General features: G+C 45.5%; 2 protein-coding genes, 1 non-coding gene and 2 pseudogenes across 5 annotated transcripts; 2 read left to right on the forward strand and 3 right to left on the reverse strand.

Moving 5' to 3' along the window:
- The first annotated feature begins 18,862 nt into the window (after nucleotides 1–18,862).
- On the forward strand, nucleotides 18,863–468,131 carry LRP2 (LDL receptor related protein 2). The gene is made up of 82 exons (XM_063932587.1): nucleotides 18,863–18,923; nucleotides 19,846–19,899; nucleotides 70,155–70,169; nucleotides 72,163–72,270; nucleotides 77,592–77,708; nucleotides 80,900–81,016; nucleotides 102,163–102,273; nucleotides 103,415–103,528; nucleotides 108,169–108,285; nucleotides 111,192–111,335; nucleotides 115,517–115,636; nucleotides 124,301–124,429; nucleotides 134,051–134,220; nucleotides 136,898–137,121; nucleotides 150,530–150,736; nucleotides 158,428–158,630; nucleotides 159,606–159,746; nucleotides 169,216–169,419; nucleotides 184,345–184,537; nucleotides 185,794–185,919; nucleotides 186,325–186,455; nucleotides 187,868–188,005; nucleotides 205,512–205,793; nucleotides 209,261–209,500; nucleotides 209,732–209,851; nucleotides 209,941–210,057; nucleotides 210,988–211,365; nucleotides 214,843–215,091; nucleotides 215,225–215,436; nucleotides 223,433–223,617; nucleotides 224,087–224,315; nucleotides 224,413–224,590; nucleotides 229,961–230,089; nucleotides 248,892–249,058; nucleotides 249,617–249,760; nucleotides 262,502–262,611; nucleotides 276,442–276,619; nucleotides 277,806–278,019; nucleotides 288,591–288,830; nucleotides 290,571–290,759; nucleotides 291,884–292,804; nucleotides 294,616–294,781; nucleotides 296,979–297,137; nucleotides 299,038–299,327; nucleotides 307,535–307,738; nucleotides 308,962–309,204; nucleotides 312,746–312,871; nucleotides 313,647–313,766; nucleotides 314,261–314,392; nucleotides 316,895–317,096; nucleotides 318,072–318,367; nucleotides 322,915–323,431; nucleotides 325,277–325,429; nucleotides 327,678–327,848; nucleotides 342,291–342,514; nucleotides 344,140–344,317; nucleotides 346,870–347,066; nucleotides 348,046–348,291; nucleotides 351,239–351,367; nucleotides 353,192–353,311; nucleotides 354,435–354,551; nucleotides 355,478–355,594; nucleotides 367,082–367,219; nucleotides 367,314–367,436; nucleotides 369,352–369,480; nucleotides 372,455–372,586; nucleotides 372,812–372,943; nucleotides 374,918–375,061; nucleotides 386,894–387,059; nucleotides 389,577–389,705; nucleotides 389,986–390,206; nucleotides 391,308–391,487; nucleotides 391,979–392,098; nucleotides 395,141–395,231; nucleotides 403,655–403,722; nucleotides 403,937–404,057; nucleotides 439,661–439,790; nucleotides 444,036–444,149; nucleotides 452,175–452,288; nucleotides 460,171–460,269; nucleotides 462,268–462,342; nucleotides 467,365–468,131. Exons 1-82 carry the CDS (start codon nucleotides 18,863–18,865, stop codon nucleotides 467,527–467,529), a joined length of 14,124 nt encoding a protein of 4,707 aa, XP_063788657.1. The 3' UTR covers nucleotides 467,530–468,131.
- On the reverse strand, nucleotides 31,012–31,130 carry LOC134947348 (5S ribosomal RNA; annotated as a pseudogene).
- LOC134946308 (5S ribosomal RNA) lies at nucleotides 42,080–42,199 on the reverse strand (annotated as a pseudogene).
- Nucleotides 254,638–254,751, forward strand: LOC134946866 (U5 spliceosomal RNA). Its single transcript, XR_010182444.1, has one exon. It is a non-coding gene; the product is annotated as a U5 spliceosomal RNA (small nuclear RNA).
- A 2,549-nt stretch (nucleotides 468,132–470,680) lies between the features above and the next one.
- On the reverse strand, nucleotides 470,681–567,230 carry LOC134944740 (retinol dehydrogenase 5-like). 3 transcript variants are annotated; one of them, XM_063933571.1, is made up of 8 exons: nucleotides 567,076–567,153; nucleotides 499,964–500,062; nucleotides 499,518–499,871; nucleotides 492,756–492,794; nucleotides 492,066–492,396; nucleotides 485,679–485,937; nucleotides 483,102–483,265; nucleotides 470,681–470,990 (listed from the first exon to the last, which is right to left on the reverse strand). In XM_063933571.1, the coding sequence occupies exons 3-8, from the start codon at nucleotides 499,530–499,532 to the stop codon at nucleotides 470,740–470,742; spliced, it is 1,059 nt and encodes a 352-aa protein (XP_063789641.1). In that variant the 5' UTR covers nucleotides 499,533–499,871; nucleotides 499,964–500,062; nucleotides 567,076–567,153; the 3' UTR covers nucleotides 470,681–470,739. The 3 variants fall into 3 exon arrangements, with proteins under 3 accessions (XP_063789641.1, XP_063789640.1, XP_063789642.1); XM_063933570.1 differs by lacking the exons at nucleotides 499,518–499,871; nucleotides 499,964–500,062 and having other exon boundaries at nucleotides 567,076–567,230; XM_063933572.1 differs by lacking the exons at nucleotides 470,681–470,990; nucleotides 499,518–499,871; nucleotides 499,964–500,062 and adding an exon at nucleotides 477,292–477,348 and having other exon boundaries at nucleotides 567,076–567,230.
- Nucleotides 567,231–576,716: the final 9,486 nt, after the last annotated feature.

Below are 576,716 nucleotides of genomic sequence, written 5' to 3' on the forward strand. Positions count from 1 at the left end.
AGGTCCTCCTTTGCCAGGGTATCAAATTTGTAAAATTTTACAAACGTGTTCTCCCCCGACCACGTAGCTGCTCGGCAGAGTTGTAATGCCGAGACCCCTCGGGCAGCCGCCCAAGATGAGCCCACCTTCCTTGTGGAGTGGGCTTTTACAGTTTTAGGCTGTGGCAGGCCTGCCACAGAATGTGCAAGTTGAATTGTGTTACAAATCCAACGAGCAATCGACTGCTTAGAAGCAGGTGCGCCCAACTTGTTGGGTGCATACAATATAAACAGCGAGTCAGATTTTCTGACTCCAGCCGTCCTTGCAATGTATATTTTTAAGGCTCTGACAACGTCCAACAACTTGGAGTCCTCCAAGTCGCTAGTGGCCGCAGGCACCACAATAGGTTGGTTCAGATGAAATGCTGATACCACTTTAGGGAGAAAATGCGGACGAGTCCGCAGTTCTGCCCTATCCGAATGGAAGATTAGATAAGGACTTTTATAAGATAAAGCCGCCAATTCAGATACTCTCCTGGCAGAGGCCAGGGCTAGTAACATAGTCACTTTCAATGTGAGATATTTCAAATCCACCTTTTTCAATGGTTCAAACCAATGGGATTTGAGGAAATCTAAAACTACATTTAGATCCCACGGTGCCACCGGAGGCACCACAGGAGGCTGTATATGCAGTACTCCCTTGACAAAAGTCTGGACCTCAGGGACAGAGGCCAATTCTTTTTGGAAGAATATTGACAGGGCCGAAATTTGAACCTTAATGGATCCCAATTTGAGACCCATAGATAATCCTGATTGCAGGAAATGTAGGAAACGACCCAGTTGGAATTCCTCCGTCGGAACCCTCCGATCCTCGCACCACGCTACATATTTTCGCCAAATGCGGTGATAATGTTTCACGGTGACTTCCTTCCGTGCCTTAATCAAGGTAGGAATGACTTCTTCTGGAATGCCTTTCCCTTTTAGGATCTGGCGTTCAACCGCCATGCCGTCAAACGCAGCCGCGGTAAGTCTTGAAAAAGACAGGGACCCTGCTGTAGCAGGTCCCTTCTCAGAGGTAGAGGCCACGGTTCGTCCGTGAGCATCTCTTGAAGTTCCGGATACCAAGTCCTTCTCGGCCAATCCGGAACCACTAGTATTGTTCTTACTCTTCTTTGCCGTATGATCTTCAATACCTTTGGTATGAGCGGCAGAGGAGGAAACACATACACTGACTGGTACACCCAAGGAGTTACCAGTGCGTCCACAGCTATTGCCTGTGGATCTCTTGACCTGGCGCAATATTTGTCCAGTTTCTTGTTGAGGCGAGACGCCATCATGTCTACAATTGGTCTTTCCCAACGGTCTATTAACATGTTGAAGACTTCTGGATGTAGACCCCCCTCTCCCGGATGAAGATCGTGTCTGCTGAGGAAGTCTGCTTCCCAGTTGTCCACGCCCGGGATGAACACTGCTGACAGTGCTATCACGTGATTCTCCGCCCAGCGAAGAATCTTGGCAGCTTCTGCCATTGCACTCCTGCTTCTTGTGCCGCCCTGCCTGTTTACATGGGCGACCGCCGTGATGTTGTCCGACTGAATCAACACCGGCTTTCCTTGCAGGAGAAGTTCAGCCTGGCTTAGAGCATTGTAGATTGCTCTTAGTTCCAGAATGTTTATGTGAAGAGACTTTTCCAGACTCGTCCATACTCCCTGGAAGTTTCTTCCTTGTGTGACTGCTCCCCAGCCTCTCAGGCTGGCGTCCGTGGTCACCAGGATCCAATCCTGAATGCCGAATCTGCGGCCTTCTAATAGGTGAGCCTTCTGCAACCACCACAGAAGTGACACCCTTGTCTTTGGTGACAGGGTTATTCGCAGGTGCATCTGCAGATGCGACCCTGACCATTTGTCCAACAGATCCCTTTGGAATATTCTTGCATGGAATCTGCCGAATGGAATTGCTTCGTAAGAAGCCACCATTTTTCCCAGGACTCTTGTGCATTGATGTACTGACACTTTTCCTGGTTTTAGGAGGTTCCTGACCAGATCGGATAACTCCTTGGCTTTTTCCTCTGGAAGGAAAACCTTTTTCTGAACCGTGTCCAGAATCATTCCTAGGAACAGCAGACGAGTTGTCGGGATTAAATGGGATTTTGGAATATTCAGAATCCACCCGTGTTGTCTTAGCACCTCTTGAGATAGTGCTAAAGCTGTCTCCAGCTGTTCTCTGGACCTTGCCCTTATTAGGAGATCGTCCAAGTATGGGATAACTAATACGCCTTTTCTTCGAAGAAGAATCATCATCTCGGCCATTACCTTGGTAAAGACCCGAGGCGCCGTGGACAATCCGAACGGCAGCGTCTGAAACTGATAGTGACAGTTTTGAACAATGAACCTGAGGTACCCCTGGTGTGCGGGGTAAATCGGAACGTGTAGATACGCATCCTTGATGTCCAAGGATACCATAAAGTCCCCTTCTTCCAGGTTCGCTATCACTGCTCTGAGTGACTCCATCTTGAACTTGAACTTTTTTATGTAGAGGTTCAAGTACTTCAGATTTAGAATAGGCCTTACCGAGCCATCCGGCTTCGGTACCACAAATAGAGTGGAATAATACCCCTTTCCTTGTTGTAATAGGGGTACTTTGACTATCACCTGCTGAGCGTACAGCTTGTGAATGGCTTCCAACACCCTCTCCCTTTCGGAAGAGACGGTTGGTAAGGCAGACTTCAGGAAACGATGAGGAGGATCCGTCTCTAATTCCAACCTGTACCCCTGAGATATTATCTGCAGGATCCAGGGGTCTACCTGCGAGTGAGCCCACTGCGCGCTGTAATTTTTGAGACGGCCCCCCACTGTCCCCGAGTCCGCTTGAGAGGCCCCAGCGTCATGCTGAGGTTTTTGCAGGAGCCGGGGAGGGCTTCTGTTCCTGGGAAGGAGCTGCCTGTTGGTGTCTCTTCCCTCTTCCTCTGCCTCGTGGCAGGTACGACAAGCCCTTTGCTCTCTTATTTTTGTAGGAGCGAAAAGGCTGCGGTTGAAAGGTCGGTGCCTTTCTCTGTTGGGGAGTGACTTGAGGTAAAAAAGTGGATTTCCCGGCAGTAGCCGTGGCCACCAAGTCTGATAGACCAACTCCAAATAACTCCTCCCCTTTATACGGCAAAACCTCCATGTGACGTTTTGAATCCGCATCGCCTGTCCACTGTCGTGTCCATAAGGCTCTTCTGGCTGAAATGGACATAGCACTCACCCGAGATGCCAGTGTGCAAATATCCCTCTGTGCATCACGCATATAGATAAATGCATCCTTTATTTGTTCTAACGACAGTAAAACATTGTCCCTATCTAGGGTATCAATATTTTCAATCAGGGATTCTGACCAAACTACTCCAGCACTGCACATCCAGGCAGTTGCTATAGCTGGTCGTAGTATAACACCTGCATGTGTGTATATATTCTTTTGAATAACTTCCATCTTTCTATCTGATGGATCCTTAAGTGCGGCCGTCTCAGGAGAGGGTAACGCCACTTGTTTGGATAAGCGTGTGAGCGCCTTGTCCACCTTAGGGGGTGTTTCCCAGCGCGCCCTAACCTCTGGCGGGAAAGGGTATAATGCCAATAACTTTTTTGAAATTATCAACTTTTTATCAGGAGCAACCCACGCTTCATCACACACGTCATTTAATTCTTCTGATTCAGGAAAAACTGTTTGTAGTTTTTTCACACCATACATAATACCCTGTTTTACGGTATCTGTAGTATCAGCTAAATGTAACGTCTCCTTCATTGCCAAAATCATATAACGTGTGGCCCTACTGGAAAATACGTTTGAATTTCTACCGTCGTCACTGGAATCAGTGCCCGTGTCTGGGTCTGTGTCGACCGACTGAGGCAAAGGGCGTTTTACAGCCCCTGACGGTGTTTGAGGCGCCTGGACAGGCATTAATTGATTGTCCGGCCGCCTCATGTCCTCAACTGACTGTTTAAGGGAAGATAAACCATCACGTAATTCCACAAATAAAGGCATCCATTCTGGTGTCGACCCCCTGGGGGGTGACATCTGCATATTTGGCAATTGCTCCGCCTCCACACCAATATCGTCCTCATACATGTCGACACCACGTACCGACACACACCGCAAACTCACAGGGAATGCTCTAATGAAGACAGGACCCACTAGCCCTTTTGGGGAGACAGAGGGAGAGTCTGCCAGCACACACCACAAAGCGCTATATATACAAGGGATATCCTTATATTAAGTGCTCCCTTATAGCTGCTTTAATATATATATATATAGCCATTAATGTGCCCCCCCTCTCTGTTTTACCCTGTTTCTGTAGTGCAGTGCAGGGGAGAGACCTGGGAGCCGTTCTGACCAGCGGAGCTGTGACAGAAAATGGCGCCGTGTGCTGAGGAGATAGGCCCCGCCCCTTTTTCGGCGGGTTCTTCTCCCGCTATTTTTCCAGTCAGGCAGGGGTTAAATATCTCCATATAGCCCCTATGGGCTATATGTGAGGTATTTTTAGCCTTGTATAAGGTTTATATTTGCCTCTCAGAGCGCCCCCCCCCAGCGCTCTGCACCCTCAGTGACTGCCCAGTGAAGTGTGCTGAGAGGAAAATGGCGCACAGCTGCAGTGCTGTGCGCTACCTTATGAAGACTGAGGAGTCTTCAGCCGCCGGTTTCCGGACCTCTTCACGCTTCAGCATCTGCAAGGGGGTCGGCGGCGCGGCTCCGGGACCGGACTCCACGGCTGGGCCTGTGTTCGATCCCTCTGGAGCTAATGGTGTCCAGTAGCCAAGCAGCAAATCCACTCTGCATGCAGGTGAGTTTACTACTTTCCCCCTAAGTCCCACGTTGCAGTGATCCTGTTGCCAGCAGGACTCACTGTAAAGAAAAAAACCTAAACTAAACTTTCTCTAAGCAGCTCTTTAGGAGAGCCACCTAGATTGCACCCTTCTCGTTCGGGCACAAAATCTAACTGGAGTCTGGAGGAGGGTCATAGGGGGAGGAGCCAGTGCACACCACCTGACCTAGTAAAGCTTTACTTTTTTGTGCCCTGTCTCCTGCGGAGCCGCTATACCCCATGGTCCTTTCAGGAACCCCAGCATCCACTTAGGACGATAGAGAAATGCTGCAAGGTAAGAATGCTTTCAAAAACAGAAGTGTTAATAGTTTATTTTTATCAATTAACAAAATGCAAATTAAATGAACAGAAGAGAAATCTAATAAAATCAATATTTGGTGTGACCACCCTTTGCCTTCAAAACAGCATCAATTCTTCTAGGTACACTTGTACACAGTTTTTGAAGGAACTTGGCAGGGGGGTTGTTCCAAACATTTTGGAGAACTAACCGCTAATCTTCTGTAGATGTAGGCTCGCTGAAATTCTTCTGCCTCTTCATGTATTCCCAGAAAGACTCAATGATGTTGAGATCAGGGCTTTGTGGGGGCTAAATCATCACTTCCCGGACTCCTTATTCTTCTTTATGTTGAGCATAGTTATTAATGACATTGGCTGTATGTTTGGGGTCGCTGTCCTGCTGCAGAATAAATTTGGAGCCAATCAGACGCCTCCCTGATGGTAATGCATGATGGATAAGTACCTGCCTGCATTTCTCAGCATTGAAGCACAAAGAAATGGGCAGTGTTAAGGGCCGTAGATGAAGTGGCCGACCAAGGAAACTAAGATCAGATCAGTTGATATTGATTTTATATGGATGTCTCTTCTGTTCATTTACTTTGCATTTTGTTAATTGATAAAAGTAAACTATTAATACTTCTATTTTTTAAAGCATTCTTACTTTGCAGCATTTTTTCCACACCTGCCTAAAACTTTTGCAAAGTACTTGTTCCTTATCAACTGTGAATCTATGGTGCAAAAGGCAACTCAGAGTCCCATAACCATCACTTCAGAGAATATATAAAAAGTATTTTGTGGGCTTTTTGTAAATACCCCCAAAAAACTGGCATTGTCACCATAATTATGCGATCTTCACTCCTTTCTAATCATTAGCATACCTCATCCTGCAACACAACATATAATTTCTGTACTTTGGCATCAGAATCAACTGTATTGCTTTGGCTAGCTGGCATTTAACAAATAACTCCCCATCTGTCCAGAATCTCGCAGTACATAAATGTTGCTCCCCTGCTGTGATCATGGAAGCCATGCTATGCACCAGTGACGTGCGGTGAGGATGGTGAGGCAGGACCTTTCCTGTCATACTCCAGTATATGCCAGAGTTTTGACTATATACAGTATATGAAAAATACAAATAATATTTTATAAATATCTTGTTTGTATTATTCTAATAATTTTTCTAGTCAAAACTCTGGAGTAAAAAGTCTATGACAGGTGGAGCAGTGCCCCCATCCCCCGTCCCCCCTACATTATACACACATCTCTGATAAAAACTCAGCAAATTTCCAGCAGTATTTACTGCTGCCCCTGTGTATAATGCCCACATGAACCCTTGGGCCCATATATTGTATGTAAATCTGACTCTAGTAATAGTCAGTGCCTCCCCAGCCATTTACCTCACTGCATGTCACTGCTATGTACTTACCCAAGAAAAAGGGTAATACTGTATTTTGGAAAAATAGTACACTGTAGTCTGTATTTTTCCAGATCATAGATGATTTCTATCTTTGTCCCCCTGTAAGTCCTTATTGTCCATACTAGCGGGAGTGTGTATGTCACTTTCTCTATGTAACCTATAACTGAATTGATCCAGCAGGTTATAGGTGAGGATCTACCTGCAGACATGGTACTCTCAAATAAAGGAAAACTGTCCTTTCACATGGAAACATGATTCATTTACAGGGCCATTATATCCGAAACAACAATGGTAAAATTGACTTTTTTTATAGTTAAAAAGAAGAGTACAGTACTCTCACAGTCAGGGTCGGACTGGTCGACAGGGGCACAGGGGAATCCCCGGGTGGGCCCTACTGCCTGCCCCACCTCACCTCCTTCCAGACTGTGCACTTGAATTATACAGTACATTATGCATATTTTCCATTATAATGCACGGGACTATGGTGTATTTTCCATCATGCATTGCTGTTATTATTCTCCTACATTATCATGCATGCACTGGCAATATTGACTGTATATAGATCAAGGGCCCCAGCCCATGCAGTCTCTAATGGTTAGGTAAACCAATGTGGTGGCTGGCCACACCCTCTATGCATGGGCCCCTACCACTGCATTCTCCCGGCCAGACAGTGGCTATGAGCAGTCAAGAAAACTGATGACATTATTATCCATATCAGTCAATGTAAATACAAAGAAATATGATCCTTTCTATTACTGTATTTATCAGTATATTTAAAATAAAAATAATAATAACTGGGCTGTATTAATGTTACATACATATAAACAGGAGGAATTCAAGTCCGAATACTCTTTCTATTTCTGAGGCTACCCACAACCCATGCTGCTTTATATGCAAGCATCCCGGGATGCTAAATGGTTTCACCAATTACATCACCAATGGCCAATATATGAGAGCAGGTGAACTACCAACAGTGTCACTGCATCCTCAGACAGATAAGAGTGCACAATGAACCGATTCCCTCATACAACATAAGATACATAATTATTATTATTATTATTATCCTTTATCTATATGGCGCCATAAGGGTTCTGCAGCACCCAATTACAGAGTATATAGACAAATAATCAAAACAATAAAACAATGTCTTACAGTTGAAGACAATATAGAACAAGTACAGGGTAATAAAACATAGCATGAGCAGATGACACTGGAATAAGTATCAGGGTGGCAGAAAACCGCGGGATTTGGTACAGTTGAAGATTATTAAAGTAAGACAAGGATAAGGACATGAGGGAAGAGAGTCCTACTTGTGAGAGCTTACAGTCTAAAGCAGTGATTTTCTACCTTTTTTTACTCGCGGCACACCGAACAATATTTTATAATTGCCAAGGCACACCATCAGTTCCCCATAGAAAAAAAAACAAAATACACACATTGGCCCTCACTGTAAAACAAAAATCCACACATACAATGGCCTACACAGAAAAAACAATCACATTGCTTCACACATAAATCCTATTGCTCCCCACATGAATTATTCACATTGTTCCCCCAATACATCCATAAATTCTTATTCTCCCCACATAAATCCTATTGAAATCCTATTGTTCTCGACAGGAGAAATAAAATAACAAATATTATTATCAGCTGTACTCCTCCCTGTTCCTCAGTGGTGGGGGCCGTTCATAGTGGAGTGCTGCGAATACTGAGTAGCGGGCGGTCGGGCAGGTGTGGATGTGGGTTGGCAAGGAAAGCTGTGTATGCAGGCGGGAACTGGAAGATGTGTATGCAGGCAGGTGGACTGGCTGGGTGGTGAGACGCGGCGGCCGTGACCTATGATATCACACCGTTTTCAAGGCATAGATCACGGCCGGAGCATGACTGATCCTCTAAGAAGAGTCCGGGCCAACAGTTCACTCTGTAGGTGCAGGAAGCTGCTCTGGCTCCGCGGCACACCTTGCAACTGGTCGCGGCACACTAGTGTGCCATGGCGCACTGGTTGAAAAAGCCTGGTCTAAAGGGAAGAGCTTACATTCTAACGGGGAGGGGCAGACAGACAGGGGTGACACAGATGTGGTAGACAAAGAGCGTGGAACAGAGCGTTAGGATGAGATTTGGCTGGGTTTGGTGAAGAAGTGAGTCTTGAGAGTCCATTTGAAGTTTTTTTTAGAGAGTTGGAGAGTCTGAGGGAGAGAGGTAGGGAATTCCAGAAAAAGGGAGCAGCACGTGAGAAATCTTGGAAGTAGGAGTGGGAGGAAGTAATCAGAAGACAGGAGAGTCGGCGTGCATTAGCAAAGGACAAGTGGGAGTGTAAAGGGAGATAATGTCAGAGATGTAAATGGGAGAGGAGGGAGTGAGGGCTTTGTAGGCCTGTGTACATGCAATTCTATTTGATGGAAGCATTAATGAAAATCTCTCTTAATCCAGTAACTGCCAGTTATACATTTCAGGATTGCAGGGACTGGCACATGTGCTACTACAGTATGTGAGGTAAAAGGTGTTTAAGGGGGAAAAACAAAACATTTATTGGAATAGCTAAATCCAAACTGTTGAGAAAGAATTGCCATTTATGTATGGGATGTGGTGAAATCCCGGCAGTCAGGATCCAGACAGTCAGAAGCAGTGTCGAACTGGGGCCCACCGGGGGAAATGCAATGGTAGGGGCCCATGCTTAGAGGCTTGGCTAACCATTAGTGCATGATCTGGGCCCCTTGATAAATATATAATGTAAATACTGCTAGTGCATGCATGATAATGTACCAGATTAATAACAGCAGTGTACTGTAGAAAATACACCATGGTCCTGTGCATCATGTAACATATGCATTATGTTACATATAATTCAAGTGCACAATCTAGAACCTGACACTTAGAGGAGTGGGTCCCACCAGGGGTTCCCCATGTACCCCTATAGGCCAGAAGATAGACAGCGGGATTGCGGCAGTCAGAATCCTGATGGGTCCTGGAGGTAAGTAAGGGTGGTAAATGTGGCCATACAGTATGCCGATGTATCGCATGCAGACTCACATGCGATACCTCGGCAACTCCCCGCCAGCGGCTATATCGCATGCGATAAATTCTATGCGGTCAATTTGCATATGATGTTTCACATGTGATCCCATTCACTGCTCCGGGATACGATGTATCCTTGGTGCAGCAGTCACAATCTCCGCATCAGGACCGCGGATCGGAATTGGAAGTAAATGACACACGATTTGACACGTTTCACATGATGTATTGACCCGATTAGTCGAAATCGTGTAGAAATCGTACTAGTGTATGGGGGTCTTTAGAGTTAGGCACTAGAGGGAGGGTAAAGTATGGTTTTAAAGCTTCCATTATTTGCATTGAAGAAGGTATATGTCCTGGAGCGTGGAGGATCATGGGAGTGTATGGGGAAGCAGGTGGTGAATAGTAGCCAAGTTGTTTTGTTCCCATATATGGAATGGAACCCTCTTCGTTCTTATTGTTGGATAATGGTATAGAGCAGGGCTGGCCAAACCGGTCCTCGAGATCTACCAACAGTTCATGTTTTCCAGGTCTCCTGGAGATCTGTAGAATTGTCAGGTAGGAATAAATGCAGCACATCTTAATTAGTAATGATTACACCTGTGCACTAGCTAGGTGGTCTGGAAAATGTGAAATGTTGCTAGATCTCGAGGACTGGTTTGGCCAGCTCTGGTATAGAGGATAGAAAAAAAATATGATTGGTTGAGTGTCCCCTATAAAGTGAACCTGTTAGCATAGATTCTGTGGGTTAAATTTACTAAAGCTTCTAAAAGTGAAAAGAGGGGATGTTGCCTATAGCAACCAGATTCTCTCTATAATTTCTTTATTGCATCCTAGGAAATGATAGAGAGAATCTCATTGGTTGCTATGGGCAACATCACCTCTTTTCACTTTTAGAAGCTTTAGTAAATGTACCCCTGCGATTCTACAGTATAATATATACAAACTACATTACCTGTCTCAAGCTAGACATTTATTCCAAAGAATACTAACGTTATTAGTTCTTTACATTTTACCTGTTACCTTTTTTCCTGTATATAACCTTAATATGACATATAATGTCATTCTGCAGTAAACCCAGAGCCGGCCTTAGGCATAGGCAAACTAGGCAAATGCCTAGGGCATTTGGTATGCCTAGGGGCACCAGCAGCTCCTGCTGATTAAAATGATATGCAGCATGCCTATATTCTGTGTGTGACTGTGGCTGTATCTGCATACGAAATGCTACGTTGCGTGTATTCCTGGAAATCACTGTAATATAGCATTTCGTATGCAGATACAGCTGCAGTCGCACAGGCATGCTGGATATCATTTTAAACAGCAGAAGCTGCTTGTGTATCCTAGCCATATAGTAATGCAAGTAAGATGCATTTTCATAAATAAAAGGCACCCAACGTTAGCAGAGCTGCCAGCTGACTCATGCCAAGCATCTCGTGCAGAACTAGCGGCGGTGCTAGGGGGCACCAGCCAAAATCTTGCCTAGGGCATCATATTGGTTAGGGCCGGCTCTGAGTAAACCAGAGGCGATTTGCAGTCATTCATTTAAAACATACATCATTCCAACTGCTCCTGGGGTCAGTAAAGCAAATCCTAATGATAAAAGTTAAAATATAATCTTCCAGACAGAACATGATGTTCTTCAAAGGCCGCGTTCATACCAGCTACAGAAATAAGCATTAAATTGGCACAGCAATTAAAATTCTGCTAATAGAGTTTGCACATGCCTCCATAATAAACTGCTAATTTTGTAGCTGGTTCATACATTGATTCATTATGCCAACACCACAGTTCATCCATTAGAGACTGATAAGCAAATGCAAAAAAAAAGTATTTCATTCCATTCATTAGTGGTTAGGAGGACTGAATACCCAACAGTTTCTCCGATCCGCATCTCCCTTTAGTTTCAGGCTTGTATTTTGGATTAAAACAACTTCACAGATTCAGCTCCACAGAACAACTCAGCTGGTGACGTCCAGTCAGAATGATCCTTGCTGTGAAACTACGACAAGAATTCCAGTAAGTTGGAAACAGTGAAACAAAGCACAGAACAATAGGGAAGCCCTTGAGTGCAAGGAATTCATCAAGCACAGTGCTGTGTAGAGTGACAGGAGACATAGGGGAGAGAGTGGAGCTGATGTCTTAGACTGGCTGGTCTGGGGGAGATGGGAAGAGTGTGTCTCCCCCACTTCTTTGTTCATCTTTAAGTGCCAAAAACTCATTGAATATTCTGATCTGCCCCTAGTGCTTCATGTGGCTTGACCCTGGTGCTGTGTTGTACCAATTCCTCACACAGCCCTGAACCAGTATTAATCATCTGCACAAATCTGCAGCCGGGCAGCACCACTACTGAGCACAACTTTTGCTGTGGTTCCTGCTGTTCAGTGTAACATGGTTAACAAATAGGAACCGTAATACTTTATTAACTTTGTCTAGACAACGGTCTTTAATATTTTATTATTGTGGCAGTCAAATATTTATCATGTAAAAAAAATCTAAATAAACCAAACTTTCATAAAATCAAAAAATAAAATAAAGCATTCAGCTTTTGTAGATATAAATCAGCTATTGATTTATATTTATATAGCTATTGTACAAGCTATATAAATATAAAAATGTGGATTGTTGGAAATTCAAAGCAATTTATCGCTGGGGGAACTCAGAGGCCGTAGGAGCATGCATCGGGGCCAATTTTGAAATTACTAAATATCTTACATTAAATAAAAATAATAATAATAATTATATATATATATATATATATATATATATTCCTAGGATATTAATATTTTATTGTGTACTGGATTCTTTTCAACTTTTATATGAAACATACTTTGAAGGTTTAGTTTGCTTGCTCACTTCCTCATAAATATTATGTTTAGCAAGTATTTCCATAATGTTCTGATTTCTTTTATAATCACCATAATACATAAATATAAAACATAAATATACTAGTTATTGTAAAAGTGATAAAAAAGGTTTCTTTTGCTACTTTTACCCATATATAATCTATACCTTCCTGTATTTTATGTGCAGATATTTTAGCTATATTTAGCATATTATTTATATCCTATACTGCACTTTTAAATATTGCTATCTTAGTAGTATATTGTTTTAATATGCAGGGACACTATAGAATGTTAATGTTTATTTCTGATCCTATACAAGGAATTTTTATGTGTAAGCGACCCCTCCTCTTTATAACCCATCTTAAATAGACAAGGCAGTTATGACAGAATAGCGGATTGTAATTGTATTCATTCATGCTGGTTCCCTGGCTGAAAGATCTAAAGAGCTTATGTGATGTCTGGAGGGTGGGAGTGTATTGCCTCAGCTGGAGAACACGCCTTTCTTCCACAACTAGCTGGAAAAGAAATAAAAGACATCCACTTGGCTACTTAAGAAGGAATTCACATTTGTGTCACTTGGGCCAGCTCACTGTCTGCAGGCTGGTCCACTCTCTCCATGAGACAGAGATGGGAGACTTCCACAGAATGCAGAGATCTGTGGCTCTTTTCCTTATAGTCATCACTTTCTGCATACAGACTGCCAATGGCCAGGGTAAGACTGTAAACAATTTAATGCTGCCTGACCTAGTACTCAGGACACTTCTACTTCACCTGAATAACAGTATCTAGTATGTCCTTGTTATCATTTTTAAGTGCTTAATAAGAGGTAACTGTTGAGACAAGCTGTACACATCCTTACAGTATAATATTGTTTTTCATTTTTTTAAGAGCTAGAAAAACAGTTATGTCATCTATTTAACTACTGCAAATAGTGAGTTATTTTTCTCTACAATATAATAGTATTGATTTCAATATTTGCCTGCTGCAACACTTTATCATAGTGCTGTACTGTGATTTTCACATTGCAACGATCCTAGAATAGAATTTGAATACTTCCATGGTACATAATATAATTATATGTCTTTACTAGATAAATGATGAGCATAAACGTATGGCATGTTTCGCCGCTTGCGCCCATTACTCTTCTAGTCAACACTGATCGCCTGTCACTGTGTGTGACTGCAAAATGGGATTTAACTAGAATTTAATGTTATTAGGACCGTGACTTCCCTGTAGGCAGAAGGAAGCTAGCTTTTGTGTCAGCTTTTGTGATTTCTGTGTAACTATGGGAAGACTTTATAGAAAAGCTGCTTTTAAGCCTTTGGGGGGTATTTATTAAAGCTCGGAGAAAGATAAAATTGTGAGAGATAAAATACTAGCCAATCAGCTTCTGCCTTATATTTTAAGAGGCTGTGTTTGAAAAATGACAGGAGCTGATTAGTTGTACTTTATTACTCACAAGTTTATCTCTCCAAGCTTTGATAAATACCCCCCTTTGTGTGCAAGAATTGTTATTCCCCCATTCATACAACTCACTACTCTGTGCATTATTACTGCCCAAAATTGTATTTCATGAGCTAGAGTTTGGCCGTTAATGTTTTGCAAATTCTTTTTTCTATAATAAGCAGCTAAACCCATCAGAGCCAACTTTTCAAAATGATTGAGGGCTTCCCCTACATGAATGAAAACTGGCATGCAGCACAAATGTTCGGGATGCTCAAGCACAAACAGCCAGGGCCGGCAACAGGGGGGGTCAAAGGGGACACCTGTACCGGGCCCCAAGGATCAGAGGGGCCCCAAGTATATGCCACTTAGTGTCCAGCAGGGAATCATCATGGAGTTATTGGGGAGAGACAGACCGTGGTGTGTGTGAGGGAGGAAGGAGAGATATACATATTTATATCTCTGTATACTGTAGATAAATAAAAATAGATATACTTATTTAATAACAGTTTATTATATAGCGCAGCAAATTCCGTCGCTCTGAGGGGGCCCCAGAGATATCACTGTACCGGGCCCCAAGATGTCTGTTGCCGGCCCTGCAAACAGCACCCACAGTACTGGTTCCTATGGCTAGACCACTTGAATCCTCATTGAAGTCTGATGTTTGGGCCAGGGAGATTCATTCTCCCCAGTTAGAAAACTGTGAGTCTAGCCTGGAACAGATGTTAAGACTGCTTGAAGCACAAAGCCTCTCTTAGCCACGGAAAGCGAGTTTAGAAAGAAGTTTTTCCCTGGGCTTTGTGGTTGCTTAGCAACCGGCACTAGCATGTGACCGTCGGACAATCTAGGAGTCGTAGAGCCAGTGCCCCTAATCTATCCGTGATGGAGTCTTCCCTCACTGTGCTGCTGGAAAATCTTTTCTAACAGTCAGCCCCTGTCCTGTGTACAACTTAATTGTCATACAATGAAAAGGAAGGCCCATTGTTACAGGCTGCTTAGCTGTGCAGTAAAAACTGATTTCCTGGCTCACATATTGCAGGTGCCACGGCAGGGTTGCATAGACATATTCACATTGTAAGCAGCTTTCTTTCCTCAACTCCTGGTATAAGCTCCTTATGGAGAATCAAGTAAGTAATTATACATCTAGTGCTGGTGGAAACACCCCAGTCACAAAGTTGCCAACCGTTTGAAATCATTTCCAGGGACACTGTGGAGCACTACAATTCCCATCCTATCACAGTTACTAGATTTTACAGTTGTTTCAATTTAAAAAGAAAAACTCCTCTGCATTAAATATTCATGTGTGTAATGAGAATAATACCATATGGTAATCTAATATGCAAAGGTGCAATTGGTTTTGTATATATTACAATTTTGATATTTCCCCAAAAATCCCAGAAACAAATATTTAAAGGGATTTCCCTTCAACTGTGCAATCAGAAACCTTGCTCTCCAGTGATTGATTTCTGCACATATCATACTGTATTTGCCAATATTTGAAAATTATTCCCAGGGACTTTTTGGTATTTTACAGGGGAATATTATTTTGCTTGGAATACTCTGCCAGGCATCACACATACATTCAGAATGATCATATAACATGAATTTTAAAGGATAGGCAACATTTAGATTGTGTCGGAAAAAGCCAGTATCTTAATAATAAAGTCACATTTACCCCGCTTTCTGTTGTAAATTGTATTGTTTTGTGTTTGCAGGGTAAGATGTGTTTTTGAGATAAGTACCAATTTATCAGCTTCTGACATATATTTTTATAGCACAGCCTGTAAAATGGCAGTAAGAAGCTTATTGGCTTGTACTTTATCTCTCTCCAAGGTTTGACACATCTCCCCCTGTGTGTGTTACAGTGTGCTGGGTCCATTGTATTTATCATATAAGCCAATGGCCAATGCATTGTCTTGGGCAACAGTATTCATGGAGCAATATAGTTTTATATTGAATTTATTTATTTTGATATTTTTAATTGAAATTTTTGTTCATTGCTTTGTATAGAGGGGGTGACTGTGTACGTTTATTAATTTAGCAAATATTCCTTCAGAATGCGTGAGGCAGCATTATCTCTAACTGGATCTCTGGTGCTCAAGTCTATGTCATGATCTACGTTTATAACTTGAAAACAAGCAAAAGGGGAATTTCCAAATGCAACACAACTGAGGTTCGGAGTAATATCCTCCTTGTTTGTGCTGCCGTTCTTGATTTACACAGATGAACCTAGAGTTGCACCAGTGTGTATAGGTTTGCCCACCACTATGCCAGCAGTTGTGCAGGAGCAGACGTCTGCAGAGCTGAGAGTGGCAGGGTGGGTGCACTGATGTCACTAGTTTTGCTGAGCAGTGTAAACACGAACTATTTATCTTGTGGAGCAAGATTAATTGAAATTAGATATAGGGATGGAGAGGGTACATATTTAGGGAATTCTTGCTTGTGCAAGGGTGTACTGCCATTTTCTCTCACTTTGTACACCGACTATGAGTTGAAAATGGGGTCTCATCCAGTGGTGAATTTTACCTATGCTCCCCCCACCCTTCCCGGTAAAATTCACCACCCAGCTCAGTGTCAGTGAAGCCAGATATAGTCCGTGACTGCACTGGCTTCACTGTGACTGCTAGGGACTTCTTACCCTCTGAGACTGCCAGACCGGCTTTTATTAGCAGAGAGGGGGCTTCCTGTAGGAAGCCACTCCCTGCCTTTCGTAATGCCCAATCCAGCTTCTATGGGCCACAGCCGATACAGTCCATAGAAGCTGGTATTTCACGCATGCGCAGTCAGACCACCGATTGTGCGCTTGCACCGGTCCCAGCACCTGCCAGATCCATTACGCAGGTGTCGGGACCTGGCTGACAGGGTTCACCTTTCCTCTCTTCCTCCCCAGACAGGTAGGAGCCGCTATTGGTCTTATCCTATAGTCGATGGTAAATAGAATTTCTAGGTGTATTTTGACCAATGTACGCTACAGTGAACTTCAAATGAAGAAAGTGCCACTTGTAAATAAGACACCCCATATGACCACTTACTTCTCTCTCGGAAGCCCGGTAGAGCTGTTATTGCCCTCCACCCCCGTGCACTCAGTGTGGCTCACAGGGGTACAGATGAAACCACCGGAGGGCCCCATGGCTTGAGGACTCACTCCCTTTGGGGATCAGGCTGCAGACTGTGCAATTTAATTATACATTATACCTAAAGTATGTTACATTATACTGCACATGACTACATGGTGTATTTTCTACAGTGCATTGCTGTTATTCATTTGGTACATTATCATGTATGAACTATATTTATTAATGAGCCAAGACCATGCATGCTCAGTTAGCCAACCCTCTGTGTTGTCTGGCCACACCCCTTCTGAAGGCTGGCCACACCCCTGAGCATGGGCCCCTACCGCTGCATCCCCCTGGTTGACCCTTTATGCCCCAGTCCGACACTGCCTGCATTTACTGTATGGACTGTTCAAGTACTGAAAATTAGGCAAGAATGTTTTGATGTGAGGTATACACTTTTGTACAGTACAACCTTTTAGGTTTGTCTGTCTGCAAACCTAGGCGCACTTCAAGTTTACACTACAGTGGTGTTCCTGGACTAGGTGCATCAGGTAGATCATCCAGTCACACTGGTGTTCATTCAATTTGTAAATAAGCATCTTGGGCCCATATTTATCAAGCCTTGGAGAGTAATAAATAGCACGGTGATAAAGTACCAACCAATCAGCTCCTAACTGTCATTTTTCAAACACAGCCTGTAACATGACAGTTAGGAGTTGATTGGCTGGTACTTTAGCACCATGCTATTTATCACTCTCCAAAGCTTGATAAATCTGGACCTTGGTTTCCAATATTCTTGTGTACCTAACTGACCATTTACCAGGGGTCATGGATAATTTAGACATCTACCATTTATTTCAGGAAAATGCTGGCAGCTTATCACCTTGTAAGCAAGTGCATGTCAGTGACCCATGGTGCACCACCATACAAGAACAGACTACTCACTGCATTAATGGGGAATGTATTAAATCTTGGTGAAAGTTAAAGTGGAAAGAGATAAAGTGCCAACTAACTTCTGACATTTTTCAAACATAAGGAGAGATTTATCAAAGCTTGGAGAGAGAGACATAGAGGAGAGAGAGATAAAGTATCAGTTCCTGTCATTTTTCAAACACAGCCTATGACATAGCACTTAGGAGCTGATTGACTGGTAGTTTATCTCTCTCCAAGGTTTGATACATTCCCCATAGCCTGTAAAATGTCAGTTAGAAGTTGAGTGATTGGTACACTATCTCTCTGTAAGGTTTGATACATCTTCCCCATGGCAAGAAAAGTAAGTAGAGTAAATTATGATAGTACATGATTGTCATCCTGCAGAATAATCAGCATTACAGTACTCTATGTCTATCTTTTCTCTCCTGAAGCTTTCGGTTACAAAACTTTATCAAACTTTGGAGAGAGATAGAGGGATCTGTTAATTAATGCATGGAGAAAGATAAAGCCCTAACCAGCAGCTTCTAGCTCTCGATTTGCAGGCTGTGTTTGAAAAACGACAGCTAAGAGCTGATTGGTTAGTGCTTTATCTCTCTCCATGGCCCTTGCTTCTGTCTAGCAGGGTGCTGCAGCCAGTATCCTGCAACAATTCCTTTGGATGCTATAGACAGGTACCCTGCCATGTTTACAGCTGCCTAAAGCATCTTCAAGACATTCCGGCCATTGCTGCAGTTCTTGGTGCCGGTGGCCCTGCTCCCTATGCACAAAGTCATGACATCATGCACAAGGGGGATAGGGCCTGCACAGCCTAATCGTGGGCCTGGGTAAACAGTACCCCCTTCTAGACAGCCCTGACTTAGAGCTCTTGTTACGGCGCTGCATATAGTTAACTAGCTTAAGAAAATACACATTGTTTACTGTTCACATTAAAGTTATACAAGTCAGAAAAAATGGCATACTGATTAGTATTACTGTCTCACATCTCTGAGTTCGCCCCAGGCTTACTATATGTGTGGTGCACTCTCTTATCCCCAGGAACCGGAGAAATGGGGGAGATGGAAGCCATAGCTTCCCTCCCCCAGTGTGGGGCAGTGCTGGTCAATGCAGGTATGGCTATCCCACATTAATGGCCAACACACACACTGTACAGTCAGCAGCTCTGAGTGGGAGTTGGCATGCAATGGGCCAATCACAGAAGGAGGACAGGCTATCTGAGGTGCATTGGTGATGTTGCTAAGCTCCATGCCACCTGAGCCAGAGGGAAAAAAAACATTGTTGCCTTCTCTGCTATTAAAGGTAGAGAACCATCCATGGCGAGATCATCGACCACTGGCCGCAAACCATTGATGGCTGATAGCCATCCCCAGTGCAATGTCTGTTGGCCTAGCACTGGAAAATATTGCTCATTTGGAGGGGCAAAAATAAACTCTACTTGTAAAATATATTATAGGAAAGAGGAACTAAGCCAGTGGTTCCAAACTGTGTGCCTAAGCACCTTGGGGTGCCGTGAGGCTCTTACAGGGGTCTCTTTGGTTAGTAATCCACGACCATGGTCAAAGTGATAGCCAAAGCCAGTGCTGGTAGCTGTCTATCATAAAACATATAGACAATCAGAAGTAGAACTGTACACCACCATATGGGTTGAGTACGGGATCCCGGTTGTCAGGATCCTGGCGGTCAGAATACTGACGCCGGGATCCCGACAGCTAGAATGCCAGCAGGGGGGCGAGCGCAATAAAGCCCCTTGCGGGCTCGGTGGTTCACTGTGCTCGCCATAGGTTCTATTCCCATTCCTTGGGTGTCGTGACCAGGGCTGCCAAGAGAAATCCTGGGCCCCGGTACAACAACTTTCTGGGGCGTGTCTAGAACACGAGAAGCACCCACTCACAGGAGCATGGCATGCCTCCCTGTCAGGGCAGTAGAGAGCCTGGCTGGGCTCAGGCACTTTTCAGGGGGCATGGCCTAATCACAGGAGGCATGGCCTGGCACCCTTAGAAAAAAATACAGATTTTTTAATTTTTATTTTAAGCACTTCATTGGCCACACTGCAGCCCAGAAGAGAAGCTGCAGCTGATGCTTTCAGGTAAGGGGGGGACCTGAGCCCCCACCGGGCCCCTCCATCAGACCTGGGCCCAGGTAATTTGTACCCTCCCCCCCCCCTCTCTCGGCGCCACTGGTCATGACCACCAGGTTCCCGGCCGCCGGTATCCTGACTACATCCCCACCATATAACTGAACATAAGAATGACAAGTAGTAACAGTTACTTAATCTAATATTTTTTTAACAAATTTTTCAATACATAACTTTTACCCTAGGCGTCCTGTTATCTGCTTCCCCTCACAAACATGAACTGAGTTTTCTGTCACTTTGACGACAGGTGTCAATAAAGTTTTGCCAGAAAAAAAAACAAAAAAACAACTCACTGCTTCAGCTTTATGGGAAAGAGTTGAGTGAATGAGTCACTGCACAATCTCTGCTCTGCTGCCTGACACGACCAAGGGAGTGACAGCGCTCTCCTCTGCGGGGCTATTATTAGGAACAACTGCGGTAGCTGCTTACTGCCTCACAGTGATAGATGGTGAAGCAGGGGAGGCTTAATCTCCACGATAAGTGGAGTTTTAGTACATGTACCCGTAAGTCACTATGAGCAACTTCTCCACTGGTCCACTTTTTACTGATTGATACTTTAACCCCACCAAGCCCTTAATTGCAAACCCACTGCAGCTGCATCAATTAATAGTACTGTATTTTCAAAACAGTATATTATATTCAAAAAATATTCAAAACAGTCTAAAAAAAATCACTGGGCTTGATTCAATGCAGCGCGAATTGAATAGCACCGGGAATTAGCTCCCGGTGCTATTAAATTCAGCATGCTGTTACAGTATGTCTGAGAAGGACGGTTCTCATGGACTAAACAGCGCGTTTTGACGTAAGAACCGTCATTTTCCGACTAAAGTGTCCGGCACGATGCTGTTTCCACCGTGCTAAGGGCAGAAAACAGCATTGCGCCAGCACTTTTGCCGGATTTCTGCTCGCACCCCTCAAGGGGTGCGAGAAGAAAGACTTTTGTCGGGCATCATACCGCACTGAGTTGAATACCAACGGGAGACGGATCCCAGCGCTATTCAATTCTCGCTGAATTGAATCGAGCCCATTGTAAGAAAATGTTACAAAATTATTACACAAAAAGACTGAGAAATCCTGGTCTAAACTTCTTGGATAGGCATGTCACTGCTAAAGATAATCAGACTAATTGAGTATTAGCAGTGTCTGTGACCTGACTGTAGCATCTTGTTACTGGCAGCACAGAGGTGGAGACATATGTTTACAGGCAGAGCTAGGAAATAAACACCTCTGGCCTGGTCTGTCAGTCTCTGACTCTACTTATAAATAGACAAGTTACCTGATGACCCACACCCTTATTTTTAGAGCTAACCCCTTATTTCATACACTATGCGTTCAGTTTCCATTCTCTACTGCTCCTATTACATGTATATTGTGTAGATATTATTGATATGCAATCTGCGTGGAGTTTGTATTTTCTCCTTGCAGCCACATGACCCATTCCAGGAGGGAAAATGGTCTGTTCCTGGACTTTCGCTTAATTTATGACTGCTATCACCTGTGTTGTAACACCTTTCTTATCAATAAGTTCAACACAGGTGACGGCAATCATAAGGTGCCTACACACTTAGCGATATAGTAAACTATATCGCTCATGTTCCCGCTCCTCAGCGATATAGTTTACTATATCTCCCAGTGTGTATGCAGCTGACGACGAGCGATGTGCGGCCCCGCAAGTCGTTAACGACCCTCGGTCTCGGCTGTGCATGCAGCTCAATTTGAACTCATCGTTCAAAGCTGTATGCTCCAGCTAGCCGTACATTGTGTATGCCCGCCGCCGGGCGGCCCGACCCGGGAGTTGAAACACTAGGCGATGTCGCTCGCTGAGCACATTGCCTAGTGTGTGCCTAGTGTGTACCCACCTTTACATTAAGAGGGAAGTCCAGGAACATGGCATTTTGTTCCTCCTGGAATGGGTCATGTTCACTGGCATATCTATAATGGTTGAAATGTGTGTGGTGCATACGGACCCCCCGGGGTCCACACCACACACCCTGCACCCATTGCTTCAATACTTACACTCTGGAATCCCGTGTCGCAGCAGAAGCGCTGCTTGGAGGGGAAGCAGTTAAAATACCGCCAGTTGGGATCCCGCCGCTCACAATACCAATGTCGGAATCCTGACAAGTGGTGAAATGCCGTAGCCGGAATACTAGCGACACAGACTGTTCTGTGGCGAGCGCAGTGAGCCTGCAAGGGTCTTTTTAGCGCTTGCCCCGCTGCTGCCATTCTGGCAACGGGATCCCGCTATTAGGATCATGACAGCCGGCATCCCGTCCGCCAGGGAATCGTATGTATTCCGCTTGGAGCATCTGAATTGATCCACAAAGCAGACATATCAATTTTTAATCTTTCAGTTTAACTCTTATAGATACATGATGTGTGGCTTCCCCTTACCCCATTGTGTGCATGAATCATTCTTTATTTCTGAAAAACAATGGCTCTTTACCATGTAAAGTGCTTCTTTAAACTCTGCTTCTGCTGTTTTCATGTATTTGAATCTCAAATTGCATTTCAGACTGACTCTGCATAAAGGTCCTAATCTGTGCTCAACAAGGATTGCCCCTAATCTGCTTTATTCCTCCCCCTGGCTAGTGCAGACTTTTATACCCCTCCAGAGGCCACCCATCCAGGCACACAAAGCCATGTACTTACACCGTATACCCCATAAATACTGCTGCAGGTGCACAAACGTGGACAATGATTATCATGAAAGAGCGTTTGGGATGTGGTTTTGCATCTCTCTGCAACTAGAATACACCATATTTACCAATGTCTCTCATTTTCTGGAAAAGTCTTAAGAGGATAGGTATCAAACTTTGGAGAGATATATAGTGGAGTATTTGCCCAAAGCAACCAATCAGCATATAACTTTTTATAGAGTGTGCTAGATAAATGTCAGAATCTGACTTCTTCCTTTGCACAATTTACCAAGTTTATCTCTCTCTCTTCCCAAGGATTGATACATCTCCCCTTCATGTTTGAAAGTTTCATCTCTGGAGCTTATGATACTGTACCAGTAACACCTGTCCTTTACACTGCATGCATTTAATTTCAATGCCCATAGTATTAAAGTATAGGATTTAATTATTATTCATTAAGTTGATAAGAATGTCTACTCTAGGCTTGTGCCAATTCGTCACACCGGTGGAGTATACTGGTCTATGACAGGAGAGGCACTGCATCAACTGCCTACCTTGTCCACACATCTCTGATCAAAACTCATCAAAATTCAATCAGTATATACTGCTGCACTGTTGTATAATGTTCGCATGAACCCTCGTGTTCATATACAGTGTGTGTGTGTGTGTGTGTGTGTGTGTGTGTGTGTGTGTGTGTGTGTAAATCTGGCTCTGATACTAGTCAGTGCCTCCACAGCCATTTACCTCACCGCAAGTCACCGAGTTAGACAACCCCAAAATATATATACATTTACAGCTGCAGATGTGTTATATATTAGTAACTGTGAAAATCTCTGCATAACAAGACGTAGGCACACTTTTCATCTGTCACAACAGAGATATAGTTTGTCTTGATAGTTTTAAATTAGTTTCTGAAAAAAAAAAAAGTATGTTAAATTTATACCCCTTATTGGCTTACTGTGCTTAAAATGTATAGGGGATATTTAAAAGGGCTGTTTATTTCGCATAGGCAAAAAAGTTGCCCTTTCGCTGTTTTTTTAGGGCGAATGGGGATTCGTCCTATTCAATAGCAGGGCCGTTTTTTTTGCCTAGGCGAAAAATTCAGTAGGAGCAAAAAACATGTGGATCGGCAAATCCTTGTGTTTTCGCACCTGCGCCGGTAAAAATGCAGGCCGTTTTCGCCGTTCTGAGACATTTTCTGCCAATGCCTTTTCACTAAAAAAAAAGAAGTGAAAAGGCATTGGCGAAAAATGCCTTAAAAGTGGTCGAAAACGTCCCGCAATTGAATACGCAAGGGTGGGGAATTTGAAAGCTCCGAAAATAGCCACAGCTAATTGAATACCCCCCTTAGATTGCAAGTTTCCCTGGCTACTCATTAGGCATGGTAACTTATTTGGTAAAGAGGCTTAACTAGTCTGCAAAGTTTTCAGAAAGGATACTGAAAGTGGTCTCAAGAGCTTCTAATCTAAACCATTACAGTTAGCCACTAAAAGTAATATCTTTATTTATTTTGTTCCTGGTTATATCTGTAAAAATAAACAGAGAACATAACGCTGGTTATAAACTGGATATATGTATATATTTTCATCTCACAATCCTTTCTTAGGTTGCCTGTAATAATTTACTGTAGTGGGTTAGTGAACCACATAAGGAATTTGCAGGTTCATCACCTAACGTTACAAAAAGGACAAAACCTTTAGAAAACTGAGTTAAAATTTGAAAGTAGTAAATGAGAGGATGGCAGGTCAGATTACTTACTGCTAGAGTCACTAAAACCAGGAGGCAAAGTCCAAATTAAAGAAGGTATCAGTAGCAAAGTAAAGTAAGATTGATGTGCAATTGATGAAAAAAGAACCTTCACTCTTTCAACAAGACAGCCTTAAATGTTCTCTCACATGTGGGACTGAATAGAAATCTGAGCAGAGAAATCCCCTCTTAATCCAGATTTACTTCTGTGTGTGATTTGCAGGAAATGAACAGAATGGTAATTTCTGGTATAGGAGAATTTAATTTCATTAGAGGCATTATTATTTATTGAATTGAGATAAAACTATCTATCTATCTATCTATCTATCTATCTATCTATCTATCTATCTATCTATCTATTCATAATGATAAATCTGGTATTCATGAAAGTCAAAATAAAGAAATTCTTTGATACCTTTTACTGACTAGGACTTTAGTATTTAAATTGCAGTCAATTACAGGGCAGGATACCAAGTAATTAACATTTGTTATGGGTGTTGAGTTATTTTTTATTTATTATCAATTTGATACTACAGTACTTACATATGTTTTTATTTCTTTTTAAATACTATAGGTTTTTTTTCACCTTCTAGATATATATCATACTTGCCTAGGCTCCTAGAATATCCTGAAGGCTCCTGAAGTTGGGGGATCTTTCTCGGGTTATCTTTCAAGAGTCGACTAACCTCCTGAGTCCACACAGTTGTCCAGGAAGCAGTGGGGGTCATTCCGAGTTGATCGCTAGCTGCCGATGTTCGCTGCGTAGCGATCATTTAAAAAAACCAGCAAAAGTATGCATGCGTATGGGGCTCAATGCGCACGCGTGGCGTACGGATACAAAGAGCGTCATTGTTTTGCACTGCTTCTATTCGCACAGCCGATTGCAAGGAGATTGACAGGAAGTGGGAGTTTATGGGTGTCAACTGACCGTTTTCTGGGAGTGTTTGAAAAAACTCAGGCGTGTCCAGGCGTTTGCAGGGCGGGTATCTGATGTAAATTTCCGGGACCTTCGTCGCAGCAATCATCGCACAGAATAAGTAACTACGGGGCTGGTCATGTTCTGCACAAAATGTGTGTTTGTATCACTCGGCTGCACAGGCGTTAGCACACTTGCAAAGTGAAAATACATTCCCCGTGGGCGGTGACTATGCGTTTGCACGGCTGCTAAAAGTAGCTAGCGAGCGATCAACTCGGAATGAGGGCCCGTATGCGATTAATCAATTCATCGCAATGTTGCAAGTAGCACCCTGATGTGTCCTTGTTTTTTTTTGTAGCCACTCTAGAGTCAGCATGGGGCTGATTCTCACTGTAGCAGAGGGTCCTATGTAATAGAAACCAACCTAGTCTGTTTCCTGCTAGGGCTGGTTAAAGGATTTGGGTCATTGGGTGTGTGTGGGTGGATTCGGGGCACTATTGTTTTTTGTTTATTACTGTAGTTATGTTTTATATAGATCACAGAAGGATTCAAGCACATTTGAATTTGAATCCCGAGACGATAATTGGTAATATATAATAAATTAAATAGCCTTTTTGGTGTGCACATGAAATTTCAGTCTTTCTCCCATGTGAGATGAAGAAGTCAGGCAACAGAATGGAGAAAAGAGAAACTTATCAATTTTGCGTGGGAGAATCAATTTCTTTCACAACGTTTACAATGAACTGTATAGTACAGTACCTTAAGCAGCCTACTTATGAAACCCTCTCACTTAAATACTGCAAAAACAAACAGTTTGCAGGATTATATCAATTTTAAGGATCATGGAATTTAAGAAAACTGTATCTGTGATTGATATCTTATGTGGTCAGTACTAATTAGATTGTAGCAGCTGTCCCGTAAGGTATGGGGGTATTTAACAAGCTTGTACTGTTCGCTAATGCCATCTATAGCTGGTGTTCCCGTTTTTTTATGTATGATGCATGAGATGGAGAGAGGTCTCCCTCGGAGGTTGCACAGCTCTTGCACTTGTGCAGCCCACTGGTTATGCATGCGCAGTGATAAAACCGGATCAGAACCAAGAAATAAACTGATAGTGTTGACTTTTTGCAGATGCCTATCTCAGCTGCTGTCCTGGTACCAGTTTGTTCATAAATAGCTATGATACTTCCTCAGTTATCGTAGCGAATAGTAGTGATAACAGATGATATATAACAGACACTGGCCACAGAGCTTCATAAATTGCACTCTTAAGTCATATAATGCAAATGTGATGATGTCTGTAAAATAATTACGAAACACAACACTTTGTGGAAGAGACAACAGCCTGCAAATGATTTATATGTGATTGTGAAATATAATTGTTCAAAATCTGTTATACTGAATGAATGATTTATAGATTAACACCTGTACAATCATTAGGTGATGTTTTTATGAGCATGCAAAACGGTAATAGACTCAGTACAAAATAGGACAGTCAGCTAGTCACTTATTAATGACTACTGCAGTAAAGGTCCATTTAGTAATCCATCTGCTAATTAATCATCTGTATGTGAACTGTGTGACCTAGGACCTAATTCAGTAAGGATCACAATTGTGATCCCCAGCGCAGTATCACGATGGTCGGGAAACTGCGCATGCATATAGCATTGCAGTATTGCATGTGCTACTGCCTGATTGACAGGCAGAGGCGTTCAGGGGTAGGGAAGTGTTGTCCCCATTTTCCGCAAGTGGCGAGGCCACGGACATAGTTGGCAACATTCTGACTGCCTCCACCGGGAGGAGGCAGCCAGATTGGCTCAGGAGGGGGCGTTGCACGGCACAGGATGTGCGTGATGGGGAGTAGCAGGGGGCATAGCGCGTCAAAGGGGGGGCATGATGAGGAGAAGGGGGCATGGCCATGAGATTGCGTCATCGTGGCCTCGCCCCAGCTACACTATGTAGAGATTACAGGCATAGTGGGGCAGGGGGCGGGGTCACAATGACGCAAATCACATAATCGGCACCCCCACTGCGAGGGATATATGAGTATTTCTCCTGGAAGTGGGGGGGCTTCGCTGCCGGCCGGGCCACTTTTCCAGGGGTATGGGTCATTAGGTCGACCACACTTAGGTCGACAGTCATTAGGTCGACCACTTTTGGTCAACATGCAGTAGGTTGACATGGTCACTGGGTCAACATGGTCATTAGGTTGACATGAACATGGTCGACATGAGGGTTTTTTGTATCGTTTTCTTCGGAAAGTGACCGGGAACCCGAATTAGTGCACCGTGTCCCCTCGCATGGCTCACTTCGCTCACCATGTTTCAGGCAAGGTGCCTCGCTCCGCTACCGCAGCACTCGGCACAGGTTACTATTCTCAATCAGAGTCCACGTGGATCATAAAGTATGAAAAAGTTCAAAAAATGAAAAAAAAGAAGAAGTGAAAACGCATGTCGACCTTTTTCCATGTCGACCTAGTGACCATGTTGACCTAATGCATGTCGACCAATAGTTGTCGACCTAAGTGTGGTCGACGTAATGACCGTATCCCCTTTTTCCGGGTGGCCGAGAGTGCCACCTGATTTTCGGGAGCCTCCTGGCCATGGCCAAGGACTGTGTCTCAAGATGCAGCTTCCTTGGCCTTGCGAGCCTTCCTGGCTGTAACGGCAAGCCTGAGTAAGCTTCATCGTGAACTGTGATCGCAAATGCAGGAAGGAGGTGTTATTCACCTTCTCCTGCATTTGCATTGCTAAGGATTTAATTTGCAAAGCTGCTACAGGCAAGCCTTACTGAATTAGACCCCCACACATATTTTTTTTTCCCAGTGATTAAATTCAGTTAGAAAATTACACTGAAATTCAATTTGGTATTTTATAAACGTAAACAAAGATAAAAATAATTGATATTTCATGTGACAGAGACATTATTGTAATACATGTTCTATAAAACAGGCTAAGCGGAATATTTACTAATTATTATTCCTTATCAATGCTAATCGTGGCAGTAAGAAATTAAGTACTGCACATGTAGGGATGGGGGTCCGACAGGAGCTTATCCCCGCGATGTAATGTGATCGCATCAGCTGCCACTTTACTTTCAATTGCCGGGGGCCACTGAATTACTGCCTGTGTGCGTAGTGTTGTAAATACAGGTGTGCGAGTGGTGCCTTATACACATGTGCAGCAGTATAAACTCCTGGAAATTTGGTTACTTTTAATCCATACTTGCCTACCCTCCCGGAATGGGCGGGAGGCTCCCGAAAATCGGGTGACCCTCCCGGCCCCCCGGAAGGGCAGACAAGTCTCCCGATTTCAGCGGTCACCCCCTGCCCGGCCGCCCACTTAGCGAGTAAAGTGGGTGGTCCAAGCAGGCGATGACGCGATTCTTGTTGAATCGCGTCATCATAGCCACGCCCCCTGCTGTATAATGCCGAGAATAGCGGCATTACACAGTGGGGGGCGTGGCTTACATGACGCGATCAATCAGCCACGCCCCCATTCCACCTCTGACCCGCCCCGTTCTGCCTCTGGCCCGCCCCCCTCTGGACGTCACCTCACTTCCTGCCAGCCCTGATGAGCCGACCGGCTGCTCTCTCCCGGAGAGAGCAGCCCAGAAGTCGGCAAGTATGTTTTAATCAGAGATGAGTGTAAAAGTTAGGCCTCGCCTCACCTGCCATAGACTTTTTACTCCCGAGTTTTTGCTATAAAAATTATTAGAATAATGCAAATAAAAATTTTCAAACATAATCTTTGTATATGTCATATACTTTATACAGCCAAAACTCTGGCAGAAACGTTAGTATGACAGGAAAGGCTCTGCCTCACCTGCCTCACCCCACCGCACGTCACAGCATAGCGGGACAAACACCCAGTCGGGGTTGGGGTCTGTTTGGCAGAAGCTGAAAAAACATCTTGTTATATACAAATAGCCATTGCTAAGAGGTTATGAAGAGATTGCGGGCTACAATAGTGAGCTATTTTGGCACTAATATGTCAGCTGAGATAAACCCGCCAGTTTCTTGGTTTCCAGGGTGTCACAGAATGCCATTCACTCTCCCTGAGCAAAGGGTTAACTACTGTGTGGTCGCTGTAGTCCGCAGAAGCATTTAATCTCATTCATTTGAATGGGGCTGTGTGGTTCTCCAGCACAGAGTAGAAGCTTAGCTGCATATTGAATAGAGGCCCCAGTGTGTATTCTGGCAGTCTGGTTGGTGTTGCAATTGCAAACTAACTTCATTTGGTGACGTAATCCATTTCTTGTTTTAGATTGCAATTTGTTTCACATTGGAAAGTAAGAAAGGAAAAGATTTTTAAGGACAGGCCGCTAGACTGCAATCTTCTTGTGAAAGGAGTGTAGACTGATGCTGCATCCCTTTACATCTGAACCCATTGTACTAAGCAGAGTACTCAAGGGAACATGCTGTAAGCGCTATCTCCCTTCTACAGTGAATAAATCATTTTGAAGTTACTGTGGGCTCCTCATCACGGCCTGTGCTGTTTATTGGTGTAATGTTGCATTACCGAGGCCCAAAGGATAGTCAGGAGGAGCATCAATGTCAGCTTTTTGGCTCCTGTGGCCCCTCATTCTGCTCACATACTGGCCCCCTTGCATGGTGAAAATCAGAGCAGGGTATATTTAGCACAATGGGATGTAGTTGCTTTACCAGCGGTCGGGATCCCCGGCGGTCAGGAGAACGGGGTCGGAATCTCAACCACTTACATTGCTGGCAGCCAGATGCCGGCAAACGGGCTATTCCCACTTGTGATGGCCAGGCTCCCATGGTCAGGATGCTGACCTCCGGGATCCTGACCGCCGGCATTATAGTCCCAACCCAGCACACCAGCTCCTTCTTGTCTCTGGGCCCCATATAGCTTGCTTGGTTTTTAAGCAGTGTCTGGCATTTAATATTATTGCTGTTTTACATCTTGTGCTTAAACACACCAAGAAGCGTAAGCTTGCAAAAGTCAACACTTGGCAAATGTACCCACTGGTCGGATGTAAATACAGTACCCTATTTGTATAGTGTGTGTAAAGGTGCATACACACGGTGCGATTTGCACTACCGATCGGCAGAAAACATAGTACATATCGCACTGTGTATACATAGCTGGGCTGATCTGCGGGACTGCAGGGCTCTGTCTCTTCTGTAAATCCGCCTGTATCATCAGCGCTGTGCATTTTCAGATACTTAAGTATTCTACATGTCATTTTAGACAGCATTAGTTATGAACAAGTGTACTGCTATCTGAATATTTAGGCAGTATGAAGTTAGATTTAAGGATGCCGCACAGGACTGAGTGGTTTATATTTTAGAGTATAATTGCAAGAGGTTTCCAAGATAATCGACCAGTCAGAAAAGAATTCTGGAATTTATCACCATCTACCAGTAAAATAATTTTTTGTAGATATAAACAGTGATTGTCGATGGTGCTCCCATAGGTCCAATGCATATGTAGTAAAGGAGAAAGAAAAAGAAAAAAAGAGACCTTTGTTGGGAGCACTCCCACTTGGAAACAATAATGATTTGAGTAATAAGCAATGATATGAAAAATAAAGTAATTAAAATGTAACCTTTAATTGTATTATATTAAAATATTGGTACACCAATTGTGTTAAATCACTCTTAAGTGGCTAATCAATGTGAGCCACCTGGTAAAGCTAAATTGTGAAAATATTGATGAAAGTACAAGGCATTTATTTGGCAGGCCCAGAATACTTGGATATATGGAGTAGGTACTATAACCAAATTAGTGCCGTCAAAAAAACCTACAACACCTGGTATTCCTTAGTGGTCCACCACCTAAGTACTGACCAGGCCCAACACCGTATTGCTTCCAAGATCAGACGAGATTGGGCATGCGCGGTGTGGTATGGTAGTAGATCAGCATTGATATGGCAATTTCTACCACTGATATATAGATGGTAGAGAGTTATTGGTAAGCACCTTGTTACCAAGTTAACCGAGTAATCTCTAAAGAGACAATATATGTTTAACCATCATTGCACCAGAATGTATCCCAAATCTGTAGGTATACGTAGGTTTAAATCATGTGGTCAATAATTTCTCGGCCCGCAGGAAATGCCTGTATGTTTCATTATGTGCTGTGCAGCACCTTTGAGGATGGGTTTATGCTACGGATAAGGCAGATATAGACCACTGTTATACTGATAACATGCCGCAATATTTGTGTATGATCCAAAGAGAAATCGTCTCTTTTGTTAATTGGATCACCCTATTGAAGGGAAAAAGAAGGTTATTGTGAAATTGTAAGCTCAAAGGTTTATAAATATAACTCCTATTATGCCATGATCGAAAATGCAGGACAAAGAATGATATAGAAATTGTTAGGAGAAAGAAAACAAACTTGGAAAGTATGCAAGATGTATAACAATCTCAATTATCCAATTAATGGCTAATTAGTACCATGGTGCCTAACAAAGTATAAGCGTTGTCTTTGAAACAGAAAAATTTGCCACAATAACTCATATAGCATGTATCCACAGTGTGTCTATAATGTATCTGTCTAACATGTCATAGACAGACAGAAATTGCCACAATAAACCCAAAGAGGGGACATATAAATGATCCCCCAAAAGAGCATATGCTAGGTGATTTTTGCAATGTGCTTAGCTATGGTATGCACAATAGCTTTATAATCCAGTAAAAACCTGCATATGAATAGGTGCTGATGCGCTATATTGTGATAATTGGCATAACATTTGCCAAAGAGACCAATGCACACTGATTCTTAAATGTGTATAGGAGATCGATAGGCAAGTAGGGACAAAAAAAGATACTTAAGTGTTTATCTGCTCGTAGCGCGCCGCTGATCGCCGGGCTCTGGCGTCTGTGCTGCTTATCTGACCTCCTCTCCTGCCGGTCTCTGGTCATGTGAGCGCACTCATCATGACATGAATATTTAGTACAGGTATTCTGTGATATACATCCAGTGTTTACTGTGCATTGTTACATAGAAACATAGAATTTGACGGCAGATAAGAACCACTTGGCCCATCTAGTCTGCCCCTTTTTTATTTTATCCTTTAGGCAATCTCAACCCTTTTTTAACCTTAATTCCTTGTAAGGATATGCATATGCCTGTCCCAAGCATGTTTAAATTGCCCTACAGTCTTAGCCTCTACCACCTCTGATGGGAGGCTATTCCACTTATCCACTACCCTTTCTGTGAAGTAATTTTTCCTTAAATTTCCCCTGAACCTCCCCCGCTCCAGTCTCAATGTATGCCCTCGAGTTCTAATACTTCTTTTCCTTTGAAGAATGTTTCCCTCCTGAACTTTGTTAAGACCCTTGATATATTTAAAAGTTTCTATCATGTCCCCCCTTTCCCTTCTCTCCTCCAAACTATACATGTTAAGATCTTTTAGCCTTTCCGGGTAAGTTTTGTGATGTAGGCCATGCACCACTTTAGTTGCCCTTCTTTGTACACTCTCTAATGTATTTATATCCTTCTGGAGATAGGGTCTACAGAACTGGACACAGTATTCCAGATGGGGCCGTACCAATGACCTATACAGTGGCATTATCACTTCTTTTTTCCTGCTACTGATTCCTCTCCCTATGCAACCAAGCATCTGACTTGCCTTTCTCATTGCTTTGTTGCATTGCTTTCCTGCCTTCAAGTCACTTGAAATAGTGACTCCTAAATCTCTTTCCTCCTCAGTAGTTTCCATTATAGTACCCTTGATACTATACTTAGCCTTTGGGTTTTTGAGACCCAAGTGCATGATTTTGCATTTTTTAGCATTAAACTGTAGTTGCCACGTTCTTGACCATTTCTCAAGCCTACCTAGGTCATTAATCATTTGTTTGACCCCTCCCGGTGTGTCTACCCTGTTGCATATCTTTGTATCATCTGCAAAAAGGCATATCTTCCCTTCAATACCATCTGCAATGTCACCAACAAAGATATTAAAGAGAACTGGACCAAGTACAGATCCCTGGGGTACTCCACTGGTAACATTTCCCTCCATAGATTGCACTCCATTAACTACGACTGTCTGTTTCCTATCCTGTTATATCTGTATACATACATACTTATATGGAATTACTAGTCCAGTGCAGTTTTATTGTATATGTAATAATTCCTGCATTGTACCTGTGACTGAGTGTGCCTATAGCTGCTGTGTGGATTCCATTCTTGTGTATCACACATTTTGCTATCACTATATTCTCTACCCTGGAAAACTAGGCTCGTCAGGGTCTCATATAATTTATAGTGCTACACAGGGTATACTGTTTGTATTTCTCACTGTATTTTTCAGTCACCCCACACCGCTTAAATCCTCTGTTTGTGCTCTGTATTTACTGTCACAAACACAGGGGATTACTTGCTGTTTTTTTGTGTTTGTCTGGCTATATTGTACTGTTATGCCCTAAGGCTACATAATGTCTGCTACACAGGACGGGACATCTGCGGACGCTCCTGCATCATACAGTGCTGTTGTCACGGATTCACCAGTGGGTGAAGTGTTAGCTGCTGGATCAGGCACTGGGTGTCATACATTTCCCAGTCCGCCTGCGGCAACTGTAGCCACTCAGGTACCACCTTGGGCAGCTTTTCAAATATGCTGACTACGCTTGTAACGTGTCTTACGCCCCCTGTGGGGCCTCCCGTGCCATTACAGCCACATATTGTCCCTGTAGTCAATCCTCCATGGGCGGATACTTTGTCTACCCAGTTACAGCAATTAAATCAGACTTTGGTTAGACAAAAGTACACCCCTAATCTAAACGGGCCATTTCTTCCTCACAGTCCACTAATATTTCGGATAATTCTTCCGATGAGGATGGGGAATATACTGATCCATCAGACACTGATACAGTTGCTTCTGATAAGGAATCTACAACCCAGGTTGATGTTCCTGACCTCGTGGAGGCTATCAAGCTGATTCTCCAGATTGATGATGACATTGAGCCTCCTGTTACGTCTAAGAAACCGGATAAGTTTAAGCATCAGAAGGTTACTAAAGTAGTTTTACCACATTCTGACCTATTAATTGACATACGTCAGTAATCCTGGTCATCTCCAGGAAAGAAGTTTTCCCTGTCTAAAAATATGCTAGTTCATTATCCTATCCCTGCGGAGTTGAGTAACAAGTGGGAAACTCCACCGCCGGTGGACTCTCATGTCGCCCATCTTGTGGTGTTATCTACTCTGCCTGTCACCACTGTCACCTCACTGAAAGAACCGACAGATAAGCATGTGGAGGGATGCCTGAAGACTATTTACACTCTTACCAGTGCTGTACATAGACCCACTATGGCGGCCTCTTGCGCGGCAAAAGGAATTGAAGCATGGGTTCAGGCTATTGAGGATGAGCTACCTCAGGATTTTTCTGACACTGCCAGACAATATCTGTCGTATATTACCATAGCCTCTCACTATATTTAGGAGGCGGTCTCTGATGCAGAGATCCTAGTGGCCAATGCATCTAGTACATCTATCCTGGCTCGCCGGATTCTGTGGTTGAGGTCCTGCAAAGTGGACCTGGACTCTAAAAAGACTTTGGAGGTGCTTCCTTTCAAGTGAGACATACTATTTGGGGAGGATCTGAACAAGATTGTGACTGACTTGGCGACTGCCAAGACTGCGTTCCTCCCAAGTACTAATCCTTCTACCCAGAAGGCTGAGAGTACAACTTTCCGTTCCTTTCGACCTCCAGGTAAAGCAAAAGGTCAGACGTACCCGAGAAAGGCTCGTACTTCCAAAACGACTAAGCCCAAATCTGAACAATCCTGGGCTGCCCGTCAGCCTGCTCGACACACACAGCCAAAGACTGTTTCTGTCTCCGGAGAAGGTCCTGAAACTTCAGCCGAAGATCAGATGCTTCCTCTCTTGCCAGAGAGTGTCGATACACTCGGTGATGCAAGTACTAGGCCTCATGGTGTCGGCTTTCGACATGTTAGAGTACGCTTAATTTCACTCCCGCCCTCTGCCGAGGTTAATCCTTTCCAAATGGGACAGCCTGCCTCATCGGATCAGGTCGCAAATGATCTCCTTGACTCCGGAGGTTCGTCTGTCACTGAGCTTGTTGCTACAGGACCAACAGTTGAACATGGGCCGTCCCTTATGGCTCTCCAACTGGGTCCTCCTGACAACGGACGACAGTTTGCGGGGTTGGGGCGTGGTGTTGGAGCAACACTTTCTCCAGGGTCGGTGGACCAGGGAGGAATCTTTACTCCCGAAAAACATTCTGGAATTGCGGGCAGTGTTCAATGCATTGACACTGGCCCTGCCTCTGGTACAGAACAGGCCTGTTCAAGTACAATCAGACAATGCCACCATGGTGGCGTACATAAATCATCAAGGCATCACTCGAAGCCGCATGGCAATGATGGAAGTGTCAGATATCTTCTGTTGGGCGGAACACCATCTGCCAGCCAAATCGGCAGTGTTCATCCCGGGAGTTCTCAACTGGGAAGCGGACTTCCTCAGTCGTCAGGATGTGCAAGCCGGAGAGTGGAGTCTTCATCTGGAAGTCTTTCAACTCCTAGTGGACAAGTGGGGCCTACCAGATGTAGACCTGATGTCATCTCGACACAATCACAAGGTTTCGGTCTTCGGAGCAAGGACAAGGGATCCTCAAGCAGTGTTCGTGGACGCACTGGCAATTCCATGGAACTTTCGGATGCCATACATGTTCCCTCCAGTGTCACTCCTGCCCCGGGTAATACAGAAGTTCAAGCAACATGGAGGAATACTACTTCTAGTCGCTCCAGCGTGGCCTAGACGGCATTGGTTCTCAGACCTGCAGGGTCTCTCGATAGAGTGTTCTCTACTACTTCCTCAACGCCCAGACCTCTTAGTTCAGGGCCCTTTTGTCTACCCGGACCTGGCCAGACTGGCTTTGATGGCGTGGCTCTTTAAGCATCACTCTTGAGAGCAAAATAGAAAGATGAGAGACATGAGACTGGACAATGCAGAAGAGCTGAAGGCCGCTATTGAAGCATCCTGGTCTTCCATAACACCTCAGCAGTGCCATAGGCTGATAGAATCCATGCCACGCCACATTGAGGCAATAATTCATGCAAAAGGGGCCTAAACCAAGTACTGAGTACATGTGCACAATTATACTTTTCAGAGGGCCGACATTTCTGTATTTAAAATACTTTTTATTAAAATTAGTTTTATGTAAAATTAAAATTTTCTGAGATTTTGGATTTGGGGTTTTCTTAACTGTAAAACACAATCATCAAAATTATAACAAATAAAGGCTTGAAATATCTCACTTTGCATGTAATGAGTATATCTATATAATTTATTAGTTTCACCTTTTAAATTAAATTACTGAAATAAATGAACTTTTGCACGCTATTCTAATTTTCTAAGTTTCACCTGTATATTTTTAATTTTGTGTCACAAATTAAAAATACAGTGGATAAAAATAAAATACTGAATCCCAAATCATTACATGATTAGAATCATGTTAGCCTGTAGGATTTCCTGAATTCACCTGTCTTTAGTTGGGTACACACTGGAGCAATGTGTACCCAGCCGATACGTCAGTCAGACGGGGCGACAATTCCGTACCTTGGTACACATTGAGCGTTGTTAATGCTGATCGGAACTATCACTGTTCCATCCTTCATTAGCATGCATAGTGTTGCTAGAGATATCGTTAGGTTTTATGTGCAGCTCATCATACCAGTGACGTGCGGTGAGCTCGCCGGCTGGGGAGGCACTGGCAGCTAAACCCACCCCCATTGAAGGGGAAAAAAAAAAAAGGTGCAGTCCCCCCACATACCACTAAAACCAGCACCAGGCAGAACCAGCCGGGGGGGGGGGGGGGGGGGGGGGCTAATGCCATAGCAGGGGAGACACTCAGTGTGGGGTCCCCCTGCCATGCCATTAAAGTGCCCCCCCAAGCCACTCAGCCCAGGGCTGGAATTCCTCGGAAAGTGGGCCCCCCAAAAAATAAAAATGGGGTCCCCCCTCCCGAGCAACAACCAGCACTGGGCTGATAGCCCAGGGCTATGTCCCGCACCCCTGGTGGTAGTGGGTGCAGGGTTCATTGTATGCTAATATTGTTCCTAACAGGTGTCCTACAGGTCCCAGCAAGCCTGCCCCAGCATGCTGGCACTTGGAGAACCACAAGTGCCAGCATTCCCGGACATAAAGGGCCCGCTGGCACCTGTAGTCCACCTGTAAAGAAAAAAAAAAAAAAACACAGCACGTCTTTTAAAAAAAAGTTTTATTATGCAGGGTTTCTCTTCACCTGGGGGCTGGCGGCCTTTACGCTCTTTTGCGTGGCCGCCACCTTCCCAGGGCTCCGACGTCTTCACCTGGGGGGTGCCACCTCCCCAGGGCTTCCGGCGTCTTCACCTGGGAAGGCGGTGGCCGTGCAAAAGAGCTTAAAGGCCGTCACCTTCCCAGGGCTTCCAGCGTCTTCACCTGGCGGGCGGCGGCTGCTAAGCTCTTTTGCATAGCCGCCGCCCATCCTGGACTTCCACGGCGGCTTCTCTCTTCAGGAGCTCTTCTCTGCTCCTCCGCCGCCGTCGGACTGACAGCCGCTGCCTCGCGCTGACTTATATAAGTCAGCGGGAGGGGGCGGGGCGATGACGCGGCGAGCTATGATTGGCTCGCGCCGGCCATCTTGCATTTCAAAAATGACGCTGAGGCGCCATTTTTGAAATGGGTACCGCTCTGCTGCCAAATTCTGCACAATAGCCCTGACTGCCGCGTCCCGCCGCCGCATCCCGCCACTCCGCCGCATCCCACATCTCCGCCGCCCGCACCTCCCCGACACCGACGCCCACACAGTGATTGACAGCTGATCCAGTGAGGGATCCACTGGCCAATCACTGTGGCCTCACTCACAGGGGCGTACTTTCATAGGTTGAAAGCACGTCCCTGTATGAAAGCAGCACCTCTAATGGTGCCGCTTTCCCATGCAATTTGCCGATTTCCCCTCTGTAATCCTGGACATTGAGCCCCACATCAGGTATACTGTTGCCAACATTACTCTCAACATGTACATTTTAGACCATCACGGCAGCTGTTTGTCCCTCAAGAAATACTTTTATAACTGTGCATGTTATTATAGACACATAAATGGAATACAGACAGTGGCATCCCATCTGACGGTATCCTGGCAGAAAGTCAGTTCCAATGATTTATTCTTTAGAGAATACCATACGGTATGTAGTAAATTTGGAGCTAATCAGACGGCTCCATGATGGTATTGCATGATGGATAAGTACCTGCCTGTATTTCTCAGCATTGAAGCACAAAGAAACAGGCAATAGTGAGGACCATAGACGCAGTGGTCGGCCAAGGAAACTTAGTGCATCAGATGAAAGACATATCATGCTTACTTCCCTTCGAAATCAGAAGGTGTCAAGCAGTGCCATTAGCTCAGTACTGGCAGAAACCAGTGCGACCCAAGTACTCCCATCTACTGTTCGGAGAAGTCTGGGTGGAAGTGGTCTTCATGGAAGAATTGTGGCCAAAAAGCCATACCTTCGATGTGGAAACAAGGCCAAGTGTTTACACTATGCATGAAAATATAGGAACTGGGGTGCAGAAAAATAGCAGCAGGTGCTCTGGACTGATGAAACAAAATTTGAAATATTTGTCTGTAACAGAAGGCAGTTTGTTTGCCGATGAGCTGGAGAGCAATACAATGATAAGTGTCTGCATGCAGCAGTAAAGCATGGTGGAGGTTCCTTGCAAGTTTGGGTCTGCATTTCAGCAAAAGGAGTTCGGGATTTGATCAGGATTAATGGTGTCCTCAATGCTGAGAAATACAGGTAGGTACTTAGCCATCATTCAGTACCATCAGGGAGGTGTCTGATTGGCTCCAAATTTATTCTGCAGCAGGACAATGACCCCAAACATGCAGCCAATGTCATTAACAGAGACGTAACTAGGGTCTTCGGTGCCCAGGGCAAGATGAAGAACGGCGCCCCCCAAAAAAACAAAAACAAAAAAACCCAACAAAAAAACATAAAGAACGATATGTGTGCGCGCCTAAGGTGATCGCGTGCCAAAAAGTGGGCGTGGTCACTGAAAATGGGCCGTGCAAACATGACACGCCACCCGTCCAGCTGTCTCTCGTCACTATGGGAACATTCCTTTCCATTTTATACACCTATATGATTGTTTCTCACAATGTGAAACCTCTGAAGAAATGAATCCTCTTTGGGAAGAAGGTTGTCTTCAGTTGGTATTCACTATTCATGTAAGTCAGATCGCCTGGAAGACACCTGTTTGTGTAGGAATATTAACAAAGTCATCATCATACAATAGCAGTTCAACCAGACACGTGCCCCCCTTGTCACTTCCTGCCCCCTATGTCTCTCAGCTACACCATCATCTCCTTCCTGCATCTCTCAGCACACCATTACCTCCCCACTGCGTCATTTCTCAGCACACCATCACCTCCCCGTGTTGTCTCTCAGCACACCATCACCTTCCTTTCTGTCATCACTCAGCACACCAACACCTCCCCGTGTCATCTCTTAGCACACCACCACCTCCCCGTGTCATCTCTCAGCACACCATCACCTCCCCGTGTCATCTATCAGCACACCATCACCTCACTGTGTCATCTCTCAGCACAGCATCACCTCCCTGTCTGTCGTTTCTTAGCACACCATCACCTCCCCCTGTGACGTCTCTCAGCACACCATCACCTTCCCCTGCTTTGTCTCTCAGCACACCATCACCTCCCCCTGTGAAGTCTCTCAGCACACCATCACCTCCCCCTGCTTCGTCTCTCATCACACCATCATCATCATCCCGTGACGTCTCTCAGCACACCATCAGCACGCATCGTCTCCTCCATCATTCTATGGGGGGTACCTAGTTACCCACTGTCAATGACCGCTGGGGTAATTTTATCGCCAGGGGCTATCCAATTAGCCCCAATGCCTCAGGCATCCAAAGCATAATCCGCGATAGGTGTCCTGCCGTAGCTGCGATAACACATGGGATTGGGGACTTATCCCTATTCCCATGTATTATCACACGATCACGGGTCCAATTTCGGCTGATAAAAATGGCCTGTAATTGGATACCGTGATAATGACCATTGGTCATTAATCGTGATAACTGGCCGTTTTTATCAGCCGAAACGGCATTGGGGCTAATTGGATACCCCCTATGTCTATCTGTGTCCTTTCTCCACCTTCATTCTTTGCTTCACTGTGTCCTCCCATCCCTTATTCTATGCCTCCGGATGTATCTCCCCTCCCCTTCTTTCTTTTGCCTCTCGGTGACCCTCCCCCCTTATTCTATGCCTCTCTCTGTGTCTAATGTTTCCCCCCTTCCCCCTCCTCACCTCCCAGCTTGAGCAGGGAGCCGGCGGTGACGGTGAGGTCTGGCGGCAGACAGAAGCTCAGGGAGGGTGACGCTGGCATCGCGGTCACGCTCCCGGCAGCAGCCCTAGCAAGGAGGGAGGCTAGGAGCTGCTACTGCAGTAATGCCGCCGAGCACCACCGGGACTTGCTCGGCGACTGCGGATTGGGGGTGCAGAAGCGGCTGCGGGCGGTCAGGTGGCTGCGGGTGTGTGGGTGGGTGCGATGCCCTGGACAGTGGCACCCCCCCCTCAGCTGTGCCCGCCACGGCGCCCAGGGCACACACCCTGCTCGTCCTACCCTAGTTACGTCTCTGGTCATTAAGAACTATCTTAAGTGTAACTAAGAATAAGGAGTCCTGAAAGTAATGTTATGACCCCCACAGAACCCTGATCTCAACATCATCGAGTCTTTCTGAGACTACATGTGTAGAGACTGAGGGATTTGAGCAAGCCTACATCCGCAGAAATATGTGGTTAGTTCTCCCAAGATGTTTAGAATAACCTTCATGCCAAGTTCATTCAAAAACTGTGTACAAGGGTACCTAGGAGAATGCTGTTTTGAAGACAAAGAGTGATCACACCAAATATTAATTTGATGTAGATTCTCTTCTGTTCATTCACTTTGCATTTTGTTAATTGATAAAAATAAACTATTAACACTTCTATTTTTGAAAGCATTCTTACTTTGCAGCTGTTTTTCACACCTGCCTAAAACTTTTGCTCAGTGCTATATATATATATATATATATATATATATATATATATATGTAAAGACACTCACTTCTCCAGCGATGCAGAAAAAGTAAACAATGTAGATGAAAGAAAAAATGGATTTATTCCTTAACCAAACGGCATGTTGAAGTACAGCAAATATAGCAAACACAGCCCGACAGCTATTTCAACCGACTGGTCTTCCTCAGGGGCTAACCGCACTGTTGTCAGAGTATGAATATAAACCTCAAATGGCGCCAAAATCAACACAGAAGCGTCAGGACGTGGGCGGAGACAGAGCAGGGCATGCCTAATGCATCTCCTCCTCCCGCTCCGTGACGCTGGTAACCAAGGTACACAAACCCTGTGCCGTGCTTAGCAACGGCTCCGGAGCGGGGCATAACAAGCGGCGGGTGTTCTCAGCAGCCTGGCTAGTCACCTGGCGCGCTGATATTGAGGGGAATGACAAGGATGCTGTATGCCAAAACAGCGGTGCAAAGAATAGTGCATGAATGAAATGAAGTGTGTTAAAGAAAAGGATATGATAAAGTTAAAGATAAGGTAAAGATCAGCATGACCAGGTATTCTGAAGGTATTCTGCTAGATAGTGGAATATACAAAGGAAATGAATAAAGATCTAATAGCAAGTGACACGGAAGGACCCACTAAAGAACGATGCCCACTTGTTGCAACAGCCAATATGCATAAGAGGTTGTGTGTGCAAGAATTCCAGACTGCCCTGTTGAAGGGAAGCCCCACAGGATGCACAATGCCCGGTCCATTGTGGTATTAAGTGAGTGATGTACAGCACCCAGTATTCCCAGACCGTCACCAGAGCTGGTACTGACTGGGCCCAACACTGCTTAGTTTCCAAGATCGGCCGGAATTGGATGTTTGCCAGTGTGGTGTGGCTGTAAATATCACTAAACCAAAAAAAAATTTCCGCTGGGGATCCTCATACAGGCTGTACTTCAACATGCCGTTCGGTTAAGGAATAAATCCTGTTTTTCTCTCATCTACACATGAGTGCGGACTCTTTTCCTGTATGTGTGTGTGTGTGTGTGTGTGTGTGTGTGTGTGTGTGTATATATATATATATATATATATATATATATATATATACACACACACATACACACACAGACACACACAAACCCTTCCTGGTCATTTAATTTAACTGTGTCCTTTAATTCTGAAATTATCTTTTTATTTTTTACTGATTTGGTGCATATTCTGATGCATCATTGCCCCCAACTCTAAATGGTTTCAGTCCCATTACTAGCAAATACAGTTTAATGACATTTGCGTCCCTCTTACGATTTATAGATGCCCCCCAGTGATTTAATATCAATAAAACAGAAATAAAAAGAAAATTATCCTATATTTATATTTAAAACGTAGAACATTAGATATAAGACTTTCATGATGACATTGTCTCTTTAATAGAATCTAGTCCACCAATGAATGTATAGCATACAACATCCAAAGGAAAATTAACCAGCATTGTTGTACTATACCATCTATAGATGTATGTTTTTATATAATACTTTGTTAAGAATCCTTTACAATAAATGATTGCCTGAAGTCTGGAACCCATAGACATCACCAAATGCTGAGTTTCCTGTGTGAGGCCTTTACTGCAGAAGTCTTCAGTTGTTGTTTGTTCTTGGGTCTTTCTTCCTTTAATATTTTCTCCAGCAAGTGAAATGCATGCTCAATCAGGTTGAGAGCAGGTGAATGGCGAATATTCCACTTTTTAACTCCTGGTTGCTTTCACAGTATTTTTGGGCTCATTGTCCATCTGAACTGAGAAACATTATCCAATCAACTTTGCAGAATTCAACTGAATTGTGCAGCTCCTTCTCCAAATCAAATTTGGAGAAGGAGCTGCACACTTCCAGGACTCCCTGCTGATAACACCCGTGGCAGTGGTGCCAGGCCTATCAGCCTTGGACCAACTTGCTCATTTCAAACTAGCCCACCGCACGGGAACCTAACGGTGAGAGATTCATATTTCCACGTACGCACCAGTCACTTTATTGCCTGCTTTTGCACAGAGACCCAAACCATCACTGCACTATAACCAGGTCTGTGGTGACCAGTCGTGGTACTCACCAGGAAACAACCTTTTGGGGTAGTATCCCCCCAGCAGGATTCTATATATCAGTTGATCCGGCTTACCACTGGATGCACGAGTCACTTTCTTATATTGTTCTTGTCACATGTACATGTGTTGTCTGTTTTTTAGCTCAATAAATATTGTTTCTTTTTATCCATTGAGTCATATGTATCAGCAAAACTGGCCATCTAGAAATATTTGGCATGCGATATATGGTATTGTTTTTGAGTTGCATTTGTAATCATCTTTAAAAGACCAAGCGCCAGGGGTACCCTCTACAAACCTCTAGTACTTCAATTACTTTTGGTCCCTTAAAAAAGAAAGGGCTACATATTAAACAGCTGTAATTCAAAAACCTTCCTTCAGTTTGGATGTGCATACCCCCAAATTAAAGTGGATAGTCTGCACTTTAAAGCCATATTCATTATATAACTGTGGGGGAGGTTTATCAAAGTGCAGAGAGTGATCAAGTGGACGGAGATAAAGTACCAAACAATCAGCTGAATATTTAGTACAAGTATTTTGTGCTATACATCCAGTATCTACTGTGCATTGTTATATCTATATTCATACATATCCACATGTAGTTTTACTAGTCCAGTGCAGTTTTATTGTTTATCTGTAATAACTTCTGCATTGTACCTGTGACTGAGTGTGCCTGTAGCTGCTGTGTAGATTTCATTCTCGTGTATCACACTACTTGCTATCACTATATTCTGTACCCGGAGGGGCTAGGTGTGTCAGGGTCTCATATATATATATATATATATATATATACATACACACATATATATATATATATATATAGTGCCACACAGTATATACGGTTTGGTATTTTTTACTGTGTATTTCAGTCACCTCATACTGCTTAAATCCTCTGTTTGTGCCTGTATTTGCTGTCACGTAACGGGGTTATTTGCAGGTATTGTGTTTGGCTATATTGTACTGTTACGCTCTAAGGCTACATTCCCTATAATGTCTGCCACACAGGGCGGGAAATCCATGGAAGCTTCTGCATCGTGCAGTGCTGGCACCACGGATTTACCTGAGGGGGAAGATTTAGCTGCCGGTTCAGGTACTGGGTGCCATATTCCTCCCAGTCAACCTGCAGCACCTGCGGCCAATCAGGACCCACCTTGAACAGCGTTCCCATATATGCTGAATACGTTTGTGACACGTCTTGCACCCCCTGTGGGACCTCCTGTGCCATTACAGCCACATATTGTCCCTGTAGTCAATCTGCCTTGGGCAGACACTCTGTCTACCCAGTTACAACAATTAAATCAATCTTTAGTTAGACAAAAGTCTACCCCACGCCCCTCTGGGGCCAAGGGGTCAGCTAAGCGGGCCATTTCTTCCTCACAGTCCACTAATATTTCGGATAATTCATCCGATGAGGATGGGGAATATACTGATCCGTCAGGCACTGATACAGTAGCTTCTGATGAGGAATCTATAACCCAGGTTGATGTTCCTGACCTAGTGGAGGCTATTAAGCTGATTCTCCAAATAGATGAAGAGATCGAGCCCACGACTGCATCTAAGAAACCGGATAAGTTCAAACGTCAGTAGGTCACTAAAGTAGTCTTACCACATTCTGACCATTTAATTGACATACGTCAGGAATCCTGGTCGTCTCCAGGAAAGAAATTTTCCTTGTCCAAAAAGATGCTAGCTCGCTATCCTATCCCTGTGGAGTTGAGTAACAAGTGGGAAACTCCACCACCGGTGGACTCTCATGTCGCATGGTGTCATCAACTCTGCCTGTCACCACTGTCACCTCACTGAAGGAACCAACGGATAAGCGTGTGGAGGGTTGCCTGAAGTCTATTTACTCTCTTACAAGTGCTGTACATAGACCCACTATGGCGGCCTCACGGCTGCGAAAGGAATTGAAGCATGGGTTCAGGCAATTGAGGATAAGCTGCCTCGGGATTTTTCTGACACTGCCAGACAATATCTGTCTTATATTACCACAGCCTCCCACTATATTCAGGAGGCGGACTCTGATGCGTCTATCCTGGCTCGCTGAATTTTATGGTTGAGGTCCTGGAAGGTGGACCTGGGCTCCAAAAAGACTTTGGAGATGCTCACTTTTAAGGGAGACATCCTTTTTGGGGAGGATCTGAACAAGATTGTGACTGACTTGGCGAATACCAAGATTGCATTTCTCCCTGGTACTAATCCTTTTGCTCCGAAGGCTAAGAGTACCACTTTTCATTCCTTTCGCCCTCCAGGGAAAGCAAAAGGTCAGGCGTACCCGAGACAGGCTCATACTTCCAAACCTCTAGGCCCAAACTTAAACAATCCTGGGCCACACGTCAGCCTGCTTCCAAACAAGACAAGCCTGCTGCATGATGGGGCGGGCCTCCCGCTGTGGGACCCCAGGGTTGGAGGCAGACTTCTGCAGTTCGCCCAGGCCTGGTTAAAGACCACTTCTGATGCCTGGGTGCGGGAAGTTGTCTCTCACAGGTACGCAATCTCTTTCAAGAGACATCCCCCTCGACAGTTCTGCTCAACGGTTATCCCTTCAGATCCGGTAAAAGTGCAAGCTCTACACTTGGTTGTACAATCCCTCCTGGACACAGGAGTGGTAGTGCCGGTACCTCTGTCTCACAGAGGCAGGGGATACTATTCGACCCTGTTTCTAGTTCTGAAACCGAATGGGTCCTTCCGGCCTATACTCAACCTCAAATCATTGAACAAATTTGTGAGAGTGTCCCAATTCCGTATGGAATCTCTGCGATCTATTGTACTGGCCATGGAACCCGAGGACTATATGGTATCCCTGGACATACAGGATGCTTACCTGCACATACCTATTGGCATATCACATCAACAATATTTGCGGTTTGCTATTGGCAACCTACATTATCAATTCCAGGTCCTGCCATTTGGACTGGCCACGGCCCCTCAGATCTTCACCAAGGTCATGGCCATGATGACCGCCCTTCTTCGTCGTCAGGTTATCAGGATCATGCCGTATCTGGACGACTTGCTGATCCTGGCGAACTCCCAAGCTGTTCTCCTCAGTCATCTAGAAATGAGGGTCCAATTCCTACAAGCTCACTGGTGGCTCATCAACTGGAAAAAGTCCTTGCTGGTCACTGCTCGGAGCATGGTGCACTTGGGGGCACTGCTGAACACACCACAGACAGAGATTGTTTCTGTCTCCAGAATAAGTCCTGAAACTTCAGGACAGGATCAGATACAAGAGTGTCGATACACTCAGCGATGCAAGTACTAGGCCTCATGGTGTCGGCTTTCGACATGGTGGAGTACGCTCAATTTCATTCCCGCCCTCTGCAGAGGTTAATCCTTTCCAAGTGGGACAGCCTGCCTCATCGGATCAGGTCTCAAATGATCTCCTTGACTCCGGAGGTTCGTCTATCACTGAGCTTGTTGCTACAGGACCAACAGTTGAGCAGGGGCCGTCCTTTCTGGATCTCCAACTGGGTCCTCCTGACAACGGACACCAGTCTGCGGAGTTGGGGTGGGGTGTTGGAGCAACACCCTCTCCAGGATCGGTGGACCAGGGAGGAATCTCTCCTCCCGATAAACATTCTGGAATTGCGGGCAGTGTTCAATGCATTGACACTGGCCCTGCCTCTGATACAGAACAGGCCTGTTCAAGTACAATCAGACAACACCACCACAGTGGCATAGATAAATCATCAAGGTGGCACTTGAAGCCGCATGTCAATGCTGGAAGTTTCAATAATCCTCCGTTGGGCGCAACGCCATCTCTGGCAGTGTTCATTCTTGGAGTCCTCAACTGGGAAGTGGATTTCCTCAGTCGGCAGGACGTTCACGCCGAAGAGTGGAGTCTTCATCCGGAAGTCTTTCAACTCCTAGTGGACAAGTGGGGCCTACCAGATGTAGACCTGATGTCATCTTGACACAATCACAAGGTTCCGGTCTTCAGATCAAGGACAAGGGATCCTCAAGCAGCATTCGTGGATGCACTGGCAATTCCATGGAATTTTCGGCTGCCATATGTGTTCCCTCCGGTGTCCCTCCTGCCCAGGGTACTACGGAAGTTCAAGCAAGAAAGAGGAATACTAATTCTAGTCACTCCAGTGTGGCCCAGATGGCATTGGTTCTTAGACCTGCAGGGTCTCTCGATAGAGCGTCCTCTTCTACTTCCTCAACGCCCAGACCTCCTCGCTCAGGGACCTTGTGCCTATCCGGACCTGGCCAGACTGGCTTTGATGGTGTGGCTCTTGAAGCTTCACTCCTGAGGGCCAAAGGATTCTCTGAGGCAGTTATTCAAACTATGTTGAAAGCCCACAAACCGGCTTCTGCACGGATTTATTACAGGGTCTGGAACACTTACTTCACATGGTGTGCTGCTAAGAATTATGATGCCTATTCGTTTAGAACTTCCAGGCTTTTGGCTTTTCTGCAACAAGGCTTAAATTTAGGCCTTCGTCTGGCCTCTATCAAGGTTCATATATCTGCCTTGTCGGTGTGGTTTCAGAGGAAAATTGCATCTATTCCTGATGTTCATACTTTCACTCAGGGTGTTTTATGGATTCAGCCTCCCTATGTTCCTCCTGTGGCTCCATGGGTTCTGTCTGTTGTTTTAATTGCCCTACAAGAGTCTCCATTTGAACATCTTGAGTCTGTGGACCATAAATGCCTTACACTTAAGGTCGTGTTTCTGCTGGCTATTGCCTCTGCTAGGAGGGCGTTGGACTTAGGCGCTTTGTCCTATCGTCCACCCTTTTTGATTTTTCACCGTGACCGGGCAGTTCTTCGAACTCGGCCTGGTTATCTGCCTAAAGTGGTAACCTTTTTCCATCTTAACCAAGAGATTGTGGTTCCGGCTTTTATCTCTTCTGGTTTTTCTTCCATAGAACGGTCTTTGGATGTGGCACGGGCTCTCTGTATCTACGTGGAGAGGACTGCCTCTATCCAGAGGACAGATACCCTTTATGTACTTTTTGGTTTTCACAAATGTGGTTGGCCTGCGAATAAGCAAACCTTGGTCAGATGGATTAGAATGGTGATTGCACAAGCCTATGCGCAGGCTGGACTCCCAGCTCCTGCTGCTATCAAAGCCCATTCTACTTGGTCTGTTGGACCTTCTTGGGCGGCCCGCCGTGGCGCGTCCCCGGAACAGTTATGCAAGGTCATCTACGTGGTCCTCCGTGAACACGTTCATTAGGTTCTATGCCTTTGATACTTCCTGTGGACGCCGGGTTCTTGTGCCCGCTACGGTGCATCCCCTCCCATGAGGAACTGCTTTAGGACATCCCCGATGTATTCCCTGTGGAATCCCAGTGTACCCCGCTGCAGAAAAGGAGATTTATGGTAGACTTACCATAGTTAAATCTCTTTCTGCGAGGTATACTGGATTCCACAGGGATCCCACCCTGAGGCACTTAGCTTCTTTGGGTTTGTATGGCATTAGTCACTGGTCCCTTCTCCTGTCGAGAGAATGTGATTCTCTGTGACTAACATCTGCTGTCTCTTTTACCTGCTACTGCACTGGACTGGTTAACGAAACTGAGCTCCAGTACCTGGAGGCGGGATTATAGAGGAGGCAGTGCAGTGTATCCTGGGAACAGTCAAAGCTTTAGCCTGTTGGTGCATCAGATCAAGATCCAGCTCTACACCCTGATGTATTCCCTGTGGAATCCAGTGTACGTCGCAGAAAGAGATTTAACTATGGTAAGTCTACCATAAATCTCCTTTTTGCATAAATACAAATCCTTATTGTTAGGAAAGTGACTCTCCATTTTCTGAGTGAAAGAGAATCAACTTAAGTTGTTTGACTACTTTCTTCACATTCTTGTGACTAGTGAGTTGTGTTTTTCTGCAGAGAAGTATAAAGGCAGGATGGTGGTTAATAGCAGTCAATTGCATTCTGTTATCATTGAGGTTATTTGTGAAAGACTTTCAGTAACTAGTAGCATATTAGGGGCTTCTGTCTCCAAAAACAAAAGCCTTTAGAACTGCTATTCTATTCTTTGTTACTCTAGATGCAAAACTTAGTTTGTCTTGAATGCTGTGCAGCTTAACAATTATTAAAGATGAGTAAGAAATTGTGTTGGGATCATGGGGGTAATTCTGAGTTGATCGCAGCAGGAATTTTGGCCCTCATTCCGAGTTGTTCGCTCGCAAGCTGCTTTTAGCAGCATTGCACACGCTAAGCCGCCGCCTACTTGGAGTGAATCTTAGCTTAGCAAAATTGCAAACGAAAGATTCTCAAAATTGCGAATAGAAATTTCTTAGCAGTTTCTGAGTAGCTCGACACTTACTCTGCCACTGCGATCAGTTCAGTCAGTTTCGTTCCTGGTTTGACGTCACAAACACACCCAGCGTTTGCCCAGACACTCCCCCATTTCTCCAGCCACTCCCACGTTTTTCCCAGAAACGGCAGCGTTTTTTCACACACACCCATTAAACGGTCAGTTTCCGCCCAGAAACACCCACTTCCTGTCAATCACAATCCGATCACCAGAACGAAGAAAAAACCTTGTAATGCCGTGAGTAAAATACAAAACTTCTTAGCAAATTTACTTGATGCAGCCGCAGTGCGAACATTGGTGGTCATTCCGAGTTGTTCGCTCGGTAAAGTTTTTCGCATCGCAACGATTTTCCGCTTAGTGCGCATGCGCAATGTCCGCACTGCGATTGCGCCAAGTAAATTTGCTATGCAGTTAGGTATTTTACTCACGTTTTTTTCTTCGTTCTGGTAATCGTAATGTGATTGACAGGAAGTGGGTGTTTCTGGGCGGAAACAGGCCGTTTTATGGGCGTGTGGGAAAAAACGCTACCGTTTCTGGGAAAAACGCGGGAGTGGCTGGAGAAACGGAGGAGTGTCTGGGCAAACGCTGGGTGTGTTTGTGACGTCAAACCAGGAACGAAAAGCACTGAACTGATCGCACTGGCAGAGTAAGTTTCGAGTTACTCAGAAACTGCACAGAGATGTCATCGCAATATTGCGAATTTTTCGTTCGCAATTTTAAGAAGCTAAGATTCACTCCCAGTAGGCGGCTGCTTAGCGTGTGCAATGCTGCTAAAAGCAGCTTGCGAGCGAACAACTCGGAATGAGGGCCATTGTTCATGCGCAGTTAGCGGAAAATCGCACCGATGCGAAGAAAAATAATGAGCGAACAACTCGGAATGAGGGCCTTTGTTAGCAGTTGGGCAAAACCATGGGGGTAATTCCAAGTTGATCGCAGCAGGATTTTTTTTTAGCAATTGGGCAAAACCATATGCACTGCAGGGGAGGCAGATATAACATGTGCAGAGAGAGTTAGATTTGGGTGGGTTATTTTGTTTCTGTGCAGGGTAAATACTGTCTGCTTTATTTTTACACTGCAATTTAGATTGCAGATTGAACACACCACACCCAAATCTAACTCTCTCTGCACATGTTATATCTGCCCCCCCTGCAGTGCACATGGTTTTGCCCAACTGCTAACAAAATTCCTACTGCGATCAACTTGGAATTACCCCCCATGTCCATTGGTCATGTCAGGTTGGTTAAATATATTGTATTTTCTCTAAATAGAGAGTAATATATTTGTATTGTTCTTCATCTCATATTATGTAGATGAAAAGTCTAATATCATCATCATCATCATCATTATCATCATCAATATTTATTTACTGTATAATGTATTGAAAATGACGTAGCAACAGGAAGTAAACAAACAGAATAAACAAATAAAATAAGAGACATGTAAGAACATCTACTGTATGTGTCAGGACAGCACTTATGTAAATTCTTAGAACAGGACTAATCATACAATCAGGGGCCCGGGTCAGCTGCTGAGGGAGAAAAATGTGTTTGTTTTTTTTGTTCCTGGTGGGAGCGTAGTCGTGGCTCCTGGATTTGGCCACACACCCCTCCAGCTCTCAATAGCCCTTCATACAGTAGGAGGGTGGCGGTGCGGTGTAGTGCCTGCTGCCGTGCAGGTGTAGTTTCGCTACTTACCAGGCGCCGCACTCTCTCTCCTTCAGGTACCGGAACCTTCAACGGACCTGGAAATCTTCAGTCGGATCCGGACACGGTGATCCCCTCTCGAAGTTGACGGAAGACCGAACAAAGGAGAAAATAAACTAACTTAAGGGGGGGTATCAACCCTTCTTCCACCGGAAAAGGGGATACCCCAGGGGTGGCGGCGACCTTCACCGGTTGGGTGTAAGGTCATCACTGGCACAAAGCCTCAGCCACCCAAATTTCGCACACTCGCACTCTCGCGCGTAGTGTGATGAAGGGGTTCTCACGTCCGTGAGCAAACCCCTATTCCGGCGCTCGGGGACAGACAAAGGGACAAACGTACACAGATGCTACTCACCGCCGTCAGTCTTGCACCGCGATCTTCCTCTCCACTTACAGGTCCCTGTAAGGAGGCAAACAAACAAACAGCCGTGCAGGGCCTAACTCTATGCTAGTGTACACCCCTATACCAACTATAACAACAGAGCCCTCAAACTAACTCTGTGGGTGTGGCGCAACAGAACTAGACACAAACTTAACAAACTCTTTGCCCCGCACGGTAACAACATACATCACAATACACGGTGCGAGTAACAACCAAGGTGCTGTCCCGTTAATGACCTGACTCAGAACACCAGGGAGTGGGCGCCGTACAGCTCACCCACCTCCCGTACACTGTCTTTCCAGGGGCTCAGGCCGAGCGGGCCTGCCTACCTAAACACCTCGGGGTGGACTAGACCTAGTGCCCAGTGCCACCTGTATTCACCTTCGGGGGAACCTCTTATTGACTGGGCCTAGTGCCCCCTATTTGCGCACAGGCCAGAGGCCTGACATCACTCACGGGCCTAGCGCCCGCCTAACTTGTCGCCCGATGGGTGACCTGAGCCTAATGCCCAGGGTCACCTTATAACCCTAAACCGCCAAAATGCACTAGGGCCTAATGCCCTCTAATGCCACACAGGCCTATTGCCTGAACTGCCCCTCAGGCCTAATGCCCGCCTACTGTGCTATTAAGGTGGCTTGGGCCTAACGCCCAAACCACCAAATCAAATGGTGACTAAAACTCCTATCTGTGCCACAGGCCTAGTGCCTGAACTGTGCCCTCGGGCCTAATGCCCGTCCCTGATGGTCTAGGGAGGAAAGGGGAGGGGGGGTGGAAGTAGCCTCACTGAGGCCTCACCTGCTCTGGGGATCTCCGGCGCCCTCTTCAGCCGCTGACCCGTCCTGGCCAGCGGCGCCGCCTCCGCTCTTCAGCGTCCAGCCGCCGCTGGACATCTTCCTTCTGCAGCTCGACGTCTTCTGGCCTCTTCAGCGGCCACCGGATCTCTTCCTCCAACGGCCGCCGTCTTCTCCTCCCGGCCCGCTCTTCGCCGCTCTTCCACGCGGCCTCCTTCTTCGGCTCCCGCCCGGCATCTTCTGCGCTCTTCCGCGCGCTCCGGGTCTTCAGCTCCCGTCCGGCGTCTAACATCAGATGCCGGGGGCGGGGCCTATGACACGGCGAGCGCCGATTGGCTCGCCGCGCCCCTCTCCGATTGCCCGCTGCTCCGGGAGCCGCAATTGGCTCCCGGAGGGCACCAATATTCAAATGCCTCCGGTCCGGTGCAGGGAAAAGTCTAATCCCTGCACCGGACACCTGCCGCTCCTGCACACTGACAGGCGCTGGGGACAGACAAGCTGCCCCAGCGCTGTCCACAGCCAGGAACTGCAGGGGATGCAGATCCCCTGCACCCTGCCGGTCTGATGTGCCCTGGGACACGGGGCACATCTCTACAATACAATTCACAACATTTGCAAATCATACAAATCATGTAATTATAGTACACTTAGAGATAGCATAAAGGATTGAACAGTAGATGAAAGGATGGACGGTGTGCAACTGGGTAGACACAGGGGACAGATATGAGACATAAGTTTCAGAGGGTCCTGCTCATGAGAGCTTAAAAAGTAGAGGCAGCCAGCAGAGGAAGACACAGTCATATATTTTTATATTGTATTTCAATGACCATATCATGCTAATATGCTGTTTATGCCTGTAGATAGTATAATATAATTGTGCATAGTAGTCATGTTTTGTATTTGTAGCTACCTATGCATGTAAAAAGTGTAATGTGTGTCAGTATAATCTCTAGTAGTTAGGTATTGTTTGATTGCTGCACTATACTATGTAATAGTAAAGTATAACATAAGTTGTATTATGATTATATCCAGTGGCAGGCCATGTTGTGGACAGGTAGTGTTCTATACTGGTGGAGAGTAGTAGAACTTTATTATGATCATACCTAGTGGTCAGATCATGTTGCGGATTAGTGTTCTGTGTTTGAATAGAGTGTGACAGAATTGTACTATGGTCATGTGTACTGGTCAGGTAATATTGGATAGGTGTCAAGTCCTATATCTGTATAGATTATAATAAACTTGTATTATGATCATGCCTAGTGGTCAGATCAGGTCGGGGTGTACTTTTCTCTGCATAAAATAGAATATTGAGTTAGCAGAGTGGTCTTATAGGTGAATATGTGTCTAACCTTCTAAACAGGACAAGTTGATCATTTTGCCATATCAACCTATCAGCTGTTAGCTATCTTCTATCTTCTACATTCTGTAAAAATTATAGTCTTATCTAGTGGTCAGTTTATATTATGTAGATATATGGCTCTAAAACCTGTCTTGTTGAGACTCATCTGGAGAACAACATGTTGCCTTATTTTATCGCCCAGTGGCACAACTACATGGTATGAAGGGGGCGAGGGTACTATAGGGCCCGGAGCTGAAGAGAGCCCAGATCTGCCAGATCACTTACTCCCTCAATGCCTCTGCTCTATTCTCAAAATAGCAGAGTGGCTTGAGTGGCAGTGATAGACCCCTACCAATACCTTTCTATGGGGCCCAGTGACGCACAATTCCACACCTGATTCCATCCTTTGGAACCTCCCAATGTTTTTCAAAGTATCACTTTTAAAAATAATTTATTATATGTAGCTACCGATGTGTTTTCATACATCATACCAGGTCCCCTGAGACTGCTAGCATTGGGCATCTTTTTTGACAAAAATTCGTCTTATTCTCAACATGATACAACTGGGTCGCATCAGGAGACTGTGCTGATTCATTTGATATGCAACACTTGTATATCTGTATGCGATTGAGTCTCTAAATCTGTATAATGTACAATGTAGAAGCCGCAGCTTTTTTCCAATACAAGTTCCGATGTGCTCTGTATACAGACTCAGTCGCACACAATATACAAGTGTCATATATATTAGTCAGCACAATCATATATATTAGTCAGCACAGTCATCACAGTCATATATATTAGTCAGCACAGTCTCCTGGTGAATCCTAGTCTCATCGTGTTGTCAAAAAGAGACACCTGGTGCAGAGTTGTACGGAACCTGGCGGCTCACTAATGTTGCATGGCGTATTGAGGCTAGATCTATGAGTACACATCTGTAACTATTATAAGATTATAAAATTGTTTTTATCGATCGCTGCATTACTTTTTTTAAGCACTTTGAGCCAATGCTTTGATATAATAATAGTTATATGGCAATATAAATGGCAGCAACACTTGTGTCTTGTTACCACAGATTACACCAACATACGTATTAATATTAATTATCCACACTTATGAGTGTAACACTGTATGTGCATCAGTCATTACTGACTGGGAACTTTTGACCTGATAATCTTGTGCTATAGAAGGTTTTGTAACTCATTTCTGGTCTACTGCCCAATCAGCATTCTCATTTCCAGGCTAGTACTGAAGCACTATTGTTTTGCTAGAACTGTGGTCAAGCAGACCATTCCAAGTGATTTAGAGTGAAAATTGATGTGTTATTTTAAGACACATTCCTTAGCAAAAAAAACTGTCCAAAGCAGGCATCCAGACATCCATGCTGGCCAACTGCAGTATCATATGCACCAAACCAATTAAAAACAAATACAAATGTTTTATTTTCCACTATGCTGTCAATGAGACACGGAACTATTTCATAACATATAGACATGTTTTATATTCTCAGCACTTGTTCTGGTTTGGTGTGCCAGCACAAAATATTGGAAAATACGTTTTAATGGACAAATGATAATCATAATATGACAGGGAGTATTGCTATATTAGCATACATACAGATTCAGTAGCCATTTACCATAGAAAGTACATCAACTATTATTGGAGTAATCAGTGTTTAATACATGGCTAAACAGGGGGTCTTACACACCATTTAGTCCTTTGACAGCTTGCCGGTCATTCACATATCAATGCTATAAGTGCCAGCCTCTAGCATGAAATCACCATGTACTGTTGCTGTCCTAGGTACTGCACAGAGTAGCTCATAGCTCCCTCCTACACTTGGTATGGAATAATACTGAGGACAAATGTTCCAATTGTGGAAAAGAAAGATTATGTCAAATCCATGATGTACTGTATATTAAAATGTTTCCACACTGAAACGTTTCTTGCAAAGCAACTTATTGTGACCACAGTGCCTTTTATATTGTACAATCAATATGAAACTGGTGAAAAAATGTGGATTTGCCAGTTGTTACACAGATATACAGTAGTGTATATATGTATACACACACACACACACACACACACACACACACACACACACATTAGGACACAAAGAACTATCTATTGGGCTAATTTATCAACTTATCATCCCCTTAAATCAGGCGGATGATCTAAGTATCCCTACTATTTAGCCTCTGACAGATAATGCTTGTAGGCTACAAGTAAAGAGCTGGCCGGATGCTTTAAGCCACACTGCGGCAGCGCAACTGGCAAAAGGATGCCATTCCAGTCACCATGCTAGCCAGATGCCTGTGCCGTGGGGCAGTGATGGTGCTTCCACTAAGGCCCTGCACCTTGACAGCGGCACCGCTTGCACACCCCTCCCTATGACCCTGACTGATAGCCATGCATGTGCGGTAAACTAGGTCTGAACCCAACAATAATGTGGTAGCAAAAGCTATTTTACTGTTTACTCTTCACCAGTACAGCTCTTATTGGACTCACTGTCTCGGCAAGAGAAGATTGATAAATAGCCTTGAAAGTCTATTCCAAACTTTTATAGGACCCAGACTGCCACTTTAGAAAAGAGCCCTAAAATCTTGTTTTACAGTGATAATGACAGACAGTAATGTAATATATAAAGTTTACTTTAAAGGTCACATACCAAGTTTTCTTAGGAATAAAAAAAATAATTCACAAAACATCATGACATATAAAATAAGCTATATTAAAATAAAAGAGTGATGGATCTATTGCCGCTGCCCTATAAAACTCAGTTAGAATCATGCATATATACATCAAAGACCCTCATTCCGAGTTGTTCACTCGCTAGCTGCTTTTAGCAGCATTGCAAACGCTAGGCCGCCGCCCTCTGGGAGTGTATCTTAGCTTAGCAGAATAGCAAACGAAAGATTAGCAGAACTGCTAATAAATAATTCCTTGCAGTTTCTGAGTAGCTCCAGACCTACTCACAGATTGCGATCACCTCAGTCCGTTAAGTTCCTGGTTTGACGTCACAAACATGCCCTGCGTTCGGCCAGCCACTCCCCCGTTTCTCCATCCACTCCTGCGTTTTTACCTGGCACGCCTGCGTTTTTTAGCACACTCCCGGAAAACGCTCAGTTACCTCCCAGAAACGCCCATTTCCTGTCAATCACTCACCGATCAGCAGTGCGACTGAAAAGCGCCACACGAACAACAGCAAAACTGCATTTAGCAACAAATCGCAGCATAGCGAAAATCGGCAACGAGCGAACAACTCGGAATAAATGAAACAAGGATAATGCTGCGCTTGTTGTAAGCAGCTCTTATGAATGCGGTATTAGGAAGAAAAATAAGAAAGAGCGCTAAAATATGTAAATCAAGGTGAATAAATGTTAAAACTTGTAGCACCCGTAAAAAATAATTTGGTTAATATCAATGTTTACACTCTTTCGAGTGATTATTTGGGTAGCAGGTGTTTCACGGTTCTTTTTAACGTGGTATGATGTCTCTTACCCTTATCTTTCCCTAATCCGGAGTCCTGACTGAGCGGTTACTAGGTAGTAGCCGCTTCCGTTGTTAAGGCCGATGGCAAGGCTCCGGCGTGATCTAGCTCCGCTGCGTCCAGCGGGCTGTGAGACGCACGCTGACAGTCCCTTTCTCACAGATTCAGAGTGAGGACTGTGCAGAGGACACAAGCTCCAGTATTGCAGCTAATAAAAAATAAAGGCTGTTCACACCAAGTCCGAACGATTCTGTACGTTAGCTACAAGAGATCTGGAAATATTCTACACTGGTTCATACTAATTATAGGATTTTAATACTGAGATATTCTTTCATCGCTGAGCATTCTTCTTTTGACACGTCATCACCCACATCCGGAGAAAGGGACTGTCAGCGTGCGTCTCACAGCCCGCTGGACGCAGCGGAGCTAGAGCACGCCGGAGCCTTGCCATCGGCCTTAACAACGGAAGCGGCTGCTACCTAGTAACCGCTCAGTCAGCACTCCGGATTAGGGAAAGATAAGGGTAAGAGACATCATACCACGTTAAAAAGAACCGTGAAACACCTGCTACCCAAATAATCACTCAAAAGAGTGTAAACATTGATATTAACCAAATTCTTTTTTACAGGTGCCACAAGTTTTAACATTTATTCACCTTGATTTACATATTTTAGCGCTCTTTCTTATTTTTCTTCCGAACAACTCGGAATGACCACCAAAATCTGTAAAACAAAAATGTAAATGTCCAAATAAGTACCATACTCCGATACATTAATGAAATAGTCCTCTAGTAAGTGTTCAGATCCTAATGTGATGACAACCATGGTTACTGCAATCTCAAATATGTCTGCTAAGATAAAAATGTGATCATACCAGGTTGTAGGAGGCAAAGCAGTAATGAGCCGACTGGGGGCCTGAATCAACAGCATTTGCAAATGTGTGAACGCACACAATGAGCAATTATCGGCACACTGCGCACGCACAACAAACACAAACAAGTCTATGTGCACGCACAAACTGTTGCCAGCGTGGTTAAACACAATGAAGTGTGATGGGTAAAACAATTGCTATGTCACTACTACAGAACAACAAATAAGGGGAGTGTTTTGGCCGTGACTATCGGCAACATATGCAATTTCTCTGTTAAAGGGCGTGACAGGGGCATGTAGTGGGTGTTGCATTTACAAAATTGTGAACCCAAGCTTTAAAAGTATCACTCATCAGCGACAGATTTCTGAGTAGATAAAGGGTCATGTAGATCATAAGTCTGCAAACTTGGTCCTCATTACCCCACACAGTCCATGTTTTGCAGGTAACCCAGCAGGTGCACAGGTGTATTAATTACTCACAGACACATTTTGAAAGGTCCGCAGGTGGAGTTAATTATTTCACTTGTGATTCTGTGAGGAGACCTGCAAAACATGCACTGTGTGGGGTAATGAGGACTGAGTTTGCAGATGTATGCCGTAGATCATTTTACTAATGAGGAAAGCAGGACCAGAAGGACCGATGTCGCCACTACTAACAAAGGGGGTAATTCCAAGTTGATCGCAGCAGGACATTTTTTTAGCAGTTGGGCAAAACCATGTGCACTGCAGGGGAGGCAGATATAACATGTGCAGAGAGAGTTAGATTTGGGTGGGTTATTTTGTTTTTGTGCAGGGTAAATACTGGCTGCTTTATTTTTACACTGCAATTTAGATTGCAGATTGAACACACCACACCCATATCTAACTCTCTCTGCACATGTTATATCTGCCTCCCCTGCAGTGCACATGGTTTTACCCAACTGCTAAAAAATGTCCTGCTGCGATCAACTTGGAATTACCCCCAAAGTCAAGTAGTTTAACACACTGCAATGCACGTTTGCTGCAGAAAGCATTCTTATGTGATGGTAAGTATGTGATTGCCTAGAGCACAGGTTCTCAAACTCTGTCCTCAGGACCCCACACAGTGCATGTTTTGCAGGTTTCCTCACAGAATCACAAGTGAAATAATTAGCTCCACCTGTAGACCTTTTAAAATGTGTCAATGAGTAATTAATACACCTGTGCACTTGCTGGGTTACCTGCAAAACATGCACTGTGTGGGGTCCTGAGGACCGAGTTTGAGAACCTGTGGCCTAGAGCAGTGGTTCTCAAACTCGGTCCTCAGGACCCCACACAGTGCATGTTTTGCAGGTAACCCACCAGGTGCACAGGTGTATTAATTAATCACTGACACATTTTAGAAGGGCCACAGGTGGAATTAATTATGTCACTTGTGATTCTGTGAGGAGACCTCCAAAACATGCACCGTGTGGGGTCCTGAGGACCGAGTTTGAGAACCTGTGGCCTAGAGCATACAGTATGTTCATTACACAGTGTATGTTTTTACACAACAATGTTTCTTTTTCTTTATATGGACATATATTTTCACATTTCACTTTCAGTGCTCCAACCCATATGTTAAAGTTTTATATATACTATTTTATGTAGTATGTCGTGTTATGTATGATCAGTGATACAAACTTATGTTGCTTGGACAGACATTTTTTCAAAATGGCCTGAAAAATCACCTACAGTATGCACACAATTTTTGCATAATGAATCTCAACCTTTTAGATCCACGCTTTCAAAGTTTAATTGGTAAATTCATTAGTACACAGCGATATCCGCAATTGGCTGCAAAAACCGTGAATTGCTACTACTGCAAGGTGTTGCACATTTCCGTTACGCATTCTGTTAAGCATTAATGCTTTGCGAGAGCTGGGTGGGTTCTATAGTGTTAAAAAAAGGCATTTGTTTCCCCCAGCACCCTGAATGATAACCGTAACCAGATATAAATTCCACATAATAATAGAATTCAGAGATCTTCGTTACACATATTTGCGCAAATGTGTGAATAAGCCCCAAAGCCGCATCAAGGCGTCTCTGTATATTTGGGGTCCCTAGCGCTATATCTAGGTGCAGGGTGTGGCACCCCAAAACACCAGCATAAGCCAGAAAGCCCAGCATAGCATACCAGTGAAAAAACTATAGTGTTAATAAATTAGTATTTAGGAATCCGAAGCTTTAGAGAAAGTGATACAAAAATGAAATGCAATTAAAATAGAGAAATAGTGTTAAAAAATTAATAAGTGAAAAGTGTTAGTAGAATGTAAAGGTATGCCACACTAAGGCCATCCAGCTAAGCCAGTCCAGAGGCATCACACCTCCATTACCCCAATCTGGGTCTAAGATTAACCAGCAAGGAGCCACATGATAATGGCTCCTTACTACAATATGTCTAAGCTAAGAGCTACCTACCTTGGAGCAACCCCATAATGCTCCATGTGGCATGTCAGGGCCTGCACCTCCTCCTAATGCAGGAACCTCTCTGCCTCTGCATTATGGGGTTGCTCCAAGGTAGGTAGTCAGAACTGAATAGTCTGAAGTGATCACAAGCGCTGAGTAGGTTTTGAGCTACTCTGAAACTACACAAAAATTTTTTGCAGGCACTCTGCGATAAAAACATTCGCACTTCTGCCACGCTAAAATGCACTCTAAGTGAGCGGCGGCATAGCGTTTGCACGGCTGCTAAAAACTGCTAGCGAACAATCAATTTGGAATGACCCCCACTGTGCGGTGAGTCTACAGGCAAGTATCACTTTCAGCCTCAGGCATGGAGCTGTACACCTATACAGCAATATTCAGTCGGCTCATTACTGCTTTGCCTCCCGGCAACCTGGTATGAGTAAAAAAAAATTATACCAAAGAGAAGCAAAGTGTGTTGTTTTATCTGTCAACAGATATTTATATATATATACATGCATCTAAAACAAAGTTGGCACTCCTGGAGCATTTTCTCAGTGAAACAAAAGCTGTGTTTTATTCAACGTTTAGGGATACTTCCTCCCGTATATATATATATATATATTTACAGGTTAAGTATCCCATATCCGGAATGCTTGGGACCAGGAGCATTCCGAATACGGGATTTTTCCGGATAACAGATTACCTGTTATGCGGACGTGTCCAGGGGGTCTGGAGCGTCCGTGGGGGGTCTGGCGTGTTGGCGAAGGGGTCCGGCACGTCCGCAGCGGGTACTGGGAGTCAGCGGCGGTAAGGGAATGGCTGCAAAGCCACTACCCCACCTGTCTGTGATTGGCCACTGACTCCGGTGACGGATACCCGACCTGTATGTATATATATAACCCCACTGGCGCAATCATTTCAGTTTAGTTACTTCAATTTAATTTTCAGACCAATTGGCATTTGGTCTTATTAATTTGCTGCAAGTGTGGGAAGTTTGATACTTTATATATTGCTAATTTTATATTATAGCGCTAGGGATATCTGTATGCCTCTTTTTGTGTTTTTGTGTGAGATACCAAGTTTTAATATCTACCTGCACTTTACGCTACCGAATATGTCTTGCTATGGCTAGACTGCCCATTTTATGCATGGGATTTAAGGAGTTGTCAACTATTTATAACAGCCTATTAACTAGGGTGGCCATTTTTTCAATCCCGGGTATCAACTCACCAAAAATCAACTCACCAATCCGCTGGGGCAGGTAGGTGGGAAGCTTCCAATCCTGGGACTGAATCCCATCCTGTTTTTGGCCTAATTCCCGAGATCCCACCGATCCAGATCCCTGGATTGGCCACCCTACTCTTAACCACTTAACTGACGAATATTGCTTCCAAAAACCAGTCAGAAATTGTAGTTTTTTTTCAAATGATTGAATTAGGTTAAGAATATTTAAATAAACATTGTCCAAAACACTTTTCTTAAAAAACCCCCAGAAAAAACAAAAGCAACATTTAAAATGTTATATATATATATATATATTTATATATAAATAGACACTATAATGCAATCAGCGGCACTCAGAGACTGACACAGCAAGAAATGAATAAAGTGCTGGTGCTTTGTAATCCATAGTAAAGGCTGGGTGATCCAGAAGGCACCTGAGCAACTCACTTTCATTCAGGAGAGTGCCGATCCGACACCAGTAGCTATATATATATATATATATATATATATATATATATATATAATTTTAAAAAAAACCCATTGGTACGAACATCGATGGTTGGAACATTGCGATCGTCGATGATCGGAACATCACGACCATCACGACTTCCCTTTCCAAGCATTAAGTCTTCTCAGCAGAAGCATCCACTGGAGCCCCTCGGGAAGGTGTGGGGCTGCTTTTTTTTTACATTTTCCCAGTGGCTGCTAGTGTCTGCAGCCGCTGGGTGGGGTGTGCTGCTGAGCTGACCAATAAGCAGTGATTGGCAGCATGGCAGGCACTGGGGGGGAAGGGAACCAGGAAGCTTTGCTTCCTGCTACTGCACAGTGAGCTTTCTCACTGGTCGTATAAGATGCGACCACGTCAGTGAAAGCCCAGCCTGTTGTGGTCACATGCTAGGCAAGTGTTTATTATCACATGTTACCCTGTGTGTTACCTGAAGGTGTGAATGGGACTTCTTTAAGATCATCACATTTGTACGCAGTTTCCAGCAGATTAAAATACCATCCAAGACTACACCATCCAAACTCTCACAGAGCAATATTCTGACGATTAAATCTCACTCAGGAAACTCTTTCTTGAACTCCAAATGAATTATTGAGGAGTTTGGAAAGTTGTATGCTTAATTGTATAATTGTATAATCTCACGTCTTTGTCAAATAGTTCTTCCTTTGCTGGGGACATTATATAGACCTTTCTAGCATGCAGCCATCTCCCTGATTACACACACACAGACTAGCCACCCCCCAAACCCCACACACACCCACTCAGACTACACACACATTCTCATACTTTCCCCTCCCCCCCACACACAGGACTACAAATATTCACTTACACTCACACTGTCCCACACACACACTTAACACACATGCACACTGTACCGCACCCCCACCCCTCCCGACAGTAAACTACTGCTGCCGCCGCCTGTCTGCTCACCTGCCGCCTCCGAGGCCGCTCGCCCGCACTTCCGAGGCCGCGCACACCTCTGAGGTCACGCACGCGCGTACGCGCACCTCCGCAATTACACACTGCTTGGGGGGGGAGTAGGGGGAGGCTCCGTCCTAGCTGCTGCTGCCTGTACAGTGTGACAGGCACAGCAGCCGGGGCTGGGGAGCCAGGGAGAGCCCGCCGGCGGAAACCATGTCGCATGGGGCGAGCGGGCCGTGCAGGTGGCGGTGGTGCCCCCCTTTGCTGGGGCTGCCACGGTGCCCAGGGCACGTGCCCTGCTCGCCCCATGCTAGTTACGCCTCTGGCTGTAACATAACAAAATGTAGAAAAAGTGAAGCACTGTGAATACTTTCCGGATGCACTGTATATTTATATACCTATGCACAGAATTACTTTTACCCGGATGTTATCGAGAATAGTATGAATATGAAGTACATGTTTGAGGCCTAGAATCCATAAAAAATAATATAATATCAAAGTCTATAAATATTCTTGTGAATGATGAAACTCGTAAATAAATAAATTTATAAATATTGGATGATCCATGATTCTAGCTTACAGGAAATTCTATTTGCAAAGCAGTGTTTGAAATTTCAGAGTCGTGAAAACAGGCATTAAGAAGTAACGTATTCCTATAACTCATAACATTTTTAGAAATGTTTACTTTACAAGTGAAAAAAAGTCACACAAAAAACACAATATCACTTAAAACATTAAAAAATTAAATAACATGAATTGATTGTGAGATGGCTGCCATAAATGATAATATTTCTAGTAATGGTAATAATAACAACAATAAGAATAATAATACATTTTACAGCACTCTGCCGTACAAACATATTACAGGATCTGATCTGTTTGTCTCACATTGCTCTTATTTATTTAAAGATAGAGAATCTGCAATATAAAATACTGCAGTTGCGTGCCAGTGATAGATATATACAGTAGCTATATACTGTATATACTATGCAATGCAAACAAATCATATCATGGTTCTTACATTTGCAAGGAAGTGTTAAGTTAACTTTAATTAAACACTTTATCATCTTATTATTATGTTTTTTTTAATCAACAGGCTTAAGATAGTTTGTAATCTTGTCCAGCACAGCTCACTGATATACTCAGGGATTCCAGCCTGCATTTGTACATTCCTTGAAAGCGTTTTCTGCTGGGGAGGCTGTTGTTCTGTAAAGGTGGTTTGATAAGAACCCTGCACCACCAACCCCAGCCCTGCACCACCAACCACCACCATACATTATTCCATAGAAGGTATTTGGGTGTACGCATATTCCTGTACCACCCTGTACCACCATTAACCCAAAGGAAATTTCTGACCACTTACAACATACATTATAAATTATAAGTGTCACTGCTAGACAATAAGATTTTTGAATTCCACAAAGAAGTAAGCTTTTAGCACCTAGCAGAGCGTAATATAACACTGATAAGCCTCATCTTCCTATTCATTGATGGCTTACTACTGCATGATTTAACTAAGTAAGGATAAAGATTTGTGCCTGAGTTGTAATATTGCATCAGGTTAATGTCTTAACTCATAGGTGAGCAATATGCAGCTCTCAAGCTGCTGTTGAACTGCACATCCCAGTATGCCCTGCCACAGTTTTAGCGGGATACGGTCGTTAGGTCAACAGTCATTAGGTTGACCACTGAAGGCCGATATGCATTACGTCGACATGGCCAAAAGGTCGACATGGTCATTAGGTCGACATGTACTAGGACGACAGGTCAAAAGGTCGGCATGAGTTTTTCAATTTTTTTTAACTTTTTGCATTTTTCCATACTTGTCGATCCACGTGGACTACAATTGGAATGGTAACCTGTGCTGAGCGAAGCGGTAGCGGAGCGAGACATCTTGCACGAAGCATGGCGAGCGAAGCATGGCGAGCGAAGCAAGCCATGCGAGGGGACACGGTGCACTAATTGGGGTTCCCCGTCACTTTACAAAGAAAACAACACCAAAAACAGTCCAAAAACTCATGTCGGCCTTTTCACCTGTCGACCTAGTCCATGTCGACCGAATTTCCATGTCGACCTAGCCCATGTCGAACTAATGCCCATGTCGACCTTCAGTGGTCGACCTAATGACTGTCGACCCACACCCGTTTTAGCATTCCCTGATAGAAAAACTGTGGCAGGCCAGGCTGGGATGTATAGTCCCACAGCACCTGCAGGGCCGTTTATTGCCCACCCCTAGCTTACTGTAAATGCTTTATATTTGTCATGAAACCTAAACGTAAAACCTTCTTTTCACTGTGTGATAATAATCTGATTCTGGTTTTCCTACTTTAATTGCAGTAATTTAGAATTATTCAACTATAGCTAAAAGTATTTGAACCTCAATTAACTCCGGTTAGGTCAATGTGAAAATAAATGGTAAAGACAAAAGATTATTTCATACTGTGAAGAGTACTGTGGGTCAGGTTGATTGCGGCCACAATCAGTGGCACAGAGGAAGGGGGTAGGGGTGGTGGTGGGGTGAATATGCCCCTTGGTTTGAGCTGTGGATACAATAATTACCATTTGATCCTATAACATTAACATCTTGCTTTCCAGTACCACTGAATGGGTTCATGTTTAAATACGTGTCTCATTAATTAAGGCTATCTGCTGTGTTTTAAGGGACAATATTCCCCTCTTGTGTTCCATGTTTTCTTTTATTGTCTTTTTATTGTATGTGTATTGAATAAATTATACGAATATTGGATTAATATTCTTGTTGCATTTTTTTATATATTCTAGTACTAGACCCTACACAGTGAGTCCCTTGAACTGCAGCACCCGCATCAAGTTGATTATTTATATATATATATATATATATGTGTATATGTATATATATATATATATATATATATATATTTACATACACTGCTCCAAAAAATAAAGGGAACACTAAAATAACACATCCTAGATCTGAATGAATTAAATATTCTTATTAAATACTTTTTTCTTTACATAGTTGAATGTGCTGACAACAAAATCACACAAAAATTATCAATGGAAATCAAATTTATTAACCCATGGAGGTCTGGATTTGGAGTCACACTCAAAATTAAAGTGGAAAAACACACCACAGGCTGATCCAACTTTGATGTGATGTCCTTAAAACAAGTCAAAATGAGGCTCAGTAGTGTGTATGGCCTCCACGTGCCTGTATGACCTCCCTACAACGCCTGGGCATGCTCCTGATGAGGTGGCGGATGATCTCCTTAGGGATCTCCTCCCAGACCTGGACTAAAGCATCCGCCAACTCCTGGACTGTCTGTGGTGCAATGGTGGATAGAGCGAGACATGATGTCCCAGATGTGCTCAATTGGATTCAGGTCTGGGGAACGGGCGGGCCAGTCCATAGCATCAATGCCTTCGTCTTGCAGGAACTGCTGACACACTCCAGCCACATGAGGTCTAGCATTGTCTTGCATTAGGAGGAACCCAGGGCCAACTGCACCAGCATATGGTCTCACAAGGGGTCTGAGGATCTTATTTTGGTACCTAATGTCAGTCAGGCTACCTCTGGCGAGCACATGGAGGGCTCTGCGGCCCCCAAAAGAAATGCCACCCCACACCATTACTGACCCACTGCCAAACCGGTCATGCTGGAGGATGTTGCAGGCAGCAGAACGTTCTCCTTGGCGTCTCCAGAATCTGTCACGTCTGTCACATGTGCTCAGTGAGAACCTGCTTTCATCTGTGAAGAGCACAGGGTGCCAGTGGTGAATTTGCCAATCTTGGTGTTCTCTGGCAAATGCCAAACGTCCTGCACGGTGTTGGGCTGTAAGCACAACCCCCACCTGTGGATGTCAGGCCCTCATACCACCCTCATGGAGTCTGTTTCTGATCGTTTGAGTAGACACATACACATTTGTGGCTTGCTGGAGGTCATTTTGCAGGGCTCTGGCAGTGCTCCTCCTGTTCCTCCTTGCACAAAGGCGGAGGTAGCGGTCCTGCTGCTGGGTTGTTGCCCTCCTACGGCCTCCTCCACGTCTCCTGATGTACTGCCCTGTCTCCTGGTAGCGACTCCATGCTCTGAACACTACGCTGACAGACACAGCAAACCTTCTTGCCACAGCTCACATTGATGTGCCATCCTGGATGAGCTGCACTACCTGAGCCACTTGTGTGGGTTGTAGACTCCGTCTCATGCTACCACTAGAGTGAAAGCACTGCCAGCTTTCAAAAGTGACCAAAACATCGGCTGCGTTGAACGATGCACAGCCACTCACATAGGATGCCATACACAGACAGAGTAACTGCACCTGCCGTAGTTGCATATTTTCCGAGTATGGCCTCCAGTGTGAGCAATGAAGCATCTTTGTATGTAACCACTATCAGCGTTATGACCATAAGATGCAGCATCTCCGTGAATCTGATAAGCCTCTTCCTGTCACCACCCAGGAACACCCCATGCATCTGTGTAACAGAGGTGGCAGTGCTGGGTAACATTAGCTACTGATCAGTTAGTAGTATATGGTATAGGTACTTCTGGAGGTAGATGACATCTTCAAACTTTTAACTTGGGTTGTCCATAGACCATTGATGGTATGATAGCAATAAATGGCAACTACTTCTGCCATAGATGGGAGCCACCGATGGTGAACATCAGTAGCGGAGACCCGATGGTTAATGCCAGGTGTAGACTGCGTGAGTAAAGACAGGAAAAATGTCACATTATTTTGATGAGGTTAAACCTTGGGCTCAATTCTACCCTGATTCATGATGACATATAGTAGATATGTGATTTTAATAATCCCTAGACTGTGCTAACAAGCCAGGATTCCCAGATTATCTGCTTTAAGTGAGATAGGTAAATAACTAAATGTGTGATTTAGACATTAGTGTACAATCATTCTGGCTTATTAGAGGTTCATCATAGTTATTTTCTATGTACAGCTATGGTATGTATAAATAGGACCAACCACTATACAGCTCCCAGGCACACCACAAGATGGAAACTGGTGCCATTGAGATAGTAACCATACTGACCCCTCGGCCTTTGCAACCCTTGTTACGACTCTAAGTTGAGGAGAGCAAAGCGTCCCTCAAAGACAAGGCTGTGCCTCCATCGTGCTGCGACCATGGGCCTAATTCAGAGTTGATCGCAGCAGCAAATTTGTTAGCAAACCCATGTGCACTGCAGGGGGAGGGGGGCAGATATATCATGTGCAGAGAGAGTTACATTTGGGTGCGGTGTGTTCAAACTGAAATCTACATTGCAGTGTAAAAATAAAGCAGCCAGTATTTACCCTGCACAGAAACAAAATAACCCACCCAAATCTAATGGGCCCTACACATTGAGCGATCTGCCGCCGAGCTGCCCGACGGCAGATACAGCCGACTGGCGACCCGGCGGCAGGAGGGCAGTGATGGGGGGAGTGAAGTTTCTTCACTCTCCCCATCACCTGGCTCCATAGAAGTGCAGGCAAATATGATGAGATCATCCACATTGGCCTGCATGCACAGCCAGCCGACAGGGCACCAGCGATGAACGAGCGCGGGGCCATGCATCGTTCATCGCTGGAGCCTCCACACTGAAAGATATGAACGGTATCTCGTTCATTAATGAATATCGCGCAGTGTGTAGGGCCCATTACTCTCTCTGCAAATGTTATATCTGCCACACCTGCAGTGCACATGGGCCCTCATTCCGAGTTGTTCGCTCGGTATTTTTCATCGCATCGCAATGAAAATCCGCTTAGTACGCATGCGCAATGTTCGCACTGCGACTGCGCCAAGTAACTTTGCTATGTAGAAAGTAATTTTACTCACGGCTTTTTCATCGCTCCGGCGAACGTAATGTGATTGACAGGAAATGGGTGTTACTGGGCGGAAACACGGCGTTTCAGGGGCGTGTGGCTGAAAACGCTACCGTTTCCGGAAAAAACGCAGGAGTGGCCGGAGAAACGGTGGGAGTGCCTGGGCGAACGCTAGGTGTGTTTGTGACGTCAACCAGGAACGACAAGCACTGAACTGATCGCACAGGCAGAGTAAGTCTGAAGCTACTCTGAAACTGCTAAGTAGTTAGTAATCGCAATATTGCGAATACATCGGTCGCAATTTTAAGAAGCTAAGATTCACTCCCAGTAGGCGGCGGCTTAGCGTGTGTAACTCTGCTAAATTCGCCTTGCGACCGATCAACTCGGAATGAGGGCCATGGTTTTGCCCAACTACTAACAAATTTTCTGCTGTGATCAACTCTGAATTACCCCCCATGTCCCTACTATGCCCCTTTTTGGAGGGGACAGTGCTATGTCCTGACTACAAAATGCAAAATGTTAGGAGCTATTGGCCTAATTCAGACTTGATTGTAGATGTGCGAGAAAATGCACATCTACGTTCAATTTCTTTGACATGCAGGGGGATGCTCAGCACAGGGCGAGTCCACATGCCGGATACATCCTTCCTCCGCAGACATGCGAGCACATCGCACGGCTGCGATGCTTTCGCATGTTTCGAGTAGCCCTCTGCCTGTGCAGCCTAGCTGTATAGACAGACGACTACTCGCCATGTTAAGGGTCGCATCGGCTGCATGTGACGTCACACAGCCGCTGCGGCCCGCTCCACAAACGGTGCGGACACGCCTTTGTTGTCCGGACTGCTCCCCTAAAATGGAGCATTGACACCCACAAAACACGGCGTTGATGCCCCGTTCCCGCTCCCTCCAGTTCTTAAACTGCATTCTGAAGAGAACGCAGTTTAGGACCTTGCACATGCGCATACCGGCGAACGCGCATGGACAGATGTGCAGAAATCACTTCATAGCGATTTTTGCACATCAGGGTCTGAATCAGCCCCTATGCCTTTAGAGATGGTAATAATTCTTTACGCATTTTAGTTCTACTGGTTACAGGTAAGTATTAAACAATTATAATTTTCTTCTATAGTCTTGGAAAACCTACAGAACTTGTACTAAAAGACTCATTTCATACACTTCATTTAAAAAACAACATAACAAAATGTTATTATTATTATTATTATTATTATTACATGTGCAAATGTAATACTATTTCTGTCAAAAATGACCCTTATTGACAAAGGCGCACAGCTTCCTCTTCTGAAGCCTTACCGATGTGCAGTACTCAAAATGAACCGTTTTGGAGAGAACCAGCCCTCATTTTCTTGGGGGAATACATCACTTAATGAAAGAAAAAGAAATACTAAAACTAAAGGGTTTGGCTGCACACAACCTTGAATGGTCTTGTTAGGTCAGAATATTGGACAAGAGATAAGCTTTGAACATTAATAATAATTATACACATATTCTCCTCTCATTAAGATAATGTCAAAGAAAGTATAAAATCTGTGCATGCTGGCACAGACTACATTATAAAGCTTAATAAAGTTTATTATATGTACGATAAAATATTGCTGATATGTAGATATAGTGCGACAACATGGTAGTAATTTGTACTGTGCACCGGATGGTGTCACTAAGCACTGTGAGCAGCACACTGTCCTGGAAGAGGCTGGGAGCTGCCCAGCAACTCCCAGAACACTTGCAAGCCCTCAGTGTGACAAAAAATGGGGGCTTGAGATTTAGTCATGGCCCTCCAATGGCATGCAGTAGAGGGCATGGCTTTGTGGGAATAATTTAACGCCCCCTTTTGAAAAAGGAGCAAGCGAGGAGTCTACAGTGGCGCATCCCGGGCAGCAGGGGGAGCCAGAACCTGTAGTGGTATATTTACAAAGGTTCAGGGTTTTTAAAATGGAGATGTTGCCCATAGCAACCAATCAGATTCATTTCACTAGCACTTTCTAGACTGTATTAGCTAGTATCTGATTGGTTGATATGGGCAACAGCTCCACTTCTAAAAAGAGTCCCGGGTAATGTAGGGGGTGTGGCATAATCATGGAGTCGTGGCACGGGCCGTAAAAAAATATATAAGAAAAAACGGTATGCTTGGTGAAGAAAGCTGCACAGGGGAATGCCTCTCAGTCAAGGATAGATCCAGGGAGAGGGGCTCCTCTACTCCGCATGCAGAGAGATAAGAATAGAGGGGCGGAGTACTCTGGCACCTCCAACAAACCCGGGGCGTGTAATTAGTACCCGTCTCCCTCTCACGCTCCTGTCCCCATACACCCCTCTTGCTATGCTACTGCGTATCATACAGGGGACGATGGTGATGGGCTAAACTGAGACTGAAGACTCGCAGGCATGGGCTGGCCTGTGCTGGAGCCTATTAAGAAACTTTAAAACAAAATAATAGAGGTGTCCCTCTGCCCGGCTCAGGTCAGACCAAAAGAGTACTTGCCCAGATGGCAGCGTCCCTGCCCAGCCCACTCTGCTATAAATATGGTAGGAAATAACACCTCTCCCCACCTGTAAATATATATTTTAATTTTGTCTTAAAAAGGCTTGTCCAGTTCCTTGCAGTGCTGGCAGCTAATGACCTCTGGGTCAAGCAGGCAGCCTTTGAGGAGATCATCTTATCAGAGCTCAGCACAGCTCCCCTGACTCCTGTACTGATTCTCACACGGTTAACTAACTCCCCCTGCTACTCTCTCGCTGCAGTGTACCCAACCAGCAATTGCCCCCCCCGCCTCTGCGCATGCAAGCTTGGTTGATGAAACAAGACAAGCAGAATTGTATGTGCGCTGATTGCAGCATTATAAATGGGATGCAGTCAATTTATAAATAGGTGCTGTTACAGTGTGTTTCAGCACTCCCCATGAAACCACTGACTACGCCAAGGCTATGCAGGGGATAACAAACAGAACTCTGGTGATTGTTGAAATTCAGGGAAGTTACTAATTACAATATGCATCTATTTAATATTGCTCTATGAAAAGTCAAACAACTGGCATTACTGATATTGTATTTTTTGATGTCTTATGTTGTCTAGGATGTACGTCAAACCAGTTTCGGTGTTCCAGTGGTCACTGTATTTCATTAAGTTGGCGGTGCGATGGGGCTGCAGATTGTACTGATAACTCAGATGAACTTGGCTGTCGTAAGTACTATTGGTGTCCCTCTTTTTTCCAGTTATGCTAAATGTGCACTCCTATTATATAGTAAGATAAATTATTTATAGGTCATAAATGAATATCGTTTCCCAAACAGAAGAATTTCAGCTTGAGCATGGCCTTGGCTGCTGTCTAAACGGGATCAGTACTAAATCCCGCTGGACGGGATCCCGGCGGTCGAAATACCGACGCTGGAATCCCGACCACACAATCCCGACAGGGGTGGTGAGTGGAACACAGCCCCTTGCGGGCTCGCTTCGCTCGCCACACTGCGGGCACGGTGCCTCGCTACGCTCTGCACACTATTATATTTTCCCTCTATGGGTGTCGTGGACACCCATGGAGGGAGAATATGTCGGGATTGTGCCGGTCGGGATTCCGGCGTCAGTATTTCGACCGTCGGGATTCCGTCCGGCGGGATCTTGACCGCCTCCCGTCTAAACAACAGGCAAAACAGCTACATTTAATAATACACACACTTGCTAGAATGTTGGGGTGACTCCCCGGAGAGTAGCTCACCCGCCTGCATACTGCTTCTCTTGTTTTGAGATTAGGGGGAGCTGAGATTACATGTCATCATGCCCCCCACACTTACCGCTTGGATTTCTCCCAGATCTGCACTATACACTTTATGAACTTCATTATTTTGTTCCCTAGTTCAGGTTTAAGGAGATGCATTCACTTAGTTTGCTAAACATTCCTGGGGGACAAATAAAGTAGAGAAGTTGCCAATAGCAATCAATAAGTTTCTAGCTATCAGTTATTTAGCACAGCCTATAAAATGACAGAAGCTGATTGATAAGTGATTGAAGGTTTGATACATCTCACCCTCTGCCATAACATACCTCCTAACTTCCCGATTTTCGCTTGACAGTATCCTTTTTGGGCACTGTCCTGCTGTCCACCCCGAAGGCCAAAGTGTCCCGCAGTATGGGGGGGGGGGGGGGAGTAGGGAGACCCCAAATAGACATTGCGCACATGCACGGGAGCCTGAGGGAGCCGAGTCTATTCATGGGAGCCTGAGGGACTGGAGGCATGCCAGCAGCTCACAGAGGGCTGGGCATACCCCCTCAGTGATGAAAACAGGAGGCAATGCCTACAATCGCAGTATTACTGCAAAGCCACGCCCCCTTTACCAAGGCCCTACCCCTTTTTGGGAGCACACGGCAAGTAGTCCCGACTATCTAAACCTGAGTGTTGGGAGGTATGGTCAGAATTTGCCTTCCATCGCCATAGTGCTGTTGGGTGTGGTATAGAAGATGTACAGTATCTAGGTAGACAGTCATTACGTCGACCCCATATGGTTGACATGCATTAGATCGATAGGTTCAAAATGTTATCAAGCACAAAAGGATGACAGGGTCAAAAGGTTGTTAGGCCAATTGTTGACACAAAAATGTTCGAAAACTAGTTTTTTATCATTTTTGTGGTGTCACCTCTCTCCGGGCAAGGTGCCTCGATTCGCTACCGCTGTGCTCATCACAGGTTGCTAATCCCAATCATAGTCCACGTGGAAAGTAAATCAAACAAAAGCTAGGAAAACATGTAAAACCCCTCAAAAATATGTACTGGCCCTTTGTATGTAGACCATTGTCACGTCGACCTTTTCAACGTATCTACCTTTTGAGCCTTAAGCACTGTCGATCTTTTTATCTCTCGACCTTTTATATTTGTCGACCTAATGCATGATGACCATATGGTGTTGACCTACTGACGTTTGACCTAGACACCAAGGGGTATATTTACTAAGAATCGTATTTGTGTCGATTTGGTGGGAGTTTCATCTCAAATTGTATCGGTCGTCTTTTTTTGCATCTTATTTAATAACTTGCATGTAATTTACTAAGCTGCCGAGTTGTCTTCTTTCGTATTTTCCGATGTCCCTGTGATTCGTATTGTCGGGCAGTGTTTTACGGGAGTGATTAGTAAAACACTGCCGGACATAACACAATGAATCCCGGCCCGATCTGTGAGATCCGTGCAGGGCATCATTGTGTACAGTATGTGTAGTGTGAAAGTGTAAAAAATCAAAGAAAAAAATTGTGTGGGGTCCCCCCACCAAAGCGTACCAGCCTCGGGCTCTTTGAGCCGGTCCTGGTTGTAAAAATACAGGGGGGAAAATTACTGGGGTCCCCCCATATTTAAATAACCAGCACCGGGCTCTGTGTCCGGTCCTGGTTAAAAAAATACGGGGGACAAAAGACGTAGGGGTCCCCCGTATTTTTTAAACCAGCACCGGGCTCCACTAGCCAGAAAGATGATGCCACAGCCGGGGGACACTTTTATACTGGTCCCTGCGGCCGTAGCATTACCCCTCCAACTAGTCACCCCTGGGCGGGGTTCCCTGGAGGAGTGGGGACCCCTTAAATCAAGGGTTCCCCCCTCCAGCCACCCAAGGACCAGGGGTGAAGCCCGAGCTGTCCCCCCCATCCGTGGGTGGTGGATGGGAGGCTGATAGTCTTTGTGTAAAAATAAAGAATATTGTTTTCTTTGTGGTAGAACTACAAGTCCCAGCAAGCCTTCCCCACAAGCTGGTACTTGGAGAACCACAAGTACCAGCATGCAGGGAAATAACGGGGCCTGCTGGTACCTGTAGTTCTACAACAACAAAAAATACCCCCCAAAAACAGTACACAGACACCGTGACAGTACAATTTTAATTACACACACTTACACACTCACATACTTACCTACATCCAACGCTGCGATTCGCGTCCACTTGTCCAGTAGAATCCACGTATTACCTGTAAAAATAAAATTATACTTACAAACAATCCACGTACTTGTTTAAAATAAAAAAACGAAAATCCGAACCTCGCAACTAAAGGGGTTTCATATTTACACATGGAACCCCTTTACCCCAATGGCGGGACCCCCCGTGACTGCTGTCAGTGAAGATCCTGACAGCCAATCAGGGAGCGCCACGTCATGGCGCTCTCCTGATTGGCTGTGCACTCCTGCACTGTCAAACATGAGGAGCGCACTGGTTACAATGTAGCTTAGTGCAGCTCCATTGTAACCAATGATGGGAACTTTGTGGTCTGCGGTTAATTGGGGTCACTCTTGTTTTCCCCTGTATTTTTACAACCAGGACCGGCTCAAAGAGCCCGAGGCTGGTTATGCTTAGGAGGGGGGACCCCACGCAAATTTTTCCGGTGATTTTTAACCCTTTCGCACCCCTTCCCACAGATACGCATGCACGGATCTCACTGATCCATGCATGCCTATCAGAATCTGGATTAAAAAAAGCAGGTCTATTTGAAAACTGCTTTTTTTTAACGATTTGTAACATTTCCCGGCAGTGTTTGGCTATTGACGGCAGGGATTGTGAATGCAAATTCTTAGTAAATTACAGAGTTGTATAAAATAACAGGCGTGTTTGACCGATGGTGTATTCATTCGTATTTGTGAACTCTGCCGTTAAAACATATACAAATGCTCTCATCACTGCCGAGATTTCTGTTTAGTAAATTCCCGAGATGACACTTTGAAAAAAAATAAAAATCGGGAGCTTAGTAAATATACCCCTAACAATTATCTGGATACCAGTGCTGTTATGCCTTATTCTACTATAGCCTTGAACTGTTAAAACGTTTTCCGGTGCAGTTGAAGTGGACAATCTCTGTTTCTAGTTTCCTAATTATATTAGAATAATACTTTCACTAATTCCATATTAGAAAGGAGGCAGGTTTATATCTAGAACTGTTTCAAATGATAGATTGTCTCTTTCAAAGTTTGCCACAGTATGACTGTGTCTAAAGGGGGGTACTCACGGAGCGATCGCTGCTTAAAATCTAAGCAATCTGACTAGATTGCTTAGATTTTAAGCACAATCGCTCCGTGTGTAGCCCCCTCAGCGAAAGCGATGCGCAGCCCCGCGCATCGCTATCGCTGCTGCTAGATTGGCCTGCATGCAGGCCAATCTAGCGGGTCGCTCACTTCACCCGCTGGGTGAAGTGAGCGGCCCCCCCCCGTCTCCCCCCGCACGCTCAGCACAGATCGCGCTGTGCTGAGCGCCGGGAGAGATGTGTGCTGAGCGGTTCGCTCAGCACACATCTCTCTGACATCGGCCAGTGAGTACTGGCCTTAATAAAGATTGCACTAACTTTACTTTTCTTCCCCTTCTTGTAAGATATAAATCCCTCTGATATCTGCTGAGCTTCCCCTATTTTCGACTGCAAAAGCAGCCTATAGAAACCTATGAGGGCTGTTTTCTTTCTGAATTGAGCTTGGACCTGGTAGCTAACACCATCTGAAGATGGCGAAAGCTATTGTAGCCTATAGGCTCCAGATCCCAAAACGTACCAAGAGTGGGATCCAACTGCTTTACCCCCCCCCCCCCCCCCCCGCATTTGTTGAAAGAAAAAAAATCTCCTAAAATAATGGGTTATGCTTATCTTAGTCCTAGGTTGGAAAAAGGATGTCCCAGCTATGTAACAGACCATCCCACTGCTTTGCCACACGCTGCAGCTGAATGTTTTGCTCTTTTGCCTGTTGTCAGCGCTTTGATTGATAAAATTTGCTTCAAATTAAGTATTACTATTCATATTGGGAGTCATCGTGAATTAAAGGAAAACCCATCTTTCTATCTCTGCAAGAAACTTACAGGTAAAAGATAGCTAGTCATGCAATATATACAATGGCAGATTTCTCGCATCAAAGATGTTGAATTTTGTATCCTTTATTTAGAACTATTTTACCATACTACTCCAATGTGCCATGGCCCTCACTTAAGAAAAACTTCTTGCCTGCAAACAATGAAGGCAACCATTTTAGAGCAATACTCATGACAATGCAACCAGCCATTTACTAGGAAATAGTAACATTACTGAGATTGCGGCCTATTAATTTACTAAGAATTATTGGCATGACTGAGTAATTAATGCAGCCTTTCAGTTCACTAGAGATCTTATGCTACTGGTTCTAAATGAATAAAAAATTCAGCCTACAAAATGTCCGCCCCCACTGTGTATAGCTGCAGGTACAGTTTAAACGAACGTTTCCATAGATCCCTTCAGCCATGATACAAAATAAGGAGCATATTTATCAATTTTCAAAAACTGTTGGGCTCGTTTTTGTGTCACCCAATTTTTTCAAAATGTCTACAACTAGCTAAGCAATACGTTAATTACTACCTCAATGGGCTAGTATCAACAGGAGAACTGACTATTAAATATCAGATTTGTCTGTAGTGATAACAATTCCTACTTATCGCCTGGATTTTGGAATTATAAATTAAATATGGCCGTATGTGTCATTAATAAGTTTCCTGTTGTACCCTAAACTAATGCTTTGTATACTATCCTAGCGCCACGGTCTTGTGCAGCAAATCAGTTTCGGTGTGCAGACGGAGATTGCATCACTCAGTCCTGGGTCTGTGATAACGAGGAAGACTGTGATGATGGCTCTGATGAACTTCACTGTCGTAAGTTACGCAAATGATCTACAAGCTGTTTTTTCTTCTTATAACTATAATTTTTAGGAATATACACTTGGAAGCGTGAGACCGGCCTCCAGGTGCAGTGCGTATGAGTAGCTCAGTCACTGTATATCTATTCTTGCATGTGTAGTATTGTATGTTGGCGGCCTAGCTTCCGGCCACCTGCATACCTGCGCTGGAATCCCAACCGCCGGCATACCGACAGCGTGGCGAGCGCAAATGAACCCCTTGTGGGCTCGCTGTGCTCGCCATGCTGTGCTCGCCACGCTGTGCTCGCCACGCTGTGGGTACGGTGGCGCGCTACGCGCGCCACGCTATTTATTCTTCCTCCAGGGGGGTCGTGTACCCCCAAGAGGGAGATAAAGTGTCGGTATGCCGGCTGTCAGGATTCCAGCGCCGGTATACTGTGCGCCGGGATCCCGACAGCCGGCAAACTGAAGACTATCCCATGCATGAATAGAAGAGGCCCCAGCTAGCCAGCAATGCAGTAAGTCTCTGCCTACTGTTGCCACCTAGTATCGCAGTGGACCTGAGTTGCCCTGCTGTTTATTTATTAAATAGCCCCCACCCCCAAAAGATTGTCTATTGCTTTGATGAGCATCAATATAAAATCTATTTTTGGGGGGCTATTTGACAAATTGGCCGCTTGCTGTTTATACTCAGTCAGGACAATTTAATCTACTACTGTACCCACTGTAAATCCCTCCATATTGGCAATTCAATTCCATGTGCTCCTCATATAAACAAGTACACTTGTGCAAAACATAGTACACTAGAGCGCTAGGGTTCTTCCCAGCACCCATGGTCTGTGGGTGTTGGTGTAATAACCACGGTATTTGTAAATATATATTTTTTCATTGATGCACTTCAAGCTCTGTCATGTCCAAGTTTAATGGCTGTCAGGGCATGATGTCACTGTGAGAACCACAATTTCCAGAATACCCTGGCATCCATGCCCCACTGGTAAATTGGTCATCTTTGATCCATGCAGCATCGACATCCTGCTTTGGCAAAAAAAAAAAAAGTCCCATGCAGGCTAGCCTAGCATCTTGGGCTGTTGGCATCATGGTGAGGGGGGACCCACTTGGTGTGTCCCCCTGTTATAGTGGCACCAGCCCAGGCTGGTAATCTGAGACTTGGGGGGACCCCATGTTCTTTGTTCGCTTAATTTCTTTTGTTACCAGCAAAGGCTGAAGCACGTATTGTTGGCTTCACTTTTGGTGAAGAACAGGACTGTACTGTATGTTTTTGCGGCGGCTTTACTACAGGATTAACCATTTAGAAATGATAGGAATCGATAACAGGCTCAGCTTCACTTTTTCCACATTTTGTTATGTTACAGACTTATTCTAAAATGGAATCAACTAATTTTTCCCCCTCAAAATTCTACACACAATACCTCATAATGACAACATGGACAAAGTTTTTTTGAGATTTTTGCAAATTTATTAAAAAGAAAAAAACGAAGAAATCACATATACGTAAGTATTCACAGCCTTTGCTCAATACTTCGTTGATGCATCTTTGGCAGGAATTACAGCCTCAAATCTTTTTGAAATGATGACACAAGCTTGGCACACCTATCTTTGGGCAGTTTCGACTATTACTCTTTGCAGCACCTCTCAAGCTCTATCAGGTTGGGTGGGAAGCGTCGATGCACAGCCATTTTCAGATATCCCCAGAGACGTTCAATCGGATTCAAGTCTGTGCTCTGGCTGGGCCACTCAAGGACATTCACAGAGTTGTCCTGAAGCCGATCCTTTGATATCTTGGCTGTGTGCTTAGGGTCGTTGTCCTGCTGAAAGATGAACCGTCACCCCAGTCTCAGGTCAAGAGCCCTCTGGAGCAGGTTTTCATCTAGGATGTCTCTGTACATTGCTGCATTCATCTTTCCCTCTATCCTGACTAGTCTCCCTGTTCCTGCCACTGAAAAACATCCCCACAGCATGATGCTGTCACCACCATGCTTCACTGTAGGGATGGTACATGGTTTCCTCCAAACATGACGCCTGGCATTCACGCCAAAGAGTTCAATCTTTGTCTCATTAGACCTGAGAATTTTGTTTCTCATGGTCTGAGTGTCCTTCAGGTGCAGTTTGGCAAACTCCAGGCGGGCTGTCATCTGCTTTGGTTGTCCTTCTGGAAGGTTCTCCTCTCTCCACAGAGGAATGCTGTAGCTCTGACAGAGTGACCATCACCTCCCTGACTAGGGATCTTCTCCCCCAGTCGCTTAGTTTAGATGGACGGCCAGCTCTAGGAAGAGTCCTGGTGGTTCCGAACTTCTTCCATTTATGGATGATGGAGGCCACTGTGCTCATTGGGACCTTCAAAGCAGCAGATATTTTTCTGTACCCTTCCTCAGATTTGTGCCTCGAGACAATCCTGTCTTGGAGATCTACAGACAATTCCTTTGACTTCATGCTTGGTTTGTGCTCAGACATGCACTGTCAAGTGTGGGACCTTATATAGACAGGTGGGTGCCTTTCCAAATCATGTTCAATCAACTGAATTTACCACAGGTGGACTGCAAGGAACATATCAAGGATGATCAGTGGAAACAGGATGCACCTGAGCGCAATTTTGAGCTTCATGGCAAAGGCTGTGAATACTTATGTACATGTGATTTCTTAGTTTTTTATTTTTAATAAATTTGCAAAAATCTCAAATAAAAACTTTTTTCACGTCATTATAGGGTATTGTATGTAGAGTGAAAAGAATTTATTCCATTTTGGAATACGGCTGTAACATAACAAAATGTGGAAAAAGTGAAGTGCTGTGAATACTTTCCGGGTGCACTGTAAGAAGTCAAGATGACCTTTTGTAAATACAGTGATTTTGTGCTGCTACCTGCCATCGATACGCAGTGGGTTGAAAGCGCCGGTGAAGACAACACTTTGCACTTAAATCTTATTCTGCAAGTATTTATGGGCCACCAAAGTTGGATCCAACACTCACTAGAAGTAACAGCTGGCTTCTGCTCGGATGAGTACCATCTACAGCCACCCAAACAGGAGTTGGCTAACATTTGTACCAGTGTTCTTAATGTGAAAATCCCCTTCCTATCTTGGAAATTCATTCTTCTTGATGGTTGTCAGATATTATTTAGTATAACTACAGCAAGGATGATGAACACTTTATAGGGAGATACAAGGAATTAATTGTGATTTTTATTTCAGCTGGAAGAACTTGCTCTGCTCAGCAGTTCACATGCACTACCGGTCAGTGTATCCCGGGGATGTACAAGTGTGATCGAATGAAAGACTGCGCAGATGGCAGTGATGAACGCAACTGCCGTGAGTCTTTATGATTGCAATATGAAACATTTTTTTAACTGCCATTATAGCAATTATCAATATTAAAGGGACCATAACTCTATTTTTATTCTTCCTTTGTATTTATCTAATGTAAATATTTGTGGATGCATATATTAAGATCTTCATGTTATAGTACTGTAACATGAATGTCGACATCCAAAATATGTGAATTGTCGCCATTCCCAGAATGGTTAACGTTACAGTTAGGAGGATTAGGGTTAGGCTGCGGTTGGAGGATAGGGTTAGGATGTGGGTTGAGGAAGGGGGATGGGGGGGGGATTAAGCACAAGGGGGGAGTTAGAGATTAGGATTAGTGGGAAAAACTCACCCACATTGCTGCTCTGGTCATTGTCTCTGACGGAAGTTCTGGTCACATGGCGGCTGGGACCCAGAAGGTGCCACTAGAGATGACGCTGGTGCCAGGACCAGGCAAGTGACCGCTGGGCCACCAGGGACATTATATCGACATTCTGTCATGTGATCCATGTGGACATGATGAATGTCAACATAGTCACTGTCAACATTCTTCCAACCATGTCGGCATTCTTACTCTGTCCTATTGAAAGTCGACACTAGAACTGTCTACCTAACATACCACAACTTGATAAGTCTTTTTGCTGAGCTCAGTATTCAATATTTAGCCATTGATGACTGTAGATGCGATAATCACGTCTATGAGGGTATAAAACATGATAGCTGGGTCAGTTACCATGTTAATAGGCAGGGACAAGTCATAACTGCACCCATTATTTCTCTAACGTCCTAGTGGATGCTGGGGACTCCGTAAGGACCATGGGGAATAGACGGGCTCCGCAGGAGACTGGGCACTCTAAAGAAAGATTTAGTACTACCTGGTGTGCACTGGCTCCTCCCTCTATGCCCCTCCTCCAGACCTCAGTTAGAATCTGTGCCCGGCCAGAGCTGGGTGCTTTTAGTGAGCTCTCCTGAGCTTGCTAATAAGAAAGTATTTTAGTTAGGTTTTTTTATTTTCAGAGAGCTTCTGCTGGCAACAGACTCTCTGCTACGTGGGACTGAGGGGAGAGAAGCACACCTACTAACTGCGGCTAGGTTGCGCTTCTTAGGCTACTGGACACCATTAGCTCCAGAGGGATCGAACACAGGACCTGACCTTGTCGTCCGTTCCCGGAGCCGCACTGCCGTCCCCCTCGCAGAGCCAGAAGTCAGAAGCCGGCAAAAGCAAGAAGACATCGAAATCGGTGGCAGAAGACTCCTGTCTTCACATGAGGTAGCGCACAGCACACCAGCTGAGCGCCATTGCATCCACACACTCCGGTCACTGTAGGGTGCAGGGCGCAGGGGGGGGCGCCCTGGGCAGCAATTAGGATACCTCTTGGCAAAAAGACACATATATACAGCTGGGCACTGTATATATGTACGAGCCCCCGCCATTTTATTACACAGACCCGGGACTGAAGCCCGCCGCTGAGGGGGCGGGGCCTTCTTCCTCAGCACTAACCAGCGCCATTTTCTCTTCACAGCTCCGCTGAGAGGAAGCTCCCCAGGCTCTCCCCTGCAGTATCAAGGTAGAAAAAGGGTAAAAAGAGAGGGGGGGCACATAAATTTAGGCGCAAAAATTATCATAAACAGCAGCTACTGGGTAAACACTAAGTTGCTGTGTAATCCCTGGGTTATATAGCGCTGGGGTGTGTGCTGGCATACTCTCTCTCTGTCTCCCAAAAAGGCCTTGTGGGGTCCTGTCCTCAATTAGAGCATTCCCTGTGTGTGTGCGGTGTGTCGGTACGTTTGTGTCGACATGTTTGACGAGGACGGTTACGTGGAGGCAGAACAAGTGCAAGTGACTGTGGTGTCGCCGCCGACGGCGCCGACACCTGATTGGATGGATATGTGGAAGGTGTTAAATGATAATGTAAGCTCCTTGCATAAAAGGTTGGATAATCAGTCATGGTCTCACCCGTGTCTGATTCTGCAGCTCAGATGCCGTCAGGGTCTCAAAAGCGCCCACTATCCCAGTTGGTTGACACAGATGTCGACACGGATTCTGACTCCAGTGTCGATGACGATGAGGCAAAGTTGCAACCTAAAATGACTAAAGCCATCCAATACATGATTATAGCAATGAAGGATGTATTGCACATACCGGAGGAAAACTCTGTCCCAGACAAAAGGGTATATATGTATGGGGAGAAAAAGCAAGAGGTGACTTTTCCCCCTTCACATGAGTTAAATGAATTATGTGAAAAAGCATGGGATTCCCCCGATAAGAAAGTGCTGATTTCCAAAAGGTTATTTATGGCGTACCCTTTCCCGCCAACGGACAGGATGCGCTGGGAATCCTCCCCTAGGGTAGATAAAGCTCTGACACGCTTATCTAAAAAGGTGGCCCTGCCGTCACAGGATACGGCCGCCCTAAAGGATCCTGCAGATAGGAAGCAGGAAAGTATCCTGAAGTCTGTTTATGCACACTCAGGTACTATACTGAGGCCGGCTATTGCGTCGGCCTGGATGTGTAGTGCTGTAGCAGCATGGACAGATAATCTGTCTGAGGAAATGGATATCTTAGACAAGGATACCATTTTACTGACCCTGGGGCATATAAAAGACGCTGTCCTATATATGAGGGATGCCCAGAGGGACATTTGCCTACTGGGCTCTAGAATAAATGCAATGTCAATTTCTGCTAGAAGGGTCCTGTGGACTCGGCAATGGACAGGTGATGCCGACTCCAAAAAGCACATGGAGGTGTTACCTTACAAGGGTGAGGAATTGTTTGGGGACGGTCTCTCGGACCTTGTTTCCACAGCTACGGCTGGGAAGTCAAACTTTTTGCCATATATTCCCTCACAGCCTAAGAAAGCCCCGTATTACCAAATGCAGTCCTTTCAATCACAGAGAAGCAAGAAGGTCAGAGGTGCGTCCTTTCTGGCCAGAGGCAGGGGTAGAGGAAAGAAGCTGCACAACACAGCTAGTTCCCAGGAACAGAAGTCCTCCCCGGCTTCCACTAAATCCACCGCATGACGCTGGGGCTCCACAGGAGCCAGGAGCGGTGGGGGCGCGTCTCCGAAATTTCAGCCACCAGTGGGTTCGCTCACAGGTGGATCCCTGGGCTATACAGATTGTGTCTCAGGGATACAAGCTGGAATTCGAAGTGATACCCCCTCACCGTTACCTCAAATCGGCCCTGCCAGCTTCCCCCATAGAAAGGGAAGTAGTGTTAGCGGCAATTCACAAGTTATATCTCCAGCAGGTGGTGGTAAAGGTTCCCCTCCTTCAACAAGGAAAAGGATACTATTCCACAATGTTTGTGGTACCGAAACCGGACGGTTCGGTAAGACCCATATTGAATTTAAAATCCCTGAACATTTATCTGAAAAGATTCAAGTTCAAAATGGAATGGCTCAGAGCGGTCATTGCAAGCCTGGAAGAGGGGGATTTTATGGTGTCTCTGGACATCAAGGATGCGTACTTGCATGTCCCCATTTATCCACCTCATCAGGAGTACCTCAGGTTTGTGGTACAGGACTGTCATTACCAATTCCGGACGTTGCCGTTTGGCCTGTCCACGGCACCGAGAATATTTACCAAGGTGATGGCGGAAATGATGGTGCTCCTTCGGAAGCAAGGGGTTACGATTATCCCATACTTGGACGATCTCCTCATAAAGGCGAGGTCCAGGGAGCGGTTGCTGATCAGCGTAGCACTCTCTCAGGAAGTGTTGCAACAGCACGGCTGGATTCTGAATATTCCAAAGTCGCAGCTGATTCCTACGACGCGTCTGCCCTTCCTGGGCATGATTCTGGACACAAACCAGAAAAGGATGTTTCTCCCGGAGGAGAAGGCTCAGGAGCTCTTGACTCTGGTCAGAGGCCTCCTAAAACCAAAACAGGTATCGGTGCATCACTGCACGCGTGTCCTGGGAAAGATGGTGGCGTCATACGAAGCCATTCCCTTCGGCAGGTTCCATGCGAGGATCTTTCAGTGGGATCTGTTGGACAAGTGGTCCGGATCGCATCTTCAGATGCATCGGCTGATCACCCTGTCCCCCAGGGCCAGGGTGTCTCTTCTGTGGTGGCTGCAAAGTACTCACCTCCTCGAGGGCCGCAGGTTCGGCATACAGGACTGGGTCCTGGTGACCACGGATGCAAGCAGTCACTCAAGGCAGAAACTTCCAGGGGCTGTGGTCAAGTCAGGAGACTTGTCTGCACATCAATATCCTGGAACTAAGGGCCGTATACAACGCCCTGAGTCAAGCGGAGCCTCTGCTTCGAAACCAACCAGTGCTGATTCAGTCAGACAACATCACGGCAGTGGCCCATGTAAACCGCCAGGGCGGCACAAGAAGCAGAGTGGCAATGGCAGAAGCCACCAGGATTCTTCGTTGGGCGGAGAATCACGTACTAGCACTGTCAGCAGTGTTCATTCCGAGAGTGGACAACTGGGAAGCAGACTTCCTCAGCAGGCACGACCTCCACCCGGGAGAGTGGGGACTTCATCAAAAAGTCTTCACGCAGATTGCAAATCGATGGGAACTGCCACAGGTGGACATGATGGCGTCCCGTCTCAACAACAAGGGCCCTGTCTGTTCCAAGACTTACCGCGGCTGCGTTTGACGGCATGGCGGTTGAACGCCGGATCCTAGCGGAAAAAGGCATTCCGGATGACGTTATTCCTACGCTGATAAAGGCTAGGAAGGATGTGACAGCAAAGCATTATCACCGTATATGGCGAAAATATGTTGCTTGGTGTGAGGCCAGGAAGGCCTCTACAGAGGAATTCCAGCTGGGTCGATTCCTGCACTTCCTACAGTCAGGAGTGACTATGGGCCTGAAATTAGGGTCCATAAAGGTCCAGATTTCGGCCCTATCCATTTTCTTCCAAAAAGAACTGGCTTCACTACCTGAGGTTCAGACGTTTGTTAAGGGAGTGCTGCATATTCAGTAGAGATGAGCGCCTGAAATTTTTCGGGTTTTGTGTTTTGGTTTTGGGTTCGGTTCCGCGGCCGTGTTTTGGGTTCGAACGCGTTTTGGCAAAACCTCACCGAATTATTTTTGTCGGATTCGGGTGTGTTTTGGATTCGGGTGTTTTTTTCCAAAAACACTAAAAAACAGCTTAAATCATAGAATTTGGGGGTCATTTTGATCCCAAAGTATTATTAACCTCAAAAACCATAATTTACACTCATTTTCAGTCTATTCTGAATACCTCACACCTCACAATATTATTTTTAGTCCTAAAATTTGCACCGAGGTCGCTGTGTGAGTAAGATAAGCGACCCTAGTGGCCGACACAAACACCGGGCCCATCTAGGAGTGGCACTGCAGTGTCACGCAGGATGTCCCTTCCAAAAAACCCTCCCCAAACAGCACATGACGCAAAGAAAAAAAGAGGCGCAATGAGGTAGCTGTGTGAGTAAGATTAGCGACCCTAGTGGCCGACACAAACACCGGGCCCATCTAGGAGTGGCACTGCAGTGTCACGCAGGATGGCCCTTCCAAAAAACCCTCCCCAAACAGCACATGACGCAAAGAAAAAAAGAGGCGCAATGAGGTAGCTGACTGTGTGAGTAAGATTAGCGACCCTAGTGGCCGACACAAACACCGGGCACATCTAGGAGTGGCACTGCAGTGTCACGCAGGATGTCCCTTCCAAAAAACCCTCCCCAAACAGCACATGACGCAAAGAAAAAAAGAGGCGCAATGAGGTAGCTGTGTGAGTAAGATTAGCGACCCTAGTGGCCGACACAAACACCGGGCCCATCTAGGAGTGGCACTGCAGTGTCACGCAGGATGTCCCTTCCAAAAAACCCTCCCCAATCAGCACATGATGCAAAGAAAAAGAAAAGAAAAAAGAGGTGCAAGATGGAATTATCCTTGGGCCCTCCCACCCACCCTTATGTTGTATAAACAAAACAGGACATGCACACTTTAACCAACCCATCATTTCAGTGACAGGGTCTGCCACACGACTGTGACTGATATGACGGGTTGGTTTGGACCCCCCCCAAAAAAGAAGCAATTAATCTCTCCTTGCACAAACTGGCTCTACAGAGGCAAGATGTCCACCTCATCTTCACCCTCCGATATATCACCGTGTACATCCCCCTCCTCACAGATTATCAATTCGTCCCCACTGGAATCCACCATCTCAGCTCCCTGTGTACTTTGTGGAGGCAATTGCTGCTGGTCAATGTCTCCGCGGAGGAATTGATTATAATTCATTTTAATGAACATCATCTTCTCCACATTTTCTGGATGTAACCTCGTACGCCGATTGCTGACAAGGTGAGCGGCGGCACTAAACACTCTTTCGGAGTACACACTTGTGGGAGGGCAACTTAGGTAGAATAAAGCCAGTTTGTGCAAGGGCCTCCAAATTGCCTCTTTTTCCTGCCAGTATAAGTACGGACTGTGTGACGTGCCTACTTGGATGCGGTCACTCATATAATCCTCCACCATTCTATCAATGTTGAGAGAATCATATGCAGTGACAGTAGACGACATGTCCGTAATCGTTGTCAGGTCCTTCAGTCCGGACCAGATGTCAGCATCAGCAGTCGCTCCAGACTGCCCTGCATCACCGCCAGCGGGTGGGCTCGGAATTCTGAGCCTTTTCCTCGCACCCCCAGTTGCGGGAGAATGTGAAGGAGGAGATGTTGACAGGTCGCGTTCCGCTTGACTTGACAATTTTGTCACCAGCAGGTCTTTCAACCCCAGCAGACCTGTGTCTGCCGGAAAGAGAGATCCAAGGTAGGCTTTAAATCTAGGATCGAGCACGGTGGCCAAAATGTAGTGCTCTGATTTCAACAGATTGACCACCCGTGAATCCTTGTTAAGCGAATTAAGGGCTGCATCCACAAGTCCCACATGCCTAGCGGAATCGCTCCGTGTTAGCTCCTCCTTCAATGCCTCCAGCTTCTTCTGCAAAAGCCTGATGAGGGGAATGACCTGACTCAGGCTGGCAGTGTCTGAACTGACTTCACGTGTGGCAAGTTCAAAGGGCATCAGAACCTTGCACAACGTTGAAATCATTCTCCACTGCACTTGAGACAGGTGCATTCCACCTACTATATCGTGCTCAATTGTATAGGCTTGAATGGCCTTTTGCTGCTCCTCCAACCTCTGAAGCATATAGAGGGTTGAATTCCACCTCGTTACCACTTCTTGCTTCAGATGATGGCAGGGCAGGTTCAGTAGTTTTTGGTGGTGCTCCAGTTTTCTGTACGTGGTGCCTGTACGCCGAAAGTGTCCCGCAATTCTTCTGGCCACCGACAGCATCTCTTGCACGCCCCTGTCGTTTTTTAAAAAATTCTGCACCACCAAATTCAAGGTATGTGCAAAACATGGGACGTGCTGGAATTGGCCCAGATTTAATGCACACACAATATTGCTGGCGTTGTCCGATGCCACAAATCCACAGGAGAGTCCAATTGGGGTAAGCCATTCCGCGATGATCTTCCTCAGTTGCCGTAAGAGGTTTTCAGCTGTGTGCGTATTCTGGAAAGCGGTGATACAAAGCGTAGCCTGCCTAGGAAAGAGTTGGCGTTTGCGAGATGCTGCTACTGGTGCCGCCGCTGCTGTTCTTGCGGCGGGAGTCCATACATCTACCCAGTGGGCTGTCACAGTCATATAGTCCTGACCCTGCCCTGCTCCACTTGTCCACATGTCCGTGGTTAAGTGGACATTGGGTACAGCTGCATTTTTTAGGACACTGGTGACTCTTTTTCTGAGGTCTGTGTACATTTTCGGTATCGCCTGCCTAGAGAAATGGAACCTAGATGGTATTTGGTACCGGGGACACAGTACCTCCAACAAGTCTCTAGTTGGCTCTGCAGTAATGATGGATACCGGAACCACGTTTCTCACCACCCAGGATGCCAAGGCCTCAGTTATCCGCTTTGCAGTAGGATGACTGCTGTGATATTTCATCTTCCTCGCAAAGGACTGTTGAACAGTCAATTGCTTACTGGAAGTAGTACAAGTGGGCTTACGACTTCCCCTCTGGGATGACCATCGACTCCCAGCGGCAACAACAGCAGCGCCAGCAGCAGTAGGCGTTACACGCAAGGATGCATCGGAGGAATCCCAGGCAGGAGAGGACTCGTCAGACTTGCCAGTGACATGGCCTGCAGGACTATTGGCATTCCTGGGGAAGGAGGAAATTGACACTGAGGGAGTTGGTGGGGTGGTTTGCGTGAGCTTGGTTACAAGAGGAAGGGATTTACTGGTCAGTGGACTGCTTCCGCTGTCACCCAAAGTTTTTGAACTTGTCACTGACTTATTATGAATGCGCTGCAGGTGACGTATAAGGGAGGATGTTCCGAGGTGGTTAACGTCCTTACCCCTACTTATTACAGCTTGACAAAGGGAACACACGGCTTGACACCTGTTGTCCGCATTTCTGGTGAAATACCTCCACACCGAAGAGCTGATTTTTTTGGTATTTTCACCTGGCATGTCAACGGCCATATTCCTCCCACGGACAACAGGTGTCTCCCCGGGTGCCTGACTTAAACAAACCACCTCACCATCAGAATCCTTCTGGTCAATTTCCTCCCCAGCGCCAGCAACACCCATATCCTCCTCATCCTGGTGTACTTCAACACTGACATCTTCAATCTGACTATCAGGAACTGGACTGCGGGTGCTCCTTCCAGCACTTGCAGGGGGCATGCAAATAGTGGAAGGCGCATGCTCTTCACGTCCAGTGTTGGGAAGGTCAGGCATCGCAAACGACACAATTGGACTCTCCTTGTGGATTTGGGATTTCAAAGAACGCACAGTTCTTTGCGGTGCTTTTGCCAGCTTGAGTCTTTTCAGTTTTCTAGCGAGAGGCTGAGTGCTTCCATCCTCATGTGAAGCTGAACCACTAGCCATGAACATAGGCCAGGGCCTCAGCCGTTCCTTGCCACTCCGTGTGGTAAATGGCATATTGGCAAGTTTACGCTTCTCCTCCGACAATTTTATTTTAGGTTTTGGAGTCCTTTTTTTTCTGATATTTGGTGTTTTGGATTTGACATGCTCTGTACTATGACATTGGGCATCGGCCTTGGCAGACGACGTTGCTGGCATTTCATCGTCTCGGCCATGACTAGTGGCAGCAGCTTCAGCACGAGGTGGAAGTGGATCTTGATCTTTCCCTAATTTTGGAACCTCAACTTTTTTGTTCTCCATATTTTATAGGCAGAACTAAAAGGCACCTCAGGTAAACAATGGAGATGGATGGATTGGATACTAGTATACAATTATGGACGGACTGCCACGGTTAGGTGGTATAAAAAAACCACGGTTAGGTGGTATATATTGTAATACAATTATGGATGGACGGACTGCCTGCCGAGTGCCGACACAGAGGTAGCCACAGCCGTGAACTACCGCACTGTACACTGGTTGATAAAGAGATAGTAGTATACTCGTAACAACTAGTATGACTGACTATGACGGTATAAAGAATGAAAAAAAAACCACGGTTAGGTGGTATATATTATAATACAATTATGGATGGACGGACTGCCTGCCGACTGCCGACACAGAGGTAGCCACAGCCGTGAACTACCGCACTGTACACTGGTTGATAAAGAGATAGTAGTATACTCGTAACAACTAGTATGACACTATGACGGTATAAAGAATGAAAAAAAAACCACGGTTAGGTGGTATATATTATAATAATACAATTATGGATGGACGGACTGCCTGCCGAGTTCCGACACAGAGGTAGCCACAGCCGTGAACTACCGCACTGTACACTGGTTGATAAAGAGATAGTAGTATACTCGTAACAACTAGTATGACTGACTATGACGGTATAAAGAATGAAAAAAAAACCACGGTTAGGTGGTATATATTGTAATACAATTATGGATGGACGGACTGCCTGCCGAGTTCCGACACAGAGGTAGCCACAGCCGTGAACTACCGCACTGTACACTGGTTGATAAAGAGATAGTAGTATACTCGTAACAACTAGTATGACACTATGACGGTATAAAGAATGAAAAAAAAAACACGGTTAGGTGGTATATATTATAATACAATTATGGATGGACGGACTGCCTGCCGACTGCCGACACAGAGGTAGCCACAGCCGTGAACTACCGCACTGTACACTGGTTGATAAAGAGATAGTAGTATACTCGTAACAACTAGTATGACACTATGACGGTATAAAGAATGAAAAAAAAACCACGGTTAGGTGGTATATATTATAATACAATTATGGATGGACGGACTGCCTGCCGAGTGCCGACACAGAGGTAGCCACAGCCGTGAACTACCGCACTGTACACTGGTTGATAAAGAGATAGTAGTATACTCGTAACAACTAGTATGACTGACTATGACGGTATAAAGAATGAAAAAAAAACCACGGTTAGGTGGTATATATTATAATACAATTATGGATGGACGGACTGCCTGCCGACTGCCGACACAGAGGTAGCCACAGCCGTGAACTACCGCACTGTACACTGGTTGATAAAGAGATAGTAGTATACTCGTAACAACTAGTATGACACTATGACGGTATAAAGAATGAAAAAAAAACCACGGTTAGGTGGTATATATTATAATACAATTATGGATGGACGGACTGCCTGCCGACTGCCGACACAGAGGTAGCCACAGCCGTGAACTACCGCACTGTACACTGGTTGATAAAGAGATAGTAGTATACTCGTAACAACTAGTATGACACTATGACGGTATAAAGAATGAAAAAAAAACCACGGTTAGGTGGTATATATTATAATAATACAATTATGGATGGACGGACTGCCTGCCGACACAGAGGTAGCCACAGCCGTGAACTACCGCACTGTACACTGGTTGATAAAGAGATAGTAGTATACTCGTAACAACTAGTATGACTATGACGACGGTATAAAGAAAGGAAAAAAAATACCACGGTTAGGTGGTATATAATTATACAATTATGGATGGACGGACTGCCTGCCGAGTGCCGACTGCCGACACAGAGGTAGCCACAGCCGTGAACTACCGCACTGTACTGTGTCTGCTGCTAATATAGACTGGTTGATAAAGAGATAGTATACAACAATATACTACTATACTGGTGGTCAGGCACTGGTCACCACTAGTCACACTGGCAGTGGCACTCCTGCAGCAAAAGTGTGCACTGTTTAATTTTAAATTAATATAATATTATGTACTCCTGGCTCCTGCTATAACAACCTGCAGTGCTCCCCAGTCTCCCCCACAATTATTATAAGCTTTTATACATTGATGTGCAGCACACTGGGCTGAGCTGAGTGCACACAGACTGAGTCACACTGTGTGACTGCTGTGTATCGTTTTTTTCAGGCAGAGAACGGATATAGCAGAGAACGGATATATTAAATAAAAGTTAACTTAACAACAACTGCACTGGTCACTGTGGTAAACTCTGTCTGCACAATCTCTCTCTCTCTCTCTCTCTTCTAATCTATTCTAATGGAGAGGACGCCAGCCACGTCCTCTCCCTATCAATCTCAATGCACGTGTGAAAATGGCGGCGACGCGCGGCTCCTTATATAGAATCCGAGTCTCGCGAGAATCCGACAGCGTCATGATGACGTTCGGGCGCGCTCGGGTTAACCGAGCAAGGCGGGAAGATCCGAGTCGCTCGGACCCGTGAAAAAAAAAGTGAAGTTCGTGCGGGTTCGGATTCAAAGAAACCGAACCCGCTCATCTCTAATATTCAGCCCCCGTTTGTGCCACCAGTGGCACCTTGGGATCTTAACGTGGTGTTGAGTTTCCTGAAATCCCACTGGTGTGAGCCACTTAAGACCGTGGAGCTAAAGTATCTCACGTGGAAAGTGGTCATGCTGTTGGCCTTAGCTTCGGCTAGGCGTGTGTCAGAATTGGCGGCTTTGTCATGTAAAAGCCCCTATCTGGTTTTCCATATGGATAGGGCAGAATTGCGGACTCGTCCACAATTTCTGCCAAAGGTGGTGTCATCCTTTCATTTTAACCAAGCTATTGTTGTGCCTGCGGCTACTGGTGACTTGGAGGATTCCAAGTTGCTTGACGTAGTCCGGGCTTTGAAGATTTATGTGACCAGAACGGCTGGAGTCAGGAAGACTGACTCGCTGTTTGTCCTGTATGCATCCAACAAGCTGGGTGCTCCTGCTTCAAAGCAAACTATTGCTCGCTGGATCTGTGGCACGATTCAGCAGGCTCATTCTGCGGCTGGGTTGCCGCATCCAAAATCAGTGAAACCCATTCCACGAGAAAGGTGGGCTCTTCTTGGGCGGCTGCCCGAGGGGTCTCGGCATTACAGCTTTGCCGAGCTGCTACTTGGTCGGGTTCAAACACATTTGCAAAGTTCTACAAGTTTGATACCCTGGCTGAGGAGGACCTTGAGTTTGCCCATTCGGTGCTCAGAGTCATCCGCACTCTCCCGCCCGTTTGGGAGCTTTGGTATAATCCCCATGGTCCTTACGGAGTCCCCAGCATCCACTAGGACGTTACAGAAAATAAGATTTTACTCACCGGTAAATCTATTTCTCGTTGTCCGTAGTGGATGCTGGGCGCCCGTCCCAAGTGCGGACTTTCTGCAATACGTGTATATAGTTATTGCTTACTAAAGGGTTATGTTATGTGGCATCAGTTGAGTGATGCTTGTTTGTTGTTCATACTGTTAACTGGGTAAGTTTATCACGAGTTATACGGTGTGATTGGTGTGGCTGGTATGAGTTTTACCCTGGATTCCAAAATCCTTTCCTTGTAATGTCAGCTCTTCCGGGCACAGTTTCCTTAACTGAGGTCTGGAGGAGGGGCATAGAGGGAGGAGCCATTGCACACCAAGTAGTACTAAATCTTTCTTTAGAGTGCCCAGTCTCCTGCGGAGCCCGTCTATTCCCCATGGTCCTTACGGAGTCCCCAGCATCCACTACGGACTACGAGAAATAGATTTACCGGTGAGTAAAATCTTATTTTTTAATACTTACCTTCCAGAGTCCCACGGAGCAGCAGCAGTGCTGCAGAAATCACTGGGAAAATGGCACAGCGCCATTTTCCCAGTGTTTTGTGCATGCCAGTAGGAAAATCACTGGGGAAATAGCTATGGTGCCATTTTCCCAGTGATCTGCGCATGCACTGTAGACTCCCCCTAGGGACCCTAGTGCCTGGAAATACAGTGCTGCCATCTATAGAGGAGGGGGTGCAGACAGAACCTGCACATAGGCCTCCTCCTCTCTAGAAACGCCCCTGGTGGGTAGGTTGTGTAATGATTTGTGCTACCTCATGGGATAAATAGAAAAAAACCCTGCTTCCTTCTGTTTTGTTATAGCTACAGTATTTTATGCCCAGTATTTGTTAGGTATCTGCATATTAAATGATTATGTTCAAGGTAAACTGATCTGATCTGTATTTGTACCTGGACACATGCATAGATCTGATTATTGTGTAAGTTAGTAGTATTAATATTGTACCATTTCTTGTGTACTCCAGAAGTAGTGTAAGATAATGACGAGGTGTGGATGATCTGTTTCTTTTGAACTGTGGCATTTGTTTTGGTTATCTGGTCTTTGTCACTTGACAAATTAGACATTGATCACTTTACATGTATGGGTACTTTAAGATTATTATCATCAGCAGCTATCTATTTGATAATATATATTAGCTAGTCTTCTTTTGCAACTTGATTCTAATAATTAAATTTCTTTACAGCACTTGAGACAACCAACTTGATGTGTTTTTTTGTTTGTTTTTTAAGCTTGATACACAAAACACTAAGGTGGCCCTGCAAGAACCCATCTTGCCTTCAGCCACTTCACATGTAAAGCATTTCCCATTATACAGATGTGTCCTCATACATCTTTCCTCAATACACCATGCAGTGAGAGACGCCTGGCGTCAGTGAGGTGAAAGGTCCTGTGCACCTCTGTTAGCGTTGGGTGTCTTTTTGTGCAGAAAATGTCTTAATCGCATAGCTATGTGAATAAGATGCACAAGCTGACTATGCTGATTAAAATGATATGCAGTATGCCTATATTCTCTGCGTCTGCAGCTGTATCTGCATTCAAAATAGTATGTTACAGTGTTTTCTAGGGTCGGACTGGGACTAAAAATAGGCCATCGCATTTAAAACAAACAGGCACACCTCAGCGTCAACATCTAGCTCCTGGCATAGACTCCTCCCCCTACTATCACTGACTCCTCTTACTTCTTAGTCTATGCTCCTACAAATATAGGGCCTTGGGAGAAATTCAGAGTTGATTGCAGCAGCAAATTTGTTAGCAGTTGGGCAAAACCATGTGCAATGCAGGGAGGGGCATGCAGAAATAACATATGCAGAGAGAGTTAAATTTGGGTGGGGTGTGTTCAAACTGAAATCTAAATTGCAGTGTAAACATAAAGCAGCCAGTATTTACCCTGCACATAAACAAAATAACCCACCCAAATCTAACTCTTTCTGCAATTGTTATATCTGCTAATTAGCAGAATTTGCTATCCTTTTCCTAGCATGCTGGGGGCCGCCCATCATTGGGCAAGGCCGCCCAGCATGCTGACTGCCGCCTCCTTCCCTTCAACACGCAGAAATTGCGATCATATTGCAAGTTCTGCTTGTTAGCAGAAACAGAGGACGGCGCCCGCAGGAGTCCTGCTGCCACGTTCTTGATTGTGGCGGCTGCGTGTGACCTCCGCCCCTGTTCACGCCGCACCACCCCTGCAACGCTCTGTCTCCTCCCTGGAAATGGAGCATTGCCTGCACCCCTCTCCCCACGACCGCCTTTGCCTGATTGACAGGCAGAGGAGATCGCATTATCTGCGCCCCTCCCCCCCACAGAAAGTGCGCCCGCGGGCCGATCGTAAAAGTTCCAGTTGGATCGCGATTTGCGATCCAACCTGAATTAGGCCCATAATTCATATTGGAACAACATACAAGTGTGCATAATTTCTGTATTAAAATGCACACAACAGAGCTCATCCTGCAGGGGATTCAAACTTGTGCCATAGTTAGACATTTGGGGGCAGATGTATTAAGCCTGGAGACGGCATAAGGAAGTGATAAACCAGTGATAAGTGCAAGGTGATAAATGCACCAACCAATCAGATCCTACCTGTTAATTTACATATTGGAGCTGATTGGCTGGTGCGTTTAGCACTTTGCACTTATCACTGGTTTATCACTTCCGTATGCCTTCTCTGTCCCTTGGTTTGGTATTTGGTTGGTTGCATTAGGTAAAACTGGCACTTTATTGTTGTAGGTCACACACAAAGGAAAGAAAAGAAAAGGCATTTTCCAAATTGACCAAGGCCTAGTTTATCAGTTAGCAGGACACATCTGTGCACATCAAAGCAGAGCCGTGGAAAGGACATGGTCATTAGTGCACCCAATTAGTGCACCCAATTCAAATGACGCCACACAGTAGTGCCCCATATTCACGTTACGCTACGCAGTAGTGCCCCTTATATTATGTCACACAGTAGTAGTGCCCCTTATTCATGTTATGCCACACAGTAGTGCCCATTATTTACATTATGCCACAGAGTAGTAGTGCCACTTATTCACCTTAAGCCACACAATAGTAGTGCCCCTTGTAACACGTTATGCTACACACAGTAATGCCCCTTACACATTATGTCACACAGTAATATCCATTGCAAATTATGCCACACACCGTAATGCCTATTACACATTATTCCACTTACTGTGCCCCTTACACATTATGCCACACACAGTAATGTCCCTTTAACATATTATGTTGGTAAATGTAAAAACCAATGATAAACCGTAAGTATAAGTAAAACCTTGTCTCTAAATAAATTGGCACTCAGGTATGCATGTCAAACCACAGCCGCTTCATGACGCAACAACACAGCTGGACATTTCTGAAACCCCACCTGATGAGCGCAGTGTCGGGAGGCGGTGCTGCTCTGGCGGGCCTGTGGATGGTCAGACCTGGCCACCCACCCTTCTGGATTTGCCAGAAGAGCCAGATGGCCAGTACAACCTTGCATACAGTAAACTCCTATGGGCTGATGCTGAGTTGGGGGCAATTGTCCCAAAAATTGCAGGTGTTAAATGCATTCACTCAAAATGTAATAATTACTGGCATACAGTATGCAAAGAGGTGACTATTGGAAGATGCGTGTGGGTCTCCACCTGTGCCATAATACCAGGTTTATGCCAGGCATAGGTCACGTACATTTGCAACCATGCTTTTAACAGTTTATTTTTAATACACAATACACCTTTACTGTTAGGTTTCAATAATACTTGAAATACCTCTAATACAGCAGATGAAAATCCACATCTAATGTACAGAAATCATAATAAATGCATGATCAGCAACAGTACCTGTCAGCATCAGCGGGGCATGCGCAATCAGCCAGCCAGAAGGAATTCACTGATGCTGGCAATCATCATCATTGTCATGGTGCCAGGTATATATGCATCTCTGTGCCAGTCTCCATGTGACTGCAGTTATGCGATCACATCCTTACTGTACAGTTGGCCTCTCCGCCCCCCCACCCCCCACCCCACCCCCATCCCGCCTCTCTAGCTGCAAGCGGTGATGTCAGCATCATGCAGATCTGGGCATCCTAGCAGTGATTTACATATTTTCCGCTATCCAGTGCAAGGCCTTACTCTGCATCAGATTGTTATTATGGTTTCTCCTAACCCTCTGAAAAATAGAAACTCTGTAAAGGTACTTACTGCATTATACTTTTTTAATGAAAAATAAACATTAGTAATAATAACACATATAATTTTTATTTTAATACGTGAATTGCTGTGGCATTACACTTAGCACAATATAACATTATTTGAAAAGTGATATCTAAGACGAGAAAGTACAATTGCAGATTAGCTAGTCTATGAGTGTACAAACTTAAAATGTATTCATAAATTGTCCCTAACCTGACAGCAATCATTAAAGATGTTCTGTGACTTTAACCCTGGAGAATCAGCATAGTAAATCCCAAACTCTGCCTATGAAGAACCTCTGAACAAGTAAACGTATCAGGTTCATCCTGAGTATTTGAATAGACTCTTATTACTCTTATTACTGGATTCAGCACTTCCACAATTCTCTCTCCAAATAACTTTGCAGAAAACAAGAGGGAATAAAAACTGTATCTCTTGGAATAACTTCAAAGGCTTTCAATTAAGTGGAGGAAACTGTCCCGAAGTAAGTTAAAGAGATTTTGAGCTGGAAGGTCCTATTGGTGCTGTTTAGTAAAGAGATCCCCCAGGAGTAGTACACACTATTCCTGGCCTCGTGATCCCGGCTTGGATAGTTTAGCAAGCAGATCTGAGTTGAACATGAGATAAGAACTCAAGTTTTCCTCTCACTATGGTACATTATTTAAAAGTCCAGTCAACTGAAAAATTCTCCTAATATTAAGTAACTCGGCTCCTGGACATGTCATAAACTTGGACAAGGGGTTTTTAAACTGCAGTCCACTTTACAGCTAATGGGATTAGCGTGAAGGAAAAACTACCCATGCAGACTGAGATAAATATCTGAGTAATAATGTAGCTATAACCCATTTCATTAGAGTAGATGAAGTGTCTTTTACATCAAACAGTATGCTGCTGTTTTATGTGAAATACCCATTAGAGCCTCCTACCGTGATAACATTCCTTGCATTTTCCTGTTTGCATTGACAAAGCTTAAGATACGTGCACTCTTTTTATAATGGGTTAAAAACAAACTGCCTGATAAGTTTTTGTTCCAACATCATCTTTTTAAATATTCTTATTTTGTTCTGCATTTTGGAAATCTAAGGAACAAGTGGACAAGCATTAGAGATCTATAGATTAATAGGATCATTAGTATAGGTATTGCATTGTGCTTTAGGTATACTAATACTGTCAGACATATGACACAGACCCTGACAAAATAACATATATTTTTCGGACCATAAGACGCACCTGACCATAAGACGCACCTAGTTTTTAGAGTAGGAAAACTGGAAAAAAAAATCTGAACCATTTCTGCTTTATCATCCTTGCGCTGCCTCCCTAGTTTTTACCAACCTCTAAGAGATATTTCTGTGTGATTTCTCAGACTCCTACAAGGATTCTGTACAGTGCAGCCTTCTGTCAGAGCCAGCATACAGAGACACACACACATCAGAGCCAGCATACACACACACACACACACACACACACATACTGACAGTACCAGTGGTTCCCCGCGTCCAGGCTCTCAGCTAATGCTGCCCGCGGTCATAGCCAGATTAAGGGGGGGATGCAGGGCATACTGTACCCCAGGCCCCCCTTTGTCAGGGGGCCCCCCGACCAGAGCACACTGACATCACTAGCTTTCACTCTTAAGCAGCAGCAGAGCCAGCAGCCAGAATGCAAGCAAAATAGTATGCAGTAAAGGCAGAGACACAGAAGTATCATGTTTCCTGAGCTACTAACAGAGATTTCCGACCAGAGGAGAGATAGGAGGGTGGAGAAAGCTGTAAGTGACACAGGGATCCCAGCTTCTCCTCTTCCCTGCTTGGGTGTCTGAGTCTTGTGTAAACTGTTATGCAACTAAACCATTTAGGTCTAGAGATAGACATACACAGAGAGTCCTCCTGAGTCCTGTCCTAGTGTGTAAGTAGTACAAAGGTTGCTGCTGTTCTTGCATGTGACAAGATAAATTATTTTATTTTTCTATGTGTATTTTAAGGTTAATTTTCTTTGTTACACTACAAGAAAATTTTATAAAATAGTTGTCTTTCAATTAGGTGGAGCTGTAAACAGTACACAGCTATTAATAAACTATTAGTTTAAAACAAATTTACACCATTGGTTTAAATGTAATATACACAATCCATACATCCCAATATGACCCATTCCAGGAGGGACAACATGCTCTCTACCTGGACTTCCTTCTTAATTTATGATTGCAATTACCTGTGTTGAAATACCTGTTTTATCAATTAAATAGTTCAACACAGGTGACGCCAATCATATATTAAGTGGATAGTCCAGGTAGAGAGCATTTTGTCCCTCCTGGAATGGGACATGTTGGGAGGTAAGCACAATCTAATATACAACCATTACCTTCGCACAATCTAATATACAACCATTACCTTCCACCGGGGGCCCCCTGTCTTAAGTGCCCCGGGCACCTCCAAGCCTTAATCTGGCCCTGCCCGCGGTGCACTCCTGAGGAGGGAGGAGGTGGGGGGGAGTCACATGATGACGGCTCTGCTGCTGAGATGGGCTCTGAGATGCGGGCGCTCTGCTGATGACGGCGCAGCAGCAGCATCCAGGACCCGCCGCTACCCGCCGGCCACCGGCGCTACCTGCAAACACGTCTTATTCACTCCGTAAGACGCACATACTTTTTCCCCCACATTTTTGGGGAGAAAAAGTGCGTCTTATGGTCCGAAAAAGAGACACACAAATTACGTTATTTGCTAAAGAATGATTTATAGAGCAGTTGTGATTATTGGTTTCTAAGATGTAAATTAATTCATACTAAAGAGAAAATTCACAGTAATGCACAATAACTTCCAGTTCTGTAAGTCATATGATAGTATTTATGGAATGATTTAACAGATGATTCAATTAAACATGTCAGTCCCCAAAAGACATGTTTTTAGTTTTTTTCCCTGAAGGTGCATACACAGTAGGCGATTTTGTAGACGATATCGCTCATTTTTACCCTCCTGAGCGATATAATTTACTATATCGCCCAGGGTGTATACTGCAAGCGATGCTCAATGCGCGCTCCCGTCTGTGATTGCAGCTCAATCTGACGATATCGTCAGAAGCTACATGTTCGGGCCAGCCGCAACATGACATCACTGTGCGATACAATGTTGACAGCCCGGCCCTGGAGGGGAAATACTATGCGATATCGCTCCTTGAGTGAATCGCTTAGTGTGTATGCACCTTAAGACTTTTAAAATGATGGATCATTTTACCCAATCTGGCACCTGTTAATTCAAGTGTCATAGTTTAATTTGGCAGGGTAGATTGTCAGGGTGCTTTTTTAAATACACAAAACATTAATACTGTTTGTTCATCTCAATATCATTCACCTAGTTTACTTTGGTGTTTAATATACCTGTACTTTACTATTGACCTGTTGTAAAATACAATTCTTCCCTTGTACGCTTTGCCATAACACAAGAGCGACTAATCTCAGAAATTACTGTGATCATATGCGGGCCCGTGCCAGCAGCGCCCCCCCCCCCCCGTCGTTTCTGACATCTTTTTTTAAAGGAGAACAGCAGCAGCACTACTGCTGTTTCCGTCAGTCAGATTTGATAAAAGAGCCGGCAGGCACTAGGACCCGCCGCTGCTGTAACAGCAAGTCCGTGTGGTAACCACTGCAGCTCCAGCCTCCCCCTGCTCACACTGCAACCTACCTCCCCCACTGCCAGCCAGCCAGAGTCCAGCCCAGCCGCGGGGTTCAAATGCCAGCATCGAGTAAGACTGTTACTTATGATGGCGCAGAAGGCTTCATTAGCCCTCACTGCACCGCACAGTTTCCCAGCACTTTCTCCTCCACTTCCTTTACCACCATGCTAGGTGCAGTCAAACTCAGCTCAGCTTTGAGAAGGCGGCCCGTGTGATTGTGACAGGGCTGTCCTGCAGAAGTCTTATGCTGCTTGTTGGAGATCCAGCTGACTGTTTCTGCTAATCAAAGATGGGTAGTGTGTGTCCTGCAGTCTGAGTCTCAATGCAGTGCCCAAAAAAAGGTATGCTGCACCTGCCACCACCAACTAAAAACTATAATAATTATATTGTGCTGGGGTGCCTTCCAGGCTCCCATAACTATTGGAACAGGTGACCAACATTTCAAGGCCCAATCAGCCTTTTCATCAGGCTGAAACATTGGCAATAAACCAGGATGCGCTCCTACAGCCAATCATTACCTGATGGCGTATTCTGTGAGGCTACGCCCCCTGTGATACCACTCCTCTGATCTGGGAGCACGTGTGCCTTAGGTGCATGTAAATATAACTATTACCGTTCCCCTATCATGGTGCCCCCCCTTTCATTTTCTTCTGGATCCGCCCCTGACTGTGATATAAATTGTGTCACAGTTTACAGCTCATGGACAGACAGATGCATGTTAGATTGGTGATGTGGAATAAATGATGTTACAGAAAGGAAAGGAGACTATACTGTAAGTGTTGGTGTGTTTATGGTTTTCAATGGAGCTGGTCATATCATGCTTTCAGAGTATCCTGTGTGCAGCCAGCTTTCCTGTGCCAATGGAGCCTGTTTCAACTCGAGTCAGCGATGTGATGGGACCGTCAACTGCAGGGATGCTTCAGATGAAGCCAATTGCAGTAAGTGTGATCATTTTACATGTTATGTATTATCAACTTTGCAAAAGATACCTTGAGGTCAACAATGAAGGTTTTATTCCTATCCCAGATGAATCACAGCAACACAATTATTTTTAGATCCATATCAGGCCTTGGATTTACACCACAGTGTAGAAGGGGATCGGTATGAAATACCTCCAATCAAAATCCCGGCGGTCGAAATCCCGACAGCAATTGACCGACGGTCAAAATCCAGACAAGGTCAAAATCCCGACATGGACAAAATACCGACATTTAAAATACATACAAGGTCAAAATACCGACATGTAAAATGCCGACAGGTCAAAATACAGACATGCATTTTTCATTGTTTTTTGTGTGCATGTCGACATGGACAACATATAAGTGTACCACGTCCCCTCGCATGGCTCGCTGCGCTCGGCACACTATTATATTCCCCGTCCAGGTCCACTGAGATGGTAAAGTATGACCGAGTCGGTTTCAATGAAAAAATCATGAACAACTCATGTCGGCATTTTGACCTGTCGACATTTTACATGTCGGTATTTTGACCTTGTCAGTATTTTAAATGTCGGTATTTTGTCCATGTCGGGATTTTGACCTTGTCGGGATTTTGACCGTCGGTCAATTGCTGTTGGGATTTCGACTGCATCCTGTGTAGAAGCAATCACTGCCTTTACATAGCATTTTGTTAATGGCTTAAATAACCCAAGTTTGCTGATGCACATAGAAAACAGTAAGGATAATGATACATGTTTGGTTGCTACAGAATATAGCATTTTTTGTTGTTGCCTGGTAGAGTAGTTTATTAAAGAAGCCTCAGAGAGTTGTGTAGCCCTTCCTGAAGTTACCTTACTGACTTTTATGACTTTTTTGTTCTGCTCTTAGTTCTGTTAATGTTTCAGAAACAGTTTGATGTTAAATGTCATCTCAGTAACCTGCTGCTACTGCAGTAAGAAAAGCCATCTATTGTTATATTAAGTGTCCCCATTCTATAGACACAGCGATGGTGGCCATTGTGCACTGTAAGCAATTATTTATTGCATTTATTTATACTCCAGTGATAGGCTGCAAAATCACAATCCAGCCACAATATCACTGTACGCACATCTTCCACTAATAGACTGACATTTCTTCACAGCACAGAAATGCCCGAGCACCCAGTTCCAGTGCGCAAATGATGACTGTATCCCCCGAGATTTCATCTGTGACCATGATGATGACTGCGGAGATAGAAGCGATGAAAAAAATTGCAGTACTGTCAATTTGTACTTAAAAATAGCAAAGTATTTCACCATACTGTATAGAATGAACATATGTGTTTATATGTATGTATAGAGCTGATGGCTCGCTCTGTTCATCAAACTTTGTTTCTGCCTTCTACTAGGGCTGCCATACCTAATAGTGATTTAACATAATAGTTTCTGACTGCAGAGTATCAAAGATCTAAATGAAGGGTTGATGTAGGGGCGGTTCTAGAGAGGAGAGGTCCATGCGCATGCTCAGGCTGGGCCCCCTCCTCTCTATCTGGCAGCGCTGTGTAGACTCTGGGCACTAGGATCCCTGTTCCAGAGTCTACTGCGCATGTGCAGATCTCCGGGTAAATGGCGCGGCGGACATTTTCCCAGTGATTTTCCAACTGTGCATGCGCGAATCACCAGGAAAATGGTCCTGCGCCATTTTCCCAGTGATTTCGGCAGCGCTGCTGCTGTGCCGCGGGACTCTGGAGGGTAAGTATTTAAATTAATGGGTGTGCAGTGTGGGTCCCCCTGGACCCCCGGGGGTCTATGTGCTCCGCACACACTGCACCCATTATAAATATGCCAGTGGGTTGATGTATTAAGCAGTGAAAAGCAGTGGTGGCTCCAGAGGTGAGGCTGCAGGTCAGTTTAAATTTCAAATAGGGAAACACCTACTGTCACCAACTGCCATTTTAAACTGACTCACTGGCAGGTGGTGTGGCTCCCCTATTTGAATTTTGAACTGAGCTGCAGCCCCACCTCTGGAGCCGCCTCTGGTGAAAAGAGTGGAGAAGTGGACCAGTGGAAAAGTTGCACATAGTAACCAATCAGCTTCTACCTATCATTTTATAAAATGTACTTGATAAATACTACTGTACCTCAAAGGTCACTGGTCCACCTCTCCATTCTTTTCACCTCATGATACAGCAACCCAAAACTTACATTTTGCACATCTAGAACATTCATACCCTCCAACTGTACCTTTTTAATAGGTACAGTACCTTCCTTTTATGGTCTGTACCGATTTTTGGCTCTCCAAACTTCCATTAAAAGTATAGGAAATGGCCACGCCTCCTTTACCAGTGGTCACGCCCCCTTTTCTAATTTGTACCGATTTTTATGTGTAAAATGTTGGAGGGTATGGAACATGGGTGGTCATTCCGAGTTGAACGCAGCCAGCAACGTTTTGCTGCTGCTGCGATCAACTAGCCCACGCCTATGGGGGAGTGTATTTTAGCTTAGCAGGGCTGCGATCGCTTGTGCAGCCCTGCTAAGCTAAAAAAAATTCAAGCAAAACTAGACTAGGCCTGGAAATACTTACCCTGTACGATGGATCCAGCGATCCGCCGCGCATGCGCATTCCGCACCCGTTCACACCGCTGCGTGCGAACGGGTCAGAATGACCCCCATTGTCTCCCAGTGCTGCTGTTACAGTCACTGCCATGTCCTTATAGCTTGTGGCTAATTACTTCCCTGCATTCATAGATTTCTCACAAGCCCCTAAACAAGTTGCTGAACTGTAAAGCATTTAGCTTTGGTGGTGGCAGTTATTTGAAAACCTCTATAATGTGAATATTCCAGAAAAGTTGTTCTTTGCTTTTTACGCTGCATTAAAATGTACCCTACATGTAATTCCAAATATATTAGCACACTCTTGGTAAATATTTGCAGAGTACTCCATAGTAGCAGAGGTGTGAGTTTATGCAGAATGCTTGGTAGCAAAAATAGATGGTGGTGGCCCCCCACCCCCACCTCTGAGTTGCGCTGGTGCCAAGGTCTATCGGCAAATGCGCAGTAGCACAGCCCAGGGGGGTAGGAGGAAGTAATGTGATCACAATATGGTGGGACAGGAATAGTGCATATAGTATTATTATAATGCCCCCCGGGCCCCCAACATAAATATCATCACTGTTCTCCTCTTCCCCCATCCACATTCCACACTATGCTCTTCTGCTTCCTTCCACACCCCACACTGTGCTCCCTATCTTCCTCCACATCTCACATTGTGGTCTCCTTTCATCATTATGCTCCCCCGTTCCCCAATCCCACATGCCTCACTGTGCTACCCTTACCCATCCCACATGCCTCACTGTGCTCCCTTTCCTCCTCATACTCCCTTCCTCCTCCTCCTAGTCCCTCATCATCATCATCAATAGACAGATCCCTCTTTCCTTCACTCTCCTGCCGGTAGACACGCCCCCCTCCCTACTGCAGGTGTTCCCAGGGCTGCTGTTGATGCCAGGCGGGACAGGAGACGCTGAGCGCTGGGGTGGGGGCGGAGCTGTCTGATGACTCCTCAGATCTCTCAGCCAGAGTCTGAATTAAGTTGAACTGTCTGTTACTTAAAACATCAAGCAGCTCCACCCCCACCCCATTGCTCAGCCACTAGCCATTGGTCTGGTGCTAGGTGGCTGTGTGAGAGGTGCGGCTGCTGTGCGTGTGGTGGTGCCTGCTGCCGTGCAGGTGTAGACTCGGTACTCACCAGGCGCCGCTCGCTCTCACCTTCAGGTACCGGAACCCTCAACGGACCTGGAAATCTTCACTCGGATCCGGACACGGCGATTCCCTCTCGGAGCTGACCGACGACCTAGCTGAGGAGAGAAGGGTTTACATCAAAGGGGTATCGACCCTTCTTCCGGTGGAACAGGGGATACCCCAGGGGTGGCTGCGACCTTCACCGGCTGGGTGAATGGTCATCACCGGCACAAAGCCTCAGCTACCCAGCTTTCACACACTCGCGCTTTCGCACGTAGTGTGATGAAAGGGATTCTCACGTCCGTGAGCAATCCTAACTCCGGCGCTCGGGGACAAACAAGGGACAGACGTACACGGATGCTACTCACCGTCACGAGTCTTGCACTCCGATCTTCTCCACTTACAGGTCCCTGTAAGGAGGCAAAGAGAAACAGCCGTGCAGGGCCTAACTCTGACCTAGTGTCACACCCTATACTATCTACAACAGCGGAGCCCTCAAACTAGCTCTGTGGGTGTGGTGCAACACAACTATGCACAACTTACACAACACATACACTTTGCCCTGCACGGTAACAACATATAACACACTATCGGAGTTACAACATAAAACGGTGCTGTCCCTTTATCTACCCGACCCAGAACACCCAGTAGTGGGGACCGCACAGCTCACCCACCTACCGTACTCTCAGGGTGGCCTGAGCCTAGCGCCCAGTACCACCTTTACTCACCTCAGGGAAACGCTGCTTCGCTGGGCCTAGCGCCCCCTAACTGCCCACAGGCCGGAGGCCTGACTTTGCCCACGGGCCTAGCGCCCGCCTAACTTGCCGCCCGTTGGGTGACCTGGGCCTTGTGCCCAGGGTCACCTTTCATATCCCTAATTGGCCACAAATCCACTAGGGCCTAGCGCCCTCTAATGTCCCCACAGGCCTAGTGCCTGAACGTGCCCCTCGGGCCTAATGCCCGCCTAACTGTGCCCACAGGCCGGTGGCCTGACTATCCTCATGGGCCTAGTGCCCAACATGTGCCCCCCAGGCCTAGTGCCTGCCTATCTGGTGCCGCAGAGGTTGGGTGGCTTGGGCCTAATGCCCAAACCACCTAATCAGAATAATGACCCCCAATCTCCTAACCGCGCCACAGGCCTAGTGCCTGACTTGTGCCCTCGGGCCTAATGCCCGTCCCTGGTGGTCTAGGGAGGAAAAGGGGAGGGGGGAAGGATGCCTCACTGAGGCCTTACCTAACCCGGGGGCCTCCGGTGCCCTCTTCGGCCGCTGGCCCGTCCTGGCCAGCGGCGCCGCCGTCGCATCGCCGCGTCCAGCCGCCGCTGGACATCTTCTTTCCCAGGGCTGGAGTCTTCAGGCCTCTTCAGCGGCCACCGGAGCTCCTCTCCCTGCGGCCGTCGTCGTCTTCCTCCACGCAGTCCTTGTTTCCTGTCCGGCTCCTCTTCCTTCTTCGCGCTCTTCTGCGCGCGCGCTGTCCTCTTCGGCTCCCGCCCGCGACGTCTTCTCCTCTTCCCGCTCCTCAGCGCCGTCGTCCTCCGCTCTGGCTCCCGCCCGGCGTCTGACGTCAGACGCCGGGGGCGGGGCCTATGACGCGGCGAGCGCCGATTGGCTCGCCGCGTCTCTCTCCTATTGGCTGCCGCTCCGGGAGCCGCGATTGGCTCCCGGAGGGCGCCAACATTCAAACCCTCCAGCCTGGGGTCCGGTGCAGGGAAAAGGGTAATCCCTGCACCGGACACCCGCCGCCGCCACGCACCCAGCGCTGGGGACAGACAAGCTGCCCCAGCGCTGTCCCCAACTAGGGACAACACAGATGTGCCCACAGGGCACATCCTTACAGCTGCACAGAGAGGAGTCCTCTGTGACCCCTGACAGCTGGTGCCCGTAGGCAAATGCTTCCATTGCCTTCGGGAGTTATGCAACTACTCGGTAGCACAGTTACTGGCTTTGATTGTTTGAACCACCTTATTATTAGTTTCCTTTATAGGTATAGTAACAATACACTAGACAGCTCTTTCTGTATATTCCAAAAACAATTGTTCATTCATGCCAGTCCCTAAATATAAGTTTTCTGGCACACTTCTTGTGCAATGTTTGAATACTGTGCGGTTAACTCTGTTTGCCTTCACAGAAAGCATACGTTATAACGTCAGTTTTGAATATGTTATAATTTTGCTACTTAGCTTACCCAACCTGTAAAGGAGATTACTTCACATGTCCTAGCGGTCGCTGCATACACCAGAGTTGGATTTGTGATGGGGACGATGACTGTGATGACAATGCAGATGAAAATGAATGCGGTGAGTACTGTTGCATATAAAGTGCACCCTTTGCTTACTTTCAGAGGGGGCAGCCATTTTGTGTGCTGGGACAGTGTTTATGAGGATGCAGTTTATCAATCCACAAGGACCTAATGATGTCACTGGGCTTCACTGGTGATATCAATGGTTTCTAGTGTATTGTTATGTTGGATATTGATTCAACCAACAAAATAGCTCCATCCATTGTGTACTCTTTACGTTGTAATGGGTGTGGATTATTAGATCTCCTCTAAAAAGGTCTACAGTCAATAGGTCTATCACTAATGGTAGACATGCATTAGGTCGACAGGGTCAAAAGGCTGACAAGGTCAAAAGGTCAACATAGACTACTGTAGGTAGACAGTGGAAAAGGTTGAAAGCGTCAAAAGGTCAACAGGATCAAAAGGTTGACATGGAAATGGTCGACACAAAATAGGTAGACACATAATTTTTTTATTTTTGCTTTTTTGTGTGTTTTGTCACTTTGCTGCCACACACAAGCCCCAATAGTGTACCACGTCACATTGCATGGCAAGCAAAGGTTACTATTCTTAATCGTAGACCAAGTGGATGATAAAGTATGAAAAAGTTGGGAAAAAAGTTAATTACTTTTAAAAATGTGTGTTGACCATTGTCATGTCGACCTTTTGACCCTGTCTACTAATGCATGTCTACCATCAGTGGTTGACCTGTTGATTGTAGACCTTTTTAATGTAGATCTCCAGACCGGATACCATTGAAACATTATACTGTATCTATACACCGTTAGTACATTACTGTGTTTGTAGGTACAATAAAATGTAGTTCTGTTCTGTAACGGGGTTTAACGTAAATAACAAAAATATAAAACCAGAAGGAAAAGTAAATTAAATATTCTGCAATGGCAAAACATAATCTAGTAAAAAAAAAAAAAAAAAGCTCTAAAATGTAATTAGCTATTTTTAGTAATTTCTCAGGGACACGGATTTCTTTGGTGGGCTTTAGGATGCTTGATTTAGGCATAAATCAAATGATAACTGCTGCAATAAGTCCAAACAGACACTTTTATGGGATACATTTAATTTACCGACTGTCGGGTTCCCGGCGGTCAGGATACAGATGCTAGAATCCCGCTAGCTGGCATTGCCGCCAGACGGAATCCCGGCAAAACAGGGCTATTCCCACTTGTGGGTGTCCACGACACCCATAGCGTGGAAATAGATCCTGTGGCGAGTGCTGCGAACCACCAAGCCCGCAAGAGGACTTGTAACGCTTGCCCCGCTGCCGTCATTCTGGCGGATGGGATGCCGCTGTTGGTATATTGATTGACAGCCAGCATCCCGTCCGTCGGTCACCCATACCGTACCCACTTTTATGGCTGTACACCAGAGGAAGGGCTGGTACTAGCATTAGCATATAGTCACACACATGACTATGGCAAGAGACTCAGCCCCTCAGTCTTATGTATTAAGATTGAGAGATTTAAGATATATTTAAAAGGGTAAAATGTTTTATTTTTTTCCCCGCTAAATAATTTCCCCGCCCAGCAAACGGTCCAGACATGCTTCCAGGACCGATCAATACATTAGCGAACGCTGAGTGGATCCAGACGCTACTAGTGTACACTGCCGCTCCATGAACCTATAGTGAACACAGACACTCAGTGAACACAGACGCACCAGTCACACAGCCGCCTATGCTGCAACTGGATCCCCTTCGTGTACAGCGTCTGAGATGGAAGCGGGTAAACAGTTCATGGCGTGAGACTCAGAGGAAACTGGTCATGAACCGGGGGTAGGGACAACCAGGAGAGCGTCTGACTCCCCACTGCTGACATCAACCCTAGGGATCGCAGCCTCATACTATTCCTGGAGCCTATGATCCCTAAGGCCTAGCGCTGGTGCACCCGAGGTGGCAGCCGTGTCAGCGACTGTTTAGTAGTCTCCTCCCAAAACAGTGCGGCTGTGTCCGTATTCTCCTTCTAAGTGGAACCGATGCCTTACCTTCTCCCCGGGCTCCGGCCACAGCCTGGTAACATCTGCTGGACCTGCTAGTATATCCGCCACAGATGCACACCGAAACAGCACTGTACTTGTGGGTAAGCGTTGTCGCGACCCGGCGGAGAGTTGTTGGAGCGACTCTTTCTAAAGTACGTATAAGACGCTGTTTAGAAAGATTGCTCAGAAAAATAGTAAGACTATATATACTGTATAAAATAAGAAAGCTTAGGGCTGCTAAATACCAGCAGACCTCTGACCATGGTCCGGCTCCTGCCGCACCAAACAAAGAACTGATTTGCCTGAGCCAGGAGGCGGGGATATATGGACGGGCCTGTTGCATGCTGGGAGGCCGTAAAGCTTTGACCGATTGGTGCAAATCTGCTGTCGCTTCATCATATCCCATTGTTATCCTATGGATAACCTGTGGACCCTGCCGGAGAAATGCTGTGATGCAGCCCTGCCACTGCCCCCTGCCGGCACGTAGACTGTGATTGAATGGGCAGAAGTGCGGAAATTACCGAATAGCGATTTACGCACTTCAGCGTACCAAGCTGAATCGAGCTCAATATCTCCCTTCCGAAACTCCTAGTATAATTGCAGCCATGTCTTCCCTCTCTCCCTATACTAACATCCCCATGCATTCTTGACATTATTTCCTGTCTCCCCGCATGGACATATTCAAGTAAACTTACTTTGACTGCCTGTAACTAGTTCTCCACCCAGATTGATGTTGTTACTATATTCATTACTTGATGCTAACTAATGTCCGTTCCCTAATTATTAAATGTACTATGTAGTTGTCTCTTCCCTCTTGCTCACCCCTTATACCTTCTGTTATCGCTTCCCACTTACATGCTTTAAAAAAAAATAATCTAATAAAACCTTGATTCAACATAAAATGTCATTTGTTTTATCTGCTTCATTTAGAAAGTGGTTTAAGAGCGTGTGGCCCTGGGGAGTGGGCGTGTCCTACATCTGGGCTGTGTATTCCATTAGATAAAGTCTGCGATGGGACTAGTCACTGCCAATTTGGAGAAGATGAAAATAACGCAACTGCTGGAAGGAATTGCAGTAAGTGACTTTTGTTTACATGGTCGTTTTCTTAAGCCATTCCAACACATTTTTTTCTACTAAATTGTCATTCTTAATATTGTCTTTTAATATGGATTTTTACTACATATATTTTTCACTAACAACACTTGAATCTACACTTAGGGGGTATGTAATAGGTTCTCAGACTATGGAATCATCCTGGTTTTGGATAATTTCCAGCTAAATTTGAAGTGTCAATCAGTTATAAGGCCTGTTTTGCCTAATAACTGATTGCTGCTTTAAATTTAGCAGTAAACGTGTCAAACTCTCGCTGTTTCCGTAAGCTTGGAACCTATTATATAACCCCCTGGTATTAAATTAGCCTTCAATACACAAACATTATACCACATTGAGAGCTATTTACTATCAAATACATGAGCAGAAAACTAATTTAACTTGTTTTCATTGCCTAATTTGCTGTAGACTAATCAAATCTGATTGCTAGCTCAGTGTTACGCAGAGAACCGATTTCATGCGGTTTCACCCTTGTAGACCCTGACATTATCATGTAGTCAGTGGTGTTACTGTAGCTACTGGTAAGCACTAAAGGATCTAAGGACAGTCATAGTATTTGTAGGTGTGAAGAAGCCCTTCCCCCAACTTTATTAGGTAACATTTATTAAGTTTAGGGGGTATATTCAATAAGTGTCGGAAGCTGCCGTCTTGTCGGAAAGACGGCAGCTTCCGACAGATTTAGGTCGGAAGGGGTTCCGACCTATTTATTAGAGGCTTTCTTCCCGACAAGTCGGGAATTCCCGAAAACACGAGGATCGGCGGAATAGCCGCGGATCCACATGCTTTTGTCGGAAACAAGGTCAGATCTGACAGGATTTGGCCCCGTTTCCAACAACCTCTTTTAAAAAAGTCGGATTGAGGTGAGGAGGCGGGGGAGCGGGGTGAGGGAGGGAGAGAGAGTGCTTACCGGTGGGGGCAGCTGGAGCCGCGACGCTGAAAGACACGGCTCCTCTCTGACGTCACCCCGGCCAGGCACCTCTCTCCCGGCAGCGCTCCCCGGCCGGCACTGAATGCGGCTGTGTGGCTGTCTCCAGTGGCTCCCTGTGATCTCACACATGGGGAGCTGCTGACAGCAGCAGCACAGACAGGAGGGAATGGCCAAATCCGACAGTCGGATTTGGCTCAAATTGAAGCCCTATTGAATAGGGCTTGTCGGATCCATTCCGACAAATGCATGTCGGAATGGATCCGACTCTAATTGAATATACCCCTTGGGGGGTATTCAATTAAGTGCCTTGTCGAAAAAACGGAACTAATTTGTCACAGGGTATTCAATTGCAGGCATTGTCGCACATTTTTTTAAACCATTTTCGTCCATGCCGTTTCACTTTTTTTTTTTTTGTCGAAACGGCATGGGCGAAAATTGCATCAAAAACAGTTGAAAACACCCACAAATTCACCAAAACACGTGTATCGGTGGCGAATTCGCCGATACACATGGTTTTCACCAGTGTCAGATTTTTCGACCAGTCTAAAAATGGCCATTGAATAGGTTGAATGTAAATTCAACCTAAAAACGGGCGAAAAGTGCAATTTTTTTGATTGGTGGAAAAAACGTCACTAATTGAATACCCCCATAGTCTAAAAAATAATAGAATCTAATTTGTTGCTATGAGTAACTTCTCTGACTTGTCCACTACTCCATTCTTTTCACTGCTTGATACATCACTTTTTGCGGTCCTAATATGTTGTTAAACTGCCTTTCCAATCATTTGAACGGTATCGTAGACAAAAATGCTTATAAAAGGCATGAGCCAGGTAGAGGAGTTAGAAATGACGACTGTCTTATTTCCCATTCTCTTGGACCCTGATCGATGAAAACATAAATGTTGGTTGTATTGCTGGAGAGATGCCTGATATCAGCACTGCAGTTTGCAACCAACATTTTCCAGTTTCAGGAGTGCAGGATGGTTTAGAAGCTCCTGAGCCACAGTGTAAGATCCCAGAACAGATGTGAGATTAGCTGCTGGCTTCATCCAACTTCTCCCTAATTTAGAAGACAATCACAATATGTGTTTCTCCAGCTGCTGCTGTTACCTTCTGTATTACCAGAGAAATGTTACTCGTATAATAATAACCCATTAAAAGTGTAATTAAAGTAGCTATCAGCTATTTTATGTCTCATTAATTTTTGATGTATATTTGGTGCACCTTGTGCTACTACATGTGCCGTGTAAATTAACCTTCAGCTTTATTTCTGTTTAAGCCCTGTGCTAAACGCTGCTTGATCCTAACTATTAACATACACTTATCACTATGAACTAAGGGTGTGTACACACGGTGAGATCCTTGCTATGCCCGATTTTTACTTGCGATTTCCCTTGAACTCCCTGGAGCCCAGATAGCACAGATTTTGACTAACTTTTCTTGAGATATGGACTATGTGTTCTTACGATTTTGGCTTATGTGAGATTTTGGCTTATGTGAGATATCATTGACATGTGAGATGAACTAGATAGTACACCGATCTAGCAAAGATTGACTTGCCTGCACAGTCTATCTTTTCTTGCGATGCCGACCTGGCGGGACCGCGCATCGGGATCGAATCAGGATCGCAAGGTGACTTTCACCTTGCGATCTGCACTCACTTTTCTTGCGATTTTTACTATACATTTGTAATTGCTGCCTAAATAAACTCAATAAATAATTATGCAGCCATACTGATGTGTTTAGACTTTTCTTTAAACCCCCATAACCTGGTGTTATGGTTAGCATTACTGCCTCACGGCACTGAGGTCATGGGTTCGATTCCCGCCATGGCCCTAACTGTGCGGAGTTTGTATATTCTCCCCGTACTTGTGTAAGTTTCCTCCGGGTACTCTGGTTTCCTCCCACAATCCAAAAATATACTGGTAGGTTAATTGGCTCCCAACAAAATTAACCCTAGCATGAATGTGTGTGCGTGTACATGTGATAAAGAATATAGATTGTAAGCTCCACTGGGGCAGGGACTGATGTGAATGGCCAAATATTCTCTCTGTACAGCGCTGCGGAATATGGGTGTGCTATATAAATAACTGGTAATAAAAAAATAAAAAAATAATAATAATGCTGAGGCTCTAGTAGTGCCAGTAGTGTAGCTATCACTGCTACAGGATTGTGTCTCCTATCGAGCATGGAAAGGGGGAAATGTAGTGCAGGTATAACTTTTGAAGGCTGTCCCTCTGCTTTCCTGGAAATGTGCTGGGGCCAGGCTAAAACAACAGTTTTGGTCCAAATGAAAGGGATTTCACACCAATTCTCTGATGGCAGTCTCTCCCCTGGGACCTATGCCAGTTGCTCATTTCAGGAGGGCTTTACAGTTAATTGTAACCTCTGTGGACATCTTCTGTGATCATCTATGCACACTAGATAACAATGCCTAGAAATGATAGCTGTCATCTGAATGATTGAGTGAAGATCTGTTTTCTTCAGGAGACCGCTGTCATGTTTTCCTCCTTGATCTCTTCCTCCTTGGGCCCAGATATTATTATGCAGGCTGACCAGTGGAGCTCCCCAGTAAGTGTACAAAGGGGGTAATTCAGACCTTATCGCTGGGCTGCGTTTTTTGCTGCCCTGCAATCAGATAGTCGCCGCCTACAGGGGGAGGATTAAATCGCTGTGCAAGTGTGCATTCGGATGTGTAGCAGAGCGGCACAAATTGATTTTGTGCAGCCTTTGCGCAGCCCAGGACTTACTCAGCCGCTGCGATTATTATCTGTTGATCAGGGCTGGATTTGACGTCCAACGCCCTCCCTTCAAATGCTTGGGCACGCCTGCGTTTTTCCGGACACTCCCTGAAAACGGTCAGTTGACACCCACAAATGCCCTCTTCCTGTCAATCTCCTTGCGAACGCCCGTGCAAATGGTTCCTTCGCACAATCCCGACGCTGACTGGCAATCCTCGTTGCTGTGGTCCGTTGCGCCTGTGCATTGCTACTCAGACGCTTGCGCAGTTCAGATCTGATCACACGCTGTGCACAGCAGCGATCAGGTCTGAATTACCCTCATAGTGAGATACTGCTAATTTGGTGTGACAGTGGATGTATCCTATAGAAGGATAAGAAGACTATATTTTTTATAATAAAATGTAAAAATCAATTGTCAGCACAAATTGCTCTATATTTAAAACTGAAATGTTATCCATTCTAACCATTTTATCCTAGGTACACTTAACTGTGCAGCTCTGAGCTGTCCGTATCAATGTCATTCTTCTCCAACTGGTGGTTTTTGTTATTGTCCAGCCGGATATGTAATCAGCTCTAATGACAGCCGGACATGTGTAGGTCAGTATATATGGCAAAATCAATCGATTGCAACAGTTACCACATGACATTGTAGAAATCACGTTACAGTTTCAGGGAACAATAATTCTCATGTTAAGTGTACAGATTGCTTACACACAGCCATTCAGGCACCAGAATAACTGCGTCCACTATGCATAGGGAACATAATTATTAATACATACATATATATATATATATATATATATATATATATATATATAAATCATACAAATTCTTGTATGATTTATATATATATATATATATATATATAAAACATACAAATTCTTGTATGTATAACATACAAATTCATGTATGATATACATATATATATATATAACATACAGTATCTCCACTATGTGGAAGTGATAGCACTCTCCAGACTAGAGTATCAGAATAAATCAAAAAAGTTCACATTTATTTCAAAGTCAATCTCACAGTTTCCAGGAAATGTCCAACATTTCGGTCCACACCAGGACCTTTTTCAAGATTTAAGGCAGCACAGTCAACAGGTTCAGTATTGCAGCACAAGTCAAGGTGATGGTGGGAAACTGGAGCACCCATATATATATATATATATATATACTGGGAATATGTCCGCCACTCCAACAAATTTAAATAACTGCGCCCGGTGCCCTCATGACCATAAATGGATAAATATGAAGTGTAAACAGCGGCACTCACAGCTTGTAGAAACGAGTAAATAAACAGCCACAATCCGTATAGCAAATCAACGTTTCAATCAGAGATTGTCAATCTCTGATTGAAACGTTGATTTGCTATACGGATTGTGGCTGTTTATTTACCCATTTCTACAAGCTGTGAGTGCTGCTGTTTACACTTCATATATATATATATATATATATATATGAAAAAATTTGTGTACTTTAATTATACATGTTATATACATTTAATGTATATAACAATTAACATGAATTAAAAAATAAAGTTCCCCTTTAAAATATTTCCAACAGTAGATATTCAGAAATATATTTTCTCTAACGTCCTAGTGGATGCTGGGGACTCCGTAAGGACCATGGGGATAGACGGGCTCCGCAGGAGACATGGGCACTCCAAGAAAGAATTTCGGTTCTGGTGTGCACTGGCTCCTCCCTCTATGCCCCTCCTCCAGACCTCAGTTTGATACTGTGCCCAGACGAGCTGGGTGCTTTTCAGTGAGCTCTCCTGAGTTTGCTGAGAGAAAGTATTTTGTTAGGTTTTTTATTTTCAGGGAGCTCTGCTGGCAACAGACTCCCTGCATCGTGGGACTGAGGGGAGAGAAGCAGCCCTACTCTCTGAAGCTAGGTCCTGCTTCTTAGGCTACTGGACACCATTAGCTCCAGAGGGATCATACGCAGGATCTCACCCTCGCCGTCCGATCCCAGAGCCGCGCCGCTGTCCCCCTCGCAGAGCCGGAAGACAGAAGCCGGGTGAGTATGAGAAGCAAAGAAGACTTCACAGGCGGCAGAAGACTCCGTTCTTCACTGAGGTAACGCACAGCACTGCAGCTGTGCGCCATTGCTCCCACACACCTCACATACTCTGGTCACTGTAAGGGTGAAGGGCGCAGGGGGGGGGGGCGCCCTGGGCAGCATTTGGGACCTCTTTTGGCAAAAGTTAAACATATATACAGCTGGGCACTGTATATATGTATGAGCCCCCGCCAAAAATTGCATATTTAAGCGGGACAGAAGCCCGCCGCCGAGGGGGCGGAGCTTCGTCCTCAGCACTCACCAGCGCCATTTTTTATCCACAGCTCCGCTGAGAGGAAGCTTCCCAGGCTCTCCCCTGCAGATACACGGTAGAAGAGGGTAAAACTTGAGGGGGGGGGCACATAATTAGGTGCAAAAAACAATATATAAACAGCAGCTACTGGGTTAACGTTAAGTTACTGTGTTATTCCTGGGTTTATACCGCTGGGGTGTGTGCTGGCATACTCTCTCTCTGTCTCTCCTAAGGGCCTTGTGGGGGAACTGTCTTCAAAAAGGGCATTCCCTGTGTGTGTGGTGTGTCGGTACGCTTGTGTCTACATGTCTGATGAGGAAGGCTATGTGGAAGCAGAGCGGGAGCAAATGAATGTGGTGTCTCCGCCGACGGCGCCGACACCTGATTGGATGGATATGTGGAAGGTTTTAAATGATAATGTTAATTCCTTGCATAAAAGGTTAGAAAAAGCTGAAGCCTCAGGACAGTCAGGGTCCCAACCCGTGCCTGATCCTATGTCGCAGAGGCCGTCAGGGTCTCAGAAGCGCCCACTATCCCAAATTGTTGACACAGATACCGACATGGATTCTGACTCCAGTGTCGATTACGATGATGCAAAGTTACAGCCAAAATTGGCTAAATCCATCCGTTATATGATTATAGCATTATAAATAAAAGACTTAATTGCGCTAGAATGGGGATTTAAAAGCAGCTCTATTAAAATTATATATTGTAAAAATAGAAATAAAGAGCGCTTGTTAGAAATATGTGTATGCGCAAAACCTGTGGAAAAAATTGATGGTTAGTGTAATGTTTACAGCCCTTTTAGGACTTTTTAAGGACCGGGTTCAAAAATGAGCAAAAAATAATTTTTATAATTCCTATCTAACCCTATCTAAATACCTGTCGAGCCGTTAAGTGATCAGCCGTCAGCCTAAAACTACAGCCTAACAGTGGAGCGGGCACCGCACCTTCCATCTAAGTGTGAGTGCCGTGAACAACGTGACATAGACGGGGAATCAGCCATCTGTCAGCCGCTAATTATAGCCGCCAGCCGCTAATCTGAGCCAGCAGCCGCTAATACATCTTCACAGTGGAGAGCGGACACCACAGAGGGATCCCACCGCACACGGATGTGGAAGCTCTCCAATTATCTTAACGGCTTGACAGGTATTTAGATAGGGTTAGATAGGAATTATAAAAAAAAATTTTTGCTCATTTTTGAACCCGGTCCTTAAAAAGTCCTAAAAGGGCTGTAAACATTACACTAACCATCAATTTTTTCCACAGGTTTTGCGCATACACATATTTCTAACAAGCGCTCTTTATTTCTATTTTTACAATATGATTATAGCAATTAAGGATGTTTTGCACATCACAGAGGAAACCCCTGTCCCTGACACAAGGGTTTATATGTATAAGGGAAAGAAACCTGAGGTAACCTTTCCCCCCTCACACGAGCTAAATGAGTTGTGTGAAAAAGCTTGGGAATCTCCAGATAAAAAACTGCAGATTTCCAAAAGGATTCTTATGGCGTATCCTTTCCCGCCAACGGACAGGTTACGCTGGGAATCCTCCCCTAAGGTGGACAAAGCTTTAACACGCTTATCCAAGAAGGTAGCCCTGCCGTCACAGGATACGGCTACCCTCAAAGATGCTGCGGATCGCAAACAGGAGGTTACCCTGAAGTCCATTTATACACATTCAGGTACCTTACTGAGGCCGGCGATCGCGTCGGCCTGGGTGTGTAGTGCTGTAGCAGCATGGACGGATACCGTGTCTGAGGAAATTGATACCTTAGACAAGGATACTATATTGTTGACCTTGGGGCATATTAAAGACGCTGTCCTATATATGAGAGATGCTCAAAGAGACATTAGTCTACTGGGTTCTAGAATAAATGCTATGTCAATTTCTGCCAGAAGGGTCCTGTGGACTCGGCAATGGACAGGTGATGCCGACTCAAAAAGGCACATGGAGGTTTTACCTTACAAGGGTGAGGAATTGTTTGGGGAGGGTCTCTCGGACCTGGTCTCTACAGCTACTGCTGGAAAGTCAAATTTTTTGCCATATGTTTCCTCACAGCCTAAGAGAGCACCGTATTATCAAATGCAGTCCTTTCGATCACAGAAAAACAAGAAAGTCCGAGGTGCGTCCTTTCTTGCCAGAGGCAGGGGCAGAGGAAAGAAACTGCACAACACAGCTAGTTCCCAGGAACAGAAGTCCTCCCCGGCCTCTACAAAATCCACCGCATGACGCTGGGGCTCCACAGGCAGAGCTAGGCCCGGTGGGGGCACGTCTTCGAAATTTCAGCCACAAGTGGATTCACTCCCAGTTGGATCCCTGGGCAATAGATATTGTGTCTCAGGGATACAAGCTGGAATTCGAGGAGATGCCCCCTCACGATACCTCAAATCGGCCCTGCCAGCTTCCCCCCACGAGAGGGAAATAGTGTTAACTGCAATTCACAAATTGTATCTTCAACAGGTGGTGGTCAAAGTTCCCCTCCTTCAACAAGGAAGAGGTTATTATTCGACCATGTTTGTAGTCCCGAAACCGGACGGTTCGGTCAGACCCATATTGAATTTAAAATCCCTGAACATATACCTGAAAAGGTTCAAGTTCAAGATGGAATCGCTGAGAGCGGTCATCGCAAGCCTGGAAGGGGGGATTTTATGGTGTCTCTGGACATAAAGGATGCATACCTTCATGTCCCCATTTATCCACCTCATCAGGCGTACCTCAGATTGGTGGTACAGGATTGTCATTACCAATTTCAGACGTTGCCGTTTGGTCTCTCCATGGCACCGAGAATATTTACCAAGGTAATGGCGGAAATGATGGTACTCCTGCGGAAGCAAGGAGTCACAATTATCCCATACTTGGACGATCTCCTCGTAAAAGCGAGATCAAGAGAGCAGTTGCTGATCAGCGTAGCACTTTCACTGGAAGTGTTACGGCAACGCGGCTGGGTTCTAAATATTCCAAAGTCGCAGTTGGTTCCTACGACTCGTCTGCCTTTCCTGGGCATGATTCTAGACACAGACCAGAAAAGGGTTTATCTCCCGATGGAGAAAGCTCAGGAACTCATGACACTGGTCAGGAACCTATTAAAACCAAAACAGGTGTCAGTGCATCACTGCACTCGTGTCCTGGGAAAGATGGTGGCATCATACGAGGCCATTCCCTTCGGCAGGTTCCATGCGAGGACTTTTCAATGGGACTTACTGGACAAGTGGTCCGGATCACATCTTCAGATGCATCGGTTAATCACCCTATCCCCCAGGGCCAGGGTGTCACTCCTGTGGTGGCTGCAGAGCGCTCACCTTCTCGAGGGCCGCAGATTCGGCATTCAGGACTGGGTCCTGGTGACCACGGACGCAAGCCTCCAAGGTTGGGGTGCAGTCACACAGGGAAGAAATTTCCAAGGTTTGTGGTCAAGTCAAGAGACTTGCCTTCACATCAACATCCTGGAACTAAGGGCCATATACAACGCCCTACGTCAAGCGGAGACCCCGCTTCGCGACCAACCAGTTCTGATTCAGTCAGACAACATCACCGCAGTGGCTCATGTAAACCGCCAAGGCAGCACAAGGAGCAGAGTGGCGATGGCGGAAGCCACCAGAATTCTTCGCTGGGCGGAGAATCACGCAAGCGCACTGTCAGCAGTGTTCATCCCGGGAGTGGACAACTGGGAAGCAGACTTCCTCAGCAGACACGACCTCCACCCGGGAGAGTGGGGACTTCATCAGGAAGTCTTCGCACAGATTACAACTCGGTGGGAACTGCCACAGGTGGACATGATGGCATCCCGCCTCAACAAAAAGCTACAGAGGTATTGCGCTAGGTCAAGAGACCCTCAGGCGATAGCTGTAGACGCCCTGGTGACACCGTGGGTGTTCCAGTCGGTCTATGTATTTCCTCCTCTTCCTCTCATACCTGCTGAGGATAATAAGAAAAAGAGGAGTGAGAACAATACTCATTGTTCCAGATTGGCCACGAAGGACTTGGTATCCAGATCTGCAAGAAATGCTCACAGAGGACCCGCGGCTGCGTTTGACGGCATGGTGGTTGAACGCCGGATCCTAGCAGAGAAAGGCATTCCGGATGAGGTCATTCCTACGCTTATAAAGGCTAGGAAGGACGTGACAGCTCAACATTATCACCGTATATGGCGAAAATATGTTGCTTGGTGTGAGGCCAGGAATGCTCCTATGGTGGAATTCCAGCTGGGCCGTTTCCTTCACTTCCTACAGTCCGGAGTGAATTTGGGCCTAAAATTGGGTTCCATTAAGGTCCAGATTTCGGCCCTATCCATTTTCTTTCAAAAGGAGTTGGCTTCTCTACCTGAAGTTCAGACGTTTGTAAAGGGAGTGCGGCATATTCAGCCTACTTTTGTGCCTCCAGTGGCACCTTGGGATCTTACCGTGGTGTTGAGTTTCCTGAAATCCCACTGGTTTGAACCACTCAAAACGGTGGAGTTGAACTATCTCACGTGGAAGGTGGTCATGCTATTAACCTTGGCTTCGGCTAGGCGTGTGTCAGAGTTGGCGGCTTTGTCACATAAAAGCCCCTATCTGGTTTTCCATGCGGATAGAGCAGAATTGCGGACCCGTCCACAATTTCTACCGAAAGTGGTTTCATCCTTTCATATAAACCAACCTATTGTGGTGCCTGTGGCTACTACTGACTTGGAGGATTCCGAGTTACTTGATGTGGTCAGGGCTTTGAAGGTTTATGTAGCCAGAACGGCTAGGGTCAGGAAAACAGAGTCTTTGTTTATCCTGTATGCTTCCAACAAGCTTGGTGCTCCTGCTTCAAAGCAAACTATTGCTCGCTGGATCTGTAACACGATTCAGCAGGCTCATTCTGCGGCTGGATTGCCGCTGCCAAAATCAGTTAAGGCCCATTCCACTAGGAAGGTGGGCTCTTCTTGGGCGGCTGCCCGAGGGGTCTTGGCATTACAGCTTTGCCGAACGGCTACTTGGTCAGGTTCAAACACTTTTGCAAAGTTCTACAAGTTGATACCCGGGCTGAGGAGGACCTTGTGTTTGCTCAATCGGTGCTGCAGAGTCATCCGCACTATCCCGCCCATTTGGGAGCTTTGGTATAATCCCCATGGTCCTTATGGAGTCCCCAGCATCCACTAGAACGTTAGAGAAAATAAGATTTTACTTACCGGTAAATCTATTTCTCGTAGTCCGTAGTGGATGCTGGGCGCCCGTCCCAAGTGCGGACTTTTTCTGCAATACTTGTATATAGTTATTGCTTCAATAAGGGTTAAGTTATGGTTGCATCAGGGTTTGACCTGATGCTCTGTTATTTGTCATACTGTTAACTGGTTGTTATCACATGTTATACGGTGTGATTGGTGTGGCTGGTATGAATCTTGCCCTGGATTACCAAAATCCTTTCCTTGTACTGTCAGCTCTTCTGGGCACTGTTTCTCTAACTGAGGTCTGGAGGAGGGGCATAGAGGGAGGAGCCAGTGCACACCAGAACCTAAATTCTTTCTTGGAGTGCCCATGTCTCCTGCGGAGCCCGTCTATCCCCATGGTCCTTACGGAGTCCCCAGCATCGACTACAGACTACGAGAAATAGTTTTACCGGTCAGTAAAATCTTATTTTTTTCTCACTGGAAAATATACAAGGCCTAAGATGTTTAATTCAGTGCTCACTTGAAGATAACTTCTTTTATATGTCAGCTGCTCACATGTAACATTACCTTGTTAGCCTGCTAGCTACAAGGAAAAGCTTTCTGTGGTAACCAAATATTGACATCTGTTCCAGCTTCAAAGCATGAAGGGTCAGGTATTGTTATCTGTACTATCACAACGTAACAATCTGATTACATCATACTTGCCTACCTGACCCTCTCCATGAGGGAGAAAATGCTCTGTTCCTGGACTTTCCTGGTAATGTATGATTGCCATCACCTGTGGTGAAACACCTTTCTTATCAATTAACTAACTCACCACAGGTGATGGCAATCATACATTACCAGGAAAGTCCAGGAACAGAGCATTTTCTCCCTCATGGAGAGGGTCAGGTAGGCAAGTATGGATTACATGAACATACAGTTTTTAAGCTAGGATATGTATCTCCATTCACAGGGGTTATTACCAGCCACTGCCTAGGAATATCACTGACAATGTGAATGTTAGTGAAAATGGCTGTCACTTATTACTGTATTTAACCAGCATACAGGCAGTAGAGCTACATAAATATCCTTAATACCATATATATGTTGCCAGAACAATGTGGAATTTACAAGCTGAAAATAAAACATTTCATTTCTATGGAAAGCAAATTTTGGTGGTTGATTCTGATTTGGTAGGAAAAAAGGGAGAAACTTTGCACCTGGACAGTCCATGTTGCAATGCAAGGGCTAGATGCAATCCATGTTGCAATGCAAGGGCTAGATATAGTCCATGTTGCAATGCAAGGGCTAGATGCAACCCATGTTGCAATGCAAGGGCTAGATGCAATCCATGTTGCAATGCAAGGGCTAGATACAGTCCATGTTGCAATGCAAGAGCTAGATGCAATCCATTTTGGAATGCAAGGGCTAGATACAGTCCATGTTGCAATGCAAGGGCTAGATACAGTCCATGTTGCAATGCAAGGGCTAGATGCAATCCATTTTGGAATGCAAGGGCTAGATACAGTCCATGTTGCAATGCAAGGGCTTGATACAGTCCATGTTGCAATGCAAGGGCTAGATGCAATCCATGGTGCAATGCAAATTTGGACAAGAATACGCACCTCTGAAATGTAAATCACACCTGCCCTTTCTGCAGTGCAACATTGTTTTGCCAAGGTGCAAAGTTACTCTTTTTTGTTTTTGCTTTAACCCCAATTCTGAATCAACCCTTTTGTCTCTAGCAACTGGTCCTCCATCAAGTCATTTCTTCATATAAAAATGCATATGTATATATTATCTTTACTTTTCTTTTATTCTAGATTATAATGATTGCCAAATATGGGGCATATGTGACCAGCTTTGTGAGGACCGTATAGGTAGTCATCGCTGTAGCTGTGTGGAAGGATACATCTTGGAGCATAATAAGCACTGCAGAGCCAACACTTCCCGTAAGTCATTACAAAAAGCAGCTTAACGCCATGAAGCTTGTTCTATTGGACATTGGTTAATAATATATTATGTAATAGTCTTCAACCTGGAGTGTCATGAAGGACCTGCTAATAATGCTGGCTATACATCTGCAGATTAGGTTTGCCAGTTTGGTTGCCTTTAATCAGTGATTGTACAATGTGGGCCCCACACAGTGGCGTAACTACTGCCCCCGCAGCCCTCGCAGTGGCTTAGGGGCGCAGGGCTGCGGGGGCGCCACTGATTTAGCGCAGATTGACATGCGGACGCTCAATCTGCGGTCTCCTTCCCTCCGCTGCTGTAAGGAGGGACACGAAGGGCACAGCGCGCGCCTCTCCTGTGTCCCTCCTGCGTCTCCGGCGGGTCTAATAAATGAAGTGCCATTCATGAGCTCTGATTGGCTCACGAAACGGCACTTCCTTTAACAGACCCGCCGGAGACGCAGGAGGGACACAGGAGAGGCACGCGCTGTGCCCTCTGTGTCCCTCCATCACAAAACAGGGGAGGAGCACTGGGGGAGCATATGCGGCACAGGGGGAGGGGGGCTTATGTGGCACTGAGGGGGGCATATGTGGCACTGGGGAGGGTATATGTGTACCTGGCACATGGGGGGGAAGGAAGCTGTATTTGGCACTGGGGGCATGTGATTACCTGGCACTGTGGGGGAATATCTGGCACTGGGGGCATATGTGGCACTGGGGGCGTATAGGTGTACCTGGCACATGGGGGAAGGTGGCTGTTTTTGGCACTGGGGGCATGTGAGTACCTGGCACTGTGGGGGAATATCTGGCACTGGGGGCATATGTGGCACTGGGAGAGCACAGCCCTAGCAACAAGCACTACCCCCTAGCAACGAGCATGACACCCAGTGCATGAAACCCTTGGCAACAAGCATGACACCCAGTGCATGAAATCCCTGGCAATGAGCATGACACCCTGAGCATGAAAACCCCTGGCACCGTGCATGGAACCAAGAGCATGAAACTCCTGGCAACGAGCAGGTAATTTAAAAGTAATTAGAAGCCTTACTGTAGGACTTAATGTGTAATGGGCATTACGGTGTGTGGCATAATGTATCACGGACATTGCGGTGTTGTGTCATAATGTGTCACAGGCATTACGGTGTGTGGCATACTATATCACGGGCATTGTGGTATGTGGTATAATGTCTCAGGGGCATTGCAGTGTGGCATAATCAGGGCTTAAAGTGGTACTGGAGAGGTGGGGGAACTCATCTCCCCCACGACCCCTCCCCCTATGTGCGCCGAAGGCGCACGCCACAAAAGGGGAGTGGCCTCATAAGGAAGGGACGTGGCCACACAAAGTACCCCTAATTAAAAATAATGCCTCACAGTAGCACACTCTTATTCACCTTGCCCGCCCAACATACTAGTGCCCTTTACACACACAATGCCCACAGCAGTGCCCTCCCCCTCCTAATTTTAGATTCGATTCACAATATAGCAGTATATGTTGAACAACCTTTGCTCACCTCTCTCTTGTTTCCTTTGTCTGTCACTCTCCTCATGTGTCCATATCTTCATCCTAGGTATCACATACTCCCTATATGCTCTCCTTTGTGTCTAATCATCTGAATCTTTCTCTCCTTTTCTTACCCCCTACACCTCTCACTCCCTGCGCCTCACTCCCCCATCTCACCCCCTGCACCTCTCACTCCCTGTGACCCTTTCAGCCTCTGCTTCTATCTCACTCCCTGCTCCTCTCACTTCCCCAACTCACTCCCTGCTCCTCTCACTCCCCCAACTCACTCCCTGCTACTCTCACTCACCCATCTCACCCCCTGCTCCTCTCACTCCCCCATCTCACCACCTGCTCCTCTCACTCCCCCAACTCACCACCTGCTCCTCTCACTCCCCCAACTCACCCCCTGCTTCTTTCACCCCCTCCCAGTCTCACCCCCTGCTTCTTTCACGCCCTCCCCCAACTCACCCCCTGCTTCTTTCTCACCCCTTGACTCTGGAGCATTGGGTCTCCTGCATCAGTGGCTGTGGCCTGAATCATCAGATCCTGGCTGTGGTGTAAAGCTGGCAGTGGCTGCCAGATAGTCCTAGCTCACAGACCAGCTGCTATTCAAAAGAAGCAAGGCTGCACTTTGAATCTGGCGCCAATTGTGCGCCATTCATAGCTCCCGGACCGCCAGCTAATGAGAAGCTGCCAGTCCGCGAGCCGTGATTGGCTCATGCCAGATTTTGAAATAGCCGCCCCTTCTTTTGATTGCCACTAGTCCAGAGGCACGGTACACAGTTGAGAACCACTGCTCTAGTCACTGCTGCCCCCAACACACACTTTATATTAGTTTTGTTTCATTTGTCAGCTAAGCAGATCCATAACCTGACCTAACACACCCCAATCCACCATTACCTTCATTAATGCCTCAGCAGCACCCACACTCCTCATTCATTAAAAACACCCCAAAGCACCCACACCCTCATTCCAGTGGCGTAACTACTGCCCCCGCAGCCCTCGCGGTGGCTTGGGGGCGAGGGACTGCGGGGGCGCCACTGATTTAGTGCAGACTGACATGCGGACGAGCGTCCGCATGTCAGTCTGCGGTCTCGTTCCCTCCCCTGCTGTTAGGAGGGACACGGAGGGCACAGCGCACGCCTCCCTGTGTCCCTCCTGGGTCTCCGGCGGCCGCGGGTCTCATAAAGGAAGTGCCGTTCGTGAGCACTTCCTTTATTAGAGTGACCCGCGGCCGCCGGAGACCCAGGAGGGACACAGGGAGGTGTGCGCTGTGCCCTCCGTGTCCCTCCTAACAGCAGAGGAGCGGGGGAGCGGCGGCGGAGGAAGCGGGGGGGGGGGGGAAGCACTGAGGGGCATATCTGGCACTGGGGGCAAATTTGGCAGGGAGGGGGGGGGGGTTAATATCTGGCACTGGGGACATATATGGCACTGGGGGGAATATCTGGCACTGGGGACATATGTGGCAGGGGGGGGGGAATATCTGGCACTGGGGCATATGTGGCACTGGGGGGGAATATCTGGCACTGGGGGCATATATGGCACTGGGGGGGGAATATGTGGCACTGGGGGGGGAATATCTGGCACTGGGGGCATATGTGGCACTGGGGGGGGAATATCTGGCACTGGGGGCATATGTGGCACTGGGGGGGAATATCTGGCACTGGGGCATATGTGGCACTGGGGGCATATATAGCACTGGGGGGGAATATCTGGCACTGGGGGCATATGTGGCACTGTGGGGGAATATCTGGCACTGGGGGCATATGTGGCACTGGGGGGGTATATGTGTACCTGGCACATGGGGGTGGGGCTATATTTGGCACTGGGGGCATGTGAGTACCTGGCACCGTGGGGGAATATCTGGCACTGGGGACATATGTGGCACTGGGAGCACAGCCCTAGCAACAAGGACTACCTCCTAGCAACGAGCATGACACCCAGTGCATGAAACCCCTGGCAACGAGCATGACACCCAGTGCATGAAACCCCTGGCAACGAGCATGACACCCAGTGCATGAAACCCCTGGCAACGAGCATGACACCCAGTGCATGAAACCCCTGGCAACGAGCATGACACCCTGAGCATGAAAACCCCTGGCACCGTGCATGGAACCAAGAGCATGAAACCCCTGGCAACGAGCATGACACCCAGTGCATGAAACCCCTGACAACGAGCAGGTAATTGAAAAGTAATTAGAAGCCTTACTGTAGGACTTAATGTGTAATGGGCATTACGGTGTGTGGCATAATGTATCACGGACATTGCGGTGTGTGTCATAATGTGTCACAGGCATTACGGTGTATGGTATACTATATCGCGGGCATTGTGATATGTGGTATAATGTCTCAGGGTCATTGCAGTGTGTGGCATAATGTATCACGGACATTGCGGTGTGTGTCATAATGTGTCAAGCATTACGGTGTGTGGTATACTATATCACGGGCATTGTGGTATGTGGTATAATGTCTCAGGGTCATTGCAGTGTGGCATAATATATAACGGGCATTGCGGTGTGTGGCATAGGGTATAACGGGCATTGCGATATGTGTCACAGGCATTACGGTGTATGGTATACTATATCACGGGCATTGTGGTATAATGTCTCAAGGTCATTGCAGTGTGTGGCATAATGTGTCACAGGCATTGTATGTGCTATAATGTATCGGGCATTGCAGTGTGTGGTATAATGTATCACGGACATTGCAGTGTGTGTCATAATGTGTCACAGACATTGTATGTGCTATAATGTATCAGGGGCAGTGCAGTGTGTAGCATAATGTATAACGGGCATTGCGATTCCTGTCATAATGTGTCACAGGCATTATAGTGTGTGGCATAATGTGTCGGGGGCATTATGGTGTGTGCATATTGTGTCATGTGCATTATTGTGTTCGGCATAATGTCTAAGGGCCATTGCAGTATGTGGAATAATGTATACTGGGCATTACTATAAGGAGGAAAAATGACAAATAATGTAAGGGGCATGAATCAGGATTATTTTTCTGTCCTGTGGTGGCTAACGTCTGGGCGTGCAGGTTGCAAAACTGGGGTATAAGGTAGTCTTTTCCTGCAATGCCACGCCCATTCCAATAAAGCCACGCCCATTCCAACGAAGCCAAACACCTTTTTTGCTGCGCGCGCCGGAGGCGCGCGCATATTTACCCCTTTATTGCTCCCAATTATGGGGGATGGGGGGGGGGGGGGGCGCCGAAGAATTTTTTGGCTTGGGGGAGATAAATTTCTAGTTACGCCACTGCCTCATTCATTAATAAAAGCCCCAGAGCACCCACACCCTCATTCATTAATAAAATCCTCAGAGCACCCACACCCTCATTCAGTGGCGGAACTAGCGAGCAGTGGGCCCATGTGCGACAAAATGGCTTGGGCCCCCCCCCCCCCATCCCATCCAAGTCCACCCCCTCACCCCTGGAAAGGATCTGGTGAGGGGGGCCTGCTCAGGGAAGTGGATACCTAGCAACAGTGCCGTAACTAGACATTTTAGCACTGTGTGCAAGAAACGGCATTGGAGCCCCACCCCTGCATGCAAAACAGGGGCAGTGCGCGCCGTAGGCGCGCGCAAAAATACATAGTGGCGTGGCTTCGTGGGGAAGGGGTGTGGCCACAAAATAATACCAATTCATAAAACGGTGCACAGTAGTCTCCATTATTCAAATTACGCCGCACAGTAGCACCACTACACCAGGTAGAGACCCTTTTACACCTTACGGCGGACAGATTCCTCTTTTTACACATTACAGCAGACAGCGTCCCCTTTTTACACATTACGGCAGACAGCATCCCCCTTTTTTACACAACGGCAGACAGCGTGCCCTTGTTACACATAGCGGCAGACAGCGTACACTTTTTTCACATAACGGCAGAGAGCCTGCCCTTGTTAAACATAGCGGCAGACAGCGTACACTTTTTACACATAACGGCAGACAGCCTGCCCTTGTTAAACATAGCGGCCGACAGCGTACACTTTTTTCACATAACAGCAGTCAGCCTGCCCTTGTTACACATAATGGCAGACAGCGTACACTTTTTACACATTACAGCAGACAGCTTGCCCTTGTTACACATTATGGCAGACAGCGTGCCCTTGTTACACATTACGGCAGACAGCATCCCCCTTGTTACACATTACGGCAGGCAGATTCCCCCTTGTTACACATTGCGGCAAGCAGATTCCCCATTTTTACACATTGCGGCAAGCAGATTCCCCCTTTTTATACATTGCGGCAGGCAGATTCCCCCTTTTTACACATTGCAGCAGGCAGATTCCCCCTTTTTACACATTGCGGCAGGCAGTCCCCCTTTTTACACATAGCTGCAGGCAGATTCCCCCTTTTTACACATAGCGGCAGGCAGATTCCCCCTTTTTACACATTGCGGCAGGCAGTCCCCCTTTTTACACATAGCTGCAGGCAGATTCCCCCTTTTTACACATAGCGGCAGGCAGAGTCCCCCTTTTTACACATAGCGGCAGGCAGTCCCCCTTTTTACACATAGCGGCAGGCAGTCCCAACAAAGAAAGAAAGAGAAGAAATAAAGAAAGAAAGAAAGAAAGAAAGAAAGAAAGAAAGAAAGAAAGAAAGAAAGAAAGAAAGAAAGAAAGAAAGAAAGAAAGAAAGAAGAATTATACTTACCCTCTCCGCTGGCTCAGGCTCCTCGTGCAGCTTGACGATTCCCGGGCAGTAGAGGAGGTGGAGGAGGGAGGTGAAGGAGGGAGCCGCAGCAGCGCTGTGTTATTGGTGGAGGCGCTGCTGCTGCTGCCCCTCTGCTTCACTATAGGCTGTTCTCGGAAGACAGCCTATAGTGAAGCAGAGGGGCAGCAGCGCCTCCACCAGTAACAAAGCGCTGCTGCGGCTCCCTCCTTCACCTCCCTCCTCCTCCCCCCCCCCGTGCCGCTGCTCCTCTCATCTCCAAGCGACCCTCCTCCCTCTTCGTGTGTTACAGAGGCGGCAGCGTGTCTGGTGCTGCGGCTGCTGCCCGTAGTGCCCTGGCCTGATCTGTTCGTTACGACGGGCGGGCGGCGGGAGTCGCGGGACGCAGACCCGACGGGAGCGCTGGTGCCTGGTGTGCGGCTGCGGCATGATACAATGAGTCATTGTGACTCATTGTAATGCCGGCGGCTGTGGGCCCTTGAGTGCGGCGGGGCCCCAGTGCAATGCACTGCCTGCCCTGCCAGTAGTTCCGCCCCTGCCCTCATTCATTAATAACACCCCAAAGCACCCAACACCCTATTCATTAATAACACCCCAAAGCACCCACACCCTTATTCACTAATAACAACCCTAGAAATGCTCATTGAGTACTAACAACCCCCCCCAAACCCCCCCCAAAAAAAAACAAAAAAACAACGATTTGAAAAAAAACCCCTAAACCTCAGAATACTATTTAGAGACATGTGATATAAGTAGAACCCCCCCCCCCCCCCCCATACCTCCCATCAGCATTCACTCACTGTACCCTGTGGGCTGCTGTGTGCACCTCCCACATCCAGAACAGAGTGGGTGCAGCTGCGTGTAAGGTAGGGGCTGTCTGGGTGCTCCTATCTCTGTGCCCGCTCCAAATCTGCACAGCGACAGCATTCTTTTAAGTCCAGCAGCAACTCCTCTGCTGCTCTCTGTGCGGCGTGTGCGGCACGCCGCTGGGAATGAGGCAGACGTCGCTCCATGACGTCACCGCGTCTCATTCCCAGCTTGCCATAGGAGGGGGGAGGCGGGCCATGTCACTGTAGTACCGCTCGCCTCCCTCATCTATTTAGACATGCAGCGCGGCTCATCTGCAGAATCTGTTCGGGTATAACCAGGGGAAGGTGGGCTGGCGGAGGCGGAACGGTTCCGCCTCCAGAAGGAGGTGACGGAACGCAGTTCCGCCCCGTTCCGGCCCACTTTAACCCCTGGGCATAATGTATAACGGGCATTGCGGTGTGTGGCATAGGGTATAACGGGCATTGCGGTATGTGTCACAGGCATTACGGTGTATGGTATACTATATCACGGGCATTGTGATATGTGGTATAATGTCTCAGGGTCATCGCAGTGTGTGGCATAATGTATCACGGACATTGCGGTGTGTGTCATAATGTGTCAGGCATTACGGTGTGTTGTATACTATATCACGAGCATTGTGGTATGTGGTATAATGTATCACGGACATTGCGGTGTGTGTCATAATGTGTTACAGACATTGTATGTGCTATAATGGGCATACAACAGGTCTCTGGATTATTCTTGGTAGTAGGGTATCATTTGCAGACAATTTTCATTCCAGGCTGATAAGACATGGGCGTTACAATACAATCTGATTTCCGAAATTTGGTCATCCATCTGTGAAGCTAAATGTCTTGTAAGATCTAATTTAATTTCACAGCATTACTTATAGGTATGGTATGGTCAAAAAATACACATTATAAGACCATCTAAATGGGGAACAGTGTTTCATTTGCATACAAGCCTGCAGCTGAGGGTCAGCGGGGTGTTCTAAATGTGAATGGTTGTTACACTATTCTCCAGTGAACATAATACAATAATTGAAGAGATCTTTTTTTTTACATATATACATATGCAAAATATAAGATATCCAAATATAATATATACTAAATACAGTATAATACTATGCACAACACTGGTTAAAATCAGAAAGCTTGTCTGAGCATTTACTGTATATACAGCAACCCCTCAGTTTAAGGCACATGACAAAAGCTGTTTGTAATACTGTAGTTGTCACCAGGGGTGCCGAGAAGGATGGGGGGGTACTTATTACCCGGGCCCAGATCTGATGGAGGGCCCCAGTGTGGCCCCGGGTCCCCCCACCTTACCTGGCAGCAGAAGCTGCAGCTTTATTCCTCAGTCCAGCACATGCTGCTGTGTGCTGGGCTGCAGTGTGGCCAGGGATGCACTTAAAAATCTTTTTTTTTCTGTATTTTTCTCTAAGGGTGCATGGCTAAGTCTTCTGTGATTAGGCCACATCCCCTAAAAAGTGCCTGGGCCCAGCCAGGCTCTCTACTGCCCCGGTTATACCAACAGTCTTTACCGGTATATCAAAGATGTGTATTTCTACAGTTGATAAGCGCCATTATAAGGTTATCCGGACTCCAGGTCGACAGCAAAAAGGTCGACACACCTTAGGTCAACGCCAATTGGTCAACACACCTTAGGTCGACATGGACAAAAGGTCGACATGGACAAAAGGTCGACAGGAACAAGGTCGACATGGAAAAAGGTCGACATGAGTTTTTCACGATTTTTTCTTTTTTTGGACCTTTTCACACTTAACGATCCACGTGGACTACGATTGGAACGGTAATCTGTGCCGAGCGAAGCGGTAGCGGAGCGAAGGCACCATGCCCGAAGCATGGCGAGCGAACGCGGTGCACTAATTGGGGTTCCCGGTCACTCTACGAAGAAAACGACACCAAAAAAACATAAAAAACTCATGTCGACCTTTTTCCATGTCGACCTTGTTCCTGTTGACCTTTTGTCCATGTCGACCTTTTGTCCATGTCGACCTAAGGTGTGTCGACCAATTGGCGTCGACCTAAGGCGTGTCGACCTTTTTGCTGTCGACCCTCAGTCCCAGACCCCCATTATACATACATCTAGTATCAGAAAGCCACTTTCTTTTCAAAATGTTAAGAGTGTAATTGTGCACAGATCACTACAACATACAGGAAATCACTATAACATACCAGAGTTCACTACAACATGCAGGAGATCACTACCACATGCAGGAGATCACTACCACATGCAGGAGATCACTACTACATGCCGTAAATCACTACTCTACAACATACAGGGGATCACTATAAAATGCAGAAGATTAAGTGCAACATGCAATAGATCACTACTGTACATCTTTGATTGTGGTTATTGATGGTTACAGTATAATACACTCAGATTTTTCCCCTGCCTAATGAATTTGTCAATCTTTCCTTTATATAATCTACATACTACATGTTTTGTTATTTATTCAGCACTTTGTGGTAACAATTCACTGAATATCTCACCTAAGGAGTAGTATCTGCTCAGGACATTGCTCAGTAACAGGATTTCACAATGTGCAAATCAATGCTATATTCTGTCACATGCTATGTATTGTCTGTCTCTAGGAGGTGCGCCATCGATTATCTTCTCCAATGGGCGCAATTTGCTAATTGGTGACATCCATGGTAACAGCTATCGTACCTTAGTGCAGTCACAGAATCGGGGTATTGCTGTAGGAGTAGATTTTCATTTTCGCTTGAATCGAATCTTTTGGACAGACACCGTACAAAACAAGGTATGTAGAATATCCAGAGGTAAAATTAACTATTTCAGAATGTATTGATAAGATCTTTGAATAAATGACTTCCCAAAAATCTATAAATATTTTAATGACAACTTTCATGCTTGTATTACATGATATGGATGAAACAAAGCCTTCTATTATATGGACATCTTGTGCAACTTCCCGTTTTTTTCTGTTTAATGGAGTCAAAATACTTAATAGAGGACATTCTTTCAAAATTAGTCAATCTTTTATTAGTCATTTTTTGGAAACCTGATCCGGCACATGTAAAAGTACCTTTTTTCTTGAATGATAAAAATCAAATTTTTCTTGCATATTTGTGCCTGTGCTGTAATGGATCTCCTGATATGAAGTACACTGAAGCAGGCTATTGTTTTATTAGGGACTTGTCAGGAAGGTGAGGTATGCAATGGGCACAATATTGTGAATACATCTAATTTGTGGAAACTTGGGGCCTTATTCAGGTTTGTTAGCAAAGAAAAAGAAAAAAAACCACTAATGGGCAAAGCCATGTTGCTCTGCAGGGGGAGGGGGGGGGGGGGGCAGATATAACATGGGCAGATGAGCTTTAGATTTAGGTGGGTTATATTGTTTCTGTGCAGGGTAAATACTGGCTGCTTAATTTCTACACTGCAATTTGGATTTTAGTTTAAACACACCCATCCAAATCTAACTCTCTCTCTGTACATGTTCCATCCGCCCCACCTGCAGGCAACATGGTTTTGCCCATTAGTGTGCTTTTTTGGTTGGCTAGCAACACGGAATAAGGCCCTTTGTTACATGTTATAAACCATGTACACATGATTCCTGCAATAGGGAATATAGAAAGAGAAAATAATATAATACAGGCCTACACCATTTATATCCCCAGTCTTATAAGGCTATGTTAATGAGCCACTTAATCCAAAATACACATTGAACCAATATGAACAGTTGTCTTGTTGATTAGATCATTGTGTACACAGATGGATATATACGTACACATCCCAAGTAAGAACACTAATAACCACTGCCTGCTATACAGATGTGTCCTATTGCTGCATCCGCAGCCCCTTTTGGCTGCCAGGTCCCGTGCTACTCTGCTAGCTTCGGGCATTTAATTTGCCAAAAATGTGCCTTAAGGTGGGTACACACTAATAGATATATCTGCAGATCAATTGATCTGCAGATATATCTATGGACGGATCGAGCAGTGTGTTCAGCATACACACTGCTCGATCCGTCGGGGACTGACGTCATGAACTGGGCGGGCGTGTACACACGCCCGCCCAGTTCAGCTGTCAATCACCGCCGGCCGCCGCAGCATGTGTACGGGCGGTCGGCCGACCGCCCCGTACACACACAGCGACGCGCCAATATATCGGTAGATATATTGGCCGTCGGCTGTGCTGCGCGGCCGACGCGATACGTCTGTGAACGACGGAGTTCACAGACGTATCGGCCGTACACACTGGCCGACGGTCCCGCGAATATATCGGCCGTTCAAGAGAACGGCCGATATATCGACCAGTGTGTACGGGTCTTTAGTCGCAATCAGGAGACTATGCTGATTATTTTGATTGGAAACACTTGTATATCAGTGTGCAACTGAGTCTCTGAATCTGTATACAAAGTGCTACAAAGTAGCAGAGGCAGCTTTTTCCCTTTGTGCTCCATATACAGACTCAGTCGCACACAGTTATACAAGTGTTGCATAATAAATTAATCAGTACAGTCTCCTCATGCGTCCTAGTCACATCGCGTTGTTAGTTACTAAGATGCATTTTTCAAAAAAAGACGCCCGGACTAGCAGAGTTGCACGGAACCTTGTGGCTCGCTCGCGCCAAGCATCTTGCGCTTCGTGGCATATTGAGGCTAGATGTATAAGGACACATCGGTACATGCTAGGATTACATAACAGTAAAATTACAATATAGCTATAATTAGACAGGATACGGGCATTAGGTTGACCTTACTTAAGACGACAGTCATTAGGTCGACCACTATTGTTCGACATGCATTAGGTCGACATGGTCTCTAGGTCAACATGGTCATTAGGTCGACATGTACTAGGTCGACATGGAAAAAGGTCGACGAGTTTTTCACATTTTTTTTTTTAAAATTAAAAACTTTTTCATACTTTACGATCCTCGTGGACTACGATTGGGAATAGTAACCGAAGCATGGCGAGCAATGCGAGGGGACATGGTGTGCTAATTGGGGTTCCCTGTCACTTTACGAAGAAAACAACACCAAAAAAAGTTTTTAAAAAACTCATGTCGACCTTTTTCCATGTCGATCTAGTATATGTCGACCTAATTACTATGTTGACCTAGTGACCTAATGACTGTCGACCTAAGTCTTGCCGACCTAATGACCCAGGATCTGAAGTGGAGGTTAGAGATCCGTGGGTAACTGTATAGGTATAATCATTTTAATTACATTTGTTTACTAATATAAAAACTGAATTACATAGTAGTTTCTCTGACATATCGCTCCCATTACTTGGAATTGAATCACCCCCATAGAGAGTCCACATATTCCATACTGCTGCACAAAAAATACGTACAGTATCATTTTGTTAGCACAGAAATTCAGCTACCCTGTGCAACCCTTTCATAATTATCAACATTTATTTTGAGGTTTTATTTATGATTTTAAATGAGTTATCAAACATGCTGTCGCACAGGTATTTTCTGTTGATATTAGTGGTTCGGATGTTCGGCAAGTCCTAAATGTTTCGGTGGACTCACCTGAAAACTTAGCTGTTGACTGGATTGGCAATAAACTTTATGTGGTTGAAACAAGCGTCAACAGGATTGATATGGTCGATCTGGATGGACAGAATCGGATAACCCTAATAGCCGAAGACTTGGGTAACCCAAGAGGAATTGCAGTTGATCCAACAGTTGGGTAAGTAGAATTGTTTCAGTATACAAAATTAACTGACTTAAAGCTGACGTCACCATCATTTTGTTTTACAGTAGATTTGTGAACCAAGGCCTTGGTAACTAGTCATCAAACTATATTTCATTGCCGATTAGGGTATGCAGAAGGCACTGGTGCTGTGATAACCAGTCAGACATTTGAAGCAATTTTTATCCAACAGACCTCAGTTAAAATCTTATTGGATAGTACTGTATGTATGAGTCACAAAGCCTGAACCTTTTATTTTCAGTTTCTTCCCAATATGTATTAAAATGTCTTCTAATATCAAGTTAAAAAATAGTTTAATAAGCATAAAATTAAATTAAAAAATGATAAGTTCATTCAATGGATATAGTCCACTCTGTAATGAACCAATTCAAAATTAAAAGTCAATGCCTCAACGGCAAAAATTGTCCTGAGACCTGGTATCCTTAGCCAAATAGGCTTTATGATGTATTTTATTAAACCAGTCTATAGCAGTATTCCAACGGTACAGCCTCTTGTCTTTCTACACTTTGCTCTGTAAATAGCTTAATCCACATTGGGAACTTTTCCGCAGCATACAGTCATATAGATAACTTTATGGGGGTAAATCCACTATTTTTCTGGTGACACTTTAGCCGATTACAGCGCTCATGTACCTGTTACTGGTAGTATGGTGGATCCCCCGTCTCTGCCGTCCTCGTTCCCCTCTGATAATGTCAGCCGCCTCCCAGAGCCGCGGTGATCCGTCGTTCTACACAGCTGGCAGTCTGTGGAACGCACCGCTCTGGCTTCCGGTTTCGCGGTTTCCGGCTTCCGGTGACGTTAGCCGGCGTGTGTGTGTGGTCCGTAGAAGATTCGGGCTCGTACTTGCTGTAGAACAGTGGTGCAGCTTCCAACGCGTTTCCCCCCTTAGGGGCTTCGTCAGGGATAGCTGCTTCCAAAATGTAGTCCTCTTTTAAAGGTTACATTAATTGATCCTAATTCCACCTCAGTGTGCACACTGAGGTGGAATTAGGATCAATTAATGTAACCTTTAAAAGAGGACTACATTTTGGAAGCAGCTATCCCTGACGAAGCCCCTAAGGGGGGAAACGCGTTGGAAGCTGCACCACTGTTCTACAGCAAGTACGAGCCCGAATCTTCTACGGACCACACACACACGCCGGCTAACGTCACCGGAAGCCGGAAACCGCGAAACCGGAAGCCAGAGCGGTGCGTTCCACAGACTGCCAGCTGTGTAGAACGACGGATCACTGCGGCTCTGGGAGGCGGCTGACATTATCAGAGGGGAACGAGGACGGCAGAGACGGGGGATCCACCATACTACCAGTAACAGGTACATGAGCGCTGTAATCGGCTAAAGTGTCACCAGAAAAATAGTGGATTTACCCCCATAAAGTTATCTATATGACTGTATGCTGCGGAAAAGTTCCCAATGTGGATTAAGCTATTTACAGAGCAAAGTGTAGAAAGACAAGAGGCTGTACCGTTGGAATACTGCTATAGACTGGTTTAATAAAATACATCATAAAGCCTATTTGGCTAAGGATACCAGGTCTCAGGACAATTTTTGCCGTTGAGGCATTGACTTTTAATTTTGAATTGGTTCATTACAGAGTGGACTATATCCATTGAATGAACTTATCATTTTTTAATTTAATTTTATGCTTATTAAACTATTTTTTAACTTGATATTAAATGTTATTTTCAGTCTGACATCAGTCTTTGTCTTTAAATGTTGCGCCAAGAATTCTGCATGTAATTAATTCCAACCAGTGAGGGTACTGGTTTAATCTACGGCTGCATCATTTTGTTTGTCACTCTTGTCATACTTTCTTCCTCCTTTTTTCTTTTTCTATTCTATCTGTCTTTCTGTAGAGGAGTTAGCGCAGACAATACCATACTCCAATTAAAATGTCTTCGTTTGAGATAATAAGAACTGAAAAATAGAAATTTTCGCTCTAACAAACGTCTTTCCATTGTTGTTGCTCACACTCGATATTGACAGTGCCCACTTGGACACTAGACAATTAGATTAAAAAGAGGTGAGCAACTGATTTGGTGAATTTATTTAATATATGCTTAAGTCATTGATAATTTTAATTGTTAATTTCGTCTGTATATTCTCAATAAAAGTTAAGTTTTAACGAATATAGCTTCATCTACCTACCAACGTGATATCTACCATATAATGAACTTATATACTTACCTTATTGTATAAAAAGAATGCCCCAGAGAGACTAAACAGTCTTTTTGCATCTCTGCAAAACCCCACAAAATAGTACTGTATGTTACCTGTATACTGGTTTATATAAGTGGGACTCAATTTATCTTAAAGTAGCACGCACCCCCTTATATCATTTTAATAATCTCACTCCACAAAAATCTTTTTTTTTTTTTTTTTTGCATTGTTTTGCAAAAACATCGTACTTACTATCTGTTTGGCAAGAAACGCTCTTCCCAGCTTCTCTCATTGCATGCTACATGGTTCTGCTCTTCTGCAAACATCGCTGCTTGATGCCACAAGACAGTGGCCTTTGGCAAAAATAAAATAAAAATCTAGTTACCTCACAAATTGAGGTACAGATGTAGCCACCTTTATCTTGAGTGGCTGAGGCGTTTGTCCCGATCGAGCATACGCAGCGTACTGGGGCGTAGGGAGGCGCGCCTAGTCACAGAGAGGCTATCTAATCGCACGGAGACTGACGTTTGGCGTTACCTTTACGTGTAATACCCGCGATCATCCACCAGATGTCGCTTTTTACAATCACCACTGCGCATGCGTGTGGGCTCCTGTAAAATATAATACTGAAATACTGTATAGTAAGGACTACTTTACTAGTGCGTCTCGTTACGCTGAATCCCGCAGACAAAGCAACATAAAACCAGTAGTGTACACTGACGCAAATGGACGGGTGTTGTATGGTATGCCGGCGCTCGGGCTCCTGACGCCCAGAATACCGGCGACGGGAGCCCGACCGCCGGCATACTGACAGCGTGGCGAGCGCAAAGGAGCCCCTTAAGGCTCACTGCGCTCGCCACACTGCGGGCACGGTGGCGCGCTACGTGCGCCACACTATTTTATTCTCCCTCCAGGGGGGTCGTGGACCCCCACGAGGGAGAATAGTTGTCGGTATGCCGGGTGTCGGGATTCCGGCGCCGGTATACTGTGCGCCGGGATCCCGACATTCGGCATACAGAGGACCACCCAAATGGACGTGTTAGAAGTTCATTATTGCCTAATGATATTAGGAATATTGTACAGTATGTTAGCATCCTAATCCCGTAGCCATTATGTCTTAATCAAAACTAATGGATTTATTCATCTGTCTGCTGCGAAGTGGTGAAGTGTTCCGCTTCCTATACTCCAGAGTCCCGTGTTCGATTCCTAAAGTAGTGTACAGTACAAACGCATGTTAGTTTTTTCCAGGCACTTTATAATTTTTTTTATTCACATAAACCAGGGCAAAGCTGCAGGAGAAGATGTACTGTTAAGGTTCTATGCACCATACGGTACACATACAATTCTATAGCAGGGCAGACTCAATCGAAATGGCTACTGCCTGTGACTCCTTGCCCCATGGAGGCCCTCAGCTATGGAGCGAGTGATGACATAGATTTTGCGGACAACGGGGCAGTGCTGAAGGTGCGTCACAATCCCCTCGCTAAAATACATAGGGGCGATAGGAATAAGCGAGGTCTATGCACATTACGGTACACCGGACTTGTTCGCACTACGGAGCAATGCTGAAGGAGCGTCACAAACCCCTCGCTAAAATACATAGGGGCGATAGGAATAAGCGAGGTCTATGCACATTATGGTACACCGGACTTGATCGCATAGCACACTGTCAAAATGGCCGTCGCCTCTGAACCCCCACCACGTGGCAGGCAGCGCTCGGAGTTGGAGTGAGAGATAGCAGTAGTCTTGAAGGCTACGGGGAAATGCTGAAGGAGCGTCACAATCCCCTCGCTAAAATACACAGAGGCGATAGGGATAAGCGAGGTCTATCATTACGGTACACTGGACTCGATCGCATAGCACACTGTCAAAATGGCCGTCGCCCCTAAAACCCCACCACGTGGCAGGCAGCGCTCGGAGATAGAGTGAGAGATAGCAGTAGTCTTGAAGGCTACGGGGCAATGCTGAAGGAGCGTCACAATCCCCTCGCTAAAATAACAGTACACAGAGGCAATGAGGTCCCGAAGAATGATCAAATAATAAATGCTGTATAATGTACAGTATACAGACCCAAAACAAGGAGCTTAAGCAACAGTGTGGTTCATTAAAGTCAGGGATGTGGTACAGTACAGTAAGTCAGCGGCCAAGTCCCCTAGGTAGGGAGTATGTGCAATTGCGGTGGAATTGCCGCAAAAGTCGAAAAACGGGGCATTTTCGACAAAAAAAACATGTCGAATTGGATTCGACAATGCAATACAGTACTTTTCGACCAAAAAACGGACGTTTCAGATTCGACTTTTTGCAATTCGACATTTTTAAAATTCGACATGTCTGCAGTGGTAAAAATGTGGCTTTTTGACAATTCAATTGAAGAATGTCGATTCGACAACAGTGCTTTTCGACAGTAATTTCGTCAATTTCATTTCGCCTCACTTTGCTGGCGGAATCTAATAAAAAATGTAGAAAAATTTTTTTGGGGGTGTTTTTTTTATTGCTAATAGCATATCTATTTATATTAGAAGGGATATGTACTTGGTTTGTCTATTAGGAGACACAAATATTATTTATATATTTTTTAAAGAATATATATTTTTTGAACTGACTAAAATAGAGAGAGCATGGTTTTCAGTGGGAAGGGGTGGGAATGAGTTAAAATCATGAAAAAATATTGCGTGGGCTCCCCCCTCCTAAGCATAACCAGCCTCGGGCTCTTTGAGTCGGTCCTGGTTGTAAAAATAAGGGGGGAAAATTGACAGGGGATCCCCCGTATTTTTAGAACCAGCACCGGGCTCTGCGTCCGGTCCTGGTGCAAAAAATACGGGGGACAAAAGACGTAAGGGTCCCCCATATTTTTAACACCAGCACAGGGCTCCACTAGCTGGAGAGATAATGCCACAGCCGGGGGACACTTTTATACTGGTCCCTGCGGCCCTGGCATTAAATCCCCAACTAGTCACCCCTGGCCGGGGTACCCTGGAGGAGTGGGGACCCCTTAAATCAAGCTGGTACCTGTAGTTCTACTGCAAAAAAAATACCCAAATAAAAACAGGACACGCACACCGTGAAAGTAAAACTTCTCCAAGTAGAATCCACGGTGTACCTGAAAATAAAATTATACTCACCAAAATCCAGTGTAGCATCTGTCCTCTTCTTTTTTGTAATCTACGTACTTGGCAAAAAAAAAAAACCACATTTACCTGGACTACGGACTGAAAGGGGTCCATGGATGGGGGGGACAGCCTCGGGCTTCACCCCTGGCCCTTGGGTGGTTGGAGGGGGGGACCTCTTGATTTAAGGGGTCCCCACTCCTCCAGGGTACCCCGGCCAGGGGTGACTAGTTGGGGATTTAATGCCACGGCCGCAGGGACCAGTATAAAAGTGTCCCCTGGCTGTGGCATTATCTCTCCAGCTAGTGGAGCTTGGTGCTGGTGTTAAAAATACGGGGGACCCTTACGTCTTTAAAGTACAGTAATCTACAGTAATGTACTGTACTTACAATCCCTTATGGCCTGCAGGCGCCTTGGAGTCCTGCGGACGAGGTCACTCCACCTCCTCTGCAAGGACCTCACGGATCTCCTCCGATTGTATGTTCGGAGGTTCTCCCTGCTGGCCCTCCTGTAGGCTCTGACCTTCTCCTCGTTGCTGGCGAGACTTCTGTCCCGCCAGCGAACGAGGAGACGCAGCTCACAGAGAGCATAAGGACGGTCCCTTACAGCAGCCATGACACCGTCCTTATGCGCAATGAGCGTCTCAGAAGTCGTGCGTCTCAGACGTCGTGCATTCCAGGCATTCAGCGTTGTTACTGTGTGACAGTTTACCTTAGTTTTGAATATGCCCTTTGTTTGACCACGGTATTTTCCACTGTCTCGCCCTACGCCCTTCACTCCTGGGAGCCTGCACATGTCCTGTGCAATACACAAACGCCAAAGATCTACAATGCCGCTGTGTAGTTGCATTTAGCGTAAAGAATCGCTCCTGCAGATGTACCCTGATTTATATGTAACAGTGTGCACCCTTCCATTGACTGTCTTACAATGAAAATAAAGTAATACAGTATATTATTACAATAAAAAAAAAAAAGAAGGCACATCAGGTCTCGAACCCTGGACCCCCAGCGTGGGAGGTGGGAGCCCTAATCACTAGCCCACGACACCTCATGAGAGAGTCCCAATTTCATGTGTAAAAGTACAGTAAACAGCGCCCGGCCCCCTCCCCATTGGTGTTGGTTTATGCCTTAGGGGACTCAGACGCTCGCATTTGTAAAGCACGGTATTTTCCATCGTCTCCCCCTACCCCCATCGCCCTTCCCCCCTGGGAGCCTGCACAGATCATGCAGTGGACAGGGAGGGAATTCAGGTCCTGTGCAATACACAAACGCAGAAGATCTACAGTACTGTTTTGCTCACTCAGAATACACTCATTTCTACTCATTACCGCTGTGTAGTGGCATTTAGGGTAAAGAATCGCTCCTGCAGATCTACTCTGATTTATGTGAAACTTGTGTGCATCCTTCCATTGGATGTATTAGAGAGAAGAAAAAAATATTAAAGTGAATGTCACGGGAACACAAAAACAAAAAGGTTGGCACTTCCTTCCCATTGGTGTTGGTTTATGCCGTAGGGGACTCGGACGCTCATATAATTGCATTTCAAAGGCACGGTATTTTCCATCATCTCCCCCTACCCCCATCGCCCTTCCCCCCTAGAAGCCTGCACAGATCATGCAGTAGACAGGGAGGGAATTCAGGTCCTGTGCAATACACAAACGCCGAAGATCTACAGTACTGTTTTGCTCAATTAGTTGCGTCAGAATACACTCATTTCTACTCATTGCCGCTGTGTTGTTGCATTTAGCGTAAAGAATCGCTCCTGCAGATGTACTCTGATTTATATGTAACTTGTGTGCACCCTTCCATTGACTGTCTTACAATGAAAATAAAATAATACAGTATATTATTACAATAAAAAAAAAAAGAAGGCACATCAGGTCTCGAACCCTGGACCCCCAGCGTGGGAGGTGGGAGCCTTCATCGCTAGCCCACGACGCCTGATGAGTGATTCCCAATTTCATGTGTAAAAGTACAGCAAACAGCACCCTGCCCCCTCCCCATTGGTGTTGGTTTATGCCTTAGGGGACTTGGACGCTCGCATTTTCCACCGCCTCTCGCTAGCCCACCATTCCCATTATGCCTTAGGGAACTCAGACGCTCATGTACTGTACATGTATTTTAAAAGCACGGTGTTTATACATTGTACTGTACATTCTTCCTTTTACACAATTAGTTGCATCTCCATAGGTCACCATCTTTTTCCACCGCCTCCCGTTACGCCTACAGTATTAACATTACAGTGGTCACTGACCAATTGCCAGAGCTGTAGATCAATCCGCCTCTATACTGTACGATCAAAAGTACTGGATTAGTGGAGCATTAGCCACCCAGTGGTGGAGATGTGTAATGCATGCTGAGTATCTAGAATCGCCTCAACGTGCCTGCCTGTGATTAAACTCAGCTATCGCCTTAGCGTGACTAAACGTCCGTCTAGGCGGAGAATCGGTCAAGATAAAGGTGGCTACATCTGTACAGATATGTCCACTTACATCTAGCCTCACTGCACATTAAACAGCCATTCCAGTCACGCCACGCCATGTTGTGGATGACTTGGTAGCGCCAAGCATCTTTCTGTGTGACTTTTTCCTTTAAAATATGTCTTATTCACAAAACGATGTGAATAGGCTACATAAGCAGCTATTGCTGGTTAAAATTACATGCGGCATGTGACCGCGGCTATATCTGCATCCAAAATGCTACACTACTGTACGTAGAATTCCGTATGCAGTTACATCTGCAGACGCACACAGAATATAGGCATGCAGCATATCATTTTAATCAGCAGAGTCTGCTTGTGCGTCTTATTTGTATAGCCAGGGCCGGATTAACAATGGGGCGGATGGAGCTGCAGCTCCAGGCCCCCCATTGCAAACAGGCCCACAGGAGACTGACAGCCATGACAGGAAAATAACTTTTTCCTGTCACAGACTGTCAGCGACTGTCCTCTCCCATGCCCCGACGCCAGCACTCTCACCAAGAGCCACAGAACGGTGCAGGCACTGTGGTGGCCGCATCTCTCCCCCAGTCTCTCCTTCTCCGGGGTCCTGATTGATCCTGTCACTCACAAGCTCCGCCCCCTCAGACTACACGAGGAGCTGCTGCTGCTGCATGAAGCCTGGTATTTGTAAGTTGTACAATGGCTTCTGAATAAGTAGCATCAACTGCTTTGTGTGTGTAGTGTTTGTGTGCATGCAGTGGTGTGTATGTATGTACATGTGATGGTGTGTACTGTTTGTGTGTACTGTATGTCTGTGTAGTGTGTACTGTGTGTAGTGTATGTGTGTAGTGTGCACTATGGTGATGTGTGTGTACTGTCTGTGTGTATATGTGGTGGTGTGTGTGCGTGTACTGTGCATGTGTATATGCATGTGTATATGCAGTGGCGTGTGTGTGTGTATATATATATGTGGTGGTGTGTGTACTGTGTGTAGTGATGTGTTTGTGTACTGTATGTGTATGTAGTGTATACTGTGCGTGTGTATATGCAGTGGTGGTGTGTGTACTGTATGTGTGTGTACGGTGTCTATATGTGGTGGTATACGTGTGTGTGCGCATATTTGGTTGTGGGTGGGTGTGTGCTTTATGTGTGGTGTGTGTACTGTGTGCGTGTGTATATGTCGTGGTGTGTGTACTGTGTCTATATGTGGTGGGGGTGTAGTATGGTAAGCCGGCGGCCGGGCTCTCGGCGACCAGCATACCGGCGACGGGAGCCCGACCGCCGGCATACCGACAGCGTGGTGAGCGCAAATGAGCCCCTTGCGGGCTCGCTGCGCTCGCCACGCTATTTTATTCTCCCTCCAGGGGGTCGTGGACTCCCACGAGGGAGAAAAAGTGTCGGTATGCCGGCTGTCGGGATTCCGGCGCCGGTATACTGTGCGCCGGGATCCCGGCAGTCGGCATACTGAAGACCACCCTGTGGTGGTGTATGTGTATATATGGTTGTGGGTGGGTGCTTTATGTGTGTGTAGTGTGCGCTACGTGTGCATATGTGATGGTGTGTGTACTGTGTATGTACTGTATGTGTGTGTAATGTGAGTGTGTATATGCAGTGGTGTGGGTGTGTACTGTAGGTGTGTGTGTACTTTGTCTATATGTGGTGGTGTGTGTGTACTGTGTGTGTTTGTGTATTTATGGTTGTGGGGGTGTGCGTACTGTGTATATGTAGCGGTGGTGTGTGCAGTGTTTGTGTGTATATGTGGCAGTGGTGTGTGTGTGTACTGTGCGTGTATATATGTGGTACTGTGTGTGTGTGTGTGTGTGTATATATGGTGGTACGTGCGTTTAGTGTGTGCTGCGTGTGCATATCTGGTGGTGTGTGTACTTTATGTGTGTATATGTATCGCGTGTGTGTGTGTATATGTGGTGTGTGTACTGTGTGTGTATATATGTGGTGATGTGCGTGTGTGTGTGTACTAGGTGTAGTGTATGTGTGTGTATATGTGGTGGTGCGTGTTTGTTGTGTGTACTATGTGTGTGTATGTGGTGGTAGGCAGGGATAAAAGTGAAACAACAAATGAATACCTAGCGCTTATCAAGGCATCAAAACTGTGGCCAATCGCTATATTATTGGCCCTCATTCCGAGTTGATCGGTCGCAAGGCGAATTTAGCAGAGTTACACATGCTAAGCCGCCGCCTACTGGGAGTGTATCTTAGCATCTTAAAATTGCGACCGATGTATTCGCAATATTGCGATCACAAACTACTTAGCAGTTTTAGAGTAGCTCCACACTTACTCTGCCTGTGCGATCAGTTCAGTGCTTGTCGTTCCTGGTTTGACGTCACAAACACACCCAGCGTTCGCCCAACCACTCCCCCGTTTCTCCGGCCACTCCTGCGTTTTTTCCGGAAACGGTAGCGTTTTCAGCCACACGCCCATAAAACGCCGTGTTTCCGCCCAGTAACACCCATTTCCTGTCAATCACATTACGATCGCCGGAGCGAGGAAAAAGCCGTGAGTAAAAATACTATCTTCATAGCAAAGATACTTGGCGCAGTCGCAGTGCGAATATTGCGCATGCGCACTATGCGGAATTTCACTGCGATGCGATGAAAAATACCGAGCGAACGACTCGGAATGAGGGCCCTTGTATGTAGAATTCTCATGTAATGCTGCAGTACTGTGATGCCAGGGATAAGTAACAACAAAAAAAGGTAATAGGAATACCTAGGGCGTGCCATAACATATTTATTAAAAATGAATATTACAGTACATACACATTATGCATACATAATAACAATACTGTATGTCATTAAAAATATATTAAATGAACAAGACTTCTCTTATTTCTAATCATTAAGGTTACCCAATAAGGGTTTATGGACAGAAATCCTTAATCGATGGTATCCAATCCTAAAAAGTGCCAAATAGAAGTTTAGTTTCAACAGTTGTATTCTGATAAAGTTAGTTGTGCTTATTTATTCCAGCAATATCAGTCTCTGGAGGGGGGGAGCCTGACTATACGGCACAAATAGGTAAATGTATTATAGCCGCACGCATCATGCCGCTATAACACTTCCTGCGTCGCCTCATTACCGAGGTGAAGCAGGAAGGGACATCAACAAGATGTATTAACATCTTGTCTGCCGAAGCGCTCCCTCCTCCGGTGATGTTCCCCTGAGCACACAGCGCGTCAGCTCAGTGCTGACGCGCTGCGTCTCCTACCCGGCCGGCTCCTCTGTGCATGCGCAGGAACTCGCTACTCAGGTGAGAACTTCAGCGCAGTCCGGTGCCGGCACCCGCCACAGGCAGGGACAGCTCTGTCCCTGCTGTAGTGTATGGGCATCGCCACCTGCAGCTGTCCAAATCGACAGCTGCAGGTGTCGGAATGGTCAGCGATGCTGACCGTTCATACATTGCCCGCGCATATCCGCCTGCTATGTTTTAGATAGTCGCACCGCAGCTATCATACATGGGGGAGAAGTGGTATAGCGCATATCACCGCTTCTCCCCCATATTGCCAGATCATACATTTACCCAAAAAAGAGCACGGCGCTAAGCTCCACCTCCTAGATGTTACACTTATCCCCACAGCAATGATGTAACGGAATAACTTTTACGCTGACAAAAGGAGGTCGCCGGGGCTCTGTATGTAACGTACCAGCGCTATGCTCCACCTTTGATGTTTGTAGTTACTGTCCAAAGTTACTGTATATCCAAGATGCTATTAACCAACATTAGGAATGGAGAAGGCCAGCAGCTGCCAAAGTACTTTACCCACGATCAGGGCCGGTTCAAGCCCGCTCTGCGCCCCGGGCAGGAAACGGGGCGTGGCTTAATACAGGGGGCGTGGCCAGTTACGCCCCCTGTACATTAGTAGCGCCGCTTGAATGCTGAGCGGTGCGCGATGACGTCATCGCGCACCACACAGCAAAAGGTCCTCTCCACGAAGGGAAACTAGATGTGTAGCGTCTAGTTCCCTTCGTGGAGAGGACCTTTGCTGTGCGGTGCGCGATGACGTCATCGCGCACCGCCTAGCAAAGGTACTCTCCACGAAGGGAAACTAGACACTACGCGTCTAGTTCCCTTCACAGGAGGCACAGACGGGGGACACAGCGGGCAGCGGAGGGCACAGCAGTGGCGGATCTTGCCATGGTGCGGCGCCCTCCGGACGGCGGCGCCCCAGGCAAAAGTCCTGCTTGCCCCATGGCAAGATCCGCTACTGCCCACGATGCTGTGGGGATAAGAGTAACATCTAGGAGGTGGAGCATAGCACCGCGCTCTTTTTGAACCGTACAGTCAGACGCCCTCTCTCCAGAGACTGACATTGCTGGAATAAATAAGCACAACTAACTTTAATGGAATACAACTATTGAAACTAAAATTCTATATGACACTTTTTAGGATTGTATACCATCGATTAAGGATTTCTGTCCATAAACCCTTATTGGGTAACCTTAATTATTTGAAGATAAAAGGAGTCTTGTTCAATTGTTCAGCTAATATATTTTTAACGATATATTGTTATTATGTGTGCATAATGTGTATGTAATATTAATTTTTTATAAATTTGTTATTGTGCTCCCTAGGTATTCCTGATACCTTTTTTTGTTAGGGGTTAAAGTGTATCAGAACGGGGCAGAACTGCGTTTCCGTCAGTTGTATGTGGAATAAGCGGCACTGCTACCGTGGGCATTTATTATGTGTATAAGCGGCACTGATACCTTGTGGGCATTATGGGTATAAGCGGCATTGATACTGTGGACGTTAACATGTATGTAAGTGGCACTGCTACCACGGACATTTATTATGTGTATAAGAGGCACTGCTGCCACGGGGAATTATTATGTGTATAAGGGGCATTCCTACCGTGGGCATCATTATGTGTATAAGCGGCACTGCTATTTACAGGGGGTTTCCTTTTGTTTGTTAACTTTCACATTACACTGTTGATATAAGTGAAGTGGAGATGGCAATTAAGGTGACTGAAGGAAGGCCACACCCCCACACCACTGATCATGCCCCCCACACCACTAGCCACACCCCATGTGGCGGCGCACAATTAGGCTCTTTGTAAATTTCAGCTCCAGGCCCATGTGGACCTTAATCTGGCACTGTGTATAGCGATGTGAGTAAGATGCACTTTCATCAAAAAAAGACTCGCAACGAGACCTGTCAGCTCAATCACGCCAGGCATCTCCCACTGCGTGGCGTATTAAGGCAAGATGTATGAGGACACGTGTACTGATATCACTACAGAAGGTATAGATTTTCATCTTGCCCATTTTGCTTCCCTAAAGGAGAACCACCCTTTTGCAGCACAGCATATTGAATATGTGGAGCCGGTGTTCCAAAAGCAAAAAATTATAATATGATAATACATCCATACATAGGATACATAGCTTTATAAGCCAAGATATTGCTGCATGGGTGTGGAATGTAATTTTATGTTCAGTGTAGTTATGTATTTTTATTTATTAACAGTTACTTATATAGCGCAGCATATTCTGTTGTGCTTTACAATTAGAACAGTAATAGAACAAAACTGGGTAAAAACAGACAGACAGAGGTAGAAAGGCCCTGCTCTCAAGCTTACAATCTATAGGAATAGGACCTACTACATGGAAATGAAATTATTTACAAAATATTTGAAAATATTTTTTGTTTTTTACATTTCAGGTATTTATTTTTCTCGGACTGGGATAGTGTTTCTGGAGAGCCCAAACTGGAAAGGGCATTTATGGATGGCACAAATCGCCATGATTTAATTAAAACAAAATTGGGATGGCCAGCTGGCATTACCCTGGACATTGTGCCAAAGAGATTGTATTGGCTGGATAGCCGCTATGACTATATAGAAACTGTGACCTACGATGGTCTGCAAAGGTACTAAATCATTCTACATGTCACTCACAGAAATATTTCATTCACATTTTTTTTATTTGTTTTTAAGAATTATTTGGACTGAACTATCAAAGTATATATTTAGGGAAGTGTAATCATCATATACATCATTTCATATATAGTAGTACGTAATTATTTTGAACAGGCACAGTAATAAATATCCCTGCATTTAAGTGTTGGTATATACAGTACAGTACTTTATAGTTCTGCATCTGTCTGAATAAGTCAATATTACAAACGCCAATGCTGTATTTCTACATTGGACCCATAATATACAACTGTACATCAAGTGTGTTCATGAATAAGGTACAATAACCTTTTTATATGATAAAATGGGGGATAAGCATCAAACCTCGGGGAGAGATACATTTGGAGGGATAAAGTATCAGCCATTCAGCTCCTATCATTTTTTTCAAACACAAGGTGGGATGTACTAAAAGCAAAATTCAGACAAAACTCAGAAAACTGCAATTTTTGAAGTTTTAGGCACATTTCTCATATGTACCCAGCTCCAGAATGCAATAATTCCTAGAGCTTGGACCCATTTGTCCTCACCATCTATAGATTGCGTAATAGGAGCGTATGGGATTCTTTTTGCATTGCACATTGAGAGGGATCCTATAGGATCCCTCCCAGTGTTCCCTATGGCACGCACATCATCCACCATATGCACAGAAGAACTCCCAGGTCATAAACCTGGACGTTTTATCATCGCTAAGGACAGTTCTTATCGGAAGAGTGGTTCTTTGTGATTTTAATCGCAGTTCTACCTGCATACTGGTGTTATTAATGTTGCTATACACCCGGTAAGTGGCGGGATTATTGCATCCAAGATTCAATGCATAGTACATTCCCGTCCACAGCCTGTAAATTACACCTAGGAGCTGATTGGTTGGGACTTTATCTCTCTCCACTTTATGTCTCCCCAAGATTTGATAAATCTCCCCCATAATGCAACAACCTACAGTAATATTTAGTTGTTTTTTACTAAATGCAAGAATCACATATGGCATATACCCAGCCAGTTTGTCACTTTATAAAGGGCCTGAATCTGGGTCACACACAAGGTCCACTGCATCTAGCAAATTTTAGCAAATTGTATATATGTCGCAGGCTGCAGTTTGTACACATGTAGTAGTTTCTCTATGAACACAGAATGGGCATTACTGGCAGGGGTGTCAGAACGTTTTTTGGTTGGGGGGGGCAAGATAAAATCTCAGTTTGGCGCCCCTAGCTGGCCACCTTAGACAGGTCACTTGTACCAGTATGGAACTCTATGTCCTTTACTCACATTACACCGCACAGTAACGTCCGTTACATTACACCGCACAGTAGTGACCGTTAGTCACATTACACCGCACAGTAGCATCCTTTAAACACGCTACACCACACCGCAGCATCAGTTACTCACATTACACCGCACAGTAGCATCCGTTACTCACATTATAGCACACAGTGACGTCCGTTACATACATTACACTGCACAGTAGCGTCCATTAGTCACATTACACTGCACAGTAGCGTCAGTTAGTCACATTTCACCGCACAGTAGCATCCGTTAGTCACATTACAGTGCACAGTAGCGTCCGTTAGTCACATTACAGTGCACAGTAGCGTCCGTTAGTCACATTACAGTGCACAGTAGCGTCCGTTAGTCACATTTCACCGCACAGTAGCGTCCGTTAGTCACATTACACAGCACAGTAGCGTCCGTTAGTCACATTACAGTGCACAGTAGCGTCCGTTACATACATTACACAGCACAGTAGCGTATGTTAGTCACATTTCACAGCACAGTAGCATCCGTTAGTCACATTACAGTGCACAGTAGTGTCCGTTACATACATTACACAGCACAGTAGCGTCCGTTAGTCACATTACATTGCACAGTAGCGTCCATTAGTCACATTACACTGCACAGTAGCGTCTGTTAGTCACATTGCAATGCAGAGTAGCGTCCGTTACATACATTACACAGCACAGTAGCGTCCTTTAAACACACTACACCACACAGCAGCATCCGTTACTCACATTACACCGCACAATAGCGTCTGTTACTCACATTACAGCACACAGTAGTGTCTGTTAGTCACATTTCACCGCACAGTAGCGTCCGTAAGTCACATTACACTGCACAGTAGCGTCCATAAGTCACATTACACTGCACAGTAGCGTCCATTAGTCACATTACAGTGCACAGTAGCGTCCGTTACATACATTACACAGCACAGTAGCGTACGTTAGTCACATTTCACCGCACAGTAGCGTCCGTTAGTCACATTACATTGCACAGTACCGTCCATTAGTCACATTACACTGCACAGTAGCGTCCGTTAGTCACATTACGCTGCACAGTACCGTCCATTAGTCACATTACACTGCACAGCAGCGTCTGTTAGTCACCTTACAATGCACAGTAGCGTCTGTTACATACATTACACAGCACAGTAGCGTCCTTTAAACATACTACACCACACAGCAGCATCCGTTACTCACATTACACCGCACTGTAGCGTCTGTTAGTCACATTACACCGCACAGTAGCATCTGTTACATTACAGCACACAGTAGCGTCCGTTAGTCACATTACAACACACAGTAGTACCCTTATACACAGTACATCACACAGTAGAGCCCCTTATACATGTCACACCACACAGAAGAGCCGCTTATACACATTACACCACAGCAGAACCCCTTATACACGTTACACTACATTAGAGCACCTTATATATGTAATGCCAGGTAGAGCTGCTTAAACACATTATGCCAGGTACAGCCCAAACACCTCCTACCTTCCACCCAAACCCACCCCCCTACAGTCATTCATTAAATACTTATTCACATTGATGCTGATTTTATATATATATATATATATATATACACGTGATTCGTCCGGCACTCACAAATGAACAGCTTGCTTTGTAAGTGCTCCGGTGCCCTCCCACCAGACGTTGCGGTCCGTGTGTATGTAGAAGAAGGTATGCGGCGCCACTCAGTAGACGGGTAACAGGTGAAACAAGCGGTGCTTGATAAAGCACCGCTTGTTTCACCTGTTACCTGTCTCCTGAGTGCAGCCGCATACCTATATATATAGGTATATATAGGTATATATATATATATATATAAAAAGTTATTTGTGTATTGTTATTCATTCCTATTAAATTGCTTTTAAAAACAGCACAGTTAATTTAGATTGTCCAATAACTCTCTTTTCCCTGGTGGTCTACTGTGAAACATTCAGCAGGTGTTCACTATTCCCAACCCCTTATACACGTTTCACCACAGTGGAGCCGCTTATACACATTACACGACAGTAGAGCCGCTTATACACGTTACACCACAGTAGAGCCTCTTATACACTTTACACCACAGTAGAGCTGCTTATACACGTTACACCACAGAAGAGACGCTGAAAATGGGAAGGGAACCTTAAAGTTCTATATACAGTGGCACTGTCAGATGGCGTGAGCACAGGTGCCACTGCAGTGTCTCCACCCCATGCATACACTACAATAATAAGGGTATTGCAAGGGTTGGCTATCATGCATGGCCAGAGGTTTGGAAGTCCACCCGCATTTTACCCTGCACACAATATTTCTAGGCACTGTCACCGCACCCATGGACACTTACCCCAGGGCAGGTCGGTGGTCTTGGACTCTCTCCTTCTACTGCCTGTGTCCTTCTTGGTCCTGTGTCCCTTACTGTCTCCTCTTCTGTCACTGGCTACTGGAGGCGGAGCTGTGAGGAGTGACCAGAGACATTAAAGGAAGGGACAGGCCCAGAGGAGCGTGGCCCGGTTGAGAGGTGTGGCAATGGCCTCTCACATCCAAAAACATTCAGTAATACTATGCATAGTGACGCAAACTGGTGCCATGTGATCCAGAGGGGGGACATTTGTATGGGGGGGGGGGGGGATCAGTACACGGACAGGGGCTTTCTCCAACAGGGCAGGGGCACAGTAGCTGGTAACATGGAGCAGGAGGTATTCTCTGTTACTAATAGACATTATGTTGCCCCCCCCCTCCCCAATCACCACTCCTGTGGGCTCCTTAAACTGCCATGGAGAGAGTCTGTTCCCGGGTGCCATGAGGAGGAGAGGGGCGTTATTGCTGCTTACAGCTAGGAGGGGGAGGAGACTCTAACTGCTGCCGAGTGCCGTTCATAGGTCCCTTCACCCAAGCCAGCCCAACAGAGTGCAGTCTGTACCCACACTGTCCCACCAGCAGCTCTACCTGCACCTGCTCCGGCGCTACAGCTAGCGGCTCAGCTCAGATGTGCAAGAGCAGAGCCGCCGGCGACGCTGACCGGAGGGTGACCCACGGCCCACCACTGGCTCTGCGCGAGTGACGGTGGCTGTCACTGAGTGCAGTGCGCCCTCATCAGGCCGGCGCTCTGCGCAGCCGCGAAGGCAGGGGATTGATCCGGGTGGATGGCGCCTCCCTCATGTTTGGGGGGAGCGAGCTGCCCCCTTGCCCCCCCTATTCCGACGCCCCTGATTACTGGGTATACACATGTAAAATAACCCAGAGACTCCAGGGAGGTATGTCGTAATCACACAGTTACTCACTTTTCTGATTCGTACATACTGTATGTACTGTGGATGTCAAATTCAGTCACATCTCTTGCACCTGGCATGTGGTTGATGTAAGTGCTGATGATATTGATCACAACTGCTCTCCGGGAGGGAGGAATGGGGTGGTACTATCACGTAGAATCAGAATACGGACATATAGGGGTATATGCAATTGCGGTCGAATTCCCGAAATTGTCGAAAAACGGGACTTTTTCGGCAAAAAAAAAAAAATCGACAATGCAATACAGTACTTTCCGGCAAAAAAACGGACTTTCCAAATTCGACTTTTTGAAATTCGACTTTTGTCAAATTCGACTTTTCTGCAATGGTACAAATGCTGCAATTCGACAAAAGTATATTCAATTGAAGTTTGGAAATTCGACAACAGTGCTTTTAGACAGTAAATTTGTCATTTTCAATCCGCCACACTTTGGTGGGTGAAACTAATTAAAAAAATGTAAAACATGTTTTTTTTTGTGTTTTTTTTATTGGTAATAGCATATCTATTTATATTAGAAGGGATTAGGTACTTGGTTTGTCTTTTTGGGAGGCACAAGTATTATTTATATATTTTTTAAAATATATGTATATTTTTTTAGATGGAATGGTAAAATCCCGAAAAAAAATGGCGTGGGGTCCCCCCTCCAAAGCATAACCAGCCTCGGGCTCTTCGAGCCGGTCCTGGTTCTAAAAATCCGGGGGGAAAATGGACAGGGGATCCCCCGTATTTTTAAAACCAGCACCGGGCTCTGCGCCTGGTGCTGGTGCAAAAAATACGGGGGATAAAAAGAGTAGGGGTCCCCCGTATTTTTTACACCAGCATCGGGCTCCACTAGCTGGACAGATAATGGCACAGCCGGGGGTCACTTTTATACAGTGCCCTGCGGCCGTGGCATTAAATATCCAACTAGTCACCCCTGGCCGGGGTACCCTGGGGGAGTGGGGACCCCTTCAATCAAGGGGTCCCCACCCCAGCCACCCTAGGGCCAGGGTGTCCCCCCCATCCAAGGGCTGCGGATGGGAGGCTGATAGCTTTGAGAAAATGTAAAGAATATTGTTTTTTCCTGTAGTACTACAAGTCCCAGCAAGCCTCCCCCGCAAGCTGGTACTTGGAGAACCACAAGTACCAGCATGCGGGAGAAAAACGGGCCCGCTGGTACCTGTAGTACTACTGAAAAAAAAATACCCAAATAAAAACAGGAGACACACACCTTGAGAGTAAAACTGTATTACACACCTGCCGACACACACATACTTACCTATGTTGACCCGCCGACTGCCACGTCTCCTGATCCGACGATCCGGGGTACCTGTGAATCAAATTATACTCACCTCAATCCAGTGTCCAGATATAAATCCACGTACTTGGCAAAAAAACAAACCGCATTTACCCGGACCACGCACTGAAAGGGGTCCCATATTTTCACATGGGACTCCTTTCCCCGAATGCCGGGACCCCACGTGACTGCTGTCACCGAGGTCCCTTCTGCCAATCAGCGAGTGCAACGTCCTGGCACTCTGCTGATTGGCTGCACGTCTGAGCTGTCAGACAGCGCCTCGCAAAGCCTCTCCATTATACTCAATGGTGGGAACTTTGCGTCAGCGGTGAGGTCACCCGCGGTCAGCGGCTGACCGCGGGTAACCCCACCGCTACCCGCAAAGTTCCCACCTTTGAAAGTAATGGAGAGGCTTTGCGATGCGCTGTCTGAGGTCACACGCGCATACAGCCAATCAGGTGAGTGCAACGAAGTTGCGCTTCCTGATTGGCTGAAGGGACCTCGGTGACAGCAGTCACGTGGTGTCCCGGCATTCGGGGAAAGGGGTCCCATGTGTAAACATGGGACCCCTTTCAGTGCGTGGTCCGGGTAAATGCGGTTTGTTTTTTTGCCAAGTACGTGGATTTATATCTGGACACTGGATTGAGGTGAGTATAATTTTATTCACAGGTACCCCGGATCGTCGGATCAGGAGACGTGGCAGTCGGCGGGTCAACATAGGTAAGTATGTGTGTGTCGGCAGGTGTGCAATAAAGTTTTACTCTCAAGGTGTGTGTCTCCTGTTTTTATTTGGGTATTTTTTTCCAGTAGAACTACAGGTACCAGCGGGCCCGTTTTTCTCCCGCATGCTGGTATTTGTGGTTCTCCAAGTACCAGCTTGCGGGGGAGGCTTGCTGGGACTTGTAGTACTACAGGAAAAAACAATATTCTTTACATTTTCTCAAGGCTATCAGCCTCCCATCCGCAGCCCTTGGATAGGGGGGGACAGCCTCGGGCTTCACCTCTGGCCCTTGGGTGGCTGGGGGGGGGGACCCCTTGATTGAAGGGGCCCCACTCCCCCAGGGTACCCCGGCCAGGGGTGACTAGTTGGATATTTAATGCCACGGCCGCAGGGCGCTGTATAAAAGTGACCCCCGGCTGTGGCATTATCTGTCCAGCTAGTGGAGCCCGATGCTGGTGTAAAAAATACGGGGGACCCCTACTCTTTTTGTCCCCCGTATTTTTTGCACCAGCACCAGGCGCAGAGCCCGGTGCTGGTTTTAAAAATACGGGGGATCCCCTGTCCATTTCCCCCCCGGATTTTTAGAACCAGGACCAGCTCGAAGAGCCCGAGGCTGGTTATGCTTTGGAGGGGGGACCCCACGCCATTTTTTTCCGAGTTTTTTCCCTTTTTTACCCGTTTTTAAAAAAACGGAACAAATCCGTCAAATCGGCCGTTTTTCGGCAGCGGGACTGTCGAATCCGTTTTTTATTGCATATGGTCAATTTCGGCACCCACTTGCCGAAATTACACTGTGGAATTGTGTCGAATTGAAAAACGGACGATAATTTGCCGCGATTCGCCGCTAATTGCATATACCCCAGAGTCATATTAGCATTTCGTTCCACATTATGCGCAACCCATAATCCGGCCCAAAGTGTCTACCTTATAAAGAGGTCCCATCCACAAGCTACGCATTTATATAGAAGATGTTTTCTATGATGAGACGTATTACTGAAACAAGGAAAGCAAAACACATGTATAAATGAAGAACTTTTTTAGGAGGTGCAGGTTGTTAATAATAACATAAAGAACATTATCTAACTGGATCTTGTTACAGGAAAACAATAGTACATGGAGGGGCTATTATTCCACACCCATTTGGAATCAGTATTTTTGAGCATTTTGTGTATTTTACTGACTGGACCAAACTCGGCGTGCTGAAGGCCAATAAATTTAAAGACAACGCAACCTATCCGGTCTTTAGTGTGTCACAGAGGCCATATGGAATCACTGTGTATCACTCTGCCAGGCAGCCGTATGGTGAGATTATATTTCTTTTCATTTTAATTCAAATTGAATATTCATCCATTTGAAAGCATAATCTCAATAAGAATAATGCATAATGATCTTTTTATTTAAAATGTGTAGTGGCGACTGATCCATTGGGACTTGGTTGATGGATCATAACAATAGAGCACTTTACCAGGAACACTGTCCCTGCTAACCATAGTGTTAACAGCTGAATTTTGATGTGATGTTTATTATGCAGGGTTAGAATGAATATCAGATTCTCAATACAGCTGCTTAACATAGTAACATTGTTACGTAGTTGGTGAGGTTGAAAAAAGACCAGTAGTCCATCGAGTTCAACCTGAATATATATTATATTCCCTATTCTATTCAGGTTAAAGATATCCTCGGATATCTTTTTCTGTTCGAAAATTTATCTAACCCATTTTTAAACGCATTGACAGAGTCAGCCATTATAGCCTTCTCTGGCAGTGAATTCCATATTCGTATTGCCCTTACAGTGAAGAATCCTTTCCTGTGCTGAGTGTGAAATTTCCTCAAGCCTTAGTGGGTGTCCGCGCGTTTTATGTAGAGGTCTCTTAATAAACAAATCACCTGATAGCTCCGCATATGCCCCTTTATATATTTGTAAATATTAATCATATCTCCTCTTAGTCGTCTCATTTCTAGTGTAAACATAACTAACCTAGGTGGAGTGTTAATTATTACTGTTTCTCTAGTTGTGTCTGATGTGCGCTCTTCAGAGCACTCCTAATATACAGTACAAACATTGATAGTTTGTAGGGTTATCAAAGTGGACGTTTGGCATACTGTACCGTGTTTGTGGCGGCAGCAGCCATTTTGTTACTTGTGCCTCAGTGGTGTTATTACTTAGAAATGAATAGGCTGCAGTCTCATGAATTTTGCTCTTGCACACAAAATGTCTCCATCCACTTTGTAATGTCAACAGCAGCAGGTGTCAATTGTGTAATTGTATTTTTCTAGTGCCGAACCCTTGTGGAAACAATAATGGCGGGTGTGAGCAGATATGTGTTCTCAGTCACAGAACAGACAATGACGGGCTTGGATATAGATGCCGTTGCAGGCTGGGGTTTGATTTAGATCAACATGGACGCCGCTGCATTGGTGAGAATACGTTTAGATATTTTTTATGTATCTGTAATCTCTAGGGTTACCTTACAAAGGTACAGAATTCATGCAATACTATTTCGTATATGATGTCTGCATATATAAAGCTAACACATGCTATATTATTCATAAATAAAAAATATGCCGAGTATTGCTTGGGGGTTTGGCGGTGTATTACTCAGTGATTGCCCATTGTCTTCTATTCAGCCATTCTTACACCACAGATTTTTGTACCCTTTTCAGTGCTTTTTATATGTAGCAATCTTGATACATTGGCATACACCATTCAGATGCCTAAATTTTACAGGAGTGGGAATTTCTAAATTATTTTGTATTCTACTACAGGGATATAAATGTTATAAAAGTATCAAGGTGTGGCTATTTTTTCAGGTTTCTCTTACGTCCTAGGGAATACTGGGAATCCATTTAGTACCATGGGGTATAGACGGATCCACTAGGAGTCATGGGCACTATACAAGTTTTCCAAGTACCAAAGAAGATTTGGATCTCCTATCCACTGCGCTCCCCCGATATAAAAATATGCAAAGAAAAGGGAATGAACCTCTACTTATCTTAGGAGGTCGGTATTTTTTTCACACGTCCCACCTTCTTCTCATTAGATTTTATTACGAGTATTATTTGGATGATATTATTCCAATGGTCCAACAATAACCCATGTAAGAGAAAATAAAACACAATCTAGTGTAATACTGTCATGCAAATCCCTTCACTGGATATAACATAGATCCATACATTCGAATCTATAATAAGTGTGATCCACAAATATATATAAAATACAATTTTTTCAATACTAAAAAGTTCCAATCATAAAATGTGCTTCAGTCACATGAATACATGACACATATCCATTTTTACATCCAATAATTTGTGAGGGTGGCTTCCTACCAGATTTGGGAATTTTGAAGCGCTTATAAAAAAGCTGTGCAGATGTTTCAGCAATCCCAGGAAAAATCAGCTTCAATGGTCAGCACCCCGTCCTCTCCTCATCTGGTATGTCCGTCACAATTCCTCACCGTCAGCCGTCAACCAACGCGTTTCGATCAAATTCGCTGATCTTTATCAAGGCACCGTCAGCCATCAACCAACGCGTTTCGATCAAATTCGCTGATCTTTATCAAGGCATGCCTTGATAAAGATCAGCGAATTTGATCGAAACGCGTTGGTTGACGGCTGACGGTGAGGAATTGTGACGAACATACCAGATGAGGAGAGGACGGGGTGCTGACCATTGAAGCTGATTTTTCCTGGGATTGCTGAAACATCTGCACAGCTTTTTTATAAGCGCTTCAAAATTCCCAAATCTGGTAGGAAGCCACCCTCACAAATTATTGGATGTAAAAATGGATATGTGTCATGTATTCATGTGACTGAAGCACATTTTATGATTGGAACTTTTTAGTATTAAAAAAATTGTATTTTATATATATTTGTGGATCACACTTATTATAGATTCGAATGTATGGATCTATGTTATATCCAGTGAAGGGATTTGCATAACAGTATTACACTAGATTGTGTTTTATTTTCTCTTACATGGGTTATTGTTGGACCATTGGAATAATATCATCCAAATAATACTCGTAATAAAATCTAATGAGAAGAAGGTGGGACGAGTGAAAAAAATACCGACCTCCTAAGATAAGTAGAGGTTCATTCCCTTTTCTTTGCATATTTTTATATCGGGGGAGCGCAGTGGATAGGAGATCCAAATCTTCTTTGGTACTTGGATAACTTGATTGGGGTGAGGGTAACACCCCTTTTTTGGATTTCCATTCCCCTGCTGCTTGGGAAGCGCATTTTCAAACAGGTGTATTTCTGACCATTTTTTTGTATCCACTATAGAAGTTTGATTAGGTGGGCTGGCTCCTCCTTCTATGTCCCTCCTACCAAACTCAGTTTAGAAAATGTGCCCGGAGGAGCCGGTCACATCTCTGGAAGCTCCTGAAGAGTTTTCTGCATTTATTGTCTAAGTTTGTTATTTTCAGGCAGGACTGGATGGCATCAGCCTGCCTGCTTCGTGGGACTTAGGGGGGAAAACGGCCCAACCTCTCTCAGGGTTAATGGTCCCGTTCCCCGCTGACCGGACACTAGCTCCTGAGGGAACTATTCGTAAGCCCCACCATGGTGAGCATACATTCCCGCAGCACGCCGCCACCCCTAACAGAGCCAGAAGAATGAAGAGTGGTGAGTACTGAGCCAGCGTCCCGGTTAGCGGGTCACTGGCCATTATGGCGGCATGAGGGTACGGAGATGCACGGCTTCTAAACGGGGTGGACTGAGTCTCCTGACTGTGTACACAACAGCGCACACAGTACCCAGACTGGCACGACAGCAATAAAAGGAGGTTTGCTCTATTTTATGCACATAGACACACACAGCCAGTATAAAGAATAGTGGGAAGATCGCGCGCTATTGAAGGGGCGGGGCTTCACTATGAGCAGATCCAGCAGCTCACAAGCACCATTTTCCCTACTGCAGCTGACACAGACGCTGACTGACAGGGACGCGCAGCTCCTCCGGAGAGACACCAGATTACCTCAGAGGTACCAGGGGGTCATAGCGGGGGGGGGGGGGGGGGGGGGAGCGATTTATTAGTGTACTATGTCCCTAATCTAGGTACTTAGTCTGCGACGCGGCTGAGCTTGGCATTAGCGATAAGGGCGCCGTGTGCTGGTTCCATACTCTCTCTGTGTCTCCCTGGAAGGGCTCTTTGTGGGTTAATTGTGTATTTAACCTTTTCCTGTGTGTGTGTGCTGTCACTGCTACAGTATGTCAGGCAATGAGTGTGTTTCATGTAAGGCACAGTGTTCCTCTTCTCCAGGGGGTTCACTGGTGTGTACTCAGTGTAGTATCCCTTCCCAGGCCAGTGGGGCAGAACCAGTATGGTTGGACTCCATCAGGGGAATGATTTCCACCATTTCTACAAAATTATCTCAGAATGAGAAAGAGACGCAATACTTCAGACAGTATATTGCTAAGTTTATGAAAAAGGACTCAGTACCCAAACCAGCATCTCAGCCCCTGCCATTTGTCCGCAAAAACATTCTTTGGCCCATATCCTGCACTCTGACTCTGATAATGAGGAGTCAGAAATGGAGGAGGCTGAGGTGGACTCAGAGGTGGGGGAGGGTACACTGTCGCAGGGAATAGAGGCTCTCATAGATGCTATCAGGGAAGCCCTCAATATCCCTGATAAGGTGACAGAGAAGAGTGAGGAATCTTACTTTAATATAAAGAAAAAATCCTCAGCTACCTTTCCTGTGTCAAAGGAACTCAATACCCTGTTTGAAGAACCGTGGGTTAATCCAGATAAGAAATTTCAAATCCCTAAAAGGTTGTTATCATCTTTTCCTTTCCTCCTGAGGATAGGAAAAAATGGGAAAATCCACCGATAGTTAATGCATCAGTGTCCAGGCTCTCAAGAAAAATTGTATTGCCTGTCCCGGGTGCAGCCTCCCTAAAATACGCGGCTGATCGCAAAATTGAGACTACGCTCAAATCTTTGTATACAGCTGCTGGGGTGGCTCAGAGACCCACTATAGCATGTGGGCAGATTACGCAAGCCATTGCTAAATGGTCGGGTAATCTAATTGAGGGGTTAGACACCTTACCTCAAGAGGAGATTATTTTGCTCCTGCAATATATACTGGACTCTGCGAACTTTATGGTGGAAGCCATAAAGGAAATAGGATTGCTTAATGCACGCACTACAGCTATGGCAGTGTCGGCACGCAGGGGCTTATGGCTATGCCAGTTGACTGCGGACTCCAGGAAAGGCGTGCAAGGCCTACCTTTCACATGTGAGGCCTTATTTGGAGATGAACTAGACAAAAATGGATCTCCAAAGCTACTGCGGGTAAATCCACATACCTACCTTCTGCGGCTCCCCCAGCTAGGAAGGCCTATTCAGGATCCAATTTACACTCCTTTCAGACTGCCAAGTTTAGGGGCAAGACCAGAGGTTCTTCTACCGCCACCAGAGGTGCTTGAGGTAAACCACGAAAACCAGCTAATGCCGGTTCACAGGAACAGAGCTCAGGCTCTGCTTCCTCAAAACCTTCAGCATGACGGTGGACCGCGATGCCTGGAAGACAGGCAGGTGGGAGCCCTGCTAAAATCCTTCAGTCAAGTCTGGAGAAGATTGTGCCAGGATCCCTGGGTTATAGACCTTATATCCCAGGGCTACACACTGGAGTTCCAGGAGCTCCCATCTCACAGATTCTTCAAATCAAGCTTACCAGTTTCACAAGAGGCAAGATTAACCTTACAGGATGCCATTCAAAAACTGTTACAGACACAAGTCATTTTTCCAGTTCCACCTCATCTACAAAACAAGGGTTACTATCCCAGCTTGTTTGTAGTACCGAAACCGTACGGTTCGGTAAGACCGATTCTGAACCTCAAGTCGTTGAACCCATACTTACGAGTGTTCAATTTCAAGATGGAGTCTCTGAGAGCGGTGATCTCAGGTCTGGAGGAGGGGAAATTCCTAGTGTCTCTGGATATCAAGGATGCTTACCTTCATATTCCGATCTTCTTATAAAGGCACCGTCCAGGGAGCATTGTTGGAGAACATTGGTCTCTCGACCAGACTACTCCTGGATCATGGGTGGATTCTGAACCTACCAAAATCTCAGAAAGTATTCATTCCCTTGGAAAAGGCAATGATAATCCAGTCAATGGTACGGGCAGTCCTGAAGCCAACCCGGATATTAGTGCATTTCTGCATACGCCTTCTGGGGGAAATGGTGGCCTCTTATGAGGCGATTCACTACGGAAGGTTTCATGCGAGGCCCTTCCAGCTGGATCTGTTGGACAAATGGTCCGGATCACATCTTTACATGCACCAGAAGATTTGTCTGTCCCCAAAAGCCAGGATCTCCCTCCTGTGGTGGCTACAGACTTCTCACCTAGTCAAGGGTTGGAGGTTTGGGATTCAGAATTGGATTCTGCTAACACAGACGCAAGCCTCAGAGGTTTGAGCGCAGTCACCCAGGGGGTTCAGTTTCAGGTAATATGGTCAAGTCAGGAAGTCGTCCTTCCAATAAACATCCTGGAACTCAGGGCTATCTACAACGCTCTTTTACAGGCCTCATTTCTTCTTCAGAATCAGGCCATTCAGGTCCAGTCGGACAATGTGACGGCGGTGACGTACATAAACCGACAGGGCGGAACGAAAAGAGAGCCGCAATGGCATAGGTGTCAAGAATTCTCCTTTGGGCGGAAAAACATGCTGTGGCATTGTCGGCGGTCTTCATTGCGGGAGTAGACAACTGGGAAGCAGACTTCCTCAGCAGACACAACCTGCACCCGGAGGAATGGGGCCTCCACCCGTGGTTAACACGTCGGTGGGGGTATCCACAAATCGACATGATGGCCTCTCGACTCAACAAAAAGCTCAATGGTATTGTTCCAAGCCAAGAAACCCACAGGCTGTGGCGGTAGATGCCCTGGCAACTCCGTGGGTCTACCAGCTGGTGTACGTGTTTTCTCCACTTCCTCTGGTACCAAGAATTCTAAAAAGAATAAAAAGGGAAAAGGTTCAAGCAATCCTCTTTGCTCCGGACTGGCCACAAAGGGCCTAGTATGCAGATCTTCTTGAGATGCTGATCGAAGATCCGTGGCCTCTGCTGCTTCGCGAGGATCTTCTGCAACAGGGCCCATTTGTTTATCAATACTTACCATGGCTACGTTTAACGGCATGGAAGTTGAATGGCTGATTCTAGCCAGGAGAGGGATTCCTGACAAGGTCATCCCGACTATGATCCAAGCCAGGAAGGGGGTAACGTCTAAACATTACTATCTGGAAGAAATATGTCTCTTGGTGTGAGAGCAGACAATATTCTGCGGTGGAATTTCATCTGGGACGTTCCCTGCTTTTTCTGCAGCTGGGAGTGGATGTGGGCCTACATCTAGGCTCCATAAAAGTCCAGATATCGGCCTTGTCTATTTTCTTTCAGAAACACTTGGCTTCTCTCCCTGAGGTCCAGACCTTCTTAAAAGGTGTTCTGCACATACAACCTCCCTTTGTGCCTCCCACGGCACCATGGGATCTCAATTTGGTGCTGCAGTTGCTCCAATCGGACTGGTTTGAACCATTACAGGAGGTAGACGTAAAGTACCTTATGTGGAAGACCGTCACACTATTGGCCTTGGCTTCAGCAAGACATGTGTCGGAACTGGGGGCGTTGTCTTACAAGAGCCCTGCTTGATTTTCCATGAGGACAGAGCTGAACTCAGGACTCGTCGGCAATTTCTTCCTAAGGTGGTGCCCGTGTTTCACATCAACCAACCTATTGTGGTTCTGTTTGTTAGGGACGCCTCTGCTACTTCAAAGTCCTTGGACGTTGTAAGGGCTTTGAAGGTATATGTAAAGCGAATTGCTCGTCACAGGAAATCAGACTCGCTGTTCGTTTTATATGATGCTAACAAGATTGGGTGTCCTGTGTTAGGCGCGGCGGTCTTCGGCCGTGCCCTGACTGAGCAGCGGTCACGGCCGCCGTGCCTCTCTCCTTCCCTGTCCCCCGCACGGCGCCTAGCAACGCCAGGACGCCGTGCGCACGATAGCCGCCGGGTCCCTGGCAACGCAGGACGCCGTGCGTGCAGGGCCGCCGGGTGCATAGCAACGGGGACGCCACAGGTGGACCGCGTTCCCCGTTGCTAAGAATAGTTAATTAGGTTGCTCGTGCAGCAGGGCAGCTGCACGGCAACTAGTAATTAGGGTCTGGGGGCTGGTCCTGCTGGCCCTCCTGTTATTGGCCAGCAGGGCCTTTTATGTGAGCCAGCACACTGCAGCCCCGCCGGTGATAGCTTCTTGTATGCTGTTCCTGCCTTGTAGAACTCTGTTCCTGTCAGCCGTGTTTGGTGGATCTTGCTCCCTGCCCTTTGGTACTTTGGAGGTCCGAAGCCGGTCCTGGGAATCCTTCTAGTCCTTGCGAACCTGTTTGTCATCTGGGGTTCTCGCCCGGTTTCGTGAGTAGCGGCTTCTGCCGCGTGTTGCGGCCTATGCCGCTTAGTGTTTACTTTACTGTGAATTGGTGCATTTGCGGAGGTTTCCGCTTTCACTGTCCTCCCCGGAACTCGGCGGTGCCGTGTAGGGGAGTGGACAGTGGTTTCTTTGTAGTTCTTTTTCCTTTGGCGGCGTGCCGCACATACGTTTAGTTTTTAGGTAGTTTATAGCCCCTAGCGTGGTTGTTTCAGTTAGAGGTCCCCTTGTTATTACCCTGTCTCAGTTCACGCCTTGTCTCTCTTTAAGACCTGAGGGGGCATCGGAGTTGGGCAGACCTAATCCGCCCTTCATACGCGGCTGCCATGGGCCCAAGAAACCATAGTCGTTCAGGCGTGAATTGATAACACGGGTAAGACAACGGAGGTAGGGTGCTAGGGGCTATTTCCTTCCCATTTCCCAATCCCAGCATTCCGTCTTGGTGCTCAGGACTCACTACATAAGATCTCCCCTGTCCTGAGCATCAGGATCGTAACATCCTGCTTCAAATCAGTCAATTGCACGCTGGATCAGGCTCACTATCCAGCATGCTTATTCCACAGCAGGCTTGCCGATTCAGAAATCTGTACAAGCCCACTCAACTAGGTCGGTGGGTTCCTCTTGGGTGGCTGCCCAGGGTGTCTTGGCATTACAGCTCTGCCGAGGAGCTACTTGGTCGGGTTTGAACATGTTTGCAAAGTTTTACAAGTTCGATACCTTGGCCTCTGAGGACCTTCAGTTTGGTCTGTCAGTTCTGCAGGAACCTCAGCACTCTCCCACCCGGTTTGGGAGCTTTGGTACTTCCCCATGATACTAAATGGATTCCCAGTATCCCCTAGGATGTGAGAGAAAAAAGGATTTTAATTACCTACCGGTAAATCCTTTTCTCGTAGTCCGTAGGGGATACTGGGCGCCCGCCCGGTGCTTCGCTCTTCCTGCACTGTTACTTGATTAAATTATGTTGTTGGGTTCAGCTGTTGTTCCTGTTTACAAGTTTTGGTTAGCATGTCTTTCCTCTTGTTATGGTTGTGCAGGTTCGAATTCTCACCACTTTCCTTTACTATATCCTTCTCTCAAAGTATGTCTGTCTCCTCGGGCACAGTTTCCTAGACTGAGTCTGGTAGGAGGGACATAGAGGGAGGAGCCAGCACACCTAATCAAACTTCTATAGTGCCCAAGGCTCCTAGTGGACCCATCTATACCCCATGGTACTAAATGGATTCCCAGTATCCCCTACGGACTACGAGAAAAGGATTTACCGGTAGGTAATTAAAATCCTATGTTTTCAAATAAGCAAATGAATTTGAGGTGCACACAGTGCAGTATTACAGTTTTTAGGTTGTTATTCAGAGTTGTTAGCAAACCAAGGCCCTCATTCCAAGTTGTTCGCTCGCTAGCTGCATTGCAAACGCTAGGCCGCTGCCCTCTGGGAATGTATCTTAGCATAGCAGAATAGCGAACGAAAGATTAGCAGAATTGCTACTAAATTTTTTCTTGCAGTTTCTGAGTAGCTCCAGACCTACTCCTAGATTGCGATCAGCTCGGTCCGTTTAGTTCCTGGTTTGACGTCACAAACACGCCCTGCGTTCGGCCAACCACTCCCCCGTTTCTCCAGACACTCCCGCGTTTTTCCCTGACACGCCTGCGTTTTTTAGAACACTCCCGGAAAACGCTCAGTTACCACCCAGAAGCGTCCCTTTCCTGTCAATCACTCACCGATCAGCAGTGCGACTGAAAAGCGCCGCAGGATCCACAGCAAATCTACTAAGTTTTGTGTAAAATAACTTAGCGCATGCACGCTGCGTGCCATGCGTATGCCCATTTAGCAACAAACCGCAGCATAGCGAAAATTGGCAACGAGCGAACAACTCGGAATGTCCACCCAAAAACGTTAGCAACTGGGCAAAACCATGTTACACTGCAGGTGGGACAGATGTAACCCGTGCAGCGAGAGTTAGATTTGGGTGGGGTGTGTTCAAACTGAAATCTAAATTGCAGTGTAAAAATAAAGCAGCCAGTATTTACCCTGCACAGAAACGAAATAACCCTCCCAAATGTAACTCTCTCTGCACATGTTACATCTGCCCCACCTGTAGTGCAACATGGTTTTGCCCAATTGCTAACTTTTCTGGTTTGTTAACAACTCTGAATAACCCCATTAATCTGCTGTTTAATCAGATTGTAAATCAATAAACAAGTGATTGCATCACACACATGAATTTGTTAATCTGAGAGAACAGAGGACATTGTTGTGATGATTGTCACCCATATGTGTTGATTCCTTAACACCTGAGCAGAGAACAAGTGGATTTAGCCATTGGATAGTAATGTGTGTGCTGAGCACCAACAGCCCTGTATATATACCGTCAGAGGAAAGCGATAAAGTATATAATATAATATAATATAATATAATATAGTGTAATATTGTTTAAGACATTGAATTCTGTAATTTATCTGCAGGTGTACAGAAGTTCCTGCTCTTTTCATCCCAACTGGCAGTGCGTGGAATTCCATTTAACCTCTCCACACAGGAGGATGTAATCATTCCCATCACAGGAGTCCCCTCCTATTTTGTAGGAATAGATTTTGATGCTCAAGATAACAGTATATTCTATTCAGACACTGCAAAAGACATGATCTACAAGCAAAAGCTAGATGGGTCAGGTAAATGTAGATCTTGAGACAACTGCTTTGTACTACATTGTGGAGTATGTTGGTGCTATGTAAAAACATTTTTTTCACCAACTTTCCCCTCTATGAAGTAAGTTTGTTCTCTGGTGATCTTCAGATAATGACATAAAACAGTACATAAAAAAAAAGGTTTTCCACTAATGGGGGGTATCTAACGCCTAGATCTCACCCATCTTGTCTTATTCATAGCCAGACATGTCTGGAATAATAAAATATAGTCACAAATACAATTGCATTTTTGTGGCCAATTCAGGGACAATTACAAGTGCAAATCTCAAACTGCGTCTCCCTCCCCTTGACTGCAACTCCCTCCCCTCCTGTCCCTGAGTGAGATGTGATTAGATTAGGACTGGAGGCATGGTGTCGGTGTGCATTTGCAATATGTGAAAAATTTGTGATTGCACACTTTGTGACTACATGCCCACATCACACCCTTACTGTACTTTGACTGTTATTGCACACGTCGTGATTACAGGCCCACACCACTCCCTTACTGTACTTTGACTGTGATTGCACACTTGTGAATACACGCCCACATCACACCCTTACTGTACTTTGTGATTGCACACTTGTGAATACATGCCCACACCACACCCTTACTGTACTTTGACTGTGATTGTACACTTGTGAGTACATGCCCACACCACACCCTTACTGTACTTTGACTGTGATTGTACACATGTGAATACATGCCCACATCACACCCGTGTGTACACATGGTGAGATTTATCTGTCCAATCTGTCTGGTGAGAACAAAAATCTGGTAATGGATGAGAGCAAATGACAATAGACCATTTGCTCCCAACCACTGGAAAATAGACAATGGTTGTTCAAACAAATAGTTTAAATCAGTTTGTTTGGAAAAATGTGTTAAATCAATAGTTTTAATCAATTTTCCAGTGTTTGGGAGAAAATGGTTGATTGTCATTTGGTCTCATCCATTGCCAGATTTTTGTTCTCACCAGACAGATTGGACAGATAAATCTCACCATGTGTACACGTACTGTACTTTGACTGTGATTGTACACATGTGAATACATGCCCACATCACGACCTTACTGTACTTTGACTGTGATTGCTCACTTGTGAGTACACGCCCACATCACACCCTTACTGTACTTTGACTGTGATTGTACACATGTGAATACACGCCCACATCACACCCTTACTGTACTTTGACTGTGATTGTACACATGTGCATACACACCCACATCACACCCTTACTGTACTTTGTGATTGCACACTTGTGAATACACGCCCACATCACACCCTTACTGTACTTTGACTGTGATTGTACACATGTGAATACACGCCCACATCACACCCTTACTGTACTTTGACTGTGATTGTACACATGTGAATACATGCCCACATCACACCCTTACTGTACTTTGACTGTGATTGTACACATGTGAATACACGCCCACATCACACCCTTACTGTACTTTGACTGTGATTGCACACTTGTGACTACACGCCCACATCACACCCTTACTGTACTTTGACTGTGATTGTACACATGTGAATACATGCCCACATCACACCCTTACTGTACTTTGACTGTGATTGTACACATGTGAATACATGCCCACATCACACCCTTACTGTACTTTGACTGTGATTGTACACATGTGAATACACACCCACATCACACCCTTACTGTACTTTGACTGTGATTGCACACTTGTGACTACACGCCCACATCACACCCTTACTGTACTTTGACTGTGATTGTACACATGTGAATACACGCCCACATCACACCCTTACTGTACTTTGACTGTGATTGTACACATGTGAATACACGCCCACATCACACCCTTACTGTACTTTGACTGTGATTGTACACATGTGAATACACGCCCACATCACACCCTTACTGTACTTTGACTGTGATTGTACACATGTGAATACACGCCCACATCACACCCTTACTGTACTTTGACTGTGATTGTACACATGTGAATACACGCCCATATCACACCCTTACTGTACTTTGACTGTGATTGTACACATGTGAATACATGCCCACATCACACCCTTACTGTACTTTGACTGTGATTGTACACATGTGAATACACGCCCACATCACACCCTTACTGTACTTTGACTGTGATTGTACACATGTGACTACACGCCCACATCACACCCTTACTGTACTTTGACTGTGATTGTACACATGTGAATACACGCCCACATCACACCCTTACTGTACTTTGACTGTGATTGTACACATGTGACTACACGCCCACATCACACCCTTACTGTACTTTGACTGTGATTGTACACATGTGACTACACGCCCACATCACACCCTTACTGTACTTTGACTGTGATTGCACACTTGTGAATACACGCCCACATCACACCCTTACTGTACTTTGACTGTGATTGCACACTTGTGACTACACATCCATTCCAGCCATGGCCTCGAGTTATACACAGTCTCTACTTACATTTGAGACTCAAAAAGAAAGCAGATTGCAAAAGCTGATCATAGACAATGTGAAAAATTTAAACTTGAGACAAAAATATCACAAATAACACTTCAGACTAAGGGGTCTATTTACTAAGCCTTGGATGGAGATAAAGTGAACGGAAATAAGGCACCAGCCAGTCAGCTCCTAACTGTAATTTTTCAAACCCAGCCTGTAACATGGTAGTTAGGAACTGATTGGCTGGTACTTTATCTCCATCCAAGGCTTAATAAATAGACCCCTAACTCTGAATGAAGCCCTTAATGCAGTAGGTTTTCTGGTTTAAAAATGGTATGCATTGGGCAGGCGTATGATTCGTAGATATTGTAAAAGCATTTTTAACACGTGCATAAAAAAATCTATATATTATGCAAAACTAAAAAAAGCATTTACAGTGTTTGTGAATCTTACAGTAGCCGGACAAGATCCTACAATACTCTATTTTTCTTATATCTGTAAACTGAATTTTTACATCTTAACATAGGTAAATGATCCAATAAAAATTCACAGCTGCTGTCTCCCTATTATGTATATACTTAAGAATTAGTAGTCATTGGTCAAATGATCCTTTTAAGCTGATAAACTCATCAATGTCATACAAGGCATTTAAGATAAATCTGACTTTGAGGAGTGTGGAATGTCTGCGGGAGGCTTCCCAGTGCTGGCCGGTGCCAGTTTGTTAGGGTACTTTGCATAGCACAGTATGCAGGACTGAGAGGAGGCAAAGTATTCCAGCTTGGTAGACTTATTCCATACCAGTGTCTCCGATTAGAAATAGATGAGAAAGCAAAACATGTTTAGCAAGAACTTGGCATTAGCTTTTAGGCCAAAATTGTGATCACATTTGTTATAACCAGTAACATGTCAGTGCATGGTGCAGTTAGTCTTTATATGACATTGAGATGAGGCATTCATATATATATTTGCAATAATAAATATATAATAATTGGTGATTATGTGATAGGTACAGAGTGAATGAAGTTAAAGACGCTCTGCTTTCATCAGAGAGATAGGACAGATGACATGATAGACATACTGAAAATGTGTATTCAGCTGTTCCTGTCACCTACACAAAGTTGAAGCAGATGGAAATGACGGGGCAAATGGATAGGGATAAGCAGACTGATTGATACTGTATGTCTCCTATATATATTCTGACAGATATGGAAAATCAGGTTATTTCGCTGTTTACAAGGAGAAATAAAGGGGGTAATCCAGACCTTATCGTTAGGGTGCGTTTTTTAGCATCCCTGCGATCAAGTAGTCGCCGCCTACAGGGGGAGGGGAAATTTGCTGTGTAAGTGTGCGTTCGGATGTGTTGGAGAGACTGCACAAACTAATTTCGTGCAGTCTCTGCGCAGCCCAGGATTTACTCTTCCAGTGTGATGATCGGGGCCGGAGCAGACCTCAGAAACCCTCCCTCCAAACGCCTGGTCCCTCCTGTGTTTTTCCGGACATTCCTCAAAAACGGTCAGTTGCCACCCACAAATGCCCTCTTCCTGTCAATCTCCTTGCGTTCGCCGGTGCAATGGGATTTTTTGCACCATCCCGTCGCTGCCCAGCGCTCCCCGTCACTGCGGACCGTTGCGCCTGCGCATTGCGGTGCAAACGCATGCGCAGTTCAGACCTGATCGCCCACTGAACGCACAGCAGCAATCACGTCTGAATCGGCCCCAAAGAACACATGGATAGGAAAGACACAAGGTCGTAGCTACCATAGGTGCATGGAGTGCAGCTGCTATGGGGCCCAGAACTGAGAGGGGCCCACCTTACCTGTCAAAGGTATATGTGTCATATAATTAAAAAAAATGTAGATGGTACATACAGCAGAGGCCCTTACAGACTTGCCTTTGGGCCTGCAATATATCTAGGTATGCCCCTGGACCTGATCATTGTAATGTGGTATAAAATGAACTGGGGGCACTGTAATGTGGCAAATATGAAGTGGAGACTAGAGATGAGCGCCTGAAATTTTTCGGGTTTTGTGTTTTGGTTTTGGGTTCGGTTCCGCGGCCGTGTTTTGGGTTCGACCGCGTTTTGGCAAAACCTCACCGAATTTTTTTTGTCGGATTCGGGTGTGTTTTGGATTCGGGTGTTTTTTTAAAAAAACACTAAAAAACAGCTTAAATCATAGAATTTGGGGGTCATTTTGATCCCATATTATTATTAACCTCAAAAACCATAATTTCCACTCATTTTCAGTCTATTCTGAATACCTCACACCTCACAATATTATTTTTAGTCCTAAAATTTGCACCAAGGTCGCTGGATGACTAAGCTAAGCGACACTAGTGGCCGACACAAACACCTGGCCCATCTAGGAGTGGCACTGCAGTGTCACGCAGGATGTCCCTTCCAAAAAACCCTCCCCAATCAGCACATGACGCAAAGAAAAAAAGAGGCGCAATGAGGTAGCTGACTGTGTGAGTAAGATAAGCGACCCTAGTGGCCGACACAAACACCGGGCCCATTTAGGAGTGGCACTGCAGTGTCACGCAGGATGTCCCTTCCAAAAAACCCTCCCCAATCAGCACATGACGCAAAGAAAAAAAGAGGCGCAATGAGGTAGCTGACTGTGTGAGTAAGATTAGCGACCCTAGTGGCCGACACAAACACCGGGCCCATTTAGGAGTGGCACTGCAGTGTCACGCAGGATGTCCCTTCCAAAAAACCCTCCCCAATCAGCACATGACGCAAAGAAAAAAAGAGGCGCAATGAGGTAGCTGACTGTGTGAGTAAGATTAGCGACCCTAGTGGCCGACACAAACACCGGGCCCATTTAGGAGTGGCACTGCAGTGTCACGCAGGATGTCCCTTCCAAAAAACCCTCCCCAATCAGCACATGACGCAAAGAAAAAAAGAGGCGCAATGAGGTAGCTGACTGTGTGAGTAAGATTAGCGACCCTAGTGGCCGACACAAACACCGGGCCCATTTAGGAGTGGCACTGCAGTGTCACGCAGGATGTCCCTTCCAAAAAACCCTCCCCAATCAGCACATGACGCAAAGAAAAAAAGAGGCGCAATGAGGTAGCTGACTGTGTGAGTAAGATTAGCGACCCTAGTGGCCGACACAAACACCGGGCCCATTTAGGAGTGGCACTGCAGTGTCACGCAGGATGTCCCTTCCAAATAACCCTCCCCAAACAGCACATGACGCAAAGAAAAAAAGAGGCGCAATGAGGTAGCTGACTGTGTGAGTAAGATTAGCGACCCTAGTGGCCGACACAAACACCGGGCCCATTTAGGAGTGGCACTGCAGTGTCACGCAGGATGTCCCTTCCAAAAAACCCTCCCCAATCAGCACATGACGCAAAGAAAAAAAGAGGCGCAATGAGGTAGCTGACTGTGTGAGTAAGATTAGCGACCCTAGTGGCCGACACAAACACCGGGCCCATTTAGGAGTGGCACTGCAGTGTCACGCAGGATGTCCCTTCCAAAAAACCCTCCCCAATCAGCACATGACGCAAAGAAAAAAAGAGGCGCAATGAGGTAGCTGACTGTGTGAGTAAGATTAGCGACCCTAGTGGCCGACACAAACACCGGGCCCATTTAGGAGTGGCACTGCAGTGTCACGCAGGATGTCCCTTCCAAAAAACCCTCCCCAATCAGCACATGACGCAAAGAAAAAAAGAGGCGCAATGAGGTAGCTGACTGTGTGAGTAAGATTAGCGACCCTAGTGGCCGACACAAACACCGGGCCCATTTAGGAGTGGCACTGCAGTGTCACGCAGGATGTCCCTTCCAAAAAACCCTCCCCAAACAGCACATGACGCAAAGAAAAATAAAAGAAAAAAGAGGTGCAAGATGGAATTGTCCTTGGGCCCTCCCACCCACCCTTATGTTGTATAAACAAAACAGGACATGCACACTTTAACCAACCCATCATTTCAGTGACAGGGTCTGCCACACGACTGTGACTGATATGACGGGTTGGTTTGGACCCCCCCCAAAAAAGAAGCAATTAATCTCTCCTTGCACAAACTGGCTCTACAGAGGCAAGATGTCCACCTCATCATCACCCTCCGATATATCACCGTGTACATCCCCCTCCCCACAGATTATCAATTCGTCCCCACTGGAATCCACCATCTCAGCTCCCTGTGTACTTTGTGGAGGCAATTGCTGCTGGTCAATGTCTCCGCGGAGGAATTGATTATAATTCATTTTAATGAACATCATCTTCTCCACATTTTCTGGATGTAACCTCGTACGCCGATTGCTGACAAGGTGAGCGGCGGCACTAAACACTCTTTCGGAGTACACACTTGTGGGAGGGCAACTTAGGTAGAATAAAGCCAGTTTGTGCAATGGCCTCCAAATTGCCTCTTTTTCCTGCCAGTATAAGTATGGACTGTGTGACGTGCCTACTTGGATGCGGTCACTCATATGATCCTCCACCATTCTTTCAATGGTGAGAGAATCATATGCAGTGACAGTAGACGACATGTCCGTAATCGTTGTCAGGTCCTTCAGTCCGGACCAGATGTCAGCAACAGCAGTCGCTCCAGACTGCCCTGCATCACCGCCAGCGGGTGGGCTCGGAATTCTGAGCCTTTTCCTCGCACCCCCAGTTGCGGGAGAATGTGAAGGAGGAGATGTTGACAGGTCGCGTTCCGCTTGACTTGACAATTTTCTCACCAGCAGGTCTTTCAACCCCAGCAGACTTGTGTCTGCCGGAAAGAGAGATCCAAGGTAGGCTTTAAATCTAGGATCGAGCACGGTGGCCAAAATGTAGTGCTCTGATTTCAACAGATTGACCACCCGTGAATCCTTGTTAAGCGAATTAAGGGCTCCATCCACAAGTCCCACATGCCTAGCGGAATCGCTCCGTGTTAGCTCCTCCTTCAATGTCTCCAGCTTCTTCTGCAAAAGCCTGATGAGGGGAATGACCTGACTCAGGCTGGCAGTGTCTGAACTGACTTCACGTGTGGCAAGTTCAAAGGGCATCAGAACCTTGCACAACGTTGAAATCATTCTCCACTGCGCTTGAGACAGGTGCATTCCACCTCCTATATTGTGCTCAATTGTATAGGCTTGAATGGCCTTTTGCTGCTCCTCCAACCTCTGAAGCATATAGAGGGTTGAATTCCACCTCGTTACCACTTCTTGCTTCAGATGATGGCAGGGCAGGTTCAGTAGTTTTTGGTGGTGCTCCAGTCTTCTGTACGTGGTGCCTGTACGCCGAAAGTGTCCCGCAATTTTTCTGGCCACCGACAGCATCTCTTGCACGCCCCTGTCGTTTTTTAAATAATTCTGCACCACCAAATTCAAGGTATGTGCAAAACATGGGACGTGCTGGAATTTGCCCATATTTAATGCACACACAATATTGCTGGCGTTGTCCGATGCCACAAATCCACAGGAGAGTCCAATTGGGGTAAGCCATTCCGCGATGATCTTCCTCAGTTGCCGTAAGAGGTTTTCAGCTGTGTGCGTATTCTGGAAACCGGTGATACAAAGCGTAGCCTGCCTAGGAAAGAGTTGGCGTTTGCGAGATGCTGCTACTGGTGCCGCCGCTGCTGTTCTTGCGGCGGGAGTCCATACATCTACCCAGTGGGCTGTCACAGTCATATAGTCCTGACCCTGCCCTGCTCCACTTGTCCACATGTCCGTGGTTAAGTGGACATTGGGTACAGCTGCATTTTTTAGGACACTGGTGACTCTTTTTCTGAGGTCTGTGTAAATTTTCGGTATCGCCTGCCTAGAGAAATGGAACCTAGATGGTATTTGGTACCGGGGACACAGTACCTCCAACAAGTCTCTAGTTGGCTCTGCAGTAATGATGGATACCGGAACCACGGTTCTCACCACCCAGGATGCCAATGCCTCAGTTATCCGCTTTGCAGTAGGATGACTGCTGTGATATTTCATCTTCCTCGCAAAGGACTGTTGGACAGTCAATTGCTTGGTGGAAGTAGTAAAAGTGGTCTTACGACTTCCCCTCTGGGATGACCATCGACTCCCAGCAGCAACAACAGCAGCGCCAGCAGCAGTAGGCGTTACACGCAAGGATGCATCGGAGGAATCCCAGGCAGGAGAGGACTCGTCAGAATTGCCAGTGACATTGCCTGCAGGACTATTGGCATTCCTGGGGAAGGAGGAAATTGACACTGAGGGAGTTGGTGGGGTGGTTTGCGTGAGCTTGGTTACAAGAGGAAGGGATTTACTGGTCAGTGGACTGCTTCCGCTGTCACCCAAAGTTTTTGAACTTGTCACTGACTTATTATGAATGCGCTGCAGGTGACGTATTAGGGAGGATGTTCCGAGGTGGTTAACGTCCTTACCCCTACTTATTACAGCTTGACAAAGGGAACACACGGCTTGACACCTGTTGTCCGCATTTCTGTTGAAATAGTTCCACACCGAAGAGCTGATTTTTTTGGTATTTTCACCAGGCATGTCAACGGCCATATTCCTCCCACGGACAACAGGTGTCTCCCCGGGTGCCTGACTTAAACAAACCACCTCACCATCAGAATCCTCCTGGTCAATTTCCTCCCCAGCGCCAGCAACACCCATATCCTCCTCATCCTGGTGTACTTCAACACTGACATCTTCAATCTGACTATCAGGAACTGGACTGCGGGTGCTCCTTCCAGCACTTGCAGGGGGCGTGCAAATGGTGGAAGGCGCATGCTCTTCACGTCCAGTGTTGGGAAGGTCAGGCATCGCAACCGACACAATTGGACTCTCCTTGTGGATTTGGGATTTCGAAGAACGCACAGTTCTTTGCGGTGCTACTGCTTTTGCCAGCTTGAGTCTTTTCATTTTTCTAGCGAGAGGCTGAGTGCCTCCATCCTCATGTGAAGCTGAACCACTAGCCATGAACATAGGCCAGGGCCTCAGCCGTTCCTTGCCACTCCGTGTGGTAAATGGCATATTGGCAAGTTTACGCTTCTCCTCCGACAATTTTATTTTAGGTTTTGGAGTCCTTTTTTTACTGATATTTGGTGTTTTGGATTTGACATGCTCTGTACTATGACATTGGGCATCGGCCTTGGCAGACGACGTTGCTGGCATTTCATCGTCTCGGCCATGACTAGTGGCAGCAGCTTCAGCACGAGGTGGAAGTGGATCTTGATCTTTCCCTAATTTTGGAACCTCAACATTTTTGTTCTCCATATTTTAATAGGCACAACTAAAAGGCACCTCAGGTAAACAATGGAGATGGATGGATACTAGTATACAATTATGGACGGACTGCCGAGTGCCGACACAGAGGTAGCTACAGCCGTGAACTACCGTACTGTGTCTGCTGCTAATATAGACTGGTTGATAAAGAGATGTCGTAGTATGTATGTATGAAGAAGAAAAAAAAAAAAAACCACGGTTAGGTGGTATACAATTGTGGACGGACTGCCGAGTGCCGACACAGAGGTAGCCACAGCCGTGAACTACCGTACTGTACTGTGTCTGCTGCTAATATAGACTGGTTGATAAAGAGATGTCGTAGTATGTATGTATGAAGAAGAAAGAAAAAAAAACCACGGGTAGGTGGTATACAATTATGGACGGACTGCCGAGTGCCGACACAGAGGTAGCCACAGCCGTGAACTACCGTACTGTACTGTGTCTGCTGCTAATATAGACTGGTTGATAAAGAGATGTAGTAGTATGTATGTATAAAGAAGAAAGAAAAAAAAACCACGGGTAGGTGGTATACAATTATGGATGGACTGCCGAGTGCCGACACAGAGGTAGCTACAGCCGTGAACTACCGTACTGTGTCTGCTGCGACTGGATGATAAATAATGATATAAAAAATATATATATATCACTACTGCAGCCGGACAGGTATATATATTATATAATGACGGACCTGCTGGACACTGTCTGTCAGCAGAATGAGTTTTTTATAGAATAAAAAAAAAAACACCACACAAGTGAAGTCACACGACGAGTGTTTAACTTTTTCAGGCAATCACAATATAGTATACTACTAACTATACTGGTGGTCAGTGTGGTCAGGTCACTGGTCAGTCACACTGGCAGTGGCACTCCTGCAGCAAAAGTGTGCACTGTTTAATTTTAATATAATATGTACTCCTGGCTCCTGCTATAACCTATAACTGGCACTGCAGTGCTCCCCAGTCTCCCCCACAATTATAAGCTGTGTGAGCTGAGCACAGTCAGATATATAATATATACATAGATGATGCAGCACACTGGGCTGAGCAGTGCACACAGATATGGTATGTGACTGTCTTGTACTCCTGGCTCCTGCTATAACCTATAACTGGCACTGCAGTGCTCCCCAGTCTCCCCCACAATTATAAGCTGTGTGAGCTGAGCACAGTCAGATATATAATATATACATAGATGATGCAGGCATGCAGCACACTGGGCTGAGCAGTGCACACAGATATGGTATGTGACTGAGTCACTGTGTGTACCGTTTTTTTCAGGCAGAGAACGGATATATTAAATAAAACAACTGCACTGCTGGTGGTCACTGTGGTCAGTCACTAAACTCTGCACTCTCTTCTACAGTATCAGCCTCAGGTCAATCTCTCTCTCTCTCTCCTAATCTAAATGGAGAGGACGCCAGCCACGTCCTCTCCCTATCAATCTCAATGCACGTGTGAAAATGGCGGCGACGCGCGGCTCCTTATATAGAATCCGAGTCTCGCGAGAATCCGACAGCGTCATGATGACGTTCGGGCGCGCTCGGGTTAACCGAGCAAGGCGGGAAGATCCGAGTCGCTCGGACCCGTGAAAAAAAACATGAAGTTCGTGCGGGTTCGGATTCAGAGAAACCGAACCCGCTCATCTCTAGTGGAGACACTATAGTCTGGCATAATATGAAGTGGAGGCACTATAGTGTGGCATAATATGAGCTGGAGGGCATTATAGTGTTACATAATATGAGCTGGGGCACTGTTATGTGGCACAATATCAATTGGAGGCTCTATAGTGTGGTATGATTTGAACTGGGGACACTGTGATATGGCATAATGTGAACTTGGTACATTGTATGTTATTATGAGATAGGGGTTACTGTGTTTCATAATGTGTACTGGCAGCCTTACAATATGACATAATGTGAACTATGGGGCATAACATTAACTAGGGCACTACTATGATTCCGAAAATGAACTAAGGCACTGTTATAGAGCATACAATTAAAAGCAGCTGCGGAGAGAGGTCTCTCTAGAAGCATTGAGACAGGGGCCCCTTCAGAATGTAGCTATGGGTCCCACAAAGTTCTGGCTACGCCCCTGGAAAGACAAGTAGGGACCAAAAGGGGTACATACATAACTTTATAACAAGACCAATGAGGCATTCCAATACAGGCTGAATCGCATCATCACAGCTCTGCCCCCAAATGCCGCGATAAGAGCCTGGGATCTTGGATGGTTGTCTACTCTCTGGGAAGAAGTGGTGCAAGTATGCGGGTACGCTCGGGTACGGAGTACCCTTAAGAATTTGGCAGTGGGTACGCAGTACAACCTGCCACACACTCTGCACCCGTGACCGCCATTACCACAATTATAATGCACTACAAAGCAACAAGGCCATGGTGCTTGGCAGCATGGTGACGCCTCCCACTTTTTCAGGGTTACTGGGAGCGCAATGGTGATGTCATGACGTCACATCACGCTTCCCCCTCTGGCAGCTGTGGCTGGCATGAAGAGAGGAGCCTGATTGCACTTTCCCTTGCTGGGAGCAGCAGTGCAGCTGTTTCCATTCACTCGGCTCGTATAATGCATCGGCACTGAGCGGCTTTTGTACGCTACTAAATATTTATATTATTGTGAGGGTAATACTATATTTCTATTAAATCAGGGGCACTACTTCAGTATATATTCCTGTTATAATGGAGGTATTACTATATATTGTTATTAAATTGGGAGCATTACTATATATATTTATTATACTGGAGGCATTACTATATATTCTATTATACTGGGGGTATCACTATATATTTCTATTATACTGGAGGCATTACTATATATTCTATTATACTGGGGGTATCACTATATATTTCTATTATACTGGCGGCATCACTATATATTTCTAGCCTTGCCTCCAGAGTGCAAAGAAAAGGGTCTGTGTCGTGTCGCCACGCCACTAGTATCATGTAGCCACTCCTACTCGTGCCATGTGGCCACGCCCCCTCACAACACATGATCACGCCCATTTTTCTACTTGCACCGCTGCTGGGAAGTGATGGAGAAGCCTCCCAAATTCAGCAGTCTCCTGGACATTCTGGGAGAGTGGCCCAGTGTGATAGTAAGACAGCACACATGCAGCAGATAGGGTCAAGATTGATTTGTCCTCCTACACCTAGCCTCAATACGCCATATGGTGCGACTGAGAGGCTCCGAGATATGTAGCGTACTGTACTTTTCATTAAATTTTGCATCTTATTCGCATTGCAGATGCAGTGAAACACCAATCACAGTGTACCAGAGATGCAGGTCTGCGACTTAAACTGCACATAAATACACATAAAGTCGCAGATGAAGCGCAATGGCAATTGGTGTGATAAAAAACTGCGGACGCTGCATCTCAGCACTGCACTTCAGATACAGAGTCAGACTCAGTCACCCACAGATGTACACATAGGTACACAAATGTCACACATCAAATGAATCAGTGTAATCTAGCAAAGTAGTTTTGTGACTTCCAGTTGTTTAATTATGCAAATAAGATGCAGACTTGGAATGAGAAAGACGCTCCGTGCGGCCGAGTTTCCCAGGACCTGGCGCTGAGGTGAAAACGCAGACAGACATCATAGAAAGGAAATAAAAGAAAGTCAAGAGGAACATGAACTTGCTGGAACTGTCTAAACGGTTGAGTTGGAAGCTTGTGTGACACGTGCAGGTTTATCTTCACAGTGCCTATTATTCAGTACAGGCTCCAGTGGGATTTTTCATCCCTATCTGTACACAGGATAGAACACCAAGGACTGATTGGGTCACTTCCATACACCTGTTATATGCCCGGCTCCGACACTGAGTAACAGTATTATAATTAATGAGAATGATGATGATACTTGATCATTATTAGAATGTCATCTCCCCCCACACACATACCTAGAAGTAGGGCACACCCACATGCAAAGAGCCCTCAGCACAGCTGATTATTACCTTGACAGGAGTGAAGGCTGCTCCTCAGACTGTGAGTATGATGCTTGGCAAGTTTACATTTATGAAGCTGCTAGTTGCCAACCATAAATAGCAGCAGCTGGCACCCATGTGGATACGGGTTGGGTATGCGTCACGATACCGACGCCGGGATCCGGGCAACGAGATGGCTGGCGGGGTGGGGGGCGAGCGCAACATGCCCCTTGCGGAGTGGTGAGCTGCGGTCTATGGATGTCGTGGACACCCACGAGGAATAGTACCTGCTAGTCGGCATGCGGTATTGTGACCGGCGGTCTCCTGACCACTGGTCAAATAACTACACTCCATGGATACAGTGGATACACCACTAGGGTTATAAAAACACTGGATGAGTGACATTTTGGGGTCAGTTCAGTAAAGAAGGGATACATGGTCGATGCTGGTGATGTGCCTCTGTGATTGGCACCCTACATTGCCCCTAAATCATCTGTACATCATTACTACATCATGCATTTTACATCAAAGCTGAATAAAATCCAAATACTTCTGGTCCCAAGCATTTCGGCCATGGGAGACTCAGTCTGTAGAAAGCCACTGCTGGCTGCGGTCCTGTGCGCTCCTGTTAAAGCTGCAGCAATAACTGAGCACTAGCATGCAGCCTAAAGAAAGTCTTACTGGTGAGATTTCCTATTTCTTACTACATAGGCTGCATCCTAGGGCTTTCAGTTATAAAAATATTACATACAGAATTCTGTAGCAGCTAGCCTTATATTACAATTAATAATGATGAAGGTAACACGTTCCTAATGCAAAAATGACCCAATGGAACACCATACAGTAACTGTTGCTGGTACAAAGTATAGTGAGACTTGCTGGAAGTGTAATTTAACACAAATGGCTAAAATTGGGAAATCTACACAAATGGTGGTGGTGGTGGTGTATGTGTGTGTGTGGGGAGGAGGGGTATTCTATTAGCTGCAGTAATTTACTGCTAATTGATCCCCCTGACTATTCAATTAGTCCCCAAAGGCAGCCCGCAGACTGCACTTAACAGTTATTTCTCTTCGGGTCAGAGTAAACCTGAAAAGGGCCCCCTGATAAATACCCTTACCATGTTAACACATAGATCCCGGAATTTATCCCGGATTATATGTGGTAACACCCGATAACAGGGTAATTTATTGGGTGAGAAAAAAGGGCTCTGATTTCTTAGCCCCTAGTGTTAAAGCTCAAAGCTACCACCTTTTTTCACACCCTGTAAATTACAGGGTCTAACTGAATTCCCCCCATAGAATCATAACTTGTAAGATTCCACCTTGCAACTCACACGCATCTTCCATCATCTGTTTCAGTTAAAGAACTTCTCACAGCCAATAGGGTGGAAGGGGTGGAAGACCTGGCTTTTGACTGGATCTCCAAGAACCTCTATTGGACGGACCCGCGCTATAGGAGCATCAGTGTTATGAGGCTGGCAGATAAATCTAGAAGAGCCATAATCCAGAACTTAAATCAACCTCGCTCAATCGTGGTACATCCAATGATGGGGTAAACTTATACTATACCTTTTATTTCCGTTTTTGGTGCCTGCGCTTTTTTTCCCCTCAATCAGTGACAAAATTAATGGAAGCTGTTGTATTTCTCATAGTCCAGCATCTTTCACTTTCAGCTAATCATTCTTTCTCTACTGTTGGCAAATGACCATGCTCAGAGGAGTGTGTAACGTGATACATTGCATGAAAAGAATATGCTGAAAAGTTATCATTAGAACTTCTGTCTTTTCCTCACTTTTGTGCACATTGTCATGAAGCCAGTAGCATCAGCCCCATACAGCTCAGTTATTCACTTTCAGAGTGCCTCTGTCTCCAGTTCGGAGATAATGTTCTGTATTTTATGTGCGATGGCTCATGATGTCTTCCTCCTAAGAGCTGATCTCTCGTATTTTATAGGTTTCTTTGCTTACACGTTTGAACATTTCAGCATAATGAATTAGTGGTACATATACATATATTATGTATGATAGTGTATCCCAAAGACAATGGAAGTGATTTCCCCAGATGCCAAGTGTTGAAGTGAGAGGGGAAGTGGTGCCAATAGGGTAGCCAACAAGGGGGGCAGGGGGTCATTTAAAGAATATCAGGGCCGTACTAGCATTTCCATGGTTCTCTTAGCTTATTATTCAGGGTAGGTGGTCCTTGAATATTAGACAGAGGACAGAACAGTAGTGTCTTTCCATGGCACATGAATCAGAAATTGGTACTTTCAGACAGAGATTGTTGTTTGGTGCATTTCCCGAGTGCATGTATCTTGAGTGGCACAGTGTTACACGAGGGGTGTTGGCTGCACAAACAGTGGTCATTGGGGGACATGATTTTCCTACCTGATCAGAATTTGATCATTTAGCAGAATTACCTTTGGGTACAGTCTCAGGTGCACAGAAAACTGCAGGATCCCTCATTAGAATATGTAGTAAATAAAGTACAGTGCTCAATGGTACACGTGTAGACTATACATTTATTTGATATTGAATAAAACAAACATTTTGCATCTTCTGAATGAGGATTTCTGCAGCGATACATGATGAGCCTGTTCTCAACGCAAAAACAATGAAAGCTGGACTGCACTGCAGCTGGTAGATTACACTCACAAGTAGTCTCATACCAACAGCATGAAGACTGAGCTGTGTGATGCATTCAAAGCAGAAACATAATTGCTATTGTAAAGCCATAAATCTGTATTGCTGAACCACTTATAATATGAAAATGAGACATAATTACTTAATTGTTTTTTTTCCTGTTGTTTAGGTTTCTTTATTGGACTGATTGGTACCGTCCTGCTAAAATCATGAGGTCTTGGTGTGATGGATCACATGCGTCACCAATTGTCAATGCCAGTCTTGGATGGCCAAATGGTTTAGCTATGGATTGGAGGTGAAATAATGAAGAAAATATTTCTTTCTTAATAGAGTAGCATTTTCTCCAGCTGTGTCCGCCTAGTAGGAGATCATTGTAATAAGCTAGTTTGAGGCTTTACCACAGATTTTTATTGACTTAATATGTCTGTTCCTTTCCATTTCCTTTGTTAATATATTATTATGTATACACATTGTCTCTAAAGAACATCAGTGGTTAGGATCCAGATTTTTGGTATTACTTAAGCATCTTTATTGAACTCTCTAGTACGCCTAGCTAAAACCATGACGTCACGTTGTTTCTTATTAAGCAGTTGGCAATAGGTTTTCAGTACTTATGTAAAATAATATTCCACTGACGATTGCTACCATATCTACACATGCTTTGTTTTCAACTCAAAACAATTTGTCATTTTGCAAACAGTGCAATGAGAATATTTTGGGTGGATGCGTTTTTCGATAAAGTCGAACACAGCAACTTTGATGGTTCGGACAGACAAACGCTTAGCAGAATAACACAGATGACTCACCCATTTGGTCTTACTATCTACGGAGGTAAGAGACCAATAAGAGACCAGAGATTCCGTACACCTTCCCATACTGAATGTCTGCATATTGCTAAGTGTATTCAGCATAAGCCGCTCAGTTACATTAGCCTTTATGATACTTACTGTTATATAAGTTACATGACATGATCCATCTCTTAAGCTGTCTTTACAATGATGTCATGTATTCATAAATGAAACACATGACAGACCAGTATGATACGGGTTGGGTATGAAATACCAACTGTCAGAATGACAGCGGTCACATGACCGACCGCAGCTTCCTGACAATAAGGATCCCAACACGGACAAGTGTAAGTATTTTCCCCCTCTCCTGCCCCCTTATCCTAACCCCTGGGGGTGGTGGCTAGGGCTAATCCGTGGAGGGTGGTGGCTAGGATTAACCCTCAGGGAGGGTGGCAGCTATGCCTAATCACCCCGCCAGTGCCCAACCCTAACATCCCTAGTGCCTAACCCTAACCCCCCCCGGCCCTAACCCTGATACTCACCTTCGGCATTCCGGCAGTCAGTGTTCCAGCGCCGGTGTCCCGAGTGGTGTCAGGATTCCGGTGTTGGTCACATGACTACCCAATGCTTTTGAATACATTTTCTATCCCAATCACATGTGTGCAGCTGCTTACTGCTACACCAAGCCAGTTTTGCGCGCAGATGTGAACCATATTGCATGTGCACAGTGAAACTAAAAGCTCAGATTTAGGCTTCAGTTCCACCGCCAAAAATAAACTTTTAAAATTTAAGAGCTGAAACTGTATAACGATACAAATATTTTAGTAATGGAAATGGTCAAAATAGTACAAGTACCGCAGCCATACTTGGTAAGTAGGCTTTCCCATGATACTGCTGGCGGTAACAGCCTCATACTGTACATTGGGTGAAGGGATAATGGGCCTAATTCAGCATAGATTGCACATTTACTATCCATTACTCTGACATGCGTGGAAACGCCCAGCACAGGGCAAGTCTGCCCCCCCACCCCACCCGCGCACAAATGCGAAAGCATCGCACTAGCTGCGAAGGCAGGTGGCTACCCACCATGTTTTGGGTTGCAGCGGCTGTGTGTGACATCACGTAGCCACCACGGACCAAGCTGCAAACGGTCCGGACCCCCAACACCGCCGTGATGCCCCTTAAATGCCGCCGTGATGCCCCCTCCCGCCCTGCGAATGCCTCTGCATGTCGCATCTCACAGTGTACGCACATGCAGTGCGGCTCCTGTGCGTACGCACATTTCAAAAGGTTTCAGTATGCAAACGCAATTGTACCTGTATTCCATGCTGAATCCGGCACAATATGCATTACTCAGCACAATAGGAATTTTGATAATATACAATCTGAGCGTGTAATACTGGTTAATGGTAAACAACATACAATATGCAACATATATTGTTTGTTTTGATCCAGGCTATGCGTACATAACTGACTGGAGACTGAAAGCAATTGTGCGTGTCAGAAAATATGATGGAGGAGAGATGACCATTATTCGCAGAGGAATAAATAACATTGCGCATGTCAAATCATTTGATGCAGGTATCCAGACAGGTAAGTCAAGCTGTTTGAAAAGACATTGTGGTACATGTAATAGCCTGTGAGATGCAGCATCAGCGAGTTCCCAGTGAATCTGACCGATGCTTTAAAGGGGCAATCATTTAAATGGCAAAATCAGGTTAGTTTTTCTTGCAGCCTATTACATATACCCCAATGGGTTGCACAGAAGTTGCATAGAAATCATAAGCACCATAAGAACTCTAATTTCTCTAACGTCCTAAGTGGATGCTGGGGACTCCGTCAGGACCATGGGGAATAGCGGCTCCGCAGGAGACAGGGCACAAAAATAAAGCTTTAGGATTAGGTGGTGTGTACTGGCTCCTCCCCCCATGACCCTCCTCCAAGCCTCAGTTAGGTTTTTGTGCCCGTCCGAGCAGGGTGCAATCTAGGTGGCTCTCCTAAAGAGCTGCTTAGAAAAAGTTTTTAGGTTTTTTTATTTTCAGTGAGTCCTGCTGGCAACAGGCTCACTGCATCGAGGGACTTAGGGGAGAGAATTTCAACTCACTTGCGTGCAGGATGGATTGGATTCTTAGGCTACTGGACACCATTAGCTCCAGAGGGAGTCGGAACACAGGTCTCACCCTGGGGTTCGTCCCGGAGCCGCGCCGCCGACCCCCCTTACAGATGCTGAAGATTGAAGGTCCGGAAACAGGCGGCAGAAGGCTCTTCAGTCTTCATGAAGGTAGCGCACAGCACTGCAGCTGTGCGCCATTGTTGTCACACACTTCACACCAAGCGGTCACGGAGGGTGCAGGGCGCTGCTGGGGGCGCCCTGGGCAGCAATATTTAATACCTTTATGGCAAAAGAATACATCACATATAGCCATTGAGGCTATATGTATGTATTTAACCCATGCCAGATATCTAAAACTCCGGGAGAAAAGCCCGCCGAAATAGGGGGCGGGGCTTATTCTCCTCAGCACACAGCGCCATTTTCCTGCTCAGCTCCGCTGTGAGGAAGGCTCCCAGGACTCTCCCCTGCACTGCACTACAGAAACAGGGTAAAACAGAGAGGGGGGGCATTTTTTGGCGATATTTTGATATATTTAAGCTGCTATAAGGAACAACACTTATATAAGGTTGTTCCCATATATATTATAGCGCTTGGGTGTGTGCTGGCAAACTCTCCCTCTGTCTCCCCAAAGGGCTAGTGGGGTCCTGTCTTCGATAAGAGCATTCCCTGTGTGTCTGGTGTGTGTCGACATGTATGAGGACGATGTTGGTGTGGAGGCAGAGCAATTGCCGATAATGGTGATGTCACCCCCCAGGGAGTCGACACCGGAATGGATGGCTTTGTTTATGGAATTACGTGATAATGTCAGCACATTACAAAAATCAGTTGACGACATGAGACGGCCGGCAAACCAGTTAGTACCTGCCCAGGCGTCTCAGACACCGTCAGGGGCTGTAAAGCGCCCTTTACCTCAGTCGGTCGACACAGACCCAGACACAGACACTGAATCTAGTGTCGACGGTGATGAAACAAACGTATTTTCAAGTAGGGCCACACGTTATATGATCACGGCAATGAAGGAGGCTTTGCATATCTCTGATACTGCAAGTACCACAAAAAGGGGTATTATGTGGGGGGTGAAAAAACTACCTGTAGTTTTTCCTGAATCAGAGGAATTAAATGATGAGAGGTTAGGGCGCGCTGGGAAACACCCCCTAGGGTGGATAAGGCGCTCACACGCTTATCAAAACAAGTGGCGTTACCGTCTCCTGATACGGCCGCCCTCAGGGATCCAGCTGATAGGAGACTGGAAACTACCCTAAAAAGTATATACACACATACTGGTGTTATACTGCGACCAGCCATCGCCTCAGCCTGGATGTGCAGTGCTGGGGTCGTCTGGTTGGATTCCCTGACTGAAAATATTGATACCCTGGATAGGGACAGTATTTTATTGACTATAGAGCAATTAAAGGATGCTTTCCTTTATATGCGAGATGCTCAGAGAGATATTTGCACTCTGGCATCGAGAGTAAATGCGATGTCCATATCTGCCAGAAGGAGTTTATGGACGCGACAGTGGTCAGGTGATGCGGATTCCAAACGACATATGGAAGTATTGCCGTATAAAGGGGAGGAATTATTTGGCGTCGGTCTATCGGATCTGGTGGCCACGGCAACTGCCGGAAAATCCACCTTTTTACCTCAGACCCCCTCCCAACAGAAAAAGACACCGTCTTTTCAGCCGCAGTCCTTTCGGTCCTATAAGAACAAGCGAACAAAAGGACAGTCATATCTGCCTCGGGGCAGAGGAAGGGGTAAGAGAGGGCAGCAAGCAGCCCCTGCCCAGGAACAGAAGCCCTCTCAGGGTTCTGCAAAGCCCTCAGCATGACGCTGGGGCCTTACAAGCGGACTCAGGAGCGGTGGGGGGTCGACTCAAGAATTTCAGCGCACAGTGGGCTTGCTCACAGGTGGACCCCTGGATCCTGCAGGTAGTATCTCATGGTTACAGGTTGGAATTCGAGAAGTCTCCCCCTCGCAGGTTCCTAAAGTCTGCTTTGCCAACGTCTCCCTCAGACAGGGCGACGGTATTGGAAGCCATTCACAAGCTGTTTTCTCAGCAGGTGATAGTCAAGGTACCCCTCCTACAACAGGGAAAGGGGTATTACTCCACGCTATTTGTGGTACCGAAGCCGGACGGCTCGGTAAGACCAATTCTAAATCTGAAATCTTTGAACCTGTACATACAAAAATTCAAGTTCAAGATGGAGTCACTCAGAGCAGTGATAGCGAATCTGGAAGAAGGGGACTTTATGGTGTCCCTGGACATAAAGGATGCTTACCTGCATGTCCCAATTTGCCCTTCACATCAAGGGTACCTCAGGTTCGTGGTGCAAAACTGTCATTATCAGTTTCAGACGCTGCCGTTTGGATTGTCCACGGCACCTCGGGTCTTTACCAAGGTAATGGCCGAAATGATGATTCTTCTGCGAAGAAGAGGCGTATTAATTATCCCTTACTTGGACGATCTCCTGATAAGGGCAAGGTCCAGAGAACAGCTGGAGGACGGAGTAGCACTAACCCGACTAGTGCTGCAACAACACGGGTGGATTCTGAATTTTCCAAAATCTCAGTTGACCCCGACGACACGTCTGCTGTTCCTGGGAATGATTCTGGACACGGTTCAGAAAAAGGTGTTTCTTCCGGAGGAGAAAGCCAGGGAGTTATCCGAACTTGTCAGGAACCTCCTAAAACCAGGGAAAGTGTCTGTGCATCAATGCACAAGAGTCCTGGGAAAGATGGTGGCTTCTTACGAAGCGATTCCATTCGGCAGATTCCACGCACGAACTTTTCAGTGGGATCTGCTGGACAAATGGTCCGGATCACATCTGCAGATGCATCAGCGGATAACCTTATCGCCACGGACAAGGGTGTCTCTTCTGTGGTGGTTGCAGAGTGCTCATCTGTTAGAGGGCCGCAGATTCGGCATACAGGACTGGGTCCTGGTGACCACGGATGCCAGTCTGAGAGGCTGGGGAGCGGTCACACAGGGAAGAAACTTCCAGGGAGTATGGTCAAGCCTGGAGATGTCTCTTCACATAAATATACTGGAGCTAAGAGCGATTTACAATGCTCTAAGTCTGGCAAAACCCCTGCTTCAGGGTCAGCCGGTGTTGATCCAGTCGGACAACATCACGGCAGTCGCCCACGTAAACAGACAGGGCGGCACAAGAAGCAGGACAGCAATGGCAGAAGCTGCAAGGATTCTTCGCTGGGCGGAAGATCATGTGATAGCACTGTCAGCAGTATTCATTCCGGGAGTGGACAACTGGGAAGCAGACTTCCTCAGCAGACACGATCTACACCCGGGAGAGTGGGGACTTCATCCAGAAGTCTTCCACATGATTGTGAACCGTTGGGAAAAACCAATGGTGGATATGATGGCGTCCCGCCTCAACAAAAAACTGGACAGGTATTGCGCCAGGTCAAGAGACCCTCAGGCAATAGCTGTGGACGCTCTGGTAACACCGTGGGTGTTCCAGTCAGTGTATGTGTTCCCTCCTCTGCCTCTCATACCAAAAGTACTGAGAATTATACGGCAAAAGGGAGTAAGAACGATACTAGTGGCTCCGGATTGGCCAAGAAGAACTTGGTACCCGGAACTTCAAGAGATGCTCACGGAGGATCCGTGGCCTCTACCTCTAAGACGGGACCTGCTTCAGCAGGGACCGTGTCTATTCCAAGACTTACCGCGGCTGCGTTGACGGCATGGCGGTTGAACGCCGAATTCTAAGGGAAAAAGGCATTCCGGAAGAGGTCATTCCTACACTGGTAAAAGCCAGGAAGGAGGTGACTGCACAACATTATCACCGCATTTGGAGGAAATATGTTGCGTGGTGTGAGGCCAGGAAGGCCCCCACGGAGGAATTTCAACTGGGTCGATTCCTACATTTCCTGCAAACAGGATTGTCTATGGGCCTCAAATTGGGGTCCATTTAGGTTCAAATTTCGGCCCTGTCGATTTTCTTCCAGAAAGAATTGGCTTCAGTTCCTGAAGTCCAGACTTTTGTAAAAGGAGTACTACATATACAGCCCCCGGTTGTGCCCCCAGTGGCACCGTGGGATCTTAATGTAGTCTTGGATTTTCTCAAATCCCATTGGTTTGAGCCGCTCAAATCGGTGGAGTTGAAGTATCTTACATGGAAAGTAACCATGCTACTGGCCCTGGCTTCAGCCAGGAGAGTATCAGAATTGGCGGCTTTATCATATAAGAGCCCATATCTGATTTTCCATACGGACAGGGCAGAACTGCGGACGCGTCCTCATTTTCTGCCTAAGGTGGTGTCAGCGTTTCACCTGAACCAGCCTATTGTGGTGCCTGCGGCTAATAACGATTTGGAGGATTCCAAGTTGTTGGACGTGGTCCGGGCATTGAAAATATATATTTCAAGAACGGCGGGAGTCAGAAAGTCTGACTCACTGTTTATATTGTATGCACCCAACAAGATGGGTGCTCCTGCTTCTAAGCAGACGATTGCTCGTTGGATTTGTAGCACAATTCAACTTGCACATTCTGTGGCAGGTTTGCCACAACCTAAATCTGTCAAGGCCCATTCCACAAGGAAAGTGGGCTCATCCTGGGCGGCTGCCCGGGGGGTCTCGGCATTACAACTCTGCCGAGCTGCTACTTGGTCAGGGGCAAACACGTTTGCAAAATTCTACAAATTTGATACCCTGGCTGAGGAGGACCTTGAGTTCTCTCATTCGGTGCTGCAGAGTCATCCGCACTCTCCCGCCCGTTTGGGAGCTTTGGTATAATCCCCATGGTCCTGACGGAGTCCCCAGCATCCACTTAGGACGTTAGAGAAAATAAGAATTTACTTACCGATAATTCTATTTCTCGTAGTCCGTAGTGGATGCTGGGCGCCCATCCCAAGTGCGGATTGTCTGCAATACTTGTACATAGTTATTGTTACAAACAAATTCGGGTTGTTATTGTTGTGAGCCGTCTGTTCAGAGGCTCCTACGTTTGTCATACTGTTAACTGGGTTCAGATCACAAGTTATACGGTGTGATTGGTGTGGCTGGTATGAGTCTTACCCGGGATTCAATATCCTTCCTTATTGTGTACGCTCGTCCGGGCACAGTATCCTAACTGAGGCTTGGAGGAGGGTCATGGGGGGAGGAGCCAGTACACACCACCTAATCCTAAAGCTTTATTTTTGTGCCCTGTCTCCTGCGGAGCCGCTATTCCCCATGGTCCTGACGGAGTCCCCAGCATCCACTACGGACTACGAGAAATAGAATTATCGGTAAGTAAATTCTTATTTTTGCTAAGCTTGCTGAGATGGCTGTATTCCCAATATGCATCCAGCTAGGCAGGAGTAGCTGCTTTACTCCTGGAGACAACAGTAATATACTGTCCTGGTTTACAGCACACAATGCAAACACCATATAGAAATAAAGCAGAATTCACTATGTACAGGTGTAGCCACGCTCATCGTTGACCGCAAGTGTGCCCGCTGCATACACGCATGCATGTGTACGCACACACACACCATGATGTTATCCTATGGAGCGTCCGCCCGCTGCAATCACTCGCAGAGTGACGCGTTCGCACTATGCAAAGATGAGCGGGGCTACATCTGTAACAGGAAATTAGACCAAGATGCAAAGACAAAATGAAAGGTTTTATTAAGTGCCAGTTGTCAAACACATTTGTTGCCTTCCTTTTAGAAGAGGAAATGGGAATAGGCTTTATTGTTCTAGACCTATTGCCAAAATCACTGTAATGTAAACAGACAGCAACATTAACATTACTATAGTATTAGGCTAAATGGGAGGCTTTCAGATGATTTCAGCCAATTGGAAGTGAATGCTGATTGTTATCTTGATCAGTGCACATGTTGCAGCAGAGTCGAGCATACACAAGTGATCCTCCTCCAAATAGGTGTACAGTATATGCAACCTTCTTGTGATCAGCATGGGGGCATTTTTTGGGAACATGCTCTTAATGTGCTTGGCCACACTTACATGGTATCCGGTCTCTAGGACGACCACACTTAGGTCGACAGTCATTAGATCGACCACTATTGGTCGACATGCATTAGGTTGACAGAGTTTCTAGGTCGACATGGTCACTAGGTCAACATGTTCTAGGTTGACATGACAAAAGGTCAATATGAGTTTTTCACGATTTTTTTTTTTTAAACTTTTTCATACTTTATGATCCACGTGGACTACAATATTCAACAGTAACCTGTGCCGGGCGCAGCAAGGCACCTTGCCCGAAGCATGGCAAGCGAAGCGAGCCATGCAAGGGGACACGGTGCACTAATTGGGGTTCCCGGTCACTCTACGAAGAAAACGTCACTATAAATTTTCCCGTGTCGACCTTTTGTCACGTCGACCTTGCTCATGTCGATATAATGCTTGTGTCAACCTATTTTGGGTGTCGACTTAGTTGCTGTCGACGAATAGTGGTTGACCTAGACACTGTTGATCTAAGTGTGGTCAACCCTATGAACCACACCCGCTTACATACAGTACTGCTGCTACCACTGTCCTGTTCCCTTTAGCACAAGGGTTTGTAAGTGCAAAACCCGTCTCAGTTGTCACAGCCAAGATGAGTACCGATATTTTGTGTGCATGAAAAAGTGCAATTTGTTGAAAAGAAAAAGGTGCATATTACATTTGTATCTGACTCTCACGAACCCCAATAATTATCATTTTAAAACTAAAGTGTGAGCGAGCTGTGCTAATGTTATTTTGTGGCATCACATGTTTTTGGGTTTATTGTGCACAAATCATGTACCCTTTTTATGCAGAATTACACAGATTTACAGGACAGGAGTAAAGTGATAACTTTGAAGCACACAATAACATGAAATAAACCCAAACTAATGAGCCCTCGCTCTTGTGATTAATTCCAGACACACATGAGGCTAAATAGCAGTATTTTAGGAGACAAATGTAATTTTAAGTAGATTGGACTTTTTAGATGGAATAACCCCAAATAATTATTGAATAGTCAAAACACTCTAAACCAATGATAGGCGGCTTTCTGGGTGGATCCAGAACAAAATGATGGGGGGGGGGGGGGGTGGTGACAGAGAAAATGAGGGGGTTCCTTTAGCACTCCAGAAAAAGTGGGTGTGGCCTCACACCAAAGGGCATGGCCTCAAAGAGAATGCCGTTTCATGGGGTAGTGGGTAACATCAGGGAATGGGTGACAGGGGAAGGCTGTGGGTGACAGAGAGGGAGATGGAGAGGGAGAGGCAGTGGGTGTTACCAGAAAGAGTCAGTAGGTGACACAGCGAGAGGGTTAGACAGAGTGAATGACAGGGAGAGGCAGTGAGTGATGCCAGCTAGAGGGTGAAAGGCAGTGGGTGACGGGGAGAGGCAGTTGGATTTATACATGGGGCACTGGTCTGCATGGGAAAGGGGCAGTGAGATGGTGGCGGGAGGAGTGAGACACTTTGCTGGTGAAGGGGGTACACTGGTCAGAATGGGGACACACACACTGTGACTGTTCTTGCTGAGGGGGAGTTCTTGCTGAGGAGCAGTTGGATGGGGCAGGGAGCTGGATGTAAAAGTCATTGAGATGGTGTGGGAAAGTGGGCAGGATGGCGGGGACTCTCTGAATGGGGAGGCACTGGGTAGGATGGAACAGGAGCAGTGAGATGGGGTCTGAGGGATTAAAACGTGGCTGAATGAGTGGGGAGCAGTGTGACTGGATTGACTGGGGGGATTGTAGGTGGGAGGGCAGTGAGATGGGTGCAGTAAGCTGGTTGGGGAGGGAAGTCAGGAGACACTGTGTAGGTAGGGTGGGAGACACTGGGCTGGCAGTGTGGGAGACACTGTCAGACAGGGTGGGAGATACTGGGGTGGCAGGGTGGGAGACACTGGGCTGGCAGGGTGGGAGATACTTCCCTGTAATGCGGCGTGCTGGGACACCGGCGCTAACAACAGTGACTGTCTGGCAGAGCTGACTGACTCGCTGAATCAATGTAAAAGGTGAGAGTGCTGTGCAGTGTCAGTGACACTGCACACCCACTGCACTGCACAGCACTGTCACCTTTTACATTGATTCAGCATCCAGACATTATCCTCCGCGATATCACCCACTCTATCCGTTACATTAGCCATCTGGGGGATTCCAGGCCGGCAGCCCAGGTGCTGTGTTGCGGACTCAGGGCCTCTGGGAATCTGGGCACGGCTGTGACTGGGAGGCACTTCTGTGACAACAAGTGAAGAGGAGGCGCCGGAGCTCAGAGAGTATGCGGCACAGGGAGGTCTATGAAAGCCTTCTGCTGCACCGCTTTCATACACATATATGCCGGTGGCCGCAGCAGCTTTTGTTCCTAACCGCGGCTAGGGAGTGGGGATTGTTGATGCTGGAGGGGGCAGGTGGACTGGCAGCAGTACATAGGATGCTGCAGTAAAAGGATTATTTTTTTCCCCTATCTACAGCGCAGAGACTTGCTGCAGGTACAGTACCTTTTATAATGGTCTGTACCAATTTTTGGCTCTCCAAACTCTTATTGAAAGTATGGGAAAAGGGGCGTGGCCACTTTACACATGACCACGCCCCTTTTCAAATTTGTACCGATTTATTATGTGTACATTTTTGGAGAGTATGTTGCTGCAGATTTAGTGGACCTATTTTGGGGTGTGGACCAGGAGCTGCAGCTCCATCAGCCCCATTGTTAATCCTGCTCTGGGAACACACAGCAGCCAAAGGGAGAGCCTCCCATTGGATGTAACCTGTGTGGGGGGGCGTTTCAATCCTGCTCTGGGAACACACAGCAGCCAAAGGGCAGAGCCTCCCATTGGATGTACCCTGTGTGGGAGGGCGTTTCTCGCCCAATCAGCTGTGGACTGGGTGTGATAGACCTGCTGCTAACCCAATGAGAGCTCCTAGCCACGCCCAGCGTTATCCACACAGTCACAGAGTGACAGATCTGGGCTATTATATAGGAGATTCTTGCTGTCCCCTCCAGTGGGATGAAACACCGTCTCAGGAGGCAAGAAGAGAAATAACACAATTTTGTTATATGGGTATCTCGTAGTCACTTCCATGCATGTGGATCCTTCTCTATGAATTCACCTAACTACAGTGAGATGAGTTCCTATAAAGGTTTCTTTAAATCCCTCTAATTGATTTGGATACACTGTGGGGCTCAATTTCTGACCAGTAAGGTCCCCGAAACAGGTATAGATGTTCACGTAAGGGTTTCTTTAGCATATGGTCAGGATATTCCTTCCCCTCAGTCTCTGTTTCTTTCAATGATGCATCCGGAAAAGGATCCAACAACTCCTCTTGTTAAACGGATGAACATTTATTCCATATCCAAAACAAGTTAAAAATCTACAAAATGTAAAACCATATATTAAAAAAGAAAGAGTCCCCAGGGGAAAGTCCCATGCAAAAGTGAACATGAAAACACAGTACTGCTTCCACTACTCACCCAGTCTGAGTGGAGCAGGGCTGTCTGTAAAAGATGTTTAGACAGAATCAGGTCTTGGTCCACAAGTGCACTGGGCTCCTCTTTCTCCACCAACGCGTTTCGGACAATGGTCCTTCCTCGGGGTGTCATTATTCAGTGTTGTGTATCCAAATCGATTAGAGGGATTTAAAGATACCTTTAGGAACACATCTCACTGTAGTTCATAGAGAAGTATTCACATGTGTGGAAGTGACTATGAGATGTCTATATAACAAAATTGTGTTATTTCTCTTCTTGCCTCCTGAGACGGTGTTTCATCCCAATGGAGGGGACAGCAAGAATATATCACAGGCCTTATTGAGGATAAGCGCTTTTGGACTGCCCGTGTTTTTATTATTGTATTGGTAAAAGGATTGGTGCTCCTGGGTGTGGACTGAGCTGCAATCCTGGGGCACAGGTGGCTGTAACCACATTGTTTAAAAGTTTGCAGAGTTCGCATGTCACGTTTGTGGGTAAATTCGCATAGACAGCAACAAAAGCAGATTCACATGGAAAACAAGCCCGAGAATTTATGGTAGCAGCCCTAATGGGGGTGTGGTCTGATGAGGGAGTAGGGTCTGTTGAGGGGGGCAGGATCCCTCCTCATAGGGCCTGATTGTACGCAACTGAGGCCTTCCTTGTATCTTTTGCTGCAGTTGTGTCTGAGACCAGGGGCGGATTGGGAACTAAAAGTGTCCTTGCAAAATTTTGTAGAAGTGGCCGACATGGGCAGCACAAGAGGTATAACATTCTGTGTAGCCATGACAGCATCACTGGATGGCAGAGTTGCTATACTGCAGAGATGGAATAACAGAATGAATGGGGACAATTCAGTGTACTGAGTACGGAGGGCTGCCTGTCATCGGGGGGGATGGGGGCCATATGACAACACACAAAACAGGCTCCACAGACATGTAGGCCTAACAGGAATCTTCCTGGTGAGCCCTATGGCCAATCCGCCCCTGGGCAGCAAAATACAGTTATTTTCCCAGGTACAGTTAACATTTCTTTCTCTGACGTCCTAGTGGATGCTGGGAACTCCGAAAGGACCATGGGGAATAGCGGCTCCGCAGGAGACTGGGCACAAAAGTAAAAGCTTTAGGACTAGCTGGTGTGCACTGGCTCCTCCCCCTATGACCCTCCTCCAAGCCTCAGTTAGATTTTTGTGCCCGAACGAGAAGGGTGCAATCTAGGTGGCTCTCCTGAGCTGCTTAGAGTAAAAGTTTAAATTAGGTTTTTTATTTTCAGTGAGTCCTGCTGGCAACAGGCTCACTGCATCGAGGGACTAAGGGGAGAAGAAGCGAACTCAACTGCGTGCAGAGTGGATTGGGCTTCTTAGGCTACTGGACATTAGCTCCAGAGGGACGATCACAGGCCCAGCCATGGATGGGTCCCAGAGCCGCGCCGCCGTCCCCCTTACAGAGCCAGAAGAGCAGAAGAGGTCCGGAAAATCGGCGGCAGAAGACGTCCTGTCTTCAATAAGGTAGCGCACAGCACCGCAGCTGTGCGCCATTGCTCTCAGCACACTTCACACTCCGGTCACTGAGGGTGCAGGGCGCTGGGGGGGGGGCGCCCTGAGACGCAATAAAAATACCTTAGATGGCAAAAAATACATCACATATAGCTCCTGGGCTATATGGATGCATTTAACCCCTGCCAGTTTTTCCTTAAAAAAGCGGGAGAAAGGCCGCCGAGAAGGGGGCGGAGCCTATCTCCTCAGCACACTGGCGCCATTTTCCCTCACAGCTCCGTTGGAGGGAAGCTCCCTGACTCTCCCCTGCAGTCCTGCACTACAGAAACAGGGTAAAACAAGAGAGGGGGGGCACTAATTTGGCAGATAAATCAATACAGCAGCTATATAAGGGAAAAACACTTATATAAGGTTATCCCTGTATATATATATAGCGCTCTGGTGTGTGCTGGCAAACTCTCCCTCTGTCTCCCCAAAGGGCTAGTGGGGTCCTGTCCTCTATCAGAGCATTCCCTGTGTGTGTGCTGTGTGTCGGTACGTTGTGTCGACATGTATGAGGAGGAAAATGGTATGGAGGCGGAGCAATTGCCTGTAATAGTGATGTCACCCCCTAGGGAGTCGACACCTGACTGGATGGTCTTATGGAAGGAATTACGTGATAGCGTCAGCACTTTACAAAAGACTGTTGACGACATGAGACAGCCGGCAAATCAGTTATTACCTGCACAGGCGTCTCAAACACCGTCGGGGGCTCTAAAGCGCCCGTTACCTCAGATGGTCGACACAGACCCAGACACGGACACTGACTCCAGTGTCGACGGTGAGGAAACAAACGTATTTTCCAGTAGGGCCACACGTTACATGATCACGGCAATGAAGGAGGTTTTGAACATTTCTGATACTACAAGTACCACAAAAAAGGGTATTATGTGGGGTGTGAAAAAACTACCCGTAGTTTTTCCTGAATCAGATGAATTAAATGAGGTGTGTGATGAAGCGTGGGTTTCCCCCGATAAAAAACTGCTAATTTCTAAAAAATTATTGGCATTATACCCTTTCCCGCCAGAGGTTAGGGCGCGTTGGGAAACACCCCCTAGGGTAGATAAGGCGCTCACACGCTTATCAAAACAAGTGGCGTTACCGTCTCCTGATACGGCCGCCCTCAAGGAACCAGCTGATAGGAAGCTGGAAAATATCCTTAAAAGTATATACACACATACTGGTATTATACTGCGACCAGCAATCGCCTCAGCCTGGATGTGCAGTGCTGGGGTGGCTTGGTCGGATTCCCTGACTGAAAATATTGATACCCTGGACAGGGACAGTATATTATTGACTATAGAGCATTTAAAGGATGCATTTCTATATATGCGAGATGCACAGACGGATATTTGCACTCTGGCATCAAGAGTAAGTGCGCTGTCCATTTCTGCCAGAAGAGGGTTATGGACGCGACAGTGGTCAGGTGATGCGGATTCCAAACGGCATATGGAAGTATTGCCGTATAAAGGGGAGGAGTTATTTGGGGTCGGTCTATCGGACCTGGTGGCCACGGCAACGGCTGGGAAATCCACCTTTTTACCCCAGGTCACCTCTCAGCAGAAAAAGACACCGTCTTTTCAGGCTCAGTCCTTTCGTCCCCATAAGGGCAAGCGGGCAAAAGGCCACTCATATCTGCCCCGGGGCAGAGGAAGGGGAAAAAGACTGCAGCAGGCAGCCTCTTCCCAGGAACAGAAGCCCTCCCCCGCTTCTGCCAAGTCCTCAGCATGACGCTGGGGCCTTACAAGCGGACTCAGGCACGGTGGGGGCCCGTCTCAAGAATTTCAGCGCGCAGTGGGCTCACTCGCAAGTGGACCCCTGGATCCTGCAGGTAGTATCTCAGGGGTACAAATTGGAATTCGAGACGTCTCCCCCTCGCCGGTTCCTAAAGTCTGCTTTACCAACGTCTCCCTCCGACAGGGAGGCGGTATTGGAAGCCATTCACAAGCTGTATTCCCAGCAGGTGATAATCAAGGTACCCCTCCTACAACAGGGAAAGGGGTATTATTCCACGCTGTTTGTGGTACCGAAGCCAGACTGCTCGGTGAGACCTATTTTAAATCTGAAATCCTTGAACACTTACATACAAAGGTTCAAATTCAAGATGGAGTCACTCAGAGCAGTGATAGCGAACCTGGAAGAAGGGGACTATATGGTGTCTCTGGACATCAAGGATGCTTACCTCCATGTCCCAATTTGCCCTTCTCACCAAGGGTACCTCAGGTTTGTGGTACAGAACTGTCATTATCAGTTTCAGACGCTGCCGTTTGGATTGTCCACGGCACCCCGGGTCTTTACCAAGGTAATGGCCGAAATGATGATTCTTCTTCGAAGAAAAGGCGTTTTAATTATCCCTTACTTGGACGATCTCCTGATAAGGGCAAGGTCCAGGGAACAGTTAGAGGTCGGAGTAGCACTATCTCAAGTAGTACTACGACAGCACGGGTGGATTCTAAATATTCCAAAATCGCAGCTGATTCCGACGACACGTCTGCTGTTCCTAGGGATGATTCTGGACACAGTCCAGAAAAAGGTGTTTCTCCCGGAGGAGAAAGCCAGGGAGTTATCCGAGCTAGTCAGGGACCTCCTAAAACCAGGCCAAGTGTCAGTGCATCAATGCACAAGGGTCCTGGGAAAAATGGTGGCTTCTTACGAAGCGATTCCATTCGGCAGATTCCACGCAAGAACTTTTCAGTGGGATCTGCTGGAGAAATGGTCCGGATCGCATCTTCAGATGCATCAGCGGATAACCCTGTCTCCAAGGACAAGGGTGTCTCTCCTGTGGTGGTTGCAGAGTGCTCATCTTCTAGAGGGCCGCAGATTCGGCATTCAGGACTGGGTCCTGGTGACCACGGATGCCAGCCTGAGAGGCTGGGGAGCAGTCACACAGGGAAGAAATTTCCAGGGCTTGTGGTCAAGCATGGAAACGTCATTTCACATAAATATCCTGGAACTAAGGGCCATTTACAATGCCCTAAGTCAAGCAAGGCCTCTGCTTCAGGGTCAGCCGGTGTTGATCCAGTCGGACAACATCACGGCAGTCGCCCACGTAAACAGACAGGGCGGCACAAGAAGCAGGAGGGCAATGACGGAAGTTGCAAGGATTCTTCGCTGGGCGGAAAATCATGTGATAGCACTGTCAGCAGTGTTCATTCCGGGAGTGGACAACTGGGAAGCAGACTTCCTCAGCAGACACGACCTCCACCCGGGGGAGTGGGGACTTCACCCAGAAGTCTTCCACATGATTGTGAACCGTTGGGAAAAACCAAAGGTGGACATGATGGCGTCCCGCCTCAACAAAAAAACTAGACAGATATTGCGCCAGGTCAAGGGACCCTCAGGCAATAGCTGTGGACGCTCTGGTAACACCGTGGGTGTACCAGTCAGTGTATGTGTTCCCTCCTCTGCCTCTCATACCCAAGGTACTGAGAATCATAAGAAGGAGAGGAGTAAGATCTATACTCGTGGCTCCGGATTGGCCAAGAAGGACTTGGTACCCGGAACTTCAAGAGATGCTCACGGAGGACCCGTGGCCTCTACCTCTAAGAAAGGACCTGCTCCAGCAGGGACCCTGTCTGTTCCAAGACTTACCGCGGCTGCGTTTTACGGCATGGCGGTTGAACGCCGGATCCTGAAGGAATAAGGCATTCCGGATGAAGTCATCCCTACCCTGATCAAAGCCAGGAAGGATGTAACTGTGCAACATTATCACCGTATTTGGCGTAAATATGTTGCGTGGTGTGAGGCCAGGAAGGCCCCTACAGAGGAATTTCAACTGGGTCGTTTCCTGCATTTCCTGCAAACAGGACTGTCTATGGGCCTAAAATTAGGGTCCATTAAGGTTCAAATTTCGGCCCTGTCGATTTTCTTCCAGAAAGAACTAGCTTCAGTCCCTGAAGTTCAGACGTTTGTCAAGGGGGTACTGCATATACAGCCTCCTTTTGTGCCTCCAGTGGCATCTTGGGATCTCAATGTAGTTTTGGGGTTCCTAAAATCACATTGGTTTGAACCACTCACCACTGTGGACTTAAAATATCTCACATGGAAAGTGGTAATGCTGTTAGCCCTGGCTTCAGCCAGGCGTGTCTCAGAATTGGCGGCTTTATCCTATAAAAGCCCTTACCTAATTTTTCATACGGACAGGGCAGAATTGAGGACTCGTCCTCAATTTCTCCCTAAGGTGGTTTCAGCGTTTCACTTAAACCAGCCTATTGTGGTACCTGCGGCTACTAGGGACTTGGAGGATTCCAAGTTGCTGGACGTAGTCAGGGCCCTGAAAATATATGTTTCCAGGACGGCTGGAGTCAGAAAATCTGACTCGCTGTTTATCCTGTATGCACCCAACAAGCTAGGTGCTCCTGCTTCTAAGCAGACTATTGCTCGTTGGATTTGTAGTACAATTCAGCTTGCACATTCTGTGGCAGGCCTGCCACAGCCAAAATCTGTAAAAGCCCATTCCACAAGGAAAGTGGGCTCATCTTGGGCGGCTGCCCGAGGGGTCTCGGCTTTACAACTTTGCCGAGCAGCTACTTGGTCAGGGGCAAACACGTTTGCTAAATTCTACAAATTTGATACCCTGGCTGAGGAGGACCTGGAGTTCTCTCATTCGGTGCTGCAGAGTCATCCGCACTCTCCCGCCCGTTTGGGAGCTTTGGTATAATCCCCATGGTCCTTTCGGAGTTCCCAGCATCCACTAGGACGTCAGAGAAAATAAGAATTTACTTACCGATAATTCTATTTCTCATAGTCCGTAGTGGATGCTGGGCGCCCATCCCAAGTGCGGATTGTCTGCAATACTTGTACATAGTTACAAAAATCGGGTTATTATTGTTGTGAGCCATCTTTTCAGAGGCTCCTCTGTTATCATGCTGTTAACTGGGTTCAGATCACAGGTTGTACGGTGTGATTGGTGTGGCTGGTATGAGTCTTACCCGGGATTCAAAATCCTTCCTTATTGTGTACGCTCGTCCGGGCACAGTATCCTAACTGAGGCTTGGAGGAGGGTCATAGGGGGAGGAGCCAGTGCACACCAGCTAGTACTAAAGCTTTTACTTTTGTGCCCAGTCTCCTGCGGAGCCGCTATTCCCCATGGTCCTTTCGGAGTTCCCAGCATCCACTACGGACTATGAGAAATAGAATTATCGGTAAGTAAATTCTTATTTTTTTGTCCAAAATCGCTTCAGACTCTGAATAAGGCGTTAAATGGATGAGTTGGGGACATCTCTTGGTCATTTTATCCCGCACACCTAGATGCACTTTCAGTTTGCAGAGGCATCTTTCAAGAATGGAAAGTAGGCTTACATTGTAAATTTAAAACATTAAGAGTCTGGGGTGGGCGCACTGTTGATGTCCGAACACAGCGGAGTCATTTTATGCTACCATGCATGTGTCTAAGTTACACCGTAGAACTGTATTGTGGGCATTGATAGAGAATCTACACCTGCCAAAGGGCTGGTTCAGGTTTTGATGGTATTACCGATGTCTAAAGACGCATCATTTGGTATTACAGCATGTACGGATGCTGTCATTGGGCATCTCAGTCCTTGTACATTTAGACACATGGATACAGAAACGGACTGGAGCTCTATTACAGACCTGGCTGCAAAAAGGGGACGCGGTCACAGCTCCTAGGGGCGTGACCTCGTGGCACTCCCCCGTGTCTCTGTGTGCTGGTTGTCTGAGCAGAACACTGGGATGCTGTACTGGGAGGCCAGCCCCTGACTTCATGTGCTGGACAGCTGAGCTGCCCTTGCCAGCCTATCTCTCTGTGTGGCCAGATCGCCCCATCAGACCATCGGCCCTTCTGGCATTTGCCAGAAGTACCAGATGGGCAGTCCAGTCCTGCATGGATATACTCCATGGAAGAACATTGTAGCCATATTTGTGTAAAATTGCAGACAGGCGACCGCCAATAGACACAACCACGTCCGCTTCTGGGTCCATCGCTGAATCAGCCCTAAAGCATCTACATTTGTGCTTGTCCTGTTGTAGAACTATTTTATATTCTTTGTATTTGCGTACATTTAATATAGGCTTTATTCATCACAGGGTTCAATCATTGCAACAGAGCAGCAAATCCAAACGGAGATTGCAGTCACTTTTGTTTCCCAGTCCCTAATTTACAGAGGGTTTGTGGCTGCCCGTATGGGATGAAGCTGCAACCTAATCAAATCTCATGTGTGGAAGATCCATCGGGGGAACCCCCAACAATGCAATGTGGAGTTTATTCATTTGCCTGTGCTAATGGCAAGTGTGTGTCTGGTTATTACCGCTGTGATGGCGTGGATGACTGTCACGACAACAGTGATGAACAGGGTTGTGGATCACAAAGTAAGTAATCATTTTAGAATCAGTGATTGCGTTTGTGGCTGTGCATAGTTAGTTCTGTTCCTGTGAGTTTTTATGTTGTGTTTGCAGTTGTGCTTAGTAAGCTGTGTTTGTGTGTTTATGTTGTGTTTGCGGCTGTGCATAATAAGCTGTGTTTGTGTGGATCTTTATGTTGTGTTTGCGGCTATACATAGTAAGCTGTGTTTGTGTGAGTGAGTGTTTATGTTGTGTTTGCGGATGTGCATATTAAGCTGTGTTTGTGTATGTTGTGTTTGCAGTTGTGCATAGTAAGTTGTGTTTGTGTATGTTGTGTTTGCAGTTGTGCATAGTAAGCTGTTTTTGTGTGAGTTTCTATGTTGTGTTTGCAGTTGTGCATAGTAAGCTATGTTTACATACATAGTAACATAGTATCTGAGGTTGAAAAAAGACAATTTGCCATCGAGTTCAACCTATTTGTGGTCTCCTATGCAGGATTATTTTGGTCTAAATTTTGTCTGATGCTGATGTCGACCGTTGTGTTTTATTCCTCTTTTCATAGTAACTATAGTGCGCGACTATGCACCATAACCCTGGATATCTTTATCCATTAGGAATTTATCTAACCCATTCTTAAAGGTGTTGACTGAGTCCGCCATTACAACTCCCTCAGGCAGGGAATTCCAAACACGTATTGTCCTTACTGTGAAAAAACCTTTACGCCGCATTGTGTGGAATCTCCTCTCCTCTAACCTAAGCGAGTGTCCACGTGTCCTCTGTGCTGATCTTACAGAAAACAGGTCCTGTGCAAGCTCTGTGTATTGTCCCGTTACATATTTGTAGATGTTGATCATGTCCCCTCTTAGTCTCCTCTTTTCCAGTGTAAACATGCCTAGCCTTGCAAGCTTTTCCTCGTATTCCAGCATCTCCATGCCCTTAATTAGTTTGGTCACCTGCCTCTGAACCTTTTCTAGCGCCAGAATATCCTTTTTGTAGTATGGTGCCTAAAACTGCACACAGTATTCAAGATGTGGACTCACTAGCGATTTATATAATGGGAGTATAACACTCTCGTCCCTTGCATCAATTCCACGTTTTATGCATGCTAATATCTTATTAGCCTTCTTTGCTGCAATCCTACTTTGGGCACTGCTGCTTAGTTTGCTGTCTATGTGAACACCTAAGTCCTTTTCCAGTACAGAATCCCCTAATGTTACCCCATTTAGTATGTAGGTGTAATTTTTGTTCTTGCTACCACAGTCCATTACCTTACACTTGTCTGTATTGAAGCGCATTTTCCATTTGGCTGCCCAAGCTTCTAATTTAACTAAGTCATTCTGAAGAGACTCAGCATCCCCCTCAGTATTTATAACTTTACACAATTTGGTATCGTCTGCAAAAATTGACACCATACTCTCTAGACCAGGCATTCCCAACCACGGTCCTCAAGGCACACCAACAGTGCAGGTTTTAGTGATATCCAGGCTGCAGCACAGATGGTTAAATCAAAATAACTGAGCTACTAATTAAGTCACCTGTGCTGCAGCCTGGATATCACTAAAACCAGGACTGTTAGTGTGCCTTGAGGACCGTGGTTGGGAATGCCTGCTCTAGACCTTCTGTTAGGTCGTTAATGAAACTGTTGAACAAAAGTGGTCCTCATACAGACCCTTGTGGCACACCACTTAGCACTTCAGTCCAATTTGAAAATGATCCATTAACCACAACGCGTTGCTCCCTATTATCTAATTGTTGACCCAAGTGCATATTGTGCTCCCTAGTCCTATTTCTTGTAGCTTATAGATAAGTCGCATGTGTGGTACAGTGTTGAAAGCTTTGGCAAAGTTTAAAAAGATTACATTTACCTCCTTACCCTGATCAAGGTTCACACTTACTGTTTCATAAAAGCCAAGTAAGTTGGTTTGACATGATCTGTCCTTCACAAATCCATGTTGATGCCTTTTAATGACCTTATTGACTTCAAGGGTCTTCTGTATACTATCCATTAGAATACCTTCCAATACTTTTCCCACTATACTGTAGATGTAAGACTAACTGGTCTATAATTACCCGGTTCAGCTTTACTTCCCTTTTTGAATATTGGCACTACGTCCGCTATACGCCAGTCTTTGGAAACCATACCTGATATACCTGAATCTTTAAAGATCAGAAATAGCGGTCTTGCAAGTTCAGAGTGAAGCTCCATTAGAACCCTTGGGTGAATTCCATCGGGACCCGGTGACTTATTAATCTTTAAATTTTTTAATCGGTCACAGACTACCTCCTCACTTAGATAAGCACTTATCAGTGGGACATTATCATTATTGAGATTGTGTGTTAGTTTGTGTGAGTATGTTGTGTTTGCAGTTGTGCATATTAAGCTGTTTGTGTGAGTATGTTGTATTTGCAGTGTGGATAGTAAGTTGTGTTTGTGTGAGTATGTTGTGCTTGCAATTGTGCATAGTAAGCTGTGTTTGTGTGAGTATGCTGTGCTTACAGTTGTGCATAGTAAGCTGTGTTTTTGTAAGTGTCTATGTTGTGTTTGCAGTTGTGCATAGTAAGCTGTGCTTGTGTGAGTACAGTATGTTGTGTTTGCAGTTGTGCATAGTAAGCTCTGTTTGTGTGAGTATGTTGTGCTTGCAGATGGGAATAGTAAGCTGTGTTTGCGTGAGTGTCTATGTTGTATTTGCAGTTGTGCATAGTAAACTGTTTGTGATTGTCTATGTTGTATTTGCAGTTGTTCATAGTAAGCTGTGTTTGTGTGAGTACAATATGTTGTGTTTGCAGTAGTGCATAGTTAGCTGTGTTTGTGTGAGTATGTTGTGCTTGCAGATGGGAATAGTAAGCTGTGTTTGCGTGAGTGTCTATGTTGTGTTTGAAGTTGTGCATAGTCAGCTGTGTTTGTGTGAGTATGTTGTGTTTGCAGTTGTCAGTTGTACATAGTAAGCTGTGTTTGTGTGACTATGTTGTGTTTGCAGTAGTGCATAGTAAGCTGTGTTTCTGTGAGTGTTTATGTTGTGTTTGCAGTTGTGCATAGTAACCTTTGTTTGTGTGAGTGTTTATGTTGTGTCTGCAGTTGTGCATAGTAACCTTTGTTTGTGTGAGTGTTTATGTTGTGTCTGCAGTTGTGCATAGTAAGCAGTGTTTGTGTGACTATGTTGTGTTTTTGGTTCTGCACAGTAAACTGTGTTTGTGTGAGTGAATATAATGGGAATGAAAGCAGATAGCAACGCTATCAGTATACTTTTTGGCCCTTATGGGCTTATGGAAATGTTGTATATAATATCATATACACGTCAATACACTTTTAACTTGCTCTTAGTAAAAAAGACAATAGATACTGTAGCTATAAAAATATTATTAAATTATATAATATCACTATATGAAATCATTATCATATATTAAAATTACTTTAAATAGCTTAATATTGATGCAGCAGACTTCCATGTTATTTTCATCATCATCCTCCTAATCAATGCATGTGTTTTGTACAGATATCACATGTTCCTCCAGAGCTTATACATGCAGCAATGGACAGTGCATACCACGGAATTGGCAATGTGATAGGCACAATGACTGCATAGATGGAAGTGATGAGCGGAACTGTCCGACTCAGGGACCTCGATCATGTCCTGCCACCTCTTACACCTGTAATAATAACAACTGCATTCCTCGCATATGGGTCTGTGACACAGATAATGACTGCGGCGATGGATCAGATGAGTTGAACTGCAGTAAGTGTTCATACATAGCTTAAGTTGCAAGTTGTTTTAGGGCTCTCCTACCGAACAACAACTTTTAGCATTCCCTACCACCCAAGGAGAGTTGCATTGCATCAGAGTATCTAAACATTAACATCCAATAGCCATCATATAAGGTCCCTGAATAAATTGTGCTTTTAAGCACACCGATATCTAACGTTTATACTTGCAACTTACATTATTATATTGTCACGATATTTGTAGATTTCACGGGGACCTGTGAGCCAGGCCAGTTCCAGTGTCCAGATCATCGCTGCATTGATGCGCTTTATGTTTGTGATGGGGATCAGGATTGCGTTGATGGCTCTGATGAAAGAAACTGCGGTAAGTGTTACCAGTAACCAGTGCGGTATCCTGACCTTAGCAGATGTGGTTTTATTTACAGTACAGGTATAATTTTTTGTTTTGCTTAGTTTACAATTGCACATCCTCACAATTTGCCTGTGTGAGTGGCAAGCAGTGTATCAGCAGCTTCTACCAGTGTGATGGCGTCTTCGATTGCAATGATCACTCTGACGAATCGAACTGTCGTAAGTAAATTAACCATGCAAGTGGACTTTTTTCTATTACATTATATTATTAATATTTACATAATTAGACAATGAAGACGGCTATTTATTTTGTAATTTGGTGTAGGGGCTTTCTCTGGACACTCTTACTGACATTCACAATATACAGGCAAGACATGTTATTATGTTTTATTTATAACTGATATGCTGAGCTGTTCAGCTTTGTACATGGGTGAGATACAATAAACATAGGGGGGGATTCAGGTCTGGTTGCAAATGAATGTCAGACCCAAAGTACTGATATTCAGGGGTGTGGTATTGAAGGTCAACCACACTTTAGGTCGACAGTGTCTAGGTCGACCACTATTGGTCGACAGTAACTAGGTCGACAGGGATTCTAGGTCGACAGGGTCTCTAGTTTTTTAAATCTTTTTTTGGTGTCGTTTTCACTGTACAGTGACCGGGAACCCCAATTAGTGCACCGCGTCCACTCGCATGGTGAGCGAAGGTGTCTTGCTCCGCTACCGCTGCACTCGGCACAGGTTACCATTCCCAATCGTAGTCCACGTGGATCGTAAAGTTTGAAAAAGTTTAAAAAAAGAATAAAAAAAGACTCATGTTGACCTTTTGACCTGTCGATTTAGAACATGTCGAACCTAGTTGCTGTCGACCAATTGTGATCGACCTAAGTCTTGTCGACCTAGAGACCGAACACCAATATTCGGTACATTGTGCATATGCCAGACCCATACTGTGTAGTACGGGGCCCTGCATTGTCGGATGTAAGATGGCTGTTTGGTGGCGGGAAGGGGGCGGCAATGGCCTCCATTTCCCAAAACGGAAGACTCACAATCAAATACTTTCCAGTGTTCTTTATCTACAGGGTTGGGAGATTCAAATGTACTAGTTTGCAAGATTTACTTTGCTATATATTGTTTTTTATACTTTCAGCAACAAGGCCAGCAGGGATGTGTCATCAACATGAATTCCAGTGTCAGTCCGACGGGACTTGTATCCCCTCAAACTGGGAATGTGATGGTCACCCGGATTGTGTTGATGGCTCAGATGAGCATCACAGTTGTCCAGTTAGAACCTGCTCTCCCTCCCAATTCCAGTGTGACAATGGAAACTGCATTTTTCGGGCTTGGATCTGCGATGGAGATAATGATTGCCGGGACATGAGTGATGAGAAAGACTGCCCAACTCCACCTTTCAGCTGCCCTAGCAGTCAGTGGCAGTGCCCGGGCCTCAGTGTCTGTGTCAACATCAGCAAAGTATGTGATAACACGCCTGACTGTCCCAATGGGGCGGATGAGTCTCCGCTTTGCAGTAAGTGTGCACTTGGAATCTAATCATACTGTACCTTTATAACAAACAAAAAGTTGAGAGCTCAGTGTTCTATGAGACTCCCCAGTCCCCGAGACAATGTTTTCACTATTTTGATCTATAACTTCTCTATTAAGCAAAATGATAATTATTCTGCATGTAATCGGGGACGAATAATCAAGCTTCAATAATTGCTTCTTAAAATAATCTCATGGCTAGCCATAGAGAGTGGCATTAATCACTGAAATGTTTCTCACCAACCTCTCTTCTAAATATTGTGGTACAAATCTTATAATCATGAATGTTAATTAATCAAATGTGCATGATTCACCCCTGATTTATAATTTTTTTCTCTCACTTTTTTTCTTTCTTTCTCTTAAATCGATGCAAATGTTAAGATGAACCACAGCCAGGTATTGTGAATTTCTACCAAATATTTCTAGTGATTGTATATTGTTTTTAAAGTAATGCAGAATGTTTATAGTGGTATAAATACAGAGAAAGGTCTATTTTTCTATCAATTAATATGATTACTATTGGACAAGTAAAGAATGAGGAATTAGTTACAACACCTACGTAGTACATCATTTAAAAAGTATGGACCTATAAAAAAAAAAATCTTTACATTGGTCCATTCCTATTAGCCCTAATTATTACTTTACAATCTGAGCCTTAAGGCCAGTACTCACGGCCCGATGCTGGAGAGATGTGTGCTGAGCGAACCGCTCAGCACACATCTCTCCCGGCGCTCAGCACAGCGCGATCTGTGCTGAGCATGCGGGGGGAGACGGGGGGGCCGCTCACTTCACCCAGCGGGTGAAGTGAGCGACCCGCTAGATTGGCCTGCATGCAGGCCAATCTAGCAGCAGCGATAGCGATGTGCGGGGCCACGCATCGCTATCGCTGAGGGGGCTACACACGGAGCGATCATGCCGATATTCTAAGCAATCTAGTCAGATTGCTTAGAATATCGCTCCGTGAGTACCCCCCTTTACTCTGAGTCTGACGTGATTATCAGCAGACTGTGCATGCACAGCACCAAACATACGCACCGCATGCACAGCACCAAACATACGCACCGCATGCACAGCATCAGACATACTTGCCACGTGCACCGCATAAGGCATGGGCGCCGCATACCTGCACCAAACCACCATACCTGCACCAAACATTTATGAGGCGTGCACCGCACCAGACATTTGTGCTGCATGCACCGCACCAGATATTCGTGCTGCATGCACAGCACTAGACATGTGCATCACATGCACATCACCAGACATGCACGTCACATGCACAACACCAGACAGGCATGCCACATGCACAGCACTAGACATGTGCACCACATGCACATTACCAGACATGCATGTTGCATGCATAGCACCAGACATGCATGCCACTTGCACATCACCAGACATGTACACCACATGCACATCACCAGACATGGGCACTGCATGCACAGCAGCAGACATACTCGCCATGTGCACCGCATCAGGCATGGTCACTGCATGCACCGCACCTGCACCAAACATTCGCGCTGCATACACCGCACCAGACATTCGTGCTGCATGCACATCATCAGACATTCGTGCTGCATGTACAGCACCAGACATGCATACCGCCGCATGCACAGTGCCAGACAAATGCGCTGCATGCCCAGCACCAGACATACAATATGCCCCGCATGCCTAGAACCAGACATATAATATGCGTCACATCCACAGCACCAGAGGATTTGAGAGCAGACGGTTTGCTCCTTGCATGGCTGTAAAATAGGTGTTTTTGGGCGGTTACCCTGCAGACCCACAGAACAGATGTATCTCGTGAAACTGTGGTGTGAGTGATTTGGGCTTGGGTTATGGCTTCTATGTTTGTTTGATGTGTATTGACTCAGATAGGATGCCTGTTTCAGTCAGACCTTTTGCATCCAGCAGGGGGTGGATGTAAGTGCCTATATTAATGATGGTGGTTGTGGCTGGACTAATAGTGGGCCGAGTGATGCATACTGTATGCATGAAGCATGATGAGGTAGACGGATAGATGCTCGTAGTAGCATACTGTAGTAAATCTGGCAGCTATGGGCGTTCACATATGTCAGACCTTTGTGTCCGACCCACAAATTAAACCTTCTATGTTAAAAACAATATACTATGGTTTATATAAATACTCTTTTTTTTGCTTAAATACTCACTATTGAAGAAGATGCATAATTACCCTGATTTCTGATAAAAGGGTAAAAACTATAAATACATTTTATGTTTGCTTTGAATGGGGAATATATGTTTGTATACACCAAAATCCAATTTTGTTTTGGATCACCATGTCCAATTGAAATTTGTCCTAGTACCATATTCTTTATGATTGCTCTTACTGTAAAGAACCCTTCCTATGCCATTGATTGGTTTTCTTCAGGACATTACATTTAAGTTTGAGGACATTCATTTTGACATTGGAACGAATGCCCTTGAAACCAGATTGTGCGTACACACTGGTACAGGTTTTACGGACTGATCATGTTATGTCCTTCATTAGCATAAACAAGGTCGCTGGCGATATTGCTAGGTTTGATGTGCAGCACATCAAACCTAGCATCCGTTGCTAGTGACTGCGGGAACGCACCAGCGACGTGCAGTCGGGAGGCAGTGCCTCCCCTGTCATTAATGATTAAAATAATACAAAGAAGATACATAAGACACATATTCTGTGTCATATCATATGTGTCCTATTTATATTATTGTAATCATTTTAGTATAGTAATCTAGTTTGGGAGGCACTGATAGCAAGTGCCTCCCGTAAACAGTGGGAACGGGGATGAAGCGGGGGCAGGGCCAAGCGCTGACCTGTAAAAGCCCATTAGTAAAAGAGAGGAAAGAGGCACTTATACAAGTGCCTCACTGACAGTGATGGGCTTTCAGGCATGGCCCTGTCAGCGAGACAGCTGTGATTGGACAGCAGATCCAGTGCTGGATCCGCAGGTCCAATCACCCATACGCGGCATGGGGAAGTGGTGGCGGGACCCGGCAGTTACTAATGTTGGAGCTGTCTCAGGTCACTACAGCAGCAGTGGCCTTGGGAAGCCCAGAGCAGGAGTGCATGCGGCGGTGGTGGCGGTAGTGGCCAGCACTTTCCCATCTCATTCCTCCGCCGGGTCTGCCCACCCAGCCAGCAGCAGCGCATTGTGATTATATATATATATATATATATAATATATATATGTGTGTGTGCCTCCGCAGCCAAACACCTCACCGCACGTCACTGGACTAAGCAATGTAGGCGATTTGTCGTTACAAGGCAGCAAATTGGCCCAACATCACTCCAATGTGTAGCCATCTTATTATCCTAATATTAACTAAAAGGTTTATAATGACATTTAGATTTATGCTTACTTGTTTTTAAAAAAATCTTCATTAACTTCTCTCTCGTGTCCACTGTTTTGAGAATGAACATAACAAGAATATGTTGTTGCTTTGTTCTTGTAAATAGACAAAGAGAGTTGTGCCGACAGCAATGGCGGTTGCACACAAGACTGCATTCAGGGACCTTTCGGAGCTCAATGCATCTGCCGAATGGGATACCAGCTTTTAAATGACTCTAAGACATGTGAAGATATCAACGAGTGCCTCTCTCCGGGGTCTTGCAGTCAAACCTGTAATAATGAAAGGGGATCGTTCAGGTGTTACTGTGATGAGGGTTATATTTTGGAACCCAATGGAAGAACATGTAAAGCTTCAGGTATGTAGCTGAAGAGCTGATGAATATTCCATTTGTTTGTTATTTGTATTGTCAGACGTTCTCATTGCAAGTAATACAGCGGCTGTACTGTATGTGCAGTAGTAGTCTTATTCTGTATTACTTATTTTCACAGAATTTGGGAATCTACTGCTGCTGGTGGCGAGTCGTAACCAGATTGTCGCTGACAATATCACCACACAAGCTCACAACATTTACTCAGTGATCCGAGATGGACGCAATATAGTCGCCATAGACTTTGATTCAGTCACTAATCGAATTTATTGGTCTGACACGACACAGGACAGAATATGGAGTGCTTATGTCAACGGAACAGACAGAAAAGTTGTACGTATTGCAGTTCCATGTAATTCCGTATTACAGTTATTTTTCTGTGTATCACTGATATTTGTATTTGCAGCTATAGAACTATTAATATGGACTTGCTGTCGCCATAAGCACTTATGGAATTGTTGTATTAATGCTGCCCTGTTAGGAGCTGTCTCACACTTCTCTGCATTGATCTATCAAAGTGTTATAGACATTTTCCTTACCGCGGTCAGTACAGAGCAACAGTGCTCACAACCTGGGCTTATTACTGCTTATGGCGGAGTGGGGCGGGGGACAGCATTAGGAGCTCCCTGCAAATGTCACAAACAGACCCAACTGGGAAGGCTGGGCTGATCAGTTTATTATAACATGTAAAACTGCACTGCACGGCTTTCTTATCATAGTGGGACTAAGGGGGAAATTCAGACCTGATCTCTCGCTAGCTGATTCTTACAGTCCTGCGTTCGCCGCCCACCGGGTAATATATTTTAGCTGTGCAAGTGTGCGATCGCATGTGCAGCCGAGCAGTACAAAAAAACTTTGTGCAGTTTCTGATTAGCCCAGGAGTTACTCAACCGCTGCGATCGCTTCAGCCTGTCCGGGACCAGAATTGACGTCAGACACCCGCCCTGCAAACGCTTGGGCTCGCCTGCGTTTTTCCAACCACTCCCTGAAAATGGTCAGTTGACACCCACAAACACCCTCTTCCTGTCAATCTCCTTGCGATCGGCTGTGCGAATGGATTCCTCGTAAAACCCATCACACAGCAACGATCCGCTTTGTACCCATGTGACGCGATTGAGCATTGCGGTGCAAACGCATGCGCAGTTCTGACGTGATTGCAGCGCTGAAAAAACAGCTAGCGAGCGATCATGTCTGAATTACCCCCTAAGACCCATCTGGCGGAGCACTTGTAGCTGTATAAGTGCCAAAATGCTTTGAATCCAGGGTGCACTGGAACCAGGAGGGGTGTACAAAGAATTGCCGACTGTTAATTGCCAGCAATTATTCAAAATAGTTGAGGTTTATTTATTGAGAGTTGTGGGGACATGATTTCATAAAAGAAACTTGGTGCTAAATTAATCCTGCCTCCAACATACAGCAAATGGGCAGGGGGCCACTCCGGGCGGCCCCCTCCTCTCTGGCAGTACAGTGAGCTAAACTCTACTGCACAAGCGCAGGTCTCGAGGAACATGCCACCCGTACTATGGGGGTCATTCCGAGTTGATCACACGTAGCAAATTTTTGCTGGCCGTGCGATCAACTAGACGCCGCCTATGGGGGAATGTATTTCTGCATAGTAGGGCTGCGATCGCTTGTGCAGCCCTGCTATGCTAAAAAAGTTTCCTGTAAAAGAAGACCAGGGTCAGAGTTACTTACCCTGTGCAATCGATCCAGCGATGTAGGTCCTGGAATTGACGTCAGACATCCACCCTGGACACACCTGCATTGGACTCACCACTCCCCGAAAACGGTGAATTGACGACCGGATCCGCCTTCCTCCTGTCAATCTTCTTGCGGTCGCCGCTGCGACCGCTTTCTTCGCTAGCGGCTTCGCTGCCTGTCGATGGCCATCGCCGGGCAATGACGCGCCTGCGCAATACAGCCGCCGTGAATGCGCAGTTCCGACCCGATCGCACAGCTGCGAAGAAGCGCAGCATGCGATCGGGTCGGAATGAACTCTATATGCCTGGAGGCTTCTCTATTGCGTATGCGCAAGTCTCTGCACTATTTTCCTGGTGAGTTCTGTCTGCAGTGCCAGCCAATATAGGACTCTGGAGAGGTAAGTATAATTATATGGGTGCATGATGTGTCCAGGAGCTCATTTACACTGCACACCCTGCACCCATTATAGATACAGCACTGTATAGCAACCAATCAGATTCTACCTATAATCTATCTAGTATATTCTATAAAATGATAGCTGGACACTGATTTTTTAATATGGGCAATTTCGCCTATCCTCTTTAGAACACTTGATACAGCTCCCCTTAAGAACAGATGAGCTCTCCAGCACTGGAAGTCATGGAGAATATCTATTCACATAAGCTCTTTGTTATACTGTACATGGGGGCAGGACTGATTAAGAAGGGATTATCCATATATGAAACATTTATTTCTCTGACGTCCTAGTGGATGCTGGGAACTCCGTAAGGACCATGGGGAATAGCGGCTCCGCAGGAGACTGGGCACAAAAGTAAAAGCTTTAGGACTACCTGGTGTGCACTGGCTCCTCCCCCCATGACCCTCCTCCAAGCCTCAGTTAGATTTTTGTGCCCGAACGAGAAGGGTGCACACTAGGTGGCTCTCCTGAGCTGCTTAGTGAAAAAGTTTAAGTATAGGTTTTTTTATTTTCAGTGAGTCCTGCTGGCAACAGGTTCACTGCACCAAGGGACTAAGGGGAGAAGAAGCGAACTCACCTGCGTGCAGAGTGGATTGGGCTTCTTAGGCTACTGGACATTAGCTCCAGAGGGACGATCACAGGCCCAGCCATGGATGGGTCCCAGAGCCGCGCCGCCGGCCCCCTTACAGAGCCAGAAGACTGAAGAGGTCCGGGAAATCGGCGGCAGAAGACGTCCTGTCTTCAATAAGGTAGCGCACAGCACCGCAGCTGTGCGCCATTGCTCTCAGCACACTTCACACTCCGGTCACTGAGGGTGCAGGGCGCTGGGGGGGGGGGCGCCCTGAGACGCAATAAAAACACCTTAGATGGCAAAAAATACATCACATATAGCTCCTGGGCTATATGGATGCATTTAACCCCTGCCAGTTTTTCCTTAAAAAAGCGGGAGAAAGGCCGCCGAGAAGGGGGCGGAGCCTATCTCCTCAGCACACAAGCGCCATTTTCCCTCACAGCTCCGCTGGAAGGACGTCTCCCTGACTCTCCCCTGCAGTCCTGCACTACAGAAACAGGGTAAAACAAGAGAGGGGGGGCACTAATTTGGCAGATTAATAAATACAGCAGCTATATAAGGGAAAAACACTTATATAAGGTCATCCCTGTATATATATAGCGCTCTGGTGTGTGCTGGCAAACTCTCCCTCTGTCTCCCCAAAGGGCTAGTGGGGTCCTGTCCTCTATCAGAGCATTCCCTGTGTGTGTGCTGTGTGTCGGTACGTTGTGTCGACATGTATGAGGAGGAAAATGGTATGGAGGCGGAGCAATTGCCTGTAATAGTGATGTCACCCCCTAGGGAGTCGACACCTGACTGGATGGTCTTATGGAAGGAATTACGTGATAGCGTCAGCACTTTACAAAAGACTGTTGACGACATGAGACAGCCGGCAAATCAGTTAGTATCTGTCCAGGCGTCTCAAACACCGTCAGGGGCTCTAAAGCGCCCGTTACCTCAGATGGTCGACACAGACCCAGACACGGACACTGACTCCAGTGTCGACGGTGAGGAAACAAACGTATTTTCCAGTAGGGCCACACGTTACATGATCACGGCAATGAAGGAGGTTTTGAACATTTCTGATACTACAAGTACCACAAAAAAGGGTATTATGTGGGGTGTGAAAAAACTACCCGTAGTTTTTCCTGAATCAGATGAATTAAATGAGGTGTGTAATGAAGCGTGGGTTTCCCCCGATAAAAAACTGCTAATTTCTAAAAAATTATTGGCATTATACCCTTTCCCGCCAGAGGTTAGGGCGCGTTGGGAAACACCCCCTAGGGTAGATAAGGCGCTCACACGCTTATCAAAACAAGTGGCGTTACCGTCTCCTGATACGGCCGCCCTCAAGGAGCCAGCTGATAGGAAGCTGGAAAATATCCTAAAAAGTATATACACACATACTGGTGTTATACTGCGACCAGCAATCGCCTCAGCCTGGATGTGCAGTGCTGGGCTGGCTTGGTCGGATTCCCTGACTGAAAATATTGATACCCTGGACAGGGACAGTATATTATTGACTATAGAGCATTTAAAGGATGCATTTCTATATATGCGAGATGCACAGAGGGATATTTGCACTCTGGCATCAAGAGTAAGTGCGCTGTCCATTTCTGCCAGAAGAGGGTTATGGACGCGACAGTGGTCAGGTGATGCGGATTCCAAACGGCATATGGAAGTATTGCCGTATAAAGGGGAGGAGTTATTTGGGGTCGGTCTATCGGACCTGGTGGCCACGGCAACGGCTGGGAAATCCACCTTTTTACCCCATATCACCTCTCAGCAGAAAAAGACACCGTCTTTTCAGGCTCAGTCCTTTCGTCCCCATAAGGGCAAGCGGGCAAAAGGCCACTCATATCTGCCCCGGGGCAGAGGAAGGGGAAAAAGACTGCAGCAGGCAGCCTCTTCCCAGGAACAGAAGCCCTCCCCCGCTTCTGCCAAGTCCTCAGCATGACGCTGGGGCCTTACAAGCGGACTCAGGTACGGTGGGGGGTCGTCTCAAGAATTTCAGCGCGCAGTGGGCTCACTCGCAAGTGGACCCCTGGATCCTGCAGGTAGTATCTCAGGGGTACAAATTGGAATTCAAGACGTCTCCCCCTCGCCGGTTCCTGAAGTCTGCTTTACCAACGTCTCCCTCCGACAGGGAGGCGGTATTGGAAGCCATTCACAAGCTGTATTCCCAGCAGGTGATAATCAAGGTACCCCTCCTACAACAGGGAAAGGGGTATTATTCCACGCTGTTTGTGGTACCGAAGCCGGACGGCTCGGTAAGACCTATTTTAAATCTGAAATCCTTGAACACTTACATACAAAGGTTCAAATTCAAGATGGAGTCACTCAGAGCAGTGATAGCGAACCTGGAAGAAGGGGACTATATGGTGTCTCTGGACATCAAGGATGCTTACCTCCATGTCCCAATTTGCCCTTCTCACCAAGGGTACCTCAGGTTTGTGGTACAGAACTGTCACTATCAGTTTCAGACGCTGCCGTTTGGATTGTCCACGGCACCCCGGGTCTTTACCAAGGTAATGGCCGAAATGATGATTCTTCTTCGAAGAAAAGGCGTCTTAATTATCCCTTACTTGGACGATCTCCTGATAAGGGCAAGGTCCAGGGAACAGTTAGAGGTCGGAGTAGCACTATCTCAAGTAGTACTACGACAGCACGGGTGGATTCTAAATATTCCAAAATCGCAGCTGATTCCGACGACACGTCTGCTGTTCCTAGGGATGATTCTGGACACAGTCCAGAAAAAGGTGTTTCTCCCGGAGGAGAAAGCCAGGGAGTTATCCGAGCTAGTCAGGAACCTCCTAAAACCAGGCCAAGTGTCAGTGCATCAATGCACAAGGGTCCTGGGAAAAATGGTGGCTTCTTACGAAGCGATTCCATTCGGCAGATTCCACGCAAGAACTTTTCAGTGGGATCTGCTGGACAAATGGTCCGGATCGCATCTTCAGATGCATCAGCGGATAACCCTGTCTCCAAGGACAAGGGTGTCTCTCCTGTGGTGGTTGCAGAGTGCTCATCTTCTAGAGGGCCGCAGATTCGGCATTCAGGACTGGGTCCTGGTGACCACGGATGCCAGCCTGAGAGGCTGGGGAGCAGTCACACAGGGAAGAAATTTCCAGGGCTTGTGGTCAAGCATGGAAACGTCATTTCACATAAATATCCTGGAACTAAGGGCCATTTACAATGCCCTAAGTCAAGCAAGGCCTCTGCTTCAGGGTCAGCCGGTGTTGATCCAGTCGGACAACATCACGGCAGTCGCCCACGTAAACAGACAGGGCGGCACAAGAAGCAGGAGGGCAATGGCAGAAGTTGCAAGGATTCTTCGCTGGGCGGAAAATCATGTGATAGCACTGTCAGCAGTGTTCATTCCGGGAGTGGACAACTGGGAAGCAGACTTCCTCAGCAGACACGACCTCCACCCGGGGGAGTGGGGACTTCACCCAGAAGTCTTCCACATGATTGTGAACCGTTGGGAAAAACCAAAGGTGGACATGATGGCGTCCCGTCTCAACAAAAAACTAGACAGATATTGCGCCAGGTCAAGGGACCCTCAGGCAATAGCTGTGGACGCTCTGGTAACACCGTGGGTGTACCAGTCAGTGTATGTGTTCCCTCCTCTGCCTCTCATACCCAAGGTACTGAGAATCATAAGAAGGAGAGGAGTAAGGACTATACTCGTGGCTCCGGATTGGCCAAGAAGGACTTGGTACCCGGAACTTCAAGAGATGCTCACGGAGGACCCGTGGCCTCTACCTCTAAGAAAGGACCTGCTCCAGCAGGGACCCTGTCTGTTCCAAGACTTACCGCGGCTGCGTTTGACGGCATGGCGGTTGAACGCCGGATCCTGAAGGAAAAAGGCATTCCGGATGAAGTCATCCCTACCCTGATCAAAGCCAGGAAGGATGTAACCGTGCAACATTATCACCGTATTTGGCGTAAATATGTTGCGTGGTGTGAGGCCAGGAAGGCCCCTACAGAGGAATTTCAACTGGGTCGTTTCCTGCATTTCCTGCAAACAGGACTGTCTATGGGCCTAAAATTAGGGTCCATTAAGGTTCAAATTTCGGCCCTGTCGATTTTCTTCCAGAAGGAACTGGCTTCAGTTCCTGAAGTTCAGACGTTTGTCAAAGGGGTACTGCATATACAGCCTCCTTTTGTGCCTCCAGTGGCACCTTGGGATCTCAATGTAGTTTTGGGGTTCCTAAAATCACATTGGTTTGAACCACTCACCACTGTGGACTTAAAATATCTCACATGGAAAGTGGTAATGCTGTTAGCCCTGGCTTCAGCCAGGCGTGTCTCAGAATTGGCGGCTTTATCCTATAAAAGCCCTTACCTAATTTTTCATACGGACAGGGCAGAATTGAGGACTCGTCCTCAATTTCTCCCTAAGGTGGTTTCAGCGTTTCACTTGAACCAGCCTATTGTGGTACCTGCGGCTACTAGGGACTTGGAGGACTCCAAGTTGCTGGACGTAGTCAGGGCCCTGAAAATATATGTTTCCAGGACGGCTGGAGTCAGAAAATCTGACTCGCTGTTTATCCTGTATGCACCCAACAAGCTGGGTGCTCCTGCTTCTAAGCAGACTATTGCTCGTTGGATTTGTAGTACAATTCAGCTTGCACATTCTGTGGCAGGCCTGCCACAGCCAAAATCTGTAAAAGCCCATTCCACAAGGAAAGTGGGCTCATCTTGGGCGGCTGCCCGAGGGGTCTCGGCTTTACAACTTTGCCGAGCAGCTACTTGGTCAGGGGCAAACACGTTTGCTAAATTCTACAAATTTGATACCCTGGCTGAGGAGGACCTGGAGTTCTCTCATTCGGTGCTGCAGAGTCATCCGCACTCTCCCGCCCGTTTGGGAGCTTTGGTATAATCCCCATGGTCCTTACGGAGTTCCCAGCATCCACTAGGACGTCAGAGAAAATAAGAATTTACTTACCGATAATTCTATTTCTCGTAGTCCGTAGTGGATGCTGGGCGCCCATCCCAAGTGCGGATTGTCTGCAATACTTGTACATAGTTATTGTTACAAAAATCGGGTTATTATTGTTGTGAGCCATCTTTTCAGAGGCTCCTCTGTTATCATGCTGTTAACTGGGTTCAGATCACAGGTTGTACGGTGTGATTGGTGTGGCTGGTATGAGTCTTACCCGGGATTCAAAATCCTTCCTTATTGTGTACGCTCGTCCGGGCACAGTATCCTAACTGAGGCTTGGAGGAGGGTCATGGGGGGAGGAGCCAGTGCACACCAGGTAGTCCTAAAGCTTTTACTTTTGTGCCCAGTCTCCTGCGGAGCCGCTATTCCCCATGGTCCTTACGGAGTTCCCAGCATCCACTACGGACTACTAGAAATAGAATTATCGGTAAGTAAATTCTTATTTTTTGTAGTTGCATTAAATAGTCAATCAAAAACTGTGCTGCATAAAACTCACACAGTGCATTTAATGTTCTCAGTGACTCAATGAAAAAAGAACAAATATAATTTAGTTACAGTACAAACAAGTGACGTTCTACAGGCAAATTATATAAATATTGAATTGAATGTTCAACATGATAGATTGGCAGCCATCATAAGTAAACGTTATATTCAAAGGCAATGTTTTCCACAGATATTTGACAGCGGTGTTACCGTAACGGAAAGCCTTGCTGTAGACTGGGTGGGCCGAAACCTTTACTGGACGGACTATGTCTTGGAAACTATCGAAGTCTCTAAACTTGATGGGACCCACAGGACTGTTCTCATTAGTGAAAATGTGACAAACCCTCGAGGACTTGTGTTAGATCCTAGAACAGAGTAAGACATATTATTATATATTAGACTAATTCCTAGAAGTGGTGACGGTAAAGTGTACCAGTGAGCGAATCTGCCAGTGATCACAATATTGTGCCAGTGATTTGATTTTCACAAACTTTTTAATTAACGGCTCAAACCAAAAAGTTTATTTTAGGTGCACCAATTTCAAGTTTGTTACATTTCTTGATTGTTGTTTTACACTTTTCTTTATATAAGATTTTACTATAAAAATCAACCTTTAAGATGCAATTTTTTAAGTTTAATATAATTTAATGTAAGACACTTTTGTTCTTCTGACTACCAAATTTTGAAGTGTGGCACTTTGTAAACTTATTTGATAGCCACTTAAAGATTCATAGACGTTTGGATATTTACCAAAACCTTATAAAGTGATCTGAATATAATGTTCTGAATATGATATATTGGATGGAAGTGCAAAGCGCAGCAATATTTTTGCTTTTTGCTGCAGTGCTCGCGTGATGTTTTGGACTGACTGGGGCAGAAATCCCAGGATTGAGAGAGCCAGTATGGATGGAGCCTTGCGAACAGTTATCATTTCAGAGAAAATATATTGGCCCAATGGGCTAACTATTGACTATCCAACAAAGCGCCTCTATTTTGCTGATGCCTATCTTGACTACATTGATTTTTGTGATTACAATGGGAAAAACAGAAGGCAAGCCTTGGCTAGTGACTTGGTGAGTTGATTTCTTTATTAAATCTCCACAATTTATCTTTAGCAGAACTCACAAAACAAAAAAAGTAAAAAAAATCTTTATTATTGTCTTCCAACAGGTGCTACAACACCCACATGCAATTGCCATATTTGAAGATTACATTTATTGGAGTGATCGACACACCAACCGGGTCATTCGTGCCAATAAGTGGCATGGCGGCAACCAAACAGTCATGATTTATAACATCCAGCAGCCTATGGGCATCTCAGCAGTTCATCCTGTTAAACAGCCTAGAGGTAAGACATGAAAGCTCATCACATTAAACCATCTATGTAATAAAGCAGGATTTTTCAAATTTGCGCATATATTAAAATATTTAGACAATCTTAGCTTTTTGTTTTGCTTTTAAAGTGATTCATTTATTGATTCCTGGTAATAACTGAACAAATTAAACTAGAATTCCCGTATTTCCAATGTGCATGGGAGAAATATGGAACATGGTCTGCAGCTTCAGGGGCGTATTTACACCCATGGGTTGGCCATTTTCACAGTGGCATCCTCCTGTGAGCAGCACCCCCCCTCCCCCCCAGCCCCTCTGAATCTTAGTTTGTGACAGCAAGTGGGTTCCCCCTCTACAGTGCCATCTTCCCAGTAATATTATGGAAGAGAGCAAAGGTTCTTTGCTTTCACTGAGCGGTGCCATCTTCCCAAAATTGTCACTGTGAAGACGGTGCTGCAGAGTTGTCAGTGCGGTGAGGAATCCATGTGCACCACACACTCTGCACCCATTATAAGTTCACTGTTCATTTGCATTTTTTATCTCTGATTTGTTGGTGAAATATAGCAATGTTTTACTTTCTGCTATAGAGAATGCTGTTTTTAAATTTAAACTGATGTTGACCACTGTGGAGGACACATTGAAGAATTGTAGTGCTCTGAAAAAAGTGATTCGTATTGCTACAATGCCACATAGGGGTAAATTTACTAAGCTCCCGATTTTGACCGAGATGCCGTTTTTTCATCAAAGTGTCATCTCGGTAATTTACTAAGCAATAATCACGGTAGTGATGAGGGCATTCGTAATTTTTTGCAAGTCCAAGAAAAAAATTACGAATGAATACACCATCGGTCAAAACGCGGCTGTTTAAGTATGAATCTCGGTAATTTACTAAGAAGTGCAAAGCAAAAAAAAAACAAACACTGCCGTGAAAAATTACAACTCGTAAAAAAGTGCTAAAAAAAAACAGACCTGCTTTTTTTTCCCGTGATTGTATAGGCATGCAGGGATCCATGAGATCCGTGCATGTATATCAGTGGGAAGGGGTGGGAAAGTTGTTATTTTATTAAAAAAAATTGCGTGGGGTCCCCCCTCCTAAGCATAACCAGCCTCGGGCTCTTTGAGCCGATCCTGGTTGCAGAAATATGGGGAAAAAATTGACAGGGGTTCCCCCATATTTAAGCAACCAGCATCGGGCTCTGCGCCTGGTCCTGGTTCCAAAAATACGGGGGACAAAAAGAGTAGGGGTCCCCCGTATTTTTAAAACCAGCACCGGGCTCCACTAGCTGGACAGATAATGCCACAGCCGGGGGTCACTTTGATATAGTGCCCTGCGGCCGTGGCATCAAAAATCCAACTAGTCACCCCTGGCCGGGGTACCCTGGGGGAGTGGGGACCCCTTCAATCAAGGGGTCCCCCCCCCCCCAGCCACCCAAGGGCCAGGGGTGAAGCCCGAGGCTGTCCCCCCCCATCCAATGGGCTGCGGATGGGGGGGCTGATAGCCTTTGTTGTAAAAGAAAAGATATTGTTTTTAGTAGCAGTACTACAAGTCCCAGCAAGCCTCCCCCCGCATGCTGGTACTTGGAGAACCACAAGTACCAGCATGCGGCGGAAAAACGGGCCCGCTGGTACCTGTAGTACTACTACTAAAAAAATACCCAAAAAAACACAAGACACACACACCGTGAAAGTATAATTTTATTACATACATACACACATACATACATACTTACCTTATGTTCCCACGCAGGTCGGTCCTCTTCTCCAGTAGAATCCAAGGGGTACCTGTTGAAGAAATTATACTCACGAGATCCAGGGGTCCAGGGTCCTCGGGGAATCCAGGTGTAATCCACGTACTTGAAAAAAATAACAAAACGGACACCCGAGCCACGCACTAAAAGGGGACCCATGTTTGCACATGGATCCCCTTTTCCCGACTGCCAGAAACCCACTCTGACTGATGTCTAAGTGGGTTTCTTCAGCCAATCAGGGAGTGCCACGTTGTAGCACTCTCCTGATCGGCTGTGTGCTCCTGTACTGAGTGACAGGCGGCACACGGCAGTGTTACAATGTAGCGCCTATGCGCTCCATTGTAACCAATGCTGGGAACTTTCTGCTCAGCGGTGACGTCACCGCCGCATGCTGGTACTTGTGGTTCTCCAAGTACCAGCATGCGGGGGAGGCTTGCTGGGACTTGTAGTACTGCTACTAAAAACAATATCTTTTCTTTTACAACAAAGGCTATCAGCCCCCCCATCCGCAGCCCATTGGATGGGGGGGGGACAGCCTCGGGCTTCACCCCTGGCCCTTGGGTGGCTGGGGGGGGGGACCCCTTGATTGAAGGGGTCCCCACTCCCCCAGGGTACCCCGGCCAGGGGTGACTAGTTGGATTTTTGATGCCACGGCCGCAGGGCACTATATCAAAGTGACCCCCGGCTGTGGCATTATCTGTCCAGCTAGTGGAGCCCGGTGCTGGTTTTAAAAATACGGGGGACCCCTACTCTTTTTGTCCCCCGTATTTTTGGAACCAGGACCAGGCGCAGAGCCCGATGCTGGTTGCTTAAATATGGGGGAACCCCTGTCATTTTTTCCCCCATATTTCGGCAACCAGGATCGGCTCAAAGAGCCCGAGGCTGGTTATGCTTAGGAGGGGGGACCCCACGCAATTTTTTTTTAAATATTTGACAGTGTTTAATGTAAAAAAAACAAAAAAAATGAACCCCAGCACGGATCACACAGATCCGGCCGAGATTCATTGTAAAAAAGTCGGCAGTGTTTTGCTAATCACTGCCGTAAAAATAGAAAAAAAACCACGAATGACATCGACATCGGAACAAAAGAAAAACCCGAATACGACAGCTTAGTAAATTAGTCGTAATCAATTCAAAAAGTTGCAGTTTTACACTTTCGATGTCATTCGTGATTGAACTTTGACCTGAAACGGGAAAATACGAATCTTAGTAAATTTACCCCATAGTGTCAAAATTTGTAACCAATACATATTTTTCCAATGCATGCAGAGCCAGATTACATTTATATGGGGCCACAGGCTTCCGGGCTTAGGGCTACTGTGTGTGTGTGTGTGTGTGTGTGTGAGTGAGTGAGTGAGTGGTGTGTGTGTGTGTGTGTGTGTGTGTGTGTGTGTGTGTGTGTGTGTGTATCAATAACAAAACAAAGTTGTTTATCCTGCACTGTGTCTTTAGGCTTAACAAGCTTTACAATCTTTTTTTATTTACTCCAATCTCAACTTCAACAAGGGTCCCTTATGGGAATGCATTCTCTCCAGTGAGAATGCATGAGGCAAGGTATGCAGTTCACCTCCCTGTAGCCACCCAACACATTTGGACATTACAATGACTTCATCAGCTGTATGGTGCTGCCCGTTTCTATCCAATTCAGCAATCTCCTTCCTTACACTTAATTTACTTGGTCACAGAGCTCATATCCGAGCAGGCGCAAATATTTGAAGACTGCTTATAAAGTTAATGGAGGCAACTGTGAGGGGAGGGTGGAAGGCAGAAGCCTATTTACATAAGTCACCTCCCAACTGAAAGGTAAAGAGACTGTAACAGCAGAGTGATGGACCAGAGGAGAGTGAGGGAGAAGGCCCATCTGGAGAGTGAGAGAGAAAAGCTGTGTAACCAGATAGAGAGAGGCAGAGAAGAAGTGAGAAAGTAGGAATAAAAATACAGCCAAAACAAACACACCGGATGTAAGAGATGTATATTACACATACACTAATACCTATACATTCTGTCAGTATGCTTTATATATAATGGCAGTACAGTTTGTTATTGAAAGGCTATATTCAGCAGGTACATAGTATACATTTACCTACTGAATATAGTGTCCACTGTAATTTACAGACCGGGTGGGGCCAGACACCAGGAGACATACTGCTCACATTAATAAAAGAATACATATCTCCAGAATTAATTTAGAAGCCAAGTTGGTTTCTCAATTGACTTTGGGATTACTGCTTGAGTGATCCTGAACTCCAGCCCACTTTTCATTTTCACTTACTGCAATCAATGAGTCCTCCTGTGTGAGCTGCTTCTGCTGCAAGCTGTTCCGTGTCCAGGGCTCTGTTGCTGCTTTTATTGAGCCACCCTAAACTCGCTTGGCCAGTCAGCTGTGTGACTAAACTCCCCTTATACTGACTGCCACAAGTTGCAACAGATGAGCCCCTAGTCCCCGCCAGGCTCTAGGCGAGTTCCTAGGTCGCATAGTGGGTAATCCGGTACTGACTAAATGGCTAGTGCATCTTCTGAAATACCTTTTGTCTACATTTCTCTTCATAATGAGCCTTTAGAACTCACTCCTGAGTATTGTAACTAGGGATACTTTCATTTTAACAACCCTGTATCTCTTCCAGCCAGAATTCCTCATCTGTGCTTGAAAGTCAAGCACATGTTCAGTCCTATGTATAGGGCCTGTAAATTTGCAAATCAGTGCATCAAAATGATACCTCTGTGAAAGTACAAGTGTCTCTCAGTTGATAAATGACACCGCAAAGTCTCTTCCCTGGTGATCTCCTGTCATTATCTGCCTTTTCTCATAATCGGTACAAAAACACCCAAATCAGTATATCGGGGGTCATTCTGAGATGATCGTAGCTGTGCTAAATTTAGCACAGCTACGATCATTCACACTGACATGTGGGGGGACGCCCAGCACAGGGCTATCCCGTCCTGCATGTCAGTGCCGCCCCTACCCCCCCCCCCCCCCCGCAGAAGTACAAAGGCATCGCACAGCGGCGATGCCTTTGCACTTCAAGAGTAGCTCCTGACCAACGCAGCTTTAGCGTGCTGGCCGGGAGCTACTAACCGCTCCCCGACCCGCAGCGGCTGTGTGTGACGTCACGCAGCCGCTGCGGTCCGACCCCGTTTGGTCCGGCCATGCGTTGGCCGGACCGCACCCGCGAAACGGCAGCCAAACACCGCTGTTCCACCCCGCCCAGCGACCGCCTCTGCCTGTAAATCAGGCAGAGACGATCGTAGCGGACCGACGGCCTTCGCCCATGTGGCATGTGCCGGCGCACTGCGGTGCCGGCGCAGTTCTGACACGACCGCCACACTGCTGCGATAAACTGAAGCGTGCGATCGGGTCAGAATGACCCCCATATTCCAAAGGATTATAAGTTGTATACATTATTCAATGGTATAATGTAACGGTAATACTGAATATCTTTTTTTTTTTTCATTCCTTTTTTAGATTATACCGTAGATCAGCTAATATTCCTCCATTTATTTTCTGATTTGATCATTTATATGTTTTATGGCTTATTGATTATTGCTTATTTGAATCCCTCTTACTGCTTGTGATGCAATTTGAACATACTTGATTTCTGATATGCAGCTTTTATAGTTTCATTCTTTAAATGTCATAGGTGAAAATCCATGTGCATCAAACCCTTGCAGCCATCTATGTTTATTGTCATCAAATTCCTCCAAATTTTATTCTTGTTCCTGCCCGTCAGGGTGGTCATTAGCTGCTGATGCGGTAAACTGCCAAAGAGGTAAGACAAATCTTTTTATGTCATATGAAGTCTCAGTATTGCTTTTGATGCATTTTGTAGTCAATTCTATTAGTAAAACAAAATTATGTTTAAGAAAAATGTAAATAGGGAATGGATAGAAAAACTGAATGTTGCAGTATGTAAAGAAACCCTGTAAAATAGGTATAATTATGTGATGGAACTCTATCTGATACTACCTGTCATCGGAGTGTGGTAAAGACCCTATCTATATAAAAAAAAATGACTGCTGATAGAAAATACATCAGCACATCGGCACTCGTGTGTACACTTCCAACCTAAAGGACGTGGCGCACGTCTGTCCGACTCTGGATTTAATACAAATATATAAAATTCAAACAATGCCCATCCCACTCCCCATCCCGGCTATGTACCCCATTTCCCAAGCACATAAAATATCCTATAAATATATATTTAAAAGTAATCATATAATTGTTATATCCTTTTACAATTTTACCAATATACAGTTCCACAATGAACCAATGAGGTTGTACTTTTACAGAAGACAAAAGTGTCTGCATGTGTTGTGTGTTGGGGGAGGGTGGAGGTGGAGGCAAAAAGGAAATAGGACATATTTATTTGGGTTATTGGGAACATTACATTAATGTTAAACCTTGAAAAGATGGAGATAGATAGGGAATGCAACCTGGGGGCTTAGTTTGGAGAAGGGAGTAATATTTTTTAACAAAATACTTTAGTTCACCTATTTTTCCAAACTGTCCTTCCAATGATTTAATTTGTATCAGATTCACAGTATGACCTTAGAGCTACCGAATCAGTTTATTTGATTTGGTAAGATTTGAACAGTACATTGAGAATAGTTGAGATACCTGTGTAACATATCAGTCTCCTTCTCCATATCAATATTCTCAGAACTTCAAAAGTGCATAGAAGCTTAAAGTAGGATCTTTGTAAAACAGTGATGTCTTGTTCTCTGCTGATACCATCTGTCAGGCTGTCAGCAAACAGCATGTCGGCTCTTTTTAGAGGAGGAAGGCTGTGGGGCAGAGGTTAGGTTTTTCATCTTTTGCTCTGTGTAGCTAAGGAAAAGGATTGCTTGGAGCTATTATTATAGACTTTGTGTTTTGCTCTGTTATCATATTGGAGTCAGACACCAACCAGCCTGATGTACCCTTCCAGAGCTGCAATGGTGCTTGGTCTGGCAGTCTGGTTGCAGAACTTTTACAGGTCTTCCTAGGAGGTGTTAAATAATGCCTCTTTCTTTGCTCACTCTCCTGCTTTCGCCTGTCCTGTTGCTATGATTTGGGTAATAGGTCTGCAGAGATGGAGATGTAATGTAAGGAGGTATCAGAATTCTTACTCCTTATTGTTAATCCAATTTTTCTACTGCATGGAACTTTTTCTTGGTAGACATCCAAGGCATCAACAGTATCATACACTGCCTTAAAGGGATTAGCAGGTCTAAAACCAAAAATAAACTATGTTCTGTGAAAAAGGGGTGTATCAAGGAGGGTCCATAAATGAGATGTCTGCGAAAGTGCAGGCCCAGGTAAGCTGCAGATGTGGCAGCATGTTGTTGTGAAAGCTATAAGCGATAGACTTGGGGAAGGTGACCCTAAACCAAGAGGTGATTTACCAGTGTACCTGAGAGAGGGATGCCATAGCTGTGAGTGTCTGTGTTGCAGAGAGTGCTGTGTGCAGAGCCCTCTGGGGAAGGTGCAGTTCAGTGTTTAGAGGAGGCAGTTTGTAGGAAACACTAAGGAAGGATATTCTGCAAATCAGTCATGTTAGAGGAGACCCCCAGTAGACTTGGTTATCTCACATATCATTGGTTACCAAATGGGGTTTGGACTGTGTTTGGCCAGTAGGGATGAAGAGAGAAAGAGACTGAGGATCAGGAAAGAAAGACACTTAGGGGCAGGGGAGAAAACACTGAGGGGCAGGAGAGAAAGACACTAAGGGGCAAGAGAGAAAGAGACTGAGGGAGAAGAAGCACAAGAGGGACAACGTGGACAACGAGGCACAGAAGAGAAAGATACTGAAGGGGCAGGAGAGAAAGAAACTGGCGGGGCAGGAGAAACAGAGTCTGACGAGGCAGGCGGAAAAGAGAGGGCAAACACAGGAAGAGAGAGAGAATATAGGGAAGAGAGAGAAAATATATCCTGAGCAACTGCAAGTAAGGATAATATTGTGAGGATCACAATAAAGCAGTATGTATCTTTGTCATTTCATTATGTATTATTGAGAAATCTTCTATAACTAGTCAGAACTTATAACACAATAACAAAAAGAAGTTTGAGAACTTGTGCACAGCACAATTAATTATTTATCCCATTGCCTCCAAAAGAGATTAAATGCAATTTTCCATGTACAGCTTTCTAATGCAGAAAGAGCTTATGTAAAATCACCATTATTCAGCATCTTTTGGCAGTGAAATGTCTAAAGTGTTTTGAATGAATGAAAGACTTGATGCTGTAGCTCTGTTGCCATAGAGATTGTATCACTTGTTAATTTAATTGTGAAAGATTTTAATTATTGCTAATGATTGAAAAAAAGACCTGCGCTCATTCTTCTGAGACTTATTATGATCCTAATCCTTGATGACAGTGTTATTTTTGTCTGCCAGCACAGACTATCAGCACAAAGATTAGATTTTGGAATGCTCAGTCTGCACTATTGTCTTCATTTCAACATAGCAATATAGTCCACCTTGCAATCTAAAATTACAGGGTTTAAATTAAAAAAGACAACATATGTCAATTAAAAGCTAGTTAATGGTTTCACATAGTTCAAAGCATGGGTCGCTCTACCTAATACCATTTCTGAAGGTAAAAGTGGTAGTCATGCAGGGCCATTCTAGAAGCCCATATACTTAGTGATCATGTAAAGTATGAAGGCAACAAATGTTTTGATTTTTTTTTAAAGGAATTATTTACTTATCTTGGTTAATTTTTAAACATAAACATACAGACTGCTCTAAAATAAGCCAGCTACTAGCAGTAGTCGCAAATAACTATATATATATATATATATATATATATATACACAGTTTATATATACTGTATGTATGCATGTACTGTACACAAACCTGGGTTTAATGCTCCTTTACTAGAAGATACATAAACCAAATGCTATTTGCTGCCATGCCATGTAATACTCACCTATAATGGTGCTGGGATCCTCTATGGTGGTCTTTGCTCTTTCCATTGCCGCATTGAGAGACAATGGTGTGCAGGGTAGGGGGGCATATAAATTGGCCAATATACGTAGACGTTTATTATTTATTTATTACAAGTTAATTATATAGTGCACACATATTCCGCAGTGCTTTATTATTTGGTCCTGCCCCAATGGAGCTTAGAGTCTGTATTCCCTACAACATATACACATATTCATGCTAGGGTTAATTTTTGTTGGGTGCCAGTTAACCTACCAGTATAGGAAGACACCGGGAGGAAACACGCGAAAGTAGAGGGAGAATATACAAACTCCACACAGTTACCGCCATGATGAGAATTGAACCCATGACCTCAGTGCTGTGAGACAGTAATGCTAACCATTACACCATCCGTGCTGCCCAGATATTGAATTCTGAGTACATTCATTTGTTTGAATTATGTAGATTAGTGCTATGAGGCATTAGCGATTGATAAAACCAGGGAATATTTTATATAAGGTTTGTACGTGTATATGTATCCAACAGTTTGTAATGTATTTTGATAATGTGTTTCTATAATTTAATAAATTGTGATATATATTTTAGATTAGATTAGCAATCCAATCTCTTATTTTTTTGGTGTATTTAAATTCACTATTGACCAAAAGTAATGAATAATAAATCATTACTCAGTGGGAGTGGACAAATTAGCTCTGTTGGATTTGGTTTTTACCTCTATATATGTTTACAGGAGTAAGCAGCCTTCTTGTGGCACTGCTCCTGGCTCACTTTGACATAAAGTAAAGCATCTGTTTTTTAGAAGGTCTAAAAGTTTTATAACACGTGTTTATGAACCATATTTAAATGTAGCGATAAATCTCAACTATTATTTAAAAAAAAAAAATATTGCTCTTTTTTATAGAGATTTGCAAAAATATGTTTCTCTGGGCATTATTTGATGTATATGAGTAAAGGGGGGGTACTCACAGAGCGATCGCTGCTTAAAATCTAAGAAATCTGACTAGATTGCTGAGATTTTGAGCAGTGATCTCTCCGTGTGTACCCCCCACAGCGATAGCGATGTGCAGCCCCGCGCATCGCTATCGCTGGTACTAGATTGGCCTGCATGCAGGCTCAATCTAGCAGGTCGCTCATTGAGTGGCCCCACCATCTCCTCCCACACGCTCAGCACACATCGCGCTGTGCTGAGCGGGGGGAGAGATGTGTGCTGAGTGTTTCGCTCAGCACACATCTCTCCCCAAATCGGGCCGTGAATACGGCCCTTTAGAGGAGGTTAGAGTGGCTTGGGGGTACTCACGGGGCGATAATCTAAGCAATCTGACTAGATTGCTTAGATTTTAAGCAGCGATCACTCCGTGTGTAACCCCACAGCGATAGCGATGCGCGACCCCGTGCATCGCTATCGCTGGCGCTATCACAGGCTCAATCTAGCAGGTCGCTCATTTCACCCGCTGGGTGAAATGAGCGGCCCCCCGTCTCCCCCTGCACGCTCAGCACACATCGCGCTGTGCTGAGCGGGGGGACAGATGTGTGCTGAGCGGTTCGCTCAGCACACATCTCTCCGCACATCTGCCCGTGAATACGGCCCTGTAGACTGACAGGTTGTACCTGCAGAAATTAAAATAAAAGTAAAATATGATTATAGGTCCATTCTTACAACATGTAGATCCTAATACAGCCTAACACTTGCTATGCAGTTCCTGCTCCAAAAATGCTACCATCCTCCAATAATGCTCTCATAAAAATGATCTGGATTGATATTAACATGATGGTAAATGCAGTCCACATATAACCGCAGATGACCGCAAACTGGCTGTGTGCATGGACCTCGTACTGTATGATCGCTTATTCTCCTAAACAGCAGTAGCTAACGTGGGACCCTAGAACAGTGGGCATAATATCCTAGAACTATATTGGTTCATTAAACATTCCAAAAAATGCAAAGTTTGCAAAGATGTTGATTATAAATACCAAAGACTGGGCAGTAAATAATAGAGATGTGCACCGGAAATTTTTCGGGTTTTGGGTTCGGTTCCGTGGCCGTGTTTTGGGTTCGAACGCGTTTTGGCAAAACCTCACCGAATTTTTTTTGTCGGATTCGGGTGTGTTTTGGATTCGGGTGTTTTTTTCAAAAAACCCTAAAAAACAGCTTAAATCATAGAATTTGGGGGTCGTTTTGATCCCAAAGTATTATTAACCTCAATAACCATAATTTCCACTCATTTTCAGTCTATTCTGAACACCTCACACCTCACAATATTATTTTTAGTCCTAAAATTTGCACCGAGGTCGCTGGATGACTAAGCTCAGCGACCCAAGTGGCCGACACAAACACCTGGCCCATCTAGTAGTGGCACTGCAGTGTCACGCAGGATGGCCCTTCCAAAAAACACTCCCCAAACAGCACATGACGCAAAGAAAAAAAGAGGCGCAATGAGGTAGCTGTGTGAGTAAGCTAAGCAACCCTAGTGGCCGACACAAACACCTGGCCCATCTAGGAGTGGCACTGCAGTGTCAGGCCGGATGGCCCTTCCAAAAAATACTCCCCAAACAGCACATGACGCAAAGAAGAAAAAAAAGAGGCGCAATGAGGTAGCTGTGTGACTAAGATAAGTGACCCTAATGGCCGACACAAACACCTGGCCCATCTAGGAGTGGCACTGCAGTGTCACGCAGGATGGCCCTTCCAAAAAACACTCCCCAAACAGCACATGACGCAAAGAAAAATGAAAGAAAAAAGAGGTGCAAGATGGAATTGTCCTTGGGCCCTCCCACCCTTATGTTGTATAAACAGGACATGCACACTTTAACCAACCCATCATTTCAGTGACAGGGTCTGCCACACGACTGTGACTGAAATGATGGGTTGGTTTGGACCCCCACCAAAAAAGAAGCAATTAATCTCTCCTTGCACAAACTGGCTCTACAGAGGCAAGATGTCCACCTCATCATCATCCTCCGATTCATCACCGTGTACATCCCCCTCCTCACAGATTAACAATTCGTCCCCACTGGAATCCACCATCACAGCTCCCTGTGTACTTTGTGGAGGCAATTGCTGCTGGTGAATGTCTCCATGGAGGAATTGATTATAATTCATTTTAATGAACATCATCTTCTCCACATTTTCTGGAAGTAACCTCGTACGCCGATTGCTGACAAGGTGAGCGGCGGCACTAAACACTCTTTCGGAGTACACACTTGTGGGAGGGCAACTTAGGTAGAATAAAGCCAGTTTGTGCAAGGGCCTCCAAATTGCCTCTTTTTCCTGCCAGTATACGTACGGACTGTCTGACGTGCCTACTTGGATGCGGTCACTCATATAATCCTCCACCATTCTTTCAATGGTGAGAGAATCATATGCAGTGACAGTAGACGACATGTCCGTAATCGTTGGCAGGTCCTTCAGTCCGGACCAGATGTCAGCATCAGCAGTCGCTCCAGACTGCCCTGCATCACCGCCAGCGGGTGGGCTCGGAATTCTGAGCCTTTTCCTCGCACCCCCAGTTGCGGGAGATTGTGAAGGAGGAGATGTTGACAGGTCGCGTTCCGCTTGACTTGACAATTTTCTCACCAGCAGTTCTTTGAACCCCTGCAGACTTGTGTCTGCCGGAAAGAGAGATCCAAGGTAGGTTTTAAATCTAGGATCGAGCACGGTGGCCAAAATGTAGTGCTCTGATTTCAACAGATTGACCACCCGTGAATCCTTGTTAAGCGAATTAAGGGCTCCATCCACAAGTCCCACATGCCTAGCGGAATCGTTTTGTGTTAGCTCCTCCTTCAATGTCTCCAGCTTCTTCTGCAAAAGCCTGATGAGGGGAATGACCTGACTCAGGCTGGCAGTGTCTGAACTGACTTCACGTGTGGCAAGTTCAAAAGGTTGCAGAACCTTGCACAACGTTGAAATCATTCTCCACTGCGCTTGAGACAGGTGCATTCCACCTCCTATATCGTGCTCAGTTGTATAGGCTTGAATGGCCTTTTGCTGCTCCTCCAACCTCTGAAGCATATAGAGGGTTGAATTCCACCTCGTTACCACTTCTTGCTTCAGATGATGGCAGGGCAGGTTCAGGCGTTTTTGGTGTTGCTCCAGTCTTCTGTACGTGGTGCCTGTACGCCGAAAGTGTCCCGCAATTCTTCTGGCCACCGACAGCATCTCTTGCACGCCCCTCTCGTTTTTTAAATAATTCTGCACCACCAAATTCAAGGTATGTGCAAAACATGGGACGTGCTGGAATTTGCCCATATTTAATGCACACACAATATTGCTGGCGTTGTCCGATGCCACAAATCCACAGGAGAGTCCAATTGGGGTAAGCCATTCTGCGATGATCTTCCTCAGTTGCCGTAAGAGGTTTTCAGCTGTGTGCGTATTCTGGAAAGCGGTGATACAAAGCGTAGCCTGCCTAGGAAAGAGTTGGCGTTTGCAAGATGCTGCTACTGGTGCCGCCGCTGCTGTTCTTGCGGCGGGAGTCAATACATCTACCCAGTGGGCTGTCACAGTCATATAGTCCTGAGTCTGCCCTGCTCCACTTGTCCACATGTCCGTGGTTAAGTGGACATTGGGTACAACTGCATTTTTTAGGACACTGGTGAGTCTTTTTCTGAGGTCTGTGTACATTTTCGGTATCGCCTGCCTAGAGAAATGGAACCTAGATGGTATTTGGTACCGGGGACACAGTACCTCAATCAAGTCTATAGTTGGCTCTGCAGTAATGATGGATACCGGAACCACGTTTCTCACCGCCCAGGATGCCAAGGCCTCAGTTATCCGCTTTGCAGCAGGATGACTGCTGTGATATTTCATCTTCCTCGCAAAGGACTGTTGGACAGTCAATTGCTTGGTGGAAGTAGTAAAAGTGGTCTTACGACTTCCCCTCTGGGATGACCATCGACTCCCAGCAGCAACAACAGCAGCGCCAGCAGCAGTAGGCGTTACACGCAAGGATGCATTGGAGGAATCCCAGGCAGGAGAGGACTCGTCAGAATTGCCAGTGACATGGCCTGCAGGACTATTGGCATTCCTGGGGAAGTAGGAAATTGACACTGAGGGAGTTGGTGGGGTGGTTTGCGTGAGCTTGGTTACAAGAGGAAGGGATTTACTGGTCAGTGGACTGCTACCGCTGTCGCCCAAAGTTTTTGAACTTGTCACTGACTTATGATGAATGCGCTGCAGGTGACGTATAAGGGAGGATGTTCCGAGGTGGTTAACGTCCTTACCCCTACTTATTACAGCTTGACAAAGGCAACACACGGCTTGACAAATGTTGTCCGCATTTCTGTTGAAATACTTCCACACCGAAGAGCTGATTTTTTTTGTATTTTCACCAGGCATGTCAATGGCCATATTCCTCCCACGGACAACAGGTGTCTCCCCGGGTGCCTGACTTAAACAAACCACCTCACCATCAGAATCCTCCTTGTCAATTTCCTCCCCAGCGCCAGCAACACCCATATCCTCCTCATCCTGGTGTACTTCAACACTGACATCTTCAATCTGACTATCAGGAACTGGACTGCGGGTGCTCCTTCCAGCACTTGCAGGGGGCGTGCAAATGGTGGAAGGCGCATGCTCTTCACGTCCAGTGTTGGGAAGGTCAGGCATCGCAACCGACACAATTGGACTCTCCTTGTGGATTTGTGATTTCGAAGAACGCACAGTTCTTTGCTGTGATTTTGCCAGCTTAAGTCTTTTCATTTTTCTAGCGAGAGGCTGAGTGCTTCCATCCTCATGTGAAGCTGAACCACTAGCCATGAACATAGGCCAGGGCCTCAGCCGTTCCTTGCCACTCCGTGTGGTAAATGGCATATTGGCAAGTTTACGCTTCTCCTCCGACGATTTAAATTTAGATTTTTGAGTCCTTTTTTTACTGATCTTTTGTGTTTTGGATTTTACATGCTCTGTACTATGACATTGGGCATCGGCCTTGGCAGACGACGTTGATGGAATTTCATCGTCTCGGCCATGACTAGTGGCAGCAGCTTCAGCACGAGGTGGAAGTGGATCTTGATCTTTCCCTATTTTTGGAACCTCAACATTTTTGTTCTCCATATTTTAATAGGCACAACTAAAAGGCACCTCAGGTAAACAATGGAGATGGATGGATACTAGTATACTTATGGATGACGAGTGACTGACGACACAGAGGTAGCTACAGCCGTGGACTACCGTACTGCATCTGCTAGTATAGAGATGATAATGATATAAAATATATATATATATCACTACTGCAGGTATATATAATATAATGACGGACCTGCTGGACACTTTCAGCAGACTCCTAAACTACTAGTATGAAGAAGATAGAAAAAAAAAACCCCACCACAGGTAGGTATACAATTATGGACGAGCACTGACGACACAGAGGTAGCTACAGCCGTGGACTACCGTACTGCGTCTGCTAGTATAGAGATGATAATGATATAAAAAAAATATATATATCACTACTGCAGGTATATATAATATAATGACGGACCTGCTGGACACTGTCAGCAGACTCCTAAACTACTAGTATGAAGAAGATAGAAAAAAAAACCCCACCACAGGTAGGTATACAATTATGGACGAGCACTGAAGACACAGAGGTAGCTACAGCCGTGGACTACCGTACTGCGTCTGCTAGTATAGAGATGATAATGATATAAAAAATATATATATATATCACTACTGCAGGTATATATAATATAATGACGGACCTGCTGGACACTGTCAGCAGACTCCTAAACTACTAGTATGAAGAAGATAGAAAAAAAAACCCCACCACAGGTAGGTATACAATTATGGACGAGCACTGACGACACAGAGGTAGCTACAGCCGTGGACTACCGTACTGCGTCTGCTAGTATAGAGATGATAATGATATAAAAAATATATATATATCACTACTGCAGGTATATATAATATAATGACGGACCTGCTGGACACTGTCAGCAGACTCCTGAACTACTAGTATGAAGAAGATAGAAAAAAAAACCCACCACAGGTAGGTATACAATTATGGACGAGCACTGACGACACAGAGGTAGTTACAGCCGTGGATTACCGTACTGCGTCTGCTAGTATAGAGATGATAATTATATAAAATATATATATATATATCACTACTGCAGGTATATATAATATAATGACGGACCTGCTGGACACTGTCAGCAGACTCCTGAACTACTAGTATGAAGAAGATAGAAAAAAAAACCCCACCACAGGTAGGTATACAATTATGGACGAACACTGACGACACAGAGGTAGCTACAGCCGTGGACTACCGTACTGCGTCTGCTAGTATAGAGATGATAATGATATAAAAAATATATATATATCACTACTGCAGGTATATATAATATAATGACGGACCTGCTGGACACTGTCAGCAGACTCCTGAACTACTAGTATGAAGAAGATAGAAAAAAAACCCCCACCACAGGTAGGTATACAATTATGGACGAGCACTGACGACACAGAGGTAGCTACAGCCGTGGACTACCGTACTGCGTCTGCTAGTATAGAGATGATAATGATATAAAAAATATATATATATCACTACTGCAGGTATATATAATATAATGACGGACCTGCTGGACACTGTCAGCAGACTCCTGAACTACTAGTATGAAGAAGATAGAAAAAAAAACCCCACCACAGGTAGGTATACAATTATGGACGAGCACTGACGACACAGAGGTAGCTACAGCCGTGGACTACCGTACTGCGTCTGCTAGTATAGAGATGATAATGATATAAAAAATATATATATATCACTACTGCAGGTATATATAATATAATGACGGACCTGCTGGACACTGTCAGCAGACTCCTGAACTACTAGTATGAAGAAGATAGAAAAAAAAACCCCACCACAGGTAGGTATACAATTATGGACGAGCACTGACGACACAGAGGTAGCTACAGCCGTGGACTACCGTACTGCGTCTGCTAGTATAGAGATGATAATGATATAAAAAATATATATATATCACTACTGCAGGTATATATAATATAATGACGGACCTGCTGGACACTGTCAGCAGACTCCTAAACTACTAGTATGAAGAAGATAGAAAAAAAAAACCCCACCACAGGTAGGTATACAATTATGGACGAGCACTGACGACACAGAGGTAGCTACAGCCGTGGACTACCGTACTGCGTCTGCTAGCATAGAGATGATAATGATATTAAAAATATATATATATCACTACTGCAGGTATATAGAATATAATGACGGACCTGCTGGACACTGTCAGCAGACTCCTAAACTACTAGTATGAAGAAGATAGAAAAAAAAACCCCACCACAGGTAGGTATACAATTATGGACGAGCACTGACGACACAGAGGTAGCTACAGCCGTGGACTACCGTACTGCGTCTGCTAGTATAGAGATGATAATGATATAAAAAATATATATATATCACTACTGCAGGTATATATAATATAATGACAGACCTGCTGGACACTGTCAGCAGACTCCTGAACTACTAGTATGAAGAAGATAGAAAAAAAACCCCCACCACAGGTAGGTATACAATTATGGACGAGCACTGACGACACAGAGGTAGCTACAGCCGTGGACTACCGTACTGCGTCTGCTAGTATAGAGATGATAATGATATAAAAAATATATATATATCACTACTGCAGGTATATATAATATAATGACGGACCTGCTGGACAGTGTCAGCAGACTCCTGAACTACTAGTATGAAGAAGATAGAAAAAAAAACCCCACCACAGGTAGGTATACAATTATGGACGAGCACTGACGACACAGAGGTAGCTACAGCTGTGGACTACCGTACTGCGTCTGCTAGTATAGAGATGATAATGATATAAAAAATATATATATATCACTACTGCAGGTATATATAATATAATGACGGACCTGCTGGACACTGTCAGCAGACTCCTGAACTACTAGTATGAAGAAGATAGAAAAAAAAAACCCACCACAGGTAGGTATACAATTATGGACGAACACTGACGACACAGAGGTAGCTACAGCCGTGGACTACCGTACTGCGTCTGCTAGTATAGAGATGATAATGATATAAAAAATATATATATATCACTACTGCAGGTATATATAATATAATGATGGACCTGCTGGACACTGTCAGCAGACTTCTGAACTACTAGTATGAAGAAGATAGAAAAAAAAACCCCACCACAGGTAGGTATACAATTATGGACGAGCACTGACGACACAGAGGTAGCTACAGCCGTGGACTACCGTACTGCGTCTGCTAGTATAGAGATGATAATGATATAAAAAATATATATATATCACTACTGCAGGTATATATAATATAATGACGGACCTGCTGGACACTGTCAGCAGACTCCTGAACTACTAGTATGAAGAAGATAGAAAAAAAAAACCCACCACAGGTAGGTATACAATTATGGATGAGCACTGACGACACAGAGGTAGCTACAGCCGTGGACTACCGTACTGCGTCTGCTAGTATAGAGATGATAATGATATAAAAAATATATATATATCACTACTGCAGGTATATATAATATAATGACGGACCTGCTGGACACTGTCAGCAGACTCCTGAACTACTAGTATGAAGAAGATAGAAAAAAAAACCCCACCACAGGTAGGTATACAATTATGGACGAGCACTGACGACACAGAGGTAGCTACAGCCGTGGACTACCGTACTGCGTCTGCTAGTATAGAGATGATAATGATATAAAAAATATATATATATCACTACTGCAGGTATATATAATATAATGACGGACCTGCTGGACACTGTCAGCAGACTCCTAAACTACTAGTATGAAGAAGATAGAAAAAAAAACCCCCACCACAGGTAGGTATACAATTATGGACGAGCACTGACGACACAGAGGTAGCTACAGCCGTGGACTACCGTACTGCGTCTGCTAGCATAGAGATGATAATGATATTAAAAATATATATATATCACTACTGCAGGTATATAGAATATAATGACGGACCTGCTGGACACTGTCAGCAGACTCCTAAACTACTAGTATGAAGAAGATAGAAAAAAAACCCCCACCACAGGTAGGTATACAATTATGGACGAGCACTGATGACACAGAGGTAGCTACAGCCGTGGACTACCGTACTGCGTCTGCTAGTATAGAGATGATAATGATATAAAAAATATATATATATCACTACTGCAGGTATATATAATATAATGACAGACCTGCTGGACACTGTCAGCAGACTCCTGAACTACTAGTATGAAGAAGATAGAAAAAAAAACCCCACCACAGGTAGGTATACAATTATGGACGAGCACTGACGACACAGAGGTAGCTACAGCCGTGGACTACCGTACTGCGTCTGCTAGTATAGAGATGATAATGATATAAAAAATATATATATATCACTACTGCAGGTATATATAATATAATGACGGACCTGCTGGACAGTGTCAGCAGACTCCTGAACTACTAGTATGAAGAAGATAGAAAAAAAAACCCCACCACAGGTAGGTATACAATTATGGACGAGCACTGACGACACAGAGGTAGCTACAGCTGTGGACTACCGTACTGCGTCTGCTAGTATAGAGATGATAATGATATAAAAAATATATATATATCACTACTGCAGGTATATATAATATAATGACGGACCTGCTGGACACTGTCAGCAGACTCCTGAACTACTAGTATGAAGAAGATAGAAAAAAAACCCCACCACAGGTAGGTATACAATTATGGACGAGCACTGACGACACAGAGGTAGCTACAGCCGTGGACTACCGTACTGCGTCTGCTAGTATAGAGATGATAATGATAAAAAAAAAATATATATATCACTACTGCAGGTATATAGAATATAATGACGCACCTGCTGGACACTGTCAGCAGACTCCTAAACTACTAGTATGAAGAAGATAGAAAAAAAAACCCCACCACAGGTAGGTATACAATTATGGACGAGCACTGACGACACAGAGGTAGCTACAGCCGCGGACTACCGTACTGCGTCTGCTAGTATAGAGATGATAATGATATAAAAAATATATATATATCACTACTGCAGGTATATATAATATAATGACGCACCTGCTGGATACTGTCAGCAGACTCCTAAACTACTAGTATGAAGAAGATAGAAAAAAAAACCCCACCACAGGTAGGTATACAATTATGGACGAGCACTGACGACACAGAGGTAGCTACAGCCGTGGACTACCGTACTGCGTCTGCTAGTATAGAGATGATAATGATATAAAAAATATATATATATCACTACTGCAGGTATATATAATATAATGACGGACCTGCTGGACACTGTCAGCAGACTCCTAAACTACTAGTATGAAGAAGATAGAAAAAAAAACCCCACCACAGGTAGGTATACAATTATGGACGAGCACTGACGACACAGAGGTAGCCACAGCCGTGGACTACCGTACTGCGTCTGCTAATATAGAGATGATAAAGATGATAGAGATGAACAAAAAAAATATAACACTACTGCAGGTAAATATTTATATAATATAATGAATGACGGACCTGCTGGACACTGTCAGCAGAATGCGTTTATAGAATAAAAAAAAAAAACACCACAGACAGGAGTGTTTAACTTTTTCAGGCAGACAATATACTGGTGGTCACTGGTCAGTCACACTGGCAGCAAGTGTGCACTGTACTCCTGCTATAACTGCACCCCAGTCTCCCCCACAATTCAGCTGTGTGAGCAGTGAGCACTCAGCACAGTCAGATTTACATATAGATGATATTATCATGCAGCACACTGAGGCTGAGCACAGATATGGTATGTGACTGTGTATCGTTTTTTTTCAGGCAGAGAACGGATTATATTAAATAATAAATAAAACTGGTGGTGGTCAGTCACTAGTAACTATCAGCAAAACTCTGCACTCTGAGTACTCCTAATGCTCCCCAAAATTACTAAGTAATCAACTCAAGTGTCTCTATCTATTCTAACGGAGAGGACGCCAGCCACGTCCTCTCCCTATCAATCTCAATGCACGTGTGAAAATGGCGGTGACGCGCGGCTCCTTATATATAATCTGAGTCTTGCGATAGAATACGAGCCTCGCGAGAATCCGACAGCGGTATGATGACGTTCGGGCGCGCTCGGGTTAGCCGAGCAAGGCGGGAAGATCCGAGTCTGCCTCGGACCCGTGTTAAAAGGCTGAAGTTCGGGGGGGTTCGGATTCCGAGGAACCGAACCCGCTCATCTCTAGTAAATAATCATATGTATTATTATGTGTAACTTTACCAAATTACCAATAACACATTCACTCTCTTTAATATACTGTATGTCCTGCATATGTTAGAATAATTTTTTTCTTTAAAAATGTTTGTAACGTTTTGCTTGCTTCTTTTTTGCTTTAGCTGTCGGGAACAATTGCTACATACATGTAGTGTAATGTTTATACTGTAGAATACGCGTCATTTTCTGTGAAATGCCCAATATGACAGCACTCAACATCACTAGTCTAATACTGTATGCATCATTGAACCGATCGATGTTGCATTTAAATGTTTCATTAGTGTGTGGAATTTACATGGAATGATAATGATAAGTGCAGTGGAAACGTGCCCCCACTTTGGAGTATAATTAAAAAGATATTTTAATTAGAGGCTCCACTTAACCTGCAATCTTTGTGCTGCTGGCTGTGATGTTACAGCCATGGTGTCTATGTGAGACAGCCTTTTAGGAACCTCAAAAGACTATAGATTATATAATAAATCAGCCTCTAAATAATTATTTTTATTCTATTAGTATAACCAACATACTGATAAAAAAATATTTCACTGAAGTGTCTACTAGACATTGTAGTTATTCTCTTCTCCAACTTTGTCCCCTTAGCTATTTTAATAGAAAAGAATTCTTAATTTGCTAATGAGTTTCAATGGAAGGCTGGTTTGCAATAGTAAAACACGGTTGCATGTCAATCATTTGTACCCTTCGATAGTTTTCTAAATGGGAGTGAACAGTCCCCCTGGGTCACATTATAATATAACATTTTAGGAAAAGTGTAGCTTTCAGATTTATTACTAGTTAGACATCTAACAGAAGAACTGAAATGTACGAGATACTCAAAGGTGTGATACACAAAGGGCTCCATTTATCTACAGCGGTCTCTGGTGGCAACACTGATGGTAGAGTCCAAGTACCGGCTGAAGGGAGCTCCTAGTGGTATCTGGTTTATCCTCAGCAAAGCAGGGACGTGCAGTCAGGGGAGGCAGAGCCTCACCTGTCATGCTCCCTGTCATTCTCCAGAGGTTTGACTATATAATGATTAGAATAATACAAAGAAGATGTGTATAACAAATAATCATCTTCTTTGTATTAAAGTGATCATTTGTATAGTAAAAACTCTGCAGGATTTAATATCACTGTGGATCTGAAGGGAGAAATGAGACGTGAGGCATCAACAGCTCTGCCTCACGTCTCATAGTTGGGAACTGCTGCAGCGCTGCCTGTGGAGGGAGGAGAGGATACACAGTGGCCAATCACACCAGTCAAAACAGATCCAAGTGAGGCATGCCTCACACTGGCTGGAGCTGTGATTGGGGACCTCGGTCATGTGACCATCCAGGAAGAGACCGAGCCACCGCGTCAGGAAACATTGACACTGGCTGGCCATCGTCTGCATCCCGGGCCCGCTGGTATAGAGACTGCACACCCACCCTCCTGCAGCCTTCCCCTCCCTGGGCCCGCTGTTAAGAATGCCCGCATACCCCTCCGCCCCCGGACCAGCTTTTAAAGTACCGTCATCTCCTGATCACACCGCCGCCCGCCGCGACCCCCCCCCCCGGACCTGCTGTTAAGGTGTCCGCAAATCCCCCCCGACCAGCTTTTAAAGTAACCGCATCTCCCGATAAATCCCCCCCCCGGACCCGCTGTTAAAGTGTTAAGGTAGCCGCATCTACCGTTAACCCCCCAGCCCGGACGCGCTGCTAAAGTGACCGCACGTCCGCCCCCCCGGTCCCGCTGTTATAATGAGCGTACCCCCCCCCCCCCCCCACCACCACACACACACACACACACACACACACACACACACACACACACACACACACACACAAGCTGACGCCGTCACTGCAACGCTGGGACCCGCATCCAGGGAGGTGATTATAGCACTGACCAGAGGAGGCCTGGCCGTATACCTGGGGAGAGGGGCGCAGACCTGAGTCCCCTGTCCGCTGCCAGCCTTCAGCAGCCCGCCGCTCACCGCTGCCAAGCCACCAGCAACAAATGAGGTAATGTCGTCACTCTCCCTGTCGTCACTCTCTCTCCCTGTCGTCACTCTCTCCCTGTCATCACTGTCGTCACTCTCTCTCCCTGTCGTCACTCTCTCCCTGTCATCACTGTCGTCACTCTCTCTCCCTGTCGTCACTCTCTCCCTGTCATCACTGTCGTCACTCTCTCTCCCTGTCGTCACTCTCTCCCTGTCATCACTGTCGTCACTCTCTCTCCCTATCATCACTGTCGTCACTCTCCCTGTCGTCACTCTCCCTGTCATCACTCTCTCCCTGTCGTCACTCTCTCCCTGTCATCACTGTCGTCACTCTCTCTCCCTGTCGTCACTCTCTCTCCCTATCATCACTGTCGTCACTCTCTCTCCCTGTCGTCACTCTCCCTGTCGTCACTCTCCCTGTCGTCACTCTCTCCCTGTCGTCACTCTCTCCCTGTTGTCACTGTCGTCACTCTCTCTCCCTGTCGTCACTCTCTCTCCCTGTCGTCACTCTCTCTGTGAGTTTCGGCTCATTCATTGTGCTACAATGTGAATTTCGGCTCATTCGGTGTGCTACAAGGTGAATTTCGGCTCATTCAGTGTGTTACAAGGTGAATTTCGGCTCATTCAGTGTGCTACAAGGTGAATTTCGGCTCATACAGTGTGCTACAATGTGAATTTCGGCTCATTCAGTGTGCTACAATGTGAATTTCGGCTCATTCAGTGTGCTACAATGTGAATTTCGGCTCATTCAGTGTGCTACAATGTGAATTTTGGCTCATTCAGTGTGCTACAATGTGAATTTCGGCTCATTCAGTGTGCTACAATGTGAATTTTGGCTCATTCAGTGTGCTACAATGTGAATTTCGGCTCAGTCAGTGTGCTACAAGGTGAATTTCGGCTCATTCTGTGTGCTACAAGGTGAATTTCGGCTCATTCTGTGTGCTACAAGGTGAATTTTGGCTCATTCAGTGTGCTACGATGTGAATTTCTGCTCATTCAGTGGGCTACAATGTGAATTTCGGCTCGTACCGTGTGCTACAATGTGAATTTCGGCTCGTACAGTGTGCTATAAGGTGAAAGGGGCACCAGTACTAGATAGTATAAGGGGTTCTACTACACTGGACACGCCCCTTTGTGTGACTACGCACCCTTTTGGGTGACCACACCCCCTTTTCTGGAGCGCGCGCATAATTACGTCCTTGACTTTTGCATACCCCCACTTCAAAATTTCCACTTCGACCACTGCATGTGTATAATGTATATATATATATATATAATGTGTGTAAATCCGACTCTAATGATAGCTAGTGCCTCCCCAGTCATTAACCCCACCGCACGTCACTGCAGCAAAGGTTATATTCATACAGGTGGGCCTTTGCTGTGGGCTATTCTCTTCCCTGACATAACCAAGCTATTTACCTCTATCCTGCAGATGAAAAGCCTTTTCTCATTGTGATAAGAGATAACATCATTTATGGGATGTCTCTTGATCCACTGGAGAAGACCAATGATGCAATGGTACCAATAGCTGGCATCCGGAATGGGTATGACGTGGAGTTTGACGATTCAGAGCAAATGATCTACTGGATTGAATATCCTGTAAGTCATTCTATAATGTGTAAATGACATGGATACTAGGATATTCTTAGGCCAGTGATTTAACTCATGTATTACTAGGCATGATGTTATCCTTACTGTATGTTATAAGGTTATTCTAAATCTGAATCTTGAGAGGAAAACATCCAAATTGTAAACTTATATTGAGTTGACTTTTACTATCTTCTGTAGTCAAAAACATTGCTGCCCCCATTATCATACGCATGCAGTACATAACTTGTGGTTACAACATACAGTACGATCTAACCAGTCCATGACTACTGGTACATAGAAAAATGGTTGCTCTGGGTTACATCAGATGCTTGTTTTCATTTTATTACTTGTAATAAAATACATTTTGAAGCTGGCTGCCTAGCGTTATTTCACCTTATACCTGAATTTCATTTTATGATCTTGTAACTAAATAAAATGCATCTATTCATTATGTGAGTGACATTTGTCCAACAGACTTGTTTACAATTATTATTTTTTTTTAGAGATTATCGTTATGAGCGTAATTGGGTTCTGAGTAGAATACAGTATTTTCTTCTTTCCTTCTAGGGTGAAATTCACAGAGTTAAGTCAGATGGGACTAACAGGACAGATTTTGCTTCTGCAACTATCATGGGCACTCCTGTTGGCTTGGCATTAGACTGGATCACAGGAAACCTGTATTACACAAATCCAGCAACTCAATCAATCGAGGTAACTCTATATAAGCTAAACTAACTTGGCTTTGTCTATCAACACAAACATACTGTATTTTCATTCATTGCATGTTTTCCCTACTAATTAATGCTACTGATATACATACAATTAGGGGTAACCGATAGTGGTCCATTTTAGTACAAGGGCAAAAGGAGCATTTGCCTTGGGCCTAGCAGAAGAACAGGGGTCTCGCTAATGCATATCCTTGTAATTGTACCTCAATGGCAGGGCTTCCAAAAGAGTTTACAGTATATGTCAGTCACATGATCTCCTAGGAAAGCAAGAGACTAATTTCTTCAACACATGTGTCTAAACTCTGTAGTGAGTTACTTGGACTAGATCATCTCCTGGAACAAGGTCAATCTAAAAACAAATATAAAGTCAAATTGAAAAGAATAACCTGAACCATACCCTGACATTTTCAATTGTTATTCTGATCTAATAGTTGCCCAAGTATCCTCAGTAAAGTCTTTGCACTTTTGAGTACCAACAGAGAAATTGGAGACTAAAACAGAGGTCCAACTCCAAAGAAATAATGGTCAGTTTGGTCTGATAAACAGTCCAATGCGTTTTAGTAGCTCTAATCAAAGAAGCTGTTTTTATTAACTAGCAGTGACTGGCTCTCAGCAAGCTACTTATAGTATAGTATCTGTAGCAGGTTGATACTAAACTTATGCTCGCTACATAGAGGCTGTACAGTACTTCTGTAACCCAGAGTTAGAAGGTTGAGTCCTGCGGAGCCACCTGACCATAGGCTTAATTCAGACCTGATCGCAGCAGCAACATTTTTCTCTAATGGGAAAAACCATGTAAAGTGCAGGTGGGCCAGATATAACATTTGCAAAGAGAGTTAGATTTGGGTAGGGTGTGTTAAAACTGAAATCTAAATTGCAGTGTAAAAATAAAGCAGCCAGTATTTACCCTGCACAGAAACATAATAACCCACCCAAATATAACTCTCTCTGCACATGTTATATCTGCCCCACCTGCAGTGCACATGGTTTTGCCCATTAGAGAAATAGTTTGCTGCTGCAATCAGGTCTGAATTAGACCCCATGTCAGAGTCCTATATAATAAAAGGCTAACGCTGCTCCTCACCTCTGTGGGTGGGAATTCAAGTGTTTTGTGTGCCAGTGGCCAGCAGATGGCACCCAATGGAGCAATTCAAGCGTTGCTCCTTTTGGATGCCTACAACTCCCATCACTGACATTAATGTTATGCTGTTCCGTCATTTTGGTGGGCTGGTAACTAGTAGATGCATGATTTTAGACAGTGACCCCTTAATGCCATCAGTGAAGACCTCACTGTATACAAGGCTCACACAACAGATCAAGTTGGGGACTGTACCAGCATGGGACCTGACAGTAAGTTCTGATCTAAACCAAAGTCTTAAGTTTAAAACTAGCTCAAGCTCAAAAACTATTTTCATAACAGAACTGTTATCTTTTACCCACATATACTGTAATAAATGCAAATATTCTGATCTCTTGATAAAACTGTATACAATTGTAATTTACACTTTATATTTTGAAAGGGCTATGGTGGCCCTATAATATGATCTTTGCCCTGGGCCCACTAATGTTACATAGTTACATAGTTTCTGAAGTTGAAAAAAGACAATTTGTCCATCGAGTTCAACCTATTTGGGGGCTCCTACGCTATACAGTATTACTTTTAGGACTATTTTTATCTATTTTATTTTTATTTATTTATTTTTATCTATTGTGAAAGTCGGCCGTTTTGTTTATTTGGTTTTTGTTTTTTTTATTATAGTGCGTGACCTACCAAAAACAGATCCCCGCAAGCCCTGTGTATTGTCCCCTTACATATTTGTAAATGTTAATCATGTCCCCTCTTAATTTCATTTTTTCCAGTGTAAACATGCCTAGCCTCGCAAGGCTTTCCTCGTAATCCAGCGTCTCCATTCCCCTAATCAATTTGGTAGCCCTCCTCTGAACCTTTTCTAGTTCCAGGATATCCTTTTTGTAGTATGGTGCCACAAAATTGTGTACAGTATTGAAGATGTGGCCTTACTAGTGATTTATATAATGGGAGCATACACTCTCATCCCTTGCATCAATTCCAGGCATTATCCATGCTAATACCTTGTTTGCCCTCTTTGCTGCAATCCTACTTTGGGTACTGCTACTAAGTTTGTTATCTATGTGAACACCCAAGTCTTTTTCCAGCACAGAAACCCCTAATTTTACCCCATTTAGTATGTACTGTAGGTGGTATTTGTGTTCTTGCTACCAAAGTGCATTACCTTATACTTGTCTGTATTGAACCTCATTCCCCATCCTAGATCATTTATGAAAATGTTAAATAATAGTGGTCCAAGTACAGACCCCTGTGGCACACCACTCAGTACTTCAGTCAAATTTGAAAAAGTCCCATTAACCACAACTCGCTGCTCCCTATTGTCTAACCAATTTCTAACCCAAGTGCATATTGTGCTCCCTAGCTCCAGTTCTTGTAACTTATGGATAAGTCTCATGAAATACTGTGTCAAAAGCTTTAGCAAAGTCTACAAAGATTACATCCACCTCCTTACCCTGATCTAGGTTCGCGCTGTTTCATAAAAGCCTAGTAAATTTGTTTGACATGATCTATCCTTCACAAATCCATGTTGGTTCCTATTAATAACCTTATTGGCTTCAAGGAACTTCTGTATACTATCCCTTATAATACCTTCCAGTACTTTCCCCACTACAGATGTAAGACAAATTCGTCTATAGTTACCTGGTTCAGATTTACTTCCCTTTTTGAATATCGGGACTACTTCTGCTATACGCCAGTCTTTGGGAATCATGCCTGATGTAAGTGAGTCTTTGAAGATCTAAAATAGTGGTCTTGTTAGTTCAGAGTGTAGCTCCCTGAGAACCCTAGGGAGAATTCTGTCTGGATCAGGTGACTTATTAATCTTAATTTTTTTTAATTGGTCATAGACTACTTACTCACTTATATAAGCACTTAGCGGTGGGGCATTATTATTGTTAAAATTGTGTGTTAATCCCTGCATCTGGTCCTCTCTTGTGAATACAGATGAGAAAAAACTCATTAGTTTATCCGCTATGTCATTATCGTGTTTGATTAAGACTCACAGCTTGTCCTTTAAAGGGCCTATACTCTCCTTCAATCTTTTGCTGTTGATGTATTTAAAAAAAATTGGGGTGGTTGATTAACTTTCTTTATCATCCACTAGGGGTCACTGGAGTACTCTTGGGATATGGACGGGCGTAGCCGAACAAAGGCACTGAATATTTAAATTTAGGACTCTCCCCCCCCTCCATATCCCCGAGTACCTCAGTGTACTCTCTCAGTGTTTTTTCGGTGCTCACAGCATGAACATCGGCTTGTGGGAATGCCCACATTTGAGATTTTATTAAATTTTTCATTTTACTTTTTATTTTTAATTTTTACACTTCCCGTCCCAGTTTCTTGAAAAACATGGGTCCGGGATGGTGCCGCTGCAAGGCAGCGTATGGCGTGTCGGTCCTCACAAAGAGCACCCTCACAGCCACAGGCGCTGCAAGGCAGCGCATGGCGTGTCGGTCCTCACAAAGAGCACCCTCACAGCCACAGGCAGCCACTGTCTCCTGCAAGCTGGACAGAGCGTACAGAAAGCCCCGTCACAGCCAAGATGAGACAAAGAGCTGGAGAGAAGGCTGGACGGAGCTTACAGAAGAAGCCCCGTCACAGCCAAGATGAGACGGAGCTTACAAGAAAGAAGCCCCGTCACAGCCAGAAAGCCCCGTCAAACTGAGACAAGGTATGGTGGGGTGTCAGGGCGGTCAGCTCACGCTGCCGCCCTGCTGTGTGGGAGAAAATTACTTTACTGCGCTGATTACATTAGAGAGCCGCGCCGTTTAGTACAGGCACTCGCCGCTGCTCTCTGCCGCTGATTAGACGCTGTAACCACTACGAGATCGCGGGGACACTAAGCGGCCGCACGTCAATCAAAGACGCCGGCCACTCTCCCAGCGCCACCGCAGCCGCCGCTGATTACCCGGCCACTGCAGTAGGATGAAAGCCGTTGCCGGCGAGACAGCTCTGAGCGGCCGCACGTCACTCAAGGACGCCGGCCGCTCTCCCAGCGCCACCGCAGCCGCCGCTGATTACCCGGCCACTGCTGTAGAAGGTGCTGACGGGGACACAGCTCTGAGCGGCCGCACGTCACTCAAAGACGCCGGCCGCTCTCCCAGCGCCACCGCAGCCGCCGCTGATTACCCGGCCACTGCTGAAAGATGAAAGGCGCTGCCGTTCGTCCGGACCACAGCTCCCAGGCACTTTACAGCGGCGCTTCCCTGCTTCATCTTGGCTCCCTGCACCCGCTCCCGTCCGCTGCAGGTAACACAAGCAGCGCAGCTGCAAGGGGGATGAGGGGAAGTAAATGCCATAAGCTGCATGGTAATATAGTCATGTTTAAACCTAAACTATGTTTCTGATTGTAAACAGGGCAGGCATTTTTTAACATGCTTCCTGTTTTTTCTGTTATGAGTTACCATATAATGTTAATAAGCTAAAATGATTATCACAGTTTAATAGGCTATTAAGCCTATATTAACTGTATAATAGGCTATTAAGCATATATATTAACACTGCACAGGAAACCTGTCATGTGATTTTCAGGGTATGCATGAAGGGCCAGTTTAATCATTACTGTTTCTTCCAGTTTATAATTCCAGAACATTCCGGCCATACACCTTTACTCCACAAGGAGGCGCAGGGGTGTTAGTGGGAATTTTTGGTTCAGGTTTTCACATAATTCTGGAACATTCCTGCCCTACATCTCTAAGCCACCAGAGGCGAAGGGGTGTTAGTAGGAATTGGGTTCGGGTTGCACATGCCCATGTGAACTTTTCACATAAAGAATACTCTGGTTTCTCTTCACAGGGAATAAATCTTTCGCCTTTTACTAAAGATTTCCGTAGAGGGAAACAACCATGAGTTTCATATAATTTTTTGAGGCCAGGCTACGGCTGCCTTTAATATGCTTTTCAGCAATAAAAATATATATATGACACAAAAGAACTTCAATAAGTCGTGCAAGTGTCTGTTCGTTGCCTATTGTGGGGTCTGTCTGCATAGCGAGTAAGGCTCTAGCGCAGACTAAAAATAATTTGAAAGATCCTATGTTAACATTGGCAATTCAAGTTTAAAAAGCGGTAACAATTCCGAGTCTCGGATACTCCGCCTGTTCTAACTAAAGACAGTCTTTTCAATTATCTGGTCTTATAATTTAATGCACGATTCTATGTCAGATCTCACACCAATAACTACGAGTGAGAAGGGTGCATTACACCAGCACGCATATATATATTGCTAAATCCCAGTGCGTCACTGTCTTTAATTTTACATAGACTGAGTACACTCTAAGCTCTATTTAATCGTTTCCAAAATGACGCGATCCGCCATTGGTAAATGCGTCTGGGTCAAAGAATACATTTCAGTCACTAGACTATAGGTATGGAAACAGGGACGATCACGCTTTAAAGAAGCTGCAGAGTATATCTGTAAAGCGTCTGCTAACGCCGGTCACTTTCATCGTCGCTAGTTTAACCACGACAAGGCCATAGCTTGTTGGTCTTAAATTTGACATTACTGCAGCCAGTATCAAAACGGAAATACTTGTGCAGGCGTTTAATTCCTTTAGACTTCAGTTTCAAACAAAAACAGTAACGACTTGTAAAGACGCTATAGTCTGCAAGCCAGTGGCTTGATGACCTCTTAGGCCATCTACATGTTCCTATTGTGGAAGCGCGTCTTTACACGTTACATTGCGGGAGACATCAACTCATGAGGTCTCAGCTATTTACAGTTTTGGCAGGTTGCCATTTAGTCTCTGCTGGTTTTCAGCTGTTTTATATCCAGTCAGTAGTACACCAGCAGAGTCAGGGTTATTTATTCCCCTCTGTTTGGGGGAACAAACAGCAAGTCACTTAATGCAGTTTGAAAATGGATTTTCTGCGGTTAGCATTTGCATATTGGAGCCACAACATTGCATAATTGCACGTGATCTTCACAATGCGTATTTACCCATTCTGGTTGTTAATAGGTTCTAACGTTGGCAAAACGCCACACCTATTAACCATTCCAGGTCTACCGTTTGGCTTCTGGTCAACGCCTCGGGTATTTACCTAAGTGATATTGGTGGTAGCTCATCTCAGAGTCCTGACAGTGACAATCTTTCCATACTTAGACTATCTGCTCATTAGAACTCTGTATCACCAGAGTGCCTCTATCTTAGATGATCTGCTCATAAAAAACTCTGTCTCAACAGAGTTCCTCTAATTAGTTACTCTAATTTGCGCTACTAATGTATACTGCGGTGGCAGATCATGTTCAAAGCGATTCCTAAGTAGGATTATAAATACGGTAAATCAAAGACATTTACCTACTACACATCTAGTAATTAGTGCTAAACACGCACACTAGCGATACATTGGTGTATTCGCCTGTTTAAAATAATGATGTGTTTCAAAGCGCTTTAAGTTCGCCGGCCTTCACTCGCGTTTCCCACAGAGGGCCGAGGGTGTATATACTCTGGACGACAGTCGCAGAGGTTCAGGAGTTGTAGTTTAAAAAAAGAGGTTCTAAAATCACGACAGATTGCTGTCGATAAAAGTCCTGGAACTCCATGCATTTTACAATGCACTACATGTTTCGGTTTCAGTCTGACCAAGGCCAGTCAGACTATGCAACGGGAGTTGCATACACAACAACCAGGGAGAACCAAGAAGCCGCATGGCAATGCGGCAGGTAACTCAAATCCTCAATGGCTCAGAACACCATTATGTGAAAATGTCAAGAGATCATTCCGTGACTGGACATCTGTTAGACAGATGATCTCACCCGTCAGAATTTGGATCCTGAAAACTGGACATTAAATCCAGAGGTGTTTCATATGTGAGTCCACAGAAGGGGGTTACCCTCAGGTATACATGATGGCATCTCGCCACAATTACAAAAGCTCAGTATGTGTACAAAACAACAGATCACAAGGGCAGTGGCGGTGGAGTCTCTCACATTCATGTGGTCATTCAGCATCGTGTATCTGGCTCCACCATTTTCCGCTGCTCTCTCCGTTGCCAAAACGGATAATAAGACAGTTCGTCACAATCATACTGGTGATATTTCATGGGTTTCCGAGAGCTTGCTTCTTGAATCTCCAAGGAATACTGGCACACGATCTTGGGCCGCTCATAATACGTCCAACCTGTTGCATCAGGGAACGTTCCTTTACCCATAAGTACAATGTACCTATTACCTAGGTACCGCAGCTGCGGTTGACGGGGTTCAGACCGCCCTCTTAAGAAATAGAGCGTTACAGTATCGGTTATACAACCATGTTACGAGCTAGAAGCCGCTTTAGGCAGCTCATTATTACAAAATTTCGTGTGCTTACATAGGTGGTAAACCTCGGAAGTATCCGACATCATCCTTCAAATTACCCGTATTCTGTTAAACGGGGTGGGATGGAAAACTGCGTTTATCTGCACTGAGGGTGCAGGTATCTGTATGGTAAACTTATTTTCAAAGACGTTTGCCTCTATTGCGTCTGTACACATCTTTCTACAAGGTGTAATCAAAGTTCAGACTCTATTTATCCCACCTACAGCGCCAGGTGGCTTGAGGTTGGGTTCAGATTTCTTACAGTTTTCATATTTTGAACCCTTACAAAGGGGGATTAAGTTTCTCACTTTGGAAAACATTTTTCTTCTAGCCTTGGCTTCGGCAAGGGTTTTGTTTTCATATTTGGGTGCCTTGTATTCCAAGCCACCGTATTTGAGTTTTCTCATGACAAAGCAGATCTTCGGACGAATTCCGCTTTCGTATTCTTCACATCAATATACCAATAGTGGTTCCTGTGTGGACAGCACATTCTAGAATTCTGAATGTGGTACACGCATTACGCGTTTATATATGTCCCGAATGTCTACAGTACGTGATATGAATACGTTGTTTGTTCTCTATGATTCTGCCAACTGGGGTTAGCCAGTTTCTCAGCAGACATTATCCAGTGGGATAATAATAATGACTACAAGTCAGGCTTACTTTAAGGCTAAGTTACAATCGCCTACGTCAGTAATAGCTCATCCCACAGGTTCTGTGGGAATGTCAGACCCAGCGGGTCGTGGAGCGTCTACGACGCGGCTACATAGCCTTTAGTGCACCACGTTTGTGCACGTTTACACGTTATGAATGGTGGCGCCATCAGCATCTAGCTTTGGGCTGCCTACTGTTACAAGTATCAAACAGCTCTCCCGCCCACGAGGGAAGCTTTGGTACGTCCCAAGAGTACTCCAGTGACCCCTAGTGGATGATAAAGAAAATAGGATTTTGGTACTTACCAGGTAAATCCTTTTCTTTGAATCCATAGGGGGCACTGGACGCCCACCCAGAGCAGTTTTACCTGGGTTGTTTTAAGCTCAAGGGAGCTTAGGGTAACAAGTTTACTTGATTGATATTAAGCTCAGAGGAGCTTATGGTAACACATTTTCACCGATTGGTTCAAATTATAAAGTTCTATCGGTTATGGTGTCAACTGTTTAGTTGACAGTAAGGTTATGGGTCAACATTGTTGTTGTCCGTTATGTTATGGTTATGGTGTCAACTGTTTAGTTGACAGTAAGGTTATGGGTCAACATTGTGGTTGTCCGTTATGTTATAGGTATTCTCCATTGTCAACCTCTCTATATAGTTCCTGTTCGCTCAGTAAAAAACACTGAGAGAGTACACTGAGGTACTCGGGGATATGGAGGGGGGGGAGAGTCCTAAATTTAAATATTCAGTGCCTTTGTTCGGCTACGCCCGTCCATATCCCAAGAGTACTCCAGTGCCCCCTATGGATTCAAAGAAAAGGATTTACCTGGTAAGTACCAAAATCCTATTTTCCTTTGCTATTAGTTTTTCCGTTTCTACTTTAGCTGCTCTTATTCCTTTTTTGCATATATTTTTGCAATCCTTATAGTACTGGAATGACTCCACCCTCCCATCTGCTTTATACTTTTTGAATGCTCGCCTCTTTTTGGCCATTAATTCTTTAATCTTTTTGTTGAGCCACATTGGTTTGGAATTATTACTCCTCTGTTTGCTGCCCATGGGAATAAATTTACGAGTGTAATTATCGAGCAGCGCTTTTAAACATCCCATTTCTCCATAGTATTTTTTCCTTGAAACAGAATTTCCCATTCAATATCCCTTAGAGCTTCCCTCATCATATCAAAATTGGCTTTGCTAAAGTTTAGAGTCCTTGTTGAGCCTATATAGGACTGCTTATGAAAACTGATATTGAAAGTGGCCAAATTGTGGTCGCTGTTTCCCATGGTCTCCCCTACTATAATATTTGATATCAAATCCATTGTTAGTCAATTCCAGATCTAAGGTTGCATTGTACCTAGTTGGTTCCTTGATTAGTTGAAGTGGTTATTATTTAGTGTATTTAAAAACCTATTACCCCTAGCATTTTCACATGAGTAATTTGACTAATTAATCTCCGGATAGTTAAAATCTCCCATCACTATTACCTCTCCTAATCCTGCCGCTTTTCTATTTGCTTCAGTAACAATTCCTTATCAGGCACATTAATACCAGGCGGCTTGTAGCAAATCCCTATAAGTATCTTTTTTGTTCCCTTTTCCCCACATGCAATTTCTACCCATAAAGTCTCAACAGTGTTTACATTCCCCTCGTGAATATCTTCCCTTTTATCAGGCTTTAAAATCAGCTTTACGTAAAGACATACCCATCCACCTCGTTTATTTAATCTGTCTCTCCTGAACAGCGTATAACCCTCCAGATTGACTGTCCAATTGTGAGATTCGTCCCACCAAGTTTCAGTAATGCCTATAATATCATACTGTTTGCTTGCTGCAAGTACTTCTAGTTCCCCCTTTTTCCCTGTAAGGCTTCTAGAGTTTACATACATACAATTAAGATAAGTATTCCCCTTTGTGCTAGTGACATCATTTTCTATATGCAGTATTGATGACCCGTAGTCGTCTTTAGTTAGAGTTTTGGCAAAACCCTTGGTAATTTCCTCATCAGTACCCTTGTTAATAACCCTGCCGGCTGCTCTTCCCCTCCCCCTTCTCCACCACCATTCAGATCACTACCTCCATCCTTACTGTTCTCACTGCATGACCCATAGTTTCTAGCTAAACCCTCCCCCCAGGCACCTAGCACTCCTCATTCAGGTGCAATCCATTGCAACAAAAAAGATGGCGCCTGACTGAGAAGTCCACCCAGTGTTCCAGGAACACAAACCCTTCTTTCCTACATCAGTCTCTAAGCCACACATTTACCTTCCTAATCTCCCTCTGTCTCCCTGGGCTAGTGCGTGGTACAGGTAATATTTTGGAGAATATTACCTTAGATGGCCTAAGTCCCTATAATCTTTCTTAAGGACATCCCACCTACCACTAACTTTGTCGTTTGTTCCAACGTGCACCAAGACCACCGGGTCATTCCCAGCCCCTCCCAACAATCTTTCCACTCGGTCCACGATGTGCCGTACCCGAGCACCCGGGAGACAACAGCCTGTATGGCGATCGCGGTCCTGATTGCCCTACCTGTTTTCCTGATAATAGAATCCCCTACCACCACAATCTGACTAGGTACCTCTCTATCTTTCATCCCATCAGTGCTGGAGGGATCGCTCCTCCGGTTTCTGGAGGGAACAGTCTCCTCCAGCTCCGTCATTTCTTCACTACCGTCCACCAAATCTTCGTCCAATCGGGGCAAATTTATTGGGGTTCGGTAGTTCAGAGGTGTCGTGCCACCCCCGCTTTTTCTTCCTTCTAACTATGACCCAACTCGCTACCTGTTTGTCCTCATCTACCGGTGTCCCCCCCTGCAACCGTTCGCACACACCTCGTGCAGATGTATTCACACTGGGCTGGTTGCACCAGGTGCGCATACATCTTGCACGACATGCACTGAGTGAGATTCTCAATCACGAACCCACCCATTTTATTGACACTAACTCCCTATTACCTACTGAAGAGCAATACAAGCAACACAAACTATGCAATACAATATTGTACTATGGCCTAGCTATGAAGAGAAACAAATATTAACAGCAGAACAGAAATTGCTACAGAACAGAAATAGCTAAATCAATCAAGGACAAGGGGAGAGAGAAAAGAAGAAAAACAATCAATTTATACAATACAATAAAGTAGGAAGTCTAATACTTATCCTATCTGCGGGGGCCCTCTCCTGCGGCACCGCTTTAGCTGTTGACCTTTTCACCCTGGTGACCTCTTGCATGTTGACCATTTGAAGTCAGCCTATTGACTATCTTTTTGCTGTAGATTTATCAACCAGATACTGCAGTGGTTGTGTGAAAACATGCACATGCTGCAGTGCCGCGATTTGTAGTGAGACGCCCGCAGACAGTTTTGCTAATTGCAGCCGCTGCAGACAAAGACGCAGCTTCGGTTGCAGATCTGAGTAGCCATATGGTCATCCAGCATGGCCGTGGGAACTAAGACGCTGGTGCCATATTTTCTGCACACAGAATCGCAGTCGCAGCCCACGAAAATGGTCGCAACGCACCTGCTTTTGAATTGTTGAACCAGTTGCCACCTGCAAAAGGTCATGCCTGTCCATTACCGACGTTAGACCATGGCGGCACATGTGCATTGCGAATTAGATGCAGGCACATTGTTCTAAATTGGAATAGTGCACACTGATAGGGCAGTGTCACCTGGGATTTAATGGTGTTTGTATTACCTAACAATGGAGATGCTTTCATCTATCATCAGGACCCCGCTATTGCAAAAGGTGCACTTTTTTAGCTGGAAACGTTGTCCAGTAATGTTTGCGACACTACCTTAACACTAGCTGGAGAGCAGCCTACCCTTAGATGGCTCTCCCATTACTCACTATGGGCCGAATTCAAGGTTGATTGCAAAAGCAAAATCTTCCTCTAAAGGGCAAAACCATGTGCACTGCAGGGGGGGCAGATATAACAGGTGCAGGGAGAGATAGATTTGGTGGGTTATTTTGTTTCTGTGCGTGGTAAATACAGGCTGCTTTTTATTTTTACACTGCAATTTAGATTTCAGTTTGAACACACCTCACCCAAATGTAACTCTCTCTGCACATGTTACATCTGCCTCACCTGCACTGCACATGGAGGGTCATTCCGAGTTGATCGCTAGCTGCCGTTGTTCGCTGCATAGCGATCAGTTAAAAGAACAGCTAATCTGCGCATGCGTATGCACCGCAATGCGCACGCGCGACGTACGAGTACTAATAGCATCGTTCACAGCCGAACGCAAGGAGATTAACAGAAAGAGGGCGTTTCTGGGTGTCAACTGACCGTTTTCAGGGAGTGGTAGGAAAAACGCAGGCGTGACCAGGTGTTTGCAGGGCCTCCGTCGTTAGAATCATCGCACAGGATAAGTAATTACAGGGCTGGTCTTTTGCACAAAATGTGTTTGTACCGCTCGGCTGCACGTGCGATCGCACACTTGCAAAGCGAAAATACACTCCCCCGTGGGCGGCGACAATGCGTTTGTACGGCTGCTAAAAGTAGCTAGCAAGCGATCAACTCGGAATGAGGGCCATGGTTTTGCCCATTAGAGGAAGATTTTGCTTTTGTGATCAACCTTGAATTAGGCCCTATGTACTGTAATTACATTTTTTTTGTCATTTGCTGAGATACTGTATATATTTGTTGGTGCTTATTCAGTGCAGGTTGAATACTTTGTATTTGTATCATTTAAGGTTTTAAAGCTGCATGGAGAAGTAAAGTACAGGAAGACTGTTATTACGAATGATGGAACCCCACAGGGTGCAGGAAGACCTCTTGGAATAGCTGTTGACCCAGTTAAAGGGTATTCTTTGTATAATATTAACACAGAGGGGCATTGGTTGGTACTTTATCTCTCTCCACTTTATCCCTCTCCAAGGCTTAGCACAACTCCCCCAGAGGATCTTGCTTTAGCATTCAATATACATTGTACTGTATATGTGCACATTGTTTGTCTACTTTGCATAGAATAAATAAATAGATTAGGTACTATCAAGGTGTGCATCCCTAATACTGCATTTCGCCAAGGACCATTACAGCCCTAAAATCAGAAGTTTCAGATATGAATCCTGAAACTACATTGCAAAATACATTGTTCAGCATATGCAGTATTTGACATTTCACTTACGTATCATATCCATACTCCCTTACAGGAAACTGCCACATCTTTACAACAGTGTACTGATGGGAGTCAGTACTGGTCAAAAAGCTGACACCACAGTCATTTGAGCGACATCACTGTCCCTACCTTTGTATAGGAATCCACAAATCCCTACACTGCATTCTGCATAGCAGGCCTAAAAAACTGTCAGTCACTCTCTGCATAGCCTTCCTAACATGGCAACCTGGGGAAAGACAGCGGGTGGACTTATTTTATAACATTTAAACCCATTAGTTATCTTGTGTATATTATTCATCTCAGTAGTGCATAGCCAGATGCATTTTAAGAGCTGGTGTCATGTCTCCAGTGATATATTTGGTGCATGTGTAAAGCAAAGACTGGCACAGTGCCAGAGTCTTTTCTACAGTAGCTCCCGTGCAGAGCCATCTGACTATATTACCTGTTGCAGGATGTGTAGAGCAGGGCCCTCTGGACCCTTTGGCCCTGCACTCAAAATTAATACTCCATTGTGCTCAGCCTTTTATTCAATATATGTTGCTGCCAGATAGTGGCTGTACTTTCTCTTCAGAATCCTTGCATTGTTCTGGCAATTAGAATGTCGGCAAGCGCAACAGGGGCAGTAATATGTCGAATCCAATATGCCAGTATACTAGTAATGCATGTAAAGCAAGTTTCTCTCTGGGCTTTAGAACATGATAGTTATAAACAGTTTGGGGCGGATGCAGAGCCGGCCCTAACCAATATGATGCCCTAGGCAAGATTTTGGCTGGTGCCCCCTAGCACCACCGCTGGTTCCGCCTCTGACCTTGCACCTCTTTCCCAGCACCATCACCCCTCACCCATAGCAGTCCTTATTTTGGTGTCTGTACCCCCTATATTTTAAATAGAAACAGTTCGCACATTTGGCACACAGCCCAAAAAGGGGTTTGTTTTTGCTGGCAAGGGGCATGGCCACACAATAGTAACCCCAATTCCAATTACGCCACACAGTACTGCAACTTTATTCACATTTGATCATGCGATACTGTCCATTTCTCTATCGTCCTAAGTGGATGCTGGGGTTCCTGAAAGGACCATGGGGAATAGCGGCTCCGCAGGAGACAGGGCACAAAAAAGTAAAGCTTTTACCAGATCAGGTGGTGTGCACTGGCTCCTCCCCCTATGACCCTCCTCCAGACTCCAGTTAGATTTTGTGCCCGAACGAGAAGGGTGCAATCTAGGTGGCTCTCCTAAAGAGCTGCTTAGAGAAAGTTTAGCTTAGGTTTTTTACTTTACAGTGAGTCCTGCTGGCAACAGGATCACTGCAACGAGGGACTTAGGGGAGAAGTAGTGAACTCACCTGCGTGCAGAGTGGATTTGCTGCTTGGCTACTGGACACTAGCTCCAGAGGGACGATCACAGGTACAGCCTGGATGGTCACCGGAGCCGCGCCGCCGGCCCCCTTGCAGACGCTGAAGAGAGAAGAGGTCCAAAATCGGCGGCTGAAGACTCCTGAGTCTTCATAAAGGTAGCGCACAGCACTGCAGCTGTGCGCCATTTTCCTCTCAGCACACTTCACACAACAGTCACTGAGGGTGCAGAGCGCTGGGGGGGGCGCTCTGAGAGGCAAATAAAAACCTTATTAGAGGCAAAAAATACCTCACATATAGCCCACAGAGGCTATATGGAGATATTTAACCCCTGCCTAACTTCAAAAATAGCGGGAGACGAGCCCGCCGAAAAAGGGGCGGGGCCTATCTCCTCAGCACACAGCGCCATTTTCTCTCACAGAAAAGCTGGAGAGAAGGCTCCCAGGCTCTCCCCTGCACTGCACTACAGAAACAGGGTTAAAACAGAGAGGGGGGGCACTGATTTTGGCGATATTGTATATATATAAAAGATGCTATAAGGGAGAAACACTTATATAAGGTTGTCCCTATATAATTATAGCGTTTTTGGTGTGTGCTGGCAGACTCTCCCTCTGTCTCCCCAAAGGGCTAGTGGGTCCTGTCCTCTGTCAGAGCATTCCCGGTGTGTGTGCTGTGTGTCGGTACGTGTGTGTCGACATGTATGAGGACGATGTTGGTGAGGAGGCGGAGAAATTGCCTGTAATGGTGATGTCACTCTCTAGGGAGTCGACACCGGAATGGATGGCTTATTTAGAGAATTACGTGAGAATGTCAACACGCTGCAAGGTCGGTTGACGACATGAGACGGCCGACAATCTATTAGGACCGGTCCAGGCGTCTCAGAAACACCGTCAGGGGTTTTAAAAACGCCCATTTACCTCAGTCGGTCGACACAGACACAGACACGGACACTGAATACAGTGTCGACGGTGAATAAACAAACGTATTTCTCATTAGGGCCACACGTTAAGGGCAATGAAGGAGGTGTTACGTGTTTCTGATACTACAAGTACCACAAGAAAGGGTATTATGTGGGAGTGAAAAAACTACCTGTAGTTTTTCCTGAATCAGATAAAATAAAATGAAGTGTGTGATGATGCGTAGGGTTACCCCGATAGCAAATATTGGCGTTATACCCTTTCCCGCCAGAAATTAGGGTACGTTGGGAAACACCCCTTAGGGTGATAAGGCGCTCACACGCTTATCAAGTGGCGTTACCGTCTCCAGATACGGCCGCCCTCAAGGAGCCAGCTGATAGGAAGCTGGAAAAATATCCTAAAAAGTATATACACACATACGGTGGTTATACTGCGACCAGCGATCACCATCAGCCTGGAGATGCAGTGCTGGGTTGGCTTGGTCGGATTCCCTGACTGAAAATATTTTATTCATGTAGAGCATTTAATAGGATGCATTCTATATATATGTATGTGAGATGCACAGAGGGATATTTGCTCTCTGGCATCAAGATAAGTGCGTTGTCCATATCTCCCAGAAGATGTCAGGGACACGACAGTGGTCAGGTGATACAGATCCCATACGGCAGATGGAAGTATTGCTGTATAAAGGGAAGGAGTTATTTGGGGGTCGGTCCATCGGACCTGGGGACCACAGCAACAGCTGGGAAATCCAACCTTTTTTACCCCAAGTTACATCTCAGCTAAAAAAGACACCGTCTTTTCAGCCTCAATCTTTCCTTTCCCATGAGGGCATGCAGGCAAAAGGCCAGTCATATCTGCCCAGACATAGAGGTAAGGGAAGTAGACTGCAGCAGGCAGCCCTTTCCCAGGAAAAGAAGCCCTCCACCGCGTCTGCCAAGTCCTCAGCATGACGCTGGGGCCGTGCAAGCGGACTCAAGGTGGGGGGGTAGTCTCAAGAGTCTCAGGGCGCAGTGGGATCACTCGCAAGTTGACCCCTAGATCGTACGAGTATTATCCCAGGGGTAAAGATTGGAGAGTCGAGACATCTTCTCCTCGCAGGTTCCTGAAGTCTGCTTTACCAACGGCTCCCTCCGACAGGGAGGCAGCATTGGAAACAATTCACAAGCTGTATATCCAGCAGGTGATAATCAAAGTACCCCTCCTACGACAAGGAAAAGGGTATTATTTTTCCACACTATATTGTGGTACTGAAGCCAGACGGCTTGGTGACACATAGTCTAAATCTAAAATGTTTTGAACACTTACATAAAAGGTTCAAATCGAGATAAAGTCACTCAGAGCAGTGATAGCGAACCGGAATGTCCCTGGACATCAAGGATTACCTCCATGTCCAAATTTTGTCCTTCTCATCAAGGGTACCTCTGGTTCGTGGTACAGAACTGTCAATATCAGTTTCAGACGATGCCGTTTGAATTATCCACGGCACCCCGGGCCTTTTTACCAAGGTAATGGCCGAAAAGATGTTTCTTCAAAGAAAAAAGGCATCTAAATTATCCCTTACTTGCACGACCTAAAAAGGGCAAGTTCCAGAGAACAGTTGGAGGTCGGAAGAGCACTATCTAAAGTAGTTCTTCGACGGCACGACTGGATTCTAAATATTCCAAGAATCGCAGCTGTTTTCCGACGATACGTCTGCTGTTCCTAGGGATGATTCTGGACACGGTTCAGAAAAAGGTTTTTCTTCCCGAGGAAAAAGCCAAGGAGTTATCCGACCTGTCAGGAACCTCCTAAAACCAGGAAAGGTGTCTGTACATCAATGCACAAGAGTCCTGGGAAAAATGGTGGCTTTTTACGAAGCAATTCCATTCGGCAGATTCCATGCAAGAATTTTCCAAAGGGATCTGTTGGACAAATGGTCAGGGTCGCATCCTCAGATGCACCTGCGAATAACCCTGTCGCCAAGGACAAGGGTATATCTTCTGTGGTGGTTGCAAAAGGCTCATCTATTGGAGGGCCGCAGATTCGGCATACAGGATTTGATCCTGGTGACCACGGACGCCAGCCTGAGAGGTTGGGGAGCAGTCACACAAGGAAGAAACTTCCAGGGGGTATGGACGAACCTGGAAAAGTCTCTTCACATAAACATTCTGGTACTAAGAGCAATCTAAAATGCTCTAAGCCAGGCGGAACCACTCCTGCAAGGAAAACCGGTGTTGATTCAGTCGGACAACATCACGGCGGTCGCCCATGTAAACAGACAGGGCGGCACAAGAAGCAGGAGTGCAATGGCAGAAGCTGCCAAGATTCTTCGCTGGGCGGAGAATCACGTAATAGCACTGTCAGCAGTGTTCTTCCCGGGCGTGGACAACTGGGAAGCAGACTTCCTCAGCAGACACGATATTCACCCGGGAGAGGGGGGTCTTCATCCAGAAGTCTTCCACATGCTAATAAACTGTTGGGAAAGACCAATGGTAGACATGATGGCGTCTCGCCTCAACAAGAAACTGGACAAGTATTGCGCCAGGTCAAGAGATCCACAGGCAATAGCTGTGGACGCACTGGTAACACCTTGGGTGTACAAATCAGTATATGTGTTTCCTCCTCTGCCTCTCATACCAAAGGTATTGAAGATTATACGGTGAGGAGGAGTAAGAACAATACTAGTGGCTCCGGATTGGCCAAGAAGGACTTGGTACCCGGAACTTCAAGAGTTGGTCACGGACGACCCGTGCCCTCTACTTCTGAGAAGGGACCTGCTACAACAGGGTCCCTGTCTCTTTCAAGACTTACCGCGGCTGCGTTTGACGGCATGGCGGTTGAACGCCAGATCCTAAAAGGGAAAGGCATTCCAGAAGAAGTCATTCCTACCTTGATTAAGGCAAGGAAGGAAGTCACCGCGAAACATTATCACCGCATTTGGCGAAAATATGTCGCGTGGTGCGAGGATCGGAGTGTTCCGACGGAGGAATTTCAACTGGGTCGTTTCCTACATTTCCTACAATCAGGATTGTCTATGGGTCTCAAATTGAGATCTATTAAGGTTCAAATTTCGGCCCTGTCAATATTCTTCCAAAAAGAATTGGCCTCAGTTCCTGAGGTACAGACTTTTGTTAAAGGAGTACTGCATATACAGCCTCCTGTGGTGCCTCCGGTGGCACCGTGGGATCTAAATGTAGTTTTAGATTTCCTCAAATCCATTGGTTTGAACCATTGAAAAAGGTGGATTTTAAATATCTCACATGGAAAGTGACTATGTTACTGGCCCTGGCTTCCGCCAGGAGAGTATCTGAATTGGCGGCTTTATCTTATAAAAGCCCTTATCTAATCTTCCATTCGGATAGGGCAGAACTGAGGACTCGTCCGCATTTTCTCCCTAAGGTGGTATCAGCGTTTCACCTGAACCAACCTATTGTGGTGCCTGCGGCCACTGGCGACTTGGAGGACTCCAAGTTGTTGGACGTTGTCAGAGCCTTAAAAATATACATTTCAAGTTAAGGCCCATTCCACAAGGAAGGTGGGCTCATCTTGGGCGGCTGCCCGAGGGGTCTCGGCATTACAATTCTGCCGAGCAGCTACGTGGTCGGGGGAAAACACGTTTGTAAAATTCTACAAATTTGATACCCTGGCAAAAGAGGACTTGGAATTCTCTCATTCGGTGCTGCAGAGTCATCCGCACTCTCCCGCCCGTTTGGGAGCTTTGGTATAATCCCCATGGTCCTTTCAGGAACCCCAGCATCCACTTAGGACGATAGAGAAAATAAGAATTTACTTACCGATAATTCTATTTCTCGGAGTCCGTAGTGGATGCTGGGCGCCCATCCCAAGTGCGGATTATCTGCAATACTGTACATAGTTATTGTTAACAAATTCGGGTTATATTGTTAAGGAGCCATCTTTAAGAGGCTCTTTCTGTTATCATACTGTTAACTGGGTTTAGATCACAAGTTGTACGGTGTGATTGGTGTGGCTGGTATGAGTCTTACCCGGGATTCAAATTGCCTCCCTTATTGTGTACGCTCGTCCGGGCACAGTACCTAACTGGAGTCTGGAGGAGGGTCATAGGGGGAGGAGCCAGTGCACACCACCTGATCTGGTAAAAGCTTTACTTTTTTGTGCCCTGTCTCCTGCGGAGCCGCTATTCCCCATGGTCCTTTCAGGAACCCCAGCATCCACTACGGACTCCGAGAAATAGAATTATCGGTAAGTAAATTCTTATTTTTTCATATTACATCCCACAGTAGTATCACTTTACCTTATAAACGTTACTCCTCACAGTAGAGCCCCTTATTCACATTACATCACACTGAATTGCTCCTTATTCACATTACACCACACCCTATTGCTCTTTATTCATATTAGACGACACAGTAGTGCCCTTTCTATGCGCAACGCCACATAGTAGAGCACCTTATACACATAATGCCACAAATTAGTAATGCATTTATACACAATTCCACACAGTAATGCCCCTTACATATATGAGACACATTAATGTCCTTATAAACATAATGCACCTTACACATTATGACAACCTTTATTAATGCCCTTTTACACAACATATATGCCGCACATTATTAATGCCCTTATACACATAATGACACACATAGTGCCCCCTACACATTTGCTGCACATTACTAGTGCCCCTATACACATAATGACACACATACAGTAGTACCCTGTTACACATATGCCACACATTATTAATGCCCTTATACACATAATGACACACATAGTGCCCCTTACACATATGTTGCACATTATTAATGCATTTTTACATGACACACATAATGCTCCTTACACATATTCCGAACACTACTGCACAACCAACCCACTCACATGCACGCAGCACTCACACTGCCACTAACAATGTGACCTCTGCCTCTGCTTGGATACAGATGTGTCCTCATAAATCTTGCCTCAATGCTAAAGTCGGGCACCTTTTTTTTATGAAAATGCATCTTATTTGCATTGCTATGTGGCTAGGAAGCACAAGCAGCTTCTGCTGATTAAAATGATATGCAGCATGCCTATATATTGTGTGATACAGCCACAGTCTCACACAATATATAGGCATGCTGCATATCATTTTAATCAGCAGAAGCTGCTGATGCCCCTAGGCATATCAAATGCCCTAGGCAATTGCCTAGTTTGCCTATGCCTATGGCCGGCTCTGGGCGGATGTATTAAGCCTGGAGAAGTGATAAAGCAGTGATAAAGCAGTGATAAGTGGAAGGTGATAATGCACCAGCCAGTCAGCTTATAACTGTCATTTTCTCTAACGTCCTAGTGGATGCTGGGAACTCCGTAAGGACCATGGGGAATAGCGGGCTCCGAAGGAGGCTGGGCACTCTAGAAAGATCTTAGACTACCTGGTGTGCACTGGCTCCTCCCACTATGACCCTCCTCCAAGCCTCAGTTAGATTTCGTGCCCGGCCGAGGTTGGATGCACACTAGGGGCTCTCCTGAGCTCTTAGAAAGTTATAGTCTTAGAATTTGTTCTTTTCAGTGAGACCTGCTGGCAACAGGCTCACTGCAGCGAGGGACTAAGGGGAGAAGAAGCGAACTCGCCTGCTTGCAGCCGGATTGGGCTTCTTAGGCTACTGGACACCATTAGCTCCAGAGGGATCGACCGCAGGCCCAGCCTTGATGTTCGGTCCCGGAGCCGCGCCGCCGTCCCCCTTACAGAGCCAGAAGCAAGAAGATGGTCCGGAAAATCGGCGGCAGAAGACATCAGTCTTCACCAAGGTAGCGCACAGCACTGCAGCTGTGCGCCATTGCTCCTCTCACACACTTCATACTCCGGTCACTGAGGGTGCAGGGCGCTGGGGGGGGGCGCCCTGAGGCAGCAATAAAAACACCTTGGCTGGCAAAAATACCTCAATATATAGCCCCAGGGGCTATATATGAGGTAAATACCCCTGCCAGAAGTCCATAAAAAACGGGAGAATAGGCCGCGAAAAAGGGGCGGAGCCTATCTCCTCAGCACACTGGCGCCATTTTCCCTCACAGCTCCGTTGGAGGGAAGCTCCCTGGCTCTCCCCTGCAGTCTACAAGGGTTAAAAAAAGAGAGAGGGGGCACTAAATTTAGGCGCAGTATACATTATATATATAGATATAAAGCTATAGGGGACATAACTCAGTTAGTCCCTGCAGTATATAGCGCTCTGGTGTGTGCTGGCATACTCTCACTCTGTCCCCCCAAAAGGGCTTTTGTGGGTCCTGTCCTCGTTTAGAGCATTCCCTGTGTGTCTGCGGTGTGTCGGTACGGCTGTGTCGACATGTTGAATGAGGAGGCTTATATGGTGACGGAACAGAGGCCGATATATGTGATGTCGCCCCCTGTGGGGCCGACACCAGAGTGGATAGAGAGGTAAAAGGTATTAACCGACAGTGTCAACTCCTTACATAAAAGGGTGGATGACGTAACAGCTGTGGGACAGCCGGCTTCGCAGCCCGCGCCTGCCCAGGCGTCTCAAAGGCCATCAGGGGCTCAAAAACGCCCGCTCTCTCAGATGGCAGACACAGATGTCGACACGGAGTCTGACTCCAGTGTCGACAAGGTGGAGACATATACACAATCCAATCCGTGACTTGATCCCGGCAATAAAAAATGTGTTATACATTTCTGACTTTAACCTCTATAAATGGGTTTTAGGTTTGGGGAGAAAAAACAGGCAGTGTTTTGTTCCCCCATCAGATGAATAAATGAAGTGTGTGAAAAGCGTGGGTTCCCCCGTTAAGAAACTGGTAATTTATAAAAAGTTACTGATGGCGTACCCTTTCCCGCCAGGAGGATAAGTTACGCTGGGAGATATCCCCTAGGGTGGATAAGGCGCTCACACGTTTGTCAAAAAAGGTGGCACTGCCGTCTTAGGATACGGCCACTTTAATAGGTACCTGTTGATAAAAAAAAAAAAAAAAAACAGGAGGCTATCCTGAAGTCTGTATTTACACACTCAGGTACTAGACTGAGACCTGCAGATAGTGCTGCTGCAGCGTGGTTGGTGACCCTGTCAAACAGGGATAATAGTTGGCAAACATAAAAACATATTAAAGACGTTGTCTTATATATGGGGGATGCACAGAGGGATATTTTGCCGGCTGGCATCCAAAATAAATGTAATGTCCATTCTGTCAGGAGGGTATTAGAGACCTGTCACTGGACAGGTGATGCGGACTTAAAAAGCGCATAGAGAGCCTTATAAGAGTGAGGAATTATTTGGGGATGGTCTCTGGGACCTCGTATCCACAGCAACTGCTGGGAAGAAATAATTTTACCTCAGGTTTCCTCACAGAAAAAGGTACAGTCCTTTCGGCTTCAGAAAAGCAAGCGGGTCAAATGGCGCTTCCTTTCTGTACAGAGACAAGGGTAGAGGGAAAAAGCTGCACCAGTCAGCCTGTTCCCAGAATCAAGATTCTTCCCCCGCCTCCTGTGAGTACACACCATGACGCGGGTGCTCCACAGGTGTAGCCAGGTACGGTGGGGGGCCGCCTCAAAAATTTCAGCAATTAGTGGGCTCGCTCACAGGTGGATCCCTGTTTCTTCCAAGTAGTATTTCAGGGGTACAAGCTGGAATTAGAGAAGTCTCCCCCCAGCCGTTTCCTAAAATATGCCTTGCTGACAACTCCCTCAAGCAGGGAGGCTGTGCTAGAGGCAATTAATAAGCGGTATTCCCAGCAGGTAATACTCAAGGTGCCCCTACTTCAACAAGGACGGGGTTACTATTCCACACGGGTTGGGGTACCGAAACCGCATGGTTCGGTGTGACCCATTTTATATTTAAAATCCTTGAACATAAAAAAATTCAAGTTCAAGATGGAATCGCTCAGGGCGGTTATTACAAGCCTGGACGAGGGGGATTACATGGTATCCCGGGACATCAAGGATGCTTTCCTGCATGTCCCCATTTACCATCCTCGCCAGGAGTACCTCAGATTTGTGGTACAGGATTACCATTACCAAGTCCAGACACTGCCGTTTGGAATGTACATGGCACCGAGGGTGTTTTATCAAGGTAATGGCCGAAATGATGATACTCCTTCAAAAAAAAAAGGGAGTTGTAATTATCCCGTAATTGGACAATCTCGTTATAAGGGCGAGGTCCAAGGAGCAGTTGGTAGTCGGGGTAGCACTATTTTGGAAAGTGCTACAACAGCATAGGTGGATTCTAAACAGTCCAAAGTCACAGCTGGTTCCTATGACACGTCTACTGTTCCTGGGGATGGTTCTGGACATAAACCAGAAATAGTGTTTCTCCCGGAGGAGAAAGCCAAGGAGTTGTCATCTCTAGTCAGAGACCTCCTGAAACCAAAATAGGTAGCGGTGCATCATTGCACGCGAGTCCTGGGAAAAATGGTAGCTTCTTACGAAGCAATCCCATTAGGCAGGTTCCATACAAGAACTTTTCAGAGGGACCTGTTGGACAAGTGGTCCGGATCGCATCTTCCGATGCATAGGCTGATAACCCTGTCTCCAAGGACCAGGGTATCTCTACTGTGGTGGCTGCAGAGTGCCCATCTTCAAGAGGGCCGCAGGTTCGGCATACAGGACTAGGTCCTAGTGACCATGGATTCCAGCCTTTGAGGCTGGGGGGCAGTCACATAGGGAAGAAACTTCCAGGGACTTTGGTCAAGTCAGGTTATTTCCCTACACATAAATATTCTGGATCTGAGGGCCATTTACAATGCCCTGAGGCCAGCAAGGCCTCTGCTTCAAAACCAGCCGGTACTGATCCAATCAGACAACATCACGGCAGTCGCCCATGTAATCAACGGGGCGGCACAAGAAGCAGGATGGCGATGGCAGAAGCCACAAGGATTCTCCGATAGGCGGAAAATCATGTGTTAGCACTGTCAGCAGTGTTCATTCCCGGAGTGGACAACTGGGAAGCAGATCTTCTCAACAGACACGACCTCCACCCGGGAGAATGGGGACTTCCTCCAGAAGTCTTCCAATAGGATTGTACACCATTGGGAAAGGCCACAGGTGGACATGATGGCGTCCCGCCTTAACAAAAAGCTATAAAAGATATTGCTCCAGGTCAAGGGACCCTCAGGCGATAGCTATGGACGCTCTGGTAACACCGTGGGTGTACCAGTCGGTTTAGGTGTTCTCCCCTCTGCCTCTCATACCAAAGGTACTGAGAATAATAAGAAGGCGAGGAGTAAGAACGATACTCGTGGATGGCCAAGAAGAGCTTGGTACCCAGAACTTCAAGAATTTATATCAGAGGACCCATGGCCTCTGCCACTCAGTCAGGACCTGCGGCAGCAGGGGCCCTGTCTGTTCCAAGACTTACCGCGGCTGCGTTTGACGGCATGGCGGTTGAACGCCGGATCCTGAAGGAAAAGGGTATTCCGGAGGAAGTAATTCCTACGCTTACTAAAGCCAGGAAAGAGGTTACAGCAACTCATTATCACCGCATATGGCGAAAATATGTTGCATGGTGTGAGGCCGAAAGGGCCCCAACAGAGGAATTTCAACTAGGTCGATTTCTGCATTTCCTGCAAGCAGGAGTGACTATGGGCCTTAAATTGGGTTCCATTAAGGTACAGATCTCGGCTCTGTCGATTTTCTTTCAAAAAAGAACTAGCTTCAGTACCTGAAGTTCAGACATTTATAAAAGGAGTGCTGCATAGTCAGCCCCCGTTTGTGCCTCCTGTGGCACCTTGGGATCTCAACGTGGTGTTGAGTTTTCTTAAAATCACTTTGGTTTGAACCACTAAAAACCGTGGATCTGAAATATCTCACATGGAAGGTGGTTATGTTATTGGCCTTGGCTTCTGCCAGGCGAGTATCAGAATTGGCGGCTTTGTCTTGTAAAAGCCCTTATTTGATTTTCCATATGGATAGGGCAGAATTGAGGACTCGTCCCCAGTTTCTCCCTAAGGTGGTGTCAGCGTTTCACCTGAACCAGTCTATTGTGGTGCCTGCGGCTACTAAGGATTTGGAGGACTCCAAGTTGCTAGACGTTGTCAGGGCCCTGAAAATATATGTTTCCAGGACGGCTGGAGTCAGAAAATCTGACTCGCTGTTTATCCTATATGCACCCAACAAGCTGGGTGCTCCTGCTTCTAAGCAGACTATTGCTCGTTGGATTTGTAGTACAATTCAGCTTGCACATACTGTGGCAGGCCTGCCACAGCCAAAATCTGTCAATGCCCATTCCACAAGGAAGGTGGGCTCATCTTGGGCGGCTGCCCGAGGGGTCTCGGCTTTACAACTTTGCCGAGCAGCTACTTGGTCAGGGGCAAACACGTTTGCAAAATTCTACAAATTTGATACCCTGGCTGAGGAGGACCTGGAGTTCTCTCATTCGGTGCTGCAGAGTCATCCGCACTCTCCCGCCCGTTTGGGAGCTTTGGTATAATCCCCATGGTCCTTACGGAGTTCCCAGCATCCACTAGGACGTTAGAGAAAATAAGAATTTACTCACCGGTAATTCTATTTCTCGTAGTCCGTAGTGGATGCTGGGCGCCCATCCCAAGTGCGGTTTATCTGCATTACTTGTACATAGTTATTGTTAACTAAATCGGGTTATTGTTGAGCCATCTGTTGAGAGGCTCTATTGTTTCATACTGTTAACTGTGTTTCATATCACGAGTTGTACGGTGTGATTGGTGTGGCTGGTATGAGTCTTACCCGGGATTCAAAATCCTTCCTTATTGTGTACGCTCGTCCGGGCACAGTACCTAACTGAGGCTTGGAGGAGGGTCATAGTGGGAGGAGCCAGTGCACACCAGGTAGTCTAAGATCTTTCTAGAGTGCCCAGCCTCCTTCGGAGCCCGCTATTCCCCATGGTCCTTACGGAGTTCCCAGCATCCACTACGGACTACGAGAAATAGAATTACCGGTGAGTAAATTCTTATTTTTTTAACCCGTAATGATTGGCTGATGCGTTATCACCTTCCACGTATCACTTCTTTATCACTGCTTTATCACTTCTCCAGGTTTAATACATCTGCCCCTTTGTTTCTAAACTATATACATTATCCAGAATGTTTGGGATATGGGATTTTCTAAACAGGGGTTTCTTTTAAATACAATTTGGAGCTTAATATCTAAACGCCTCTGCATTGTCATGGTTCCCTCAGAATTGCTCCTACTATTATCTTTTGTAGCAGTGCTCTTCTCAGTGGCTTTAGGAAAACAATTACGTTCATATGCATGTGTTGCATTATTATGCTACAGAATCAATGACATACACCATTTGTGTTTTACAAACCTATCATTTTCTTTATAGAAAGATGTATTGGACTGATCAAGGGACGGAAGGTGGAGTACCGCCAAAGATTGCCAGTGCTGATATGGATGGAACAAATTCAGTGATCTTACTCAATAATGGTCTTGACCATGTTGAGTTTATCACCATTGACATCGCTGAGCAAAAACTTTACTGGGCAGTTACTGGCAGTGGAGTGGTAATAATCACATTTCTAAATATCTGTATATATCCCAGTGTCTTGCTTTTTTGGAAGGCGGGAGGAAAAGACACATGAAAGTTGGAATTGTGGGCAGTGTCGGACTGGGGTATGATTGCACTTGGCTAGCCACCATAAAGGCTTGGCTAACAGTTAGATAGTGCATTGTCTTTGTCCCTTGATTCAGATATGTATATAAATGCACTGGAGTCAGAAGAGGGGTGCGGGGGGTGCAGCCCGCACCTGGGTGTCACCCGAAGAGGGGTGACACCAAAGCGACGGCTCCTGCTCAGTGACAGGAGCCAGGTGCTGCACTGTAAGGTGCTGCACTGTAACATTACAGTGCAGCAACCCGGCTCCTGTCACTGAGCAGAAACCGGCACTGCAGCAAGAACCCTCCCGAGGCAGCCCGCTCCTCCAGGACCCCCGGCATGAAGAAAACGGGGTCGGGACGGATAGCCACGCCCACATCCCGCAAATCCACGCCCACATCCCGTGAAGCCACACACGGTCCACGAAGCCATGCCCCCTTTTTAACCTGCCGCACCGGGTGTAAAGGGGCAGACGACGCTTCTGTATATATAGTATATACTGCTAGTCCATGCATGATAATGTAACAGATTAATAACAACATAGCACTGTAGAAACTACACCATAGTCCTGTGCAGTATAATGTAATGTAATATATGTATAATGTATAATTCTAGTGCACAGTCTCGAACCTGATCCCTGGAGGAGGGGGTGGGCCTTCTGGCAGTATAGCTTGCTCACCGGGCATATCCTGTACCCCTGTGTAACAGTCTGACCCTGATAGTGGGTAGTAAAGTTTGTGTTTTTGGATGATAAAAAATACCAAAACCGTTGTAATTTATTTTTAATTACGCCCATAGACATCACATTGAATGAACCATTTACTCCTTAGCTACTATTATGAGTTGAATCCTTCTCCTATATTTCGTTACATACAGTATCAGGCTATCAGGCAAATGGTAGACTGTAAATGGGACAAATAAAATGGGAAAGAAAAACGTATATAACGAATTGCATGTGCAGAAGGTACTGTGCTATTAAATCAGGCAATGTTAACTCTTTTTTAAGCTTATTTGTATAAACATGTAATTATTATTAGACACTTTTTAAAGCAGGTACATTAAATTTTGTTATAAAACTGCAACTCACCTTTTAGATTGAAAGAGCAAATGTGGATGGTAGAAACCGGATTACTGTGGTGCAGCACCTCTCGCACCCCTGGGGAATAGCCGTCCATGAGAACTTCCTGTATTATACGGATCGTGACTATGAAGCCATTGAGAGGGTGGATAAGTCCACAGGGTCAAACAGAGTTGTGCTGAGAGACAATATTTCAGGGCTTAAGTGTCTACGTGTCCACTACAGAGACAGTAAGTATCTTTGTTTTAAAGACTCTATTAAAATATGCAATAATATCCCATTTTATTTTGGCCAAAAGGGTGGGTGAAATTGGTGGACTGGAACTGCCCTAACCATTTTTGAAATTATATTTTATATTTAACAACATTATGTTAGGATGTCTCACTTGACCACTCTACATACATAAGTGGGATGACTCTGATTTTGGTGCCTAGGATTTTTTTGGGTGAGTACTCACCTTTCCACACTTAGATGTGTACTGTATGTTCAGAGGAACATGACCTACTGTAGGTTGCAGAGGAATATTTTGGATACCTGGGTAAGTGGTTTCTCCAGTGGATATCATTTGGGAGGTGATGAAGAGGTCCCTGTGGTAGATCTGATGGACTTAACCTTATGGAAGAGACGAATGTACTAATGCACCTGGGGGTCTATTTTCTAAGCCTTGGACGGAGATAAAGTGGACAGAGATAAAGTACCAGCCAACCAGCTCCTGTCATTTTTTAAACACTGTAACATGGCAATTAGAAGCTGATTGACTGGTACTTTATCTCTGATCATTTTATCTCTCTCCAAGGCTCAATAAATAGGCCCCTTGGTTGGTAAATAATTGAGCTAACAAGATGACATCATTCACCTAGAAATTATAAAAGTAGTAAAACGTATCTATTCGTTGCCATGGAATTCGTGTGCTCTGTGTGGTGACTTAGGGGTCTATTTACTAAGCCCTGGATGGAGATAAAATGGACGGAGATAAAGTACCAGCCAATCAGTTCCTAACTGCCATGTTTCAGGCAGGGTTTGAAAAATGACAGTTATGAGCTGATTGGCTGGTACCTTAACTCGGTCCACCTTATCTCCATCCAAGGCTTAGTAAACAGATCCCTTAGTGTCTTGTTTGTAGAGAGCTGTGTTGGGGAATCGAGAGAGATAACAGGGGAAATAGGAGGAGAGAGAAAGAAAACGAGCATGGAAGAGAGAGCAGTGGTCTGTGGATTTCAACAGTATGTATGTATATATATATATATATATATATATTATATATATATATTGTACACATTACAAAAACTTACATATGCGCTAATTATAATTATAATGAATCCACAATATACAAATAAAATCAGAATTAATTTCATTCAGTGCTGCTAGGGATGGTCCTTTGTTGCCAGAGGACCCAGTAGAATGGTCAATATAATGTTTTCCCAGGGCGTGCCAACCTTTATCAATGATTAATATCCAATGATAATGTCCACCATATTCATCAGTTAGTGTCCGTTTTAGTATTATCAATTTATTAAAATTGATAATACTAATCATCTTTACATGACACATAATCTTGCTGATATGACCGCACTTTGGGGCAGATGTTATGCCTTTAGATATCTTTACCCTTTCCAGGGTCTGAGCTCTTGGAAGCAATGAACCTTCCTACTAGAGATCAGTCCAACGCTATGCACCCAGCACTTTTCGACAATATTGACTTCTTCGGGGATGTGTATACTGTAGTTCTTAAATGTTTATTCTTAATGTGTCTCCTGGTTTTGTTTCAGGTATTAGTGCAGCAATTATATTTCTTAGAAGTCTACTCCTGATATGTGTTCTTGGGCCTAATTCAGACCTGATCGCTAGGCTGCGTTTTCGTACAGCGTATGCACCGCAATGCGCGTCACACGGGTACAAAGCGGATTGCCGCTCAGCGATGGGTTTGTGCGAAGAATCCATTCGCACGTGCGTTCGCAAGGAGATTGACAGGAAGAAGGCGTTTGTGGGTGGCAACTGACCATTTTCAGGGAGTGTTTGGAAAAACGCAGGCGTGTCCAAGCCTTTGCAGGGAGGGTTCCTGGCGTCAATTTTGGTCCCGAACAGGTTGAAGTGTTCGCAGCGGCTGAGTAAGTCCTGGGCTACTCAGAGACTGCACAAAATCTGTTTGTACAGCTCTGCTACACGTGTATTCGCAAGGAGATTGACAGGAAGAAGATGTTTGTGGGCGGCAACTGACCATTTTCAGGGAGTGTTTGGAAAAACACAGGCGTGTCCAAGTGTTTGCAGGGAGGGTTCCTGACGTCAATTCCGGTCCCGAACAGGTTGAAGTGTTCGCAGCGGCTGAGTAAGTCCTGGGCTACTCAGAGACTGCACAAAATCTGTTTGCACAGCTCTGCTACACATGTGTTCGCACACTTGTAAAGCGAAAATACACTCCCTTATAGGCAGCGACTATGCGAACGCAGGACTGCAAAAAAAAACCCTAGCAAGCGATCAGGTCTGAATTAGCCCCATTGTCTCCTTTCAGGTGATGAATGTCCTGAATGGAGACCAGGACACATGTCAGGAGTAGACTTCTGAGAATTATAATTGCTGCACTAATACCTGAAAGAAAACCAAGAGACACATTAGGATTAGACATTTGAGATGTTTCGGGACACACAGGGCCCATTCCTTAGGACTGTGGTAATACGTATGTGATTCAATGAATAAAAAGTTTCTCTATCGTCCTAAGTGGATGCTGGGGTTCCTGAAAGGACCATGGGGAATAGCGGCTCCGCAGGAGACAGGGCACAAAAGTAAAGCTTTTACAGGTCAGGTGGTGTGTACTGGCTCCTCCCCCCATGACCCTCCTCCAGACTCCAGTTAGATTTTTGTGCCCGGCCGAGAAGGGTGCAATTCTAGGTGGCTCTCATAAAGAGCTGCTTAGAGAGTTTAGCTTAGGTTTTTTATTTTACAGTGATTCCTGCTGGCAACAGGATCACTGCAACGAGGGACAGAGGGGAGAAGAAGTGAACTCACCTGCGTGCAGGATGGATTGGCTTCTTGGCTACTGGACATGAAGCTCCAGAGGGACGATCACAGGTACAGCCTGGATGGTCACCGGAGCCACGCCGCCGGCCCCCTCACAGATGCTGAAGCAAGAAGAGGTCCAGAATCGGCGGCTGAAGACTCCTGCAGTCTTCTTAAGGTAGCGCACAGCACTGCAGCTGTGCGCCATTTTCCTCTCAGCACACTTCACACGGCAGTCACTGAGGGTGCAGGGCGCTGGGAGGGGGGCGCCCTGGGAGGCAAATGAAAACCTTTAAAAAGGCTAAAAATACCTCACATATAGCCCCAGAGGCTATATGGAGATATTTACCCCTGCCTAAATGTACTAAATAGCGGGAGACGAGCCCGCCGAAAAAGGGGCGGGGCCTATCTCCTCAGCACACGGCGCCATTTTCTGTCACAGCTCCGCTGGTCAGGAAGGCTCCCAGGTCTCTCCCCTGCACTGCACTACAGAAACAGGGTATAACAGAGAGGGGGGGCAAAATAAATGGCAATATATTAATATAAAAGCAGCTATAAGGGAGCACTTAATCATAAGGCTATCCCTGTCATATATAGCGCTTTTTGGTGTGTGCTGGCAGACTCTCCCTCTGTCTCCCCAAAGGGCTAGTGGGTCCTGTCTTCGTATAGAGCATTCCCTGTGTGTCTGCTGTGTGTCGGTACGTGTGTGTCGACATGTATGAGGACGTTATTGGTGTGGAGGCGGAGCAATTGCCAAATATGAGGATGTCACCTCCTAGGGGGTCGACACCAGAATGGATGCCTTTATTTGTGGAATTACGGGATAGCGTCAACTCGCTTAAGCAGTCGTTTGCCGACATGAGGCGGCCGGACACTCAATTAGTGCCTGTCCAGGCGCCTCAAACACCGTCAGGGGCTGTAAAACGCCCCTTGCCTCAGTCGGTCGACACAGACCCAGACACAGGCACTGATTCCGGTGGTGAAGGTGACGAATCAACCGTATTTTCCAGTAGGGCCACACGTTATATGATTTTGGCAATAAAGGAGATGTTACATTTAGCTGATACTACAGGTACCACTAAACAGGGTATTATGTGGGGTGTGAAAAAACTACCAGTAGTTTTTACCGAATCAGAAGAATTAAATGACGTGTGTGATGAAGCGTGGGGTGCCCCGATAAAAAACTGCTAATTTCAAAGAAGTTATTGGCTTTATACCCTTTCCCGCCAGAGGTTAGGGAGCGCTGGGAAACACCTCCTAGGGTGGACAAAGCGCTAACACGCTTATCAAAACAAGTGGCGTTACCCTCTCCTGAGACGGCCGCACTTAAAGATCCATCAGATAGGAGGATGGAAAATATCCAAAAAGGTATATACACACATGCAGGTGTTATACTACGACCAGCTATTGCGACTGCCTGGATGTGCAGTGCTGGGGTAGTTTGGTCAGAGTCCCTGATCGAAAATCTTGATACCCTGGACAGGGACAATATTTTACTGTCGTTAGAACAAATAAAGGATGCATTTCTTTATATGCGTGATGCACAGAGAGATATCTGCACACTGGCATCACGGGTAAGTGCTATGTCCATTTCGGCCAGAAGAGCTTTATGGACACGACAGTGGACAGGCGATGCGTAGAGGAGTTATTTGGGGTCGGTCTATCGGATTTGGTGGCCACGGCTACGGCCGGGAAATCCACCTTTCTACCTCAAGTCACTCCCCAACAGAAAAAGGCACCGACCTTTCAACCGCAGCCCTTTCGTTCCTTTAAAAATAAGAGAGCAAAGGGCTATTCATATCTGCGACGAGGCAGAGGACGAGGGAAGAGACAGCAACAGGCAGCTCCTTCCCAGGAACAGAAGCCCTCCCCGGCTTCTACAAAAGCCTCAGCATGACGCTGGGGCTTCGCAAGCGGACTCGGGGGCGGTAGGCAGTCGTCTCAAGAATTACAGCGCGCAGTGGGCTCACTCGCAGGTAAATCCCTGGATCCTGCAGATAATATCTCAGGGGTACAGGTTGAAATTAGAGACAGAGCCACCTCGCCGTTTCCTGAAGTCTGCTTTACCAACGTCCCCCTCAGAAAGGGAGACGGTTTTGGAAGCCATTCACAAGCTGTATTCTCAGCAGGTGATAGTCAAGGTACCTCTTCTACAACAAGGGAAGGGGTATTATTCCACTCTTTTTGTGGTACCGAAGCCGGATGGCTCGGTAAGGCCTATTCTAAATCTGAAGTCCTTGAACCTGTACATAAAGAAGTTCAAGTTCAAGATGGAGTCACTCAGAGCAGTGATAGCGAACCTGGAAGAAGGGGACTTTATGGTATCCTTGGACATCAAGGATGCGTATCTCCACGTTCAAATTACCCCTCACACCAGGGGTACCTCAGGTTCGTTGTACAAAACTGTCACTATCAGTTTCAGACGCTGCCGTTTGGTTTGTCCACGGCACCTCGGGTCTTTACAAAGGTAATGGCCGAGATAATATTTCTTCTTCGAAGAAAAGGCGTATTAATTATCCCATACTTGGACGATCTCCTAATAAGGGCAAGGTCCAGAGAACAGCTAGAGATGGGTTTAGCACTATCTCAAGAGGTGCTAAAGCAGCACGGATGGATTCTGAATATTCCAAAATCCCAATTAATGCCGACAACTCGTCTGCTGTTCCTGGGGATGATTCTGGACACAGTTCAGAAAAAGGTTTTTCTTCCCGAAGAAAAAGCCAAGGAGTTATCTGACCTGGTCAGGAACCTCCTAAAACCAGGAAAGGTGTCTGTACATCAATGCACAAGAGTCCTGGGAAAAAATGGTAGCTTCTTACGAAGCAATCCCTTTCGGCAGATTCCATGCAAAGGGATCTGTTGGACAAATGGTCAGGGTCGCATCTTCAGATGCACCTGCGGATAACCCTGTCGCCGAGGACAAGGGTATCCCTTCTGTGGTGGTTGCAGGAGGCTCATCTATTGGAGGGCCGCAGATTCGGCATGCAGGATTGGATCCTGGTGACCACGGATGCCAGCCTGAGAGGCTGGGGAGCAGTCACACAGGGAAGAAATTTCCAGGGAGTGTGGTCGAGCCTGAAAAAGTCTCTTCACATAAGCATTCTGGAACTAAGAGCAATCTACAATGCTCTAAGCCAGGCGGAACCTCTGCTTCAAGGAAGACCGGTGTTGATCCAGTCGGACAACATCACGGCAGTCGCCCATGTAAACAGACAGGGCGGCACAAGAAGCAGGAGGGCAATGGCAGAAGCTGCCAGGATCCTTCGCTGGGCGGAGAATCACGTGATAGCACTGTCAGCAGTATTCATCCCGGGCGTGGACAACTGGGAAGCAGACTTCCTCAGCAGACACGACCTTCACCCGGGAGAGTGGGTACTTCATCCAGAAGTTTTCCACATGCTATTAAACCGTTGGGTAAAACCAATGGTGGACATGATGGCGTCTCGCCTCAACAAAACACTGGACAGGTATTGCGCCAGGTCAAGAGATCCGCAGGCAATAGCTGTGGACGCGCTGGTAACACCTTGGGTGTACCAGTCGGTATATGTGTTTCCTCCTCTGCCTCTCATACCAAAGGTATTGAGGATTATACGGCAAAGAGGAGTAAGACTAGTGGCTCCGGATTGGCCAAGAAGGACTTGGTACCCGGAACTTCAAGAGATGGTCACGGACGATCCGTGGCCTCTACTTCTGAGAAGGGACCTGCTTCAGCAGGGTCCTTGTCTTTTTCAAGACTTACCGCGGCTGCGTTTGACGGCATGGCGTTTGAATGCCAGATCCTAAAAGGAAAAGGCATTCCAGAAGAAGTCATTCCTACCTTGATAAAGGCAAGGAAGGAAGTCACCGCGAAGCATTATCGCCGTATTTGGCGAAAATATGTTGCGTGGTGCGAGCAGCGGAGTGCTCCGATGGAGGAATTTCAACTGGGTCGTTTTCCTACATTTCCTGCAATCAGGATTGTCTATGGGTCTCAAATTGGGATCTATTAAGGTTCAAATTTCGGCCCTATCAATATTCTTCCAAAAAGAATTGGCCTCAGTCCCTGAGGTCCAGATTTTTATCAAAGGAGTACTGCATATACAGCCTCCTGTGGTGCCTAAGGTGGCACCGTGGGATCTAAATGTAGTTTTAGATTTCCTCAAATCCAATTGGTTTGAACCACTAAAGAATGTGGATTTGAAATATCTCACATGGAAAGTGACTATGTTACTGGCCCTGGCTTCGGCCGGGAGAGTATCTGAACTGGCGGCTTTGTTTTATAAAAGCCCTTATTTAATTTTCCATTCGACATAGGGCAGAGCTGCGGACGCGTCCGCATTTTCTCCCTAAGGTGGTATCAGCGTTTCACCTGAACCAGCCTATTGTAGTGCCTGCGGCTACAGACGACTTGAAGGACTCCAAGTTGTTGGACGTTGTCAGAGCCTTAAAAATATACATTTAAAGGACGGCTGGAGTCAGAAAATCTGACTCGCTGTTTATACTGTATGCACCCAACAAGTTGGGTGCACCTGCTTCTAAGCAGTCGATTGCTCGTTGGATTTGTAACAAAATTCAACTTGTACATTCTGTGGCAGGCCTGCCACAGCCTAAATCTGTTAAGGCCCATTCCGCAAGGAAGGTGGGCTCATCTTGGGCGGCTGCCCGAGGGGTCTCGGCATTACAACTCTGCCGAGCAGCTACGTGGTCAGGGGAGAACACGTTTGTAAATTTTTACAAATTTGATACCCTGGCATAGGAGGACCTGGAGTTCTCTCATTCGGTGCTGCAGAGTCATCCGCACTCTCCCGCCCGTTTGGGAGCTTTGGTATAATCCCCATGGTCCTTTCAGGAACCCCAGCATCCACTTAGGACGATAGAGAAAATAAGAATTTACTTACCGATAATTCTATTTCTCGGAGTCCGTAGTGGATGCTGGGCGCCCATCCCAAGTGCGGATTATCTGCAATACTTGTACATAGTTATTGTTAACTAATTCGGGTTATTGTTTAGGAAGCCATCTTTCAGAGGCTCCTCTGTTATCATACTGTTAACTGGGTTTAGATCACAAGTTGTACGGTGTGATTGGTGTGGCTGGTATGAGTCTTACCCGGGATTCAAAATCCTCCCTTATTGTGTACGCTCGTCCGGGCACAGTACCTAACTGGAGTCTGGAGGAGGGTCATGGGGGGAGGAGCCAGTACACACCACCTGACCTGTAAAAGCTTTACTTTTGTGCCCTGTCTCCTGCGGAGCCGCTATTCCCCATGGTCCTTTCAGGAACCCCAGCATCCACTACGGACTCCGAGAAATAGAATTATCGGTAAGTAAATTCTTATTTTTGTCTTCTTATTTATTGTATCACATATTACCACTGTCCTAATGAAGGGGCCCTGTGTGTCCCGGAAACGCCGCATGGACACCATGTGGAATATATAAAGTATCAGAGCCGGCCATAGGCATAGGCAAACTAGGCAATTGCCTAGGGCATTTGATATGCCTAGGGGCATCAGCAGCTTCTGCTGATTAAAATGATATGCGGCATGCCTATATTCTGTATGTAGCATTTCATATGCAGATACAGCCACAGTCTCACACAGTATATCGGCATGCTGCATATCAGTTTAATCGCCAGAAGCTGCTTGTGCATCCTAGCCACATAGCAATGCAAATAAGATGCATTTTCATTAAAAAAAAGGTGCCCGACATTAGCATTGATGCAAGATTTGTGAGGACACATCTGTATCTAAGCAGAGGCAGAGGTCACAGTGTTAGTGGCAGTGTGAGTGCTGTGTGCATGTGAGTGGGTTGGTTGTTCAGTAGTGTTCGGAATATGTGTAAGGAGCATTATGTGTGTCATGTAAAAATGCATTAATAATGTGCAACATATGTGTAAAGGGCCACTATGTGTGTCATGTGTATAAGGGCATTAATAATGTGCGGCATATGTGTAACAGGGTACTGCTGTATGTGTGTCATTATGTGTATAGGGGCACTAATAATGTGCAGCAAATGTGTAGCGGGCACTATGTGTGTCATTATGTGTATAATGGCATTAATAATGTGCGCCATATGTGTAAGGGACATTATGTGTAAAAGGGCATTTATAAAGGTTGTCATAATGTGTAAGGCGCATTATGTTTATAAGGACATTAATGTGTCTCATATGTGTAAGGGGCATTACTGTGTGGAATTTGTATAAATGCATTACTAATGTGTGGCATTATGTGTATAACGTGCTCTACTATGTGGCGTTGCATATAGAAAGTGCACTACTGAGTCGTCTAATGTGAATAAAGAGCAATAAGGTGTGGTGTAATGTGAATAAGGAGCAATTCAGTGTGATGTAATGTGAATAAGGGGCTCTACTGTGAGGAGTAACGTTTATAAGGTAAAGTGATACTACCGTGGGATGTAATATGAATTATGGACATTATCGCAAGATAAAATGTGAATAAAGTTGCAGTACTGTGTGGCGTAATTGGAATTGGGGTTACTATTGTGTGGCCATGCCCCTTGCCAGCAAAAACACACCCCTTTTTGGGCTGTGCGTCAAATGTGCGAACTGTTCCTATGTAAAATATAGGGGGTACAAGGACTGCTATGGGTGAGGGGTGATGGTGCTGGGAAAGAGGTGCAAGGTCAGAGGCAGAACCAGCGGGGGTGCTAGGGGGCACCAGCCAAAATCTTGCCTAGGGCATCATATTGGTTAGGGCCGGCTCTGTAAAGTATTATGTGTAAATTGCACTATGGAGATATAACAGAGTCCTGGAGTGCCCTGCTTGAGTTTTAGACATGCCAGTCTGGAACCTGTGATAGCTACATTTACAGCAAAGGCGCACAGGCAGTTGATATTCTAATCGGGGAGTGCCGAAATTGAACTGGGCATCTATCTATCTATCTATCTATCTATCTATCTATCTATCTATCTATCTATCTATCTATCTAGTATATACAGTATATATATATATATATATACATATAAGACTATATATTCAAGATTGTACGTTATTTAAATAGTATACAACATTTTTCATGTGTTCACTGTTTTTGCGCTCATGTTACTACCATTTTAGCATTTTCATTGTTACATTCTTCTTCATATGCTGTTCCTATGTTGTACAATATGACAGTGCATGACAGAGCATATGTAGGGAAGAGACAGGTACATCTGTGTGACATCACTGTGAGCGTGATTCAGAGGTGAATGCAATGCTGATGTTTTTCCACTGCACATGTTTCAGTGTTGCATTGCGCATGAGTCCAGATGGCGGTAGTGGTGAGGATTTGTATGCAGAGTGACTGACAGTCAGTAAGCGTTTGTGGGAGATAATGATGCTGGATAGTCAGGCGCAGCGCAGGCATGTAGCGGGTGCGGGATGTGTCTCAGCCTACGCCTGCATCTGTGTGTGCAGTTACAATGGCTCAGGTGGCTTACTCACGATGCACATTCAGAGCACCCATTGGGTTCTTCAGATGATCGATGGTGCAACCGATGTGTTTCCGATAGTGTGTCTCTGTACGCATGCAGAGGATTTATGGTGCTGCAATTTGGCTTCTCAGTACAAATCCCCACAGCTGTGACATTTGCATATTTTCACAGGATCGCCGCGTACTGAATCGCGTTGCATCAGGATTTGTGTCATCTCTGAATCAGGCCCGGTGTAATCAATGTACAATGCACTAAATATGAAACAGAGTCAGTGATTCTCTATTAGTATATAGTGATCATATTACAACAGAACGTAGGGTGATTGTAATGATTGTGTTGTAGAATTTGATATTTGTTGTCTTCAGAAAAAAACATGAACTAATATTATTTCCTTCTCAGCAACGTCTGGTTCTTCTAATGGCTGCAGCAATAATCCTGACAGCTGTGAGCAGCTGTGTCTGCCCAAGCCTGATGGCAAGTTCTCTTGTGCCTGCACCACTGGATTCAGCCTGAGCGCTGACAACAAGACGTGCACCCCGTACAACTCCTTCATAGTAGTGTCCATGCTGTCAGCAATCAAGGCCTTCAGCTTAGAATCCGCAGATCACTCTGAAGCCATGACGCCAATAGCCGGGCGCGGTAGGTCTTGCTGTCTTCTTTACACTAGTAGTTATATTCGATGTAATTTGCAGGTTCACAATGCAGAAATAAATGTTACAGTGATAAGACAAATATATGGTGTAAACAAGCTACATCGGCTGTGACCTGCATTGTCTCAATGAGTGTGATACATGTGGCCAGCGGTCACATGACCGACACCGGCATCCCGGTCTTTAGAATGGTGACAGGGGACAGGGTAATGATTTTACTCTTCCCCTGCAACCTAAACAAACCCCAACCCACCTGGGGTGACGGCTAGGGCTAAGATAGTGGCTGGTGGCGGCTAGGGCTAGGACACAGGGGGTGGCAGCTATGGCTAACCCCTCCCCTCTAGTGCCTAACCCTAACTCCCCCCCCGGGATTTTGAGTAGTGCCGGGATTCCAGCGTTGGTCACATGACCGCTGGCATACTGTTCGCCGGGATGCTAACCGTATCCTGTCCCAATAGTGCTGCTACCTGCAGACTTGCTTAAGTGATTTAGTTAATATATTTAAAAGTATCTCTGCTGTAACTATTAGAGAGAGTCTGTGGTAGATTTCTATAGAAACTTTGAAGTGTATGTTACTGTACAGTAACACATATGTAAATGTAAACTTTTATTATTTTTATTGTACTTTCGTTTCAAACTGTTAATTTACTTTGTATTCATGAATAAGCTCTATGTACTATAAAAGGAACAATTACCATAATCTGATGGAACTTTTAGGACAGAGTTCGCTCCCCACTATCCCACATTTCGAGCCCTCTCTATGTTACCAGATGGTGATACTTTATATAACAAGGGTGGCATCATAGGGCTAGAGTCAGAGGGCTCAATTGGTACCCAGAATCATACATTCTCAATTGCGCTGTTTGTCTCAAGATAACTGTCTCTTCTAATCAGTTGCGTTTCGATAATGGCTGCAGTGTGTGCCGGGCATATGGGCCCCTGGGTACAGAGGGCCCACACCACACACCCTGAAACCATTTTTTCAATATTTATCTCTCCAGAGTGACTCTGAGCCCTAGGTCTTGTGCAGACCTCCAGGAAAATAGCAGATGGATAATTTTTTCCTGGTATTTTGCACATGCACAGTAGGGAAAATGGCCGCTGCGCCATTTTCCCGGAGTCCTGCACACCACCTAGTGCTCAGAGTCACTGCAAATGTTTGCTAGAGGGGAGGGGTCCGGATGGTGACTGCACACAAGACCCTCCTCTCTTAATACACCTCTGGGTCTAATCTTATAGTAGTATTGTAGACTCCAACCTTGTGGCATTATGAGGAGATTTAGCAATACCTCTAAAGAGGAAAGGGGAAGAAGTTGCACATATAGACACTGCCAACATGATAGAATGTTGACAAACCGTCCCTGGTAGTCTAGCGGTTCCTTCAGCTGCGGCCGAGTAAGTGTTGAGCATTTCCGGCACAGACACGTGACAAGCAACATTCCGGTGATTATTCTCCCTGTATCCCTAAGCCCTACACCTAAGCCTCCCCCTAGTGCCTAACTAACCCTAACCCCTTCCCCTCCCCCATGGTGGTGTCATTATTATGGTTGTTGACATTATGACTTCACCCCTTCTCCACCTGTCCCATCAGAGCGCTGTGGCTTTAGTTTAAGCTCCTTACCTACCTAGCTGAGCTGCAGTGTGCATGATTGGAAGCATTGTGCTATCATGGTGTAAATGTAAAGACACATTCATATGTGAAGATAAATTCTGCATTTGTTTTCTACAGGACGTAATGCTCTCCATGTCGATGTCCACGTGCCATCTGGTTTCATTTACTGGTGTGACTTCAGCAGTACAGTGGCAGCTTACAATGGGATCCGGCGTGTGAAACCCAATGGATCCTATTTAAGAAATGTTATATCAAGTGGTATTGGGAGAAATGGGATCCGAGGGATTGCTGTTGACTGGGTTGCAGGTAGCTTAAACATAATATTACATTTGTTTGGATATATGTTCAAAAATGTTAAGCAAAAAAAAAAAGAGTCAAAAAGAGCAATGCTAGTATGTGTGTGTGTGTGTGTGTGTGTGTGTGTGTGTACAGTGGATGAAAGTCCTGTGAGTGGCACTTATGCTACATTGTTGCTGTATATATATATATATATATATATATATATATATATATATATATTTCTCTAGCATCCATAAGGGATATTTGGGGAAACTAGTACGATGGGGTATAGATGGGGTACAAAGGAGCCAGTGCACTTTAAATTTCTTCAACTGGGTGCGCTGGCTCCTCCCCTCTATGCCCTCTCCCACAGGCAGTTTAGAAAATAGTGTCCTCAGGAGAGGATGCACATCTCTGCAGCTCCAGAGAGTTTTCTTAAAATTCAATTTTATTGACTTTTATCCCATTCCACTTTTTGACACTTTAAGGATTTTTTTTTTCAAATAAAATGTTGTTGTCTGCAAAAGTATAAACCTAACCTTTAAAATCCTGTATGTAACTCATTGGCGGTCACAGGAAAGAGCAGCCCCTACCACTTTAGTTCCACTTACTAATATAAACTTTTCTGGGGGGTTTTCATGTAACACTACTTTGTTTAGCCTTTTGTGGCTTAAATGAATCATAGTAATAAGGTGATAACTGGATTTTTATACTTACGTTAAATTACTTTTCTGTAATAAGTGGTGGACACAACTGTGGAGATTTAGCGCATCCCAATGTGATTGACAGCGGCGGGCGCATGCCGCAGCCACTCCCAAAAAAAAAGGCCTGACAGCGCAGCAGAGATGAACGCAAATGTGGCTGCGTATGCAGCGATCTGCGTTCATCTCTGAATAACCCCCAATATGAATAAATCATACATCCTTCAATGTGTGAGATACAATTCACCACTGGTATTGTGGCCAAGTAAGTGATAGGTACACTATAAAGGTGAGGTAAATCTGCCCCATAGAGTATGTTTATTTTCATTCAGATGGGAGAATTTCAAACCTTGTACTGTAGATATTACATAATTGAAGACATATTTTAGCATTAGACAGTTTTGTGATCCTACAACGATAAAAGTAGTTTGCTATCCATTTTCTTTGCAGGAAATCTCTACTTCACCAATGCTTTCCTGACAGAAACCTTCATCGAAGTTGTTCGTCTCAACATTTCATACCACCGCCGTGTCCTTCTGAAAACTATGGTGGATATGCCCAGGCATATTGTGGTAGACCCCAAGAACAGATACCTGTTTTGGGCAGATTATGGACAAAATCCCAAAATTGAACGTGCCTTCCTGGATTGTACAAACAGAACAGTTCTGGTGTCTGAGGGTATTGTTACACCGCGAGGATTAGCCGTGGACCGCAAGGATGGTTATGTTTATTGGGTAGATGACTCTTTGGATATGATTGCTAGAGTTCGACCAGAAGGCGGTGAGACAGAAATCGTACGATACGGCAACCGTTATCCAACGCCTTATGGAATTACTGTTTTTGACAACAACATTATCTGGGTGGATAGAAACTTAAAAAAGGTATTTAAAGCCAGTAAGGAACCTGGCAACACTGAGCAGCCAACTGTTCTCAGGGACAATATTAATCTCCTTAGAGATGTTACCGTGTTTGACAGAAGTTTTCAGCCAGTTTCACCCCAGGACATTAACAACAATCCTTGCCTGGTGAATAATGGAGGGTGTTCACATTTTTGCTTTGCTTTGCCTGGCACGCAGACACGAAAGTGCGGTTGTGCCTTTGGGGCACTAGGAAGTGATGGAACAAGATGTGTGATTTCCACAAACGACTACTTGATCTATGCCCTTGAGGGATCCATTAACAGTTTACTCTTGGACCCAGAGAATCACAGTCCACCTTTTCCCAGGGTGAATGTTCCTAGGACGTCAGTGGCTCTGGATTATGACAGTTTAGATAACAGGGTGTACTATACCCGGAGTGCTGGAGCTGGACGTAGCCAAATTCGGTACTTCAGCCCCTTGGATATTACTCAACACACAACTGTGGCATCAGGTATACTATATTTAAAAAAAAAAAAAAAAAAAAAAAATATATATATATATATATATATATATATATATATATATATATATATATAGATTGGGCTTTCTCTGCTATTTATTTACTTCAAATATTTAATTAGAAGGATTTTCTTGATTTTCTTGTTAACATACATGGGTTCTAATTCCGATGTGATTGGAGGTGCTAGCGCTGTAGCGATAGCACTAATATGGTAATGCAGCAGGAAGCGTCACACCTTCTGCTGCATTACTGATCCGATCTGTGTCTTGGATGCAGTATCGGATCATCTGTGAAGCTATCAACCAACTGCGTGACCCATGGAATCGCCCAAGCCCACCGTCACAAGTCCTACCTAGAGGCCAGGAAATATCAGTCCTCGGACTGAGATTCTTAGCCTTGTCCCTCCCCCACAACAGTGGCGACTTGCCTCCATTTTGCCACCCCCTCTAAACTGCCAAACGCGTCGGGACCTGAATAAGGCCCATTGTGTAGTACTATATTGTTTTTGTCTGTTTAATGATTACATTTTGTCATGTCTAACGTACAGATGAAGTGGGGCATTAGAATAAAATGAGAATACTTGTTAGTTGTCTAAGTTTGTCTACTGAATTAGGGGTCTATTCACTAAACCTTGGATGGAGATAAAGCGCATGGAGATAAAGTACCAGCCAATCAGCTCCTAACTGTCATTTTTCAAACACAGCCTGTAACGTGGCAGTTTGGAGCTGATTGGCTGGTACTTTATCTCCATGCACTTTATCTCCATCCAAGGTTTAGTAAATAGACCCCTTAATCTGTAAATGTCAGTGTTTACATTTTGGCCTGTACAAGAGACATAGGGGTTGATTCTTAGTTGTATGTAGATGAGGCCACAGCTGCACCTTTTTTCCACAGTTCCGTACAAGTCTCTATGGTAACGGCGCTACAAAGTCATTCACTGATGTAAACCCATACAACCAAATGTGCAAGAGGTGAGGTATACCATCCATCACACCAAGGAAACTTGCACTATCCTAATAGGCAGGAGTATGGGCACCTCTGTGAGCTGTTCAGCATCTTTATATGGAACTGCTTTCTATGGCACATAACATGTCCTTCACACTTACATAAGACGCAACAGCTCCATTTGTCTTTTTAGCCACTGCCCTATTACCTCCCAGTCACCATCCGGGAACACCCCTCCAATTCCTGGGACCAGTAAGTACAGAATCGGTATGCATATGGGCTGCGACTCAGATGCAGGCTCAAAACATAGCTCCACTGCATCCGATATTACTGCTGCGGCCAATTTAGAACCAGCCCCAAAATGAGAGTGTGGTTACAGATGTTTGCTCTATGTTCTGGGAAACCCAGAGAGATGTTTACTTTCCTGCAAACCACTTGGGAGTAGATATATCAAACCTTCTGAAGAGGACCAGTGGAGGTGTCTCCAATAGAAACCAATTATATTCTAGTTGTTATTTTGTAGACTGCATTGAGAAAATGATAGGTAGAATCTGATTGGTTGCTATAGGTAATGCTACCACCGATCCTTTTCAGAAGGTTTGATAAATCTCCCCCTGGGTAAGTAAAAGTTGTTGATTATTTTCTCAGTTAAATTGGGGTTCTGGGTGTTGCTGTGTGCTTTAACTCAGTTATTATAAGTATTTTGTTTGGTAAACGTTTGGGGCTTAAATACCATCAGGGCACAGGACAATTAATATAGCATTTTGCACATCAGTTAAGTGTACCTAAAATGCCATTTAGCTTTTAGTCACACATCAGTAGCACCACATCTCCATGTTGTGTGATTTATCCAATAGATTTAGGAGCTCCAGATGGGATAGCGTTTGACTGGATCCATAAAAGGGTTTATTACAGTGACTACCTCAACCAGACCATTAGCTCTATGGCATTGAACGGGTCTGATCGTACTGTGATTGCTCGTGTACCAAGGCCCAGAGCCATCATGCTGGATCCTTGCAGAGGGTAAGCCAAATTTCTTTTATCCCCATGAAGTGTCAAGTGAGCAGTTTTGAACAGATGAAGAAGTCTGTAACAAACAAATGGGGCACTCTTCCAGAGGTGTCTATAACGGCACCTCGCAGCCAGTATCACTGCTACAGTGATCCTTTGGATGCTCCAGGTACGCAGTCTGTACAGTCGCACATTGCCGCCCCCAGTTAAGCTTCCTACAGGACCAGCCTTTTTGATGCCCTTATTTCTTATCATGCTACAAAAGAATGAGAATGTTAAACAACATAGTAACTGTGTCTCTCTTTTGTCCGCACCTAGGGGCTAATTCAGACCTGATCGCTGCTGTGCGTTTTCGCACAGCGGACGATCAGGTCTGAACTGCGCATCCGCAGGTGCCGCAGTGCGCTAGCGCATGCCAGAGATTCGATCGGCATCTCAGCCCTGCAATCGCCTCTGCCTGATTGACAGGCAGAGGCGATCGCTGGGCGACAGGGAGGCGGGCTGGCGGCATTGGATCGGCATGTTGGGGGCGCGGTCCGCGCAAAACACAGGTGTGCCCGGACCACTATGAACTAGAGACCGACGGGTAGCTCCCTGCCAGCGTGCAGAAGCTGCGCTGGTAGGGAGCTAGTCTTCAGGTACAAAAGCACCGCTGCCGTGCGATGCTTTTGTACCTGTGCGGGGGATAGAGCCAGACATGTGGGGCGGACTAGCCCTGTGCTGGGCGTCGCCCCGCATGTCAAGGTGGCTGATCATAGCCTTGCAAAATTTTGCACGGCTACGATCAGGTCTGAATTAGCCCCCTAGAAAGTCCGTGACTAGGCAGAACTTAATCATTTATTTTCTGATAAACAGATAACTGTCTGCATTTAACACTCTAGTGACAAGGTTTATTGCACCGTTAATTGATTTTAGGATGCATAATAATTAGCTACAATATTAAGTACAATAGAGCAGTTGTTTTGGTGGATACTGGTATGTTACATTTCTATGTACTTGTCATACAGTGGTGTGCAAATTAGTTGGGACAAGCTAAATTTTCCATTCAATCTGTTTATTTATTGATTATATATGAAATACTACACTTTTACCTTAATTTTAATATTCAATGTGTCCACCCTTAGGGTATTCAATGTGTCCACCCCATATTGTTCAAGAATTGAACAATATGTGTGAAAAACTAGTTTTATCCATGCCAAACCGAGTGAACAGTGTATTAGACACTAAGGGGGACATTTACTAAGCAGTGATAAGAGCGGAGAAGTGAGCCAGTGGAGAAGTTGCCCACGGCAACCAATCAGCACTGAAGTAACATTTATAATTTGCATACTATAAAATTATACAGAGCTGCTGATTGGTTGATGGGGCAACTTCTTCACTGGCTCACTTCTCCGCTCTTATCACTGCTTAGTAAATGTCCCCCTTAGTGTCTAATACACTGTTCACTCGGTTTGGCATGGATAAAACTAGTTTTTCACACATATTGTTCAATTCTTGATCGTGAAACCACACCTCACTTTTAGCCAAAATCAGCTTCTTTTTGGTATTGCAATTTTTTTTTAGAGCCTTTTCTTAACTATAACCCACAGATTTTCAATCGGGTTTAGGTCTTGTGAGTTTCCATGCCAGCCTAAAACCGAAAAATTTTCTTTGGGAACTGGCTTGCTAGTGTAGGAGTGAGAAATCCTTCTAAAATGTCTGCATATTAGACGCTGTTCATCATTCTTTGAATTGGTTTTTAGATTGTCAGGTCCTTTTGATGTGAAAGACCTTCAAAACATTACTTTTGAGGGGTGTTTTGGGGATTGGACAATGTGTCCCTGACATAGTGCTTCTCCTACACTTCGTCTGACGACGTTGACACGGTACCCATGAACCCCGAAGTGACTTTCATCTGTGAACACCACTTTCTTCCAGTGCTCTGCTGTCCAATTCTTGAGCTGCTTAGCCCACATCAGCCTTTTTCCTCATGGCATCCGTCAGAAGTTGTTTCTTCAGAGGTCTCCTGGCTCTGCGGCCAACTTCTAAGAGCCTGCGGCGTAATTTTACAACTTTTTGTACTCAAATTTTAGCAAACACGTGCGCTATTTCTAGTTTATACCTTTTCCATTCTGGGAAAAACGTGCTTGTCCCAACTAATTTGCACATCACTGTATGTTAGAGAAATGATTTGCATAATAAAATCTTGTCCCTGTTTTCAATGTATTAGGTATATGTATTGGACTGACTGGGGCTCCAATGCTAAGATAGAAAGAGCTACACTAGGAGGAAATTTCCGCACAGTCATTGTAAACACTAGCCTGGTATGGCCGAATGGACTTACCCTTGACTACGATGAAGAGCGGCTTTATTGGGCTGATGCAAGTTTGTATGTACTTTGTCTCTAAATCACAGGATTGCACATAACAACATATTCCATCCAGTGTTCTGGGATTTTGTTAGCATGGGTACATTACACCTTGCTTTTCTTTGCCGCAAATTGCAAATCATTCCATTGTGAACCATATAGATCACAGTTTCTGCATCTCAAAAGGATATTAATACATTACAAACTGTACAAAGAAGGGCAACTAAAATGATGCATGGCCTACATCACAAAACATACCCAGAAAGACTAAGAAATCTCAATATGTATAGTTTGGAGCAGAAAAGGGAAAGGGGGAACATGATAGAAACTTTCAAATATATCAAGGGTTTTAACAAAGTCCAGGAGGGAAACATTCTCCAAATGAAGAGAAGCAATAGGACACGAGGACATGCACTGAGACTGGAGGGGGGAAGGTTCAGAGGAAATTTGAGGAAAAATTACTTCACAGAAAGGGTAGTGGACAAGTGGAATAGCCTCCCATCAGAGGTGGTAGAGGCTAAGACAGAAGAGCTATTTAAACATGCATGGGATAGACATAAGGATATCCATACAAAGAAATAAGGATCAAACAAGGTTAGAGATAAAAAATAACGTTAAAGGGGGGGGGGGGGGGGCAGACTAGATGGGCCAAGTGGTTCTTATTTGCCGTCAAACTCTATGTTTCTGTGTTTCTATGTCTCAACAGAAGATTTCTAAACTGAATCTTCTGTTAACCACAGAAGAAATATTTTAGTTGAGTTCTAAAATACATTTTCAAATGAGTAATGCAACAGAAAGAGGAGAGTGGAGCTTAATATAGGTCCTGATTCATGTTTGCACTGTAGGTGGGGCAGATTTAACATGTGCAGAGAGAGTTAGATTTGGTTGGGTTATATTTTTTCTGTGCAGGGTAAATACTGGATGCTTTTGCATGTTGTAGGGGTAATTCAGATCTGATCACAGCAGCAAATTTGTTAGCAGTTGGCCAAAACTATGGGGGTAATTCCAAGTTGATCGCAGCAGGAATTTTGTCAGCAGTTGGGCAAAACCATGTGCACTGCAGGGGAGGCAGATTTAACATGTGCAGAGAGAGTTAGATTTGGGTGGGGTGTGTTCAATCTGCAATCTAATTTGCAGTGTAAAAATAAAGCAACCAGTATTTACCCTGCACAGAAATAAAATAACCCACCCAAATCTAACTCTTTCTGCACGTTATAGTAAATTTGTGCTAAACTATATACACTTCTAGTACTTATTGTTGTTACTGTTTCAATGTTTGTCCACATATACCTCCAATAGTGCTGCAAATCTTATATATATATATACAGGTTGAGTATCCCATATCCAAATATTCTGAAATACGGAATATTCCGAAATACGGACTTTTTTGAGTGAGAGTGAGAAAGTGAAAACTTTGTTTTTGATAGCTCAATGTACACAAACTATGTTTAACACACAAAGTTATTAAAAATATTGTATTAAATGACCTTCAGGCTGTGTGTATAATGTGTATATGGAACATAAATGAATTGTGTGAATGTAGACACACTTTGTTTAATGCACAAAATTATAAAAAATATTGGCTAAAATGACCTTCAGGCTGTGTGTATAAGGTGTATATGAAACATAAATGCATTCTGTGCTTAGATTTAGGTCCCATCACCATGATATCTCATTATGGTATGCAATTATTCCAAACTACGGAAAAATCCCATATCCAAAATACCTCTGGTCCCAAGCATTTTGGATAAGGGATACTCAACCTGTATATATATAGTACCTTACAATTAGTTACACACAAATCTGTGAAAAATGTTGATGCAGGTGTAATATATACTGTAGGATTCATTTGTGTCAATATTCTGTCTTCTAAACAGCATTAAGAAAAAGTATTAATTCTGTATGTGTTTTTTTTAAACAGACAGAAGATAGAACGTTGCTCTTTAAATGGCACAAACCGAGAAGTCGTCATTAGCACGGCGATTTATCCTTTTGCTATGACACTGTATGATCAGCACATTTATTGGAGTGACTGGAATACAAGGAGTATTTACCGGGCCAATAAACACGATGGCTCAGATCAGATTGTCATGATCCAGAACCTGCCCCAGCGTCCAATGGATATTCACATCTTGTCTAGAAGCAAGCAGCAGCAGTGTGCCAGCCCCTGTGATCAGTTCAATGGTGGATGCAGTCACATCTGTGCACCAGGTAGAATATGTATATACATATATATATATATATATATATATATATATATTAGCAGCCACGTGCATGTGTACCATCATTTCAAAATAGCTGAATATTTACATTTCAATCCCACAATCAGTAAAAATATGGACCTGACCGATATTCAGCATTAGATTGGGCAAATCTATTTGATATTCCTTTTAGCTAGTGTTTTAGAGATCACTGAAGGTTTTTTTGTGTTTATGAATGCAGTAAATGCAGAAATGAAACACGTTGCAATATAAGTAGCAACATAATGCAAAGCATGTAATGACAGCATGAAAGTGGAAACATTGGATTTTAAACACATTTTATGTAATTTAGAGTTGATCGCAGCAGCAAATTTGTTAGCAGTTGGGCAAAACCATGTGCACTGCAGGGGAGAAAAATATAACATGTGCAGAGAGTTAGATTTGGGTGGGGTGTGTTCAAACTGAAATCTTAATTACAGTGTAAAAATAAAGCAGCCAGTATTTACCCAGCGCAGAAACAAAATAACCCACCCAAATCTAACTCTCTCTGCAAATGTTATACCTGCCCCCCACCCCCCTGCAGTGCACAGGGGGGGTCATTCCGAGTTGATCGCTCGCTGGCTAGTTTTAGCAACCGTGCAAACGCTATGCCGCCTCCCACTGGGGAGTGTATTTTAGCTTAGCAGAAGTGCGAACGCATGTGCAGCCGAGCTCTGCAAAAACAGTTTGTGCAGTTTCTGAGTAGCTCTGAACCTACTCAGCGTTTCCAATCACTTCAGCCTATTCGTGTCCGGATTTGACGTCATACACCCGCCCAGCAAACGCCCAGCCACGCCTGCGTTTTTTCAGACACACCTGTGTTTTTGCAAACCCTCCCTGAAAACGGTCAGTTGACATCCAGAACCGCCCCCTTTCTCTCAATCTTCTTGCGGCCATCAGTGCAACTGAAAACTTCGCTAGAACCTGTGCACAACCACAACGGGCTTTGTACCCGTACGTCGCACGTGCGCATTGCGGGGCATACGCATGCGCAGAAATGCCATTTTTTAGCCTGATCGCTGCGCTGGGAACAATGGCAGCTAGCGATCAACTCGGAATGACCCCCATGGTTTTACCCAACTGCTAACAAATTTTGTGCTGCGATCAACTCTGAATTACCCCGACTGTTTTAGTAATAAATGTACATTTGCAATGTAATAAAATACAAACACATCTACATCCATTATTTGCCTCTTTATAAATCCCATGGAAATCTTCTTTCTTCAATAGTACCATCTCAGATGGCAAACAAACAAATTGTTTATTTATCTCATTTATATAGCACCTTTATCAGGGCTGGTTCTAGCCCTTGTGGCGCCCCGGGCGAAAAATAGGGGCATGGCTTCATACAGGGGCATGGTCAGTTACGCCCCCTGTAGAGTTGTGCCCCCATTTGTGCCCCCAGTAGCACCATTTGTGCCCCCAGTAGCGCCATTTGTGCCCCCAGTAGCGCCGCTTAAAAAAAAAAAGGATACTTACAATCCCCGCTCCTGAGTCGCGGCCGTTGCAGACCTCCGCCGCTGCCGCCGCCGCTCCTCTCCTCGGATCTATGGGAGAGACGTCATGACGTCTCTCCCATAGCACAGCATACACACTAGAGGTCAATCATGACCCCTAGCGTCTGTGCCAGTCCCACAATGCTGTGCGGTGCGCGATAACGTCCTCGTGCACCCCACAGCAAAGGTACTCTATATGAAGGGAAACTAGACGGATAGCGTCTAGTTCCCTTCACTGTGGGGGGACACAGCGGCAGCGGGGGGCACACACAGTGGCGGATCTTGCCATGGTGCGGCGCCCTCCGGATGGCGCCGGCGCCCTCCGGAAGGCGGCGCCCCGGGCAAAAGTCCTGCTTGCCCGTGGCAAGATCCGCTACTGACCTTTATATTACACATTTACATTGGTTCCTTCACGAGTGGAGCTTACAATCTAAATCTTCTACCACACATGGATACACAACACACAGTTTTCTCTAACGTCCTAGTGGATACTGGGAATAGTAGATTACCAAGGGGTATAGATCCGGTCCACCGGAGCATGGCACTTTGAGAAATCAATAGTGTGTGCTGGCTCCTCCCCTCTATGCCCCTCCTAGCAGACTCAGTTTAGAAAATGTGCCCAAGAAGCTGGGTGCATTCTATTGCTCTCCAGAGAGTTTTCTTCAGAAATTTCTATTTCAACCAGTCTGCCTGCATCGTGGGACTTAGGGGGGGGGGGGGACCGAATCAACTTCTTTAGAGTTAATGGTTCGTATCCCCGCTGACAGGACACTGAGTTCCTGAGGTGATGTTTCTCATACCCCTCGGGTGTGAGCCCATGCCGCCAGCATGCCGCCACCCATAACAGATGCCGAAGAGACGCGGTGCGGAGAGTGTTACACTGGGGTCCCCGGTACAAATGGTGGCATGAAGGGACAATGATCACCCGGCTACGGGCCGCGGTGCCCACTGAGTACCAACACTGGCAGCATGGTAAAAGGGGGTTGTGCACTCTCTTTTTCCACAAATAATGGAGTAAGCCAGTATAAACTACAGGGACCGCGCACCATTATGGGGGCGGGGCTTCCCGGAGAGCGGGACCAGAGGCTAAACGGCACCATTTCCTGCTGCTGCTGATCTGACAGGCTGCATGCTGAGACTGCTCCTCCACAGGACCTACTGAATCACCAGGGGGTTATAGTGAAGGAGGGAGCACATAGTCAGTGGTTAAACCGATGTGTGGAAATTTACACATAAGAGACATCCAGCTGCTCGGTCTGTGGTGTTGTGTGCTGTTCCCAATCCTCTCTGTGTTACTCCATTCAGGGTGGTCTGGGATAAGTGTGCTATATCACTAATACTGCACTGTGTTTCATAGTAATCTGTGTGTTTTCTACTCAAGCATGCAGTATTATACTGGGGCATGAAGGGCCCACCGGGGGAATGCTGCTGTAGGGGCCCATGCTTAAAGATATAGCCAGGTTCCAGTGAGGGCATGGGCAGCCACCATAGAGGTTTGGCTAACCATTACATGTTCTGTGCCCCTTGGTAAATATGTAATAAACCAAATTATTGTGAAGTATAATGTAACATATGTATAGTGCATAAATCCAATGCACTAGGATAGTCTGGGACTTGATCCCTAGAGGAGGAGGAGGAGGAGGGCCCACAGGCAGTAGGGCCCACCGGTGGTTTCCCCTGTTCCCCTGTGGGCCAGTCCGACCCTGCAAGCATGCCTGCAAATAAGTCTGTGTGTACTTTATGCAAGGCTAGGTTTACACCTTTCTCACATGGGTCCCTAATGTGTACCCAATGCTCACTACCTTCACAGGGTAGTAATGTGCAGGAACCTGAGTGGATGGAATCATTTAAAACTATGATTACCTGTATTAATTCAGAGTTAGCTATGGCTAAACAAGAAAGACAGACCCTGAAACAAACAATGGACACATTTTTGATAGCTACTGCCGACCACAGGCAGGCTCCTCAGCTTCCCCTGTTGGTCTCATAAACGCACTCTCCCACAATTATTGCAATCTGACTCTGATTTTGAACTACCAGAGTTACTTTGATGAAGGAAGTGCTGAGGTGGACGAGGATAATTCCCTGTCCCCAGGTGTTGAGGCCCTCAATTATGCTATTAGGGAAGTGCTCAATTTTCCAGATAAGGAGGAAGAACAGACAGAGGAATTGTTTTTAATGTGAAACTAAAGTCCTCTGCAACCTTCCCGGTTTCTAAAGAATTAGATTCCCTGGCTAAGGCAGCGTGGATAAATCCTGACAAGAAATTTATTACCCCTAAATGGGTGCTAACTTAATTTCCTTTCCCTACATAGGATAGAAAAATCTGGGAAATTCCACCGACAGTGGATGCCTCTGTGTCCAGGCTGTCATGCAAGATTGTTTTACCTGTACCTGGGGCTGTTTCTCTTAAAGACCCAGCTGATCGCAAGATTGAAACCACTCTTAAATCAATTTACACTGCAGCGGGTTTAACCCAACACTCTACCATAGTATGTGGCTGGATTTCTAGAGCCATGGTAAAATGGTGTGATGAGATTCTGAAGGGCTGCTTACACTACCTCAGGAAGAGATAGTTACATCACTACAGCACATCCAAGATGCTGCAAACTTCATGAGCGAGGCTGTTAAGGAACTTAGTATCATTAACGGCCGTACCACTGTTATGGCAGTATCGGCTCGTGGAGCCCTGTGGCTGCGACAATGATCATCAGATGCTGATTCTAAAAAATAGGTTGAGAACCTTCCTTTTACCTTGTTTGGAGAAGAACTGAACAAGTGGATATCTCAGGCAACTGCAGGTAAATCTACATATCTGCCGTCTGCTCCCCCACCAGTCAGACATCCCTATCCTGGACCCTCCCTGCAGTCCTTTCGGGTGGCCAGATTCAGAGGCAAAGCCAGAGGTGCCTCCAATGCTGCCAGATAAACTCGCGGTAAGTCCCGTAAACCAGCGGCTGCTGGACCTGCGGACCAGACCTTTGGATCCTCTTCCACGAAGCCCTCCATGTGACGGTTGGCCCCAGCAGCAAGGCGACTTTCAGATAGGTGCTTGCCTTCAACACTTCGCCCACATATGGGCAGAGTCCTACCGGGATCCTTGGGTGAGGGACCTCATATCCCAAGGATACCGGCTGGAATTCCAGGAAATCCCTCCTCTCAGATTCTTCAGGTCAGGCTTACCAGCTTCACCGGTAGCAAGAGTTTCCTTACAGGAGGCAGTACAAAAGCTGCTTTCTACGGGAGTTTTGTTCCAGTACCTCCTCAGCTGCACACAAAGGGGTTTTACTCAAGTCTCTTTGTTGTTCCGAAGCCGGACGGCTCTGTACGACCAATCTTGAACCTCAAATCCCTTTATCGTCGAGTGTTCAAATTCAAGGTGGAATTGCTAAGAGCTGTAATAGCGAATCTGGGGGAGGGGGAGTTTCTGGTGTCCCTGGATATCAAGGACGCATACCTGCATATCTAAATTTGGCCCCCTCACCAGGCGTTCCTCAGGTTCGCGATACTGGACCAGCATTTCCCGTTTCAGGCCTTACCCTTTGGTCTCTCCACAACCCCAAGGGTATTCACAAAGGTCATGGCGGAGATGATGCTACAATTGTGCATGATGGGTGTCATTATAATCCCGTACCTGGATGATATCCTGATAAAGGCGGTGTCCAGGGAACAGCTGCTGCACAGTATCGACCTGTCTGCTCGGTTGCTTTCAGATCATGGATGGATACTCAATTTCTAGAAATTTCACTTGGAACCGTCTCAGAGAATTCAGTTCCTGGGGATGATCCTGGATACGGTGTCTCAGAAGGTTTACCTTCCAATGTACAAGGCTTTAACTATTCAGTCTATGGTCCGGTTGGTGCTGAAACTTTGCGTGGTCTCAATTCAACTTTGCATTCGCTTGCTAGGCAAGATGGTGGACTCCTACGAGGCGATCCAGTATGGCAGATTCCATGCGCGACCATTTCAACTGGATTTGTTGGACAAATGGTCGGGATCTCACCTACACATGCATCAGCATATAACCCTGTCTCCGAAAGCATACATATACCTGCTATGGTGGCTACAAGTCTCCCATCTGGTGGAGAGTCGGAGTTTCAAGACCCAGTCGTGGACACTGTTGACAACAAATGCCAGCTTCTGGGGTTGGGGGGCTGTGACTCAAGGGGCACAGTTCCAGGGGACATGGTAGTTTCAGGAATCTGCTCTTCCAATCAACATCCTGGAACTCAGAGCAATTTACAATGCTCTAATACAGGCCTCATACCTCCTTCAGAATCAGGCCATACAGGTACAGTCGGACAACGCCACAGCAGTAGCGTACATCAACCGACAGGGAGGAACAAGAAGCAGGGCCGCATTGTGAGAGGTGTCAAGAATACTCCTTTGGGTGGAAGCCAACGCAAGGGCCATCTCAGCCGTTTACATTCCAGGAGTGGAAAATTGGGAAGCGGACTTCCTAAGCAGGCACGACCTCCATCTGGGGGAATGGGGCCTCCACCCCCAGGGTGTTTCAACAACATGTTCACCGGTGGGGTGTCCACAGATAGACCTGATGGGTTCTCATCTCAACAAGAAGCTCTGTCGTTACTGCTCCAGAACGAGGGACCCGCAGGCAGTTGCAGTAGACGCTCTGACGATGCCATGGACTTACCAGTTCATTTACCTGTTGCCTCCATTTCCTCTCATCCCAAGAGTTCTCAAAAGACTCAAATAGGAAAGAGTTCAGGTGATTTTCATTGCTCCGGATTGACCCTGTTGCTGGAGGAACCCTGGCCTCTGCCGCTTCTCAAAGACTTTCTTCAACGAGGACCGTTCATCTATCCAGAGTTACAGCGGCTACGTTTGACGGCCTGGAAGTTGAGAGGGAGATTTTAACCAGAAAGGGTCTTCCATCCAAGGTGGTTTCCACTATGATCCAGGCCCGTAAGGGGGTCACTTCCAAACATTACCACCATATTTGGAAGAAATTTGGTGTGAATGTAGAAAATGTGGAATTTTGTCTGGGCCGTTTTCTACTGTTCCTGCAAGCAAGAGTGGATAAGGGCTTACGTTTAGGCTCCATAAAGGTTCAGATTTTGTCTCTCTCTTATCTTCTTCCAGAAACAACTGGCGTTACTTCCTGAAGTACAGACCTTTCTTAAGGGGGTTTTGCACATTCAACCACCCTTTGTTCCTTCCATGGCTCTGTGGGACCTTAATGTGGTCTTTACCTTTCTCCAGTCGGATTGGTTTGAACCCCTACATAGGGTGGACTTAATGTATCTAACGTGGTAGACTGTTATGTTGATGGCCTTGGCTTTTGCTTGATGGGTGTCAGAATTGGGGGCTCTGTCCTGTAAGGACGCATACTTGATATTTCATGAGGATAGGGCGGAGCTCAGAACTCGCCCACAGTTTTTGCCGAAGGTGGTGTCAGGCTTTCATGTTAATCAACCAATTGTGGTTTTAGTTTTATCTGACAATTCCGTTACTCCAAAGTCCCTGGACGTAGTGAGGGCTTTGAGGATTTACATCAAATGGACTGCTTGCAACAGGAAGTTTGACTCGCTTTTCATCCTTTATGATGCTACAAATATTGGTCACCCTGCTTCCAAGCAGTCCATTGCTCGTTGGCTCATATTGACTATCCAACAAGCCTATACTACGGCAGCTCTGCCGCTGTTGAGTTCTATTCAGGCCCACTCCGCGAGGTCAGTGGGTTCTTCCTGGGTGGCTGCCCGGGGGGTGTCTCAGCCTTACAGTTGTGCCGGGCAGCTATGTGGTGTGGTTCGAACACATTCGTTAAGTTCTGCGGGTTCGACACCTTGGCCAAAGATGACCTTCAGTTTGGTCAGGCGGTCCTGCAGGGGTCTCAGCACTCTCCCACCCATTCTGGGAGCTTTGGGATGTCCCCATGGTAATCTACTATTCCCAGTATCCACTAGGACGTTAGAGAAAATAGGAATTTAAAACCTACCGATTCCTTTTCTCATAGTCCGTAGTGGATACTGGGCGCCTGCCTCAGTGCTTCGGGTCCTGCATAAGTGTTCGTGGTTGGGTTTGCTGTTGCTTCCCCTTTTCCTTGTTTGGTTAGCGTTGCTATCCTTCTGTAGTTAGCGTTGCTTTCCTCTGTTAGGGTTAGCTCTGCTATCTTTGTTGTTATTGTGTGTTGGTTCATTACCTCACCGCTTTATGTGTTATATCCTTCTCTCAAAGTATGTCCGTCTCCTCGGGCACAGTTTCCTAGACTGAGTCTGCTAGGAGGGGCATAGAGGGGAGGAGCCAGCAAACACTATTGATTTCTTAAAGTGCCAGGCTCCAGTGGACCCGATCTATACCCCTTGGTAATCTACTATTCCCAGTATCCACTACGGGAAAAGGAATTTACCGGTAGGTATTAAATTCCTATTTTTTTTTACTTTGCTAAATTTGTCTTAAAACAATTAGGAAGTATTACAATACAATATTCTCTCCCTGAGCTTCTTTTTAAACTACTAGAATACAGTGAATCTGTCTCCCCCTCTCCTACTTTTACATACAGATGGTACTGACGTTGGGCAGTACTATCCGGTAAAGGTGCGAGATTCAAAGAATTAAGGTAAAAAACATTAAGAACCCCCCCTCGGAATGAACAATTGTTTGATTACAAACTGTTACATTGTGGTGACAGTTAATATACCAATATTGTCTACATTTTCAGGTCCAAATGGAGCGGAATGCCAGTGTCCTTCAGTTGGCAGCTGGTATTTGGCAAACAATAACAAGGATTGTATTGTAGACAATTCAACAAGGTGTCAAAGTGGGCAGTTCACCTGTCTTAATGGCCGCTGTATTCCAGAAAGGTGGAAATGTGACAATGACAATGACTGCCGGGACAGAAGTGATGAACTGGAACGTGTATGTGGTGCGTTACATTCGCTTAAGATTTTTTTGTTGTACAGGTTCTTTTTATTCATTTTGCAGAAAATATATACTGTATAATCATCATAAAAGTTAATAATTGGAAGAATTTAGAATAAACAATTGTATTGTACATTATAAAATGGCACAGAAATGAAAGCATAAACATTAGATGCACAGTCATGATCAAACCTCATTCATTGATCAAACCCTTGACCATGGCAGATGCAATGTTGTGAAATAGATCCTATATTTGTGTAGGAATATGTATCTGTAATATATAGCTGTAATGAATGGTGATATAGGAGGCCTCTCGGGTGCAGTATACAATCGGAACCTTTTCCCCCTACAGCCCACCTGAACTACTTCATTGCCCTTTATATACTGCAGTTCCAGTAACTGAAGGCATTACTCCTGCTGCTAAGCCACTGCATTACATCCTTTAACTGAATAGGGGCCTCCCAAAGAGTAGCAGCCACCCCCCATAATGGTGAGGACCCGCTCGCTCAACCCCAAAAAGAGCCTGGCGTGACAATCACAGCGTGACCACACCTCCTTTACACAGAGGCCCCTCATTTCTCATGGCCCTGAACCTAGAACATACAGATGTAGCACACTCATCCAGCCTGTGACTCGGCTGCACGGGCACATGTGCCGCGCCTAGGCACACGTGCGCCTAAGCACTCCGAGCTGAGTCTAAGTATACCGCCCATTTATTCCTATAGGCATGTGTACTTAGATGCATGCGCACGTCCTAGTCGCGGGCACACTTGCCGAGCCTACATTGCCGTGAATATGCCAAGCTGGATGAGCGTGGCTACATCTGTACCATGTCAAGACTATCTTATTAGTAATTTGTTAATGTTGTTTTTAGCCTTTAAACTCCAACCACTGTTTCCATAAAGGCTGTCAGTCGGGTCATCAGTAAGTATGGAAGTATTGGCCAGAACACACATAATTGTGATTATCTCTCTGATCCAACCCTATCTTAAAAGAGTGGCCTGGAGATAGTTCCTAATCTGCTGCCCTTGCCAGCACTCCTCTGTGCATGCCTATGTTGCTGTAACCTGTACTAATGATAATGATTATTTTCTCCCGCATGCAGTCCGTTTTGCAGCTGTTTTTGCTCTGGCAGGTACAGTAAGAGAATAAGAGTGATGTGTTCATTTATGGCACAGTACAGAGTCTCTGCACTTTGCTTACAGTATTTCTGTTTTCTGTTGCCAGCTTTTCATACCTGCTCCCCGACAGCGTTCACCTGTGGCAATGGGAAATGCGTTCCCTACAGCTACCGCTGTGATCATTACAATGACTGTGGAGATAACAGCGATGAGGCCGGTTGTCTGTTCAGGATTTGTGACCCAAACACTGAATTTTCCTGTAATAATGGCAGATGCATCTCACGCTCATATGTCTGCAATGGAGTCAACAACTGCTATGACAACGGCACATCTGACGAGCGGAATTGTCGTGAGTTAACCATTTATATTATTGCAAATAGGCTTAATTAAAAGGGAACGCCAATGAGGTTTTTTTTTTAAACCTTGTTACTTTTCTTCTGCTCTGTAATTTCTTTTAAACAATATACCAATTCAAGTTGGGTGACAAGGAGGTCTGTGTTGCTGCTTGTCAGTGTTGGGACCTTGGGCCCAATTCCGACCAATGGTGCCATTTGGGGGTGATTCAGAGGTGACCACATAAGACTCTTGACCTTATTCAGCAATGTCAGCAGAAACTATGACTGGAAAAATCTCAGCTGGGGGCTGCCCAGCTTTAGAATGACTGCCCCGCTATGCGATCGCAATCTAATTGCAACCGCACAGGAATAAGATTGCGATTGCATGAAACTATAGTCGACCCCTGCCTGCGCAGCCTAGCTGTAAAGGCAGGTGCACCGCCGCCATTTTGTTTATCGGAGCAGCTGCGTGTGATGTCATGCAGCAGCCCTAAAAATGCTTCGGACACACCTGCATTTTTGCCAACATGCCGCACACCCGACGCCCAACACTGGGGGTCATTCCGAGTTGTTCGCTCGCAAGCTGCTTTTAGCAGCTTTGCACACGCTAAGCCGCCGCCTACTGGGAGTGAATCTTAGCTTATCAAAATTGCGAACGAAAGATTAGCAGAATTGCGAATAGACACTTCTTAGCAGTTTCTGAGTAGCTCCACACTTACTCGGCATCTGCGATCAGTTCAGTGCTTGTCGTTCCTGGTTTGACGTCACAAACACACCCAGCGTTCGCCCAGACACTCCTCCGTTTCTCCAGCCACTCCCGCGTTTTTCCCAGAAACGGTAGCGTTTTTTCGCACACACCCATAAAACGGCCAGTTTCCGCCCAGAAACACCCACTTCCTGTCAATCACATTACGATCACCAGAACGAAGAAAAAACCTCGTAATGCTGTGAGTAAAATACCTAACTGCATAGCAAATTTACTTGGCGCAGTCGCACTGCGGGCATTGCGCATGCGCATCAGCAACTAATCGCTCCGTTGCGAGAAAAAAATACCGAGCGAACAACTCGGAATGACCCCCACTGTCAATTATGTTGCAGTCAAATACTTCCGGGACGTGAGCGCAATGTGAAAGTTTGCACATGTGCAGATCATTGCATCACTTCTCTGTTTGTTACTGAATAAGGCCCTCTGTGTAAAAATATGCTAATGCCGCATGAGGTGTCTTCTGTAAGTGCAGCCTCTGAAGGCGCAGGATTAGACCATCTGCAAGAACATCGGACATCTCAGTAACCCTCAGGTTTCTTAGGATGTCCAGAGTGATCACACAGCCGAGGCCACAAAATCTGCGTCAGAAAACCCTGGTCTCGGAATACCTGTAAAACGGGACCCATGTTTTATAAAACAATCAGGGGTCTATTCAAGAAGCAGTGAAAAGAGTGGATAAACAGACCAGTGGAGAAGTTGCCCATGCCAACCAATCAGCTTTCAAGTAAACATTTATCAAGTACATTCTATAAAATGTAAGGGAGATGCTGATTGGTTGCCATGGGTAACTTCTCCACTGGTCTTTTTCTCCACTGTCATCCCCTCCCCGTCCCCACATGGCTGCCTCTTGATTGACTGTTGTCGCATCCACTGGTCTGCATATGAGCAGTGCTGCCCCTGCACATATATGCAGATCAATAACCATCGGAGATGCACGCAAACCATTGGCTCCAATCCCCCCACCACCTTCCCAAAATCCAGAGATGTTCCATCTGAGTTAATTGACTTTTGTTTAACTTGTCTCTATGTGTTTGTGTGTCTGAGGTACAGAAATTGTAAGCTTCACTGGGGCCTGATATGACCGAACAAAGGACCCACATATCGGGCCTGATTCAAATGTTGTTGGAGGTTCGGCACATTGAGCAAAGTACTGGTGTTTGGTGCTTTGCGCATGTGTTGGACCCATACTCCTCGTGTGCAGTACAGGTTCTGCATGGTTGGACGCACTATAGCTGCAGACTGACAGTCTGCTGTTATTTGTAGGTGGCGAAGGGGCGTTGATGGCCGCCATTTCCCAAAATGGAGATGTGTTGCCTCTAGTTTGGGGGAGTGTCGAGGCTAGGATCTCCAGTAGAAGACAGATTTGCTGGCCTCTTTGTAGGAACTGCGGCAGCCGAATAAAATAGATGGTCCTGAAGCACAAGTTAATGTGATGTGTTTAGTATGTTCACTCTGCACATTTCCAGCCTGAACTACAAGCCACTGCACAGGCACAGATTCACCGGCAAACACGGACTCAGCAAAACAGCTGAGTATCATTGTGATATGCAGCAACAGAAATCTGTTATTGCTGCATAATGAGGGACCTAAATATTGTTACTGCATTCTTAGAAATGTTCATTCCCATATAAAGTGCAAACTGAGTCTTATTAAAAGGACGCGGAAAACGTGTTGTTGAACGGCAGTGATCGAAAAATAGCCCACTGTACAGGAGAGAACCATAAACATGCCTTCTACACTCATCTGAGTAATCTCATTCAGCAAATCTCATGGAGGTGTGGGGAGGCGAGTTTCATAACTAGGTGCATCAGAAGATGCAGACACTTCCAGGTTGGCCTGTAAATACATTGACATCCTGTAAATATGGATGCCCTGCGCAAGGTCTCTCATCCACACGCATGACGCTCTCCTACTCAAAATTACAGGGATTTTTTCCGAGCTGCACCCACTCTGTGGAATGCTCTCCCATTCACAATAATGCTCACCTCTAGTCTCTAAACCTTCAAGCTTTCTCTGAAAATGCTGTTATTATTATTGTTGTTTCAGTTGTAAAGCACAACGGAATATGCTGCGCTATATATGAAACTGTTTATAAACAAATAAATAATAACCGTGGGAGTTTACCCTTAACATACAGTAAAGGTCCGTACACACTAGTCAATAAAATAAGAAACGTTGCTCATTTTGACCCTTTCTGAGCAATGTCGTTTACTATATCGACTATTGTGTACGCTGTAAACAACAAGCAAAGCGCGGCTCCGCAAGTCATTAACGTCCCTCAGTCTCGGCCGTGCATACAGCTCAATTTGGACTCATCATCCAAAGCTCAAGGCTGCAGTATACCGCTAGCGCGATATCGCACAGTGTGTATGGCCGCTGTCGGGCCGGCCGGCCCAGGATGGGGGCACACTATACGATGTCGCTCACCGAGCACATCACCTAGTGTGTACCAACTTTAAGTTACTGTTAATGTTTTCCTTTTGCTAAGTATAGTAGAGGGATCCGTGAAGAATGTAATGGTATCTGGGAGCCACAGTTCTATCGCTTTATGCTTTGTTGGCTTTATGTTTTGTTACTTTTTCAACCTCCATATAGTTTTTGTAGCAACTTTTGCTGAATAAAACAAGGTGTGCCTCGTAAAAAAAAAAAAAAAAAAAAAAAAAGGTACTCATACAGAAAAAGATAAAAACTACACTTGGGTCACAAAAAATGCAAGGGAGTATGTTAAATACAAGTGATATGGATTGTTGAGCCATTTTTCAACACTGTTTTCTTGTTCTCTTTTAAAGCCGATCGCACATGTCAGTCTGGCTACACCAAATGTCAGAGCACTAACATCTGCATTCCTCGTACTTATCTCTGTGATGGAGATAATGACTGCGGTGATATGAGTGATGAAAGCCCCACTCACTGTGGTAAGTTGTCCAGTGTTTGTTCACATTACAAATGACTGCCGGAAAAACAGAGCTTGGATAAAAATGGAAGAAAAAAAAACATATAGCAGTAAATACTTAAAATTATAATATATCTGACAGTATTGGTGTCATTGCCTTGGTGTTATTGAAATGTCTAGCTCGCAGAGAATGCTGAGACTTGTAGTTCAAGTATAGTAAATTATAATATGCCGTTAGTGTTCACGAAAGCATTTGCATGAAATGATGTTGCATCGGGAATAATCCCTAATATATTCATATATGATTATTTAATGACATATCACATTAGTAATAAAATAACGAACATAAAGTATCTATTTAATGTACTACAATTAGCCAAAACTGCAGTGAATGGCTGTCACAGGACTTTCTGCAGTTTCTTATATTTAAACCCCAGAGAAAGCTCTGATTTCTCTGTGGTTAAACTATTAATGGGCTCTTACCGCCGACGAACCCGTAGATTTCTGTGGGGTCAGCGAAAATAGGCAAAGTAATGGCTTCTTAGGATGTAACTGTTTTACTAAATATGTGTGTATGGGCATTAACTGTGAAGCTGACCATTGGATTTTTATGTAGTCCCTGAATCAGCATGTTTCCTATATATGCTTTTTGTGGTCCCACTGCTACCAATGATAAATCAACTTTTTAGCATCGATTAGTATTGGAATAATTTTTGTTTATAATTTGCCCAAACAATTGAAAGACTTTCAGTATAAGGAAAACAAAATACAAATAAAGTGCATGAACTCTCTTCCAGCTACTCTGACTTGTACAGAAAGTGAATTCCGATGTTCCTTTGGACGTTGTATTCCTGGTCACTGGTATTGTGATCAGGGAGTGGATTGTGCGGATGGCTCGGATGAACCAGCGTCTTGTGGTAAGGTTTTGTGGAACTCAACAGGTTGTTTAGAAATAGGGATCTAAGTTATTTGCCTTATAACCACATCTTCAACATTGTGTTGTAGACTAGTTGTGTTTTTGTTGTTTCATGCTGATGTAGACTACCATAGACTATAATAAATTACCTGTGATCCCTGCATGAATGTTTTTCTAGCTTCTAATGGAATTAGCTTATCTGGCTCACATTACTAGGATAGCCTCTGCCTTCTACATATTGTATACTGAACAGAACAGGGATAGGTTTGTATAAGAGTCGTGTGTAACTCAGAGCTCAGCAGAATGCAGGTAAAACAATTAGAGACTTCTTATCTTAGGAGAACCAGTATGAGATAGCTGAGATACTACCTCTGTTGTTTTACATTCTGCAGAGAACATTTGTGCCAAAGAATGCCTTTCTATTGAGATACAATCAGGAAATCTCTTTCATGTCTTTTTCTTTTAACAATCACCGATTGTATTCATTTACTGCAGTGTCCCATGTGCGAACATGCTCAAGTGACCAATTCAGGTGTGATGATGCTCGTTGTATCCCGGCAACGTGGGTTTGCGATGGCGATAATGACTGTGGTGACATGAGCGATGAGGACCAGCGACATAACTGCGGTAAGGATTCCAGGGTTGGTCACACTGGATTTATGCCATCCTTGTTTTAATCCTAAATCAGAGCAGTCGTCTACACACATAATAAAAACTATTTTATTTGATGAAGCAATAATCAGCCTAAATTCCAGCTTCAGAACATATATAATTAATACCATCCTTTATCCAAAATATTAAAGTGGACCCATCACCTACACAGGTCTACTGTCTATTGTCTAGAAACTGGTGACAGATCTGTTGCATGAGGCACATGACATGGTGATGTCACTCGTGTCTAGTAAAGTGGTAGGCTGAATATTGTCTCAGCCCACAAAGGGCTTTCAATAGTTAAGTGCAAAAGCAGGGTTTGTAGAGGGGCTCCGGCATATACAGTAAATATATATAGGTGATGGGTCCACTTCAAGATTTTGAATAAATTAAGGATGGCATGAATTTTTTTATGTTCTGAACCTGTTAGACTTATTATTATAGATATAAAACCACATGCATGCCCTCCCGCCCTACTTACTGATATTCCACATTATTTGACAGGTTACTATAGGGGTGGAGCCAGTGGCGTAAGTTCGTCCCAGTCGCCTAGAGACATGATAAATGTGGGTGCCCCCCTACATATACACACACACATACCATATGTAACTATCCGGCACTCAGGGTGAACAGTAGCAGCGTGCTCAGGTACCTTTCCCACTAGTAATATAGATACACATACAAAGTGGACGCACTCCAAGTCAGTCATTAAAATAAAACAGACATCAGAATACCTTTATAGTACAACTACAGTGCTTCCTCACCCATCAGCGGGTCTCGATGGAGACGCTTTGGCGCAGCGATCTGCCGATATATATAAAAAACACACAAACACCTCATTCACTTAAAAACACACACACGCCTCTTTCACTTAAAAACACACACACGCCTCTTTCACTTAAACATACACATACGCCTCTTTCACTTAAACACACATACGCCGCTTTTACTTAAACACACACACACGCCGCTTTCACTTAAACACACACAAACACCGCTTTTACTTTAACACACAAACGCCTTTCACTTAAACACACACATGCCTCTCACTTGCACATGTCTCTTTCACTCACACACACACAGATGCCTCCTTCACTTAAAGACACACACGCCGCTTTCACTTAAACACACACCTCTCACTTACACACACACACGCCACTCACTTACACACACACATGCCTCTCACACACACATGCCTCTCACTTACACACACACACACACACACACACACACACACACACATGCCTCTCACACACATGCCTCTCACTTACACACACACACACACGCCTCTCACACACACACACACACACACACACACACATGCCTCACACACACACGCCTCTCACACACATGTCTCTCACACATATGCCTCACACACTCACACACACGCCTCTCACACACATGCCTCTCACACACATGCCTCTCACTTACATACACATGCCTCTCACACACATGCCTCTCACTTACACACACATGCCTCTCACTTACACACACACACACACACACACACACACACACACACATGCCTCTCACTTACACACACATGCCTCTTACACACACACACACACACACACACACACACACACACACACACACGCCTCTCACTTACACACACATGCCTCTCACACAAATGCCTCTTTTACTTGAGCACACAACTTTCCTTAAAAACACACACACCCCTCACTTAAAAACATGCACTCCCCATTCCTTCCTTCCCTGCCCCCCAGCTTGAGGCAAGTGCTGCCAGTGCCTACCTTTGGCTATCATCAGCCTGACGGAAGATCAGAGAGCTTCTTCACTCGGCTGGCTTGCTTAACTGGAAGGAGCTGCGCTCTGGAGCTCCCCCTAGCTGCAACTAGTGCCAGCTCTCTGTGTATACAGGAGGCAGCTTCCGTGTCACTGACACAACTCCTCCGTGATTAAAAAAAAAAGAAACAGCAGCGAGCGGATAGTAAGGCAGCGGGAGACAGTGGAAGAGACATGCCCCCTTGAGGTCAGGAGCCCGGCGGCAGCCAACTCCACTGCCTCCCACAGTTACGCCACTGGGTGGAGCTGAGTGGCTCATGTCTTTAGGTCCCATTCTCTGGTTCAGAAAAAAATATTTGGTCCATTGTATGTGGGCAGGGAGGGTTCTGGGCACTCAGAAACTCCGCTGCACGTTCCATAGAATGGTGGCACTCGATATACCAGCTTCCGGGATCCCGGCGCTCAGCATACCGGTGCCGGGATCCCGACCACCAGTTTACCGACAACTATTCTCCCTCTTGGGGTGTCCACGACACCCCTGGAGGGAGAATTAATAGCGTGGCATGCGTAGGCTCTTTTACGCTCACCCCCTGCCAGCATTCCGGCTGACGGGATCCTGGCGCCAGTATGTTGGGAGCCGGGATCCCGACAGCTGGCCAATCGTAGTACACCCCCACAAATACTATATACATCTTGTGATTTGAGTTGCACTGTATTTTTTTTCTTTGCCAGCCAGCCGCAGTTGCGCTCCTACAGAATTCACCTGTATAAACAACAAACCTCCGGACAGAAGGTGTATTCCACAGGCTTGGGTCTGCGATGGAGATTCAGACTGCTCTGATGCATATGATGAGCATCAGAACTGTACAAGGCGTTCCTGCTCAAGCTCTGAATTCAGCTGTAGTAATGGCCTCTGCATACGAAATAGCTTTAGGTATGTTACATATTTGGACACTATTAAATGATGTATGGCCATTATACAGTATATATTCAGTTTTGCATCTTTTGTACACACCTGCCAACAGTCTGAGCTTTGCAGGACAGTCCCTGTTTTGGGACATACCATGACCAATATAGGGGTGCATTAGGGATGTTTGGGCGAGTTTTGGCTAGATAAGTGTTGTGGCCTAATTTAACCCAATTATCTATCAGAAATGTTAGCAGGTGTGTTTATATACAAACCTTAGATGCCTATTTATTGAAGTACACAAAGCAATTTACTCCACAAAAATGCCTGTTTTTACTGGAGATAGAGTTTTGTTTTTTTTAACTATTTATTAAAAGCTACCACTAGTGGTGAAATATCCCCTAGTATCACCGTCGGTAACCACTCAATTAAGTAATTACATCACGCTATCCCCCATGCTATCACTTACTTAGAATGGTGATAACATTGGGCTATAAAGGAAAAAAGTTACTAAATACAGTATATATGTAACCGGAAGTCTGGACTTACAGGGTCCACGGTTATCTTGACTAGTTTTCTGCGCCTAGGCACATCATGATTTATTAGCATAAACCCGATGGGTCCACGTTTATCTTGACTAGTTTTCTGCGCCTAGGCACAACGTGACTTATTAGCATAAACCCTTCATCTATTGTTCTCAGCTGCAATACAATACAGAGAACAATACAGCAGGGGATTAAGTCCGACTGGCCAGTCTCAGTTAATCCTATTAAAGGTCAAGATAAACGTGGACCCATCTGTATAGCGCAGTGCACGTGTGACCTGATAAAGACTTGTCAGTGAGATAGTTTGGATGACACAAGAGTGTTAATTATCTTTAAATTTGTGGTGTATTTGCTTAATTGCCAGATCTTGCTCTCATGAGAGTGAGGCATACAGTACCACGCATGAAAGTATGTATTATCAATTATAATACCTGTAATCCATCACTCGATCCGCCAGGTGTGACAGGCGCAATGACTGTGGAGACAGCAGTGATGAAAGAGGATGCAGCTACCCAACCTGCCAGCAGCAGCAGTTCACCTGTCAGAATGGCCGCTGTATTACCAGGGCCTATGTCTGTGATGGAGACAATGACTGCGGTGATGAGTCTGATGAGCTGGAACATATGTGCAGCACCCCAGAAGCAACCTGTGCTCCGCACTTTTTTAAATGTGACAATGGCCACTGTATTGAAGCTATCAAAGTCTGCAACCGAATAGATGAATGTTCCGACAACAGCGATGAGAAAGGATGTGGTGCGTGGAATGTTTCATTTACTAAACAGTATATTGTTTCTATTAGATGTAGAATTACAGTAAACCCTTCCTGGAATTGCAAAAATACTATTGTCATTTTATTTTATTATTGATTTATTATTTAAATGAATGGGAAATAAATATTTTTATGATGTAATAAGGGCATAACACCCCAAATTATTAATCACCTAAACAAAACACTAATTTATTAGAAATTGACTAATTTTCCACCAGGCAGTTACAGAATCTTTAGCCACTGCATGTTAGGTTCCTGGTGCTCAGAACAAGGGAGATGTTATGAAGTGAGTCCAGAGCACCAGGACGTAACGCTGGGAAAGGGGAATGGAAAGGGAATAGCCCCTGGCGCCCTATCTCCGTTGTCTCGCCCGTGCTGTCAGTACACTCTTGCGAGACTATGGTTGCTTGAGCCCATGGCAGCCGCGTTTGAAGGGCGGATTACGCCTGCCCAACTTCGATGCCCCCTCAGGTCTTAATGAGAGACAAAGAGTGTACCGAGACAGGGTGATAACAAGGGGCCCTCTTACTGAAACAACCAAAGCCAGGGGCTACTAACTAGCCTAAAACTAAATGTATGTGCGGCTTGCCGCCAAAGGAAAAGAACAACAAAGGAAATGCTGACCACACGCCGACACAATACTTTTGTGTACCGGCAGTGACAGCATAAGCAGTACCCTCTGCAAAACACCAGTGACAGAAATAATAACGGAATACAGCGGCCTAGGCCGACGGACGCGGCAGAGACGCTACTCACGGAACCGGTACGAATACTGGCAAATGGACAGGAACTCCCAATGCTGCTGACACAGACTCTCAGAACTGGATGACAGGCAGAATCCCAAACGACAGACCGGTGGACACCAAGAAGCCAGAAACTTGACCAGGCACAGGCAAAGCCACTGGACCTCAGGACAGGAATGCCTCACGGCAGGACACGGGATCAGACACAGGAATCGACACAGGGACTGACACAGGAATCGACACAGGAAGCAGCTCGACTGACACTGCTACACAGGAGCTCAGGAACTAGCAGGAACCAAGCTCAGAACTCAAGCAGACTGGAAACCTAGAAATATCACCAGCGTCTGTGAATAGCACTGAGCCAGCATATAACAGAGAGGCCTAATTAATAATCTCATGCAGCTGCCCTGTTGCATGACTCCAAACTGACAAGATGCAATTAGCAGCCAGGTGAGGCTGAACACATGGGAACAAGCTGCAATTACACAGACTCACCAGCGGCAGCAACCAAGAGTACTCTTAAACAGAGCAACGGAAAATCCTGGCCTGCGAAACAACTTATAAACATAAAATAGGAATGAACCACTACCTGTGGTTCATAACAGTATCCCCTCCTTAAGGGTGAGTTCCGAGCACCCCATGACACCCACGGGGAACATGAACAGAAGAATAACATAAAATACCTAACTGACATGCAAAACAGGAATGAGCCACAGCCGTGGCTCATAACACTGCATCATCTCATTTCCCATACAAATTCATGTTTTGGCCCCATTCATCAGCCAATCGGCTGATTGGTTGCTAAAACTGATATATGTATACATCATAAGCAGAAAATACATGCCTATAGTGTATCAGCACTAGACTTATTTACTTATATGGGCATGAAATCTTTTATTCATTTATTTAAGTAGAAACATATATGTATAATTGCTGTTAGTCTGTAATTATGTCAATAGACAAAGGCATGACGACTTTTACATGTACTGTGAGGAGCGCTGCTAAACAATATAGAGCTTAGTACACTGATTAGTTACTGATGCAGCATTTAAGACGCAACATTAATAATCAGGGCAGCCAAGAGAAATTCTAGGCCCCGGTACAACAACTTCCTGGCCCCCCTGCCACTACTGGAGGGAGTGTGACCACAGCATGCTGAGGGCATGGCAACTCCTCTTTGGCGGCGTGTCTAGCACATCAGAAGCACCCACTCACAGAAGTATGGTATGCCTCCCATCCAGGATAGTAGAGAGCCTGGATGGGCCCAGGTACTTTTAAGGGGGCATGGCCTAATCAAAGGAGGCATGGACATGGGCCCCCACTGGGCCCCTCTATCAGACCTGGGCCCAGGTAATTTTTTACTCTCCACCCCCTCTCTCGACGCCACTGTTAATAATCTGTTATGAAATGACTGCACGTACAGGGGTCACTGAACCTGGAGCATGCACGTCTCAGCTATTCAAAAAATAACAATAAAGTGTAGTCCTCAAATCAGTGCAAAATGGCCAGAAATTCTGACATGCAGTTTATACTGGCTCCTGTGGTGGCCTGAGCATAATCCACTAACACCCTGGTCTAAGCAATCCATTAATGAGGAATAGACGGACAGGGGGAGATGAGAGAAGGATCATTTTCAAAATATAATTTAGAATAGTACATGGTCTATATTATGTAAATACTTCATATCCTTTGGTAGCTGTGTTCAGTGGAGGAAACTCCATCACTGCAGGAGGCATTCAGCTACAGAGCTGAAGGTTAGAGTGTCTAAGAGTTTGGAGGCCACCAATCTACTGTACTGAGCATGGGTTGTATATGAAAATCCTGGCAGTGAAAATCACGATGGTTGGGATGCTGACAGTGGCATCCCCAACAATCAAAATCCCGGCAGATTTTAACCCTATCCCTACCCCTAACCCACCCCTCTCGTGGCCTAACCCTAACTGTCCCCACTGCCCCCACAGCTTAACCCTGATCTCCCCCCCCCCAGTGCCTGGTCCTAACCACAGTACTTACCACCAGGATCCGTTGAGATTCTTATTGTCAGGATCCTGCTGTCTGTATTCTGACTGTCGGGATCTTTACCGCATCCTCTGAGCATGTTCTGGGTCTGGCAAATGCATACTTATGCCCCTTCACATGGCATGCAAAATTGTACTCAGAGGAGCAGTGCTGGGGCCTCAAGACTGGCATTGCACAGGCTTCCCCCAAATCGTGCAGTTCTGCTCCTGTCTGCACTGAATACATATACAGTAGGTTAATGTGAAGGCATCTCTCTTGTTACTAGTGTGCCTGATTCATTATTGTATGCAAACATGATGGTTTGTGTTGAAATATGACGTGCACAAAGATGTCACTTGCAGCCCCCTGTCAGCCGGAGCATGTTTGACATGATACAGCATTTTGGGGGTTGGGTGGGGGTGGCACCCGGCACCATTCTTCAAAATGGGCGTGTGTTCTCCCCATTTTCAAGGCATGGCAGGCAGAGCCATCTTAACAGCAGTGTAGGCCCCTGGGCACAGCAATGCACTGGGGCCCCTACCCACCCATCAGCGATAGGGGTGGGGGGTTCTATCAGCAGCAGCTTTGATGTCCCGCGGGTGGTAGGGGGTGTTCTATCTTTCGCTCAGCATGTAGGACCTGGAGAAATAATTTCTGCTAATTACTCATTTACTGCACAAATGGGGCGGGAAGGAGAACACTAAACTGTAGAAGGGGCCCTGGGACATGACTTCCAGGGTGGTAGGGGGTGCTTAATACACAGGGGAGGGGAGGACAGTGGAGTGGGCTTAATATTCATCATTTTCCGGGGGTCAAGGCAGCTTGCTTTACTGCAGATATCTCCAGTTCCTGGAAATAGATTTCTTAGCTTTAATTGGATAAAAAAAACTAGAGAGTCCCACCTTTCAGGCAGTACTGGGGACTTGGGGATCAGAGTTCAGGAGCCAGAGCAAGCCACCAAAAAAAATATAAAACTGCATATTAGGCGTGTGGAGCTGCAGCATGGACCAGCTGCTTGAAGGCTGATATCTCTGGTTCTGGGCATAGTAGAGACAAGATGCCAGTGTCCACTGAAAGGGGAGAGTCCCAGCTTTTGGAGTATATCCTCAGAAAAACTCTATTCTATTTCAGACAGAACCCAAGATATCTGGCTGGGAAGAGCAATTAACAGGCTTGGATGGGGACCACTGCTTTGAAGTCGGATATCTCCGGTTCCCCAGGGCCGATTTTCAAAAATCTGGTACCCCTGGAAAGAGGGGACCCTCAGCTATCAGCCTAGGGCCCTTTTACTCCTGGGGCCCTTGGGCAAGAGCCCATTGAGCCCATACGAAAAGACGGCCCTGATGGCAGGTTTAGGGTCTGTGTTGTTGGACGCAAACTTCCTGGACCTGGATGTCTGGATCCAACGGTGCCTGTAACCATCGCAAATTGCGACTGATGGTCGTGAAGATAATCCAGGGTTGTGTCCTTAGAAGCAGCACTCAGATCCTCGCTAATACTCTCAGGACACGGGTGCACTGTGTATAAGTGTCTGACCCGGGTATAACCCAGGTAAAAGGTGAACTTTAAACGGGTCTGACCCAGGATTTTAGTGGAAAAGGGGTATGAGTGACTTCCAATAGGCAGATAGAACCTAACTACAGATTGCTTGCTGTGATTTTACAGCAGGTTTGAAACTTTTAGCAATGTTAGAAAATAATCCAAAGTATATGTTACAAACAATAGGAATACTTTGTGCTGCTAATCAGTGCACATCATTAACCATTTATATTTTTGTCTTTTTCAAACAGGCATTAATGAGTGCAGTGATCCCTCAATTAGCGGCTGTGATCATAACTGTACAGATACACAAACCAGTTTCTTCTGTTCCTGCAGAGCGGGATATAGGCTCATGTCTGATAAACGGACCTGTGATGATGTAGACGAGTGTACTGAATTCCCTACTTTATGCAGTCAAATCTGTGAGAACACTGCTGGTTCCTATATTTGCAAGTGTTCTCCTGGCTATATTCGGGAACCTGATGGAAAAAGCTGCCGTCAAAATAGCAACATTGCCCCATACCTTATATTTAGCAACCGGTATTACCTGAGAAACCTGACGGTGGATGGTCAGTCTTACGCTCTTATTCTACAAGGTCTGAGCAATGTGGTGGCACTGGACTTCGATCGGGTGGAAGCGAGACTGTATTGGATTGATGTTGGAAGGAGAGTTATTGAGAGAATGTTCCTTAATGGAACCAACAAAGAGACCATTATTAACAGTGATCTTCCTAGTGGGGAAGGATTAGCAGTTGATTGGGTTGGCAGGTAAAAAATCCATGATACTATATAAATTCATGATAAGTCATAGTATAAACAAAATGCTTTTTTTAAACACAGTAGTCTAAGATAACAGGACAGCAATGTGTGCTACAAATTAGTACAATAATTGCTAAATAGCTACCTGTATGTTAACAAATGTTTGGGATTCATTCTCATGTCTCTTCTATATATTTCTTAAGCCATAATAAATCCCAAACAAATTATACATTCATCTCTTTATATTTTACATTTGACAATTACAATGGGCGAAATACTGTAGATCTGTTTACCTTTAAAGCTATAACCCTAACCCCTTCATATATTATGGATATACGGTCAGTATCCTGGCAGTCGGAATCTAGACAATGTGATCCCGATGGTCAGGCTCCAGATTGATCCCAAAAGTAAGTACTGACCTTGGCGTCAGGACTAGACACTATGGGTAGGGTTAGGGTTAGGCTGCGGGAGTGGGGGACGGTTAGGGTTATGCTGCAAGGTGGGACGGTTAGGGTTAGGCTGTGGGAGGGGGAAATTAGGGTTAGGTTGCGGGAGGGGAAGGTTAGGGTTAGGCTGCGGGAGCAGGAGGTTAGGGTTAGGCTGCGGGAGCAGAAGGTTTGGGTTAGGCTGTGGGAGAGGGATGGTTAGGGTTAGGCTGCAGGAGGGGGAGGTTAGGGTTAGGCTGCGGGTTGGGGAGGTTATTGTTAGGCTGCAGGTGGGGGAGGTTAGGGTAAGGCTGCCGGAGGAGTGGGTTAGGGTAAACATACTTACATTGATCCTTATGGATTTTGACTGTCGGGATCCTGCTGTCAGTATTCTGAGAATCTTGACTGCCTGGATTTCATGCCCAACCCATATTAAGTCCTACACCTGGACATACACCTAAAACAAAGTTCCTGAAATTCTTTTTATTATGTACCCATTGGGATGATACATGATAGATGCTTAACCTCTATTTACTGTATGCCAATCATCCTTAAATGGTGTACATTCATTCCAAGTGCCCACAATTACAGGAGACTTAGCCATAATATACATCAAGGTCTTAAACTATTTCAAGTTCTGAGTCCTGATGTTGCCTCCCAGTTTCTACAAATGGCCTGATTCAGAGATGGAAGTAAACCCTATATTTCAGCAGTTGAGCGATTATCGGTGGTGTGCACATGCGTCTAAATTGCTCTGCACATGTACTGCAATGGTTTTGCGATGGCAGTTGCAGAGAGGATTTATTCACAGAGGACCGAGGTAACGGGGGAGTGTCTGCAAAAATGCAGGTGTGTCACAACCTTTTTGGGGGCATGTCATTGCTGTCAACTGCGATCCCGTATGCAGTACAAATATCTCTGCTGTCCAGTAGCCATGGCTACCCAGATGCTCGATGTTTGCCTCCAATGGCTGAGTCTTTGTACATAAGCCATGTTACAGAAACGCTGATTTTAATGTCTGAACACAAATCACGGCGGCTGCGTACACAGGCGCAGCTGCGACATCATTAGCGCACATGTCTGAATCAGGCCCAGTGTTGGGAACCCTCCCACAATAGATACCTACCAAACAAAACTAAACCTAACCAAGGGAAGATTGTGCTGTTTACTTTTTGCATTGCTGTATTAAGAAAGCTTGAACTCACTCCTGTTTTGGATGAAGATGCAAATTACCAACTTGTTTTAAGTACTATTGACCCATTAATGTCATTTTTGACTTGGGTCTAATGTCATGAAACAGCTGATAACAACTGAAATGCACTAAGGTCTTTACTACTAATATCCTGCATTATTGTTGTAATCATTTTATCTCACACCCTGGTCTCTATGAAGGAAACAGTATTCTATGTATCTGTGATTTCCCTTGTAGAAAGCTATACTGGGTGGACTCCTATAAGGACTGTATCATTGTTGCTGAGCTGGATGGAAGATTCAGGAAGAGGCTGGTTGACCGTTGTGTGGATGTTAATAATACGTTCTGCTTTCAGCATCCTAGAGCGATCGTGGTACATCCAAAGAAAGGGTATGACATTTCAGGCATAGCATTGCCTATTATTTCTCTGGTTGAAAATGACATACTTCTTATGTTCGTCATTACTGTAACCTGCTATCTGGTATTTCCTGAGAGATAACAAGCTAGGAACATGAAACCAAATCCTTCTTTTATTATTATCTGCTTAACTTTTTCCTCAGCTTAACAAGCAGGTGCCTAGCGGGAAATGCAGCCATTACTGCTGACATGATTGAATTTCTCTTATGTAGTCATTGCTGGCGTATCTTTATTATGTTGGATTTTTAAATGAGTTGGACAGGCACCAAAACAAATCATATTTAATATTCTCATTTTGATGGACCTATAATCTTTTTTTGTCTCAGTTTCAAACACTGAACTTCACATACTGCGGCTGCTGACATAATCTTATCAGCACATATTATTAAGCAAAGGACTGATTTATTGCTATACAGGTTGAGTATCCCATATCCAAATATTCCGAAATACGGAATATTCCGAAATACGGACTTTTTTGAATGAGAGTGAGATAGTGAAACCTTTGTTTTTTGATGGCTCAATGTACACAAACTTTGTTTAATACACAAAGTTATTAAAAAATATTGTATTAAATGACCTTCAGGCTGTGTGTATAAGGTGTATATGAAACATAAATGAATTGTGTGACTGTAGACACACTTTGTTTAATGCACAAAGTTATAAAAAATATTGGCTAAAATTGCCTTCAGGCTGTGTATAAGGTGTATATGAAACATAAATGCATTCTGTGCTTAGACTTGGGTCCCATCACCATGATATCTCATTATGATATGCAATTATTCCAAAATACGGAAAAATCCGATATCCAAAATACGTCTGGTCCCAAGCATTTTGGATAAGGGATACTCAACCTGTATTACATTTGTGCTTTGCATGCCATACTGACATGGTAAATATAATAAATTAAAAAAGAAGACATAGGACCACTTTACAAAGTGCACTGCGGTTGCATTGCAAAATGCGTTCGTTTTGCATTAGAGTGCCTAGATGGACTGCCAGGTACTTGTCTACACTTACTGGAACTCTCAGAACACACCTCCTTCTTATAACCATACCAGTCATTAAAGTAAACCTTTACATTTTTAGTTCTAAAATACTACTCGGATTAGCCTCATTTGCATTTGTTTTTTTTTAAAGGGACAATCATGTACCAGGCTAAACATTGCTTTGTATATGATTGCCCCTTTAAAAAAATATCCAAGTTTGGCCGCATCCCGCACAGCCGCTGAACTCGGACTTCATTACATCCCGCCCTTTGTCTCATAGAAATAATATAAAAAATTATGGGTTCCGGAAGATAGATCGACAGTCAGTAGGTTGACACCATACGGTCGATATGCATTAGGTCAATAGGTACAAAAAGTGACAGTGCTAAAGTACGACGGGTTCAAAAGGTCAACATGACAGTGTTTGACACACATATGGTTGAAACAAAAAAAAACAAAAACTTTTTCATCATTTGCCATCTACGTGGACTACGATTGGGAATAGTAACCTAGCAGAGCGAGGCACCTTACCCGAAGCATGGTGAGCGAGGGTACACATCTTCACTAATTTGGCTAAGATGTGGTTAAAGATACAAAATGACACCAACAAAAAGTTTCAACATTTGTGTGTCAACCATTTCCATGTCAACATTTTGTAATTGTCGGCCTTTTGTACAGTCTACCTTTTCCATGTCAACCTTTTGACTCTGTCAACCTAATGCATGTAGACCAAGAAAAGGGGTGTCAGTGGTCAGAACACGTTAGATTGCAGGTGGTATTACAGGAAGGGGCCTAGCATCAATTTATTTATGCTGCTATTGTGCATCAGTAATAAGCAGTGGCTATGCCTATGAGAAGACATGCATGACTCTAAGGGGTCTATTTACTAAGCTTTAGATGGAGATAAAGTGGATGGAGATAAAGTACCAGCCAATCAGTGTCTAACTGCCATGTCATAGGCTGGGTTTGATAATAACAGTTAGCAGCTGATTGGCTGGTACTTTATCTCCGTCCACTTTATCTCCATCTGCAGCTTTGTAAATAGACCCCTAAGAGCAGATTAGGTAAAGGAAATGGTATTTGGTGAGCAGTAACTGTAACGTATGGAAAAAGTATAGACTATAAACTTTCGATTATAATGTGATTCTCAACTGCTTTCAGGTTACCTGGAAATGATTGATCTGTTTAACATTAAGTATGTAATGATGAACCTGACTCTTATTTTCCTACAACAGACATGTTTACTGGACAGACTGGGGAGACAAGCCATATATTGCTAGAGCTGGCATGGATGGCAAGAACAAAACTGTTATCATCTCCACTAAGATAGAATGGCCTAATGGACTCACTATAGATTACAGCAGTGACAAGCTCTACTGGGCCGACGCCCACTTGAACTACATTGAGTACGTACTTAGAGAAGAATAAAGCAACTCGGTAACTGTTCATACAACATGTGCATGGTCCCACTAACACTGACACGGACATTAAGCAGTCTGCCATATATCACTGTCTGAGATAATAGTGACAGGTCTTGGTGTGGGATTTTATAATACTAAATGACACCCTAGCATCCTAAACCAGACAAAGTGCAATTACCATGTAGCAGTCGGCGTATAGTACCTGTAGCAGTCGGTGTATAGTACCTGTAACAGTCAGTGTATAGTACCTGTAGCAGTCGGTGTATAGTACAAACATTTATTGCTGTAAATGTGCTCTGTTGCACATCTGATAACTAAATTAACATTTGTATTTAGCAACGTACACCACACTTTACATTAAACGCGCTATAACTAATTTGGCACAATTATACCAATCATCAGAAAATACATTGTTTTTGTTTATGTACTAACATAATATTAGAATTCATTATGATTTAGCAAAAATGACAAGCAAGCAATATAAGCAAAGATGGAAAGAAAATAAGCAGATGCAGGTTTTCCTCAACCCTATCTAGATCAGGGGAAGGCAATGTGTAGCGCTTCAGCTGCTGTAGAACTATACATCCCAACATGCCCTGCTGCAGTTGTAACATGGCCTAACAGCAAATCTGTGGCAGATCATGGGTGTTTAGTCTCACAGCAGCTGGAATGCTGTATTTTGCGTACAACTGCTCTAGTTATTGGTCACCAATGATGCTTCCATGGGTGCAACACATTAGTTCAACTCATGGATCATCTATTTGTTCTGACTGTTTACACTCTCCAATTATTGTTCTGTTAGCTAGTAGAAAATTTGGCTGTGGACACTGTGCCTTTTTGTGTTAAAATCGATGGTGGTACTCAGGGGTGTAGCCAGAATGTTGTGGGCTCCATAGCAACATTTTGAACGGGCCCTGTCCCAATGCTTCTAGAGAGAGACCTCTCTGCAGCAGTTGTTCATTGTATGCCCTGTAATAGTGCCCTAGTTTATTTACTGAGCTATAGTAGTGCCTTAATTAATGTTTTCCCCCATAGTATTGCCCCTGTTTATTTTATAAACCATAGTATGTCACATTGTAGGGCTGCCAGTACACATTATGCAATACAGTACCTCTAATTCACATTACTATATACAGTGTCTCCAGTTCATATTATGCCACATTAAAGTGCCCCCAGTTCATATTATGCCACACTATAGTGCCTCCACTTCATATTGTGCCACATTACAGTACCCCAGTTCATATTACTATATGTAACATTCTAATGCACTCCAGTTCTTTTTATACCACAGTACAATGAGCAGGTTCAGGGGTGTAACTAGATCGCACTTGCCTACTTTTTGAAAAAGCTTTTCTCTATCATCCATCAGGGATATTGGGGAGACTTAGGCCCTCATTCCGAGTCGTTCGCTCGGTATTTTTCATCGCATCGCAGAGAAAATCCGCTTAGTACGCATGCGCAAAGTTCGCACTGCGACTGCGCCAAGTAACTTTACTATGAAGAAAGTATTTTTACTCACGGCTTTTTCTTCGCTCCGGCGATCGTAATGTGATTGACAGGAAATGGGTGTTACTGGGCGGAAACACGGCGTTTCAGGGGCGTGTGGCTGAAAACGCTACCGTTTCCGGAAAAAACGCAGGAGTGGCCGGAGAAACGGTGGGAGTGCCTGGGCGAACGCTGGGTGTGTTTGTGACGTCAACCAGGAACGACAAGCACTGAACTGATCGCACAGGCAGAGTAAGTCTGGAGCTACTCTGAAACTGCTAAGTAGTTAGTAATCGCAATATTGCGAATACATCGGTCGCAATTTTAAGAAGCTAAGATTCACTCCCAGTAGGCGGCGGCTTAGCGTGTGTAACTCTGCTTAATTCGCCTTGCGACCGATCAACTCGGAATGAGGGCCTTAGTACGATGGGGTATAAGCCGGTGCAATTTAAATTTCTTCACTGGGTGTGCTGACTCCTCCCCTCTATGCAGTTTAGAAAAAAGTGCCCCCAGGAGAGGATGCACACTCTGCAGCTCCAGAGAGTTTTCTTCAGTTTATTTTAAATCTTGTTATTTTTGGTATGCTGTTTGGGCAAAAGCGTACCTGCACCATGGGAGTTGGGGGGGCAGTCACCGGCCTTGCGAGGTGGCAGAGCTGCTTTCCCGCTGCAGGACCACCGTCCTGAGAGGTTGTTTGTTCAGCGGGGCACTGCGCCTTAGCAATCGCAGCACGCCGCACACCCCTAACACTAGCCTGAAGGTGACTACAGTGATGAGTACAAACCGGAGGCCCCGCAGCAGCAGCAGGCTCACATAGCTCCTCCTGACACTCAAGACACGCTGGAAAACTGGAACAGGGTGTAGCAAAGGGGGAGAGCCACTATTGTACACAATCTGTGTCCTGTGCAGGACAGAAATCATAGGTTTTCACTGTGATAAAATAAGCTGACAGCCTCACTGGGGCTGTGTAGCTGGGGTGTTCTGGTCTCCTCTCTCTCTATATCTCCCTCTCACATACAGTAAGGGCAGACTTGATAAGTATTACTGTATGTGTGTATGTGTATGTCCTTGTGATTTACTGTGAACATGGGTAAACACAAACTATGCAGTGTATCTCACACCAGATTCTCTCCCTTATCATCTGATTCTATTTCATGTGAACAATGCAGCCAATCTTCACAACTCAGTGAGGGGGCTGGGGAAGAGGGTCAAGAGCCTTCCCGGCTAGGTGCCTTTAAAAATATGATGTCTGATATGTCATCACAACTTACTGCTAATGTTCAAAAAACTCAGCTACTACAACAGGCTGTTGCAGACTTAGCTGCCAGGGCAGATGCTACACAGCCCCCCGTCTCTCACTCAGGACTACAAAAGCGTGGTTTACCTGCTCTACTCTCTGATTCAGATGAGGATGTACAGATGGAGCCCTCCTCGTCTATCCCTTTAATAGGATTAATTGAGCCAGGGCAGTCGTATTTAATCCCCTGCTGTAATGGCTTAATCCCCTGCTGTATTGTTCTCTCTGTATTGTATTGCAGGTGAGAACAATAGATGAAAGGCTTATGCTAATAAACCTTGGTGCACCTAGGCGTAGCAGAGCAGCCTAGATGAGCGAGGCTCCATCTGTACTGGAGGATGGGGAGGACTTGGATCCCATTATTGGGGATTCCACTTCTGCTCAGGGTGTTGAACCCCTCATTCTGGCTATACGGGACATGTTAAAGCTCCCTCTAGAGGACGCTATGTCACAGCAGTCATTTTTCTGCAGAGTTAGATGACCTGTTAACGTTAGCCTGGAAATATCCAGACAAAAAATACCAAGTGTCAAAAAGATGTTTGCACACTTTCCCATTTGCTCCTGAAGGTAGGAAATTCTTGGAAGAACCCCCGGGGGTTGACGTATCAGTCTCTCGATTGTCAAAAAAGGTGGTGCTGCCTGCCCCAGGCTCCTTTACCATAAAGGAACCTGGGGACAGAAAAATAGAAACTACACTAAAGTCTATCTACACAGCGGGGTTGCTAGATGACCCATGCCATTCACACGTGGGTTTCTCAAATTCAGGAGGGCCTCTCCGGGGATATGCCTCTGGTCACTACGGTGACTCTCCTGAAGCACATTCAGGACACTGCACACGTCCTGTGTGACTTGCTCAAGGAGATGGGCAATATTAATGCTAGGACCTCTGCCATGGCAGTGTCGGCGTGCAGGGCCTTGTGTTTGCGTCAATGAATAGCGGATGCAGAGTCCAAGCGCAGTGTGGAATCTCTCCCCTTTTCTGGGAAATGGCTCTTTGGGGTTGAGTTGGATACGTGGATTTCTAAAGTTACTGCGGGGAAATACACGTTTCTCCCCTCTGGGGTCCCGCCAGCTAGGCGTTCCTACCCGGGGTCGTCTGTTCAGTCCTTTCGGTCTAACAGATTTCGATCTAGGGCCAGAGGTGCCTCCAATGCGGCTAGAGGCACCAGAGGTAAGACAAGATGACCTGCGAACACCGGTTCTGCTTCCACAAAGCCCTCAGCATGACGGTGCCCACCCACCCCAAGGGGATCTCGAGGTGGGAGCTCGACTGCGTCACTTCAGCCGCATCTGGTAAATCTCCTGCCAGGATACCTGGGTAAGGGACCTCATATCTCAGGGCTACAAGCTGGAGTTCGATGGTGCTCCTCCCCAAACGATTTTTCAAATCAAGCTTGCCAGCTTTGGAGGATACGCAAGTTACATTGCAACAGGCCATCCAAAAGTTGGTCCAGTCCCACTTCATTGTTCCAGTACCAATACAACAATGGGGCAAGGGTTATTACTCCAACCTGTTTGTGGTACCGAAGCCGGATGATTTGGTAAGGCCCATTTTGAATCTAAAGTCCTTGAATCCTTATCTCAGGGTTTTCAAGCTTATCATGTAATCCTTAAGAGCAGCGATTGTGGGCCTGGAAGAACAGGAATTCATGGTTTCCCTGGATATCAAGGACACCTAAGTTCATGTTCCAATTTGGCCACTTCATCAGGCTTATCTGAGGTTTGCCCTACTGGACAATCACTATCAGTTCCAGGCACTACCCTTCGGCCTGTCCACAGCTCTGAGGGTATTCACAAAGGTAATGGCGGAGATGATGTTACAGCTACGGGTCCAGGGGGTCAATGTTGTCCCTTACCTGCATGATCTCCTGATAAAGACAAGATCCAGCGAGCTATTATTGCTCCATATCGACCGCACTATCCAACTTCTGTCACACCATGGGTTGATTCTCAATTTACAGAAGTACCACCTGGAGCCAACTCAGCGGCTCCTGTTCCTGGGGATGTTACTGGATACTGTGGCACAGAAGGTGTTCCTCCCAGAGGACAAGGCGAGAACACTTCAGGAGATGGTCCGCATGGTACTCCTACCTGCTCAAGTATCTATCCATCTTTGCATAAGATTGTTGGGGAAGATGGTTGCCTCATACGAGGCGATCCAATTATATCTCCTGAGCAAGTGGTCTGGATCACATCTATAGATGCACCGGATGATATGTCTATCACCTCAGGCCAGGATTTACCTCCTGTAGTGGCTGCAGTCCTCAAATCTCCTGGAAGGCCGGAGTTTCGGGATTCAGGATTGGATCCTCCTCACGACGGATGCGAGTCTGAGAGGATGTGGAGCTGTCACCCAAGGGGCTCAGTTCCTGGGCAGGTGGTCAGCCCACGAAGCCCTCCTTCCGATCAACATTCTAGAACTTCGGGCGATATACAATGCTCTGCTTCAGGCCTCTCCTCTACTCAAGGATCACGCGATCCAAGTACAGTCGTACAACGCCACAGCAGTGGCATACATCAATCAGCAAGGAGGGACAAAAAGCAGAGCCTGCATGCGAGAGGTGTCAAGGATACTCCTCTGGGTGGAAAGAAATGCAAGAGCAGTGTCAGCAATCTTCATTCCGGGAGTGGACAACTGGGAAGCAGACTTCCTGAGTCATCACGATCTCCGACCGAGGGAGTTGGGGCTCCACCATCAGGTGTTTCAGCAGATCATCGACCGGTGGGGCTGCCCACAAATAGACATGATGGCTTCTCGACTCAACAAGAAGCTTCACTGGTATTGTTCACGAACCAGGGACCCTTAGGCGAGGGCAGTGGATGCACTGACGTCGCCTTGGCCTTACTGGCTGGTCTACCTGTTTCCTCCGATTCCATTGCTCCCAAGGGTGCTCAAGTGAATCAGAAATCAAGGAGTCCAGGCAATTCTGATTCTGGCCCGGATTAGCCTCGGAATGCGTGGTACGCAGATCTTCTGGACATTGGCCTCTACCACTAAGAAGAGATTTTCTTCAACAAGGACCATTCGTCTACCCGGACTTACAGTGACTTTGTTTGACGGCATGGAGGTTGAGCGGAACATCATAGCTCACAAGGGCCTTTCCCAAAGAGTCATTGCTACCATGGTTCAGGCCAGGAAACCTGTGATTTTAAAACATTATCATCATATCTGTAGGAGATATGTCTCTTGGTGCGAGGAACGCTCGTATCTGCCTGCGGAGTTCCACTTGGGACGTTTCCTCCATTTCCTGCAAGATGGTGTGGATAAGGGCTTACGCCTGGGTTCCATTAAGGTCCAGATTTCAGCTCTCTCAATTTTCTTTCAGAAGAAATTGGCAGTGTTGCCAGAAGTTAAGATCTTCTTGCAAGGAGTACTTCACATTCGACCTCCTTTTGTGCCACCCACGGCACCCTGGGATTTGAATGTAGTGTTGGAATTTCTACAGTCCTCCTAGTTTGAACCTCTGATGATGGTAGAAGACCAGTGCCTCACTTGGAAGACGGTGTTGTTACTGGCCCTGGCTTCTGCTAGACGTGTCTCAGAATTGGAGGCCTTATCGTGTAAAAGTCCATACTTGGTCTTTTACGAGGACAGAGCGGAGCCCAGGACTAGGCTGCAGTCCTGCCAAAGGTTGTCTCTGCATTCCACTTGAATCAACCTATTGTGGCTCCGTCAAGTTCTGGCACTTCTGCTCCTCTGGAGGCATTGGATGCTGTGCAAGCCTTAAAGATCTATGTCAAGCGAACGGCTTGGATCAGAAAGACAGATTCCTTGCTCTATGATGCGCAGCAAAAGGGTTTTCCTGCTTCGAAGCAGTTCATGGCTCTTTGGCTTAGACTTACTATCCAACAGGCCTACAGTATGTGTCGGCAGCCTTACCTGTTTCTAAGTCTCTGAAGGCCTTCTCTACAAGATCGGTGGGCTCTTCCTGGGCGGCTGCCCGTGGAGTCTCGGCCTTGCAACTATGCCGAGCTGCTATCTGGTCGGGGAAGAACACCTTTGTGAAATTCTACAAGTTTAGTACCATGGCCAAGGAGGATACCGAGTTTGGGCAGGTGGTGCTGCAGAAGTCATTGCACATTCCTGCCCATTTTGGAAGCTTTGGGACGTCCCCATTGTACTAAGTCTATCCAATATCCCTTATGGATGCTAGAGAAAATAGGATTTTAATTACCTACCGGTAAATCCTTTTCTCGTAGTACATAAGGGATATTGGGCGCCCGCCTCAGTGCATTGACTGTTCTGCAGTTTCTCTTGTCTGGTTACCTGTTCAGCTGTTGCTGTTTGTTGTTTCCAGCCGTTGCTGGTTGTTATATGTACGTGGTGTGCTGATGTGTATATCTCACCACTTATTGTTGTTATGTTCCTTCTCTCAAGTATATCCTTTCTCCTTCGAGCACTGTTTTACCTATAACTGCCTGTGGGAGGGGGCATAGAGGGGAGGAGCCAGCACACCCAGCAAAGAAATTTAAAGTGCACCGGCTCCTTTGGACAACGTCTATACACCATCATACTAAGTCTCCCCAATATCCTTTGTGGACTACGAGAAAAAGATTTACCGTTAGGTAATTAAAATCCTATTTTCAGGGAGATTGTGAAAGTAACATCTATCAGCGTGGATGTGTACTGCTACATCTGAAAGGTGTGTCATAAACATGACTTACATCCAAATGTAAATGAGCCCAAAAGTTAGTAAGATCTACTTGTTGAAGAAAAGACACTGATATTTTTCAGGATTTGTTTGTGTAATGAGTTTTACAAGAGGTTCCATATACTGTAAGTGGCCACGACAAACCTTATTTAAAATGCATGTAGCCTTATAACCAATGCAGGGAAATGGCACGGATAAGCCCATTTATATGTATGTAGCTCTGATTTCTGCCCCCTACCCCTCAAGAATGTAACAGCTACATAACGGGGGCGAGGTGCAATCAGGGAGATTGCTGGTCTATTCAGGGAGTTTGGGAGATTGCTACTGTTTCAGGGAGTCTCCAGCAGAATGAGGGAGGGTAGGCCACCATGAACTATATATATTGTAGGACGAAAGGTAAAAGTTTGTAAGGGCCCCTATGTACCAGCAAATGGTAGAAAATGTATGCAACATATGTAACTTTGACAGGGAAGGTGGGCCCCTCTCAGCTCTGGGCCCCATAGTAGCTGTACTCCCTGTTCTTATGGTAGCTATGCCCTTGTATATAACACATGTAACTGTGACAGGGAAGGTGGGCCCCTCTCAGCTCTGGGCCCCATAGCAGCAGCATGCAGCAGCACTCCTTGCACTTATGGTAGCTTCGCCCTTGTTTGTGATACATGTAACTGTGACAGGGAAGGTAGGCCCCTCTCAGCTCTGGGCCCCATAGTAGCTGCACTCCCTGCACCTATGGTAGCTACACCCTTGTACTATATATAACACATGTAATTGTGACAGGGAAGGTGGCCCCTCTCAACTCTGGGCCCCATAGTAGCTGCACTCCCTGCACCTATGGTAGCTATGATCTTGTATATTACGTATGTAACTGTGACAGGGAAGGTGGCCCCTCTCAGCTCTGGGCCCCATAGCAGCTGCACTATCTGCACCTATGGTAGCTGCACCCTTGTACATAACACATGTAACTGTGAGCAGGGGCTGAGCCCTCTCAACTCTGGGCCCCATAGCAGCTGCACTCCCTGCACCTACAGTATGGTAGATACACCCTTGGCGGTACTAGTGATTATGACTGTAGTGGGCGATGCCAAATAATAATATTCCCAGCTAGCTTGTAATTAGTCACTGCAAACCAGTGTTGGAGTAACCACTTATTTCATGAACAGCAGCTTACAGTACAATCACATATATTGCAGTACTGCAGTATTACCTGTAAAGAATAAAACAGCTGAATAAACTTGTCTAGTACAGAGCATTTGTCATTATGTACAGTTATGTTATGTTATGTTATGTTATGTTATGTTATGTTATGTTATGTTAGAGGGCACTATTGTTTGAAGTTTCATCTGCTGAAATCTAAAATCTATTATAATTTAAAGCCCCAGTGATTTCATCTATATTATTCCCTTGCTCTTAATCTGGATCTGTTTTACACCTAATTTCTCTATCGTCCTAGTGGATGCTGGGGTTCCTGAAAGGACCATGGGGAATAGCGGCTCCGCAGGAGACAGGGCACAAAAAGTAAAGCTTTAGGATCAGGTGGTGTGCACTGGCTCCTCCCCCTATGACCCTCCTCCAAGCCTCAGTTAGATTTTTGTGCCCGGCCGAGAAGGGTGCAATCTAGGTGGCTCTCCTAAAGAGCTGCTTAGAAAAGTTTAGCTTAGGTTTTTTATTTTACAGTGAGTCCTGCTGGCAACAGGATCACTGCAACGAGGGACTTAGGGGAGAAGAAGTGAACTCACCTGCGTGCAGGATGGATTGGCTTCTTTGGCTACTGGACATTAGCTCCAGAGGGACGATCACAGGTACAGCCTGGATGGTCACCGGAGCCTCGCCGCCGGCCCCCTTGCAGATGCTGAAAAGAGAAGAAGGTCCAGAATCGGCGGCAGAAGACTCCTCAGTCTTCTTAAGGTAGCGCACAGCACTGCAGCTGTGCGCCATTGCTCTCAGCACACTTCACACGGCAGTCACTGAGGGTGCAGGGCGCTGGGAGGGGGGCGCCCTGGGAGGCAATGTAAACCTATTTTTTGGCAAAAAATACCTCACATATAGCCTCCGGGGGCTATATGGAGATATTTAACCCCTGCCAGAATCCGTTGAAGAGCGGGAGACGAGCCCGCCGAAAAAGGGGCGGGGCCTATCTCCTCAGCACACAGCGCCATTTTCCCTCACAGAAAGGCTGGAGGGAAGGCTCCCAGGCTCTCCCCTGCACTGCACTACAGAAACAGGGTTAAAACAGAGAGGGGGGGCACTAATTTGGCGTTAGAAATATATAAAAAGATGCTATAAGGGAAAACACTTATATAAGGTTGTCCCTATATAATTATAGCGTTTTTTGGTGTGTGCTGGCAAACTCTCCCTCTGTCTCTCCAAAGGGCTAGTGGGTCCTGTCCTCTATCAGAGCATTCCCTGTGTGTGTGCTGTGTGTCGGTACGTGTGTGTCGACATGTATGAGGACGATGTTGGTGAGGAGGCGGAGCAATTGCCTGTAATGGTGATGTCACTCTAGGGAGTCGACACCGGAATGGATGGCTTATTTAGGGAATTACGTGATAATGTCAACACGCTGCAAGGTCGGTTGACGACATGAGACGGCCGACAAACAATTAGTACCGGTCCAGACGTCTAAAAAACACCGTCAGGGTTTTTTTAAAACGCCCGTTTACCTTAGTCGGTCGACACAGACACAGACACGGACACTGAATCCAGTGTCGACGGTGAATAAACAAACGTATTCCTTATTAGGGCCACACGTTAAGGGCAATGAAGGAGGTGTTACATATTTCTGATACTACAAGTACCACAAAAGAGGGTATTATGTGGAATGTGAAAAAACTACCTGTAGTTTTTCCTGAATCAGATAAATTAAAAGAAGTTAGGGCGCGTTGGGAAACACCCCTTAGGGTGGATAAGGCGCTCACACGCTTATCAAAACAAGTGGCGGTACCGTCTATAGATAGGGCCGTCCTCAAGGAGCCAGCTGACAGGAGGCTGGAAAATATCATATAAAAGTATATACACACATACTGGTGTTATACTGCGACCAGCGATCGCCTCAGCCTGGATGTGCAGAGCTGGGGTGGCTTGGTCGGATTCCCTGACTAAAAATATTGATACCCTTGACAGGGACAGTATTTTATTGACTATAGAGCATTTAAAGGATGCATTTCTATATATGCGAGATGCACAGAGGGATATTTGCACTCTGGCATCAAGAGTAAGTGCGATGTCCATATCTGCCAGAAGATGTTTATGGACACGACAGTGGTCAGGTGATGCAGATTCCAAACGGCACAAAGGTGTATTGCCGTATAAAGGAAGAGGAGTTATTTGGGGTCGGTCCATTGGACCTGGTGGCCACGGCAACTGCTGGAAAATCCACCGTTTTTACCCTAAGTCACATCTCTGCAGAAAAAGACACCGTCTTTTCAGCCTCAGTCCTTTCGTCCCTATAAGAGTCATATTTGCCCAGGGACAGAGGAAAGGGAAGAAGACTGCAGCAGGCAGCCCATTCCCAGGAACAGAAGCCTTCCACCGCTTCTGCCAAGCTCTCAGCATGACGCTGGGACCGTACAGGACCCCTGGATCCTACAAGTAGTATCCCAGGGGTACAGATTGGAATGTCGAAACGTTTCCCCCTCGCAGGCTCCTGAAGTCTGCTTTACCAAGGTATCCCTCCGACAAGGAGGCAGTATGGGAAAAAATTCACAAGCTGTATTCCCAGCAGGTGATAATCAAATTACCCCTCCTACAACAAGGAAAGGGGTATTATTCCACACTATATTGTGGTACTGAAGCCAGAAGGCTAGGTGAGACCTATTCTAAATCTAAAAAAATTTGAACACTTACAAAGGTTCAAATCAAGATGGAGTCACTCAGAGCAGTGATAACGAACCAGGAAGAAGGGGACTATATAGTGTCCCGGGACATCAGGGATGCTTACCTCCATGTCCCAAATTTGCCCTTCTCACTAAGGGTACCTCAGGTTCGTGGTATAGAACTGTCAGTTTCAGACGCTGCCGTTTGGATTGTCCACGGCACCCCGGGTCTTTACCAAGGTAATGGCCGAAATGATGATTCTTCTTCGAAGAAAAGGCGTCTTAATTACCCCTTACTTGGACGATCTCCTGATAAGGGCAAAGTCCAGGGAACAGTTGGAGGTCGGAGTAGCACTATCTCGGATACTGCTACAACAGCATGGATGGATTCTAAATATTCCAAAATCGCAGCTGATCCTGACGACACGTCTGCTGTGCCTAGGGATGATTCTGGACACAGTCCAGAAAAAGGTGTTTCTCCCGGATGAGAAAGCCAGGGAGTTATCCGAGCTAGTCAAGAACCTCCTAAAACCAGGAAAAGTGTCAGTGCATCAATGCACAAGGGTCCTGGTAAAAATGGTGGCTTCCTACGAAGCAATTCCATTCGGCAGATTTCACGCAAGAACTTTTCAGTGGGATCTGCTGGACAAATGGTCCGGATCGCATCTTCAGATGCATCAGCGGATAACCCTATATCCAAGGACAAGGGTGTCTCTCCTGTGGTGGTTACAGAGTGCTCATCTTCTAGAGGGCCGCAGATTCGGCATTCAGGATTGGATGCTGGTGACCACGGAGGCCAGCCCGAGAGGCTGGGGAGCAGTCACACAAGGAAAAAATTTCCAGGGAGTGTGATCAAGTCTGGAGACTTTTCTCCACATAAATATACTGGAGCTAAGGGTAAATTTATAATGCTCTAAGCTTAGCAAGACCTCTGCTTCAAGGTCAGCCGGTATTGATCCAGTGGGAAAAACATCACGGCAGTCGCCCACGTAAACAGACAGGGCGGCACAAGAAGCAGGAGGGCAATGGCAAAAACTGCAAGGACTTTTCGCTGGGCGGAAAATCATGTGATAGCACTGTCAGCAGTATTTCATTCCGGGAGTGGAAACTGGGAAGCAGACTTCCTCAGCAGGCACGACCTCCACCCGGGAGAGTGGAAACTTCATCGGGAAGTTTTTCCACATGATGGTGAACCGTTGGGAAATACCAAAGGTGGACATGATGGCGTCCCATCTGAACAAAAAACGGGACAGGTATTGCGCCAGGTCAAGAGACCCTCAGGCAATAGCTGTGGACGTTCTGGTAACACCGTGGGTGTACCAGTCGGTGTATGTGTTCCCTCCTCTGCTTCTCATACCTAAGGTACTGAGAATTATAAGACGTAGAGGAGTAAGAACTATACTCATGGCTCCGGATTGGCCAAGAAGGACTTGGTACCCGGAACTTCAAGAGATGCTCACAGAGGACTTATGGCCTCTGCCGCTAAGAAGGGACTTGCTTCAGCAAGTACCATGTCTGTTCCAAGACTTACCGCAGCTGCGTTTGACGGCATGGCGGTGGAACGCCGGATCCTAAGGGAAAAAGGCATTCCGGAAGAGGTCATTCCTACCCTGGTCAAAGCCAGGAAGGAGGTGACCGCACAACATTATCACCACATGTGGCGAAAATATGTTGCGTGGTGTGAGGCCAGGAAGGCCCCACGAAGAAATTTCAACTCGGTCGATTCCTGCATTTCCTGCAAACAGGAGTGTCTATGGGCCTCAAATTGGGGCCCATTAAGGTTCAAATTTCGGCCCTGTCGATTTTCTTCCAGAAAGAATTGGCTTCAGTTCCTGAAGTCCAGAAGTTTGTCAAGGGAGTATTGCATATACAACCCCCTTTTGTGCCTCCAGTGGCACTGTGGGATCTCAACGTAGTTCTGGGATTCCTCAAATCACATTGGTTTAAAACCAGTCAAATCTGTGGATTTGAAGCATCTCACATGAAAAGTGACCATGCTCTTGGCCCTGGCCTGGGCCAGGCGAGTGTCAAATTGGTGGGTTTTTTCTCAAAAAAGCCCATATCTGTTTGTCCATTCGGACAGGGCAGAGCTGCGGACTCGTCCCCAGTTCTCTCCCTAAGGTGGTGTCAGTGTTTCACCTGAACCAGCTTATTGTGGTGCCTTGCGCCTACTAGGGACTTGGAGGACTCCAAGTTGCTGGATGTTGTCAGGGCCCTGAAAGTATAGGTTCCAGGACGGCCGGAGTCAGGAAAACTGACTTGCTGTTATCCTGTATGCACCCAACAAACTGGGTGCTCTTGCTTCTAAGCAGACTATTGCTAGTTGGATGTGTAATACAATTCAGCTTGCACATTCTGTGGCAGGCCTGCCACAGCCAAAATATGTAAATGCCCATTCCACAAGGAAGGTGGGCTCATCTTGGGCGGCTGCCCGAGGGGTCTCGGCTTTACAACTTTGCCGAGCGGCTATTTAGTCAGGGGCAAACACGTTTGTAAAATCCTACAAATTTGATACCCTGGCTAAGGAGGACCTGGAGTTCTCTCATTCGGTGCTGCAGAGTCATCCGCACTCTCCCGCCCGTTTGGGAGCTTTGGTATAATCCCCATGGTCCTTTCAGGAACCCCAGCATCCACTAGGACGATAGAGAAAATAAGAATTTACTTACCGATAATTCTATTTCTCGGAGTCCGTAGTGGATGCTGGGCGCCCATCCCAAGTGCGGATTATCTGCATTACTTGTACATAGTTACAAAAATCGGGTTATTATTGTTGTGAGCCATCTTTTCAGAGGCTCCGCTGTTATCATACTGTTAACTGGGTTCAGATCACAGGTTGTACAGTGTGATTGGTGTGGCTGGTATGAGTCTTACCCGGGATTCAAAATCCTTCCTTATTGTGTACGCTCGTCCGGGCACAGTATCCTAACTGAGGCTTGGAGGAGGGTCATAGGGGGAGGAGCCAGTGCACACCACCTGATCCTAAAGCTTTACTTTTTGTGCCCTGTCTCCTGCGGAGCCGCTATTCCCCATGGTCCTTTCAGGAACCCCAGCATCCACTACGGACTCCGAGAAATAGAATTATCGGTAAGTAAATTCTTATTTTTTGCAGCCAGAAGCCTGAACAAGCAGATCTCTATACGTCTAAAGATTGCCTCAGTAGTTTTTGTTTCTGTTCCTATAGATACGCTGACTTGGATGGCAGACACCGACATGCTGTGTATGATGGCAATTTACCTCATCCGTTTGCCATCACTGTCTTTGAAGATACATTATATTGGACTGACTGGAACACAAGAACAGTAGAGAAGGGAAATAAATACAATGGGTCTGGGAGAACTATGTTGGCCAATACCACTCACAGGCCCTTTGATATACACGTCTACCATCCGTACAGACAGCCCATTTGTAAGTACAGTTACTGTGAAGCATTATGGGTAACCATGCCTATGATTTTCATCTTATAGCTTTTATTATTCATTTAGCATTTTCTGTTCATGTCCAGTGTTTAATATGTACAAGTATTTTAGAAATTGGGAATAATCTATCTCAGGTAATTATGAGCCAGCTTTCAAGAGGCGCAACGACTATAGATAGCTGTTAGTCAATTAAAAGATGATAATTAATACTGTATGTCTCATTTATTCTGTATAGATGCAAATGAGATGTAGAAGGTTAAATGCATCATTTTTAATACTTTTTCAGTTTGCAAGTGATACAAATGTCTTTGACCGTGAGATAAAAAATTATTTAGATTACAGCATAATCATTATTTGGCGATATATTTCGATTTTCAGTGCAGAATATAGTAGGATTTAGGTCATTTGAAAACGTTCTTGCAGAGGTAACACTGGAGGTCATTTACAAAATAGTAAAAATGCGTGACTGTAGATCGAATGGCATTTGGTGATGTCATGTGCCTGTTTTGTGTGATTGCACATGGCTTTGCTGAAACATTTAATAAATACAGTCCTGATGACCTTTCATGGTCAGGAATATTATAAGAAAATTATGCTGTAGTAACCATTGTGTTAGGAAGCCAAAAAGTGAAATGAAAGTGATAGCTGGCCATATGGCACATTTGTACTCTTTCCCCTATTCACATAGGGTCCTTTTCTGTGCAGAGTACATCTGTCACTTGCACACAGTGGAGGCAGCCATTTTGTGGGCTGAACCACTGTTCATGAGAATGCAGCTTATCTGTTCACTGTGAACCAATAAAATCACAGAGGGGGTAATTCCAAGTTGATCGCAGCAGGAATTTTGTTAGCAGTTGGGCATAACCATGTGCACTGCAGGGGGGCAGATATAACATGTGCAGAGAGAGTTAGATTTGGGTGTGGTGTGTTCAATCTGCAATCTAATTTGCAGTGTAAAAATAAAGCAGCCGATATTTACCCTGCACAGAAATAAAATAACCCACCCAAATCTAACTCTTTCTGCACATGTTGTATCTACCTCCCCTGCAGTGCACATGGTTTTGCCCAACTGCTAACAAAATTCCTGCTGAGATCAACTTGGAATTACCCCCAGAGGCAAGAAGTGGTTCAGTTCACAGATTGTGGTTTTTACTTCTCCTGTGGTCTACCATTTTAATCACAACTTTCCATTCTAATTCTTATGTGGCTGTCTCATGTTCTATTATTTCCACATTACCCCTTCATCCTTTTTGTATACGTTTTCTGCTTTCTCTCTGTTTGCAGTTCTATTCTTTTTTTGTTAAAGCTAAGTTATTCTTGTAAATCCCGACAAAATGACAGTTTCAAATATAGGGGGACATTTACTAAGCAGTGATAAGAGCGGAGAAGTGAGCCAGTGGAGAAGTTGCCCCATCAACCAATAAGCAGCTCTGTATAATTTTATAGTATGCCAATTATAGATGTTACTTCAGTGCTGATTGGTTGCCATGGGCACTTCTCCACTGGCTCACTTCTATGCTCTTATCACTGCTTAGTAAATGTCCCCCAAAGTAACATATATTGTAATGAATTGTTTGTTTTGAATGAATAAAAATGTGCAATTGGCCATTTTAGTGAATAACCCCTGCGGCAGAAACAATGGCGGCTGTTCCCACCTGTGCCTCATTAAGGATGGAGGACAAGGATATAGCTGCGAATGTCCAGACAATTTCCTGGCCATGCATTTCGGGAGTATAGTCCGCTGCCTCCCATCTTGCTCTAGCACCCAGTTTTTATGTGCTGATAGTGAGAGGTAAGCTTGTCTTAGTCATACGTTTATTTCTGCTCTAAATGATGCTTACAATTACAGCCTTTTATTGTATATTGCAAACATAGCAGCTGAGATGTTTCATTGGAGATCTGTGGTGTTTAGTTACATTGTTTTCAGGTTTGTTCACATATGAGACGTGCATTCTTCCCAACTGTTCATATTTTGGCAGGACAGTCCAGTTTTCGGGCACTGTCCCGCGGTGGGGAGGAAGCATGGAGGCCCCCTCTCACTTGCTACTCTGCTTAGAAGAGCAAGCAGTGAATCGATAGATAGAGACTTTGTGCATTCATCTATTCAGTTGGGGGCATATCATCAGCTCTCAGAGTGCTGGATATGCCCCACAACATGGCAAAGATGGGGAAGTATGGCTAACGGTGAGGCATTTACTGTGAAGCCTCGGCCCTTGCCAAGAGGCCACACCCACTATAGCTATTGATGCAACCTTGCCATAATAATGGGCACCATGGTGTAAAAGTAGGCTTATGAAACCTCACATTGTTGCATTGATATCAGAGGCATAAAAAGCGCTATTATAGAACCCTGTGACCCCACTGAATGATTTCTTTGTTACATTATGTCATGGTATACAGAAAGCATAATGTAATTAATATGGTGTCGTGAGCTACTACATTTACTGTAAAAATTCTACTTCTGTGACGTTTTTCACATACTGTAATTATCTAAAACAAATTTCCCTTCATTAAACAGCACGATTATTTAATGTGGTTGATTTTAAGTAACTGATCACTAAACAATACAGTCACAGTGCATCCCCGCTGCCAGAGATACAGACTTATCCATGGTTATGATTACATGTTTTGTTACCCAATAATGTATATGGGGTTGGGTACAGGATGCCGGTGGTCGGAATACGAACAATAGCATCCTGACTGGGTGTGGTTCGTTTTATCGACAGTGTCTAGGTCGACAATGTTTAGGTCGACCACTATAGGTCGACAGTCACTAGGTCGACATGGATGGAAGGTCGACAGGGTTTCTAGGTCGACATGTGCTAGGTCGACAGGTCTAAAGGTCGACATGAGTTTTTCATATATTTTTTTTTGTGATTTTATCATACTTAACGATCCACGTGGACTACGATTGGAACGGTAAAGTGTGCCGAGCGAAGCGGTAGCGGAGCGAAGGCACCATGCCCGAAGCATGCGAGCGGACGCGGTGCACTAATTTGGGATCCCGGTCACTCTACGAAGAAAACGACACCAAAAAAAAAAAAAAATCCTCATGTCGACATTTAGACCTGTTGACCTAGCACATGTCGACCTAGAAACCCTGTCGACCTTCCATCCATGTCGACCTAGTGGCTGTCGACCTATAGTGGTCGACCTAAACATTGTCGACCTAGACACTGTCAATCTTCAGACCGGATCCCTCCTGACTGCCATAATCCCAACAGGTTGGAGCAACTGAACTAACTCTAACCCTACTCCTAACCCTACCCCTGCCTTCCTAAACTAACCCTATTCCTTTCCCATTACCCTACCCATCCCTTCCCACAGCCTAACCCACCCTTCCCGGATCCTAACCCACCCTTCCCGGAGCCTAACCAAAACCCTACCCCCTGCAGCCTAACCCTAACGGTCCCCCAGCAGTCTACCCTACCCCTTCCTTCCTTGGCATCAGCAATCTGACAGGTGTCGGGATTCGAGCCCTGGTCTTCTGACTGCCGGCATTCCGTCCGTCGGGATGCCAGCTACATCCCTGGGTATGACATGCAAGTTATGCACTATTCATTTGGTAACTGGCATATATGAACTCAGTGGTATATGAAAAATGGTCCTATGATATCATACTATAGAGAAGAATTTAGATATTTCAGTAGTGTCTCTCTCTTGTGCAGATGGAGTAATCTGCATTGTAGCATTTTGATCACATTACAAGTAATTGGATTGACCAGTGACCACTATTTTACCTGGAAAAACAATAGTTGAAGATTGTGACATTTTGCATATTTTGTGAATGTGTTGTAACTTGTAACTGACTCACATAAGGGCATAAGCACAAAATTAGTGTATTTGGGTAATATGTGTAGTTGAGTGTATCTTACACTTAGGACTATGAGTTGTAGAGAGGTGGAGCGGGGGAGGCAAGGGGCAGACTAACCTATGCCAATTACAGTAATAGTGCTTTGTGCACTTTGCACACATTATTGTGGTGGAAGTAGTGGAAATATGCCTGTCAGGCATAATTAATATTATTTTTTTAACAGTATATCCCTCCCCCAAAAGTAGTTTCAGCACTAGCGCTCATAGCATACTGTAGGTAGGGTAATTTAAAAAAAAGTGACATTATGCGTTTTGGTGCCCTAATGTTCCCAGTAAGTATTAGTGGTTGGGTATGCTGGCGCTTGTTGTAGTACAAGTGCCAGCATAACCATGGCTGCCAAGGCATAATGACACTTGTAGAAGTACATCCACCAACATGCCGTGGCATGGCATTATTATATAATGTATATAATTTGGTTCTCCTACACCACTTGTAAACATAATTAATAGGCATGATATTTTCCATTGCAGATGTATCCCTATATGGTGGAAGTGTGATGGACAGCGAGATTGCCGGGATGGCTCAGATGAGCCCCCTACCTGCCCTCATCGGTATTGCCGTGTAGGACAATTCCAGTGCAGTGATGGAAACTGTACAAGTTCTCACTTCTTGTGTAACACTCACCCAGACTGTCCAGACAACTCGGACGAGGATACAATACTTTGTGGTAAGCCTGTAGACAAGAGGGGTCCATCTTTGTCATCTCCCCCATTAGAGGACAACAGTGCGGTTATTCTCGGAGTAATATTTTGTCAAATATTTCAGTCTCAGCCACACATGTACAAATGAGTACATGCCTCGTTTTCTGTTCACCATAATGTGCCAACATGAGAATATTGACTATTAGAGGGGAAGATGTAAGAAATAAAACTTACTTATCTGACAGTTATGTAAATGTTCTACTGCCACACATATAAATATTTTGTTTATATTAAAGCTCCATTTGTTAGCTATGATGCTAACAGAATAAACAACCCAATTCAGTATGTTGTAATGCTAATGAAAACTGGGCACACATGGACCGATCTGTCACTTGGCTGTAGCTCGGAGCGACTGGATCTAATTTAAATTTGGACACAAGATGATGAGGAAATTGGACATACTGGATGGTATTCAATTCTTTTCACACCCTTCTACACCTGTTCTGTTTCTGCTGACGGGTGTGGATAATCATTTCAGCTCACTACCCCCAGGATAGCGAGGGCGCCCAACCCTTTACACAGCTAAGCCTGATTACTATGGGCGCGATATGGGATCACTTTAGAAAGGAGATTGGGCGTGATATATCATTTGAATACCGCCCACTGTATGCAGAGATTCTGTGCTAATGACAAGCAGTTATATCAGCGGGAGCTGGTTAATGTAAATAGAAACATGCACAAAACATTCAGGCATTTGGCCCATTTTGGAGATATTGGGCCAATTTGGGTATCCTGTATCACTTTGTGTGTCACAGTAGAGAATAAATATGTTTTTGGGAAACATTTATCTGCATTGTATTTATGGTTGCATAACCTTTATATTGATCCTCCTTTATTTTCTTTCCTCTTTTATCTTCCTGCTTCCTCTTCATTCAGAATGCAGAATGTCATAATCCGTAATGCATACTTAATTAACTTAATGTTACTTATACAATTTGTTTGCAGCTAATCATCAATGCGAAGACCATCAGTGGCAATGTGCTAACAAACGCTGTATCCCTGAGGCGTGGCAGTGTGACACAGAGGATGACTGCGGGGACAACTCTGATGAAGACAGCTCCCACTGTGCATCTAGAACCTGTAATCCCGGACAGTTCAAATGCAACAACGGACGCTGCATCCCACAGAGCTGGAAATGTGACGTAGACGATGACTGCGGCGATCACTCAGATGAGCCCATTCAGGAATGCAGTAAGAAATATCACAAAGTTTCATTATATTTATATAACACATTATTGTCCTGTAGTAATTCCAAGTGACAGGAATTCTTAGAAAGTTCTCTGTCATATCTACGTAAGGTCACCACAATGCTCTAGATTTTCATTAACTATCTTTTTTTTTTTTCGTTTTAACGACAATGTTTCAATAAAACCGGTTTTGGTTCATTCTCAAAACATTTTTGCTAAGGAATACACATACACAATAAGTGAAGTTGATAATAATTAATAATAATAATATAATTATTTATATAGCGCTTTTCTCTAGAAGGACTCAATGTCACTTTACAGACAGATAAAAAAAAACGATAGCACATAATACCCAGGATTTAATTATACAGCAAACAGAGGCGTAGTGAGGGCGGCGGCGGTGGAGCTCATGCTCCAAGCGCCTGCCTCTGGTAAGGGCGATGTAGTTCAGCCAGCAGCTAACACTGTGCTGCCAGCGGCATGTCACACAGTGCTTTGTGGCTGCGCTGCGGGAGGAGAAGGGATGGATGTTCTCCCCGGTGCCACCAGCACAATAAAGGTTTTTTTTATGGGCACAGCTCACGATGTCATGACTGAAGACCAGTAGGAGGCCTTGGGAAGACACGGGAGGGGGGGATTGCAGCCAGCCAGCCAGCCATATGGAGACAAGCGGGGGAGGCAGCCATGAAAAGACACAGGGGGAAGGCATCCATGGGGAGACGCAGGGGAGGTGGGGGAAGACAAAACACAGGGGGAGAGGCAGACATGGGGAGACACAGGGGGAGAGGCAGCCATGGGGAGACAATGGGAGGATAGGCAGCCATGGGGAGACACAGGGGGAGAGGCAGCCATGGGGAGACACAGGGGGAGAGGCAGCCATGGGGAGACACAGGGGGAGAGGCAGCCATGGGGAGACACAGGGTGAGAGGCAGCCATGGGGAGACACAGGGTGAGAGGCAGCCATGGGGAGGCACAGGGGGATTGGCAGCCATGGGGAGACACAGGGTGAGAGGCAGCCATGGGGAGACACAGGGGGATAGGCAACCATGGGGAGAAACAGGGTGAGAGGCAGCCATGGGGAGACACAGGGGGATTGGCAGCCATGGGGAGACACAGGGGGAGAGGCATCCATGGGGAGACGCAGTGGGGAAGCAGCTTTGGGGAGATACAGGGGGGAGGAAGCCATGGAGAGACACCCCTTTAATTTAACCCACATGCACACTTGGGGTGGGGGTTGGGGGGGCGCCATAGCACGCATGTGCTCCAGGTGCCGTGGCTACACGCTACACCTCTGACAGCAAACAGAAAACCGCACAGAGAGTACAAAAAAAGTAAAGTAAAAAATAACAAAACCTAGGGAGCACAATAAGCAAAATGCAGGGTTGTCACAGTCATTTTGGGTAATAAAGTCTATTCATTCCACCCACTAAAGGTACCAGGCGAGGCAGCCATCTTGTGTATACTACGTAGGATTTCCCTGGGTGGAAGAAGAGATGATACATAATGGGTGATTACAGTGTCCTAACGCTAATAGTAGGGTCCTAACATAACCCTCTGCTCCATGTATTTTTTTATTCCACCTACAAGCGTACTAGGTGAGGCAGTCATGTTTGGCGCACTTTAAAGATTACACTGTGGTAGATAAACCATACGAAATCCCATGGCATATATGGAATACTGACACGTGTGTAATATAATATACCTTATATCAGTGGTTTTCAAAACTTCTTTGAATCACGGTGCCCTAGAGTATCAGAATTTTTTTTCACGGCACTCCTAGGCCAAATGTTTCTTATTGAGAAATGTTAAAAAAAAATATTACATTAAGTACATTGTTTTATATATATCATCTTAGATTCAGTTGTGTGGTGAGGGACAAAATTTGCTTCTGTTTGTCCACATACAGTATTTTATGATTGGCAGCCATCAGCACTGTTTTTTCCTATTACATTGACCATAAATAAGCCCAGGGTGCCACGGGCACACAGTTTGAGAACCATATGCCCTATATGTATAGATCAACATGCAGTACATACTGCCCATGGAGGAACCATCCGAGGCAGCCATCTGGGGTGCACTGCATAGGTTGCTGCTGGCAGGGTGTGCAAATAGTAGAGGTATAGCCAGTATCGGATCTTGCTACGGGCACGCAGGATTTTTTCCCGGGGCGCTGCCTTCCGAGGGGCACAGCCGCCGTCCGGAGGGCACCGCCGCCGTGTCAAGATCCGCTACTGGTGGTGCCCCCCCGGTGCTGTGCGGTGCTGTGCTATGCGGTGCGCAATGACGTCATCGCACGCCACACGGCATTGTGGGAGCGGCACATAGACGCTAGGGGTCATAATTGACCTCTAGTGTCTATGCTGTGCTATGGGAGAGAAGTCATGACGTCTCTCCCATAGATCCGAGGAGAGGCGCCGGTGGCCGGAGATGGAGGACAGCAGAGGTCGGGAAACAGGAGCGGGGATGGTGAGTATTTTTTTTTTGGGGGTGATCAGCGCTACTGGGGGCACAGTACTGGGGGCACAACTGCTGAGGGCACAGCTACAGGGGGCATAACTGACCACGCCCCTTCTACGCAGCCACGGCCCTATTTTTCCGCCCTGGGTGCCACAAGGCCTAGATCCGGCCCTGGGTATAGCATGCAGTGGAGGTTACAGTAGGAATATATAAGAGAAGAGCAAATCACAGTGGCATAAAAGGCAATATTAAAACAGTGGTGAGGTCAGTGTAAAAGTAATGGCATGAGAATTCACAAGTTTCAGAGAGAAAAAGATGATATTCACAGGGGCTAAGGAGCAAGGTGGTCCAGTCGCATGGGTGGAGGATACTTTGGGTCTTATATTCATCTGTTTATAAATTGAGAGTATGTTATATATGTGTACTAAATTTGGATGTTATATTTTTGAATTATAGCCGTGTGTGCAACATTTTTGTGTTATGCTTGTTTTCAGTGGGTCCTGCTCATCGCTGTGACAATCACACGGACTTTGACTGTAGAACAAACTACCGCTGCATCCCACTGTGGGCTGTGTGCAATGGTTATGATGACTGCCGAGATAATTCTGATGAGCAAAACTGTGGTAGGTTAGATCTCCATCTTATTTTTGACTACATAAGCATTTAGCATCTGTGTCCTGGTCATTAGCTGACATGTCATGTGACATCATATACTGTTATTAAAGTACATCCAACTCTACACAGTTGAGGAAACTTTTATGTGAAATTAACAAGTCTTCATGAATGTGAAGCTTATAAATTCAGTAGGATTGTTAATTAATAAACATTAATAGAATATTGGTTCCACCTACAAATTGATCATTTAGCATAGGTGATGGCTGAGCATAAAAGTATTTACTTTCCTTTCCTTAAAATTAAGATTCATCATGTATGTTCTTACTCAGTGTTATGTACAAGCTAAAAGTCATGGGAGAGATCTACATACATTCCATTCATAAATAAACAAAATACAATTGCAATGTGATAATATCCAGGGATGCAATATATTTTGGGTGGTACAGTTGCCTTACTTTACAAATAGTAAATTATACATAGAAGCACTAATTCAGCATTTGGAATATTCATTACGTACTGTAAGTATTCTTTCCAAAACTCATACCCAAATTATTATAGTAGACAAATATAATATATACTACAGGTGAGTATCCCATATCCAAATATTCCGAAATACAGATTTTTTTGAGTGAGACTAATATAGTGAAACGTTTTCTGATAGCTCAGTGAATACAAACTTTGTTTAATACACAGAGTTATTAAACATATTGTATTAAATGACCTTCAGGCTGTGTGTTAAGGTGTATATAAAACATAAATGAATTGTGTGGATGTACACACACTTTGTTTAATGCACAAAGTTATAAAAATATTGGCTAAAATTATCTTCAGGATGTGTGTATAAGGGCCCTCATTCCGAGTTGTTCGCTCGCAAGCTGCTTTTAGCAGCATTGCACACGCTAAGCCGCCGCCTACTGGGAGTGAATCTTAGCTTAGCAAAATTGCGAACGAAAGATACGCAATATTGCGAAAAGATTTATCTGTGCAGTTTCTGAGTAGCTGGAGACTTATTCTTCCAGTGCGATCGATTTAGTGCTTGTCGTTCCTGGTTTGACGTCACAAACACACCCAGCGTTCGCCCAGACACTCCTCCGTTTCTCCAGCCACTCCCGCGTTTTCCCCAGAAACGGTAGCGTTTTTTTCACACACTCCCATAAAAACGGCCAGTTTCCGCCCAGAAACACGCACTTCCTGTCAATCACATTACGATCACCAGAACGAAGAAAAAACCTCGTAATGCCGTGAGTAAAATACCAAACTTCTTAGCAAATTTACTTGGCGCAGTCGCAGTGCGAACATTGCGCATGCACAATTAGCGGAAAATCGCTGCGATGCGAAGAAAATTACCGAGCGAACAACTCGGAATGACCACCAAGGTGTATATGAAACATAAATGCATTCTGTGCTTAGATTTAGGTCCCATCACCATGATATCTCATTATGCTATGCAATTATTCCAAAATACCGAAAAAAACTGATATCCAAAATACTTCTGGTCCTAAGCATTTTGATATGGGATAATCAACCTGTACATGAATTATAGCTTTGGAACATTTTATTATCAAATATAAATTAAAACCTGTTCTCAAGGTGGTTGGACGAACTTGTGCTGAAATAAACAGTATTGTATTGTTAGCGTGTAATCCATGTTATTGGGCTTTGCCTCATGAAGCAAATTCAGTAATTTCCTTCATAGAGAATCCTTCCAATAATTTCCTTCCTTGGCTGTATTCCAATGATTATTATACCATTTAGAGCTTAACAAAATACTTGTATAATCATTATGGTCACTGGGCCAGCAAATCCTACCTGTGAATGATTGGAATTTGCAGAACAAAGAACATGTGATCCGCTTGGGGATTTTCGCTGTGAAAATCATCGCTGTATTCCTCTGCGTTGGAAATGTGATGGTGACAATGACTGTGGAGATGGGTCTGATGAGCGCAATTGCAGTAAGTTGCTTGTGTTTGATGTTTTTGTGAGGGTCAAAAAAAAATGACATTGTAAAGACCCAACTATTATCTGCTCAGAGTGGAGGCAGACATTTTTTGGGTGGTTGATTCTATATTCATGAGAATGTAGCCTTACATAGCCTCCATAACATCACTGAAGAATAAACTCTCTCTGTAGTCAGTGGCTACTATTGAATTGCTAGGCCACATTATCCATTATTTCTTTAATCACCACTGCAGAGGTTGACATTAGACATTACTTTTTCATGTTTACAACAGGTGTTACCGTTATTTCTACAGTATGTCTTCTAGGTGACAATACATAACATGATTATATAATCCTGCGTTTTTTGTTTCATAAATCATTGGTCAGAATTTGATGGAAAATAAATATTATGGGTGGAATTCAATTAGCCACAGTAATTTAGTATGACTAATTGACCCTCCTGGGGCTATTCAGTTGTCCCCGAATCTGGCAGTCATCAGTAATTTTTTTCACCTGGCTGAGGCAGACAAAAAAAATCCCAGATAATCAGTCCTAATCAGCCCCGTTTTCAGGTACGTGAACTTATCACGGATTCTATGTTTTCGCCTAAAAATTTAACAAAATCGCGTTACAGAAAAATAGAGAAAAATGAGAATTTTCAGGGCTAATCGAATTCTCCCCTTAGTCACAGCTAGTTACAGATTTTCATTGGCTACAGAGAACTGTCCTCTAAAGAGCAGCAGGAAGAAAGACTCACTGACAAGCAATCACCGTTAAATAAGATGTATAGGAGAAAATTACTAATCACTTGTGCAATAAAGTCTGTTATTTAAACTGCAGTCTCCATAATCAAAGTGATCGGTTGGCATGGCTTAATCGGTCTGTGTTTTACAATGATTCGTCAATGTAACACGATGTTGTTCAAATGGTGTCGTGGAATATTCCTCAATATCCCAACAAGGTCATTTGTCCCTTTAAAACAGCATAACATGCTCAGTGAATTCCGTTTCCTGATCTTTGTCTTCTCAATACTACAGTGCTGTCTTGCTTGTAAATGCTGCACTGATTATCTGGCAATGAGCAGGAAAATTCCACGTATCTCTCAGTACATGTGTCAATTTTTTCTGCTTATCGCAGGCCCTCGGGAGTGCACAGAAAGTGAATTCCGTTGTGATAATCGACATTGTATCCCCAGCCGCTGGGTCTGTGATCACGACAATGACTGTGAGGATAACTCAGATGAAAGAGACTGTGGTGTGTAAATCTGTAACATATGTTTGTTTGGATATTTTTTTTTATTAATACAAAGCAAACGCAATCTCATAGAGGATATCCACTTAATTTGTGTAATAATATACGGTAACTACTACTACTACTTTATAAAAATATAGAGATACTGTATGCTGTCTTTTGCAGTCTAGTTATGATTTTCTATATAATGTGCAATCTCAGAACATGGTGACTGATGCTCCCGGGATCTGGTCTCTAGGTCGACAGTAACTAGGTTGACACAATCTAGGTCGACCACTATTGGTCGACAGTAACTAGGTCGACAGGGTTTCTAGGTTGACAGGGTCTCTAGGTCGACATGTTCTAGGTTGACAGGTCAAAAGGTCGACATGAGTTGTTCACAATTTTTTTCTTTTTTTTAACCTTTTCATACTTAACGGTCCACGTGGACTACGATTGGAACGGTAACCTTGCCCGAAGCCGCGAGCCATGCAAGGGGACACAGTGCACTAATTGGGGTTCCTGGTCACTGTCCGAAAAAAACGACACATTTTTTTTTTAAACTCATGTCGACCTTTTGACCTGTCGACCTAAAGACCTTGTCGACCTAGAGACCCTGTCGACCTAGTTACTGTCGACCTATAGACACTGTCGACCTAGTTACTATCTACCTTCCATACCACAACCGATGCTCCCAGTGCCATAATTCCTGAAATGTAATTTCATCCAATCTGAAGAGGCATAACAAAACAACATCTCTAACGCCATCAGTATATGTTCAGTACTTCCCATACCAAGAGAGAACTTCATATGATTGAAATGTCATGTATTCCTGCTGTGATTGCTATTCCCTATTATATGTATAAAAACTTATCTCATAGCTCTCATCTCATAATATCTCAAAGTGTTAGTAAATCCAGCATATTGTTGCTCTGTTTGTTCTGTTTCAGAGATGAGAACGTGCCACCCCGGATATTTCCAGTGTAACAGCGGCCACTGTGTTGCTGAGCGATTCCAGTGTGATGGAACAGCAGACTGCCTCGATTTCTCAGATGAAATAACCTGCCGTGAGTGCAGTAACACAATAAATAAGTGTGACTACAATAATATTAGCACGTGTTTATATGTGATTATTAAATACACCAGTCTTGTATATAAGAAGCATGTGATCATATGTTTTATTACTTTCCCTTTAAACTGAGCTGCGTGCAACTACAGTATTATTAATCTTTTGTGTGAGTCAGCAGAGATACTGAGACCATGATTATAGTATAAGTGGCTGAGTGAGTACTATGCCTATTAGTGTAGCAAGCCTTGCATGGAATTACACTGCACATGTAAAGAACAAGGGCCCTCATTCCGAGTTGTTCACTCGCTAGCAGATTTTAGCAGCATTGCACATGCTAAGCCGCCGCCCTCTGGGAGTGTATCTTAGCTTAGCAGAATAGCGAATGAAAGATTAGCAGAATTGCAAATAAATAATTCTTAGCAGTTTCTGAGTAGCTCGAGACTTACTCCTACACCGCGATCAGCTCAGCCCGTTTCGTTCCTGGTTTGACGTCACAAACACGCCCTGCGTTCGGCCAGCCACTCCCCCGTTTCTCCAGACACTCCCGCGTTTTATTTTGGCATGCCTGCGTTTTTCCGCATACTCCCAGAAAATGGTCAGTTTCCGACCAGAAACACCAACTTCCTGTCAATCACACTCCGATCACTTCAACAATGAAAATTCTTCGTTCGGACGTGAGTAAATCTACTAAGTTTTGTGCTAAAATACTTAGCGCATGCTCGCTGCGTACCATGCGCATGCGCATTTTTGCCTTAATCGCCCCGTTGCGAAAATCGGCAACGAGCGAACAACTCGTAATGACCCCCAATGTGCGAACGCATATGCGGGTATGAATTAATTACTTTATGCATGCTTCTAGCCTGGTTGGGCATAATAAGGTGGGATAGCGATGTTCTAATGTAGACCAAGTACAATAAGGGTGTGTACATTAAACTGTAAATGTATACAGAGCAGACCGGGAAAAAATAAGATTTTAAACCTACCAGTAAATCTTTTTCTCATAGTCCGTAGAGGATGCTGGGGACTCCGTAAGGACCATGGGGATAGACGGGCTCCGCAGGAGACATGGGCACTTTAAGAAAGAACTTTAGGTATGGGTGTGCACTGGCTCCTCCCTCTATGCCCCTCCTCCAGACCTCAGTTAGAGAAACTGTGTCCAGAGGAGACGGACAGTACGAGGAAAGGATTTTTGTTAAACCAAGGGCAAGATTCATACCAGCCCACACCATTCACACCGTATAACTTGTGATATACTAACCAGTTAACAGTATGAAAACAACATAGCATCAGTCCGAGACCGATGAAACTATAACATAACCCTTTAGTAAGCAAACTATATACAAGTCTTGCAGAAGTAGTCCGCACTTGGGACGGGCGCCCAGCATCCTCTACGGACTACGAGAAAAAAGATTTACCGGTAGGTTTAAAATCTTATTTTCTCTTACGTCCTAGAGGATGCTGGGGACTCCGTAAGGACAATGGGGATTTATACCAAAGCTCCCAAACGGGCGGGAGAGTGCGGATGACTCTGCAGCACTGATTGAGCAAACAGGAGGTCCTCCTCAGCCAGGGTATCAAACTTATAGAATTTTGCAAAGGTGTTTGAACCCGACCAAGTAGCAGCTCGGCACAGCTGTAGTGCCGAGACCCCTCGGGCAGCCGCCCAAGAAGAGCCCACCTTCCTAGTGGAATGGGCCTTGACCGATTTTGGTAACGGCAATCCAGCCGTAGAATGAGTCTGCTGAATCGTGTTACAGATCCAGCGAGCAATAGTCTGCTTTGAAGCAGGAGCGCCAACCTTGTTGGCTGCATACAGGACAAACAGTGCTTCTGTTTTTCTGACTCTAGCCGTTCTGGCCACGTAAATTTTCAAAGCCCTGACCACATCAAGGGACTCGGAATCCTCCAAGTCTCGCGTAGCCACAGGAACCACAATAGGTTGGTTCATATGAAAAGATGACACCACCTTAGGCAAAAATTGAGGACGGGTCCGTAATTCCGCTCTATCCACATGGAAAACCAGATAGGGGCTTTTATGAGACAAAGCCGCCAATTCCGACACTCGCCTAGCCGAAGCCAAGGCTAACAACATGACCACCTTCCAAGTGAGATATTTTAACTCCACCGTTTGAAGTGGTTCAAACCAGTGCGACTTAAGGAAACTCAACACCACATTAAGGTCCCAAGGCGCCACCGGAGGTACAAAAGGAGGCTGAATATGCAGCACTCCCTTCACAAAAGTCTGTACTTCTGGGAGAGAAGCTAATTCTTTCTAAAAGAAAATGGATAAGGCCGAAATCTGAACCTTAATGGAGCCTAACTTTAGGCCCAAATTCACTCCAGTTTGTAGGAAGTGAAGGAAACGGCCCAGATGGAATTCTTCCGTAGGAGCATTCCTGGCCTCACACCAAGAAACATACTTTCTCCATATACGGTGATAATGTTTAGCTGTCACGTCCTTCCTAGCCTTTATCAGAGTAGGAATTACCTCATCCGGAATGCCCTTTTCCACTAGTATCCGGCGTTCAACCGCCATGCCGTCAAACGCAGCCGCGGTTAGTCTTGGAACAGACAGGGCCCCTGTTGCAACAAGTCCTGCCTTAGAGGAAGAGGCCACGGAACTTCTGTGAGCATCTCCTGCAGATCCAGATACCAGGCCCTTCGCGGCCAATCTGGAACAATGAGAATTGTCTGTACTCCTCTTTTTCTTATTATTCTCAACACCTTTGGGATGAGAGGAAGAGGAGGAAATACATAGACCGACTGGAACACCCACGGTGTCACTAGGGTATCCACAGCTACCGCCTGAGGGTCTTTTGACCTGGCGCAATACCTCTGTAGCTTTTTGTTGAGGCAGGACGCCATCATGTCTATCTGGGGCAGTCCCCACTGACTTGCAATCTGTGCGAAGATCTCCTGATGAAGTCCCCACTCTCCTGGATGCAGGTCGTGCCTGCTGAGGAAGTCTGCTTCCCAGTTGTCCACTCCCGGATTGAACACTGCTGACAGTGCGCTTACATGATTTTCCTCCCAGCGAAGAATCCTGGCGGCTTCCGCCATCGCCACTCTGCTCCTTGTGCCGCCTTGGCTGTTTACATGAGCCACCGCGGTGATGTTGTCTGACTGAATCAGAACTGGTAGGTCGCGAAGTAAGGTCTCCGCTTGACGAAGGGCGTTGTATATGGCCCTCAGCTCCAGGACGTTGATGTGAAGACAAGTCTCTTGACTTGTCCAAAGTCCTTGGAAGTTTCTTCCCTGTGTGACTGCTCCCCAACCTCGGAGGCTCGCGTCCATGGTCACCAGAACCCAGTCCTGAATGCCGAACCTGCGGCCCTCGAGAAGGTGAGCACTCTGTAGCCACCACAGGAGAGATACCCTGGCCCTGGGGGACAGGGCGATCAACTGATGAATCTGTAGATGTGACCCGGACCACTTGTCCAGAAGGTCCCATTGGAAGGTTCTCGCATGGAACCTGCCGAAAGGGAATGGCCTCGTACAATGCCACCATCTTTCCCAGGACCCGAGTGCAGTGATGCACTGACACCTGTTTTGGCTTCAATAGGTTCCTGACCAGGGTCATGAGTTCCTGAGCCTTTTCTATCAGAAGATAAACCCTTTTCTGGTCCATATCCAGATTCATGCCCAAGAAGGTCAGACGAGTCGTAGGAACCAGCTGCGACTTCGAGATATTGAGAATCCAGCCGTGTTGCTGTAACACTTTCAGTGAAAGTGACACGCTGCTCAGCAACTGCTCTCTTGATCTCGCTTTTATGAGGAGATCGTCCAAGTACGGGATAATTGTGACACCCTGCTTGCGCAGGAGCACCATCATTTCCGCCATTACCTTGGGGAAAATCCTCGGGGCCGTGGAAAGCCCAAACGGCAACGTCTGAAATTGGTAATGACAATCCTGTACCGCAAATCTCAGGTACGCCTGATGAGGTGGATATATGGGAACATGAAGGTATGCATTCTTGATGTCCAGGGATACCATAAAATCCCCCCCTTCCAGGCTGGCGATGACCGCTCTGAGCGATTCCATCTTGAACTTGAACCTTTTCAAGTATAGGTTCAGGGATTTTAAATTTAAAATGGGTCTGACCGAACCGTCCGGTTTCGGGACTACAAACAGGGTTGAGTAATATCCCCTCCCTTGTTGAAGTAGGGGAACCTTGACCACCACCTGTTGAAGATACAATTTGTGAATTGCATTTAACACTAACTCCCTTTCTGGGGGAGAAGCCGGCAGGGCCGATTTGAAAAACCGGCAAGGAGGCACCTCTTCGAATTCCAGCTTGTAACCCTGAGAAACAATTTCTATTGCCCAGGGATCCACCTGTGAGTGAACCCAGATGTGGCTGAAAAGTCGAAGACGTGCCCCCACTGGGGCGGACTCCCGTAGCGGAGCCCCAGCGTCATGTGGTGGATTTTGTAGAGGCCGGGGAGGACTTCTGTTCCAGGGAACTAGCTGTGTTGTGCAGCTTCTTTCCTCTGCCCTTACCTCTGGCAAGAAAGGACGCACCTCGTACTTTCTTGTTTCTCTGTGACCGAAAGGACTGCATTTGATAATGTGGTGCTTTCTTAGGCTGTGAGGGAATATAAGGCAAAAAATTGGATTTACCAGCTGTAGCCGTGGAGACCAGGTCCGAGAGACCTTCTCCAAACAATTCCTCACCCTTGTTAGGTAAAACCTCCATATGCCTTTTTGAGTCGGCATCACCTGTCCATTGCCGGGTCCATAAGACTCGTCTAGCAGAAATCGACATAGCGTTGACTCTAGAACCCAGTAAAGCAATGTCTCTTTGAGCATCTCTCATATATAAGACAGCATCTTTTATATGTCCTAGGGTCAATAAGATGGTATCCTTATCCAGGGTCTCAATCTCCGCTGATAAGGTATCTGTCCACGCTGCTACCGCGCTACAAACCCAAGCCGACGCAATAGCCGGTCTGAGTAAAGTACCAGAATGTGTGTAAATGGACTTCAAAATAACCTCCTGCTTGCGATCAGCAGGATCCCTTAGGGTAGCCGTATCTTGGGATGGCAGCGCTACCTTTTTGGATAAGCGTGTCAACGCTATGTCCACCCTAGGGGAGGATTCCCACCGTATCCTGTCCTTTGTCGGGAAAGGATACACCATAAGAATCCTTTTGGGAATCTGCAGTTTTTTGTCTGGAGATTCCCACGCTTTTTCACACAACTCGTTCAGCTCATGAGAAGGGGGAAAGGTTACCTCAGGTTTCTTCCCCTTATACATGTGTACCCTCGTGTCGGGGACAGGGGGTTCCTCTGTGATATGCAAAACATCTTTTATTGCAATAATCATATATCGAATACATTTAGCCAATTTTGGCTGTAATTTTGCATCATCGTAGTCGACACTGGAGTCAGAATCCGTGTCGGTATCAGTGTCTACTATTTGGGATAGTGGGCGCTTTTGAGACCCCGAAGGTCCCTGCGACATAGGGACAGACATGGGTTGACTCCCTGGCTGTTCCCTAGCCTCAGCTTTGTCTAATCTTTTGTGCAATAAATTCACATTAGCACTTAAAACATTCCACATATCCAACCAGTCAGGTGTCGGCGTTGTCGACGGAGACACCGCATTCATTTGGTCCACCTCCTCCCTAGGAGAGCCTTCTACCTCAGACATGTCGACACACGCGTACCGACACACCACACACACAGGGAATCCTCTTATCTGAAGACAGTTCCCCCACAAGGCCCTTTGGAGAGACAGAGAGAGAATATGCCAGCACACACCCAGCGCTAATGACCCAGGAAAACACACACAATATGTTTACCCAGATAGCTCTGTAATCTGTATATTGCGCCAATTATGTGCCCCTTCCCTTCTTTAGAACCCTCTTTCACCGTGGATAAGCAGGGGAGAGTCCGGGGAGCTTCCTCTCAGCTCTGTGCTGTGGAGAAAATGGCGCTGGTGAGTGCTGCGGAAGAAGCCCTGCCCCCTCGGCGGCAGGCTTCTGTCCTGCTCAGACATCGAAAAAACCTGGCTGGGGCTCTTTATATATACAGTGCCCAGCTGTATATATACACATTTGCCAGAAAAAGAGGTTTTATCGCTGCCCAGGGCGCCCACCCTGCACCCTGCACCCTTACAGTGACTGCCGTTTGTGTGTGCTGTGTGGGAGCAATGGCGCACAGCTTTACTGCTGTGCGTTACCTCAGTGAAGATCTGAAGTCTTCTGCTGCCTCTGAAGTCTTCTTTCTTCTCATACTCACCCGGCTTCTATCTTCCGGCTCTGCGAGGAGGACGGCGGCGCAGCTCTGGGACGGACGGCGAGGGTGAGACCTGCGTACCGATCCCTCTGGAGCTAATGGTGTCCAGTAGCCTAAGAGCCTAACATTAAAGCAGGTCTGTTCCTCTCCCCTCAGTCCCTCGATGCAGGGAGTCTGTTGCCAGCAGGCTCCCTGAAAATAAAAAACCTAACAAATATACTTTCTTTCAGGAAACTCAGGAGAGCTCCCTGTAATGCACCCAGTCTCCTCTGGGCACAGTAGTAAACTGAGGTCTGGAGGAGGGGCATAGAGGGAGGAGCCAGTGCACACCCATACCTAAAGTTCTTTCTTAAAGTGCCCATGTCTCCTGCGGAGCCCGTCTATCCCCATGGTCCTTACGGAGTCCCCAGCATCCTCTAGGACGTAAGAGAAAGGCCCATGTACAACAGAGAAAGCTGCATGATTTGCAGGTGGTCCAGGGCAGGTACAAATACTGGATGGTGATGGAAGCTGTTACTAACAGGCTGCTTGTGATTGGCTTACACTGATTGATGCTTCGGTGCTCAGGCATACTTTTCAAAGTGTTTTTAAACTTTTATTTTTCGTAGGGTACACAAAACGGTATCCGTTCAGATGGTCGACACTCATTAGGTCGACCACTGTTGGTCGACATTGACATGGCAGACATAGACAACACATGAAAAATGGTCGACACATGAAAGGTCGACACATGAACGATTGGGAATAGTAACCTGTGCCAAGCGCAGCGGTAGCAGAGCGTGGCACCTTGCCCGAAGCATGGCGAGCGATGCGAGCCATGCAAGGGGACGTGGTACACTAATTGGGGTTCCTGGTCATGTTACGGAAAAAAAATTACACCAAAAACAGTTTAAATATCCATGTTGACCTTTTCATGTGTTGACTTTTCATGTGTCAACCATTTTCATTTGTCGACCATTTGTCCATGTCAGTGTCGACCAATAGTGGTTGACCTAATGACTGTCGACCTTAACACTGTCGACCATTCATACCGAAACCACACAAGATTTGGACTGTTGCTGCTTTATTAGAAAGCTTTTACCAGCAATTGCTATGTAATAGTAAATGCCTTTGTTGAACGTAAAGTAAACAGTTTATAACGTGGGTGCAAGTGGGTCTTAATTGTCTGTGATGTGTTCCTACTATAGCATAAAACAGTCGCATATGCTGCTATTGCAGAATGAAACGCATATTAAGCTATACATATGGGCAGAAATACACTCTGTGTGTGCACTTTTATTAGGAATAATTTACACCCAGCTGGGTACACAGAGTCAATGTGTAACGGGACGATATGGAGGCCGATGAGCAGACAGTAAAAAGCCGTATTTACAAAGCAAGGTTTACCTTTGTCGTAATTTTGAATACATAAAACATTTAGCTATTTGGGCCCTATACGTCAACTGACTCATGTCATGTGACATCACATGACTCTATTAAGGTGCACACAAATCTACGCACCAACCAATGTTTTCATTGAAAAATTTACGTAATATTGCATTTCTATTGTTAATTTTAAGTATATGCGAATGAAACAAAGAGTATTATGAAGAAAGATTCTGCAAAATAGACACATTTTGCATTGTAAAATTATCTTCTCCTTTTTGGAAAACTTCTTTTTAAAGTTATCTGAACTGGAGACATTAAACCTCAGCCTATTACTAATACAGATATCTAATTAAGAGCTTAATTTAATAGGTTAATAAAATAAAATAAAACATATAATTTAAATTTTGTCATGCTGCACGGTATAAAATTGATGAATCGGATATAATTACAATTGTAAGACATTCTTCCACCCAATTAATTCAGTAAAGAATGTTCTATAATCAACATGATGGCATGATTGCTTAAGCAATCATTCTAGACATAAAATGAATGCATGCATTAAAATTAAATTGGTTGTATGACAATGCTGGTTCCTCATTATTCAGACTCATTTAATAAATGTGATCAGTCACTTTTTATACTGTACACAGCAGGCTTGTGAGGTTTAGGCATTATTTGACAGGAGAGCAGTTAGATGCTATTCAGAGATCTTCTAAAATTCAAATCCATGTTGTTAAATTAGACAGTGCACCGTCCTTCCTTACAGCCTTTCTCATAAGCTGATTACAGGTAATATAGCAAAGCACTTTCCCAAATACACAAATATCTTTCCAAAAAGCCTGCAAGCATAGCCATAACCAAATACTGATTAACTGTAGCAATTTCGCTTTTACAAAATGTCAAACAATGTCATGTAATTCAGTCCTGAAGGAATAGCAGAATGCCATTGGGTTAGAACATTCACGTGAATGATATACTCATTTTTATATAAATGAGTATAAATTATTATTTATTCTAAAAGTGGAGTCGTTTGTAACATTCACGGCTCAATATGCAAATTATCAGGAGGACGGAACTAAGGAGATCTGTGATAAATAGATGTGACTAGGTGGATGTTCTGTATAACAGTGATATGGCTAGTGGCAGAGCTGGATTATGCATATTACAACAATCTAGGCCTATGTCATACTGAGCATTTAGGTGACTAGATTAAGTCTAACATATTTTTTTTCTGTGTTCTTTTTTAATTAGAAGGGTGGGAGAGCCCAAAAAAGTGTAATGCCTAGGGCCCCTTGAGGTTTTAATATATCGTTGGCAAGTGGAGGCGGGCATTATGGTGGGAAAATATAGTGTCTACTTGTTTGGGAAAAAATAGTCCAAACCCCAAACTAATTAAGCAGTAAAGGCTCTCCATGCGCTACTTCTTTTAGCTGGCACCCACCTCTTGTTCTTCCTAAGCACTCAGTACTGACTGTCGGGGCAATTCAGTTACTGACGAACAGATGATAAGCCGGCACTTCGTGGCCAAAACCATAACCTATTTTTCCCTCACACTCCATAGAGGTGTGCAGACAACTACCCCTTACACACCACACAAATAACCCGGTATGGACCCGGCATATTGCCAGGTTGGCACAGGTCGGTGTGCAGTGTGAAAGGGCCATGGTCGAATTCCTGGGTTGATTGACCCGGTAATTCAACCCGGGAATAAAGCAATGTTATTTCCGGGTTGAATACTGCACCAGTGGCAGCGTGAACGGGTTCCTGGATCGATGCGACCCGGGACCCTTTCACTACAATAGGGAGAGGCGGAGATGAGCTCATATCCCAGCACTGCCCCCGCAACCGGCTCCGCCCCCGCCGCTATGGCAACCGGGCGGCATATTGCCGGGTCGATAAGCCAGCTGTTGAGGTCCAATGCTGGATCCCACCTGGGAAGGACCTGTTTCCAATTCCTGGGTGGGATATGGCATTGGCGGTGTGAAAGGGGTATGACAATGCTGCCTGTACTGTATTGTGTCTGTTTTTCTGATTGCAACTGTCCACATGCATAGTCCTATAAAGACTAACAATTTGTGTAAGGTCTGAGCTGATTGGACAAGCCATGTTCTGTTGAGATGCTGCACATAAGATTCAGCCCCTTACACTGTACATATTCTATATAGTGTGGCAGATGCTCAATTAGTTTAGTGATATTATTCAGGTGCTTGAAAGAGAGGGGTATTTCTAAGTAAGAGAAAAAAGGCATTTTTTTTGTCCCCCAGCACCCTGAATGATAACAGTAACCAGATGTAATTCCCACATGATTTTTTTTCTTACTGTACATATTCTGCAGATTTAGAGGCTTGTTTAATACATTCGAAGTAGCAGTCGTTGAGGATGCATATTTGGTAAAAAGTGGACATTCTGGAGATGGAGCCTCTATAATTCAATTACATAGTTTGAGAATTTGGATAAAAAGTTATTAGAGTGTAACATTTGCCTTTAGTCCCTGCACATTAATAAAATGAAAATGTTAAATTCCATCCTTATATTATTGTTGAGTTTAGTGGCATAACTACAGAGTAGCTAGACTAGCAAATGTCCAGGGGCCCAGGAGGTGAAGGGGCCCAACCCAAAATTAGTCACCTAATACTGTAGACTAAATACATGATTTGGCAATTCATCTCTGTGTACAAGGTACTATTAAGTTACTATTCAGTTCAATAAGAGTTGTGACTTTTATTAAAATGATACAATGGCCCTGGGGATCAGCAGCGATGTGTGTATCAGAGCCGCCACTGCACTCGGGACACGTCTGCACTCAGCTTTTCCTTTCTGTATAAGCCGCCCCCAGACTCCAGTATAACTAGCCAATGGGAGTCTGGAGTGGGCTTATACGGGAAGGAGAATCTTAGTGCTGCATCCAAAGTGCAGCTGCAGCTCTGACACACAGCGCTGCCAATCCCAGGGGTCAGGCAGCTGTCACATATGTCATATGCAACATTAAAGGATGTTTATATGTTTTAAACCCTCCCCATGCTACAGTATGTGTGGTCTGTGCTGCAACCCAGGGGCAGCAGCCGCCATTGATAACGACTAGCAACAGGGTCAGCGGAGGCAATATACTTACAAAGCTTTGACATTGTCTTGCCGAAGTGCCACACATGTTTCTAATGTGCATGATACAGAAAGGACTTGGATATTATGAAACATGTATAACTAATTGTTTGTAGAAATCAAATGGGAGGCCCACCTTGCGAGTTTGCCGGGGGCTTCCGTGCCTCTAGTTACACCACTGGCTGAGTTGTGTGCTTTAGTAGAGCACTGTTGAAGCATTACCGATAATGCAGATGTTTATAGTATTTTTCATTGTGCAAACCGGACCAGGGTTGGACTGGCCCTCAGGGGTACAGAGGAAACCATCAGTGGGCCCCACTGTCTGGGGGGCCCCTTCCTCTCCACTATGGATCAGGTTCCAGACTGTGCACTTGAATTGTACATTATACATGTTACCTTATACTGCACAGGACTATGGTGTATTACTCTGATACATTATCATGCATGCGTTAGCAGTATTTACTATATATATTTATCAAGGAGACCAGCCCATGCACTCTCTCATGGTTAGGCAAACCAATGTGGCGGCTGGCCACACCCCTTCAGGAGACTGGCCACCTCTAAACATGGGCCCCTACTATTGCATTTCCCCGTGGGCCCTTTATGCCTCAGACCGACAGTGCACCGGACACCTCCTTTGTCTTTATTATTTGTCTAACACTGTTAATTTGGTTTCTATTTAAATTTGAGACACATGGATATGGTCATTTATTTAGATATTCATATAGCATCATACAACTTCAGAAGGAATAATGTCTCAGTGTCTGTCATCCTCAGCAACGCGCTATCCAAACGGTACATACTGTGCCCCGTCCATGTTTGAGTGTAAGAATCATATCTGCATCCTACCATACTTCAGGTGCGATGGCGATAATGACTGTGGGGATGATTCTGATGAAGAGCTAAACCTTTGCTGTAAGTTGTGACTCCACGTATTGTGTGATCACCATTACCGGTGACTAATAGATGCGTCGTTCTGTGTCCTGAGTGTTGGGTATATATTTCACAGTGGACATCCCTTGCGATCCTCTGTTTCGATTCCGATGTGACAACAACCGCTGCATCTACAGACATGAGATCTGCAACAAAGTGAATGACTGTGGCGATGGAAGCGATGAGACAGAAGAACACTGTAAGTGTTTTAAGATCTTATCTGTATAAAACATGTTTCCGCCGTTGTTGTTGAAGCGTAGTTGCCTGCTATGAGCAGCTCAGTAATGATTTCATACTACTTGTGATTGATAAACTTACAATAAAGATTTCAATGTATGTAGAAACCTTTGGTAGTACATCTCATACCTAAAGTGTCCCGCTAAGATTGCCTTACTACATAGTGCTTTCTGCAATAGTTGGAGTAATATTCATGAAACCTTTGTAAAAGGATAAGTGGATATGTTGCCCCTATCAACCACTAAGATTCTAGATGTAATTTAGCTAGTACATTGTATAAAATTATAGCTAGAATTATTATTTCCATTATTATGAAATTATTGGTTGATATGAGCCACACCTCCTCTTGTCCACTTCAGAAGGCTTGGTAAATCTACCCCTTAGGAGAGAGTAACGTATGCAGGGCTCCATGCTTTTTCCCATGTAGACTTCCTTCTTCCTGTTACATGTAGAGGAAGCTGGCCCAGGATCTGATAGAATACTTCCTCCTATGTTTTGCCTATTACCTATCAATACAAGGTTAACATATTTGATCAACTGAGCAGGGTTAGGCTATATGCACACGGATGCGTATTAGTTAATTATTCCTCTCCTCTGTTCTGTTTTTGACAGGTGAGCAAAATATAGATAGAAGCGCACTTAGAAATTAGTGATCTACATGGAGGGATTGGTTGATCAAGCATGGGGGAAAGTATTTTGCCCTGTTTGTTCCCCATCATCAACCTTACTAAAACAGCCACCGCCACCTGCTCTGCTCCACCGTGTATTGTTTAAAACGCTAAAATGACATTGGCGGTATCCTATTAGCCGCGGTAAATTACCGCAGCTAAAGGTCTCACCGGGAGCTATCCTATTAGTCCTGATAAACCGGTGCGAGGCATGGCTTATCAGGGATTTTGTTTCACCTGCCTTGGCCAGGCGAAACCAAATCCCGGAAACAGCCCCGTTTCAAGCGAAAATGAGTCTGTTTCTCACGAAAATACTTAGGTTTCACTGAACCTGTGTGTTTTTGGGAGAAAAGGCATTTTTTACAAGTGATCTAATAGGATAGCCTGTTAAAAAAATAATAATAGGTGAAACATCAGGAATAACTGCGAAAGATGTTTTACAGCGGCTATTAGGATACCGACCATTGTATTTACTGTAGGTTGTGCAGTATATGTATTACATTTAATGATTTTAAGACTATAGTTTGTCAAAATTCTATGAAGAAAGTAAAGATTGCTGTGTACACTACGATTTATTCATCAGTAGTGATCCCATACTGATCGTATACTATATGGACGGGCTCGATGATCACTGAGAAGTACTGTGATCACATTGTGATCATATTACTTCCTCTTTTGCGCCATTAGCTGTGCTACTGCGCATGTGCAAACGGAGGTTGGCTGCTATAAGGAAATGCCATCTGGAGATGGCGTTGGTGCCTGGGGTCAACCTGTCGAATACATAACAATCCCATATAAAGTAACTTATTGGGCTGCGGCTGCTGTCAGATATAGAGGGACTGTAGCAGATATCGGAGCTATTCCACAAATATACTTTAATAAACAGTCCCCTTAGACTGTAAACTCCGATGGAGCAAGGATTGATGTGAATGACAATTCTTGTATGTACATTATAATAATGGCAACTATATAAATAATTCATTTTTAAATAGATCGTATTTATGTCCATTTTGAAAAACACACACAAAAACAGATAAAAGCTGAAGTACCAAACGTACTACCTGTTTTTGTTTCCACCTTGCAATAAATTAATTTACTCATTTTGTTAGTTACCACTAATGATGTAATGCTGAGTATGTTTATGGTTTAATATAATAATTTCCAACATTGGAAAAATGATGAATGTGGAATATTGTCTTGTTTTTCCAGGCAGGCCACCCACTCCTAGACCATGCAAAGAGGAGGAGTACAAGTGTGGCAACTCTTACTGCATCCCTCATCACTATGTCTGTGATAACTATGATGATTGCGGGGACAGTTCTGATGAAATTGGGTGTTGTAAGTATATATTTTTTCTAATTACATCTATAAGAACCTCATTGTTCAGTTTGCCTATCACTGTACATGCTCCAAAGCCCAGCATACACAGCTACGGGAAGTCCAGAGTTGTACACATCTCAGGCACCTCACTACAGAAGGGCCGTAATGGAGCATACTTATAGAGATGGTGTCTCACTTAATTTCGGGCTCTGCAGAGCTGGCAGGAAGCATACATTTATTTATTCTCAGACAGATCTCTTGCATCAAGGATAGGGCTGGTGGAAGTACACGTCAAGTAATGGTGATGGCTTTAAACCCAAGCGTATGGACAGGGTTGGTAGGGCCACAGAAAAGTGTATGTCTTTGCCTACAGGTGAAAATACACATTTAGTTTCTTGCACAAAATGCCCAAGCAATTTATGACTGACTTCAACTCTAATCAGAACCTTAAAGTTATACATGTCCATAATGGACATGCGTGACTTTAAGTCATCAGAAGACCCAATGATCAACTTTCTGCCATGACATCATATGTGAGGGGCGTTGGAGCCGGCCTAGGACGCATTAGTACCCTGCTGCAGAACTGTGTTCTGATTCATGTTTGTAGATAAAGCAAAAAAAAACAAACAACTGGGCAAAACCATGCTGCACTGCAGGTGGGGCAGATGCATATTTGCCGATTTTGCTGAGGGGGCAGACCGATCAGCGCATACGAGGTGTGGCGGGCGCAAAAGTAGGCAGTTTGCGGGGCGTGAGGGCACGATTGAATCATCAGGGCTACGCCCTCGCTATACAGTGCCAAGAAAACAGACATTGCAGAGCAGAAGATGGGGATACAGTAATGTAATTCAGCACAAATCACGTTATCGGGCCCCCTCGGACCACTCACTTTTGCTCTATAAGTAGACAACCGAAGGGGTGGGGGTGCAAGTAGCTGGATGGAGGTGCGGGAGACATGCCACCTTTCCAGGGGGCCGTGAGAGGATGTAGTTATGTGACCGGCAGTCAGGAGACCACCGGTCACAACACCGACGGCTACATCCCGTCCCCGTCCCCATCTGAATCCCGACAGTCGGCATGCCACCTAGCAGGGACTATTCCCACTCGTGGGTGTCCACAACACCCATAGAGTGGGAATAGAACCTGTGGCGAATGCAGCTCGCCACCATGACCGAAGCGTGGCGAACGCAGCGAGCCCACAAGGGGCTTCGTTGTGCTCACCCCTGCCCCTGCCAGCATTCTGCCTGGATCCCGAGGTCGGTATGCTGACCGCCGGGATCCCCAGTGCCAGTAATGCATACCCAACCCGCTGTGAGCACCACCCTATTTTCGGGAGTCTCACTGCCTTTCCGGAAGAGTAGAAAAGTATGGGCAGATGTAACATGTGCAGAGAGATTTAGATTTGGATGGGTAGTGTACAAACTGAAATCTAAATTGCAGCTGTCTAACATTTGTGGACCACATGCAAAAGCAGCCAGTATTTACCCTGCACAGAAACAATATAAATGTATTTCCTCCCTTTGCATGGAAACATGGGCAATGGGCAAAACCATGGGGGTAATTCAGACCTGATCGCAAGGGTGTGTTTTTGGGCAATGTACAAAACCATGGGGGTAATTCAGACCTGAATGCTAGGGTGCGTTTTTTGCATCCCTGTGATCAGGTAGTCACCGCCTACAGGGGGAGGGTATGGTATGTGTGCAGGTGATCGATCGCATGTGTAGCAGACCTGCACAAACATAAGTTTTTGCTCAGCCCAGGACTTACTCAGCCGCTGCGATGATCGGGGCTGGAGCTGACGTCAGAAACCCTCCCTCCAAACGCCTGGTCCCTCCTGCGTTTTCCCGGACACTCCTTTAAAATGGTCAGTTGCCACCCACAAACGCCCTCTTCCTGTCAATCTCCTTGCGATCGCTGGTGCGTTCTGAATTTTTGCACCATCCCATCGCTGACCGGCGAACCCCGTTACTGCGGACCGTCGCGCCTGCACATTGCATACGCATGCGCATTTCAGATCTGATCGCAGGCTGTGAGAAAATGCAGCATAGCGATCAGGTCTGAATCGGCCCCCATGTGCACTGCCGGGGGGGGGCAGATATAACATGTGCAGAGAGAGTTAGATTTGGGTCGGGTGTGTTTAAACTGAAATCTAAATTGCAGTGTAAAAATAAAGCAGCCAGTATTTACCCTGCACAGAAACAATATAACCCACCCAAATCTAACTCTCTCTGCACAAGTTATATCTGCCTCCCCTGCAGTGCACATGGTTTTACCCAACAAATTTGCTGCTACGATCAGATCTGGATTAGGTCCAGACACAAATTTACTTACAGTACTTTTTTTTGCTTTACTTCCAAGCATGAATCAGGTCCTGTTCTCATACTGTACATCTCTCTCTAGTATAGCATCCTCTTTTATTAAGAAAAATATAAATAGAAGAGAAAGGTAAATGCAATTTATATAAATCTATTTCTATGTTGCCCCTTGAGTAATGATTCCGTAACATGTACATATATGTCCATTATGGAAAATACATCACTACTAATATTGATAAAATACACATGAACAGATGCCGCTTTAAAATAAACATCCACACAAACAGGAAGAGGTGCTTCTCTAAAGGGCGGTTCTAATGCCTGGAGAATGAGGACATTCAGCGCTTCATATGTATACTGCTTGTGTATAGTGCTGAATTCAGCTCTTGTCATATGTTCAGAGCACTGATTAGTCTGTTAGGGGTATATCTACTAAGATTTGTATTTCCCCCGTGTTTGACCGAGATCAAACACGGGTGATATTGATCAGACACCAGTGCTTTTTTAAATCGGACTAAAACACAGGAATTACTATGTTCCTGTGTTTTAGTTAATCATGTTTTCCGATGGTGTGCTTGTGTTTGAGCTGCATCAGTACAGCTCCCTGCCAGTTAAGTTGATTTAACCAAGTTACTCCATCAGAAATTATATGTTTAATCTGTTTTACTCCTAATTAGACATAGGATCTGGACGACACTGTGGTGAAAATATCTGTGAGCACAATTGCACTGACTTAGCTGGTGGTGGATTTATTTGTTCCTGCCGACCAGGATATAAAGCCAGTGAAACTGATCGAAATTCCTGTATTGGTAAGTCATAAGTGATCATTTGTATATTGATTACAGAGAGAGAACTAAATTACTGCTCTTGATGAATGAAGTACATTATCCTATTATCTTATACCCGCTCACATATTCAGCAAAAAGGAAAGGATCAGAAAGATGAAAAGTCTTCCAAACCTTTGTCAGGTGCTACTGTTACAGGAAATATATGCAATCTATTATTTACAAACCTTACTGTCCTTTTGTGTTTAGATATTGATGAGTGTGAATTATATGGAACATGTCCACAAGACTGTAAGAATACCAAGGGAAGCTATGAATGCTTCTGCACTGAAGGATTTCGATCTGTTGGAGACCAAGATGGAAAGCAGTGTGCCGCTGATGGTATGCACAATGTATATAGGATACTGCAGCATTAATTACTGGAAATATAACTAACATTACTTTGGGTTACTCTGCTGATATATACTGTATTTTTCAGCAATCTATGACTATAAGAGACAGCAAATTGATCAATGGTTAAGTGACAATATAATGAAGACATTGACACGGATCAGTCTTCCCAGCTCATTAACATTCTTTTATACAGAAACCATTTTCTGGCTCATGTTTAAAGCAGTAGTCATCATTAGCCGTGTGCGTCGGAGTAGGTGCTACATGGCTACTGATTACAACAGACCTTTACAATCACCCGAGCTGTTACTGCACAAACAATGGGGGCAGATGTATTAACCTGGAGCAGGCATAAGGAAGTGATAAACCAGTGATAAATGCACCAGCCAACCAGCTCCAATATGTAAATTAACAGGATCTGATTGGCTGGTGTGTTTATCACCTTGCACTTATCACTGGTTTATCACTTCCTTATGCCTCCTCCAGGGTAAAACAACTGCCCCTATGTTTCCTAAAATATTTTTATTTTCCATTACTTGTAGTTTCGATGAAACAGGTAAAATTAACCTTTCCTAGCGATGCATTTTAACATCTGCTACGCTCTTCTTCTGTCCGCATTCATGTTGCCACTTAAATGCAGTCACAGTAAATTTTCTTAGATAAGGGGTTTGCGGAAATATTTGTTTATGGAAATTGTGTTTGATGGGATCCGAGGTTCCTGTAAAGACATGTCATGATGATGAAAATGCTCAGCTAGAAAATAAAAAGAGCAAAAAATTTCAGTATGTTAAAAATATTTAGAATACAACGTCATATTAAAGTATAACGTTAAATGTCTTAGTCCGGTCTTGAGAAGCTTCTGAACCACTGCAGGTCAGTCTCTCCCAAATGTGAAAAACGTCACTATATTATCATCATTGTTTGCATGTGTCAACTAGTGCATGCTCATACAGCCATTTTATTATCGATTATTATCATACAGTACAGCCACTTCATTATTAGTCATTGTTATAATAGCAAGTTGATCATCAGTTAACGTTAGGGTATTAGTGCTTTAATTTGTTACTTGCCAGGATATCCATAAAAGTATTATTTAATTAATAGAGTTTAAGTAACACTTAGGGGGGTATTTACCAAAGCTTTAAAAAAGAGATAAACTTGTGAGAGATAAAGTACCAACCAATCAGCTCCTAACTGTAATTTTTCAAACACAGCATGTAACATGTAAGGCAGAAGCTGCTTGGCTGGTACTTTATCTCTCACAATTTTATCTCTCTTCGATAAATGCCCCCCATAAGAGTAAATGAAGGAAGATGTATATAATTAAGAAAGATCGCCAGCAATCTCACAAAAAGTGCATTTTCAGCGCTTAATAAATTTGGGAAGCTCCATGTTCCATGTCTCCTGCGTAGACAATTTATAAATGTTGCTGATATGGAAAGTATGAAAAACATAAAGAAATCACAGTTTTCTGTATTTTCTTTTAATGAGAATTGTGATGATACGGTAAATCCTGTGTGCAACCCCCCCCCCCTCCCCTCCTTCCCCCACACACCTTTAGTACACACACCGAGTGGCAAGTCCATAGGTTACGGAATGATCCTTCGCTCTCAGTGTCAGAAGACTCAAGACTCACCTTTTTGTAGGTGCTCTGATGAATGGATCACCAGTGGGCAACTAATATCCTACTTTGTGCAATGTGTGCTGCCATCATGTGTGGTAGCAGCTTTCACCACAGTTACTGATTCATGTCTACAACCCTGCCACATCACTGGCAGCTGCTCCAAAAGGCAAGTTGCCAATGGTTGCTCTATCAGTGGTTCCTGCTACTGATCCTGATTACTGTATAAACTTTCAGCACTGCGTGATATCATGGAGATGTGTATATATATATACAGGATAATAACAGTAAGCACATCCATACATAGAAGAGTACATGCATTATTGTGTATCATAATGTTACAGGCATCTCCCCGTTACTGCTGTTGCCGGACAGTGTGCGAATAAGAAGATACAACATGTCATCTGAAATATACTCTGATTATATTGAAAATCAGCAGCATATCCAGGCCCTGGATTATCACTGGGACCCTGAGGGAATAGATCTCAGTGAGTGTTCATGCATTTATTTCTAGCGTTACATCACTCTGTATCCTTATGTCTCTGTTACTTGTTTATAATGCTGTATATTTCTGATGTGTAGCCACAAATGGAGCACAATGCCTGTACATGATCTGATTTTATCATGTTCAGACATGACAGTAAATTTGAAGAGTATATTTATCAAATGGAGAAAAAGATTTAAAGATGATACTTATTAATCAAGTCCCGCAGGTAGAGATGGCCATCAGCAGATGCACCAGTAGTGGTCATCACGGGGGCTCTCCTGTCATAACTGCGGAAGCTATTTGCTGCACATTTAGAAAGGACAGGGATGGGAAAAAGAAAAAATGGCAAAGATCATCATGATGTCAGTGATTGTTCAGTAAAACATATGGAAATAAGCAGTTGTATGTACAGCGAGCTTTATTTTAAAACATACACTATGGGCCTAAAGGGCCCTACACATATCACGATGCGCCGCCGAAGTGCCCGACGGCCGATACGGCCGACGAGCGACCCGGCGGCGGGGGGGCAGTGACGGGGGGAGTGAAGTTTCTTCACTCCCCCCGTCACGCGGCTGCATTGAAGTGCAGGCAAATATGGACGAGATCGTCCATATTGGCCTGCATGCACAGCCGACGGGAGACCAGCGATGAACGAGCGCGGGGACGCGCATCGTTCATCGCTGGAGTCTCCACACTGAAAGATATGAACGAGTTCTCGTTCATTTATGAACGAGATCGTTCATATCTTTCAGAAAATCGGCCAGTGTGTAGGGCCTATAAGTCAGACCTGATCGTAGCAGCAAATTTGTTAGCAGATGTGCACCGCAGGGGAGGCAAATATAACATGTGCAGAGAGAGTTAGATTTGGGTGGAGTGTGTTAAAACTGAAATCTAAATTGCAGTGTAAAAATAAAGCAGCCGGTATTTACCCTGCACAGAAACAATATAACCCACCCAAATCTAGCTCTCTCTGCACATGTTATATCTGCCCCCCCTGCAGTGCACATGGTTTTGCCCATTGCTAACAAATTTGTGCTACGATCAGGTCTGAATTAGGCCCTATATGTCTGGGACCAACCATGTTATTGCTTAATTGACATACAGTATAATTAAATATCCTCTAATGACTCCAGTGGAAGATTGCCTTGAATTTCCCTAGCCAAAAGTGATGAATCAAAAAATGTGTTCTATTTTAGTAAATTGGAAACTGTTTTATCACTTATGGCCACCAGAACTTAGGTGGGACCTGTACAATATACAATAGAATGTAGATTGCACAAAGGCAGTATATATGTAGATCTATATATCAGGCTGCATTTGTGTGTAAGGGTATCAAATATGTAATATAGCATCTGGTAAAGCAGTTTTAACACCCATACCGTGTATGGAATCCTCTTTGACTCCTGTTTCGGCCCGTGCAACCTGTGGCTCTCCACGTGTTGTGGAACTATGTTAGAGGGATTAGAGGATAGTGGTCCAGCAATGAAATCACCATGTTGATGCTAATAAGCAGTATCTTTTGGTGAGAATTATCTTTTTTATCCTAAATCATATATTTATCATTATCTTGAGATGTGTGTATACATCAGTAATATGTTACTTTCAAAGCGAAGTGCCACTGTCCACTTCAATAAATTTATACAAAGAATATAGAGGGGCTGGGACATGTGAAGTTGAACTATACTGTAGGTGCACTTAGATCAAGGGAATTAATATGTAAGGGTCAATATTATAAACCCATGTTACTGATTAGGCTGGTGTTATTTGTGTTAAAATATAACTTTTATTATCAGTAATAAGTGTCTATAATAGACACTGTAAACAATGGTCAGCAAAATATAAAGGTAAAGGATACGGTTGAAGAACTTATTGCTAATGTCTTGTGTTCAGACTTTTGAGTTTGCCTTGACAAAGTACATTAGCAAAACGCATCGGCTGCCGTTTGCTTATGCACTCTTAACATTGCTGATTTCCTCTAGATGAGGACTGCTTTTGTGCAGTATTTCTAAACTATTATTTAAAGAGGTACCATCCAGTGGAAAATAAGTTTGTATAAGTGATCCATTTATTATTTCATATGTGGCTGTATTATGTAGGGACTGATAGGCACAGACCTTGCAGTGCCCCAAAATGTTTCTTTTTGCACCTATTACTAATAACTGTGATTGAACTTGTGAGAATTACCCTTGCAGACACCGACAGGCTCATTCCTTCAGTCAGGGGCGGATTGGGAACAAAAAGCGGCCCTGGAAAAAATTGTACTAGTGGCCCCACATGGGCAGCACCAGAGGTGTAAGGTCTAGCCATGGGCCATGGCAGCAACAAGACTTTCCAGATATTATGAGCACATTATATGATACACCTTTAGAATTTAGGAAACTACCGTATATACTCGAGTATAAGTCGACCCGAATATAAGCCAAGGCACCTAATTTTACAACAAAAACCTGGGAAAACTTATTGACTCGAGTATAAGCCTAGGGTGGGAAATGCAGCTCTAGCCGTACACAGCCCTCATACTGCCAGATATGCCCCCACAGTGCCAGATATGCCCTCATGCTGCCAGATATGCCCCACAGTGCCAGATATGCCCTCAGGCTGCCAGATATGCCCACAGTGCCAGATATGCCCTCAGGCTGCCAGATATGCCCCACAATGCCAGATATGCCCTCATGCTGCCAGATATGCCCCACAGTGCCAGATGTGCCAGATATGCCCCACAGTGCCAGATATGCCCTCATGCTGCCAGATATGCTTCACAATGCCAGATGTGCCAGATATGCCCTCATGCTGCCAGATATGCCCCACAGTGCCAGATGTGCCAGATATGCCCCACAGTGCCAGATATGCCCTCATGCTGCCAGATATGCCCCACAATGCCAGATATGCCCCACAGTGCCAGATATGCCCTCATGCTTCCAGCTATGCCCCACAGTGCCAGATGTGCCAGATATGCCCCAGTGCCAGATATGCCCTCATGCTGCCAGATATGCCCCACAGTGCCAGATATGCCCTCATGCTGCCAGATATGCCCCACTGTGCCAGATATGCCCCACAGTGCCAGATATGCCCCACAGTGCAAGTTACTTACCCATCCGTCGCTCCCGCGCTGTCTTCTGAAGGAGGGACACGGAGGGCACAGCGCGCGGCTCTCCTGTGTCCCTCCTGCGTCTCCGGCGGCAGCGGCGTGTGTGTGTTAAAGGAAGTGCCGGTTCGTGCACTTCCTTTAACACACACACGCCGCTGCCGCCGGAGACGCAGGAGGGACACAGGAGAGCCGCGCGCTGTGCCCTCCGTGTCCCTCCTAAATACTCACTCGAGTATAAGCCGAAGTGGCTTTTTCAGCACAAAAAAAGGTGCTGAAAAAGTCGGCTTATACTCGAGTATATACGGTATATAATTCTTTAGAAAGATATATTTTCTTGCTTATTACACCAACTGTATCCCAATCACTATTCACTCAATCTTATATGTCAGCCAAGCAGGCAGACAGAGCATACACTAGATCATCTGCAATCACAGGCTAAGTGGCAAAGTCATTTTCATATATGCAAATTGTTTGGCATCTTATTCATTATAAATAGGACCACATGTACTCAAACAAAACAGGCCCCGCGGGTGCGTCGGCCCACCGGGAATCTTCCCTGTGGACCCTATGGCCAATCCGCCTCTGCCTTCAGTACAGAAGACTGTGTGATTGAATAATGGGGGCCATAAATCTATAAATGGGTACACACTGGTTCCGACTCTGCTGACAATTTCTCTTAATGCCAGTTCAAGCGATATTGAGCGTACACACACTGCAATCTTGCTAATGACCTAATGATATATCGTATCGCTTGGACGCATACGATTTATCGTTGTTCATGCACACACTAAACAACCATCGTTATGATCCCCTTGAAATGTAAACTTGAGTGGCATGAAGGTGACGTCAAATTGGACCAACATATCGTATGTCGCCCAGTTTGCCATACACACTAGGCAATGTGCACAATATTGCTAGGTTTGACGTGCAGCAGGGACGACCAGCGACTGCCGCTAGCGACCAGTGTGAGCACGCAATCACCCATACACACTGAGCGATGAAGGCTATTTATCATTATGAACTGGCAAATCGGCCCAGCATTGCTCTAGTAGCTACCTAGCTTCCCTGATGCCTATCTGGAATGTCAGTGAGTGGACACTGATGAACAGTGCTTTCTCGGGGGATCAGCAAAGACCAGCAGCTTCAATAACTCGAGAGAGACTCAACGATTCTGATCATTTTTGGATCGGAATCAGGGATTCGAGATTGTCCAATAAACTGAATTTTGTTGATCACCCAGGCATCGGGAGAACAGGGAATTGCCCTGATGCCTGATGTATGGGCCCATTGAGGCCGGAAAGAGCTTATATCTCAATTACAGTGCAACAGTGTATAACTAATTAATTATTATATATTAACAACATATACTTTTACTGGGGTTGGGTATGGTATGTCGGCTGCCGACACCGGGATCCCGGCAGCATCCCCTTTTACTGTATATATTGTACGGAGAATCTTATTCTGCTGACAGGATTTTATCCTACAGCAACTAGATACAGTACATTGTGGAAGTTTTACAGAATAATAACATGACAGATATTTACCCTGTAGCTTCAATGCACTCAATTAGATAATCAAGTAGGAAGAAACCTGGCATTCAGACACTATTTATAACATCAGCTGAAGTTATAGTTCTGAATATTATAGTGATATATTACTATAGGGGAACTATAAAATCCAAGTTATATGACACAGATAACTACTGTGACATGTAAAAACATAATACCATATAATTGTCTAGCTGTGAATAATTTTCTCTTGAAGAATCTAATTTTCTCCTAACTATCACTGTGTCTGGGGGATTGCTGCATACCTAGAAGATTATACAATATATCTATCTCAGTTTTCCTCCATGTACTGTCACTGACAGGTTCTAATCCTGCTGTGGATTCATAGTAAGGCTGGTACCACAGAACATTAATACCTGTGGTACCAAGCATTCACTGCCAACCTCTGTCAAATACGGTATGCTGGGGTTTGCAGCTAAATGACTGGTGAGACAAATAATACATGCCTCTGATTTAGACCATGGGGTAAATTTACTAAGATGGGAGTTCTATTTAAGATGGGATGTTGCCCATAGCAACCAATCAGATTCCAGGTATTATCTTCTAGAAGGTGCTAGATAAATGAGAAGTAGAAGCTGATTGGTTGCTATGGGCAACATCCCATCTTAAATAGAACTCCCATCTTAGTAAATTTACCCCCATGTATCCTAATTATATAATGCAAGTGTATCGGCTCACTTATTGCTTTTCCTTCTATACTTTTAATAAAGAACTACTTTAAAGGGACTTTGGGCCTAATTCAGACCTGATCGCAGCAGCAAATTTGTTAGCTAATGGGCAAAACCATGGGGGTAATTCAGATCTGATCTGCGCATGCGTATGCACCGCTGCAATGGGCATCAACGCCCTGCGACAGGATGGTCCAAAAAATCAATTTGCAGGTGCGATCGCAAGGAGATTGACATGAAGAGGCCATTTGTGGGTGGCAACTGACCATTTTCTGGGAGTGTCAGGGAAAACACAGGCGGGATCAATTGTTTTCAGGGAGGGTGTCTGACGTCAAATCTGGTCCCAATCAGCCTGATGTGATCTCAGCGGATGAGTAAGTTTGTGCAGCTCTCCTACACATGCGAACGCACACCTGCACAGCGAAAACCCACTCCCCCTGTAGGCGGTGACTGTCTGATTGCAGGGCTACAAAAAAAGCTGCCCAGTGATCAGATCTGAATTACCCCCCATGTGCAGTGCAGGGGGGAGGCCAGATATAACATGTGCAGGCAGAGAGAAAGTTAGATTTGGGTGGGGTGTGTTCAAACTGAAATCTAAATTGCAGTGTAAAAATAAAGCAGCCAGTATTTACCCTGCACAGAAACAATATAACCCACCCAAATCTAACTCTCTCTACAAATGTTATTTCTCTTACGTCCTAGAGGATGCTGGGGTTCCAATTAGTACCATAGGGTATAGACGGGTCCACTAGGAGCCACTGGCACTTTAAGAGTTTAATAGTGTGGGCTGGCCCCTCCCTCTATGCCCCTCCTACCAAACTCAGTTTAGAAAATGTGCCCGGAGGAGCCGGTCACAGCTAGGGGAGCTCCTAGAAGTTTTCTTAGATTTATTATTTTCTAGAGTTTGTTATTTTACAGGGAGGCTGCTGGCAACAGTCTCCCAGCTTCGTGGGACTTAGGGAAGTGGAGTAGGGAACCAACTTAATAGACAGTTAATGGTTCTCTACTCCGCTGACAGGACACTGAGCTCCTGAGGGTGCTGATCGCTAGCCCACAAGGCCGACCGCTCACTTCCGCAGCACGTCCACCACCCCCTAACAGAGCCAGAAGATAGAAGGTGGTGAGTACAGCACCGGCATCCCGGTTAGCGGGTCGCCGGCGGATATGACAGGCAGCACAAGGGTGAGAGCGCAGCTCTGACGGCTGCGCTCTGTGAAGGCTCAGCAACATGCACTGTATGTAGGAGCTACTGAGGGGCGTCCTGAGCCAGCGCGATTAAAGCCTACACTGGTCACATAGTTAACGGGCTAATTCCACTGATAACACTAATACCTCAGGCCAGTATAAATAACAAAGTGCGGGAAGCTGCGCTCCATTGCAGGGGGCGGGGCTTCCCTTCAGAGCGGATCCAACGGCTCACCAGCGCCATTTCCTCCCTGCAGATCTCCACACAAGACGCTGACAGGGAAATGCTGTCCCTCCACATAACTCCAGCACCTCTGCGGTACCAGGGGGTTATAGATTAAGGGGGAAAGAGTGTAATAAGTATACTAGCTACCCAATTAAGGATAGTTAGTCAGCGCAGGACTGTTAGCTTAATAACAGCCTGAAAGGGCGCGGTGTGGCTGGTTCCTCATACTCTGTGACTCTCTGAAGGTACTCTGGGGGAAACTGTGTCTGACATTTTCCTGTGTGTGTGTAAGTATGCATATCTCACATTATAATGTCTAAAGATTTTGTGTCCTGTGCTGCAGAGTGTTTATCTTCTCCTGGGGAGTCTATTCCATGTACTCAAAACTGCAATATACTTTCTCAGCCTTCTGAATCTGAACCCCCATGGGTGGATTCATTAAGGGGAATGATGTCCCATATTTCAACAAGGATATCGCATACTGAGAAAATCTGTGGAAGATATGATGTATTCAGCTCCCACTGCTTTGTCTAAAAACCCACCTACATACCCACAGAAACATACACTTGCTCAGATAATGCAAGCTGACACGGATACCGACTCTGATACAAGGGACGGTGAGGGGGATATGCAGGAAGGGGGGGATGCATCCCTTGCTAAAGGGGTGCAACTGATGATTGAAGCCATTAGGGATGGTTTGCACATTACTGAGAAGGTACCTGAACAGGAGGAGTCCTATTTTACCGTAAATAAGAAATCCTTGCTTACCTTCCCTGCTTCTAAGGAGTTAAACTCCTTGTTTGACAATCCTGGGAAAACACAGAGAAAAAATTCCAGATCCCTAAAAGAATTCTCATTGCTTTCCCTTTCCCTGAAGAGGACAGAAAGAAGTGGGAAAACCCACCTATAGTGGACGCTTCTGTATCTAGGTTGTCTAAAAAGGTTGTTTTACCTGTACCTGATTCAACCTCCTTAAAGGAGCTGGCTGACTGTAAGATTGAGACTACGCTCAAATCACTATACACTGCTAAGGGTGGGGCCCTAAGACCCCCTATTGCTTGTGCATGGATTTCTAGAGCCATAGTAAAGTGGTCAGGAACATTACCGGAAGACTTAGATACTATGGATAGGAGTGACATTGACTTGTTCTTACGTCACATACAGGATTCGGCAGGTTTCATGGTGGATGCCATGAAGGACATTGGGGTGCTTAATGCGAGCTCTACATCCATAGCAGTCTCGGCACCCAGAGGACTCTGGCTACGCCAATGGACTGCAGATTCGGAATCCAAGAAGACTGTGGAGAGCCTACCCTTCACAGGTCAGGCCCTGTTTGGGGACGCACTGGATGCGTGGATATCCACGGTGACTGCGGATAAGTCGACTTTTCTTCCATCCGCAGCTGCACCAGCTCGGAAATCTTATCCTACGCCTACACTGCAGTCCTTTCGGACCGCAAAATTTAAAACGTCCAAAGGTCCCCCCACCTTCTTTAAAGGAGGTTGGGGAAAATCCAGAAAACCTGCACCAATAGGTTCCCAGGAACAGAAACCAGGTTCTGCTTCCTCAAAATCTTCAGCATGATGGTGGACCTCCCAGCCTGGAGATAGGGCAGGTGGTAGCGAGACTAAAAGATTTCTGTCACGTCTGGGCATCATCGTTCCTAGACCCCTGGGTCAAAGATATTGTTGCCCAGGGGTACAGACTGGAGTTTCAGGAACTCACGCCTCAAAGATTCTTTAAATCAGGCTTACCAGCTTCGCTGACAGAAAGTGCTATCCTACAGGAAGCCATTCAAAAATTGGCACAAACAAATGTCATTGTTCCAGTTCCACCTCTCCTAACACACAAGGGTTATTACTCAAACCTGTTTGCGGTACCGAAACCAGACGGTTCGGTAATGCCTATATTGAACCTAAAGTAATTGAACCCCTACTTGAGGGTATTCAAATTCAAGATGGAGTCTCTGAGAGTGGTGATCTCCGGTCTGGAGGAGGGGGAATTCCTAGTGTCCCTGGATATCAAGGATGCGTACCTTCACATTCTGATCTGGCAGCCTCGTCAGGCTTACCTACAGTTTGCACTACAAGATTGCCACTATCAGTTCCAGACGTTGCCATTTGGCCTCTCCACTGCACCGAGGGTGTTCACCAAGGTCATGGCAGAGATGATGCTCCTCCGCAAGCAGGGAGTGAACATAATTCCATATCTGGACGATCTACTTATAAAGGCATCTTCCAGGGAGAGGCTGTTGCAGAGTATTGCTCTCTCAACTCAGCTGCTCAAGGATCATGGGTGGATCCTGAACCTTCCAAAGTCTCATTTGGAGCCGACAAGGAGACTGCCCTTCCTGGGGATGATTCTCGACACAGAAGTGCAGCGGGTGTTTCTACCGGTGGAGAAAGCATTGGTGATCCAATCAATGGTCTGGGATGTCCTGAGGCCAGCCCAGGTATCGGTTCATCAGTGCATTCGCCCATTTAGGGAAAGATGGTAGCCTCCTATGAGGTGCTACAGTACGGAAGATTCCATGCACGGTTCTTCCAGCTGGATCTCCTGAACAAGTGGTCGGGATCACATCTCAACATGCACCAGCGGATACGCCTGTCACCGAAAGCCAGAATTTCACTCCTCTGCTAGCTCCAAACTTCTCACCTACTCAAGGGCCGCAGGTTCGGGATTCAGAATTGGATTCTTCTAACCACAGATGCAAGCCTCAGAGGTTGGGGAGCAGTCACCCAGGGGGAAAACTTCCAAGGAAGGTGGTCAAGTCAGGAATCTCTCCTTCCAATAAATGTTCTGAAACTGAGGGCCATATACAACGGCCGTCTACAATTGGCACATCTTCTGCAAAATCAAGCCATTCAGGTTCAGTCGGACAACATCACAGTAGTGTCCTACATAAACAGGCAGGGCGGAACGAAGAGCAGAGCTGCAATGTCAGAGGTAACAAGAATCCTCCTCTGGGCAGAAAGACATGCGGTGGCATTGTCGGTGATCTTCATTCTGGGAGTAGACAACTGGGAAGCGGACTTCCTCAGCAGACATGATGTCCATCCAGGAGAATGGGGCCTCCACCCAGAGCTATTCGCAGAGGTAACAAGCCGCTGGGGCGTACCTCAGGTAGACATGATGGCCTCTCACCTCTGCAAGAAGCTTTGGAGGTACTGTTCAAGGCCGCAAGACCCACAAGCAGTGGTGGTGGATGCCGTGGTAACTCCATGGCTGTTCCAGTCAGTGTATGTATTCCCTCCACTTCCACTCATCTCAAGGATTCTCAAGTTTATAAAAAGAACAAGAGTTCAGGCGATCCTCATTGCTGCGGACTGGCCAAGACGGGCTTGGTACGCGGATCTTCTGAAATTAATTCTGGAGGATCCGAGACCTCTTCCTCTTTGCGAGAACCTTCTATAACAGGGGCCGTTCGCCTATCAAGACTTACAGCGGCTACGTTTGACAGCATGGAGGTTGAACGCCAGATCTTAGCTAGGAAGGGCATACAGAACAAGGTCATTCCTACTCTGATCCAAGCTAGGAAGGGAGTAACATCTAAGCATTACTATCGGATTTGGAAGAAGTATGTGTCTTGGTGTGAATCCAAGAAGTTTCCAACGGGGAAGTTTCAACTAGGACGTTTTCTCCTCTTTCTGCAGATGAGTGTGGATGTGGGCCTACGCTTGGGCTCCATAAAGGTCCAGATTTCGGCCTTGTCCATTTTCTTCCAGAAACAATTGGCTGCTCTCCTGGAGGTTCAGACATTTTTGAAAGGAGTTCTGCACATCCAACCCTCCTTTGTGCCTCCTACGGCACCTTGGGATCTTAATGTGGTGCTTCAGTTCCTGCCATTGGATTGGTTTGAACCTTTACAGGAGGTGGACGTAAAGTTTCTTACTTGGAAGGTGGTCACACTGTTGGCATTGGCATCTGCAAGATGTGTGTCAGAATTGGCGGTATTGTCGTCGCACAAGAGCCCCTACTTGATTTTCCATGAGGATAGAGCTGAGCTCAGAACGCGTCGGAAATTTCTTCCAAAGGTTGTATCGGATTTTCATATCAACCAACCTATTGTGGTGCCAGTGGCTACTGACACCTTGATCATCTCAAAGTCCTTAGATGTTGTGCGGGCTTTGAAAATGAATGTGAAGCGAACTGCTCGTCACAGGAAGTCGGACGCGTTATTTGTCCTTTGTGATCCCAACAAGAGAAAATTTCTCGCTTGATCAGGCTTACTATCCAGCATGCTTTATTCTATGGCTGGTTTGCCGATTCCAAAATCAGTTCAGGCCCACTCTACCCGTAAAGTGGGCTCTTCCTGGGCGGCTGCCCGGGGTGTCTTGGCTCTTCAGCTTTGCCGAGCAGCTACTTGGTCAGGGTCGAACAAGTTTGCTAAATTCTACAAGTTTGATACTTTGGCCTCTGAAGACTTAAAGTTTGGTCAATCTGTTCTGCAGGAACCTCAACACTCTCCCTCCTGTACTGGGAGCTTTGGTACATCTCCATGGTACTAAATGGAACCCCAGCATCCTTAGGACATAAGAGAAAATAGAATTTTAATTACCTACCGGTAAATCCTTTTCTCGTAGTCCGTAGAAGATGCTGTGCGTCCGCCCAGTGCTTTGAATTCCTGCACTGTTACTTGGTTAAGTATTGTTGGTTCAGCTGTTGCTGAATCGTTTCATGTTGGTTAGATTGGCTTTCCTTTTGTTATGTGTAAGCTGGTGTGAATCTCACCACTATCTGTGTATTTCCTTCTCTCGAAGGATGTCCGTCTCCTCGTGCACAGTTTCTAGACTAAGTCTGGTAGGAGGGGCCAGCCCACACTATTAAACTCTTAAAGTGCCAGTGGCTCCTAGTGGACCCATCCATACCCCATGATACTAAATGGAACCCCAGCATCCTCTACGGACTACAAGAAAAGGATTTACCGGTAGGTAATTAAAATCCTATTATCTGCCCCCCCCCTGCAGTGCACATGGTTTTGCCCATTAGCTAACAAATTTTCTGCTGCGATCAGGTCGAAATTAAGCCCTTTATTGTATTTGTAATTGCGTATTGGATGAAATATTGTTGTATGCTCTTTTATTCCCTTTCTTGAAAGGTATTATATACTACACCATACGGGGACAAGGCTCTGTGTTTGGATCCATTAGGCGGGCTTATATACCAATGTTTGAGGACAATGGTAATAATATGGTAAAGGATGTCGATCTGAACTTGCGGTACATAATGAATCCGGATGGCATAGCTGTCGACTGGGTTGGAAGGTATTGAATTCCAGTTTTAAAATATCTCCGATAATAGATGTGATTTGTTCTAAAGTAATATATTTGTTAGATACCCCTGGCATTACTGCCACTTAAGGTATTGCTAATGACATTGCACTTTTGATTGTTTAAGGACTGTAAACTTAAAAAGGTAAAAAATAGAGATCAAATGAGTTTATATTTAGCCTAAGTCACTGACTTCAGTTGCTATAACGGGTTGGGTATGCTGCGCTCGCCAAAAGATCTATTCCCACTCTATGGGTGTCGTGGACACCCACGATTGGGAATAGTCCCTGTTGGTCAGCATGCCGTCCATCGGAATTGTGAGCGGGCGGGATTTAGGGGACGGTAATCCGCCGGTCACATAACTGCAACCCGCTATAACTATAGCCTTCAATGAAATACAGTATTACTACAGTACGTATTGATCGCTCGCAAGCTGTTTTTAGCAGCCGTGCGAACGCATAGTCGCCGCCCACAGGGGAGTGTATTTTAGCTTTGCAAGTTTGCGAACGCCTGTGCAGCCGAGCAGTACAAAAACAGTTTGTGCAGTTTCTGTGTAGGTCTGAACTTACTCAGCCGCTGCAATCACTTCAACCTGTCCGGTTCCGGAATTGACATCAGACACCCGCCCTGCAAACGCTTGGACACGCCTGCGTTTTTCCAACCACTCCCTGAAAACGTTCATGTGACACACATAAACACCTTCTTCCTGTCAATCTTCTTGCAATCGGCTGTGCGAATGGATTCTTCGTTAAATCCATACGACGCGCCTGCGCATTGTGGTGCATGCGCAGTAGTGACCTGATCGCTGCGCTGCGAAAAACTGCAATGTGCGATCAGGTCGGAATGACCCCCGTAGTCTGTATCTCAGTTCAAAAAGAAATGAACTGGTAGTGTAACAAAGAGAACAAGCGCAAACTGGAATATACTATACATAAACATGTTATGCTGTGACATAGAATACATAATGGAATGCTTTTTTAAAATTATTGTTATGGATTTGTAAAACACTGGGGCAGATGTATTAACCTGGAGAAGTGATAAATAAGTGATAAAGCAGTGATAAGTGGAAGGTGATAATGCACCTGCCAATCATTACGGATTTTAAAAATAACAGTTAGGAGCCGACTGGCTGGTGCGTTATCACTTTGCGTTTATCACTGGTTTATCACTTCTTTATCCCTTCTCCAGGCTTAATACATCTGCCCCACTGTTTTTTAAGCAGATCAGTAAGGAACTCTACTGGGCAGTTGGGCTTAGCCTATCCTGTCCCTACTTATTTCCCCTCTTGTGTGGCATGGAGTGGGAGCTCCGACCATCCTGCTCTGCACATGCGGCAGCGTCTGTCTTGACAAAGTGCATTAACACGAAACTTGTTGGATAATTGCAACCCGCCTGCTCCTGTCCACATCCTGGCCATGATATCACTTTTGTCCAAAACCAGAAGATGAAAGCGTCCATTTTCAATGTCACAGTAAGACATATTTTAGTTATATTCTATGTTTTCCCTTTTGCTCTTTTTGTTACTACACTATTCAATGAGTTGTTTTGATTTAAAAAAAAAAAACTTCTTCCAAGCACTCTCCACATATACCTCAAATTCTTAAGAGTTATCAGAGCAAAAAAAAAAAGTGTGTTTTTTGTTTCACACCACGGAAAACTTTTATGAGCCATCATAGACCCAACTAGAGTTCCCCTATTGTTGCTAACTGGATCCAATAACTAACTAGGCAGTTGATGCATCAAGCAGTTAAAAGAGCGGAGAAGAGGACCAGTTAAGAAGTTGCTTGTAGTAACCAATCAGCTTTGAGGTAGCATTTATCAAGTACAGTCTATAAAATGATAGGTAGAATCTGATTGGTTGCTATGGACAACTTCTCCACTTGTCCGCTTTTTTCACAGCTAGATACATCAATCCGTAGGTCCACTAGCAATTACTGAATCTATCAGCAACTTTAATAGTAGTTACTACTAGAGCCATCAGTATAGATTTAGTAGTACTACCAGGAAATGTCAAGTGCCAAATTGTAAAGCGCAACGGAATTTGCTGCGCTATATAAGAAACTGTTAATAAATAAATAATAAATAAGTGCCGTCATTTGGTGATGTCAAAGATACTTCCTGTGACAAAGCAGAAGATGTTCAGTGCGTTGCACTTTGAAAGCAGTTTTCAGCTTTGAACTCTGTTTGTACACATCATTGGGGCATAAATAAATAAAACGGTTGGAGAACCCATCAATGCACCTGACATTGGGATCAATATAGTGTGTTATAGGTCATTATTATACATACTTTTGTTAGAATTATTGTGTAAATCTCACATAATTACGAGTGTTATTAATGCACTGTGAATTGAAAGTACCTGGTTCCACCAGGAACAGCATCTATTAGTTCTAATCGATAACTAGCTGTCACTTGATGCGGGCTGTAGAGAACACTATTCATTATACAAGTTCTAAAAGTCAATCTATGGATTTAAGGTTAATTTGATGTTTTCTGCCAATAATTATTTAGACATATTTATTGGACTGATGCCGGCACAAATCGCATAGAAGTAGCAAAGCTGGATGGCCGATACAGGAAGTGGCTCATTTACACTCAAATTGACCAGCCAGCAGCCATTGCTCTTAATCCAGAGTTTGGGTAAGTATTTCCTCTTTATGTATATATGTATAAAATATATAGTGAATACTGCTAGAGCATGCATAATAATGTACCAGATTAATAACAGCAATGCACTGTAGAAAATACACCATAGTCCTGTGCAGTATAATTCAAGTGCGCAGTCTTGAACCTGATCCCTAGAGGACAAGGTGGGTACCCATGCAGTGGGACCCTCCAGGGGTTTCCCTTGTAGCCCTGTGGGCAGTCCCACCCTGTTGTGACATACCAGGTATCTAACACTTGCTGTTCTTTCATGCAGAATTATGTATTGGGTAGACTGGGGTGCGCAGCCTAAGATTGAGCATGCTTGGATGGATGGACAGCAGAGACAGGTTCTAGTCTCAGAAGATCTTGGTTGGCCAACTGGCATCACAATTGATTATATCAACAACAACAGAATTTACTGGAGTGACTCCAAGGAAAATGTTATTGAATCAATTAAACCTGATGGTACAGACAGGCTGACCGTTGTAGGTGGAGGTAAGAAAATATGTAGTGTCATTTTGTCTTTTCACATTGTATAGTAGGTATTAAATTACAGTATATGTATGTACATAGTTAATACAAAATATATATTGTTATTGTTTGTTGTATATTGTAAGGGCCATTAACACATCACAATGGATCACTTAATTTCTCATGCCTCCCCAGTATCTGGGAGACACTGGTTGACCTTGGGGTGTAGAAGGTGTCTTACCTGGAGCACTTGATTTAAATAATTTATACATTGTAATAATTTGTTTTGTTTTTTTAAATATAAAAATAATAATAATAATAATAATTATTATTTATATTGTAGTCATATTTCAGTGCAGTGGCGTAAGCTCGTCACAGTTGCCTGGAGGCAACATAAATATTAGTGGACCCCCCCACCCTATATTTTGATAAATATACATACATTTTATTGTCTTTTATTTTAAATCACACAATTCTTCCCAGCATTAGAAGCCACGACCTGTTGCACTGACGGCAGACACTTTACTGACAGAGCTATTTGGTCCTGCATATGAAGCATGAGAATTCTAACTTTATGAAGTTATTTTTAATTGTCAGAGAAGTAACTTCATATATGTAGATAGAATTCTCATATTTCCTATACAGGAGCAAATAGCTTTATCAGTAAATTGTCTGTTTCCAGTGTACTAGGTCGTGGCTTCTAATCCTGGGTATGACACTTGTAAAATGTGTATCTATAATAAAAAGAGGGTGTGACTTGTAAGGTGCAGGGACCAGTTAGGAAGTCGGCCACTGAAGAGATAGAGGTAGCTATCAACTAACTTATTTGAATGGTGTCACGGAATTGGAGGAGAGGTGCCCCCCTTCAGAGCAGGAGCCCGGCGGCAGATGACTCTGTTGCCTCCCAGAGTAACGCCTCTGTTTCAGTGGCATTACTAGTTCCTAATGAGTTGTTTTTATGTTTTGAAGTTACTGTATATTAATTGGCTAAAATAATGTGTTAAGTATTTTTTTTTCTGTTTTTTTTTTTAATTCAAATTATGTCATTAGAAATGTGTAAATGACAGGTTAATTTTGTGTATTAATCCCTATTAAATAATATATATGTTTATTTACCATGAAAAGACCTGGGCAACCCATACAGCCTGGACGTGTTTGAAGGTCATTTGTACTGGACAACCAAGGAGAAGGGGGAAGTGTGGAAAATTGATAAATTTGGCACTGGGAATAAGGTTAAGGTGTTAACAATCAATCCATGGCTGACTCAAGTGCGGATTTACCATTCACATCGTTACAACCGTACAGGTAATTATTTATCTTTTATACGTATATACTCTTTGTGTGTGTATAAATAAGTATTTACTAATTTAGATGCCACGTGTACCCCAAACACCAGTAGCCAATCAGAGTCTTGCATTCTTAGTCACTTGCACTAATTGGTTGCTTGCTTGCTGTGGTTATTTTGCACCCTACACAGTGTTCGTAAATGAACTCTACTATGGACAGATCATCCATTACACATCCGAGGCTCCTGCCTAGGGCCCAGTGGGAGCTAAGGAGCCAGTTGCACTGATCCTTTTTTATGTTTAATATTTTATTTTTATATGGTAACTGTAGGAGGAAGGGGAATCAGTCCAGTATGTTGCCTAATCCCATTGGGTTATAAGCAAAAAGTGAAGACTGTGGTTACCTCCCATTTAACTCCTGTTATGGAGACTTCAGCCATGTTAAACATTTACTTGTGTTCTAATAAATCTGATGTAGACATATTATTCTTCATACATTATTTTCTTCAGTTACCAATCGCTGCAAAGATATCTGCTCCCACCTGTGTTTGCTGAGACCGGGAGGCTACACGTGTTCCTGTCCTCAGGGAGCCCGGTTCATGGAGGGCAGTGTCTCGGAGTGTGACGCAGGTACTGTAAATGTCAAGCATGTCATTTACCCACTAGAACATCAGATATCAATCACTACTCCTACTGATTGCTATTAGCGACAGATGCTGAGAAATGCTTTCTACCATCGTACTCTGTAGGGAAAGGGATTGTTCACATGAAACACTGCTGCCTACTGCAACACTGCATGTGTGGGTTGCATGTCTCATACAATGGAAATGAACATCTGTATGTAACTGCTGCAGGTCTCTGGCAGTGCAGATTCTGGTACAGAGGCTGAATGTTTCTATGTATGTTTTGGATGGCGCACACTACCTTTTTCTTTCGCACCAGCTGTCTGTCAAGTTATAGAATCAACACACAGTCCTGGTACCACAGCAAGCCTTTTCGGTAGGTGGGCTGAGATGTCCAGTAGATCACACTTACCTACTAACCCATATCCCGGGAGAGTGGGCAAGTCTCCCGCATCCCACCACTTCCTACACCAAATCATCACGCTCCCCATCCCCAGCACTGTGTGGAGAGTATGGCCAAGATGACACGATTTGCTACACCATGCCCCACCTGCTCACCTGGCCTCCATCTTCATGGATCTCAACTCTCCAAAAATGGCAAGTCTGCAGTGGATCCCATAAGAGATATAGACAAGTTAGGTTCTACGAATTACAGAAGAGTCACTGAGCAAAAGTGGAAATGTCATAATAAAGCCCAGCTTGCCACGCTAGAGTCAGCCCTTTCATAAAGCTAAGCTTGTCTCCTAAAATACTGCTGGGTTTAGCTGCTTAAATTGATCATGACGGTGAGGGGACATTATTACATGTAAAACTTTTATGTGTTTGAAACTTTTTAGTATCATTTGGCAGACTCGCTCCCTACACTGTGGCCCTCATTCCGAGTTGTTCGCTCGCAAGCTGCTTTTAGCAGCTTTGCACACACTAAGCCGCTGCCTACTGGGAGTGAATCTTAGCTTATCAAAATTGCGAACGAAAGATTAGCAAAATTGCGAATAGACACTTCTTAGCAGTTTCTGAGTAGCTCCACACTTACTCGGCAACTGCGATCAGGTCAGTTTCGTTCCTGGTTTGACGTCACAAACACTCCCAGCGTTCGGCCAGACACTCCTCCGTTTCTCCAGCCACTCCCGCGTTTTTCCCAGAAACGGTAGCGTTTTTTCGCACACACCCATAAAACGGCCAGTTTCCGCCCAGAAACACCCACTTCCTGTCAATCACATTACGATCACCAGAACGAAGAAAAAACCTTGTAATGCCGTGAGTAAAATACCTAACTGCATAGCAAATTTACTTGGCGCAGTCGCACTGCGGACATTGCGCATGCGCATAAGCGACTAATCGCTCCGTTGCGAGAAAAATATAACGAACGAACAACTTGGAATGACCCCCGTGTGTATAGTTCTGTGTGCTGTCAGCCTTAAAATAAGTCCAGTCCAGTCACATGTGATCTCTTGATTGCAATTGCATAACTGTAGAGGTCTATGACATTAGGATTTTTCCGATGCTTTTGTACCCAATATATGAAGGCTGAAGCCCATGTCCGCTGCCTCCGTAACACAAAACTCCTGACTGGCAGTAACTAATCTATAGCTTATTTAGTGGGGCAGCAGCATATTATACCTACCCACAGTATAGCCAGTGGATTATAGAATAAGCGAGTCATATTAGGAGATTTTGTGGCATGTTAACAGAGGGAATGTTGCAGGGAAACACTATAAAATTCCCAGAATAAATAAGCATTCCCAGGATTTAACAGGAGGGAACTGCAGCAGATATCTTCATGGTAACTGTATTTCCAGTCGCAGAAGTATCCCCTATAGGTTTTTATGGGGGTTGCTAAAATATCAACTTCACCATATACGGAATGCGTATTATTCCAGAGCCTGGTCCCAATAGATGGCATTAGACTATAGAAGCCGATGAGTTCAGGGGCGTTGTGCCCGCACTGCAGGGTCGCTGCTGTGGGACTCTGGAGGGGTAAGTACAGTATACTATATGAGTGCGGTGTGGGCCCCTTCCTGGGGCCACACCGCCTATGGGCACCGCACACATTGCACTCATAATAGAAACGCCTATGGATGGGTTATATATTTATGTGTTTGTTTGTTTTTTACTGGAGAGGCAACCTTCAGATCCCAGTGTCTTCACATGCGCATTAGGCTTACCGGGCCAGAACCTGGAACATAGCGGTAGCTACCACTTGTCTTCTGACCCTTCGCCCAGCTCTGTACTAGTATCAGAAGCATGGTAATGCAGGCTAATTGGCCTTACAGCATTTGTTTTTTTGTTGCTGTCATATGTAATCGTAACTTATTATTTATTATTCATTTATTTCTTTTACAGAGGACATATACTTAGTTTTTAAAATATTGCTGATAAATACATTTTAACATTGCATTAATGTTGTGAGAACATAATTTTTTTTTTCATTTTTACTATATGGATTAGTACTTTTTTTTACCTCTTTAACCCAGCAGGTGTCACTGTTGTTATCCTCTTCACAAAGTTTATTTTGTATATGAGCTAAAGGACACAAACTATTGAAGAGTTCATTTGTGCGCTAGCACAACAACAATGTCACAGTAACATCTGTCTGCAGGACCTTTGCACACAGAGCTCCACAGGGCAGGGGTCAACTAACATCAGATAATAATGCAAACCATTATTTTGTCTCTCAAATTGTTAGGTTTGTGTATATTCAGTTGCATACAACATGTTATAAATGAAGTTGTTTAAACACTGTTTATAAGGGGTGTCCGAATAGTTAGTATGTACTGAATGTAGTGATGACAGCAAAGTGTTGTGCGGCTGTGTATAGTGTAGTCCTACGCTGCGTGTGCGGCTGCGTATAGTGTAGTGTTGTGGATGGAGGCACGTTATGAGTTATTACTCACCTCGGAACAAAGGAAGTGATGTTGAGGGTTGAACAGAGAGTGGGTGCTTTCAGTGCATGGTAACTTTTCGGACACACCGTACATCATCCCCTGCTTCAAACACATAACAACTGCATGTACTGCTTATTAACCTGCATGGCTTTCCATTTCCTTAGCTATTGAATCCCCTTCAACCATGCCGCCAGCATGCAGATGTATGCATGGAGGAACATGCTATTTTGATGAAAAGGGCCCTCCAAAATGCAAGTAAGTTTTGCCTGATACCTCTAAACCTCATATAGTCTGAGGATTGTCCGTAACATAAACTATAACCTTAACACTTAATTATTATAATAAAGACACGGAGACTTGAATTTGGCAGAAATTGTTAGCTATTTATTTAAGTGAACCATTAACTGTAAATAATTAAACTAAAGTATGGTGGCCAGAAAGAACGGCTAAACAACCCTATCCCATAGATAACTATCTTATAACACAGAACAGACGTAAACCTTCCAACAAACAGCGAAGTTCTGTTCCACAGAAACTACGCACCGCCACCATACCCCTAACCTACCGAACCAACCACCGAAAACAGATCCTCCAAAAACATAGATAGTCCCTGTCCTGTCAAGTGCACACCATCCGGTCTAAACAAGTAGAAGTGCCGAAACTTGATCCGCTGATGCCAAACCACAGCACCGCCATGGGCCACCACAAACTTAGCCACCGCGGTATTCACCTTCCGGCGAGCCACATCGATCGCTCGACCATCCACCACTCCACGCCAACACAACCGCGGCACCATACAAGACCAGATAAGCCTACAGCCTGGCCAAGCATCAGAAATCACTTGCAGATCCTGCATAATGGCCAATCGAAGATTCACTGCCTTCCTCCTGCCTAGGTCGTTCCCTCCTAAGTGAATCACCAACAGTTTGGGGATGCCAAACCGCCGAACCTGCTCCATAAGCTTTGTCACGGGAAAAGTCTTCCCACTCCTTCCAGGCCCTACGGTATCCAGCGAGAGTGGACGGAGCCCAAGACAGCTCTGCTAGTCCTTCCAATCCGCCATGATGACCCACTCCTCTCCTATTCTGTCAATTCGTTCTCCTAAACCTCATATAGTCTGAGGATTGTCCGTAACATAAACTATAACCTTAACACTTAATTATTATAATAAAGACACGGAGACTTGAATTTGGCAGAAATTGTTAGCTATTTATTTAAGTGAACCATTAACTGTAAATAATTAAACTAAAGTATGGTGGCCAGAAAGAACGGCTAAACAACCCTATCCCATAGATAACTATCTTATAACACAGAACAGACGTAAACCTTCCAACAAACAAATAGGTATCCGCTCAACCTCCATCCTGACTACCCACCCGTGAAGGTGATGAGGCTGCCACCCGTGAAGGCGGTCCAGCAGATGTAAAACCAGTCAGCGAAGGAGAGTGCACCTAAAATCAACAACCAAATGACCTCCAATTCACTCTTTAATCCAACAAATGTTAACTTGCCGTTCTTTCCCGCCAACAGCGAAGTTCTGTTCCACAGAAACTACGCACCGCCACCATACCCCTAACCTACCGAACCAACCACCGAAAACAGATCGCTCGACCATCCACCACTCCACGCCAACACAACCGCGGCACCATACAAGACCAGATAAGCCTACAGCCTGGCCAAGCATCAGAAATCAGATAAGCCTACAGCCTGGCCAAGCATCAGAAATCACTTGCAGATCCTGCATAATGGCCAATCGAAGATTCACTGCCTTCCTCCTGCCTAGGTCGTTCCCTCCTAAGTGAATCACCAACAGTTTGGGGATGCCAAACCGCCGAACCTGCTCCATAAGCTTTGTCACGGGAAAAGTCTTCCCACTCCTTCCAGGCCCTACGGTATCCAGCGAGAGTGGACGGAGCCCAAGACAGCTCTGCTAGTCCTTCCAATCCGCCATGATGACCTGCCAAACATAAGAAGGGCAGGGCAAACCTACCGAATCAGCCTCCGGGGCCAACAAACGGAACCTATCCCACTGCCCCCTGGACAAAGCGTCGGCGATCCCATTATCTACTCCAGGGACGTGTTGCGCCCGAAACAGAATATTGCAGCGCAAACAGGTTAGCACGAGCCGTTACAGCACTCGGAGGACCCGCAGGGCCTTAGCCCTTTGGTTGTTAACCGCGAGCACGACCCCCAAGTTATCGCAACGGAAGAGAATACTGCGATCGCGCAGTCGCTCCCCCCAAACTTCTAAGGCCACCATGATGGGAAAGAGCTCCAGCAACAACAGGTCGCCGGTCAGCCCCTCCCTCGCCCAAGACTCGGGCCAAGAGGCCGCGCACCAAGCCCCGTCCAGGTAACAACCGAACCCCGAGGAGCCCGCCGCATCTGTAAACAACTGCAATTTGAAACTATCAACGAGCGGGGCCATCCAGATATGTACACCATTGAAATCCGCCAGGAACGAAACCCACATAGCGAGGTCCCGCCTAATCTCTGCCGAGAAACGGACAAAATGGTGCGGCCTGGACACCCCGGCCGTGGACCGCTCCAACTTCCGGCAAAAAATCCTGCCCATTGGAATCACCCGACAGGCAAAGTTCAAGCGACCTAAGAGGGATTGCGCCTCCCGCAAAGTAACCTTACTTCGTCCCGAGCACTGCGCAATGGACTCCCGAAGCTGCATGACCTTGTCCTGAGGCAGTCGGCACGCCCCCGCGACTGTATCGATCTCGATACCTAAAAAGGACAAGCAGGAGAGGGGCCCCTCCGTCTTATCCTCGGCCACCGGGACGCCAAAATGCCCCAGCAACGCCCGCAGCGAGAACAGCAGGAAACCACAGCGAGGAGAATGAGTGGGCCCCATGCACAAAAAATCATCCAGGTAATGTGCAATCCCGCTACCTCCGCAAGAAAACTCCACGCACCAATGCAAAAAGGTGCTGAACTTTTCAAAAAAGGCACACGAAACGGAACACCCCATAGGCAGACACTTGTCAATGAAGTATTCCTTCCCGACGCGGAAACCCATGAATCGAAACGACTCCGGGTGCAAAGCGAGCAAGCGAAAAGCCGATTCAACATCCAGCTTAGCCATGAGGGCCCCCGAGCCACACTCCCGGACCAAGCCCAGAGCATCCTCAAAGGACTGATACACCACCGAACAATCTTCCGGCGAAATCGCATCGTTCACCGAGGACCCCGATGGATAAGACAAATGCTGAATGAGCCGAAACTTACCCGGAGCCTTTTTGGGCACAACCCCCACCGGGGAAATAATCAAATCCTCGATAGGTGGCTGCGCGAAGGGGCCCGCCATTCTCCCTAGTCGAACCTCCTGTTCCACTTTACCTCGAAGCACGTCAGGGAAATCCCGGGCAGACTGCAGGTTCCTGGCGGCCCGAACTAAAACATCCCCCACCACAGGCAAACGAAAACCCGACGCAAAACCCTCCCGCAGAAATCTTGCGTCGTCTGTGTTTGGGTACCATCCCAACCATTTTAGCATGGCCCCCAAACGAACCGGGGACGGCGCCCTAACTAGCGGCAAGCCCGCCCGTTGTTCTTCCGGCAGGGCCAGCGGCCGTCTTGGCACCAGGACGCCCCCAGCGGAAGCAATTGGAAGCAGGGTGGGATCCGTTACATCGCAAGCAAAGGTGTCGAAAATGACACCGCTGCCCAAGGGGGCACGTGGCATTGTTGAACGCGAAACACTTCCCCCTCGCCGGCGTCTGCTGCGGAGAACGGGCCGCATTCCAAGGGCGCTGTGGCGGACCCTCAACCGCTGGTCGATACTGACTTGCCGTTGCAGCCTGCGCCACCGGCGCCCCCTTATCCACCACCTTCACATCTTGCGCTCGCGTGACTCGCAGCCATACCTCCACGTCTTTGCATCCGAAGTCAATGACGTGTAGGCAATCGTGTTTCTGACGGAACTGTTTGTCGTATTGTAGCCACGAATCGTCCTCAGACTGACGCTGCATGTCATGCACGAGGTGAATATACCTGATGACGTTCATGTGTTCATCAGGGCGATCCTCCAAGTAGCACGCCGCGAAAACACAGGAACCCGACAACCAGTTGTCATATGATCGAAAGGCCTCTGTCCCAATACCGCCCTCCGCTAGCGCTTCCTTACCTTCCCTCTTGGTGTCCTCCGTCAACGTAAAGAGGTCGACGTATTCCCCCCGTCTAATCCTCCTCCTGCAACTCTCCCGCAATCCCCGCAAGACTGCCGTGTACTCGCAGCGAACCACGCCCGGCAAATTACGCCTCCTCCTTTCCCGTCGAGAACTACCACTACTCCTCCGAGACCGCTTATCCCGGTGCCGTGCCTCACGTCGCGCGTACCTGATAGCTCTCTTCCTAGCCTTCGCGGTGCTACTAACCGCAGACTGGCACGACGAAGAAGAGGAAGATCTACTCGACGTACTGCCGTACGAGGAAGAAGAGGACCCCAGTGACATAGCAACAGTATCTGCGTCCCACTCACCGGCGAGCCCGCTTCTGGAAGGCGATACGACGGCCACGACCGGCTCCTCGTCCTGATCGCTATCCGGATCCGCACCTGAAAAAGAAGGGACAACCGCCCCAGGAGCCAAAGCCCCCCTGACGGGAATGAAAGCAGACGCCTCCGCAGGCGATGGGGTAGTGCTACCCAGCAACGCAGCGGCGGAGCCCAGACTGCGACACGCCTGTAGAAATTGCGCCATGGCTGGGTCAGATGCACTTGGGGGAACGGCCGCGTCGCCGGCAGCGGGAACCGATGAAACGCCACCCGGGGACAAACCCGACAAAAACGGCGCAAACGCCGCCGTCATTGCCGACAGTGCCGACGCAACGGCAGAGGGATCCAGAGCCGCAGCCGCAGCTCCAGAGGTCCCCCCAGCCCCCGGGTCCACAGCTGGGATGGGTCGAACCGCGCCGGCACGCCGCCAAGGTCGGCCCCGCCGGGAACCGGCTCTAGCCACCCCAATAACCCCCGTTCCCTCCTGCGGTGCATCCCGAGCCACCGAGCCGCTCCGGCCCCCACTGGCCCCGCCCTACGGGAGAACCCGCTGCCTACTGCCACCAGCCAGAACCCCCCCCCCCCCTACGGCCCCCCGCCGTCACTACCAGAGGCCCCCGGGAGCCCCCCCATCAGAGCGGGCCCGCGATCCGGACTGCACCAGCCTCACCGGACGGCCCGTGGAAGGGTCACCGTCCCCCTCCATAGAGGCAATCCCCTCATGCTCTGGGGAGCCTCTGGTGACTCTCAGTGGTGGAGAGCGCAGGGAACGCGCATGCGCGCGTCCCCGCGCCGCAGCAGCCGGCGGAGAACCCACGCCAGCTGGCTCCCCGGCTCTCTCTCGCCGCCGGCTGCCTGCTGCACCGCGCACCCGCCTGCCGCCCAGCCCAACGTCAGCCGCAGGCGCGCCGGAGAGATCCTCTGGCAGCCGTGGCCTAGCCGGCGACGGGGCGGAAGCACGCGCCGCTGCGCGCGCCCGAGAACGAGCGCCCGCAGCAGCGCCCGCAGGCACGGACCCAGCCGCGAGCGGAGCGCTCCGGCCTGATGCATCGGAGGCCGGCTCCCGAGTAGGGGCCGCATCGAGGAAGCAGGCAGGGGGGGCAGAGGAGCGGCGAGGACGGGGCATGACAGGCAAAAGTATAATCCCGGGCAAAGAGGACAGAGGGGGCACAGCAACAGCAGCTATGACAAGGGCACAGATAATTAAGATGCAGCACAGCAAGAGGCAAAAAAGGGGGGGTAGAGCACTCACCCTCACCACGACAAGAGCAGAAGAGGCTGACCCAGCCCCTTTCTCAGGCTTAAGAACCCATTCCACCTACCCCCAACATTCATTCCTATTGGCTAACAATAATACTCCCATAATGCCTTACCGTCCTGCCCCCAGACTAGCTGAGGTTTAACCCACTCCTCTCCTATTCTGTCAATTCGTTCTCCTTAGAAGAAGACTTTGGGGGAGATATATGAAACCTTGGAGAGAGATTAAGTGGATGGAGATAAAGTACCAGCCAATCAGCTCCTAACTGTTGCGATTGAAAAATGAGTTAGGAGCTGATTGGCTGGTACTAATCTCTCTCCACTTTATCACTCTCCAAGGATTAGTACATCCGCGACTGTGTTTAAAAAATGACAGGACTTTATTAGTTGGTACTTTATCTCTCTCCAATGTCTGCTATATCTCTCCCACCATTATATATTAAAAAAAGAAGATATTTTTAATGTATATTCATGGGACTGCTCTATATATATATATGTATATATATATACATATATGCACTAAAAAAGAGTGAAGGCGCACTCAATGAGCAGGTATAACAGGTAATTTAATACAATGATAAAAGCTCACATACATCTCAGTTTAAAACAGCCGGCTCACGAACAAATCCATAGTGCCTCCGGATAGCAACTGGTGAATCGTTCTCTGCCGCTCAATCAGCAAATGGTCTCCTCAGCGTGTATGCTCATGGACTCAGCAACAAACTCCGATCGCTCAGAGCTGTCCTTCCCGGCCACGCCCAACGCGTTTCGTCACTGCCGGACTTCGTCAGGGGGTGTGGACGAAGTTTTTATCATTGTATTAAATTACCTGTTATACCTGCTCATTGAGTGCGCCTTCACTCTTTTTTAGTGCACATTGGAACAGTACAGCTGTGGTTACGCTGTTTATTGAAGTGCCAGCACTTGCATCGATTGAATTGTGGACTAAAAATCAGGAGATTTAAGGACATTGATTGCACAACCATTCCTGCATTTATATATACATATATATATATAAAAAAGACTAAGAAAACTGATAAACACTTTCAGACAAATGTTCTAAATTTGCTTTGTAAATTGGAGGCAAATGTGTGCTTATTGGGGGTCATTTTGACCTGTTCGCACGCAGCGGTTTGTCGCTGCGATGCGAACGGGTCCGGAATGCGCACTGCGCACGCGTATCATCACCCGGCGACGGAGATCGCCGGGTTACGACGCAGATTACGAGGAAAGCGGTCGCATCGGCGACCGCAAAAAGATAGATAGAAAGAAGGCGTCACCAGACCGCCCGTTTTCGGGGAGTGGTGGAGAAAACACAGGCGTGGTCAGAAGAACGGAGGGTGAATGTTTAACGTCAAAGCCGGGACCTGCATCACTGGAGCCATCGCACAGGGTAAGTAGGTCTAGGGCTAGTCTTCTTTTACACACAACTTTTTTATCTTAGCAGGGCAGCACAAGCGAGCGAAGCCCTGCTAAGCTAAAATACACTCCCCCATAGGCATGGACTAGTTGATCGCACCAGCAGCAAAAAGTTGCTGGCTGCGATCAACTCGGAATGACCACCATAGTCCTACCCCAACCACATCACAGAGGAGGATGATGTAACTGTTGTCACTCCAGGTATTCATAGACTATAATCTCCACAGCATGAAGATTAGCATATACTGTACATTGCAGAATGGTATTCCGTAGAATGGAAAATCAGAAGTAGAACTAGAAAAATTAATTACTGGAACCTTGCACTTCTGTGAAACGTCTTGTGTGGTCATTGTGGTATTACAGTTGTCGGGGGCTACTTCTGAGCATTTGCGTCTGGCGAGTATTAGGCTGTGCGAGTTTCTGTGCGTCTGCATCCATATGCGCACTGATTTTATGGCCACAGCCTTCATTATTAGTACCGGCAGTTGCACCTACCCAATAATAGGTGCAAAATATCCATCAGAAACAGGTATCAAGCGGGTTGGGTAAGTTTTAGTCTACAGTCACTGTGTCAACACGAGAAAGTCAACGCGGGGATCCTGTCCTGATGCGGCAGAAATACTACCTAAAGCATTAACTGTGCCGACATTTGAACTTTAAAAATGCTCCTAAATCAGAATGTTTAAAGTTAGAATGCCTGCATGGTGTTAAAATGCTTTGAGTAGCATTACAAGCGTGTCAGGATCCTGGTACTGGCTTTCCCCTGTCTACATAGTCACTGTTGGCATAGTGACTGCCATCTTCCTCGCTGCATCCCATTCCATCTCTGTTTGCACGCTGCTAATGAGCATGGAAGCAGGACTACACCCTTACAACACTCACATTACGTGTTGCGGAATCGGTGAACACCCATAGAGGGAGAAAAGCCTGTGGTGCCGGTATTCCAGCGGCGGTATTCCTCCACTAGTCGGGTTCCGGCATCAGCATTGTGACTTCCGGGATCCCGACTAGCGGTATTGTAACCGCTTCCCGGTGTTCCAAGCATCCACATGTCACTGCAGTTACCACCCAGAAACATCCATCTGGTCACGTTAGGGCAGGCTCCACCTGCTCCTGATGAAGCTCACACTGAGCTACTGGCTAGTTGGGACGCATCATCGGATTCACCCTCTCTTTACCAGCAGGGCTGTGACAAATATGCAGGAGCCAGACAACAATTGGAGAAGACTGACACCTGAGAATGCATTGATAAATATGCAATTTCAACCCCTTGAGTACTTTCTAATAACATTGCTAGTATATTTTATTGATCATTTTATTGGTAGGGGCCCTCATAAACATTAATCCGGCCCTGCAGGTATGCATAAAAATTCTACACAACAGCCGCGCCTGGATGATAATTCACACGTGAACAAAATACTCACCCAGTATACTTTTATTATATGTTCTTAACCTTATATACCACTGTGATTAATATGTATTTTCTTTTTTATTCCAGGTGTGCACAAGGATATTATGGGGACAACTGTAATTTAGCTGGTCAAACGGGTCTACTTGCAGGAACAAGTACGTCCAACAATACAGTATAATACTTCCTATTGTGAACGTTTTATGTCCGCTGTTCTGACCATCTTTTTGGCCATCTCTGACCATATTATTTATTTACAGGAGGAGTGGCTGTCCTTCTCACAGTGATTCTTACCCTAATTATTTCTTATTTACAGGAGGAGTGGCTGTCCTTCTCACAGTGATTCTTACCCTAATTATTTCTTATTTACAGGAGGAGTGGCTGTCCTTCTCACAGTGATTCTTACCCTAATTATTTCTGCACTGGTGCTTGGAGGACTCTTCAACTACAGACGGACAGGAAAACTTTTACCGCCTCTTCCAAAATTCCCAAGGTTGGTGCAATTTTAAAGCGATGTTACATGAAAATACATGAGCAGACAGCAGATGTAGTCACCATGCCAGCGTTTGCGATACCGGCGTTCAGGAAGTCGGCGCCGGAATCCTGACTGGTGGGATCCTGAACATAAGTATGCCAGGGAGGGTTATGGTTAGGCTGCAGGGGGAGGGATAGGCTGCTTGAATGGAGAGTTAGGTTTAGGCTGCGGGGAGGGAGGGTTAGTTAGGCTGCAGCAGGGAAGGGTTAAGGTTAGGCTGCGGGCAAGGAGGGTTAGGATTAGGGTTCGTTTACTATGGAGCCCCTGTCGGTATTCAGAAAAGTCGGGATGCAGGGGTCGGTATGTAGACTGCCAGCATCTCATCTGCCGTTCTCCCGAACCCAACCCGAAGAGAGTTCATATGGGCTGCCTGCATTCCATAGTCTAAAAATGAAGATCTCTGACATAATGGATTTGCATGTACACATTCATTTTAAAGGAAATAATGACAAGATATGTTCTGGGCTCTGACTACTCTGAGCGGCATTTCCGGTCTGCCAGTTTGCTTAAGAGTTACGTATAATTCAGAGCAATGTTGTTTGTACACTAGAAGTAACATACTGTATGGTATACAGACATAATGATGTCACTAGTTCCTAATGAATTGACAGTCACATAATGACACGTAGCAGCCATCTGCAGAGTCACTGTAAAGAGTTTTGAACTTACTACTCATAGTAACATAGTATCTGAGGTTGAAAAAAGACAATTGTCCATCGAGTTCAACCTATTTGTGGTGTCCTCTGCATGATGATTTGACTAAATAGTAACTATAATGCATGACTATGCACCATACCCCTGGATATCCTTATCCAATAGGAATTTATCTAACCCATTCTTAAACGTGTTGACAGATTCCGCCATTACAACTCCCTCGGGCAGGGAATTCCAAACACGTATTGTCCTTACCGTGAAAAAGCCTTTACGCCGTATTGTGCGGAATCTCCTCTCCTCTAACCTGAGCGAGTGTGCACGAGTCCTCTGTGTTGATCTAACCAAAAACAGGTCCCGCGCAAGCTCTGAGTATTGTCCCCTTATATATTTGTAGATGTTGATCATATCCCCTCTTAGTCTCCGCTTTTCCAATGTAAACATGCCTAGTCTTTCAAGCCTTTCCTTGTATTCCATCGTCTCCATGCCCTTAATTAGTTTGGTCGCCCTCCTTTGTACCTTTTCAAGCTCCAGGATATCCTTTTTGTAGTACGGTGCCCAGAACTGTACACAGTATTCAAGGTGTGGCCTCACTAGTGATTTATATAATGGGAGTATATTACTCTCGTCCCCAGCATCAATACCCCGTTTTATGCATGCTAATATCTTATTAGCCTTCTTTGCTGCAGTCCTACTTTGGGTACTACTGCTTAGCTTGCTATCTATGAGGACACCTAAGTCCTTTTCCAGTACAGAATCCCCTAGTTTTACCCCATTTAGTAGGTAGGTGTAATTTTTTGTTCTTGTTACCACAGTGCATTACCTTACACTTGTCTGTGTTGAAGCGCATTCTCCATTTGGCTGCCCATGCTTCTAATTTAACTAAGTCGTTCTGAAGAGACTCGGCATCCTCCTCTGTATTTATAGCCTTACACAATTTGGTATCATCTGCAAAAATTGACACCATGCTCTCTAGACCTTCTGTTAGGTCGTTAATGAAAATATTGAACAATAGCGGTCCTAATACTGAGCCTTGCGGCACACCACTTAGCACTTCAGTCCAAGTTGAAAAATATCCATTAACCACAACGCGCTGCTTCCTATTATCTAACCAGTTTTTGACCCAAGTGCATATTGTGCTTCCTAGCCCTGATTCTTGTAGCTTGTATATAAGTCTCATGTGTGGTACAGTATCAAACGCTTTGGCAAAGTCTAAAAAGATTACATCCACGTCTTTACCCTGATCTAGGTTTGCGCTTACCATTTCATAAAAGCCAAGTAAGTTGGTTTGACAGGATCTGTCCTTCATAAACCCATGTTGATTCCTTTTAATGACCTTATTGGTTTCAAGGAACTTCTGAATACTATCTCTTAGAATACCTTCCAATACTTTCCCCACTATAGATGTAAGACTAACTGGTCTATAATTACCTGGTTCAGCTTTACTTCCCTTTTTGAATATAGGCACTACTTCCGCTATACGCCAGTCTTTGGGAACCATACCTGATATAACTGAATCCTCAAAGATCAGAGATAGCGGTTTTGCCAGTTCAGAGTGAAGCTCCATTAGAACCCTTGGATGAATACCATCGGGCCCTGGTGATTTATTAATCTTTAAATGTTTTAATCGGTGACAGACTACTTCCTCGCTTAAATAAGTACCTATCAGTGTGATATTGTCCTTATTGAGATTGTGTGTCAGTCCCTGAATTGGGTCCTCTCTAGTGAATTTTGTTGAAAAAAACTCATTTAGTGTGTTCGCTATGTCATTATCATTTTTGCTTAAGACTCCCAACGTGTCCTTCAAAGGGCCTATACTCTCCTTTTTTAATCTCTTGCTATTGATGTATTTAAAGAATTTTTTGGGATTTGCTTTGCTTTCCTTTGCTACTAGTTTTTCAGTTTCTACTTTAGCCGCTCTTATTTCCTTTTTGCAATTTTTGTTACATTCCTTATAGTGCTGAAATGACTCTGCTTCCCCGTCAGATTTGTATTTTTTAAATGCTCGCCTTTTCTTGCCCATAAATTCCTTAATCTTTTTGTTAAGCCACATCGGTTTATGATTTTTATTCCCTTTTTTGCTACTCATAGGAATATATTTGAGTGTATTTTTAGCTAGCAGGAATTTTAGTACCTCCCATTTCTCCGTAGTATTTTTTCCTAAAAACAAACCTTCCCATTCAATATCCCTGAAAAATACCCTCATCATTTCAAAATTTGCTTTGCTAAAATTTAAAGTCCTAGTTGAGCCAGTATAGGGCTGTTTGTAGAAACTGATATTGAATGTGACCATATTATGGTCGCTGTTTCCTATGGGTTCCCCTACTATAATACCCGATACCAAATCCTGATTGTTTGTTAATACCAGGTCTAAGATTGCATTGTACCTAGTTGGTTCCTCAATTAGTTGGACTAGGTAGTTATCATTTAGTGTGTTTAAAAACATATTGCCCCTAGCAGTATCACATGAATCGTTTTTCCAGTTTATCTCTGGATAGTTAAAATCTCCCATCACTACTATGTCTCCTACTCCTGCTGCTTTTTCAATTTGCTTTAGTAACAATTCATCATCAGATGCGTTGATACCAGGCGGCCTATAGCATACACCCAATACTAACTTTTTTGTTCCTTTTTCCCCGCATGCAATTTCTACCCATAGTGTCTCAACAGTGTCTACAGTACCCTCCTGAGTATCTTCCCATATATTAGGTTTTAAAAACGGCTTTACGTACAGACACACCCCTCCACCCTTTTTATTTAGTCTGTCTCTCCTAAACAGTGTATAGCCCTCTAGATTGACTGTCCAGTCATGAGATTCATCCCACCAAGTTTCAGTAATGCCTATAATATCATACTGTTTGCTTGCTGCAAGTATTTCTAGTTCACCCTTTTTACCAGTAATGCTTCTGGCGTTTACATACATACAACTAAGATAAGTATTTTCCCTTGCATTAGGGACATCTTTCACCTTATGTGGCAAGGATGACCTGTAATCGTCATTGGTTAGTGCTTTGGTAAAATCCCTTTTAGTACCCATGTTAATAACCTTACTGCCTGCTCTTACCCTCCCCCCAACTTCTTCCCCATTTTGTTTACTACCGCCATCCCCACTATTCTCACTGCATGACCCGTAGTTTTTAGCTAAACCCTCCCCCCAGGCTCCTAGTTTAAAATCTCCTCCAACCTTCTAACCATCCTTCCCCCCAGCACCGCTGCCCCCTCCTCAGTCAGGTGCAATCCGTCACGACAAAAGAGATGGCGTCTGACTGAGAAGTCCGCCCAGTGTTCCAGGAACACAAACCCCTCTTTCCTGCACCAATCCCTAAGCCACACATTTACCTCCCTAATCTCCCTCTGCCTCCCTGGACTAGCGCGTGGCACGGGTAATAATTCCGAGAATATTACCTTAGATGTCCTTGCCTTCAGTTTCTTTCCTAAGTCCCTATAATCTTTCTTAAGGACATCCCACCTTCCGCTAACTTTGTCATTGGTGCCAACGTGCACCAAGACCGCCGGGTCTTTGCCAGCCCCTCCCAACAATCTATCTACCCGGTCCGCGATGTGCCGTACCCGAGCACCCGGGAGACAACAGACTGTACGGCGATCACGGTCCCGGTAGCAGATTGCCCTATCTGCCTTCCTGATGATAGAATCCCCTACCACCACCATTTGACTAGGTACCTCTCTATCTTTTATCCCAACCGCGCCAGAGGGACCGCACCTCTGGATGCTAGAGGGAGCAGTCTCCTCCGGCACCGTCATTTCTTCGCTATCATCCTCCGATTCCTCGTCCAATCGGGCAAATTTGTTCGGGTTTGATAGTTCGGAGATGTCGTGCCTCCCCCTCTTATTCTTCCTTCTAACTGTGACCCAACTGGCTACCTGATCATCACCTGATCATCACCAGATTTACCACTAGGCAACCAAACAGCCGATTAGGACCCGGGGGTGGGGGGGTGGGGGGGGTTGGACTGCCGCCAGGGCTGAATCATGGCGGACTGTAAACTCCGCCAAAAATGCCCAAGGGCTGGGCCGGCTGAATACTACAGTCAGGCTGACAAGTGCCAGGCCGGTTCCAGCGCTCGCCTGCTGTGTCTCATTTAGTGTGGTGTGCTGTATGTGTGATTAGAGTGGCCAATCCCGGGATCGGCGGGATCCCAGGATTTGAATCCCTAGATTGGAGCCTCCAATCCCGGGATTCACGGGATTAAGCTGCGAATCAGCATTAGTTTTTTTAGCCAGACAGTGTCGCTGAGCACTAGCGCTCAGTTTAGCCTCGGACGCTGCCCAGCTCCGGCTGCCCCGCTGTGCACGGCATGGTCACGCTGCGCAGCCCCATCCCAGACGGGCCCGTTAGTTTCGCCCTTCAGCGCGCCTTCCCTCCAGCCCACCCGCCATCAAATTGAGCAGAGGAGGACGCCAGAGCTGGTGCACTGTAAGTGACACACTAGCGGTGGCTGGCCTTGCTTATTACTACTCACTGCCAATTGCCAGCTCTGCTGCAGTGCAGTAATGCTGCCTGCCTCTGGAACCTGGGGACACCTTTACTCCATAGTGAGTACGTTTTTTTCTTCTTCTTTTTTTTTATTCTGAACTTGAAATGAGGGGGTACATTAAAGTACAGTTCAATCCTGGGAATCTCGGGATTGAGGATTTTTCAATCCCTAATCCCGGGATTAAAAAATGGCCCCGGATTGGCCTCCCTGTGTGTGACCCATCATAACATCACACTTATGGAGAGAGGAACCAGCCCAGGACACGCGCCAGTGAAGAGGGTGAGGGGGAGGTATGTGCTTCTGCTTTCCCTGCTCCAGTCTGCATTTTATTCCCAGAATACTAGTGACCTGGGGGAGGCTGAGGGGCAGCGGTGCGAGGTGGCATACACTACACTCATTGGCGATGGGAGGTGGTTGTGTGGTGGGTAGAGATGAGCGGGTTCGGTTTCTCTGAATCCGAACCCGCCCGAACTTCATGTTTTTTTACACGGGTCCGAGCGACTCGGATCTTCCCGCCTTGCTCGGTTAACCCGAGCGCGCCCGAACGTCATCATCACGCTGTCGGATTCTCGCGAGGCTCGGATTCTATCGCGAGACTCGGATTCTATATAAGGAGCCGCGCGTCGCGGCCATTTTCACACGTGCATTGAGATTGATAGGGAGAGGACGTGGCTGGCGTCCTCTCCGTTTAGAAATTAAAATAGATAGAGTGAGAGTGAGACACTTCATTTACTTACTGGAGCTTAGGAGGAGTTATACTAGTGACTGATGACCAGTGACCTGACCACCAGTGCAGTTTTATAATTTATTATTATTTAATAATCCGTTCTGTTCTTGTTCTCTGCCTGAAAAAAACGATACACAGTGACTCAGTCACACTCACATACCATATCTGTGCTCAGCCCAGTGTGCTGCATCATCTATGTATAATATCTGACTGTGCTCACACAGCTTAATTGTGGGGGAGACTGGGGAGCAGTTATAGGTTATAGCAGGAGCCAGGAGTACATATTAAACAGTGCACACTTTTGCTGCCAGAGTGCCACTGCCAGTGTGACTGACCACTGACCACTGTGACCAGTGACCTGACCACACTGACCACCAGTATAGTATATTGTGATTGAATGTCTGCCTGAAAAAGTACACTCGTCGTGTGACTTGTGTGGTGTTTTTTTATTCTATAAAAATTAAAAAACTCATTCTGCTGACAGACAGTGTCCACTCCAGCAGGTCCCTCATTATATTATATATACCTGTCCGGCTGCAGTAGTGATATATATATATTTCTCTAACGTCCTAAGTGGATGCTGGGGACTCCGTCAGGACCATGGGGAATAGCGGCTCCGCAGGAGACAGGGCACAAAAATAAAGCTTTAGGATCAGGTGGTGTGTACTGGCTCCTCCCCCCATGACCCTCCTCCAAGCCTCAGTTAGGTTTTTGTGCCCGTCCGAGCAGGGTGCAATCTAGGTGGCTCTCTTAAAGAGCTGCTTAGAAAAAGTTTTTTTAGGTTTTTTATTTTCAGTGAGTCCTGCTGGCAACAGGCTCACTGCATCGAGGGACTTAGGGGAGAGAATTTCAACTCACCTGCGTGCAGGATGGATTGGATTCTTAGGCTACTGGACACCATTAGCTCCAGAGGGAGTCGGAACACAGGTCTCACCCTGGGGTTCGTCCCGGAGCCGCGCCGCCGACCCCCCTTACAGATGCTGAAGATTGAAGGTCCGGAAACAGGCGGCAGAAGGCTCTTCAGTCTTCATGAAGGTAGCGCACAGCACTGCAGCTGTGCGCCATTGTTGTCACACACTTCACAGCAAGCGGTCACGGAGGGTGCAGGGCGCTGCTGGGGGCGCCCTGGGCAGCAATATTTTATTACCTTAAGGCAAAAGAATACATCACATATAGCCATTAAGGCTATATGTATGTATTTAACCCATGCCAATTATCTAAATCCACGGGAGGAAAGCCCGCCGAAATAGGGGGCGGGGCTTATTCTCCTCAGCACACAGCGCCATTTTCCTGCTCAGCTCCGCTGTGAGGAAGGCTCCCAGGACTCTCCCCTGCACTGCACTACAGAAACAGGGTAAAACAGAGAGGGGGGGCATTTTTTGGCGATATACTGGATATATTTAAGCTGCTATAAGGAACAACACTTATATAAGGTTGTTCCCATATATATTATAGCGCTTGGGTGTGTGCTGGCAAACTCTCCCTCTGTCTCCCCAAAGGGCTAGTGGGGTCCTGTCTTCGATAAGAGCATTCCCTGTGTGTCTGCTGTGTGTCGGTACGTGTGTGTCGACATGTATGAGGACGATGTTGGCGTGGAGGCAGAGCAATTGCCGATAATGGTGATGTCACCCCCCAGGGAGTCGACACCGGAATGGATGGCTTTGTTTATGGAATTACGTGATAATGTCAGCACATTACAAAAATCAGTTGACGACATGAGACGGCCGGCAAACCAGTTAGTACCTGCCCAGGCGTCTCAGACACCGTCAGGGGCTGTAAAGCGCCCTTTACCTCAGTCGGTCGACACAGACCCAGACACAGACACTGAATCTAGTGTCGACGGTGATGAAACAAACGTATTTTCAAGTAGGGCCACACGTTATATGATCACGGCAATGAAGGAGGCTTTGCATATCTCTGATGCTGCAAGTACCACAAAAAGGGGTATTATGTGGGGGGTGAAAAAACTACCTGTAGTTTTTCCTGAATCAGAGGAATTAAATGATGTATGTGATGAAGCGTGGTTTAACCCAGATAGAAAAATGCTAATTTCAAAAAAGTTATTAGCATTATACCCTTTCCCGCCAGAGGTTAGGGCGCGCTGGGAAACACCCCCTAGGGTGGATAAAGCGCTCACACGCTTATCAAAACAAGTGGCGTTACCGTCTCCGGATACGGCCGCCCTCAAGGATCCAGCAGATAGGAGACTGGAAACTACCCTAAAAAGTATATACACACATACTGGTGTTATACTGCGACCGGCCATCGCCTCAGCCTGGATGTGCAGTGCTGGGGTCGTCTGGTTGGATTCCCTGACTGAAAATATTGATACCCTGGATAGGGACAGTATTTTATTGACTATAGAGCAATTAAAGGATGCTTTCCTTTATATGCGAGATGCGCAGAGAGATATTTGCACTCTGGCATCGAGAGTAAATGCGATGTCCATATCTGCCAGAAGGAGTTTATGGACGCGACAGTGGTCAGGTGATGCGGATTCCAAACGACATATGGAAGTATTGCCGTATAAAGGGGAGGAATTATTTGGCGTCGGTCTATCGGATCTGGTGGCCACGGCAACTGCCGGAAAATCCAACTTTTTACCTCAGACCCCCTCCCAACAGAAAAAGACACCGTCTTTTCAGCCGCAGTCCTTTCGGTCCTATAAGAACAAGCGGACAAAAGGACAGTCATATCTGCCTAGGGGCAGAGGAAGGGGTAAGAGAGGGCAGCAAGCAGCCCCTGCCCAGGAACAGAAGCCCTCCCAGGGTTCTGCAAAGCCCTCAGCATGACGCTGGGGCCTTACAAGCGGACTCAGGAACGGTGGGGGGTCGACTCAAGAATTTCAGCGCACAGTGGGCTTGCTCACAGGTGGACCCCTGGATTCTGCAGGTAGTATCTCAGGGTTACAGGTTGGAATTCGAGAAGTCTCCCCCTCGCCGGTTCCTAAAGTCTGCTTTGCCAACGTCTCCCTCAGACAGGGCGACGGTATTGGAAGCCATTCACAAGCTGTTTGCTCAGCAGGTGATAGTCAAGGTACCCCTCCTACAACAGGGAAAGGGGTATTACTCCACGCTATATTGTGGTACCGAAGCCGGACGGCTCGGTAAGACCTATTCTAAATCTGAAATCTTTGAACCTGTACATACAAAAATTCAAGTTCAAGATGGAGTCACTCAGAGCAGTGATAGCGAATCTGGAAGAAGGGGACTTTATGGTGTCCCTGGACATAAAGGATGCTTACCTGCATGTCCCAATTTGCCCTTCACATCAAGGGTACCTCAGGTTCGTGGTGCAAAACTGTCATTATCAGTTTCAGACGCTGCCGTTTGGATTGTCCACGGCACCTCGGGTCTTTACCAAGGTAATGGCCGAAATGATGATTCTTCTGCGAAGAAGAGGCGTATTAATTATCCCTTACTTGGACGATCTCCTGATAAGGGCAAGGTCCAGAGAACAGCTGGAGGACGGAGTAGCACTAACCCAAGTAGTGCTGCAACAACACGGGTGGATTCTGAATTTTCCAAAATCTCAGTTGACCCCGACAACACGTCTGCTGTTCCTGGGAATGATTCTGGACACGGTTCAGAAAAAGGTGTTTCTTCCGGAGGAGAAAGCCAGGGAGTTATCCGAACTTGTCAGGAACCTCCTAAAACCAGGGACAGTGTCTGTACATCAATGCACAAGAGTCCTGGGAAAGATGGTGGCTTCTTACGAAGCGATTCCATTCGGCAGATTCCACGCACGAACTTTTCAGTGGGATCTGCTGGACAAATGGTCCGGATCGCATCTGCAGATGCATCAGCGGATAACCTTATCGCCACGGACAAGGGTGTCTCTTCTGTGGTGGTTGCAGAGTGCTCATCTGTTAGAGGGCCGCAGATTCGGCATACAGGACTGGGTCCTGGTGACCACGGATGCCAGTCTGAGAGGCTGGGGAGCGGTCACACAAGGAAGAAACTTCCAGGGAGTATGGTCAAGCCTGGAGATGTCTCTTCACATAAATATACTGGAGCTAAGAGCGATTTACAATGCTCTAAGTCTGGCAAAACCCCTGCTTCAGGGTCAGCCGGTGTTGATCCAGTCGGACAACATCACGGCAGTCGCCCACGTAAACAGACAGGGCGGCACAAGAAGCAGGACAGCAATGGCAGAAGCTGCAAGGATTCTTCGCTGGGCGGAAGATCATGTGATAGCACTGTCAGCAGTATTCATTCCGGGAGTGGACAACTGGGAAGCAGACTTCCTCAGCAGACACGATATACACCCGGGAGAGTGGGGACTTCATCCAGAAGTCTTCCACATGATTGTGAACCGTTGGGAAAAACCAATGGTGGATATGATGGCGTCCCGCCTCAACAAAAAACTGGACAGGTATTGCGCCAGGTCAAGAGATCCTCAGGCAATAGCTGTGGACGCGCTGGTAACACCGTGGGTGTTCCAGTCAGTGTATGTGTTCCCTCCTCTGCCTCTCATACCAAAAGTACTGAGAATTATACGGCAGAAGGGAGTAAGAACGATACTAGTGGCTCCGGATTGGCCAAGAAGAACTTGGTACCCGGAACTTCAAGAGATGCTCACGGAGGATCCGTGGCCTATACCTCTAAGACGGGACCTGCTTCAGCAGGGACCGTGTCTATTCCAAGACTTACCGCGGCTGCGTTTGACGGCATGGCGGTTGAACGCCGAATTCTAAAGGAAAAAGGCATTCCGGAAGAGGTCATTCCTACACTGGTAAAAGCCAGGAAGGAGGTGACTGCACAACATTATCACCGCATTTGGAGAAAATATGTTGCGTGGTGTGAGGCCAGGAAGGCCCCCACGGAGGAATTTCAACTGGGTCGATTCCTACATTTCCTGCAAACAGGATTGTCTATGGGCCTCAAATTGGGGTCCATTAAGGTTCAAATTTCGGCCCTGTCGATTTTCTTCCAGAAAGAATTGGCTTCAGTTCCTGAAGTCCAGACCTTTGTAAAAGGAGTACTACATATACAGCCCCCGGTTGTGCCCCCAGTGGCACCGTGGGATCTTAATGTAGTCTTGGATTTTCTCAAATCCCATTGGTTTGAGCCGCTCAAATCGGTGGAGCTGAAGTATCTCACATGGAAAGTAACCATGCTACTGGCCCTGGCTTCCGCCAGGAGAGTATCAGAATTGGCGGCTTTATCATATAAGAGCCCATATCTGATTTTCCATACGGACAGGGCAGAACTGCGGACGCGTCCTCATTTTCTGCCTAAGGTGGTGTCAGCGTTTCACCTGAACCAGCCTATTGTGGTGCCTGCGGCTACTAACGAGTTGGAGGATTCCAAGTTGTTGGACGTGGTCCGGGCATTGAAAATATATATTTCAAGAACGGCGGGAGTCAGAAAGTCTGACTCACTGCTTATATTGTATGCACCCAACAAGATGGGTGCTCCTGCTTCTAAGCAGACGATTGCTCGTTGGATTTGTAGCACAATTCAACTTGCACATTCTGTGGCAGGCTTGCCACAACCTAAATCTGTCAAGGCCCATTCCACAAGGAAAGTGGGCTCATCCTGGGCGGCTGCCCGGGGAGTCTCGGCATTACAACTCTGCCGAGCTGCTACTTGGTCAGGGGCAAATACGTTTGCAAAATTCTACAAATTTGATACCCTGGCTGAGGAGGACCTTGGGTTCTCTCATTCGGTGCTGCAGAGTCATCCGCACTCTCCCGCCCGTTTGGGAGCTTTGGTATAATCCCCATGGTCCTGACGGAGTCCCCAGCATCCACTTAGGACGTTAGAGAAAATAAGAATTTACTTACCGATAATTCTATTTCTCGTAGTCCGTAGTGGATGCTGGGCACCCATCCCAAGTGCGGATTGTCTGCAATACTTGTACATAGTTATTGTTACAAAAAAATCGGGTTGTTATTTGTTGTGAGCCGTCTGTTCAGAGGCTCCTACGTTTGTCATACTGTTAACTGGGTTCAGATCACAAGTTATACGGTGTGATTGGTGTGGCTGGTATGAGTCTTACCCGGGGTTCAATATCCTTCCTTATTGTGTACGCTCGTCCGAGCACAGTATCCTAACTGAGGCTTGGAGGAGGGTCATGGGGGGAGGAGCCAGTACACACCACCTGATCCTAAAGCTTTATTTTTGAGCCGCTATTCCCCATGGTCCTGACGGAGTCCCCAGCATCCACTACGGACTATGAGAAATAGAATTATCGGTAAGTAAATTCTTATTTTTTTATATCATTATTTATCATCCAGTCTACTAGCAGCAGACACAGTACGGTAGTTCACGGCTGTAGCTACCTCTGTGTCGGCACTCGGCAGTCCATCCATAATTGTATACCACCTACCCGTGGTTTTTTTTTTCTTTCTTCTTTATACATACTACATCTCATTATCATCCAGTCTATATTAGCAGCAGACACAGTACAGTACGGTAGTCCACGGCTGTAGCTACCTCTGTGTCGGCACTCGGCAATCCATCCATAATTGTATACCACCTACCCGTGTTTTTTTTTTCTTTCTTCTTTATACATACTACATCTCATTATCAACCAGTCTATATTAGCAGCAGACACAGTACGGTAGTTCACGGCTGTAGCTACCTCTGTGTCGGCACTCGGCAGTCCATCCATAATTGTATACCACCTACCCGTGGTTTTTTTTTCTTTCTTCTTTATACATACATACTACATCTCATTATCATCCAGTCTATATTAGCAGCAGACACAGTACAGTACGGTAGTCCACGGCTGTAGCTACCTCTGTGTCGGCACTCGGCAGTCCATCCATAATTGTATACCACCTACCCGTGTTTTTTTTTTCCTTTCTTCTTTATACATACTACATCTCATTATCATCCAGTCTATATTAGCAGCAGACACAGTACAGTACTGTAGTCCACGGCTGTAGCTACCTCTGTGTCGGCACTCGGCAGTCCATCCATAATTGTATACCACCTACCCGTGGTTTTTTTTTTCTTTCTTCTTTATACATACTACATCTCATTATCAACCAGTCTATATTAGCAGCAGACACAGTACAGTACGGTAGTCCACGGCTGTAGCTACCTCTGTGTCGGCACTCGGCAGTCCATCCATAATTGTATACCACCTACCCGTGGTTTTTTTTTTCTTTCTTCTTTATACATACTACATCTCATTATCATCCAGTCTATATTAGCAGCAGACACAGTACAGTACGGTAGTCCATGGCTGTAGCTACCTCTGTGTCGGCACTCGGCAGTCCATCCATAATTGTATACCACCTACCCGTGGTTTTTTTTTTCTTTCTTCTTTATACATACTACATCTCATTATCATCCAGTCTATATTAGCAGCAGACACAGTACAGTACGGTAGTCCACGGCTGTAGCTACCTCTGTGTCGGCACTCGGCAGTCCATCCATAATTGTATACCACCTACCCGTGGTTTTTTTTTTCTTTCTTCTTTATACATACTACATCTCATTATCAACCAGTCTATATTAGCAGCAGACACAGTACAGTACGGTAGTCCACGGCTGTAGCTACCTCTGTGTCGGCACTCGGCAGTCCATCCATAATTGTATACCACCTACCCGTGTTTTTTTTTTCTTTCTTCTTTATACATACTACATCTCATTATCAACCAGTCTATATTAGCAGTAGACACAGTACGGTAGTTCACGGCTGTAGCTACCTCTGTGTCGGCACTCGGCAGTCCATCCATAATTGTATACCACCTACCCGTGGTTTTTTTTTTCTTTCTTCTTTATACATACTACATCTCATTATCATCCAGTCTATATTAGCAGCAGACACAGTACAGTACGGTAGTCCACGGCTGTAGCTACCTCTGTGTCGGCACTCGGCAGTCCATCCATAATTGTATACCACCTACCCGTGGTTTTTTTTTTTCTTTCTTCTTTATACATACTACATCTCATTATCAACCAGTCTATATTAGCAGCAGACACAGTACAGTACGGTAGTCCACGGCTGTAGCTACCTCTGTGTCGGCACTCGGCAGTCCATCCATAATTGTATACCACCTATCCGTGTTTTTTTTTTTCTTTCTTCTTTATACATACTACATCTCATTATCAACCAGTCTATATTAGCAGCAGACACAGTACGGTAGTTCACGGCTGTAGCTACCTCTGTGTCGGCACTCGGCAGTCCATCCATAATTGTATACCACCTACCCGTGGTTTTTTTTTTCTTTCTTCTTTATACATACATACTACATCTCATTATCATCCAGTCTATATTAGCAGCAGACACAGTACAGTACGGTAGTCCACGGCTGTAGCTACCTCTGTGTCGGCACTCGGCAGTCCATCCATAATTGTATACCACCTACCCGTGGTTTTTTTCTTTCTTTCTTCTTTATACATACTACATCTCATTATCATCCAGTCTATATTAGCAGCAGACACAGTACAGTACGGTAGTCCACGGCTGTAGCTACCTCTGTGTCGGCACTCGGCAGTCCATCCGTAAGTATACTAGTATCCATCCATCTCCATTGTTTACCTGAGGTGCCTTTTAGTTGTGCCTATTAAAATGTTGAGGTTCCAAAATTAGGGAAAGATCAAGATCCACTTCCACCTCGTGCTGAAGCTGCTGCCACTAGTCATGGCCGAGACGATGAAATGCCAGCAACGTCGTCTGCCAAGGCCGATGCCCAATGTCATAGTACAGAGCATGTCAAATCCAAAACACCAAATATCAGTAAAAAAAGGACTCCAAAACCTAAAATAAAATTGTCGGAGGAGAAGCGTAAACTTGCCAATATGCCATTTACCACACGGAGTGGCAAGGAACGGCTGAGGCCCTGGCCTATGTTCATGGCTAGTGGTTCAGCTTCACATGAGGATGGAAGCACTCAGCCTCTCGCTAGAAAACTGAAAAGACTCAAGCTGGCAAAAGCACCGCAAAGAACTGTGCGTTCTTCGAAATCCCAAATCCACAAGGAGAGTCCAATTGTGTCGGTTGCGATGCCTGACCTTCCCAACACTGGACGTGAAGAGCATGCGCCTTCCACCATTTGCACGCCCCCTGCAAGTGCTGGAAGGAGCACCCGCAGTCCAGTTCCTGATAGTCAGATTGAAGATGTCAGTGTTGAAGTACACCAGGATGAGGAGGATATGGGTGTTGCTGGCGCTGGGGAGGAAATTGACCAGGAGGATTCTGATGGTGAGGTGGTTTGTTTAAGTCAGGCACCCGGGGAGACACCTGTTGTCCGTGGGAGGAATATGGCCGTTGACATGCCTGGTGAAAATACCAAAAAAATCAGCTCTTCAGTGTGGAGGTATTTCAACAGAAAAGCGGACAACAGGTGTCAAGCCGTGTGTTGCCTTTGTCAAGCTGTAATAAGTAGGGGTAAGGACGTTAACCACCTCGGAACATCCTCCCTTATACGTCACCTGCAGCGCATTCATAATAAGTCAGTGACAAGTTCAAAAACTTTGGGCGACAGCGGAAGCAGTCCACTGACCAGTAAATCCCTTCCTCTTGTAACCAAGCTCACGCAAACCACCCCACCAACTCCCTCAGTGTCAATTTCCTCCTTCCCCAGGAATGCCAATAGTCCTGCAGGCCATGTCACTGGCAATTCTGATGAGTCCTCTCCTGCCTGGGATTCCTCCGATGCATCCTTGCGTGTAACGCCTACTGCTGCTGGCGCTGCTGTTGTTGCTGCTGGGAGTCGATGGTCATCCCAGAGGGGAAGTCGTAAGCCCACTTGTACTACTTCCAGTAAGCAATTGACTGTCCAACAGTCCTTTGCGAGGAAGATGAAATATCTGTTATGCACACCAGTGCCTGCAGGAAAGTACTGGTGTCAGAACTGTTATGCACTCCAGTGTCTGCAGGAATGTACTGGTGTTTGAACTGTTATGCAAAACAGATGGACTCACAGACAAACTGGGGGATATGACATAACGTACACAGAAGGTGATAGGGTAACAAAATACACACAAAGTGAACAGAGAAGCCCAGAGGCTAAGGAACTGGGTATCTCCCTTGTATTAGAACTGCTCAGATGGAAAAGCAAGATGTTGTGTTTTAATACGTAGAGAACCCGAAATGCTGTTGCTAAGGGCAACAGCAAAACCCTAAAGGGTTACCAACGGGTGTGGCAGTAAACTCCTTGGTCAGAGATGGAATGATAGACACAAGGAGAATCTCCACAATCCTAATTCTCACTTGCAGTGCACAGGTTTTAGCTTACTGCCACTAAACTGACCCCTGACACCTAGCACAGTGAGACAGGATTAGACAGGCAAGTCTTAGAATACAGCCGCAAACTTGCTAAGTTCACAGAGTAGTAACAGAACCCCAGCAAGCTAAACGACTGACTCCAGTCTTACTGCTAGGTCTGGATTGGCAGAGTGTAATACCAAATCCCCAGGCCTATTTGCAGTAAGCAACAAACAAATACAAAGCTACACAGTACTGGCTAACTTTCATGAACTGACTAACCAACAAAGATTCAGCAGCATCTGCTTACCCTGAAAAGAGGCCTTATAAAGCAGGTGCTGTCCACGCCCCACTCAGACCTCACAGACTGTGAGCACAAAAACCAGCACCGGATCCCCTGCCATGCACAGAGCCTATAACCACTGCACAGCAAAAGACCCGAACCGGAGTATCAGCTGCGCTCAGGTTACTCCACTAGCACTTGTCTCCCGGTTGCCATGACGACGTGGCAGCACAGGGCAGGAGACCCTAACAGTACCCCCCCTCTGACGAGGGGTCAAAGAACCCCTACCACCGGGTTTATCGGGGAACTGCGAGAAGAAAGAGCGTATCAGTCTGGGGGCATGAAGATCACAACTGCGCACCCACGACCGCTCCTCCGGGCCATACCCCTTCCAGTGCACCAAAAATGACAGCCGACCCCGAACCACCTTGGAGTCAAGAATCCTTTCAACAACAAACTCCCTCTGGCCACGTATCAGAAGAGGGGAAGGTCTTCCACTGGAAGAAGGATTACTAATCGCCCGTTTTAAAAGGGAACAATGAAATGTTTTATTGATACCCAAAGAACGGGGCAGATCTAACTGAAATGCCACCGGATTGATAACCCTGGTGATCTTATAAGGGCCGATGAACCGGGGCCCTAACTTATGAGATGGCTGTCTCAACTTCAAATTCTTGGTAGACAACCAGACGAAGTCTCCTAATTTGAAGCTGCAGGGTCTTTTCCGCTTATCAAAAATCCTTTTGGTCACTAATGACACAGACACAAGGGCTTTCTTCACTTTCCGCCAAATACCTCTAAGGACCGAAACCACAGAGGAACCACCAGGCGTGGAGTCCAGGGGGTCAAAAGAATTGGCCTTAGGATGATGCCCATACACACAAAGGAAGGGAGAGATCCCTGTAGCAGAGTGAGCCGCGTTGTTATAGGCAAACTCCGCCATGGACAGATGAGCAACCCAGTCAGTCTGACACTTGGAGACATAACACCTGAGGAACTGCTCCAAGGACTGGTTCACCCTTTCAGTCTGCCCATTAGACTGCGGATGGTAGCCTGACGACAAGCTGACAGAAATCTGGAGATCGGAACAAAATGCCCTCCAGAATTTGGCCACAAACTGGGATCCGCGGTCAGAGACCACATCAAGTGGCAACCCGTGGAGACGCACAACATGCAGCATAAATAATTCAGACAGGCGTCTGGCTGATGGCAGCCCAACCAGTGGAACGAAGTGCGCCATCTTCGAAAACCTGTCAACGACAACCCAGATGGCTGTCATCCCCGAGGATTTGGGCAAGTCCACCACAAAATCCATTGAAATGTGGGTCCATGGCTTAGATGGGATAGAGAGTGGATGTAATGGGCCAACAGGAACCCCTCTAGGAGTCTTATTTCGGGCACAGATGTCACATGCCCGAACCCACTGATCCACATCCTTAGCCACCGAGGGCCACCACACCGCCCTAGATAGCAACTCCCGAGTTCTGGCAATACCCGGGTGACCTGCCGACTTCTTGGCATGGAATTCCAGGAACACTCGCTGTCTTAACCTAGGAGGCACAAACAAAAGACCTACCGGAAGATCTGGAGGAGCCTGCTCCTGTGCTCTAAGGACTAATGATAAGAGGTCCTGGGTAATGCCCACTTTAATACATGATGGGGAAACAATGGGCAACGGCTCCTCGGTGGTCTCCTGGATTGGAGCAAAACTCCGCGAGAGCGCATCAGCCTTGATGTTTTTTGACCCAGGGCGATATGTTATCAAAAAATTAAAGCGAGCAAAAAACAAAGCCCATCGTGCCTGCCTGGCATTGAGACGCTTCGCTGACTCTAAATATGCCAGATTCTTATGGTCAGTGAGAATTGAGACCACAAACTTAGCCCCCTCAAGCCAGTGTCTCCACTCCTCGAGTGCATCCTTAATAGCCAACAATTCCCGGTTACCCACGTCATAATTCATTTCGGCAGGCGAAAATTTACGGGAAAAGTAAGCACAGGGATGAAGGCGATTATCAGACACTCCCATCTGAGAAAGCACTGCCCCAATACCCATCTCAGAGGCATCCACCACCACCACAAAAGGACGCTCTGGATCTGGGTGTCGCAGCACCTTGGCCGAAACAAATGCCCTTTTGAGACGGGCAAAAGCCGCTTTAGCCTCACAAGACCAGTGAGCAACATCCGCCCCTTTCTTAGTGAGTGCCACCAAGGGCGCCACTATAGACGAAAATCCAGCGATAAATCGTCTATAAAAATTCGCAAAGCCCAGAAAACGCTGAAGCGCCTTCAAACTAGTGGGCTGCACCCAATCCAGGACTGCCTGTACCTTGGAACCCTCCATTTGGAAACCTTCTGGGGAGATAATATATCCTAGAAATGCGATTTGCTGAACTTCAAATTCGCACTTCTCCAGCTTCGCCCCAAGCCGGTGGTCTCTGAGTTTCTGGAGGACTAAGCGTACATGCTTCTGATGTTCCTCCAGGGAATGGGAGAAGATTAGGATGTCATCTAAGTATACAACTAAGAATCTATCCAAATATTCCCTGAGCACATCATTCATGAAATCCTGGAAGACTGCCGGGGCATTACAGAGCCCAAAAGGCATCACCAAATATTCATAATGCCCTGAGTGGGTATTAAAGGCAGTCTTCCATTCATCCCCCTCTCTTATTCGGATTAGATTGTACGCACCGCGTAGGTCAATCTTAGAAAAAATGGTGGCAGTACGAAGCTGGTCAAACAAGACCGAAATGAGAGGCAGTGGGTATGAGTTTTTAATCGTGATACGGTTCAATTCCCTGAAGTCGATGCAGGGTCGCAACGAACCGTCCTTTTTACCCACGAAGAAGAACCCCGACCCAACTGGAGACTGTGAAGGTCTGATAAATCCCTTAGCCAAGTTCTCCTGAATGTACTCTGCCATAGCCTGAGTCTCAGGACGTGACAGGGAGTACAACCTGCTCTTGGGAAGCTTAGCATTTGGCAACAAATCAATGGCACAGTCATAGGGGCGATGGGGAGGTAGTACCTCTGCAACTTTTTTGGAGAACACGTCCGCAAAATCTGCATAACACCCTGGCAATCCTGGCAAACTTAGCTGCGAGAGCCTGACTGGAAGGCTCAAGCAACTCCTGAAACAATCAGTACCCCAACTAAGAATCTCCCCAGAGACCCAGTCAAATTGAGGATTGTGGGCCCTTAACCAGGGTAACCCCAACACCAATGGGGCAAAAGTACAGACAGTCACATAAAAGGACAATTTTTCAGAGTGTGTGGCTCCAATAAACAAAGAAATCTGGCTAGTGCAAGAGGTAATTTTACCTTGGGATAATGGTTCCCCGTTTAACCCACAAATCTCAATTTCCGATGCCAAGGGTACTAAGGGAACAGAGTGTTTCAGGGCGAATTGGCGGTCCATAAAAACCCCGTCGGCCCCACTGTCCACAAAGGCCTCAGTCTTGACAGTTTGACCGAGGATCTTCAAGGTCACCGGAATGATAAAAGTCTTCTTGGGAAATTCTGACTTCTGGCCTGACAGGATATTTCCCATCACCCTCAGGCCCTGAAGTTTTCCGGCTTTTCTGGGCATGATACTACCACATGACCTTTATTCCCACAGTACAAACACAACCCCTGCTGTCTCCTCCGCGTCTTCTCACGCGAGGAGAGGCGGGTAGCCCCAATCTGCATAGGCTCCTCAGAAAATTCCTCAGAGTCTGAGGTTCCCTTGGGAAGGAAGGAAATCTCAGTCTCCCTTTCAAGCCTACGCTCTCTCAGCCGTCTATCCACCCGGATGGATAACTGCATGAGCTGATCCAAGCTATCAGGCAAGGGATATTGTACCAGTTGGTCCTTTATCTGGTTAGAAAGACCTCTTCGGTACTGGTGTCTCAGGGCTGGGTCATTCCACTGGGTATCATGGGCCAACCTCCGAAACTCCGTACAGTAAACCTCAACTGGCCTTCGCCCTTGCTTAAGGATCGAAATCTGAGCCTCGGCTGAGGCCGTCTTGTCAGGGTCATCATACAACATGCCCAGTGCCGTAAAAAAAGCATCAACACTTTTAAGCGACGGACAGTCAGGCTGCAACCCATATGCCCAGACCTGTGGGTCTCCTTGTAGCAAGGAAATCACTATGCCCACCCGCTGAATCTCCGACCCAGAAGACTGAGGCCTAAGCCGGAAGTATAGCTTGCAGCTCTCCTTGAAACAAAAGAACTGCGAGCGATCTCCAGAAAAACGATCCGGGAGATTTACTTTCGGCTCCTTAACCCCTGCAGGTGCTGCTGCTGCGGGAGCTCCGCCAGCAGCCTGGGAGGTGTGCATTTTAATGGACAAATCATTAAATTGTCGAGTCAGGACCTGCACCTGATCGACCACCTGTTGCAACGTATTTTGAGGGGTATGCTCCATATTCCCACAAAATTTCAACAGGAGTATTAGGCTGCTGAATATGTTATGCACACCAGTGCCTGCAGGAAAGTACTGGTGTCAGAACTGTTATGCACTCCAGTGTCTGCAGGAATGTACTGGTGTTTGAACTGTTATGCAAAACAGATGGACTCACAGACAAACTGGGGGATATGACATAACGTACACAGAAGGTGATAGGGTAACAAAATACACACAAAGTGAACAGAGAAGCCCAGAGGCTAAGGAACTGGGTATCTCCCTTGTATTAGAACTGCTCAGATGGAAAAGCAAGATGTTGTGTTTTAATACGTAGAGAACCCGAAATGCTGTTGCTAAGGGCAACAGCAAAACCCTAAAGGGTTACCAACGGGTGTGGCAGTAAACTCCTTGGTCAGAGATGGAATGATAGACACAAGGAGAATCTCCACAATCCTAATTCTCACTTGCAGTGCACAGGTTTTAGCTTACTGCCACTAAACTGACCCCTGGCACCTAGCACAGTGAGACAGGATTAGACAGGCAAGTCTTAGAATACAGCCGCAAACTTGCTAAGTTCACAGAGTAGTAACAGAACCCCAGCAAGCTAAACGAATGACTCCAGTCTTACTGCTAGGTCTGGATTGGCAGAGTGTAATACCAAATCCCCAGGCCTATTTGCAGTAAGCAACAAACAAATACAAAGCTACACAGTACTGGTTAACTTTCATGAACTGACTAACCAACAAAGATTCAGCAGCATCTGCTTACCCTGAAAAGAGGCCTTATAAAGCAGGTGCTGTCCACGCCCCACTCAGACCTCACAGACTGTGAGCACAAAAACCAGCACCGGATCCCCTGCCGTGCACAGAGCCTATAACCACTGCACAGCAAAAGACCCGAACCGGAGTATCAGCTGCGCTCAGGTTACTCCACTAGCACTTGTCTCCCGGTTGCCATGACGACGTGGCAGCACAGGGCAGGAGACCCTAACAATATCACAGCAGTCATCCTGCTGCAAAGCGGATAACTGAGGCCTTGACAACTATGTTGGTGTTAGACGTGCGTCCGGTATCCGCCGTTAGTTCACAGGGAACTAGACAATTTATTGAGGCAGTGTGCCCCCGTTACCAAATACCATCTAGGTTCCACTTCTCTAGGCAGGCGATACCGAGAATGTACACGGACGTCAGAAAAAGACTCACCAGTGTCCTAAAAAATGCAGTTGTACCCAATGTCCACTTAACCACGGACATGTGGACAAGTGGAGCAGGGCAGGGTCAGGACTATATGACTGTGACAGCCCACTGGGTAGATGTATGGACTCCCGCCGCAAGAACAGCAGCGGCGGCACCAGTAGCAGCATCTCGCAAACGCCAACTCTTTCCTAGGCAGGCTACGCTTTGTATCACCGCTTTCCAGAATACGCACACAGCTGAAAACCTCTTACGGCAACTGAGGAAGATCATCGCGGAATGGCTTACCCCAATTGGACTCTCCTGTGGATTTGTGGCATCGGACAACGCCAGCAATATTGTGTGTGCATTAAATATGGGCAAATTCCAGCACGTCCCATGTTTTGCACATACCTTGAATTTGGTGGTGCAGAATTTTTTAAAAAACGACAGGGGCGTGCAAGAGATGCTGTCGGTGGCCAGAAGAATTGCGGGACACTTTCGGCGTACAGGCACCACGTACAGAAGACTGGAGCACCACCAAAAACTACAGAACCTGCCCTGCCATCATCTGAAGCAAGAAGTGGTAACGAGGTGGAATTCAACCCTCTATATGCTTCAGAGGTTGGAGGAGCAGCAAAAGGCCATTCAAGCCTATACAATTGAGCACGATATAGGAGGTGGAATGCACCTGTCTCAAGTGCAGTGGAGAATGATTTCAACGTTGTGCAAGGTTCTGATGCCCTTTGAACTTGCCACACGTGAAGTCAGTTCAGACACTGCCAGCCTGAGTCAGGTCATTCCCCTCATCAGGCTTTTGCAGAAGAAGCTGGAGACATTGAAGGAGGAGCTAACACGGAGCGATTCCGCTAGGCATGTGGGACTTTTGGATGGAGCCCTTAATTCGCTTAACAAGGATTCACGGGTGGTCAATCTGTTGAAATCAGAGCACTACATTTTGGCCACCGTGCTCGATCCTAGATTTAAAGCCTACCTTGGATCTCTCTTTCCGGCAGACACAAGTCTGCTGGGGTTGAAAGACCTGCTGGTGAGAAAATTGTCAAGTCAAGCGGAACGCGACCTGTCAACATCTCCTCCTTCACATTCTCCCGCAACTGGGGGTGCGAGGAAAAGGCTCAGAATTCCGAGCCCACCCGCTGGCGGTGATGCAGGGCAGTCTGGAGCGACTGCTGATGCTGACATCTGGTCCGGACTGAAGGACCTGACAACGATTACGGACATGTCGTCTACTGTCACTGCATATGATTCTCTCACCATTGAAAGAATGGTGGAGGATTATATGAGTGACCGCATCCAAGTAGGCACGTCACACAGTCCGTACTTATACTGGCAGGAAAAAGAAGCAATTTGGAGGCCCTTGCACAAACTGGCTTTATTCTACCTAAGTTGCCCTCCCACAAGTGTGTACTCCGAAAGAGTGTTTAGTGCCGCCGCTCACCTTGTCAGCAATCGGCGTACGAGGTTACATCCAGAAAATGTGGAGAAGATGATGTTCATTAAAATGAATTATAATCAATTCCTCCGTGGAGACATTGACCAGCAGCAATTGCCTCCACAAAGTACACAGGGAGCTGAGATGGTGGATTCCAGTGGGGACGAATTGATAATCTGTGAGGAGGGGGATGTACACGGTGATATATCGGAGGATGATGATGAGGTGGACATCTTGCCTCTGTAGAGCCAGTTTGTGCAAGGAGAGATTAATTGCTTCTTTTTTGGTGGGGGTCCAAACCAACCCGTCATTTCAGTCACAGTCGTGTGGCAGACCCTGTCACTGAAATGATGGGTTGGTTAAAGTGTGCATGTCCTGTTTATACAACATAAGGGTGGGTGGGAGGGCCCAAGGACAATTCCATCTTGCACCTCTTTTTTCTTTAATTTTTCTTTGCGTCATGTGCTGTTTGGGGAGGGTTTTTTGGAAGGGACATCCTGCGTGACACTGCAGTGCCACTCCTAGATGGGCCCGGTGTTTGTGTCGGCCACTAGGGTCGCTTATCTTACTCACACAGCTACCTCATTGCGCCTCTTTTTTTCTTTGCGTCATGTGCTGTTTGGGGAGGGTTTTTTGGAAGGGACATCCTGCGTGACACTGCAGTGACACTCCTAGATGGGCCCGGTGTTTGTGTCGGCCACTAGGGTCGCTTATCTTACTCACACAGCTACCTCATTGCGCCTCTTTTTTTCTTTGCGTCATGTGCTGTTTGGGGAGGGTTTTTTGGAAGGGACATCCTGCGTGACACTGCAGTGCCACTCCTAGATGGGCCCGGTGTTTGTGTCGGCCACTAGGGTCGCTTATCTTACTCACACAGCTACCTCATTGCGCCTCTTTTTTTCTTTGCGTCATGTGCTGTTTGGGGAGGGTTTTTTGGAAGGGACATCCTGCGTGACACTGCAGTGCCACTCCTAGATGGGCCCGGTGTTTGTGTCGGCCACTAGGGTCGCTTATCTTACTCACACAGCTACCTCATTGCGCCTCTTTTTTTCTTTGCGTCATGTGCTGTTTGGGGAGGGTTTTTTGGAAGGGACATCCTGCGTGACACTGCAGTGACACTCCTAGATGGGCCCGGTGTTTGTGTCGGCCACTAGGGTCGCTTATCTTACTCACACAGCTACCTCATTGCGCCTCTTTTTTTCTTTGCGTCATGTGCTGTTTGGGGAGGGTTTTTTGGAAGGGACATCCTGCGTGACACTGCAGTGCCACTCCTAGATGGGCCCGGTGTTTGTGTCGGCCACTAGGGTCGCTTATCTTACTCACACAGCTACCTCATTGCGCCTCTTTTTTTCTTTGCGTCATGTGCTGTTTGGGGAGGGTTTTTTGGAAGGGACATCCTGCGTGACACTGCAGTGACACTCCTAGATGGGCCCGGTGTTTGTGTCGGCCACTAGGGTCGCTTATCTTACTCACACAGCTACCTCATTGCGCCTCTTTTTTTCTTTGCGTCATGTGCTGTTTGGGGAGGGTTTTTTGGAAGGGACATCCTGCGTGACACTGCAGTGACACTCCTAGATGGGCCCGGTGTTTGTGTCGGCCACTAGGGTCGCTTATCTTACTCACACAGCTACCTCATTGCGCCTCTTTTTTTCTTTGCGTCATGTGCTGTTTGGAGAGGGTTTTTTGGAAGGGACATCCTGCGTGACACTGCAGTGACACTCCTAGATGGGCCCGGTGTTTGTGTCGGCCACTAGGGTCGCTTATCTTACTCACACAGCTACCTCATTGCGCCTCTTTTTTTCTTTGCGTCATGTGCTGTTTGGGGAGGGTTTTTTGGAAGGGACATCCTGCGTGACACTGCAGTGCCACTCCTAGATGGGCCCGGTGTTTGTGTCGGCCACTAGGGTCGCTTAGCTTAGTCATCCAGCGACCTAGGTGCAAATTTTAGGACTAAAAATAATATTGTGAGGTGTGAGGTATTCAGAATAGACTGAAAATGAGTGTAAATTATTGTTTTTGAGGTTAATAATACTTTGGGATCAAAATGACCCCCAAATTCTATGATTTAAGCTGTTTTTTAGTGTTTTTAAAAAAAAACACCCGAATCTAAAACACACCCGAATCCGACAAAAAAAATTCGGTGAGGTTTTGCCAAAACGCGGTCGAACCCAAAACACGGCCGCGGAACCGAACCCAAAACCAAAACACAAAACCCGAAAAATTTCCGGCGCTCATCTCTAGTGGTGGGGTGGTTGTGCGGATGCCTACACTGACTAGGGGAGGGCATGGGTGCACGGTGGGTGCATGGCAGCCCTGTCCAGGGGAGGGGGGTGCGCTGCAGCATACACTGACTGGGGGTTGCACGGTGTCCATTTCTCCTGTCAAAGAAGCAGCAATAATGCAACAAAGGCTCATTTATCTGCATATACTGTCACTTAGGAAATTACAGGGATACATTTAATTGTTTTCATTTTTTTTAAATGTACATAATGAGAAATAGTAGAAATCATGTAATAAAAGGTATTTCTCTAACGTCCTAAGTGGATGCTGGGGACTCCGTAAGGACCATGGGGAATAGCGGCTCCGCAGGAGACTGGGCACATCTAAAGAAAGCTTTAGGACTATCTGGTGTGCACTGGCTCCTCCCCCTATGACCCTCCTCCAAGCCTCAGTTAGATCTCTGTGCCCAAACGAGAAGGGTGCACACTAGGGGCTCTCCTGAGCTTCTTAGTGAAAGTTTTAGATTAGGTTTTTTATTTTCAGTGAGACCTGCTGGCAACAGGCTCACTGCATCGAGGGACTAAGGGGAGAAGAAGCGAACTCACCTGCGTGCAGAGTGGATTGGGCTTCTTAGGCTACTGGACATTAGCTCCAGAGGGACGATCACAGGCCCAGCTTGGATGGGTCCCAGAGCCGCGCCGCCGGCCCCCTTACAGAGCCAGAAGGCAGAAGAGGTCCGGAAAATCGGCGGCAGAAGACGTCCTGTCTTCAACAAGGTAGCGCACAGCACTTAAGCTGTGCGCCATTGCTCTCAGCACACTTCACACTTCGGTCACTGAGGGTGCAGGGCGCTGGGGGGGGGCGCCCTGAGACGCAATAAAAACACCTTGAATGGCAAAAAATGCATCACATATAGCTCCTGGGCTATATGGATGCATTTAACCCCTGCCAGAATACATAGAAAAACGGGTGATAAGGCCGCCGATAAGGGGGCGGAGCCTATCTCCTCAGCACACTGGCGCCATTTTCCCTCACAGCTCCGTTGGAGGGAAGCTCCCTGGCTCTCCCCTGCAGTCACTACACTACAGAAAGGGTTAAAAAAGAGAGGGGGGCACTAATTAGGCGCAGTATTAACTATACAGCAGCTATAAGGGGAAAAACACTTATGTAAGGTTATCCCTGTATATATATAGCGCTCTGGTGTGTGCTGGCAAACTCTCCCTCTGTCTCCCCAAAGGGCTAGTGGGGTCCTGTCCTCTATCAGAGCATTCCCTGTGTGTGTGCTGTATGTCGGTACTTTTGTGTCGACATGTATGAGGAGAAAAATGATGTGGAGACGGAGCAGATTGCCTGTAATAGTGATGTCACCCCCTAGGGGGTCGACACCTGAGTGGATGAACTGTTGGAAGGAATTACGTGACAGTGTCAGCTCTGTATAAAAGACAGTGGTTGACATGAGACAGCCGGCTACTCAGCTTGTGTCTGTCCAGACGTCTCGTAGGCCGTCAGGGGCTCTAAAGCGCCCGTTACCTCAGATGGCAGATATAGACGCCGACACGGATACTGACTCCAGTGTCGACGGTGAAGAGACAAATGTGACTTCCAGTAGGGCCACACGTTACATGATTGAGGCAATGAAAAATGTTTTACACATTTCTGATAATACGAGTACCACCAAAAAGGGGTATTATGTTCGGTGAGGAAAAACTACCTGTAGTTTTCCTGAATCTGAGAAATTAAATGAGGTGTGTGATGATGCGTGGGTTTCCCCCGATAACAACTGATAATTTCTAAAATGTTATTGGCATTATATCCTTTCCCGCCAGAGGTTAGGGTGCGTTGGGAAACACCCCCTAGGGTGGATAAAGCGCTCACACGCTTGTAAGGGCTCTACCCTCGCCTGAGATGGCCGCCCTTAAGGATCCTGCTGATAGAAAGCAGGAGGGTATCCTAAAAGGTATTTACACACATACTGGTGTTATACTGCGACCAGCAATCGCCTCAGCCTGGATGTGCAGTGCTGGGTTGGCGTGGTCGGATTCCCTGACTGAAAATATTGATACCCTAGATAGGGACAGTATATTTTTGCCTATAGAGCATTTAAAAGATGCATTTCTATATATGCGTGATGCACAGTGGAATATTTGTCGACTGGCATCAAGTCTAAGTGCGTTGTCCATTTCTACCAGTAGAGGGTTATGGACACGTCAGTGGTCAGGTGATGCGTATTCCAAACGGCATTTGGAAGTATTGCTTTATTAAGGGGAGGAGTTATTTGGGGTCGGTCTTTCAGACCTGGTGGCCACGGCAACAGCTGGGAAATCCACGTTTGTACCCCAGGTCGCCTCTCAACATGAGAAGACGCCGTATTATCAGGCGCAGTCTTTTCGTGGACAAGCGGGCAAAAGGTTCCTCATTTCTGCCCCGTGACAGAGGGAGAGGAAAAAGGCTGCAGAAATCAGCCAGTTCCCAGGAACAGAAACCCTCTCCCGCCTCTGCCAAGCCCTCAGTATACGCTGGGGCTTTAAAAGCAGAATCAGGCACGGTGGGGGGCCCGTCTCAATGAATTTCAGCGCGCAGTGGGCTCACTCGCAAGTAGACCCCTGGATCCTTCAGGTGATATCTCAGGGGTACAAATTAGAATTCGAGACGTCTCCCCCTCGCCGTTTCCTAAAGTCGGCTTTACCGATGTCTCCTTCTGACAGGGAGACAGTTTTGGAAGCCATTCACAAGCTGTATTCCCAGCAGGTGATAATCAAGATACCCCTTCTGCAACAGGGAACGGGGTATTATTCCACACTGTTGTGGTACCGAAGCCGGGCGGCTCGGTGAGACCGATTCTAAATCTAAAATCTTTGAACACTTACATACAGAGGTTCAAATTCAAGATTGAGTCACTCAGAGCAGTGATTGCGAACCTGGAAGAATGGGACTACATGATGTCTCGGGACATCAAGGATGCTTACCTTCATGTCAAAATTTACCCTTCTCACCAAGGGTACCTCAGGTTTATGGTACAGAACTGTCACTATCAGTTCAGACGCTGTCGTATGGATGGTCCACGGCACCCCGGGTCTTTACCAAGGTAATGGCCGAAATGATGATATTCCTTCGAAGGAAGTGAATTTTAGTTATCCCTTACTTGGACAATTCCCTGATAAGGGTAAGATCCAGGGAACAGTTGGAGGTCGGTGTAGCACTATCTCAGGTAGTGTTGCGGCAGCACGATTGGATTCTCAATATTCCAAAATCGCACCTGGTTCCGACGACGTGTCTTCTGTTCCTAGGGATGATCCTGGACACAGTCCAGAAAAAGGTGTTTCTCCCGGAGGAGAAAGCCAGGGAGTTATCCGAGCTAGTCAGGAACCTCCTAAAACCGAGCCAAGTCTCAGTGCATCAATGCACAAGGGTTCTGGGTAAAATGGTGGCTTCCTACGAAGCAATCCCATTCGACAGATTCCACGCACCAGTGGGACCTGCTGGACAAATGGTCCGGGTCGCATCTTCAGATGCATCAGCGGATAACCCTGTCACCAAGGACAAGGGTGTCCCTCCTGTGGTGGTTGCAGAGTGCTCATCTTCTAGAGGGCCGCAGATTAGGCATTCAGGACTGGGTCCTGGTGACCACGGATGCCAGCCTGCGAGGCTGGGGAGCAGTCACACAGGGAAGGAATATCCAGGACTTATGGTCAAGCCTGGAGACATCACTTCACATAAATATCCTGAAGCTAAGGGACATTTACAATGCTCTAAGCTTAGCAAGACCTCTGCTTCAAGGTCAGCCGGTGTTGATCCAGTCGGACAACATCACGGCAGTCACCCACGTAAACAGACAGGGTGGCACAAGAAGCAGGAGGGCAATGGCAGAAGCTGCAAGGATTCTTCGCTGGGCGGAAAATCATGTGATAGCACTGTCAGCAGTATTCATTTCCGGGAGTGGACAACTGGGAAGCAGACTTCCTCAGCACGACCTCCACCCGGGAGAGTGGGGACTTCACCCAGAAGTCTTCCACATGATTAAAAACTCGACAGGTATTGCGCCAGGTCCAGGGACCCTCAGGCAATAAGCTGTAGACGCTCTGGTAACACCGTGGGTGTACCAGTCAGGGTATGTGTTCCCTCCTCTGCCTCTCATACCCAAGGTTCTGAGATTGATAAGATGGAGAGGAGTAAGCTCTATATTCGTGGTTCCGGATTGGCCAAGAAGAACTTGGTAACCGGAACTTCAAGAGATGCTCACGGAAGATCCGTGGCCTCTACTTCTAAGAAGGGACCTGCTCCAGCAAGGACCCTGTCTGTTCCAAGACTTACCGCGGCTGCGTTTGACGGCATGGCGGTTGAACGCCGGATCCTGAAGGAAAAATGGCATTCCGGATGAAGTCATCCCTATCCTGATCAAAGCCAGGAATGATGTAACCGCAAAAACATTATCACCGCAATTGGCGAAAATATGTTGCGTGGTGCGAGGCCAGTAAGGCCCGACGGAGGAAATTCAACTGGGTCGATTCCTACATTTCCTGAAAACAGGAGTGTCTATGGGCCTGAAATTGGGGTCCATTAAGGTTCAAATTTCGGCCCTGTCAATTTTCTTCCAAAAAAGAACTAGCTTCAGTCCCTGAAGTTCAGACGTTTGTAAAAGGGGTACTGCATATACAGCCTCCTTTTGTGCCTCCAGTGGCACTTTGGGATCTCAATGTAGTTTTGGGTTCCAAAAGTCAAATTGGTTTGAACCACTTAAATCTGTGGAGTTAAAATATCTCACATGAAAAGTGGTCATGCTGTTGGCCCTGGCCTGGGCCAGGCGCGTGTCAGAATGGGCGGCTTTATCCTGAAAAAGCCCTTATCTGATTTTCCATTCGGACAGGGCGGAATTGAGGACTCGTCCTCAGTTTCTCCCCAAGGTGGTTTCAGCGTTTCACCTGAACCAACCTATTGGTGGTGCCTGCGGCTACTAGGGACTTGGAGGCCTCCAAGTTGCTAGACGTTGTCAGTGCCCTGAAAATATATGTTTCCAGGACGGCTGGAGTCAGGAAATCTGACTCGCTGTTTATCCTGTATGCACCCAACAAGCTGGGTGCTCCTGCTTCTAAGCAGACTATTGCTCGTTGGATTTGTACTACAATTCAGCTTGCACATTCTGTGGCAGGCCTGCCACAGCCAAAAATCTGTAAATGCCCACTCCACAAGGAAGGTGGGCTCATCTTGGGCGGCTGCCCGAGGGGTCTCGGCTTTACAACTTTGCCGAGCAGCTACTTGGTCAGGAGCAAATACGTTTGTAAAATTCTACAAAATTGATATCCTGGCTGAGGAGGACCTGGAGTTCTCTCATTTGGTGCTGCAGAGTCATCCGCACTCTCCCGCCCGTTTGGGAGCTTTGGTATAATCCCCATGGTCCTTACGGAGTCCCCAGCATCCACTTAGGACGTTAGAGAAAATAAGAATTTACTTACCGATAATTCTATTTCTCATAGTCCGTAGTGGATGCTGGGCGCCCATCCCAAGTGCGGATTGTCTGCAATACTTGTACATAGTTATTGTTACAAAAATCGGGTTATTATTGTTGTGAGCCATCTTTCAGAGGCTCCTCTGTTATCATGCTGTTAACTGGGTTCAGATCACAGGTTATACGGTGTGATTGGTGTGGCTGGTATGAGTCTTACCCGGGATTCAAAATCCTTCCTTATTGTGTACGCTCGTCCGGGCAAAGTATCCTAACTGAGGCTTGGAGGAGGGTCATAGGGGGAGGAGCCAGTGCACACCAGATAGTCCTAAAGCTTTCTTTAGATGTGCCCAGTCTCCTGCGGAGCCGCTATTCCCCATGGTCCTTACGGAGTCCCCAGCATCCACTACGGACTATGAGAAATAGAATTATCGGTAAGTAAATTCTTATTTTCTGCTGAATCTACAAAATAATTAAATACAGTAGATATACAACTGGGTTCTGATCATTTCTTATTCAGTCAGGAATCTTATTTTTCCATGTTTCATTTTCCATTCAACAGTACAAGACTTTGAATAAAGGGGGTAATTCCAAGTTGATCACAGCAGGAAATTTTTTAGCAGTTGGGCAAAACCATGTGCACTGCAGGGGGGGGGGGCAGATATAACATTTGCAGAGAGAGTTAGATTTGGGTGCGGTATTTTGTTTCTGTGCAGGGTAAATACTGGCTGCTTTATTTTTACACTGCAATTTAGATTGCAGATTGAACTCACCACACCCAAATCTAACTCTCTCTGCACATGTTATATCTGCCCCTCCTGCAGTGCACATGGTTTTGCCCAACTGCTAAAAAATTTCCTGCTGCGATCAACTTGGAATTACCCCCCAAATACGTATAATTCCTCCAATATAGAGATTAATGATATGCGCTATTTACTGTAAAATGACTATGTGTAGGTACTTTGAAAATTGCAAGGTAGGGATATATAGAGATGAGTAACTTCTGCAAATCTGTGGTACTTTTGTTTGTAGAAAGAAAAAAAATCTTCCTCTAGGACTTTCACAAGATCACAAGGTGCAGGAGGTGGTTGATGCTACAGTATCTCACTAATATTCCCCATCAGTCATTTTTTAGATAGCCAACCCCTGTAATATTGTTTTTTTTTGTAAACCTAAGGGCGGACCTTCAGCTGGGTGAAGCTTCATACTTTATAAATAAGTCACATCTGTCACTCACCAAGATATACAGAATGAAAAAACTATTCAGTCTAGCTTCCGCTCTCTAGATATCCCATGTCTGAATTTAGGCTCATATTTGCAATATACCTCGCAACGGAATTTTCTGCGCTATATAAGAAACTGTTAATAAATAAATAATAAATATACCTCACTGGGAATGGAAACCCTGCAATATTATTCGCCACCTTAAGGCATATCTTGTGGTTTTATCTTGCACCATTAAACTGGGCAGCACAGGCTCATCGGCACCTGGTTTATTAATTGCCAGCCCCAACATAGGATGACTTCATGTCAGCTGCAGTAGCGTATTTAACACTAGGGAACCAAGGTGGCTGCTTATGGGTACACAGCGGCATACACTGACCGTGGGGAGTGGATTTTTTTTTTTATAGCTATGGCCTGTTTGAGGAAGGGGGCCCCAAATCAGAAACTTACTTAGGGCCCCATTAGGTCTAAATCCGCCTCTGCCGTAACGGGGAATAGCCGTGGCCACGTACTACTTTGAATACTGGTCCCTTTCTGTAGTTGCAGTGCTGCAGTATGTATTTAGTAAACTTTAGGCAGGGTCATTGAGAGTGGGTTCGCTTCCAAGTACTGTACGAGGCGTGGTCTAATCATGGAGGCATGGTCAAACTCCTGTGCCCAAAAAAATAATATAAAAAAAACAGGATGGTATCGGGATCCCGGTGCTTGGGATGCCGGCAGTCAGAACACTGACAGCAGCAGGATCCCGACACCTAACCCACCTTTCCCGCAGCCTGACCCTAAACCCCCTCCTCCCCCCCCCTCCCCGCAGCCTAACCCTAACCCTCCCCAGTGGTGCCTAACCCTCCCTCCCTGCAGCCTTACCCTAACCCTCTTCTGGCCTCACAATACACAACACAGTGACCCCCTGGCGCTACTAACGTTACTCAATTAGTGTATATGTTATATAAAAAAATCTTTTTTTATATTAAAAAAGGATCTGCGTGCAGCTCACTGTAAAAGGGACCTTCTCTTGCCCCTTTAAACTATACTAAAAGCCAAAAAGAAAATACAGACAGCGCTAGCAGATTCCTTATTAAGAATATTTCTTTCTTTCTTTATTTTTATTTTATGTCAACTTTTATATAAAAGAATATAATAAAAAGAATTTCCTTTTCTTACCCCCACTACATTTATTTAGAAATATTCATATCTAGAAAAGCATGGCGATATTATACATAAAACAGTAGTAACACATACAACTTTGTGCTCCTATTCTGTGGAATAGTTCAGATGGATACAATTAGCTCAGACTGTTAGGCTGCAGTGTTACAAAGTGTCCAAATCTCCGTTCAGATGATTAATTGCTCTGTCAACTCCAAACCCAAGCAGATGTAAATACTTTAACAATCCGTAGCAGAGCAGTTGTTACAAAGTCTCTTACTCAGAGTACGGACTAGTATTCAAATACCCATATTGCTTGAAACACACTGAAATTGCTTCCAGACTGCTTCTATTCGAATGCACAGTCTCAATGATTTTCCTCTCACTTTGAGAGTATCAATAATGTCGTTCACAGCAACAGTTATCTAGTTGTTAATTAGCTGATTCGATCTGCAGAGATATAAATGCCTTTCTCAAAGCAGCAAGATTATTCAAGAGTCTCAGCAATTCAGTTTAAACATGGCCATGTTTCTATAGATATTATTACCACATTTCCTCCTGGGTTCCGTTCCTGTATACTCCCGGCTCTGGTGCTCAATTACCATTCATGTAAGCCTTATCCGGAGAACTTCAATGTTTTATCCCAGCGTGATGAGGCAAACTTGTGGCGTGTTGATTTACAGGTAAGTAAGGTCAAATGAGATGCGTTTCTCCGCCTATAGACATCGGCGGCATCGAGGAAGCCGCCGATGTCTATAGGCGGAGAAACGCGTCTCATTTGACCTTACTTACCTGTAAATCAACACGCCACAAGTTTGCCTCATCACGCTGGGATAAAACGTTGAAGTTCTCCGGATAAGGCTTACATAAATGGTAATTGAGCACCAGAGCCGGGAGTATACAGGAACGGAACCCAGGAGGAAATGTGGTAATAATATCTATAGAAACATGGCCATGTTTAAACTGAATTGCTGAGACTCTTGAATAATCTTGCTGCTTTGAGAAAGGCATTTATATCTCTGCAGATCGAATCAGTTAATTAACAACTAGATAACTGTTGCTGTGAACGACATTATTGATACTCTCAAAGTGAGAGGAAAATCATTGAGACTGTGCATTCGAATATAAGCAGTCTGGAAGCAATTTCAGTGTGTTTCAAGCAATATGGGTATTTGAATACTAGTCCGTACTCTGAGTAAGAGACTTTGTAACAACTGCTCTGCTACGGATTGTTAAAGTATTTACATCTGCTTGGGTTTGGAGTTGACAGAGCAATTAATCATCTGAACGGAGATTTGGACACTTTGTAACACTGCAGCCTAACAGTGTGAGCTAATTGTATCCAGCTGAACTATTCCACAGAATAGGAGCACAAAGTTGTATGTGTTACTACTGTTTTATGTATAATATCGCCATGCTTTTCTAGATATGAATATTTCTAAATAAATGTAGTGGGGGTAAGAAAAGGAAATTCTTTTTATTATATTCTTTTATATAAAAGTTGACATAAACTATAAATAAAGAAAGAAAGAAATATTCTTAATAAGGAATCTGCTAGCGCTGTCTGTATTTTCTTTTTGGATCTTCTGGCCTGCCTAACCCTAACCCTCCCTCCCCTCACCCTAAACCTAACCCCTCTCTGCGGTTTTACCAGTGTGGAGTCCCGGCAGTTTTTGTTTGGGATTCCGGCGTTCGGGTTCCTGGCACCGGCATTTTTAGCTGTGTCGGGATTCTAGCTTCGGTAATCCAGCTGCCGGGGTCCCAAAAAGTAATGTGCGCCTTAGCCAGGAGCAAACCAGGAAGGGGGGCAAGCAAGCAGAGGAACCTGCTGCTGCTCAGACAGGTAAGAAGTGTGGGGAGCGAGTGATCTGGGCCCCCATCATGCCCCTCTGACAAGCCAAGACCCAAGTAAGTACTACCTTTCTCCCCCCCAGATCGCCTGACTTTAGTATATGTGGGTTTTTGGTTTTAATTATGGGAACCCTAATGGTGTATTAAAGCTTATTTCTGAATAGGTACTATGAGTATTCATCGCTTTCATACTACTTGTATCATGCTGTTAAATATGACTTTGTGTAATGACACCTGAGGACGGAGAGTACTGTCATGTATAACAATAATAACAACAAGTTTGTAGCACATTTCTGTCTTACAATATACTAACAAGCATACATTTGCCCTGTATTGTTACAGTTTAAGCGGGCTGGTGAAATCAACAGAAAACGGCAATGGAGTAACGTTTCGGTCTGGGGCCGATGTCAGTATGGATATTGGTGTGTCTGGGTTTGGCACAGAGTCTTCTATAGATAAAGTGATGCAGATGGTAAGCACTTTCTATAGGAAACAGCAATAATATCATTATTTACAAAAAAACATGTATAAAGTTAACATTCTCCTTGTCTTACACTGTTTGTAGTACGTAGCTTGGAAAGGTCAAACTGAATGTTTATACCTGATGCGCCAAAACTAGACCACAGTGTTAGGTTTTGTGAAGCACAAAGATGGCTGTCAAGCCTGTCAATGCAATTTATGGCAGGTCTTTCTGGTTCCCTTTTGTCAAAGATATTGGGGTAAATTTACTAAGATTCGTATTTTCCAGATTCAGGTCAAAGTTCAATCACGAATGACATCGAAAGTGTAAAACTGCAACTTTTTGAATTGATTACGACTAATTTACTAAGCTGTCGTATTCGGGTTTTTCTTTTGTTCCGATGTCGATGTCATTCGTGGTTTTTTTTCTATTTTTACGGCAGTGATTAGCAAAACACTGCCGACTTTTTTTACAATCAATCTCGGCCGGATCTGTGTGATCCGTGCTGGGGTTTTTTTTTTTTTAATTAAACACTGTAAAATAATAAAAAAAAATGCGTGGGGTCCCCCCTCCTAAGCATAACCAGCCTCGGGCTCTTTGAGCCGATCCTGGTTGCAAAAATATGGGGGGAAAAATGACAGGGGTTCCCCCATATTTAAGCAACCAGCATCGGGCTCTGCGCCTGGTCCTGGTCCCAAAAATACGGGGGACAAAAAGAGTAGGGGTCCCCCGTATTTTTAAAACCAGCACCGGGCTCCACTAGCTGGACAGATAATGCCACAGCCGGGGGTCACTTTTATATAGTGCCCTGCGGCCGTGGCATCAAAAATCCAACTAGTCACTCCTGGCCGGGGTACCCTGGGGGAGTGGGGACCCCTTCAATCAAGGGGTCCCCCCCCCCAGCCACCCAAGGGCCAGGGGTGAAGCCCGAGGCTGTCCCCCCCCATCCAATGGGCTGCGGATGGGGAGGCTGATAGCCTTTGTTGTAAAAGAAAAGATATTGTTTTTAGTAGCAGTACTACAAGTCCCAGCAAGCCTCCCCCGCATGCTGGTACTTGGAGAACCACAAGTACCAGCATGCGGCGGAAAAACGGGCCCGCTGGTACCTGTAGTACTACTACTAAAAAAATACCCAAAAAAACACAAGACACACACACCGTGAAAGTATAATTTTATTACATACATACACACATACATACATACTTACCTTATGTTCCCACGCAGGTCGGTCCTCTTCTCCAGTAGAATCCAAGGGGTACCTGTTGAAGAAATTATACTCACGAGATCCAGGGGTCCAGGGTCCTCGGGGAATCCAGGTGTAATCCACGTACTTGAAAAAAATAACAAAACGGACACTCGAGCCACGCACTAAAAGGGGACCCATGTTTGCACATGGATCCCCTTTTTCCGACTGCCAGAAACCCACTCTGACTGATGTCTAAGTGGGTTTCTTCAGCCAATCAGGGAGTGCCACGTTGTAGCACTCTCCTGATCGGCTGTGTGCTCCTGTCCTAACTGACAGGCAGCACACGGCAGTGTTACAATGTAGCGCCTATGCGCTCCATTGTAACCAATGCTGGGAACTTTCTTGCTCAGCGGTGACGTCACTTTAGGTCAACCGCAGGGCAGAAAGTTCCCATCATTGGTTACAATGTAGCGCATAGGCGCTACATTGTAACACTGCCGTGTGCTGCCTGTCAGTTAGGACAGGAGCACACAGCCGATCAGGAGAGTGCCACAACGTGGCACTCCCTGATTGGCTGAAGAAACCCACTTAGACAGAAGTCAGAGTGGGTTTCTGGCAGTCGGAAAAAGGGGATCCATGTGCAAACATGGGTCCCCTTTTAGTGCGTGGCTCGAGTGTCCGTTTTGTTATTTTTTTCAAGTACGTGGATTACACCTGGATTCCCCGAGGACCCTGGACCCCTGGATCTCGTGAGTATAATTTCTTCAACAGGTACCCCTTGGATTCTACTGGAGAAGAGGACCGACCTGCGTGGGAACATAAGGTAAGTATGTATGTATGTGTGTATGTATGTAATAAAATTATACTTTCACGGTGTGTGTGTCTTGTCTTTTTTTGGGTATTTTTTTAGTAGTAGTACTACAGGTACCAGCGGGCCCGTTTTTCCGCCGCATGCTGGTACTTGTGGTTCTCCAAGTACCAGCATGCGGGGGAGGCTTGCTGGGCCTTGTAGTACTGCTACTAAAAACAATATCTTTTCTTTTACAACAAAAGCTATCAGCCTCCCCATCCGCAGCCCATTGGATGGGGGGGGACAGCCTCGGGCTTCACCCCTGGCCCTTGGGTGGCTGGGGGGGGGACCCCTTGATTGAAGGGGTCCCCACTCCCCCAGGGTACCCCGGCCAGGAGTGACTAGTTGGATTTTTGATGCCACGGCCGCAGGGCACTATATAAAAGTGACCCCCGGCTGTGGCATTATCTGTCCAGCTAGTGGAGCCCGGTGCTGGTTTTAAAAATACGGGGGACCCCTACTCTTTTTGTCCCCCGTATTTTTGGGACCAGGACCAGGCGCAGAGCCCGATGCTGGTTGCTTAAATATGGGGGAACCCCTGTCATTTTTTTTCCCATATTTCTGCAACCAGGATCGGCTCAAAGAGCCCGAGGCTGGTTATGCTTAGGAGGGGGGACCCCACGCAATTTTTTTTGAAAAAATAAGCACTTTCCCACCCCTTCCCACTGATATACATGCACGGATCTCATGGATCCGTGCATGCCTATCCAATCACGAATAAAAAAAAAAGGTCTGTTTTTTTTTAGCACTTTTTTACGAGTTGTAATTTTTCACGGCAGTGTTTGTTTGTTTTTTGCTTTGCACTTCTTAGTAAATGACCGAGATTCATACTTAAACAGCCGCGTTTTGACCGATGGTGTATTCATTCGTAATTTTTTACTTGGACTTGCAAAAAATTACGAATGCCCTCATCTCTGCCGTGATTAGTGTTTAGTAAATTACCGAGATGACACTTTGATGAAAAAACGGCATCTCGGTCAAAATCGGGAGCTTAGTAAATTTCCCCCATTGTGTACTGCCAACTGAATTTGTATTACTGTAACTACAGTATATGGAACAGGGCTTAATACAACTTAATACACAGTGTATGTGTCTGCATCAGAACACATTCGGCATCACGTGCACAAATATACTATTTCTCCTGGTTGTTAGCAGCCATAGCACCGATTGGCGAAGACTCACATGCAAGGAGCCACCATCATGTGATTCCTTGACACAGCTGCATATTGCACAGCGAACTGGAGAATTTTGCAGAGGTTCTGGTGGTCACATGACAGCTCAACAATGCAAGAACTGATATTGAGTTAATTAATACTGCTACTTAACTAAAAGGTCCACGGACAACATCATCTAGGCTTCCATTCCCATGTGTGATCCTGTTTAACATACTTTGCTGAGACCTGATAGAGAAACTACTAGATGGCTGCTAGACCTTTTATACCCTTTCATTCTAGTAATGCCATACACATGGGCCGAAATACTGTAATTATTTGCCCAGTGTGGAGATGTGCACCTCTATGTGACCACACTGCCCTTATCCATGCACTTCTTCAAATACAAATGTGTCCACATACATCTAGCCTATCTGCATGTTAAACAGCCCTTCTAGTCATGCCGTGCCATGGCTTCTCTCTCTACGTTGGGAAAGAGACATCTGTATATAAGAATCCAATGTTGTCAAACACCAGTGCACTTTAGTCATGTGTTTAGGAAGTAATGAGGGCCATTAGTATAGAATACTCTGGCTGTAATGCTATCAGGTTTATAATGTATGCAGTGTGATAACCTGGAAATGTCTGATAAAACAGTACAGATGTGTACACATACATCTAACCTTAATACGCCATGTAGTGCCAGATGCCTGGCGCTACTGAGCTGTCAGGTCCCGTGCAACTCTGCTAGCGTATCAAATTAATAAGCACAGTCTCCAGGTGCATTCTACTTGCATTGCATTGTAACTAAGATGCCTAATCGGCAGAAAGACGCACCTCGCTAAAAGAGTCACTTGAGACCTGTCACACCGAGATAGGGTGTTTGGCGTGATTGCAGCCAAGAGGTGTGAGCACGCAGCTGATTTTTACTCTTGATAGAAAAGCATTAGTATAAAAGTAGATTAATGCATGCCCTGGCAGAAATAGAAGTTCATGTAAGCCTAGAATGTGTTTTCGTTCTCATGCTATTTTCGCAGTTACATAAAACATGTTTTTTTCTTATTTTCTAGAATGAGACTTTCTCTCTGGATGCTGGGAAAGAGCCATTTGTATATGAGAATCCAATGTATTCAAACACGAGGGACAGTGGTGTCAGCGCTGTGAAAGTCAGTCAGCCACCAGATGTAAGATGCCACATTAATCACACCGATCTCTGTAGGCCTTCTCCTGTAATGTATACACAGAGCATTATACAGAATGTATAATCATTCACATCAGTCCCTGACACAATGAAAATTGCTGTCTAAATTCTCCACTACACAAATACTAACATCAACATTAACCTACCAGTATGTTTTCGGAATGTGTGGTAACTGAGGAAACGCACACAGGCACGGGAAGTAAATACAAACTCCACACTGATAGTGCCTTGGCCTTAATGGAACCCATGGCCCCAGGAGTGTGGTAGTGTTTGTCTGTTATATCCCTTTCACACCAAAAAACCTGGGATACTGAACATGGGAGGTAATTCAGATCTGATCGCTGGGCAGCGATTTTTGCAGCCCTGCGATCAGATAGTCGCCGCCTACAGGGTGAGTGTATTTTCGCTGTGCAAGTGTGCGATCGCATGTGTAGCAGAGCTGCACAAACTGATTTTGTACAGTCTCTGCGCAGCCCAGGACTTACTCAGCCGCTGCGATCACTAAGCCTGTCCGGGACCGGATTTGACATCAGACACCTGCCCTGCAAACGCTTGGACATGGCTGCGTTTTTCCAAACACTCCTTGAAAACAGTCAATTGCCACCCAGAAACGCCCTCTTCCTGTCAGTCTCCTCACGCGTCCGTCGCGCCTGCTGATCGCAGGCCATGAGAAAACGCAGCCTAGCGATCAGGTCTGAATCGGCCCCATGGTTTCAATCCTTGTCACTGTGGCTTGAAACTCTGGTCACGCCGCAGGCTAGACTAGGGTTATCGCCAGGTCTTCCCTCTACCGGCAACTGGAGATGAGCTCTGTATGATTTAGGGTAATCCAGGATGGATGACCCAGGTCACACCATTCTTACCGTAGGCTACCCGGGGCGGGGCCGGATTCAACCATGCAGAGACGGATTAAAGGGGGGATACCAGGGGTAAGCACCCTCGGGCCCCTCTTTATAAAAGGCCCCCCGTCCCCCACCACAGATCGGATGTCTATTACCGATCCGGTCTGCGGCACTTCTCACCTCCCTGACTGCCTCACAGCAGCCACTCCCAGCGCCGCAGATCAGGACTGGCCTGTCAAGCGACGGGTGAACTGACCAATTGTAAGTGCATCTGCAGCCTGCAGTCAGTGACTGGCTGTCATAGAGGCTGCAGGGAAGAGGGAGGCGGGATCCCTGGCATGGCGTCTGTGCTGTGGAGGTTGTCTGACTGTGTTGTGCTCAGAGGAGGAACGTGCATGCAAATCTCGCTGCCCTGCTTTAATGTATGACACAGCCTATCCTTACCAGCAGCAGCGGAAAAGTAAGAGACAGGCTGTGTTGAACTTTTTATTTATATTATTTAAATGTGAACATAAGCCTCTGGGTTTTATATAAATACACACACACACACTGTATATGTGTGTATATATACACATACAGTATATGTGTGTGTGTATATATATATATGTGTGTGTGTGTGTGTGTGTGTGTGTGTGTGTGTGTGTGTGTGTGTTAATATATTTATGTATATATATATATATATTGGAAAAAAATAAATATATATATACACGTACATATACACACACACACCTCGTGTGTGTGTGTGTATATGTGTGCACTATATATATATATATATATATATATATATATATATATATAATTATATATATGTATTATTATTTTAATTTTAGCTCTTAGGACCCCTGTCTTAAGTACCCCGGGCCCCCCAAAGACTTAATCCAGCCCTTCAACCATGATAGTTACCAGGGTCACATTCTCGGGTATCACAACCCGTATAGACCCTTTCACACCAAAACTGGACCCGGGTTATAAGTTTAGCGTGAAAGGGGTATTAGGCTGCCAAGAAGATTGCAAATTAATTAGTATTGGGAATATTTTTGTTTAAGAATGACTCTCAATAGTTCTATGTTTGATTTATAAATGGAGAAACAAAAAATCATCTTGCTGACCCTTTACCAGGGTCACCTAAGTTTAAATGGGAACTATGTCATCATTATGATCATCTTAATGTTTAAAACAATGATCTGGCTATTATTGGTTCTCCTTTATGTTTGTATGCAATGCTGATGTTTTCACAACGGAGCAATTATCAGTAGACTGTGCATGTGCCGCGATCGCACTGTGCATGCGCCAGGGTACCTTGGCACGCACTCTCATGGAAGATTTAATCGCAGAGTGATTGACAGGAAGTGATCGTTACGTGTCATTGTTTTTGGGGAGTGTATCTGCCTTCATCTGCGATCATGTACAGAGAGAAACATGGTCGCATCACCACTGCCGCGGCCAGTCTGTGTAGCCATAGGTCTACCCTTAGTCGATGTTCCTCGTTCTTGTGTATTGGCAGTGAATGTGTAATCAGTTGTTAATGAGTTGGCGATAGCTCCGGGGGGGGGGGGGGGGGGGGGCTCTTTTCATTTCAATGCGGCTGCTTCAGTTGCTAACATTAGCAATTCCGTAGCCTAGAAAATCGCACTTGCTATAGCATGTGTGTACAAACATGAATTAGGCCCATCGTTAGTAATCCTGCTGGGACCAGTTACCACCTGTCTAAGGCTTTGGGGTATACTTATCACATTTTACACTTTTAATGCAGTTGAGAAGTGGTAATATCACCCATATTCCCATTTTGGTAATGTAAATTACCGCTAACAATTATCATTCTTTGGGCGCCAGGACAGAGCTTGCGAGCAAGCCTTGACCTGGTGATGGATTAGAAACATAATGATGCAGTAGCTACCGCTACCAATTTGCTTCTGGATTTGGAGCTGACAGGCCTATTGTGCATGAGCAGCCATCAGGGGCTGATGAGGAGAGATCTGGAGGATCTGTCTCTCAAAAAACTTGCATGGGAAGATGGCGTTAACTACCGGGTCAAACATTCTGGAACTTGGTAAATCTTGCAATTTAGCAGATCCCATAGAAACTAATGGGGCTGTGGAAATGGGAAAATCTCCAATATCTGCTGTGGGCCCCCTAGATACATTCTTGTAATGCTTAAAATTTGCAGATATCCCCCGAAAACAGCAATGCTGAGCAGGAGATCCAGGCCCCCAGTTTCCCCCATTTTCATCATGCTGGGGCTATGCCCAGAACTTCCAGAGCTGCTGAACAGCCCCCAGCCTCTTCTGGAGCCGAGAGTTTCTGTGGATGAGGCACATGCACCCGCCATCCATTCTCCACCGTTTTGCATGCAAAGCATCCATTTCACAGTGTCTGCTCCCCCACCCGCGGGACACTTTGGGGGAGATTCAAATGTTTGAAAAATTGGTTGGGTGTCTGTTATTTCCTGTCTATTAGATAGGGAAAAAAAAGACTCCCAACTGATTTTCAAACATTTGAATCTCCCCCTTTGTATCTGGAACAAACCATGTTGCCATGCAAGGGGTCAAATACATTTATATTTTTTCTGTGCAGGGTAAACGCTGTCCATTTGCATGTAGCCCACAAATGTTAGACAGCTTGACTTTAAAGCTGGGTACACATGGGACGATCTAGCCAACTATTTTGGCTAGATAGGTCGTTGAACGATAATATCGTTCCGTGTGTAGAGGCTAGCTCGTTCACTAGGTGCGCTCCCGTGGGTAAACGACAAAATCATTGATAGACTGTGCAGCAAGGTCAATTTTGGCTAGCTCGTTCATGATCGTTCACTGTTTACACAGTGTGTAAGAACGATGAATGATTTTGACTAGATGATGTCATCTAGCCACTAAGAAAATATTTACATTTTGAGCCAGAAACCATCTAGGAAAGATCTTTGAAAGACTGAAAGATTTGGCTAGATCTTTCCATGTGTACACTCTAGATCAGAGATTTTCAACATTTTACAACTCGCGGCATACTGAACAAGATTTAAATATTGCCAGGCACATTCAAATATAATGGTGATGCATGGTGCAGTTGCGTGTCCTAGGATGTCATGTCGCAGCTTCTCCATAGGTAACGCCTGAGCCACATCTGAGAAAGCCAGAAGAGCCCAACACTGCCCGGGCCCAAAATTGGAACTAGCTCTGCAACCACTAAACCCACCAGTATTGATCGTTCCAGGGCCTCAGTAGCGGCAAAACACTGACGAGCCTGGCTGTGCTTCCATGGTGGCACACCTGTAGACTGCTCAGGGCACACTAGTGTGCCACGACACAATGGTTGAAAAACACTGCTCTAGATTGTTGAGTCAGGAGCAGGGAGCTGAAAGTGAACGATTTTATCTTTCGGTCTTTCCATGTGTACCCAGCTTTACACTGCAATTTAGATTTCAGTTTGGACACACCCCACCCAGATCTAAGGGGGTCATTCCGAGTTGTTCGCTCGCAAGCTGCTTTTAGCAGCATTGCACACGCTAAGCCGCCGCCTACTGGGAGTGAATCTTAGCATCTTAAAATTGCGAACGAAAGATTCGCAATATTGCGATAAGACATCTCTGTGCAGTTTCTGAGTAGCTCGAGACTTACTCTGCCAGTGCGATCAGTTCAGTGCTTGTCGTTCCTGGTTTGACGTCACAAACACTCTATTGATGAGCGGATTCGGTTTTACTCGGTTTTACTCGGTTCTCAAAACCGAATCTTATTGGCTCACTGATGTCACGTGTTTTGGATAGCCAATAAAATTCGGTTTTGAGAACCGAGTAAAACCGAGTAAAACCGAATCCGCTCATCACTAAAACACACCCAGCGTTCGCCCAGACACTCCTCCGTTTCTCCAGCCACTCCCGCGTTTTTCCCAGAAACGGTAGCGTTTTTTCACACGCCCATAAAACGGCCTGTTTCCGCCCAGAAACACCCACTTCCTGTCAATCACATTACGATCACCAGAACGATGAAAAAGCCATGAGTAATATTCCTAACTGCATAGCAAATTTACTTGGCGCAGTCGCAGTGCGAACATTGCGCATGCGCATTAAGCGGAAAATCGCTGCGATGCGAAGAAATTTACAGAGCGAACAACTCGGAATGACCCCCTAAATCTCTGCACATGTTACATCTGCCCCACCTGCAGTGCAACATGGTTTTCCACAGTTACTTGCTTTCTCTTTTTTGCTTTCATTCCAAATCAGTATCAGGCCATGTACAATGTTCAGCATATAACACTTATTATATGAATACTTTTAAAGGGGCTGATTTTAGATGTAAGAGCAAGTCCTGCTACTGGGTACAAACTGTACTCCTGTAAAATAGGAGATGTACTAAGCCCAACCTGTTGTGAGGGGGTTACAGCCTAATCTAACTGTAAAATTCAGAGTAGTGCTGGACAGTACAGTATATGTGTGAAGCAGGAAAATCATGTAGTATTACCCTACATGCAAACAATGTATTAATAATAATATAGCCTCAGGCATGATGTATCATAATCATGTGCAAACATTGGGATTGTCTTTATTGCAAATGGCAATGTGAGTGAAGCTGTTTAGTGCATTGCTTAGAATCTCCAACAAAGTGAAACATGGAGGCGCAAAACAGGTACCATAAAAACTGTTAGAAAAAGCCTTAGCTGAAAACTGCAAATATCCAAACCTTTTCGTACAGTGAGAATAGTTGTGCACCCCAGAGAACAACAAGGAAAGTCCTTAAAATTCCCCTTTCATTCATCTGGGGGACACTGCATTATTCATTACCTCTGGGTTAGAGTATGGGCTTATGGAGGTTAGACACTAGAACACTAGAAGCACGCAAATCTTCCCATCCAAAACGGACATCCTCCGTACTGAAGGTATGGAAACTGTAACATTTTGTAAATGTGTGCACAGAGGACCAGGCCGCAGCCCTATTCATCTGTTCCACTGAGGCACCACAGCGAACTGCCCAAGAAGCCCCAAACAGCGCAAGTCAAATGAGCTTGCAGTGGGGCAGGAACGGGAAAATATAAAGACACTAAAGCCTGCTGAATGGCCGATGTGACCCAACGAGCAGTGGTCCTCTTAGACTCGAGGCTGACCAACCCTCTTTGGAGCATCGCTTAGCTCCAAAAGACTCTCTGTCGGCTGGGTGTGGTACGGACCACACCCAGCAAAGCCAGAGGTGACGAGTCTGGAGAAGAAGAGTCTGGAGGAAAAAGCTGGAAGAACGATGTTCAGATTAAGATGGAATGCAGACACTACCTTAGTTAGAAAGGAAGGTTTTTGACCTTATCTGAATTAAAAATGATCAAAGGGGGTTTGCAAGACAAAGCAGCCTACTTGGAGACCCTTGAAGCGGACGTGATTGCCAGGAGAACACCAGCGCAAATCAAGGCGAACAGTGGGTTCATATCTGCTTATGTTCTGCAGAGAGGAGTATTCTACTGTGCAGACTCAGTCTTCTAGTCCTCCAGGGAAGCTTCATACCCTATCCCAAGATGGCTACAGAGTTCTCTACTGAACATGTGCAGGGGCCATCTTGTCTCTCCTGTGTGGCATGACATGGTAGGATACAGAAGTCTCCTGCTCAGCTCCTATGAGAGACCTGGCTATCACCTGCTATGAAGCTTTTTCAGCATCCCTGAACCACTACCAGTTTGCAGTATACACTCACCGGCTAGTAAGCTGTATGAAACACCACTGGTTAAATAACTGGGCTATTCATAGTTTGAGTCATCCATCATCAACTCTTTTGTGCTTCATAACTGACCACCTGTGCATAAGCTATGGGTGGACTTTAGATTTGGTCAGGTTCTACTCAACAATGTGTACCCTAACTCAAAAAATTATAAAATTATAGAAAATAGACCTTTGTACTATTGACTTTCCTACCACCACACAGCCATGTTAATGAAGACCGAAGCTCAAGAAGCCTTTTCCCAGCAGAGCAATATAATTGTCAAATAGAAATCCTCAAACTCTGGATTAATGACAAATAGTACATTATATAATACAATGGTAGTTCACAGCACATTTGAATCATGTGTTTTAAGAAATATTGAGAATCATTATTATAGAATTCTCTCTTCTCAATACAGTATATGCAAGGTAATAAACTGGATACTATATGTTTGATATAAAATGTTACAAACCGAGTCCTGATAATACGCATTAGTATAATTGGGCAGTACGGATGGTGTAATGGTTAGCATTACTGCCTCACAGCACTAAGGTCATGGGTTCAATTTCCACCATGTCTCTAACTGTGTGGAGTTTGTATATTCTCCCCGTACTTGGGTGGGTTTCCTCCAGGCACTCTGGTTTCCTCCCACAATCCAAAAATATACTGGTAAGTTAATTGGATCACAACAAAATTAACCCTAGCGTGAATGTTTGTGTGTACATGTGATAGGGAATATAGGCCCTCATTCCGAGTTGATCGCTCGTTAGCTGCTTTTAGCAGCAGTGCAAACACTAGGCCGCCGCCCTCTGGGAGTGTTTCTTAGCTTAGCAGAAGTGCGACTGAAAGGATCGCAGAAGTGCTACAAAAAAAGATTGTGCAGTTTCTGAGCAGCTCGAAACTTACTCCTAGCTAGCGATCACTTCAGACTGTTTAGTTCCTGATTTGACGTCACAAACACGCCCTGCGTTTGGCCAGCCACTCCCCCGTTTCTCCAGCCACTCCTGCGTTTTTATCGGGCACGCCTGCGTTTTTACACACACTCCCCGAAAACGTTCAGTTTCCGCCCAGAAACACCCACTTCCTGTCAATCACTCACCGATCAGCAGTGCTACTGAAAAGCGTCGCTAGACCTTGTGTGAAACTGCATAGTTTTGTGTGAAAGTACGTCGCGCGTGCTCACTGCGCACCATACGCATGCACAGAAATGCCGCTTTTTCACCTAACCGCCGTGCTGCGACCGATACAGCTAGCAATCAACTCGGAATGAGGGCCATAGATTGTAAGCTCCAGTGGGGCAGGGACTGTAAATGGGGAAAATATTCTCTGTAAAGCGCTGCGGAATATGTGTGCGCTATATATATATAACTGGTAATAAATAATAATAATTAGTTTATATTAATGCCATGTTAGCAGAAATCCATGTAATTTAGGCTTTTTTGTCATGCTATTTCCGCAGTTATAGAAGACATTGTTTTCATTATTATTTTCCAGAAAGAGACCTTCACTCTGGATGCTGGAAAAGAGCCAATGGTGTATGAGAATCCAATGTATTCAAGCTCCAGGGAAACTGATGTCAGCATTGTGAATATCAGTCAGCCCCCAGATGTAAGAGACCTGATTACAGTTAGCTAATGCATGTTATTTTCCTGTGCTGTGTTTTCAAGTATACAGTGCAAATAAAGAATGCACTTTGAATTCTTTGTAAGGCCACACCCACTGGCATTGTGCTGCCGCATATGCATGACGTGCATTGTCTGCTAGGTTGCAGAATCTGATTAGAGCACACTCTTGGCCTTCACAATGCATTTACCAACAGCAACCGCAACACTGCTGCAACAGTAACAAATGCTAGTAACAACGACAGTAGGTGTGGAGACACTAAAACCAATGGTTTCTAGACTAAAATACATTTACTTGTGTTTTACATGCATTATAACCCTAGTAAAACGCACATCATAAATGCTATTTCTCTAACGTCCTAGTGGATGCTGGGAACTCCGAAAGGACCATGGGGAATAGCGGGCTCCGAAGGAGGCTGGGCACTCTAGAAAGATTTATGACCACCTGGTGTGCACTGGCTCCTCCCACTATGACCCTCCTCCAAGCCTCAGTTAGATCTTGTGCCCGGCCGAGGTTGGATGCACACTAGGGGCTCTCCTGAGCCTCTAGAAAGAAAGTATAGAATTAGGTTTTTTATTTTCAGTGAGACCTGCTGGCAACAGGCTCACTGCAGCGAGGGACTAAGGGGAGAAGAAGCGAACTCGCCTGCTTGCAGCCGGATTGGGCTTCTTAGGCCACTGGACACCATTAGCTCCAGAGGGATCGACCGCAGGCCCAGTCCTTGGTGTTCGGTCCCGGAGCCGCGCCGCCGTCCCCCTTACAGAGCCAGAAGCAAGAAGAGGTCCGGAAAATCGGCGGCAGAAGACATCAGTCTTCACCAAGGTAGCGCACAGCACTGCAGCTGTGCGCCATTGCTCCTCATGCACACTTCACACTCCGGTCACTGAGGGTGCAGGGCGCTTGGGGGGGGCGCCCTGAGCAGCAATAAAAACACCTTGGCTGGCAAAAATACTACAATATATAGCCCCAGAGGCTATATATGTGGTAAATACCCCTGCCAGAATCCAGAAAAAAGCGGGAGAATAGGCCGCGGAAAAGGGGCGGAGCTATCTCCCTCAGACACACTGGCGCCATTTTCTCTTCACAGTGCAGCTGGAAGAAAGCTCCCCAGGCTCTCCCCTGTAGTTTTCAGGCTCAAAGGGTTAAAAAGAGAGGGGGGGCACTAAATTTAGGCGCAATAATGTATATACAAGCAGCTATTGGGGAAAATTCACTCAGTTATAGTGTTAATCCCCACATTATATAGCGCTCTGGTGTGTGCTGGCATACTCTGTCTCCCCAAAGGGCTTTGTGGGGTCCTGTCCTCAGTCAGAGCATTCCCTGTGTGTGTGCGGTGTGTCGGTACAGCTGTGTCGACATGTTTGAGGAGGAGGCTTATATAGTGACGGAGCAGATGCCGATAAATGTGATGTCGCCCCCTGTGGGGCCGACACTAGAGTGGATGGTTAGGTGAAAGGTATTAACCGACAGTGTCAACTCCTTACATAAAAGGGTGGATGACGTAACAGCTGTGGGACAGCCGGCTTCTCAGCCCGCGCCTGCCCAGGCGTCTCAAAGGCCATCAGGGGCTCAAAAACGCCCGCTCATTCAGATGGCAGACACAGATGTCGACACGGAGTCTGACTCCAGTGTCGTCAAGGTTGAGACATATACACAATCCACTAGGAACTTCCGTGACTTGATCCCGGCAATAAAAAATGTGTTACACATTTCTGACATTAACCTCTAAAAATGGGTTTTTATGTTTGGGGAGAAAAAGCAGGCAGTGTTTTGTTCCCCCATCAGATGAATGAATGAAGTGTGTGAGAAGCGTGGGTTCCCCCTGATAAGAAACTGGTAATTTAAAAAAAGTTACTGATGGCGTACCTTTTCCCGCCAGAGGATAAGTTACGCTGGGAGATATCCCCTAGGGTGGATAAGGCGCTCACACGGTTGTCAAAATAGGTGGCACTGCCGTTTTAGGAACGGCCACTTTGAAGGTACCTGTTGATAAAAAGCAGGAGGCTATCCTGAAGTCTGTTTTACACACTCAGGTACTAGACTGAAACCTGCAGAGCGTGCTGCTGCAGCGTGGTCGGTGACCCTGTCAAACATACTAGTTTGCTAACATGAGAACATATTAAAGACGTCGTCTTATATATGAGGGATGCACAGAGGGATATTTTGCCGGCTGGCATCCAAAATGAATGTAATGTCCATTCTGTCAGGAGGGTATTAGAGACCTGTCACTGGACAGGTGATGCTGACTTTAAAAGGCGCATAGAGATTCTGCCTTATAAGAGTGAGGAATTATTTGGGGATGGTCTCTGGGACCTCGTATCCGCAGCAACAGCTGGGAAGAAATATTTTTACCTCAGTTTTCCTCACAGACTAAGAAAGCACTGTATTATCAGGTACAGTCCTTTCGGCTTCAGAAAAGCAAGCGGGTCAAAGGCGCTTCCTTTCTGTACAGAGACAAGGGAAGAGGGAAAAAGCTGCACCAGTCAGCCTGTTCCCAGCATGACGCGGGGGCTCCACAGGTGTAGCCAGGTACGGTGGGGGGCCGTCTCAAAAATTTCAGCGATCAGTGGGTTCGCTCACAGGTGGATCCCTGTTTCATTCAAGTAGTATTTCAAGGGTACAAGCTGGAATTCGAGATGTCTTCCCCCCGCCGTTTCCTCAAATATGCCTTGCCGACAACTCCCTCAAGCAGGGAGGCTGTGCTAGAGGCAATTAATAATACTTAAGGTGCCCCTACTTCAACAAGGACGGGGTTACTATTCCACACGGTTTGGGGTACCGAAACCGCATGGTTCGGTGTGACCCTTTTTTATATTTAAAATCCTTGAACACATACATAAAAAAATTCAAGTTCAAGATGGAATCGCCCAGGGCGGTTATTGCAAGCCTGGACGAGGGGGATTACATGGTATCCCGGGACATCAAGGATGCTTACCTGCATGTCCCCATTTACTAGCCTCGCCAGGAGTACCTCAGATTGTGGTACAGGATTACCATTACCAAGTCCAGACTCTGCCGTTTGGACTGTACATGGCACCGAGGGTGTTACCAAGGTAATGGCCGGAATGATGATACTCCTTCGAAAAAGGGGAGTTTTTAATGATCCCGTACTTGGACAATCTCCTTATAAGGGCGAGGTCCAAGGAGCAGTTGCTAGTCGGGGTAGCACTATTTTGGAAAGTGCTACAACAGCACGGTTGGATTCTAAACAGTCCAAAGACACAGCTGTTTCCTACGACACGTCTACTGTTCCTGGGGATGGTTCTGGACACAGACCAGAAATAAGTGTTTCTCCCGGAGGAGAAAGCCATGGAGCTGTCATCTCTAGTCAGAGACCTCCTGAAGCCAAAACAGTTATCGGTGCATCATTGCACGCGAGTCCTGGGAAAAATGATAGCTTCCTACGAAGCAATCCCATTCGGCAGGTTCCATGCAAGAACTTTTCAGGGGGACCTGTTGGACAGGTGGTCCAGATCACATCTTCAGATGCATCGGCTGATAACCCTGTCTCCAAGGACCAGGGTATCTCTACTGTAGTGGCTGCAGAGTGCCCATCTTCAAGAGGGCCGCAGGTTCGACATACAGGACTAGGTCCTAGTGACCATGGATGCCAGCCTTTGAGGCTGGGGGGCAGTCACACAGGGAAGAAGCTTCCAGGGACTTTGGTCAAGTCAGGTGACTTCCCTACATAAATATTTTGGAACTGAGGGCCATTTACAATGCCCTGAGTCAGGCAAGGCCTCTGCTTCAAAAGGCCGGTCCTGATCCAATCAGACAACATCACGGCAGTCGCCCATGTAAACCAACAGGGCGGCACAAGAAGCAGGATGGCGATGGCAGAAGCCACAAGGATTCTCCGATGGGCGGAAAATCATGTGTTAGCACTGTCAGCAGTGTTCATTCTCGGAGTGGACAACTGGGAAGCAGATCTTCTCAGCAGACACGACTTCCACCCGAGAGAGTGGGGACTTCATCCAGAAGTCTTCCAAAGGATTGTACACCATTGGGAAAGGCCACAGGTGGACATGAAGGCGTCCCGCCTCAACAAAAAGCTATAAAAGATATTGCGCCAGGTCAAGGGACCTTCAGGCGATAGCTGTGGACGCTCTGGTAACACCGTGGGTGTACCAGTCGGTTTATGTGTTCCCCCCTCTGCCTCTCATACCAAAGGTACTGAGAATAATAAGAAGGCGAGGAGTAAGAACGATACTCGTGGTTCCGGATTGGCCAAGAAGAGCCTGGTACCCAGAACTTCAAGAAATTATATCAGAGGACCCATGGCCTCTGCCGCTCAGACAGGACCTGCTGCAGCAGGGGCCCTGTCTGTTCCAAGACTTACCGCGGCTACGTTTTGATGGCATGGCGGTTGAACGCCGGATCCTAAAGGAAAAGGGCATTCCGGAGGAAGTCATTCCTACGCTGATTCAAGCCAGGAAAGATGTAACTGCAAAACATTATCACCGCATATGGCGGAAATATGTTGCTTGGTGTGAGGCCACAAAAGGCCCCAACAGAGGAATTTCAACTAGGTCGATTTCTGCATTTCCTACAAGCAGGAGTGTCTATGGGCCTAAAATTAGGCTCCATTAAGATACAGATCTCGGCTCTGTCGATTTTCTTCCAGAAAGAATTAACTTCAGTACCTGAAGTTCAGACATTGTAAAAGGAGTGCTGCATATTCAGCCCCCGGTTGTGCCTCCAGTGGCACCTTGGGATCTCAACGTGGTGTTGAGTTTCTTAAAATCACATTGGTTTGAACCACTAAAAACCGTGGATCTAAAATATCTCACGCGGAAAGTGGTCATGTTATTGACCTTGGCTTCGGCCAGGCGTGTATCAGAATTGGCGGCTTTGTCATATAAAAGTCCTTATCTGATTTTCCATATGGAGAGGGCAGAATTGAGGACTCGTCCCCAGTTTCTCCCTAAGGTGGTATCAGTTTTTCACTTGAACCAACCTATTGTGGTGCCTGCGGCTACTAGGGACTTGGAGGATTCCAAGTTACTGGACGTAGTCAGGGCCTTGAAAAATTATGTTTCCAGGACGGCTAGAGTCAAGAAAATTGACTCGCTATTTATCCTGTATGCACCCAACAGACTGGGTGCTCCTGCTTCTAAGCAGACTATTGCTCGCTGGATCTGTGACACGATTCAGCAGGCGCATTCTGCGGCTGGACTGCCGCATCCTAAATCAGTGAAAGCCCATTCCACAGGGAAGGTGGGCTCATCTTGGGCGGCTGCCCGAGAGGTCTCGGCTTTACAACTTTGCCGAGCTGTTACTTGGTCAGGGGCAAACACGTTTGCAAAATTCTACAAATTTGATACCCTGGCTGAGGAGGACCTTGAGTTCTCTCATTCGGTGCTGCAGAGTCATCCGCACTCTCCCGCCCGTTTGGGAGCTTTGGTATAATCCCCATGGTCCTTTCGGAGTTCCCAGCATCCACTAGGACGTTAGAGAAAATAAGATTTTACTCACCGGTAAATCTATTTCTCGTAGTCCGTAGTGGATGCTGGGCGCCCATCCCAAGTGCGGATTGTCTGCAATACTGGTAAATAGTTATTGCTAACTAAAGGGTTATTGTTGAGCCATCTGTTGAGAGGCTCAGTTGTTTTCATACTGTTAAACTGGATATAGTATCACGAGTTGTACGGTGTGATTGGTGTGGCTGGTATGAGTCTTACCCGGGATTCAAAATCCTTCCTTATTATGTCAGCTCGTCCGGGCACAGTGTCCTAACTGAGGCTTGGAGGAGGGTCATAGTGGGAGGAGCCAGTGCACACCAGGTGGTCATAAATCTTTCTAGAGTGCCCAGCCTCCTTCGGAGCCCGCTATTCCCCATGGTCCTTTCGGAGTTCCCAGCATCCACTACGGACTACGAGAAATAGATTTACCGGTGAGTAAAATCTTATTTTAACTGTTGTATAACTTTACGGCCCAACTCAACAAAAGAGAATCAGCTAAACTGACATTGTATAACTATTATTTCAGGGGAGCGTGTCAGGGGAAGAGAAGAATGCTTTAATGTATGAACCTTGGGGGTCATTCCGAGTTGTTTTTCTCGGTAAAAATTTTCGCATCGCAGCGATTTTCTGCTTAATGCGCATGCGCAATGTCCGCACTGCGACTGCGCCAAGTAAATTTGCTATGCAGTTAGGATTTTTACTCACGGCTTTTTCATCGTTCTGGCGATCGTAATGTGATTGACAGGAAATGGGTGTTACTGGGCGGAAACAGGCCGTTTTATGGGCGTGTGGGAAAAAACGCTACCGTTTCCTAGAAAAAACGCAGGAGTGGCCGGAGAAACGGGGGAGTGTCTGGGCGAACGCTGGGTGTGTTTGTGACGTCAAACCAGGAACGACAAGCACTGAAATGATCGCAGATGCCGAGTAAGTCTGAAGCTACTCAGAAACTGCTACGAGGTGTGTAATCGCAATATTGCGAATACATCGTTCGCAATTTTAAGATGCTAAGATTCACTCCCAGTAGGCGGCGGCTTAGCATGAGCAAATCTGCTAAAATCCGCTTGCGAGCGAACAACTCGGAATGACCCCCCTTATCTCTTTATGCTTATAAGCATTGCAGCATACGGTAGACATCAATGAGCTTACTGTATTTAGCTAAAGAAATTTGCATATTATTCCCTGAAAACATCAGTTTTTGGGAGATATCTGCAAATTTCAAGCATCCCCAGGGTGTTATCTGTTGCAGTCCCCTGTTTAGGATTGTAATAGATAGGTTTCTATGGGGGCTGCCATATTCCGGAGCTTGTTCGTGTTCTGCAGACGGCATAAGCCCATAGTAGGCTATCGGCTTCTTTCCACATTTTCTCTGTCTGCCCCCACTGACACACGCACAGTCTGATGCTCGCAGTACATGTACCAGGTCAAGGCCTAGAAACAAAGGCCCTCATTCCAAGTTGTTCGCTCGCTAGCTGCTTTTAGCAGCAGTGCAAACGCTAGGCCGCCGCCCTCTGGTAGTGTATCTTAGCTTAGCAGAAGTGCGAACGAAAGGATTGCTGCATTGCTACAAAAAAAGATTGTGAAGTTTCAGAGTAGCTCCAGACTTACTCCTAGCTTGCGATCACTTCAGATTGTTTAGTTCCTGTTTTGACGTCACAAACACGCCCTGCGTTCGGCAAGCCGCTCCCCCGTTTCCCCAGGCACGCCTGCGTTTGTATCTGACACGCCTGCGTTTTTCAGCACACTCCCGGAAAACGGTCAGTTACCACCCAGAAACACCCACTTCCTGTCAATCACTCGCCGATCAGTAGTGCGACTGAAAAGCGTCGCTAGATCTTGTGTGAAACTGCATCGGCTTTTGTGAAAGTACGTCGCGCGTGCGCACTGCGCGCCATGCGCATGCGCAGAAATGCCGATTTTTAGCCTGATCGCTGCGCTGCGAACAACGGCAGCTAGCGATCAATTCGGAATGACCCCCAAAGTGATCATAAGATATCACTCTGCTTCCATCTTTCTCCCGGGACAGGCTCTTATTGAAGCCTGAGTCTCAACAGGAGATTATTGCTGAATCCTAGCAAAACTATCAATTTTTGCTTTGCAAATTTAGTAGTTATCACTTTGAAGACACCTTAAAATGTGTGATATAATAAAATACCCCTTAGGCTGTTATGTCTCAGTCATATTACTGGTTTATAGTCATAAGCTATATTATCATAAATATTGGTTCAGCTTACACAGTGGCCGCCTCACAGTGTGTAGGGGACAGGTGCACAAATGCATTATTAAGATGAAGGAATTACCTTGCTTCAACAAAGCCAGTATTATTCTATTGCTATGGTTTCATTTTCTCTATAAAAGATCAGGCCTGGGATATGTTAGTGTTGAACCCAACTTTTCTCTATTTTCAGGTGACCGAATCCAGCAAAGGACAAAAATCAGATGATTTTGAAAACCCCTTGTATGCAGTTGATGCTACCCAGTCTTCAGCAAGCACAGAAACAGTTCAGGTTTGTTCTTGCTACAAATCATTCAAATTAAAATTTGTCACAAGAAAAGTGTAGTTGCTAGAAAAGCTTCATTACGTTTATTCCATCAAAGTGCAAAGGGTCGTATTGCTTTTTCCAGGAGTGTTCAACTGCAAAAGTGTTTATTTATGCTTCACCAAATCACCGCCAGTGATTACTCTGCCAGCGAATGCTTCCCTTGTCTTTACATTGCCTATTATGTTATCCCCATATCTGCTTTGTTTCCAAAAAGAATACTTTCCAATCAGTGAAAGCCCAAGCCTTTCAGATTAACCTTGCAATGCCCAAACTGGGGAGACTTACCAAGAAAAACAGTAACTGAGCTCTTACCGTACTGGGCCGTTATACCCAGGGCAGATGAGTATGGCTCAACTGCCACTGCGGAGCCTACTTAAGGATTCCAGATGTCCTAGACTAATATACTTGTAGGGTACTCACTTTCAAATGGTATAGGTTCAAGGCTGTTGGGATCCCGTCAGTCAAAATACCGACGCCGGAATCCCTACAACAGTCAGAACACGGACGCCGAAATCCAGAACAGGTTAGTATCCCGATGCCAAAATCCCAACAGACGCAAACCCGAAGGTAAGTATAGCTGGGAGGCAAGGGTGTGGATGCGTTGGGGGTTAGGTTTAAGCGCCAGTTCTAACACACTCCTTTCCACTAATGCTAGTTCTTCTTTGTCCCTGGCTAGCAGCTGTCTCTTCTTTATTACTTTTTGTCTCTTTTTTCAGATCTGATCGCTGCAGGACAGCAAAAATCGCTGCCTAGCGATCAGATCTGAATTACCCCCTCAGACGGATGATCTGTACCTAGCATAGGGCTGGTGAAAGTTTCATGATGTGACTGATAGTAGCGCTAAAGCATGATCTGTAGACACTGAAAATGGACAGATGTACAACAGGGAAGGGCATTGTAGTGGCATTAGCATAAAGTGCAGACACAACTGCAGCCAAAAATACAAGGAAGGCCACAACTGTGTCCAACTCAGATTCAGGCCCTATGAGAAAAGACCCCGCCCACCTCAACAAACCCCACCCCCTCGACAGAACCTGCCCCATTACGGCTTCTTCCATAAATTTCCTGGGCAGGTTTTCCATTCCAATCCACCCTTGGATAAAATGAACATAAATAGAACGTGGGGTTTATTTTTATCACCTGTCTGCTTTCCATCAGGTTATCAAAACACAGTTTGCCAATAACAATAATTATACATTTCACTCAGCTATGGATACCAGATCTGTATTTAATACCGTGCACATACGGTTTAGCAGTAAATAACATGGTCACATCGTCACAGCCACTTGGACAATTGCAGGGCTTTCCCCTCATCATCTTCCAGATGGCCAGATAGCTAACCAGCTGTGCGGTGGCCAGAGGCTGAGGAGGTCCCCTTCATTTTACTCCACTGCAATCTATAACATGGAATGATATGGATCTTCCTTTTATTCTGGCTTCCACCTCACTGCTTCTCCCTCCATTCTTGGTGCCCATGGCGATATGTGTTTGATTCTCTACCAATACAATAATTTATAGCTTCCAAGGGTCTCTTAGTAATAAATAGGCCATTTTATATTCAGTATATTCAGTATATTCAGTATATTCAGTAAAGATTTGATATTTTCATGTTAGCGTACAGTATTTGAAGCACTTTAACTTTTCAGGTTTACTGGTAATATGCTTTGAAAGTGCCACTTTACTCTCTTGAATGATATTCTAAAGAAAAAGCATAAACATTGAGTGGTATGTTTTTTTAAAAATAAAAAATAAATGTTTTTAATATTCTTTGTGGAAACTGTACATTTTCCAAATGACACTAAATGATACTAAATAAATGTGTTAAATAAAGACACCAAAGGACTAAAGGGGTAATATCTAATTGTGAAAATCATTTATGTAGCAGGAATATAGAACATTGTATTCCCAGACTCAGACTGAGCCAATGCTTACTGACACTGCATTCATCTTGATGTTTCACAGCAGGAATCAAAGTGGAATTTCTTTAAGAGGAAGATTAAACAAAGCACAAACTTTGAGAATCCCATCTATGCAGAGGTGAGTAACCGCTTCATTGCCATTGCTGGGGTGAATCAAAATATATGGAAATGATACAGAATGGGTAACTACAGTCAGGCCCGGCGCTACCCGCTCAGCAAGGTCTGCATTGCAATGCAGGGAGGCGCCGGGTTGGAGAGGCGATCTGCCCGCTCTGCAACCTTGCTCTTGCTGATGCTTACTGCTGCCAGCACCTGTCACACTTTGGCAGCAGCGGCGCCGGCAGCGCGGACCCGCGGCAGTTAGCACACCACCCCTCTTTAGCGGTTATCAGGCAGCAGCAACGCTGGCAGCATGGACCCGCAGCCATTGGAACCCCTCTGCTCTCCACCCTCCGGAGTATAGCATCCCCTTGCCGGAGCTTACACCCGCGGCCGAGGAGAAGCAGCGCGTCCTTCGCTCTGCCACCAAAGAGTTCCTGATCGGCGCCACTGCACCTTCATATCCCAGCTATCCAAAGCCCTGACACCCACCCTCCGGGACCTGTTGGAGCAAGAGGTCATGTCTGCCCCTTCACCCAGCCCATGGCATCAACCCCATGCCTGTCCACTGTCTGCCCCACTGAACACCCACAAGAGGAAGCCACTGACTTCTTGCAGACTCTGATAATTGGGGTGAGTGGTGGTGTGTTTGTAGTTGACCTGTCCTTTGTCACTGAGCCCTGTACACTCTAATACTGTACTTGAGGATGAGGTGTTCTGTCCTGTGACCTTATAGAGGAGCTCTACCTGGTGTAATGTGTATAAGGGGCTACCCGGCGCAATGTGTATAAGGGGCTACCTGGCATAATGTGCAAAAGGGGCTCTACCTGGCATAACGTGTATAAGGGGCTCTACCTGGTGACTATAAGGGGTAACACCCTAGCACCGGCCCTGACTACAGTTGATCTTAAATACAGAGATATACTGTAATTTTTTCAGAGCTGTATTAAACTGACTGGGTTTCTCACCTTTAATTGCACTATATTGCCGTGAGCTGTTATGCCACATAGGGGGATATCCAATTACCTGCAGTACATTAACATGGGTAATAATATCGCCCGGGGCTATCCTATTAGACCTGATAAGCTGGCTTGAGCCGCGGTTTAGCGGAGATTGTGTCACATGCTTTCACCGGGCATCGACTCCTGACAGCTCCGGCTCCCGCTCACCCGTCACATGGCCCCTGCCAGGCTGGGGCTTCTGGGCAGGGGAAGAGGGGTAGATGTGGGTCACGGGGCTGAGTGCCAGCTACTCGGCACCTCCCTGCCATCCCCAGTTGCTGCTGCTGTGGCGGGCGTGGGGCACTGACTCACTGACTATGGGGTCACTGCGGGCAGGCAGGCAAAACAAAATCCCTGATTAGTGCAGGCTTTTCAGGTTTGCAGTGGAGAAAACACACAGGTTTCATTGAACCTCTGTATTTAGCAGGGAAACATTATTTTTTAGGGGAGATATAATTGGATACCCCGTAAAAAAAATATTGGCGAAAAATCGCGAAAAACTCCCGTTTTGTTGTTTCATTGAACCTAATTGGATATACCCCCATAGGCCATTAAGGGATGCCACTGCAGCTGACATCTAATCCACTTTAATATACCAGACAGAAGTTTTGGTTGTTAGCTAACATACCTTGTGCACTGTCTTTGATTCCTGTTAGCGGATGTGTAATGACTGTAGAAATCATTATCCTACAGTCCAATAGAAGCTTGCTGCAGTTTGTATCAGACCTGTGTAAATGTAAACTCATTAAAAGGAAATATTCAGGGTTGTATTTACCTTCTTGTTGAATGTCAACAGTGTCTGAATTCAGAATGTCACCATTCACAGTGTTGACAAAGATAGAAAGTATACATTGCCATAATGGCGACATTGTGAATGTTGGCAATTTTAGAGTTAGTTTTAGGCTGCAGTTATGGTTATGGTTAGACTGCAGATAGGGCAGCTATACTGTAGTTAGGGTAATGGTTAGGCTGCAGTTAGAGTTAGGCTGCGGTTAGGGTTTGGCTACAGTTAGGATTAGGCTGCAGTTAGACTATGGGGGACATGTACTAAGCAGTGATAAAAGTGGAGAAGTGAGCCAGTGGAGAAGTTGCCCATGGCAACCAATCAGCGTTGACGTAACATTTATAATTTGCATACTATAAAAGTATACAGAGCAGCTGATTTGTTGCCATGGGCAACTTCTCCACTGGCTCACGTCTCCACTTTTATCAATGCTTAGTACATTTCCCCCTAAGGCTGCTGTTATGGTTAGGCTGCAATTAGGGATATGCTGCAGTTAGAGCCAGGGTTATGCTTTGGTTAGTGTTAGGCTGTAGTTAGCAGTAAGCTGCTGTTATGGTTACACGGCAGTATTAGGGATATACTGCCGTTAGGATTGGGATTAGGCTGCAATTAGGTAAATGCTGCAGTTACAGTATGTCGGAGTTAGGCTTTGGTTATGGTTAGACTGAAGTTAGAGGTAGGCTGCCACTATGGTTGCGCTGCAGTTAGTGTTAAGGTTAGACTGCAGTTAGTGTTAAGGTTAGACTGCAGTTAGTGTTAAGGTTAGACTGCAGTTAGTGTTAAGGTTAGGCTGCAGTTAGTGTTAAGGTTAGGCTGCAGTTAGGTTACAGAGGCAAATGCAGAATTTCTAGAGGGAGGTTTGCAAATGTTTGATTTTAGAGTGATTGTCGTTGCCCATGAAGGATGCCTAATTAGCATGTAACAAGCTATAGGGCCTAATTCAGATCTGATTGCAGCAGCAAAATTGTTCTCTAATGGGCAAAACCATGTTGCACTGCAGGAGGGGCAGATATAACATGTGCAGAGAGAGTTAGATTTGGGTGGGTTATATTGTCTCTGTGTAGGGTAAACTGGCTGCTTTATTTTTACACTGCAATTTACATTTCAGTTTGAACACACCACATGTTATATCGCCCCCCCTTGCACTGCACACGGGCCCTCATTCCGAGTTGATCGCTTGCTAGCTGCTTTTAGCAGCAGTGCAAACGCTAAGCCGCCGCCCTCTGGGAGTGTATCTTAGCATAGCAGAAGTGCAAACGAAAGGTTAGCAGAACTGCTCGAAAAATTTTTCCTGCAGTTTCTGAGTAGCTGCAAACCTACTCCTACCTTGCGATCACTGCAGACTATTTAGTTCCTGTTATGACGTCACATACACGCCCTGCGTTCGGCCAGCCACTCCCCCGTTTCCCGAGGCACGCCTGCGTTATCTTCTGACACGCCTGTCTTTTTTAGCACACTCCCGAAAAACGGTCAGTTACCTCCCGGAAACGCCCCTTTCTTGTCAATCACTCACCGATCAGCCAAGCGACTGAAAAGAGTCGCTCGACCTTGTGTAAAACTACATAGTTTTGTGTGAAAGTACTTCGCGCGTGCGCACTGCGGCCCATACGCAGAACAGCCGATTTTTAGCCTGATCGATGCGCTGCGAACAACGGCAGTTAGCGATCAACTCGGAATGACCCCCATGGTTTTGCCCATTAGAGAACAATTTTGTTGCTGCGATCAGGTCTGTTAGGCCCTTAGTCTGCCCCAAAGTACAGCTTATGTAATACAGCACTATATCAGACATATGCATGGCCAATGGTCACGGTAAGCCACTTACCAGATTCACTCTGACCACTCAGATCCACAGACACACACACAGCAGACTAGGAAGAAAATCTGCTGGGCATGTGCAGCAGCTCCATTCCGCCCTTTATACTGCATGTAGTGGCCGCTGGACAGGCTGTGAGGAAGAGGGTTTCTGGGCAACTGGAAAGCCCCCCTTGGATTTGCCTGTGGGTTAGGCTGCAGTTAGGGTTAGAGTAAGGCTGCAATTATGGTTAGGGTAAGGCTGTAGTAAGGGCTACTTGAGAATTCCATAGACCGCATTATGGAAATGCCGACTGTGAACATTAATAATGTCAACATTCTGGCAATGTCAACATTATGTCAGTGATAACATTATATAATGTCAACATTTGTCATGTTAACATCCCATCCATGATGATATTCTGAACATCGCATTCGGTCCGTGTCGACCTTCCAAAAATACTGTATGTTAAACATTAAATTATAAGCAATATAAAGCAGATGAAATTGGAAATACAGACCCTAAACAGGATGAACAGCTATGGTGTATATTTTTATGCAGTGTACACATGTATGCAGAATACAATATATTTTACAGCTCATTATATATATATATTTTTAATGTCAACGAATTTAATTCCGCAAACAATCATCCTTTTTCTTGAGCACCAAATTATATGGTCAATTCACAACATGCACCCACATGGATGAATAAATTTGAGATCAGGCTGTGCAGTGTTGAGGCTTTCATGGGTACATAGAAATGTGCTCCATACGCTTACTGGCGAATAGCAGTCATGTCCGTACCATACTTACGTGCATGCTGGAAAATGTTGGGACAGATTTTGATAATTTCTATTTACAGTAGTTCATCATGGTAGCTTTGGTACTGCGCTTGCTATGATATTCAGCTTATTTACAGAGATTGAGGGTCATTCAGACCTGATCGCACGCTAGGATTTTTTGCTGCGCTGCGATCAGATCAGAACTGCGCATGCGTATGCACCGCAATGCGCAGGTGCGTCGTATGGCTACAAAGCGGATCGCTGCTGGGCGATGGATTGTATGAAGAATCCATTTGCACAGGCGATCGCAAGGAGATTGACAGGAAGAGGGCATTTGTTTTCTGGTAGTGGTAGGAAAAACGCAGGTGTGTCCATTGTCCAAGCGTTTGCTGGGCGGGTGTCTGACGTCAATTCCGATCCCGGACAGGCTGAAGTGATCGCAATGGCTGAGTAAGTCCTGGGCTACTCAGAAACTGCACAAAACTTTTGTGTACTGCTTGGCTGCACATGCGATCGCACACTTGCAAAGCTAAAATACACTCCCCTATGGGCGGAGACTATCTGCTTGCAGCAGTGCAAAAAAACCCTAGCGAGCGATCAGGTCTAAATTAGGCCCATTGACATTTCTACCTCTTTACCAAGTCCAAGTGATTAATGTGAAAAGTTTTCAATTATTACAGATGGAAGAAGAACAACACAAGGCTGAAGAAGACCCGTCTCCTTTCGCACCGCCTCCACCCGCCAAGCCATCACAGAAAAAGGAGCCACAACAGACATCCTTCTCCCCAAGGGAGGACACCTTTATAGACACTGCCAATCTCGTCAAAGAAGATTCAGATGTATAACTGATTCTAATAACTAGGAATACTTAAATATCATACACTTTCTTGCACATATTTTTATATTGGCCAAGAACTTTCAGCTCGTTATAAAATATATCGTTTTTAGACAATAGGTCAGATGTTTTGCCTTTTTTTTTTTTTTTTTGAGAAATGCCAATTCATATTTTTATGAACAATTATCACAATGTACTATATGTATATCTTTGCACTGATACTGTCAGAAAATAATATTATAAATATTGTGTATATTTGTAAATTTTTAAAAGGAAGATTATTGTTGTCTATGTAAAAACGTTTGGGTATAGTAGAAGTAACTATAGTCAATTTAGAAATTTTTAAAACAGGACAAAAAACACTAATATGTACAGAGACCTCATTTAACATCTCATTTTTTAAATAAGACTGTACAGATGTTTATAAAAATTGCTATTCAGAAAAATACCTTTATGTAGCTACTTGGAATATATATGTGTATTCGCTCAATTGCATATATTTTCTGCCACCTGTTTCTAGAAGAAGAAGTATTACTTTTAGGCTACTTACTATGCAAAACTTGAAACAATCAGTTGTCAATGAAAAAGTAATTAAAATGTTATTAATTAAAATTAAGTTTTTTATTTTTTTTATTTTAAATACTTAGTTTTTTAATGTCTGTTAGAGGTATGCAGTGGTGGCTGCTGCCTGTGGGCTGTAGAACAAACTACACCTTGCATGGGGGACCAGCTAACACATATAAACATAAACATACATGTAATGTTGTATGTAATATATGTGCTGGATGCCTGTCTCAGAAGCCAGCACATATATTACACACAACATTACATGTATGTTTATATGTGTTAGCAGGTCCGGTATATTACAGTGCTGTGTGTCACTGAGCCACCGCTGTACCCGGGACACAGCACTCAGATTATCTGTCCTTTGTAAGCCCGACCCAGACTCCTATGAACTAGCCAATGGGAGTCTGGGGGCAGGCTAGAATGAGAAGTGAAGCTGAATACTACGTCCCGGGTGCAGAGACGCACAGCGCTGTGGATCCCTGGGGTTGAGCATCAGCACATATATTACAAACAGCCTTACATGTATGTTTATATGTGTTTACAACACATTGTATGGTGGCATTACAAAGCAGCCCATAGTATGTACTGTAGTAAGTTAATATGTGCATATTGGTCACTTTTCCCTTCAACTTGTTGGCCTCATATATTAGAAATCATATTAGAAATCGCTGAGTAACCAAACCATTGCCATGATTACAATTGTTTACATCTGGGCAGACTACATCTAACACTGAGATCAGGTCAATACACCACTTGGACTTTTAATTATGTCTTACCTACTGAATCATTTGCACAGAAGAGGTCAAGCTGTGGATATTTTCACCTGCGCATGAGGTCCAGACAACCTACATTATTTTAATAATGTTCTGCTCCCACCAGACTGGTTAGTAGTAGGACCACGTACAATTTGCCCAATGAATAATATCTCAAACTGAACAGTGGGCTGGCAGGCACGACGTATGTTAGACACAGATCATTTTAGGCACTGACACCTAGTAATGGGACCACAATCATACTGTAGTCATGCATATATAATTAATTGTCTAAGAATGTGTTACAAAGATCTGGAGAAATGACCATTACATTCCAGTTACCTTTATAAATGGGTGGATGCATGGTGCTGCAAATATTCTGTAATGAGCCATCGCTGCGACTCATTCTGTATTCTGGCTGTCTCATAGCCACTAGAATGCTGCCTGCTATGTGCAGCAGCACATCTGTTTGGAATGCCTTGTTACCTGACGCCAGCCTGATGACTCCTGTGATTGGTTTCTCTCCCTTTTATTAGGGATCCTAGCTAGTTCCTGTTGCTGGTGATATTCCCTAGTTTCTGCACCTAGTGCGCTTGTCCCTGTACATTTCCCAGCCTGTCTGTTTGTACCAGAGTCCTGGTGCCCTGCCTTTGTGTACCTGCATTCCTGTATCCTGCCTCAGTCCTCTGTGTGCTGTCCCTGCCAGTCCTGCCCCCGTGCCCTGTTGGATCCTGCCCTGTACCTGCCATCTGGTGTCTATACCTGATCTATGTCATTGTCTTGATGTGGCCCTCCAGTTACTCTCATGTCTGATCCTGATCCATGTCCAGGCTCCTGCCAAGTCTCTGTGAATATATACTGCCAGCTCTGGTTCTGTGTTCATCCAGCAGAGTACATCCACTTCAGCCGTGCCTTCAACAATAAATCTACAGCTACATGTTTCCAATACATCCGGAACTGTTCTGAAGTCACAGTTTAATCTCTCTGTTGTACTGTGTTTTTTCAGGCAGTGGTCTAGTCACAATTTATACAGCAAATCCCTGCAGTTGTTTGCCATTTTGTCAGCTTTCAGCCTGAGTTCAGTACACACCCTGCTCCTGATTGCTTCTATTATTACCTTGCTGTGATCCCAGTACACACTTACCTCCAGATTGTTTTTACAGTTAACTCCTGCCTTGCAGTGTATCCAGTGATTATCCAGTCCGGCAGTCTTCAGCATATCTCCCAACATGACCCTCTACAGGAGGGACAGAATGCTCTGCTTCTGGACTTTTCTCTTAATTTATGATTGCTGACACCTGTGTTGAACAGGTTAATGGATGAGAAAGGTGTTTCAGCACAGGTGATGGCAATCGTACATTAAGAGGAAAGTCCAGGAGCAAAGCATTCTGTCCCTCCTGGAGAGGGTCATGTTGGGAGGTATGCTTCAGTCAGCTTAGTCAAATCTGTCTACATTACCTAACCAAGCCTGTCTGCTGTTAACCCTTGCCTTGCCAGTCATCCTGCTGCAAAACTCCAGGATTATTATCATGTGGTCTCCAGCCTATTGTGTGAGCCCCTACTGCTAGAGGTTTAAGACCAGGCGGCCCCCTCAGTACCGATGTGCGTGTCTTACACTAAGGGAACAGCGAGTGGCTGTTATTGGCAGAAGACCCTCTCACCAGCTCTAGTGGTCTCACTCACATAGTGCTGGTGTTGCCTAACATATTCTCATATTTGTATTCATATTTTGAGCCTTTGCAGTGGGCTGTCTGGGTCATTGGAATCAAAAGTATTAATATGATGTCTTCGGATAACTGCATGTTTATAAAGATAATTAATGCACACATGAAAACTAGCAGCAAGATGTTTATTTCCAAGAAAAAGATATGGTTCAAACAACATAAAGACACATTAATTAGCTATACGTCAACTTGGTTTCTAGCCAGAGCTTTTTTATTACCAATTGGTCGAGGTAAGATGAGCTTCAACATGACATCAGCGACTCTGGCTGGTGCATAAGATAAAGGAAGCCAAAATAATTTAGCATCCCATCCAGCACCATACCGTGTTCGGGGGTATTTGGCTGTCAACGCGTGTTCCATGCAGCTTGTAACTTTGGAGATGTCAGAACTACAAAACGTTTTCAGGGATAACCTTTGGACTTTTAAATCTACAAAAAAAAATAAGAATTTACTTACCGATAATTCTATTTCTCATAGTCCGTAGTGGATGCTGGGACTCCGTAAGGACCATGGGGAATAGCGGCTCCGCAGGAGACTGGGCACAAAAGTAAAAGCTTGAACTAGCTGGTGTGCACTGGCTCCTCCCCCTATGACCACCTCCAAGCCTCAGTTAGGATACTGTGCCCGGACGAGCGTACATAATAAGGAAGGATATTGAATCCCGGGAAGACTCATACCAGCCACACCAATCACACCGTACAACCTGTGATCTGAACCCAGTTAACAGTATGATAAACGAAGGAGCCTCTGAAAAGATGGCTCACAACCATAATAACCCGAATTTTGTAACAATAACTATATACAAGTATTGCAGACAATCCGCACTTGGGATGGGCGCCCAGCATCCACTACGGACTATGAGAAATAAGAATTTACTTACCGATAATTCTATTTTCTCTAACGTCCTAAGTGGATGCTGGGACTCCGTAAGGACCATGGGGATTATACCAAAGCTCCCAAACGGGTGGGAGAGTGCGGATGACTCTGCAGCACCGAATGAGAGAACTCCAGGTCCTCCTCAGCCAGGGTATCAAATTTGTAGAATTTAGCAAACGTGTTTGCCCCTGACCAAGTAGCTGCTCGGCAAAGTTGTAAAGCCGAGACCCCTCGGGCAGCCGCCCAAGATGAGCCCACCTTCCTTGTGGAATGGGCTTTTACAGATTTTGGCTGTGGCAGGCCTGCCACAGAATGTGCAAGCTGAATTGTACTACAAATCCAACGAGCAATCGTCTGCTTAGAAGCAGGAGCACCCAGCTTGTTGGGTGCATACAGGATAAACAGCGAGTCAGATTTCCTGACTCCAGCCGTCCTGGAAATATATATTTTCAGGGCCCTGACTACGTCCAGTAACTTGGAGTCCTCCAAGTCCCTAGTAGCCGCAGGCACCACAATAGGCTGGTTCACGTGAAACGCTGAAACCACCTTTGGGAGAAATTGAGGACGAGTCCTCAATTCTGCCCTATCCGTGTGAAAAATCAGGTAAGGGCTTTTATAAGATAAAGCCGCCCATTCTGAGACACGCCTGGCTGAAGCCAGGGCTAACAGCATTACCACCTTCCATGTGAGATATTTTAATTCCACAGTGGTGAGTGGTTCAAACCAATGTGATTTTAGGAACCCCAAAACCACATTGAGATCCCAAGGTGCCACCGGGGGCACAAAAGGAGGCTGTATATGCAGTACCCCTTTGACAAACGTCTGGACTTCAGGCACAGAAGCCGGTTCTTTTTGGAAGAAAATCGACAGGGCCGAAATTTGAACCTTAATGGACCCTAATTTTAGGCCCATAGACAGTCCTGTTTGCAGGAAATGTAGGAAGCGACCCAGTTGAAATTCCTCTGTAGGGGCCTCTTTGGCCTCACACCACGCAACATATTTTCGCCAAATGCGGTGATAATGTTTCGCGGTTACATCCTTCCTGGCCTTTATCAGGGTAGGGATGACTTCTTCTGGAATGCCTTTTTCCTTCAGGATCCGGCATTCAACCGCCATGCCGTCAAACGCAGCCGCGGTAAGTCTTGGAACAGACAAGGTCCCTGCTGGAGCAGGTCCTTTCTTAGAGGTAGAGGCCACGGGTCCTCCGTGAGCATCTCTTGAAGTTCCGGGTACCAAGGTCTTCTTGGCCAATCCGGAACCACGAGTATAGTTCTTACTCCTCTCCTTTTTATGATTCTCAGTACTTTTGGTATGAGAGGCAGAGGAGGGAACACATACACTGACTGGTACACCCATGGTGTTACCAGAGCGTCCACCGCTATTGCCTGAGGGTCCCTTGACCTGGCGCAATATCTGTCTAGTTTTTTGTTGAGACGGGACGCCATCATGTCCACCTTTGGTTTTTCCCAACGGTTTACCATCTCTTGGAAGACTTCTGGATGAAGTCCCCACTCCCCCGGGTGAAGGTCGTGTCTGCTGAGGAAGTCCGCTTCCCAGTTGTCCACTCCCGGAATGAACACTGCTGACAGTGCTATCACATGATTCTCCGCCCAGCGAAGAATCCTTGCAGCTTCTGCCATCGCCCTCCTGCTTCTGGTGCCGCCCTGTCTGTTTACGTGGGCGACTGACGTGATGTTGTCCGATTGGATCAATACCGCCTGACCCTGAAGCAGGGGTTTTGCTTGAGTTAGGGCATTGTAAATGGCCCTTAGTTCCAGAATGTTTATATGAAGAGATGTTTCCATGCTTGACCACAAGCCCTGGAAATTTTGTCCCTGTGTGACTGCTCCCCAGCCTCTCAGGCTGGCATCTGTGGTCACCAGGATCCAATCCTGAATGCCGAATCTGCGGCCCTCTAGTAGATGAGCACTCTGCAGCCACCACAGAAGAGACACCCTTGTCCTTGGCGACAGGGTTATCCGCTGATGCATCTGAAGATGCGATCCGGACCATTTGTCCAGAAGATCCCACTGAAACGTTCTTGCATGGAATCTTCCGAATGGAATCGCTTCGTAAGAAGCCACCATTTTTCCCAGGACCCTCGTGCACTGATGCACTGACACCTGGCCTGGTTTTAGGAGATTCCTGACTAGCTCGGATAACTCCCTGGCCTTCTCCTCTGGGAGAAACACCTTTTTCTGGACTGTGTCCAGAATCATTCCTAGGAACAGGAGACGTGTCGTTGGAATCAGCTGCGATTTTGGAATATTTAGAATCCACCCGTGCTGACGTAACACTAACTGAGATAGTGCTACTCCGACTTCTAACTGTTCCCTGGACCTTGCCCTTATCAGGAGATCGTCCAAGTAAGGGATAATTAAAACGCCTTTTCTTCGAAGAAGAATCATCATTTCGGCCATTACCTTGGTAAAGACCCGAGGTGCCGTGGACAATCCAAACGGCAGCGTCTAAAACTGATAATGACAGTTTTGTACTACAAACCTGAGGTACCCTTGGTGAGAAGGGTAGATTGGGACGTGGAGATAAGCATCTTTGATGTCCAGAGACACCATATAGTCCCCTTCTTCCAGGTTTGCTATCACTGCTCTGAGTGACTCCATCTTGAATTTGAATCTCTTTATGTAAGTGTTCAAGGATTTTAGATTTAAAATTGGTCTCACCGAGCCGTCCGGCTTCGGTACCACAAACAGCGTGGAATAATACCCCTTTCCCTGTTGTAGGAGAGGTACCTTGATTATCACCTGCTGGGAATGCAGCTTGTGAATGGCTTCCAAAACTGCCTCCCTGTCGGAGGGAGACTTTGGTAGAGCAGACTTCAGGAACCGGCGAGGGGGAGACGTCTCGAATTCCAGTTTGTACCCCTGTGATACTACCTGCAGAATCCAGGGGTCCACTTGCGAGTGAGCCCACTGCGCGTTGAAATTTTTGAGACGGGCCCCCACCGTGTCCGAGTCCGCTTGTAAAGCCCCAGCGTCATGCTGAAGACTTGGCAGAAGCAGAGGAGGGCTTCTGCTCCTGTGAAGAGGCTGCCTGGTGCAGTCTTTTTCCTCTTCCTCTGCCCCGGGGCAGAAATGAGTGGCCTTTTGCCCGCTTGTACTTATGGGGACGAAAGGACTGAGTTTGAAAAGACGGTGTCTTTATCTGCTGAGAGGTGACCTGGGGTAAAAAGGTGGACTTTCCGGCCGTTGCCGTGGCCACCAGGTCCGATAGACCGGCCCCAAATAACTCCTCCCCTTTAAACGGCAATACTTCCATATGTCGTTTGGAATCCGCATCCCCTGACCACTGTCGCGTCCATAACGCTCTTCTGGCAGAAATGGACATAGCACTCACTCTTGATGCCAGGGTGCAAATATCCCTCTGTGCATCACGCATATATAGTAATGCATCCTTCAAATGCTCTATAGTTAGTAATATACTGTCCCTATCCAGGGTATCAATATTTTCAGTCAGGGAATCCGACCACGCAACTCCAGCACTGCACATCCAGGCTGATGCGATTGCTGGTCGCAGTATAACACCAGTATGTGTGTATATACCCTTCAGGATATTTTCCAGCCTTCTATCCGCTGGTTCTTTGAGGGCGGCCGTATCAGGAGACGGTAACGCTACTTGTTTAGATAAACGTGTGAGCGCTTTATCTACTCTAGGGGGTGTTTCCCAACGCGCCCTAACCTCTGGCGGGAAAGGGTATAGTGCCAATAATTTATTAGAAATTAGCACTTTTTTATCGGGGGAAACCCACGCTTTATCACACACCTCATTTAATTCATCTGACTCAGGAAAAGCTACTGGTAGTTTTTTCACTCCCCACATAATACCCTTCTTTGTGGTACTTGTAGTGTCAGAAATGTTCAATGCCTCCTTCATTGCCGTGATTATGTAACGTGTGGCCCTACTGGACATTACGTTTGTCTCCTCACCGTCGACACTGGACTCAGTATCCGTGTCTGGGTCTGTGTCGACCCACTGAGGTAACGGGCGTTTTATCGCCCCTGACGGTGTCTGAGACGCCTGGACAGGCACTAATTGATTTGTCGGCTGTCTCATGTCGTCAACAGTTTTTTGTAAAGTGCTGACATTGTCACGTAGTTCTTTAAATACAACCATCCAGTCAGGTGTCGACTCCCTAGGGGGTGACATCACTAATACAGGCAATTGCTCTGCTTCCACATCATTTTCCTCCTCATACATGTCGACACAATCGTACCGACACCCAGCACACACACAGGGAATGCTCTGATAGAGGACAGGACCCCACTAGCCCTTTGGGGAGACAGAGGGAGAGTTTGCCAGCACACACCAGAGCGCTATATATATCAATAGGGATAACCTTATATAAGTGTTACTCCCTTTTATAGCTGCTGTTTATAATTTAGCTGCCAATAGTGCCCCCCCTCTCTCGTTTTTACCCTGATTCTGTAGGGACTGCAGGGGAGAGTCAGGGAGCCGTCCTTCCAGCGGAACTGTGAGGGAAAATGGCGCTTGTGTGCTGAGGAGATAGGCTCCGCCCCTTCACGACGGCCTTATCTCCCGCTTTTTTCTGGAAAACTGGCAGGGGTTAAATACATCCATATAGCCCAGGAGCTATATGTGATGTATTTCTTTTGCCATCCTAAGGTATTTCTGTTTTTATTGCGTCTCAGGGCGCTCCCCCCCAGCGCTCTGCACCCTCAGTGACCGGAGTGTGAAGTGTGCTGAGAGCAATGGCGCACAGCTGCAGTGCTGTGCGCTACCTTAGTTGAAGACAGGAACGTCTTCTGCCGCCGATTTCACCGGACCTCTTCGTTCTTCTGGCTCTGTAAGGGGGCCGGCGGCGCGGCTCCGGGACCCATCCAGGCTGAACCTGTGATCGTCCCTCTGGAGCTAATGTCCAGTAGCCTAAGAAACCCAATCCACTCTGCACGCAGGTGAGTTCGTTTCTTCTCCCCTTAGTCCCACGATGCAGTGAGCCTGTTGCCAGCAGGACTCACTGAAAATAAAAAACCTAAAATAAACTTTTACTCTAAGCAGCTCAGGAGAGCCACCTAGCATGCACCCTTCTCGTTCGGGCACAAAAATCTAACTGAGGCTTGGAGGGGGGTCATAGGGGGAGGAGCCAGTGCACACCAGCTAGTTCAAGCTTTTACTTTTGTGCCCAGTCTCCTGCGGAGTCGCTATTCCCCATGGTCCTTACGGAGTCCCAGCATCCACTTAGGACGTTAGAGAAAGTAAAAATAATGACGTTAGCATTGAAATAAAGTGGATTTGCTCACACGCTTACAATAATGCAAACCTAAAGCTGGACATGTGACATGGCAAACCTACTTTTTCAAATTCACTGTATTTAATGAACAAAACAACAAGATTACATTGTGGAGGACAAGATTACATAAATGAGGATTTAAGGGGTGATTCAGACCCGATTGCTGGGCTGCAAACTTTGCTGTCCTGCGGTCGAATAGTCGCCGCCTCCAGGCGCAGTGTAATTTCGCTGTGCAAGTGTGCGATCCCATGTGTACGCCAAGTTTCAAAAATCCACTTTGTGCTACGCAGACCAGGACTTACTCCTACAGTGCGATGAGAACAGACTGATCGGGGCGGGAGCTGATGTTAAGACGCCCTCCCTGAAAACACTTGGACACGCCTGCGTTTTTACGGACACTCCCAATAAACGGTCAGTTACAGTGCCAGATTAAGGTCCATATGGGCCTGGAGCTGAAATTTATGAAGGGCCTATTTTATGCCACGGCAGGGGATGTGAAAACACCATGGGTGTGTGACTAGTAATGTTAGGGGTGTGGTTGATGTTGTGAGGGTGTGGTCTGCACAGGAGGTGTGACTAGCACCTACCTTGAAAAACCTGTCTCCCTCACTTCTTCAATTATATCAACAGTGTAATGTGACAATCTAAAAATGACCAAAGGAAAACATCTCTTGTTAACGTGACTGTAATATAGAAAATGGTGCGCTTAGTGATGACATAAATATGAAACCTCTCAACGAAAGAGGTTACAGGTCACTCAGCGATGTCATGAATGTGAAATCTTTCTATATGTAAAAAAAAAAAGTTTACTTTTGTAATAAGTAGTTACACTGAGAAGGAATGGTGGGGTTGGATGGAGGGTGTCGCCTGGACAGGGCAGAACAGGGAAAACTGAGGTGACCCAGCATATTATTATTTTTTTATTATTACATTTTATTTATAGGGCGCCACAAGTGTTTCGCAGCGCTGTACAAAGGACAGTACAGGGAGACAAAACTTAGCATAACAGTAAATAAATAACAAAAATGGAGTGCAGGTAACAAAGAGCAACACAATTCTCAAAACATAATACAGCTTAGATGTAAGTACCGAAGGAGTAATCATTGTACTACTTGGGGCTGGCGGCCATAGATAGAGATGAGCCTTTACCAGCAGGAGAGAAAGCAGGTAAAGATGGTCGCTGAGTGAAATGTGGCAAGAAGAGGGTTTAGACAAGAGGAAAGAGGGCCCTGCTCTGAAGAGCTAACAATCTAGTGGGGAGGGGCAACAGACAGATGACATGAGGTGCAAGCAGGTAAGCCTGATGGTGGTATGCGAGCAAAGCAGAGATGTCCAAGGCATGGGGCAGGGGGATGGAGGAGCAGCCTAAGGACTAGGTTATGCATTGGAGGGGTACGCTTTGATGAATAGGTGGGTTTTCAATGCCCGTTTGAAGCTTTGCAAGGTCGGGGAGAGTCTAATGGAGCGGGGGAGCGCATTCCAATGAAGGGGTGCAGCACGGGCAAAATCCTGAACTCGTGCATGGGAAGCAGTGACCAAGGCAGAGGAGAGGCGACGGTCATCAGCCGACCGTAGTGGGCGGGAGGGAGTATGAAGGGAGATGAGGTTGGAGATGTAGGGAGCAGTGGAATTAGAGATGGCCTTGTATGTGAGGGTGAGGAGTTTGAAGAGGATTCTGTAGGGGAATGGGAGCCAGTGTAGATTTTGTTGAAGGGGAGTGGCAGAAGTGGTGCGGCGGGAGAGGAAGATGAGCCTAGCTGCAGAGTTGAGGACAGATTGGAGGGGAGCGATGTGGGAGCAAGTGAGGCCAGTGAGGAGCACATTGCAGTAGTCAAGTCGTGAGATGACCAGTGAGTGGATGATTAGTTTAGTTGCACTCTGGGAGAGAAATGGCCTGATGCGAGCAATGTTGCGTAGCTGGAACCGACAAGATTGCGCCAGAGCTTGGATGTAGGGTGCAAAGGAGAGGGAGGAGTCAAGAGTGACGCCCAGACAGCGGAGTTGGGGAACGGGGGAGATGATAGTGTTGTCAACAGTGATAGAGATGTTTGTAGGGGGTGTTGCTCTGGCTGGGGGAAAGATAATAAGTTCCGTTTTATCCATGTTGAGCTTCAGAGAGCGCTCAGACATCCAGGAGGAGATGGCAGAGAGGCAGCTGGAGACCTGAGAGAGGACAGAGGGGGACAGATCAGGAGAGGAGAGGTAGAGTTGTGTGTCATCAGCATAGAGGTGGTATTGAAGGCCAAAGGAGTTAATGAGCGCACCCAGGGAAGAGGTGTAGAGGGAGAACAGAAGGGGGCCTAGGACAGAACCCTGAGGGACACCAACAGGAAGGATGGAAGGGTGTGAGGTGGTTCCGGAGGCAGACACAGAGAAGGAGCGGTTAGTGAGGTATGAGGTAAACCAGTCAAGGACGGTGCTAGAGAGGCCAACATTTTGGAGTGTGCGGAGGAGGAGAGGGTGATCCACGGTGTCAAAGGCAGCAGAGAGGTCCAGAAGGATGAGCAAAGAGAAGTGGCCCTTGGATTTGGCCGAAAGCAGGTCACTGGTGACTTTCACCAGGGCAGTCTCGGTGGAGTGGAGTGGGCGAAAGCCAGATTGTAGTGGATCAAGGATGGAGTGGTCAGAGAGGTAGCTTGTGAGACGGCTGTAGACCAGTCGTTCAAGTAGTTTGGAGGCGAAAGGGAGAAGAGAGATGGGGCGGTAGCTAGTGAGTGATGAAGGGTCGAGGTTGGCTTTTTTGAGAATAGGGGACACCAGAACATGTTTGAATGGTGAGGGAAAGATGCCAGTAGAGAGCGATAGGTTAAAGAGGTGAGATAGATAGATAGATTCAAACCCAAATTGCTAATATCCAATACATAGCTACAGTATAATGTATTAGGGGCTCCTGACTGGGGAATGGCATAGGGGGTAATTCCAAGTTGATCGCAGCAGGATTTTTGATAGCAATTGGGCAAAACCATGGGGGTGATTCCGAGTTGTTCGCTCGCAAGCTGCTTTTAGCAGCATTGCACACGCTAAGCCGCCGCCTACTGGGAGTGAATCTTAGCTTATCAAAATTGCGAACGAAAGGTTCTCAAAATTGCGAATAGAAATTTCTAAGCAGTTTCTGAGTAGCTCGAGACTTACTCTTCCAGTGTGATCAGTTCAGTGCTTGTCGTTCCTGGTTTGACGTCACAAACACACCCAGCATTTGCCCAGACACTCCTCCGTTTCAGTGTAGGAGAGCACTTACAGGTTGAACTCGATGGACAAATTGTCTTTTTTCAACCTCAGAAACTACAGTATGTTACTATGTTATTATGATACATGATAATGGGTGTTTAAAATGTAATTGTAATATGTGTAAATTTATACACAGAAAATAAAAAACATTTGCTAATGTTAGAGGGGAACCTCATATTAGGAGTCACATTACAAGTAGCATAATGTGTGTGATTGGTGTAATTCATTTAGGAGCCAACTAACATACCTGGGGAAAATGCAGAGACAAGTTAGGATTTGCGTTAAAGAATATGCCGGGAATGTTTTACTGGTCCTGCCAAGCATACTGTCTCAGCATCCTATGTTCTTATAAGACAACATTTTACGTTTTCAGGTCAAAAGCAATTGAGTTTACCTATGTTTTAATTTTACCAATGTAACTATTTTGTATTAGCTTTCAAGAGCCTGCTCAGACTGTTTGTGTCTCCCAGATTTATCTTTTCTAATAGATTTAGGACACTTCTATGATCAATGTGATTCCACCCTTGTGAGGGGCATAGTACTAGAAGCAATGTGACCAGGTCCTGCAGCTTTGAATATCTCTCTTTAAGTGCTTCGAAGAGTATAAAAGAAGGGCTTCATTTAATCATTCGCCAACTCTGTTATTAAGATGAGGGTTTCGGATTACTTTTAGTAAAGGAATATGTTTAAAATGCCTGAGACATTGTTACCATTTATATTCATGTTCCTGGTTTATTGTTCGCTGTGCATCAATGGACAGATAGACGTTTATAAGGTAGACTAACTGAAGGTAGACTAACTGGTGCTTATGGTACTGACAAAGGACACAGCAAGGGGGAGTACTAATTACCTAGGCCCGGACTTGTTTAATGTACCCAGTATGGGTCCCGGCCAGCTGTGCAGGGGGAAGAATAAACCCCTTCTAGTAGCTTTCATTCTATTTTTGCCCATGCTTATCACCAAGACATGTCATTGATCTCTACTGCCAAGGCTAGCTTTGATGGCAGCACAGGTCCTAGTGCTGGCAGTTGTTCTGTTTGCATCAAGTTCAGACAATTTAGTATCATATTCAGATTGATGCCGCTTCTCTTGTATGGTCTGGAAAACGGAGATCATGGTTTAGATGGCCAAGCAAACATGAAAATTTTTCAGGTGATATTTGGGAGCTGAAGTGTCAAGGCATCCCCCAACTTTGCCACGACGTACACCCACGGAGCAAATGGCTTTGCATGGATCACTTTTGTTGATGGAAATAATTCCCAGAATCAGATGGGACAAATTTGTGTGAGTAGCTGTAGATTATGTATTTTCCCTCATCCTAGATCCGATTGGAGGACACGCTAACTGGTACTAGAGGAGAAGGCAGAAAATTGTGATGGACTTTTGTTGCTGGCCGACTCAGAGGTGGTGGGCTGTCACTGATATGTCATTTTCATTGTAAAGAGTGCTGGATGTTTTTGCCTGTGCATTACCTGTTTCATTGTCTTGCTGATTTCAGTTTCTTGAGAATGTACAGTAATGAGATGCAGTGGTAAGGCAACACAGCGTTGGGCTGAGACAGAGAACTTGCTGCATGAGACAGTCTGGGTCAGAGTGGGCCTGACTGTTCCTTGTATTATCACTACTTGATACATTGATTTTAACAGCATAAATGGCATATAGTACCATCTGGTGCCTCTTCATGTAATCCCAGTTTTCTTAAAATGCCTCTCACACTCCCTGTTTTGCTGATTATTGATTTATTATCATATGAAACATTTAGCTTATTATCTCCTAGCACTAGGGCTAACTCTGCTACCAACACCTAGAGCTGGCGTTACCATTAGCTGAGCCTAGACAGTTACGTAGCTGAGCCTAGAAGGTTTGGTACCTAAGCCGGAGCCTAGAAGGTTGGGTACCTAAGCCTGAGCCTAGAAGGTTGGGTAGGCCAGTAATGGTCAAGGGTCACATAAAACACTGAGTGATATACTGTATATTACTCATGAAGTGCTTTTAACTCCCTCTGACAGCCATTCCCATCACTGAGCACCAGCCAGTGGCATGAAGGAGTAGCGACCAGAACCTTCTTATACAGTATGTGAAACTGCTGCCTGCATATGCTCCATAGTAAGTGCTACACTCCCAATGTTACCCTATGATGTCAATGCAAAGCGTCACGTTTCCACTCCCAAGAGGAGCGGATGCCTGTTAGGGAGCTGCCTAGTGCACTGCCCCTTGGATAGCGCATGTTCTGCTAATACCTGCTCCAACATCAGCACCAAATACGGCACTGCTGTGATGTTATATATGTTATTATATAAATATATTTATTATTTTTTAGGGGATTTTCCCATAGCTGATTTTTCCCCGGCCTCACCAGATAAGAAATTAATTACAACTCAAATCTGAGATGGTAAAACTAATGTTCCACTTTAACAGGATTGTATCAACCCTGCTTTAACATCTATATTTATGGTAATATTGTAGTATTGTACTATTTATAGCATCCTTGTATTTTGCTCTATTAGTCTAGGATGCGCTTCATAGACCTAAAACTGTTGGGAATTCCAATGAGAAGGGCATGCAATTGGGTGTGATTTATGTATCTCGTGATATGTGCCTTATTCAGCATGGATCACTATTCAGACAGAAACTTCTAGAAAATGCTTGTGAAGAGCCGCCCAGAAAGGTAAAAGATGCCCACAGATGCATACGCATATATTGAGTACCACTGATAATTCCGATTGACCCATGCATACGCCAGATATACACATATGTTTTTTATCCCCGCAATCGCAGCTGACGTCAGATGCACGCCCAGAAAATGGCCAGGACACGCCTGCGTTCTCTCAGCCATTCCCCACAAACACCATGTAACCTCCCACAAACGATCACTTTCTGGCAATCGCTATGTGATCGCACTTTGCTGGGCCTGCGATCACATTGCGAACGCATTTTGGCCTTCACGAACGCACAATGCAGACGCAGTGCATGCACAGTCATCTGAAAATGAAGCGGAATAAGGCCCATTATCCAATAAAATTCCACCTTCCATAGCTTGGAATCTTCTACCGCTTTAATCCTGTTAAGATTTATCTTCTAGCCACTTATGTTTTTATTGAAGGGGAGTTGGAAGTGAAGATACAAATCTTAACACTTCTTAATTTAATTTCATATATTAATTACTTACATTGATCAAAATATTTATCACCATATGAGCATCTGAGGTCTGGTGCAAGTCTATTCCACAGTCGATGTAAATCTTTCTCAATTATTTCCAGGCTTGTAACGCCAGTCTTAAAGAAACCAGGTTCAATAATACTAACTTTCATTCCAAAATGCTGCATGTCTCTCCTGTGCAGAAGAAAATACACAAATTAGTAAACGAATGAAGGACTTTTCTATAGAACTAAATGAGAGGCGAGGTGCAGTCATCTCTATTAGAACAGACCAGTATTTTTTAAGCAGACTTTAAATGAGGCAACAATTATCTGTGAGAAATAAGCATTAAATTGTTCTAATCTACCATCTGCCGCTCTAAGGGGGAAATGTATCAAAGCATGGAGAGATAAAATGGAGAGAGAGAAAACCCTTGGAGAGTGATAAAGTGGATGGAGATAACCTACGAACCAACCAGCTCCTGACATTTTTTTAAACACAGCCTGTAACGTGCCAGTTAGAAGTTGATTGGTTGGTACTTTATCTCTCTCCGCTTTCTCTCTCTCCAAGCTTTGATACATCTACCCTAAGAAACATAGGGGAGATGTATGAAACTGTGAGAAGAGTGGAGAAGTGGGCCAGTGGAGAGCTTACACCTATAATTTTATAGACTGTACTGGATTATTTATTTATTCATTTATTTATTACCAGTTATTTATATAGAGCACACATATTCTGCAGCGCTTTACAGATAATATTTGTCCATTCACATCATTCCCTGCCCCAGTGGAGCTTACAATCTATATTCTCTATCACATGTACAAGTACCTGGAGGAAACCCACACAAGTATGAGAAGAATTTACAAACTCCGCACAGTTAGGGCCATGGTGGGAATCGAACCCATGACCTCGGTACTGTGATGCAGTAATGCTAACTATTACACTGTCTGTACTTGATAAACACTACCTCAAAGCTAACTGGTTGCTATGGGCAACTTCTCCACTGGTCCAATTCTACACTCTTATCACTTCCCCAGTGTAAGCAAGCTAATTCTACCCCTAAGACATGCAGAAAAAGCTGTTTAAAAATGTTAAGGGCAGAACTAGGTAAGACAAATATGGGTATGTGTTCAGGATCCCGGCAGCCGAAATACCAACAATAGAATCCCGACTAGGGGGGTCATTCCAAGTTGATTGCACATAGCAACTTTTTGCTGCTGGTGCGATCAACTAGACGCCGCCTATGGGGGAGTGTATTTTAGCATAGCTGGGCTGCGATCGCTTGTGCAGCCCTACTATGCTAAAAAAGTTTTGTGTAAAACAAGACTAGTCCTGCAGTTACTTACCCTGTGCGATGGATCCAGCGATGAAGGTCCCGGAATTGACATCAGGCATCCGCCCTCCAAATGCCTGGACACGCCTGCGTTCGGATCTCCATGCCCGGAAAACTGTGAGTTGGCGCCCCGGAACGCCTTCCTCCTGTCAATCTTCTTCCGGTCGCTGCTGCAACCGCTTTCTTTGTACGCGGCATCGCTACCCCGGTGATGGCCTTCGCCGAGCAGCGACGCGCCTGCGCAGTGTGGCCGCCATGCATGCGTTGGTCCGACCCATTCGCACCGCTCCGATGAACCGCAGCGTGCAAACGGGTTGGAATGACCCGCTAGCTCAGCATCCCGACGCCAGGATACTGACAGCTGGGATCCCGAAGGTAAGTATAGCTGGGAGGGTTAGGATTTGGCTGGGGGAAGGGGGGGGGAAGGCAATACCCGGGGGGTGGTAAGGGTTAGGCAGCAGGGAGGGGAGGTTAGGGATAGGCACCACCGGGTGCACGGGGTTATGTTTAGGCACTAAGGGGGATGGTTAGGTTGCGGAAAGGGGGGTTAGGTTTTGGCACTAAGGGGAGAGGTTAGGGTTAGGCACTAAGGGGGAGGTGAAGGTCCCCTAATATGTACCAAGATAGAAAGCAGGAGATAATGGAGATATCTACTGCTTTCCGACCACCAGCCCTTGCAGGAGCTGTTCCAATAGTTATCTATGGGCACATTAAGTATAAAGTTCCAAAATGCTTAGCTAATACAGGCAATGCAGAGTGATACACACATGTATTGCATCTTTACATACTGGATAGGCAGAACAGATGTGGGAAGGGTGTTATCAGCAGGCAAAGATCAGTAATGGTGAACACGTAAGCAGAACTGCACCTACTATAGGATACTTGCAAGCAATCGCTCATGATGATGACTTGCAGCACCCCAGATGCTGAGGCGGACGCATCTCAAGATATGTACTGTATGTCTCTTTCTATGAGCAAAAACTGTATTTTCTGTACATAGCTCTTTTAAACTACCACTGATTTACCTCCAGCTCTAAATCGGCTCTCCTCTCTGTAAGCAGCAGTACAAGGTAGTGTAAGTAGCTCACCGATAACAGGATTTACATATATCACATAAATATATTTATGAACAATATGCCTTTTTTGAACTGGAGTGAGGTCCTACCATGGCTGATGATCACAAAATACAGAAGCATAAAAAGAAGCTTACATTACCATAGAGAGCACACTATTCAATAACTAAAGCTAGGACACCTACGCAGATGCATTACTTACCTCAAACTGTCTGAGAAGGATTCCACACCACATTTCGATAAGCAGTAGCCGCCTCCCCCAAAAGCCAATCTTCCCATAACACTGGCTACATTCACAATTCTTCCTTGGGCTTTTTTTAACAGTGGTAGAAACTTCAAAGTGACTTCAATAAGTCCAATAAGGTTTACATCAAGAACTCGGTGGAAGTCTTCCATGTCCAACCAGTCAGTCGGTCCAATTGGAGTGGCTCTTCCAGCATTATTAACCAAGCCATACAAACCTTAAATGTAACATCAATAACATAAATTAAATCAACATGCTTCTGATAAAAAAATGACTCAAATTTACGTGATTCAAAAAGATGCTGCCATGTAAACTAAACCCTATAAATAGAACATAACAAGATCTCAGAAAACTAAAGCATACTAAGCCAGCAATAATACATTCAGTGGTGGTCGTGCAACTGGTGACATGCGTGCTAATGTTCTTGTGAAGCTTGCCAATCCTAGCAAACTAATGATGACATTTGGTAGTGGAGAAAGTTTTGGAGCTGAAAAAAACCATCAGCTATACTAGTATTAAAACCACTGACAGATGAAGGAAATAACATTGATTATCTTGTTACAATGGCACCTGTCAAAGGGTGGTATATATCGGTCAGTTGTCTTGTAAGCAAAAAAATGGGCAAGAGCAAAGATCTGAGCGACTTTGACAGGGGACAAATGGTGATGCCTTGTGCCCCACCCTCCCCATCATAGTTATGGGGGGGGGGTGCCCCTAACACCATATTATGTCCCACACAGTAATGCCCCTAGCACCAAATTATGCCCCACACAGTAATGCTCAATGCACCTTATTATGTCTCACACATTAATACCCCTAGCACCATGCCTCAGTTAGTTTTGCGCTGTCAAAATTGGACAGTAGCAGTACTCATGGGATAAAAAAAAAAAAACATATACATCAATAATATAAAACGAGCCAAGGATATAAACAAAATTATATAAAAGGCATTTAATAAGCATATATTAAAAACACACACAATTTCATCTTCTATAGTTTGGCACTGTACCTGCTCGATCTCAAGGGGTTGTTTCATGCTGCTGGTTTGCTCCCTCTGCTGCCGCTGCCAATACTGTTGTACTGTTTTCTGCCTCTTCACTCCAGGCTCTGTCTTAAATGTCCCTTCCAAATGTCCGCCTCCTCCTCTAGCATCCTTAAAAACTATCTACTCTCAGGCGGCAGCCATTTTGGGAAGGACATTTTCACAGTATTCTATGCGGCCGGCCAGGTCACGTAGAATACTACACCAGTGTGCACACAATGGCTGCTGGCCAGCGCCCTGTGCGATTGCAAGGCTGGTCCAGCCCTAGAAATGCACTGGCTTCCGGCATTCAGTGGTTAGGACTGTACCTACCAAAAGTGGTTCAAACAAGGACAAACAGTGAACCAGCGACAGGTCATAGGCAGCCAAAGGCTTATTGCTACATGCAGAGAGGGAAGGTTAGCCCATCTGGTCCTATCCCAGTGAAGAGATACTATAGCACAAACTGCGTAAATAGTTAATGCTGACTATGATAGAATGGTGTTGGAACATACCGTGCATCAGTTGTATGGAGCTGCAAAGTAGCAGACCAGTCAGAGTGCCCATACTAACACCTGTCCACCGCCAAAGCACCTACAAATATACATGTGAGCATCAGACCTGGCATATAGAGCAATGGAAGAAGGTGGCCTGGTCCTAATCACGTTTTCTGTAACATCCTGCGAATGGCTGCATTCATCTGCGACTTTACCTGGGGAAGACATGGCACTAGGATGCAGTATGGGTAGAGAACAAGCCGCCAGTGGAAGTGAGACGCTCTGGGCAGAGTTCTACTGGGAAACCTTAGGTCCTAGTATTCAGATGGATGTTACTTTGACACTTGCCACCTACCTAAACATTGTTGCAGACCAAGTACACCACTTCATGGCAACATTATTTGCCTGCCACACTGCAAAAGTTGTTCAGGAATGGTTTGAGGTCCATGACAAAGAGTTTGAGGCGATGACTTGGCCTACATATTCCCCACATACTAAAACTAGTACGAGCAATGGAGGCCCCACCTTGCAACTTGCAGGACTTAAAGGATCTGCTGCCAACGTCAAGATGCCAAAATCCATGCCTCAACGGGTCAGAGCTGTTTTGCCGGCACGATGGGAACAATATTTGTGAGGTGGTTTTAATGTTATGGGTGTATATATATATATATATTTAGTACATTAGGGATATATTAATTTTCAAAGGGGCCTATGTGCAGCAGGCCCCTCCTCTGAGCAATAGCCCTCCAACTGTTTCACATCATACCTTATATTGCAAAGTGGTTTCCCTCTCTTCCCAGTGATATTCTGAGAGATGGCATACAGTATGTATACAAGACAGTAAAGGCTCCAGCACAGTGCCAGAGTCTTTGCTTTCACTGTGTGGCAAAGCTCTCACTTGGTAGATGGTGCCGGAGAGAAGGGGGACCCACTTGCCTTCACTAATTAAGTATACTCTGGGACTCAGAGTATTCTTGCTGTGCCTACACTCATTGTAAATATGACTATATATTAAATTTATATCAATGTTATCTATATTTTCAAAGCCCAGGTGTAGTGTGGTAGACTGTGTGTGTGCGGTCTTCAGAAACTACATGATCATCTTCAAATATTATTATTAAAATAACAGCACTATACTACATACAATTATAGAAATACATTCATAATGGACACGAATATATACTGTTCCTTCTCTAATTTCAAAAGATTAAAAAAGTAAATTTTGCCTGCCTAATGTATTTCATTGGTTAAATACACTGTCTAACATCTATCCCTGACATAGACATGACATGGCAGTGGGGACAGGATGTATGCAGGGAACTACTGTATATATTAACCAGGGGAGAACCACGTGTATGGGACATAACCTAAATAGGGGGCGTGTCTACACCCCTGAAAGAATTGCTGCCTCGGGTGCTCCACAGGGGGTGCCATTTATTCAAGGGTGGGCACCCACCTTCTACCTTGCTTGATTGGAAGCTGGTCCCTCCTCCTCGGCCAGCGGTGCCATCTTCCCAGTGACAATTAAACAAGTTAGTAAAGGGGCTTATACTCATGGCAACACTCAGATTTTGTAACTATCAACTTTAATTTTGTGAATGGGACAGAATGTCAAGAAGGGGGTTTCACAGTCACTTGCTTGATTTTAGAGCAAGTGTGGCCGGCACATGGAGGGGGCATAATTAACACTTAACAAATTTTAGTCTGCTTGATAAAAAGTGAGGTGTATGTAATGCTTCAAAAATAAACAGGAATATTCAATTAGCCGCAGGATTTTAACCAAAGAAATATAATTAATCTACTGGCCAATTGTGAATCTCTGCAGATATGCACGGTGCCTATACCTGTGGAATTCAATTTAAATAACAGGAACGCAAATTTTTTTGAGGGCCAAATTCTGCAGGGGCAAATAAAATGTGGCACGGAAAACTGGTTGTGTTCCGGTTGCTCCTGTGGTCTCTTGGACTCCCAATTGGCCTCACCTCCATTATGAATTGTCATTCCACTGCAGAGGAGAATGCTGGGAGAAGGAGGGTACCTACGGGAGATGTAGTCCTCCTCAGTGCTGACATTGGACACACGGGGGTCACAGACACACATACACACCGGGGGTCACACACACACACACACACACACACACACACACACACACCTCTGACAGTGGATCACAGGGGTCTCACACACTCACATGATCTCAGATATGTGCACTGCCACACTGCACCCATTATAAATACGCCAGTGAGGGTGTGGGGTGTGGAGGGGTGTATTAGGGTTTCTAAGACAAGTGCCGATAATTTTTAAAAAAAATATAGATTTTAGGAAAAATGTGCTCAGGAGGTGCTGGAAAAAAAATTGAATGCCGCCACCCAAAAAAAAAATAAACAGAGAAAAACCCCACACCCAATTTAATACCAAAAATCTCTCACAGAATTGAATATGCCTGATAGGGGGCCAGTGATCACAGTTATGTACACAAGACAGTAAAGGACTGTGGGACACTATTCCACAATCCATTGTCCCCTGCTCTGTGGAGTATTGGAGCAAGTTCACCAGTATTGAGGAGAAACAGCAACCAACCGCCAACCATGGATATATATATATATCATAACTCTGAAGAATAACATAGCAATTAATACTGGGGCATTTTTAGATTAGGTAAGGGACAGAATAATTTTCAATACACAAAGTTCAATGTGTTCATTATACAGTATATTATATATTCAGAGAGCGCAGACAGGATAGTACACTATGGGGTCTATTTACTAAGCCTTGAAAATAGATAAAGTGGATGGAGATGAAGAACCAGCCAATTACCCCCTAAGTCCTTTGCCCACCTGCTCACCCCCAGCTTCAAAGGACAATCAAATAGAAGTGATACCCAAAAGTCGGTCCTGTGCTTGGAAGAACAGAACTGTCAATTCTCGCTTTGTGACTCCCATACCCAGAGCTCCTATACTCAACATAAAGAAAACTGAAGGCCCTCTGGTATGCCCAATCAGGTCAGTCCTTTGTAATGCCAGATCTATAAGAAACAAGACTGCAACAATTGCTGACCTTATTGAATCTGCAGATCTAGCCTGTATTACAGAGACCTGGCTAGATGAAAATGCAGCACCTATATTGGAGGCTGTGGTCCCAACAAACTACTCTGTCATCCACAACACAAGACTGGACCACAGGGGTGGCAGGGTGGCTATCTGCTTCAAAAAAGAATTTAAACTTAGGGTCCACCCTATGGAAATTACTTGCTCATTCGAGTGCATTGCTGCCTGGAGTTCAACAGCATTAGGTTTCAGAGTACTTCTCATTTATCGGCCCCCTAGAGATGGAAAGATATTTCTACAAGAAATTGCAGAAACTGTTGCTGGCCTGGTTCTGGTACATCAAAGATGGCTCATCCTCTGTGATTTCCATGCATGGGTGGATTATGAGCTCTCACGCCTTGGCTAAAACCTCCTGTGCACAATGAATAGTGTTGGCTTCACACAGGTCATTCCCTCTGCCACACATAAAAGTGGTCACACTCTCAATCTTGTCTTTCAGATTGGATTAGAAGTCACTGACCTAAAAATAAACCCAGTCATTTGGTCAGACCACCACTCCCTTTGGTTCTCAGTTGTAACCCCTGAAATAAGATCTTTGCCCGTGGAGTTGACCAGGTATCGTCCAAGGAAGGGTATGACTCCCCATGCTCTTGCAACAAATCAGGTTCTCTCTGCTATACTGGGTGCCTCTGAAGATCCATGCTCCCTAGTCCATTATTATAATAGGGATGTTATTGCTGCAATTGATATTATCGCCCCTGTGCGTAAAAGACTCTGTAAACCGCAACATCGAGCTCCCTGGTTCGACAACAGTGTTAGTGAGCTCAAGAAAAGGGGGCATAGACTGCAAAGATGATGGAAGAAGACTAACCTAGTGGATGACAAAATAAAACTTATAAAGCATAATGAAGAATATCTATCGACAATTACCCATAAGAAATCACAGCTCCTGTCAAATGAGATCAAGGCAGCAAAAAATAGGCCAGCTCAACTTTTCCAGACAGTGGAGATGCTTTGCAAGCCAGCATGCCTGCAGATGCCTGCAGACTGATGGTACCTTATCTCAGTCCACTTTATCTCTGTCCAAGGCTTAGTAAATAGACCCCTATATCTGATTATTCCCTGCGGCTTGATTTTTATTCTGCTACTTATTGTACAAAAGCCAGAGGCGTAAACCAGAAATTTGTGGGCCCCATAGCAACATTTTGAAGGAGCCCCCGTCTCAATGCTTCTAACGAAACACCGCTCCGCAGGAGTTGTTAATTTGTGCCCCAAAATAGTGCCCTAGTTCATTTTTTGAACCATAGTAGAGATGTTATGCCCAATAGTAGTGCCCTAGTTTCTTTTATGAACCATCACAGTGCCCCTAGATCATATTATGTAATATTTTAGGGCTGCCAGTACACATTATGCAACACATACCCCCAGGTCATATTATGCCACATTACAGCGCTTCGCTTCATATTATGTAACATTATAATGCCTTCCAGATCATTTTATGCAGCAATACAAAGAGCATTTCCAGCGGCATAACTAGATATAATCTAAGCACCAAGGCTAAAGTGTGTAAGGGCCCCTATGTATCACCCAATGCTGAAAAATGCATATAACACATGTAACTGTGACAGGGAAGGTGGCCCCTCTCAGCTCTGGGCCCCATAGCAGCTGCACTGCCTGCACCTATGGTAGCTACACCCTTGACAAAAGCATCACTAACTGGAAACTGTCAATCAATTAAGCAAATCTATTGCAATATAAATTGTATATTAGTAAAACATTTTACCTTTATTTCCAGTCTCCTCTGCAACATATTTAACTGCATCATCAATACTGCGAGGATTTGTTACATTTAATATGACCGTTTTCAGGTCAGGAGAAGTACAGACTTTTAAGTCTTCTCTCCCTTTCTCTGTTAGACAGGCTGCGATGATAGTAAATCCTTTTCTGTGAAGTCTTTGGGCCAGTAAGTTTCCAAAGCCAGAGTCGCACCCGGTGATGAACACGTGTTTTCCACGAATATCGCTGACTTTCAGACTGTCTCTAATGATCCAGCAAACTAATAGGAAGACAACGGAGGTCAGCGTTCCCAATAATGCTGGATGAACAAGCCAGAGCTATAAGAAATGAATTGAAAATTCAACTATTTTATTCAAGCATACAGGAACATTAACAAAATACAATGGATGATTTGAGTTTTAATGAAGGTGATTATTTAGGGCAGTGGTTCTCTAACTCGGTCCTCAGGACCCCACACAGTGCATGTTTTGCAGGTAACCCAGCAGGTGCACAGGTGTATTAATTACTCACTGACACATTTTAAAAGGTCCACAGGTGGAGCTAATTATTTCACTTGTGATTCTGTGCGGAGACATGCAAAACATGCACTGTGTGGGGTCCTGAGGACCGAGTTTGAGAACCTCTGATTTAGGGAATACTGTATGCTGTATTTGTAGTAGCACCGACAGGTGATTACCTCTATAAATCTGTCCAGGTAATCTTCCTCTTCCTCACCCTGAAGAAAGCAAAGAACAAAAACAGTGAATTATTAAAGCTGTTGTAAGATAAACACATGTTAATGAGTAATGAAAAAATGAACACAGCTAATTTACAGTATGTTTCTGCAATTCTTCAAAGTAAAGCCTTATAGTGCCCGATATCCATTTTATTTTAAAACGTGCTGTGTTCCAAAGGGACAAATTCCATCAAACATCATGTTTTAGTAATCTTATGCAGCTGCTTTTCCTGGCTGGAGCCATGAGGGCTGTTCCATGATGCCATTTCCCTGGGTATCTTCCCGCAACCCTGTGCAAGGTCGCTAATGGGAAAGGGGTATAAGCAGGAGGATCAATCACAAGTAACGATGTAAGAGATTATGGCTTGTGATTGGTTACACACTTCCTGTGTAGCTGCTAAACCAAGGAGCTTCTGGCAACATGGCTACATGGAACAGCTAGACCGGCCAGGTAGAAGAAGAGGGCTATTTCTCATTCCCATAACTTACTTTGCTGGTGTTCCTTTTTCCTTCCTTTTTTTCCTCAAACTGATTATTTACAATTTGCTAAGGGTCATGATACTACCATGGTGACCAAAGTCACATGACATACGTGACCAGAGAGGCTATAGAACAACCATCTGGTTAGCATGCTCCCTCACAGCACAGTCAGTCAAACACCAAGTATTTATATACTATTATTACATGAAGAAAGGGCTCTGACTCAAAAGTCGGATTCAATTATGCTAAACAGGTACAAAAAAAAAAAAGCTTTCTGGAAAATGAAGAAAAAATAGTATCACAAATGTAAAATATAGTGACAAACTGAACATACAGCAAACAACGAAATATATATATATCACTAGCTGTAACTGGTGTATGAGTGACAGCAGGGCACCCTGGCATGTCTTGTTTCTCCACAGCTCCAGAGCTACAGGGTGCCTAATACTGCAGTAGAGGAAGGTAGAAGAAATGTACAGATACAATGCAAATACAGAGCAATTTCTCCAGCAAATCTGAGGGAATTAGCTACACTATAATCCGGTAATACATAAGCAGTAATCACTTAAACATATAAGACGTGACAGACGCTACAAGGTATAGGAATATGGAAGTGCATCAGTAGGAATAAGAGAGCACTCAGGGGTTTATTCAGATGTGGAAGCAAACAAAAAAAGCTAGCAACTGGGCAAAACCATGATGCACTGCAGATGGGGCAGATGTAACATGTGCAGAGAGATTTAGATTTGGGTGGATTATATTGAATTTGTTTCTGGCTGCTTTATTTTTACACTGCAATTTAGATTTCAGTTTGAACACACCCCACCCAAATCTAACTCTCTCTGCACGTTACATCTGCCCCACCTGCAGTTCAACATGGGATTGCCCAGTTGTGTGCTTTTTTGGTTTGATTACAAACCTGAATAAGGCCCTTAATGCATTAAAGGGGAAGCTGCAAAGGCTCAAACACCTGGACTAGTGACCACATCTTTCTAATCTTTCTAATTAAACTTGGCTCCACATTAACCAATATATACACATTAGCCAATAATGTTATCAAGGGCTTGATAATGAGTAAAGCTGGGTACACGCAAGACGAAATTTTAAACAAATTTTCAGATGAAGACCATTTATTACGAAAAATTCTTAAATCATTTAGTGTGTACGCACTATGGGCCTAAATCAGACCTGATCGTAGATGTGCTAACTTTAGCAAATCTACGATCAGCTTCCCTTTCCTGACATGCGGGAGGGGGGGCGCCCAGCACAGGGCTAGTCCTCCCCGTATGTCAGGCCATGCCCCCGTCGCACAAGTACAAAAGCATTGCACAGCGGCAATTCTTTTGTACTGGAAGAGTAGCTACTCCTTGCTGTGAGGGTCGCAGCGGCTGCGTGTGACGTCACGCAGCCGATGCGGCCCACCCCCCCCAACAGTTCCACCCAGCGAACGCCTCTGCCTGTCAATCAGGCAGAGGCAATCACAGGACTGAGAAAGCCATCGGCTGTCTGGCATGCGCCGGCGCACTGCAGCGACTGCACATGCGCAGTTCAGACCTGATCGGCTGCTGTGCAAAAATGCACAGCAGCGATCAGGTTTGAATCAGCCCCTTTATCGCTAGCGATGTGGTGGTTCCTCTGTCGTCTGTACATGCAGCTCAATTTAGAAAATTTCACTAATGACTAGGGGTGAATCGCGCACTGTGTACGCTGCCAATGCCAAACAATATGGCTGAAATCCAACAATTTGTTAGTGTCGGACAACTCATGTATATCGTTTGTAAAATCGCTCAGTGAGGGTCATTCAGGTGCGGTTGAAGGTGCTCTAACTGCTGCTTCCTTGGTAGCAGTAGTGATAGCGTTGTTTGATAATGCAGTAGGAGGCGTCTATTACATGCAGAAGCCTCCGGCTGTACCACCCACCATCGGGTGGCTTAAATTTGGGTGAGGTGTGTTCAAACTGAATTCTAAATTGCAGTGCAAAAATAAAGCAGCCATTTACCCTACACAGAAACAATATAACCCACCCAAATCTAACTCTCTCTGCACATTTTACATGTGCCCCACCTGCACTGCACATAGATTTGCCCAATTGTTAACTTTTTTGGTTTGCTAACCCCCAATGTCATATGGCCGGTAGTTCCAGGGAGTTCAAGGGATATTGTGAGCGATATTGTACCGTTTGCATGTAGTCTAGTGTGTGACGCACATTTTGAACAAAAAAGATGCTCAGTGCATCAAGTCGCACAGAACCTTGAGCGTCAAGAGGGGCTATTTGCTGCGACATAAGTCACAGTATAAAAGGACACATTGGTGGTCATTCCGAGTTGTTCGCTCGCTGCTATTTTTAGCAGAATTGCTAATAGGCTAAAATCCGGCAGTTCTGCGCATGCGTATGCACTGCAGGGCGCACGCGCTAAGCAATTTTACACAAAACTATGCTATTTTACTCACAGGTGAACTAAGCTTTTCAGTCGCTCTGTTGATCGGAAAATGATTGACAGGAAGTGGGTGTTTCTGGGTGGTAACTGAGCGTTTTGCGGGAGTGTGCTAAAAAACGCAGGCGTGCCAGCAGAAAACGCAGGAGTGGCTGGAGAAACGGGAGAGTGGCTGGCCGGATGCTGGGTGTGTTTGTGATGTCAAACCAGGAACTAAATGGACTGAGGTGATCGCAATCTAGGAGTAGATCTGGAGCTACTCAGAAACAGCAAGGAAATACTTAATAGCAGAATTGCTAATCTTTCATAGCAATTCTGCTATGCTAAGATACACTCCCAGAGGGCGGCGGCTTTGTGTTTGCATTTCTGCTAAAAGTAGCTAGCGAGCGAACAACTCGGAATGACCACCATTGTAAGATATATTATTTTATGCCTTTATATAAACATGCAATAAAAACTAAAGTGGGATAAATAGATAGATAGCCATATAAAAGTATGAAAATAAAAATCAAGATTTTTCAATGACCTCCTCATGCAGTACATACTAGATATCTGCCCTAAGCTTTAATTGCACATTTTATAAGTAATTTTTCTATGTGTTATTGGTTATTTTTCTCGCACAAACATTTATTTATTTTTTTGGCAAGTAACAATGAGAGAATATACTGAAAGAAGGTTTCAAGTACATGAAACCATAAATGTAAAATTTGTGTACCGTACCAGTTTTTTTTGCTTTCAAATGTTATCATTTGTGATCAATATCTTCAGCAATACTGAGATTTTACATCAAATGATTATTATTTTGTACCTTTTGCTTATTGAGTGAGAATTCAAAACCTGATATAGACAGATCTAGCATTATAATGTGAACTGGGTGCACTGCATGGCATAATGTGAACTGGGGGCACTGGGTGGCATAATGTGAGTGGGGGCACTGCATGGCATAATGTGAGCTGCGGGCAGTATGTGGCATAATGTGAGCTGGGAGCACTGCATGGCATAATGTGAGCTGGGTGCGCTGCGTGGCATTATGTGAGCTGGGGGCACTGCATGGCATAATGTGATCTGGGTGCACTGCGTGGCATAATGTGAGATGGGGCACTGCATGGCATAATGTGAGCTGCGGGCAATATGTGGCATAATGTTAGCTGGGGCACTGCATGGCATAATGTGAGCTGGCGCACTGCATGGTATAATGTGAGCTGCGGGCACTGCATGGCATAATGTGAGATGGGGGCACTGCATGGCATAATTTGAGCTAAGGGCACTGCATGGCATAATGTGAGCTAAGGGCACTGCATGGCATAATGTGAGCTGGGGGCACTGCATGGCATAATGTGAGCTGTGGGCAGTATGTGGCTTTATGTGAGCTGTGGGCACTGTGTGGCATAATGTGAGCTGGGGGCACTGCATGGCATAATGTGAGCTGCAGGCGATATGTGGCAAAATGTAAGCTGGAGACACTGCATGGCATAATGTGAGCTGGGGGCACTGCATGGCATAATGTGAGCTGGGGGCACTGCATGGCATAATGTGAGCTGGGGGCACTGCATGGCATAATGTGAGCTGGGGCACTGCGTGACATAATGTGAATTTGTGTGTTCGTATTGACACTCAAATGTCAAGCCTGCCAAACTTCCCTAACTTGGCATACCCCAAAATAACAGATGAATACTCTGAGTTAACATTTTCACCTACCTTTGTATAAATTGTCAGGGCAATTTATTTTAAAGGTAAAATCTCTCCTGCTAACCTTTCAGCCCTGATCTGGCCCAATGTCATTATACCGTGCATCCAGAAAGTACTCACAGCGCTTCCCTTTTTCCACATTTTGTTATGTACTGTAACTCACATGCACTTACGGATGCACTGTGTACACTAGTATGGGGACCTACATTCATCAAGATACCAAAATACAACATTTTTGGAGCTTCACTGCTGGAACCTTCAGATGGCGTTTGTTCCTGCACCCCCTCCTTCCCCTCGGAGAGAGAGAGAGACAGACAGACAGATAGCTACGACCGATAGATAGATAGATAGATAGATAGATAGATAGATAGATAGATAGATAGATAGATAGATAGATAGATAGATAGATACCGTAGATTATAGATGATAGCTAGATATTGTAGATACTGTAGATGATAGATAGATAGATAGATAGATAGATAGATAGATAGATAGATAGATAGATAGATAGATAGATAGATAGATATGAAGCAAAAAACATCCGGCACTCCAGAAACAATGAATAAATGCCAGGGTGCCCTCCTAATGATAATGCAGAGGAGATGTCCTTCCCCACCTGTGGCTCAGGTGTTAGCAGCGAAGGAAATGAGGCGGCACTCCATGGACTTATGCAAAAAAGGTTATTTGTATTTAAAACATAGTGACATCAAAGTTGCATCGTGTCAAACAAAACAAGACGCAGGTATCTTACGACGTTTCAAGGCATGGCAGCCTTTTCATCAGGTAAGTAAACCCTGGTGCTGTGGAGAAGAACCAAAAATTTTTTGAGGCCCCAGTGCAACGCACTGCTTGCACTGGCGGTAGTTCCGCCTCTGATAGGGTATGTAGTGTAGTATTATATTGCAGCATATAGGGGCATGTAGTGCACTGATGTGGTGTAGCATATAAGGGGATGTACTGTAGCATATAGGGTATGTAGTGCAGTGTATAGGGGATGTAGTATAGTGATATAGTGCAGCGGATAGGGGAATGTAGTGCAGTGATGAAGTGCAATGTATGGAGACACACGGGGGCATGTAGTGGAACATGCTGTCGGAGGGGGGGCATGTGACGCTTAGGGCATTTGGGACACGTAGGGGAATATTGTGCAATAGTGTCCCCTTTTTTTGAAATCTGATTAATTTAGTCTAACAGGGATTTGTTTTGTTTTGGGGGGTGGGGGATGGGGAGAATTACTGCCTTGCCCCGGGTGACAAAAATCCTGGTTTCGACCCTGCAACTAGTACCAATAATTCAGTTCCAGACTTAAATTTAGGCCTTGACATTTTATAATTAAAAGAGCAATATGAATATGTATTCAGTTACAGATAGCACACAATCCCAATAAGACGAAAGTGACTGATTTATCTGTAAGCTCCTTTGCTGCATTGGTCTTGCTGGTTGCCACCAACTCCATGTTCGTGGCGCACTCACTACTTTCCGCACTCTCATCTGTCCTATTCTTGGTGAGATAGAGGTCAGCGAGTCAGCCTATTTTCAGTGCTTACTGCGATGATGTTGGTGTATTTACATTTCATCTTTTACAAGTGTGGTTTATTTTACAGAATGTACAGTAAAACTAGTTGTGTAGTTGGAAACACATAACATAGTTGTATAAATGAAAGTATGGTTTATGTTTTCTTGCTGGTACCATCATCATTCATTTTATCTGACTCACTGATAGCAAAAGGTTGCTGACCCCTGTTCTATAGTATACTCAATACAGGTTGTTTTTTTTTTTACAGAGATTTACTGTAAGTAAACAACAAAAGAATATACAGTACTGATTCCAAAAGTTATCGTATATGTGCAGACACAAATGTAACATTATTGTTGATGCAGTTTTGTTGCTTTATGTGTTATAAACTGATGCTGGTGTTTTTATCCGTATTCTATGTATTACAAGGAACAGAGTCCATCGCTAAATGGCTTATTGACTGCTGTTTTAGCTCGTGACCCGCACATTACAAACCCATTTCACAGAAGGCAAACAATCCAAACAGTAAATAATGTAAGCCAATACAAAGCTAAAGTATTAATCATTCATAGAAACAATGTAAAAAACTGATAACGTACTTACATAATTCAGCTGCATCTTGGAGGACTACGGTATTATCTAGCACCAGATGACTGGGAGAGATACCTGCTCAATGCATTGCAGTTGTACACACATTTCTTTGCACAGGTATAATAATAAATCCCATCTCCCAAAGCTTTGATTCCAAAGGAAAAGAAAGCATCCTTTCATTTAGCAGTTTAATTCAGATAAACTTTCATTGGATCTCCAATAATCCGTATTCATCCTGTACATGTACAGAGCACACGTTGGCACATCATATATCCTTGTCCTGATTATTTTTGGAACATAGCCACTTAAGCTTATTAGTGAAGACCGCATCACACATGCATCTCAGCTCACTCAGTGCTGGTGGGGCTGTGGGTTAATTATAAATATTGTTATGCAAAGTTATCCCAGGTATTAACTCCAGCAATTATCAAGCTTTGTATCTTCACAGATTAACTCACCAGCTTTTTAAGAATCCTTTTCACAGACAGAAAGACCTCCATCTCTTTGTGTTCTTCAGGGATTACTGGCTTGAGTCAATTTCTGGCCTTTTGACCTCTCTCGTTATGTGAATGTACGGTGAGGACAAAGCACATTATATAAGTAAACTATCCACTTCATTACCAGATACTGTATAATAACAGGACAGTTATAGTCTTACAGTGGAATATAAAATGGTGAATGCTTTCTAGGTAGCCAAATCAAGGGCCTGATTCTGACCTGCTAGAGGTCCAGAGTGACAGGCTCCCTCAGCCTCTGGGCGATGCTGCAAGTACTGCCAGTGCGACACTCTCCGTCATGCTTCCAGGCCACCCAGCAGCACACAGGCAGAGGCTGAGCGGTGAGAGTCTATCCAGAACCGCATTTGGGCCTAATTCAGACCTGATTGCTCGCAAGCTATTTTTTGCAGCGCTGCGATCAGATAGTTTCTGCCTATAGGGGAGTGTATTTCAGCTTTGCAAGTGTGCGATCACATGTGCAGCCGAGTGGTACAAAAAGTTTTGTGCAGTTTCTGAGTTGCCCAGAACTTACTCAGCCGCTCCGATCACTTCAGCCTGTTCGTGGCCGGAATTGACGTCAGACACCCACCCTGCAAATGCTTGGACACGCCTGCGTTTTTCCAACCACTCCTAGAAAACGGTCAGTTGCCACCCACAAAAGCCTTCTTCCTGTCAATCTCCTTGCGATCGGCTGTGCGAATGGATTCTTCATTAAATCCATCGCTCAGCAACAATCTGCTTTGTACCCGTGCAACGTGCCTGCGCATTGTGGTGCATACGCATGCGCAGTTCTGACCTGATCGCAGTGCTGCAAAAAAACCTAGCGTGCGATCAGGTCTGCATGACCCCCTTGTTAGTAGTGAAGTATGCAGTCTCCAATGAAATGGCTTCTCAAGAGAAGCTTAATTTCCTTACCAAGATGGGCACTGATAGATTATTTGCACATGTTAAGCTCCATCTTGCTACTGTGTATGAGTGACATGGTGGAGGACGGATGTCTTCCTCTTAACTCCAGAGACCCACTACACTGCCTGGTGGGTCAGCTGATCTAGAGCCCTGCACCCAGTGGGATATCTATAATGGGTGCAGTGTGTGCAGTGCACACAGGCCCCCAGAGTCTTGGTGGAACCACATTGCACACCCTGCACAAGTTTTTTAAATACTCACATCTCCAGAGTCCCCCGCCGGTGGCAGCATCTCTCAACAAATCTCCGGTAAATGGAGCAGCGGCCATTTTTCCGGAGATTTTGGCATGCGCAGTAAGGAAATGTATAGAAAAATTGCAGCTGCTCCATTTCCCTGGAGATTTGTGCATGCGCAATAGAGTCTATGTCCCTCTAATGTTCAGACTCTATTGCGCTGATGTGCACCGGCTGCGGAGGAGGGGGCCCCAACAGAGGAGAATGTTAATATGCCTCTGCCTGCACCACTACCCATAAAGAGAGGACAGCCACCGGCTGGTAATCTTTCAGCACCCCTGTTGCACTACTGGCTTGGCTCCATCCAGATTCAGATAAGAATGGCTGTACATCCAGTACCACAAAAAGCAAAGAAGACACAAGATGAATCAGAGTCAATAAAGTACATAATGCTCGGGTATTGTCAAAAGAGTAAAGGCTATAGAGTTGTGGAATCTAAGTACAAGAAAGCTTATCAAGTCATGGCACACTGTATTTAAATAAACAGGTCAGTGCCTGCTGGGATCTGTCTTGTCTTTTAATAGCTAACAGCTAGCTGAGCGGGTAGCCCCTCTCTGCAATTTTTTTTACCATATTCTGCATATCTATCTCAGTCTGCTGGGGATCACTGGTGATCCTTCTAACCCTTTTCATTTGATAATATGGAAGTCCCTTACGTAAGGTGTTCCTATCTGTACCTTTGGTATAAAGGCTTGTCGCCAAGCCTGTAGATGTTTTTGTATTATTTACATCCAAAAAATTTATCGAGGTATCAGACATAGTATATGTTAATTGTACCACATAGTTACTGGCATTATGTCGGTCTATTGTATCTCGTAAAAGGGCCATTGGTCCTGTCCATATAACTAAGAGATCGTCAATGTACCGAAGATACATTTTTAGATGTTTAACAATCTCAGGTTTACAAAGGAAGAGCTCATGTTCAACCATACACATGAAGGTGTTGGCGTACGATGGGGCTACATTGGAGCCCATAGCACACCCCGTCCCCTGTAGGTAGAACTGGGTATCATACATGAAGTAGTTCCTCGTCAATACTAGTTCTAATAATTTCAAAAAGGTAGAGATTGGTGGCCCTTTATAACTGCAATTATCAGTAATCAATAGCTCCACCTCCTTTAATCTCTGTGTGTGCGGAATACAAGTATAGAGGCTACTGACATTGATACTACACAGTGTCAATTGCTCTGGCAAATGTTCGAGTGACTCCAACTGATTCAACAGTGCCGTAGTATCTTTTAAATATGTAGCTGTATGTTGTATACATGGATTCAAAATGGAATCAAGATAAACATGTTTGTATTGGATCTATATCCTGAAGGGCACCTGAGCAGTTTTACTATATTCAGACTATGGACTAGTGCCGGACCCTGCCTCACCATATATACTGTACCTACCTGTATATATATATATATAATGACGAGATTAAGGATAATAACCCTGAAGATTATCGCAACTACCTGCGAATGGATGTTGATACCTTCCAGGAGTTGCTGGGCTTTGTGACTCCCTACATCGAGTGTCAGGACACCAAGATGCGGAGGGCCATCCTTGCTGAGGAGAGGCTGACTGCTGCGTTGAGGTACCTGGCTACAGGGCGGTCGCTGGAGGACCTGAAGTTCGGGACCCTCATCTCCCTCCAAGCTTTGGGTCGGATCATCCCTGACACCTGCAAGGTCATTGTCAAGGTACTGCAGGACCAGTATTTAAAGGTAAATAAAATACACACCACACCTGTTTAGTTACTCAAACTGTTTATAGAAAAAAAGTATTTTATTTTATTTTTTGTTTTAAACAACTGGGCAAAAACTATGCAATGATTTGCTAACATGGCACATATAAATATAAAACATGGCACATATAAATATAAAGCATGACATCACAATTTGGATATATATGTTATAAAATAGATAAAATGGTTAAATAACAGTTTTAAAGAAAACGTCCAATAGCGTCCCTGGAAAACTTCCAATAGCGTCCCTGGAAAACCATGCTGTGACATTGTACTTTCCAGGGACGCCTGTGGATTTGTCATAATGCGCTTTATGTCTGCTTGCATGTAGACAAACACCCTTGGTAAGAGTCAACTCGGACCATATGCTTTTTAGACTTTTGTGGATATCTTTTATTAAATTTGGTAATACACTATTGGAAGTTTTCTTCTCTTTTATATGAATGTTTAATTGATGACTGGTGAATATCGAGACTGGCTTGACCGCTCCTTGTACAAAATGCCTTCATGTCTACTATCTTGGTAGACCATCAGCAGGTAAGAGTCCATGGATTTGGATTCTATGAATTAAAGGAGGTGTAAAACCACGGAGTCACACTATTGTCATATTTATTTCTCTTCTACATGTCATTCCCATTTTGAATTTATTGGAGGAAGACACTGGGACTGGTTGGAAATTGGTGTTGATCATTCTTACGTACTAAAAGACCTTCTGTCTGTGTTATGTTTGTGTGTGTCATCGTCAGTGTGTCAGCGTCTGCATGTGTGTCAGAGTCTGTGTATAGGCTTCTGTGTGTCAGCATCTGTGTGTCAAGCAACAATGTTTCAGCATCTGTCTGTGTGCCAGTGTCTGTGTGTCAGCGTCAGTGCATCAGCATCAGTTTGTGAGTCAGCGTCAGTAAATCACTGTCTGTTAGCATAAGTGTGTCAGCATCTGTCTGTCAGCATCTCTGTGTCTGTGTCATGCTCTACCTGGAGCAAGGTGTAAAATGCGCTTCACCTTGTGCAATGTTCATAATGATCTTTACCTGGTCCAATGTGTATAATGTGCTCTGCCTGGCGCAAAGTGTATAATGTGCTCTACCTGGTGCAATGTGTATAATGTGCTTTACCTGGTGCAATGTGTATAATGTGCTCTGCCTGGTGCAATGTGTATAATGTGCTCTGCCTGGTCCAATGTGTATAATGTGCTCTGCCTGGCGCAAAGTGTATAATGTACTTTACCTGGTGCAATGTGTATAATGTGCTCTGCCTGGTCCAATGTGTATAATGTGCTCTGCCTGGTCCAATGTGTATAATGTGCTCTGCCTGGCGCAAAGTTTATAATGTACTTTACCTGGTGCAATGTGTATAATGTGCTCTGCCTGGCGCAAAGTGTATATTGTGCTTTACCTGTTGCAAAGTGTAGAACGTGCTCTATCTGGCGCAATATGTATAACTGTTACGTTCACTATACTTGGTACTCCTGGAACTGGGCGGATGAGCCCCGAGTACAGGAACGTAATGCTGGAGTGGGAATTGAGTTCAGCAGCAAACCCCTACAGAACCCTGACTCCGTTGTTCCACCCGCGTGGTCAGTCTACGCCTGCGAGACTATGTTTGCTTGGGCCCACGACAGCCGCGTTTGGAGGGCGGATTATGTCTGCCCAACTCCGATGCCTCCCGGTCTTAGTTGGAGACGGGGCAATAACAAGGGGAACCTCTAACTAAACAGAAACTCGAGTTAGGGGCAACTACAGAACTCAAACAACAGTATGTGCGGCACAGCCGCCTGGACAAGCTACAACAAATGAAATGCTGTCCACACGCCGACACAATACTACTGTGTACCGGCGATGACAGCATACGCAGAACCCTCTGCAGAAAATCCAAAGCAAATATAACGGACAGATACGGCCAAGGCCGTAAGGTGTGGCAAAGCCGCTACTCACGAAACCGGTGTGCACACAGGCAGACAGACGGGAACCCCAAAGCCGCAGTCACAGGCTCACATAACAGGAAAGCCGGACAGATATCTTTAATAGGCTCCGGACACCAGGACTCAGGACTCTGGACTCAGGGCTACTGGATCACAGGAACACACCAGGGCAGGAACAGCTCACAGGAAACTCTGGACTCTGCCAGAGCTGAGTACACAGGATTCCAGTATCAGACAGGACCTGGACACAGATGCAATACTGGACAAGACTCTATTCAGGAACATACAGGTATCTTAGCAGGACGTCTATCACCAGCCCAGAACTGCATAGCTAGCTAGGTAATAAGGGAACACGCCCCAATCAGGATGGCTGGAAGCCAGGCACAAGGTAATTGCACAAACCCCTGCAGGTGAGAATTAACCCATAGAAAACAGGCTGCAATTACACACACTCACCACTGGCGGCCAACAAGAGTATTCTAAACAGGTGTAATGGAAATCCTGGCATGCGAACAGAACTAGAATACAAAATACATAAACGGAAAGCAAACAGGAATGAACCACTGCTTGTGGTTCATAACAATAACATGCTCTACCTGGCGCAATGTGCATAGGAGGTTCTACCTGGTGCATTGTGTATAAGCGACACTACTGTGTGGTGTAATGCGAATTGGCACTATTGTGTGGCCATGCCTCTTCCCCATGAAGCCACACCCCTAAAATTTTTCCATACCTGCATGTAGCCAGGCCTTCTGAGCAGTAATCCTGCCAACTTCACAGACTCCAACCCCTCAACAGACCCCACCCCCTATTAGGGCTGCTTCCATAAATTTCCCAGGCTGGTTTTCAATCCCAATCCACCCCAGGGGGTAGGATCAAGGGTCTGGGATTCCTCCATATCCTGGAGACTGCATCCTGGGGTGGTGGGAATCTCCACACTTCCACTCTGTAGTAGATTTAAAAAAATACACTGTTTAAATACATTTTAATTTTTTATTTCTATTTTTTTTATAGCTCCCTGCAAGTGCATCAGTATGGCAAGCCGTGGCAGAGGAGTTTGCCACCACCTGTGGGCGAGCGATACATGGCAAACACGTCCGCATCACCCCTCCTGCAAACAGCGGATCCCTTTATTTTAATTGTAAAGGGTATTTCAGTAACGTGCTGATGGCAGTGGTGAATGCCAACTATGAATTCATCTTCATTGACGTTGGCAAAAACGGATGTGCATCAGACGGTGGCTTGCTGAAGAATACCACCTTCTACGAGCAGCTTTCATGGCTGATGAGGCATTCGCACTCCACGAGAACATTATGAAGCCGTACCCCGAAAGGCACCTGACAAGGGAGAAGCGGATCTACAATTATAGGCTATCCAGGGCATGCTGAATTGTAGAGAACACTTTTGGCATCCTGTCTTGCCGCTTCCGGATATTCCTAACGGCTATCAACTTGCAGTTGGAGAAGATAGATTGGGTGGTGACTGCGTGCTGTGTCCTGCATAACTATTTGCGCAGAAAAACCACCCAGCATAGGACACTGCCCAGAGCAACGCCAGGAGACCCAGAACACCCAGAGGAGACTTCACCGTTTCCCTCTGCGGAACCACCTCCACTCCATTCTAGGGCGAGTGTATGGGTAAAACAATTCAGGGACGAGTACCTGGCCTATTTTAACGGGGTAGGTGCAGTCGATTGGCAGGAGGACCACATTTAAGTGGACTGTGTTGGACTGATGGACTGATGGAACGTGCAAAAACTTTAATGAACCTTTTAAAAACTTATTTCCAAAAAATAGGATTTTAATACCTACCGGTAAATCCTTTTCTCTTAGTCCATAGAGGATGCAGGGGATGCTTCAAGAACCATGGGGTATAGACGGGATCCGCAGGAGACTTGGGCACACTTTAAGACTTTGAATGGGTGTGAACTGGCTCCTCCCTCTATGCCCCTCCTACAGACTCCAGTTTAAGTAACTGTGCCCAGGGAGACGGACATTTCGAGGAAAGAATTTATTGATAAACCACGGTGAGCATTTTACCAGCATGCCGCAGAACAAGGCATTCAATAGAAAACCAGCCGACGGCATGAAGAATATGCAGCACTACGCTGACATAAAGCGTAACACAACCTGTGTGTGTAAACACAACCAATAACAGCATAACGCATGTCATGACATGAATAACGGCAGTTACAGGCTGACTTAAACGCAACACACCATGTGTGTAAACAACATACCCAATAACTGCAGATACAGTACGCACTGGGACGGGCGCCCAGCATCCTCTACGGACTAAGAGAAAAAGGATTTACCGGTAGGTATTAAAATCCTATTTTCTCATACGTCCTAGAGGATGCTGGGGATGCTTCAAGAACCATGGGGTTTGTACCAAAGCTCTAGAACGGGCGGGAGAGTGCGAATGACTCTGCAGCACCGATTGACCAAACAAGAGGTCCTCCTCCTCAGCCAGGGTATCAAACTTGTAAACTTCGCAAAGGTGTTTGATCCTGACCAAGTAGAAGCTCGGCAAAGCCATAATGTCGAGACCCTTCGGGCAGCTGCACAGGATGAGCCCACCTTTCTGGTAGAATGGTGCTTCACCGATTTCGGTAATGGCAATCCAGCCGTAGAATGAGCCTGCTGAATCGTATTACAGAACCAGCGTGCAATAGTCTGCTTGGAAGCAGGAGCCCCAATCTTGTTGGGAGCCCATAGGACAAACAGAGCCTCTGTTTTCCTAATTTGAGCCGTACTGGCAACTTAGATTTTCAAAGCTCTGACCACATCGATTCCGCCAAGGCGTCAGTTGCCACTGGCACCACCATAGGCTGGTTGACATGAAACAATGAAACCACTTTCGGCAGAAATTGCTGAAAAGTTCTCAACTCCGCTCTACAGGCATTGAAGACTAAATAGGGACTTTTGAGAGACAAAGCCGCCAATTCAGATACCCGTCTTGCGGATGCCAAGGCCAACAACATGACTACTTTCCAAGTAAGGAATTTTAACTCAACCTTACGTAAAGGTTCAAACCAATGAGATAGCAGGAACTGCAACACCACATTAAGATCCCATGCACCATGGGGGCACAAAGGGAGGTTGGATGTGCAGTACGCCTTTCACGAAGGTCTGAACTTCTGGAAGGGAGGCCAATTATTTCTGAAAGAAAATTGAGATGGCTGAAATTTGTACTTTAATGGAGCCTAACTTTATGCCCGCATCCACACCTGCTTGCAAAAAATGGAGCAAATGCCCCAGCTGAAAGTCCTCCGTAGGAGCCTTCTTGGATTCACACCAAGACACATATTTTCTCCAAATACGGTGGCAATGCTTTGCCGTTACTTCTTTTCCAGCCTGAAGAAGTGTGAAAAAGACTTCACTGGCAATACCCTTTCGGGCTAGGATTTGGCGTTCAACCGCCATGCCATCAAACGCAGCCACGGTAATTCTTGATACACGCACGGTCCTTGCTGTAACAGGTCCTCTCGTAGAGGAAGAGGCCAGGGATCTTCTATGAGCAATTCTTGAAGATCTGGATACCAAGCCCTCCTTGGCCAGTCCGGAACAATGAGGATCGCCTGAACCTTTTTTCTTCTTATGATCTTTATCACCTACGGAATGAGTGGAAGTGGAGGGAACACATAGACCGACTGAAACACCCATGGTGTCACCAGGGCGTCCACCGCTATCGCTTGAGGGTCCCTTGACCTGGAACAATATCTCTGAAGGTTTTTGTTGAGGCGAGACGCCAGCATGTTTATTTGAGGAATTCCCCAATGACTTGTCACTTCTGCAAAGACCTCTTGATGAAGACCCCACTTTCCTGGATGGAGATCATGAGGAAGTCTGCTTCCCAGTTGTCTACACCTGGAATGAAGACCGCTGACAGAGTGCTTACATGTCTTTCCGCCCAGCGGAAAACTTTTGTGGCTTCTGCCATTGCCGCTCTGCTCTTCGTTCCGCCCTGGCGGTTTACGTACGCCACTGCTGTTAAGTTGCCCGGCTGAATTAAGACGGCAGATTGCAAAGAAGGTGTTCCGCTTGCATAAGGCCATTGTAAATAGCCCTCAATTCCAGAATATTTATTGCAGACAAGCTTCCTGGCATGACCATCTTCCCCGGAAACTCTTCCCCCTGAAAGACTGCTCTCCAACCTCGGAGACTTGCATCCATGGACACCAGGATCCAATCCTGGATCCCGAACCTTCGTCCCTCTAGGAGGTGAGAACTGTGCAGCCACCACAGGAGAGAGATTCCGGTCCTGGAATATAGGATTATTTTCCGGTGCATGTGCAGGTGAGACCCGGACCACATGTCCAACTGGTCCTGCTAAAACCACTCTGGCATTTAACCTGCCCACTGAATGGCCTCGTTGGCCGCAACCATCTTCTTCATCAACGGAACATATTGATGGAATTGACACTGTTGCAGATCCGATCCGACTCTGGATCCTCAGAGCTCTTTCCACTGAAATAAACAAACTGTCAACAGTTCTGTATCTAACATTACTCACAATTCCGACAACCGCTTCGTTGGGATCAACAGTGATTCTGGCAAGTTCAGGAGCCAACCACTTTGTTGAAGAACTGTCAGGGAGAAACAACGTTTTGCACCACTTGTTTCTTTACCTCGCCGTACTCAGAAGAGCGTCCCAGTACAGAATAATAAGGACTCTTACTATTGAAGGAAAACCATCATACCGCCATCACTCCGGTGAATTGGCAATGACAATCCTGAATAGCAAACCCAGGTAAGCCTAATGCAGAAGAAACCGTACCTAGACCCACTTTTTCCTTTTACAGATTGGATATCCCTGCTCTGAGAGATTCCATCTTGTATTTCAACTTCTTAAGTAGAAATTTTTTAGGGTTGTTCTGACCGAGTCGTCCGGCCTCAGAAGCACGAAAAAGCTTGAATAACAGCTTTTTTTTTGTGTGACCGGGACAGCAGGACAATGACCTGATTCTGACCCAACTCCTGTATGGCGTCGCATACTACCTCCCCGTCCAGAGGAGAATCGGTAAGGTCTATTTGAAAAATCAGTGAGGAGAATCGTCTGGAAACTCCAGTATGTCCCCCTTGGGACCCTATTCTTAAACTCAATGGTCCATGTCCGTTGCAGAACTGACTGAAGAGTATTAGACGTGGTCCCACTGGTGTGGGCTCCCGCAAGATAGACCCAGCGACATGCTGTGGATGTGGTAGAAACAGAGGATGATTTCTGCTTCTGCAAACTTGAAAAGGCTGCTGACCTCTTACCTTTTCACCTTCCTCTACCTGCAAAGAAAGGGAATACCGTATCCATTCGGTCGAAATGACTGCATCCTACAATAAGGCGTCACCAACCGTTGTGAGGGAACATAGGTCAAGAAGGTAGACTTACCAGTGGTATCTGCTGAGATCAACTTAACAAAGCCATCCCCAAACTAGGTTTCACCTTCATAGGGAAGATACTCCAGTACTTCTCAGAGTCAGCCTCAGCATTCCATTGGTGAATCCACAACGTCCTTCTAGTCGAGACCGCCATGGAAGTGGCCCGCGAACCCAAGTGTCCTATATCCCTTGTAGTCGCACGGCAGTATGCTGCAATGATATAGACATGACTCAACTTCAGGAGTACATTGCATACAACTACTCCCCCATGCGCATGTAATGCTAGTATAATCAACGTACATGCGGACACATAATTAGAGCATTACATATCTTCCTGCATACTATCCTTTGTGACAGAGCCCTGTGCAGAACAGGGGTGACTTTTACTTTATTCTATCCATGAGAAGGAATAAATTTTACCTCAGCATTCATTATAAATATTTATATATACATAAATATACCTTCAAATGCACTTATACACACATCTATCTATCTATCTATCTATCTATCTATCTATCTATATATATATATATATATATATAATACGTATACATATATCCTTTTGTCAGGAACAGCAGGGTCCCTAGTGACGTTAATACGTTCCAATGTGTATGAACAGGTACTGAATGCCGATTTTGTGGATCTGATCAGGAAACATTATGGTCGACATAAGAAACACTATTCGAGTCGATCTCAGGGAGTAGTAACTGGGCAAAAATACGATTTTAATACCTACCGGTAAATCCTTTTCTCTTAGTCCGTAGAGTATGCTGGGGACTCCGTAAGGACCATGGGGTATAGACGGGATCCGCAGGAGACATGGGCACACTATAAGACTTTGAATGGGTGTGAACTGGCTCCTCCCTTTATGCCCCTCCTCCAGACCTCAGTTAGAAAACTGTGCCCAGGGAGACGGACATTTCAAGGAAAGAATTTATTGTTTAAACACGGTGAGTGTCATACCAGCTCACATCACGAACATACCGCCGAACGTGGCATTTAAAAGAATACCAGCCCACGGCATGAACCATACACAGCCACATGCTGAGAGAATATGTAACACAACCAGTGTGTCAACACAACCAATAATAAGACACCACATGCCATGTCATGCACAACGTCAGCAACAGCCTGACAGAAAAGAAACACCACAAGAGTGTAACAATAACCAATAACTGCAGACACAGTACGCACTGGGACGTGCACCCAGCATCCTCTACGGACTAAGAGAAAAGGATTTACCGGTAGGTATTAAAATCCTATTTTCTCATACGTCCTAGAGGATGCTCGGGACTCTGTAAGGACCATGGGGTTTATACCAAAGCACCAGACCGGGCGGGAGAGTGCGGACGACTCTACAGCACCGATTGAGCAAACAGCAGGTCCCCATCAGCCAGGGTATCAAACTTGTATAGCTTAGCCAAAGTGTTTTAATCCGACTAAGTATCCGCTCGGCAAAGTTGAACTGCTGAGACTCCTTGGTCATCCACCCAAGAAGAGCCCATCTACCTAGTAGAATGGGTCACCACCGACTTCGGTAACGGCAATCCAGCCGTAGAACGAGCACGCCGAATCGTATCACAGATCTAGCGTGTAACAGACTGTAGATACGCAGGCGCTCCAACAATGCTGGGGCATACCGGACAAACAGAGCCTCTGTTTCCCCAATTAAGCCAAATTGGCGACATAAATATTCAAAGCCCTGACTACATCGAGAGACCTTGAATCAGCCAATGCTTAAGCAACCCCAGGCAACAAATAGGCAGGTTTCTTCAAAACACCGAAACCACTTTCTGCAGAACTATTATCCGAGTTCTCAATTCCGCTCTATCCACCTGGAAGATCAAACAGGGGCTCTTGTGAGACCCAGACGCTACTTCCGACATCCGCCCTGCGGACGCCAAAGCCAAAAGCATGACCACTCTCCAAGAGAGAAACTTTAACACAACCTTTCATAAAGGTTCCAACATCTTGACACAAGAAAACGCAACACCACGTCAAGGTCCCACGGTGCCAATGGGGGCACAAATGGAGGTTGGATGTGCAGTACTCCTTCCACGAAGGTCGGAACTTCCGGAAAGGTTGCCACTTCTTTCTCGAAAGAAATTTTACAAGGCCAAAACCGCACTGAAATGGAGCCTAACTTTAGGCCTGCACCCACACCTGTCTGCAAAGAATGGAGAAGAATGACCCAGCTGAAAATTTCCGTAGTGGCCTTCTTGGATTCACACCAAGACACACATTTTCTGCAAACACTGTGGTAAGGCTCTGCCGTTACTTTTTTTCTAGCCCGAAGAGGTGTGGAAACGACTTCACTGGGAATATCCTTTCTGGTGAGGATATGTCGTTCAACCGCCACGCCATGAAACGCAGCCGCGGTAAGTTTTGATACACGCCCGGACCTTATTGTAACAGTTCCCCACGTAGAGGAAGAGGCCAGGGATCTTCTATGAGTAAATCCTGAAGAGCTGGATACTAAGCCCTCCTCGTTTAGACCGGATCAATGAGGATCACCTGAACCTTAGTTCTTCTAACGTTTATCACCTTCAGAAGAGCAAAAACGGAGGGGACACATAGACCAACTGAAAACACCCAAGGTGTCCAGAGGACGTCCACTGCTATAGCTTGAGTGTCCTCTGACTTGGAACAATATCTCTGAGATCTCTCGTTGAGGTGAGACGCCAACATGTCCAATGGAGGCACTCCTCAACGACTTGTCGCTTCAGTGAAAACTTCTCGATGATGATCGTATTTCTCCCGGATGGAGATCGCGTCTGCAGAGGAATTTATTTCTCCGACGCTCACATCCGGAACGAAGGCTGTTAATATAACGTTTACCAGTCATTCCACCCAGCGGGAAACCTTTTTTCGGCATCAGCCATTGCCGCTTTGCTCCTTGTTCTGCCCTAGCGGCTTACTTACACCACTGCTGTCAAGTCGTCCGACAGAATTAACACGGGCAGATCACGAAGCATATGTTCATTGAAAATAGTTCTTAATTCAAGAAAGCTTATTGCAGACAAGCTTCCCAGCTTGACCTTTTCCTCTGGAAATACTTCCCTTGGACGGACTGCTCCCCAGTCTCGGAGATCTACATGCATGGACACCAGGATCTCGTCCTGGATTACGAACCTCCGTCCCTCTAGGAGGTGAGAACTGAGCCGACACCACAGGAGCGAAAACCTGGCCATTAGGATTATATTTCGGCGCATGCGCAGGTGAGAGCCGGACCACATTTCCAACTGGCCCCGTGATAACCACTCTGTCACGATCCGGGTATCTGGACGCCATTTCTTACCCATCAGATGCCTCCTAAGGCTGGCTCAGCGCTCCAGGACCGGATCCCATCTGTTATCCTGATGTGCATATTCCCGCATCCTCTCCTGTCTCTCTGGACGCTGTCACAGTAACGCCTTATACATCTGGCATGGCGTCTCCCGCGGCCTCCGCCGCCGTTCCTGAGCTTCTGCATTCAGAGTGGCGATTACGTCAGCCGCGGCTTCCGCTGTGTCCGCGTGGTTGGATGTGCACCTGTCAGCCTGGCGTCTCCTGTCTCCGGTGGCCGGCGCCGCCATTACTGTTTTCCAGACCACATGGATTACAAACCAAACTTCCCTCCAAGTGTCTGCATGGGCGCAGCCATCTTGGATTCTGTCATCTGATCATATTCACCAATCTGCTGTCTGTATTATTAATTTGCATAATTGCCTAGCCAATGCCTTCCTTGCTGCAGGTATAAATAGGTTGTGCCTGAGCAAGGAAGGCGTCAGTGCTTTGGTTGTCAAACCTAGTTCCAGTTTGTCTCTCTCCTGTGAATGTCTTCCAGGTTCCAGCTCCTGTCTCCAGACTTCTGCTATAGAGACCCGCACCAGCATTCCATCTGCGGTGTAGCCTGACTCTCCGATCCATTCTGGACTCACCTGTTTCCAGCTACAACATCACCTGCTTCCAGCTCAGCTTCCAGCAGTGTACAGCTTCTCTTAAAGGGCCGGTGTCCTTTCTGCAGTTTACCACTCTCCACCGGTATTATTATTTCTCCGCTCTCAAATTCTACATTTCATCTATATTGCATCGCTCTCAAGCTTTATCTATTATTTAACTGGTTCCAGCCAGTATCCACTCCGTGCCAACACCTGTCTGGTTCTAACCAGTACCCACAGCAGCATTTTATCTACAGCAGTCCAGCTTTCCCTGGAACACCAGCTGGTACGACCCTGGGCTTTCCTCATTGCTACAGTTGAGCCTGGTAAGGACTTTCCAACTTGCAGATAATAAGAACTGTCTCATACCACCAGAGCTCTGTGGCCCCTGCCACCCTGTAGTACCCAGGAACTGTATTATTATTTCTCTGCTGATTTTTATGTTTCTTTTTACTGCTACTGTGATGCATGGAGTTTGTCATAAATAAATATCATTGACTTTTACTCAAGTTGTCGTGGTCACGCCTTCGGGCGGTTTCTCTTCATGTTACTTACATGTCCAGGGGTCTGATACAACCTCCCAGGTTCCGGTACATCTCAGCCCCTACAACTGAGGCTGCCTTCCGTCAGCTCAGGCCCTCAGTTGTGACAGTAAGCACTGACCAAATGAATCCAGCCGGAGACCAGGATCAAGCGGCCAGGCCGATGCAAGAACTGCCAGCCCGACTTGAACATCAGGAGGCTGCACAGGGCCACATCATCCGCTGTCTCCAGGATCTCTCTACTCGGCTGGATGGGATTCAGACAACTCTCCGTGGATCAGACGCGTCCGGTGCGTCAACCACAGTGACTCCAGCTATAACCCCATCCACCTTACCCGTTTCTGCTCCACGTCTTCATCTTCCAACGCCAGCAAAATTTGACGGTTCTCCAAGATTCTGCAGGGGATTTCTCAACCAGTGTGAGATTCAGTTTGAGCTACAACCTGGCAATTTTCCCAGTGACCGTACAAAAATTGCCTACATCATCTCTCTTCTCAGTGGCTCAGCCCTTGATTGGGCATCACCGTTATGGGAGAGGTCCGACACCCTGCTATCTTCTTACACTGCATTTGTGTCAACATTCAGGCGCATCTTCGACGAGCCAGGCCGGGTAACTTCAGCTTCGTCTGAGATTCTCCGTTTACGCCAGGGATCACGTACTGTAGGACAATATCTTATACAGTTCCAGATCCTGGCATCCGAACTGGCATGGAACGACGAGGCCCTGTATGCTGCATTCTGGCATGGTTTATCTGAGTGTATTAAAGACGAGTTAGCTACCAGAGACTTACCCTCCAAGTTAGATGAGCTAATCTCACTTTGTACAAAAGTTGACTTACGTTTCAGAGAGAGAGCAACTGAGCGTGGAAGATCATCTGCTCCAAAATCTTCTGCTCCTCCTCCTCGCCAACTGTCACCAACTAAAGATGAGCCCATGCAAATTGGCCGTTCCCGTTTAACTCCTGCTGAGCGCCGAAGACGTCTCTCCGAGTCTCTCTGTCTTTATTGTGCAGCTCCGTCTCACACCATTAATGCTTGTCCCAAACGTCCGGGACTCCAGACCCTAGCTCGCCAAGGAGAGGGCCGGCTAGGAGTAATGATCTCCTCTCCATCCCCTCAAGATTGTAATCTCCCAGTCTCGCTTCAAGTTGCTCAACGTTATCAGAACGTCATTGCCCTCCTTGATTCCGGAGCAGCTGGGAACTTTATTACCGAAGCCTATGTTAAACGGTGGTCCCTACCCACCGAGAGACTTCCTTCCTCCTTTTCCTTAACTGCCGTGGATGGCAGTAAAATTTTTGATACAGTTATTGCTCTAAGGACTCTACCAGTTCGTCTGAGAGTGGGAGTTCTTCATTCCGAACTTATTTCACTTTTAGTGATTCCAAGAGCCACACATCCTGTGGTCCTGGGCCTTCCATGGCTCCGTCTTCACAATCCTACAATTGATTGGACGACTACGCAAATCCTGGCATGGGGTCCCTCCTGTGCTGAGACATGTTTGTTTAAAGTGTTGCCTGTCTGTTCTTCCTCCCCCAGGTCGTCTGATGTTCCACCTCCTCCATATCAAGATTTCATGGATGTGTTCAGTAAGGCTTCTGCTGATATCCTTCCTCCTCATAGAGAATGGGACTGCCCGATTGATCTCGTTCCAGGGAAGGTTCCACCTCGAGGCCGAACTTATCCGTTGTCTCTGCCCGAGACGCATTCTATGGAGGAATACATTAAAGAGAACCTAGCAAAGGGGTTCATTCGACCTTCTTCTTCTCCAGCCGGCGCAGGCTTCTTTTTTGTAAAAAAGAAAGATGGTGGTCTGCGGCCGTGCATCGACTACAGAGGTTTGAACGACATTACCATCAAGAACCGCTATCCTTTACCCCTGATTACTGAGCTCTTTGACAGAGTTAGCGGAGCTACCATCTTTACAAAGCTGGACTTGAGAGGTGCATACAATCTCATCCGGATCCGTGAGGGTGACGAGTGGAAGACCGCATTTAACACCCGTGACGGACATTATGAGTACCTCGTCATGCCCTTCGGATTGAGCAATGCTCCAGCTGTCTTCCAGCATTTCGTCAATGAGATCTTCAGAGACATTCTATACCGTCATGTCGTGGTCTATCTAGATGATATCCTCATTTTTGCCAACAATTTAGAGGAACATCGTTTTTGGGTAAAGGAGGTTCTGTCCCGTCTCCGTGTCAATCATCTCTATTGCAAATTAGAGAAATGCGTCTTTGAAGTCAAGTCCATTCCGTTTCTAGGGTACATTGTGTCCGGTTCCGGACTAGAGATGGATCCTGAGAAACTACAAGCAATCCAGAATTGGCCGGTACCCTTAACCCTCAAAGGGGTCCAGAGGTTCTTAGGGTTCGCCAATTATTACCGAAAGTTTATACGAGACTTTTCCACCATTGTGGCGCCTATTACTGCTTTCATCAAGAAGGGTGCTAACCCGTCCAAGTGGTCTGAAGAAGCCATGCAAGCTTTTCATCTTTTAAAACAGAGGTTCATCTCTGCGCCTGTCCTGAAACAGCCTGACATCGACTCTCCTTTCATCTTAGAGGTGGATGCCTCCTCCGTTGGAGTAGGAGCGGTGTTATCTCAGAGGGCTAAAGATGGCCATTTACATCCTTGCAGTTTCTTCTCACGGAAGTTCTCCCCAGCGGAACGCAACTATGCCATTGGCGACCAGGAGTTGCTAGCCATCAAGCTCGCTCTAGAGGAGTGGAGATATCTGTTGGAGGGAGCCTCTCATTCAATCACCATCCTTACAGACCACAAGAACCTTCTATATCTGAAAGGCGCACAATGTCTCAACCCTCGTCAGGCCAGATGGGCACTTTTCTTTTCCAGGTTCGACTTTAAACTCCAGTTCTGTCCGGGCTCTCAGAATCGCAAGGCCGATGCCCTTTCCCGCTCATGGGAGCAAGAAAATGAGTCAGAGTCTTCAGACAAGCATCCTATTATAAATCCGTTGGCATTCTCCATGGTAGGGATGGACTCTACGCCCCCATCAGGTAAAAGTTTTGTGAAGCTGACACTAAGGAAGAAGCTCATGCATTGGGCCCATGCTTCCCGCTTTGCCGGACATACAGGTATCCAAAAAACCCTGGAGTTTATCTCTAGGTCCTATTGGTGGCCAACTCTGAAAAAGGACGTTTTGGAGTTTATTGCATCTTGCCCAAAGTGTGCTCAACATAAAGTATCCCGCCAGTCGCCTGCGGGGCAACTGGTTCCACTATCTGTTCCCCGTCGACCATGGACCCATTTGTCGATGGATTTTATTACTGATTTGCCCATGTGCAACAAGTTCAATACCATCTGGGTGGTAGTTGACCGGTTCACCAAGATGGCACACTTCATTCCTCTCACCGGTCTTCCGTCAGCTTCCAAGTTGGCTCAAGTATTCATACAAGAGATCTTCCGACTCCACGGTCTTCCAGAAGAAATTATCTCAGATCGAGGAGTTCAATTCACAGCCAAATTCTGGCGAAGTTTATGTCAAGTCCTCCAAGTCAAGCTAAAGTTTTCCACGGCTTACCATCCTCAGACCAATGGTCAAACTGAGAGGGTGAATCAGGACTTGGAGTCCTTCCTCCGCATCTATGTGTCCTCCTCTCAAGATGACTGGGTTCAATTACTTCCCTGGGCCGAGTTCTGTCATAACAACCAGTATCATTCTTCATCTTCTTCAACACCATTCTTCACCAACTTTGGATTCCACCCTAAAGTCCCTGAGTTCCAACCGCTTCCAGCAACTTCTGTTCCCGCAGTGGATATCACCTTGCATCAGTTTGCCAATATCTGGAAGAGCGTACGATCAGCTCTGCTCAAGGCATCGTTCAGGTACAAGAAGTTTGCGGATAAGAAGCGTCGAGCAGTTCCTGCTCTCAAGGTGGGTGATCGGGTATGGTTATCCACGAAGAATTTGAGGTTGAGAGTTCCCAGTATGAAGTTTGCACCTCGCTTCATCGGTCCTTTTAAAATTGATCAAGTCATCAATCCTGTTGCTTACAGACTCCAGTTACCTCCTTTCTTAAAAATACCCAGGACATTCCATGTTTCCCTGTTGAAACCGTTAATCTTGAATCGGTTTCATTCCTCACTTCCTCCAACTCCGAAAGTCCAAACTCAACGAGGCGTTGAGTATGAAGTGGCCAAGATCCTGGACTCACGTCACCGTTACGGTCAACTTCAGTATCTTATTGACTGGAAGGGTTATGGCCCTGAGGAACGTTCATGGACCAATGCTTCTGATGTCCATGCTCCTGCCTTGGTCCGGAGATTCCATTCCAAGTTTCCTCAAAAGCCAAAGAAGTGTCCTGGGGCAACTCCTAAAGGGGGGGGTGCTGTCACGATCCGGGTATCTGGACGCCATTTCTTACCCATCAGATGCCTCCTAAGGCTGGCTCAGCGCTCCAGGACCGGATCCCATCTGTTATCCTGATGTGCATATTCCCGCATCCTCTCCTGTCTCTCTGGACGCTGTCACAGTAACGCCTTATACATCTGGCATGGCGTCTCCCGCGGCCTCCGCCGCCGTTCCTGAGCTTCTGCATTCAGAGTGGCGATTACGTCAGCCGCGGCCTCCGCTGTGTCCGCGTGGTTGGATGTGCACCTGTCAGCCTGGCGTCTCCTGTCTCCGGTGGCCGGCGCCGCCATTACTGTTTTCCAGACCACATGGATTACAAACCAAACTTCCCTCCAAGTGTCTGCATGGGCGCAGCCATCTTGGATTCTGTCATCTGATCATATTCACCAATCTGCTGTCTGTATTATTAATTTGCATAATTGCCTAGCCAATGCCTTCCTTGCTGCAGGTATAAACAGGTTGTGCCTGAGCAAGGAAGGCGTCAGTGCTTTGGTTGTCAAACCTAGTTCCAGTTTGTCTCTCTCCTGTGAATGTCTTCCAGGTTCCAGCTCCTGTCTCCAGACTTCTGCTATAGAGACCCGCACCAGCATTCCATCTGCGGTGTAGCCTGACTCTCCGATCCATTCTGGACTCACCTGTTTCCAGCTACAACATCACCTGCTTCCAGCTCAGCTTCCAGCAGTGTATAGCTTCTCTTAAAGGGCCGGTGTCCTTTCTGCAGTTTACCACTCTCCACCGGTATTATTATTTCTCCGCTCTCAAATTCTACATTTCATCTATATTGCATCGCTCTCAAGCTTTATCTATTATTTAACTGGTTCCAGCCAGTATCCACTCCGTGCCAACACCTGTCTGGTTCTAACCAGTACCCACAGCAGCATTTTATCTACAGCAGTCCAGCTTTCCCTGGAACACCAGCTGGTACGACCCTGGGCTTTCCTCATTGCTACAGTTGAGCCTGGTAAGGACTTTCCAACTTGCAGATAATAAGAACTGTCTCATACCACCAGAGCTCTGTGGCCCCTGCCACCCTGTAGTACCCAGGAACTGTATTATTATTTCTCTGCTGATTTTTATGTTTCTTTTTACTGCTACTGTGATGCATGGAGTTTGTCATAAATAAATATCATTGACTTTTACTCAAGTTGTCGTGGTCACGCCTTCGGGCGGTTTCTCTTCATGTTACTTACATGTCCAGGGGTCTGATACAACCTCCCAGGTTCCGGTACATCTCAGCCCCTACAACTGAGGCTGCCTTCCGTCAGCTCAGGCCCTCAGTTGTGACACACTCTGGCCTTTGACCTGCTCACCGAAAAGGCCTCTTAGGCTGCACCGATCTTCTTCATCAACGGAACATATTGATAGATTGTCACTGCAAATCTGATCCGACTCCGGATCCTCAGACCTCTTTCCACAGGAACACACAGAACTTCAACCGTTCCGTATCTACTCTTATACCCACCTCCGATGCCTGCGTCGTTGGGAATAACAGCCTTCCCCTGTGTTGAAGAACAGTCAGAGAGAAAACAACGATTTGCACCACTTGTGTCTTGACCTCGCCTTAAACAGGAGAGTATCCAGTACAGAACAACAATGGCTCTTACTATTGAAAGAATACCATCCCACTGCCATCACTCTGGTGAAATAGCAAAGACAATCCTGGATATCCACCCAGGTAATCTGAATGCGGAGAACAATGCATTTAAACCTCTAGTCTTTTTTTTTTTTAAAACAGGGACAGCAGAACAATGCCCTGAACCAGACGCACCTCTGGTATGGCGTCGCGTACCACCTCCCCTTCCAGAGGGGAAACGTCAAGATCTATTAGAAAAATCAGTGAGAAACATCTGTAACGCCAGAATGTCCCCCTTAGGATTCTATAATTTACTCACAGGTCCTAGTCTATTCCCGGACCAACTGAAAAGTAAAAGACAAGTTCCCACCGGAGTGGGCTCCAGCCAGATAGACTCAGCGACATGTGGTGGATGTGGTAGAAACAGAAAACGACATCCGCTTCTGCGAACCTAACTAGGCTGCAGAACTCTTACCTTTTCACCTTCCACTGTCTGCACAGAAAAGGAAAACAAAAAGAACGGTATTGAACCGGTTCAAACGACTGCATCCACAAAAGAATGCGTCATCAACCGTTGTGAGGGAACCTATCTCACGAAGGTAGGCTTACCAGTGGTATCAGCCGAGAGCAACACAGGGAAAATACTCCATCATCTCTCGGAGTCAACCTCAGCATTCCCTTGGCCATACCTCCTGTAGTCGCACGGCAGCCTGCCGCAATGTTATAGAGAAGAACCAACATAAGGAACCTCCCCTCTCTCTTTAGGGTAAATCTATCGGATGTCTTTCCGAATATAAACACTCCCTCATGTGCAGGTAATGCAAATAAGCCCAAAGCATAGAAATAGAATATAACTTAGCTTCCTGTATACAATCCTTTGTGACAGGGACCCGTGTCGACCAGGAGTTGACTTTCGCAGTATTCTATTCTTGGCGAGAAAAGAATAAACATTCGGACTCCTTGAGAGGATCTGAGACCAACTTGTCACGGCCGACCTAGAGCTTCATCAACAGAGCGACCAGCACATGAGAAGGAATAACTTTTTACTTCAGCATTTATTATAAATTATAATATGAATATACATAATGCAATACACAATTACCCACATATCCTAAATATATATGTATATATGTAAAAGAGAGGTGGGGGTGCTAGCGACTAACAGTGTCTACAAATTAAGGATAAAAATATGAAGAATAAAAGGATACGTGTTTGTATAAAAACAGGTAAGATATTTATTTATTAAATGGGGAAAAAAAAGTAAAACATTTTTTAAAAAGGGTAGGTAAAAAGGACGGGCTTAGAAAATTAGATCTATGTTATAGCTAAAAAACACATACAATTAAAGCTGGAAATGTATACAATAATAAAAACGTGTATAAATTCTCAAGATAAGAGAATAATGCTTATCTTAAAAATGGAGTCACTTGAGGTACACGCAACGCGTTTCGTCCATCAGACTTCATCAAGGGGTAATGGGCTACTGAACAAAACCTCTATTTATAGCATAGATAATTGACAAACTAACTATGACGTCACTTCCTGTTAGGACTGCATATTAGCAGAATTTCGTAAGTCACAATAAGATTTGGATATAGGCAAGTACCAAGAGTAGATGCTAAGACAACAATTTCACAGGGCCAAGTTTCGTGTGAAAACGAGCATTAGAACTTTAGATACAGATAAAATAAGTCCGGGGGCGCGTTCAGCGTCATTTCCGCCCCGCTTCCTGTGTCCGCGCTTTGTCACGGCGCATGCGCACCTCGCCACAATTTCGGAAGCAGCGTCTGTGTTCGGGCGCTGTGCTGCCCCACTTCCGGCTGGTTTGTTCTATTATGCCTGCGACACTTCCTGTTGCCGCGAAGCTTACGGAATGCTTTCACTGAGGGGATGATCCATGTTGTCAATCATCCCGGCGGCCATCTTTCCGTAGCCATAGAGGTCTGGACATATTTCCATAGTACATTCGGCTTTCGCAGAGGCGATAAGAAATAATAAAAAAACAGATTAATACATTATAAGGATTTAGTTATTTTTATATGTCTATAATTTAAGACATAAGGATAGTGATAAAAGAGAGATGTTATTAATAGGAAAGGGGTAAAAAATATGTATAATAATAAACAGATCCTTTGTATACATTTTGTGTCTAGTGACACAAACACCTAAATTAATAAGAATATTTTGTTTTATTTCGGGGACAGGAGCTAGCTTATAACACACCTAATAATTACTTAGAGGTGTGCAACTCTGAATGGAGCATAATGGGTAAAATGGTGCTAAATAGCATGTAAGGATGCTCATAGCACACTGCGGGGCATAATTTTGGGATTTGGTAGCAGCTTTTACAGGATTTTGGGGAACTGTGGGAGTAGGTGATTAGTGCCTCTTGGATTTATATTACAAGGGAATGTGCATAATATATCATGTGCTCTGCATATAGTGATATAAAATAATTAGTAGGTGGGAATTTAGTGTTAATCTTGAAGGTGCTGTATTAGTACTAGTGATTTATATAATACAACCTGAAGGATAAGTGCTAGTCTATAATAATCTATGGTACTATTATGTGGAAAACGAGAAATAAGTGAGGAATTAGTGCTACTTGATCTGGAATAGTGATAAATGAATAAAATATATAAAATATTCTAGAGTGAGCCGATGGATAATCCGTGTGTCAATATTGTATGTAGCAGACATGCTATAACTCCACCATGGCCCACATTGTACAGTACCCAATCTTCTCAAGTGGTGCCCCGCTTGATACTGGTTGGGCCCTACACTGCTTAGCTTCCAAGATCGGGCGAGATTGGGCGTCAGCCAGTGTGGTATGACTGTATCTCATGGTGGAATGACTCAATCACACAGCAATCTGGTTTTATTAAAATATATTGACATTCTACATCGTGCTTAGTGCTATGACTATAGTTATGTTAGAATACATAAAGTGCCAAGTGCATGGTGATATAATATAAAATGACCGGGGGATACAGGCGAGGTGGCTTCTTTTCACAGGAACGGTGCAATTTCATAACCTTCGTTGAAGCCCAAGGGGTGTGTAGTTTTCAGTTGGAAGATCCAATACATCTCTCTCTGGGAGAGCCTCTTCGCTAGATCTCCTCCTCTCTCACCGCTGGTAACATGTTCAATTGCCTTGAAGGGCATCTCTTCTGGATTAGACTTGTGTTCCAATTTAAAATGGCTATATCAGTGATTTTCAACCTTTTTAAACTCATGGCACACTAAACAAGATTTTAAAATTGCCAAGGCACACCATCAGTTTTTTAATCAAATATAATACATATAATAATAAATATCGACATATATTTAATATATGTTGATATTTGTTATTATTTCTCTTAAAATTAGTAGAAATAAATAGGTTTTACTTGCATAAGAATATCAATGAGAAACCTGTGCTTGGTGATGTCTCATGATGTCTCTTGTCCAAGGACGGATGGTTGACAGGCATACCCCCAGTGTAATTATACACACACATGTCCCCATTGCAATTACACACATGCACCCCATAGTAATGCCACACACATGCCACTCATTATATTTCCACACACCTGCCCCCCCATATTAATGCAACACACCTGCCCCCCAGTAATGCCACACACCGCCACCCCCCCAAGTAATGCCACACACATGCCCTCATATTTCCACACACCAGCTCCCGCACTTAGTAATTCCACACACATGCCCCACTTAGTAATTCCACACACCAGCTTCCACCTTACCAGCTCCCCCCCTTAGTAATTCCACACACTTGCCCCCCTCCCTTACCAGCCACCCCCTTAGTAATTCCTCACACCAGCTCCCCCCTTACCAGCCACCCCCTTAGTAATTCCTCACACCAGCTCCCCCCTTACCAGCCACCCCCTTAGTAATTCCTCACACCAGCTCCCCCCTTACCAGCCACCCCCTTAGTAGTTCCTCACACCAGCTCCCCCCTTACCAGCCACCCCCTTAGTAATTCCTCACACCAGCTCCCCCTTACCAGCCCCCCCTTAGTAATTCCTCACACCAGCTCCCCCTTACCAGCTCCCCCCTTAGTAATTCCTCACACATGCTCCCCCTTAGTTATTCCACACACCTTCCTCCCCCCTTAGTAGTTCCAAACGTGCTTTATATAAAAAATAGCAGTGAGGTGCGCCTGGACCTCACCATGGAGCAGCAAGCAGAGCAGAGTGTGAGTGGGCAGCCGCAGCGATGGCCGGACCGTGACCTATGGTGAGTCATAGGTCACGGTCCGGCTGACGCTGCGGAATGGATATGAACAGGGCTTTGCTGCAGGTCTGTGAGGCAGGCGGGCGAGCGTCGCACGGCGATCTGCTTGGCGCCAGTGACAGGTCTTGCTGGCGGCAGTGAGCGGGTCTGTGCGGCGGGGGCGGGCGGCGGCACACCTAGCAACTGGTCACGGCACACCAGTTGAAAATGGCTGGTCTATATAATAAATGAGTCTCCAGTTTGTTTTTGATGCTGCGTACATGTTCTTTTATCCTAATTTTCAGAGTCCTCTTTGTGTTTCCCACGTATTTCTTGTGGCATGTGCACTCCAAGAGATATATGGCTGATGTACTATTGCAATTCATGAACTCCTTGATCTTGAATTCCCGGGTACATTCTGTATCATTGAAAGTTCTCCTATTGGGATTGAGGAATTTGCAAATGTTACAATGTCCACATTTATATGCTCCAACGCACTTTGGAAGAGATTGATGATTATCCTCTGGTGGCAGTTCCCGTAGCATACTGGGTGCGAGAATGTCCTTTCGGTTCCTTGACTTACGGAATATTAGTCCTGATTGTGCTGGAAGAATCTCTTTGAGGATAGGGACCATCAGAAGTATGTCCCAATGTGTTCTTAATGAAGTCCTGATGGTATGTTCGTGACTGCTGTAAGTAGTTATGAAAGAGACAGATTCATTTTTCACTGTCTTCTCTTTATAGGTTAGCAGGTTGTCCCTCTCAAGGTTTCTTGTCCTCTCAATGGCTCCATCCAGTATAGCTTTGGGGTACCTCTTCTCCTCAAATCTTTTTCTGTTGATTCCCAGTTGTTCCTCACAGTCTTCAGTCTTATTGCAATTTCTCTTAATCCTATGAAATTGAGAGTAAGGGATGTTGTTTTTCCATTTTTTCGAATGGCTGCTTTTGTAATGGAGATAGCTGTTCTTGTCAACATCTTTAACGTAGTTTTTCGTGGTGACTGCCCCTTCTTCTCCAGTTAAAATCAGATCCAGGAACTCAATTGAACTTTTATCAATGTTACAGGTAAAAGACAAATTAAAATCATTGATTTGTAAAAGCTTAAAAAGTCCATAAATGAGTCAGTGCTTCCATCCCAGATGATCAGAATGTCATCTATATACCTTTTGTACATGATGACATATTTTTCAAAGTGTTGCGTGGTGTACATATGCTTCTCCTCCCATTGTCCCATAAACAAATTAGCGAAGCTTGGTGCGAAAATAGTACCCATAGCGGTGCCACACTGTTGCAGATAAAATGTATCTAAAAATTTTAAATAATTTCGGCTTAAAATGAATTTCATTAGTTCACAGATAAAAGTCCTATGTGCTTCTGTAAGAGATGGATCTTTATCAAGATAGACTCTGCTTGCTTCAATTCCTTTCTTGTGCTCAATGCAGGTATATAATGACTGAACATCAATGGTGATCCATAGGTATGAGTCTTTCCATTCAAAATTCTTCATCTCATTCAGTACCGTAGTGGTATCCTGCAGGAACGAAGGTAGCTCCCTGACGTATGGGTTCAAGAAAATGTCCACATATTTTGACAAATTAGACGTAAGGGAGTCTATCCCAGCGACGATAGGTCTTCCTGGTGGGTTGGATAGGCATTATGGATTTTGGGTAAAAAATAAAATATGGGGGTCGTGGGGTTGGATTGCATTAAAAAGGAAAATTCGTCCTTCGTGATAACATCACTTCTCAGACCCTGTAAGAGTAGTGATCTAAGTTAATCTACAAATGCATTTTTTGGATGGTCTGGTAACAGAACGTAGGAGCTACTGTCCCCTAAGAGTCTCTGTGCTTCTTGGACATACTTGTCCTGATCCAAAATAACCAACCCCCCCCCCCCCCCCTTTATCAGCCAATTTTATTACAAGTTGCTTATTCTTTTGAAGATTTTTCAGTGCTTCAATTTCTCTATTATGGAGATTCTTATTTACAACTGGTGTGGGTTCTGTTTCGCATAAGTCTTTTTGTACTAGATCATAAAATATACTGATGTTGCTCCCTTTAGATTCCACTGGGTAAAATTTACTTTTAGGTTTAAGTCCAGATTTGGCTTCGTAATTTGAAATGATAGCGTTTTCTTTTTTCAAAAAGTGTCTTTTTAATGTAAGTTTCCGCACAAATTTATTAAGGTCAATGAAAGTATCAAATTTATTTAGGCCCTCTGTAGGTGCAAATGATAGTCCTTTACTAAGTAGTGATTGTTCAGAGTCGGTAAGTATGTGTGTAGACAGGTTGAAGATTCCTTTCTCACCTGTATTTAGGCTTATATATTTCTCTTTTTTAATTCTTTCCCTCCTACCGCCCCGTTTTCCTCTACTTCTGCGAACCTTCTTTTGAGAGGAGAGGCATGTTTGACGTCCTCGTAGATTGAGCTCCTGGGAGGATCTTTTGGTCTTGCTCCTTGTCATGAGGATAAAAAATCTTGTTCACTGTTGGATCTGAATCGGTTTAAGGCACTAAATCTGTTAGATGTTCTAATGTGCGGTATTGCTGGCGAATCATCTCTCCATGTAGGTCTTGTTCTTTGCGGTATCGTCTTCCAGTGGTATCTCTGGTCAGTTTTCTGAGATCTGTCATAAGTCTTAAATCTACTCCAATTTTTCACGTGACCTTGTTCGTAGTCCCTTTTTTCTCTGAGGAATTTTTTCTCCTTTCCTCGTATGACATCCTCTTCGATATGTTCCAGCTTTTTGTTAAGGACATTCTCGTTCACCCGGTAATCTTCTTTGCTCTTGTGGGGTTCTAGTTCTGCTTCTTTTTCCTTTATATCTTTTTCCAAAGCTGCTGCATTTCTCCTCCTTTCACTTATTAAAAGTTTCATTAAATTGATAGAGCATGTATGTAAAATGGAGTCCCACTTCTCAAGAAACTCAGGATCTGTGTTACCGAGAGTCGGCTGTTTTCAAAATTCTCAAGCCTCTCGGTATCCTATTTACTTCAATGTAGTGTTCTAGCCCTTTGATATCCCACCATGTTTTTATTTCTTTAGATAGTAAACGTTCCATACCCCAAAACAAATCGTCCAAGTCATCAGATGGGGGTGTGGTGTTGCTTTGAACTTCTTCATTAAATATCCTTTGGCACCACTCATTACGTTTGGTGGTGAGTTCATTAAATCTAAACATCTTGAAGGTCTAAACACAATAACCAGGCTGCCTTACAAAGTATATCAGATAGAATGAAGTGGCAGGAGTCTGGCGCCACAGGTATATGTGAGCAGACAAAATGTGGGGTTAAAAATAAACCAAGGTGTAGACACTCCTTTAAAAATATAAGGCGTCAGCTGACTCCCAAAAGTTTGGCAGGGATAAGCTGCCTAATGATTTAGGAATGTAAAAGAGAGGTGGGGGTGCTAGCGACTAACAGTGTCTACAAATTAAGGATAAAAATATGAAGAATAAAAGGATATGTGTTTATATAAAAACAGGTAAGATATTTATTCATAAAATGTAAAAAAAAATTTTTAAACATTTTTAAAAAAGGGTAGGTAAACAGGACGGGCTTAGAAAATTAGATCTATGTTATAGCTAAAAAACACATACAATTAAAGCTGGAAATGTATACAATAATAAAAATGCGTATAAATTCTCAAGATAAGAGAATAATGCTTATCTTAAAAATGGAGAGTCACTTGAGGTACACCCAACACGTTTCGTCCATCAGACTTCATCAAGGGGTAATGGGCTACTGAACAAAGCCTCTATTTATAGCATAGATAATTGACAAACTATGACGTCACTTCCTGTTAGGACTGCATATTAGCAGAATTTCGTAAGTCACAATAAGATTTGGATATAGGCAAGTACCAAGAGTAGATGCTAAGACAACAATTTCACAGGGCCAAGTTTGGTGTGAAAACGAGCATTAGAACTTTAGATATAGATAAAATAAGTCCGGGGGCGCGTTCAGCGTCATTTCCGCCCCGCTTTCTGTGTCCGCGCTTTGTCACGGCGCATGTGCACCGTGCCACACTTCCGAAAGCAGCTTCTGTGTTCGGGCGCTGTGCTGCCCCACTTCTGGCTGGTTTGTTCTATTATGCCTGCCACACTTCCTGTTGCCGCGAAGCTTACGGAATGCTTTCACTGAGGGGATGATCCATGTTGTCAATCATCCCGGCGGCCATCTTTCCGTAGCCATAGAGGTCTGGACATATTTCCATAGTACATTCGGCTTTCGCAGAGGCGATAAGAAATAATAAAAAACCAGATTAATACATTATAAGGATTTAGTTATTTTTATATGTCTATAATTTAAGACATAAGGATAGTGATAAAAGAGTAGTGATGTGCACCGGAAATTTTTCGGGTTTTATGTTTTGGATTCGGTTCCGCGGCCGTGTTTTGGATTCGGACGCGTTTTGACAAAACCTCCCAGGAAAATTTTTTGTCGGATTCGGGTGTGTTTTGGATTCGGGTGTTTTTTTACAAAAAACATTCAAAACCAGCTTAAATCATAGAATTTGGGGGTCATTTTGATCCCATAGTATTATTAACCTCAATAACCATAATTTCCACTCATTTTCAATCTATTCTGAACACCTCACAATATTATTTTTAGTCCTAAAATTTGCACCAAGGTCGCTGGATGACTAAGCTAAGCGACCCAAGTGGCCGACACAAACACCTGGCCCATCTAGGAGTGGCACTGCAGTGTCAGACAGGATGGCACTTCAAAAAAATAGTCCCCAAACAGCACATGATGCAAAGAAAAAAAGAGGCGCAATGAGGTAGCTGTGTGACTAAGCTAAGCGACCCAAGTGGCCGACACAAACACCTGGCCCATCTAGGAGTGGCACTGCAGTGTCAGACAGGATGTCAGATTTAAAAAATAGTCCCCAAACAGCACATGATGCAAAGAAAAAAAGAGGTGCACCAAGGTCGCTGGATAGCTAAGCTAAGCGACCCAAGTGGCCGACACAAACACTTGGCCCATCTAGGAGTGGAACTGCAGTGTCAGACAGGATGGCATATTAAAAAAATAGTCCCCAAACAGCACATGATGCAAAGAAATAAAGAGGTGCAAGATGGAAGCTGTGTGACTAAGCTAAGCGACACAAGTGGCCGACACAAACACCTGGCCCATCTAGGAGTGGCACTGCAGTGTCCCCAAACAGCACATGATGCAAAGAAATAAAGAGGTGCAAGATGGAAGCTGTGTGACTAAGCTAAGCGACACAAGTGGCCGACACAAACACCTGGCCCATCTAGGAGTGGCACTGCAGTGTCAGACAGGATGGCACTTCAAAAAAATAGTCCCCAAACAGCACATGATGCAAAGAAAAAAAGAGGCGCAATGAGGTAGCTGTGTGACTAAGCTAAGCGACCAAGTGGCCGACACAAACACCTGGCCCATCTAGGAGTTGCACTGCAGTGTCAGACAGGATGGCACTTCCAAAAATAGTCCCCAAACAGCACATGATGCAAAGAAAAATGAAAGAAAAAAGAGGTGCAGGCATTGCAACCGACACAATTGGACTCTCCTTGGGGATTTGTGATTTTAGAAGAACGCACAGTTCTTTGCTGTGCTTTTGCCATCTTAACTCTTTTAAATTTTCTAGCAGGAGGATGAGTGCTTCCATCCTCATGTGAAGCTGAACCACTAGTCTTGAACATAGGCCAGGCCCTCAGCCGTTCCTTGCCACTCAGTGTCGTAAATGGCACATTGGCAAGTTTACGCTTCTCCTCAGACGATTTTGATTTAGATTTTTGGGTCATTTTACTGAGCTTTATTTTTTTGGATTTTACATGCTCTCTACTATGACATTGGGCATCGGCCTTGGCAGACGACGTTGATGGCATTTCATCGTCTCGGCCATGACTAGTGGCAGCATCTTCAGCACGAGGTGGAAGTGGATCTTGATCTTTCCCTATTTTACCCTCCACATTTTTGTTCTCCATTTTTTAATGTGTGGAATTATATGCCAGTAATATATCAATAGCAATGGCCTACTACTATATATACTGCGCACAACTGAAATGCACCACAGGTATGGATGGATAGTATACTTGACGACACAGAGGTAGGTAGAGAGGTGGCCTACTGTACCGTACTGCTATATATTATATACTGGTGGTCAGCAAACTGTGCAAAACTGAAATGCACCACAGGTATGTATGGATAGTATACTTGACGACACAGAGGTAGGTAGAGCAGTGGCCTACTTTACCGTACTGCTATATATTATATACTGGTGGTCAGCAAACTGTGCAAAACTGAAATGCACCACAGGTATGGATGGATAGTATGCTTGACGACACAGAGGTAGGTAGAGCAGTGGCCTACTATACCGTACTGCTATATATTATATACTGGTGGTCAGCAAACTGTGCAAAACTGAAATGCACCACAGGTATGGATGAATAGTATACTTGACGACACAGAGGTAGGTAGAGCAGTGGCCTACTGTAACATACTGCTATATATTATATACTGGTGGTCAGCAAACTGTGCAAAACTGAAATGCACCACAGGTATGGATGGATAGTATACTTGATGACACAGAGGTAGGTAGAGCAGTGGCCTACTATACCGTACTGCTATATATTATATACTGGTGGTCAGCAAACTGTGCAAAACTGAAATGCACCACAGGTATGGATGGATAGTATACTTGACGACACAGAGGTAGGTAGAGCAGTGGCCTACTGTACCGTACTGCTATATAGTATATACTGGTGGTCAGCAAACTGCAAAACTGAAATGCACCACAGGTATGGATGGATAGCATACTTGACGACACAGAGGTAGGTAGAGCAGTGGCCTACTGTACCGTACTGCTATATAGTATATACTGGTGGTCAGCAAACTGTGCAAAACTGAAATGCACCACAGGTATGGATGGATAGTATACTTGATGACACAGAGGTAGGTAGAGCAGTGGACTACTGTACCGTTCTGCTATATATATAGTTATACTGGTGGTCAGCAAAATTCTGCACTGTCCTCCTACTATATACTACAATGCAGCACAGATATGGAGCATTTTTCAGGCAGAGAACGTATAATACTGGTGGTCACTGGTCACTGGTCAGCAAAACTCTGCACTGTCCTCCTACTATATAATACTGCTGGTCCCCAGTCCCCACAATAAAGCAATTAGCACACTGAGCACAGATTTTTGCAGCACACTGAGCACAGTCAGATATGGAGCATTTTTCAGGCAGAGAACGTAGATATTTGCACTTGCAGCACACTGAGCACAGATATTTGCAGCACACTGAGCACAGATATTTGCAGCACAATTTGCAGCCCACTGAACATAGAAACTGAGAGGATGCCAGCCACGTCCTCTCACGATCATCTCCAATGCACGAGTGAAAAATGGCGGCGACGCGCGGCTCCTTATATAGAATACGAATCTCGCGAGAATCCGACCGCGGGATGATGACGTTCGGGCGCGCTCGGGTTAACCGAGCAAGGCGGGAGGATCCGAGTCTGCCTCGGACCCGTGTAAAATGGGTGAAGTTCGGGGGGGGGTTCGGATCCCGAGGATCCGAATCCGCTCATCACTATAAAAGAGAGATGTTATTAATAGGAAAGGGGTAAAAACTATGTATAATAATAAACAGATCCTTTGTATAAATTTTTTTGTCTAGTGCCACAAACACCTAAATTAATAAGAATATTTTGTTTTATTTCGGGGACAGGAGCTAGCTTATAACACACCTAATACTTACTTAGAGGTGTGCAACTCTGAATGGAGCATAATGGGTAAAATGGTGCTAAATAGCATGTAAGGATGCTCATAGCACACTGCGGGGCATCATTTTGGGATTTGGTAGCAGATTTTACAGGATTTTGGGGAACTGTGGGAGTATGTGATTAGTGCCTCTTGGATTTATATTACAAGGGAATGTGCATAATATATCATGTGCTCTGCATATAGTGATATAAAATAACTAGTAGGTGGGAATTTAGTGTTAATCTTGAATGGGCTGTATTAGTACTAGAGACTTATATAATACAACCTGAAGGATAAGTGCTAGTCTATAATAATCTATGGTACTATTATGTGGAAAACGAGAAATAAGTGAGGAATTAGTGCTACTTGATCTGGAATAGTGATAAATGAATAAAATATATAAAATATTCTAGAGTGAGCCGATGGATAATCCGTGTGTCAATATTGTATGTAGCAGACATGCTATAACTCCACCATGGCCCACATTGTACAGTACCCAATCTTCTCAAGTGGTGCCCCGCTTGATACTGGTTGGGCCCTACACTGCTTAGCTTCCAAGATCGGGCGAGATTGGGCGTCAGCCAGTGTAGTATGACTGTATCTTGTGGTGGAATGACTCAATCACACAGCAATCTGGTTTTATTAAAATATATTGACATTCTACCATAGAGAGATGTATTGGATCTTCCAACCGAAAACTACACACCCCTTGGGCTTCAACGATGGTTATGAAATTGCACCGTTCCTGTGAAAAGAAGCCACCTCGCCTGTATCCCCCGGTCATTTTATATTATATCGCCATGCACTTGGCACTTTATGTATTCTAACATAACTATAGTCATAGCACTAAGCACGATGTAGAATGTCAATATATTTTAATAAAACCAGATTGCTGTGTGATTGAGTCATTCCACCATGAGATACAGTCATACCACACTGGCTGACACCCAATCTCGCCCGATCTTGGAAGCTAAGTAGTGTAGGGCCCAACCAGTATCAAGCGGGGCACCACTTGAGAAGATTGGGTACTGTACAATGTGGGCCATGGTGGAGTTATAGCATGTCTGCTACATACAATATTGACACACGGATTATCCATCGGCTCACTCTAGAATATTTTATATATTTTATTCATTTATCACTATTCCAGATCAAGTAGCATTAATTCCTCACTTATTTCTCGTTTTCCACATAATAGTACCATAGATTATTATAGACTAGCACTTATCCTTCAGGTTGTATTATATAAATCACTAGTACTAATACAGCACCTTCAAGATTAACACTAAATTCCCACCTACTAGTTATTTTATATCACTATATGCAGAGCACATGATATATTATGCACATTCCCTTGTAATATAAATCCAAGAGGCCCTAATCACATACTCCCACAGTTCCCCAAGATCCTGTAAAAGCTGCTACCAAATCCCAAAATGATGCCCCGCAGTGTGCTATGAGCATCCTTACATGCTATTTAGCACCATTTACCCATTATGCTCCATTCAGAGTTGCACACCTCTAAGTAAGTATTAGGTGTGTTATAAGCTAGCTCCTGTCCCCGAAATAAAACAAAATATTCTTATTAATTTAGGTGTCTGTGTCACTAGACACAAAATCTATACAAAGGATCTGTTTATTTATTATACATATTTTTTTACCCCTTTCCTATAAATAACATCTCTCTTTTATCACTATCCTTATGTCTTAAATTATAGACATATAAAAATTACTAAATCCTTATAATGTATTAATCTGTTTTTTTATTATTTCTTATCGCCTCTGCGAAAGCCGAATGTACTATGGAAATATGTCCAGACCTCTATGGCTACGTAAAGATGGCCGCCGGGATGATTGACAACATGGATCATCCCCTCAGTGAAAGCATTCCGTAAGCTTCGCGGCAACAGGAAGTGTGGCAGGCATAATAGAACAAACCAGCCGGAAGTGGGGCAGCACAGCACCCGAACACAGACGCTGCTTCCGGAAGTGTGGCACAGTGCGCATGCGCCGTGACAAAGTGCGGACACAGGAAGCGGGGCGGAAATGACGCTGAACGCACCCCTGGACTTATTTTATCTGTATCTAAAGTTCTAATGCTCGTTTTCACACCAAACTTGGCCCTGTGAAATTGTTGTCTTAGCATCTACTCTTGGTACTTGCCTATATCCAAATCTTATTGTGACTTACGAAATTCTGCTAACATGCAGTCCTAACAGGAAGTGACATCATAGTTAATTTGTCAATTATCTATGCTATAAATAGAGGTTTTGTTCAGTAGCCCATTACCCCTTGATGAAGTCTGATGGACGAAACGCGTTGGGTGTACCTCAAGTGACTCTCCATTTTTAAAATAAGCATTATTCTATCTTGAGAATTTTTATGCATTTTTATTATTGTATACATTTCCAGCTTTAATTGTATGTGTTTTTTTTAGCTATAACATAGATCTAATTTTCTAAGCCCGTCCTTTTTACCTACCCTTTTTTAAAAATGTTTTAAATTTTTTTTTCTATTATATAAATAAATATCTTACCTGTTTTTATATAAACATGTATCCTTTTAGTCTTCATATTTTTATCCTTAATTTGTAGACACTGTTAGTCGCTAGCACCCCCACCTCTCTTTTACATTCCTAAATCATTAGGCAGCTTATCCCTGCCAAACTTTTGGGAGTCAGCTGACGCCTTATATTTTTAAAGGAGTGTCTACACCTTGGTTTATTTTTAACCCCATATTTTGTCTGCTCACATATACCTGTGGCGCCAGACTCCTACTAGTTTATATATATATATATATATATATATATATATATATCATACATATAAGCGGATTGTCCGGAACCTTCGGGTCCCTAGTGACATTAATGTGTTCTGAATGTGTATGACCATGTACTGAATGCCCCAGTTGTGGATCTACCAGGAAACATTATGGTCGACAGAAAACCTAGTATTCGTCGACAGCAGGAAGTAGTAACCAGGCAAAATAACATTCTTGCAACCCCAAGGGGTCCGAGGGAAGCGTATATATATATATATATATATATATATATATATATCTGTAGCAATAAGCGCAGCACTGGGAGTCTTGACAAAATGCAGTGAAAAAAAATCTCTGTGCTTTATTCTACGTTTCGGGGTCGCAGCCCCTTCGTCAGGATACCATACATTACAAATATACGTGTTTAAATACCTTTAGTGCAAGAAGAGGTTCACACCGCCGTTGCCGCCAGCCACGCTGCCCGGGTCCCGTGTCCTGACGTCACTCCGCCCACAGGAAATGACGCGGCTCCGGTCCGTCCAGCCGGCGTTCTGGGGCTGATGGGATAGAAAACCATGGTAACATACAGAAACAATAACAAATCCGTGATGCAGTGCTATCACAATCAGTACAGTATTGCCACTAAATAAACAACATACAATACTAATCGTTACCATCCATTTTCTACTAGTGCCATAATCCAACAAACATAATGCATATACAAAACATGAAAAATATTAAAAGGACTGACGAATCTGTCCCGCACCTATATTGAGGTCGCTGCTGGAGTGCTACTCCTCTCATAAACTATTCAATCAAGGATATTAGCTAATATCGAAATGCTATATCTGACAAGAGCATATAACATGCCAATATATGACATGCTTCTTGTTCATACCTTAAATGAGCGGAGAAAGCTATACAACAAATTACAGGAAACTTTTAAGACTCATTGCTTCGTTCAAACCCTTAGGATACAAGGTATTCAGGGTATAGATCCATTTAGCTTCAACCTGAAGCAATTGCTTGGACCTATTACCCCCTCGTAATGAGCTTGGGACCTAATCAATTATTTTATAACGGAGGGTAGCCATCCCATGCTTAGCAAGCATGAAATGACGTGCCACCGGTTGGTCACTGGTCCCCGATTTGATGGCCTCCCTTATAGCATACCGATGCTGTGCCATCCTGGTCTTAAAGGCGCAGTCGGTCTTGCCGACATAGGCCAATCCGCAGGGACATGTCAGTAAATATACAACGAACTTAGAGTCACAAGACAGTGGGTACTTGATGGAATATTTTTTACCCGTATGAGGGTGTTGGAATGTGTCCCCCTGTATAAGGTAACTGCACGTTGTGCACCCACTGCATCTGAAACAGCCTTTTCTGCGACTTAGAAAGCTCTTTACTTTATGTTCCTTTCCAAACTTAGATAAATCGGTTTTAACCACAAAATTCCGTATACTCCGCCCTTTCGAGAAACTAGGGAGTAATCTAGATTGAAACGCTTCTCCCAAATCCCTATCTGTAGAAATAATAAGCCACAATTGTTTGGTGCATTTAACAATATCAGGGCTGCTGGTGTTGAATTGCGTTACCCAGGGGAATCTACCCTAAAGTCGCTTTTGTGCCTTGGGTTCTAAGAGTTGCTGTCTTGTTAGGCTCAGAGCTTTCTGTTTGGCTTGCTCCAACAAAACCGGCGGGTACCCTCTCTCTCTGAATAAAGTGGTCATTAACTCTAATTGTTTGTCTCTGTCTGTCTCCAAGTTAGTAATACGGCAGACCCGTACAAACTGAGAGAAGGGCAACCCCCGAGTTGTGGACTTAGGGTGAAAGCTTTCAAATCTCAACAGATTGTTCCTGTCAGTTGACTTGGTATATAATTTAGTATTAATGGCCCCTTCAGATACTGTAATACAAACGTCAAGGAAATTGATCTGTGAGTCACTCATTTCCATGGTGAATTTAACAGGACTGGATGTGGCATTATGCTGATCAATTATGTCTACCAGCTGTGTTCGTGCCCCCTTCCAAAAGATCAACACATCATCTATGAAACGCTGATACAAACATAGTTGGGAAGCAATCATGCTGTTTTCAAAGAATATCTCCCTTTCCACCTCCCACATGAATGAATTAGCGAATGCCGGAGCTACGGCCGACCCCATAGCACAACCAGTACACTGCACATAATAGTTGTTATCATATAGGAAATAGTTATGTGTCAGTGTAAACTCCAGGAGAGAAAGGAAAAACTTAATATCAGGGCCTGTGTACCTTGGGTTATTGGTGATCAGCTGTTCTACCGCCCGTAGATCTGCCCCGTGTGGTATACACGTATAGAGGCTTGTCACGTCTATTGATGCTAACACCACCTCCGAGGGTAATGCCCCCATGCTTTCAAACAGCCGTAATAAAGCGGATGTATCCTTTAAATGTGTAGGAGTACCTTGAATACAGGGTTGCAGGAAACTGTCACAATAAATGGAAATAGCCTCACATAGCGAGCCCCTGGCAGATATGATTGGTCTGCCCGGGGGATTCACCACATCCTTATGAATTTTAGGGATCACGTAGAATATGGGAACCACCGGTCAGTCAACACACAATGTCCTACTGATTGCTGTAGTAATCACATTACTTTCAACCGCCTGCCCCAATAGAAGCTCTAGCTCTTTCTTAAACACACAGGTTGGGTCCCTCGATACCTTAGCATAAGTAGATCTATCTGACAAAAGGCGTTCACACTCTGCCCTATACTTTGCTGTATCCAGTACCACTATACCCCCACCCTTATCAGCCTGTCGTATTATAATGTCCTCTCTCTTGCTCAGTGCTTTCAAAGCCTGGTACTCCTCACCAGTTAGGTTCGGGTAACTCTTCACTTTGTGATCTTGTACAGGTTCTTCAAGCATACGGCTAAAAGTCTTTATGGAGGTATTTAAGGTGTGTGGTTCAAAAGTAGACTTCATCAGTTTTCTCACCTGTTGCGGCAGTGTGCCTACCCCTGCATTCACATCTGCCAAGGTCTCTCTGTGACCCCGAAACGTAGAATAAAGCACAGAGATTTTTTTTCACTGCATTTTGTCAAGACTCCCAGTGCCGCGCTTATTGCTACAGATGTGTATGGGATTCTCCCAGGAGGTGAGGGCACGGGAGCAGTTGCTTTGACCGCTGGGGAGCGGGAGGAGTGCCGGATCATACAGAGACTTGCATATGCTTAGGATTCTGATGCTACAAAGTCCCCGGCTTGGATCAAGGCACCCTTTTTACACCCATTAACCATTCGCAGGAGGAGTTTTTCTTGAGCACTTGCACTTATATTTAAGCACTTTGGATGAGTTTGTTATCTGCACAGCACATTGCACTTTCCGGTACTGCTGAAGATGTCCAGCACCAGTGAGGCTGCAGTTGAGGGAGCTACCCTTTTTCTACAATGTGATACGTATGAAACGTTAAGTTTTTCAGAGGCAGAGGCTGAGAGTATATTATACAAAGGAACAGTGTTTGAAGCTGATGCTGGGACATCCAGTAAGGATGTATATAGAGAGCTACTCAAGCTGAGGAAAAGGGAAACAGACTTCCTCTATCATGCCATGACCTTATCAGACTATCATAGAGCGAAGCAGATACCACGGGGATTCAGGATCCACAATATGCCGACCATAGGCCGTTATGACATCAATTTTTGCAAAAAGTGGATAGCAGTCTTAAATAAGTGCTCAATGGACTTACTGTTATTGGTTATATAGGAGTGCACACGGGAATTAACGTTAACAAGAAACAAGATTGCACTGTTTGAGAATGAGCATAAATTGACTGTAACTCCAGTCCCTGATTGGTTGAATAAACTGACCGAAGAAGTGGAACAATACAAGCTGAATCTTATTAAATTTAAGAAGCAAAAGAAAAATAGGGTTCAGCAGGACTACGATCAGCATAAAGTGTATGCGTGGCTGGGGAACCAGTCGGGAACGCAACGTGGTGGTCATCTTCCAACGTTCAGACAGAGATCCCAGCGCCCCCAATATTCTAGCACCTCAGCCAGCGACATTGATGAGGTTGCCCAGGATACCCCATACAATAGAAGGGAGATCCCTTTAGGGGTGCGTACCCGGGCGATTATCGCAGGAAGAGAAGTGCCCCAACGAGGAGAGGGGGGCAGGCGAAGAGGCAGGCGAGGAGCCAACATCAGCTCGAAACCTCCAAAAATGGGGCACAATTAATATTTGATCTTTCATCTGGCCATATTTCAGACATCGAGGCTAGAGTATTGAGTAGAGGACTTTCCTACATTCCCACTAGATCGGCTGATCCATTTCAACAGAAGATTGAGAACTATAAATTGATAAGGTCGATAAAACTTAAGGAATATTTCTCTAGAGAGACCTTGGCAGATGTGAATGCAGGGGCAGGCACACTGCCGCAACAGGTGAGAAAACTGATGAAGTCTACTTTTGAACCACACACCTTAAATACCTCCATAAAGACTTTTAGTCGTATGCTTGAAGAACCTGTACAAGATCACAAAGTGAGGAGTTACCCGAACCTAACTGGTGAAGAGTACCAGGCTTTGAAAGCACTGAGCAAGAGAGAGGACATTATAATACGACAGGCTGATAAGGGTGGGGTATAGTGGTACTGGATACAGCAAAGTATAGGGCAGAGTGTGAACGCCTTTTGTCAGATAGATCTACTTATGCTAAGGTATCGAGGGACCCAACCTGTGTGTTTAAGAAAGAACTAGAGCTTCTATTGGGGCAGGTGGTTGAAAGTAATGTGATTACTACAGCAATCAGTAGGGCATTGTGTGTTGACTGCCCGGTGGTTCCCATATTCTACGTGATCCCTAAAATTCATAAGGATGCAGTGAATCCCCCGGGCAGACCAATCATATCTGCCAGGGGCTCGCTATGTGAGGCTATTTCCATTTATTGTGACAGTTTCCTGCAACCCTGTATTCAAGGTACTCCTACACATTTAAAGGATACATCCGCTTTATTACGGCTGTTTGAAAGCATGGGGGCATTACCCTCAGAGGTGGTGTTAGCATCAATAGACGTGACAAGCCTCTATTTGTGTATACCACACGGGGCAGGTCAACGGGCGGTAGAACAGCTGATCACCAATAACCCAAGGTACACAGGCCCTGATATTAAGTTTTTCCTTTCTCTCCTGGAGTTTACACTGACACATAACTATTTCCTATATGATAACAACTATTATGTGCAGTGTACTGGTTGTGCTATGGGGTCGGCCGTAGCTCCGGCATTCGCTAATTCATTCATGTGGGAGGTGGAAAGGGAGATATTCTTTGAAAACAGCATGATTGCTTCCCAACTATGTTTGTATCAGCGTTTCATAGATGATGTGTTGATCTTTTGGAAGGGGGCACGAACACAGCTGGTAGACATCATTGATCAGCATAATGCCACATCCAGTCCTGTTAAATTCACCATGGAAATGAGTGACTCACAGATCAATTTCCTTGACGTTTGTATTACAGTATCTGAAGGGGCCATTAATACTAAATTATATACCAAGTCAACTGACAGGAACAATCTGTTGAGATTTGATAGCTTTCCCCCTAAGTCCACAACTCGGGGGTTGCCCTTCTCTCAGTTTGTACGGGTCTGCCGTATTACTAACTTGGAGACAGACAGAGACAAACAATTAGAGTTAATGACCACTAAATTCAGAGAGAGAGGGTACCCGCCGGTTTTGTTGGAGCAAGCCAAACAGAAAGCTCTGAGCCTAACAAGACAGCAACTCTTAGAACCCAAGGCACAAAAGCGACTTAAGGGTAGATTCCCCTGGGTAACGCAATTCAACACCAGCAGCCCTGATATTGTTAAATGCACCAAACAATTGTGGCCTATTATTTCTACAGATAGGGATTTGGGAGAAGCGTTTCAATCTAGATTACTCCCTAGTTTCTCGAAAGGGCGGAGTATACGGGATTTTGTGGTTAAAACCGATTTATCTAAGTTTGGAAAGGAACATAAAGTAAAGAACTTTCTAAGTCGCAGAAAAGGCTGTTTCAGATGCAGTGGGTGCACAACGTGCAGTTACCTTATACAGGGGGACACATTCCAACACCCTCATACGGGTAAAAAATATTCCATCAAGTACCCACTGTCTTGTGACTCTAAATTCGTTGTATATTTACTGACATGTCCCTGCGGATTGGCCTATGTCGGCAAGACCGACTGCGCCTTTAAGACCAGGATGGCACAGCATCGGTATGCTATAAGGGAGGCCATCAAATCAGGGACCAGTGACCAACCGGTGGCACGCCATTTCATGCTTGCTAAGCATGGGATGGCTACCCTCCGTTATAAAATAATTGATCAGGTCCCGAGCTCATTACGAGGGGGTAATAGGTCCAAGCAATTGCTTCAGGTTGAAGCTAAATGGATCTATACCCTGAATACCTTGTATCCTAAGGGTTTGAACGAAGCGATGAGTCTTAAAAGTTTCCTGTAATTTGTTGTATAGCTTTCTCCGCTCATTTAAGGTATGAACAAGAAGCATGTCATATATTGGCATGTTATATGCTCTTGTCAGATATAGCATTTCGATATTAGCTAATATCCTTGATTGAATAGTTTATGAGAGGAGTAGCACTCCAGCAGCGACCTCAATATAGGTGCGGGACAGATTCGTCAGTCCTTTTAATATTTTTCATGTTTTGTATATGCATTATGTTTGTTGGATTATGGCACTAGTAGAAAATGGATGGTAACGATTAGTATTGTATGTTGTTTATTTAGTGGCAATACTGTACTGATTGTGATAGCACTGCATCACGGATTTGTTATTGTTTCTGTATGTTACCATGGTTTTCTATCCCATCAGCCCCAGAACGCCGGCTGGACGGACCGGAGCCGCGTCATTTCCTGTGGGCGGAGTGACGTCAGGACCCGGGACCCGGGCAGCGTGGCTGGCGGCAGCGGCGGTATGAACCTCTTCTTGCACTAAAGGTATTTAAACGCGTATATTTGTAATGTATGGTATCCTGACGAAGGGGCTGCGACCCCGAAATGTAGAATAAAGCACAGAGATTTTTTTTCACTGCATTTTGTCAAGACACCCAGTGCCGCGCTTATTGCTACAGATGTGTATGGGATTCTCCCAGGAGGTGAGGGCAAGGGAGCAGTTGCTTTGACCGCTGGGGAGCGGAAGGAGTGCCGGATCTTACAGAGACATATATATATATATATAAAATGTAATAACACTCCCCCACCTATGCTACCATGTCTGTGTTAGAGCTACAGGCCCATGGAACCATACCATACATATAAGTATATATACAGGTACAAGGCAGTTACAGCATGTTAATTTACACCCAGTAATAACGGTTGGTGCTGACAGGGTCACCCACATACTACTGTGTCTCCCATACAGTGTTTACTTTTGACAAACATACAACTACCGACCTGTTGATACTGCATCTACGGACTCAAGTACCGTCAGGCGTCGGCGATTCCGACAGTGATCCCCACAGCTGTTTGTGACAGAGCACTCACGCATGTCGACAAATGTTGACTAAAAAGCTATAGTGGGTAGGTATATCTGATAGGGAACACACAGAGAAATATGCACAACAAAGATTATACGCCCATTTCTAAACTAGTGCTATATATCCCACAATATAACACTAAAAAACTCTGTGCCCCCCCCCCCCCCCCCCTCGTTTGTACTGTACACCTTTTTGGCGGGGACAGAGAGAAAAATGACGCTTTACCTTGTTGTGAGGGCTAAGCCCCGCCCCATTTCGGCACGCTTCAGCCTCATTAAAATAAAGTTTATTATGCAGGCAGGGGACCGTATATAGTGTCTAGGCACTATATTATATACCTCAACAGAAAACATATATATTGCTGTCCAGGGCGCCCCCCCCCCTCCCTGCGCCCTGCACCATTGTAACCGTTGGTGTGTGTGGGAGCAATGGCGTTCAGCGTGACCGCTGCAGTATACTGGCGGGGGTGTACTCAGTGACCGGGCCCCGAATCTGCTTGTCAGTGTAACCAAGGCCCTCAGTAACTGCTGCCCAGGGCGCTCCCCCCCAGCGCCCTGTGAGTGCCGTTGGTGTGGGAGCAGGGAGCGCAGCGCTACCGTTGCGCTTACCTCGGTTACTGAAGTCTTCTGCCGTCTGACGTCTTCTGTTCTTCTTATACTCACCCGGCTTCTTTCTTCTGGCTTCTGTGAGGGGGGTGACGGCGCAGCTCCGGGAACAAGCAGCTAGGCGCACCAAGTGATCGAACCCTCTGGAGCTAATGGTGTCCAGTAGCCTAAGAAGCAGAGCCCTTGAACTAAGAAGAAGTAGGCCTGACTTTTCTCCCCTCAGTCCCACGATGCAGGGAGACTGTAGCCAGCGGGTCTCCCTGAAAATAAAAAACCTAACAATAAAATATTTAGAGAAACTCTGTAGAGCTCCCCTAGTGTGTGTCCAGTCACTCCTGGGCACAGAGTCTAACTGAGGTCTGGAGAAGGGGCATAGAGGGAGGAGCCAGTTCACACCCATTCAAAGTCTTATAGTGTGCCCATGTCTCCTGCGGATCCCGTCTATACCCCATGGTCCTTACGGAGTCCCCAGCATTCTCTAGGACATATGAGAAATAACATTTTTGCGATCCCGAGGGGTCTGAGAGAAATCAATTCTATGAATAGGACTCCCTCCATAAATATTATCACATCTGTGATCGTGCCACAGACCTACGTAACCTTACTATACATATATATATACATATAGGTATAGCTCTTTCTGATATGCATCACATTATCATGTAAATTTTCACCCAGAAAGATATTGTTGGTGCCGACAGGGTCACCCCCCACTTCTGTGTCTCCCATATAGTTTTCTCTTAGGAAAAATATACCTTTACTGACATGTTGTTATTAATTTACATGTACCAAGTACTATTAGGAGCTGACAGCGCTGACATAGGGGGTAATTCCAAGTTGATCGCAGCATTTAGCAGTTGGGCAAAACCATGTGCACTGCAGGGGGGGGCAGATATAACATTTGCAGAGAGAGATAGATTTGGGTGTGTTGAGTTCATTCTGCAATCTAAATTGCAGTGTAAAAATAAAGCAGCCAGTATTTACCCTGCACAGAAACAAAATAACCCACCCAAATCTAACTCTCTCTGCAAATGTTATATCTGCCCCTCCTGCAGTGCACATGGTTTTGCCCAACTGCTAAAAAATTTCCTGCTGCGATCAACTTGGAATTACCCCCATAGTCATTCCCTTTGTGGCAGAGCACTCAGCCTCAGATATGCCGACACACGTGTACCAAACACCCACTGACATTAAACTGGCTATAAGGGATAGACCCCAGTACATTCTGTCATGGAAACACAGAAGGAGTTTACAAGCTCATTTCCACAGCGCTCATGATATAGTGTGCTTTTATGTTTAACTTATATTGCACCAAACAACTGTGCCCCCCCCCCCCTCTTTTTTCACTCTGATCTGTACAGCAGTGTTTTAGAAGGACCAGTGTCTCTGTGAGGAGAAAATGGCACTGAAATGAGCTGTGAGGGGGAAGCCCCACCCCCTCAATGGCGCGCTTCAGTCCCGCTTATTTCTATATATTTATACTTGCGGGGGTCTGTATTTAGTGCCCAGGCACTGTATACACTTTATGCCAGTTGCTTATGAGGTTTTATGCTGCCCAGGTTGCCCCCCCTGCGCCCTGCACCCTGTAGTGCCGTTCTGTATGTGGGAGCATGGCGCGCAGCGCGGCCGCTGCGCGGTACCTCAAAGCCGTCACTGCAATCTTCTGCCGTCACTGAAGTCTTCTGATCTTCTTCTACTCACCCGACTTCTGGCTCTGCAAGGGGGGTGACAGCGCGGCTCCGGGAACGAGCATCTAGGCGTACCTAGCGATCAGACCCTCTGAAGCTAATGGTGTCCAGTAGCATAAGAAGCAGAGCCTTGAAACGCACAGAAGTAGGTCTGCTTCTCTCCCCTCAGTCCCACGATGCAGGGAGCCTGTTGCCAGCAGGTCTCCCTGAAAATAATAAACCTAACATAAAGTCTTTTCAGAGAAACTCAGTAGAGCTCGCCTGTGTGTGACCAGTCTCACTGGGCACAGAATCTAAACTGGAGTCTGGAGGAGGGGCATAGAGGGAGGAGCCAGTTCACACCCATTCAAAGTCTTAAAGTGTGCCCATGTCTCCTGCGGATCCCGTCTATACTCTATACCCCATGGTTCTTGAAGCATCCCCAGCATCCTCTAGGGCGTATGAGAAAATAAGATTTTACTTACCGGTAAATCTATTTCTCGTAGTCCGTAGAGGATGCTGGGGACTCAGTAAGGACCATGGGGACAGACGGGCTCCGCAGGAGACATGGGCACTTTAAGAAAGAATTTAGTTCCTGGTGTGCACTGGCTCCTCCCTCTATGCCCCTCCTCCAGACCTCAGTTAGAGAAACTGCCCAGAGGAGATGGACAGTACAAGGAAAGGATTTTGTTAATCCAAGGGCAAGATTCATACCAGCCCACACCATTCACACCGTATAACTTGTGATAACTACCCAGTTAACAGTATGAAAACAACATATCATCAGTGCAAGACCGATGCAACTATAACGTAACCCTTATTGAAGCAATAACTATATACAAGTATTGCAGAAGAAGTCCGCACTTGGGACGGGCGCCCAGCATCCTCTATGGACTACGAGAAATAGATTTACCGGTAAGTAAAATCTTATTTTCTATAACGTCCTAGAGGATGCTGGGGACTCTGTAAGGACCATAGGGATTATACCAAATCTCCCAAACGAGCAGGAGAGTGCGGATTACTCTGCAGCACCGATTGAGCAAACATGAGGTCCTCCTCAGCCAGGGTATCAAACCTATAGAATTTTGCAAAAGTGTTTGAACCCGACCAAGTAGCAGCTCGACACAGCTGTAGTGCCGAGAACCCCCGGGCAGCCGCCCAAGAAGAGCACACCTTCCTAGTGGATTGGGCCTTGACCGATTTTGGTAACGGCAATCCAGCCGTAGAATGCGCTTGCTGAATCGTGTTACAAATCCAGCGAGCAATAGTTTGCTTTGAAGCAGGGGCACCAATCTTGTTGGATGCATACAGGACAAACAGCGCTTCAGTATTCCTGACTCTAGCCGTTCTGGCCACGTAAATTTTCAAAGCCCTGACCACATCAAGTAACTCGGAATCCTCCAAGTCACGTGTAGCCACAGGCACCACAATAGGTTGGTTCATATGAAAAGATGATACCACTTTCGGCAGAAATTGCGAACGGGTCCGCAATTCTGCTCTATCCATATGGAAAACCAGATAGGGGCTTTTATGTGACAAAGCCGCTAATTCTGACACACGTCTAGCCGAAGCCAAGGCTAATAACATGACCACCTTCCACGTGAGATATTTTAACTCCGCCGTTTTAAGTGGTTCAAACCAATGTGACTTTAGGAAACTTAACACCACGTTAAGATCCCAAGGTGCCACCGGAGGCACAAAAGGAGGCTGAATACGCAGCACTCCTTTTACAAACGTCTGAACTTCTGGTAGAGAAGCCAACTCTTTTTGAAAGAAAATGGATAGGGCCGAAATCTGAACCTTAATGGAGCCTAAGTTTTAGGCCCAAATTCACTCCAGTTTGTAGGAAGTGAAGGAAACGGCCCAGACGGAATTCTTACGTAGGAGCATTCCTGGCCTCACACCAAGAAACATATTTTCGCCATATACGGTGATAATGTTAAGATGTCACGTCCTTCCTAGCCTTTATCAGCGTAGGAATGACCTCATCCGGAATGCCTTTTTCCGCTAGGATCCGGCGTTCAACCGCCATGCCGTCAAACGCAGCCGCGGTAAGTCTTGGAACAGACATGGGCCCTGTTGCAACAGGTCCTGCCTTAGAGGAAGAGGCCACGGATTTTCTGTAAGCATTTCCTGCAGATCCGGATACCAGATCCTTCGTGGCCAATCTGGAACAATGAGGATTGTTCTCACTCCTCCTTTTTCTTATTATTCTCAACCCTTGGGTATGAGAGGAAGAGGAGGAAATACATAGACTGACTGGAACACCCACGGTGTCACTAGGGCGTCTACCGCTACTGCCTGAGGGTCTCTTGACCAGGCGCAATAACTCTGCAGCTTTTTGTTGAGGCGGGACGCCATCCTGTCTATCTGTGGCAGTCCCCACCGAACTGCTATCTGTGCGAAGACTTCCTGATGAAGTCTCCACTCTCCAGGACGTATGTCTGGTGAGGAAGTCTGCTTCCCAGTTGTTCACTTCCGGAATGAACACTGCTGACAGTGCTCTTACATGATTCTCCGCCCAGCGAAGAATTCTGGTGGCTTTCGCCATCGCCACTCTGCTCCTTGTGCCGCCTTGGCGGTTTACATGAGCTACTGCGGTGACATTGTCTGACTGGATCAGAACCGGTTGGTCGCGAAGAAAGGTCTCCGCTTGATGTAGGGCGTTGTATATGGCCTTTAGTTCCAATATGTTGATGTGAAGACAAGTCTCTTGACTTGACCAAAGACCTTGGAAATTTCTTCCCTGTGTGACTGCTCCCCAGCCTCGGAGGCTCGCGTCCGTGGTCACCAGGATCTAGTCCTGAATGCCGAATCTGCGGCCCTCTAGAAGGTGAGCACGCTGCAGCCACCACAGGAGAGATACCCTGGCCCTGGGGGATAGGGTGATCAACTGATGAATCTGTAGATGTGACCCGGATCACTTGTCCAGTAGGTCCCATTGGAAAGTCCTTGCATGGAACCTGCTGAAGGGAATGTTTCTCCCAGGACTCGAGTGCCGTGATGCACTGACACCTGTCTTGGTTTAAATAGGTCCCTGACTAGAGTCATGAGTTCCTGGGCCTTTTCTATCTGAAGGTAAACCCATTTCTGGTCTGTATCCAGAATCATACCCAAGAAGGGCAGATGAGTTATAGGAACCAACTGTGACCTCAGGAAATTGAGAATCCAGCCGTGTTGCTATGACACCTTCAGCGAAAGTGACATGCTGTTCAACAACTGCTCTTTTGATCTCGCCCTTATTAGGAGATCGTCCAAGTGTGAGACAACTGTGACTTCTTGCTTGCATAGGAGCACCATTATTTCCGCCAATTACCCTGAAATTGGTCATGACAATCCTGTACCGCAATTGTCAGGTACGCCTGATGGGGTGGATAAATGGGAACATGAAGGTATGCAGCCTTTATGTTTAGATACACCATCAAATCCCCCCGTTCCAGGCTGCGATGATCGCTCTGGGCGATTCCACTTTAAATTTGAACCTTTTCCTGTATAGGTTCAGAGATTTTAATTTTAAAAATAGGTCTGACCGAACCGTACGGTTTCGGGACTACAGCCAAGGTTGCAGGAGGGGAACCTTGAGCACCACCTGTTGGAGATACAATGTGTGAATTGTATTTAATATTATCTCCCTTCCTGGGGGAGAAGCCGGTAGGTCCGATAAGGAAAAACTGGCGAGGAGGCACCTTTCGAATTCCAGCTTGTAACCCTGAGAAACAATTTTTTATTGCCCCGGGAACCACCTGTGAGTGAACTCAGATGTGGCTGAAGAGTCGAAGATGTGCTCCCACTGGGGCGGACTCCCTTATCGGAGCTCCAGCATCATGCGTTGGATGTAATAGAAGCCGGGGAGGACTTCTGTTCCTGGGAACTAGCTGTGCCCTGTACCCTTACCTCTGGTAAGAAAGGACGCTCCTCGTACTTTCTTGTTATTCTGCGACCAAAAGGACTGCATTTGATAATGTCGTGCTTTCTTAGGCTGTGAGGGAATATAAGGCAAAAGATCAGAATTACCAGCTATAGCTGTGGAGACCAGGTCCGAGAGCCCTTCTCCACACAATTCCTCTGCCTTGTAAGGTAAACCTTCCATATGCCTCTTTTAGTCGGCATCACCTGTCCATTGCATGTTCCACAGGACACTTCTAGCAGAAATCGACATAGCGTTGACTCTAGAACTCAGTAGACTAATGTCTCTTTGGGCATGTTTTATATATATATAGAAGACAGCATCTTTTATATATATATATATATATATATATATATATATATAAAATAAGATTTTACTTACCGATAAATCTATTTCTCGTAGTCCGTAGTGGATGCTGGGGACTCCGTCAGGACCATGGGGAATAGCGGCTCCGCAGGAGACAGGGCACAAAAGTAAAAGCTTTAGGATCAGGTGGTGTGCACTGGCTCCTCCCCCTATGACCCTCCTCCAAGCCTCAATTAGGATACTGTGCCCGGACGAGCGTACACAATAAGGAAGGATTTTGAATCCCGGGTAAGACTCATACCAGCCACACCAATCACACTGTACAACCTGTGATCTGAACCCAGTTAACAGCATGATAACAGCGGAGCCTCTGAAAAGATGGCTCACAACAATAATAACCCGATTTTTGTAACAATAACTATGTACAAGTATTGCAGACAATCCGCACTTGGGATGGGCGCCCAGCATCCACTACGGACTACGAGAAATAGATTTATCGGTAAGTAAAATCTTATTTTCTCTGACGTCCTAGTGGATGCTGGGGACTCCGTCAGGACCATGGGGATTATACCAAAGCTCCCAAACGGGCGGGAGAGTGCGGATGACTCTGCAGCACCGAATGAGAGAACTCCAGGTCCTCTTTAGCCAGGGTATCAAATTTGTAGAATTTTACAAACGTGTTCTCCCCCGACCACGTAGCTGCTCGGCAGAGTTGTAATGCCGAGACCCCTCGGGCAGCCGCCCAGGATGAGCCCACCTTCCTTGTGGAATGGGCCTTGACAGATTTAGGCTGTGGCAGGCCTGCCACAGAATGTGCAAGTTGAAATGTGCTACAAATCCAACGAGCAATCGTCTGCTTAGAAGCAAGAGCACCCAGTTTTTTGGGTGCATACAGGATAACAGCGAGTCAGTTTTCCTGACTCCAGCCATCCTGGAAACCTATATTTTCAGGGCCCTGACAACATCTAGCAACTTGGAGTCCTCCAAGTCCCTAGTAGCCGCAGGTACCACAATAAGCTGATTCAGGTGAAACGCTGACACCACCTTAGGAAGAAACTGGGGACGAGTCCGCAGCTCTGCCCTGTCCGAATGGACAATCAGATATGGCTTTTGTGAGACAAAGCCGCCAATTCTGACACTCGCCTGGCCGAGGCCAGGGCCAACAGCATGGTCACTTTTCATGTGAGATATTTCAAATCCACAGATTTGAGCGGTTTAAAATGTGATTCGAGGAATCCCAGAACTACGTTGAGATCCCACAGTGCCACTGGAGGCACAAAAAGGGGGTTGTATATGCAATACTCCCTTGACAAACTTCTGGACTTCAGGAACTGAAGCCAATTCTTTCTGGAAGAAAATTGACAGGGCCGAAATTTGAACCTTAATGGACCCCAATTTGAGGCCCATAGACACTCCTGTTTGCAGGAAATGCAGGAATCGACCGAGTTGAAATTTCTTCGTGGGGCCTTCCTGGCCTCACACCACGCAACATATTTTCGCCACATGTGGTGATAATGTTTTGCGGTCACCTCCTTCCTGGCTTTGACCAGGGTAGGAATGACCTCTTCCGGAATGCCTTTTTCCCTTAGGATCTGGCGTTCCACCGCCATGCCGTCAAACGCAGCCGCGGTAAGTCTTGGAACAGACCTGGTACTTGCTGAAGCAAGTCCCTTCTTAGCGGCAGAGGCCATGAGTCCTCTGTGAGCATTTCTTGAAGTTCCGGGTGCCACGTCCTTCTTGGCCAATCCGGAGCCACGAGTATAGTTCTTACTCCTCTACGTCTTATAATTCTCAGTACCTTGGTCCTGAGAAGCAGAGGAGGGAACACATACACCGACTGGTACACCCACGGTGTTACCAGAACGTCCACAGATATTGCTTGAGGGTCTCTTGACCTGGCGCAATACCTGTCCAGTTTTTTGTTCAGGCGGGACGCCATCATGTCCACCTTTGGTCTTTCCCAACGGTTCACAATCATGTGGAATACTTCCCGATGAAGTCCCCACTCTCCCGGGTGGAGGTCGTGCCTGCTGAGGAAGTCTGCTTCCCAGTTGTCCACTCCCGGAATGAACACTGCTGACAGTGCTATCACATGATTTTTCGCCCAGCGAAGAATCCTTGCAGTTTCTGCCATTGCCCTCCTGCTTCTTGTGCCGCCCTGTCTGTTTACATGGGCGACTGCCGTGATGTTGTCCCACTGGATCAATACCGGCTGACCTTGAAGCAGAGGTCTTGCTAAACTTAGAACATTGTAAATTGCCCTTAGCTCCAGTATATTTATGTGGAGAGAAGTCTCCAGACTTGATCACACTCCCTGGAAATATTTTCCCTGTGTGACTGCTCCCCAGCCTCTCAGGCTGGCATCCGTGGTCACCAGGACCCAGTCCTGAATGCCGAATCTGCGGCCCTTTAGTAGATGAGCACTCTGCAGCCACCGCAGAAGAAACACCCTTGTCCTTGGAGACAGGGTTATCCGCTGATGCATCTGAAGATGCGATCCGGACCATTTTTCCAGCAGATCCCACTGAAAAGTTCTTGCGTGAAATCTACCGAATGGAATCACTTCGTAAGAAGCCACCATTTTTCCCAGGACCCTTGTGCAATGATGCACTGACACTTTTCCTGGTTTTAGGAGGTTCCTGACTAGCTCGGATAACTCCCTGGCTTTCTTCTCCGGGAGAAACACCTTTTTCTGGACTGTGTCCAGAATCATCCCTAGGAACAGCAGACGTGTCGTCGGAAACAGCTGCGGTTTTGGAATATTTAGAATCCACCCGTGCTGTCGTAGAACTACTTGAGATAGTGCTACTCCGACCTCCAACTGTTCTCTGGACCTTGCCCCTATCAGGAGATCGTCCATTTTCTTTGAAGAAGAATCATCATTTCGGCCATTACCTTGGTAAGGACCCGGGGTGCCGTGGACAATCCAACCGGCAGCGTCTGAAACTGATAGTGACAGTTCTGTACCACGAACCTGAGGTACCCTTGGTGAGAAGGGCAAATTGGGACATGGAGGTAAGCATCCCTGATGTCCCGGGACACCATATAGTCCCCTTCTTCCTGGTTCGCTATCACTGCTCTGAGTGACTCCATCTTGATTTGAACCCTTGTATGTAAGTGTTCAACTATTTCAGATTTAGAATAGGTCTCACCGAGCCGTCTGGCTTCAGTACCACAATATAGTGTGGAATAATACCCCTTTCCTTGTTGTAGGAGGGGTACTTTGATTATCACCTGCTGGGAATACAGCTTGTGAATTGTTTCCACTACTGCCTCCCTGTCGGAGGGAGACGTTGGTAAAGCAGACTTCAGGAACCTGCGAGGGGGAGACGTCTCGAATTTCCAATCTGTACCCCTGGGATACTACTTGTAGGATCCAGGGGTCCACTTGCGAGTGAGCCCACTGCGTGCTGAAACTCTTGAGACGACCACCCCACCGCACCCGAGTCCGCTTGTACGGCCCCAGCGTCATGCTGAGGACTTGGCAGAAGCGGTGGAGGGCTTCTGTTTCTGGGAATGGGCTGCCTGCTGCAGTCTTCTTCCCTTTCCTCTATCCCATGGCAGATATGACTGGCCTTTTGCCCGCTTGCCCTTATGGGGACGAAAGGACTGAGGCTGAAAAGACGTTGTCTTTTTCTCCTTTATACGGCAATACTTCCATGTGCCGTTTGGAATCCGCATCACCTGACCACTGTCGTGTCCATAAACAACTTCTGGCAGATATGGACATCGCACTTACTCTTGATGCCAGAGTGCAAATATCTCTCTGTGCATCTCGCATATATAGAAATGCATCCTTTAAATGCTCTATAGTCAATAAAATACTGTCCCTGTCAAGGGTATCAATATTTTCAGTCAGGGAATCCGACCAAGCCACCCCAGCGCTGCACATCCAGGCTGAGGCGATCGCTGGTCGCAGTATAACACCAGTATGTGTGTATATACTTTTTAGGATATTTTCCAGCCTCCTATCAGCTGGCTCCTTGAGGGCGGCCCTATCTGGAGACAGTACCGCCACTTGTTTTGATAAGCGTGTGAGCGCCTTATCCACCCTAAGGGGTGTTTCCCATCGCGCCCTAACTTCTGTCGGGAAAGGGTATACCGCCAATAATTTTCTATCGGGGAAAACCCACGCATCATCACACACTTCATTTAATTTATCTGATTCAGGAAAAACTACAGGTAGTTTTTTCACACTCCACATAATACCCTTTTTTGTGGTACTTGTAGTATCAGAAATATGTAACACCTCCTTCATTGCCCTTAACAAGTAACGTGTGGCCCTAAAGGAAAATACGTTTGTTTCTTCACCGTCGACACTGGAGTCAGTGTCCGTGTCTGTGTCGACCGACTGAGGTAAAAGGACGTTTTAACGCCCCTGACGGTGTTTGAGACGCCTGGACAGGTACTAATTGGTTTGCCGGCCGTCTCATGTCGTCAACCGACCTTGCAGCGTGTTGACATTATCACGTAATTCCTTAAATAAGCCATCCATTCCGGTGTCGACTCCCTAGAGAGTGACATCACCATTACAGGCAATTGCTCCGCCTCCTCACCAACATCGTCCTCATACATGTCGACACACACGTACCGACACACAGCACACACACAGGGAATGCTCTGATAGAGGACAGGACCCCACTAGCCCTTTGGGGAGACAGAGGGAGAGTTTGCCAGCACACACCAAAAACGCTATAATTATACAGGGACAACCTTTATATAAGTGTTTTTCCGTTATAGCATTTTAATATATATAGTCATATCGCCAAATAAGTGCCCCCCCTCTCTGTTTTAACCCTGTTTCTGTAGTGCAGTGCAGGGGAGAGCCTGGGAGCCTTCCCACCAGCATTTCTGTGAGGGAAAATGGCGCTGTGTGCTGAGGAGAATAGGCCCCGCCCCCTTTTCTGCGGGCTTCTTCTCCCGTTTTTCTGAGACCTGGCAGGGGTTAAATACATCCATATAGCCCCCAGGGGCTATATGTGATGTATTTTTAGCCAGAATAAGGTACTATCATTGCTGCCCAGGGCGCCCCCCCCAGCGCCCTGCACCCTCAGTGACCGCTGCTATGAAGTGTGCTGACAACAATGGCGCACAGCTGCAGTGCTGTGCGCTACCTTATGAAGACTGAAAAGTCTTCTGCCGCCGGTTTCTGGACCTCTTCACTTTTCGGCATCTGCAAGGGGGTCGGCGGCGCGGCTCCGGGACGAACCCCAGGGTGAGACCTGTGTTCCGACTCCCTCTGGAGCTAATGGTGTCCAGTAGCCTAAGAAGCCAATCCATCCTGCACGCAGGTGAGTTCACTTCTCTCCCCTAAGTCCCTCGATGCAGTGAGCCTGTTGCCAGCAGGACTCACTGAAAATAAAAAACCTAACAAAACTTTTACTCTAAGCAGCTCTTTAGGAGAGCCACCTAGATTGCACCCTTCTCGGCCGGGCACAAAAATCTAACTGAGGCTTGGAGGAGGGTCATAGGGGGAGGAGCCAGTGCACACCACCTGATCCTAAAGCTTTTACTTTTGTGCCCTGTCTCCTGCGGAGCTGCTATTCCCCATGGTCCTGACGGAGTCCCCAGCATCCACTAGGACGTCAGAGAAATATATATATATAGTACTAGGGTCAATACCATGGTATCCTTATCTAGGGTTTCAATCTCTGCTGATAAGGTATCTGTCCACGCTGCTACAGCGCTATAAACCCATGCCGACACAATCGCCGGTCTGAGTAGTGTACCAGAATGTGTGTAAATGGACTTCAAAGTACTTTTACTGCATGCTATCTGCAGGATCCCTGAGGATAGCTGTTAAGTCATCACTACCTTTTGGGTAAACTTGACAAAGCTTTGTCCACCCTAGGGGAAGATTCCCATCGTATCCTGGCCCTAGTAGGAAAAGGATACTCCCTGAGAATTCTTTTTTGGGAAGCTGCAGCTTCTTGTCTGGAGATTCCCGCTCTTTTTCTTCATGAAAGGAGGGAAATTTACCTCAGCTTTCTTCCCCTTAAACATGTGTACCCTCGTGTCAGGGACAGATGAGTCATCAGTCATATGCAAAACATCTTTTATTCCAATAATCATATATTGAATACTTTTCTGCCAGTTTTGGCTTTTCTTCTCATACTCACCCGGCTTCTATCTTCCGGCTCTGCGAGGGGGACGGCGGCGCGGCTTCGGGACGGACGGCGAGGGTGAGATCCTGCGTACCAATCCCTCTGGAGCTAATGGTGTCCAGTAGCCTAAGAAGCAGGACCTAGCTTCAGAGAGTAGGGCTGCTTCTCTCCCCTCAGTCCCTCGATGCAGGGAGTCTGTTGCCAGCAGAGCTCCCTGAAAATAACAAACCTAACAAAATACTTTCTATCAGTAAACTCAGGAGAGCTCACTGAAAAGCACCCAGCTCGTCTGGGCACAGTATCAAACTGAGGTCATGAGGAGGGGCATAGAGGGAGGAGCCAGTGCACACCAGGAACTAAATTCATTCTTAAAGTGCCCATGTCTTCTGCGGAGCCCGTCTATCCCCATGGTCCTTACAGAGTCCCCAGCATCCTCTAGGACGTTAGAGAAATATAATTACAGATGCTGATGGAAATAGTTCACCCTCTTCAGACTCTGGTGTGGCAGTCCGAGGGAGGGAGGTGAAACCTGTCCAGGACAAACTCCAGTAAGGGGTAGTACCAGAGCGAGGTCTTGTAAACCTGGGAGGAACCAGCTCCAGACCTTTTTGTCTGTTCCATTTTTTGGTGTTCTTTGAGAAACACCGTACGCAGGTTCTCTATCTTTTTCTTTACTTAATCCACTAGCTCCTCCAAGGCCGCACTCCGCTGCACTTTATCTAAATACCCCTTTGTTTTGACCTTCCATAGACATTCATGGCCACGGTACATGTCTAGTAGGCCGGTGATAAAGTTTATGTCTTGATCCAGAGACATATCTATAAGCATATATTTTCTGTTTCAAAATGGTTTTACTTAAGGGATATGGTTAAACGGTTAAATGGTTATATGATTATATGTTTATGTCGTATATGGTTAAATTTGGATAATATATGGTTTTAAAATAAAGTTTTTTTTCTTTTTCAAAATGGTTTTACTTAAGTTTAAAAATATACTTTCAAAATGTTTTGATATACTGTATGGTGACATTTGGATAATATATGGTTTTAAAATAAAGTTGTTTTTTGAAAATAGTTTCCTCATTACACAAACACAAACATCAATGGTGCAGCATTGGGGTACAGTGGCAGTGATAACACATGGCCATTAGGGGGTTAAAATAACTTTGTGGACACAGAAACACAAGGCGCAGCATTGGGGTACTGTGTCGGTGAAAACACATGGCCATTAGGGGGTTAAAATAACTTTGGGGACACAGAAACACAAGGTACAGCATTGGGGTACTGTGTCGGTGAAAACACATGGCCATTAGGGGGTTTTAAAATTACTTTGGGCCCACAGAAATGAATAAAATGTGAACAATAATTTAGAATACATTGGTGGTCAGTGTGATTACATTGGTGGACAGTGTGCTGGGTGGACAGTGATATTGGTGGTCAGTGTGTATTAAATACATACTTGGGGCAATGAAATCCAATCAAACCGATGCGCTCTCCTTCCCCTGCTGCTGCTGCTGCCGCTGATGGGAGTGTCCTGAGAATGCCAGTCAAACTTCCTACAATATATTGCATGTGATATATCGCAGGCACAAAAAAACACACCTTTTTCCATACGATTCCATGCGATTATGATACAGTATATCACGAGTGCAGCACTTGCGACCTAGGAGCTCTGATCCGACACTCACGGGAACGCGCATTGGATCAGATCGGATGGAAAACACATCCGATTTGACACTTTTCATCCGATATATCGGACCGAAAGGTTGAAATCGCATGTAATCGGGCATTATCGTTCTAGTGTATGGGGCCCTTTACCAATTCAGTTGCAGCCAGTTCCTCAAGGGCAAGGATTGGTCCCAGTCTGTGACTGTGTAATCATTCTGTAAGGATAATGGCCCTCATTCCGAGTTGATCACCTGCTAGCTAGTGATGTGCACCGGAAATTTTTCGGGTTTTGTGTTTTGGTTTTGGGTTTGGTTCCGCGTCCGTGTTTTGGGTTCGGACGCGTTTTGGCAAAACATCACCGGAAATTTTTTTGTCGGATTCGGGTGTGTTTTGGATTCGGGTGTTTTTTTCAAAAAACACTAAAAAACAGCTTAAATCATAGAATTTGGGGGTCAATTTGATCCCATAGTATTATTAACCTCAATAACCATAATTTCCACTCATTTTCAGTCTATTCTGAACACCTCACAATATTATTTTTAGTCCTAAAATTTGCACCGAGGTCGCTGGATGGCTAAGCTAAGCGACACAAGTGGCCGACACAAACACCTGGCCCATCTAGGAGTGGCACTGCAGTGTCAGACAGGATGGCACTTGAAAAAAATAGTCCCCAAACAGCACATGATGCAAAGAAAAAAAGAGGCGCAATGAGTTAGCTGTGTGACTAAGCTCAGCGACCCAAGTGGCCGACACAAACACCTGGCCCATCTAGGAGTGGCACTGCAGTGTCAGACAGGATGGCACTTCAAAAAAATAGTCCCCAAACAGCACATGATGCAAAGAAAAATGAAAGAAAAAAGAGGTGCAAGATGGAATTGTCCTTGGGCCCTCCCACCCACCCTTATGTTGTATAAACAGGACATGCACACTTTAACGAACCCATCATTTCAGCGACAGGGTCTGCCACACGACTGTGACTGAAATGACTGGTTGGTTTGGGCCCCCACCAAAAAAGAAGCAAACAATCTCTCCTTGCACAAACTGGCTCTACAGAGGCAAGATGTCCACCTCATCATCATCGTCCGATTCATCACCCCTTTCACTGTGTACATCCCCCTCCTCACAGATTATTAATTCGTCCCCACTGGAATCCACCATCTCAGGTCCCCGTGTACTTTCTGGAGGCAATTGCTGCTGGTGAATGTCTCCACGGAGGAATTGATTATAATTCATTTTAATGAACATCATCTCCACATTTTCTGGAAGTAACCTCGTACGCCGATTGCTGACAAGGTGAGCGGCGGCACTAAACACTCTTTCGGAGTACACACTGGAGGGAGGGCAACTTAGGTAGAATAAAGCCAGTTTCTGCAAGGGCCTCCAAATTGCCTCTTTTTCCTGCCAGTATACGTACGGACTGTCTGACGTGCCTACTTGGATGTGGTCACTCATATAATCCTCCACCATTCTTTCAATGGTGAGAGAATCATATGCAGTGACAGTAGACGACATGTCAGTAATCGTTGGCAGGTCCTTAAGTCCGGACCAGATGTCAGCACTCGCTCCAGACTGCCCTGCATCACCGCCAGCGGGTGGGCTCGGAATTCTTAGCCTTTTCCTCGCAGCCCCAGTTGCGGGAGAATGTGAAGGAGGAGCTGTTGACGGGTCACGTTCCGCTTGACTTGACAATTTTCTCACCAGCAGGTCTTTGAACTTCTGCAGACTTGTATCTGCCGGAAAGAGAGATACAACGTAGGTTTTAAATCTAGGATCGAGCACGGTGGCCAAAATGTAGTGCTCTGATTTCAACAGATTGACCACCCGTGAATCCTGGTTAAGCGAATGAAGGGCTCCATCCACAAGTCCCACATGCCTAGCGGAATCGCTCTGTTTTAGCTCCTCCTCCAATGTCTCCAGCTTCTTCTGCAAAAGCCTGATGAGGGGAATGACCTGACTCAGGCTGGCAGTGTCTGAACTGACTTCACGTGTGGCAAGTTCAAAGGGTTGCAGAACCTTGCACAACGTTGAAATCATTCTCCACTGCGCTTGAGACAGGTGCATTCCACCTCCTTTGCCTATATCGTGGCCAGATGTATAGGCTTGAATGGCCTTTTGCTGCTCCTCCATCCTCTGAAGCATATAGAGGGTTGAATTCCACCTCGTTACCACCTCTTGCTTCAGATGATGGCAGGGCAGGTTCAGGTATTTTTGGTGGTGCTCCAGTCTTCTGTACGCGGTGCCTGAACGCCGAAAGTGGCCCGCAATTCTTCGGGCCACCGCGGGCATCTCTTGCACGCCCCTGTCGTTTTTTAAATAATTCTGCACCACCAAATTCAAGGTATGTGCAAAACATGGGACGTGCTGGAATTTGCCCAGCTGTAATGCACGCACAATATTGCTGGCGTTGTCCGATGTCACAAATCCCCAGGAGAGTCCAATTGGGGTAAGCCATTCTGCGATGATCTTCCTCAGTTGCCGTAAGAGGTTTTCAGCTGTGTGCGTATTCTGGAAAGCGGTGATACAAAGCGTAGCCTGCCTAGGAACGAGTTGGCGTTTGCGAGATGCTGCTACTGGTGCCGCCGCTGCTGTTCTTGCAGTGGGAGGCAATACATCTACCCAGTGGGCTGTCACAGTCATATAGTCCTGAGTCTGCCCTGCTCCACTTGTCCACATGTCCGTGGTTAAGTGGACATTGGGTACAACTGCATTTTTTAGGACACCGGTGAGTCTTTTTCTGAGGTCTGTGTACATTTTCGGTATCGCCTGCCTAGAGAAATGGAACCTAGATGGTATTTGGTACCGGGGACACAGTACCTCAATCAAGTCTATAGTTGCCTCTGAATTAACGATGGATACCGGAACCACGTTTCTCACCGCCCAGGCTGCCAAGGCCTGAGTTATCTGCTTTGCAGCAGGATGACTGCTGTGATATTTCATCTTCCTCGCAAAGGACTGTTGTACAGTCAATTGCTTACTGGAAGTAGTACAAGTTGTCTTCCGACTTCCCCTCTGGGATGACGATCGACTCCCAGCAGCAACAACAGCAGCGCCAGCTGCAGTAGGCGTTACACTCAAGGATGCATCGGAGGAATCCCAGGCAGGAGAGGACTCGTCGGACTTGCCAGTGACATGGCCTGCAGGACTATTGGCTTTCCTGGGTAAGGAGGAAATTGACACTGAGGGAGTTGGTGGTGTGGTTTGCAGGAGCTTGGTTACAAGAGGAAGGGATTTACTGGTCAGTGGACTGCTACCGCTGTTGCCCAAAATTTTTGAACTTGTCACTGACTTATGATGAATTTGCTGCAGGTGACGTATAAGGGATTATGTTCCGAGGTGGTTAACGTCCTTACCCCTACTTATTACAGCTTGACAAAGGCAACACACGGCTTGACACCTGTTGTCCGCATTTGTGTTGAAATAATTCCACACCGAAGAGCTGATTTTTTTTTGTATTTTGACCAGGCATGTCAATGGCCATATTCCTCCCACGGACAACAGGTGTCTCCCCGGGTGCCTGACTTAAACAAACCACCTCACCATCAGAATCCTCCTTGTCAGTTTCCTCCCCAGCGCCAGCAACACCCATATCCTCATCCTGGTGTACTTCAACACTGACATCTTCAATTTGACTATCAGGAACTGGACTGCGGGTGCTCCTTCCAGCACTTGCAGGGGGGCGTGCAAATGGTGGAAGGCGCAAGCTCTTCCCGTCCAGTGTTGGGAAGGTCAGGCATCGCAACCGACACAATTGGACTCTCCTTGGGGATTTGTGATTTCGAAGAATGCACAGTTCTTTGCTGTGCTTTTGCCAGCTTAAGTATTTTCTTTTTTCTAGCGAGAGGATGAGTGCTTCCATCCTCATGTGAAGCTGAACCACTAGCCATGAACATAGGCCAGGGCCTCAGCCGTTCCTTGCCACTCCGTGTCGTAAATGGCATATTGGCAAGTTTACGCTTCTCCTCAGACGCTTTTAATTTTGATTTTTGAGGCATTTTACTGATCTTTTGTGTTTTGGATTTTACATGCTCTGTACTATGACATTGGGCATCGGCCTTGGCAGACGACGTTGATGGCATTTCATCGTCTCGGCCATGACTAGTGGCAGCAGCTTCAGCACGAGGTGGAAGTGGATCTTGAACTTTCCCTATTTTTTTAACCTCCACATTTTTGTTCTCCATATTTTAATGCGCACAACTAAAAGCCACCACAGGTATACAATGTAGATGGATGGATAGTATACTTTAAGGATGACGAGTGACGACACAGAGGTAGGTACAGCAGTGGCCTACCGTACTGCTATATACAGTATAATGGACCTGGTGGACACTGTCAGCAGACTGCTAAACTACTAGTATAAAAAAAAAAGCCACCACAGGTATACAATGTAGATGGATGGATAGTATACTTTATGGATGACGAGTGACGACACAGAGGTAGGTACAGCAGTGGCCTACCGTACTGCTATATATAGTATAATGGACCTAGTGGACACTGTCAGCAGACTGCTAAACTACTAGTATAAAAAAAAAAGCCACCACAGGTATACAATGTAGATGGATGGATAGTATACTTTATGGATGACGAGTGACGGCACAGAGGTAGGTACAGCAGTGGCCTACCGTACTGCTATATACAGTATAATGGACCTGGTGGACACTGTCAGCAGACTGTTAAACTAGAAAACTACTAGTATAAAAAAAAAGCCACCACAGATATACAATGTAGATGGATGGATAGTACACTTAATGGATGACGAGTGACGACACAGAGGTAGGTACAGCAGTGGCCTACCGTACTGCTATATACAGTATAATGGACCTGGTGGACACTGTCAGCAGACTGCTAAACTACTAGTATAAAAAAAAAGCCACCACAGGTATACAATGTAGATGGATGGATAGTATACTTTATGGATGACGAGTGACGACACAGAGGTAGGTACAGCAGTGGCCTACCGTACTGTTATATACAGTATAATGGACCTGGTGGACACTGTCAGCAGACTGCTAAACTACTAGTATAAAAAAAAACCACCACAGGTATACAATGTAGATGGATGGATAGTATACTTTATGGATGACGAGTGATGACACAGAGGTAGGTACAGCAGTGGCCTACCGTACTGCTATATACAGTATAATGGACCTGGTGGACACTGTCAGCAGACTGCTAAACTACTAGTATAAAAAAAAACCCACCACAGGTATACAATGTAGATGGATGGATAGTATACTTTATGGATGACGAGTGACGACACAGAGGTAGGTACAGTAGTGGCCTACCGTACTGCTATATACAGTATAATGGACCCGGTGGACACTGTCAGCAGACTGCTAAACTACTAGTATAAAAAAAAAGCCACCACAGGTATACAATGTAGATGGATGGATAGTATACTTTATGGATGACGAGTGACGACACAGAGGTAGGTACAGCAGTGGCCTACCATACTGCTATATACAGTATAATGGACCTGGTGGACACTGTCAGCAGACTGCTAAACTACTAGTATAAAAAAAAAAAGCCACCACAGGTATACAATGTAGATGGATGGATAGTATACTTAATGGATGACGAGTGACGACACAGAGGTAGGTACAGCAGTGGCCTACCGTACTGCTATATACAGTATAATGGACCTGGTGGACACTGTCAGCAGACTGCTAAACTACTAGTATTAAAAAAAAGCCACCACAGGTATACAATGTAGATGGATGGATAGTATACTTAATGGATGACGAGTGACGACACAGAGGTAGGTACAGCAGTGGCCTACCGTACTGCTATATACAGTATAATGGACCTGGTGGACACTGTCAGCAGACTGCTAAACTACTAGTATAAAAAAAAAGCCACCACAGGTATACAATGTAGATGGATGGATAGTATACTTTATGGATGACGAGTGACGACACAGAGGTAGGTACAGCAGTGGCCTACCATACTGCTATATACAGTATAATGGACCTGGTGGACACTGTCAGCAGACTGCTAAACTAAAACTACTAGTATAAAAAAAAAATCCACCACAGGTATACAATGTAGATGGATGGATAGTATACTTTATGGATGACAAGTGACGACACAGAGGTAGGTACAGCAGTGGCCTACCGTACTGCTATATACAGTATAATGGACCTGGTGGACACTGTCAGCAAACTGCTAAACTACTAGTATAAAAAAAAAAGCCACAGGAGTGTTTTTCAGGCAGACAAACGTATACTGGTGGTCACTGTCTGCAAAACTCTGCACTGTACTCCTGCTATAGCTGCTCCCCAGTCCCCACAATTAAGCAGTGTGAGCACTCAGCACAGATATATCATACAGCACATTACACTGAGCACAGATAAGTTATGTAGCGTTTTTTTCAGGCAGAGAAGAGAACGGATAAAAAACTGGTGGTCACTATCAGCAAAACTCTGCACTGTACTCCTCCTAACAGCTGCTCCCCAATCCTCCCCACAATAGTAAAATAAACAAGCAAAGCAATCAGATCAACTGTCTCGTATATAAACGGAGAGGACGCCAGCCACGTCCTCTCCCTATCAAACTCAATGCACGTGTGAAAATGGCGGCGACGCGCGGCTGCTTATATAGAATCCGAATCTCGCGAGAATCCGACAGCGGGATGATGACGTTCGGGCGCGCTCGGGTTAGCCGAGCAAGGCGGGAGGATCTGAGTCTGCTCGGACCTGTGTAAAAAAGGTAAAGCTCGGCTGGGTTCGGTTTCTCGGAAACCGAACCCGCTCATCACTACTGCTAGCTACTTTTAGCAGCCGTGCAAACGCATAGTCTCGCCCACGTGGGACTGTGCAGTTTCAGAGTAGGTCTGGACTTACTCAGCCCTTGCGATCACTTCAGTCTTTTTGTTCCCGGAATTGACGTTAGACACCCGCCCTGCAAACACCTGGACACGCCTGCGTTTTTCCAAACACTCCCAGAAAACGGTCAGTTGACACCCACAAACGCCTTCTTCCTGTCAATCTCCTTGCGATCGGCTGTGCGAATGGAATCTTCGTTGAATCCATCGCTCAGCAACTAAATGTTTTGTACACGTACGACGCGCATGCGCATTGCGGTGCATGCGCATGCGCAGTAGAAACCTGATCGCTGTGCTGCGAAAAATGGCAGCGAGCGATCAACTCGGAATGACCCTCAATATGTCACTTGCAGTCCATAACCGGTCTATTCCATGTCACTGTGCAGGATGAACTCATGGAGCATATAGAGGAGCCCAGCAGTGGTGCAGTGTGAGCAGCTGTGCTGCAAGGAGTTACTGTCCCAGGATAAATGACCTTTGACAGGGCCGAAACTAGGGTTGCTCTCACCCGGGGCAAGATAGTAAATTTGCGCCCCCCCACAAAGTAAAAAAAAAATATATATATAATTAAAATACAATTTTATATATATATATATATATATATATATATATATAAAATCCCACACGTTACACCACAGAGGAGCCTCTGCCACACTACAGCCGCTTATGCACGTTACACCACAGAGGAGCTGCGTATACACATTAGATAGATTATATAGGGGGCACACTATCACACATATGGTGCAGGTCCCAGGGGAACTCTGACACCCACACACAGACCAGGGGCACCCTGACACAAAAACAGATTGTATATGACCACATTGACACACACACGGTATAGGGACCAGATGTACACTGACACACACACAAAATATATAGGGACCAGATGTACACACACACACACACACACACACACACACACACACACACACACACACACACACACACACTGTATAGGGACCAGATGCACAGTGACACACTGTATAGGGACAAGATGCACACTGACACACACACACACACACCACACACACACACACACACACACACACACTGTATAGGGACCAGACGCACACTGACACACACTGTATAGGGACAAGATGTACACTGACACACACAAAATGTGTAGGGACCAGATACACACTGACACAACACACACACACACACACACACACACACACACACACACACACACACACTGTATAGGGACCAGAAGCACACAATGACACACAATGACACACACACACACACACACACACACACACACACACACACACACACACTGTATAGGAACCAGATGCACACTGACACACACACACACACACACACACACACACACACACACACTGTATAGGGACCAGATGCACACTGATGCACACACACTCTATAGGGACCAAATGCACACTGACACACACACACACACACACACACACACACACACACACACACACTGTATAGGGATCAGACGCACACTAACACACACACACACACACACACACACACACACACACACACACACACACACACACACACACACTGTATAGGGACCACAGGAACACTGACACACACACACACACACACACACACACACACACACACACACACACACACACACACACACACACACTGTATAGGGACCAGAGGAACAATGACACACACACAAACACATACACATTGTAGAGGGGGAGCTGTCTGCCAGGTAGAGAAACATACCTCATAATAAATCTCTCACTGTCACAGCTCCCCCTCGTTCACAGTCCACGCTGCTGCGTTGTGTCCCTCCCCCTGTTCCCAGGCATGAGGGAGGGCTGTGGGCTCAGGGCTGCTGGAGACATGCTGTCTCCGTGAAAGCTCCCCTGTCAGAGGAGCCTGCAGAGTCCAGTGCGGAATGCTGCAGCGTCAGTGACAGTGACTCATTCACTGTCACTGACTGACTGCAGCCGCCAGCCAGTGTGCTCTCTTCAGTCCCAGGCTCGGCTCTGCTCAACCGCGCCGGCCAGACTACTGTCTCCGTCCTCTCTCCCTCACTTCCGCGGCAACCAGAGATTTTGGCTGCAGAAACAGCCTCCCTAGCGCCCCCACATTCCAGCGCCCGGGGCGCGTGACCCCCTAGCCCCCCCTTAGTTACGGCCATGCCTTTGCAAGCAGAGAAAATGCCCTGCTGTATCAGGATTACATAGCCTGATGCAGAGAATGCAGCATGGATCCCCCTCTGTCCTGCACTCACAGGAGGGGGCTCTGCAGTGCAGGGACAGGCTGCTCTCCTCTCCCTCTGCAGCTCAATATCCACATACACAGCACTGAGGGTGGGATGTATTAACATACGTCGCCGCCCATCGCAGCGATGTTGATAGCATATGTACTAACATATGCGATTAACATCGCAATGCGGTGACGGAGGCCCCCCGCGATACCTGTGAGGTGGTGTGTGTGGGGTCTCCGTAACCTCCCTGGTCTCTCCCTCTCCTCCCTGTCTGGGAATCAGGCAGCAGGCTGTCCCCGGCGTCTCCTCCTCCTCCTCCCTGCAGCTGGAAGGAACTCCAGCTGTGTTGCTAGGGGGAGGAGGAGTTTAGCTTCCGGGACCAGGGCTGCCTGGAAGAAGGTATGCCAGGGGGAGGGGGGTCGGCATCTGTGGCAGGGGGCGGCAGAGGCGGCAGGTTGTGGCAGCTGGCGTTAAGGAGCCCATATGCTTCTACAGGGTATCGCCATCCAAGGATCGGGGGTTAGTACATATACAAAAATGCGATAAAACCCTGAAAACGGGGGTTTTATCGCATTTCCCCTTTAGTACATCCCACCCTGAGTGAGCAGCTGCAGTTCCTGTAGCCAGCCTTGTAAGGACAGCCTGCCTCCTCTTTTTAATGAGACGTGCACCTCGGCCTGTCATTCACAGCACTGGAATGTCTGTACTATATATATATATATATATATATATATATATATAGTCCTATGAGCAGCACTCCACTATTATCCGTATATGTCCGGTGCCAGCCTGAGCTCCCACTGCGAGGACTCCTTCACACAAACACTTGACGGCAGCATCCATGGCATGAAATAACGTCACAGACATCAGGTAGAAATCAACGTTTCATAGCTGTACTTCGTCATCAGGATAACAAGGAATACAAAATTACATACCTTAAATACCAAATATCCCACACCACGTGTATCGCCACAGGTAAGCAGGATCCGGAATGAGGACACCCACTGATGACGTCCACACCCATCGCCCAAAACCGCAGCTGTATACAATGAAGTCAAGAATAAACTCTGGAGTAACATGTTGATTACACTTGAGGCTGTAACAAATCACAAAGAATATCATTCTGGTTACAAATAGATACACTTGCAACCAACTGATCATAAAAAGAAGTTGTATCAACAAACATAATATAAATAAATAAATAAATTGATACACTAGCAATGTCACAAAATAGCAATAGCACAGAATGCAGTTTAGATCATATAGTCACACAATATAATAAACAAATGGATGTATCCTATAAAAAGCAATGTAAACCTAAACTCTCATTTAATCCATCTGGAGAGATGGCTCTTAAATGAAAGATCCACTGAGCTTCACAGCATAAGAGCCTGAGGGAGCGATCACCACCGCGTAAACTGGCAGGTATATGGTCAATGATCATTTATCGTAATTGATGCACCGCATGCCCCGCCACTGCAAAGTGCCGGGCCACCGGCTGCTCGCTGGTGCCGCATTCTAGAGCTGACTTAATGGCTGATCTATGTGCTGCCATACTAATGAGGAGAGTAGTGTCAGTCTTCCCGACATAACTAAGTCCACATGGACAGGTGATAAGGTAAATAATGAACCTAGTAGTGCAGGTAACACGATCCCTAATCTCATAACGTTTACCAGTTAAAGGATGAGAAAAATGAGTCCCTGTAGTAAGTGATCTACAGGCAGTACATTTTAAACAGCGAAAGCACCCATTCTTAACTGTGAGAAAACGGCTCTGCTCACTTTGTTGTAAATGTAATCCAGTGACGTCCGTTTTCATAACCCAGTCACGAATACTTTTGCCACGAGTGTAAAATGGCATAATTCTGGTGTCACTGAGATTTAAATCACTGTTTGAACTCACAATGGGCCAAAGACTGTTTAGCAGATTTACTGATTCTCTCACTATTTACATTGTAATGATTAACCCACGGGAGGCGTTTCTGATTAGTCAAATGTTGTTTAACACCCAATAGCTGTTCTCTGGGAATGGTAATAGCTTTATTTTTAGCCACAAGAAGATCATCATAGCTGTACCCCCTATTGTAAGAACCTCTTAATCATATTATCAATTTGACTAACTGCTGTATAAAAGTCACTGCATATGCGCATAGCTCTCAAAAATTGAGTGTAAGGGAGACCCCTCTTTAAAGGGGTGGGATGAAAACTCTTAGCATGTAAGAACGTATTCCTGTCCTTGGGCTTACTGTAAAGTGAAGTTACTAGTTTGTTGTCAATGATTGCTACCTGTACATCAAGAAAATTTACTGTACACGGGTCAATGTTATATGTAAACTGTACTGGATGCCCGCTCTCATTATGTCTATCAATAAATTCCACAACCTGATTTTTGGGGCCCGTCCAAATAATGGAAAATTCAGTGAAATTAGTATAATTAAATAAAATGTCATGCTCAAAAGATATCATGTAGGCATTTGCGTACGATGGGCATCCAGTACAGTTTACATATAACACTGACCCGTGTACGGTAAATTTTCTCAGTGACACCAGAATTATGCCATGTTACACTCATGGCAAAAGTATTCGTGACTGGGTTATGAAAATGGATGTCACTGGATTACATTTACAACAAAGTGAGCAGAGCCATTTTGTTCGTCGGGAGGATTGCCACCTAGCAACAGCAGGTGGGTCATGTAGTAAGCATCCTGATTTTCCGCTGTAAGGCAGGGAGGTGAAATTTTTAAATCACTAACCTGCCGACACTAACAGTGAAGTTGCACTTGCCCAGCAGGCTAGGTTGTGCATAGGTCACATGCACACTAGCAGTTGGGCGGGGCTAACACTCACTGAATCAGATTTTTCTTCAGCGCTGAAGGATGAGGACACAGTCTCAGTCTCTCTGGCTGACACACTGTTATTTCCTCATATATTACAAAAATTGACATAACAACCTTGGTAAAGGTTATATCAGTGTTTACTACTCCCTCACCTGAGACACAGTATTTATCAGAGGGAATGAGAAATCCTTCAGAGATAATACCTGATCGCCAATTCACATTCTGAGGTACAACTTTGAGCTAATCATAAACCTCACACGTCAGATGCATCCACGCGCCACTCAAGCACACTTATCTTATGAAATAAAAACACCACAACTATAGTTGGCGTGAAAGGGGTCAGCTTTTATTTTCTGACTGAGAGGGAGGCCTATTAAATACTAAAACTAAAATGCAGACTTCCCTCTCTAACTAAAGGTGGCGGGGAGAAGAACGGTTAAACATAATAAACGTAACATGGGTGATCAACATTATAATACATAAAAACAAGCAATAAAAAACATATGTGTGAGGGAGCCTCCTGCCCCAGATGTTCCGGGATCGGCCTCCTGCCTCCATCCCAGACATCGAAAAATCAAAAATCCAAGGACAGGGGTCGACCTTCTGCCACTACCCCTGTCCACCAACAGTTGCAGGGACGGAGGTCCGCTCCGCCCCTACGGGATAAAAAATTGGGCCACCGGCCCCGCCATCCACATATGTTTTATACTAATTATATGGACCCACTTGGTAAATGATGCCCGGAAACTAATTCTAAAAGATATAAAATTACCTCAAAGTACACCCAAACTGACTAACCGTGAACTCATCATTAAATTTAAGTAACCGTTCAGAAAACCGGCCACCGAAAGCCGACACAATGAACCCAACAGTAAAACAAAACCAACTCTTGTGTTTCAGGGCGGGAGGGCGGGTTACGTGAAGACACTGAAAGAGGCAGGAAATGGTGGATTAGCAACCTATATCCATGGCAGTACAGCCCCTATCCACAATCCAGCCAATAGCCTCCCGGTTCCTCCATCTACGTTCCTCCCACTACAAAAACCTTAACCCCTTCCAGGCCAAAGTGATGCACTGAGCAGCGCTCCGCAAGCCCAGACGGTGCGTTTATGCTGCTACTGTCATATTATATTCCCTACGCAGTCTTAAACCTCACACGTCAGATGCATCCACGCGCCACTAAAGAGGCAGGAAATGGTGGATTAGCAACCTATATCCATGGCAGTACAGCCCCTATCCACAATCCAGCCAATAGCCTCCCGGTTCCTCTATCTACGTTCCTCCCACTACAAAAACCTTAACCCCTTCCAGGCCAAAGTGATGCACTGAGCAGCGCTCCGCAAGCCCAGACGGTGCGTTTATGCTGCTACTGTCATATTATATTCCCTACGCAGTCTTTCAGGTCTTTCTCCATATTATGGTAAGTGTGTTGCTATCAAATATAACTAAATAAATACAAATAATATGGATTTCTCACAGGGATGCCTGTTCAGGCCAATCTATTTTATCACTCACTGAAACTGCCCGTAGCAGGCAAACCTATCCTGTCCGGAGCTGACAGAACAGTACTGCCCATAGCCGGCAATATACCTCTGTCTGGATCTGGCAGCAAGTGGAGACCTGAAATATGATTAAAGGGTACTCTCATGACAAACCCAATGCTGGTGCTTCCCATATTGCTTAATCCTCCAGTCCCTCCTCTGTGGTAGATGCAGAGTCTGAGGAAGGGATTGGGACAGCTGTGTCTTCAATGTCACATTGGGCACTGAGGAGCTTTCTGTCATACGATGATAGAGGATGCAGTGCTGCTTTCTGTCACAGATATACTGCATATTTCGCCTCTCACTGTATCAGGCATGAATATACAAAAATAACACACACACAAAGGGTTGTCACTGTGTTATCATCATCCTTCTCCTCACGTAGTACAGTAGTTGTGAGGAAATAATAATCCCTCAGACTCTGAGGTAAAAAATGGACTCTGATCATGATAAACCATTTTCTGAGGTAGGCACATGTTCAAGACTGACGTTGCCACTAAAATAAATAAATAAATCCTCACAGGGATGTCAGCTGAGGCGTATACACAAAGTTCTCTGATATTGCCAGTAGTTGACAAAAACATTAGAAACCCATCTCTGAATAAGAGATAATGGGGGTCATTCCGAGTTGATCGCTAGCTGAAAATGTTCGCTGCACAGCGATGAAGCAAAAAACTGGCACTTCTGCGCATGCGGCGCAATGCGCACGCGTGATGTACTTTCACAATGGCCAATGCAGTTTTACACAAGGTCTAGCAAAGCTTTTCAGTCGCACTGCTGGCCGCAGTGTGATTGACATGAAGTGGGCATTTCTGGATGTCAACTGACCGTTTTTGGGGAGTGTTCGAAAAAAAACGCAGGTGTGCCAGGAAAATGCAGGCGTGGTTGGAAAAACGCAGGGCGTGTTTGTGACGTCAAATCTGGAACTGAACAGTCTGAAGTGATCGCAAGCGCTGAGTAGGTCTGGAGCTACTCTGAAACTGCACAATTTTTTTTTGTAGCCGCACTGCGAACCTTTCGTTCGCACTTCTGCTAAGCTAAAATATACTCCCAGAGGGCGGCGGCTTAACATTTGCACTACTGCTAAAAACAGCTAGTGAGCGATCAACTCGGAATGACCCCCAATATGACTACTGGCCAATGTCATTAACACTTTTCCTTCCTAATCCCCACACTTCTGAATGGGAATCCTAATTCCAGATTACAAGGGTGGATCTAGCTGCCAGGACACTTCTGCCTAACCTATACTCCATCCTCAAACTGGGCTTTGCATTCGCAATTTGAGGTCCATGAAAATTCTAAACAGGCATTCAGGTCTACACTTATAAAATAATATTATATGGCGCTGAGGATTCTCATAGGCCTGCTTGATATGCCAATTCTTTTCTCACAGTTTTTGTGCAGCTCTTAATGCATTATTGTGTGCTAACACTGCTAAACTGCTGATTTCTCAAATAAAACTCTGAGAAAAACTATTAAAATTACAGTTACAGCAGGTCCTCTGCTATATGTCCTGGGCTTAGGTGATGGGGCTTCTGGGCTAGGCAGAAAGGAAGGATAATCTGTATGCTCCCTGGATACACTTTTTCTTGCTCCCTTCTAAAAGTTATCAGCAGGACTACTGCATTGTGGGACAAGCAGTTAACTATTTTTCAAACTTTAGAATAGTATCATTGCTCGCTAGAGCAGGCTTATCAAAACTAGAACCAAAGTATCTGGACTAATCTAGTCTCTCACACGTAGACCTGGTTGGACCAGACTTTCTGTCAGGAGTAATGTCTTGTTATATGGTTCGAAGGTCCTTTGTGGTGCTGAAGCCTAGAGCTCAAAGTGAACATACTGTATGAAGCCCTTTGTGCATTGTGCTTCCAGAGCTAGACTTTAGTAAAGAGAGCTTACCACAGACAAAATGGCTAAAGACAATACAAGTTGGTGTCACATTGCCATTCATTTAATTTCTCATCAAAGGCATATACAGTAAACCGTTTGATATGCAGTCCCGTCTGAATGATATACACTGCTCAAAAAATTAAGGGAACACTTAAATAACACATCCTAGATCTGAATGAATGAAATATTCTTATTAAATACTTTGTTCTTTACATAGTTGAATGTGCTGACAACAAAATCACATAAAAATTATCAATGGAAATCAAATAAATTAACCCATGGAGGTCTGGATTTGGAGTCACACTCAAAATTAAAGTGGAAAAACACACTACAGGCTGATCCAACTTTGATGTAATGTCCTTAAAACAAGTCAAAATGAGGCTCAGTAGTGTGTGTGGCCTCCACGTGCCTGTATGACCTCCCTACAACGCCTAGGCATGCTCCTGATGAGGTGGCGGATGGTCTCCTGAGGGATCTCCTCCCAGACCTGGACTAAAGCATCCGCAAACTCCTGGACAGTCTGTGGTGCAACGTGGCGTTGGTGGATGGAGCGAGACATGATGTCCCAGATGTGCTCAATTGGATTCAGGTCTGGGGAACGGGCGGGCCAGTCCATAGCATCAATGCCTTCGTCTTGCAGGAACTGTTGACACACTCCAGCCACATGAGCTGTAGCATTGTCTTGCATTAGGAGGAGCCCAGGGCCAACCGCACCAGCATATGGTCTCGCAAGGGGTCTGAGGATCTCATCTCGGTACCTAATGGCAGTCAGACTACCTCTGGCGAGCACATGGAGGGCTGTGCGGCCCCCCAAAGAAATGCCACCCCACACCATTACTGACCCACTGCCAAACCGGTCATGCTGGAGGATGTTCCAGGCAGCAGAACGTTCTCCTTGGCGTCTCCAGAATCTGTCACATCTGTCACATGTGCTCAGTGAGAACCTGCTTTCATCTGTGAAGAGCACAGGGTGCCAGTGGCGAATTTGCCAATCTTGGTTTGTGGCTTGCTGGAGGTCATTTTGCAGGGCTCTGGCAGTGCTCCTCCTGTTCCTCCTTGCACAAAGGCGGAGGTAGCGGTCCTGCTGCTGGGTTGTTGCCCTCCTACGGCCTCCTCCGCAACTCCTGATGTACTGGCCTGTCTCCTGGTAGCGCCTCCATGCTCTGGACACTACGCTGACAGACACAGCAAACCTTCTTGCCACAGCTCGCATTGATGTGCCATCCTGGATGAGCTGCACTACCTGAGCCACTTGTGTGGGTTGTAGACTCCGTCTCATGCTACCACTAGAGTGAAAGCACCGCCAGCTTTCAAAAGTGACCAAAACAACAGCCAGAAAGCATAGGAGCTGAGAAGTGGTCTGTGGTCACCACCTGCAGAACAACTCCTTTATTGGGGGTGTCTTGCTAATTGCCTATAATTTCCACCTGTTGTCTATTCCATTTGCACAACAGCATGTGAAATTGATTGTCAATCAGTGTTGCTTCCTAAGTGGACAGTTTGATTTCACAGAAGTGTGATTGACTTGGAGTTACATTGTGTTGTTTAAGTGTTCCCTTTATTTTTTTGAGCAGTGTGTGTGTGTATATCATACTTGCCTACCTGACCCTCTCCATGAGGGAGAAAATGCTCTGTTCCTAGACTTTCCTGGTAATTGATAAGAAAGGTGTTTCACCACTGGTGATGGCAATCATACATTACCAGGAAAGTCCAGGAACAGAGCATTTTCTCCCTCATGGAGAGGGTCAGGTAGGCAAGTATGGTATATATATATATATATATATATGTTATTTCTTCTCAGGGTTTGCCTTTCACAAGCCTCACCAGTACTGTGTGCCTAAATAAATGGTTCAGTCAGTTCAGATCTAAATGTGGAGGCATTACTCTCCTTTGTTCCAACATACACAATGGGGGTAATTCTGAGTTGATCGCAGCAGCAAGTTTGTTAGCAATTGGGCAAAACCATGTGCACTGCAGGGGGGGGGGGGCAGATATAACATGTGCAGAGAGAGTTAGATTTGGGTGGGTTATTTTGTTTCTGTGCAGGGTAAATACTGGCTGCTTTATTTGTACACTGCAAGTTAGATTTCAGCTTGAATACACCCCACCCAAATCTAACTCTCGCTGCACATGTTACATCTGCCCCCCCCCCTGCAGTGCACGTGGTTTTGCCCAATTGCTAACAAACTTGCTGCTGCGATCAACTCAGAATTACCCCCAATATTCACCCACAGGTGTTCTTGTTATTAGGATTGCTACCAATAAGCTTTGAAAAATCTGATTCAGTGAGTGTTATCCCCGCCCAGCTGCTAGTGTGCATGTGACCCATGCACAACCTAGCCTGCTGGGCTAGTGCAACTTCACTGTTAGTGTCGGCAGGTTAGTGATTTAAAAATTTCACTTCCCTGCCTTACAGGGAAAAATCAGGATGCTTACTACATAACCCACCAGCTGTTGCTAGGTGGCAATCCTATTCCCTAGAACAAAGGAAGTTTGCAGATCATAGATTCCTGCAAACTACTGTTTCTCACAATTAAGAATGGGTACTTTCGCTGTTTAAAATGTACTGCCTGTAGATCACTTACTACAGGGACTCATTTTTCTCATCCTTTAACTGGTAAACGTTATGACATTAGGGATCGTGTTACCTGCACTACTAGGTTCATTATTTACCTTATCACCTGTCCATGTGGACTTAGTTATGTCGGGAAAACTGACACTACTCCCCGCATTAGGATGGCAGCACATAGATCAGCCATTAAGTCAGCTCTAGAATGCGGCACCAGCGAGCAGCCGGTGGCCCGGCACTTTGCGGTGGCGGGGTATGCGGTGCATCAATTGCGATATATGATCATTGACCATATACTTGCCAGTTTACATGGTGGTGATCACTCTCTCAGGCTCTTATGCTGTGAAGCTCAGTGGATCTTTCATTTAAGAGCCATCTCTCCAGATGGATTAAATGAGAGTTTAGGTTTACATTGCTTTTTATAGGATACATCCATTTGTTTATTATATTGTGTGACTATATGATCTAAACTGCATTCTGTGCTATTGCTATTTTGTGACATTGCTAGTGTATCAATTTAGTTATATTATGTTTGTTGATACAACTGTTCTTTTTCTGATCAGTTGGTTGCAAGTGTATCTATTTGTAACCAGAATGATGGGGGTAATTCCAAGTTGATCGCAGCAGGATTTTTGATAGCAATTGGGCAAAACCATGTGCACTGCAGGGGAGGCAGATATAACATGTGCAGAAAGAGTTAGAATTGGGTGGGTTATTTTATTTCTGTGCAGGAAAAATACTGGCTGCTTTATTATTACACTGCAAATTAGATTGCAGATTGAACACACCCCACCCAAATCTAACTCTCTCTGCACATGTTATATCTGCCTTCCCTGCAGTGCACATGGTTTTGCCCAATTGCTAACAAAAATCCTGCTGCGATCAACTTGGAATTACCCCTGATATTCTTTGTGATTTGTTACATCCTTAAGTGTAATCAACAAGTTACTCCAGTGTTTTTAATCTTGACTTTATTGTATACAGCTGCTGTTTTGGGCAATGGGTGTGGACATCATCAGTGGGCATCCTCATTCCGGATCCTGCTTACCTGTGGCGTTACACGTGGTGTGGGATATTTGTTATTTAAGGCATGTAATTTTCTATTACTTGTTATCCTGATGACGAAGTAAAGCTTTGAAACGTTGATTTCTACCTGCTGTCTGTGAAGTTATTTCATGCCGTGGGTGCCGCCGTCAAGTGTTTATATATATATATATATATATATATATATATATATATATGTGTGTGTGTGTGTGTGTATATGGCATGGTGAGTCACAGGGAGGCATGATGGGGGAGGAGCAGGTGACCCCGCACTCCCCCACTATTCTCCTGGGGGAGCGCGGGGACTTGGCTGCCGGCCGGGAGACTTGCAAACTTTTCGGGGTGGCCAGGAGTGCCACTTGATTTTCAGGCATCCCCTGGCCATTCCGGGAGAATAGGCAAGCAGGATATATATATATATATATATATATATATAAGCTGGAGGGTGGTATGGCACTCCTTGTGGCTAACACAATAACGCACGTGACGGCAAGTTAGTGAGGCAACGTTTCAATGCCTTTATTGTGCCATTTTTGTCAGGTAAATAGTGCATAAAAAAGTCTTACCTTCTACAAGACAGTGACATCCGGTGACTGGCCGCGTCCTGGAGGTGGGTCACGTGCTCACTCCAGGCGGCGCATAGATGGTGACGTTTCACACAGCTCCATCATAGTGGTGCTCCCCATCACCATAGCA

The sequence above is a fragment of the Pseudophryne corroboree genome, chromosome 7 (assembly GCF_028390025.1).
Source record: "Pseudophryne corroboree isolate aPseCor3 chromosome 7, aPseCor3.hap2, whole genome shotgun sequence".
NCBI lineage: Eukaryota > Metazoa > Chordata > Amphibia > Anura > Myobatrachidae > Pseudophryne > Pseudophryne corroboree.

Bases quoted from the DNA above. Each gene is read 5' to 3' on its own strand.
- LRP2 (XM_063932587.1), top strand. From the start codon at position 18,863: ATGGGGGAGATGGAAGCCATAGCTTCCCTCCCCCAGTGTGGGGCAGTG. The intron at 188,006-205,511 runs GTAAGTCAAGCT...TATTCATCACAG, and splicing joins TGATGCAGGTATCCAGACAG to GGTTCAATCATTGCAACAGA. The intron at 297,138-299,037 runs GTATGTACTTTG...TTTTTTAAACAG, and splicing joins TATTGGGCTGATGCAAGTTT to ACAGAAGATAGAACGTTGCT.
- LOC134944740 (XM_063933570.1), bottom strand. From the start codon at position 567,219: ATGTTACTCCAGAGTTTATTCTTGACTTCATTGTATACAGCTGCGGTT. The intron at 492,397-492,755 runs GTAATCACCTGT...CATTTCTTATAG, and splicing joins ACCTGGACAGATTTATAGAG to CTCTGGCTTGTTCATCCAGC. The intron at 470,991-483,101 runs GTAAGTAATTAA...TTTTTTTTGTAG, and splicing joins TGATAAATATTTTGATCAAT to ATTTAAAAGTCCAAAGGTTA.